The 576716-nt window shown below is 43.4% G+C and overlaps 7 protein-coding genes across 29 annotated transcripts in view; 4 read left to right on the forward strand and 3 right to left on the reverse strand.

Annotated features, from left to right (window-relative positions):
* Nucleotides 1-25982: 25982 nt before the first annotated feature.
* On the reverse strand, nt 25983-116791 carry cdk8 (cyclin-dependent kinase 8). Of its 4 annotated transcripts, none has more exons than XM_055636915.1 (13): nt 116438-116791; nt 89636-89711; nt 81489-81599; nt 75679-75819; nt 46844-46901; nt 45647-45778; nt 44145-44288; nt 40520-40589; nt 34822-34894; nt 31739-31836; nt 30591-30669; nt 29528-29683; nt 25983-27200 (listed from the first exon to the last, which is right to left on the reverse strand). In XM_055636915.1, the coding sequence occupies exons 1-13, from the start codon at nt 116563-116565 to the stop codon at nt 27075-27077; spliced, it is 1392 nt and encodes a 463-aa protein (XP_055492890.1). In that variant the 5' UTR covers nt 116566-116791; the 3' UTR covers nt 25983-27074. The 4 variants fall into 4 exon arrangements, with proteins under 4 accessions (XP_055492890.1, XP_055492889.1, XP_055492892.1 ...); XM_055636914.1 differs by having other exon boundaries at nt 29528-29686; XM_055636917.1 differs by lacking the exon at nt 116438-116791 and adding an exon at nt 96840-96858 and having other exon boundaries at nt 29528-29686.
* Nucleotides 116792-116922: 131 nt separating this feature from the next.
* LOC129698073 (DNA translocase FtsK-like) lies at nt 116923-120169 on the forward strand. 3 transcript variants are annotated; one of them, XM_055636918.1, is made up of 5 exons: nt 116923-117150; nt 118112-118588; nt 118697-118882; nt 118996-119112; nt 119230-120169. In XM_055636918.1, exons 2-5 carry the CDS (start codon nt 118427-118429, stop codon nt 119593-119595), a joined length of 831 nt encoding a protein of 276 aa, XP_055492893.1. In that variant the 5' UTR covers nt 116923-117150; nt 118112-118426; the 3' UTR covers nt 119596-120169. The 3 variants fall into 3 exon arrangements, with proteins under 3 accessions (XP_055492893.1, XP_055492894.1, XP_055492895.1); XM_055636919.1 differs by having other exon boundaries at nt 118400-118588; XM_055636920.1 differs by lacking the exon at nt 116923-117150 and adding an exon at nt 117805-117945.
* Nucleotides 120170-122658: 2489 nt separating this feature from the next.
* On the forward strand, nt 122659-158652 carry rnf6 (ring finger protein (C3H2C3 type) 6). Of its 9 annotated transcripts, none has more exons than XM_055636922.1 (6): nt 122792-122882; nt 128499-128647; nt 141971-142056; nt 151935-152151; nt 154058-154162; nt 156354-158652. In XM_055636922.1, the coding sequence occupies exons 3-6, from the start codon at nt 142015-142017 to the stop codon at nt 158189-158191; spliced, it is 2202 nt and encodes a 733-aa protein (XP_055492897.1). In that variant the 5' UTR covers nt 122792-122882; nt 128499-128647; nt 141971-142014; the 3' UTR covers nt 158192-158652. The 9 variants fall into 9 exon arrangements, with proteins under 9 accessions (XP_055492901.1, XP_055492897.1, XP_055492900.1 ...); XM_055636925.1 differs by having other exon boundaries at nt 151938-152151; nt 156354-158651; XM_055636923.1 differs by lacking the exon at nt 128499-128647.
* An 18575-nt stretch (nt 158653-177227) lies between these two features.
* atp8a2 (ATPase phospholipid transporting 8A2) lies at nt 177228-456571 on the forward strand. 5 transcript variants are annotated; one of them, XR_008723613.1, is made up of 38 exons: nt 177228-177397; nt 239988-240120; nt 250270-250369; nt 254696-254794; nt 261543-261588; nt 265368-265408; nt 275866-275939; nt 279739-279808; nt 282429-282556; nt 283470-283581; nt 284920-285082; nt 291071-291198; nt 293243-293320; nt 295326-295414; nt 297295-297339; nt 304600-304669; nt 305883-305988; nt 311537-311619; nt 314179-314228; nt 316193-316262; nt 318214-318298; nt 320533-320672; nt 330198-330336; nt 332013-332077; nt 366656-366828; nt 394256-394439; nt 395725-395835; nt 401101-401175; nt 402733-402855; nt 405030-405108; nt 408045-408106; nt 410038-410094; nt 411375-411482; nt 432542-432630; nt 434285-434389; nt 448498-448534; nt 450753-450841; nt 455193-455252. XR_008723613.1 is itself a non-coding variant. In XM_055636930.1 (37 exons), exons 1-37 carry the CDS (start codon nt 177355-177357, stop codon nt 455288-455290), a joined length of 3510 nt encoding a protein of 1169 aa, XP_055492905.1. In that variant the 5' UTR covers nt 177229-177354; the 3' UTR covers nt 455291-456571. The 5 variants fall into 5 exon arrangements, 4 of the variants coding, with proteins under 4 accessions (XP_055492905.1, XP_055492907.1, XP_055492906.1 ...); XM_055636930.1 differs by lacking the exon at nt 448498-448534 and having other exon boundaries at nt 177229-177397; nt 455193-456571; XM_055636932.1 differs by lacking the exons at nt 177228-177397; nt 448498-448534 and adding an exon at nt 180715-180900 and having other exon boundaries at nt 455193-456571.
* A 3208-nt stretch (nt 456572-459779) lies between these two features.
* LOC129698078 (protein shisa-2 homolog) lies at nt 459780-479422 on the reverse strand. Its single transcript, XM_055636941.1, has 2 exons — nt 477488-479422; nt 459780-464307 (listed from the first exon to the last, which is right to left on the reverse strand). The coding sequence occupies exons 1-2, from the start codon at nt 477807-477809 to the stop codon at nt 463745-463747; spliced, it is 885 nt and encodes a 294-aa protein (XP_055492916.1). The 5' UTR covers nt 477810-479422; the 3' UTR covers nt 459780-463744.
* Nucleotides 479423-489066: 9644 nt separating this feature from the next.
* Nucleotides 489067-547869, reverse strand: nup58 (nucleoporin 58). Of its 6 annotated transcripts, none has more exons than XM_055636940.1 (16): nt 547545-547869; nt 541647-541798; nt 539433-539468; nt 538947-539084; nt 538132-538266; nt 535195-535305; nt 533974-534004; nt 531199-531264; nt 530928-531102; nt 527564-527643; nt 523520-523638; nt 523016-523098; nt 520717-520915; nt 517201-517299; nt 511129-511224; nt 489067-489107 (listed from the first exon to the last, which is right to left on the reverse strand). In XM_055636940.1, exons 1-16 carry the CDS (start codon nt 547613-547615, stop codon nt 489082-489084), a joined length of 1617 nt encoding a protein of 538 aa, XP_055492915.1. In that variant the 5' UTR covers nt 547616-547869; the 3' UTR covers nt 489067-489081. The 6 variants fall into 6 exon arrangements, with proteins under 6 accessions (XP_055492915.1, XP_055492909.1, XP_055492910.1 ...); XM_055636934.1 differs by lacking the exon at nt 489067-489107 and adding an exon at nt 503147-504304; XM_055636935.1 differs by lacking the exon at nt 489067-489107 and adding an exon at nt 503147-504304 and having other exon boundaries at nt 538947-539081; nt 547545-547868.
* Nucleotides 547870-556933: 9064 nt separating this feature from the next.
* LOC129698079 (myotubularin-related protein 6-like) overlaps nt 556934-576716 on the forward strand; it is a 23680-nt gene continuing 3897 nt past the window's right edge. Inside the window, exons 1-12 of the mRNA XM_055636942.1 lie at nt 556934-557117; nt 557861-558018; nt 562260-562388; nt 564344-564478; nt 564580-564712; nt 565897-566006; nt 568724-568849; nt 570455-570504; nt 573814-574014; nt 575191-575325; nt 575669-575795; nt 576322-576716. The exon at nt 576322-576716 is cut by the window's right edge and continues 3897 nt beyond it. Coding sequence (XP_055492917.1) covers nt 557923-558018; nt 562260-562388; nt 564344-564478; nt 564580-564712; nt 565897-566006; nt 568724-568849; nt 570455-570504; nt 573814-574014; nt 575191-575325; nt 575669-575795; nt 576322-576582 — 1503 coding nt within the window. The 5' untranslated portion in view covers nt 556934-557117; nt 557861-557922 and the 3' untranslated portion in view covers nt 576583-576716. The remainder of the gene's footprint in view (nt 557118-557860; nt 558019-562259; nt 562389-564343; nt 564479-564579; nt 564713-565896; nt 566007-568723; nt 568850-570454; nt 570505-573813; nt 574015-575190; nt 575326-575668; nt 575796-576321) is intronic.

Consider the following 576716-nt stretch of genomic DNA (forward strand, 5'->3'; position numbering starts at 1 on the left):
TTAATTTTTTTAAATATTGAAATTGAACACTTGATCTGGGAAATTAGAACCTACATCCAAGGTGACACTAGTGACTCCCAACATGTCCAAAGATAACAACAATTTGCCCTTCCCATTCCTCACCTCCAGTGCAATCAGGAAATTGGATGACTTCCTTACACACCTCTTTTTTGTGTGTGAGACCTGTTGTAGTTGGTTGGATCATAATGATTGATGGGGTGAGGAGGTGGCTAATAGTGCACTCCTTCCACCAATTACACTGGACTTTTGTGTGTACTGAACAAAGGGATTCAAGGTTATTTGGTGCCATCCAGAATACTTTTCTGCTTTTGAGTTATCATTTCTTGTCTACATGTTGCCCTTGAGTAATCTATCCTATATACTTAAAACTGTGTGTGTGTGTGTGTGTGTGTGTGTGTGTGTGTGTGTGCGCCTCCCCCTCCCTCTCTACCCCCTCCACCTTACTCTCTACCCCCCTCCCTCCCCCTCTCTAACTGCGCCTGCGCAGTTGGGGGTTATGCGTGAGTGGATAGGGCGGGGGATGGGGAAAAGGAGCAAATTAGTAATATTAATATAATATCAAGGGGGGGTAGTGGGTGTGTTACGCCGCAGGCCGTGACCCCCCACCCCCGCAGCCCTACAGGTCTCACTTGGTCGAGTATTACACTAAAAAGTCTTACATTTCTACAAATAAGCTTGTGACATTCAGACCTTCCATTTCTAAAGTACTATCACTAGATCTAATGTTTAAGAAAGAACTGCAGATGCTGGAAAAAATGAAGGTAGACAAAAATGCTGGAGAAATTTGGTGGGTGAGGCAGAGTCTAAGGAGCGAATAAATAGGTGATGTTTTGGGTCGAGACCCTTCTTCAGACTGATGTGGGGGTGGGAGGGGGGGCGGGGCGGAAGAATAAAGGAAGAGGTGGAGATAGTAGGCTGTGGGAGAGCTGGGAAGGGGCGGGGTAGGAGGGAGAAAGCAAGGACTACCTGAAATTGGAGGTCAATGTTCATACCGTTGGGATGTGAACTACCCAAGCAAAATAAGAGGTACTGCTCCTCCAATTTGCGCTGGGACTCACTCTGGCCATGGAGGAAGTCCAGGACAGAATGGTCGGATTTGGAATGGGAGGGGGAGTTGAAGTGCTGAGCCACCGGGAGATCAGGTTAGTTAATGCGAACTGAGCGGAGGTGTTAGGCGAAGCGATCGCCAAGCCTGCGCTTGGACTCACCGATGTAAAGCGGTTGACACCTAGAGCAGCGGATGCAATAGATGAGGTTGGAGGAGGTGCAGGTGAACCTCTGCCTCCCCTGGAAGGACTGCTTGGGTCCTTGTATGGAGTCGAGGGGTGAGGAAAAGCAGCAAATGTAGCAAGGGAAAGTACCAGGGGAGGGGGTGGTGTGGGTGGGAAGGGACGAATTGAACAAGGAGTTACGGAGGGAGCGGTCTCTGCAGAAAGCCGAAAGGGGACGAGATGGGAAGATGTAGCCGGTGGGATCCCATTGGAGGTGGCGAAAATGTCGGAGGATTATCTGTTGTATGTGACGGCTGGTAGGGTGGAAAGTGAGGTCAAGGGGGACTCTGTCCTTGTTACGAGTGGGGGGATGGGGAGTGAGAGCGGAGCTACGGGATATAGAGCAGGCCCTGGTGAGAGCCTCATCTATGGTCGAGGAGGGGAACCCCCGTTCCTTAAAGAACGAGGACATCTCCAATGCCCTGGTTTGGAACACCTCCTCCTGGATGCAGATGCGGCATAGGCAGAGGAATTGGGAGTAGGGAATAAGGTCCTTACAGGAAGCAGGGTGGGAAGAAGTGTAGTCCAGATAGCCATGAGAGTCACTGGATCTAACACTGCCTCCGCTCATCTGCTGGTGAAACTATGCCTTTGTTATATCTAGACCTAAGTATAACCAACCTTGAAACAATCTGTCATTCTTCTGAGGGTATCTGAAATTATTTTGCCAACAAATTGCATTTATTGATGACCTTCTATGGCATTGCTTTAAGAATGAGGATGACTTGCCTCTGGTCCAGTTCTGAGGTGGCCATTGAGGTCAATGTGAGACAGCAAATTCTTCCATTGGTGTTATAGGATGTGCCTGATAGGACAGACAATAGAGTAGTTTGTGAGTTTGAGGCATAATCCCACCCACCCACCCCCTAATTACTTTACTATTAGCAGCTGTGTAATCAGCTGCCCAAATACTGAGTTGTGGAATTGCCTACTTCAGCATCTTTGCCTCTAAACGTTTCTCTTTTTATGATAACCCTTAACACTTTTATTTTCAAGCATAATGTAATAACTTTCTTGTGACATGCTTGAGATGTTTTTGTTACATTAAAGGCTCTATGCAAATAGTATTTAGTTGAAATTACATAGCTATGACTCATGTTTGCCTCAAATTGTTTGATCTGTACTATGATGTAATTTTGCCCAGATTCAGCCTCTAACTGGGTGGAGGTCATGCTGTTAGTGAGAGCTTTTGAGTAGGAATTTGTTGTAAATTTACAGTTTCCATGTTGTGCAGGTTTTTGAAGTCTTCAAATTAAAAAAAAATGTTTTATTCTAATTTAATTCAACATGACTAAATTCATGCTGAAAATGAGGTATTCCCCACCATTGAATGACACCATTTCAGCTTTTGCCTTAAAAAGAGTTATTTTTTTACTTTTCTTGCAGCTTCCAAATTATTGTAGCACCTTAAATTGTCATAAATTGAAGGAATTACATTGTAGCTGGGAGACCAAACATTCACACATACACAATCTTAATATCCTGACTGCTCATTAATAGACAGTACTCCCACTCTTCATGAAGTCTGCCATATTGATACCAAATACATCCGTAACATTCTGCACTTTGGAGACATGCATAATATATCAAAAATCCAATGCTTTTTTGAAGTGATGCTGTTTTCCAGGGGAACATTAACAATTAATTGTAAATTGCTTCTTACTGGAGATCTTCCAATCAAGTTCAGCAAAATTGGTAAATCAAACATTGAATGAGGCAATTGTTAATAGAAAGTGTGAAATACTGCACTTGCCTTTTATGTCAGTATTGACCAGAGAATGTAATAAATCATTAGGCTCAACAGAAGGGTCTCGACCCAAAACATCTCTCCAGAGATGCTGTCTGTCTCGCTGAGTTACTCTAGCCTTTTGTGTCTATAATGGAAGTGGAGCTGGTTATCTTCTCAGAGACGAGAGCATCTATCTGACTCCAATGTCTTCTTCCTCTTCTTGCTTATGGCGTGCATAGCCTAAAGTTGTAGGACAACTTGTTCTATTTGATCTTATTTGCCGGGTTGGTTTCATTCGGCGAAACAGGGTGGACCACGTGAAGGTTGCAATCTTCCACCCCACTCCAATGTCTCAAGTGCCATTTAATCCTGAATTCAATAGAGGATACAACAAAGGGTATTTATGGCACAATTGTTTTCTTTTCATCAAGTTTGCAATGACCAATAGTCACAAGGACACGATTTAGTTAATATTTGGGTTATGTCACATAACAGATAAAGCAGGTACAACATTTGGAACCATTGAATAAGGCAAATCTAAATAACATTGTTCTACGTCTTTGGGATGTGGGAAGAAAGAGAAGCACCTGAAGGAAATCCACACGGTCATAGGAAGAATGTGCAAATTCTGCACAGATTGCACCCGAGGTCAGGATCAAACCCAGGTCTCTGGTGCTGTAAGGCAGGGGCTCTACCAGCTGCATCACTGTGCCGCCAGTCATCTCCAGTTGATAAAAAGCTGCAGAAATGCATTGAAGGTAATGGCGGGATTCATCATTGATGACTGCCTTCACAGAGAGGTGACTCCTGATGTGGGAAGTGGTCTGAGTTTTAATTTGTGTCCCCTTAGGGGGGAGATGTTGCTGTGAATGTGAGGGGGGGGGGGGGGGGGGGGGGGGGTCATTTATGTAGAATTATCGAAATGGGTGGTTGGTGCTAGCTCAGTGAGCTGGAGGGACAGCTTCTGTGTTGTAAATCTCTGTGAATCCATGACTTTCTGTAATAGTTTCTGCTGTGAATAAAGAATGAACATTTTTACTAATGCTAACTGAATACTTTGATAGTGCTATTGTGCTATATGTGTGACTAATGTGAATATTTCAAATTAATAATTTAAATGATGGAATATTCTGCTAAAGATGGACTGCTTATTTACTATATTGCAAATTGTTTTATACTCCTGATTTAATGCTTTTTCATATGCACAACGGTGACAAAAATATACTTGCAATTTTATCATATCTTTGATTGAAGATAATGTTTTTATTTTTATAAAAATGTTTAGTGATGGCATTCAAGAATTTTATGTTTCCTTCCTTGAGCACAACCTTGACTTCAAAATTGTCACATGTCAATTAGTAATGTGGCAAACCTAATCTTTGGTGAATAAAGCAAATAAATGTAGCAGTCCAATCTCTGACTTCAACAAACAGTTTGATGTTTTGTAACAATTTATTTTTGCTTTGAAATTGTTTGCTCCCTTTAAATGTTCTCCAATTTTTTCCTGTGTTTCAGAATAGTTATCCTGACATCAATCACCCATATGGTCTAGCGGTTAGGATTCCTGATTTTCACCAGGTGGCCTGGGCTTTTACCAGGTGGCCCGGGTATGGGAATTGAAAGCTTTGGGCAGCATGGTGGCATGGCAGTCGAGTTGCAGCCTTACAACGCCAGAGACCCTGGTTCGATCCTGACTAAGGATGCTGTCTGTACAGAGTTTGTATGTTCTCCCTGTGACTGCATGGATTTTCCCCATTTCCCAGTTTCTCCTACATTACAGGTTTATAGGCTAATTGGCTTTGGCTAAAATTGTAAATTGTCCCTAGTATGTAGGATAGTGTTAGTGTACACGGATCACTGGATTGCGTGGACACAATGGGCCGAATGGCCTGTTTTACCGCTTTGTATCTGTAAAATAAACAAAAAAAAAAGATAGTCATGGAATTACACAGCACGGAAACGGCCCATTCGGCCCAACTTGCCCATTGCCTAAATTGGCCATTCTACACTCGTCCCACCTGCCTGCATTTGGCCCATATCCTTCTAAACTTTTCCAGCCCATATACTTGTCCAAATGTCTTTTATTGCACAAGAAATTCAACTGAAAAAAATATTAAATGATAAGTTAGTCATATGGCATAAATATATTTGAATGACAATTCTCTAATGTTCAGGACATGTTCAGGACTGATTACATAATCCCCCAAAATTCCTGCTTATGAATAATTTAATGAGACACAGGAAGAGTTGTATAGCAGGACCAGATTATTCTCCATTGTGTGAGTGAAAACAAGATTACAATTCAGCAAAGATCATGATTACCTTAGATTCAAGAAGAGTGCTCCCGATGTTGGGGAAGTCCAGAACAAGGGGTCACAGTTTAAGGATAAGGGGGAAGTCTTTTAGGACCGAGATGAGAACAATTTTTTTCACACAGAGAATGGTAAATCTGTGGAATTCTCTGCCACAGAAAGTAGTTGAGGCCAGTTCATTGGCTATTGTGGCTAAAGGGATCAGGGGGGTATGGACAGAAGGCAGGTACAGGATACTGAGTTGGATGATCAGCCATGATCATATTGAATGGTGGTTCAGGCTCGAAGGGCCGAATGGCCTACTCCTGCACCTATTTTCTATGTTTCTATTTGCACACAAGGTGTAAAATGTACTTACTCTTTGATGTATTCTAGACCCATCATATTTTATAAGGTGGTGTTCTCTTTTTTGCCTGTTTCTTGAAAATGTCAAATTTCTACATGGGTTGATCTAATTGGGGACCTCGGTTCCCGAACAAGATTCCCAGATATAAGAAATGAAAACAATACATTTCACCAAATTGCAATGCAGCTTGCACCAAAATCTTCACAAATACGTGGGGAAATCACATAGGAAATTCAACTTCACAACCTCCTTGCTTTATTAAAGCAATGTTTGTTATATCAGCCAACATAGCTGGCAAAATGTGTAGAAAGGAACTGCAGATGCTGGTTTACACAGATGATAGACATAAAATGCTGGAGTAACTCAAGTGGGTTGGGCAGCATCTCTGGGGAAAAGGAATAGGTGGTTGAGACCCTTCAGACAGAGAGAGGGAAATAGCAGGAAATTTGATTTTGAGAAACAACCGTACAAGGGATCCACCAACCTTGGCTTAATATCCACATTTGTGCACTGTCACCAAGGATTACAAGACAGAAAATGAACGTTTGGGAATTTTAATTACCTTTCCATCTCAACCTTTTATTTCTGCCTTCTTCATCATAGGTTTAATAATTTGTATTTCAGCTGATCCATAGGAAGAAGGGTAGACGACCTTTTGTTTAAAGAGATTAACTTCAATACTCCTTTCCAATAATTTGCTTGAATCTGATCCAGTGCTTTCAATCTTTTTTGCCTCATGTAGGAACAGCGAGTACAGCCTGTTCAAACAATGTATTAAATCCATCTTGCAGAACAATGGGTATACAGTATGATGGACAACCCAATACATATGTAAACATTGTACATACTGTAAATGCATTACAATTGTGATTTATCTTAATCTAACCTTGATAACATGTTTGTATGCATTGCAATTTTCATTGCTTTATTTTATTCATTGTAGCTCTGAAATATCCTACATTACAATCTTTGTAGATTTACCTTTCCTCTTTATGTAATTTACATATCCAAAGTAGTATCCAAGTACTAAGTGAATTTATAGAAAACTCTGCTTTAAGTGTCAAATGGGTCAGGAGGACACATTATTGGCAACATTGCTGAATACAAATTTCAAACGTCAGCTCCTTATGCCAGTTTACCCACTAAACAAAAATCAGATTCATTTCTGGATTCCAAAAGTTTGCCGATTATGACACTTCAAGTCAGCTGCTTTTTTTAAATGTAACAAATGGTCGCGTCTCTATCTCCTGTTTAGACATTTAATTAAAAATCCACCTCTCTAGCTAAAATAATGTTTCCTCAACCTCTCTAATCCTTCAGTTGCCGACTTCCTGGTCTTTCCTGTGCAGCTTCTTCAGAGAAATAGCTCTTTCTCTGGTGAGGAAAAAAGTAAATGGCTATACCTGTAGTAGTCCACCCGCTGATTTCAGTATTGTGTGTTATGTTACAATTAACACAAGCTTTAACATTTTCCTATTAAATCACTTTATCCACTCCCCTCTGTTCCAAGAAAGCAATCACATCCTCTCAATAATGTGATCAAACGTGTACATAATCCTCGAGCGATGGTCCAATGGCATTTAATAGAATTCAATCATAAACTCAATCCTCCTTAATTCTGCAATGCGACCAATAAAATATCCTATTTACTTTTCCATTCAGTTTATCTCCCAGTCTAGTTACCTTCAGGGTTCTGTGACATGTCGTTAAATTTCATAGAAACGTAGGAAATAGGTGCAGGAGTAGGCCATTTGGCCCTTCGAGCCAGCAAAAGAGGTTTTTCCTCATCTCAGTCCGAAATGGCCTACCCTTTATTCTTAAACTGTGACCCCTAGTTCTGGGCTCCCCCAACATCGGGAACATTTTTGCTGCATCTAGCCTGTCCAATCCTTTAAGAATTGTATATGTTTCTATAAGATCCTCTCTCATCCTTCTAAATTCCAGCGAATACAAGCCCAGTCGACCCATTCTTTCATCATACGTCAGTCCTGCCATCCCGGGAATTAACTTGATGAACCTATGCTGCACGCCCTCAATAACAATAATGTCCCTCCTCAAATTAGGAGACCAAAATTGCACACAATACACCAGGTGCGGTCTCACCAGGGCCCTGACCAACTGCAGGAGGGCCTCCTTACTCCTAAATCTCAAATCCTCTCACAATGAAGGCCTTCTTCATTGCCTGTTGTATCTGCATGCTTACTTTCAGTGACTGATGTACAAGCACACCCAGGTCTCGTTGCACCTCCCCTTTTCCTAATCTGACACAATTCAGATAATAATCTGCCTTCCTGTTTTTGCCACCAAAGTGGATAACCTCACATTTATCCACATTATACTGCATCTGCCATGCATCTGCTCCCTCACCCAATCTATCCAAGTCACCTTGCAGCCTTATAGCATCCTCCTCGCAGCTCACACTGCCATCCAACATTGTTTCATCCGCAAACTTGGAGGTGTTACATTTAATTCCCTCATCTAAATCATTAATATGCCTTGCTGCATCCCACTAGTCACTGCCTGTCATTCTGAAAGGGACACATTAATTCCTAGTCTTTGCTTCCTGTCTGCTAACTAGTTCTCCATCCATGTCAATACCCGACCCCCAATACCATGTGCTCTAATTTTGCACACTAATCTCTTGTGTGGGACCTTGTCAAAGACCAGATACACCATAACCACTGGCTCTCCCTTATCCATTCAACTTGTGACATCCTCAAACAGGTCTATAATTCCCCGTTTCCTCTCTCCCACCTTTGTGTTTAAGCAAAGCAAGAATTTCATTGTCCTATACAGGGACACATGACAATAAACTCACTTGAACTTGAACTTGAACTTAAAAAGTGGAGTTACATTGGCTACCCTCCAGTCCACGGTGTTTGTGGTTTCACAAATAATGTTGTTATTTAGTTTCAAATCTGATTTAATGCCTATCGAGGATGCAACGTTACAGATAAAGCCGCAGTCACCGAAAACCCCTGTTAACACCCCCACACCCTGGGTAACCTCCGCATGCGCAGGATAACTTCCTCTGGGTACCGCATCTGCAATAGCTCAACATAGATTGTAAACACAGTGACTAATTTACATCCCCTTTCCTTAGCTCCTGCTCCATATAATGATAAAATATCTTGTTAAGTAGTAAATGAAGCAGGACTTACAAAATGTCGCAAAATGACCAAAATACAATATCTATATTTTGTTACTATAGCCAAACAATTACCATTGCCAAACAAGTACATACACTGTAAAACACAAAATTAAGTTCACAGCATAGTAAACATACTTAACATATTGACGTGAACACCTGATTGTCAGCTTTTAGCACACTATAGATTAACCTGAACAATCTGTCTAAGTATAGTTAGCTGACAAAGTCTCTGCATTTGGGATTTGGCTTACTGGCACCACCTGAGCATGTTCTGTACAGACTTTCAGTGGTGTTCAAAAGCAGCTTAGTTACAGGCACCTGAACCTGAAGCTGGAGCTGCTCTGTGTCCATTATCTCTTGTCTGTCTCTTGTGTTATAGTCTTTTGACCCAAGTCCAGTATTGTGGCGATCGGTGTCACTTGGATTTAGCTGTGTTGGGGCAGGTTCATTTACAGGCAAAATGTGTCTGTAATTCCTTCTGTACAGCTTTCCTTTTGAGTGAATAAGGTAAGACCTGGGCTCCTGGCATATCTCCTTTACCATGCCTGTCCAGTTGTAACCTTGTGGGGTCTGTAACCTGACAACCTGTCCTTCCATCAAAGGCTGAAGTGGTCGGCTTGATTCGTCATATAACACACTTTCTGTGACAGTCTTTTATTTAGAAGCTCGGCTTTTACCTCCTGAATCTTACGCATATTTGGTTCAAGCAGCTTCCTTGAGACGGGGAGAGTAGTACGTGTGTGCTTTGACATTAGTCTTTGAGCTGGAGATCCAAGCTTTGTGTCACGTTTCTGAGATTGAGGAGGTTTAGAAACACATCAGTTCTATCTCTGTGAGACTTCTCCATCAGTTGTTGAGCACTGCGGACAGCTCTTTCAGCTAACCCATTAGATTGGGGATACTCTGGGCTGCAGGTAACATGAGTGAATTCCCACAGAAACAGAACGCCTCAATGAAAATGTCATATTCTTGTTCAAAAATCCGCCCGTTTTCACCGATGTTACCGTCCAAGACGAGTGGGTCTGGCCTCCGGAATCCATCCGCCATGTTGACTGTTTAACTGCTAGCTGCATCATCTAGTTGCCTATAATAGACAATAGGTGCAGGAGTAGGCCATTCAGCCCTTTGAGCCAGCACCGCCATTCAATATGATCATGGCTGATCATCCACAATCAGTACCCCGTTCCTGCCTTCTCACCATATCCTCTATCCTATCTTTAAGAGCTCTCTCTTGAAAGCATCTAGAGAATTGGCCTCCACTGCCTTCTGAGGCAGAGAATTCCACAGATTCATAACTCTCTGGGTGTAAAAGTTTTTCCTCATCTCCATTCTAAACGGCCTACTTTCTCCAGGCACTGCGTCTGCAATAGCTCAACATGGACTGTAGACACAGTGACTAATCTACACACAGGAACCGATCCAGTCAAGAGAACATTGGAAAATGATCACCAGTGCATCCACGATTTCTAGGGCCACCTCCTTGAGTTCTCTGGGATGCAAACTATCTGGTCCTAGGGATTTATCTGCCTTCAGTTCCAATAGCTTACCTAACACCATTTTCTGATGAATGTGGATTCCCTTCAGTTCCTCCCTCCCACAAATTTTATTTGGAACTATAAGAACCACAGAATAAATAAAAAACGCTTATGCAAGTCCATAGTTAATGGAGGATTAGCTTTACCAAACTTTCTATTTTATTACTGGGCAGTTAATATTAAAATATAACCTTCTGGCTGGATGACATTGAACAACAGCTAGACCGGCTAAAGATGGAGAAGGAGGACTGCTTACCTTTTGAAATAGGCTCGATTATTTTAGCCCCGATTAATTTGAATAAAAAAACATACGGAGGAAATCCGATTATACATAATGCTATTCGTATGTGGAAACAATTAAAACCCACTCTAAAATTGGGTAATTTATCGCTTTTTCTCCCGATTGTAAATAACCCTTCTTTTAAACCATCTGTTTTAGATAGAGGATTTGTCCAATGGAAAACCCATGGAATTAAAATGGTGGGAGACCTTTATCAAAAATACATTTTTCTCTTATTTCAGGAACTACAGCAGAAATACCAGTTACACGCTAATCATTTTTTTTATAGATCCTGGGTTCCCTACTATTTCCGTGAGATTGTTTGTGTCTTCCTTAGTGAAGACAGAACCAAAGTACTTGTTTAACTGTTTTGCCATTTCCTTGTTTCCAATTATAAATTCACCTGTCTCTGACTGTAAGGGACCTACATTCGTCTTCACTAATATTTTCCTTTTTTCCTACCTAAAGAAACTTTTACAGTCAGTTTTTATATTCCCCGCAAGCTTTCCTTCATGCTCTTTTTTTCCCCCTCTTGATTAACCCCTTTGTCCTCCTCTCTTGAGTTCTAAATTTCTCCCAGTCCTCTGGTTTGCCACTTCTTCTGGCCAATTTATATGCCTCTTCCTTGGATTTAACACTATCCTTGACTTCCCTCATCAGCCACAGTTGAGCCGCATTCCCAGTTTTATTTTTTGGCCAGACAGGGATGAACAATTTCTGGAGTTCATCCAGACGGTCTTTAAATCTTTGCCATTGCATCTCCACTGTCAACCCTTTAGGTATAATTTGCCCGCCTATCCTAGCCAATTCCCGTCTCATACCTTCAAAGTCTCCTTCATTCAAGTTCAGGACCCTAGTCTCTGAATTAACCGTGTCACTCTAAAGCATAATGCAGAATTCCACCATATTGTGGTCACTGTTGCCCAAGGGGCCTAGCACAACAAGATCGCTAACTATTCCTTCCTCATTACAAAACCCAGTCTAGGATGGCCTGCCTTACAGTATGGTTTAAAATCCCATCCAAACACTGTACATTCTAGAAAATCCTCCACCTCAGCACTGTTACCAATTTGGTTGGCCCAAATCTATATGTAGATTAAAGTCACCCATGTTACCTTTGCTACATGCATCCCTAATTTCTTGCTTGATGCTATCCCCAACCCCTCTACTGCTGCTTGATGGTCTGTTTACCACTCCAACAAGCGTGTTCGGCCCTTGGCTATTTCACAGTTCTACCCACACCGATTCTACTCTGTTACTCTACACGGCTGAAAATTTGAAATGTATTACATGTTCTTTGCTTTGACAAAGCCTTTGTCTACATATCTCCTTAAAAGGCCTGATATCAAATTTTATTTCATCACACTTTTCTGAACAGCATTCCATTTTTGAAATGGATTTGTGTACTATATAAATGTAAGATGTCATTTGTCATTTCTTAAAACACTGGTAACAAATTGAATGTTCTTTATTTAGAGAAAAGGTAAATGTGGCACAGTGGCACAGCGGTAGAGTTACTGCCTTACAGCACCAGAGTACCGGGTTCGATCCTGACTATGGATCCTGTCTGTACGACGTTTATACATTCTTCCTGACCATTTCATATCGCTCCTGAAGTTTCACCTTAAATTACATTTTGTAACTATCTTCAAAAATAACTGGTTTTACTAACTCTCATTTTAAGCATGAACATTTGAATGTTATTTTTTCATTGCAGTACAAGGATTTGAACTGATAGTTTTTGTCATTTACAACACATGTGTCAGGTTTAAATAATGCCTCAATTATTAACGCCATTTCAATTTTATTGTGGCTTGAATTTCAAAATGATTATAAAATCTGCTCATGTGAGTAACTCAAAGCAATTAATCGGATTTGGAAATTAACAAAAGGACATTTTGTATGGAATGGAATTTAGGCCAGACTCGTGTCCACCTTATAATTTGTTTATTCCTGGATTACAGATGTAAATGGGAAGAAAGCATTTTTTTTCTCTATCCCTAATTGCGTTTGACATTACCACTAGGTAGTTAGCAACCACTCATACTGCAAAGGTACTTCCCTGCTGGTAGGTAGGGAGTTCCAAGATTTTGACCCTGTGATGATGAAGCTATGTTGACATGTCATAGTGACGTGCAATTTGGAAGGGACTTGTAGATCGTAACGTTCTTGTGTGGTGCGTCCTTTGAGGTATATGACCTCCTTGGTGTGGGAGTTGATGCTGAAAAGAATCAGCTAGTTGCCAAGTTGCACCATTGATTGCGTGAATGAATGTTTAAGCTGAAGCTGTTTGCCAATAAAGTGAATTTTACTGCACTGGATGCTGTTGAGTTAGTCATACAGGGTGGAAACAGGCCCTTTGGGCAAACTTGCCCACACCAACTGACATGTCCCAGCCGCACTAGTCCCACCTGCCTGCATTTGGCTCACAATCCCTCTAAACCTGTCCTATCCATGTACCTGACTAAATAGTCCCTGCCTCAACTACCTCCTCCGGCAGCTTGTTCCATACACCCACCCCCCGTTGTGTTAAAAAACGTTATCCTTCAGGTTCCTATTGAATTTTCCCCCCATCACCTTAAACCTAGGTCCTCGGGTTCTTGATTCCCCTACTCTGGGCAAGAGACTCTGTACGATTACCCGAACTCTTCCTCTCAACATTTTGTACAGACCTATCACAGATCACCCCCAATCCTCCTGCACTTAAAGGAACAGAGTTCTAGCCTGCTCAACCTCTCCCTATAGCTCAGACCCTTGAGTCCTGGCAACATCCTCGTAAATCTTCTCTGTGCCCTTTCCAGCTTGAAAACATCTTTCCTATAACACCATGCCAAAAACTGAACACACTACTCCAAATGTGTGGCCTGGTCAATGTCTTATATCACAGCGATGTGACCCCCCGGTCCAAACTTCTATACTCAATACTCTGACTGGCGAAGGTCAAAGTGCCAAAAATCTTTTTGACCACCCTACCCCCTGCGATCTAATTCTTTGCATGTTGGCGAGCTGACCATCTAGGTAAATGATGAGAATGCAATGAAGGTCTTGGCTGTGGCTTTTAAGTGTTGAGAGGCTTTAGGAGGTACTATGCTGAATTCTGCCCAGACTCTGGCTACCCCTCAGTATCCACCCACCCAGGGTATTTATCGTGAGGTTTTCAACAGCAATAAAACTATTAAAGTTCAACCGAATATGTAAAACTTTCTCTTTGTGGATATGTTGTTGCATCACATTTTTGTAAATCATAAATATTCCTGCTGTATGGATGTCTAAATGTTGCCCAGATCTAGCTACACCTCTCCTGATTTCACTCTTATATCTCTTCTGGAATTTATCTCTTATATGGTCAATGAATGTAATGAGATCCAGCTATTTCACCCAGGCAGAGCCAAATTGAATATCAATGATCGTGTACTGAGCTTGCCCACAGTAGGGGAATCGAGGACCAGAGGGCATGGGTTCAAGGTGAAGGAGAAAAGATTTAATAGGAATCTGAGGGATCACTTTTTTACACAAAGGGTGGTGTGTGTATGGAACAAGCTGCCAGTGGAGGTAGTTGAGGCTGAGACTATCCCAACGTTTAAGAAACAGTTGGACAGGTACATGGATAGGACAGGTTTGGAGGGATATGGACCAAGTGCAGGCAGGTGGGACTAGTGTAGCTGGGACATGTTGGCTGGTGTGGGCAAGTTGGGGCAAAGGGCCTGTTTCCACACTGTATCACTTTATGACTATGATTAATATGAAAATCAAAACTGCAGGTGCCATAAATCTGAACCAAAAACAGAAGACGCTGGAAACTCTTGGCAGATCAGGCAGAATTCATGGAAAGAGAAAATTGATTTCCCATTTTAGGTATAATACTTGCTTTCCTTCTTTCCAAATATCGACAAAAGATCTTCGATCCAACATTTTAACTCAATTTTGCTATGCACAGATACAGCCTATCCTGCTGAGTGCTTCCAACAGTCTCTGCTCTTGTAACAGTGATCAGGTCATCAGTGAGTATGTGGCCAGATGTGGAAGAGTACTGATTTATCAGCAGTAGAGGTTCTTGTCCATAGATCACCTGATGCTATGACACTTCATGGGGGTCAACATATCTCCTGGATGGTTGATTGATTGATACTCTATTGTTACTTGGTATAGTGGAATTCTTTGTTTTGCATACAGGACACAAATATACAAAGAGTCGCCACGTAAAGTGCGCAGACAAAGTTATAATATAGTCCCTCTTGCTTCTCCCCCCCCCCCCCCCCCCCCCCCCCCCCTGAGCCCCTGGCATGTTCCTGCCAGCATGGACAAGATGCGCCAAAGGGCCTATTTCCATGCTGTATGATTCTATGGCACCATTGCTTTTTTACTAAGTGTCAATTCTAATTTCTCACTTTATCCCCTGAGAAATTGTAAACTATTTCTAGATATTCATTCCGCAAAGTAGAGCATAAGTTTCTTTTGGGTGGAGGTCATCATTTGTGGGCCAAAAATGACATTTGAACAGTTATAGGGACAGGAAGGATTGAGAGGGATATGGTTAAAATGCATGAAAATAGAACTAGCACAGAACTGTTCAACATTTTCTTTTCTCTCGTCTATTCTAATTTACTTCTGGCTGTCCTCCCATTTTCCATTAATTTGAGCTTATCCAAAACTATTATCTGTATTGTAATGCTCAAGATGTTTTATCAATCTCTTTGCTCTTTGACTTGAAATTGGCCAAAATGTCTTGTGCACTGCGAATCATATCGATCTCTACAGTGTTTAGAGCACTATACAGATCATTATTCCATACTGATTGATGGTATGTCGGCAGCATGGCTATAGGAAAAACTGCCTATAAGGCTGAAAACATTGTACAGCAGCAATTATGGAGCATTCTTCTGCACTTTATTGGAGTTTTTCAGCTGGGAATAACATTTGGATGGTGTCCAAAATGGATGGGCATTCTAATATTAATGACCCCATATTGACAACTTTCTGTAAACCTATCTTTAAAAGAATCATTGGCATCCATTGAATGATATCATTATATACTTGTTTGAATGTGATTGAGGATCTTTGTCATTCAGATGGGGAAAAAAAATCCAAAACCAGATCAATTCACAGTGTAAATTTTCATATTGGTTGATGAAATCTAGATGAATGACGGATAGAAATGAGTATAATATAGATCCTCCACCGGTGAGCTGGTAATCCGCTGCAAATAGTCAACCAATAAACCTGTCACCTTGGCTTTGATTAGCTTCTAAATCGGTCTGTACATGGGAAGGATGGCAGGTTATGCTATGATATCATTTTGAAAAAGGGTTTGCCAATGGTGCTTTGTTAAATTCTGGTGAAAATGAACAATTCTTCTTGTTAAACCGAATGTTTTGGTTTGCCTTCTTAAAGTTGTAAAGAAGGCATATGGTATGCATGCTTTCATAGGTTGCGGCGTTGAGTGAAAGAGTCGGGACACAATGATGCAGCCTCATGTGATTTTGGTTTGGCTGCATTTGGAGTATTGCATGCAGCTCTGGTCATTCCATTACAGGAAGGATGTGGACACTTTGGAAAGGTGGAGGAGGTTTAGCAGAATGATGCCTAGATTAGTGGGTATTAACTACAGAGAACGGCTGGACAGATTTAAGATTATTTTTTCTGGAATGCCAGAGGTTGCAGGGAGACCTGATAGAAGGATATAAAATTGTGGGAGGCAAAGAAAGGTCAGAACCTTTTCTTACCCAGACTGGAAAAATTAAATACTAGAGGGCACAGCTTTAAGGTGAGAGGGGCAAAGTTTAAAGGAGATGTGTGGGCAAGGTTTTTACATAAAGGGCAGTGAGTGCCTGGAACTGAGAGCTGGGGATTGGTTGTGACGCAGATACAATAGTGGCATTTAAAAGACTATTGGATAGGCACATGGATATGCAGGGAATGGAGGGATATGGATTATGTGCAGGCAGATAAGAGTTGTCTTGGCATCTTGTTCAGCACAGACATTGTAGGTCGAATAGCCTGTTCTTGGCTGTACAGTTCTATGTTCATCAATCAATTCCTCAACAGTTAAAACAACATTTAAAGGAATTTGGACAGGTACATGTATAGGAAAGATTTAGAGAGATATGGGCCAAATGCAGGCAGGTAGGACTAGCGTAGATGGGGCATCTTGGTCAGCATGGGCAAGATGGCCTGTTTCCTGAAGGGCCTGTTTCCGTGCTGCCTGACCCTATTAGAGTCATTGAGTGATAGTGTGGAAACAGGCCCTTCGGCCCAACTCGCCAACAATGTCCCAGCTACCCTAGTCCCACTTACCTGCGCTTGGTCCATAGCCCTCCAAACCTGTCCTATCCATGTAACTGTCCATCTGTTTCTTAAACGATGGGACAGTCCCAGCCTCAACTACCTCCTCTAGCAGCTTGTTCCATACACCCAACACCCTTTGTGTGAAAAAGTTACCCCTCGCACTCCTGTTAATTATTTTCCCCTTCACTTTGAACCTATGTCCTCTGGTCCACAATTCCTCAACCCTGTGCATCTACCCGATCTATTCCTCTCATGATTTTGTGTACCTCTATAAGACCTCTCCTCATCCTCCTATGCTCCCTGGAATAGAGACCCAGCCTACTTAACCTCTCCCTATAGCTCACACCTTCCAGTCCTGGCAACATCCTCGTATATCTTTTCTGAACCCTTTCAAACTTGACAATATCTCTCCTATAACATGGTGCCCAGGACTGAACACAATATTCTAAATGCGGTCTCACCAATGTCTTATACAACTGCAGCATGACCTCCCAACTTCTATACTTAGTACTCTGACTGATGAAGGCCAAAGTGCCAAAAGCCTTTTAGACCACCTTATCTACCTGCGACTCGACCTTCAAGGAACCATGCACCTGTACTCCTAGATCCCTCTGCTCTACAACACTACTCAGAGGCCTACCATTTACTGTGTAAGTTCTGCCCTTGTTCGACGTCCCAAAATACAATACCTCGCACTTCTCTATATTAAATTCCATCAATCATTTCTCCACCCACCTGGCCAATCCATCCAGATCCTGCTGCAATCGTTCACAAACTTCTTCACTATCTGCAAAATCACTAACTTTTGTATCATCAGCAAACTTGCCCTGTATGTTCTCATCCAAATCATTGCTGTAGATGACAAACAGTAATGGGCCCAGCACCGAACCCTGTGGCACACCACTTCTCACAGGCCTCCATTCTGAGAAGCAACCTTCCACCATCATCCTGTAGTGGCACCTAGTGGTTAGGCCACTCTAGCTATGCGATCCTCGGCAGTCACGAGACGGAGTCACGGGATTCAGGGGTGTGCCCTGGTATTTAGGAACTGACCTTCCCTCTCTTGCTCTCTTCTGCTTCCTCTCACTTCATGAGAGTGTCCTGCCACCTCAGCAGGAGCTCAACCGAACCCACAAGACAACAGCCTCTCAGCAACAACAACGACTATTATGTTAGAGTACTAAACATGCATGTATTTCCAACCTACAATGCCTGAATAAAGAATCCATTTATTCACGACGTTTGCGCCTCTACAACCCTCTGCTTTCTTCAATGGAGCCAATTTGCTGTCCATTCAGCTATCTCTCCTTGGATCCCATGAGATCTAACAATAGACAATAGGTGCAGGAGTAGGCCATCCGGCCCTTCGAGCCAGCACCGCCATTCAATGTGATCATGGGTGATCATCCGCAATCAGTACCCCATTCCTACCTTCTTCCCATATCCCTTGACCACTATCTTTAAGAGCTCTATCTAAATCTCTCTTGAAAGCATCTAGAGAACCGGCCTCCACCGCCCTCTGAGGCAGAGAATTCCAGACTCATAACTCTCTGCGTGAAAAAGTATTTCCTCATTTCTGTTCCAAATGGCTTATCCCTCATTCTTAAACTGTGGCCCCTGTTTCTGGACTTCCCCAACATCGGCACACAATACTCCAGGTGTGGTCTCACTACGGCCCTGTGCAACTGCACAAGGACCTCTTTGCTCCTATACTCAACTCCTCTTGTTATGAAGGCCAACATGCCATTTGCTTTCTTCACTGCCTGCTGTACCTGCATGTTTACTTTCAGTGACTGATGAACAAGGACCCCCCGATCCCATTGTATTTCCCCTTTTCCCAACTTGACACCATTTAGATAATAATGTAATTTTATAACCTACCAGAGCAGCCTACCATCCGTCACGTTGTCGAACACCTTACTAAAGTCCATGTACACAACACCTACAGCTTTGCCCTCATCAACCTTTTTGCTCACATCTTAAAAAAATCATTCAGATTTGTGAGTCACGACCTCCCGCATACAAAACCATGCTGATTATCCATAATCAGCCTTTGCCCATTCAAATGCTTGTATATCCTATCCCTCAGAATACTTCCAGTAACTTAACAACTACAGATGTTAAGCTCACCGGCCTATAGTATTTTTGTATTCTTGTATTCAAATTTTATTGTCGTTGCCTCACTTTGAGACAACGAAATGAATTTCCCGTACAGCAGTATCGTTAAAAAAAATCACAAGAAAAATAATAAAAATAAATAATAAATAAATAATAAAACATATTAAAAAAAAATAAAATTGAAATTGAATTAAAAATTTAACAAAAGCACAAACACAAAAAGTCCACAACACAACATAACATAAATGGCACCCAGGTGAGGACGGCACCATAGTCCAGCCAGCCTCCCCTCCGTGTCCATCCGTAGTCGGGGCCTTCCGAGCACCTGCAGTCGCCGCCCCGGGTGGCCCGATGTTCAGGCCCTCACGCCGGGCTGGTGGAACGCTGACGCCGAGCCCCGACGGTGAGCATCCTCCTCCTCAGCGGCCCGGCAGAGTTCCCAGCATATACCCCGCAGCCCTTCTTGAAAAGAGGCACATTTGCCACCCTCCAATCCTCTGGCACCTCTCCCGTATTTAAGGACGACTAATACATTTCAACCAGGGCTCCCGCAATGTCCTCAGATATATCTCATCAAATACAGAGGAGAAATACTCATTGACCTTGCCCATCTCCTGCGGCTCCACACAGAGGAGACCGCTTTTATTCCTGAGAGATCCCACTCTCCCTCTAGCTACCCTTTTCCCCCTTATGCATTAATAAAATCTTTTAGAATTGTCTTTTATGCTACCCGCCAGAGCTATCTCGTGGCCCCCTTTTGCCCTTCTGATCTCCTTTTTTAGATTGCTCCTTAGTTCCCGAAAATCCTCCAGGGATGCACTTGATCCCAGCTGCCTGCACCTGCCCATGCATCCTTCTTGTTTTTGACTAACGTCTCAATTTCCCTCGTCAGCCAAGCTTCCTTATGTTTGCCTGCCTTGCCTTTCACCCTAACGGGGGCGTACACATCCTGAACTCTCTTCAGTACACTTTTAAAAACATCCCACTTGGCCGATGTTCCTTTCCCCTCAAATAACATGCTCCAGTCCACGAGCGAGATCTTCTCTCGTACCCTCAAATTTGGCCTTACCCCAGTTGAGCATTTTAACACGTGGACCCTCTCCGTCCCTATCCATAACAACCTTAAACCTAACCGAACTATGGTCACTGGTCCCAAAAGGCTCCTCCACACACACTTCATTAACTTGCCCTTCCCAATTTCCCAATTCTAGATCCAGCGTTGTCCTCTCATGTGTGGGGGCCTCCACATACTGTTTATGAAAACTCTCCTGAACACTTTTGAGGAATTGCACCCCATCTAAGCCCTTCACGCTATGATTTTCCCAGTCTATATTGGGAAAGTTGAAATACCCTACAACAACCTTATTTGACCTGCAGCTGTCTGCAATCTCCCGGCACATTTGCTCTTCTAATTCCCGTTGACTATTTTGGGGTCTGCAGTACACCCCACACAAGGTGATCATCCCTTTCTTGTTCCTCAGCTCAACCCATATAGCCTCACTAGACAAACCGTCCGTAATGTCATTTCTGAACACAGCCTTGACATCCCCCTTAACCAACAATGCAACTCCCCCTCTCCCTCCCCTTTTTCCCTCACCCATCTCTCCTGAAGCTCCTGCACCCGCAACATTGAGCTGCCAGTCCTGCCCCTCCCTTAACCAGGTTTCAGTATTGGCTACAACGTCCCAGTCGCTCGTACATATCCACGCCCTACAGTGTATTCAGAAAGTATTCGGACCCCCTCACTTTTTCCACATTTTGTTGCGTTACAGGTTTATTTTAAAAAGGATTAAAACATTTTTTTAACATCAATCTGCATACGATACCCCAGAATGAAGAGGCGAAAACAGGTGTTTAGACATTTTTGCAAAGTAATTAAAAATAAATAATTGAAATATCACATTTACATAAGTATTCAGACCCTTTGCTATGACACTCAGAAATGAGCTTGGGTTCATCCTGTTTCCATTCATTATCCTTGAGTTGTTTCCACAACTTAGAGTCCAACAGTGGTAAATTAAATTGATTGGACATGACTTGGAAAGGCACACACCTGTCTATATCGGGTCCCATAGTTGACGGTGCATGTCAGAGCAAAAACCAAGCCATGAAGACGAAGGAATTGTCCGTAGACCTCCGAGACAGGCTTGTGTCGGGACACAGATCTGGGGAAGGGTATAAAACAATTTCTGCAGCATTGCAGGTCCTGAAGAGCACAGTGGCCTCAGTCATTCTTAAATGGAAGAACTATGGAACCACCAGCACTCTTCATTGAGCTGGCCGCCCGGCCAAACTGAGCAATTGGGGGAGAAGGGCCTTGGTCAGGGAGGTGACCAAGAACCCGATGGTCACTATGACAGAGCTCCAGAGTTCCTCTGTGGAGATGGGGGAACCTTCCAGAAGGACAACTATATCTGCAGCACTCCACCAATCAGGCCCTTATGGTAGAGTGGCCAGACGGAAGCCACTCATCAGTAAAAGGCACATGACAGCCCGCTTGGAGTTTGCCAAAAGGCACCTAAACAAGATTCTCTGGTCTGATGAAACCAAGATTGAACTCTTTGGCCTGAATGCCAAGTGTCACGTCTGGAGGAAACCAGGCACCACTCATCACCTGGCCAATACCATACCTACGGTGAAGCATGGTGGTGGCAGCATCATGCTGTGGGGATGTTTTTTTAGTGGCAGGAACTGGGAGACTGGTCAGGATCAAGAGAAAGATGAATGGAGCAAAGTACAGAGAGATCCTTGATGAAAACCTGCTCCAGAGCGTTCTGGACCTCAGACTGGGGCGGAGGTTCACCTTCCAACAGGACAATGACCCTAAGCACACAGCCAAGACAATGCAGGAGTGGCTTTGTGACAAGTCTGTGAATGTCCTTGAGTGGCCCAGCCAGAGTCCGGACTTGAACTCGATCGAACATCCTTGGAGGGACCTGAAAATAACTGTGCATCGACGCTCCCCATTCAACCTGACAGAGCTTGACAGGATCTGCAGGGAAGAATGGGAGAAATTGCCCAAATACAGGTGTGCCAAGCTTGTAGCGTCATATCCAAGAAGACTTGAGGCTGTAATCGTTGCGAAAGGGTGCCTCAACAAAGTACTGAGTAAAGGGTCTGAATACTTATGTAAATGTGATATTTCAGTTATTTCCTTTAAATTACTTTACACCTGATTTTACTTTTTTTTATTATGGAGTATTGTGTGTTGATTGATGATTAAAAAAAAAATTTAATCCATTTTAGAATAAGGTTGTAATGTAACAAAACTTGGAAAAAAGTGAAGGGGTCTGAATACTTTCTGAAAGCACTATAAGCTCATCTGCCTTACCTGTATGCAAGCCCCTTGCATTAAAATACGTGCAGTTTAAACCAACCCTCCTTCCTCGCTCTCTGGCTTTTTGCCTATTCTGTCCATTAACCTTTCCCACACCACCCACCATACCAACTTTTGTCCAAGATACATATTTTGGGGATGATTATTTGGGGATCCAATTACAAAAGTGACCAAACTTAAGGAATGCATTCATGTAACCTTTGTACTTCACCCGTTAATTACATTTAAACTGCTCTTGAAGTACTTTCACTGACAGATGGATAGTGAATTCATAGAAAATCAATACAAAGCTGGGATTCCTTGATCAGACCCCTTTTTAAAAGAAAATCGCAACATGGTACCAACATTTGACTTGTTTTACTTTCAGATGTTTAGGTAGATGTAGTCAAGTTGAATATAATAAAAATTGTAGACAGATAAAATCTGCAATGTAAACTGTTACTGTGAAAGCCTAATAATATGGTCTACTCAAGAGATTTACCTCTAGCACTATCATTGTATTTGTTGCTAATTCATCTCTTTCTGCCTTTAAGGAAAATGAATGATTTTATTTCTTAGGATGATATCACAAATTATTCAATCATACCATGACGCCTATATTACAAAGTAAACCCTTCTTTATTTGTTAAGCATTGTGAGCATTATCGAGGATTATGTAGCACATTATTAAAATCAAATGCAAGATACGATCTGGGGTTAAATCCTAGAGGGATACAACTGAAAGTTATAAAAGTTATGTTAAGTTTCAATAGAACTTGTTCAGACCACGCTTGTCCTGCAAAGAGTTCTAAGCTGTTGAATACAGAATTTTATTTGTAGCTTGCTTCTACAGGTTGCATTTAACTTATTGTCCAATACAGCCAGTGCATTCTAGGACAGGTCGTGCCAAGTGGCACATTGAATGACATCCTTAAGCTTGCTAATGGTATTAAGCATTAGAAATGTGCAGAGCAAGCAGCGGATGAGATCAGTCGTGTCTAATGTTGATTTAAGTCTCGTGCTGCCAAACTGGCTGTCACTGTGCAGCTTATGCCAAGTATTAATCACAGTAAATTGATAAAGATTCACCAATGTCATTTAAAGGACATCAACATTTGCTTGCAGGTTAGTCACTGATTTGATTTCCACAGCTCTTGCTTTGTTAAGAATTCCTGCCATCCTTGCCCTTCACTCTAAAGGAAAATGTTGGCCCTGAACTCACCCTAAACACACTTTTAAAAGCATCCCACATGCACCTTTCCTTACAAACTGCCTCTCCCAATCAACACTTGCAAGTTCCTCTAGTCATAGTTGTTCTTTGTTTCTTCATGTAGAAATAAAACTGACACTTTAAAGAGGGCATGAGAAGAGAGGGGGAAGGGGGGGGGGGAAGAGATAGAGGCAGAGACAGAACAGAAGAAAGGGAGGCAGGAGGAAGAATTTGTAAACAAATGAAAGTTGTAGTTTTTAATTTGGTTCACAATTATTTTTTATAAATATTCAATATTGGTGTAACATTCCCATATCTAAGCCATCTACAGATACTAACAATGCTGTTTCTTAACTGATCCACTAGGAGGCATCTTTGAGTTACCAAGAGGTGTAACAAAGAGAAATGTTCGAGGTTGGTGTGCGTTCTGTAAATCATCTCTTCATTTGCTTTCAAAATTTGTTTTGTTGGTTCGGCAATTAGAAAATTGCCAATGCATATTACAGAAATAGGCTTTTTAAAGCAGAAGAATGACTGGCTAGCTTCATAATTAAACTGGAAATATGCAACTTTGGAATCTTTATTAAACTTCAACTTTAATAGTTGATCTAAGCATTTAGGCATCCTTGCCTATAACATTTTAAATAGTTCTTCTAAGCATTTAAGGATACCTAAATGCTGAGATGAACTATTTAAAATATTATAGGCAAGTAAATTGACAAATTCTAAGGCAATAAGTATCAAGATTTACCTTGCAGATACTTTATTCGTCAAAAGGGGACATCAGAAATCAGCCAGTATAGCGAAACTAATGGTTTAGATTAGATTAGATCCTTTATTTGTCATTCAGACCTTTCGGTCTGAACGAAATGTCGTTGCCTGCAGCCATACATATAATAATAAACAACAAAACACACGATAAACACAAATTAACATCCACCAGTGAGTTCACCAGGCACCTCCTCACTGTGATGGAGGCAAAAGTCTTAAGGTTACTGTCTCTTCCCTCCTCATTCCCCTCTGCGCTGAGGCGATATGTTGTTACCCCACCGGGCGATGGTAGTCAGTCCCGCGGCTCAACCAAGCTCCGCGAACAGGCCGGTTGAAGCTCCGCGGCCCGGGGTGGTCGGAGCTGCCGCCCTCCAGTCCAGCGGACGCAGCTGTTGCCGCGGGAGCTCCGGAAAACAGGCACCAGCTTGTGACCTGCGAGCTCCCGACTATGTCGTCCACTGGCCTGCAGCCGAGCCCCGGATACAGGTCGCCGCCGCTGGAACGCCGCCTCAGCCACCGTAGCACCGTCCCAGCCCCGAGTCGGGCCGCTCTCACCGTAGCAGCGTCTCAGCCCAGCGCCGGGCCGCCCTCAATGGAGCTCCGTCCCAGCCCTGAGCCGGGCCGCCCTCACCGGAGCACCGTCTTAGCCCCGAGTCGTGCCACTGGAGCGCCCGAACGGCGCCACAGCTCCGAATTCAGCCAGCCTCGCGTTGGTGAATCCTGGCTGGCTCTGCCTCCGGAGCCTCGAGGTCGGTCGCAGGTTGGAGGCCCCCAGCTCCGCCATTAGGCCTCAGCGCAGACGGAGGCAGAGAAGGGGGGGATACGACAGAAAGAGTCGCATTCCCCCGAAGGGAGAGAAAGAAAACCATGTTTCAGCTTCCCCCCCCCACACATAACACAACCTAATAACCAAAACTTTAACTAAAACAAGACAAAAAAAACAACAACAAAAAGTAAAGACAGACGGACTGCAGGCGAGCCACAAAATGGGAGGATTGACAAATATACTACAACTAATATTTGTAAATCAGGCAAGTGCGAGTATTGAAATGATGGTTTATATCATTGCAAGTTTTTTAAACCTTTTTAATTGTTAGAAAAACAGATAGCCACATCTGTAACTGTAATAAAAAGTTAAAATGTAATAAACAAGTCCAGAAGCAGGTTCAGTCTGCAATAGAGTAGTGCAGCTGGTAGAGTTGCTGCCTCACGGCGGCAGAGACCCCGGTTTGATCCCGACCTCGGCCCCTGTCTGTGCAGAGTTTGCACGTTATCCCTGTGACCATGGAAGTTTTTCCCGGGTGCTCCAATTTTCTACGACATCGCAAAGACATGCAGGTTTGTAGATTAACTGGCCTCTATAAATTGCCCAAAGTGTGTAGGGGACAGATGCGAAAGTGGGAAAACAAAGGTCTGCATGGACTTGGTGGGCTGAACGGCCAGTTTCCATGCTGCATCTTTCAATCAATCAAAAAAATGCTTAAGATTCCAGCTCTCCATATAAACAGATACTCAGCCAGCTGGATTCAAACATTTCCAGTGTTTTCTGTTTTTCCCAACCCTTTAGAATTTCAGCATTCATATGCTGCAAGCAATAGCATTTCATTCAACACATTAATGCTGTCCACACCACTTGATAAAATTTTAGTAGTAAAGTTACTACTATAATGTTCAAAATTTATTTTCAGAATACTTGCTTCATTCATGTAAAATGAGACAATACAATTGTTACATTTATAAATGAATTCTAAGGCTCTTCTACATCTGACACTCATCTTAAGGGCACTCAGTAAAAGCATGTACATTTTTCATGAAAAATATGATCGAACAAAAAGGAAATTCACTACACAATCCCAGCTTTATAAATTCATGACAAAATATCCGAGCTGATGTTGAAAACGTGGAGACAATGCATGCGATTTTGTTTGCCCACAAGTCAGCAACACGTGTAGAAAAGAAAATGAACACTGTCCAAAGTAATTGTCCCTTGAAGGTCTGGATGAACGTCACAGATGCAATACTCAGTACAGTTCATTTACTATTGGTAAAATTAAAGGTAGCATCCGTTTTAAGTCAAGTCAGTTTGTAACTATTGGGGTTGAGTTGGGTGAAGGTCACTGCAAAGTTCAGAAACAGGTGGGAGTCTTTTCGAAGTTACAATCAATTGATAAATTATGCTTTACATATTGTGAAGTTTTGTGCTGCAAAGACATTAAAGATAAAACACTGATAAACATGAAGTAACCAACTGCAACATACAATTAGATGTGAAATCTGTACCAAATAAAGTATATTCTGCATCATGAATGCCTTGACCATCAAACACTGTTCTTCAAGTACCAGTTTAGAAGACATTTTCTTGCTATGGTAGTTCATTGATAAACAGCAAGAATATTCACCGCCCAAAGATAGAAATCATTGTACATTCACGGCTTCAACTGCTACAATTTGTAACCATAAAGGAAAAATAAAAATTGGTCTTAAAAAGCAGGTCAAGTAAACTATGGAAGCAGCATGTCGATAAACACAAACTGTGCTAGAGATTCTTTTTCAAGTCTACCCCAAGTCCTTTCCATCACAGACACCGCTCCCTCCGCCTGTGGAAACAAGAGGAGTTGGCTAATGTGGTTGATACAGTACATTCTTGGGATCTGAGCCAGACCCAGGCTGCCAGCTGTATGTCCAGACTATAGCCTCAGTGAGGGCAATGAGCTTGGAAATACTACAGCTCAGTACCGGTGTGCCTGGTGTGAGTACTGTGGTGGCTGCTGGGAGGTAGTTGAGTATCCTATACTGCTCTGTGGTTGTGATGTGCTTGGTCCAGGATTCTGATAGGCAGCATGTGGATTTGATCGCTGAAAAAAAAGACAAATAATTTGTTTTAATTACTTTTAAAAAAAACGTTACATTTATTATTATACAGGTCCACCACCAATTTCCCAGCACCCTTGATTCCAGACCCATGCCAGATTATCCATTTTGCTAGACAAACAAAAATCACGTAATAACAGTTCAGCAATACACCTACTAATTATACCCCTCCCATATCTCTAAAGCACCATGGACTGCTGGAAGCCCAAATAAGGATTTAACAATTAATAAAGAAGTAAACAATTAACTCTTTTGGGACAGAGGCACACATCCCGAAAGAGCGTTTGGCACAAACAACGCTCTGTTATTTTATCTTGATTAAAGGAGGTGCCTGACTATCAGTTGCCAGAAAATCGGTGGTGTACCTGTATAACAAACATAGAACAGTACTGCACAGGAACAGGCCCTTCGGCTCATCATGCCTGTGCTGAACATGATGCCAAGACCAACTCTTATCTGCCTGCATATACCCCACATCTCTCCATCCCCTGCCTATCCATGTGGCTATCCAAAGTTTCTTGAATACCACTATAGTAACTGCCTCAACCAGCACCCCTGACAGCGCATTACAGGCACTCATTACACATCTGCATTAAAAAAAACTTGCACATCTCTATTAAACTTTGTCCCACTTACGTTAAACCTACGCCCTGTAGTATTTAATTTTTTCATCGTGGGGAAAAAAGGTTCTGACTGTCTACCCTATCCATGTCTCTCATAATTATAGTGAACTACAGATCAATCTCAATGGTGTTTTTATGCTAAAGATTGACAAATATTATCTCAACCAAATCTTATGTCTCAGTACAGAGAGATCAATCAAAGCACACCATTCAAAGTCCACTCGGGAAGTAGGAATAGTATGTTAAGCAGAAAATGAAAGTTTGATGATTTATAAAATTGTAGTCCACCATGTCTGATAATGCTCTTCACTAGAGAAAAAAAAAATCAAGTCCTAAAAATTAAATCATAACTTTGAAAGTATACAAGGTGAGGGGGGGAAAGATTTAATAGGAGCCTAAGGGGTAACCATTTTTACACAAAGGTTGGTGAGTGTATGGAATGAGCTGCTGGTGGAGGTAGCTGAGGCAGCTACGATTGCAACGTTTAAGAAATATTTTGACAGATACATGGATAGGATAGATTTAGAGGGATATGGGCCAAACGGAGGCAGGTGGGACTAATGTAGATACAACATTTTGTTTGACGTGGGCAAGTTGGGCCGATGGGCCTGTTTCCTCTCTGTAAGACACTATGACAAGGTCTTCGAAAATGGAGGAGTATAGCATCAGGTTCAGCACAACATTGTGGGCCAAAGGGTATGTTCTTGTGCTGCAACATTGTGGGCCAAAGGGTATGTTCTTGTGCTGTAATTGTATTCTCCCAAGGTGATTTTTGTTTTACAACTTTTTCTTTCTCGAGTCTTAAAGTGCTATGCTTTCAATAAGTACAATCAGTTTTTAAATCTTTGAAAGAGCACAACTATTCATGGACAGTAAAAAGACGGTCAATGTTAGTTCTGTTAAAATATTAAACAGAATTTGTTTGCTAGCTTTGAACGTTCTTGTATTTTATTGTGTTTCGTGCAAGGTCGACAGATAGCACAAGGTCGACAGATAGCACAATGGGCTAAGAGTTCAGCTGGCGACCGGAAGGTAGCCGGTTCAAATCCCGCTTGGAGTGCATACTGTCGTTGTGTCCTTGGGCAAGACACTTCACCCACCTTTGCCTGTAATGGAATGTTACGGCGGCAGGCGCGGGCACACCGCGACGCCCTGTGTCTCCCTTTCAAGGGAGATGCTAAAAATGCATTTCGTTGTCTCTGTACTGTACACTGACAATGACAATAAATCGAATCATTTCATTTCATTTCATTTCAGTTGGTCAAGCATGCCATAAAATGAGATGGTAAAGAAAGAAAATATGTGGTTTTAAAATATCAGTGTATTTTTATTATCCAATGCATTAAGGTATTACTTTAGACTTGAGATACAGTGTGGAAAGAGGCCCTTCGGCCCATCAAATCCTTGTCGACCAGCGATCACCCGTTCATTAGCCCTGTCCTACACACTAAGGACAATTTACAATTTTTCCAAAGCCAATTAACCTACACACCAGTATTTTTTTGGAGTGTGGGAGGAGCACCTATAGAAAACCCATGCCTTAATCCAGAGAACGTACAAGCTCCGTGCAAATATTCCTTTAAAATGTTTACGATCCACTTAAAAAAAGAACCAGCTTTTCTATTTTTAACACTGTAAACAATCTACAGCTTGTAAACGTTATATTCACTTAAACATGAGCAGCCTACCTGGTAATCTGAGGTCATGATCAGCCCACCTGAGGTAGTGGTAGGAGGGACGACACGGACTTTCTTGAGAGGGGGTCCCTGCGTGTGACTGTTGTCTTGGTTCCCTGGGTGGCCGCCTCCATTAGTGTGATTATTGCCTTGTTGCTGCTGTTGGTTCTTCTCAATTTGGGAAAACAAAATGGAGAGAAATCTGAAACTGTATATTCCAATAAACACACATAGTTCTATTTAACAAAATAAAAGCTGAAAAAAAGTTAAATGATTTAAAAAGTCATGTACGTTGATGCAACGAGAAACAAATGGAGACGCAAGGAATTGCAGATGCTGGAATTACGAGCAAAACATGCGGTGCTGGATGAAGTCATGAAAGATGCTACCTGGCCAGATTAGTTCCTCCAACATTTTTTTACGATAAATTCTTAGTCGTGTTGGTCAAAACTATAGCAGTTAAATTCAGTATCAAATCTCAGAGTTAAATAAAATTCATAAAATCACCTGCAGTCATAATTCAATTGTATAAATTATTACTTTATAGATACAGTGCAGAAACAGGCCCTTCGGCCAACCGAGTCCACGCCGACCAGCAATCACCCCGTACACTAGCACCATCCTACACACTACCGACAATTTACAATTTTTACCATAGCCAATTAACCTTCAAACCTGTACGTCTTTGGAGTGTGGGAGGAAACCGGAGCACCTGGAGAAAACCCACGCGATCACAGGGAGAACAGACAAACTCCGCACAAACAGCGCCTGTAGTCAGGATCAAACCCTGGTCTCTGCCACTGTAAGGCATCAACTTTACTGCTGCGCCACTGTGCTGCTCTATATGTTTTAAGAAATTCTATACAATTCTTCTGCAATATTTCTTTAATCTCCAAAGAGTTGAGTCTCCCTAATTCATATTGATCTTTCCTGGAACTTCTTATCCAAACTTCCAATTTCAAACTTTCACATTAAACTGTAAATCTTAACATGCACCAAACTAGCTTTTTGTTTCATTTTCAAGGAGTCCACGCTGAACAGAAATTAATTAAAATGCTTTGTTCTTTAAACCTACCTTTTCTCCTTTGTCATCAGGTTCATCTTCTGTAAGAAATTCTCTTTTTGGATAGGGAATCTGACAACCAGCAAAAACACTGCAAAAATCAAAAAAAGACAAAATAAACTGAAGTTCACAATTATACCCAGCAACTTAAGCTTTTGAAACAGAGACAGGAAAACAAGGAAAAAAAATTCCAATCCTATAACAGAATTTTCTACAGGAGAACTGTATACCAGAACAAAACAGATTGATAACAAAATGAGACAAACTGGTTACCAAATGCAAGTTATTCTTTGCTGGCAAGGGAATAAAACGCTGCAATATGAAGAAGGGTCTTGACCCGAAACGTCATCAATTCCTTCTATTCAGAGTCCGCTGAGTTACTGTGTCTTTCTTTTATAGAAACATTGGCTGTTAAAATTTGTACTCCAAAATGTGTGCAAGCTATGAATATTAGAGGCCAAGAATCAAACCTAGTCTTTGCCAATCCTATGTAAAACATATTTCACCACTTCAGAAAATGACCAACGTTAGTTACACAAGTCAACAGATACTCCATACTAACACACTGGATAGAAGTGGAAACTTATTTTATTTAATGGGATTGAACACACTGATAAATAGAATGAACAGTTGCATATTTGAAGTCCATCTTTAGTGATGACCGTCATTCAAAGCTCTGCGATCTCTGAACGTGCATTATGATACTCTTCTCATTGGCCTACCATCCTCCACTATCTGCAAATTTCAGTTCAATCTAAACACTGTTGCACCCATTCCATCTTCCACCAGTTCCCGCTCTATCTCTACTGTCCTTGCTGGCCTGTGTTGGTTGGCTTATTTTCTATCAATACCTCCAATTTAAACTTTAAACAATTCTCATCTCTATTTCTAATTGATTCCATCCCTACAACTCTTCCCAGCACCTCCCAGCTATCTAGGCCCATAATCTAGAATTTCTAATTTTAGCCCCTGACGACCATATATATATTTTTTAATTCTCACCACAAAACATCTTGGCAAATCTTTTGGCCATACCTCCATTGATCACCCTGGCTCAGTGTTCATTTATGTCTGAATATACCTCTATTACGCTTCTTGGGAAATCTACATTAAAGGTGAATACGAGTGTAAGTTGTTGTTTAAAAGGCGATTCAACATACTCTGATGTTGGGAGTGGGTCTTCAAGGAAGTAGGGGTCTTGCATAGCCTGTTCTGAGGTAATTCTCTTGGTTGGGTCCATTGTGAGTAACTTCTGAAGCTGAAATTGAGTAGAGATTACAAAAAAAACTATTAATTGTAATGGTAGTCACCAAAATTAATGGTTGACTATGGCACCATCTTTCATATAATTCCCTCCCCTGTCACTTTTGGGAATTAGGAAAGCATGCATTAATGATATTATGTTCAATATTTTCCTGACATTCAAATCAATATAATCGGGGAAAAATGTGCAATTGTTATGCAATAGAAACTAGTTACAGAAATTGGTAGTCAAATATTTATGGTCTGCACGTAGATGTTATATTCAAACCAATCAAGATATCGGTTGCTGTAATCATTAAAAGCGCCATTTATATCACATTGTACTGGTACTTTAAATAGAGTTATATACGAGTGATTTAAAATATCTCGAGACATTAGATAGGGTTTCCATTTAAATCCACGATGTTGGTACAATTAGGGTATAACAATGCAGGTCCATATTTTTGTACAATGTTCTGCTGAGACCTGATGAGTGTTTCCAGCACTTTTCTGTTTTTTGTTTTGACTTGTTTTCAATTTCTGAACGCTCAGATTTTTTTTTGTATGTTGAACATTAGAGTGATTTATGCATAAAGAATTATCCAAGAATAAGTTTATTTTAACATTGCTTTAGTCAGTGCTCCTTTTGATATCAACAAAATGCAGTCTCAACAACAACTTAATCATATGGCACCTTTAATGTATTGAAATATCTTACGGCATCTCATAGGACTATTACAAAAATACATTTGACTGAATCAAATAAGGGGATACAAGTGGAGGTGACAAAAACAAAGAGATTTAAGGAATGTGTGAAAGAAATGTGAAGAGATTTAGAAAGGGAATTTCAAATGCCCCTTTCAACTGAAAGTAATAGTTTCAGTTTATTTTATTTTAGAGATATAGCACAGAAACAGCCCATTGGCCCTACCGAGTCCACACTGTCCAGCGATCCCCGCACACTAACACCATCACACTAGGGACAATTTGCAATTTTACCAAAGCCAATTAACCTAAAAATGCAGGTCTTTGGAGTGTGGGGAGTAAATCAGAGCACCTGGAGAAACCCACGCAGGTCATGGGGAAACGTAAAACTCCGTACAGACAGCAGCCGTGGTCAGGTTCAAACCCGGGTCTCTGGTGCTGTAAGGCAGCAACTCTACAGTTGCACCACCATGCTGCCTCACAATGACTAAAATCAGTGATTTTCAAGAGGACCAAATAGGATGACCATCTCCAAGACTGGAAGATTGCACAGAGGTAGAAAAGATGAAGTTATAAAAGAGTTTGAGCATTTTATAATTCAGAGTTGCTTCATTGTAAGCTAATAAGAATCAAAGGGCACAGGAGAAATGGACAAACAGGATATAAAAGTTAGGCAAAATAATTTTGGATGCACTCTGGCTTTTGGAGGGCTAAACACGTGGCAAGTGATCATGGGTGCATTAGAACAGTTAAGTGCTAGAGCTCATGAAAACAATAAGCGCAGGAGTGATGTTTTGTGGGTGGAACATGGTTGCCAGTGAGATGGCATAAATACATGACTGGGTGATGAGAAACCCATCTCTAGTCCAAAGCTGTTGCCAAAGTTTCAAAGGGAGGGGAATGAAGGATGTGGCCAGGGAATTGAATTTTGTGATGGGACCACAAGTCAAATAGTTTCAGTCTCGGGGAGGTGGCGAGGAGGTATAGTGTTGGTACCATCGAGATAGTAAAACTGAAGTGATATGTACGATGATGAAACAGAGGGACAGTACTTGTTAAGAAACCGAAAGGGGACCAAAGACAGATCGTTGGGGAAGATCAGACGTCACAGTGAAGGAAGGGGAAGAATAACCACTGGATGTCTTTCTGGAGTTACGACTGAACGGGCAAGCCTGGTCCCACCGTCACTACTGTCGTGACAATTGCTTCAAAAGCTGCAGACTATTGAGAAAGATATACTTACATTGCACTGGTTGAAACCAGTTAAAAATCAAAAAGTTACTGCATTCTTGCAATGCAGGTTCAATTGAAAATAAGCTGAATTACTTCCTTTTGTGTTTTCATTTCTATGTCCTTTTCACATAGCAATAAGTGTAATGTATATTTAATTATTACGACAAAATATAACCCAAAATACAATACATCCTGTCACTGAATATTATATTTCCTATGGTTTTGTCTCCACAAATATAAATGGAACCTTTTGTTGCAGTTTATGTGGAGTGATGTCTTTGGCATCAAGAAGTGTCCTTGTCAAGTTGATGCCAAACCTTGTTGCAATGCTATGAGCCAGTGTAATTTACTGAAACAGAGAGCAGCGGATCTTTTGGTGCCAGGCTTTTAGGAGTTTTAAGATGCAATCTGAACCCTAATTACTATAATTTCTAATATAAATACTACAAATGTTTCACAGGGATCTTTTCCCTCTTCATCAGATTGCATTTTTGCTTCAGTCTAATATATTTAAAGATTTTAATTTCCCATTTTAATCAAACAGATAATGTTGAGATCATTTTCTTTTAATTATGTTTTAGCATTACTTTTTACTCTGAGTGACCTTCATCTTTTCCTCATTTAACATGGCAATTCGCCAGGATAATATGAGATTATGCTGTATCCTGCCTTTCCAACTGTTGGAAAATGTGCACTCCAGTCCAATGTTTCTCTCAAATATTTCATGTTGTCCCATGACTGTTTAATGAATAAAAATGTACTCCTACAAGAGTTGGTCTTGGCATCATGGTTGGTACAGACATCGTGGGGCACAAGGTGGTACTGCTCTACTTTCTACTATTTTGTTTGTTGACTGATACAGCTGGAAGCTTTTAACTTCTGCACTGGATATAGTACTTTATATTTGGCCATTTAATATGTTAGATACATTGTAAATAGTGTAAAATTGTAGCAAGTAAAAAGTTGTGTTAGATCTTTGTAAGTAATGCAGACGTGTAATTAATTTGATTTTTACTATTTATTTCTTCAATTGATCTTATAAAATATTAAATCTGACACTTACCAAATGAAAAGCTTTGCTATCCGGCTTTACTTTATGTTTCTCCATATACTTTATAAGGCTGCAGTTTGTATAACTAGAAAAAAACAAAACAATTACCACTGTGAAATGCTCTGATTTTGACATAGAGAAATCTCTTTTTCTAAGGAAGGATAGTAGTGGATACAAATACAAGCAAAAACAATGCTAGGTATTCAATGATTCCCCCAGTTTCATCTGTGACAATCTACCCGTGTCGTTTAGTTTATTGTCATATGTACCAAGGTACAGTGAAAAGCCTAGTCAGCGGAAAGAATATACATGATTACAATCAAACCATCCACGGTGTAAGGATCTGCTGTTGGATTAGAGATTTTAAAAGGTGCAGAGATTGTAATGAATGATTGCAGGTCCATTTCTGGGACTAGCATGCAGAGAGCTACCTGGCTTGGGCACCATCTTATCTAGTGAGTGTAGGGCAAATAACACATACTCAAAGTAGCGATCAAACAGGTTTATTGACATACAATAAAGTTACACAGCATGTTGGCATCACTGTATCTGGATCACGACTCGCAGCTTGTGCCGGGATCCGTTAATATGAATAGTGCCAGTATGATGAAAACCTGGACCGGATTATAGATAATAGTGGTGTGTAGTATTTGTGTTTTAGTATTAGTCAACATGTAAGTAGAGCAGATCTACATCTTTCCTCTTAAGAAAATAACCTAATTGTGAATATATATGTAAGTACGACGAATCAATTTTAACTAGCGCGTGTAAAAATAGACAGTTGCTTCAGTGCTGGAGCAGGTTAAACATAGTCACTGTATCTAAGGGTAGGATTACAAATAGGACCCGCACGCGTTCGGTATAAGCTCGCATCTCCATCATTCACCAACGAAAACTGAGCGACTGGGGGCTGTTGGAACACCGGAGATCCGTGAGACAGGTGGGGTGAAGCTGGAAACCAGGGCACCGAACGTGGTGGTGAGAAGGCAGGATACATGATGGGCACGGACTCCGTGGACGGACGTCGGGTCGGGGAAGAAAGTGTATCAGTCATTCGGTTAAACAGTCCTGGAACATCGGGATACGGGATCGTGGGATATGGTTCCTTCACTGGTAGACGATTTTCGCAGGTAGGTCCCTCCATTCGAATCGACCATGTACGAACATGGTTCCGGTGCAGGGCTGCGGATTAAGCCAAGGCGATAGTGGCCCTTGTCAGACTGTAGTCGAACAACTTGGCCACTCGCCAGAGGCTTGAGAGACCTGCTAGTCTTGTCGTAAGATTGTTTCTGGATCTCGCGCTTGTGCTGAAGCTGTGCTTGAATTACCGATGGCTTGCAAACCTGTGGCTGCAGTAGTTGCTTGGGAACGGGCAGCGGGGTACGGGTCTGCCTTGACATGAGACGTTGGGCAGGAGATCCTAGCACTGCGTCATGGGCAATGTTTCTTATCTTGAGCAAGTCCATATAAACATCAGATTTTGCCGAATGCGACCTTTCCATCACCTGTTTGGCGCTTCGGCCGTCCGCTCGGCCAGCCCGATCGATTGAGGGAACTCGGAACTGCTCGTAATGTGATGAAAGTCCCATCGTCGGGCAAATTCTCTAAACACTGGCTGGTGAACTGGCTTCCGTTGTCAGACAGAAGTTTCGAGGGCGCCTCGTCAGCCGAAAAGTGGCATGTTAGCTTTTGACCCACTACCGCTGAAGTGGGGCTGGGAAGCAAGTCAATCTCAAACCAGCCCGAGAACGAGTCAACAAGATCCAGATATTGCTTACCACGCCATTCAAATATGTGAGTTGCCACTGTGGACCATGGCAAGGCAGGAACTGGGTGGGAGGGAAGCGGCTGCTTGAACTGATGGGGCATCAGGCTGTTGCAGATCGCGCAGGCTTCCACCTTCTCCTGTATGAACTCGGTCACACCGGGCTAGAAAAAGATTGCTCTTAGCTTGAAGAATGGTTGCCTCGATACCGGGATGGCCCCCGTGGACAGAGTCGAAATATTTGTCCCGTAGGGCAGTTGGAATGACCGCCTTGTGTCCCTTGACAATCACACCGTCCTGGAGCACAAGCTTATTGCGGACCAGGAAGTAAGGGCGAATAGCAACTGGTACCCTGTGTTGCTTATCCGGCCAGCCATGCCGGATGCTTGAGATCAGGGACTGTAGGGTGTCATTGACTGCTGTCTGCACAGTCAAGGTGTCCAAGCATTTAGTGGGAAGGTAGAACACCATCATCACAATGTAGGTGTTGTTGTCCGATGGTTGTTGCTCGCAGGTTTAATATTGTACCTTTAAAGCTGCATTATTATCCGCTGCAGTCGGGCAGGAGTGGCATGGATTGGCTTGTTCAAGATGCTGATTAGCGGCTGGTGGTCTGTTTCAACAGTTAGTCTTTCCAAAAATAAAGTCTTTGAATTTCTCGCAGGCGAATACCTGTAGGCCTGTAGTTCCTTCTCAATTTGAGCATAGCGTTGTTCAGTCTCGGACATTGTGCAAGAGGCATATACAACAGGTCTGCTGTCACCCTCACTCGTACTCTGAAGACAGGCAGCACCCAATCCATACTGGGAGGCATCCCAGGTTAGTGTTACAGGCAACTTCACGTTGAAGTAAACCAGTCGGGGCACAGTACAGCTGCTGTTTTAGGATGTCAAACGCCCTCTGGTATTGTGTATATCAGGACCAGGTTGCGTCTTTGTGTGTTAGCTGCCGCAGTGGGGCTGACAGTTTACTGAAGTTCGGAATGAACTTACCCAGGTAGTTCACCATGCCCAGGAATCTCTGTAGACTGGTTACGTCTGTGGGAGTCGGCAGTCCGTTGATGGCAATGGTCTTGGAAGGATCTGGTTTGAGCCCATCACTAGTGAAAATGTCCCACGTACTTCACTTCCTTGACATAAAGTCTGCACTTTAGGGTGTTGAGCTTGAGATTGATGTCGTTTGCATGATCCAGTACTTTCTTTAAATTGGCATAATGCTCTGACATATCACGGCCAGCAATGAGGATATCTCGACAATAATGGCACATGGGTAACCTGCAAACAGCTGTTCCATCGTGCGCAGGAAAACTTCACTAGCGGAGTTGATGCCAAAGGGCATTTGCAGAAACTTGTATTGGCCGAGAGGTGTGCCAAAAGTGGTTAGTTCAGACGATTTGTGGTCTAACAGGATTTGCCAGAATGTTTTTTGCATCTAAAACGGAGAACACAGTCGCTTTGCCCAGGTGTGCTGCTAGCTCTTCTACAGTGCGCATTGCGTAATGCGGGCACGATTACAGTATTCAAATCTCTGGGGTCAATACAAATTCGTATTTTATCTTTGTTTTTCTTGGTAGCCACCACCATGGTTGAGACCCAGTCCGACGGGTCAGTAACTGCAGCGTTGACGCCCAGGATTCCATTCTTTGAAGTTCGTTCTGTATGCGGTCGCGCATGGCACGGGGAATTCTATGAGGGGCTCAAACAATGAGCAGGACGTTGGGGTCAGTTACAATAGAATACTTGTGAGGTAGTTTGCCGATTTTGTTGTCAAAAGGTTTCTTGTACTGAGATAGAAACTGTTCGGTAATATCTTGGGCAGGCAAAAGGTGGTGCACCTCTTCTCCAAAGCTTACCAATCCCAAGTCCTGGCAGGCATCGATGCCATGTAAGGTTGTCACCTTTCCTGGGACTATGAAGGAGTTCAGCTTGTGCACACGTGTCGCTAGATGACACTGCAGGTCAACCCTTCCAACTGGGTGAACCTCCCCCGCTCCGATGGGAACTAACGAAGCTTTGGTGTTTACAATAACTTCTGCATTTCTGACCCTTGCGGACTCGGATAAGGACATGACATTACAACGAGCTCCAGGGTCAATTTTTTGCCACAGCTGTAGTATTGTCGATTCAAAAAGTGACCTCGGGATCGTGAAGTTTACATGAGGTTTCATACAGAGAATGTATCTTTAGACTGGAAATGTCAGGTTCAGATGGATTCTCACAGGGAAACGGTCTCGATCAGTTATGCTGTGGGAATCATCGTGCTGGAGCAGGTGCACTGACTGCTTGGGTTCTGTACGATCTCGGCGGGCACGAGAGCAGCGAATAAAGTGATTTATTCGTTTACAGGAGTGGTAAAACTTACCTGTAGGCAGGGCATTGCTCGCGGAGAGCGGAGTGTGAACCACCACAATTATTACATTTATCGAGGAACCTGCCAGGCTGCTGCACTTCTGGTGGCAGGCGTTGAGCACAGTAGAACAGGTTGGCAGCATTCACATGGTACGAGGAATGTGGACACGGCCCTGCGAGGCAGGTATGAGAGTCAATAACTTCAGCAATGCGGCAGACATTCTATGCTCCGATGAGAGTTAGATCAGCATCCTGTAGTAGTTCGTTTTTCACTTTATTGTTCAAAATGTCACTCACCAATCGGTTGCGGACAAGTTCATCGCATAGATCCCCAAAACCAAACCCTAAAGATTTAGGATGGTAGAGTGGTACAGCAGTAAAGTTGCTGCATTACAGTGCCAGAGACCCGGTATGATCCGGATCTCCCATTCGGTGCAAGATTGTAAGTTCTCCCTGTGACTTCTGTAAAATTATAAATTGTCCCTATTGTGTACGATAGTGTTAGTGTTTGGGGTGATCGCTGGTCGGCGTGAACTCAGTGGGTTGATGGGCCTTTTTCCGCACTGTAAGTCTAAAGTCACAGAAGATTGTCAGTAAATGTTTATGGAAAAAACAAAGGCTTTCTTTATTAATTCATTGATATGTTCATTTGGACAACCTGTGCAAAGAACTCACCACCTTAAATCAATCTGGCAATCTCAAATAATTGAATACATGCTATGTGAGTGTCCATGTTCACCATTTCTCAGTCGTATGCTGATGTGTGGAGAAGCGGTATCTTATGGCTGCTGCCGTTACAAAAAAATCAATGAAAAAGATACAAATTTGTCTTCTTCTATGAAACCAATTCAGATAATAGAAGTCAACCTTTTTGTTTTTGATTAGAGATATAGCAGGAAACTCGTTCTTCGGCCCACTGAGTCTACGCTGGCCAGTGATCCTCACACACTAGCACTATCCTACACACTAGGGACAATTTATAACTTTTACCGAAACCAATTACTCTACAAACTTGTATGTCTTTGGTGTGTGGGAGGAAACCGGACACCCAAAGATAACTGACACATTCAGGAAGAACGTACAAACCCCATTCAGACAGCACCCGTAGTCAGGATCAAACCTAGGTCTCTGGGGCTGTAAGGTAGCAACTCTACCGCTGCGCCACTGTGCCGCCTCTCTTCCCTGGGTTGAGAGTATATGTGGCCAGAAGTTGCTTGCTAGTCACAGAATCTGCTGGGTTTGCTTTCTATTGAAATTTATGGAAGAAAAAATATGGTGGGTTCTTTGGGAAATGGAGAAAGATTTCCAGGCAGAATTTGGTTTCTACATCTCAGCTGGCAAAATAAACACCAAAAACTACCCAGATATTCTGCATAAGAGAACTTGTTTTTTAGGCTCTTTAGTCTTTCTGCACAATACAATACATTGTTACTAATCCCATCCAACGCAAAGTTGCTCCAAAAGACACAATGGTTCCGAATGGCACAAAATCTCATTATGATAGGCAACTTCAAACATCACGAAAGGCAATTTCAAAACAGCACTCGAATTTGCAGAATGCTCTTTTATTTTGTGACCAAATTAAGACAAAACTCACGTATTTCTTCTGAAATCTTTCATCAATGTTGAATGTTCTGGCATCTTTTTAATATCTTCCCAATCTTTATCTGGAAAATATATTTGACAAAGTTAAAGTTTTACCTGCATGGTTTTTAAATCTCACAAACTTCTACAGATGCAACAGAGAAAACATACTGTCGGGTTGCTTCACAGCTTGGCTTGGGAACAGCTCTGTCCAAGACCCCAAAAAATCACAGTTGTTTGTAAATGTAGCCCAGTCCATCACACAAACCAGACTCCCCACCATTGACTCCATCTACACTTCACGTTGCCTCGGAAAAGCATCCAATATAAGCAAAGACGTCCCACCCCGATCATTCCTTCTTCTCCCTGCTCCCATCTGGCAGAAGGGACAGAAGCTTGAAAGCACGCGCCACCAGTCTCAAGAACAGCTTCTTCCCCTGTTATCAGGCTTCTGAACGGTCCCTCCATAAGCTAGGGTACTGTCCAATTCACCTCTACCCAATTGCGAACATGGGACTTTGTCTAAGGAACTGATGCACTACAATGCTGAGAATTATATTCTGCTTGTATCTTCCCCTTTGTTCTATCTATTGTACTCGAGTTTAACTTGACTGTATCTATGTATATTTGTTTGGATAGCATGCAAAAGAAAGCTTTTCACCGTACCTTGGTACATGTGACAAAAATAAACCTAAACCTAAATGAGTAAAATGAATTACTCCACTCGATTGTGTTCAAAGTACTAAGCTAAATGATGCTTGTGTTTGCATAATCAATGTTAGGATGGGAAATGAAATATTTTAATACCAAATATTAAAATGAAGAACTGACATACAGTATGGAATACAAAAGCTTCCTCTACCTTCCTTATCACCAGACAACTTGAAACTAGACTTAAGGGCCTGTCCCACTTAGGAGACCTAAACAGCAACCTCTGGTGACCTTGCCCGCCACCGAAAAAAATCAAGGTCGACGTGACCTGCAACCTCCTACCACCACCCACGCATATGTTGAAAACCTTCCTCGACTATGAAGAAAACCGGCTTCGACTAGACCTGCGACTAAAAAATGATCGATTTTTAAAATGGCAATCTATTTTTAGTTGAGGCCGGTTTTAATCATGATGAAAAAATAGCAGCAACTTAGATGAAGCCTCGACCTCGCGGAAACCACTTTCAACCATTAAGGAGAGTGACCAAAACCTCCTGTGACCTCATGGAAACATTGGGTGGCGACAAGGTCACCAAAGGTTGCTGTTTAGGTCTCCTATGTGGGACAGGCCCTTAAGGATTCACACTCAATCCACAAAGAAAACAGTGGGACGACTCAAAACCGTTTGAAGAAGGGTCTTGACCTGAAATGTCACCCATTCCTCTCCAGAGATGCTGCCTGTCCCGCTGAGTTACTCCAGAAGAATAAATTTAGTTTACATTTGCTGCTTCTGTGTGTTCAAAGTAACAAATGGGAATATCAAATTCCTCACTATTCGATGAAGCAAATATACTTCTTTTAATTCAAAAGGATTCTGAGTATTAATGTCAATAATGCATCAAATAAGAATTTCTGGACTATTTTAGTGGCTTGTTTCTGTTTTTGAAACCGTTAAGTAAAGGGCACTTAAGTTTTGTGGCTTGTGCAAGAGGGCTGGGAGGTCAGTATGCCCCCAAATGACGCAGAACTGTATCGGATACCACAACCGGGAGCCATTTATCAATGCCATGTGAAGTATTTTGGCTACAGTAATGAATTGGCAAAGGTTAAATTATAACGGTTAAATTATAAAATTATATCCGCCATTGGTTATTGTGCTAACTAAATACATTTGCTGAAGATAGACACAAAGTGGTGGTGTAACTCAGTGGGTCAGGCAGCATTTCTAGAGAAAAATAGGTGAAGTTTTGGGTTGAGACCCTTCTTCATACTAAGAGGCAGGGACAACAGCTAACTTGTTTATGTAGTAACCTGTCACATTAGCTGAATTTAGTACTCCACTACAGGTGCACAACCTTTTATCCGAAAGCCTTGGGACCAGGCACTTCTCGGATTTCCGAATTTTTCGGATTTCCGAATGGAAGATTTTTAGCTTAGATTAGGTAGGTAGCGCGGGCGGCTTGAAAAGTCTGGAGCAGCTGCCTCCTTCCCGGAGACCGGGGAATCATTGTAAATCATTGCTTAAATGTTAGTCAGTTAGTTTGGAGGGATTTTATGTGGTGGGGGTTGAACGGGGAAACTTTAATTCTTAGTCCCCTACCTGGTCGGAGAGGCGGGGAGCAGGCAATGCCTTACCTTTCGGTCGCCGTGCAGTAAGCACCGGAGTGCTGTGGCCGCCGACTCCCAAATCGCGGAGCTGGGGGCCGCGGGCGGCGCCGGTTGCAACTCTACCCCTGGCTGCGCGGCGCTCCAAATCCAGCGCCGCCCGCGGCCGGACGCCCGCAGCCTCAGCTCTGCGATGTTGGGAGTCGGCGGCCACAGCACTCCGGTGCTTACTGCACGGCGACCCGTTAAGGCATTGCCCGCTCCCTGCCTCTCCGACCAGGTAGGGGACTAAGAATTAAAGTTTTCCCCTTCACCCCCCCCCCCCCCCCTCACATAAAAGCCCTCCAAACTAACTGACTAACATTTAAGCAATGATTTACAGATGTTTAAGTGTCTCCCCAGTCTCCGGCGAGGAGGCAGCCGCTACAGTAGTACAGACCTGGGTTGACCGTGGGTCGTTTCGGGTCAAGTTTGGCACCAAACGCGAGCTTTGGTGTGCAGACGACATCCTGGAAAAAATGTCCGGTTTTCGGAGCTTTTCGGTTTCCGGAACTCCGGATAAAAGGTTGTGCAACTGTACTACAATTTAGTGTCTAACGAGAAATTACTGGACTATCTTTCAGAGAAAACATTCCTTTAATATCTGTTTTTTCCAAATGGTGGAAAATCTTTCAATTTACAAACTAATTTCTGTTATACAATAATCCCATGTTATAACGTATCATGGAGGGATGGGGCGGTGTCGGTTATTGCAGATTGTTCATTATAACCAAGTAAGGGATTATCATTGCACAAGTAGTAGATGCTGGTTAATACACAAAAGGCCATAATGTACTGGGGAAGCTCAGCAGGTCACGCAGCATCTCTGCAGAGCCCAAATAGGTAACATTTCAGGTCGAGACCCTTCCTCACTCTCAGTCTGGAATCCGGTGTGAAATCCAGGTGAGTTGATGACCCCGGCCTGTGGGCTGCTGGTGCACATGTGAGGGTCGGCGGCAGCGACAGGCTCGGCCTGGAAGCATCTGAGGGAGCTGAGTGGGCTGGCAGTGGTGGCAGTAGGTCTAGCCTGGAAATGGCTGGGGAAGTTGTGCTTGCGTAGGTAGCCTAGCCTGGCAGTGAAGGTCGGCAGCCCGGCCTGGAAGGCGGTGCGAGCCGGGTATAGGGTCGGCAGCATAGCCTGGTGGAAGCACGGTAGGCCGTCTGCTTTAGCCAAAATCAGTTATAAAGAGGTCCAAAAACAGGCTTACAGTCCTATAAAGCTGTGTCATGACTTCCTGTCGCTTAAACTGGATGCCCCGCCCTATGAAAGCAAGCATACATATGTCTGTACAAAATAATCTTCAATTAACACAAGATCAATTTAGTGAAGATTCCAAACTTACCTGCTGGAAATCCCATTACATTGAATATTCTATCCAATTGGTCATGATGATAAGGATTACTAGTCTTAATATCCTCTTGACGACAATGGAAAATAGGCTCAGATGTTAATAGCTCAGCAAATATACAACCTATAGCCCAAATGTCTATTAAAATAAAAGCGGAGACAAGTAAGTTAAATGGACAAAACAAAGTTTACCAAGTTAGATATTTTTCAGTTTCTAATGCCTATTAGATTACACAACTTTCTCCTTTGTGAATGTTACGTAGAGACACCATCCTGATCTATTTAGTGCAATTTACGTCATAGCCATCCAAGAATTTCACAAGGTATATGCATAAAGTGAATGCTTGCAGTCTTTTTCCAAGTGTATCGGATTCTACAACAAGAGAGCCTAGACTTCTCAGATGAGAGGGAAGAGATTTAAAAAGGGTCTTCAGGGGCAAACTTGTCCACTCAGAGGGAAGTCCATATTAGGAAAGGACTGCCAGAGGACACTACAAAAGTGCATACAATTATTGTTTCTAAAAAGATATGCAAATAGGAAAAGTTTGAAGGGATATTGGCTAAATGCAGGAAAATGTGACCAGCTCAGAATGCCAACTTGGTGGTTATGGACAAGCTGGGCTGAAGGGCCTGATTACATGCTATATGACTATGTGAAAACATTTTCATTCTTTTCTGTGTGACAATTTTGCTTTGGCTATTTATAAATTTAAACTTAAGGATTGTTAAGTTGTTAACCAAATCAAGTAGAATTCAATAAAGCATCTAATTATTATAACAAGTTATAATAAGTTGTAAAAAATCAAGTTCAAGGAAACTCTCTTAATTTAAATATGACACATCGTAGCACATTTCAGGTATTTCTTAAAGCATTACTAAAACTTTATTATGATTTATTACAATTAAAAAACAATAATTTTATATTTTAAGAACCCATTATAATACATCTAAACAAAATGCTTTAAGTATTTTAAGTATTAAGTATCTGCCATCAAGTAACCAAACAGCAAGAAATGATAGACACAAAATGGTAGTGTAACTCAGCAGGTCAGGTAGCATCTCTGTAGAAAATGGAGAGATAACATTTTGGGTTGGGACCCTTCTTCAGAATCGGTCTGAAGAAGTCCCGATCTGAAATATCACTGATGCATTTTCTCCAGAGATGCTGCCTGACCCACTGAGTTACACCACCATTGTGTGTCTATCTTTGGGATAAACCAGCATCTGCCATTCCTTTCATTACAGCAATATGTCATGTATTCATTTTTCCACTGAGTAAGAGTAAACCATGCCATTTGAATTAATTTAACAATATTCCACTGTTCAATTGTTTTACATTTGGTAATGTGCATACTTAAACCTTTACATTTTTCATTCCAGATTGTGATAATTCTGATTACTAAAACTGTTAACAACAGATCGCTACTTCAGGTTTCTCTGACCAAGGCAAATGGTGTTCCAAGACCTTAATAACCTCCATTTATTCCCAATACTCACCTATGGCTTTAGTATAATGTCTTGCACCAAGTAACAACTCTGGTGCACGGTACCAAAATGTTACTACTACCGGATCCAAGTCAGCTAAAGGCTTCAGGGGCGAATTAAACAATCGAGCAAAACCCATGTCCGCTGCATGAAAGATACAAATGTTGAAAGAGTTATAGTACAGCATGCAAAGGGCAGAAAATGTAGCAGCATGTCAAAAATATGTTATTGTAAACAAGGATCTTTAGCTACACGAGCATTACTGAAGCAAGAGAGACACAGGGAACTGCATATGCTGGAATCTTGAATAAAACCAACAGCAATCAAGAGTGTTTAATTGTCAGTTGTACCGACCACAGCAGTGGTATTACAAAAACCCACGAAACCACAAAACTCCTATTTGACAGAAGAGAATCTGCAAATAAAGGCAAGAATGAAAAACGGCTAAATATATACACAAAGTGCTGGAGTACTTCGCTTGAATGCAAGAACTGGGCTTTTATAGAAGTCTACAGTTCCTTCTAAGATTGAGATTTGTGCCTTAATCCAAGACTAAAATTTTTGAAAAGGCAATCATAAACCACAATATTCCAAAAATGATGCATCATAAGTTAAACTAATCAGTTTAAAATTTTGGTTTAAATGGATAAACATGCAAATAGTTTGGTGTTGGCATTAGAGTGAGTGTGCATACACCAGGTCATGGAAATGTTTCCAACAAGACATTTTCCATAAATGAATCTATGAAAGGTTGAAGTATTTGATTAAATCACAACGTACATATTTGATTATTTTTCTTCTGTGGGTATTCACACACAGTGGGGATTCATCTCAGTAAAAGTAATTAACTTCAAACATACGGAAGTAACCTTCCCATTCCTTCCAGCAATCCTTCCCATTTGAATGCGACTATGAATCAGTAAGATCAGGAAATTCCACAACTTGGATGCCATCCGGGACAGGAAAGAAGGCAAATGCAATTTATTTCCCTGCTGAGTCATCTACGTCTTAAGACCTGAAGTTGGCTGATCTTTGGCTTGAGATATGATACTTTACATAGGAAGTAAAATAAGACAGCACAATCAAACTCCTGACCTTTCCAGTTTTTAAATAACCTTTGGTCTTGATTATAGGAACGCTTTCCAAGTCAGTTTTCAATATAGTAACAAAATATAAATGGAAACAAAAAAAAATCATAGCACACTATACCTATTTTGACTCTCCCTCGTTCTGGACCTTCACCCATAACTAAAATGTTTGCAGGTTTCTGGAAAAAAAAAGAACAATCATTATTTTGGGTCAAAAGGCGCATTATATCTTCATTATTCCCAACAGATCAAGAATAAATCCTTTCATGAAGTAGGCATAACACTATGGACATGCATCTCTATCAGATTTGAGTGTTTGTGTTAGCAGATAAATTTGGAAAGTGGCTTGAACTACCACTTATACTCCACCTTTCCTTCATCTCAAGAAGCAGATAGGCTTTTCCTTGGGTTTCTATTCACAATCGGTTTCAGGATGTTGCTGGAGCCAAGTAACAGACTAAACAGTGAGGCAACAATTGATAGATTGCATTATGGACAGAGCCTCAAATATTATTTCAGCCTCCACCCAATTTCAAAAACACTTTCTCTCTCCCCCGTCAAGGAACGTAGGACACGGTAAGATGTTAATCTGTTTGCTCACTTAAGCAGGATTTCTGAAGATGGCATTCTTGGTGACTAACAATACAGGAGGTGAAGTGGAGGCCCAGGAGCGGCATCCGGGCGGTGAGTTTAAAAACGGAGCGCGGGGCTTTGTTCCACAGAGGCCCAGGAGCGGTTGGAGCGCCCACTCTGCAACGTTCCATCACACTTCAAAATAAGTGGGCTTGAGGAAGTCGCTGATTGATGGAAGCGGACTAGAGGAAGCAGCTGATTGGGAGTCTGATCCCTGCTGATTTCTTCCAGCACTTTGTATTATATCCTGGGTAATGAGGGAGTATGAGTGCCAGGGCAGTTTACTGTTCTGGATGTCAGATGTGGGAAGTCATGGAGTCTGATAGCCTTCCAGACGTCCACATTGTTCATCCCAGTTTGGCAAAAGAATAAATCAGGGAAGGTAGTACATCCATGGATAACAAGGGAAATCAGGGATAGTATCAAAGCGAAGGATGATGCGTACAAATTAGCCAGAAAAAGCAGCATACCGGAGGACTGGGAGAAATTCAAAGACCAGCAGGGGAGGACAAAGGGCTTAATTAGGAAAGGGAAAATAGATTATGAAAGAAAACTGGCAGGGAACATAAAAACTGACTGCAAAAGCTTTTATAGATATGTGAAAAGAAAGAGATTAGTTAAAACAAATGTAGGTCCCTTGCAGTCAGAAACAGGCGAGTTGATCATGGGGAACAAGGATATGGCGGACCAATTGAATAACTACTTTGGTTCCGTCTTCACTAAGGAAGACATAAATAATTTGCCGGAAATAGCAGGGGACCGCGGGTCAAAGGAGTTGGAGTGAAATCCAGGTTAGCCGGGAAGTGGTGTTGGGTAAATTGAATGGATTAAAGGCCGATAAATCACCAGGGCCAGATAGGCTGCATCCCAGAGTACTTAAGGAAGTAGCTCCAGAAATAGTGGATGCATTAGTAATAATCTTTCAAAACTCTTTAGATTCTGGAGTAGTTCCTGAAGATTGGCGGGTAGCAAACGTAACCCCACTTTTTAAGAAGGGAGGGAGAGAGAAAATGGGGAATTACAGACCAGTTAGTCTACCGTCGGTAGTGGGGAAACTGCTAGAATCAGTTATTAAAGATGGGATAGCAGCACATTTGGAAAGTGGTGAAATCATTGGACAAAGTCAGCATGGATTTACGAAGGGTAAATCATGTCTGACGAATCTTATAGAATTTTTCGAGGATGTAACTAGTAGCGTGGATAGGGGAGAACCAGTGGATGTGGTCAAGGTCCCACATAAGAGATTAGTACACAAACTTAAAGCACACGGCATTGGGGGTTCAGTATTGATGTGGATAGAGAACTGGCTGGCAAACAGGAAGCAAAGAGTAGGAGTAAACGGGTCCTTTTCACAATGGCAGGCAGTGACTAGTGGGGTACCTCAAGGCTCAGTGCTGGGACCCCAGCTATTTACAATATATATTAATGATCTGGATGAGGGAATTGAAGGCAATATCTCCAAGTTTGCGGATGACACTAAGCTGGGGGGCAGTGTTAGCTGTGAGGAGGATGCTAGGAGACTGCAAGGTGACTTGGATAGGCTGGGTGAGTGGGCAAATGTTTGGCAGATGCAGTATAATGTGGATAAATGTGAGGTTATCCATTTTGGTGGCAAAAACGGGAAAGCAGACTATTATCTAAATGGTGGCCGATTGGGAAAGAGGGAGATGCAGCGAGACCTGGGTGTCATGGTACACCAGTCATTGAAGGTAGGCATGCAGGTGCAGCAGGCAGTAAAGAAAGCGAATGGTATGTTGGTTTTCATAGCAAGAGGATTTGAGTATAGGAGCAGGGAGGTTCTACTGCAGTTGTACAGGGTCTTGGTGAGACCACACCTGGAGTATTACGTGCAGTTTTGGTCTCCAAATCTGAGGAAGGACATTATTGCCATAGAGGGAGTGCAGAGAAGGTTCACCAGACTGATTCCTGGGATGTCAGGACTGTCTTATGAAGAAAGACTGGATAGACTTGGTTTATACTCTCTAGAATTTAGGAGATTGAGAGGGGATCTTATAGAAACTTACAAAATTCTTAAGGGGTTGGACAGGCTAGATGCAGGAAGATTGTTCCCGATGTTGGGGAAGTCCAGGACAAGGGGTCACAGCTTAAGGATAAGAGGGAAATCCTTTAAAACCGAGATGAGGAGAACTTTTTTCACACAGAGAGTGGTGAATCTCTGGAACTCTCTGCCACAGAGGGTAGTTGAGGCCAGTTCATTGGCTATATTTAAGAGGGAGTTAGATGTGGCCCTTGTGGCCAAGGGGATCAGAGGGTATGGAGAGAAGGCAGGTACGGGATACTGAGTTGGATGATCAGCCATGATCATATTGAATGGCGGTGCAGGTTCGAAGGGCCGAATGGCCTACTCCTGCACCTAATTTCTATGTTTCTATGTTTCTATTATCTAAATGGTGGCCGATTGGGAAAGGGGGAGATGCAGCGAGACCTGGATGTCATGGTACACCAGTCATTGAAGGTAGGCATGCAGGTGCAGCAGGCAGTAAAGAAAGCGAATGGTATGTTAGCTTTCATTGCAAAAGGATTTGAGTATAGGAGCAAGGTGGTTCTACTGCAGTTGTACAGGGTCTTGGTGAGACCACACCTGGAGTATTGCGTACAGTTTTGGTCTCCAAATCTGAGGAAGGACATTATTGCCATAGAGGGAGTGCAGAGACGGTTCACCAGACTGATTCCTGGGATGTCAGGACTGTCTTATGAAGAAAGACTGGATAGACTTGGTTTATACTCTCTAGAATTTAGGAGATTGAGAGGGGATCTTATAGAAACTTACAAAATTCTTAAGGAGTTGGACAGGCTAGATGCAGGAAGATTGCTCCCGATGTTGGGGAAGTCCAGAACAAGGGGTCACAGTTTAAGGATAAGGGGGAAATCCTTTAAAACCGAGATGAGAAGAACGTTTTTCACACAGAGAGTGGTGAATCTCTGGAACTCTCTGCCACAGAGGGTAGTTGAGGCCAGTTCATTGGCTATATTTAAGAGGGAGTTAGATGTGGCCCTTGTGGCTAAGGGGATCAGGGGGTATGGAACGAAGGCAGGTACGGGATACTGAGTTGGATGATCAGCCATGATCATATTGAACGGCGGTGCAGGCTCGAAGGGCCGAATGGCCTACTCCTGCACCTAATTTCTATGTTTCTAAGGGACCGTATTAGGAACCTGGAGCAGCAGCTCGATGACCTCTGTCTGGTCAGGGAGAGTGAGGAGGTCATAGAGAGGAGTTATAGAGAGGTGGTCACTCCAAGACCACGGGAGGCAGACAAGTGGGTCTATGTTAGGAGGGGCAAGGGGCAGAGGCAGGGACTAGAGAGTACCCCGGTGGCTGTACACCTTGGCAATAAGTACTCCTGTTTGAGTACTGTTGGGGGGGACAGCCTACCTGGGGGTAGCGACAGTGGCCGGGCCTCCGGCACAGAGACCCGGTTGCTCAGAAGGGTAGGGAAAAGAAGAGGAGGGCAATAGTAATAGGGGACTTTATAGTTAGGGGGTCAGATAGGCAATTCTGTGGATGCAGTCAGGAGACCCGGATGGTAGTTTGGCCTCCCAGGGTCTGGGATGTGTCTGAACGTGTCCAAGATATCCTGAAATGGGAGTGAGAGGAGCCTGAGGTCGTGGTACATATAGGTACCAATGACATAGGTAGAAAAAGAGAAGTGGTCCTGAAAGGAGAATTTAGGGAGTTAGGATGAGAGTTAAGGACCACAAAAGTAACAATCTCAGGATTACTGCCTGTCCCACTCGACAGTGAGAGTAGGAATGGAGTGAGGTGGAGGATAAATGTGTGGCTGAAGGACTGGTGCACAGGGCAGGGATTCAAGTTTCTGGATCATTGGGACCTCTTTTGGGGAAGGTGTGACCTGTACAAAAAGGACAGGTTGCACTTGAACCCGAGGGGGACCAATATCTTGGCGGGGAGATTTGCAAAGGCTACTGGGGAGACTTTAAACTAGAACGATTGGGGGGGGGGACTCAAATAGAGAAAGCTAGTAGACAGTGTGTGAGGCAGGAGGCAGAGAAAGGAAACACTCAGATCCAACATGTAGGGGAGAAAGAAAAAAAAGATAATAAACAGAGAATAAGAGGTTGTGGGTTTCTTAAATGTGTATATTTTAATGCTAGGAGCATTGTAAGAAAGGTGGATGAGCTTAGAGTCTGGATTGGCACCTGGAAGTATGATGTTGTGGCGATTAGTGAAACATGGTTGCAGGATGGCTGTGATTGGAAACTAAATATTCCAGGATTTCGTTGCTTCAGGTGTGATAGAATTGGAGGGGCAACAGGTGGAGGTGTTGCATTGCTTGTCAGGGAAGATACCACAGCAGTGCTTTGGCAGGATAGATTAGAGGGCTCGTCTAGAGAGGCTATATGGGTGGAACTGAGAAATGGGTGTAGCAACACTTATAGGGGTGTATTGTAGACCGCCTAATGGGGAGCGAGAATTGGAAGCGCAAATATGTAAGGAGAGTAGTAAGCACAAGGTAGTGATTGTGGGAGATTTCAATTTTCCACACATAGACTGGGAAACACAGTAAAATGTTTGGAGTTTGTAAAATGTGCAGGATAATTTTTAGCAGCAATACATAGAGGTACCTACTAGAGAAGGGGCAGTGCTGGACCTCCTGTTCGTAAATGAGACAGGTCAGGTGGCGGAGGTATGTATTGGGGAGCACTTCGGGTCCAGTGATCACAATACCATTAGTTTCAATATAATTATGGAGAAGGTCAGAACTGGACCAAGGGTTGAGATTTTTGATTGGAGAAAGGCTAACTTTGAGGAGATGCGAAAGGATTTAAAGGAATGAATTGGGACATTTTGTTTTATGGGAAGGATGTAGAAGACATTTAAAGGTGGCATTTTAAGAGTACAGAATCTTTATGTCCCTGTTCGGTTGTAAGGAAAGGGTAATAATTGGAAAGAGCCATGGTTTTCAAGGGAAATTGTCACGGTTCGGAAAAAGAGAGATCTACAATAATTATAGGCAGCATGGAGTTAATGAGGTGCTTGAGGAGTATAAAGAATGTAAAAAGAATCTCAAGAAAGAAATTAGAAAAACTAAAAGAAGATATGAGGTTGCTTTGGCAAGTAAGGTGAAAGTAAATCCAAAGGGTTTCTACAGCTATATTAATAGCAAAAGGATAATGAGGGATAAAATTGGTCCATTAGAGTGTCAGAGTGGACAGCTATCTGCAGAGCCAAAAGAGACGGGGGAGATATTGAACAATTTCTTTTCTTCGGTATTCACCAAGAAGAGGATCAAAGAAGAGGAAGTACTGACACTTTTGAAAAATATAAAAGTGGATAACTCTCCAGGTCCTGACAGGATATTCTCTAAGACATTGAGGGAAGTTGATGTAGAAATAGCAGGGGCTATGACAGAAATGTCATTAGAAACGGGAATAGTGCCGGAGGATTGGCGTACTGCACATGTTGTTCCATTGCTTAAAAAGGGTTCTAAGAGTAAACCTAGCAATTATAGACCTGTTAGTTTGACATCACTGGTGGGCAAATGAATGGAAAGGATACTTAGAAATAATATATATAATTATCTGGATAAACAGGGTCTGATTAGGAACAGTCAACATGGGTTTGTGCCTGGAAGGTCATGTTTGACTAATCTTCTTGAATTTTTTGAAGAGGTTACTAGGGAAATTGATGAGGGTAAAGCGGTGGATGGTGTCTATATGGACTTCAGTAAGGCCTTTGACAAGGTTCCACATGGAAGGTTGGTTAAGAAGGTTCAATTGTTGGGTATTAATAGTGGCGTAGCAAGATGGATTCAACAGTGGCTGAATGGGAGATACCAGAGAGTAATGGTGAATAACTGTTTGTCAGGTTGGAGGCCGGTGACTAGTGGGATGCCTCAGGGATCTGTGTTGGGTCCACTGTTGTTTGTCATATACATCAATGATCTGGATGATGGTGTGGTAAATTGGATTAGTAAGTATGCAGATGATAGATATAGATATACCATTTATTGTCACTATACATGTACAATGAAATTAAAAGCTGCTCGTACTCAGTGCATACATATAATTTAGCACAAAAAACAAGAAACAGAAAACAAAAACAGAAGGGAGAAGGGGGGGGGGGGGGAAAAGGTGCACAATTCTGCGGCGCTATATACATATATACAGATGGAAGTCCAGGTGTTGGGCTGTGAAGTCAGTGCATGTGTAAATTAAGAGTAGTTATAATTTTCGGAAAACAACTATTTCTGAGTCTATTTGTCCTGGATTTGATGCACCTATAGCGCCTTCCAGAGGGCAGCAGGTCGAACAGTCCAAACGCAGGATGGGAGCTGTCCTTGATGATATTCTTTGCCCTGCTAAGGCAGCGGGGGATACTAAGGTAGGTGGTGTTGTGGATAATGAAGTAGATTTTCAAAGTCTATAGAGAGATTTAGGCCATTTGGAAGAGTGGGCTGAAAGATGGCAGATGGAGTTTAATGCTGATAAGTGTGAGGTCCTACATCTTGGCAGGACAAATCAAAATAGGACGTACATGGTAAATGGTAGCAAATTGAGGAATGCAATTGAACAGAGAGATCTAGGAATAACTGTGCATAGTTCCCTGAAGGTGGAATCTCATGTAGATAGGGTGGTAAAGAAAGCTTTTGGTGTGCTGGCCTTTATAAATCAGAGCATTGAGTATAGAAGTTGGGATGTAATGTTAAAATTGTCCAAGGCATTGGTGAGGCCAATTCTGGAGTATGGTGTACAATTTTGGTCGCCAAACTATAGGAAAGATGTCAACAAAATAGAGAGAGTACAGAGGTGATTTACTAGAATGTTGCCTGGGTTTCAGCACCTAAGTTACAGAGAAAGGTTGAACAAGTTAGGTCTTTATTCTTTAGAGTGCAGAAGGTTAAGGGGGGGGACTTGATAGAGGTCTTTAAAATTATGAGAGTTGACGTGGATAAGCTTTTTCCATTAAGAGTAGGGAAGATTAAAAAAAGAGTAGGGAAGATTCAAACAAGAGGACATGATTTGAGAATTAAGGGACAAAAGTTTAGGGGTAACATGAAGGGGAACTTCTTTACTCAGAGAGTGGTAGCTGTGTGGAATGAGCTTCCAGTAGAAGTGGTGGAGGCAGGTTCGATTTTATACTTTAAAAATAAATTGGATAGGTATATGGACGGGAAAGGAATGGGGGGTTATGGTCTGAGTGCAGGTAGATGGGACTAGCTGAGAGTAAGTGTTCGGCACGGACTAGAAGGGCCGAGATGGCATGTTTCCGTGCTGTAATTGTTATATGGTTATATGGTGTTCTATAATCAATGCATGCCAAAAAAATTCAGCTCATGCTCAGTGAGAAAAGCTTACGTGTCACCCAGGTGTTCCCAAATAAAAGTAATCAGTACCTAGTGCATGCTGCCATTTAGGCTCCATTCTTAACCTTCCACATCAAATGCTTTTAGCATGATCTTCCACTCTTCAGGATTTTTCAGGATCCCCTTAAATGTATAGGTGGCACAGTGGTGCAGCAGTAGAGTTGCTGCCTTACAGCCCCATAGTGGTGCTCGATCCTGACTACGGGTGCTGTCTGTACAGAGTTGGTAGGTTCTCAGTGTGCTCCGGTTTCCTCCCACACTCCAAAGACGTACAGGTTTGTAGGTTAATTGGCTTTGCTAAAATTGTAAATTGTCCTTAGTGTGTGGGATAGTGCTAGCATAAGGGGTGGTTGCTGGTTGGTGTGGACTCAGTGGGCCGAAGGACGCGTTTCCACGCTGCATCTCTAAAGTCTAAAGCAATCAAAACAACCCAAATTATTTACAGGCAGTTCTGTATAACACGACTGTTGCATTCCCAAGAGACCTCATGTTAAAAAGAATTGTACTATAACACAACTGTGTCCATGAACGTTCTGATCATTCAGTTCCTCTGCCATTTGATGAGATTGTGTCTGATCAAACTGTAAATGCAATTCTGTATACCTATCTACAGTGCCCTCCATAATGTTTGGGACAAAGACCCATCATCTATTTATTTGCCTCTGTACTCCACAATTTGAGATTTGTAATAGAAAAAATCATTTTGCGGTTAAAGTGTACATTGTCAGATTGTAATAAAGGCCATTTTTATACATTTTGGTCCCACCATGTAGAAATTACAGCAGTGTTTATACATAGTCCCCCCCCATTTGAGGGCACCATCATGTTTGGGACACAGCAATGTCATGTAATTGAAAGTAGTCATGTTTTGTATTTTGTTGCATATTCTTTGCATGCAATGACTGCTTGACGTCTGCGATTCATGGACAAACATGCTTTCATTTACATGACATTGCTGTGTCCCAAACATTATGGTGCCATGAAATTGGGGGGGGGGGGGGGGGGGGGGGGGGGGGAAACACTGCTGTAATTTCTGCATGGTGAAACCAAATTGTTAAGTAGGCATTTCCATTAAAAATAATCTGAGTGTTTATTATAAAGTAGAATACAAATATACACAAATATACAGATATATCATACACAGAAGAAACGGAATAAAAATGCAGGAAAAATTAACATGAACAAAAAACTGATCAAACTAGTTTCCTGTTAAACTCTACCGTTAGATTCATTAGATTAGATGAGTCTAATCCAGATCTTAAAAGGTGAGAACAACAAGCCAAATCACCATAGCAACAACTTACTTCATTGCAAGATAGAATCAGTGACTGTATTCTTAGGGACACTTAAGCCGCTGCTCTGTTAAATTACTTCCATTTCACATCTCACACCAGTAATTGAAAAAATACGAAAAGCTGCAGATTAATTAGTCTGGGGTACAAATGAACCACGTTTAATTTTTTCCCCCAACAGTGACCAGGGTGGGTATTGAGTCGGGGAGGGTGGGGAAAGAGCAGGATAATGTGTAGGGAGGATCTGCAGATGCTGGTTTACACCAAATGATAGACACAAAAAGCTGGAGAAACTTAGTGGGTCAGGCAGCATCTCTGGAGAAAAGGAATGGGCATCCTTTTCGCCATGGATACTACCAGATCAGCTGAGTTACGCCAGCTTTTTGTGTCTAGGACCAGGATTATGTCAGGAATTAAATGTGCGTTGGGATGGTGGAGGAAATCAGTGGATGGTGGAGAAGAGGTGAAAGAAGCATTCAGTTGCATTTTCACAGGTTAAAATAAATCAAGAAGTGATTGTTCTTATTTCTCACCTCATGGCAAGTACATTATCAGTCAATGGTGCTGAAATGAACATATTCATGTTATAGGAGCAGAATTAGGCCATTCGGCCCATCAAGTCTACTCTGCCATTCAATCATGGCTGATCTATCTTTCCCTTTCAACCCCATTATCCTTCCTTCTCCCCATAACCCCTGACACCCTTACTAATCAAATTGTTCAGTGCTAACTGATTCAATTTCCAACAATTTTTTTCCCCAAACATCAACATATGTGTTAGATCATGCAAATAATCCAAGGTTAATTCACTGCTCAGCTTCAAATCAAATCATCAATTCTCACTGACAAGTTCTGGCTAACAAATGCATTGGAGAACTTTTCATCTTTCTAAATAGCACTATGACTAATATCATGCAAAATGGAGCGGCAGAGCAGCTGCCTCACAGCACCACACCAGGGTTCAACCCTGTTGGTGTTGTCTGTACATTCTCCCTGTGATTCCGTAGGTTTCCTCCGAGTGCTCCGGTTTCCTCCCACACGACAAGACGGGCAGGTGTGTAGGTTAATTGTCCCTAGTTTGTAGGATAGAACTAGTGTATGGGTGATCGTTAGTCGGTATGTACTCGGTGGGTCGTAGGGCTTGTGTCCACGCTGTATCTCAAAACTGAACTAAAAGAATTATCTTAATTGGCATATCACATTCAATCGTGGTTATTTTCAAAAAACGTGGCTTTTCATGTCTTTGGAATATTCATGTGGATCAAAATGGTTGTAGAACCAAAATCATGTTTAAATATTTACAGTAAATGTCGTTTTAAGTAAAGTATAATCTACATTTAAATTGTGAAGACTGCAGACAACCTAATATTCATTTTGAAGCTTTTGTGTTGTGGACATGGACAAATAGAGCACAAAGTACTGACGATAGACACAAAGTGCTGGAATAACTCGGCGGATCAGGCAGCATCTCCAGAGAAAAAGGATGCGGTCACGTTAGGAGCGTTCAGTCTAAAGAAGGGTCTTAACCTGTAATGCCACCCATCCTTTTTCTCCAGAGATGCTGCTTGACCATCTGAGTTACTCTAGCAATTTGTGTCTATTTTCGGTATATACCAGCAGCTGCCGTTCCTTGCTACACAATGTGCTGGAGTGACTGCCGGGACTGGAAGCATCTGTAGTTCCTCGTATCTCCAAGACAAATAAAACAAATGGTACATTGCTCACTCAATAAGCTTTACAACTATGACAGAGTACAAGATAGAAAAGTAAGATTCAAAACTTAAAGAGATCCCAAAAATATTTTAAATATATACTTTGGGAATACAGCCGCCATTGTAATAAAGCAGATTGAAACTGAGACTTAGAAATCAGATCAGGGCACCAGGTTTTTTGTCTAGAGAGCATAGTGACAGCACCAGAGACCCGAGTCGATCCTGACTGTGGGTGCTGTCTGTACGGAGTTTGCATGTTCCCCCTGTGACCGCATTGGGCTTTCTCCGGGTGCCCCAGTTTCCTCCCACAATCCAAAGATGTGCAAATTTGGTTAATTGGCATTGGTAAAATTGTAAGTTGTCCCTAGTGTGTTGGATAACGCTAATGTACATGGTGATCGCTGGTCAACGCAGACAGAGTAGGCCGAAGGGCCTGTTTTCACGCTGTATCTCTGAAATGTATACCCTACGCGTAAGTTGAAGAAACAACTGATTAAAATAATTTTCCAGTACCAGATGCCCTCCCATTGTCACCAGTTTTACCGGATGGCAGTTATTATTATGACAGCACTGGTGAAGATAATGTCCTAGTAATAACAAATCTGTACATGACATTTATTTCCACCTTTAAACAACACATTTATTTTTATCTGTTTTTTTAAATTTGGCAACATTTTTAATAGTGACTTCATGGTTTCCTCTACAAGGGGAGACTGTCTGAAGATTAGATGATCATTATGCTGTACACCTTCAATTAGTTCTGAGTGTATGTCAATTGAAGAACATTACATAATTTAGATTTAATTTTTTTTTTAAATATTTGATTTATTATTCATTCTTATTTTGTTCTAAATGTCTAAATATCATGGATACATACTTAAAGGCATTGATAAATGTTGATAGCTTGACAAACAGTGGGGGAAAAAAAGACACAGAGGGTTGGGTCCCAACCCGAAATGCCACCCATCCATTCCCTCCAGAGATGCTGCCTGACCCGTTGAGTTAGTCCACCTGTGTATTTTTTGTGAATCAGCATCTGCAGTTACTTGTGCCTACAATAATACTGAGACTGTGGCTTTGCCATCTTGAAAGGTTTTGAGAATTGTCTCATGATTCGCAATGTTTAAGAAACATTTAGACAGGTATTTAGATAGAATAGGTTTAGAGGGATATGGGTCAAATGCAGGCAGGTGGGACGAGTGTAGATGAGACATATAGGTCGGTGTGGGCAAATTAAAGTCAAAGTCAAAGTATCCTTTATTGTCATTCAGACCTTTTGGTCTGAACAAAATTTTGTTGCCTTGCAGTCATACATATAATAAAAATAACAAAAACACACAATAAACACAAACTTAACATCCACCACAGTGAGTTCACCAGGCACCTCCTCACCGTGATGGAAGGCAAAAGTCCTAAAGTCTTTGTCTCTTCCCTCCTTGTTCTCCCTCTGCGCTGAGGCGATCCAGGCATCCGATGTTGTGACCCCACCAGGTGATGGTAAGTAAGTCCCGCGGCTCAACCGTGCTCCGCGAACGGGCCGGTTAAACTTCGTGGCCCGGGTTGGTCGAAGCTACCGCCCTCCAGTCCAGCGGACGAAGCTGTTGTTGCGGGAGCTCCGGAAAAACAGGTCACCAACCTGTGACCTGCGAGCTCCCGACGATGTCGTCCACTGGGCCCGCGGCCAAGTCTCTGAAGTCGGGCCGCTGCTGCCGGAACGCCGCCACAGCTCCAAGTCGGGCCGCCGCCGGAACGCCAAAAGGCCTATTTTCATTCTGCATGACACTATGACTGAGGCTTGATGAGATATTAAAACATGCAGGGAATGGAGGGATAGGGAATATATGTAGGCAGATAAGAGTTGGTCTTAGCATCATGTTTGGCACAAACATTTTGGGCTGAATGGTCTATTAATGTGCTGTATGATTAATATCAGCAAAAAAATTGTATTTCAGCTGAAGACAGACATAAAATGCTTGAGTAACAGCAGGTCAGGCAACATCTCTGGAGAAAATGAATAGGTGACATTTTGGGTTGGAACCCTTTTGATTGAAAGTAGTTGGGGGTGGGGTGGGGGGGGGGGTGGTGAGATAAAATAGATGACCTCAGGAAGGGTGAAGCCAATCTTGGCTAGGGAAAGTGTGATAACAACTTACGGGCCATATTTATTTGAATTATGGATCACCACTGCACGCAACATATTTCAGTGCCTTATTAAACACTCCTAGGTAATTTGCCTTGTTTTGGAAATCCTTTAACATGCTTTCTCAGGCTCTTCAAAAAGAAAATCAATCTCTAGCTGTCCTTTTACAAACCGTTCATTCATTTGTACTTTGTACCTTTTCATATCCCTCCCCCCTGGCTCTCAGTCTGAAAAGGGGTGTCGACACAAAATGTTACCTATATTCCTTTCTTCCAGGGTTGCTGCCTGACCAGCTGAGTTACTACAGCATTTTGTGTCTATCTTCAGTGTAAACCAGCATCTAAATTTTTGCCCACAAGTTTCAAATCCTTTTTTTCATTCAATTTATTTCAAATCTCTCCCCAATACCGCACATTTGAGACTGAGGAAAGAATGATTGATGTGTGATAAAATGCAGATACTGCAAAATCAAATCAAAAACCAGAATCTCAGCTTTCCCAGAATAGGCCAGTTTCACTTCATGTTCTCCAAATCAATTTTCATTGTGGATCTGAGTCTTTCATCGATATGAAGCACTATCCTCATATTAAAATATATTAATATTAAACAAATATGTTGTGATCAATATTTGTTAAGAAATTGTTTGGTAGAGCACTTGGTAATTGTATCAAAAAATGACTACTTGGTGCATTCAGCATTCAAACTAATAACTAATCTTATTAAAACCTTCAAACATATCGACAAACAAATTCACAAGTGAGGCAAGACAGCTGATTATAGAGCTATTCCCTTTCCAACAGAGATAGATTTATACCAACTCTATTCTTAAAACTACAAAAAAGATAAAGTGCTGGAATAACTCGGCACGTAAGGCAGCATTTCTGGAGAACATGGAGACAGACCTTCTCAAGAGATCATGTTCTCCAGAAATGCTGATTTACTGCTGATCTGCATTTCCGATTGCCCCATTACAGGAAGGATGTGGAAACAGTGGAAAGTGTATTGAAGAGGTTTACCAGAATGTTGTCTGTATTAGAGGGTATTATAGCTAGAAAGGTTGAACAAATTGGATTGTTTTCTCTGGAGTATCAGAAATTGGGGGAAGACTTGATATAAAAATATAAACTGATGACAGGCATAGATAGACAGTCAGATCAGATCAAAATGAAATCTGGACTTTAAGGGTTAAAACAAAAAGGAGATATAATAGAAGTTGCATTGCCTGTACTTTATAGAATTAAGGGTGACTTGATGGAAGGCTTCAACATAAAAATGAGAGCTTGATTAGATGCAGTGTAATTATATCTGGTTAGTTGGGAACTTAACTAACATATTTATCTAAACATTAGTGTTGGGCCTCTCAGGAAGTGCTGGGGGAACTCAGCAGATCAGGCAGCATCTGTGAAGGGAATGGGGTGACCATGTTTCCGGTTGGCACCCTTCATCAGACTGAAGGATCTCAGCCCCGAAAAGTCGTCAGTCCATTCCCTCCATAGATGCTACCTGACCCACTGAGTTCCTCCAACAATTTTTTTTCTTTAAGATTCGAGCGCCTGCAGTTTCTTGACCTGCTGTCACGTGGAAAGTTGGTAAACTTTATTTTAAGTAACTAAGTTTGTAACCCAAGCCCAAACAGCATCCAATGCTTCTTTAATTGTTAATTTTAATCAGTCAGCTTATTATCAAAGGCATTAAAGAATTTGGTTCAACCGTGGATAAAATGAACTAGGTCAAATCAGTCATTACTTACTGAGTGGCAAAATATAACGAAGAATCTAAATAAAAACTGGAATGTGTCGACCTAGTTAGTTAAATCAGGAAAAAAAATGCAATACAAGTTTTAATCTGTTCCTGAGTAAGTAATTGATTGAAGTTTTAAACATTATCATTAACTTTCATGGCTATGGAGTGGTGATGAATAAAACATGGCACAAAGATTATCAAATGTTACGTACTTCTCAAACTGAATTCTAAATAGTGACCCAATGTTATACCACCATCAACAGGTGATTCAACCATTTTAGGGCACTGTGAATATTACTTTTGGAAATAATTTTTTCCATTTTAAATAATTTTGTGCAGCTACCATCAGCTGCGTATCAGACTTTCCAATGGATAGGTTAAAATAATTAGGTGCAAGTGGGAGACTTCAACAGCACCAATTGATTCACTTCAGCAAATGATAAGACATTGAAGAGTGGCAAAATGCATATGTCGCAAGCAATCTGTACATAATCAATTATTTAGGTGATAGGTATAACATGGGCACACTGTATTATAACTTGACAGGAAAGAGAAGATAGAATTTACCACTGCACACATATGGATGTGCTTTCATATGTCCAAGAGCCAGAACTCAGAAACACTGGACAGGTTAGTTTTGTGGTATTTTCACATAAATTCTCATTGTCAGCCTGTAATGGTGAGTTATATAGTTTACTATTCACACTTACATTGAACAGATGTCGATATAGATATATATATATATATATATACACACACACACACATACACACTATATTTAAAAAAAAAACTATTGCTCGAAGATGGAAGTGCTTCCAAAAAATAAATAATTTATGTAGAATGCAGAATATTGAATTTCCTCTTGGTGCTGAAAATATTCTGAGTAAATCATCTTATTGATGACCTTATGATGTTCAGAATAAATATTTGTGTTCAATGCCATTGTATGGAGTAATATGCTGAATAACTCAACATAAATCCAGTACCTGTACTTCCAAAACTCAATAGAGTTTTGCCTATAGTATTAGTTTAGTTGATACAGCTGGGAAACAGGCCATTCGGCCCACTGAGTCCATGCCAACCCGCGATCACCCGTTCACACAAGTACTAAGAGTTTGTTCGTTCGTTTGTATGTCAGACGATTTAGCTCGCTGTTGGCTTCTGTCGTCGTACAACATGAATTGTCGCCCGACGCGTGACCGAGTGCATCGCGTCGTCGCTTCCATGGATCGCCACGAGGAGGCTTCTGTCATGATCCCCAGTTCCAAGAGTCAAGAGAGTCAAGAGTGTTTTATTGTCATATGTCCCAGATAGAACATTGAAATTCTTACTTGCTGCATCACAACAGAATATGTAATCATAATAAATAATATAATAAAAACTCAGAAAAAATAAAGAACAAACAATAACAGTGTAATAATAATAATAATAGTCCATTGTAGTTCAGAGCTTATGAGGTAGTGTTTAATAGCCTGATGGCTGTAGGGAAGAAGCTGTACCTGAACCTGGACGTTACAGTTCTCAGGCTCCTGTACTTTCTTCCCGATGGCAGTGGTGAGATGAGTGTGTGGCAGGATGGTGTGGGTCTTTGATGATGTTGGCTGCACACTTTAGATTATTTCTAGAAGCCAATTAACCTACAGACCAGCAAGTCTTTGGAATGTGGGTGGAAACCAGAGCACCTGGAGAAAACGCACGCGGTCACAGGGAGAATGAACAAACTCCCTACAGACAGCACCCCCAGTCAGGATCGAACCTGCGTCGCTAATGCTGTAAGGCAGCAACCAACTCTACCTCTGCACCACTGCGTTGCCTTAATGTGCCACCAATATTTACCCTCATAAAGAGTTATCACAGCTTTTGTTTTAAAGAAAAATTATCTTAATAGAAGAGATTCATTTTCTAAAATGTATTTTCTCTTCAAGGCACCATCATATTGTGTCACAAACAGTGAAACAACACAAAAGGCAACCATGTAACATTATGTACCAATGCCTGCTGAAAAATAATTATTTGCATTAATCCAACTTTACAGTTCCAGGTCTCTTGCCTTGTAAATTAAGACACAACTCATTCATCCCGGTGCTACTTAAATGAGGGAGTGCTGTAATCTCAAAGACACTTTTAGGAGATTCACTGTCACTTTCTAAAGGGCAATAAATCCTGGCGCCGCTAGAAAGTAAGGTATTCTATAAATTAATTTAAAAATAATGGATTTCTGCCATTTTCAGGCAGCAAGCTCCTTGTAATCTCAAGAGTGATTTAAAAAAAAATGGAAATAATCCTTCTGCCTTTAACTCATTAAGGGAGATTGGCCCTTTCTGCTCAACCACTAATTATTTCGCAGATAATTGAAAAAAATCACACGTGGTTAAGTGCACATTGTCAGATTTTAATAAAGGCCATTTTTATACATTTTGGTTTCACCATGTAGAAATTACAGCGGTGTTATACTTTGTTCCCACCCCCCATTTCAGGGCACCATAATGTTTGGGACACAGCAGTGTCATGTAAATGAAAGTAGTCATGTTTAGTATTTTGTTGCATATCCTTTGCATGCAATGACTGCTTGACATCTGCGATTCACGGACATCACCGGTTGCTGGGTGTCTTCTCTGGTGATGCTCTGCCAGGCCTGTATTACAGCAATCTTTAGCTTATGCTTGTTTTTAGGGCTAATTCCCTTCAGCTTTCCCTTCATCATATAAAAGGCATGCTTTGGATCTTGGGCAGTTCCTTCTCTCCTCCATAATTTGCTCTTGCCATTGCTCTGATATGTTAATCTTTGTCTCATCTGTCCACAAGATCTTTTTCCAGAACTGTGGCTGCTCTTTTAAGTACTCCATGGTAAACTGTAACCTGGCCATCCTATTTTTGCTGCTAACCAGTGGTTTGCATCTTGCAGTGCAGCCTCTGGATTTCTGTTCATGAAGTCTTCTGTGGACAGTGGTCATTGACAAATCCACACCTGACTCCCAAAGAATGTTTCTGATTGTCGGACAGGTGTTTGGGGGAATTTTCTTGATTTTAGAGAGAGTTCTGCTATGGAGGTCTTCCTTGGCCTGCCAGTCCCTTTGCGATTAGTAAACTCACCAGTGCTCTCTTTCTTCTTAATGATGTTCCAAACAGTTGATCTTGGTAAGCAGGTTTGGCTGATGTCTCTAACAGTTTTATTCGTGTTTCTCCGTCTCATAATGGCTTCTTTGACTTTCATTGGCACAACTTTGGTCCTCATGTTGATAAACAGCAATAAAAGTTTCCAAAGGTGATGGAAAGACTGCAGGAAAGACTAGGTGCTGAGAGCTCTCTTATACCTGCATTGAGGCGGCATTTAAACACACCTGATCAATTACAAACGCCTGTGAAGCCATGTGTCCCAAACATCATGGTGCCCCGAAATGGGAGGGACTATGTGTAAACACAGCTGTAATTTGTCCATAGTGAAACCAAAATGTATAAAAATGGCCTTTAATAAAGTCTGAAAATATGCACTTTAACCACAGATTTGTTCTATTACAAATCTCAAATTGTGGAGTACAGAGGCAAATAAATAAAATGATGGGTCTTTGTCCCAAACATTATGGAGGGCACTGTAGATCTATCAACGAGAGAGCTGTACTAAACTACTATCTACCTCATTGGAGACCTTCAGACTATCTTTAATCGGACTTTACTTTGCACTGAACATTATTCACCTTATCATGTATTGGTACCTGTTGCGGCTGTACCTGTGGATGGCTCTATTGTAATCATATATTGTCTTTCTGCTGACTGGTTAGCATGCAACAAAAGCTTTTGACTGTACACACAATAAACTAAACTAATGTACGGGCGATCGGTGGTCAGCGTGGAATCGGTGGGTCGAAGGGCTTGTTCCCACTCTGTATCTCTAAACTAAACTAGTCATCGAGTAATATTTCATGCTATACTCTTACCATGGTTTGACTCATGTTTTACTCTGCTCCAGCATGGCTTTCCTGCTATCACATTCTGTGCCTTGGCCAATAAAGATAACTATTTAATTTAGCTTCTTAACCACTTTATTAAAGTTTCTATATTCCTCAACACTTCTCAGTATCCAAACATTTATTGCTCCCTAACTTGAGAGAGAGAAAATGAGGAATTAAGGAAGCCTAGTATTCGTCAAGAGAATAGCATTAGGGAATTTGGGGAATTAAGAACCAGGGGACAAAGGTTAAAGGTGAGGAAGGCAAGATTTAATAGGAACCCGAGAAATAACTTTTTTTTTTTTACACACAGAGTGATGGGTAAATGAAACGAGATGATGGAGGAGGTAGATGAGGCAGGTATCATCGCAAAGTTTAAGATTCAGACAGATACATGGATAGGATAGGATTAGAAGGATATGAGCCAAACACAAGTAGGTGGGACTAGTGTAGCTGAGACATGTTGGTCGTATGGGTAAGTTGGGCCGATGGGCCTATTTCTGCGATGTATGACTAAGTTGGTGCATTTGAATTCTGATCAATCCTAGGATTTATCCAAGAGTTTAGGAAGAGGTCAAGTTAGAAATGGTGGAGGATCTGATTGTTACCTTTCAAAGCTCTATAGACTCTGGAATTCTTCTCATGGATGGAAGGAACCAGAGATGCGGTTGAGAACGTGGAGAAAGATGTAATGAAATTTTAAGGGGATATTAATCAGTAAATGAGAACAAGGCAGGTGGAATACAATGGCAGGTGGACAAATGGTGGAGTCCTCAACTTTGGTGAACAGAATGAAAATGTATAGTACTTGTTAAATATGAAGCAATAGAGTAGTGGTGATGTTCAGAGGGACAGATGTGCATATATATATATATATATATATGTACAACATGCATATGTATCGTTGTTTATCGAATAAAAGATATGTTTCCCTTTAATACCAGAAGATTTGAATTCCCAGAAAAGACATTTCTCTCTCCATGGATGACAAAATTAGTTTACATCTGCTGCTCTGGCAGCCGTTTCTGTTAAGCTGTTCCACCAACCCAAAAATTATTTGAAATATTTATTTTGTGAACCATGGGAATTAATTGTTATTAAAAACACATTTTTCAAAACCATGCTGCAGGCACAGTGGCGCAGCTGGTAGAGCCGCTGCTTCATAGTGCCAGGGACCTGGTCTGATCATGACCTCAGGTGCTGTCTGTGTGAAGTTTGCACATTCGCCCTGTGACTGCGTAGGTTTCTTCTGGGTGCTCCAATGGACTTCCACCTCGCAAAGGTCTGTAAGTTAATTAGCCTCTGTAATTTGCCCCCAAGTGTGCAGGGAGTGGATGCGCAAGTGGGATAGTAAAATAGCAACTGCAGTTTCTTTAGGCTCTACGTTTGTGGCAGGTCTGTTGTGTATTTTCTCCAAGGCATCAACATGCTTTATAAAGTGTATGTTCCACTCATTCAAAGGCGTGTGATTAGAGATTATCAATATTGTTCAATGTGTTTTGTTGACTCTCCTTTGCCTGTTTAGCTTTGGAATTAAAGGATAAAAAGAAAATGCTGGATAATGGCAGATAACTTGCAACACATAAATATTCAGTTTTGACGCTTCCAACGTTATTTTCTCTGGCGGTCCTTCACTTGGTATGAGCAGGGAAAGCAAGTCTTGCTTAAGCGGTGTTTAAAAGATGATGCCAGTGATAATGAAGTACTTCTAATGTACTCAAGTGTCAAGAGAGTTTATATGTTCAAATTCTGAACTATAGTTTGAATAAAGCAAGAAGTTAACATCGATGGATATCAGTGTGATGAGATAACATCTTCAGTAAACTCAGATCCTGTAAAAATTGTGGTAGTCAAAACAGGATGGTGGATATTTGAAATGCAGATAAAACTATTGTATTCTTGAAAATAGGGCTTAATTACTTTACAATGTTTTTCTTTCTGACCATTTATGAAACAATAGATATCCGGCAAGAATGTTTGCTTAGTCAAACAACCAAAAGCTTCCCATGGATAAAGCACATATTTCTCAGTGAAAAGCTTCTTAACTGGCATGGGAGTGAACCTTTTTAAATTAACGTTTCTTTTTAAAGTGAAAGTATCTGATAGAATATAACTATTATAAAACAAAGACGGTTTAGGGATTTTTGATGCTAGATAAACAAATAATAATAACCATGAGAGTGGAGGATAAAGTAAAAGTAAAACGTGAAAGTAAAACTATTTGAGTTTATCAAATAAGCCATTCCACTGTAGATTTCAGAACATCATTTTAAAAGCATCTTACAACTTAATTTCAAAGACAATATAATCAGCCCAAATAAATAAGCAGCTAACAAAAGTTTTGCATTTTAGCATTTTTTAAATTTATTTTAAAGTTAACATTTAAATCAATTACAGATTCTTCCAGGAATACATTTGCACGCATGTATCCATTTACATCCCACTGAAGTATTTGTGGCCAAGAAGGAAGAAAAGTAAGAAAGACATGAAAGGACAAAGCTAGTTGATCATAATCGGATTATTCTAACTTTAGTTTAGTTTATTTATTGTCAGGTGTACCGAGGTAGTGAAAAGCTTTTGTTGCATGCTAACCAGTCAGGGAAAAGACAATACATGATTACAATCGAGCCGTTCAGAGTCCAGATAACTGCAAACCCGTATGTGGATATGGACATCATTTCTTGGAATTAAGATCAAATAACATAGAACAGTACAGCACAGGTATCAACCCTTTGGACTACAATGTCCACACCAATCACCATTGCAAAGTTAAACTATCTTCCTCTACATGTCCCTCCATTCCATCTGCTTATTCAAAAGTTTCTTAAATATCACTATCATGTATACCTCCACCACCACCCCTGGCAGCGCCCTCCAAGCATCCGCCACTCTGTGTAAATAAAAAACTTGCTCCACGCATCCCCTTTGAACTTTGCCCCTCTCAACTTAAAGCTGTACCGTCTAGTCTTTAACATTTCCACCTTGAGAAAAAGGTTTTGACTCTACGTTGCCTATTTATGCCTCTCATATTTTATACACTTCCAGTGGGTTTCCCCTCTACCGCCACCTGGTCAATTTGGTCTGAAGGGTCTCGACCCAAAACATCACCTGTTCCTTTTCTCCAGAGATGACCAGCTGAGTTACTCCAGCTTTCTGTGTCTATCTTTGGCTTATACCAGCATCTGCAGTTAATTCTTACACATAGTTTGTGATCTATTATCACACATGAAGAACAGCCACCTCATTTAGGCACTGGAGGACCATAGGCATTGGAGGACTACATGACATTGAAATTAAACACAATAGTCACAAAGTGCTGGAGTAACTCAGCGGGTCAGGCAGCATCTCCGGACAACATGGACAGGTGATGTTTCGGGTCTGAAGAAGGGTCCTAACCCGAAACCTCATCTATCCATATTCTCCATAGATGCTGATTGACCCGCTGAGTTAGCAAGAGATAAGACTGATTGGCTCTAGCCCGAGTGGGAGGAGAGAAGTGAGTCAGAGGGGTGAAAACAGTTGAAAAGTAGAAGCCAAGCACAGGCAGACTTTACTCAGAACTGCTGTAGATTTGGGAGCAACAGCAGGAGGAGATTAGCAAGACATACGACTGATTGGCTCTAGCCCGAGTGGGAGGAGAGAAGTGAGTCAATGCCGGGAAAACAGTTGAAAACTGAGGAATTTGGTTTGTAAATTGGTAAATGAGTCAATTTAAGCAAGACTGCTCTTAGGGAGCGGCAGTGAGTGAGTGGCCTTGTGAGGGAAGTGCCCTGTGAGAAAAGTGCGAGTCTTTGGCTCAAGAGTCTTCGGCTGAGGAGAGGAGACCACATCACCTGTACTACGCTTGAGAGGTAGAGACGTAAGAAGATGTCGGGCAAGCTGATTCAGTGCGATGCTTGCAGTATATGGGAGGTCAAGGACACCGCTGGTGCCTCTGGCTGCTACAAATGCGAGAAGTGCATCCAGGTAGAGCTCCTGAAGGACCGTGTTGGGGAACTGGAGAAGCAAGTGGATGACCTCCGGTTCGTCCGAGAAACGGAGTCGTTCCTCGACAAGTCCTACAGTAAGATTGTTACACCTAAGGTACTGGAAGAGAGAAGGTGGGAGACAGTGAGAAAGGGAGGGAAGCATGGAATGCCAACGTCCCCGGGTGATGTACCTCTTGTGAACAGGTTCATCCGCTTAGAAGCTGTCGGGACAGAAGACGCGTTTACACTGAGCGGCGGACTGGCTTGCGATGCGAATAGGGCTGTTGAGCCAAAACCAAAAAGGCCTAAGGCAGGCAACGCCATTGTAGTGGGAGACTCCATTGTGAGAGGTACGGACAGGGATTTCTGCGGCAACAGACGGGATGCGAGGATGGTGTGCTGCCTTCCTGGTGCCAGGATCCAGGATGTCACGGACAGAGTGCAGAAAATCTTCAAGGGCGAAGGTGAACATCCAGAAGTGGTGGTGCATATCGGCACAAACGATGTCGGAAAGAAGGGGATGAATATTTTGCAGCGTGACTTTAGAGAGCTCGGAAAAATGCTGAAAAGCAGGACCTCCAGAGTTGTTATCTCCGGTTTGCTTCCAGTTCCTCGTGCTGGCGAGAGCAGGAACAGGGAGATACGGGACCTGAACGTGTGGCTGAGGAACTGGTGCACGGGGCAGGGATTTAAATTCTTAGATCACTGGGATCTGTTTTGGGGTAAGGGGGAACTGTACAAAAGGGACGGATTGCATCTTAACAGGTGTGGGACCAGCATTCTGGCAGGCAGGTTTGCCACTGCTACACGGGTGGTTTTAAACTGAATAAGGGGGGTGGGGTGTCGAATGGGATAGTGGAGGATGGAGTTAAAGGGAAAGGGTTTCTTAAATGTGTGAGCGTAGAGACAGAGGGGTGTAAAATGAGGATAGAAGCAATAGGTAGCAAGGTGAAAAGTAAAAGCGGCAGGCCGGCAAATCCAGGGCAAAAATCAAAAAGGGCCACTTTTCAGCATAATAGTATAAGGGGTAAGAGTGTTGTAAAAACAAGCCTGAAGGCTTTGTGTCTCAATGCAAGGAGCATTTGTAATAAGGTGGGTGAGTTGAATGTGCAGATAGCTATTAATGACTATGATATAGTTGGGATCACGGAGACATGGCTCCAGGGTGACCAAGGCTGGGAGCTGAACATCCAGGGATATTCAATATTCAGGAGGGATAGACAGAAAGGGAAAGGAGGTGGGGTAGCGTTGCTGGTTAGAGAGCAGATTACGCAATAGAAAGGAAGGACATTAGCTTTGAGGATGTGGAATCGATATGGGTAGAGCTGCGAAACACTAAGGGGCAGAAAACGCTAGTGGGAGTTGTGTACAGGCCACCTAACAGTAGTAGTGGAGTTGGGGATGGCATCAAACAGGAAATTAGAAATGCGTGCAACAAAGGTAAAACAGTTATAATGGGTGACTTCAATCTACATATAGATTGGGTGAATCAAATTGGCAAGGGTGCTGAGGAAGAGGATTTCTTGCAATGTATGCGGGATAGTTTTCTAAACCAACATGTAGAGGAACCAACGAGAGAGCAGGCTATTCTAGATTGGGTATTGAGTAATGAGGAAGGGTTAGTTAGCAGTCTTGTTGTGCGTGGCCCCTTGGGCAAGAGTGACCACAGTATGGTTGAGTTCTTCATTAGGATGGAGAGTGACATCGTTAATTCAGAAACAAGGGTCCTGAACTTAAAGAAAGGTAACTTTGAGGGTATGAGACGTGAATTGGCCAAGATAGACTGGCAATTGATTCTTAATGGGTTGACGGTGGATATGCAATGGAAAGCATTTAAAGACTGCATGGATGAACTACAACAATTGTTCATCCCAATTTGGCAAAAAATAAATCAGGGAAGGTAGTGCATCCGTGGATAACAAGGGACATCAGGGATAGTATCAAAACAAAAGATGAAGCGTACAAATTAGCCAGAAAAAGCAGCCTACCAGAGGACTGGGAGAAATTCAGAGACCAGCAGAGGAGGACAAAGGGCTTAATTAAGAAAGGGAAAATAGATTATGAAAGAAAACTGGCAGGAAACATAAAAACTGATTGCAAAAGCTTTTATAGATATGTGAAGAGAAAAAGATTAGTTAAAACAAATGTAGGTCCCTTGCAGTCAGAAACAGGTGAATTGATCATGGGGAACAAGGACATGGCAGACCAATTGAATAACTACTTTGGTTCTGTCTTCACTAAGGAAGACATAAATAATCTGCCGGAAATAGCAGGGGACCGGGGGTCAAAAGAGATGGAGGAACTGAGTGAAATCCAGGTTAGCCGGGAAGTGGTGTTAGGTAAATTGAATGGATTAAAGGCCGATAAATCCCCAGAGCCAGATAGGCTGCATCCCAGAGTACTTAAGGAAGTAGCCCCAGAAATAGTGGATGCATTAGTGATAATTTTTCAAAACTCTTTAGATTCTGGAGTAGTTCTTGAGGATTGGAGGGTAGCTAATGTAACACCACTTTTTAAAAAGGGAGGGAGAGAGAAAACGGGGAATTACAGACCAGTTAGTCTAACATTGGTAGTGGGGAAACTGCTAGAGTCAGTTATTAAAGATGGGATCGCAGCACATTTGGAAAGTGGTGAAATCATTGGACAAAGTCAGCATGGATTTATGAAGGGTAAATCATGTCTGACGAATCTTATGGAATTTTTCGAGGATGTAACTAGTAGAGTGGATAAGTGAGAACCAGTGGATGTGTTATATCTGCACTTTCAGAAGGCTTTCGACAAGGTCCCACATAAGAGATTAGTATACAAACTTAAAGCACATGGTATTGGGGGTTCAGTATTGATGTGGATAGAGAACTGGCTGGCAGACAGGAGCAAAGAGTAGGAGTAAACGGGTCCTTTTCACAACGGCAGGCAGTGACTAGTGGGGGTACCGCAAGGCTCAGTTCTGGGACCCCAGCTATTTACAATATATATTAATGATTTGGACGAGGCAATTGAATGCAACATCTCCAAGTTTGCGGATGACACGAAGCTGGGGGGCAGTGTTAGCTGTGAGGAGGATGCTAGGAGGCTGCAAGGTGACTTGGATAGGCTGGGTGAATGGGCAAATGCATGGCAGATGCAGTATAATATGGATAAATGTGAGGTTATCCACTTTGGTGGCAAAAACAGGAAAGTAGATTATTATCTGAATGGTGGCCGATTATGAAAGGGGGAGATGCAACAAAACCTGGGTGTCATGGTACACCAGTCATTAAAAGTAGGCATGCAGGTGCAGCAGGCAGTGAAGAAGGCGAATGGTATGTTAGCATTCATAGCAAAAGGATTTGAGTATAGGAGCAGGGAGGTTCTACTGCAGTTGTACAGGGTCTTGGTGAGACCACACCTGGAGTATTGCATACAGTTTTGGTCTCCTAATCTGAGGAAAGACATTCTTGCCATAGAGGGAGTACAGAGAAGGTTCACCAGACTGATTCCTGGGATGTCAGGACTTTCATATGAAGAAAGACTGGGTAGACTCGGTTTGTACTCGCTAGAATTTAGAAGATTGAGGGGGGATCTTATAGAAACTTACAAAATTCTTAAGGGGTTGGACAGGCTAGATGCAGGAAGATTGTTCCCGATGTTGGGGAAGTCCAGAACAAGTGGTCACAGTTTAAGGATAAGAGGGAAATCTTTTAGGACCGAGATGAGGAAAATATTTTTCACACAGAGAGTGGTGAATTCACAGCCGACTCCTGAAGAGTGTTTCTGATCTGTCGGACAAATGTTTGTGAGTTTTTCTTTATTATAAAGAGAATTATTCTGTCATCAGCTGTGGAGGTCTTCCTTGGCCTGCTGGTCCCTTTGCGATTAGTAAGCTCGCCAGTGCTCTCTTTCTTCTTAATGATGTTCCAAACAGTTGATTTTGGTAAACCTAAGGTTTGGCTGATGTCTCTAACAGTTTTATTTTTGTTTCTCAGTCTTATAATGGCTTCTTTGACTTTCATTGGCACAACTTTGGTCCTCATGGTGATAAACAGCAATAAAGGTTTCCAAAGGCGATGGAAAGACTAGAGGCAAGACTAGGTGCTGAGAGCTCCCTATACCTGCATTAAGGAGGCAATTAAACACACCTGAGCAATTACAAACACTTGTCCCAAACATCATGGTGCCACGAAATGGAGGGACTATATATAAACATGTAACTTCTACATGGTGAAAGTATTCCTCAATCAAATGTCTAGAAACAGAGTAAGAACAATCATCCTTTTGCAACCACCAAAAATCTATTTTAAATCTAGGACTCATAGCATCATACCCTCCATCTATGGTAGTTAGATTAATGTTTCCTGCAGCATATTGTCTAATGATGGACCTGAGCAAATTTCAGCTGTCAGGTTGACTGTTGCATCAATAATTTGTGACAAGTTATGCTGAAACAAATTCATAAAACTTCTCTTGAAATTAATAATGGATATCAGACCTGTTACCTTCACTGGTATAAATAGTTTATTTTATGGTCACAATATAACAGACTGTTTGTTGGTCACAGTTTGGAATATCAACTTCATTAGTTACCAATAAGCAGGTCAGTGCAATGCATTCTACACTGGTTGCTTTGGTAAAGCACACTGCATTGCAATATTTGGAACAGTTTCCCTCCAATTAGTAACATAGATCTATTGAAAATTCATCACCCTTTCAATCATACATACATAATATGAAGTTGTATTTTCGAAAGACTGATTCAATTCACCAGAAACAATGTACATTGACCGAGCAAATCATGTGGCAAAGCAAACTCAAAAACCTAACAATCAATTCAGCCGCTCTAAACCAATTTGAAGTACCAGTTCGCTTTAAAAGGAAAAAAATTGAACATTTACATACCTCTCATGCTCTGAGTATGTACCTAACAGATCTACAGCCAATGAAGTGCTTTTGAACTGTAGTCACTCTAACAGTAGCCTCAGACAGTAATTGGATGATAACATTACAAGGTGCTCATCCCCACACTGACCTCTGTCCTGGGCCTCCTCCACTGTCAGAGTGAGGCCAAATGCAAATTGGAGGAACAGCACTTCATATTTTGCTTGGGCAGATGACAACCCAGTGGTATGAATATTGATTTCTCCAACTTCAAATAACCCTTGCTTTTCCTCTCACTATCCCTCCCCATCCTAGATCTCCGACTAGTTTTACTGTCCTCCTGATTAATTGTACTGTTTGTATGCTTCATTGTCACCTTCCCCTCAGCAACTATGAACCATTCTACATTTTCTTGTCATTGTCTGCTTTGATCTGTCGTTTCACACCTTACACTTCCATATCTCTAGTTTCCCTCTCCAGATTCTCAGTCTGAAGGGTCTCAACCCGAAATATCACCCATTCCTTTTCTCCAGAGATGCTGCCTATGCCGCTGAGTTACTCCCGCATTTTGTGTCTATTTTCATTTGTGTTTTTAAACGTTGACTAAGGATTAAATATGACCATAGCCTAGCTACTCATTTTTGAAATAGTTCAATTTGACATTTGACATCTTCTTGATGGCAGTGAGAACCTCACACAAATCTCTCCTCTGTAAGATAGCACTCTCAGCAGTTTAGCAATTCCTCTGTAGAGCATTGAAGTGTTGGCCTTCAAGTTTGCTCTTTGAAATAAAGGAAGCCATATGTGAACATTTCACAGCTCCCTTAAATTGATCATTAATCTGCTTGGGGGTAGGATTAGTATTTAGATATCAGAAATCTAAATGTACAAAGCTTTTTTTTTAAAGAAACAATTAAATAAAATAGCAGAAGATATTTTCCCTAAATCTTATTTCTTTTCTAATTATAATAACTTTCACATTGAGGCATTTACAACCTTTTTCATAGATGATAGCACAAAGTATAATGAGTGAAGCAAAGAAGCTAGTGATGAGGAGGCTGAGAGGAAATGGAAATAATATTTCTGTGGTGTTTTTAAAATCACAATTCAAAACATAGGATAAAGAAATGTCAGCAAGGCACAAAAAAATCCAAAGAATGTTATTCATCATTTACTACAACTAAAACCCTTGATTGCGCCATTGCAGTTAAGATGTTTGATCTGTAACTAAAGCAACGAGCAATGAAATTAGCTTTTACCTTTCAATAACTATTCAAGCACTGTTATTCCTTTCAAGTATCCCCAGTAAATCACTCACCAGATCTCTGTGTAACACCCAGTTAGCATGCAGGTAGTGAATGCCATCTAGAATCTGATATAATAGGGACTTCACCATCCCTCGAGGTAATTGAACTGGTTTCTTGTTTGCTTTAGAAGCTCTGTGAAATTTGATTATGTGCTGAAAGAAGAAACGAATAAACGGAGAGTCAGAGACTGGGACCACATTATTCGTGAATCTGCATTCCAGAGAGTAAATTCTTGGTTGTGAACTGGCACATTTAAAACTCCCTTGCTTTTTCATTCTCAGCTCTTTTAAAACACTTTTAATGTGCCCCCAACCCCCCCCCCCCCCCCCCCCCCCCCCCCCCCACCCTCACAATCACATCAATACATGCATCATAAAGGATTCCCATCTGAGTCAGCCACAGTTGAAGAACTAACCATACCCCTTATTGTTTCCAACACCTGGAATATAATGTACATGCAGCTGAAAGAATGCACCATTATAAAAAGGCCTTTGTGTTTCTTTTTAGCCATAATGTATGAATTTGGGGGTTTATTTTTAAATATTTTGAAACATTTCTGTGATCACATTTTGATTGGATGAGTGATTGTTTGGGGCAATCATGTAATAAAACACATTCAGATGTAGGAAATGAATTTAGGCGATAAAACTTTAAAATAGTACATACTACCTGTACAATGATGGGCAAAAATAATTGGTCAAGTTTGATACTACCAGACAGAAACACGATACTTCAGGAACATCTTACTCTGAGAAACAGATTATCATTTACAAGCTGAAAGACCAAAAGGCTACAAACATATTTTTGAGCCATAAGGCAAGTATTTAAGTAAATAAATCCAACAAAAAAAATCAAATGATTAGAGTTGAAAATTGGAAAGTTGGGCCAAATATGGACATGTGTAAAAAAAAGTGAAGGTTCATAAAGTGAAGGCAGCAGGAGACATCAGAAAGGCTGGTACAAACAATGGCCAGACATCCTGTTTACAAGGGGATTGTGGAATTTAATGACAGTTGAAATACAAAGTCAACAATTATTAAAACAAGCTTACAAAGAACAAAAGAATGACTAGTTTGTCTGAACTATACTTAGGTTCCAAGATTACAAAATCAATTTAAACAGGGTGAATCCTGCTGTGAGATTTGAAGACTTGGGTCAGACAAAAAAAAAAAAGAAAAAAAAATTGCCACAGTAAATTCAAATATACATTGTCACCTGCAGCTTCATCGAATCTACTCTATCAATGATGTATTTGCTGGGAAAATGTGTCTGAATTGTATAATATATGTTATGCAAATCTCACAGAAATTGGACTATTTCTGAAGCTTTCTCTTACAAAGTTGCTTTGTAGTACAAATCATTTACAAATCAGTAGCAGAGCCATTTTGTTAGTGAATTAGTAATATAATTCAAAACAAAGCATTGCCATTTATTGAAATTATTTATTTAGAATGTTAACTGGGATTCACCACAGCAAGAATTCAGAAGTATCAGGTTAATGACGTCATTTGTTGGAGCATTGTGACTGAAGTCATATTGGAGCCAGACAAGTTAGATTTCCCACACAAATTTATGTTCGTAAATCAAATGAGTTTTCACGTCAGTCTGGTGGTATAAACACTAGTCTGGACTAGTTTCCTCAGACGCAAAGTTAAAAAGGGAATCGAACTTGTGAATTAGCTAAAAATAAATCAGGATTTTTATTTTGTTTTTTTAAAATGCGTGTTTATGATACCACCAGACTGAATCTCAGTCTGGTGGTATCCCAGTTAAACTAATGAGGCACAACTTTCAATAAATGGCAATCCTTCGCTTTGAATTATATTTGGACAAATTAATATGGCTAAGTATGCAATTTGATTTTTGTGCGATACTGTTAAATAGTTTAAATTAAACTGGTGTTCAATTTTGGTTAAAAAAAATTGGTACAATATAAAATTTGAATTGCCAAATTATAAAAGGTGTCTGGTACTCCTAAAATCATTTATCATTTACCATATAAATGAATCAGGGAATTTTCATATGACTACAAAATAATTAGGACGGCCTAGTGACACAGCGATAGAGTTGCCAGAGACCCGGGTTCAATCCTGACCTTGGGTGCTGTCTGTGTGTACGTTCGCCCTGTGACCGTGTGGGCATTCTCTGGGTGCTCCAATTTCCTCCCACATTCTATACAGATGTGCTGGTTTGAAGGTTAATTGACTTCTGTAAATTATCCCTAGTGTGTAGGATAGAACTTGTTTACGAATAACTCGTGGTTGGCAAGGACTCAGTGGGCCGAAGTGCCTGATTGCACACTCTATCTCTAAACTAAACTAATTTGCTGTGCAGAAATGAGTACATGTCTGCCTGTGATAAATATACATTGTGAAATGAAAGTTAACAAGACATTTTGCTCTATTTATGACGGGAGTCACAAGTTAAGCGCAGACAAGTACAAAATAAATTATGAACAGAGCAAGCATAATTATGAATAATAAAGAAGACTGTCAGGTACTACACTAAATATCTTGTGAAGTTTTACAGTTCACAACATTAAACTAATTCAGCAAGAAGCAGAGGCAAGGGCATTAATTTGATATTTGATGCACACTAACAAATGCCTACACGCTGCTATCATTTTGCCATCTGTAGCTGCAAAAACAAACTTGAAAGGCTGCCCGAGAAGAAATAAATGGTCTTTTATCTTTTCACAGTTGCTATCCTAGTTCACGTGTAAAGGATTGTATGGTGCATGCAAAACTCAGTTGATACAAGAAATAGGTAGACAAAAATGCTGGAGAAACTCAGCGGGTGAGGCAGCATCTATGGAGCGAAGGAAATAGGTAACGTATCGGGTCGAAACCCTTCTTCAAGAGATATGTTTTATAATGCACTGTTGAAATACACTGGCCAAGTGAATGGGCAAGAAGAAAGAAGATGGAATATAAATGTGGATAAAAAATGTGAAATCATCCACAGTTGTAAAAGAAATATAGAAAGGTAGTGAGTTAATTTTAAATGGTGAGAGGTTCAAAGCTTTGCTGTTTAGAAGTCCTTGCATGTGAAATCACTGAAAGATAATATACAGCACCAGCAAGCAATCGGGAAGGCAAATGGTGTGGTTAGCCTTTTTACATGAGGATCTTATTGGGTAGAGGGTGTGCAGTCAGTATAGGCTCAACACACTGACTCCTGGACTGGCAGTTTTGACATTTGAGGAAAGATTTAGTTGACTTAGCATGTACTGTCAAGAGTTCTATTATACTCACTAGTTACATGGTATACCTGGACTACAATCTTTTTAATATTTCCAAGTAAACTGAAATTAAAATGAACCAAAATAAATTAATCTAAGCTAGATTTAATAGGAACCACTAGAGTCATGAGTGGTCCCAGATGATTAGAAAATTGTCAATATTATCCCGCTGCACAAAAAGGGAGCAAGGCAGAATAGTGGGAACTATAGGCTGGTTAGTCTGACTTCGGTGGTTGGTAAGATTTTAGATTCCATTATAAATATAAAAGATGAGGTTACGGAGTACTTAGAAATTCACGATAAAATAGGCTGACGTCAACATGGCTTTGTGAAGCGGAGCCCTTGCTTGACAAATTTGCTGTAATTTGTTGAAGAAGTAAACAGCAGGACAGACAAAGGAGAGTCAGTAGATGTTCAGAAAGCCTTTGATAAGGTGCTACGCGTTAGGTGCTTAGGAAGATGAGAGCCCATGGTATCAAAGGGCAGATACTAGCATGGATAGCAGGTTGGCTGGATGGCAGAAAACAAAGAGTGGCAATAAAGGGGGCTCTTTCTGGTTGGCTACTAGTGACTAGTGGACTTCTGCATGGGTTGGTGCTGGGGCCGCTACTCTTCACGTTATATATTAATGATTTGGACGAAGGGATTGAAGGCTTTGTGGCAAAGTTTGCGGATGATACGAAAATAGGTGGAGGGGCAGGTAGCGTAGAGAAAGCAGGGACTCTGCAGAAGGATCTGAGTTGTGAGAGTGGGCAGAGAAGTGGTAGATGGAATATAGTGTAGCAAAGTGTTGTGTCATGCATTTTGGTAGTAGGAATAAAAGGCGTAGACTATTTTCTAAATGGGGTGAGAATCCAGAAATCAGAGGTGCAAAGGAACTTGGGAGAGTTGGTGCAGGTTTCCCAAAAAGTTAATCTGCAAGTTGAATCGGAGGTAAAGAAAACAAACTCAATGCTAGCATTTATTTCAAGAGAGCTTGCATACAAAAACAGGGATGTAATGTTGAGGCTCTATAAGGCGTTGGTAAGGCCGCATTTGGAATATTGTGAGCAATTTTGGGCACCATATCTGAGGAAGGATGTGCTGGTTCTGGAGAGGGTCCAGAGGAGGTGTACAAGAATGATCCCAGGAATGAGTAGGTTAACCTATGATGAGCGTTGTCAGCACTGGGCCTGTACTCACTGAAGTTTAGAAGAATGAGGGGGGAACTCATTGAAACATACATAATAGTGAAAGGCTTGGATAGAGTGGCTGTGGAGAAAATGTTTACACTAGAGGGAGGTTCTATGACTAAAGGTCATAGCATCAAAATTAAAGGACGTTCTTTTAGGAAGACGAGGAGAAATTAATTTTATCAGAAGGTGGTGAATCTGCGGCATTCTTTGCCACAGAAAGTTGTGGAGGCCAAGTCAGTGGATATTTCTACAGCAGAGACAAATAGATTTTTGATTAGTACAGATGTCAAAGGTTATGGGGAGAAGGCAGAACAGGGTTAGGAGGGAGAGATAAATCAGCCATGATTGAATGGTGGAGTAGACTTGATGAGTTGGATGGCCTAATTCTATTCCTATTCCTTATGACCTTATGAGGGACATAACTTTCCACACAGAGGCTGGTGGATGTATGGAATGAGCTGCAAGAGGTGGTAGTTGAGGCAGGTACTATAACAAAATGTAAAATACGTGTGGTCAGGTACATGGGGAGAAAGAAAATGTAGCGATATTGCCCAAACACGGGCAAGTGGGATTAGCGTCGCTGGGACATCATGGCCAGCATGGGCAAGTTGGGCCGAAGGGCCTGTTAACATGCAATTTGACCCTATGACTACACTATGACTAGCATTTATTAAACAAATTCTTATGCAACTCATTGTTGATTAAAAATAGTAGAAATTTAGTTGTTTTTTACTTACAGTGACAATATTCACAATTTGTACTCATAATAAGAGTATAAACTTAATGGGCAGATAAAACAAAGAAAGATAAAAGCAAAAGATGGGTCTTGCTAAGCAAATTTTATTTTCATGCTTTATTAATTACCATTCACGACATTCTAAAATATTATGCAAAAGTTAGCGCAGCTGGTAGACCTGCTGCCTCACAGCACCAGTGACCCAGGTTTGAACCTGACCTCGGGTGTTGTCGATGTGGAGTTTACACATTCTCCTTCTGACGGTGCAAGTTTCTTCCGGGTGCTCCCGTTTCCTCCCACAATCCCAAGGCTTGCGGGTTTGTTGGTTAATTGGCCTCTGTAAATTGCCTCTTGTGTTTAAGGGAGTGGATGAGAGAGTGTGAACAGGTGATCGATGGTTAGCACCGACTCAATGGGCCAAAGGGGCTGGCTCCATGCTGTGTCATTCAAGTTAATAATTCAGATAATTTTTCTGCTACTCAAATCATGTACATTAGCTTAGCTTGTGATTCTAAGTTTGATATCAATTTTGAAAGATCCATGGGACATTGTTTGTAAATGATTGCTACTGCAAAAATGCATTGTTAAATTAGTAAGTAAAATTAACAAAAACAATAGAATAATGCAATATACAGTAAGCACATTTCAGTCCAAGAAGGTAGACCTTACCCAGAGGTCATGTTCAGCATAGTCAAATAAAAGCCACACTTTCCTGTCGGCATGTGACAAAAATACTTTCTGAAGAGCAATGACATTTGGATGTTTCAACTCCCGCAGTAACTGTGAGAGAATAAAATGGAAAACATTAGTTATAATTGACATAGACATTTTATAACTTTCAAAAATATGATTAGCTCTTTTATTAACATCCCACATATAATCAACTTCACAGTGCGGCAGTGATGCAGCTGATAGAATGGCTGCCTGACAGCGCCATGGACCCGGGTCCGATCCTGACCTCGGGTGTGATCTGCGTGCAGTTTGCACTCTCTCGCTGTGACCGTGTATGTTTTCTCCGGGTGCTCCGGTTACCTCCCACATACCAAAGACATACGGGTTTGTAAGTTAATTTGCCTCTGGTTAATTGGACCCGGGTCTCTGGCGCTTTAACGCAGCAACTCTACCGCTGCACACTGTGCCGCCCTATGGGGAGGTATGGGTAATTAAACGCTAGCTCAGCCTGCAAAGTCCAGATCCCTCAAATGGGAAGAAAACCTTCAAACTGGAGACCTCAGTCTATTCCTTCCTTAAGTACGATGCCATTATAATTTTCATAGGGCAATAATTAACCCTCAACCAACATCATTATTTATCTATTACCACATTACAGTTTTGGGGATTATACCATGTACAAATAGCTGGTACATTCATACAAAGGCAAAATACTACGAATACAAGAAATATGAGGTAGAAACAAACCGCTGGAAAAAATGGAGCAGATTCAGGGCTCTCGCTTAACTTTCTTTCCCTGTTGCCAGCCGGGCAACCTCGGTAGCTTTTTAGGTTGCCAAATGACAGTTTAGGTGGTCATTTAAGATGGCTTGCATGACGTGTGCGATAATGTGCTCGGACGAAGTACATAGTTACCAGAATTATGGTCAATGAAGCATTCACATATTATTTTTGCTTCAAATAAAGTCGCAAACTAAACATATTCACCAATCAAGATGATATATACCACAAATACATGCAGCAAAATTACAATACAGTATCTCATCTCTTTTTACACGTTGCAATGAATGCAATTTCTATTATCTCTTTCCACTTCCAAACAAAAATATGGTTATTCAGTGTATGATCAACCTCGGTGAGACCAAGCGCAGGCTTGGCGATCGCTTCGCACAACACCTCCACTCAGTTCGCAATAACCAACCTGATCTCCCGGTGGCTCAGCACTTCCAACTCCCCCTCCCATTCCGAATCCGACCTTTCTGGTCCTGGGCCTCCTCCAGGGCCAGAGTGAGGCCCACTTGCAAATTGGAGGATTTTGCTTGGGTAGTTTACACCCCAGCAGTACAAACATTGGCTTCTCCAATTTCAGGTAGTCTGTGCTTTCTCCCTCCTTCTCCTCCCATTCCCATTCCCAGCTCTCCCACAGTCTACTGTCTCCGCCTCTTCCTTTCTTTTTCCCACTACCCCACCCCTCCCGACATCTGTCTGAAGAAGTGTCTCGACCCGAAACGTCACCTATTGGGCAGTTTACACCCCAGCGGTATGAACATTGACCTCCAATATCAGGTAGTCCTTGCTTTCTCCTCCACTTCCCAGCTCTCCCTCAGCCCACTGTCTCCGCCTCTTCCTTTCTTCTTCCCGCCCCCCCTCGCACCCTCACATCAGTCTGAAGAAAGGTCTCAGCCCGAAACATCACTATTTCCTTCGCTCCATAGATGCTGCCTCACCTGCCGAGTTTCTCCAGCATTTTTGTCTACCCATTCACGCAAGTTCTGTTATCCCATTTTCCTCACCCACTCCCTGCACATTAGGGGCAATTTTACAGACAGGTTAACCTACAAAGCCAGTGCGTCTTTGGGATGTGGTAGGAAACCCCCATGCTTGCAGGGAGAATGTGCAAATTCAACACAGACAGTGCCCGAGAACAGGATCGAACACAGATCTCTGGCGTGTGAGGCAGCAAGTCCACCAGCTATGCCACTATATTTTATTTTCCAACACACAAAAAATTATACATAACTTGGTGGTTACTAAAAAAAAAGAAACTATCCATTTTCAGTCTTAAATCTCTATGTCGCTATGTCCCCCTTTACAGCTTCTGTATGTTTTAATTCAGTTCAAGGCTATTGGAGCAGTAGATTGACCATAAAGTTGCTGCCTAAAATTGCGAGAGACCCGGAATTGATCCTGAATATGGGTGCTGCCTGTATGGAGTTTTGTTTTCTCGTTTATAACATTATTTACAGAGTACTATGTTTACATATTCTGTTGTGCTGCTGCAAGTAAGGATTTCATTGCTCTAACTGGGACGTGAGAGAATAAAACACTCTTGACTCTTAACTTACGTCGCTGATGTGTGGGATAGAACTAGAGTACGGGTGATTGGTGGTCGGCGTGGACTCGGTTTCCACGCTGTATCTTTATATTAAACTAAAAACACTAAAACCAGAGAAAATTTTTGCTTAAGTCCAAGTCAAGTCAAGAGAGTTTTATTGTCATGTGTCCCAGATAGGACAATGAAATTCTTGCTTGCTGCAGCACAACAGAATATGTAAACATAATACAGAACAGGAGATAAAAGTTCAGTGTGTCTATATACTATAGACCATATATATACACAATAAATAAACAGATAAAATGCAATTGGCTGTTATTTTTCAGAGTTTGGAGTTTCGTGGTGGTGGGTCCACCAGTTTAAATTCCATTTCCATTATTTTTGGAGGACCAGGAAACCTAGAAGCAAGATGAACTGGCCCTCAACTACCCTCGCGTGAGAAAAGTCTCTTCTTCTCATCTCGGTTTTTTAAAGATTTCCCCTTTAGTTACTCCAGCTCCAGGGAGTTACTCCAACTCCAGGGAGTGATTCTGCGTTGTTTTTCTGCGGTCGCAGTGAGGCAGCGACCAGACAGCAATGGCGGCCAGAACTCCCACAATGCAAAGGGAGGGAGAACGTGGCCAACGCCGACCAGTTGCCGTGGCAGTGCGCATGTGCAGGGGCGCACAACCACGGCCGATAATGTGCTGGCGCCGAGAGCCGAGTGGAAACCCGAGAGCCGAGCAGAGACCCGAGAGCCTAGCGCCGAGCCAGAGGCCTAGCGCCGAGCGGAGAGCCGAGAGCGGTCGGAGACGGAGATTGACAGAGAGTGAGAGATAGAGAGGGGGCCTGCACAGAATTAAACGCTAGGTTGCTTGCCAAGCCAGGCAAATTGGCATGGCTTTTAGGTAGCCTGGCGGGACTATAAATGGCCATTGGCACCTGGGCAACCGCTAATTTCGAGCCCTGAAATTGTGCAGTGTCAGCAAAGAAAAAAATAACAATCTTGTCTGCCCACATAGATAGGAGTTCTGTTTCCCTCTCCATATGTGGCCTGACCCAAGGTTTTCCAGCACTTTGTTTTATTTGTTGCTATATTTCCTACATACCAACTGGGCATTTAATCACTTAAGGTTGTGAACTACCCTATTCAAACAATCTTTCTATCTTTCCCCTTTCTTACCTCACAGTCTAACCCCACAGAATCAGACATTAAAAAAAAAATTAAAACAGCCCTTAGCGGTGAAACCACGAGATGATCTGCTGTTTCCATTCGGAACTAAAGGTACTCAGGCATTCAGTGTGCCCTGGACTTCTTGGGACCTGCCTCTGCTCACTTTGTGACCAATTTTGGTGCATCTGCCTTTTGATCCTTCTCTCAATTCCAAGTGGCTCTGCATTTTGTGAAGTACCATGTTTTTCAAAAGGCATCAAATCGACGACTTCTCTGCTGTTAAGATGCAAATAGATTTATGGTATGATTTAACAAGGTATAGGAATTGTCCCAGTGACCCATCCTCCAATGTATATCAGCAAAACTGCTGGTGGGTCGTTGCTATGGCAGGCTACAATGCATTATTTCACAAGTTATAGGAGCAGAATTAGACCATTCTGCCCCTCATGTCTACTCCATCATTCAATCATGGCTGATCTAACCCCGACACCTGTAAAAATATCCATTGACAGCCTCCACACACCATGTGTGTCAATGAATTCCAGAGATTCATCACCACCTGACTAAAGAAATTACTCATCTCCTTTCTAAAGATACGTCCTTTTATTCTGAGGCTATGGCCTCTGGTCCTAGACTCTCCCACTATCTCCACATTCACTCTATTATTACTACTTATTAAACAATGAATCCTCCTCAAAAGTAGTGAACTGACAACAAACTGCTTTAATATGCACTAGAGCACATTGAGGTGCTACATGAATTACAACTTATTTGTTCAAAACAATTACTTATATTTATATTTCCATTTATGCATGGTTCAAGCTTCATTATTGGTAGTCAACAATGGCAAAAGGTATATCAAGATCAAGCAAAATGGTTCATCCACATTCTATAGTGCCACATTCATCAGAAAGCTTGTAGCATATTGAGGGGGTGTCATGAGGGATAAGAGTGCCTGGTACAATGATATTTCTGTGAACACTACCAAACATAACGCTAGAAGGGTCTTGACGCGAAACATCACCTATTCCTTCTCTCCAGAGATGCTGCCTGTCCCACTGAGCTGAGATATAGCGTGGAAACAGGCCCTTCGGCCCACCGAGTCCGCGACTAACAGCAGTCACCCCGTACACTAGCATTATCCTACACACTAGGGACAATTTTAACTTACAAACCTGTACATCTTTGGAGTGTAGGAGGAAACTGGAGCATCCAGAGAAAACCTGTGCAGTCACAGGGAGAACGTACAAACTCCGTGCAGACAGCACCCATAGTGAGGATCAAACCCAGGTGTCTAGAGCTGCAACTGGCAACTCTAGCAATGCACCACTGAGCCGCCCAGTAATGCCGTGGGGAATGGTTGTATGGCGTTGAGGATTGTGATACAAGATAAAAACATTAGATGATCAGCAACTGGATTGCAGAGAATAAGTATGTAGGGTTAGCAATGGCGCAGCGGGTAGGGTTGCTGCTTCACAAACACCAGAGACCCGGGTTCGATCCTGGCTTTGGCCACTGTTTGTGTGGAGTTTGCTAGTTCTCCCTGTGACCGCATGGTTTCCTTTGGGTGCTCTGGTTTCCTCCCACATCCCAAAGTCGTGTGGGTTTGTAGGTTAATTTGCTTCTGTGAAGTGTGTAGGGAGTAGATGAGAAAGTGGTATAACATAGAATTAGTGTGCACGGGTAATCGATGGTTGGCATGGACTTGGTGGGCCGAAGGGCCGATTTCCATGCTGTATCTCTAAACTCTAATTTGTGGAGATTACAACAATGAGAGTTATAAATGACAAGGATTGGATGGTTGGTGCAGCCGAGGATGAATTAGGATGAAAACAATAGAGAATGGGAAGGAGACCAAAAAGATGGCCTCAATTGCTACAGAATGAATCTGTTGACATAATGTTATAAGGCATTTTTCATACACGATACGATAAAACTTTATTTATCCCAGGAGGGAAATTATTCTGTCATATCAAATGTTTTACAAATGTACATTATTAAACGTTGTAAGTTAGGTTATGGATTAGTTGGCAGGAGCACAGTTAAGAAGGTTGAACAAAATTATTAACTGAATTATGGAATATTAATAATGAAGTATTGCGATCAAGGAAGAAATCATGACGTAAATGACAAGGCAACATTCATTATCTTAAAAGCTTGAAGAGATACATTTTTGCTGGATTTAAAGAACAGTATCAGAGATGCTGCCTGACCCACTGAGTTACTCTTGCGTTTTGTGATCTTTTTAATCCACCGCTTCTTGCAAGTTCTCCTTCCGTGCCTAAAAAGTGTCTGCAGAAGGGTCCGAACCCGAACGTCACCTATCCATGTTCTCCAGAGATGCTGCCTGACCTGCTTAGTTACTCCAGTACTTTGTGTCCTTTTCTTTGTAAAAGCGCATCTGCTGTTCCTTGTGTCTACAGCTGGCGCTTATACTTATTTAATTTTTCAATCTCCCATTATGTCCCACATGATAATCGTGGAAAAAGAAATATAGGTGACATTTCTCTGTTAAGTCCTTTAATAGCAGCGGTAGAGTTGCTGCCTTACATCGCCAGAGACCAGGATTCGATCCCGACGGGTGCTGTCTGTATGGAGTTTGTAACTTCTACCCGTGACCTGTATGGGTTTTTTCAGCAATCTCCGGTTTCCTCTCACACTCAAAAGGCGTACATTTGTAAATTAATTGGCTTGGTAAAATTGTAAATTGTCTCGTGTGTAGGATAGTGTTAGTGTGCGAGGATCTCTGGTTGGCGCGGACTTGGTGGGCCAAATTCCTGTATCCGCACTGTATCTATAAACTAAACTAACAGGGCATGGAGCAAACAAGGCCATCTCCATCTCAGTCCAAAAAAAAGATAGATGTAAAACATAGAAGATTTATCAATGCACTTGGATCGAATCAAGCCAGTAACGTATTAAATGACATTATTTGATAGCAGGTACACAAAATTGCTGGAGAAACTCAGCGGGTGCAGCAACATCTATGGAGCGAAGAAAATAGGCGACGTTTCGGGCCGAAACCCTTCTTCAGACTGCTTCCTTCCGTATTAGATAGCAAGTGGTGTACATTTCAAGCACAAATTATAGGAAAGTCATCCTATAAGACAACCTGATCCAACATCACTCAAAAACAAATCAAAGTACATGACATAAATTCAATTACTTTGAATGAGAATATAAGCTTTGGAATTTTAAAGAGTTTTCACAACCGTAGGATGTCCCAGCACACTACAAGAATGCAAATATTAAAGTGAAGTGAAATGTGTCAGTAAATTTCACAAAAAATAGCTTTCTAACTGTATGAAACAGTTTGCACAAATAGCAACACCAGAGGATGACCAGATACAACATTTTTTATGAACTTGAGAGATAAATAACTGATGGTGAACTGGGAAAACAACAGCTCATATTCATGGAGACACAAGAAAGTCTGAAGAAGGGTCCTGACCTGAAACGTCATCTGTCCATTCCCCCCACAGATGCCGCCCGACCCACCAAGTTCATCTCACATTTCATTTTTTCAGTGCTCATATGCAAATAGTGCAAAGCTATGTCTGATGATATCTTGAGGAATTAGGGGGATCCTCAGCTCAATTTGTCATCCAATGCAGCAATCCATCAACAACCAGAATAAGTGGGTATCTAGAATGTCGATTGAGCTCAAATGTTCTTGCAAAAAGCTAAATTTTGTGTGTCATTATATTTATGAAAGATTCTGGAATAGCATGCAAAAAAGACTAGTTGAACTTGCCTTTCATGCTGCTGCCAAGCTAATTTGTACTTAGAAATTGCATAATCGCAGGAAATACTTTTGGATAAAGTTGCTGTCAAAATTGTGGAATCAGTGTAAAGATCAAACTGGAGCAGGTTAAAATAAACTCGAGTGCTGACAGAAATGAAAAGTCAGACACCCATCCTTACTTTAACCCAAGATGGACACAAAGTGCTGGAGCAATGCAGTGGGTCAGGCAGCATCTCTGGAGAAACAGGATGCATGAAGTTTTGAGTCTGAAGAAGGGTGCTGACCTGAAATGTCACCCATCCCTTTACTCTAGAGATGCTGCCTGGCCCACCGAGTTACTCCAGCTTTGTGTGTCTATCTTTGGTGTGAACCAGCATCTACAGTTCCTTCCTACATATTTTGTCTGCAATTCCTTCCTACACTAACCCAGTTCATGATCACGGATAGAGATTAGAACCTGCAACTGTTCATACCTACTTTTACAGAAATTAATGAATAACCCAATTTGACATTTTCTGGAACTGCCCTTCATCTTTCACTATGTGGTAGCAATGTGTTATCAGGACAGTTCCAAACAGTACTCCTATACCCCTGCTCACAATAGAAGTCTAGGAACAACACTAAATACTCTCTTCATAAACATTCATTAATTATCAGGAAATTCTATGTCCAACATGCATTCTATATTAATAAGCTGCTGATGTGGTCTAGGGAGTAATTACTCGTTTGTCTCCAGGACAATTTCTGGCAGTGCAAATTTACAGACCCATACTTCATATAAAACTTTCATTTTAATCCTGATATTTGATAGAAATATCATTAACTTTACAAGGAATATTTACCCTCAGCCAGATGACATAATATTCTGCCACAGCTTTCCATTTAGAAGATAAAAACTAGTGTTTACTTACTGCTATTTCTCTGCAAGCAGACATAGAAATTCCAGTACCCTCTATTTGTTTTAATGCGTAGTCTTTTTCATCTTTCCTATACAAAAAAAAAATTAGAAAAAAAATTATTGCAGAAAGGGGTTTGTTGGCAAGAAGTTAAAAGAAACTTTATTAAAAGTCATGTTATCCAATCCGAAAGCTACAATTTACTTTGCTTTAGACTTCAGAGATAGAGCGCAGAAATAGATCCTTTGGCCCACTGGGTCCGCAGCGACCAGCAAACACCTCATACACTAATGCTATCCTACACACTAGGGACAATTTACTGATTTTTACCAAAGCCAATTCACCTACAAACCTGCATGTATTTCGAGAGTGGGGGAAAAAAAACCAGAGCACCTGGAGAAACATCCTACTGCCACAGCGAGAACGTACAAACTCCGTATAGACAGTACCCATAATCAGGATCGAACCTGGGTCTCTGGCACAGGATCGAACCTGGTTAGGCAACATCCCTACTGCTGTGCCACTTTACTGCTCTATTTTCCCCAAACATAATTTTATGAAAGTACCCTGCAAAACTACAGCTGATTTAATTTTGAATCATATTTGTCTCAATTTCACCCTTTGCTATGAAATGAAGCTGGCAATATTGAGTACATGTAATACTGCAATGGCAAATTTCTCCATTCACATGGTAACCCTATTTTTGCTAACCTAATTGATTATCCTTAAAAAATTATCAAGCACCAAGAGTGGGACAACATCTCGCCAGATCTCTTTCCATGACATGTTTTCAAATTCGGAATGAAGGAGTTCACATTATAACAATAAAGTGGGCAGATTAGCTCAAATTGATTTAGGATACTGAAACCGCGTAGATGAAAGAGAAAAAATAAATAAAAAATAAAAAATCACTCGCTGGTCTGGTATCACACAATTATTGGTACATGACTGTCTGCCAGCTTTATGTTTACCCATAAAAGATATGACATCTTGTGCTAAATATTTAACCATTTTCAGGCTAGGATAAAGGTGGTTAAATATTTTGCAGAAGAATTAATACGTTTTATTTTAGTTTACTGTCACATGTACCAAGGTACAGTGAAAAGCTTTTGTTGTGTGCTAACCAGTCAGTGGAAAGATTATACATGATTACAATCGAGATTTCCACAGTGTAGATAGATGATATAGGGAAAAACCTTTAGTGCAAGATAAAGTCCAGTAAAGTCCAATTAAAGATAGTCCGAGTGTCTCCAGAGATAGAAATTAGCTCAGGACTGCTCCTGATGGTTCAGTTGCCTGATAACAGCTGGAATGAAACTGTCCCCAAATCTGGAGGTGTTCAATTTCACACATCTGTACCTCTTGCCTGATAGGAGAGGGGAGAAGAGGAAGTGACCCGGGTGAAAGAGGCTCATCCTTGATTATGCTGGTGGCCTTGCCGAGGCAGCTTGAAGTGTAGATTAAGTCAATGGAAGGGTTGGTTTGTGTGATGGTCTGGGCTGCGTCCACAATTCTCTGCAGTTGCAATTTTACGGCGCAACGGACAGCTAAATTTCACCCAGGTCTTAATAGTAGGAATTTGACACTACACCTCTGAACTCAAGAACTTTTGAACCTGGATGGCCACATGTGAACATAGTAGTCCTGAACTTCCTGAGAGATGTTTGCTGCTGCTCTTCTTACAGGCCTATTGCATTAGGTCAGGATGCAGTGATAACAGTACCACACATTCCTCAGGAAGTGCAAGTTCATGTTTGCAAATGGTCGTCCAAATTACAACATTTCTCATTCTTGCATGCTACCATAACCAGCCAAAGCCATAGAGTAATTTAATATATTTGACGTTATAATAAATACCAAGTCAAAATTCACAAAAAAAAGTATCAGCATTGAGTAAAGGATGAAGAGCTAATTACTCATTAAAAATGATCACATTTCTAACAGATTACAGTCGTCACTGTTCAGTGTAGGCAGTGGGTAGAACTGTTGCCTCACAGCGCCAGAGACCTCAGTTCGATCCCAACCTCGGGAGCTACTTGAGTGGATTTTGCAGGTTCTCTCTGTGACTGTGTAGGATTTCTCTGGGTGCTCTGGGTTTCTCCCACATTCCAAAGACATGTGGGTTTGTAGGTTAATTGCCCTCTGTAAATTGCCCCTAGTGTGTAGAGGGTGGATACGAAAGCAAGATAATGTAGAACTGGTGTGAACAGGTCATCAATGGTTGGCTTGGACTCAGTGAGCCGAAGGGACTGTTTACATGCTGCATCTTTCAATCAATCAATTCGGTCAAATACACGTATAAATAACTATCTGCATTAATTTTCTACGATGGAAACCTCTCTCTATTTTTCCAGTCTGCCCTCTTCCACAGAATAATATATTTTCTTTATTTCCTGACATTTACACGATTTTAAATCACCGTCATGGTGGCAGAGCGGTAGAGTTGCTGATAAGTAGAAACCTAAACCAATTGAGTATCGCCAGAAATGAATACCTGTACTAAAAGATACTGGGTCCTGTAGCCCACTGGGATAGTCCTCTTCATTATAAAATATTTTATCCAATCATTCATGTTGGAAGGGAGCAACATATGATTTAGAATCCTACAATATTTTGCTGCCATTTTGTCCACCGATTCTTATGCCAAACTTGCTGCAAAACTGTTAATTTATTCAACTAAACAAGATTGCCGAATCTGTGGAATTTATTGCCACACAAGGGTGTGGTAACCAAGTCAATTAATGCGGCGATTCAAAGATTCTTGATAAGTACGAATATGGGGAGAAGGCATGAGAATGGGTCTAGAGGGATAGATAGATCATCCATGATTGAATGGTGGAGTAAACTTGCTAGGTCAAATGGCATAATTCTGCTCATATAACATATGAACGAATATTGTTAGCATTCTAATGCAATTACCTGAATAGACCTAATCAGCCAACTAATGGAGGAAGCAGTGTTTAACACGTAATTTAACACGAAACCCGCTGAGTTTCTCCAGCTTTTTTGTGTAACCTAATGGAGGAAGCATGTGCCAGCTCTTTGACATACTCCTTGCATAAAACAAAATATTGCAAATGCTGAAAATGGAAGTAAAGATGAAAGATTCTAGCTATCGTTGCGCAGCAGATATCTTTGTTTCCTTCTGGACAGATAACATTTCTGTTCAAGAATTGTTTCTCTCTCTTCGTAAAAAATACAATTGCACCATATTATTAGTCATACAACATGGAAATAAAACCTTTGGCCCAACTTGTCCAAGGTGCCCCATTCAAGCTGCCTGTATTGGTCCATACCTCTTTAAACCTTTCCTATCCATGTACCCGGTCCAAGCGTCTTTTACGTGTTGTTATTGTGATACGGTTCATTACTTTAAAAACAGACAACTCACAAAAACGTACGGTAAACCAACTCAAGCTTTACTGATCATCAGCCAGCGGAAATGACGGGGATACACCAGTCAAGTAAGCAACGGACACTTGACTTCCCCGTGCCACCACTTCAATGAACAAAGATTTGCACGGTGTTTTATTCTGTGTGTCACTTAGTCACATTCCAAAGATGTTAATCATGGTCACGAGATGCAGCCAATACACATCACCATAGGACGAGTCTGAACTTGTCTCTTATCAATTAATAAACACATTTCAAAGGCATCTTTTAAGTTGGCACTTCCAGGACAAGACATTTCAAAGGCATCTGTCTCTTATCAGATGATACATTCAGGGCAAGACATTTCAAAGGCATCAGTCATTGTCTCAATATACATCAACCCGAGACAAGCCTGGGCTTGTCTTTTTCTCTTGGAATACAAGCTACAACCTAGTCAAGTATTCCACTATGTATCTTTTATATATTTAAAAGCAGTTAACCTTTTCAATTGTACCTGCCTCAACCACCTCCTCAGGCAGCTAATTCCATATACTCAGTGAAAATGTTGTCCTTTATATTGAACCTTAAACTTATGTCCTCTGGTTCCTAATTCTCCTAGCGTGTTTAAAAGCCCTATCAATTCCCTTTATATTTCTGAGCAGTTATTGGTATTTTACATGTTAAATTTTCACTCCAGCAACTATGTACATTTTCAGCAAAACCTCTAAAATGTAGATGCACTAAGAAGGGGAATTAGGTTTAACATGCTCAACAAAGCCAACCTAGTCTAAGAAACTAACAAATAATGTCAAGTCTCCACAGTAGATTTATTCAAAGGAAGTTTCTAAACAAGCAAATTATAATTTTTAATATATATTTTAATAGTTAAATTCTTGCCTTCACACCAGGGACAGATTGGCAACGCAGCACAATTCTCAGTCGTGGATGCCAAAAGCTCCTTTTAGCAGATTCCACCAGACCCGGACTCATCCAACCTCACTATGTTCTGCACCCCCTTTGACCGCTACAAATTTCTAAGAATGCCTTTTGGCATCAACTCCGCTAGTGAAGTTTTCCAGCGCACTATGGATCAATTGTTTGCAGAGTACCCACGCGCCATCATTGTTGATGATATTCTCGTCTACGGTCGCGACCTAGAAACATAAATAGGTGCAGGAGGAGGTCACTCGGCCCTTCGAGCCAGCACCGCTATTCATCATGATCATGGCTGATTGTCCCCTATCAATAACCCGTGCCTGCCTTCTCCTCATACCCCTTGACTCCACTAGCCCCTAGAGCTCTATTTAACTCTCTCTTAAATCCATGCAGTGACTTGGCCTCCACTGCCCCCTGTGGCAGGGAAAATCCATAAATTCACAACTCTCTGGGTGAAAACGTTTTTTCTCACAGTCTTAAATGACCTCCCCTTTATTCTAAGACTGTGGCCCCTGGTTCTGGACTCGCCCAACATTGGGAAACATTTTCCTGCATCTAGCTTGTCCTGTCCTTTTATAAGTTTCTATAAGAACCCCCTCATCCTTCTAAACTCCAGTGAATACAAGCCTAGTCTTTTCAATCTTTCCTCATATGACAGTCCCGCCATCTCAGGGATCAATCTCGTGAACCTACGCTGCACTGCCTCAATCACAAGGATGTCCTTCCTCAAATTAGGAGACCAAAACTGTACACAATACTCCAGATATGGTCTCATCAGAGCCCTACACAACTGCAGAAGAACCTCTTTACTCCTATACTGAAATCCTCTTGGCTGAACATGACGCCAATCTGAAGAGATTACTTGATCTTGCCAATGACATTCAGCTTAAACTCAATCCACTAAAGTGCAGGTTTCGAGTTCCTGAGGTCACTTACGTTGGACATGCTTTTACCAGCGACGGTTTCAGACCAGATCTGCTGAAAACTGCAGCTATCAACGAAATGCTGCTTCCTACTGATGTCACGAGTTTACAATGATTCCACGGTATGGTTAACTACCTGGGAAAATGTATTCCCAAACTCAGCGACATATCGGCCCCCCGCGAGAACTGACATACAAGGACGCGGCATGGTCCTGGTACCCGCAGCACCAAAGGGCTTGCGACACTCTCAAACTGCAGCTGGCTAGCGCACCTACACTCACCTACTTCGCTCTGGAGTTACCGGTGACGCTTACCTGTGATGCATCCCAGTACAAACTAGGCGCAGCGTGCCTGCAGGCCACTACTGATGCCGATTTCAAGCCTTTCATATGCATCCCGTACACTAACTAACATAAGCGACTTCTCGATATTATAAAAGTACATACTAGGCGGAGCTATTACTAACAAGCACTATAATTGGCTGGTATGAAATAGCCAATCTACTGTTGTCACAAATGGCTGTGGAGGCCAAGTCATTGCATATTTTTAAAGCACAGATCAATAGGTTCTTGACTAGTAAGGTCATGGTTAGAAGGCAAGATAATGCAGTTGAGAGGGCAAAATACATCAGCTATGATTGAATGGTGGAGTAGACTTGCTGGGCTCGAATGGCCTAATTCTGCTCCTGTGTCAGTACTCCTTTTCCATGAATGTACAGCAAAAATTATACTGGTGGCCCACAAATCCTATCCGTGGCATACATTAGCAACCCTTAGTCCTATCAGACTGACCCATAATTCCACCAACATTTGTTTGTAAATGTGAATACATGAACTATCACTGCTGATTGTAATGCTGTATGGGTTCTGGCCTCTAAAAACCCTGAGAACACATCTCAATTTTGTAAAACTGCCCTCATGATTTCCAAGTTTTTTTTCTTATTGTGTTGAAAAACATAATTTTTATTAATGATTTGGTGTGTCGCATATTTTTAAATAATTTATGCTTCCTACCCCAGCATCCAGCTGCTCTCATTGCTCCATTGATATGTTTGCAAATCTATAAACCACTAATTTACTGTTGTCCAGTTCACCATTTAATTCATCACTGTATTAATGCAAAAATAAACCAATTGTGGCATAATAGAAAACAGTTTAAGTGGTGCAATTATTCAATAAAAGTACTGGATTTTTGCTGTGTACACACATATTATTAACAGTTATGCATATGGTCTACTTAACATCGCCTTCCTAATGAAGTAGTATTGTGCCTGAACACTGATCTACTTTACAAAATAAATGCTTCTTTTTTTTTCTATTTTCCCCATATTTAAAAAAAAAGTTGAAAGAGGTGTCTACTCTGGAAAGTCAGGCAGTACACATATTAAAAGTTCCCATAAAAGTGCAAGTTGCCTTCGCTGCTTAACTTCATTTTACACAATTTAAGGAAGGAATTTGCTAAATGGCAGAGATAGATTAATAAATAACTTAATGTACATGGTTTGGGCAGGGGGGACTAATTCCATGTGTGTACGGTTTAACAAGAGACATTTATCTTTACTATCTTGTGAGATTAAGTATGACATTCATCTGATTTTAATATCAGCATAATTGTTCCATATCATTTCCAGGATTTTCATCCAGATTTTCATCAGCTGAAAACCCCATTCTTGCTGCTGAATGCCTAACAGAAAAACAAAATCACGTAGATATGTCTGCATATTGCCTCTGAAACAATTTCAAAATCAAGTAAATTATGAACAGATACGATAAAGAGCAACAAATAGTAACAACATGATTTTTTTTGGCAAATAAAGTTTTAACTGGGTACCTGTTCTACAATCTCACAATGCAGCATAGGAGACATTGCACAGGCAACCAATTATAGCTGTTAAATCATCGATCGTCATTAATTCAGTTCCATTAAACAGAGAGAATTGCACAAACAATACTTATTATTTTTAATTATATTCTTTAAGCTTTATTTACCCTTTCGAAAGACATTCATTCTGTACCAAACGAGGAAATGCAGCTTCTCACAGGATTTCCTATTTAGTTGAAGTAATCAAATGAAAAAAAACTTGCATCAGTGCCATACTGTGACAGCTCATCACTTCACCAAAGACTTGGCAAAGGGCAGCACGCTGGCGCGGCGTTAGAGTTACAGCACCAGAGACCCGTGTTTGATCCTGACGACGGGTGTTATCTGTACGGAATTTGTACATTCTCCCCGTGACAGCGTATGCTTTCTCCAAGAGCTTTGGTGTTTTCTCCCAAAGACGTACAGGTTTGTCGGTTAATTGGCTTGGTATAAATGTTTAAAAAATCCCTAGTGTTTGTAGGAAAGTCTTAGCTGATCGCTGGTCGGTGCGGATTAAGTGGACCGAAGGGCCTGTGTCCATGCTGTATCTCTAAACTAAACTAAAAATAGGCAGAGCCAAAGTCAAATACAATAGGTAGTGCAAAGGAAACAAGACAGCAAATAGTAAAAAAAATGGCGCGGCCCTGTCCAGTCGCCGTTGTGGCAGCTCCGCGAAAATTGTGTGTGTTTTTAACTTTTATGTTCCTTTTTAACTTATTTCTAAGTTCTAACTCCCTAGTACTAACAAAGTATGACAGGGAAACCCTCTTAAATCTAAACTCCAGGGCAAACGGAGACTTTTTAAACTCTGTACTTACTGATCCAGCATGGCCAGCAGAGATCAACAGAAGCTGCTGCAACAACAAAGGGAGCTCGGCTGCAAGGAAAACCCGGAGAAAACATCGAGGGAAGCGGGGGGGGGATTCGGAATAGGCTGAAAGCCCAAGCCTTTCGTCCCCCTCTGCCCAGCATTCTTCTGGCGAATGTCCAGTCCCTGGAAAACAAGCTGGATGACCTCCAGGATCAGAGGATCAGATTCCAGCGGGACATAAGGGACTGCGACATCCTCTGCCTGACTGAAACATGGCTGACCTCACTGATTCCGGATCAGGTAATTTGCCCAACCGAGTCCTTCACTGTCCACCGTGCTGACAGAACAGAAGCATCTGGGAAATCCAAGGGTGGAGGAGTCTGCTTCATGACCAATAACAACTGGTGCAACCCTGGAAATATCAAGATGCTTTCCCGTTCCTGCTCGCTGGCCCTGGAGCACCTGACGATTTCATGCCGCCCATTCTACCTTCCCCGGGAGTTCGGCTCAGTGATCGTCACAGCCGTCTACATTCCACCGCAGGCGGACACCGACGTGGCACTATCGGCCCTACACGATGTGCTATGTCGACATCAAAACAAGTACCCGGATGCGGCTATGGTGGTGGCTGGAGATTTTAATAAATCAAATCTCAAGAAGGTCATGCCGAACTTCTACCAACACATCACGTGTGCCACCAGGGGGGAGAGAACTTTGGACCACTGCTACACACCGTTCAGGAAAGGCTACAAGGCCGTTTCACTCCCTCCCCTAGGAAAATCTGACCACGCTGCCATTTTCCTGTTGCCGGAGTATAAACAGAGGATAGTTCGGGAAGCGGTAGAGACGAGGGACGTAAAGCGGTGGTCCGACCAGTCAGAGGCCATGCTGCAAGATGCACTGAGCGATGTCGACTGGAATATGTTCGAAGCAAGTTCCAGTGACGTCAGTGAGTTTGCGGAAGCAGTCACGGACTTCATCGCAACAGTAACCGACAACATCGTCCCCACGGTAAGGGTAAGCACCTTTCCGAACCAAAAACCCTGGGTAGACAGGTCTGTTCGTGTGGTCCTGAATGCTCGCACCGCTGCTTACAACTCGGGTCTGGCATCAGGAAACATGGACGTCTACAAGGCAGAGTCCTACCGACTGCGAAGGGCGGTGAAGGACGCAAAGAGAAGGTACAGGGACAAGATGGAGTTACAGATGGAGCAGCAGGACACCAGAAGCCTGTGGCAGGGGTTACGGATTGTAACCAACTACCGGAGCACCCCTTCCTCATCCGCATGTGCCGGCACCTCCCTAGCTGACGACCTGAACTCCTTTTACGCTCGTTTCGAGTGGGGCAACACCACTCCAGGTCTGCCGACTATCGACAATACCACCAGCTGGCTGACCACCGAAGCTGAAAGGAGGAATGTGCACACATTCTCGCTGTCCGAGCACGACGTGAGGAGGGCTCTGACATGGGTGAACACGAGAAAAGCTGCAGGCCCCGATGGCATCTCGGGGCGAGTACTCAAGTCCTGTGCTACGCAGCTAGCTCCAGTGCTCACTACATTATTCAACCTCTCCCTGGACAAGTCCGTGGTCCCTGCCTGCTTAAAAAAAATCCATCATTGTACCGGTACCAAAAAATGCCTCCCCAGCCTGTCTGAATGACTACCGTCCGGTGGCCCTTACCTCGGTAGTCATGAAATGCTTTGAGAGGCTGGTGAAGAATCACATCTGCGCCTTCCTCCCTCGGAACATGGACCCATTGCAGTTCGCATATCGTCCGAACAGGTCCACGGACGATGCGGTCTCCCAGGTCTTGCACACCGCTCTCTCCCATCTGGACAGCCAGAAGGGGGGCTACGTGAGGATCCTGTTCATAGACTACAGTTCAGCCTTCAACACGATAGTCCCCACCAGACTGGCCGGGAAGCTAATGGAATTGGGGCTCAACACCTCCCTGTGTGCCTGGGTCCTGGACTTTCTCACCGTCAGGCCCCAGGTAGTCAAGATGGGAGGGAATACATCGAAGTCCCTCACCCTGAGCACAGGATCGCCCCAGGGTTGCGTCCTCAGCCCCCTATTGTACTCCCTGTACACACATGACTGTGTGGCTAGGTTCAGCTCCAACTCAATAATTAAGTTTGCTGATGACACTGTGGTGGTGGGCCTGATCTCAGACAACGATGAGAAGGCCTACCGGGAGGAGGTGGCTGATCTAGCACTCTGGTGCCAGGATAACGGCCTCCTCTTGAACATCAAAAAAACAAAGGAGCTGATCATGGACTTTAAGAGGGCACATCATCCGAGGACGTACACTCCATTGAGGATAAATGAGGATCCTGTGGATATGGTGAACTGTTTTAAATATCTGGGAGTCCACATCTCCGAGGATATGACATGGGCATCACACGCCTCAGCACTCGTGAGTAAGGCAAGGCAGCGCCTTTACCACCTCAGGCAATTGAGGAAATTCAGAGTGTCTCCGAGGATCCTCCAGTGCTTCTACGCAGCGGCGGTGGAAAGCATCTTGTCCGGGAACATTACCATCTGGTTTGGGAATTGCTCTGCCAAGGACAAGAAGGCTCTGCAGAGAGTAGTGCGTTCAGCCGAACGCACTATGGGAACTTCACTCGCCCCCCTGCAGGAACTATACAACAGGAGGTGCAACTCCAGAGCAAATAAAATCATGGGAGACCCCTTCCACCCCTGCAACGGACTGTTCCAGCTGCTACGGTCAGGCAAACGCCTCCGTTGCCATGCGGTGAGAACGGAGAGGTTGAGAAGGAGTTTCTTCCCAGAGGCAATTCGGACTGTAAACGCCTATCTCACCAGGGACTAACTCTACTGAACGTTTTTCCTTCCATTATTTATTATGTAAAAGAATATGTGTGTTATGATTGTGTTTATAATTTGTTTGGTTGTTTTGTTGTTAGTCTTTTGCACAAAAGTCCGTGAGCATTGCCACTTTCATTTCACTGCACATCTCGTATGTGTATGTGACAAATAAACTTGACTTGACTTGACTTGAGTTCTCAGCATTGTAGTGCAATAGTTCCAGAGACAAAGTTCAATGTCCACAATGGGGTCGAGGTGAATTGGACATTACCCTAGCGTATTGAAGGACCTTTTAGAAGCCTGATACAGAGGGAACGAATGTGTTCCCGAGTCTGGTGGTGCATGTTTTAAAGCTTGATATGGTGACATCTGGGGTCATGTCCCTTTTTGTAACTGTGAAATCTATTGCCTCAGCATACAGTGAGGTGAATGAGTTCAATGCTATGATTCACATATGGCAACAATGCGAAATGACTCTGTGGAACAAATAAATGGAGAATAAAAAGAGGAAGCAAAAAATAAGTTGTGTACACTGAAAAGCTTTGTTTTGCATGCTATCCAATTAGATCAGATAATACCATACATAAAACTCAAGTACAACAGGTAGAGCAAAGATGAAGATACAGGCTGTAGGATATCATTTTTAATGTTGCAGTGCACCGGTTCCAGAGATAAATTCACAATGGGGTAAAGGTGAATCGAGCAGTACACTAGCTTATTGTGGCACAAGCCCAGAACACATGGAACCATGTCCGGAATAACCCTTTTAATGGCCAAGAGGCATAGAGGCCATGTGGAGGCCAAGTCAATTGATATTTTTAAGGCAGAGATTAATAGATTATTAATTAGTCCGGGTGTTAGGGGCAATGGGGAGAAGACAGGCGAATGTGGTTGAGAAGGAAAGATAGATAGATCAGCCATGATTGAATGGTAGAGTAGATTTGATGTGCCAACTGGCCTAATTCTGCTCCTATAACTTATGAACTTATTACAGAGCTCTCAAAATGTTGCCTTTCATTGGACATACATAACCACCTCGTATCATTCTGCACGCACTTCAGCGCAAAGCGTTTCAAATCCTCTTCATGCACCAGGTAAAAAGCCCGCATTCTGGATTTTTGTGTGACTTTCTTCCTGAATGTCAAGCACGGCAAGGTACCTCAGGCAAAACAAAATGCTTTGTCCTGAAATTTTACAAAATTGATGCTGGTAGTCGATAACAAAGACTGAAAATGTTGGAAATATGAAACAAACTGCAGGAGGAACTCAGCAGGTCAAGCAGCACTTGTAGATGAAAATGGCAGTCGATGTTTTGGATCAAGACCCTCTCATCTGGACTGAAAGAGTAGAGGAGAGATTCCTTGCTCCTTACCTTTTGCCACATTCATTTCAGTGTTCTACTTTTTTTCAGAAACATGGCTTTCTCCCACCCTCATCTCCTACATTTCCTGCACTTCACTCTTCCTGCATCTCCCAAGAAAGAATAGGGACAGAGTTTCATGGGTTTATAAACCTTTCACTCCACCAGCATTCACATTCAGCTCATGGACCTTCCTCTCTCCTCTTTATAGTGGGTATTTTCCCCTCTACTCTTTCAGTCCTAATGAAGCAAGCAAGCAAGTTTATTTATATAGCACATTTCAGGAACATGTCAAACTGTTTTACACAAAGCATTAAAAAGCAATCAAAAGCAATTAAAAAGTCATTAAAAAGAATAAAAAATAAAAACAAGCCAAAATAGAATAAGACAAGTATAAAATAAAAGAATAAGAGTTACAGTGCAGTGTAAGAAATGAATAATTATTAAATTTACAAGCATTTAAAAAGAAGAGTCAAACAGAAAAGTCTTCAGTCCCAATTTATAAGAAGAACTGCTTTTTTTCTGGAAGTTTGTTCTATATATGTGGTGCATAAAAACTAAACGCTGCTTCTGAAGGGTCTCAAGCGAGAATGTATAAACTCCATACAGACAACGCCTGGGTGGGGACTGGACTGGGGATTTTACATTATTATGTAAAATAATATGTGTGTTATGATTGTGTTTATAATTTGTTTGGTTGTTTTGTTGTTCCGCGAGCATTGCCACTTTCATTTCACTGCACATCTCGTATGTGTATGTGACAAATAAACTTGACTTGACTTGACTTGACTTGGACTGGGGGCGCTGAAGCTGTGAGGCATTAGTTCTACATGCCAGCCTAATTAAATCAATTTAATTCATTTAATGCACGATATGTAAAAGATCACTGAATGCAGAAAAAAAAAGGAGAAAAAAAAGGTTATCACACCATTCAATTACCCAGCTCCAACTATATTCCAAAACGAGCTACATCTCTTGCCAGGCTGTTCCAGTCCAGCTGCAAGGCTGGCCTCTACTGGATGGAGTGAAAACTGCCTCAGTATGCCCTGCACACATAGGAAAGCAAGACAAATCTAATCGAGGCAACTGTCACTATAACAGCATATTCAAGATCATCAGCTACATAGAGTCATAGAGTGTGGAAACAGGCCCTTCGGCCCAACTTGCCCACACCAACCAACATGCCCTATAGAAACATAGAAAATAGGTGCAGGAGTAGGCCATTCGGCCCTTCGAGCCTGCACCGCCATTCAATATGATCATGGCTGATCATCCAACTCAGTATCCCGTACCTGCCTTCTCTCCATACCCCCTGATCCCCTTAGCCACAAGGGCCACATCTAACTCCCTCTTAAATATAGCCAATGAACTGGCCTCAACTACCCTCTGTGGCAGAGAGTTCCAGAGATTCACCACTCTCTGTGTGAAAAAAGTTCTTCTCATCTCGGTTTTAAAGGATTTCCCCCATATCCTTAAGCTGTGACCCCTTGTCCTGGACTTCCCCAACATCGGGAACAATCTTCCTGCATCTAGCCTGTCCAACCCCTTAAGAATTTTGTAAGTTTCTATAAGATCCCCTCTCAATCTCCAAAATTCTAGAGAGTACAAACCAAGTCTATCCAGTCTTTCTTCATAAGACAGTCCTGACATCCCAGGAACCAGTCTGGTGAACCGTCTCTGCACTCCCTCTATGGCAATAATGTCCTTCCTCAGATTTGGAGACCAAAACTGTACGCAATACTCCAGGTGTGGTCTCACCAAGACCCTGTACAACTGCAGTAGAACCTCCCTGCTCATATACTCAAATCCTTTTGCAATGAAAGCTAACATACCATTCGCTTTCTTTACTGCCTGCTGCATCTGCATGCCTACCTTCAATGACTGGTGTACCATGACACCCAGGTCTCGCTGCATCTGCCCCTTTCCCAATTGGCCACCATTTAGATAATAGTCTGCTATCTACACAAGTTCCACCCGTTTGTTTTTGGCCCATATCCCTCAAAACCTATTCTATACATGTACCTATCTAAATGTTTCTTAAACATTGCAATAGTACCTGCCTCAACTACCCCCTCCGGCAGCTTGTTCCATACACCCACCACCCATTGTGTAAAAAAAGTTACATCCCATGTTCCCATTAAATCTTTCCCCCCCTCAACATAAACTCATGCCCACTGGTTCTTGATTTTCCTACTCTAGGGAAAAGACTGTGCCTTTACCCAATCTATTCTACTCGTAATTTTGTACACCTATATAAAATCACCCCTCATCCTCCTGCACTCTAATGAATAAAGCCCTAGAATGCTCAACCTCTTCCTTTAGCTCAATCCCTCAAGTTCTGGCAACATCATGAGAAACTTTCTCTGAACCCTTTCAAGCTTGGCAACATCTTTCCTATAACATGGTGACATATTGGATGGGTTCACTCTAAGCATGCCGCACACACTTGATCTAAAACCCGCCTTGCTGGTGCTCGGGTTCTGCAAGCTGCATTCAAATCCCAAATTCGGTACAGCTGCGATCAAATTTTGGACAGAACCAATAAATCAGAGACAGAGTCTCAGTCTGAGGAAGGGTTTCGGCCCGAAACGTCGCCTATTTCCTTCACTCCATAGATGCTGCTGCACCCGCTGTGTACCGTCAATTTAACAGTCCTTGAAGCTAAGGCAGATTTAACACAGTATGATTTCAATGAGGCCTGGAAAAATCAATGGGAATCGGAGAGAAAAATGTTTCTATTGCTGAACTCAGCCAAGTGTGGCATGGCTATCAACTGGGTCTCAGGGAGCTGTTATTGGAAAGTCCTAAACTTTCCTGAAAGACCTTTAGCTGCTTCAACGATTATTTCTCCATAAATGTCAGAAATTGAGATATTTCCTGATCATTAAAATGCACTCAGTTCCATTCACAATTAGTCTGATCTGGGCAGCACAGTGCGCAGCTGGTAGAGCTGTTGCTTCATAGCACTAGAGACCTGGGTTTGATCCTAACCTTGGGTGCTGTTTGTGTGGAATTTGCACATTCTCCCCTCGACCTTATGGGTTTCCTTCGGGTGCTCTGGTTCAACCTCCAGCCGCCCCCCACCCCCACTGCCTTCCGCCCGATACCAAAGGCATGCGAGTTTATCGGTTAATTGGCTTCTGTAAATTGCCCCTAGTGTGTAGGGAGTGAATGCAAAAGTGGGATAATATAGAACTAGTGTGAACGGATGATTTATGGTTGGCGTCTACTTGGTAGGCCGAAGGGGTTGTTTCCATTGCTGTATCTGTAATTCCTTGCAATTTCATCCATGTTCCAAAGTATAACATTACCTTAACAACCAAGCGTGTGGTGAGAAGTGATTAGTAATTAGTAATATTCAGAAAGCACAAGTGCCAGACATTCATCAACAAAAGTGCACCAAATCACCACCTCTTGATATTTAACACCACTGCATTCTCACCATGGGGTCACCAAGGACCAGATGCATGACTTGACCAACTGTGTAAACACACCATGACTGCAAATAATAGGCAAAGAACGAGAATACCATGGCAAGTGATTAATCTCATTACTTTCCAGATTATTTCTACCATCTTCAATGCATGAGTGAAAGGAAATCATCTCTAGCAGCTTGGATGAATGCAGAACCAACATGAAGCTTGATGCCACACACGAACAAACAACCAGATAGCTGGATGCAAGGAACTGCAGATAAGGCACATAAAAAGGCATAAAGTTCTGGAGTAACTCAATGGTTCAGGTAGCATCTCTGGAGAACATGGATAGGTGACGTTTTAGTTCGAGGACCCATCTTCAAACTGAAGCTATTGATTTGCACCCAATACACCATCATAAATATTCACCTTCTCCATTATGTGATGCACTGTGCAGCAATTAAGGCGCAGAGTGGTGGAGCAGCAGAGTCGCTGCCTTATAGCGCCAGTGACCAGAGTTCGATCCCGACTAGGGGTGCTGTCTGCAGTTTATTCATTCCCCCTGTGACCACCTGGGATTTCTCTGGGTGCTCTGGTTTCCTCCCGCATGTACAGGTTTGTAGTTTAATTGGCTACTGTAAATTGATTGGTGATCGTTGGTCAGCATGGACAGTGGGCCAAAAGACCTCTATCTCTAAAACCAACACAAAATCTACATGCACTGCAGGATTTCTTTGGGCTTTTCCAATAATAATTCATGAATACACCACATCTCGCAACTTGGAAGGGCAGGGCTATCAGGCACAACAGAACACTACCTGTTCAAGTTCCTTCCTTTCTGACGGAGCAACCGCAGGCAGTGAGACTGGGCCCGCACCTGTCCTCCACTATCACCCTGAGCACCGGCACAACACAGGGCTGTGTACTAAGCCCCATGCTCTACTCCCTCTTCACTCACGACTGTTCCTGCATTCAACACCAACACCATCGTGAAGTTTGCAGACGACACAACAGTGATTGGGCTGATCGCCAATGATGGTGAAACAAAATACAGAGCGGAGGTGCAGAACCTGGCGGACTGGTGCACACGTAACAACTTGTCACTAAACACCTCCAAGACCAAGGAGCTGATTATTGACTTCAGGACGTCCCATAATGGAGAACACGCCCCAATCTCCATCTACGGGGAAAGTGTGGAGAGAGTGTCCAGCTTTAAGTTTCTGGGCACTCACATTTCAGAGGACCTGACAGCAACGACTGTTCTTCCTGAGGACATTAAAAAAGACTGGTCTGCCCCAACAGCTGCTGACAACCTTCTACCGCTGCACCACAGGGAGCATATTAACATATGGCATCTCTGTGTGGTATCTCAGCTGCACGGAGGCGGAGAGGAGAGCTCTTCAGCGCGTCGTCCACAGAGCGCAGAGGATTATTGGGACCCAGCTACCAGCCTTGGAAGGCATCTACCACACACGGTGCCTCAGGAAGGCCGTCAGCATCCATAAAGACTCCTCACACCCTTGTAATGGACTGTTCGAACTAGTTCCCTCCGGCAGACGTTACAAGGTCCTTCTACGCCCGAACCTCCAGACTCAGGAACAGCTTCATTCCCAGAGCTATAGCGGCTTTGAACCGGCCTTGCTGAGTGCCCCCCATCCCCCCTGGACTGTCCCCCTCAGGTGGTCACGTCACCCAAATCTCGTTGCGCTTATGTGCAATGACAATAAAATATATTATTATTATTATATTATTATATTAATATATTCAGTTTCAAATACAGTCATCTTTTTGAACAACCATGCTAAACAACTGCTCTTTGTTCTATGTTCAGAAAATCGCTACCAAACAGCACTTTGAAAATACCTTTCAGGGCTCGAAATTAACGGTTGCCCGGGTGCCACTGACCACTCAAAGCGCCGCCGGGCAACCTAAACACCGAGTCATTTTGCCCGGCTTGGCAACCAGATACTGGGTTGTACCGAAGACAGACACAAAACACTGGAGAAACTTCGCGGGTCATGCAGCATCTCTGGAGAAAAGAAACGTAACGTTTTGTGTCGGCAGTGACGGCTGTATTGCGTGGGAAAGATACTAGGTGCGGGGTGAGGAAGGGTCAGAGCGAGTGACAGGCCCCGAACAGCGGCTCCATCTCCTCCTCCTCCCGCCCACCCTGATAGCGGCCGCTGTTTAGCAGAGCGAATGACGGGCCCCGAAAAGCGCATTTGCAAGCAGCGGTCCTTATCAGGGCAGGCGGACGGCGGGAGTAGGAGGTGATGGAGTCGCTGTCGAGGCCGCTGCCGCTGCCGTTCGGGGCCCGTCATTTGCTCCAACCCTTCTGAAGCAGCTGCACCAAAGATACTATAGCTATAGGATCTTTGAGCTGCACCGCTCGGCCCCGCACCTTGCTGTTGGCTGGCGGAGGAGGGAGGCGGTGGCGAGGAGTTCCCAACGGCTAAGGCAGCGGGGCGATGTTGTTCAAGGAGCGCTGACCCTCCTTCCTCCATACCTCGCCCCCCTTCTCTCTCTCTCTCTCTCGTACGCCCCCTCCAGCCCCCCCCCCCCCCTTAACCTGGGACCCCTCCTCTCCATCCCGCACTGATCCCCATACCCGCCTCTATTCAGTCCTCACTGACATCCCCTGTTCTCCCCCTCACCATCTCCACCCCCCCACCCCCCCCAATCTATTCATCCTGCGCTGATCACCCCATCCACCTCGCATTGATTCTCCTGCTACCCCCCCTCCCCCCTCACCCCCACCCACCCCACCCACTGGTCCCCCAATTCATCCTGTACTTACCCCTTTCCCATCCATCCTGCACTTCTCCTCCATCCATCCTGTACTGATCCCCCATCCATCCTGTACTAATCCACGCATTCATCCCGTACTGACCCACCCTCCATTTACCCTGCACCTTCCCCTCATTCATCCTGTAGTGATCCCCCATTCATCCTGCACAGACCCTCCGATCCACACTGTACTGACCCCTCCCCTCCCATTCATCCTGCGCTGCTCTCCTCCTCCCCGCCACCCCCCCCCCCCCCCCATCCATTCTGTACTGATCCTCCTATTCAAGAAGAATGGGGGGGGGACAGTCTGAAGAAGGGTCTCGAGCCGAAACATTTGCCTATTTCCTTCGCTCCATAGATCCTGCCTCACCCGCTGAGTTTCTCCAGCACTTTTGTCTACCCCCATCCATCCCGTACTGAACCCCCCCATTCAACACCACTGACATCCCCCGTGCTCTCCCCTCACAATTTTACCTACTCCAACCAACACGTACTAATTCACCTGCCTCAATTCATCCCGCCATCTATCCACCCCGCACTGATTCACACACACCCCCCTCCCTGACCCTATTGTCCTGGAAATGTCTTCAGAGCGAACATTGACTATGTTTGATAACGGAATGCAATCAAATGTGTTTTAATTCCCAATGTTATTATTTGTTTTAATCCATAAAGATGGATTAATTAAATTGTGAACACGTGAAACATTAAAACCGCAGTGTTCGATTGTCACTGCTGCCGTTGACACGTTATTACAGAATTCATTTTAACGGCAAATCAATGCTCTTAATATGGAGTATCAGTACTGTAGTTATTTAATGAGCAACATTCACAACTATACGTACGCATATATGTTACCATGGTCCAGGATTTATTGACACAGGTTGATCATACGCTGAATAATCCAACCACATTTTTGTTTGGAAGTGGAAAGAACTAATAGAAATTGCATTAATTGCAATGTGTAAAAAGAGTTGAGATACTGTCTTATAATTTTGCTGCATGTCATTGTGGGATATATCATGTCTTGATTGGTGAATATGTTTAGTTTGTGACTTTATTTGAAGCAGAAATAATATGTGAATGCTTCATTGAGCATAATTCCGACTGGTAACTACGCACTTCGTCCGAGCACATTATCGCACGCATCATGCAAGCCATCTTAAATGACCACCTAAACTGTCAATTAGCAACCTAAAAAGCTGCCAAGGTTGCCCGGCTGGCAACAGGGAAAAAAAGTTAAGCGAGAGCCCTGCCTTTGTGTTGGAACCGCAAGGGAAACCTGTAGTGCTGATTTTAAGTTGACTGGCCCTTTGCCAAATATTCTCTATCCTAAGGTCAAGGCTTCTGCTCCAAGAGGAGATACGATGGCTGCCCCAATAAGCTAGGTACAATGGCGCAGCAGTTACAGCTACACTGCTCCAATTACCTGGTTTCGATCGCAATCACAGAAGCTGCCTGTGTGGAGTTTGCACATTCACACTGTGACTGCGTGGACTTCCTCCTCGTGTCCCATCTTCTTCCAATATCCAAAAGATGTGCTGGTAGGTTATTTGGCATTGTAATTGCCTCTCGGCGTAGGTGGTTACCAAAAAACGGAGAATAAGTTACAAGGAAGTAAATGAGACTGATGGGATTGCTGAAAGCCAGCATAAACGAGATAGGCCAACTGTCGCAGACTCTAACAAGTTGTGAAAATTATTTAGGATTGGACAACGATATTTCATTGCAGCAAAAGGATACACTACAGCCATGGATTATATTCTTGAGAGAACAACCAGTCCTTGATGTATGAATCCTTTATTGACAACTTTCCCTTTCCACCCAAACTTTGCAAGTCAACAATGGCAGAATGTGAGTGGCAGTCTCATCTTGAAATGGCAAAAAACAGCTGCTTCTTGGACTTACAAATCAATTGGAGGTAAACAAAAATCTAAGGACAGCATGAGAGTCTGCAAGAGTAACCATGAAATATGTGGGGCAGATCACATACCTGTGGAATGCAGGAAAACACCACAGAAATTCTACAAAATTCCTTTCATGAGTCAGAACTCCAGGTCATTTTACTCCCATTAATGGGATGGTTTTGCACAGACAGCTAGATGGCAGCTATAGGATCATAGAGCACGGAAACAGGTCCTTCAGTCCAACGTTCATGCCGACCAAGATGTCCTCTCTAAGCTAGTTCCATTTGCCTGCATTTGGTCCATATCCCTCTGAACTGCTCTTATCCATGTAGTGTCCAAGTGTCTTTTAAATTTTGTCCTTGTACTTACTTTAACTACTTCCTCTGGCAGCTAATATGTACCTACCACCCTCCGAGTGGAAAATCATGCGCTGGATGTCAGATGCAGGCACGTCTGATCTCTTGCTCGATCCCTGGACTCACTGACGAGTCTCAGCTAATCCATAATTTACTGGCCCAAGAAATTGCAGAAAATTGCGGACACGGGTCAGACCACCACACAAACCCACCTCCCTTCGATTGACTCCATCTACTCTTTACACTGCCTCGGCAAGGCCCCCAGCATAATTAAGGTCTCACCCTGGTCACTCCCTCCGCTCACCTCTGGCAAGAGGAGGTACAGAAGTGCGAAAGCACATACCTCCAGATTTATGGACAGTTTCTTCATCAGGGAACTAAACCATCCTATCAACAACAAGAGAGCTGTCCTGAGCTACTACCTAGTTTAGTTTATTGTCAGGTGTATAAAGGCACAGTGAAAAGCCTTTGTTGCGTGCTAACCAGTCAGCACAAAGATATACATGATTACAATTGAGCCATTCACGGTGTACAGATATATGATAAAGGGAATAACATGAACAGTGTTTAGTGCAAGATAAAGCCAGTAAAGTTCGATTAAAGATAGTCCGAGGGCCCCCAATGAGGTAGATAGTAGTTCAGGACATCTCTCCAGTTATGGTAGGATGGTTCAGTTGCCTGATAACAGCTGGGATGAAACCGTCCTCGAATCTGGAGGTGTACGTTTTCGCACTTCTGTACCTCTTGCCTGATTGGAGAGGGGAGAAGAGGAGTGGCCAGGGTGCGACTCGTCCTTGATTATGCTGGTGGCTTTGCCGAGGTAGCACAAGGTTTAAATGGAATCAATAGAAGAGAGGTTGGTTTATGTGATGGTCTGGGCTACGCCTACAATTCTCTGCAATTTCTTGCGGTCTTGGATGGAGCCGTTTCCAAACCATGCTGTGATACATCCTGATAAAATGCTTTCTACAGCATATCTGTAAAAGTTGGTAAGAGTTGTTAGGGACATGCCAAACTTCCTAAACCTTCTAAGTCGAGGCATTGATGTGCTTTGGCTATTGCTTCGGTATAGATGGTCCAGGAGAAGTTGTTGGTGATATTTACTCCAAGGAATCTCCACTTCGGCACCATCAATGCAAACTGGTGTACCGCTTCGCTTCCTGAGGTTAATCACTTTCTCCTTTGTCTTGCAGACATTGAGAGAAAGGTTGTTGTCTCGACACCGGTACACGAGGTTCTCAATCTCCTTCCTTTACTCCATCTCATCACTATTTGATACCCGGCCCACAATGGTATTGTCGTCTGTGAATTTGTAATTTGAATTAGATTTTGTAAGGCTGCACAGTTGTGGGTGTCCAAGGAGTAAAGAAGGGGGATGAGAACACATCCTTGTGAAGCACCAGTGTTGTGGATTATCATAGAGGATGATTTGTCCCCTATCCTCACTGATTCGGGTCTGTTGGGTCAGTAAGTCGATCCAGTTGCAGACATGAGTGCTGACTCCAAGTCTCGCAAGTTTGGTGATGAGCTTGGATGGTATAATGATGTTAAAAGCAAAGCTGTGGTCTATGAATAGGTGTATGACGTAGGTATCTCTCTCATCCTGGTGATCCAGGGATGAGCGTAGGACCAGGGAAATGGCATCGTCCGTGGACCTGTTGCGGCAGTAGACAAACAGCAGTGGGCCAAAGCTACTTGGTCGGCTGGTTTTAATGCGTTCCATGACTAGCCTCTCAAAGCATTTTATGATGATGGATGTCAAGGCCATTGGACGGTAGTAATTTACCTCATTGGAGACTGTTGGACTATCATAAATCGGACTTTATCTTGCACTATACAATATCCCATTATCCTGTGTCTGTACACTGTGGACGGCACAATTGTAATCATGTACAGTCTTTCTGCTTGCTGCCTGGATAGCTTTTCATTGTATCTGGTTACACGTGACCATAAACCTCTTTAACCTCTATTTAATAATGATCTTTAACCTATCATTATTAATGTCCGAGATTCCCACCTGCTTTAAAAAGACATAATTAATACTGCTGCCCAAGAAGAGTAACGTGTCTTACCTCAATTACAACCGAATGGTGGCACTAACGTCTGTGGTGATGAATTATACTGCATATCAGCTCCTGCCTTACTAAGAACCTGGATAGTTCAATAGGGTATGCGATCTTGCTGCCTTTCCACTATAAAAACACATCAATCAAGCTGTGATTCGACTACACCTTGGCATTCAACACCATCATCCCCTCCAAATTTATCATCAAACTCAGGAATGAGCAGAGATCCAGTATATGCAATTGAATCCTCGACTTCCTCATTGACAGACCACAATAAGTACATTAGCAACACTTCCTCCTCGATAACCATCAACACATTAACTTACAAAATGTCTGAAGAATGGTCTCGACCTAAAACTCGGCCTATCTATGTTCTCCACAGATGCTGCCTGCTCTGCTGAGTAACCCCAGAATTTTGTGCCCTTTTGTGTTAACCAGCATCTGTTCTATTCTCTCTATGCTGATGATTGTGTAGCCAAACACTGTTCTGATGCCATCTTTAAATTTGACAACGATACCAGTTATTGGATGAATACAGGTGCTGATGAGTGAGAGTACAAGGAAGATTGATAATCTGATTGAATGGTGCCAGAACAACAATCTTGCTCCCAACATCAGCAAGATCGAGGAACCACATACCCACCTTCACGAGCCACAGTGATGGAAAGAGTCAATAGCTTCAAGTTCCTGCCGTGCATATCTCTAAAGATCTGTCGCGGGCCCAGCAAATTGTTGCAATCATAAAGAACTATCTTTAATTGGACTTTATCTTGCACTAAATGATGTACCCTTTATTTGTGCATTGTGGACAGTTTGATTGTATTCATGCAGTCTTCTCTTTGACAGGATAGCACGTAAACAAAAGCTTTTCACTGTATCACTGTATACATGACAATAATAAACTAAACTAAAATATATTTCAACGCCTCAATTTGAAGATTAAAGAGATTCAGTATGTTGCCGAATATCAAACTTCAACAGGCGCACAGTAGAGATCACATTAACTGGTTACATCATGTCCGCTTCAGCATTTCAAACACCTAGGAACAAGGGAGATTATAGAGAGTGGTAGACACTGCCTGTCCCCACCATCAAAAGGATCTTAGGAGGCCAAAAAAAGGCAACCAATATCAAAGACTCATACCTCCATGGCCATGCTCTCATTTTGCTACTGCTATCAGCAAAAAGGTGCATGAGCCTGAAAACCATGAGTAACAGGTTCAAGAACAGCTTTTTCCCAGCGACCATCAGGCTCTTAAACAGTATGCAACACAAACCTCAGCAACGACAATCTTCGAGGTATTACGTCTTTGGTTGCACTACGGTTTTCAGTTTTTGCAGTATTATGGTTACAGAGTATTGTGGTTATTAATATATAATAATGAAAAATCCAATAGATTATTTATGGGTTATTGTGATTACAGGCCTGTTGAACGATAGCAATTAAGAATTTCATTGTTCCATTACCTGTGCATACCACAATTAAACCGTTTTAACTCTTTACTCATGAGATGGGTACTTGTGATCTATTAACATGCAAAGCCAAACTGAAACCGTGACTACATTTTCTTAATTGGGTAACAATCAGGCCGTTGTTATAGGAAGAAAATAAAACAGATTGTAAAAGTGCACCGTCCGATGCCAAGATATCAGGGGAAAGGGATTACTATGATGTCAAAGCTGGTACTTTTATTTGGAGGAAAACTGCAAATCTTTAAGATGATAATAGAGTAAATAAGGAAGATAAATGTTGATGAATTGGTCTTATGGCTCGAAATTTAAACATAAAACGAACATCCATTTGTGCAGCATGTGCAATACTCAAATGCACATTTTTTTCTAAAGGATATTAAATAATCTTTTAAGTCTAAACATTGTTATTTTGTAGGCAAATACGATGAATAAAGTCTTACAAAGGACAATGAAACCAATAAGCAGTATAACTCCTTTGGTTATGCTGAGGTATGATACTCTGAGAACATCTCAATCTTCTTCAAACAAGCATTACAAGATCATTGTAAAAAAACAAAGAACTGCAGATGCTGGTTTATACCAAAGATACACAAAAAGTGCTGGAGTAATTCAGTGGGCCAGGCAGCATCTCTGGAAAAGAAAAATGGGTGATGTTTCGGGTCGGGACCCTTCTTCAGACATTCATCATTTTTCTCCAGAGATGCTGCCTGACCTGTTGAGTTACTCCAACATTTTGTGTGCATCGCAAGATCTTTGTTGATCCACAGAAAGCAACAGTTGGAGCTTCAGTTTAATGTTGCAATTGAACACGTCTTAAAACCTCATCACCACAGTGGCCATATTCTGGATTGCAGTTAGCAGCCAAAACCTTTTAAAGTCAGGAATTGTTTTTAAACCAACTATTCAATTTAACCTTGTGTAAAACTGTAGAGGACACAGTAACTGCAGTACACAGATAGTAATACCAACATAACCATAAGCAGAATCAATTTCAACTGACTGTTGAATATGACAAAAACATACAACTTAAGGGTCCGTGACAACAACTAAAAATAAATCAGAAATTGAGCTAATTCTTTGCACTCAACTTTGTATCAAACAGATTCGTCCCAATTGATTAGTGTGAGGCACATTTATTATTTGACTAGTTTAGCATGTTATTTTTTTATTTTCATAGATTAAATTATTTCACTAAAACAATACACACTAGTTTATAGAGATAAGACTATTAAGATATTAACAGATCTTATGGAAAACATGTCTATTTTCCATTTATCATTTTAGATCAATACTGAAATTGCGTTATATGAAAACAAGAGGAAAATAACTAAATTTACAGGTTAGCATCATTCAATTGATAATTACAATTTTAATATAATGACAAATGCAAAAAGAGGAATACTATTTCACATACATTGAGAATTTTAAAAAAAAACTGGTTTTAAAAATAAAGCACTGAAGATTTCTTAGAAGCACAAGGGGGTGAAACACATGGATGTAATAACATTAAACTAAATGAACAGGTCACAGTTTCACCCTTTGCCTAGGCTGCGACAGCAGGTGGAACATGCAGAATTTTAAATAGGTGGGGCAAAATCAACAAATGTTCTCTCTCCAGATGATGCAATACAAATGTCACCTTTCTTGATGACAGAACTGTCAGACAGACAAGCAATTAGAAGGTTGCCATTATTAATGCAACAATACACCAGAAAAAGTAAATCAACCACAGGACTGGAGAAAAGAAAACTGAATGGTGCTGGAAACAGTACGTGACTTGAAAATACAGTATCGTAAATTATACTCAAAAATACATGAAATTGTTTTGACCGTTCTACTCAAAGTCAAAATGCTACACAATAAAATGACCAATTCCAACGTGGAAAACATGTTTTTTTCTTCCCCTTTTGTTTTGCTCCATTAGGTTAAGATGGAAAAAAAGTTATATACCAAATGCATGAAGTATCATCAATAACACATTTGAATGCCAATTAATAATTTTATGTCAAACATTTGAAATGTCTTTGCCTGCTCAAGAAGCATCGTATTCAAAGCATTATTCAAAAATCATGGAAAAAGCATATCATATTTTAATGTATTAATCAAACCAACACAATTTACCAACTAAATAGATACCTCAATCAATAAAAATATTTAAATTGATTTAAATTACTTTAGGTCAAGATGTAATAAGGAAAATTTGTTCCATGCCAAACACATGAAGTATTATCAATACGCCAATTAATAATTGTATGTCCTTGCCTGCTCCAAAAATACTATATTCAAAAAACATTATTCAAAACTAGCGGAAAGAGCATGTTATATTTAAATGTATCAATCGAACTTCAAAAAGAATTGCCAGCTAAATAGATACTCCAATCAACTTGGTTTTCTATAGTAAATTAACTGAATGTTAATAAATGAGATAACTGAAACGTAGTTTAAAAGCTTTACAGAAAAGAACAAATTCAATGATAATTTATCCGGCACTTTAAAATCGCAGGAGAATTTCCTACGTGCAACACTTTCCACGCATACATTGTTCAGCTCAGTCGATTGTTTATGATCCTCAAGACTCAACAAGCTGCACCAAACCGGCAGCAGCTTGGTTTCAAATCGGGTCAAGTTGTTGACACAAAATCAAATTAAAAAGGAGAGGGCAAATGAGAATGCAACGATGAGCAGCGTGGCCTACACACCGCAGGGCCCTGCACCTACCCGTCTTTCCGCTTGGCTTTGTAGACGTGACCGTAGGTGCCTCGTCCAACTTTGCAGCCCTCGTACTCAAACAGGTCCTCCACTCGCTCCCGCTCCGTCGTCAGCTTCATCTTGAAATCATAGTCCATTTTCGGGAAGTTTGTAGATCCTTATTTCGTTGGTGGGCGGTATTGTCTGGCCGGCTAAAGGGTGTCGCAGGATGTCACAGCCGGGGGTACCATAAAGGTCTGTCTGTGCTGGAGGGAGGGAGGGGGTTGTTGGTGGTTGTTGGGCTGGTGAAGCCGCCCCTGTCGTCGCTGCACCGCCGCCGTCCTCTGCTCTTCTCTCCAGCCCGTGGCGACGCCGGTCCCACACTCCAATACCACGTACGGCGCTGTCGTCAACCCAGTCCACACGACGCACGCTCTCCATCCCGCGCGCGCTCCCGCCCCTCCCCAGGGAGGCGCGCGCTCTCGGGGACGCGCGCTCCCTTCTTGACAGAGAGTTCAGTGCAGACACAAAGAGTCGCAGATTATTGCAGATTAACCACTCATGTTAGTCGAAACAAGGAACTTCAGATTGCTGGTTTACACACAAAAACGACACAAGGTGCTGGAATAACTAACAGCGGGTCTGACAGCATCTACAAGACTGCAGATGCTGGTTAAAAAAAAAAAGAGACAATGTGCTGAAGTAACTCAGTAGATCAGGCAGCATCTCTGGAGGACGGAAAGGTGAGTAAGGGCCTGTCCCACTTAGGCGATTTTTTAGGTGCCACATGGTTGCCGGGGTGTCGCCTGTATGGTTGTGAGTAGTCTCCTTAGTCGCCCAAAGAGTCGTAGCGTCTTTCTGGTCGCTGCTGGATTTTCAAAATTTTCAAAATTTCGGCGACAGTGGGTTTGACGCCAATGAGTGTAGCTTGACTTCTCCTGACGTAGGTGCTGTCGTAGGTTGTCGCCAGGATGACATAGGTTGTCGCTGGTGCTGACCAGTGATTGGCGACTACCTATGTCAACCAGCAACAGGTACCGGCATCAAGATAAGTCAAGTAGCAACAGACATTGGAAAAACCCAAGTCCACATGGCTCGAAGGAGAGGGCAACCCAAGGGCAAGGCCCAACCCCAATCCCCACCCACCAAGCAGGTGGAGACCGAGGAGACCCAGGAGGAGGAGGCCCAGGAGGAGACCAGGGAGGTGGCCCGTGTCCCCACCACCACCCCAACCTGGACTGGCCGCCCTGCCAAGACTATAGGTACTGCTGCTGCTGACCCAGACTCACCTACAGATGATGCTCAGGACACTGATGCCTCAAGTGTCTCTAATGTGTACACTGTCCGGGAGGAGGTGAAGAAGGGCAAGAGACCCAAGGTAGTTCCTTATGAGTTCAGCAGAGAACAAGAAGGAGAGCTGGTCGAGTGGAATCAGTCAAACACAGAGTTGTATGGCAAGAACCACCAACATTATAGAAACAAGGACAGGAAGAACTCACTACTTGACACCAAGACCAAGGAGTTTCCTGACTGCACCTGTAAGTACCTACTTACTGGGCTGTTTCTCTGTATTTCTGGTCCTGAAATTTGCAACTTCATGTTGTGTAGCAGGCATAAAAATAAAATGAAAACTACTAATATTACTGCTGCAGGCAGGCAGTTCATGCTGGTCTTTATTATATATATATTTTTTTTTTTTTACAGATGCCCAACTCTGTCTGTGGTTCAAAAGCCAGAGAACAAGATATGGCAAGCTGTCTCAGAGTGGGAACAAGTCAGGGTCTGGTGGCAAAAACTTTACCCGGAGGCAGCAGTGAATCATCAACAAATGGGACTTTATCAATTCACATGCGCTACGAGTGGAGAGGAGACAGCACCAAGAAGCAAATTATTATAAAATAGTTATTGTGAAATTGATAAATTTGATTGTCATCTTGCTTGCCATGTCCTGATGGTCTTGAAAGTTTGTAAAACACATTTATTTTCTTCCAGTTTGACAAGAAGAAGCCACTGCCCAGTATGTCCAGTGAAGAGGAGTTTGATACACTTGAGGGAACCTCTGGATCCACCCCCTCCACCAGTCAGCAGCACAGCAAGAGGAGCAGGACCACTGCCAGCTCCACCCCAACAGCAACTGAGGTAGAGGAGAGAGAGGCAAGTCAGCAGGAGCTGATCAAGGTGGTAAGTACCTTTGGGGACATTTTTTGGCAGATTTCTCCATCCGTTCATCCATCCATCCATTTTTTTTCCCAAATTTACTTACCTGTATCATACTAATTTATGTTGCAGCTCATGCAACAGGCAACCGAGGCCAGGGAGGCCAGAAAGGCCATGACAAAGCCCCAGACACCACATGAGAGGGCTGTTGACACCTTCCTGGGATTCCTAAAGACTGAGCTGCTCAAGATACCAGAGAATGTGTGGTTCAACTACACCATGGCTGCCATGACGATGGCCCATAACTTCTCCCAGCCAGTAAGTAATTTAAGTAATGTTTGTGGAATTTTGGGAACATTTGACTTTAATATTTGATCTTAAAATTTATGTTTTTGTATGAAATATTCACAATGAATTCATGTGTGTTTCAGACTCAGCAGCAGATGGGACACATGGGACAGCAACAGATGGGACAGCCACAGACAGGACTGAAGGGACCACCACAACAGATGCCACTGATGGAACCACCACATCAGCAGGCTCACCAGGTATTTAATTTTATAATACTTTTTGTGAATTGGACGAAATTATTTGTCACACACAGCTTGTGAAAAGTTTAAATTTAATTGCCTTCCACTTAATATTGCTATGTTTCTGTGTTGCAGCCACAGTCACTGATGGGACCACCACGGATGCCACCACCAGTGATGTCATGCTCACCGATTGCCACCTCGCCCATGGGCAGGCCACCCAGTTCCACAGGACAGCAGCAGCCCTACTCACAGCAACAGTCTACATCAACTCCATCACAGCAGTTAACCACTACATCAACATACACTGCCTTGCAGCCTGCAAGATCTAGTAGCTTATCTGCACTCTCAGCTGCATTCACAGACTACCCCAGCCTTGACACACCCAGACCTGCACCAGTGACACCAGGGTGTATCCCCAGAACAGAGACCCAGGATGCAAGTAGGGACTTGAGTTTGAGCTTTACAGGAATAATGGACACAGATCGCCCATCAGTGTAATGTGTCCATAAATTATTTTAAGTCTTGTATGTTTTTGCACTTGTATTATGTTTGAAGTTTAAAGTTTTAAGTTTATTGAAACTCAACGATCCTCCTTGGGGTATGGGAGTACATAAATAATTGATAAACACCACATATATACGTCATACAATATATCGTTAACAGTACAAGCAAAATGAAGAAAGAAAGAAAGATAACCCGATTATTGAAGTTTTGAATTTTGGGATTTTTATTTGTATCTTTGTCGTGTAATGTTTGAGCTTACTATAAGTCTTTTTGTGAAATCATGGTTAAAGGTATCTGTAACATGCCTGCCAGACCTGTTGAAGTTGCAAGTTTTATGGAGAGAAATACAGGGAACGTTGTGAATATACGTAAATACAATGTCACAGACGTGCCATTATTTGATATTTATTGCCTTTTTTATAGATTGATGGGACTGATCAGACTGAAGGAGGTGCTTATAGTGATGATTCTTACAGATAATTTCAAATTTTATGTGATTATAATAAATTTATTTTTGTATACACTGTTGTATGTTCTTTATAATGTAATAATAAATCAAACTTTTTTGTTGTTAAAGTGATAATTCTTTATAGATTTATTATATTTTTCAGCGACCTGCTACGACTATGACAGTCGCCGGCAGTTGCCTAAAAATAGCCTAAGTGGGACAGGCCCATAAGTCGCGACCATTGGGTCACCGGTTGTCAGTAGCTTGCCATAGCTTGACGTTGACTAGGTGGTAGGTTGTTGTAGCTTGTTGTAGACATTGTCATAGGGGGTCCAGTCGCCGGTTTTTCGGCGACCTGCTATGACTATGGCAGTCACCTAAAAAATCGCCTAAGAGGGACAGTGTAGAAACAAAGAACTGTCGATGCTGCTTTACTCCCAAAAAGATAACAAAGAGCTGGAGTAACTCAGCAGGACAGGCAGCATCTCTGGAGGAAAAAGATAGGAGATGGTTTGGGAACCAGCATCTTCACTTATTAGTTTTGACAAGGAACTGCTGACGCAAGGTTACAAAAAAAGTCACAAAGTGTTTGAATAACTCAGCAGATCAGACAACATCTTTGGAGAACGTGGATAGGTGACAGTGTAGAAACCAGGAACTTCAGTTGCTGGTTTAAAAAAAAAAGACACAGTGCTGGAGTAACCCAACAGATCAGGCAGCATCTCTGGAGAACATGGATAGGTAATGTTCCGAGTCAGGACCTTTCTCCAGACTGAAGACTAACGTCATCTATCCTTGTCCTCCAGAGATGCTGCCTGAGATACAAGGTATTTGCAGTGGGAACTCAAGAACATAATTGCTGGTGATGGGCAAATGAGATGGCTTCACTTCATTACCTTCATCTAGAACTTATACTGGTTGTCGACACAAGGATCCACAGATGCTGGTTTACCAAAAAAGACGGCAGGTGCTGGAGTAACTCAGCGGGTCAGTCAGTATCTGTAGAAAATATTGTGAGGATACTATGTTTTGGTTTGGACAAGCTAGGCAAGTAATTGATGGATAAAGGTGAGGGGAAATTTGGTTTCACCATGTAGAAATTACAGCTGTGTTTATACATAGTCCCTCCATTTCAGGGCACCATGATGTTTGGGACACATGGCTTCACAGGCGTGTTTAATTGCCTCCTTAATGCCGGTACAAGAGAGCTCTCAGCACCAAGTCTCTCCTTCAGTCTTTCCATCACCTTTGGAAACTAATATTGCTGTTTATCCAGTGGAAGTGGTGTCGGCAGGTTCATTGGTATCATTTAAAAATAAATTGGATAGGCATATGGATGAGAAGGGAATGGAGGGTTATGGTATGAGTGCAGGCAGGTGGGACTAAGGGAAAAAAGTTGTTCGGCACGGACTTGTAGGGCCGAGATGGTCTGTTTCCGTGCTGTAATTATTATATGGTTATCAACATGAGGACGAAAGTTGTGCCAGTGAAAGTCAAAGAAGCCTTTACGAGACTGAGAAAGAAGAATAAAACTGTTAGAGGCATCAGCCAAACCTTAGGCTTGCCAAAATCAACTGTTTGGAACATCTTGGATGCCCTGCAATGGAAGGCGTCATCTTGGGAGCAGGTGTGGCAGAAATGTAGGAATTTAAAGTAGGGATTAGCATTGTTGCGAGAGACAGGTGGGAGGAAATGCAGTTCAGTTAACTGTGGAATACAGTTGATACTCTGTCCCTGTAATTGAGATAGATAGATCGAGAAAAGGGAGATGTCTGAGATCGTCCAAGATTTGAGGGCAGGGAAGAAGTTAGTGGTGAAGTTAATAAAGTCCATGAGTTCTGCACAGGTGCAGGAGGCAGCCACGATGCAGTCGTCAATGTAGCTGAGAAAGCTTTGGGGAATATGGCCAATGTACGCCTGGAATATGGGAAAATGTAATTAAAATGGTTAGCAACCGTCACTGTGGATACGAGTGCCTCTCTTTTAGAAAGATGAGGAGGAACCTCATTGAAACTTACCAAATAGTGTTCAAGAAGGAACTGCAGATGCTGGAAGATCGAAGGTACACAAAAATGCTGGAGAAACTCAGCGGGTGCAGCAGCATCAATGGAGCGAAGGAAATAGGCGACGTTTCGGGCAGAAACCCTTCTTCAGACCAAAGATCCTAGAGGAGCTCCTCTATAATCTTTGCTTCAGACTGATGGGGATGGGGGGGGGGGGGGGGGGGGGGGGGGAGAGAAAAGGAAGGAAAAAAGAGAGGGCGGGGGGATGGGAGGAGACAGCTCGAGGGTTAAGGGAGGGGAGGAGACAGCAAGGGCTAGCAAAACTGGGAGAATTCAACGTTCATTTCCTTCGCTCCATAGATGCTGCTGCACCCGCTGAGTTTCTCCAGCATTTTTATGTACTTACCAAATAGTGAATGGCCTGGATAGAGTGGATATGGAGGATGTTTCCACGTGGGAGAATCTAGGACCTTGGAGATGGACAGGTTCTTGATTAGTAAGGGTGTCGGGGTTTATGGGGCGAAGGCAGGAGAATGGGGTTGAGAGGGAAAGATAGATCAGCCGTGGCCTAATCTGCTTCTATGACGTATGGATTTATGACGATATGGAGGGCGCGCGCGTCTGTTTGCTCTCAACGTCGGCGCCGGCAGCTCCGCGCGCCCTCAGGCCCCGCCCCACGTCGGCCGCGCGCGTCCACAGCCCCCACCTACGTCGGCCGCGCGCCCCTAGGCCCCGCCCCACGTCGGTCGCGCGCGCCCGTTGCCGGGTTGACGTTCGGAGCTGCGGCTGTGGAGGAGACACGGTGTAAACGGTGGAGCGTCGACTCTGAGGTAGTACCTTTTTCTAAAACATTGGGACTCCCACTCTTGCTTTCTTGAGGTTCTTTAAAAAGCAATAAAAGCACAATTGATGTAGAAACGCGGAGGATCTTTATTCTTCATTGAATGAGTTTGTTGGGCGATCCGTTGCGGATCAAGCAACCGTGCTGAGCTGGGCCCGCCCCCGTTCAATGCTGATTGGATCGCTGTTGTCGCAGAAAATGGCGTCAGAGAGTATTTGGATTGTGTGTGGTTAGTTTGGGTGTCAATCACTGAGTTCAGCTAGCATGGTAGGCTGCATGCCTTGTAACCAAGGCCTAAACCGGCCTTTAAAAGCTTTGCCGTCATATCAGACAATTATTGTTAGTAATAGTGTTTGTTTCATCTTGATTAACTCTTCTTGATTAAGTTTTTCAGTCTACTGGTATTGATTTTACTTTTGCCAATCGCCAAATGCGATTCCTAACCTTAATTCTGTTATTACTTGTTTTTAAAATGTGTAGCTGCAAGAGATAACAAGATCATCCCCTTTAATTTATAGTGATCTATTGCTCTCCCAAGTATATTCGTGCAATCCAGGACAATTCAATGTATATTCTTTGCAGAAATCCTCCCATCCTTTTTTTAAATGATGTTACATAATTTTACATTAGGACGTTGAGCAATTTAGCATAAAAGGTACACAAAAATGCTGGAGAAACTCAGCGGGTGCAGCAGCATCTATGGAGCGAAGGAAATAGGTGACATTTCGGGCCGAAACCCTTCTTCAGACTGATGTCTCAGCAATTTAGCGTCTTTGGTGTTATCACATAAACTGACCAACACCTAAATAACCAATTATATAAACACAAATTGTTTATATTATTGTTTAGCACAATTTGACATTGTTTATTTTGATTTTAGGTTTGCACTAATTTGCTATCCATTGCAACATATTAATAGTTTGGTACATCCATTTTCTTCAATTAGGTCGATATACCCTATTCATTCCTTTTTAATAGTTATTCCTAATTTAGTGCTCATTTTGTTTAAAGGCTTTATTTGACTCCAAGCTATTGAGGTTTGAAGTATTAGATATATTTATTGTACATTGGAAATCAATCCGACATTGCCTGTTGAATGCTATATATCTGCCACATAAAGTATACCTTCGCTGGGATTTTTCAACTCCAAATAAAAAGCATTTATTATATCTGTGATAGTGATCCAGCTGCCATTTTGTTCAGATGACAGTGCATACTTCTAACATTCTTCATATGACTTTTTACTGAATATATCAGCAGACCTGGCTCAACACATCAAAGGAATACTTTGCAGGGTGTAAACAATAGAGATGTGTATAGACATCTTTGATTATTCATTTATTTACAACCATGACATGTTTTAACTTAAGACGTATGTATCTTCAGTTATGTTTAATGACTTGGATTTGTTGCTCCTCTGCAGCATTGAGTGCATCAGGATGGTATATCATAACATTATTCATTTTATATCTATTTAATTTCTTTTGTAATGATTATGTTTTACAATTCAATGTTTTTATATGGGTTTGTGGATGTTAATGGCTATAAATATTTAAATTAAAATATTTCAATGCAATCCTGTCAGTGTTTAGATCATTGGAAGAGTGAGGAAGATCATAAGTAGAAGCTGTAGTTTGTTAGATCCATGTTGGCTACAAGGAGAAATTAAATTTGTTCGCTAACCTGCCCACTGCTCAAAAACATTCTTTCAAATAGTTATTTTCTCAAATCTTAAATTGTTTTATCAATTTTTTGTAATCTATTACATTGTCGACGATATTCCAGGGGCACAAAAATAATTGGGCAATTGGATGGTACTGAATTGTATTCCTTTGCTATTCTAGGTTGTAAAAGGAAAAAGGCAGTATATTCAGCATTAGAGAGCATTTCAATTTTAAAATATACTAGACCAATGGGACCCGCTCCCTCCAAGCAATATTCCATCACTCACCCATGGCCCCCAACTGCGCAGGCGCGGTGCGGCTCATTTCCCCATAAGCCCCAGCACTCCCTCCCCCTCCTCTTCACCCTCCCTCCTATTTCCCCTCTCCCTCTCCTCCTCCCCTCATCTCTCTCCTTTCCCCTGCCATCAGTCACTCCCTCCCTTAAACCCTCCCTCTATCTCCCTACTCCCCCACTACTCACCTCTCCCCTATCGCACTCCCCCACTAAACACAATGTTTAAATAACATTTCTCCTCTTCCCTTTCCCGATTCCGTCCCTCTCCTTACAACAATGTAACAAATCTCTCATTGCACTGTGTGAAACACTGTTGACAGGCAGTTTATGTAATTGAGATCCCATTGTGATGTCATACGCTGATAACTGCCAGTGCAACATTGGTGAGGGGCAGTTTATGTTAATGAGATCCCATTGTGATGTCATAGCTGCTAGCTGCCAGTGGAGATGAAAGATTTTTTTCAAAGTGAGTTTTGTAAAGTTAAAAATGTGAATAACTTGTAAAATATAACATCAATCTGAATGAAACTTGATTCATGACACCACAGGACAATGGTGAGTACGGTGGTCCAAAAATTGTAGCGCTATCGTGTACCGTTTTGGCGCAAGTCAGGTCATGAATCACAGACACACATGCACGCACACTCACAAATAAGATGAGAGTTTTAGTAAAATTAAAATTGTTTGAGCCATTTGGCAGACTTGAGTTTAATGGTGCATTTAGAGGCTAGATTGCAATTAGACAGATTGTAATGGGCAGGTTAATCTAACTCAGTCCCATTTTAAATCTATACATTATATCCCCATTTTTTATATTTCCATTATAAACTCTAATATGGACATTCTAATATGGATTCAGAGCAAAAAAAAACAAATTGCTTGAGTCTGGCAAAATCCGTGGAGTTAATTGGACAGACAACATGCGGTCCAACGCACCCCCTTCTCGTGGAATCCCTCACGTAATGTTCCGGCTCTGGAACTCTTTATCCAGAAGTGCCGCCGCGACGTCAACTGCCTCAACTTCTCCACTCCCGTCTCACTCCAATCTCTCCCCCCCTGAACGCACTGCCATTGAATCACTCCGCAAAAACCCAGATTGGGTTATCAAACCAGCCGACAAGGGAGGTGCCGTGGTAGTCTGGCGCGTCGATCTCTACAAAGCTGAGGCCACGTGCCAACTCTCGGACACCTCCTCCTACTTACCCTTGGACCATGACCCCACTGACGAGCACCAGGCCACCATATCTAGCACCATCACCGACTTCATCAATTCCCACGCCCTGCCCGACCAAGCTTCCAACCTCATCGTTCCCCAGCCCCGCACGGCCCGTTTTTACCTTCTCACCAAAATCCACAAACCCGGCTCTCCCGGCAGACCCATTGTCTCTGCTTGTTCGTGCCCCACCGAACTCATCTCCACATACCTTGACTCCATACTATCCCCCTTGGTCAAATCCCTTCCCACCTATGTTCTAGACACCTCAGACACTCTCCGCCGCCTCCGCGCATTCCACTCTCTAGGCCCTCACCCCCTCATCTTCACCATGGATGTCCAGTCACTCTGCACCTCCATCCCCCACCAGGATGACCTCAAAGCCCTCTGGTTCTGCCTCGACCAGAGGAGCAACCTATACCCAGCCACTGACGCCCTCCTCCGCCTAGCAGAGTTGGTCCTCACCCTCAACAACTTTACGTTTGACTCCTCCCATTTCCTCCAAACACAAGGCGTAGCTATGGGCACACGCATGGGCCCCAGCTACGCCTGCCTCTTTGTCGGGTACGTTGAACAATCCTTGTTCTATACGTACCAGGGCCCCATCCCCGACCTCTACCTCCGTTACATTGGCGACTGCTTTGGGGCCACCTCCTGCACCCACACACAACTGACTGACTTCATTCACTTCACCACCAACTTCCATCCGGCACTCCAATACACCTGGACCATTTCCGACACTTCCCTACCATTCCTTGACCTCACCATCTCCATCGCAGGGGACAGACTTCTGACCGACATACACTACAAACCAACTGACTCACATGGCTATCTGGACTACACGTCTTCCCACCCTGCCCCCTGTAAAGACTCCATCCCCGTACTCCCAATTCCTCCACCTACACCGCATCTGCTCCCAGGATGAGACATTCCACACCAGGGCATTGGAAATGTCCTCGTTCTTCAGGGAACGGGGATTCCCCTCCGCCACCATAGATGAGGCTCGTACCAGGGTCTCATCCATACCCCGCAACACTGCTCTCTCTCCCCATCCCCGCACTTGCAACAAGGGCAGAGTCCCCCTAGTCCTCACCTTTCACCCCACCAGCCGGCAAATACAACAAATAATCCTCCGCCATTTCCGCCACCTCCAACGTGACCCCACCACTCGCCACATCTTCCCATCTCCCCCTATGTCTGCCTTCCGCAAAGACCGCTCCCTCCACAACTCCCTTGTCAATTCTTCCCTTCCCTCCCGTACCACCCCCTCCCCGGGCACTTTCCGTTGCAACCGCAAGAAATGCAACACCCGTCCCTTCACCTCCCCCCTCGACTCCATTCAAGGACCCAAGCAGTCGTTCCAGGTGCGACAAAGGTTCACCTGTATCTCCTCCAACCTCATCTACTGCATCCGCTGCTCTAGATGTCAGCTGATTTACATCGGGGAGACCAAGCGGTGGTTGGGCGATCGTTTCGCCGAACACCTCCGCTCAGTCCGCAATAACCTACCTGAACTCCCGGTGGCTCAGCACTTCAACTCCCCCTCCCATTCCCAATCTGACCTCTCTGTCCTGGGTCTCCTCCATTGCCAGAGTGAGCAACACTGGAAATTGGAGGAACAGCACCTCATATTCCGCCTGGGTTGCTTGCGTCCGGATGGCATGAAAGTTGAATTCTCCCAATTTTGCTAGCCCTTGCCGTCTCCTCCCCTTCCTTAACCCTCGAGCTGTCTCCTTCCATTCCCCCGCCCTCGGGCTCCTCTACTCCCTTTTTCCTTCTTTCTCCCCCCCACCCCCCATCAGTCTAAAGAAGGGTATCGGCCCGAAACGTCGCCTATTTCCTTCGCTCCATAGATGCTGCTGCACCCGCTGAGTTTCTCCAGCATTTTTGTGTACCTGCGGGTCAAGACCGTTCTTCAGACTGATGGAGTAAGGGGGAGAAAGCTGGGAAAGAGAGGCCGGAGGGGACAAAGCCTGGCAGGTGATAGGTCATAGGGGTGAGGGGGAGTGATTGGCAGGTGGGTGGAGATGGTGATGAAGGCTAGCGACGAAAGGGAGACAAAGGAGTGTCAGATAAAGAAAGCTAGTGGAGGGCAGGCGGGTGGTTGTGGGTTGAATGGGAGAGGGGAAGAAAGGGGGATACTAGGGAAATTGGCGACTTGAAGATGCGAGGGGTGAATGATATGGAGGAGGGAAAATGAACAAGGTGGTGGGAGAAATGTTCATGTACTGGTTGGGGGGGAGGGATGATGGGCTAGGGTGTTGAGATAGAGGGGATTACATGAAACTGGATAATTCAATGTTCATACCTTTGGCTTATAAGATGCCCAAGTGGAATATGAGATGCTGTTCTCTTTTCTCTCCCTTGCCATCCCTCCCTTCAGACTGAAGAAAGGTCCCAACCTGAAACATCGTCTGTCCATTCCCTCCACAGATGCTGCCTGATCCACTGAGCTCCTCCACCACTGTTTTTTGCTCACAAATCCAGCATCTGCAGTCTCTGTGTGTCCGTGCTTGTGAATCCTAGTTATGCTGTAATTTTTGCTTATCTACCAGTGGTTGTACAACAATGTCTCTTGGCAGGTAAATCTGAGTTGCAATTGCGAATTAGTAATTTTTCATATTTTCAAAATAAATGTAGATCACTGATCTTGCTGGGAATGGCCTGGAAATACTGCTGTGATCATTCAGTAGGATTATCTTACATTCAATGTCTGGCTTTATTTCGTTAATTTTTTTTGCGAGGATGCATTCTTTGGGATCTTTGTATATTTCTTACGTAACACATTGCCCTGTATTTGAGAGCATCTTCAGGCCTATTTTTTTATGGATGGCATAGAAGAAATTGCTTTTCTGACTGTCCTCATAATGCTAATGACAAAGACCCATTATTTATTCATTTGCCTCTGTACTCCACAATTTTAGATTTGTAATAGAAAAAAAAAATCACATGTGGTTAAAGTGCACATTGTCATATTTTAATAAAGGCCATTTTGATACATTTTGGTTTCACCGTGTAGAAACCACAGCAGTGTTTATACATAGTGATACATAGCATAATGAATTCTGAAGCGTATAGACACATCCTATCTGCTCAAGTTCAAACAAATGCCTCAAAACTCATTGGTCGGCAGTTCATTCTACAGCAAGACAATGATCCCAAACATACTGCTGAAGCAATTGTTCAAGAAGGAACTGCAGATGCTGGAAAAACGAAGGTAGACAAAATTGCTGGAGAAACTCAGCGGATGCGGCAGCATCTATGGAGCAAATTAAATAGGCAACGTTTCCGGCCGAAACCCTTCTTCAGACTCCTAAAAGCAACAAAGCAACAAAGAAGTTTTTCAAAGCTAACCAATGGTCAATTCTTGAGTGGCCAAGTCAATCACCCGATCGGAACCCAATTGAGCATTCCTTTTATATGCTGAAGAGGAAACTGAAGGGGACTAGCCCCCTAAACAAGCATAAGCTAAAGATGGCTGCAATACAGGCCTGGCAGAGCATCACCAAAAAAGACACCCAGCAACTGGTAATGTCCATGAATCGCAGACTTCAAGCAGTCATTGCAATCAAAGGTTATGCAACAAAATACTAAACATGACTACTTTAATTTACATGACATTGCTGTGTCCCAATCATTATGAAGGGAGACTGGACCGGCTCTGTGCCTCATCCGCAGACAGGATCGAACCTGTGTCCCCGGCACCGCAAGCGCTGCTGAACCGCCACTGGATCATCCCCGTGTCCCCCACTCGAGTGTCCCATCCCTGCCCGGGGGTGGCCGGAGACGTCCGGACCAATGGGACACCGGCCCCCAGGCCTTGCGCGGAGAAGCGGCAACCCCAGCTCACCTCCTCCTCTCCCGCTGGGCCAACCGACAACAACCAACAACACCAGCGGCCCCAGGCCCAAAGCTAGCGCGGAGAACCCACAGACAGTGCAGAGATGTGCCACCTCCAGTCGAACCCCGCTCCAACTCCAGAGGAACCCGCTCCCCGATGGGCCGCTATAGCGACAAGTGCCAGTTCGCCCACAGCTTGCACACTACTGGCTTCTGTCCACAACCCCGAGGAGGAGTGAGGGCCCCAGTCTCACCTGTGCCAGACCACCAGCCTGGGCTCAGCCTCCTCCGGCCTGGCACTCAACTGTGCCGACCTGCGGGTGGCCTTCAGACCCGAGTTGGAGCTGGCCCGAACTCTGAGCTTGGGGCTGGGCAAGGGAGAAGGAGGAGGTTGTTGCTGCCACCAGCACTATCAACAGCACCAGCTGCTCCAGCGGGCGCCCCAGCCTTCCATGGGCGGCAGTAGCCTGTCCGCAGACTATCTCTTCGACCAGGGCGACTCCAGCAGCAGGGGCCCCGAGTCGCCCGTCTTCGAGCAGGGAAGGCGGCTGTCCATCTTCAGCAGGATCTCGGTGTCGGACTGAGGGGAGGGGGGTGGAAGTGGAGGGCTGCTGGACAACCAGGCAGGAAAGGCAGAGCCGAGCTGGAGTTAGCGGCTGCAGCGCCAACTGCATGCAAGTCTAGGGCCGCCCTGGACAGGGACGGGTCACCGGGGAGGGGACGGGGATGGCCCAGCAGCATCTCAACAGCGGCCACACGCAGAGAGCCAGGCCCTGACCACGGACGAAACGCAAGCCTGCATACAATGCAGCACCACTGTTGCCTAGCCTGTTTATAGTTAGTGACCTATGACCTGGGCATGCGCAGTCGGAATACCAAACTCGCTTATTGAGATATTAAATAAAAGACCCTTCTACTGGCCTCTGTTTCACAATTTGAAGATGAGTAAAGTTATGCCACAGCAAATCACGGACAGAATTGCAGTCATTATTCAATTTAATCTGTGATGCACTGTTGATATAGACGCATTCAGTGGCTGATCCTACCATTTTTGTGTCCATTGTATTTATACATTTTTATTTATTGGATAACTGTTTTCGAATGTTACCGAGGGCATGCTTCAGAAATGCAGTTTTTTTTTTAACCCATAATTTTACTACAAATTCCCAACCTAGTAAAAATCTGTATACCTGCTAAAAGAGTAACTTTAAATATTAGTCTTATTTTTGGGCTGAGAGTTGCAATAGTATTTGCTCCAATTATAAGTATGATCAGGTTTTAATACTAGATAGAGGAATGAGACATATTTATAATATTTGCAATGTTGATTATTTTGGTTTACACTTGTAGCTATTTCAATTTTGCATGTTTAAAAATGTAATTTAATCAACCAATGACTTGCGTCTATTAATTACAGTTTGTGCTTTGTTACCTATAAGCAAGTAATAAATATGCAAGCTGTTGTAATGGCACTTCTTAATATAGCAACCAGAATCACAGGGGTTAGCCAACAAAGACACAATTAAGGAGGATGATGAGAAGCTTGGTCAGTGAGAGAAATTGCAAGTATCTTGATGTTCCGAGTTGGGTTTTCAGGGGAGAATGCTGGAGCTTAGAGCCTTGGTAGCTGAAAGTAGGGCTGCCAATTATAGAACAATTCCATTTGGGGATGATCAAAAGACTAAAATTGATGGAGTTGGGACCTTGGAGAGTTGCTGGGTAGAGAAGATCACATTTGAATTTGAAAACGGTGGTGAGAATCTTAAAATTGAGGTTTTCCTTAAATTGGATCCGTAAGTATTACCTAGGTAAATAAATAGTAAGTACAATAAATGATTGTAGTGGGACTGACTGAGGATAAAAATATCCTGTCACCAGGAACAGTGTTTGTATCCTACATACATTGTAGGGTTCTGAATGAAGTATGGGAGGAAATCAGGAGGCAAGGGTACCAACCATAATATTTTGATGCTCTTTGAAGATTGCGGGTGTGAGGGAAAATATTAGTAATTAGTAATAGTTATTTTGAACACCCTTGTTCAAAAATGGGGTAAGAATTAATCTAGTCAGTTTAATCTTGATGGTGGGAAAACATTTAGAAATATTGATCCTCGACAGGATTAATAGTTATTTGTGATTAAGGCAAACTAGCATGGATATTATTAATGAAAAATGATGTTTAACCAATTGGATTCAAATATTTTTGAAGTGGTAACAGAGTTGTAAGGGTGAAGTAATTGCACATTGCCTGATAGAAGATGCCACATAACAGATTTATGACCAAAGTTGAGGCATTTGGCAGAAGGGGACTTTAAATACAAACTTAGTTAAGCTACAGGCAACAGAAGAAGGTGAATGGTTGCTTGTCAAATTGGTGAGAGCGGTGTATGGGTGGGGAGTAGCAGAAGTAACGTGGTTTAAAGAGGGAGTAGGGCAGCAGGACCCATTGGTACCATCATACAGGTTTAATGTTTGAAGTGGGGGGGAGAGGGGAGGGGAGTGGAGTATAAAAGACTGTTGTGCTAAACCTTAATAAAATACTGGTCCCAACTCAATGGTGATGTAAGTAATTGCACATACTTAAGAGTGAAGTAATTGCATATTGTCCGACAGAAGATGGCACGTAACAGACTTATCAGACTTATTTGGTGTTTAGTTCTGTTTTCCGCATTATAGGAAAGATGTGAAGCTGTTAGATTCAGATTAGTTTATTGGCTTATACAACTAGAGTGCATTGAAATGAAGTTTGCATGAGGTTCTTAGTGAACTCTATTATAATTGGGTCTGAAGAAGTCTCGAGCCGAAATGCTGCCTGACCCGCTGAATTAATCCAGCATTTTGTGTCCATCTTCGGTGTAAACCAGCATCTGCAGTTCCTTCCTACACATTATAATGATGGATTTAACAATAAATACAAACACCAAAACAAGTAGCAGAATGGTGAAAAGATTATAGTGCAATCTGAAGTGGTACAAAATGCAATAATGAAATAACGGAATAAGGTAAGAGAACTTGGCAACAACTCTGGGGAAGGAGTATGAAAAGGGTGATTGGTTCAGGAGTCTGATAACAGCTGTTATCAATTCTGAGACGCCTGGGCTTTCAATTCCTTGTATCCTCTCCCAGTAGGTCAAGAGAGTAAGAGAGAAAAGGGAATGGCCAGGATGGTAGGCATCTTTGATACTTCCAGTTTTCCTGATGCAACACCCTTGAAGATGGAATGGATGGAAGTGATGAGCATGTGATGGATTGGGCTGTGTTCACCACTGTGCATTCAGACGGTCAATAGCAGTGCGGTTGCCTTACCAGGCTGAGATGCATCCCGTCAAAAAGCTTTCGATAGTGCATCTGTAGAAGTTTGAGAGCATCCTCGTGAAAAGGTCTAATCTTCTACGATGTTTGAAAGCAAATGATACATTGTCTCGGTCGCCATATTAGCTTGACAGGGCCAGGTTAGGTTGCTGGTGATATGGAAGGCGGAGGTATTTGAGGTTGTCGATCTCCACAACTGCTATGTGAATGAGGGTGGCTGTGTTTTACCCCACACTTCCTTAGGTCAATAACTAACTCTTTCGGCTCATTGATATTAAGTCTAGGTCTTTATCCTGATACCATGACACAAGGTTCCCAATCTCTTTCCTATACTCCATCTCATTGTTGTTGATCCGGCTGACAACGATCATATCAGTGAACTGGTATGCTCCAATACAAGCTGTTCTACGAATCCATCGTGAAAGCTACTGCTGAAAGCACGGGACACCGCTTTCATGTCAGGCGATGCTCGAGCCTACAGTTCATCCAGGGCTAACCTGAAGAGGGGCATCAGGAAGGCCAAGCACTGCCATAAGCTCAGGATTGAGGAGCACTTCAACAACAACTCCGACCCCCGACGCATGTGGCAAGGCATCCAGGCCATCACGGACTACAGACCCTCCAACATCACCCCCACATCCAGCGACGCCTCCTTCCTTGAGGAGCTGAATCACTTCTATGGCCGCTTCGACAGGGACAATCTAGAGACAGCCATCAAGGCTGTGCTACCTGCCGATCACCAACCCCTCACACTCACCCCCTACGACGTGTACGTGGCACTGAGTAGGACTAATGCACGTAAGGCTGCTGGCCCTGACGGCATCCCCGGGCGCGTGCTCAGTGCCTGTGCTGCGCAGCTGACAGACGTCTGGACTGACATCTTCAACCTGTCACTTGCCCAAGCAGTTGTCCCCACTTGCCTTAAAGCCACCTCCATCGTGCCAGTGCCAAAACACTCCACTGCGGCAAGCCTCAACGACTTCCGCCCAGTTGCACTTACCCCCATCATCACCAAGTGCTTCGAGAGGCTGGTCCTGGCACACCTCAAAAGCTGCCTACCCCCCACACTGGATCCCTATCAGTTTGCCTACCGCAAGAACAGGAGTACGGAGGATGCCATCTCAACGGCACTTCACTCCGCCCTCTCCCACCTTGACAACAGAGACACTTATGTAAGAATGCTGTTCATCGATTACAGCTCAGCATTCAACACCATTATTCCATCAAAACTGATCACCAAACTCGGTAACCTGGGCATCGACCCCTCCCTCTGCAACTGGATACTGGACTTTCTAACCAACAGACCCCAGTCTGTGAGGTTAGACAAGCACACCTCTTCAACCCTCACCCTGAACACCGGCGTTCCTCAGGGCTGTGTGCTGAGCCCCCTCCTCTACTCCCTCTTCACCCATGACTGCACACCTGTACATGGTACTAACACCATCATCAAGTATGCAGATGATACAACGGTGATTGGCCTCATCAGCAACAACGATGAGCTGGCCTACAGGGAGGAGGTCCAGCACTTAGCAGCATGGTGCGCTGACAACAACCTGGCCCTTAACTCCAAGAAGACCAAGGAGCTCATTGTAGACTTCAGGAAGTCCAGAGGCGGCACGCACACCCCCATCCACACATTAACGGGACGGAGGTGGAACGTGTTTCTAGCTTCAGGTTCCTGGGAGTCAACATCTCTGATGACCTCTCTTGGACCCACAATACCTCTACTCTGATCAAGAAGGCTCATCAGCGTCTCTTCTTCCTGAGGAGACTGAAGAAGGTCCATCTGTCTCCTCAGATCCTGGTGAACTTCTACCGCTGCACCATCGAGAGCATCCTTACCAACTGCATCACAGTATGGTATGGCAACTGCTCTGTCTCCGACCGGAAGGCATTGCAGAGGGTGGTGAAAATTGCCCAACGCATCACCGGTTCCACGCTCCCCTCCATTGAGTCTGTCCAAAGCAAGCGCTGTCTGCGGAGGGCGCTCAGCATCGCCAAGGACTGCTCTCACCCCAACCATGGACTGTTTACCCTCCTACCATCCGGGAGGCTCTACAGGTCTCTCCGTTGCCGAACCAGCAGGTCGAGGAACAGCTTCTTTCCGGCGGCTGTCACTCTACTAAACAACGTACCTCGGTGACTGCCAATCACCCCCCCCCCCCCCCCCCGGACACTTATTATTATTTTTTTAATTCAAATCGTTTGCTATGTCGCTCTTCAAGGGAGATGCTAAATGCATTTCGTTGTCTCTGTACTGTACACTGACAATGACAATTAAAATTGAATCTGAATCTGAATCTGAAAAAAAAAGGCACTCTACAAAGTCCCTTTCTTGGGGTCCAGTACCAACCTGATTTTCCCAGTCTACCTGCATGGTGAAATCTCCCATAACAACCACAGCATTACTTTTGCTACATGCCAATTTTAACTCCTGATTCAACTTGCGCCCTATGTCCAGGTTACTGTTTGGTGCCCTGTAGATTAGTCCCATTAGGGTCTTTTTACCTTTACAATTCCTTAGTTCTATCCATACTAATGTTAAACTAAGTTATTTTGTCAGTCCAATTCAAGAAAACTTGATTCAAGCCATTGCTGCTAAAACCAATTCTTTATTCTGACAGCGCTGGATAATTCTTTAGACCTTCCAATACAGAGCTAGAAACTCTGGGGCAGGTCGAAAGAACAACTGCTTTGGTACAAAGGTAACACATTATATAGATATTGGACAATTATGATACAAAAGGAATGGCAAACTATTAACCAATCATTATGTTTACCATACATTTAGCTTATTTGCATTAACCAATCAACTAAATCCTTTCCAGTGATTGACAACACGTATAGTCACATGATTTTCCCTTTTCTGGCCCCTTTACAACCTTTTTCCCCTCTGGTTCTCTTTAACCTCTGATCGAAATCATTTTAATTCAATGAAGCAAAACCACAGAAATATAAAACTAATTCTCAGAGACTACCTGTCAGAATATAAAATACACACCATACAGCAATCACACAATACATACACACAAAACATATATTTTCACTTTTGGAAAATAAAGTTATTTCTAAAACTTCAGATTTAAACAAAGTGTAATACTTACAATCCTAATTAAAACACAATACACTTCACAAATAATTTCCCTACTTCATAGTTAAAATACAGTTGCTTATGGATTAAATACGAGTTTTGCCCCATTCTTAAGTTATTTCTACAATCCCCAACCACACAAAGGTCACTAATTGTCACACTTGATTGCTTCTTCCCAAGCTCGGGTCTACTTTAATTACAACCTCCCCCTTCTATCTCCGGACGAAAGGAATGTAAGCCCTCCTCACTAATAGCATTCCACACAGCAAATGGAAGATTATCAAAACAGTTACTTTCTCAGTTTTCTACAAACATAAGAAACCACCCTTATACAAAGGTCACACAACCATCACCTATGCCATCTCTTATCTCAACATAAATACATTTAAACAGCACAAACCAGATCACAGACTATTATCTATCCTTGGTGCCCACGACCCAATATAGACAACCATGAATCCCCTTTATTGCACACCCGAGCTCAAAGATGTGCCATAAAGAAAGGACCCATGATGCCCATGTCCTGAGAAGAACCCCATCAATAACCTATACTCTAAACACCAAACTAAACCAAATACAACTTCTGACAGAGTTATAGCCGCTTCAAAGCAAACAAAGCTATGCCTATTTACATCAACATCTCCATGTAGCCATCTGTTCTCCTATATGTGTGTGTTCTTTATTTCTTTGTGGGAAAACCTCAGCTCCAAGTCCTTCTCTTGCAAATTAACATGTTCCTCACACAGAAGTTATCATTTCAGCAAATCTATTGTATAATATTTCCTCACTGACTCCACATCCCCTGTTTCAATGCCACCCCTTGCAAGGGACTGAATTTCATTCCTCACCAACAGGGCAACCCCACCCCCTCTGCCCACCTGTGTCTTTTCGATAGGAGGTATACCCCTGAATATTCAGTTCCCAGCCCTGGCCTTCTTGCAGCCATGTCTCAGTAATTCCCACAACATCATACTTGCCAGTTTCTAACTGAGCCTCAAGCTCGTCCACTTTATTCCTTTTTCTTCGCGCATTCATATACAGCACTTTGACCTCCGTATTCACTTCCCCCCTCGCAATTGGCCCTGACCTTACTTTGTTGTCCATTCTCGAGCTTTCCTTCCCATTAATTCGAGAATTGTTTGTAATTTTTCCTGTAGTAACTTCCCCTTCAACTCCATCTTTATACTCCCAATTTGTCAATCCCTCCCCCCCACTATTTCGTTTAAACCCACACGTGTTGCCCTAGCAAACCTGCCTGCCAGAATGTCGGTCCACCTCCAGTTAAGGTGTGACCCGTCCCTTTTGTACAGGTCACCCCTACCCCAGAAGAGATCCCAGTGGTCTATAAATCTAAATCCTTGCTCCCTGCTCCGGCCCCACATTCAGATCCCCTATCTCCCTGTTCCTGTGCTCACTAGCACGAGGTACTGGAAGCAATCCAGAGATAACCACCCTAGAAGTCCGGCATTTCAGTCTTCTTCCCAACTCTCTGAAGTCATGTTGGAGAACCTCCTTCCTCACCTGCCCGATGTCGTTTGTGCCTACGTGCACAACTACGGCCGGCTATTCACCTTCTCTCTCTTGAGGATGTTCTGAATTCGGCTCGTGACTTCCTGAACCCTCATAAATACATTTAAAAAGCACAAACCAGATCACAGACCAGGGAGGCAACAGACCATCCTCGCATCTCGTCTGCCGCCACACACCTTTGTTCTTCCCGTATCCTCGGCGTGACTACCTCACTGTAGGTCCTGTCCAGGAAACTCTCGTTTTCCCGGTTGGCCCTGAGATCATCCAGCTGCTTCTCCAGTGCCCCAACACGGTCCTTTAGGAGCTGAAGCTGGAATCACTTGCCACAGTTGTAGCAGCCAGAGGCTCCAGCCGTGTCCCTGGGCTCCCACATTCTGCAAGCCTCACACTGTCTCATCTGCCCCGACATGCGTTCATCGCGTTCCGTCCTCTCATATAACCATATAACCATATAACAATTACAGCACGGAAACAGGCCATCTCGACCCTTCTAGTCTGTGCCGAACACATAATCTCCCCAAGTCCCATATACCTGCGCTCAAACCATAACCCTCCATTCCCTTCCCATCCATATAACTATCCAATTTATTTTTAAATGATAAAAACGAACCTGCCTCCACCACCTTCACTGGAAGCTCATTCCACACAGCTCTCGAGCTTTATGCGTAGCCTCCTCGTCGAAGACTCACGAACCAAAGACTCACACTTTACTCACTCGAGCCAAAGACTCACACTTTATTCACAAGGCACTTCCCTCATAAGGCTGCTCCCTCAGAGCCGTCTTGCTTATATTGACTGATAAATTGCCTAATTTACCAATTTACTAATTTACAAACCAAATTCCACAGTTTTAAACTGTTTTCCCCCCTCTGACTCACTTCTAACTCTCCTCCCACTCGGGCTAGAGCCAATCACTGCTTTGTCCTACTTCTCTTTGCTGCTGTTTTTCAAAATCCACGGGAGCTCTGTTACTTAGTCCTACTTAGCCTTCTTGTACAGTACGGGGTCATCCTTTTTGAATGCCTCAGAACTGGGTGGCGCAACAGTAGAGTTGTTGCCTTCCAGCGCCAGAGACCTAGGTTTAATCCTGACTACGGGTGCTGTCCGTACTGACTTTGTATGTTCTTTCTGCAATCGCCGCGCCAGGTTTGCAGTTTCATTTAGTTTCGGTATTAATTATAAATTGTCCCTAGTCTGTAGGATAGAGCTAGTGCACAGGGATCGTTGCTCAGCACGACTTGGTGGGTCAATGGGCCTGTTTCCGTGCTGTATCACTAAGCTAAACTAATCTGGACTTTAACAGAGAGTGAATCCTTGTTCATTCAAAGTTTCTGGTTAGGATGAACTCTAAGAGAGGTTCACGTAAAGATCTGTGAGACTTGTAATGAGGGACTGCAGTTAGAATGATAAATTGGAGAAGCTAGGGCAGTTGTTTTATGAAGAGCAGCAGGGTGAGAGGAGCAAATATAATACACAATTTCTGTTGATGGAGCGGTTGAAGATCAGAGGTCACAGATGCAAAGTAACGGTGAAGTGGATTGAGTGACAGAAAATATAATGTTTTGTCCTCTGTATGGTTGAATTCTGGGAAACGCTCTTACAGGTGTGGTGGAGGCAGGTTTCATTGGGACCTTCAAGAGGAAATTGGATAATATCCTATTATTGGCGGCACAGTGGCGTAGAAGTAGAGCTGCTGCCTTACAGCCCGGGTTCAATCTTGACTCTGGGTGCTGTCTGTGGAGTTTGTAAGTTCTTGAGACCACCTATGATTTCTCCAGGTGCTCTGGTTTCCACCAACACTCCAACGGCGTACAGGTTTGTAGGTTAATTGGCATTGGTAAAAATAAGAGAGTTCGGTATCTCGATAAATGCAAGGAATCATGGGATTTGTCAAAGGTCATTCGGTATTTTAAAAAAACGAACGCAGCGCTGTATAAACTGTATAAATTGTTAACTATTCTACCAAGGAATTAATCTAGAATTCTGTCAACTCAATAGCTTCCTTTCTTGTTCTGCTGTTCACACACTACTTACACAGTCCCAGTTCTAGTTCAGTTCATTAATCTGCAATTATGAGATATTCAAAAAATTAAAGATTTTATTATTTTCAATTAATCCTTAATGTGTTTGCTACTGGAATAAGAAAATATTACTTGTGTTTGAAATGTTTTCTTATCTTTATTCATAATATGTGTAAAATATATTTAATCTGAGGCAGCAATCCACAGCAGCTGAAAGCAATAGTTTTAACTTTGGGAAAAACAAACCAAGAAAGAAAGCAAAAGGTGGAATATCCTCCTGCCAGTCCACCAGCTTCATTTAAGTCCCTAACCAATGTCTGCAGTGATCTCCGCTGAGAAGATAAATATTTGACTTGGATAAGGGCCAGTTTAGAAATGGGTTATGCAGTATGCCCAACCTCACCTCTCGAAGGAAAGGTGACAATAGCCTCAGTTTCCATGATAATAACATGTTTGAGGATGATAGGCATAAACTAAGCTTTTCTTTAAAATAATTGCACTTACCTTTGGTCTAATGGTGATTTTAGCTTACCATTTGTTTTCCCAATTTCTCAGGCTATCAAAAATACAGGTTCTACACCATAGTGAAGTTCTGGAAGCAATCAACTACACCTAATACAATACCACAAATCTAAAGGCTGCTACTGAACAGAAAAAAACACTGACGAAGAGAATATTAAGGCATTCTGCAAAAGCATAAACTTGGTCAGATTACATGGGAAAATGGCAACAGGCTAGATTATATGCGAAAATGGCAACAGCACCGCATGGAATTGCAAGCATCTTAAGTGCCACTACTTTTGGGATTACTTTTGAAGTCTTTACTAGCTGCTTTCCTACCTATTGGGGAGAAACAACTTAAAAGCCTGCACCAAACAACAAAGTAATTTATATGTTTTTCATTGTCACGATCTCACTCATTCACCAAAGCACAAAGCAATAAAACCACCAAAATCATCGTAGTTTTGTACAAATGAACCATAAATACACCGTTAATAGTTTTGAAAGCAGTATTTTCTTACCTCGAAGAAGCAAAACTGGAAAATATGTATGAAACGCAGGTCCGTACACACACAGTAGCGCAGCTGGCGAACATGTTTATTCCGAATGATCCATGACCTGGGCATGCACAGTTGTAATACCGAACTTGCTTATTGTAAATTGTTCTAAGTGTGTAGGTTAGTGCTAGTGTACGGGGTGATCGCTGGTCGGCGCAGACTCACTGGGCTGAAGGGCCTGTTTGCGCACTGTATCTCTAAAGTCTAAATCTGGATCGGTCTACCTCACATAAACCGCATGGGTCATGGGACACCAGAGGTAATTGTGCAAGAGTGGGAAATAAGTACTGTAATAAATGTATTTGTCTGAGAGATTAGCATAGAACTAAGCAAAATATGTCTAATTTATCTGACTAATATCTTGGAAGCATCAGTGAAAGTATAGTGTCAACATGCATGTAAAAGCTACGGACAAATTGTGAAGAACAGAGAGAGATATACTGCCAGTAACACAACTGGGTACAGTATTGTCAATAAAAGGAATTTCATAGATCACCCAGGATTCCAGTTGATGTAAAAGTGACTATTTTAATATAATTATGGACAATGGAAAACCATCCATTCTTTGAAACATAAAGAACCACAGATCAATTTTTTTTCCTGAGATATGAGGTACTGCTTAGCATCATTTGGTAAGTGAACATTTAAGCTTCTGAATATCCATCAGATTTTGATTTTAATAAATAATATTAATCTCAAAAATCAGCAGAAAGTAGTACCAGCTGGCAAACTATAAAATCTTTTGTGGGATATCATAATTCATCTCTACAGACCGAGGTGTAAAGACAACCATCTACTCTTCTGCGACTGCTGATATATCTGGTAAGTCATAGAATAATTTCTATGCATTTTCCAAATATAATACATATTACTGTAAAGCTCATTGTCCATCATAACAAGCATGCAAGTGTAGGTCAAAACTATTGCAAATCCAACAATATGCCGATGTCTAATGTAAGTGATCTTTCCTCATCTACAATAATTTACTGCAGTAATTTAAATTTATTTGCAGTTTGCAAACCCATATTAAAATTAACATTTTTGTTTTCACAGATTCATCTCTGGGTCCACGTAAGCGTAACACCGTGTCCGAAAGTATGGAGGACACTTCTAACACCGATGTTGAAGTCTCCTTGCAGGTGATGATCAACTCTAGCACCAAAAGTTCAAATAGGAAGTCTGCCTACCCAGTAGTAAGGGAAACATGTCTTCAGTAGGTGAAATCACCACAGGCGATGGTTGGTTTGTTGAAAGCTGCAGGTTGCTTTTTAAATATCAACAGGATTCAAAACCACCTAAGTTTAAAACTTTTAAGGTAAATCATAAACAAAAAGTGAGAAGTCAATGCCAATCATAACATTTTGGAGCTTGAGGCAGCAAATCAATGGATTCAACCGTTCTGACAGTCTAAAAAGGATGTCAAAGTTGAACAGGCCTTGATTTCAACATTACTGAAATATAGAATGAAGGGAAGAGTATGTAGGACTGTAGTTGGGAGATTGGAGAGGAACAAAGTGCAAAGTTGTTATTTGAAAAGAAGAAATTAATAGTTAGACTGTTATTGCCTCTCAGAGCAAGCATTCTTTTCAGAAGAGGAAAGTAGTGGGAAAGAGTGCTGTATCATGTCCGAAATAATACCAGATAAATCCCTAATTCCTATCTGTCATCCTATCTGCTATAGAAGGCTGTGGAGACCAAGTCAATTGATATTTTTTGGGCAGAGATAGATAGATTCTTGATTAGTACGGGTGTCGGGGGTTATGGGGAGAACGCAGAAGAATGGGGTTAGGAGGGAGAGATAAATTAGCCATCATTGAATGGTGGAGTAGACTTGATGGGCCGAATGGCCTAATTCTGCTCCTTTCACTTATGATATCTTGTGTCATATGTAGATAGGGTGGTCAAAAAGGTTTTTAGTCATTCATCGGTCAGGTGTTGAGTATAGAAATCAGGACATTATGTTACAGTTGTACAAGACGTTTTGAGGTTGCATTTCGAATACAGTGCTCGGTTTTGGTTACCCTGTTGTAGGAAAGGTGTCATTATGCTGGAAGGAGTGTGGAGAAGATTTACAAGAATGTTGTCAGGACTTGAAGGGCTGAGTTACAGGGAGAGGTTGGGCAGGCTGGGACTTTATTCCTTCGAGCACATGAGGCTGAGGTGATTAAAATCATGGGGGGAATAGATGGGGTGTATGCACCTAAGGTAGGGGAATCAATAACATGTTTGAGGTGAGAGGGGCAAGGTTTAATAGGAACCTAAGGGGTAACTTTTTCACAGAGGGTGTTGGGTATATGGAATAAGCTGCCACGGGAGGTGGTTCAGGCAGGTACAATAACAGCATTTTAAAGACACTTAGACGGGTACATGATAGGAAAGGTTTAGTTGGGGCATCTTGGTCGCCGTGGACGAGTTAGGCTGAAGGTTGTGTTACTGTGCTATATGACTGACTGTACTTCACAAGATGGTTATTTGTACTAAAGGGTTCACACATGGCAGTCAATTCGTACATGGCAAGCATTCACGAACAGCCAGGAAATTCAGGGAACGGTGATTAAGCAGATATAAACTGTAGTGAATGCTGGTTTCTGCCAAATTTTGCGAGTGAAAACGGGCATTTTGTTTTTAGCAGAATTGATTAACTTTTGGAAGTACTAACAAGTTTCAAATTCCCATACATAATACCACCATTTTGTTGCCTATTTGTGTCACAACTCATATCATGAGCATTTAAAAAATGCTGTATTCCCTTCAAAAATAAAGACAATGTATTTTTGTTGGTGTTTAGTTGACTTCTTCAAAATTAAAATTCTATGGATCGCATATTAAATAGAGAAATGTTACGTATGGAAATTGTTAACTTAATTATACGTGAATAAGGCGATTTATTTCAGTACAGCACACTTGCAACAATTTTATAACATGATTGAGATTATAAAGTTCATGCAACATGCTGCCTTTCATCTAGCTCTTTCCCTATGAACTCATGAAATGATACCCATGCTATTAATTGCTTCTTATTTACCAATTAGAAATGCATCTCTATTCCCAATTAGTCACACATGTTTTATGTATTGAGTTACAATGAAACAGTAGTTCACTGGCACAGCGGTGAATAGTCACTATTCTGACAATAAACACCAAAACTTGCATGATTAGGGTGACAGTTAAAAATGATTTTGCACTGATTTGTCCAGGTGAGCATGGACATTTTGCTGCTAGGATTTCTGGAGAAAAAGCAGAATTGATTTACCCGTTTCTGCTGCATTTGGTTCGGGACAAAAATTAATTTGTGCGGCTTCACCTATGTCGGATTGGAATGACAATATGTGTCAAAAAGTCATTAATATTACCAAAGTCCAATATGAATTGCATCTGAGCATAAATATCCTTGCCAGATCTAGTGTCACTTTTGAGTGAAATTGTATTACATGGCCCATTCTTAGTCATGTGTGTGACCAAAAATGTGAAAAATTATGGAATACATCTCTTCTAATTCTGAAAGCATTACAGGTATATTGTTTTGTACTGTATATATGATTCATATTTTTTTCGAAGTTTATCAAGTGAATTTATGTTATGCTGACTGTTTAGGGTCAGGTCAAATATGACTGTTTTCACGTGTGTAACCTCACAAGGTAGCATTTTTTAATCTCAGTTTTATCTTACAAACTGAATTTTAAAAAACTAGAATGTTCGTATCTTTAGCAGACATGCATTGTAGTTCTGTAGGTAGGAAAATAGCAATGGATAAGATTAATCAAATCCACAAATTCTTTAATGTATCACTTTATGTGATGCCATCTGGTATGACATTTTGGTTCACATATGGCATCATTCACTAAGCACATGCTGTCAGAATGCTGTAATGATAAGAAATTCATTCCTCTTCCTTTGGTGTGCAGAATTGGCTAAATGCAAAGATCATAGCAACTGTTTTATTGTAAAGTGTTTTGGATATGGTGAGACAGACACTCAGAATTCTCATCAAGTACATTGCATACATCAAAAACTATTGCACACATTTAGGTGTATTAAGGCCATCCTAAGCCTGAGCTATTATATATAAACCTGCTCTAGTGCTTTTTATTTATTGTACAAGCCTATAAATAAATATCAGGGTATGTAGACAAAAATGCTGGAGAAACTCAGCAGGTGAGGAAGCATCTATGGAGAGAAGGAATAGGCGACGTTTCAGGTCGAGACCCTTCTTCGGACTGATGTCGGGAAAAAGAAAGGAAGAGGCGGAGACAGTAGGCTTGTGGGAAAGCTGGGGAGAGAAAGGAGGGAGAAAGCAAGGACTACCTGAAATTGGAGAAGTCAATGATCATACCGCTGGGGTATAAACTACCCAAGCGAAATATGAGGTGCTGTTCAACCAATTTGCACTGGACCTCACTCTGCCAATGGAGGAGGCCCAGGACAGAAAGGTGAGATTCGGAATGGGAGGGGGAGTTGAAGTGCAGAAGTTAACCAACCGGGAGATCAGGTTGGTTATTGGGCGGAGGTGTTGGGTGAAGCGATCGCCAAACCTGTGCTTGGTCTCACCGATGAAGAGAAGTTGACACCTGGAACACCGGATGCAGTAGATGAGGTTGGCGGAGGTGCAGGTGAACATCTGCCTCACCTAGAAAGACTGCTTGGGTCCTTGGATGGAGTCGAGGGAAGAGGTAGAGCGACAAATGTAGCATTTCCTGCAGTTGCAAGGGAAAGTACCAGGGGAGGGGGTGGTTTGGATGAGAAGGGACAAATTGACCAGGGAGTTACGGAGGGAATGGTCTCTGCGGAAAGCAGAAAGGGGAGGAGATGGGAAGATGTGGCCAGTGGTGGGATCCCGTTGGAGGTGGTGAAAATGTCAGAGGATTATATGTTGTATGCGACGGCTGGTAGGGTGGAAGATGAGGACAAGAGGGACTCTGTCCTTGTTACGAGTGGGGGGGATGGGGAGTGAGAGCTGAGCTACGGGATATAGAGGAGGCGCTGGTGAGAGCCTCATCTATAATAGAAGAGGGAACCCCTGTTCCCTAAAAAATAATGACACCCCTAATGCCCTGGTTTGGAACACCTCATCCTGGAATTAAAATATTGAATGATTTTGCAGCGTGGAACTAAATTTGGAAGTGAATGAAACTTTACTTAAAGTAGTAAATGAGCGGTCTTGTCTTTACACCAGCTTCGCCCAACACCTCCGCTCAGTTCACATTAACCAACCTAATCTCCCGGTGGCTCAGCACTTCAATTCCCCCTCCCATTCCAAATCCGCTCTTTCTGTCCTGGGCCTCTTCCATGGCGATAGTGAGTCCCACCGCAAATTGGAGGAGCAGCACTTCATATTTTGCTTTGGTAGTTTACACCCCAGTGGTATGAACATTGACTTCTCCAATTTCAGGTAGTCCTTGCTTTCTCCCTCCCCCCTCCCCTCCCCTTCCCAGCTCTCCCACAGCCCACTATCTCCACCTCTTCCAGCCCCCCCCCCCCCCCTCCACATCAGTCTGAAGAAGGGTCTCGACCCGTAACATCGCCTATTCCTTCACTCCATAGATGCTGCCTCACCCACTGAGTTTCTCCAGCAATTTTGTCTACCTTTGAGGTGTTTAGTGGTGAGCCAGTGAAACCAGTTAAGATCTGGTGAAGGTATTCCCTCAGTGCTGTTGGGCAGAGGGTGTTCCGTTCCATTTGCAAATGCTAAGCAGATTAAACTGTTCAATCCTGTATGCAGCAAGACCAATACGACATTCAGACAGGTAATTCCACTTCATTCCATTCCATTCCACATTCTACCAGACAATAACTATCTCCAATAAGAGAGGCACTGTGACATATCTGGTAACTGCTTTACAATGCCAGAGACCCATGTTCAATTCTCATCTTGGGTACTGTCTATGTGGTGCTTGCATGTTCTCCCTGTGACCGCGAGGGTTTCCTCCGGGTGCTCCAGTCTCCTCCCACATCCCCAAAACGTGCAGTTTTGTAAGTTAATTGACCCTGTAAATTGTCACTAGTGTAGGGAGAGGATGATAAAGTGGGATAACATTGAACAGATGGTCAGTGGCCGAAGGGCCTGTTCCCACGCTGTATCTCTAAACTAAACTAAATCTGAAACAAAATATTATGTTTTTAGGCTGTGTGCAAATTGAATAGCAGAACTAGCACGAGGGGCTAAATGCCCTTAATTCTCCTCCTATTTGTTGGATTTTTGAGGAATCTGGGTTTTTTTTGTATGTTTACTGTCCTATATATTAAGGCAGCATCTATGACATTAGACGGATGGTTACATGAATAAGTTTACAAATTCCCAGCAGTGCTGTAATTAATTTTAAGCTGCACCATGTTACAAACTAGAGCAAAATGTGTTTTTGTACAGTCTACTGAATAATAGTTTTTGAATGTACATGCAGCAACATGCTCTCTCCACTGGATGGCACCCATAGTGTTCAGTGTCCCTGAGGGTTAGACAGCCGGAACACCAAATCTGCATCTTAACTGATGAATCTACAATTGTGTTTTTCTTCTATTTGCTTAATATCTAATTATTTTTGTCAATGCTGCTAATTTTACTGCCTTTGTCTCATTATCCAACTGCTTTATATAAATGACTACACAAGGTAACTCAGCGGTTAAGCTTACCATCCCTAGCATCCCTGGATTACATGAATAGGTGACGGAACCCTTCATACCCCAGCATTTTGTGTCTACCTTCTTCCGAAAAACAAACCCTGGTCCCGCAATGTTTTAAAACACACACAAAAAAATATTACGTTTGGTTGGGGGGCAGATATATTCAGCGTGATATTTACACCCACACTTCAAGAAAAAATTATTGTTGCAAACCAGTGGGATGGGTTTTTTTTAAACAAGAGAAAATACCACGTAAACAGGAGTGAAACTCAACTTCTGCTGGGTTTGCAAGTTTCCAGAGTTAGGGAGGTGGCGGAGGGAGAGAAATTATTTTAAAAAACAAGCAACAAAAAATGTTTATAGCGAGCTAAGACACAGTCAGGCAGCTTGTTGTCTACTTACACTTCATGTCATGCTAAGATGGCTGTTGATGAACACAAAAGTTTTTTCTTTTGCAGCATTCGGGTCCCCCCCTCCACCCGTCCGGGGAAATGAAAGTGTTCTTTTTTTGTAATAAAGGAGGGAGGAGGGTGAAATCGCTCAGTAACTCAGCGGATCAGGCAGCATCTCTGGAGAGAAGGAATAGGTGATATTTTGGTTCGACTTTTTCGATAGATGTAATGGGTTATGGCAGCTATTGAAAAAGTCGACCTGAAATATCACCTATTATCTCCAGAAATGCTGCCTGATCCGCTGAGTTACTCCAGCCTTTTGTATCTGGCTTTGGTTTAAACCAGCATCTGCAGTTCCTCCCTGAACAAGGTACGTGCTGTTTTAACTAAACGCATAACTGAAGTCGGGTCGCGTCAAAGAAAGAGTCGGGTTAGTGAAATGGCGGAAATTACGCTCCGTTGCGTACTACACATCAGTCCATTGGATTTTGCAGGAGTGATCTATCTTGCTCCGCTCGAGGATCTTTGGCTTCCCTCAATGCACATTCTTTCTTGGACCCTAAGCCCCCATATCTCTTAAGTACAGATCAGCCAGCCTTTCTGATGCAATCCCTGTAGCCTCATCTCTTAACTTTTAATTAATTTTCTTCTCCTCTCTAAGTACAGTTTCTTCCTCTTCTCGGACCCAATTCTGTGCCATTCCCTATGAGTTATTTTAAGCATTACATTTCAATTCATGTTCTTTATTCTAACTAAAACATTCTGTATTACTAGAATGTTGCCTAGGTTTTTTACTAGAATGTTGCCTGGTTTTCAGCAACTAAGTTACAGAGAAGGGTTGAACAAGTTAGGGCTTTATTCTTTGGAGCGCAGAAGGTTAAGGGGGGACTTGATAGAGGTCTTTAAAATGATGAGAGGGATAGACAGAGTTGACGTGGATAAGTTTTTCCCACTGAGAGTAGGGAAGATTCAAACAAGGGGACATGACTTGAGAATTAAGGGCAGAAGTTTAGGGGTAACATGAGGGGGAACTTCTTTATTCAGAGAGTGGTGGCTGTGTGGAATGAGCTTCCAGTGAAGGTGGTGGAGGCAGGTTCGTTTTTATCATTTAAAAATAAATTGGATAGTTATATGGACGGGAAAAGAATGGAGGGTTATGGTCTGAGCGCAGGTATATGGGACTAGGGGAGAATACGTGTTCGGCACGGACTAGAAGGGTCAAGATGGCCTGTTTCCGTGCTGTAATTGTTATATGGTTATATGGTATATCTTTAGGATATTAAAATGTGTTTATGTCTCTTGTTCTGACATGACTTAGTTGTTCAATTTATTTGGCACTCAATAAATGCAGTCATGATTTTGTTTGACCAAATTCTATGGACTGGAGACAGACCCGTGCTAGAGAAACCTGATGTCTCCATGATAAGCTCAAAAGTTATAGGAGCAGAATTAAGCCATTTGGCCCATCAAGTCTGTAGTGGCCATTTGGCTTATTTTGTGTGTCATCAATTATGGCATTTGTCTTGCAATTTTAGTCTGCCCGTAATTATGTGGGTGGGATTTATTACATAGTCAGAGGCGTGTTTGCTGCTGGGTTTCTTGCGCAGAAGCTTACTTTTAGTTTAGTTTTAGAGCTACATGGCAGAAGGAACACCCTTTGACCATGTGGAGTTTTGCCGAGACACGAGGAGTTTTCTAACGTTTAAAAGCGATATGCTGGAGTTTGACGAAGATTAAAGTGTATGAGTCAGAGAAGAAGGTCGGATGAATATCCTAGATACACAAAAATGCTGGAGAAACTCAGCGGGTGCAGCAGCATCTATGGAGCGAAGGAAATAGGTGACGTTTTGGGCAGAAACCCTTCTTCAGACTCAATATCTTATTGTTTTTTCATCAAATAACAAAGCTATGGCTCACGATGCATTATTACGTGGTAGTCGAGAACTGAAGATATAAATATCTGCTACAAAGTCTACTCCAGATCATTACGATTGGACCCCATTTTCCTGTTTCCCATAACCCATAATATGATTGGACTAATCTGCATTGGATTTATTGAAACTGAAGAGCTGAGAACTCTTTTTCATGATTCATCTTGAAGAAGAGTGTCTTTTTCATGTTCGTCTTTGTCATGTTATGATGTGTTTTGATTTACAGGGGAGAATGGTAATGTTGAAATACTGATATAAATATACTTCAATATTGAACATCTAACCTTTATGCTTAATAATGTTGGTGAGTGTTGTAAATAACTTAATTCAATAAGAATATTGTAAAATGTTTTTAGCCTCATGATAATTTGTCCTGATGACTTGTTACTTTCTAAATAATAGCTTCACAATTTCACTTACAACGTTGTTGCATTAACTTGCACTTCCTTCTGATGTAAGGGTGTCTTACATGATTTTCATCCACAGCTTCAGTTTCAGTGTTTGGCCTACATGAAGTTATGATAATCCTATATGTGAAGATGAAAAAAGAAATGGTAGATGCTGGAAACGGTTTTTTTAAATATCTTGGTACATGGAAAGCATCAGTGAAGAGAGCTAATATTTCTGACGAGATTTTCATCCGAATTCTTGTGTGTTCTACAGAACTTTTTTTAAAGTGTCTGGGTCTAGACCTGAAACACTGTTTGCCCATTCCCTCTGCAGATGCTGCCTGACCCATTGAGTTCCTTCAGAACTTTGATTTTTGCTCAAGATTCCAACATCTGCAGATCCTTGTGTCTACATTTTTATAGAACACTTGATCTAAATTTCTTTGGTAAAATTGATTAAAACCATAAATCAACATCAATGGCTAATTATCTTGCATTCCTATTGATTGCATTCCAGTTGTATAATTTCTCAGTTGCTATAACATCCTATTTATACATGTTATCGCATGTTATGCAATGCTTTTGCGATTGTATTAAATAAACAATATATTTTTGCAAAATTAACATCAAGCTCCCATGGTTATTAGACAAGTTGAATGTGACTTTTATTAGCCATGACAGAAAAATATTTGAGACTGCCTTTTTCGTCTAGTTTCGGGTTATTTTAATGTTAACCAGAATGTATATTGATAAACAGTAAAATAACTTTATATTTTAATGCCTGCTATCATCATTAAGCATTCCTATTGTCTAAGTAGTGTAACTGAATGTATATTGGTATCCCGTGTCATACTGTATATCATGGTGACGTAGAAAAAGGGAACTGCAGATGCTGGTTTACAAAATGCCAGAGTAATGCAAGGAGTCAGGCAGCATCCCGAGGAAACATGGATAGGTGATGTTTCAGATCGGGACCCTTCTTCAGGGTGAAGTAGGGTCCCGACCCTAAACGTTACCTATTCATGTTCCTTAGGAATGCTGCCTGACCCACTGAGTTACTTCAGCGCTTTGTGTCAGCGTGGTGGCGATGTCCATATTGGGAACGTGAGACAGGGATTCATTTGTGTCAGACGTGCTGTTTCGGTGTTGTGATTGCTATTCTAGGTACAGCCAAGAAATTCCCTATATCCTGTATCTGTCCACTAGACAGCATGATTGTAATCATGTATAGTGTTTTCACTGACTGGTTAGCACACAACAAAAACATCAACACATAACATTAATAAACTAAACTAAACGTTTTGAGAGATGATGTCAAGAAAAAGAAAATTATTTTGTTCCCTTAGGTAATCCATAAAATTAGCCTGAATTTTCAAATGTGAGGGAGGGTGAATTGCATTTGGCGCCAACCATTAAGTTTTGATATAAACGGGTTACCGGTGAACCAGAGAAAAAATGATATTTTCAAGGCAGTTAATGGAATTAATTGTTGGAACTGTCACCGTTTTATCACTTGGACAAAAAGGGCTGATTTATTGTGCACATGCATAAAAATGAACTAGAAATGAAACAGGAAATATAAACACTGTTTTGACCATTTATGTTCCTCATTCATTTGATAACTGTTTATAAATTGCCTGCTTTGAAGATCAACTTAATTTCAAAGGGATTATTTTTGTTTTATGAGCAGTTAGTTGGAATTCCCAGGACCATGGACTCTCCTAATTCCACCAACCACCACAGCGATCAACAGGCACCAACTGAAAACATCAGCCGCAGTGAAGACGAGCAGAGGCGGCAGCTGGAGCGTTTGAGCCGAGAGGAGGCGTACTATCAGTTCATTAACGACCTGAGCGAAGAGGACTATCGGCTAATGAGAGACAGCAATTTACTTGGCACTCCTGGTAAGATCAAGCATAGACAAATTCCCCCTGATTGTGATGGATCTTAATTTTGTTTAGTTTAGAGATACAGTGAGTCTGTGCCAACCTGTGATCCTCACAGACTAACACTATCCTACACACATTCGGGACAATTTACTATTTTACCAACGTAATTAACCTACAAATCTGTACGTCTTTGCAGTGTGGGAGTAAACCTACGCAGTCACAATTTGGTCGAAAACGTACAAACTCCGTATAGACAGGACCCATTGTCAAGATCGAACCCGGGTCGTGTACCAATCAAGAATCTGTCAATCTCACCCTAAAAATATCCAGTGACGTGGCCTCCACGATCTTCTGTGGCAGTGAATTCCACAGATTCACCACACCCGACTAAAGACATTTCTCCTCCTCTCATTTCCAAAAGAACATCCTTTTATTTTCAGGCTATGGCCTCTGTTTATAGACTCTCCCACTGGTGGAAACAACTTCACATCCACTCATTCCATTCAATATTCGGTAGCTATTCAAATTTCCTGCCTTCCTTTAATAATATTACCTGTTATTTTTCTAAGCTCTGGGTATGGACCAAATCTGTTTAACCTTTCCCTGCAAGACAACCATTCATTCCAGGACTCAACCCAGTGAATCTTCTGAATACAAATGTATGCCTTCGTAAATTTGGAGACAGCTACAGGTAGTTCTGCTGTGACACATGTTTCATAGCGTGATTGATGAATTAGGGAGCACTATTTCAATAGTACTTTTTTGTCGCATGAATTGAGATACAGTAAAATTCATTTTTGTATACAGTTCATTGCAAGTAATTACTCCATTGAGGTAACATAGAAAATAGGTGCAGGAGTAGGCCATTCGGCCCTTCGAGCCAGCACCGCCATTCAATATGATCATGGCTGATCATCCAAAATTAGTGCCCCATTTCTGCTTTTTCCCCAAATCCCTTGATTCCTTTAGCCCTAAGAGCTAAATCTAACTCTCTCTTGAAAACATCCAGTGAATTGGCCTCCGCGGTCTTCTGTGGCAGAGAATTCCACAGATATATAACTCTCTCTGGGTGAAAACGTTTTTCCTCATCTCAGTCCTAAATGGCCTATCACTTATTCTTAAACCATGACCCCTGGTTCTGGACTCCCCCAACATTGGGAACATTTTTCCTCCATCTTACCAGTCCAATCCCTTATGAATTGTATATGTTTCTATAAGGTACCCTCTCATCCTTCAAAATTCCAGTGAATACTAGCCCAGTCGACCCATTCTTTCATCATGTGTCAGTCCCACCATTCCGAGAACTAACCTGGTGAACCAACGCTGCACTCCCTCAATAGCAAGAATGTCGTTCTTCAAATTAGGAGACAAAAACTGCACACAATGCTCCAGGTGTGGTCTCACCAGGGCCCTGTACAACTATGAAGGCCAACATGCCATTTGCTTTCTTCACGGCTTGCTGTACCTGCATGCTTGCTTTCAGTGAGTGACTGATGCACAAGGACACCCAGTTTGATGATAGCTCAGGACCGCTGTGGTTGGTGATAGGATAGTTCAGTTGCCTGGTGACTACTGAGAAGAAACTGTCCCTGAATCTGGAGGTGTACGTTTTCACACTTCTCTACCTCTTGCCTGATGGTAGAGGGAAGAAAATTAAGCATTCATGTGGGAATGTACTTTATGTAAAACACCAATTGTTTGAAATTTATTAATACACAATGTTTGAGAAATCAGTGCAAATATCTTGGCTGATCGAAAATAAATTCATGTCAATATACATTTGTAAATTTACAAACATTGAAAATGCAGTTTCTTGAATAATGTCGAAAAGTAACGATTTTATTTTGAACTTCTACATTATGTCAATTTAGATGTAAGTGCGCCATATTAGGTATGACTTGTTCTGTTTACCCCATTTCAGGTGAAATTACAGCAGAGGAACTGCAGCAGCGGCTGAATGGAGCTAAAGATCAATTAACGACACAAAGCAGCCTTGGAAGTAATGAGCAGAGTACTGAGAATCAAGGCAAGTGTTGAATCTGGGGTTTGATGTTTTAGTTGTGACCTTAAAATGTTTTACCAGTTACAGTGTTGGAAGGTAAAGTTTGAGAATTGTATCTTCAGTTTGTGAGCTTTACTTGAGGAAAATCAGGCCTTCACATTTTTGTAGGAGGTGTGTATATTTGTAAATTAACAACAGAGACTTCTGTCAAAAAAACTTAAGATTTTCAACTTTATCTTAAGATAACTAGCAATTTCTCATATCAAATGGAGGAGAATATCTTGAGGAAAATTAATCCCATATTATTCTATTCCCAGATTTTCCAATCTTTTATCAGTTTTCCTAAATGATCCTTCAACAATAATTTTTATTTAAGGCTTTAGTGTGTGGACCTTATAAAATACTTTTACTCTTTGGTTGTAACGCATGGTGTTTATTAGGATGTATGATGAGCGTTAGACAGCACTGGGCCAGTACTCGCTGGAGTTTAGAAGGATGAGGAGGGACCTTGTTAAAACTTACCAAATAGAGAAAGGCCTGGATGGAGAGGATGTGTCCATTAGTGGAAGAGTCTAGGACCAGAGGACACAGCCTCAATAAAAGGACCTTTAGAAAGGAGATGAGGATGAATTTATTTTGCCAAAGGATGGTGAATCTGTGCAATTCATTGCCACTGACGCTTGTAGAGGACAACATATTGGGTGTTTTTAAAGTGGAGATTGACAGGTTCTTGATTAGTAAGGGTGTCAAAGGTTATGGGGACAAGACAGGAGAATGGGGAGAGAGGGAAAGATAGATCAGCCATGATTGAATAGCGGAGTACACTGGATGGACCAAATGGCATAATTCTGCTCCTCTGATGACTACCCAGAAGGAAATCTTGCATACAGCAATCATCTTGCGAAAGATATGAGTAGTTAACTCAATTTTATACAAAATATTTCTTACGGCTCATTTGAGAGCTTGGAATTGGTGGGTTAATGTTGCTTGTGTTGTTACATTTTTCTCCTCTCTTGGAAGAGGATAGGAGAATGCAGCATTCATTCTCCAAATTTAGCTCCCACGCACCTCCTATTATATTTAAATTGCATATGTGTCCTACAGTGATATCAATAATTTGCCTCTAATGGAAGGCCCCGGCTACGAATAAATCCCTTTTGCTTTGTCAGTGTTTACTATTAAAATTGATATGAAATAGTTTAATAGTTTTAATTTCTGTAAGTCATGCGCTTTTTAAAATTTTAGTTTGTCCATGAATGCAATCTATGGGTTTAAATTATTGCAAAGAAATTTGCATTAGTATAATTGCATTGTGCAATTCATGAGGTGCAAACCTCTGTTGTAGGTTAACTGTGTTTGTGGAAACGAGGAACTGCAGTTGCTATTTACGCAAAAAGACACAGTGCTGGAGTTATTCTGCGGGTCAGGCAGCATCTCTGGAGAACAAGGATAGGTTACATTTCAGGTCAAGACCCTTCTTTATGAAATGTCACCTATCCGTGTATTCCAGAGATGCTGCCTGATCCGCAGAGTTACACCAGCACTTTGTATCTTTAACTGTATATGATTTTGTTTTTCAGGATGGCATCCAGAGTTTTTGTTTATATCTCTTTTAAATTTTAATTGATTGGAAGATACAGAACACTCCCTTCAGCCCACCAAGTCCACACCAACCACACCAACCAAGTCCTCACCTGTTCTCACAAATTATATATTATCGCACTGTCACATCCACTCCCTACACACTAGGGATAATTTATAATGGTCAATTAACCTACAAACCCACATGTCTTTGAGATATTGGAGCACCCAGAGGAAATCCTCATAGTCGCAGGGAGAACATGCAAACTCCATGCAGACAGGTCATGAGGTCAGGATCGAACCTGGGTCTTTGCCACTGTGAGGCAGCAGCTCTTTCAACTGTAATTGTGTCATCCCAACTGAGCCTCATCCTGGGTTTTTGTTTAGGTATATATCTTTTGAAATGTAATTTGTGTTTTATAGGATGTGATTCCATTCTTAACTGAAAGATTTTAGTGGATGGGATAGGTTTAGAGGGATATCAGTCAAATGCAGGCTGGTGGGACTAGTGTAGATGAGGCACCTTGTTGGGCATGGGCAAGCTGGGATGAAGGGCCTGTTCCTATGCTGAATGGCTGAGCCTAGATTTTTGACGAATTGACATTTTGTTTCCCCTCCCTCCATCTTTTTATAGGCTCTGACTTGCCAGGAGAAAGCTCCAATAGTGATTCCCTGCTGGAGTGGCTGAACACATTTCGACGCACAGGAAATGCCACGCGCAGTGGACAAAGTGGGAACCAGACGTGGAGAGCGGTGAGTCGGACCAACCCCAACAGCGGTGAATTCCGCTTCAGCCTCGAAATCAACATCAATCATGAACACGAAGCGGTCAGTGGTCAGTCCATGGATACGTCCACACTGGAAGGTACAACGAATAGGAACTTGGAAAATGCTCAGCAACAAAGTGCGTCTCGTGTTTCAAGTCGTACCAGAAGTCGAACTCGAGCCCACATCCAACCAGCCATTGCGCGGACCAGTTCTGCCAGTAATTTCGGAGCTGCGGTTAGAGTTGAGGAAGTAGAAAGCGTGGAAGTTACTCCACCTGTGGTCCAAAGGAATATGAGGAGCAGAACTATTGAGATCACAACCGGTAGGCAAAGGTCCAGGAGACAGAGTGCTAATCAACAAGCAGCTTTGAGCGTGGTTGGGGAGCGGAGAACAAGTAGGCGCAGAGCAGAATGGCAGAACGTTAGAACAATACATGAAGAGGAGCAACATGGTCGCATTGCACTTGAGGACTTGGAGAGGCACGCCATAGAAACCGCGATAAATGAGAATGACTTTCAGGGACGACTGGAACAGCACAGATCCTATAGGAATTTGCAGAACAGGCGCAGCCGATCGCCCTTACGTAGAGAAAGCACCGCTGTAAATCCTTCAGATCCAACTGCATCTCGGCGAGATAACTACGTGGATCGGAGACAGAGTACCAGGAGGCAACGGGGGACTGTAGACCAATCCACGATGACCACGGAAGAAATGCAGGCTGCCAGTGGGAGTACCACGGTCCCACCGGCAGGTGGAGGCTTGCTGAGACAGGAGGCCATGGATGAAAGGGAGCGAATTCATTCCAGCGGATTGTCTTCGGCCGTTCGAAGACATCCCACCATTATGTTGGATCTTCAGGTTAGAAGGATACGTCCTGGAGAAAATCGAGATCGTGACAGCATCGCTAACAGAACTCGATCCCGAGTCCGAATGGCAGAAAACACAGTGACTTTTGAAAGTGACAGTGGCGGTTTCCGGAGAACCATCTCACGATCAGAACTTGCAGGTATTAGAACTTATGTTAGCACCATTCGTATACCTCTGCGTAGGATATCTGAGACTGGGCTTGGAGAGCCATCGTCAATAGCCTTGAGGTCAATACTTCGTCAGATTATGACAGGATTTGGTGAGCTGAGCTCCCTCATGGAGAATGATTCAGATTCTGAACTTAACCAAAGAGTTCAGCCGAACCTATCCGACAGCTTTGATTCTGCAAACCTGCAGTCCAACCCAAATCTAAACCTCTCTCATTCAAGGAATGAATCAGCCGACAGATTAACTGGAAACCAGTCGGCGAGGGTTCAGGGCCACGAAAACCTGCAGAACGATAACTTTGACCGCGCTGCTGAAAGCATGGAGACGAGACAAATTCGAGATACGAACAGTTTGGTAGAAAACGGTACCCTGCCAATATTACGGCTTGCTCATTTCTTTTTGCTGAATGACGACGATGAGGAAGAGAGGCAGAGGGGTCTAACCAAAGAACAAATTGACAATCTTATGACTCGGAATTACGGAAGTATTAGTGCAGAGAATGAATTCAGTAAAACCTGCAGCGTGTGTATTAACGATTATGCAGTTGGAAACAAGCTCAGACGCCTGCCTTGTGCACACGAGTTTCATATTCATTGCATTGATCGCTGGCTTTCAGAAAACTCCACCTGTCCAATTTGTCGACAGCCAATCTTGGCCTCCAGTAATTGATCGAGGAGAGCTTTACTTGGGCTGCTTGTTCATTTTGGAAATTTCTAAGCACTAGAAACCGGACTTATGGGAATTTGTAAAACAAAGGTTATAGATTATATTATAGAACCATTAAATACATTCTTATTGCTTCTTGCTGAAGCTTTATTTTTTTAGATTTTTTTTGTTGAGCTGAGCACTTTTGTCATTGGAATGAATGGAGCTGAAGGAAGTGAGCCAACCTGAAGTATATTATTGAACATTAATCATATACGTAATACATTGTATTGTAGATGCAATTATGATTTATGGTGTGCTCTTTTTGTTACAAGATAACAGCGCAGACTAACAAAACAATTGTCATTCAGTCTGACTAATGGTATAATGTATCTGGCGAGCAGAATTAAATTGCTCATAATCTTTGAATATGATAAATAAAATAAAACTTTACACACTGAAAATAAGCTTGGTGTTCTGCAAATAAAAAACAATGCAAACATTTGCAAGGGAATGAACTAATTTTCCCACAAAATATCAATGAAATCTTTTGATGGTGGCCTTAAACTTTGGATTGGGAAGCAATAATCCTTGTGTACTTCAGATGTTGTGTGTGTCTATGAACGCGAAAAGATTGTGAACTATATTTTCCTCCACCCACCCATCCCTCACTAAATCAATTTCTTTAGTGCACTATTGACATCAGCTTTGCAAATATATTAACTCTCATTGGCTTTGATAAAAATATTTTTCTTTGTCATGTCAAAGATTCTTATGTTTCCCAATTTATTTAATCTAAATTTATCTGGTCAACGTACCATTCGCAGCTTTGAGATTGAATTAAGTTTATTGACAAGTGTACTGAGGTGAAAAGCTTTTGTTGTGAGCAAACCTGTCACCTTCATGGTAATTGAAAGTTTCGTTTTCGCCTCCATGGGTTTAGAATGGCAATATGTTCCACAAAGTTCCCTTTGCAACATAAACAGCATCATGATTTGAGTATAGGAGCAAGGAGGTTCTACTGCAGTTGTACAGGGTCTTGGTGAGACCACACCTGGAGTATTGCGTACAGTTTTGGTCTCCAAATCTGAGGAAGGACATTATTGCCATAGAGGGAGTGCAGAGAAGGTTCACCAGACTGATTCCTGGGATGTCAGGACTGTCTTATGAAGAAAGACTGGATAGACTTGGTTTATACTCTCTAGAATTTAGGAGATTGAGAGGGGATCTTATAGAAACTTACAAAATTCTTAAGGGGTTGGACAGGCTAGATGCAGGAAGATTGTTCCCGATGTTGGGGAAGTCCAGGACAAGGGGTCACAGCTTAAGGATAAGCGGGAAATCCTTTAAAACCGAGATGAGAAGAGCCTTTTTCATACAGAGAGTGGTGAATCTCTGGAACTCTCTGCCACAGAGGGTAGTCGAGGCCAGTTCAGTGGCTATATTTAAGAGGGAGTTAGATGTGGCCCTTGTGGCTAGGGGGATCAGAGGGTATGGAGAGAAGGCAGGTACGGGATACTGAGTTGGATGATCAGCCATGATCATATTGAATGGCGGTGCAGGCACGAAGGGCCGAATGGCCTACTCCTGCACCTAATTTCTATGTTTCTATGAATGAGAACTTCCCATGACTGGTTATATCTTCTTTGAGGTTTGAGGGAATAGTAAGTAGATTTGTTTAGTTTATTATTGTTGCATGTATCGTGGTGCAGTGAAAAGATTTTTTGTTGTGTCAGCGGAAAGAAAATACATGATTAACATCAAGCCACCCATAGTGTTCACACACAGGATCAAGGGAATCAGTCTGAAGAAGGGTTTCGGCCCGAAATGTTGCCTATTTCCTTCGCTCCATAGCTGCTGCTGCACCCGCTGAGTTTCTCCAGCACTTTTGTCTACCTTCAATTTTCCAGCATCTGCAGTTCCTTCTTAAACATCAAGGGAATAACGTTGTGTGCAAGGTAAAGTCCGATTAAAGATAATCCAAGGGTGTGGTAGATGGTGGGTCAGGACCGCTCTCTAGTTAGCAATAGGATGGTTCAGTTGCCTGATAACAATTGAGAAGAAACTGTCCCTTTATCTGCAGGTATTATGCCCCTGTCCCACTTAGGAAACCTGAACGGAAACCTCTGGAGACTTTGCGCCCCACCCAAGATTTCTGTGCGGTTCCCGGAGGTTTTTGTCAGTCTCCCTACATGCTTCCACTACCTGCAACCTCCGGGAACCGCACGGAAACCTTGGGTGGGGCGCAAAGTCTCCAGAGGTTTCCGTTCAGGTTTCCTAAGTGGGACAGGGGCATTTAGTTTTCATACTTCCATATCTCTTGTCTGATGGAACAGGGAAAACGAGGGTGTGACTAGGATAAAACACGTCCTTGATTATGTTGGTAGCTTTCCAGAAGCTTGAATAACTATATCCTCCATCAGAAATAAGGAAGTTGAGAACTTAATGTACATAATCTTGCGATAGTTAAACTTATAGCGATTATGTGTCCAAAGGATTTTGGGGGCAAAGATGTTGGTATTTTTAGAAACAATGTGAACATCAAATTAGTCTAGAGAAAAAAAGAACTGCAGATGCTGAGTTTCCAGAAAAAGACGCAAAGTGCTGGAGTAATAGTGGACTAGGCGGCGTCTCAGGAGGACATGGATTAGTGACATTTTGGGTCGGGACCATTCTTCAGACTGATTATAGTAGTGGGGGGGGAAGAGCCAGGCCAGGTAAGCGACAGGCAAATACGGGTGAAGGGGGGTTTGATTAGCAGGTGGTTGGACAGGGCCAGAGATATGACAAAAGGCTGTGAGATTAGAAAAGAGATGTGAAGCTAGAGGAAGAGATATAAGGGGAGGAGGATGGGATTCAGGAAGGGCTCAGGGAAGTGGGGGGGCGGGCGGAGCGAGAGGATGTTTGTTGGTCAGTTACCTAAAATTGAAGACTTCAATGTTCATACCATTGGGTTGTCACCTACCCAAGTGGAGTATGAGGTTTCCTCCAGTTTGCATGTGACCTAACTGGCAATGGAAGAGTTCCAGGACAGTAAGGTTAGTATGATTGATCTCCCATTTTTTAATCTCTCAGATTACTGCTCTAATACCCCGGGAATGTTTCCAGACCTGGTGCTGGATAGTTTATCTACAAAGAGGAGAATTAAGTGGATGAATTCCATAATAATGGAATAGTATTAGTATCAAAATAGAATTGATAGAAACCTTTGTTTTTAAAAGCCATCTGGTTACATTAGTTTAGGGATACAGTGTGGAAACAGGCCTTTCGGCCCACCAAGTCCATGCCGACCAGCGAATACCCGTACACTGGTTCCATCCTACACTCTGGGGACAATTTACGAAAGCCAATTAATCTACAAACCTGTGTTCAAGAAGGAACTGCACAAGATCGAAGGTACACAAAATTGCTGGAGAAACTCAGCGGGTGCAGCAGCATCTATGGAGTGAAGAAAATAGGCGACGTTTCGGGCCGAAATCCTTCTTCAGACCCTTCTACAAACCTGTATCTCTTTGGCATGTAAGAAACCAGAGCACCCAGAGAAAGCCCATACGTTCACAGGGAGAACATACAAAGCATGCAGACAACACCCGTAGTCAGGAGCGAATCTGGGTCTCTGGCGCAGTAAGGCAGCGACTCTACCGCTGCGACACTTGTTCTCTCTTTTAGCTATTGTGTGGTTATTTATGTCTTTATTTCATAAACTGATAGTCTCCTTTATTATGTAATTTGGAGTTGTGTCATGGACATGAGGCCAAAAAGCCAATAGGCCTGTTTCCTAATGCCCTTGTCCCATTTAGGAAACCTGAACGGAAACATCTGGAAACTTTGTGCCCCACCCGAAGGAAACTCACGTAGTCACAGGGAGAACGTGCAAACTCTGCACAGACAGCATCCAAGGTCAGGATCGAACCCGGGCCCCGGGTGCTGTGAGACTTGTTGTTGAGCTCAAGTATGGTTGAATTATAGTTTAATCTAGCATTAATAAAATAGTACAGTAATGCCCCTGTTCCACTTAGAAAACCTGAACGGAAGCCTCTGTAGACTTTGCGCCCCACCCAAGGTTTCCGTGCGGTTCCCGGAGGTTGCAGGTGGTTGCCGGAGGTTGCAGGTAATGGAAGCAGGTAGGGAGACTGACAAAATCTGGTTTACTACCATCTCCCAAAGATGTGTGGGTTTGTAGTTTAATTGCCCTATATGAATTGCCCCTGGTGTGTAGACGGTGAGATAAGATAGAACTAGTGTGAACGGGTTATCGATGGTCAGCGTGGACTTAGTGGGCCAAAGGGCCTGCTTCCATGCTGTGTTCTAAGCTAAACTAAACCCACTGAGTTACTCCAGCACTTTTTTTTATGCAACACTCAAATTGGTCCTCAGCTGGCCCACTAGATGGCGTAGAGATGGGGATGTGAGCAGAGCTGGGGAAGATCGTGGAGGCCTCTAGGCACCAGAGGTCACCAGCCCTTTCGTACATGTCAGCTCCTGAGCTTGAGCACTGCTGCAGATGAGAATAACTAGTGCCAGTGTGAGTTTCAGCTCCTTTCCTTTACAGCATGCTGTCTTTGCAGTTTACTGGAAAATTGTAATATCAATCGTGCATAAGTAGAACATTTACCTGGGATATTGGGCAATATTAAGGAAGGAAAATACACTACAGGAACAGGCCCTTTTGCCCACAAAGTCAGACTGTGCTGAACATGATGCTACAATAATCTCTTCCTCACATGACCCATATCCCTCCACTCCCTGCAATTCTATGTGGCTACCTAAAAGTCTCTTAAATGCCACTGTCATATCTGCCTCCACCACCACTTCTGGCAGTGCGTTCCCAGCACCCACCACTCTTTAGACTTTAGAGATACAGAGTGGAAACAGGCCTTGCAGCCCACCAAGTCTGCGCCAACCAGCAATCATTATAGTCACAGGGAGACCATCAAGACAGGACTCGTAGTCAGGATCGAACCTGGGTCTCTGGCGCTGTAAGGCAGCAGCTCTATCGCTATGCCACTGTGCCTCCCCACCCTCTGTACATTAAACTTGCCCCGTGCATCTCTATTAAACTTTGACCCGCTCACCTTCAAGCTGTGCCCTTGTTAACAGTGAATCTTACACCCATTTCGATTAGCAGCATGAACTCCATCCGCATGTCATATTTAAAAGCACTATCAGAAGCACTGCTTTAATTAGTCCCCCTGTTTCACCTGTTTAGAACAAATACTCAATTGAAAATTAGTTGTGAGTCACTCCATGTATTTAGACTTATTGGTAAAATAATAATTGATCACCTGATTCACTTGGCAGTTTCTTGGCATTTATATAGAGTAATGTGTTTTTATTCTCAAAAATTACTGGAAGGTGTTCCTGAATATTCATAACAGAACAAATAAATCTTAGGCCAAATACAGCGCAAAAATTATAAAACCAAAATAAATCCTACTTTTGCAAGGGGATATGGTAGAACTGATTGATGGTGAATTTGAGACAGGTGATAATTCCTTCGCAATATAATGTTGAACAAGACTTAATACGTGGAAGAAGGTAAATTTGCCGTTCGTGGGTAGGTTACACATTTTGGAAACACTGCCCTGGATAGAGCATGCCATTGCATTAGAAAAAATGAATTGATTGAAAGATACAACATGGAAATAGGCCGAAGAGAGACACAAAAAGATAGAGTAACTCGGCGGGCCAGGCAGCATCTCTGGAGGGAAGGAATGGGCGACATTTTGGGTTGAGACCCTTCTTCAGACTGGTTTGGGATAAAGGAAACGAGAGATATAGACGGTGATGTGGAGAGATAAAGAACATTGAATGAAAGATATGCAAAAAAGTATAGATGATAGAGGAAACGGGCCATTGTAAGCTGTTTGTAGGGTGAAAATCAGAAGCTAGTGTGACCTGGGTGGGGGAGGGATAGAGAGAGAGAGAGGGAATACCGAGGCAACCTGAAGTGAGAGAAATCAAAATTCATTCCACTGGGCAGTAAGCTACGCAAGCAAAATACTGTATGAGATGCTATCTCCTCCAATTTGCATTTAGCCTCACTCTGACAATGGAGGAGATCTAGGACAGAACGGTTGTGTAGGAATGGGAAGGAGAATTAAAGTGTCCAGCAACTGGGAGATCAGGTTGGTTCAGGCAGGCTGAGTGAAGCTGTTCCGCGAAACGATTGCCCAGTCTGCGTTTGGTCTCGCCGATGTATGAGTCCACATCTTGAACAACGGATACAGTAGTTGAGGTTGGAGGAGGTACGTCTAACCTGAAGGGACTGTCGGGGGGGTCCCTGGACAGAGTCACGGGAAGAGGCATAGCGACAGGTGTTGTATCTTCTGCGGTGGGGAGGGAGTGGTTTGGGTGGGAAGGGATGAGTGAACCAGGGAGTTGGGGAGAGAACGGTCTCTGCGGAAGGCGGAAAGAGTTAGAGATGGGAAAATGTGGCTAGTGTTGGGATCCCGTTGGAGGTGGCAGAAATTTCGGAGGATTATGTGCTGTATGCGACGGCTGATGGGGTGGAAGGTAAGGAATAGGGGACTCTGTCTCTGTTACTAATAAGGGGAGGGAGAGCAAGGGCGGCGCTGCAGCGTACCAGGACACGAGTGAGGGCCTCATTTATCATGAGAGAGGGGAACCCCGTTCCCTAAAGAATGAGGACATCTCAGATGTTCTAGTATGGAACACCTCATCTTGAGCACAGATGCAGAGTAGACGGAGGAATTGGGAGTAGGGGATAGAGTTTGTAGGAAACAGGGTGGGAAGAAGTGGTTGAGATAGTTGTTGGAGTCAGTGGGTTTGTAATGGAAATAGGCCGTTCAACCCACCAAATCTATGCCACCCGATCATCCGTTCATACCAGTTGTAAACCCAGGGAGAACGTACAAACGACAAGGGGTCACAGCTTAAGGATAAGGGGGAAATCCTTTAAAACCGAGATGAGAAGAACTTTTTTCGCACAGAGAGTGGTGAATCTCTGGAACTCTCTGCCGCAGAGGGTAGTCGAGGCCAGTTCATTGGCTATATTTAAGAGGGAGTTAGATGTGGCCCTTGTGGCTAAGGGGATCAGAGGGTATGGAGAGAAGGCAGGTACGGGATACTGAGTTGGTTGATCAGCCATGATCATATTGAATGACGGTGCAGGCTCGAAGGGCCGAATGGCCTACTCCTGCACCTAATTTCTATGTTTCTAACTCTGTACAGTGCCCGTAGTCAGGTTCGAACCAGGGTCCCACTTTCACACCAAGGGCAATTTAAAGAGGCCAATTAACGTGCAAACCTGCATATCTTTGGGATGTGGGGGAAACCGGAACACCCAGAGAAAACTCGTGGTCACCGGGAAAACGTGCAATCTCCACACAGACGGAACCTGTGATCAGGGTTGAACCCTCGAACTCTGATGCTGTAAGGCTGGCATTGAATGTGAGCGAATTACTTCACCCGCTGAGTTTCTCCAGCATTTGTATCTACCTTCGATTTTCCAGCATCTGCAGTTCATAGAAACATAGAAACATAGAAATTAGGTGCAGGAGTAGGCCATTCGGCCCTTCGAGCCTGCACCGCCATTCAATATGATCATGGCTGATCATCCAACTCAGTATCCCGTACCTGCCTTCTCTCCATACCCCCTGATCCCCTTAGCCACAAGGGCCACATCTAACTCCCTCTTAAATATAGCCAATGAACTGGCCTCAACTACCCTCTGTGGCAGAGAGTTCCAGAGATTCACCACTCTCTGTGTGAAAAAAGTTCTCCTCATCTCGGTTCTAAAGGATTTCCCCCTTATCCTTAAGCTGTGACCCCTTGTCCTGGACTTCCCCAACATCGGGAACAATCTTCCTGCATCTAGCCTGTCCAACCCCTTAAGAATTTTGTAAGTTTCTATAAGATCCCCTCTCAATCTCCTAAATTCTAGAGAGTATAAACCAAGTCTATCCAGTCTTTCTTCATAAGACAGTCCTGACATCCCAGGAATCAGTCTAGTGAACCTTCTCTGCACTCCCTCTATGGCAATAATGTCCTTCCTCAGGACATTAATAATGTTCCTTCTTAAACAATTGTTTCACAGTCGTCTTGTAACTGACTTTAAAATATAATTTAGCTTAAGTGAAGCCTCAACAATTTTATGTTAATCACCTAAAATTCCATATTTGCTGGCCCCCAAGTGAGGAGATTGGCTGGAATTGACCTTTCCATACTTATTCAGTTTTAGTAATACAGCTGTTTCCATGCTGTATCTTTAAAAACAATTAAACATCTTATTGAGTTTTGGAGCAGTGAAAGGGGTCGGATGCTCTATTCCTATCTTCTCATGTTGCCAGAGATTAATTACAGTGACTCCATTAACTATGTCAACAATATTCTTAATGGTTCATTCCACTAAATCTTTCCTTTGGTAAACAATATAATTCCATAATTCATGAAGTCTATTGTTGAATCCAAACATGCTAATTATCAGTTTGAACCGATGCCTCCTTTCACTAAGGGAACAACTTTGTCAGAACATGTTTCATCTACTTTAGGGGTGGAACAGTGGCGCAGTGGTAGAGATGCTGCCTTACAGCGCCAGAGACCCGGGTTCGAACCTGACTACAGGCACTGTACTGAGTTTGTACGTTCTCCCTAGGTTTTCTCCGGGTGCTCAGGTTTCCTCCCACACTCCAAAGGCGTACAGATTTGTAGGTTAATTAGCTTTTGTAAATTGTCTCTAGTGCGTAGGATAGTGCTAGCGGATGGGGTGATGCTGATCACCATGCATTCGGTGGGCCAAAAGATCTATTTCCACTTTTTATCTCAATAGTCTAAAGTAACGTCTACTTGGCTCGTACAGTATTGTAGGACCACAGGGATGTTACTTCTGATGTCCTTGCCAAGGTTTTATCCATCCAGCTGCTGAAAGAGATTATCTGGTCATTACTGCATTGCTATTTATAGCAGCTAGCAAATAAGATCTCTCACATATGTGCTGGGTAGTCCGACCTGCAGTACCCTCCATAATGTTTGGGATATAGACCCATCATTTATTTATTTGCCTCTGTACTACACAATTTGAGATTTGTAATAGAAACAATCACATGTGGTTAAAGTGAACATTGTCAGATTTTAATAAAGGCCTTTTTTATACGTTTTTGTTTAACCGTGTAGAAATTACAGCAGTGTTTATACATTTCAGGGCACCATAATGTTTGGGACACAGCAATGTCATGTAAATGAAAGTAGTCATGTTTAGTATTTTGTTGCATATCCTTTGCGTGCAATGACTACTTGAAGTCTGCGATTCATGGACATCACCAGTTGCTGGGTGTCTTCTCTGGTGATGCTCTGCCAGGCCTGTATTGCAACCATCTTTAGCTTATGCTTGTTTTGGGGGCTCGTCCCCTTCAGTTTTCTCTTCAGCATATAAAAGGCATGCTCAATTGGGTTCAGATCAGCTGATTGACTTGGCCACTCAAGAATTTACAATTTTTTAGTTTTGAAAAACTCCTTTGTTGCTTTAGCAGTGTGTTTGGGATCATTGTCTTGCTGAGTTTTGAGGCATTTGTTTGAACTTGAGCAGATAGGTTGTGTCTATACACATCAGAATTCATTATGCTACTAACATCAGTAATTGTATCATCAATGAAGATAAGTGAGCCAGTAACTTCAGCAGCCGTACATGCCCAGGCCATAACACCCCCACCACCGTGTTTCACAGATGAGGTGGTATACTTTGGATCTTGGGCAGTTCCTTCTCCCCATACTTTGCTCTTGCCATCACTCTGATATAAGTTCATCTTTGTCGCATCTGTCCACAAGACCTTTTTCCAGAACTGTGGTTGCTCTTTTAAGTACTTCTTGGTAAACTGTAGCCTGGCCATCCTATTTTAGCGGCTAACCAATGGTTTGCATCTTGCTGTGTAGCCTCTGTATTTCTGTTCATGAAGTCTTCTGTGGACGGTGGTCATTGGCAAATCCACACCTGACTCCTAAAGAATGTTTCTGATCTGTCAGACAGGTGTTTGAGGAATTCTCTTTATTATAGAGAGAATTCTTCTGTCATCAGCTGTGGAGGTCTTCCTTGGCCTGCTAGTCCCTTTGCGATTAGTCAGCTCACCATCGCTCTCTTTCTTCTTAATGATGTTCCAAACAGTTGATTTGGGGAAGCCTAAGGTTTGGCTGATGTCTCTAACAGTTTTATTCTTGTTTCTCTGTCTCATAATGGCTTTTTTGACTTTCATTGGCGCAACTTTGGTCCTCATGTTGATAAACAGCAATAAAAGTTTCCAAAGGTGATGGAAAGACTGGAGGAAAGACCAAGTGCTTAGAGCTCTCTTATACCTGCATTAAGGAGGCAATTAAATACACGTGCACATTCACAAACGCCTGTGAAGCCACGTGTCCCAAACATCGTGGTGCCATGAAATGGGGGAACTATGTGTAAACACAGCTGTAATTTCTACATGGTGAAACAAATATGTAAAAAATGGCCTTTAATAAAATTTGAAATTGTGCACTTTAACCACATGATTTTTTTAAATTACCAATCTCAAATTGTGGAGTACAGAGGCAAATAAATAAGCTATGGGTCTTTGTCCCAAACATTATGGAGGGCACTGCATCTTAAGCCAGCTTTTTGACCTTATACTTACCGTCACAGCTTGCAACTATTTGCAAACCCTTATCAATCTGCAAATCGGGTTTGACTGTTCATAGAAACATAGAAAAATAGGCCATTTGGCCCTTCGAGCCAGCACTGCTATTCAATTTGATAATGGTTGATTATCTAAAATCAGTACTCGTTCCTGCTTTTTCCCCCATATCACTTGATTCCTTTAGCCCTAAGAACTAAATCTGACTCTCTTGAAAACATCTAGTGAATTGGCTTCTAGTGGTACATCTCTGCCATCATGGTTGACTAGCCCTGGGCTTGTATTGCTTCGTCGGTTTGTCCGATCAAATAAGAATGAGCCCTTTGTTGATGAAGTAGAACTGACTGATGTCAACATTTCCTATGCAACTATCAAGTATCGGGATGGGCTTCAGTCAACTGTCTCACTTCGTGACTTTGCACCATGTCCGTCTTCTCCATCAGCTCCATCACTCCTTGATAATATTGATCGAGAATTTCCTTCAACATCATCTAGGGAACATCATCCCCTATGGAAACTTCTATAAGTAATTCTAAAATTGAAAATGTAAATAACAATATGAGTGAAGTTGATGACCAAGCAATATATGTACCACCAGCTATTGAAACACCATTATCTCCTGATGCTCCAGTGCTGCGATGGTCTTTAAGACATACTAAACCTCCTGACCATCTCAACTTATAATAGAAAGGGAGAATGAAATGTGCACATGTTCGGGGCCTTTCCAGAGTGTGCGCATGTGCGGGGTCTCGGGCCGGGGAGGTCTGCGGAATCAGCAATAATTTCCAGACGCTTTGAAGTTATGTATTACAGAAATAAATCTTAAATAAAGTTTAAGTAAATTACGAGTAGCGTAAAAGTTTCATTTGCCTCACAAAACTGCCTGACCCGCTATGTTTCTCCAGTACTTTGCCTCTTTTTTAAAAACCACCATTTGCAGTTCCCTGCGTCTCTGTGATAAATGCACCGTATGTGGCTTTAGGGGAAAGTGCCAGGGGCTTGGAAGGTGTTGGTCGGTGGGTGCGGGAGTAATGACCAGACCAGGGCATCACAAAGGGATTGGTCTCTGTGGAAGGTGGAAAGAGGTGGGAGGGGTGTTGTTTTAGGATTAGGTTTGTGATTGTTACGTGTACCAAGGTACAGTGAAAAGCTTTGTTCTGCATGCTATCCAAACAGATTAGATAATACTATACATAAATACAATCTAGTCAAACTCAAGTACAATAGGTAAAGGCAAAGGGAAAGATAGTGTAGAATATAGTTCTCAGCATTGTTGCGCAGCAGTTCCACAGACAAAGTCCAATGCCCACAATGGGGTAGAGGTGAATAAGACAGGACCCTAGCATATGCAAGGAACGTTCGGATGCCTGATAACAGGGAAAAGAGCTGTTCCTGAGTCTGATTGTGTGCTCTTTCAAGCTTCTATACTTTCTGCCGGAGGGGAGCAGGGAGAAAAAGGAATGGCCGATGTGGGACAAGTCTTTGATTATGTTGGCTGCTTCTCCGAGGAGCGTAATGTGTAGATGGAGACAATGGTGGGAGTCTGGCCTGTGCGATGGACTTGGCTACATCTACAAATCTACAATTTCTTGTTATCTTGTGGCAGAGCTGTTCCCACAACTAAGTTGGCTAGGAGTGCGAACGTGTTGAATCTGATAGAAAATTGCTTGGTAGACAGGAAGCAAAGAATAGGAGTGAACGGGTCCTTTTCAGAATGGCAGGCAGTGGCGAGTGGAGTGCCACAAGGCTCGGTGTTGGGGCCGCAACTGTTTGCCATATATATTGATGATTTGGAAGAGGGAATTAGGAGCAACACTAGAAAGTTTATGGATGACACAAAGCTGGGTGGCAGTGTGAACTGTGAAGAGGATGTTAGGAGGTTGCAGGGTGCCCTGGACAGGCTGAGTGAGTGGGCAGATGCGTAACAGATGCAGTATAATATAGATAAATGTGAGGTTATCCACTTTGGTGGCAAAAACAAGGGGGCAGATTATTATCTCAATGGGGTTAGGTTAGGTAAGGGGGAGGTACACCAGTCACTGAAAGTTGGTGTGCAGGTACAGCAGGCAGTAAAGAAAGCTAATGGAATGTTAGCCTTCATAACAAGAGGATTTCAGTATAGGGGTAAAGAGGTTCTTCTGTAGTTGTATAGGGCTCTGGTGGAGTATTGTGTACAGTTTTGGTCTCCTAATTTGAGAAAGGACATCCTTGTGATTGAGACAGTGCAGCGTAATTTCACGGGATTGATCCCTGGGATGGCGGGACTGTTAAATGAGGAACGATTGAAAAGACTAGGCTCGTATTCACTAGAGTTTAGAAGGATGAGGGGATATCTTATAGAAACATATAAAATTATAAAAGGACTGGACAAGCTGGATGCAGGAAAAATGTTCCCAATGTTGTGCGAGTCCAGAACCAGGGGCCACAGTCTTAGAATAAAGGGGAGGCCATTTAAGACTGAGGTGAGAAAAAACTTTTTCACCCAGAGAGTTGTGAATTTGTGGAATCCCCTGCCACAGAGGGCAGTGGAGGCCAAGTCACTGGATGGATTTAAGAGAGCGTTAGATAGAGCTCCAGGGGCTAGTGGAATCAAGGGATATGGGGACAAGGCAGGCACGGTTTATTGATTGGGGACGATCAGCCATGATCACAATGAATGGCGGTGCTAGCTCGAAGGGCTGAATGGCCTCCTTCTGCACCTATTTTCTATGTTTTTATGTTTCTAAATGATGAAGGATGAGGTGGTGGATGCAGATGCTGGTGGAGTGACAGGCGAGAACCAGGGGAACGCTGTGTTATCCAGAGGGAGGTGGGATGAGAGCAGAAGTCCGGGATACAGTGGAAATGTGAGAGGGGGCTTGATCAACCGCTGTAGAAGATAAGCAATGTTTCCTGAAAAAGGCACATGGATATGAAGGGAATGGAGGGATTTGGATGACATTCAGGCAGAGGAGATCGGTTTAACTTGGCTTCATGTCCGGCATGGCCTTATTAGGCTGAAGGGCCTATTTCTGTGCTGCACTTTTCCATGTACTAAGGGAGGACATTGCAGATATCCCAGAATGGAAAGCCTCATCTTAAGGTCAGATGTGGCTGAGGCGGAGAAATTGGGAGAAAGAGATGGCTTCCTTACAAGGGACAGGATGGGAAGAGTTATAAACAGTCATACAGCATGGAAACAGGCCCATCATCCCAGCTTGCCCATGCCAACCAAGGTCATAGAGCCATGCAGCATGGAAACAGGCCCTCCGACACAACTTGCCCATATCAACCAACATGATCCATGTCCACTAGGCCCACCTGAACGCGTTTGGCCCATATCCCTCCAAACCTATCCTATCTATGTACCTGATCAATGTTTCTTAAATGTTGTGATAATATCTGCCTCAACTATCACCCGCAGCAACTTGTGACCCATAAGGTACCCCATCCACACTAGTCTCACCTGCCCTGTTTTGGTCCATATCCATCTAAACCCCTCTAAACATTTCCCATCCACATCAAGGTAAATTGTGGGGGTTAATAGGGTTATGGTTCAAGAATGAAGGCAAGAATGAGCACTGTATATTTAAAAATGGGGTAAAACTTAACCTGATACAGGTAAAAATAGAAGATAGACACCAAATGCTGGAGTAACACAGGACAGGCAGCATCTCTGGAGAAAAGGAATGGGTGACTAAGTCTGTCTGAAGAAGGGTCTCGACCCGAAACGTCACCCATTTCTTCTATCCAGAGATAGTACCTGCCCCACTGAGTGACTCCAGCATTTTGTACCTATCTTTGGTGTAAACCAGCATCTGCAGTTCCTTCCTACACATGTAAAAATAGAATTGCCGCTGATGACCTGATGTTCACCTTTGCAGTTCCAGAAATGGAGGAACTGGCAGAAGATTACGAAGACGAAGAGACTGGTGAGTGTGCCTGAGTCTTGGCATAGCTTTAATTAGTCTCCTTTCTGTAAGAGAGAAAGCTGGAATATTTAAATTAAAATGGTCACAATCTTGTAGGCATGCCGAAAATGTTGTGGTGTAGTTGTTAATTGTCCTTTTGATAGTGCTGATATTTCAAGAAATATTTTCTAGAGTGTCAGATTGAATTGAATAGGAACCTGAGAAAAAGTCCAAGGTCTGCAATGAGGCAGGTTGGAAGATCGGATGTGACCAGATATTGGTGTCTCAACTGCCATGTGTGAGCAAAGATTGGTTTAGGATTATTATTGGTATGTGTACTGAGGTATAGTGAAATGCTTTGATTTGCATGTTATCTGATCAAATCAGATAATACTTTATATATAGTATTAAAGCCAAATAATTAAGCCAAAAATATATAATCAAGCCAAAATCCACTGCAATAGTGGATTGAAGGGAAAGGTACAGTGCACAAAATAGACATCAGTATTGTAGCGCTATAGTTCCAGAGAAAAAGTTCAAAGTCAGCATTGAGGTAGGATGGAGAATCGGACTGTACCCTTGGTTATGGAAGGGTCATTCAAAAGCTTGATAACAGAGGGGAAGAAGCTGGTCCTTCAAGGTCGGCTGCAGTGGGGGTAGGGCGAGGAGAAGGACGTCGGGTCACGGGCCTGCAGCAGCCTGGGGCTTACCTGGATCGGGGGCGTTCCAGTACTTCCAGCATGTGGACCGGACTTTGGACAGTTTTCTTTTGTAAACAGCGCCGAAATATGGCGACTGTGCATTTGTGGGTTGTGCAAAATAATTTCACAGTATTGTGCCTACGTGACAATAAAGTAGATGGACCATTGAATCTGGTGGTTGAAATCTTTATTGAGGATTTTTGAAAATCGGGTCAGCAAGAATCATTGTCACTTTACCATCCTAAAAGGTGGCTTGGTTGCTGGATGTGTGTTGTAGTAAAAAAAGTGTACAGGCATGAAATGCCCAAGGCAAGCCTCTGGTCTCTGCATTATAGTTTTGCATATGGTTGAAAATACTCATTCAAAATTTTAGTGAAGTGAAAGCATATTCAATAGCTTTGACAATTCCTTTGACATAAGGAGATTTGTTTTTTATGCCTCATACAGATTCAAATGATAGCATCAATAAATGCAGCAGATGTTGGAAGAATTGTACTGATTGCCTTGGTAAGTTCTGATCTATCAACAACTAGCACAATATTATCATTCAACGTTCCATCTCCATTTCAGGCATTGCTAAATTCTTAATGGTATTATTATTATTTTGAGCACGACAATTTTGGTGGAGCATTGTTTCCTAAAGTAGGTAGTGTGAAGCATCGGAATGTCATAAAATATAAAGAGGATTACAGATCAGCATAATCGTTAAAATTGCTGTTAAAATATTAATTGGCTGGGACAATAATTTGCTTTGCATACTTTTGAATTAACTGGGTGAGTTAGTTAACCTGAAAGGCTTGAACAGCTCCGTAGTTATCTCTGGTTTATAATCCCCACCTCAATCTTCTTAATGTAATTGGCAATGGGCTCAAAGTGAGCATATGATCCATTGAAAACGGCCAGTTCCTTTGATGAAAATCCTTCCGCAGATATAATTACATCTTAATTATTGTTCAGAATTTGGTCCATTAATTTACGGGACTGGGTGAATTTACAATATTACTATACAAGATTTTTTTAACATCTTCTTGTCTCTAATGTATTTGGTCCATAATTAGATCAAATATTTCCATAATATTTTCATCACCTGGGTGTGTTATTTCAAAAGACTATTATCAGGATTTGGGGCGATGGCAATTTCTAATTCCATTTGGTGTCTTGTAAAATTTGCTAAGCAACAGTTTTCTTGTTTGTAGTCATAATACCTGAATTTGTAAATGTGGAAATATTTCTTAAGCATGTGGACCGGACTTTGGACTGTTTTCTTTTGTAAACAACGCCGAAATATGGCGACTGTGCATTTGTGGGTCGTGCAAAAGATCGTGGGGAAGCATATCTCTTCCCCACCCTCCATGTCGTTCTGCTCATTTCACTGCAACAAATTTTGAAGTACTTAAATTACAAGGAAAAATTGATAATCATGCACTTGGAACTTGACGTGAACTCTTTAAGTAAAGTTAATTGTACATTTAAAAAAAAAGCTAAAAGTATGTTGAGGAGCTTGAGCACAATTAAATAATGAAAATGGAAACGAGATGGATGAGAAAAAGCGGAGGCATTATAGTGAGGACAAATTGATGACTGCTATGTTTGTTGTGTTGTAAGCTACCTAAGTGGAATATGAGGTGCTGTTCCTCCATTGTTAGAGTGAGGCCCAATGTAAACTGGAGGAACAGCCTCTCCTATTCGGCTTGGGTAGCTTACAATCTAATGGTATGAACATTAAATGTTCAGTAACTACATAACCCTCCTCCTCTCCCTTGTTTCCCTACCTCCCCTTTTTCATTCATTCCCTCCCCCCTTCACCTGAACTTGCATCTATTTCTCCAAGAGTAGGAGTAAACAGGTCCTTTTCACAATGGCAGGCAGTGACTAGTGGGGTACCGCAAGGCTCAGTGCTGGGACCCCAGCTATTTACAATATATATTAATGATCTGGATGAGGGAATTGAAGGCAATATCTCCAAGTTTGCGGATGACACTAAGCTGGGGGGCAGTGTTAGCTGTGAGGAGGATGCTAGGAGACTGCAAGGTGACTTGGATAGGCTGGGTGGGTGAGTGGGCAAATGTTTGGCAGATGCAGTATAATGTGGATAAATGTGAGGTTATCCATTTTGGTGGCAAAAACGGGAAAGCAGACTATTATCTAAATGGTGGCCGATTGGGAAAGGGGGAGATGCAGCGAGACCTGGGTGTCATGGTACACCAGTCATTGAAGGTAGGCATGCAGGTGCAGCAGGCAGTAAAGAAAGCGAATGGTATGTTAGCTTTCATTGCAAAAGGATTTGAGTATAGGAGCAGGGAGGTTCTACTGCAGTTGTACAGGGTCTTGGTGAGACCACACCTGGAGTATTGCGTACAGTTTTGGTCTCCAAATCCGAGGAAGGACATTATTGCCATAGAGGGAGTGCAGAGAAGGTTCACCAGACTGATTCCTGGGATGTCAGGACTGTCTTATGAAGAAAGACTGGATAGACTTGGTTTATACTCTCTAGAATTTAGGAGATTGAGAGGGGATCTTATAGAAACTTTCAAAATTCTTAAGGGGTTGGACAGGCTAGATGCAGGAAGATTGTTCCCGATGTTGGGGAAGTCCAGGACAAGGGGTCACAGCTTAAGGATAAGGGGGAAATCCTTTAAAACCGAGATGAGAAGAACTTTTTTCACACAGAGAGTGGTGAATCTCTGGAACTCTCTGCCGCAGTAGTCAAGGCCAGTTCATTGGCTATATTTAAGAGGGAGTTGGATGTGGCCCTTCTGGCTAAGGGGATCAGGGGGTATGGAGAGAAGGCAGGTACGGGATACTGAGTTGGATGATCAGCCATGATCATATTGAATGGCGGTGCAGGCTCGAAGGGCCGAATGGCCTACTCCTGCACCTAATTTCTATGTTTCTATGTTTCTATTCCCCCATCCCACCACCTCTATCTTCATAATTTGAAACGCTTCAATCCTTTTGACTCACATTTTCTGTCTTTTCATCTCTGTCCAATCATGTGCCTATCAAAAAACAACCCTCACCCGTATCCACCTATTACTTGCCGGGCTTTCTCCTGCCCTCTTATCTTCTCCACACCCCCCTCCCCTACATTCAGTCTGAAGAAGAGTTGTGACCCGAAATATCACCCGACTAGAGGCTGTAGCTTTAAGGCGAGAGGGGCAAAGTTTAAAGAAGATGTGCGAGGCATTGCTTTTTTACACAGATAGGGGTGAGTGCCTGGAACATGCTGGATTCAGATATCATAGTGGCATTGAAGAGGCCCTTAAAGTCATAGTCATACAGTGTGAAAACAGGCCCTTTGGCCCAACTTATCTACACCAACCAACATGTTTCATCAACACTAGTTCCACCTGCCTGCTTTTGGCCCATATCCCATTAAACCTTTCCTATCCATGTACCTGTTCAAATGTTTTTTAAATGTTGTGATAGTACCAACGTCAGCTTCCACTTCTGGCAACTGGTTCCATACACCTTTGTGTGTAAATAAAAAGTTGTTCTTTGGGTTCCTATTAAATAATTCCCCTCTTAACCTTAAACCTATGTCAGCGCTCAGCGGGCTCTAAGATACATGGATAAGGGTCAGGTGCAGGCGGATGGGATGACTTTTTCTTTGCATCATGTTTGGCACAAACATTGCTGTACTGTACTCTGAGAGCAAATGCGGCAGAGACAGAGAAGCATCCTTGCAGGGCCTGTCTGTCCCTTTGAATGATGCTGTATTAAGTGGAATTATGATGAGCAAATCTACCTAGCCATTCGGAGTGCTCGGTGAGCTGATGGATTAGCGGGAGAGTGCACAGGTTGAGTTCCCCTGCTGCCCGTCCCGTCCCGTCCCGTCCCGCCGCTCGCTGCCTGTGCCCCCGCGGGCGGCAATGCCCGGCCCGCTGTGTCCCGTCCCCGGATTCCCGGAGCCAGAGCCGCAAGAAGCCCGCCGCTTGAGCACGCCAGCATGAACCAGCCTGCCTCGTCCCACCACGATGCCGTTCCTCGGGAAGTCACGCAAGGTCCACAGTGCTGGAGGTGAGAGAGAGAGGGAGGGAAGGGGCGAGGCTGGTGGGACATCTTTTAGCGGGTAGAGCAGGGATAGGACGGGTCCACCTTCTCCCGACCTCCTTCCACCCTCCCTCTCCTTCAACGCCTTGGCTTCTGTCCGAAAGGCCGAGCATTGTCGCCTGGCCGTGTTACAGCAGCCGATCACCTTGTGTGCAGATACTAGAGGAGCTCCTCTGTAATCTTTGCGTTGCGCTGCCTGACATCAACAAACAGCAGTCCGCCCAACGCTTTGAGAAGGTCCATGTTCTGCAAGAAACCATCGGAGGGTCTCGTGTCACAACTAAAGAGATTCAGCTTTGACACGCCACAGCCTTCAAGACCCTACAACCCAGCCCCTCTCTGCCCTGTTTTGTACCCGTTTACCCAGATAGATGCATCGCGGTGTTGATGTTTTGATACAATGCTGTTTTGGAAGCACATGGTATTGAGTTTGTGTGTGTGTTTGTATGTAGATGTCCTTGCACTCATTTCTTCCATCATCCCTATTAATGTAGACAGCAGGAACTGCAGATGCTGGTTTACAAAACAAAAGCACAAACCGATGGCGTAACTTGGAGCGTTGTTGAAAGTGGTGGGGGCTGTGATCACTGATCACTGGCCTCGGGGGTACCCGGCGAGGGCGTGGAGCGACCGAGTGAAGGGAGGGTGTGGGAGGGGGGCTTTAGGGACTTTTTGAAATTTGATGTATTAAATTCATGTTTTAGTGCATTGTAAAGTATGATTTCAATGTTTTTTGTTTTAAGTATTTTTAAGATAATGTAGGGCCTACATGAGAGATAGGGTAATTTTTTTTTCCACAGAAAGGGTGGTGGGTGTTTGGAACAAGCTGGCAGAGGAGGTAGTTGAGGCTGTGACTATCCCAACATTTAAGAAACAGTTAGACTGATACATGTATAGGACAGGATTGGAGGGATATGGACCAAAAATAGGTAGTGTAGCTGGGACATGTTGGCAGATGCAACACTTGTCCCTTTACCTCCCCCCTCGACTCCGTTCAAGGACCCAAGCAGTCGTTCCAGGTGCGACAGAGGTTTACCTGCATCTCCTCCAACCTCATCTATTGCATCCGCTGCTCTAGATGTCAGCAGGTCTATATCGGTGAGACCAAGTGGAGGTTGGGCGATTGTTTCGCCGAACACCTCCGCTCGGTCCGCAATAACCAAGCTGACCTCCCGGTGGCTCAGCACTTCAACTCCCCCTCCCACTCCGTCCTCTCTGTCCTGGGTCTCCTCCATGGCCACAGCGAGCAGCACCGGAAATTGGAGGAACAGCACCTCATATTCCGCTTGGGGAGTCTGCATCCTGGGGGCATGAACATCGAATTCACCCAATTTTGTTAGTCCTTGCTATCTGCTCCCCTTCCTCAGTCCCCCTGCTGTCTCCTCCCATCCCCCAGCCTTCGGGCTCCTCCTCCTTTTTCCTTTCTTGTCCCCCCCCCCCCCCCCCCCCCCCGATCAGTCTGAAGTAGGGTTTCGGCCCGAAACTTTGCCTATTTCCTTCGCTCCATAGATGCTGCTGCACCCGCTGAGTTTCTCCAGCTTTTTTGTGTACCTTCGATTTTCCAGCATCTGCAGTTCCTTCTTAAACAACATGTTGGCAGATGTGGGCAAGTTAGGCCGAAGGGCCTGTTTTCACACTGTATCACTCTATGACTGCATTATACCTCCACCATGCATGAATGCTTCAAAATCAAGTGGTCGGGTTTTATTGCCATATACTCGCGTAGAAGCATAGAAAATAAGTGCAGGAATAGGCCATTCGGCCCTTCGAACCAGCACTGCCATTCAATATGATCCTGGCTGATCGTCCAAATTCAGTACCCCGTTCCTGATTTCTCCCCATATCCCTTGATTCCGTTAGCCCTAAGAGCTAAATCTACAGTAACTCTTGAAAGCATCAAGTGAATTGGCGTCCACTGCCTTCTGTGATAAAGAATTCCACAGATTCACAACTCTGGGTGAAGAAGGTTTGTCCTCATCTCAGTCCTAAATGGCCTACCCCTTATTCTTAAACTGTGACCCCTGGTTATGGACTCCCCCAACATCAGGACCATTTTTCCTGCAGTTCTAGTAAGTGAAAATCTAGCAGGCAAGCAGGATGCTTTCTCCAACCACCCCCATTTTGAAGGCCACTATCTTCCACCACTTCTACCCTGTGCTTGGTACCTACTTCCAGCAGCCACTGGTTATCCTCCAGGATGCACTGAGCCACAGCCTGGTCCATGGCGGTCACCAGGGTGAATTCAGCACAGAGACTATGGCAGCGACGCAACGCTTCCGACGGCCCGGGACTCTTGCACTGTGAGGTTGCTCCATGACCGAAGCTGCAGCGAGCGACTCGCCAGGCCTGCAAACACTCGCCAGCCCCGGCTCCTCGACCGCATCTGTCCCCCCGCCGCTGCTTCTGCTTCCATCCCTCCTTCGGCCCCGTCTCTCCAACACCCACGACCAGGTTGCTCAGAGCACAGCAGTGCCTTGTCCAAAGCCGGAGACATTGAAACATGTCTAGCCAAAAAAGTGGGGTGGCTGCAACGCTCCCAGCCCACCCCCCGGTTCCACGGCCCATGACTTGGCAGGTCAGGCAGTAACTCTGATGAAGAGTCAAGAATGTTTTATTGTTATGTCCCAAAACGGAACAATGAAATTGGGGCGGCTCAGTGGTAGAGTTGCTGCTTATAGCGCTGGAGACCTGGGTTCGATCCTGACTGTGGGTGCTGTCTGTACAGAGTATGTACCTTCTCCCTGTGTCCATGTGGGTTTTCTCCAGCTGCTCCGGTTTCCTCCCACACTCCAAAGATGTGTGGGTTTGTAGGTTAATTGGCTTTAGTAACATAATAAATTGTGTGTAGCGTAAAGGGTGATTGCTGGTCGGCGTGGAATCGATGGGCCGAAGGGCCTGTTTCCGTACTTTATCTCTAAAGATAAGTTCTTTCTTGCAGCAGCACAACAGATATGTAAACATCATACTCTGGTTAAATTATGTTTCGGGTTGGGATCCTTTGGAGATCCCTTAGTCCTCGCCTTTTACCCCTCTAGCCTCCTCATGCAACATATTACCCCTCTCGATCACCCACTAGTCAACATGAGGAGTACCTTCAGCAACAGACAGGTTCCACCAAGTTGTAGTACAGAACGCCACAGGAGATCCTTCTTCCTTGTGCTGTCAAACTGCAACTCCTCCCCCTTTTGTTGTGTGGTAGACTGACTCCCCCCCCCCCCCCCCGTTGAAATGTGATCTCGCTCAAAGAAAAATGTCGCATTTTTCAAAACAAAAGTAAAACAAGAGTTGCATACCTGACATGTATAAACATGTTCATGACATATATAATTAAAAAAAACACAAAATTTGAGTTTAGGAAGTGGGAAAGAGACTGCAATGTTTGAAGAGCGGTCGAATAACCAAACATGAATTCACAACGGAATATCCTGCTGTTCGAATTTTCTTTGCAGCTCTGACAAACACGTTTTAGGGTAAGACTGTCAGTAAATTGTGGTGGGAAGTTTGATTTCATTCCTCTCGGACTGCTGATGGCAAAAACTAAAGCTAATATTTTCAAATGCTTAAACTTTGTTTGGGTGCCTTGCAGACTGATTATGTATAATTATACTGATTATATAATAATGTATTTTTATATCTGACTGTATCCAGTTGGAGGCATGTTTAATATACAGTGCCCTCTACAATGTTTGGGACAAAGACCCATCATTTATTTATTTGCCTCTGTACTCCACAATTTGCGATATGTAATAGAAAAAAATCACATGTGGTTAAAGTGCATATTGTCAGATTTTTATAAGGGTATTTTATATATTTTTGTTTCACCATGTAGAAATTACAGCTGTGTTTATACATAGTCGTCACCGTCCCCCTCCCCCATTTCAGGGCACCATAATGTTTGGGACACATGGCTTCACAGGTGTTTGTAACTGCTCAGGTGTGTTTAATTGCCTCCTTAATACAGGTATAAGAGAGCTCTCAGCACCTAGTCTTTCCTCCAGTCTTTCCATCACCTTTGGAAACTTTTATTGCTGTTGATCAACATGAGGACCAAACTTGTACCAATGAAAGTAAAATAAACCATTATGAGACTGAGAAACAAGAATAAAACTGTTAGAGACCAGTCAAACCTTACCAAAATCAACTGTCTGGAACATTAAGAAGAAAGAGAGCACTGGAGAGATTAATAGTCGCAAAGGGACTAGCAGGCCAAGGAAGACCTCCACAGCTGATGACAGAATAATTCTCTTTATAATAAAGAAAAATCCCCAAACACCTGCCGACAGATCAGAAACACTCTTCAGGAGGCAGGTGTGGATTTGTCAATGACCGCTGTCGGCAAAAGACTTCATGAATAGAAATACAGAGGCTACACTGCAAGATGCAAACTAATGGTTAGCTGTAAAAATAGGATGGCTAGGTTACAGTTTGCCAAGAAGTACTTAAAAGAGCAACCACATTTATGGAAAAATGTGTTGTGGACTGATGAGATGAAGATTAACATATCAGAGTGATGGCAAGAGCAACGTATGGCGGAGAGAAGGAACTGCCACTATCCAAAGCATACCACCTCATCTGTGAAACACGGTGGTGGGGGTGTTATGGCCTGGGCTTGTATGGCTGCTGAAGGTACTGGCTCACTTAACTTCATTAATGATACAACTGCTGATGGTAGTAGCATAATGAATTCTGAAGTGTATAGACACATCCTATCTGCTCAGGTTTAAACAAATGCCTCAAAACCCATTGGCCGGCGGTTCATTCTACAGCAAGACAATAAAAACATAGAAACATAGAAAATAGGTGCAGGAGGAGGCTATTTAGCCCTGCGAGCCAGCAGCGCCTTTCATTGTGATCTTCCGCAATCAATAACCCATGCCTGCCTTCTCCCCATATCCCTTGATTCCGCCAGCCCCTAGAGCTCTATCTAACTCTCTTTTAAATTAATCCAGTGAATTAGCCTCCACTGCCTTTAGTGGCAGAGAATTCCACAAATTCACAACTCTCTGGGTGAAAAAGTTTTTACCATCTCAGTTTTAAATGTCCTCCCCTTTATTCTTCGACTGTGGCCCCTGGTTCTGGACTCCCCCAACATCGGAAACATTTTACCTGCATCTAGCTTGTCCAGTCCTTTTATAATTTTATATGTTTCTATAAGATCCCCTCTCACTATTCTAAATTTGAGTGAATACAAGCCCAGTATTTCCAATAATTTCCTCACAATGATCTTAAACATACTGCTAAAGCAACAAAATGAGTTTTTTAAATTTAAACAATATTCAATTCTTGAGTGGCCAAGTCAATCACCCGATCTGAACCCAATTGAGCATGTCTTTTATATGCTGAAGGGAAAACTGAAGGGGACTACCCCCCAAAACAAGCATAAGCTAAACATGGCTGCAATACAGGCCTGGCAGAGCATCACCAGAGAAGACACCCAGCAACTGGTGATGTCCATAAATCACAGACCTCAAGCAGTCATTGCATGCAAAGGATATGCAACAAAATACTAAACATGACTACTTTCATTTACATGACACTGCTGTGTCCCAAACATGATGGTGCCCTGAAATGGGAGAACTATGTATATACGCTGCTGTCATTTCTACATGGTGAAATCAAAATGTATAAAAATGGCCTTTATTAAAATCTGACAATGAGCACTTTAACCACATATGATTTTTTTTTCTATTACAAATCTCAAATTGTGGAGTACAGAGGCAAATAAATAAATGATGGGTCTTTGGCCCAAACATTATGGAGGGCACTGTAGTATGTGGGTGTTCTTTTAGTCAAGTCAAGTCAAGTTTATTTGTCACATACACATACGAGTTGTGCAGTGAAATGAAAGTGGCAATGCTCGCGGACTTTTGTGCAAAAGACAAACAACAAAACAACCAAACAAATTATAAACACAATCATAACACACATATTCTTATTTTACAAACAAAGCTTGTTCATATATAGACAGAAGAACTGCAGAGGAAACATTGAAGTGCTGGAGTAATTCAACAGGTCAGCCACTATCTCTGGAGGACATAAAAAGGCGGCACTGTGGCACAATAGTAGAGTTGCTGCCTTGCAGCGCCAGAGACCTGGGTTCAATCCTAAATATGACTGTTGTTTGTACGTTCTCCTCATGACCTGCGTAGGTTTTTACCGAGAGCTCCGGTTTCCTCCTACAATCCAAAGACATACAGATTTGTAGATTAATTGACTTGTAATATTGTAAATTGTCCCTAGTGTGTGTAGGATGGTGTTAATGTGCAGGGATCGCTGAACAGCACGGACATGGTGGACAAAAGGGCCTGTTTCTGCGCTGTATCTCTAAACTAAACTAATCTAAAGCACGGATAGCATGAATCTAAGATGACCATTTGATGGCACCAAGCCTGTACTTGCTGTAGTTTAAAAGAATCTGGTGGGACCTCATTGAAACTGACAGAGTAGTGAAAGTTCTGTGGAGAGGATGTTTCCACTAATGGGAGAATCCAGGACCAGAGGGCACAGCCTCAGAATAAAAGGACGTACCTTTAAGGGCCTGTCCCACTTTGCGAATTTTTTCGGCAACTACCGGCCAAAAGATTTTGAACATTTCAAAATCCAGCGGCGACAAAAAAATGTTGCCGACACTTGATAAAACACCACGGGCCAATATGTCATCACGCCGCATCACGCCGCAAAATATTCGGTGACCTTATACGTCAGTCAATGATGCCAGCAGTCGCCGAAAAAATTGCCAAGTGGGACGGCCTTTAGAAAGGAGATGTGGAGGAATCTCTTTACTCAGGGATGGTGAATCTGTGGAATTAATTACCACAGATGGCTGTGGAGGCCAAGTCATTTTGTATTTTTAAGGCACAGATTCACAGATTCCTGATTAGTAAGGATGTCAGTGGTTATGGGAATAAGGCAGGAGAGGAGTTGAGAGGGAAAGATAGATCAGGAATGATTGAATGGCGGAGTAGACTCTGGGCCGAATGGCCTAATGCTGCTCCTATGATTTATGAACATGATAGATAACATTTAGCTCAAAACCCTTCTTCAGACTTGGACTTCAGACCTGCATTTGCATAATCTTTCACAACCCCAACCTCCCAAGATCTTCATAGCGATGAGTAATTTTCCATGTGTTTATGCAATTAGTAGTTTTCTTAAAACAACCTTAAAATAAAAGGCTAATAACACCCAAGTCATCTTATTGGACTTACAGTTCACTGGACGAGGTGCTGTCAATGTCCTTGAATAGATGAACATGCAAATGTGCCCATATTTGGTAATGGATATACAGGTCCACCACCGATTTTCCAGCACCTTTGGTTCCAGAGCCTTACCGTGTTATCTGTTTTGCTGGACCATCAGAGATCACAGCCTCAGAGGAGTTAAACGGCTCGCCTTGGCCGCCAGAGGGCCGAGATACTGGTCCACAAAGTCGGCTGTGGGAACGGATCAGAGTTCCTGAGCCCGGTTGCGGAAGTCAGGGTGCGGAAGTTCCGATGAGGTTGCGATTGGCCATCTCACCTAGCATAGGCGCCACTATTTTTTAGTGGAGGTGGGCTTCTGGGGGGAGGTTACATGTGCACTCACGTAATTTTGCCCGGAATAAAGGAGGTGACAGACCACCAGTTGCTGGAAAATTGGTAGTGGCCCTGTATTACATTGGAGGCCCATCCGGAAGAGATTCAACAAGCTAAATATTGGGTTGAGAGCATTATTCTGTCGCAGCATTTCCACCAGGCAATGGGGCCAAGTCTCTCTTTTGCTCTATTATCTCTTGGAGCAGTCTTTTCCTCCCTTGCAGTATCAGTGTGTTCTGGCATATGTTTTCAATATAATCCGGTCTTATCCACCGTGAACACTTGTTCAGCATAATTACAATGCCGTCTGCTAATTATCTGAGCCAATGAATCGGGAAAAACATTTGTTGCAACATGATTAGAACATGCTGTTTCACTGTGCTCCTTAATGATGAACAAATTAACCCTTGCTTTAAATTTGTTCATCCACCTTCTCTACTTGTGACAAATTCTTACATTTGCTACCATGCAGTTTCTTAAAATAATTTGAACAGGCTTTTTGTTTTTAGATACAGCATGTAAACGGGCCCTTTGGCCCTCGCCAACCAGCGATCACCCATACACTAGTTCTATCCTACACTCTAGGAACAATTTTACCAAATCCAATTAGCCGACAACCCTGTACATCTTTGGAATGTGGGAGGTAACCGGAGCACCTGAAGAAAACCCTTGTAGTCACAGGGAGAACATACAAACTCCATACAGACGCCACCCGAAGTTAGGTGCTCGGTGCCTCATAGCACCATATCTCTGGTGCTATGAGGCAGCAACTCTACCATGATGTCACTCTTGCCGCCTACTTTTTGCTTTTGCAATAAATCAGTCAAGGGTTCGGTGTTGATTCTGATCTTGAAGCCGAATCGCCATTAGGCTTTTCCATCTTGCTACTTTGTAGCGATGAATGTTTGCATTGGGACCATCCTCTAACCTGCTCAAGAAAGCACAATTTTTCATGGATTATCTGGTGTAAATTCTGACTTTCAAGCCAAATCACCAACGGTTTGTTCATCGCAGGTGCTTTGTATTAATGGTAGCCAGCATCGGCACCAGTTATTTAATCTGCTCTAGAATGCACACGTTTTTTTTTATCAGACTGACCATTGAATAATAAAGCTCGAAGTTCCCGACCTGAAATATCACCTATTCATGTAGAAGCAGTAGAAGCAAGGAATTGTAGTTGTTGGTTTACACAAAAGGATACAAAATGCTGGAGTAACTCAGGGGGTTGGGCAGCATGTCTGGAGAACACGGATAGGTGACGTTTCTGTTTGGGATCCTTCTTCCGACGCTATTCGGATCCTATCCATGTGGACATCAAATGGGAACCCGAATTGTTGTTGAAAATTTAAATTATCTGGTTAGAGTGATCTCGTGGATGTAAATCACAACAAAGGTCAAGCAGATATGATTTCTTCGCTCCATAGATGCTGCTGCACCCGCTGATTTTCTCCAGCTTTTTTTGTGTACCTTCGATTTTCCAGCATCTGCAGTTCCTTCTTAAGCAGATCTGATTAATTGTTCTGAGTAAAAACTTCTCAATGTTTTTATATGTGGTGTATATTTTCACCCTTGACTGATCATGTTGAGCTTTGAGAGTCATTATCAATCGCAGCTGTGTTAAACGACTTGTTGAGTCACGTTAGCTCCTTAAAAAAGTAAAATATCCCAACACTTTATAAATTAATGACTGGACAAAATTTGTTGCTGAGCCATTGGGATATTAGTGGGAGAAAAGACAATTATCTTTTGTCATCCACGATGTACGGACACATGATAAAAGGAGTAACGTTTAGTGCAAGTTAAAGTCCGATTAAAGACACGCTGAGGGTCACCAATGAGCTAACTGGTGGTAGCTCAGGACTGCTCTCTAGTTGTTTTAGGTTTGTTCAGTTGCCTGATAACAGCTGGGAAGAAACTGTCCCTGCAACGCACACCTCCTGATTGCCCGGTTGCTCAGCTTTCAACTCCCATTCCCACTCTGACCTTTCTATCCTGGGCCTCCTCCATGGCCAGAGTGAGGCCCAGCGCAAATTGGAGGACCAGCACCTCATATTTCACGGGTAATTTGTACCCCAATGGTATGAACATTGACTTGTCTAATTTTAGATAGTCCTTGCTTTCTCCCTCCTTCTCCTTCCTAGTTCTCCCACGTCTTACTGTGTCCGCCTACTTCCTTTCTTTTTCCACGCACCCCCCCACATCAGTCTGAAGAAGAGTCTCAACCCGAAACGTCGCTAATTCCTTCTCTCCATCGATGCTGCCTCACCCGCTGAATTTCTCCAGCATTTTTTGCCTACCTCCTGATTCAGAGACAGTTTCATCCCAGCTGTTAACAGGCAACTGAACCATCCTATTAACAACTAGAGAGTGGTCCTGAGCTACTATCTACCTTGCTGGAGACCCTTGTACTATCTTTAATCAGATTTTACTGGACTTTATCTTGCACTAAATATTATTCCCTTTATCATGTATCTGTACACTGTGGACGGCTCAATTGTAATATTATAATCTTTTCACTGTCTGGATAGCACGCATCAAAAGATGTACCTTAGTACATGTGACAATAAACAGAACTAAACTAATTGGTAGATTTCAAACAATATTTTAAAGCAGAGGAGGGCGCCCAAGAGGCAGAGATTTATGTAGAGAATGTGAAGCTAAAGGCTAGGTGAAATCATTATTTTACTTTGTTTAGGCCAGGCCATTGCTGGCATTTGTTGCCCACTCCTAGTTGTCCTAGAAAGTGTGGCTTCATCGACCTTTTCAGAGTTAAAGGTACTGAAGAGAAGCAATTAAAATTCAGGGAAACAGTTGGGGATTTTGTACAGTTGCAAGGTGGGAAAAGATTAGAGAGATCAAGGAAATGAAGGTGAGAATTTGAAAACTGAATGTCAGACAGAGTTGGAGCCAAGGAAACGGATAGCAGTGGTTTGAATGACATCCAGTTTATTGAGGGAGCAAAGGTAAAATAAATTCAGGAAAGTATTGAATAATCAAGTCCCGACGTGGGAAAAAAGTGTCGGAAAACAAAACAGTGCTGGAGGTTTTAGGGTGGAACCTTTCTCCAGAGATACTGGCTGACCCGCTGAGTTATTTTGTATTTTGTCTTTTTGTAAATCAGCATCTGCAATTCCTTGACATAGAAACGTGGATGAAAATTTTGATAGTAGGTGAGACCCCCTTGATAGATGTATATAAAATTAAGAGAGGCATAGATGGGGTCGACAGTCAGAACCTTATTCCCCAGAGTGGAAATGTTCAACACTAAAGGGCAATCCATGCTCTTCGAGAAGCTGCCTGACCTGCTGAGTTACTCCAGCACCTTGTAGCCTTTTGGGAATGGATAGGCAATGTTTCGGGTCAGGACCCTTCTTTCAACTCCACAGAAGCAGCTTGACCGAGTGCGTTACCCCAGCACTCTGTAATTTTGTTCAAGGTTCTAGCATCTGCATCCTTGTGACTTCTCCAGAATAATAGTTTAACTATGTCAAGTATGTAAAAGGCACATTCTGTTCCAGAAAAGTTTTTGATTGTAACCAACTTTTGTGCTTATGAATGAAAACTGCTGAATCACATCCTGTGAGTAGCAGACATTAGGTTTCTTAATGTCTGAATTTGTAACTTTGCAGCCAGCGAACTTGGAGAGCAGTACCAGTGGGTAGTCACCTTACCAAATTTAAAAAAACGTTACATTGATTAGTTATCTGGAGATATTTCAATATTCACACAAACATACCATCTAGTTCTGTATAACACAATCTTCCCACATCTAGCTCGGCATTTATCTAGTTGGTGTCATGGCTCAAATAAACGGACCATTTTTCCAAGATATTCTCAAATGAATTATCCTTGACTCTCAAGGAATATGTCAGTTTCTCCATAGTAAAGATGTCTTGCACAATTTCTAGCCACTGTTCCTGTTTTGGGTTTTTTTCATGAAGCCACTGCCTGGTAATGGCCTTTTTGCTGCAAGTAAAACTTTAATCAAATAAGTATCTTCTATCTTTACAATATCTTTAATGTGCCCCAGATACATCACAGGGCAGGTATTTGGATTTTATAACCCAAGATATTTTTAACAGCTACGTTAACATTTTCCCAGTATGGCCTTATCTTTACACAGTTCCAGAAAATATGCGAGTGGTCTGCCTCCATACTCCCTCCCGCACAGCCTCCAACAGTGTTGTTGTACAGCAAGTTGTCTGCTTTTTATTTTGGGTGTTATAAAAAAGCGAGTTAGATTCTTTCAGCAAAATTCTCTCCATACTAGTGAGCTTGTGGATGAACATTGTGTTTCACACATTTGATACCATTCTTCTTCTGCTATATGAATTTTTAATTCTGCTTCCATTTTGTTTTTATGTAGAGCGTTGATTCTCCCTCACTTCCCACTAGAGCTTGGTAGAAAGCAGAGATGACACGAGACCCCTTCTGTTTGTTTGCATCCAAAATCATCTTGATCACATATTTTGAAGTTTCGTCTAGTTCTGGCCTTATCTCTTTTGTAAAGTGCTCTTAATTGCAAGTATCTAAAAAAAATTTTTTGTTTTCGAGACCATACTTTGACTTTAAATCTTGGAAGCTCATAAACTCGCCATTTTCTGAAACTGTATACATTGCCATCAGGGCCGGCCTTAAGAGGTGCGGGGCCCAATTGGGAACAATTTTGGTGAGCCCCAGGTTCCCAGCCAAGGTCTGTAGATTCATAGAAATATAATTAAAGTCTATTATAGACTTTATATCTCTATGGTAGAATGGAAAGTTATCAAAATGTGCGCTTAAAAAGTGCCTGAGAGTTAATGGACCAAACAGATCTAAGCTACATTTTAATATAAAATTGCATACATGTAAGCCTACAAGTAACAAACAAAATGTGTAGATCATCTCTGAAAAGTACATAATTACAATACCACGTTTTAGTTACTGTGAAATGAAAAAAAAAGTAATTTAATTAAATAGATCCTGGAAAACCAATAACCATTGGTGAAAAAACAGTCCAGGCATTACATTTTGGGCTTCAGCCCCATCCTACCCTTTGGGCTTTTGCCCCATCCTAACTTAGTTGTGTGTGTTAGTTGTCTGTGTGTGATGTGTGTGTGTTAGTTGTCTGTGTGTTATGTGTGTGTGGGAGGGAAGGGGATAAGAGAGGGAGAGAAGGGAGGGAGGGAGGAAGGGAGAGAAAGGAGGGAGGGAGAGAAGGGAGGAAGGATAGAAGGGTGGGAGGGAAGGAGAAAGGAGGGGGGAAGGAGAGAAAGAAGAGGGAACGAATGAGAGAAGGGAAAAGAGAGAGGAAGGAGGGAGGGAAGGAGACAAGGGGAGGGAAGAAGGGAAGGAGAGAAGGGAGGGAGAGGGCCAGCGGCGGGAGCAGATGCCGGGGTCCGGGCTGACTGGTGTGAGCTGAGGCCGATGTTTGGTCCAAGAGGGCAACGTGTTATGATGTGGTTTTGTTGAAGAGCTGGGAGAACAATGTTGACAGGTTGCATATAGTCAGTGTAACCAACAAGGTAATTAGATTAAGTTACAAAAAATGTCCGTGTACTAACACATAAAATACTCCAAAACAGAGCGAATGCATAAAAAGTGCGGGCAGCGTTGTATTGAGTGAAGCTAAATCAATAATGATCTTATCTCGTTGAACGTTGAATTCTCCCAGTTTTGCTAGCCCTTCCTGTCTCCTTCCCTTCCTTAACCCTCGAGCTGTCTCCTCCCATCCCCCCGCCCTCGGGCTCCTCCTCCTCACTTTTTCCTTAGTTCTCCCCCCCCACCCCCATCAGTCTGAAGAAGGGTTTCGGCCCGAAACGTCGCCTATTTCCTTTGCTCCATAGATGCTGCTGCACCCGCTGAGTTTCTCCAGCAATTTTGTGTACCTATGATCTTATCTCGATTTACTTTTGAACGACAGTTCATTTTAAGCTGCTTCCTCATTTATTCAGTGGCTGCCCAGTAAGAAAAACTGGTTTAACCGGATACATTTTAATATGTTGTCAACCTCCCGTGTTTATCTGAGTAATATGTTTTCGGCAATCTTCCTTCAACCAGTTCTGCTGCGGAGCAAAGATTACTGTACACTTTCATGGGATTTCCGAAATAGTGGGTTCTTCTCCCACCGCCACGTTATTTTTTATGTGTAGGAAGGAACTGTAGATACTGGTTTAAACCGAAGATAGATACAAGAAACTGGAGTAACTCGGTAGATCAGCCAGCATCTCTGGAGAAAAGGAACATGCGACGCTTCGGGTCGAGACCCTTCTTCAGACCCTTGTTTAATGCCTGACGAATAAATGTTCTGAAATGGAAAAGCGGAGACTTTGGATATTCCAAAGACGCAATAAATACAGATTGCACGTCATTTGGGAAACAACAAGTGATCCTTTGCAGTCTAAAATCAAAATTAACCCAGCAGCCAAATGCAGGGTGGCGATCCGAAACATTTTCTCCACAGATGTTAGTTCAGCACTTTTGTGTTTCAAGACAACAGCACCATGGTAGTGGGAGATGGTGGCGGAAATATTGAATGGAACACAAGCCTTGCTGTACTGTAGACTCAGCAGAAACCTGGTGGGTATGAGAGGTTTAGAGGGATAGAGGCCAATCGTGAGACGAGGTCATCCCTCAGCACTGCAAAGAAAAAAAACCTCAAACCTATTCACCTTCTTCTTGCAACCCAAGCCCTCCAGGAAGGACCTAGCTTGGCATGAACAAGTTGGACCGAGGGGGCTTTTTCCGTGCTGTAACACTCTATGACCCCCTCCATAACCAAACCATGTAAATCTCTCAGAGCGGGTGCCATTCTTGACACACACGGAGATTGTGACAGAATCCCTGGTCTACAGCCAGGACATAAAGTTGGCGATGATTTGGATTCACAGGGACATTGGCCACCCCCTCGCCTCTCAGAGTATTTTCCCCCCTACATTCTTCCTCTATTTGCGAGGCCTCCCTTTAACTGAAACACTCCACTTGATCGCTCTCTACCGCAGGGATTTGCTGCCACATTATGTAATTGTTTAGAATTTACAGCATGGGAACAGGACCTTTGGCCCACCGAGTCCACGCCAACCATCGATCACCCGTACCCAATTTCTCGTTTATCCCACTTACGCATCCCACACACAAGTGGCAATTTACAGAAGTCAATGAACCCACAAACCTGTACGTATTTGGAGGTTTTCTCCTCCGTTCTGCTCGTCACAATAATTATGAATTAAACCCCCCCCCCCTCACGGTCTCACGCACATGGAATCAGTTCTCCTATATACACGGTTTAAAGTCCCATAGCAGGTTTACTGCTTAATTTCCAATTCATCTCACCCCCAATCCAAAAGAAAATCACTCCACAGTTCTTTTTTTTTAAATGTGCCTTAAGGGGACTGCAAAGAGTTAATAATATTTGCTACATACACTTCAGTAGTATATAAGTCTGTATATTTAATTCAAACATCAACATAAAATGGATTTGACACAAATGTTCACTGTCACCATTTGAATATGGTAGTGAAAACAGACGAGAAACATGTTGAGAGTTTATAATAATGTCGACATAGGTTAGTGAACGACAGTCTTCTGTTTGAGTGATGTAAACCAACCTGTGCCCTGACAGGGATTACACCAGGCACTTGTCTATTCCATCCTACCATTGACCTATTCTTTGAGGAAATTCACACCATGCCACACATTACTACCATTTCAGTTACAACAGGCAGATTACTTAAACAATCTTAAATATTGTCAGATAATTTATTAACCTGGGGGCTGTAAGTGGAAACAAATGGAAAGTATATTTAGAACATAAACCCAGAAAAATAATTGCTTTACCCAAAGAGTGACAAATGTTTGGAATAATCCTGTAAGGCAGAGAAGAGTCCAAATGAAATCATGATAGTTGTAGACTCACGAGTCACTAAGGTAAACGCACGGGCGACTACGTTCTTACAACGTGTTTAAATGTTTCAATTTTTAACTTCAAGGGTACATTTTACTCATGGAAAACTTTAAACATGTTTGAATTTTTTCAAGAGTTATCAAGTTTCACGGGTACCTGCCGTTAGCACCACGAGTCGCTAAGTTGCGTCCACGAGTTCCGACGTTCCTGCTATGTTAATTGTACGTGATTACCACGAGTTAAATTTGTTTTAAACTCGGGGCACCTCGTGGGTCAGCTCGCACAGTGTGACGGGGGTTTTAAGAAAACTTCTCATTGTCCTTTCGTCAGCTGATGGTGGTTTAGAATAGAGTTTCTTATAGTACTCTTCAAATATTCTTTCTATCTCATCTGGCTCATGTGATAATTGATTGGTTTTAAGATCTTTTATTTTCTGAATTGTTTTAGAGGCCTGCTGTTTACTCAGGCGTCTGGCCAGGATTCTAGTTGCCTTTGGACCTGCTTCATAATAGGTCTGCTTTACAAATCTTGCCCTTTTTTCCATATCTCCCCTGAGGATCTCATCTCTCTCCCCCCTTATTTCCTTAATCTGTTTTAGTACCAACTGATCCTGTGTGTTTTTATGTTTTTTCTTCAATTCTTTCAATTTTTCTACTTTATGTTCATATGTAGCTAGCCGGGCCTTTTTTTGTGATGCTAGACAATAGGTGCAGGAGTAGGCAATTCAGCCCTTCGAGCCAGCACTGCCATTCAATGTGATCATGGCTGATCATCCCCAATCATTACCCCATTCCTGCCTTCTCCCCATATCCCCTGAAATTGCTATATTTTAGAGCCCTACCTAGCTCTCTCTTGAAAGTATCCAGAGAACTGGCCTACACCGCCCTCTGAGGCATAGAATCCCACAGACTCACAACTCTCTGGGTGAAAAAGTGTTTCCTTATCTCCGTTCTAAATGGTTTATCCCTTATTCTTAAACTGTGGCCCCTGGTTCTGGACTCCCCCAACATCGGGAACATGTTTCCTGCCTCTAGCGTGTCCAAACCCTTAATAATCTTATATGTTTCAATAAGATGCCCTCTCATCCTTCTAAACTCCAGAGTATGCAAGCCCAGCCGCTCCATTATCTCAGCATATGACAGTCCCGCCATCCCGGGAATTAACCTTGTAAACCTACGCTGCATTCCCTCAATAGCAAGAATGTCCTTCCACAATTTAGGGGACCAAAACTGCACACAATACTCCAGGTGTGGTCTTACTAGGGTCCTATACAACTGTAGAAGGACCTTTTTTGCTCCGATACTCAACTCCCCTTGTTATAAAGGCCAACATGCCATTCGCTTTCATCACTGCCTGCTGTACCTGCATGCTTACTTTCATTGACTGATGAACAAGGACCCCCAGATCCCTTGTTACTTCCACTTTTCCCAACTTGACACCATTTAGATAGTAACCCGCCTTCCTGTTTTTGATACCAAAGTGAATAACCTCACATTGATGCACATTAAACTCCCATCTTCCCACTCACCCAACCTGTCCAAGTCACCCTGCATTCTCATAGCATCCTCCTCACAGTTCACAATGCCACCCAGCGTTGTGTCATCTGCAAATTTGCTAATGTTACTTTGAAATCCACTTGTAATTTAATTTGAAAATCTAATTGATTTTGTCAGGGCGATCAGCTTTCCATGTATGACTGCCCTCATAGCATCCCACAGTATTACAGGATCCACATCTCCATTATCATTCTCTTCTATGTACCTTTTTATCTCTTCCCTTATTTGTTCCACATTTGCCTTACCATTCAAAATACCCACATTGAGCCTCCACATAGTATTTATTTTTCTACTTTTCAAGTGTACTGTCAAGCTGATTGCACTGTGATCAGATACATCTGCCACCCTGATTTTACACTCTGTGATCCTGTGGCTTTCACCCGTATTCATTAAAAAGTAGCCAATCCTGGAGTAGACTGAGTGAGGTGCTGAATAATGTGTATAGTCCCTTTCTAAATGGCGAAGTTCTCTCCAAACATCAATTAGGCCCATTTCCTGCACTGTTGTGTTAATAATCGTGGTCAGATGCATCTTGGTTTTTTTTTAGGCTTGTATCCAAATTATGATTCATGACTACATTGAAATCCCCTCCACATATCAAAATACCTTCAGTCTCTCAAGCAATAATGACAAACAGAGTTTTGAAAAAACATTTGGTACTCTCTGGGGGGGCATATACATTGATCAGTGTCACTACTTTGTTTTCCAGCTTTCCTTTAACTAATTCATACCTTCCCTCTTTGTCCCTGACTTCTTTATGGCATTCAAATTTGACTCCATTTGTGATAAGGATAGCACTCCCCTCTTTTGGCTAGTTTTGTCGGAACAATAAAATGCGTTTCTAAAGCCAAAGCGTTTTAATTTCTCATGTTCTTGTTGAGGCAGGTGGGTTTCTTGTAAAAATAGTACCTGAGCCTTTTCTTTTTTCAGTTTAGCCAGGACCTTGCTCCTTTCTATTCATTTATCTATCTATCTATTTATTTATTTATTTATCCATTTATTTATGTATTTACTTATTTTTATTAGAAGTGTATACATATCATAACCAAAACATGATTTGTTTACCAGTTACATATTAACACAGCTATTGTTTATTTTTTATAGATTTTTTTGAAAGATATATAGAGAGAAGGGAGGGAGAAAAATAAATAAATAAATGAAAGAGATTACCAATAACACAATTTTGGAGATAGGTCCCTAGATTGTAAAGTGTAATTTTCATCCAATCCTGGATTCAAGTTTCAGTCAAACTTCCGTGCTGAACCAATTTACCCTTTCAGAAAAATCAATAAATGGAGACCATATTCGAGCAAATAGTCGCAGACATTTCCATAATCCACATTTTAATTGTGGGGGTTGTTGGGTTTTCCTAAAATTTTAATATTAATTTTTTCCCAATTATTATACTATAATCAAGGAAATGTATTTGGTTTATTGTAAGTTTTATGCTTTGTTCTGAAATTCCTAATATTATTAGTTTTGGATCAGGATCCAATTGGATATTAACAACTTCAGAAATCATTTTTTAAATATCTGTCCAGAAATGTTTTATTTTTTTACAGTTTACAAAAGTATGAGTTAAATTAGCTTCTAAATATTGACATTTATCACAGATAGGAGAGATATTTGGAAAAATTCTGTTTAATTTTGTTTTAGAATAGTGCAGTCTCTGTAGTACTGGCATTTAACGAGCATTGATGTATATGTTGTAAACTTTCATCCCATATATCTTTCATTATGGGTGGACCTTGCTCCTTTTAACTGGATTATTCATCTCATTTACATTGAATGACACCAATTTAATTGTATTACGTGACATTTAATTTACCTAATCCTGTATTGCATTCATAAATCTCCAGATAACTTGGAACTGTGCAGGTCTGAACATCTGGACAACATGTACCAAATAAAGAAATGAGAAAACAGTTGACTTCCAAGTAAGGGTGATTCCTTGCCACCCTGAGTCCCCGTTGGCAGGTAGAGGGGAAAACCTCCTCCCAGAGGGCCCCTCACTACAGGTGAAACACTCCACTTCACGCATCCTAGTATCGTCCAACGTCATCTGATAGCACTTATTTTCCAGTCCAAAAGAAGTAGTGACACAATAAAAGCTAGTTGGATGGGGTCTGCTCAGACTCCTGTAGTTGCACTCTTGCTGTCTCACTCCCATCTCGCTCCTCTTTCCAACTCTCTGCCATGTCATAGCCTCCATAGTTTACAGAATTCATCACAGCTTGGTTTGGGAACAGCTCCATCCAAGACCGCAGAAATTGCAGAGAATTGTGGACGCAACCCAGACCATCACACTAACCACCCCCATTCCATTGCCTCCATTTACACCTCCCGCTGCCTCGGCAAGGCCACCAGCATAATTAAGGACGTTGCACCCTGGCTACTCCCTCTTCTCCCGTCTCCCATCAACCAAGAGGTACAGAAGTGTGGAAACGCTCACCTCCACATTATAGACTATAGATACAGGCCATTTGACCCTTCAAGCCAGCATCGCCATTCAATGTGATCATGGCTGATCATCCCCAATCGGTACCCCGTTCCTGCCTTCTCACCATATCCCCTGACTCCGCTATTTTTAAGCCCTATCTAGCTCTCTCTTGAAAGCATCCAGATAACCTGCCTCCACCTCCCTCTGAGGCAGAGAATTCCACAGACTCACCACTCTCTGTGAGAAAAAGTGTTTCCCTGTCTCTGTTCTAAATGGCTTACTCCTTATTCTTAAACTGTGGCCCCTGGTTCTGGACTTCCCCAACATCGGGAACATGTTTCCTGCCTCTAGTGTGTCCAAGCCCTTAACAATCTTATATGTTTCAATGAGATACCCTCTCATCCTTCTAAACTCCAGAGTGTACAAGCCCAGCTGCTCTATTCTCTCAGCATATGACAGTCCCGCCATCCCGGGAATTAACCTTGTAAACCTACGCCACACTCTCTCAATAGGAAGAATGTCCTTCCTCAAATTCGGGGACCAAAACTGCACACAATACTCCAGGTGTGGTCTCACTAGGGCTCTGTACAACTGCAGAAGGACCTCTTTGCTCCTATATTCGATTCCTCGTGTAATAAAGGCAAGGCAAGGCAAGTTTATTTGTATAGCACCTTTCAACAACAAGGTAATTCAAAGTGTTTTACATAAAACATTAAAAGCATTGGAAAGAAACACATATATAATGACATTTAGATGTAAAACGATTATTAGATTATTCAGATAAAATAATTACAAAATTAAAAGCAATCAAATAAAATATTTAAAATAGAATTAAACCAGGAATAGAAGTTACAGTGCAGTATAGGTAATGAATAAATTGTATTGTTTACTGAAAGGCAGCGGCAAACAGAAAAGTCTTCAGTCTAGATTTAAAAGAGCTGAGAGTTGCAGCAGACCTGCAGTTTTCTGGGAGTTTGTTCCAGATATGTGGTGCATAAAAACTAAATGCTGCCTCTCCATGTTTAGTTCTGACTCTGGGGACACAGAGCAGACCTGTCCCAGACGATCTGAGAGGTCTGGGTGGTTCGTAGCTAAGCAGAAGATCAGAAATGTATTTTGGCCCTAAACCATTCAGTGCTTTGTAAACCAACAGTAGTATTTTGAAATCAATTCTTTGACAGACAGGAAGCCAGCGTAAAGACCTCAGAACTGGAGTAATGTGATCTATTTTTTGGTCTTAGTGAGGACTCGAGCAGCAGCATTCTGAATGAACTGCAGCTGTCTGATCGACTTTTTAGGGAGACCTGTAAAGACACTGTTACAGTAGTCGAGCCTGCTGAAGATAAATGCATGGACAAGTTTTTCCAAATCCTGCTGAGACATAAGTCCTTTAATCCTTGATATATTCTTTAGGTGATAGTAGGCTGACTTTGTGACTGTTTTTATGTGGCTGTTTAAGTTCAGGTCTGAGTCCATGACTACTCCTAAGTTTCTGGCTTGGTTTGTTGTTTTTAGCATTACCATTTGAAGCTGGGTGTTAACTTATAATTGTTCTTCCTTGGCTCCAAAAACAATTATTTCAGTTTTTTCTTTGTTTAATTGGAGAAAATTCTGATTCATCCAATCATTGATTTGCTCAATGCATCTACAAGTGCTTGTATTGGACTATAGTCTCCTGGTGATATTGTTATGTAGATTTGTGTGTCGTCTGCGTAACTATGGTAACATATTTTGATGTTTTTCATGATCTGAGCCAGTAGAAGCATGTAGATGTTAAACAGAAGAGGCCCCGGAATGGAGCCCTGGGGAACTCCACGTGTAATTTTTGCACGCTCAGATGTGTAATTACCTATAGACACAAAGTAGTCCCTGTCCTTCAAGTAGGATTCAAACCATTTTAATGCTGTGCCCGAAAGTCCCACCCAGTTTTCCAGACGGTCTAGTAATATGTTGTGATCGACTGTGTCGAATGCAGCACTGAGATCTAGTAATACTAAGACTGAAATTTTGCCATTGTCTGTGTTTAAGTGAATGTCATTGAAGACCTTAACAAGAGCCGTCTCGGTGCTGTGGTGTGGTCTAAATCCTGACTGGAAGACATCAAAACAGCTGTTCATTAACATGAAATTGTTCAGCTGCTTAAAAACAGCTTTTTCAATGATTTTACTGAGAAATGGGAGGTTTGATATTGGTCTGTAATTGTTCAGTAGTGAAGTGTCTAAGTTCTTCTTTTTTAAGAGAGGCTTGATAACAGCAGTTTTCAGGGCCTGTGGGAAGACACCTGAGAGAAGGGACGTGTTTACAATCTGTAGAAGGTCTGAGGTCATGCAGTTTGATACACCTTTGAAAAGGCCTGTTGGTAGAATATCGAGGCAGCAGGAGGAGGATTTCAAATGTTGTATAATATCCTCCAAGGTTTTATGGTTAATAACATAAAATTGTGTCATGGTATTTGAATTGATTATAAGTGGACACATGGACAACACATGTCCTGCACCTGATGTGGAGGCACTGACTGCTTGCCTAATTTTCTGAATTTTGTCGGTGAAGAAGGAGGCAAATTTATTACAGGCCCTTGTGGAAAGCAGTTCAGGGGCTACTGACACAGGAGGGTTTGTTAGCCTGCCGACACTAGTAAACAAGGCCCAAATCTGACCACACTGCCATTTTCCTGTTGCCGGAGTATAAACAGATGATAGTTCGGGAAGCGGTAGAGACGAGGGACGTAAAGCGGTGGTCCGACCAGTCAGAGGCCATGCTGCAAGATGCACTGAGTGATGTCGACTGGAATATGTTCAAAGCAAGTTCCAGTGACGTCAGTGAGTTCGCGGAAGCAGTCACGGACTTCATCGCAACAGTAACCGACAACATCGTCCCCACGGTAAGGGTAAGCACCTTTCCGAACCAAAAACCCTGGGTAGACAGGTCTGTTCGTGTGGCCCTGAATGCTCGCACCGCTACCTACAACTCGGGCCTGGCATCAGGAAACATGGACGTCTACAAGGCAGAGTCCTGCCGACTGTGAAGCGCGGTGAAGGAGGCAAAGAGAAGGTACAGGGACAAGATGGAGTTACAGATGGAGCAGCAGGACACCAGAAGCCTGTGGCAGGGGCTACGGATTGTAACCAACTACCGGAGCACCCCTTCCTCATCCGCATGTGCCGGCACCTCCCTAGCTGACGACCTGAACTCCTTTTACGCTCGTTTCGAGAGGGGCAACACCACTCCAGGTCTGCCGACTATCGACAATACTGCCAGCGGGCTGGCTACCGAAGCTGAAGGGAGGAATGTGCACACATTCTCGCTGTCCGAGCACGACGTGAGGAGGGCTCTGACACGGGTGAACACGAGAAAAGCTGCAGGCCCCGATGGCATCTCGGGGCGAGTGCTCAAGTCCTGTGCTACGCAGCTAGCTCCAGTGCTCACTACATTACTCAACCTCTCCCTGGACAAGTCCGTGGTCCCTGCCTGCTTCAAAAAATCCATCATTGTACCGTTACCAAAAAATGCCTCCCCAGCCTGTATGAATGACTACCGTCCAGTGGCCCTTACCTCGGTAGTCATGAAATGCTTTGAGAGGCTGGTGAAGAAATACATCTGCGCCTTCCTCCCTCGGAACATGGACCCGTTGCAGTTCGCATACCGTCCGAACAGATCCACGGACGATGCGGTCTCCCAGGTCTTGCACACCGCTCTCTCCCATCTAGACAGCCAGAAGGGGGGCTACGTAAGGATGCTGTTCATAGACTACAGTTCAGCCTTCAACACGATAGTCCCCACCAGACTGGCCGGGAAGCTAATGGAATTGGGGCTCAACACCTCCCTGTGTGCCTGGGTCCTGGACTTTCTCACCGCCAGGCCCCAGGTAGTCAAGATGGGAGGGAATACATCGAAGTCCCTCACCCTGAGCACAGGATCGCCCCAGGGTTGCGTCCTCAGCCCCCTATTGTACTCCCTGTACACACATGACTGTGTGGCTAGGTTCAGCTCCAACTCAATAATTAAGTTTGCTGATGACACTGTGGTGGTGGGCCTGATCTCAGACAACGACGAGAAGGCCTACCGGGAGGAGATGGCTGGTCTAACACTCTGGTGCCAGAATAACAGCCTCCTCTTGAACATCAAAAAAACGAAGGAGCTGATCATGGACTTTAGGAGGGCACATCATCCGAGGACGTACACTCCATTGAGGATAAATGGGGATCCTGTGGATAGGGTGAACTGTTTTAAATACCTGGGAGTCCACATCTCCGAGGATATGAATGGGCATCACACGCCTCAGCACTCGTGAGTAAGGCAAGGCAGCACCTTTACCACCTCAGGCAATTGAGGAAATTCAGAGTGTATCCGAGGATCCTCCAGTGCTTCTACGCAGCGGCGGTGGAAAGCATCTTGTCCGGGAACATTACCATCTGGTTTGGGAATTGCTCTGCCAAGGACAAGAAGGCTCTGCAGAGAGTAGTGCGTTCGGCTGAACGCACTATGGGAACTTCACTTGCCCCCCTGCAGGAACTATACATCAGGAGGTGCAATTCCAGAGCCAACAATATCATGAGAGGCCGCTTCCACCCCTGCAACGGACTGTTCCAGCTGCTACGGTCAGGCAAATGCCTCCGTTGCCATGTGGTGAGAACGGAGAGGTTAAGAAGGAGTTTCTTCCCAGAGGCCATTCGGACTGTAAAAGCCTATCTCACCAGGGACTAACTCTACTGAACGTTTTTTCTTCCATTATTTATTATAGTTTGTTTGGTTGTTTGTCTTTTGCACAAAAGTCCGTGAGCATTGCCACTTTCATTTCACTGCACATCTCGTATGTGTATGTGACAAATAAACTTGACTTGACTTGACTTGACTTGACTTGACTTGCATTATTATTGTTTTTGGCAATGATGTCAGAGAAGAAGGATTGCCTTGCATTTCTCAGTTCCAAGTTGTAGATTTGAAGTCTTTCTTTATAGATGTAATAGTAAACCTGGAGATTTGTTTTCCGCCACCTACGTTCAGCTTTCCGACACTCTTTTTTCAATTTTTACCAACGTGGCGTTTCTCCATGGAGACTTCTTTTTGCTAGGGACCACTTTCACCTTAGTGGGTGCAATGGCATCAATAATATTTGTAATTTTCACATTGAAATTATCGACAAGCTCATTTAATGAGACCCAGTGGGAGAGTGGGTGTGGAGGAGAAAGCCTGATTTTACTTCGGAGTCACGTGAGTGATTCCGTGAAGAACCCAGCTCTACTGCGCATGCGGCATAATCGCACAGCTGTGCAGAACGCGGCCAGCGGGAGTCGGGCGCTCCCGCATCCAGGGACGAGGTAAGTACTTACCTTAATCGGGCCTTGTGGTTTTTGCTCCAGGGGGAGCAAAGTGAGGCATGGTGAGCGGCCCCGTTTCGACTCCAGCGTGGAGCCGACAGTGGACGGGGAAAAAGCGTCTACCCGGACCGCAAACGCTGCGGACCGCTGCAAGGAGCTGCGCTAATGCCGGTCCGCTGAACAGCTGTTTGGTAACAGCAGCGGACCGGCGGGAAGTTTAAAAACCCGACCGGCAGCCCTGCAGACTCCTGACTAGGAGAATCGCCGCTCGGGAACCGCCACAATGCCGCCTGGAAAACGGCAGGCAGCCTCTACATACAGGTAAGACAAAAATCTTACCAATTTACAGGTTCTACAGGAGCCAACTTCCTCCAAAACTGGACAGGTTGGAGACAGCAAAAATAAGTATGTCTGTCTCCCCAAGCCAGAGGAGGTCATGGAGTTCACCTCCAGGAGAAAAGGGGCACTGGCTGAATGCCAAGGGAGCTGACTCCTACCCCAGTGCTATTGCACTAGCCATCTCCCTTGTCGAGGGATTGATGCAACAGCGGAGTTTGAGCTATGCCTCCTCCAATTTAGCACACCCTTTTGCTCCCTCTTTTGAGGCTAGCTAAGGAGGCCAGGGCTGGGCTGGCTTAAACGCTGGGCAGGCGGACGAGAACAGCAGTATGCCAGGGGAGCAGGATCAGGAAGAGCTACTGGGTGTCGTGGGCCACTACATGGCTCCTCCACGCGACCATCTTCCCAACAAAAGCCCTGCAGGAGCAGGCCTTTCCAGAGGCAAATCCGCAGGCAGCTGGGTCTAGTAGACTCGCAGACAAGCAGCGAATTCTACAGAAGGGTCAAGATGTTACCGCCTTTGCTCGCCTTTTCCACGGATTATACTCTCCCAGGATAAGACTATCCCATTGCACTACCAGGGTGCTGACGCCTAAGATGTTCCCAAATTTGGGATACTCGACTGAACAATGGTGCATATAGACCTGCCCGCAACCCCGAATATATGGGGCTATGCAAACCGCTGTTGCGGGAAGAGAGGCAGCTAAACCTGTGCGCCTCATGAAGGCAGGCCATGGAACGAGCAGGACATCGCATCCAACACCCAGCTGGCAGCACCCCTCGGCATCCACCAGCGATATCAAACAAGGACTGGTGAAAGCCTGGCGACCGCTTCACATTACCCCCAAAGTTCTTTTTAGACGGGGCCCAGAGCGGAGCCGTGGGAAGATGCGCCGCCCCACCGACAGCACCAGCATACCAGCAAACTACGCCTTCATGAAAAAACAACAAACATGGAGGTAGGTAGTCTGGTTCCTCCCAGTTTACACTAAACAAGGGTGTTCTACTAACTGCATGGGGGGGCATTTACACTTGTGGATAAAGCATGGGATGCTGTCACAAATAACTAAAATATACTCAACAGTATTAGAGGATAAAAACGAATTCAAATTGGGCATATTACCGCCAGTTCAGCAATGCGCCCAAAGGGCATTTTCTCCCTCTAAGAAAAGAGAAGTGAGAAGGCAAGCTGAACTAAAAAGGCTCATTACTAAACGGATCATGGGAGTAAACATGAACCATTGGAATTTGTATCGAATATATTCACCAAAACTACAAAAGATGGTGAATGTAGCATCATCATTGATCTAATATCACTAAATAAATCTGTTGAGTATATACACTTTAAGATGGAGACGGGTTTTTGTCACTGCCAGACATCTGATCTCCCAAGGATACCTATGGGGAGCATTGATATGGAAGATGCTAACTATCTTATACCCATACACTAGGATCATTATAGATACCTAAAAAATTTTACCTGGATAATGGATATCCCGGTTAGGGCAACCATGGGAGCATATAGCATTCCATATGGTCTAACCTCAGCCCTAAACTATTATAAATGGCCATGAAAATATTAAGAAAACAAGCATAATCATGGCATATATTGGATGATATCCTCATATTAGGGGAAACAAAGGAATTAGCTGTGGCAGCAGTTCTAGCTACGAAACAGCTCCCTAAAGCTGAGGTTTATCCCACGCCCAGATAAACCAGAATTGAAGCGTTAACTACCAAGGATTATCTGGGCTTCAATAATAATTCCGTCCATATGACTGTTACTTTGCCAAGATACTTGGGTCACTATAATCAAATCATGAATGTACCCACTGAAGCTATATCACAATTAAGGTGGTGGGCAGACATATATTTGGCATAGTTTTCAGCCCTATTATCATCACCAATCCCAACTTGGTTATTAAAAACCAATGCCAGTACTTTAGGCTGGGGAGCAACTAAACTCCATATCCAGCACAGGTAACAGATGGACCAATTCACAAACATCGTTACTACACATACCGGGCATCAACTACTTGGGATTGGTGATCGCCTATTGGGCTAAAAAGCATATGCATTTCAAATGCAGCACGTACATATGTGGTTACGGATTGATAATACTATGGTGGTGGCTTATATCAACCATATGGGGAGCATAATAATCATTATTGTGCAACAAATTGGTCAAACAAATCTGGCAATGGTGTGTCAAAAGACATTTTAACTATCAGCTGCCTATGTCCTAGGAAGCTAGAACACAGTGGGAGACACCATGTCACGGGGTAAAATTTATGATTACATTGAATAGATGTCAAACCCAAAATATCTGCTAAAGTTATTAAGCAGTTTGAAAGCCAGATATCAATTGGTTGCACAAGACGGAATCACCAGTAACCTATGTATGTGACTTAGGAACCAGATTAGAGGCAGCAGCGATAGATGCCTACACGCTGGAAGGGGGAATTTCTGCTTTGCCTTCCTCCCTTCTGCCTCATCAGACGGGCACTTCACAATACAGATGGGATCTGTCTCCGAGATATTGAACGTGCCCGACCGGCCTACACAGCCATGGTTCCCAGTTCATCACGACACGGTGGGCGAGTCACCTATGGATTTCCCTAGTGGACCATGGTTGCTGACTCAACCCAGTATCAGGCACAAGCCACCCATGCCAGGGAAACATCAAACTCCTGGGTACAGGTTTTGAATAGACCTTACCAGGGACTGGGATTATCCAAAGGAACCATTACCACCATGTCGGCATCCCTGCGAACAGTCACTAAAAGCTAACATGGGTAAAATACTGCCACGACGCAGGGACAACATACCGAACTATTCAACCACTGACGTATTGGAGTTCCTGGAACATCTACACCATGACTAAAAGGTGAGTTACAGTGCCGTAAATACAGCATGGAGCGCCTTATCTGCTTATCTAAAACAGCATGTCAGCAGAGCATGGGATCCCATCCACTGAAGGTAAACTTATGAAGGGCAACTATAATATAAGCCCCAAACACCCAGGTATATACCCATGTATGGGATATTGGTGTGATATTGACATATCTCAGAGAATGGCACCAGCCAGATCCCTCAGCTTGCTTAATCTATGTTTTAAAAAACGCTCATGCTTATGGCTCTCGTACACGCTCAAGATTCCGGTCACTCCATAAACTAGACTGGATAACATGGTGATTACCCCAGACGCATCACGTTCATATTTAGGTCTGGTAAAATCTAACTCGCAGGTATATGGGACTAGGCGAGATTATGAGTTCGGCACGAACTAGTAGGGTCGAGATCGCCTGTGTTTTCCGTGCTGTAGTCGTTATATGGCTATATGGACCAGGAACGCCCTATTCACTGGTGGGATTCCGGGCCTACCCACCAGAGTCCAGGTTGAGTGTGGTGACCCATCTACTACTATATATAGACACAACCCACAATCTTAGAGGGAGATGAAAGCCTATGGGTCAACCACAGTAACCCAAGACGGGGTACGAGCCAAACCACTCCAAGGTGGCTCAAACAGGTACTGAAAGCTGCCGGAATAGATAATAATACATTTAATCCCATTCCACTAGGGCAGCATTGGTATCAGCGGCTGAACGAATGGACGTCCCGGTTGACCACATTTTCAATACAGCAGAATGGTCAAGGGAACGGCGTTCAGAACATTTTTTATTATAAACCGTTGATAAACCTGATTTAATTGCAGGAGAATATTACAAACTGCAATATTAATTTAAGCTCAGAGGAGCTCTTTTATGTTGTTATTGTTAACAAATACCTTTCTGTTTCTTTTGAAAGCAGATCCACTGGTTGATTACGATAACACTTCCTCCCTCATAAACTTCGGCAGTGAGTGAAATAAAAACTGTTACACGGTTTGAAATCACAGACCTTTGAAGTCTTCACGGAATCACTCACGTGACTCCGAAGTAAAATAGTAAGATTAAACGAGTACTTACCAGTATGAAGTTTGATCTGTATTTTATGAGGAGTTACGGTGAGGGATTAAGTGCCCGCCGCTCCCACCCTCATTATATAGATCAAACTAATAAACTGATGTCTCGTGATCTTTACTATCTTACTTCAAATATTGTGTCTATTCTGTGATTTCACACCGCTGCTTCGAAGTATGCCGCATGCGCAGTAGAGCTGGGTTCTTCACTTAATCCCTCCCGTAACTCCTCATAAAATACAGATCAAACTTCATACTGGTAAGTACTCGTTTAATCTTACTATTAAATGTTCCACAGGTGTTTTCTGTTATGTACCGTTTTGTCAATACATTACTTTGAACATTAGTCTGCACAGAGATAGCACTCTCAAAGAAAACCCAGGAATGATCAGAGAGGGCAGCATCAATCACAACAACCTTAGAAATGCTAACACCCTTGGACATGGCTAAGTCCAGAGTGTGACCTTTGTTGTGTGTGGGCTCCGTCACATGCTGATTCAGTCCATAGTTATCAATAAAGGCCAACATGCCATTCGCTTTCTTCACTACCTGCTGTACCTGCATGCTTACTTTCATAGACTGATGTACAAGGACCCCCAGATCCCGTTGTACTTCCTCTTTTCCCAACTTGAGGCCATTTAGATAGTAATCTGCCTTCCTGTTTTTACTACCAAAGTGAATAATCTCACATTTATCCGCATTAAGCTTTATCTGCCATGTGTTAAACTGAGTTCTTTTGTCAGTCCACTTCAAGAAAACTTGATTCAAACCATTGCTGTTAAAATCAATTCTTTATTCTGACAGCGCTGGATAATTATTTGAATCTTCCAACACAGAGCTAGAAACTCTGGGGCAGATTGAAAGAACTACTGACTTTGGTACAAATGTAACACATTATATAGGTATTAGACAATTATGGTACAGATGGAATGGCAAACTATTAACCAATCATTATGGTTTACCATACATTTAGCTTATTTGCATTAACCAATCAACCAAATCCTTTCCAGTGATTGACACACGTATAGTCACATGATTTTCCGTTTTCTGGCCCCTTTTCCCCTCTGTGGTTTTCTTTAACCTCTTTGCTCAAAATCAATTTTATTTCAATGAAGTAAAATCACTGAAATATTAAAACTAGTTCTCAGAGACCTCTCAGAATATAAAATACACATCATACAGCAATCACACAATACATACACACAAAACATATATTTTCACTTTGGAAAAGAAAGTTATTTCGAAAACTTCAGATTTAAACAAAGTCTAATACTTACAGTCCTAATTAAAACACAAATACATTTCCCTACAACTACATAATTAAAATACAGTTACTTATGGATTCAATATGAGTTTTGCCCCATTCTTATAAAATGGTAAGGACTTAAGTTATTTCTACAATCTTCAACCACACAAAGGCCACTAATTGTCACACTTGATAAATTATAATTGCTTTTTCCCAAACTCGGGTCTAGTTTCATTTTGAATTACAACCACCCCCTTCTATCTCTGGACGAAAGGAATGTAAGGTCTCCTCACTAATAGCATTCCACACAGCAAATGGAAGATTATCAAAACAGAGTTACTTTCTCAGTTTTCTATAAACATAAGAAACCACCCTTATACGAAGGTCACACAACCATCACCTATGCCTTATCTCTTATCTCAACATAAATACATTTAAACAGCACAAACCAGATCACAGACTATTATCTAGCCTTGGTGCCCAAGACCCAATATAGACAACCATAAATCCCGTTTATGGCGCACCCGAGCTCAAAGAGGTGTCATAAAGAAAGGACACATGATGCTCATGTCCTGAGAAGAAGCCCATCAATAACCTATACTCTAAACACCAAACTAAACCAAATACAACTTCTGACAGCGCTATAGCTGCTTCAAAGCAAACAAAGCTATGCCTATTTACATCAACATCTCCATGTTATGACAAGCCATCTGTTCTCCTATGTGCGTGTGTTCTTTATTTCTTTGTGGGGCCATGTATTTCTGAAAACCTCAGCTCCAAGTCCTTCTCTTGCAACTTAACATAAGTTCCTCACACAAAAGTTATCATCTGAGCAATTATATTGTATAATATTTCCTCACATGCATCTGCCCACTCCCCCAACCTGTCCAAGTCACCCTGCATTCTCATAGCATCCTCCTCACAGTTCATACTGCCACCCAGCTTTGTGTCATCTGCAAATTTGCAAATGTTACTTTGAATCCCTTCATCCAAATCATTGATGTATATTGTAAATAACTGCGGTCCCAGCACCGAGCCTTGCGTTACTCCACTAGTCACTGCCTGCCATTCTAAAAGGGACCCGTTAATTCCTACTCTTTGTTTCCTGTCTGCCAACCACTTATCTATCCATGTCAGCACTCTACCCCCAATACCATGTGCCCTAATTTTGCCCACTAATCTCCTATGTGGGACCTTATCAAATGCTTTCTGAAAGTCCAGGTACACTACATCCATTGGCTCTCCCTTGTCCATTTTCCTAGTTACATCTTCCAAAAATTCCAGAAGATTAATCAAGCATGATTTCCCCTTCGTAAATCCATGCTGACTCAGACCGATCCTGTTACTGCTATCCAAATGCGCGGCTATCTCATCTTTTATAATTGACTCCAGCATCTTCCCCACCACCGATGTCAGGCTAACTGGTTTATTCAGGAAACATTCATGGACAGTTTCTTCCCAACTGTTATCAGGCAACTGAACCATCATCAACTAGAGAGTGGTCCTGAACTGTTATCGACCTCAGCACGGAGACCATCGGACTATTTTTAATCAGATTTTATTGGACTTTGTCTTGCACTAAATTGTGTTCACTATATTCCCTTTATCATGTATCTGGACACTGTGGATGGCTCGATTGTAATCATGTATTGTCTTTCCGTTGACTGGTTAGCACGCAACAACATTTGTTGCTGTACCTTGGTACATGTGACAATAAACTAAACTAGTCAACTTTCAATGGGAATCTGACATAAATACTGCAATAGGAAAGGTGCTATTCCAACAAGATGAGCTTGACCTGCACATAAAATGGTACAGTGCCCATTGGAATGAATACATGGGCTGTAATTTGTAATTAAAGTGGGGAGAGAGATCAAGTGGAAATTCAAACAAAACTAAATTTGAGCTCTGTTTATAACATAAAATTGGAGGATGTAAGTAGCCAGGGAGTAAATAGAACTGGAATTACAAGAAGTTCACTCTGTGGGAAGAACTGCTATTAAAATAAGTTACATTATGTAGAGAGTTGATATTGAGGCATAACAGAATGTGTCATAAATTACAAGCAACCAGAATAGAAGGCATTACTAAGACATTCTGCAAAAAAATGTCTACACAATGGTGTAGAGGTGAATCAAACCTGTACACTAGTTCTATGTAATCCCACTTTTATATTCTACACCCAAGGAGCAATTTGCAGAAATCAATTAACCTACAAACCTTTGGAATGTGGGAAGAAACCGGAGCACTAGGGAAAAACCCAGGCAGTCACAGGGAGAGCGTGCAAACTGTGCACAGACTGCGCCAAGATCAGGATCGAACCCGTTTTTCCAGTGCTGTGTGACAGCAATGGCGTAGAACAGTGGTGTAGCGGTAGAGTTGCTGCCGTACAGCGCCAGAGACCCGGTTTTGATCCTGACTATTGGTGCTGTCTGTACGGAGTTTGTACGTTCTCCCTGTGACCATGTGGGTTTCATCCGATGCTCCGGTTTCCTTCCACACCCCAAAGATGTACAGGTGTGTCGGTTAATTGGCTCTGATAAAATTGTCAGTTTGTTTCAAGTGTGTAGGTTTGTGTCAATGCTAGTGTACAAGGTGATTGCTGGGTCGAAGGGCTTGTTTCCGCGTTGTATCTCTAAAACACAAAAACTAAAGTAATGTAACTCCACAGCCACTAAGTCCCATTTTCTTCCAACTTCACAAGTATATCGTTCTGGAGCTTAATATCATTTGCGAGAATGGGATTACTTCATTGGCCGCAGCTAAGCAGATCACTGCTATCTTTTACACGCCATTTGTAGATGGGCAATAAATACTGGCTTTTCCTCTGACACCCGCATCTCTTAAGTGAATTAAATATCTTCTGGCTGGTTGAAGCATTCAATTATCAAACAAATGTAACTGAGGATTTTCAGCTAAAGTGCACATAATGTTGCACTTTAGTCCAATCTTTCAATAATGGGTAAGCCTTTTCTCTCAAGTTTGATATTTAGAGTGTGGTTTATTTAATTGGCAATTATCTCCTTTTTTTCTCTTTTTGTCAGAGTAGTAATATCCTTGTGTGTATTGCATCAATTCCCTTTATAGTTAAAAAAAAACATTCCAAGTGTTTTATGTTGTCCAATCGGAAACAGAGTCCCTCCTCCGATCTTTCTTTATAAAGCTTGATCCCGATAGAGAAACAACATTTTTCTTGATCTTCTGTTTGGAATTTGTCCTATCTTTTCCTGTAAGTACAACAAGTTAAATACACGTGTTTGTTGTTCTCTTAGTTCATGAATTATTATATGGACGGACTTTCGATTTCTATATTTCATGTTTGTTCTGCTCACAATTTCCGCTGTCACTGCTAAGTCACTTGATGAATTATTTAACGAAAAGTGTTGTTGCAAAATTGATATCTAGACATTTGCCTGACATTTGAAAAAGGATCCCAACTTAAAAGGTGTGCTATCCATGTTGTCCAGAGATGCTGTCTGACCCGCTGAGTTACTCCAGCACTTTGTCTTTTGTTGTAAATAGTATAAAAGTAAGCAGCGTTGTCGAGCCCACAGACCAGACTTCCCACCATTGACTCCATGTTGCCTTGGACAAGCAGTCCCATCCCGGTCATTCCATCTTCACCCTGCTCCAGTCCGACAGAAGGTTCAGAAGCTTAAAAGTGTACCACCAGGATATTGTTTACATATTCTGTTGTGCTGTTGCAAGTAAGAATGTCATTGTTCAAACTTGGACATATGACAGTAAAATACCCTTGACTTTTGACTTAAGAAAAGCTTCCCCTCCATCATCAGGCTTCTGAATGTTCCTTCCACAAGCTGGGCTACTGTCCAATTCACCTCCACCCTATTGAGGACATTGGACTGTCTAACGAACTAATGCACTACAATGCTGAGAATTATATTTTACATTTTGTATCTTCCCTTTTGCTTTGCCTATGATACTGGATATTGAATTGATTGTATCTATGTATGTTTAAGAAAGAACTGCAGATGCTGGAAAAATCGAAGGTAGACAAAAAGCTGGAGAAACTCAGCGAGTGAGGCAGCATCTATGGAGCGAAGGAATGGGTCTTCTTCTTGCGAATGAAACATAAACCAAAGGAGTAGTTAGATCTCAAGCTAAGTGTTGAGCAGCCAGGTTATTGTCTCTGCATCAATGTCTCAATCAATGTGATCTGTTTGACTGGCATGCAAAATAAAGCTTTTCCCTGTACCTCGGTACATGTGACAATAATAAACTGGAGGGGGGGGGAGAGAGAGAATTCCGGAGATTTCCCTCTGAGAGAAAAAATATGTACGCACTTGAAGTTTGAGTGACCAGTCACTTAAGTTATAGCTATGTCCTCTTTTACATTCTCTCCCACTCCTGAACACATCTCAACAATTTCTGTCAAGCTCCCGTAAGATCCTGTATGTTTGAATAAGGTCACATCTCGTAAAGAATACAGACTCTTTCATGGAAACACAGCATGGAAACAGGCTTTTCGGCCCACCGAATCTGCGTCGACCAGTAATCACTCATACACTAGTTCTATCCTATACACGAGGGACAATTTACTGAAGCCAATTAACCTTCAAACCTACAAACGCCACCGTGCTGCTTCATTGCATCTTGTTGGCTGAAATACAGCTGGTGTATGCAGTTGTAAAGCCGGCGTGTCACTAAGGCCTTTATGCTGAGAATAAAATGACAGAATATTGGATTGTCCTGGCAGGTCACTTAGCAATTATGAAAAGTGAAGCAAAATTAACGATTTATGACATCATCAGAACGAGGAATCGAACATGTTTTCAATTGGTGATGGAGGTAGAACAAAGGGGAATACGTATGATCGGGTGCGACCAAGAATGTCCAATCGTGCATGGTTTGAAGAAGCGTTCTGACCTGTAATGTTACCTATTTTCCTCGGATGCTGCCTGACCTGCTGAGGTACTCCAGCACTTTGAGTCTATCTTCAGTATAAAACAGCATCTGAAGTTCCTTCCTATACAGTGCATGGTTTTCCTTAGCTTTTGCTTTTCCATTGCTAAGACATTTGCTTATTCAGCAGTTCTGAAGGGAATTTGTCACGTTGCCCGTTTGTTTTAAATTTCTCGGAACTCTTAACATTTTTATCTGTTTATTGCAATAATTTAGATTTTCCTGGAATGCAGTTTCAAAACATTTCTATAAATTGATATTTTCATATGAAGTCGTTGCTTCGCATTGTAGGGTTATTGCAAAACCAGTTGCTACTTTAACAAAAAAATTAGATTTTCAGAAACGGATGGAATTACTAGCTCTAGACATTTATTATGTTGGCACAAATGATCCAGTATTGCCAATAAATTTGAGTTAAACAGCAGCAATATTTGTAAGTAGCTTTGTCTAAATAATGGAGGTTCTTATTTCAAAATAGTTTGCTTGATTTTTTTAGATTGAGAAGGAACCGTCTCACGTGCTTCCTCCAAACAGTTGCACATCAATGGTTTTTTCCATTTTTTATTTGTAACCAAGGTTCATAAGACTATAAGCCATTAGAGCAAAGTTAGACCATTCGGCCCATCTAGTCTACTCCATCATTCAATCATGGCTGATCTATTTTTCTCCCTCAACCACATTCTCCAGCCTTCTCCCTGTAACCTTTGATGCCCTTGCTAATCAATAACCTGTCGATCTCCGCATTAAAAATACCCAATGACTTGCCTTCACCGCCATCTAGGTATTAGTTCTAATAGAAAATGCTGGTGCAAGGTGCTGTTGATTTACTTTCTGGCTATGGTGTAGCTTTCTTTAAACTAGATGAATATCTCCTCCATTACCTCCCCCACCCCTGTCCTCCTACCAGATCCACTATTCATATCCTTGTATCCCTCTCATTAGCACGTCTTTCCCAGCAACAATGGGCTATTATGGGCTCCAGCCTTCCTGAGGTTGCCTGTTGCCCGCCCTGATTTGTTCTGGCCTTATCTCTCCTCCAGTTTATTCCACGCTCCACTTCCACTCTACTTTCAGTCTGAAGAAGGGTTCTGACCAGAAACGTCACCTTTTCCCTTTCTCCAGAGATGCTGCCTGACCCATTGAGTTACTCCATCACTTTAGTCATAGTTTGTGCCAGTTTAGACACACCTTGTGTTCATCTTCAGTATAATCCCGCATCTGCAGTTCTTTCCCACACAGTGGAAGCAAAGTGTTTATGGATGTCTTATTTATTTTATTTTTATTTAACCTTTATTTAACCAGGAGTAGTCTCATTGAGATTAAAAATCTCTTTTACAAGAGAGTCCTGGCCAAGACAGGCAGCAGCACAGTTCCACAGTTACAGACAATAATTTAAAAACAACGGAGAACATATAAATAGAGTCACAGTCAGAACATCATCAAACAACGCATGTATAGACAGAAGAGCCCGCTTCAACATCATTAAGAAGGGATTTAAATCTGTTTATAGAAACCAGCTCCTTAAGTTTCAGTTCATTCTGTAGCTGGTTCCATGCGAAGGAGCAGCATAACTAAATGCCCTTTTCCCCAGTTCAGTACGGACTTTAGGTACAGTTAGTAAGAACAAGTCCTCAGAGCGGAGCTGATAAGTTCCTGTGCTTTTTCGAATTACATACTTCTGCAGGTACGAAGGAAGAACACCGAGGATAGTCTTATAAATAAGGATATGCCAATGATGGAGTCTGCGGGTGGACAGGGCAAACCATCCAACTTGAGCATACAAAGAGCAGTGGTGCGTGAGGGTTTTAAAATTAGTAACAAATCTCAGTGCTCCGTGGTAGACCGTGTCCAAAGACTAGGCATTTTGAAGATGCATTCATATATAAAACATCACCATAGTCCAACACAGACATAAACGTTGCAGCAACAAGTCTTTTTTTGGCTTCAAAAGAAAAACAAGATTTGTTTCTAAAGTAAAAACCTAATTTTATCTTTAGTTTTTTCACAAGTTGCTGGATATGAGGTTTAAAAGGGAGAGAATCGTCAATTATAATTCCCAGATATTTATATTGAGACACAGATTCAATCACAGAGCCCTGCAAAGTGGTGATAGGAAGGAGGTCCGAGGGCTTTGATTTAGCTTTAGTGAACAGCATGAGCTTTGTCTTGTCAGCATTTAAAACAAGTTTTAAATCACATAGGTTACGTTGCACAGTGTTAAAAGCAGTTTGGAGCTGACAGAGAGCCTGATTTGGGGTAGACAGAGCAATATATCACTGTGTCGTCAGCATAAAAGTGAAAATATGCGTTTGGAGCTTTATGATCTAGACTATTAATATAAATAGTAAATAATAAAGGTCCTAAAACCAATCCCTGTGGCACACCCTTGGATACGTTAAGAGAGCTAGAAGTAATACCTTCTGCTCGCACACACTGGGATCTGCCTGATAGATAGTTTTTAAACCAACAGACAGCTTGATCAGATAAACCGATGCTGCATAGTCTTTGTAACAATAAGGCATGATCCACAGTATCGAAAGCCTTTGATAGGTCAACGAAAAGGGCTGCACAGTGTTGCTTATTGTCTAAAAATTCAATAAAATCATTTACTACTTTTAAAGCAGCTGTTGACATACTATATTTTTTCCTAAAACCAGATTGAAATTTAGATAAAATACTGTTAGTCGATAAAAAGTCCTTCAGTTGTTGGTTTACAATGGATTCCAGCACCTTAATTAAAACAGACAGTTTGGAGATGGGCCTATAGTTGTTTAGCACAGTGGGGTCCCCCCCTTTTAACAGTGGGAGAACAAAGGCAGATTTCCAAATAAGGGGAATTTCATTTGTCTCCAGGGATAGATTAAAAAGATAAGTCAGAGGCAATGCAATAAAATCAGCGGCTAACTTTAGGAAGTAAGGCTCAAGGTTGTCTGGACCTGCTGATTTTTTTGTGTCTAAACATCTCACGGCCTTATGCACCTCTGAAAGTGTAACAGCGTCAAAAGTAAAGGCTTGTCCCTCAAAAAAACAACTACTATCAGAGCAAGCAGAGGAGCCCTGAGCTGTGTATTGAGAGTTGAAAAGTGAACCAGAGGCAATGAAATGCTCATTAAAACAACCAAGCATGTCAGCCTTTTCATAAATTTGGGTAGAGTCTTTGACAATGCATGGAGGTAGCTCAATAACATTTTTATTTCCAGTTATTGATTTAATGGTTTTCCAGAATTTCAACGGATTGTTTAGGTTATTTGAAGTTTCAGTAAGGAAATGATCAGCTTTGGCTTTTCTAATTGCAACTGTGCTTGCATTTCGCAGCTGCCTAAAGAGCAACCAGTCTGAAGGGGTCTGGATCTGAAGGGGTGGCAAACAAAATCTAAACAACAAATGGATGGGAATTAGCTTCTAGAAATGAAAAAAATAAGGTCATCTATCATTTAGTTTTGTTTCTACACTGGAGTCTTGGAATTAAACACAACAGATGCTAGATGAATTACTGTAAATGTTTTTTTATTGGCTCATTTACATTGATATTAATATTTGGTGAATGCAACCACTATATTCGTATTGTTTGTTTTAGTATTCCCTCTGGCACATGTTTAGTGAGTATTGATGGACATTGAAAAGTATTCCAGCTTTTACATCCTGTGATAACTCATCAAATGAAAATTAACTTCCTGTATAAATTCAATAGTTTAGCTGTACTAACAAAAAGGGGCGGCACAGTGGCACAGCGGTCGAGTTTCTGCCTAACAGCGCCAGAGACTCGGGTTCGATCCTGACTATGGGTACTGTCTGTAGAGAGTTTGTATGTTCTCCCTGTAACGGTGTGGGTTTTCCAAGACGTATCGGTTTGTAGGTTAATTGGCTGCTGTAAATTGTAAATTATCCCCAGTTTGTAGGATAGTGCTCGTGTATGAGGTGGTCTCTGGTTGGCGTGGACACGGTAGGCCGAAGGGCCTATTTCCATGCTGTATCTCTAAAGTCTAAAGTAAAGAACGTGAGGGATTTTATTTTATTTTTAGTACTTTAAAAAAAAAAAGACAAATTAATTGTCATTGAGTCATGTGGAAGTCTGAATGGAAACTTGTCCATGCCGACCAACATGTCCCATCTACACTAGTCCCACCTGCTTGTATTTATCCCATATCTCTCTAAACCTATCCTATCTATGTACCTATCCAAATATTTCTTAAACGTTGTGATAGTACCTGCCACAACTACCTCCTCTGACATCTCGTTCTAAATACCCATCGTGTGTGTGTGTGTATTCCCCCCTTCCCCCTCAAGTTCCTATTAAATGTTCCCCCTTCACCTTATACCTCTGTCCTGTGGTGCAGTTGTGCAATTTCTTTCTTGTTAAGTAATAAAATACTAGTATCTAATTTTAAATGTCTGTCTGCAGTCTGACCAAAATCCCCTGGTCTGTGATTAACAACTGTGTTTCAGTAACTACTTGATCTTGTAAACTAATAATAGCTGGAGCTAAGAACATCTACTAATTAAGGCTCATAATTTTAGAATAAGTCTATTTACTGTAACTACTGTGAATCCGTTTTCTATTTATATGTATTTTTAAGAAACCAGATTATAACAATCCCACTTCCCCAGGGGTGGTGATCATTGAGGGAGGTTTTACATGAGACTGCTACATCTTGGTTAAATATTATACAAAGATGCATTGCAGAAACTCAACGATTTTTCTCCTTTTACAACCTCAATGCGAGAGCAGATATATCATTTTGAGAAACAGTCAGACAGCATGGAAACAGGCCCTTCGGCCCAACTTGCCCATGCTGACTATCTACAATGCTGACTGATCTTGCAATGTCCTATCTACGCTATTCCCACCTTCCAACATTTGGGCCATGCCCTTCTAAACCGACCCTGTCCATGTTGCTGGCCAAATGTCTTTTCAAATGTTGTTATAGTACCTGTCTCAACTACCTTCTTTGGCAGCTTCTCCATATACCCACCCTCCATTGTGTAGAAAAGAGTTTGTACATTCTACCTGTGACCACGTGGGTTTTCTCTAGGTGCTCGGGTTTCCTCCTACATCCCAAAGACGTACGGGTTTGTAGGATAATTGGCTTCTGCAAAAATAGTCCCTGGTGTGAAGGGTAGAACTCGTGTGAACGGGTGTTTAGTGGGCTTGGTGGGCCGAAGGGTCTGTTTCCACACTGTATCTCTAAACTAAACTATACATGAATAAAATCGACCAGTGGAGATACTGCAGAATATTAGATTTCTAGAAAACATTTGTACATATATTGTTTAAGAAGGAACTGCAGATGCTGGAAATTCGAAGGTAGACAAAAGTGCTGGAGAAACTTAGCGGGTGCGGCAGCATCTATGGAGCGAAGGAAACAGGCAACATTTCGGGCCAAAACCCTTCTTCAGACTTCTTCACATATATTGTTCTGTGAAAATAAAAAAATGTCAGCTAAAAGGAAACAAGAGATTAAATGTTTTTTTCTGATTGGCAGTGGTGTTTCACAGGGATCAGGGCTGGGTCCTTGGCTGTTTACATTTGATATAAATGAAGACATTTGAAACAAGATTAACACATTTGCTGTGGATACAAGGGTAGGAAATAAAAATTCGGAAACTGCAGAAGCAAAAAGTCTGAAATAAAGTAGAAAATACTGAATATAGCAGAACCGGCAATATCTGAGGACTGAGAAACTGAGTTAAATGCCGGTAGCATTTCACTATTGGAACTAAATATTTATGAAACATTTCCAAACTTTTCACGTCAATGTAGAACATGGAACAGTACAGCATAAGAACAAGCCCTACGGCCCACAATGTATGTGGTGAACATGATGCCAAGACCATCACTTACCTGCGGATATCCATATCCCTCCATTTCTTGCGTACCCATGTGCTTATACAAAAGTGTCTTAAATGCCATTATCGTATCTGCATCCCAACAGAGAGTTCCAGGTGTTCATCACCCTGTGTATAATTTAAAAAAATTAAAACTGCTCAGCACATCTCCTTTTAAACCTTGCCCCTCTCATCTTAAAGCTTTGAATTTAGCATCCCGTGGAAAAAGATTCTGACTGACTGCTGACTTGCAAAGCCTTGGAGTGATGCGGGGAAAATGGGACTAACTTAGATGGGGCATCTTGGTCAATATGGACAAGTTGAGCTGAAGTGCCTGTCTGCATGCTGTATAACTGGCCTAAATCTTCACCTCGCCATGTTCTCCAGGGTTGCTGCCTGACCTGCTGAGTCACTGCAGCACTTTGTGTCCGACAACGAATTAATGTCGGCTTTTGTTTTTTGAAAATCTATCGTTACCCTCTATCATGAGTTTTAAAAAAAAGTAATAAAAATGAACTTCAAATTCTGGTTTATTCCAGAGATAGACACAAATGCTGGAGTAACTCAGCAGGTCAGGCAGCATCTCTGGAGAATATGGATTGGTGATGTTTCGGGTTGGGACCCTTCTTTAGACTGATTCTTTTTTTAGAGGCATCCATTATCAAAAGCGATTTGAATTAAAAAAATCTAATGAAATACTAATACTAATGATCACATGCTCAGTTTTACATTTAAAACTTTTTTAAAACATGCATTCTCGTTCTAGATTTCAAACATTATAATCTGACAGAAATAGCAGAACTACATTGGCAGACGTCATTATTCCTTTGTGTTTTGCACACCATTTCCTTTGTTTTAGCACCAATTATTTTCTTTGATGTGACCTGACCCTCTTAGAAGTGATCCATTTTCCACAAGAGATATTGATGAGCTCAGCAAATACATCACTGGCATAGTTTTTCCCATGTGCATTATTAATGAAAGGAAAATTGTGAAAAGTTGTGACATCTTCCAATGATGCAGCTTGTCAGAGACTGTCTGTTTGATGCAAGATGTCTAATTTAACCAACATATGTTATGGTATCAAGGGCAAATGATTCTACACATTGATTAGATTATTAAATGATTATTACATTTAAGAAACATTTTGACAGGTACATGGGTAGAGTAGGTTTCGTGGGATATTTTGGCCAAACGCAGGTAGGTGGGACTATTGTAGATGGGGCATGTTGGTTGGCGTGGGCAAGTTAGGCCTAATGGCCTGTTTCCTGGCATTCTAAGCTGTTGCAAGGTATGTTGGACAGCTTAATGTTTCAACAATTAGGTTTTATTTAATTAACTTAAGAAAAACCTTTCAATAAATCTTATCAATGTATACACCTGTATTAGTTAGAGATGCAATGAGGAAACGGGTCCTTTGGCCCACCGACTCAGCGCAGACCATTAACCCCCGTACACTAGCACTATCCTACACACTAGGGACAATTTACAATTTTTACCAAAGCCTATAAACCTGTACATCTTTGGTGAGTGGGAGGATATCGGAGCACCCTGAGCGAACTCATGCGGTCATGGGGAGAACGTACAAATTCTTTAGAGGCAGCTCCTGTATTCGGGATTGGCGCTGTAAGGCAGCACCTGTAAGGTTTACAAGGTTAATTCCCGGGATGACGGGACTGTCATATGCTGAGCGAATGGAGCGGCTGGGTTTGTATACTCTGGAATTTAGAAGGATGAGAGGGTATCTTATTGAAACATATAAGATTATTAAGCTTTTGGACACGCGAGAGGCAGGAAACATGTTCCCCCCCACCCCCCTGACCACCCACCACCCCCCCCCACCACACATCGCCTCGTCCCCACCTCAGCTGCCTTCCTCCGGCCCCAACCCCCATCCCTGTCGGGTGTTCACCATCCCCCCCGACCTCCCCCTCTCCAACACCGAACGGTCTGTCCTCAACAGAGGTCTTACCTTTGTCCCCCTCCGTCCCCACCTCAATGAATTCCGCGCCCACCACGACTTGGAGCGCTTCTACCGTCGCCTCCGCCTCACAGCGTACTTCCATGGGAAGGAGTCCTCGCCCATCACTGATGACCCCTTTTCCCGTCTCCAACGCACCCCCTCCTCGTGGAACCCCCCTCGTGGCCAATTTCCGGCTTTAGAACTTTTTATCAATAACTGCCGTCGCGACATCAACCGCCTCAACTTCTCCACTCCCCTGTCTCACTCCAATCTCTCACCACATGAACGTTCTGCCATCGACTCACTCCGCAACAACCCAGATTTGGTTATCAAACCCGCTGACAAGGGAGGTGCTGTGGTAGTCTGGCGCGCCGATCTCTACAAAGCTGAGGCCACGCGCCAACTCTCGGACACCTCCTCCTACTTACCCCTGGACCATGACCCCACTGACGAGCACCAGGCCACCATCTCCAGCACCATCACCGACTTCATCCACTCCAATGCCCTACCCGACCGACCCTCCAACCTCATCGTTCCCCAGCCCCGCACAGCCCGATTTTACCTTCTCCCTAAAATCCACAAACCTGACTGTCCCGGAAGACCCATTGTCTCTGCCTGTTCGTGCCCCACCGAACTCATTTCCAAATACCTTGACTCCATCCAATCCCCCTTGGTTAAATCCCTCCGTACCTATGTTCAAGACACCTCAGACACTCTCCGTCGTCTCCGCGCATTCAATTCTCTAGGCCCTCACCCCCTCATCTTCACCATGGACGTCCAATCACTCTACACCTCCATCCCCCACCACGATGATCTCAAAGCCCTCCGGTTCTTCCTCGACCAGAGAAGCAACCTATACCCAGCCACTGACACTCTCCTCCGCCTAGCGGAGCTGGTCCTTACCCTCAATAACCACGTTCGACTCCTCTCATTTCCTCCAAATACAAGGCGTAGCTATGGGCACACGCATGGGCCCCAGCTATGCCTGCCTATTTGTAGGTTACGTCGAGCAATCCTTGTTCAATACATACCAGGGCCCCATCCCCGACCTCTACCTCCGCTACATCGACGACTGCTTTGGTGCCACCTCCTGCACCCGCACACAACTGACTGACTTCATCGACTTCACCACTAACTTCCATCCGGCACTCAAATACACCTGGACCATTTCCGACACTTCCCTACCATTCCTTGACCTCACTATCTCCATTGCAGGTGATAGACTTCTGACCGACATCCACTATAAACCCACTGACTCCCATGGCTATCTGGACTACACTTCTTCCCACCCTGCTTCCTGTAAGGACTCCATCCCCTACTCCCAATTCCTCCGTCTACGCCGCATCTGCTCCACGGATGAGGCGTTCCACACCAGGACATCTGAAATGTCCTCATTATTCAGGGAACGGGGGTTCCCCTCCTCCACCATAAATGAGGCTCGCACCAGGGTCTCTTCCATACCCCGCAACACTGCTCTCTCTCCCCATCCCCCCACTCGCAACAAGGGCCGAGTCCCCCTAGTCCTCACCTTTCACCCCACCAGCCGTCACATACAAAAAGTAATCCTCCGTCAGTTTCGCCACCTCCAACGTGACCCCACCACTCGCCACATCTTCCCATCTCCCCCCTCCCCCCCTATCTGCCTTCCGCAAAGACCGCTCCCTCCATAACTCCCTTGTCAATTCTTCCCTTCCCTCTCGTACCACCCCCTCCCCGGGCACTTTCCCTTGCAACCGCAAGAGATGCAACACTTGTCCCTTTACCTCCCCCCTCGACTCCGTTCAAGGACCCAAGCAATCGTTCCAGGTGCGACAGAGGTTTACCTGCATCTCTTCCAACCTCATCTATTGCGTCCGCTGCTCTAGATGTCAGCAGATCTATATCGGTGAGACCAAGCGAAGGTTGGGCGATCGTTTCGCCGAACACCTCCGCTCGGTCCGCAATAACCAAGCTGACCTCCCGGTGGCTCAGCACTTCAACTCCCCCTCCCACTCCGTCTCCGACCTCTCTGTCCTGGGTCTCCTCCATGGCCACAGCGAGCAGCACCCTAAATTGGAGGAACAGCACCTCATATTCCGTTTGGGGAGTCTGCATCCTGGGGGCATGAACACCGAATTCTCCCAATTTTGTTAGTCCTTGCTGTCTCCTCCCCTTCCTCAGCCCCCCTGCTGTCTCCTCCCATCCCCCAGCCTTCGGGCTCCTCCTCCTTTTTCCTTTCTTGTCCCCGCCCACCCCCGCCCCCCACCCCCGATCAGTCTGAAGAAGGTTTTCGGCCCGCAACGTTGCCTATTTCCTTCGCTCCATAGCTGCTGCCGCACCCGCTGAGTTTCTCCAGCTTTTTTGTGTAACCTTCGATTCTCCAGCATCTGCAGTTCCTTCTTAAACAACATGTTCCCGATGTTGGGGGAGTCCAGAACCAGGGGCCACAGTTTAAGAATAAGGGTTTTAGAACGGAGATGAGGAAATACTTTTTCACACAGAGTTGTGAGTCTGTGGAATTCTCTGCCAGAGGAGGCCGGTTCTCTGGATACTTTCAAGAGAGAGCTAGATAGGGCTCTTAAAGATAGCAGGGGATATGGGGAGAAGGCAGGAAAGGGGATGATTGGGGATGATCAGCCATGATCACATTGAAGGGCGATGCTGGTTCGAAGGGCAGAATGGCCCACTCCTGCACCTATTGTCAATTGTCTAAACGATGATTTTGTTACCACTGACAGAATTAACCTTGTAAACCTTTAGAGGCAGAGGGGCAATCTTTTTTAAGGGTAACAAGATCATGAGGGGAATAGACAGGGTGAATGCACAGTCTTTTTCCCAGGGTATGGGAATCAAAAACCACAGGACCTGGGTTTAAAGGCAAGAGGGGAAAGATTTAACAGCCCCTCTGCCTCTTGCACTTCAGGGAATAGTCCTGGTCTGCTCAACCTTATAGCTCAGGCCCTTGAGTCCTGTCAACATCCTCATAGGTTTTTTTCTGCACTCTTTACAGCATAATGACATCCTTCCTATTGCAATGCAGAAGGAAAATCATTGGGAGAACAAAGTCATGATCTTGCGTTAGCCGCAGTCTTGGGTCTGACAAGGGCATATAAAGAGATTGTCAGGTTCTTGATTAGTAAGGGTGTCAAAGGTTATGGGGATAAGGCAGGAGAATGGGGTTGAGAGGGAAAGATAGATCAGCCATGATTAAATGGTGGAGTAGACTCGATGGGCCGAATTGTCTATTTCTGCACCTGTGAATTTATGAACTTATGTATCAGCAGAATGTGCTAATGCTTACAATCGCCTGTGCCGGTACAACTCATACTGATTAGCAAGCTCTGTAATATTGAAAAGAGATAATCGCTGCTTGTGTTGCTTCTGCAGTGGAGCTAATAATCTGATGGTGACATATCTGTTCAGTTGCTGGTGGTAATCTTTCAATGGCATGCTAATCCATCTCATCTGATGTAGACATTAGTTCTTCCTGAAAGCGTAAAGGTGAACATGCATATTTGCATTGAAAGAAATGCAGCAGTTATTACATTGTTGTCACAATGTGATTATATGTACCGAGTGTGAATGGTAATCATGAACGTGATTGTCCTTTGAGCTATCACCTGCCAGCAGCATGTTAGCACTGTACTGGAAGCAAGCGCCTTGTTGTAAGTCATTGTTCGTTTTCTCAAAGGAGCGAGTAACCTGAGCACTATTATGGTGGATGAGTTTGAGTTACTCATCGTTTCCGCTGAGCTGTTCGGACTTTTCAGGTGCAAGTTTGTGTAAGGGCGGCACAGTGGCACAGTGGTAGAGTTGCTGCTTGTCAGAGACCCGGGTTCGATCCTGACTACCGGTGCTGTTTGTATGGAGTTTGTATATTCTCCCTGTGATTATGTGGGTGTTCTCCGGGTGCCCAGCTTCTTCCCACTCTCCAAAGGCGTACAGATTTATAGGTTAATTGGCTTCTGTAAAATATTGTAAATTGTCCCTAGTGTGTAGGATAGTGCCAGTGTACGGGATGATCATTGGTCTGTGCGGACTTGGTGGGCCAAAGGACCTGTTTCCGCCCTGTATGTCCAAAGTTGCCTTGCTGAGTACGGTTGTTTGATTCATACTTTATTATGACATGTGACATGGGGAAATAAGGACATTACTGCCAGTAAATCATAGCTGGTTTATTCACAGCTGTTATCAGGCAACTGACCCATCCTCTCAGCAGCTAGAGAGCGGTCCTGACCTCTCATCTACCCCATTGGAGATTTTCAAACTACCATTAATTGGACTTTATGCAAATTTCTCTGGCGATATACATAATACTAACTGTTATACCCTTTACCACTGTATCTGTACACTGTGGACAGCTTAGTTGTAATTCTGTATTGTCTTTTTGCTGACTGGATAGCACATTGCAAAAAAAGCTTTTCTCTCTACCTTGGTACACGTGACAATGATAAACTACTAAACTAATAGTACCACCTGCAATCAGAGCACAAAATGCATTGCTTTAGAACATAGAATAGGGAAGCACAAAAACATGCCTACAAGGACTGTATAATATGGATAAATGTGAGGTTATCCAATTTGGTGGCAAGAACAATAAGGCAGCTTATCTGAATGGTGTCAGATTAGATTGACTTGGGAATTAAGGGACAGAAGTTTAGGGGTAACATGAGGGGGAATTTCTTTACTCAGAGAGTGGTGGCTGTGTGGAATGAGCTTCCAGTGAAAGTGGTGGAGGCAGGTTCGTTTTTATCATTTAAAAATAAATTGGATAGTTATATGGACGGGAAAGGAATGGAGGGTTATGGTCTGGGTGCAGGTAGATGAGACTAGGGGAGAATACGTGTTCGGCACAGACTAGAAGTGTCGAGATGGCCTGTTTCCGTGCTGTAATTGTTATATGATTATATAGGTAAAGGAGAGGCACAACGAGACCTGGTTGTGCTTGTACATCAGTCACCAAAAGTAAGCATGCAGATACAGCAGGCAGTGAAGAGAGCAAAGGGCACGTTGGCCTTCATAGCAAGAGGATTTGAGTATAGGAGCAAGGAGGTCCTACTGCAGTTGTACAGGGTCCTGGTGAGACCACATCTGGTGTATTGTGTGCAGTTTTGGTCTCCTATTTTGAGGAAGGACATTCTTGCGATTGAGGGAGTACAGCATAGGTTCACCAGGTTAATTCCCGGGATGGCGGGACTGTCATATGATGGAAGAATGGAGCGACTGGGCTTGTATTCACTGGAATTAAGAAGGATGAGAGGGAACCTTATAAAAGCATATCAAATTCTTAATGGATTGGACAGGCTGGATGCAGGGAAAATGTTCCCAATGTTGGGGGTCCAGAACCAGGGGTCACAGTTTAAGAATAAAGGGTAGGCCATTTAGGATTGAGATGAGGAAAAATGTTTTCACCCAGAAATTTGTGAATCTGTGGAATTCTCTGCCTGCCACAGAAGGCAGTGTAGGCCAATTCACTAGATGTTTTCAAGAGAGAGTTAGATATAGCTATAGTGGCTAACAAAATCAAGGGAGAAAGCAGGAACGGGGTACTGATTGTGGATGATCAGCCAGGATCACATTGAATAGCGGTGCTGGCTCGAAGGGCCGAATGGCCTACTCCTGCAACTATTGTCTATGTATCTATGATATTGGGAGAAAGCAGGAACAGGGTACTGATTTTGGATGATCAGCCATGATGATATTGATTGGCCGAATCGCCTACTCCTGCACCTATGTTTCTATGTCTGTGCCAAACCTAATGCCAAGCCCAACTGTTATCTGCCTGCACATAATTCATATCCCTCCATTCCCTGCATATCCATGTACACATCTGAAAGTCTCTTAAATTTCACTGTCGTATCTGTCTCCACCATCTCCCCCCAGCAGGATACTTCATTGGAACTTACCGAATAGCAAAAGTGCTGGATAGAGTGTATGTGGCGAGGATGTTGCCTCTAGTGGGTGAGTCTAGAACCAAAGGCAATAACTTCAGAGTAAAAAGACAAACCTTTTAGAAAAGAGATGAGGAAGAATTTCTTTAGTCAGAGCATAGCGAATCTGTGGCATTCTTTGCCATAGACGGCTGTGGAGGGCAGGTCAATGGATCATTTTAAGGCAGAGATTGACAGATTATAGATTAGTATGGGTGTTGGGGGTTATGGGGTGAAGGCAGGAGAATGGGGTTGAGTGGGAATGATAGGTCAATCATGATTGAATGGCGGAGTAAATTTGATGGGCCAAATGTCCTAATTCTGCTCCTCCAAGCTATGAACTTTGCAACCATAATTTTCAACCAGCACATACCCAATGGACTTTTGAAAATTCCCATGGAGTCTGCTTTCATTATTGCTAAAGTTGATGATCAAGATCTGGTATACTCTGTATGGGTTGAAGGCGGGAGGGAAGAATAGTAAGATTAAACGAGAACTTACCAGTTTGAAGTTTGATCTTTATTTTATGAGGAGTAACATTGAGGGATGACGTGAAGACCCCGCCATTACGCATGTGTGTCAATCTTTAAAGCAGCGGTGTGAAATCACAGACAACTGTAAATGAACTGAACATAGTAAGATTAGAGAAATAGAATACCAGTTGAACTTTATGATCCAGGGTGGGCGTGGAGGGCACATAATCCCTCAACGTTACTCCTTATAAAATAAAGATCAAACTTCAAACTGGTAAGTTCTCGTTTAATCTTACTATTTTACTTCGGAGTCACGTGAGTGACTACGTGAAGATTTTAAAGCTCTGTGATTTCATGCCGTGGAAACGGGTCCAGGCGTCATACACTGCATCAGTAGGCCAATGATGAGTGAACATTAAGAATGCATTCAGACATGACATAGATATAGACATGTTGGTGCTATTAATGAACAATAGTGGCAATAGTAACCTCCCTCAAGCTGGAGGAAGTATGAACCATACCGAACATAGAGTTGGCAAATACCCCTGATCTGCCAATAGGTTTATTCTGAATATTTGGACAGATCAATAGTTTGAGCATCCTGCAACCGCTAGGATGTGGTCCATCCCTGCTGCTGGGGTATAGCGGTCCTGGTGGAGTGAGACTCAATGTCAATGTGCACTCCTGTATATGCCAGACCCATATAACCATCTGTTGAAGCTTCGTAGTGATTCCTTCTAACGAGGTTTTATGTAACTAACAATATAGCTGTCAGAGTCTATAAGGTTCTTAGGAACCTTGACATACTAGTGTAGATGCATGATCACACACAACCCAAGGTCCATGGGATATGCAACATCCAGTTTGGTCTTGTGTCCCTGTCTAATCTGCTTGACTAATCATTAACAAAACATGTTATTATAGCCTGCAGATATGATCATCCTATCCATTGTAGCAATGACTGGACCCGTAGCGTTGTAGTCAGCACCATGGCATGATCACTAGTACGTGAGTATGACCATGGACAGGGATGTTGCTGGTGCCCATCGGCGAAGTGACGTAGTACAATGTTAATAACCCATATCTCTGCGTCCTTATGCCTGGGAGGTTTTAAGTTGACGATACCTTCATATTATAGATGTCAGAGGGTGAGACCGGACAGAGTGGTTTATGTTCTCCGCAGCCAAATGATGAGGAGGTACTTCAGGCACAGTAATGAAATATTAACAATGTTATAATCCCATAAGACTGAATTTCAATGTGTCAGTCATCTGTGCTGAGTTAAACGTAAGGAAGCATAAACAATGCTTCCCTTTTTCTATGCAGAATGCTGCTATTTGGTGCTATCCCTGCAATCTGTAGTGAGCACTCCTAATGCTTATGGTTTGACAACCTGAGCCGCAGGAACGATCTCTCAGAGTATGTAAGTCTATGAATTGATTATATCATAAAGATGATGGTTTCAACATCACAACTGAACCAGCATCTTTTTTATCCGGAAATAACCATGTACGGTTTTATGCTCATTCTTCGCCTCAGCGGGAGCCATAGGTATATAATCCAGGCAGGCACTATGAAACCCGGAAGCGGGAATCTTGCTGAATTTTGCAAGACCCGTCTATTGAGGCCAAATGGAGGAAGACAAAAAAGAACATTCCTCCCTAGTGTAGCGAGAATGCACCCTTCGCCACTAATATGCCTCGTTCACTGTTGATTGAGCCTGGATGCAAGCATCTCAATAGTTAGTGTCCCATCGATCCACAATGTCATTAAATACTTTGTGATCACACATTCATTCTGTGTTGTCATTGAATTTGCATAATAATACACCAGTGCTAAATGCAGTTTGGTAAAACTATCATTTTGATTTGATTGTACCTTTGTGATTAACATATACCACCACCAAAGTGTATCACCTTGGACTTGTGCATGCAGTTTATGCATATCCACACACCCTTTAATGCACAGAATGCACCTGGTGTCCATTGGCAGTTGATACCATGACTGAACACTTGATAACTCATGCTAATCCCATCTGCCTCCGTAACTAGAGATGGTATTAGTAAATTACCCATCTTTGGGCAAAAGCATCAGTTTGGAAATGACTGAAATTTACGGATGAGAGGTTTTAGTGGAGCAAAGCAGTCCATCATTGTGACTGATAGTTTCAGCTGAAAATAGCAGAGGTCTAATTTTTTGTCTCAGAGCTGATCCCAGACAAATAAATGGATGATTGTATCCCAATAATCAATAGTTTCAGTTGGTATCAACTTAATTTAAATTTAACTGGACGGGTGTGAACCAATTTCTTAAATATAGCTATGTGGCTGATAAGGCTAATTTAATAAAATTTCAATATCATCCAGATTGGCCATGTCACCTATTTGTTAGCTCTGTGCAGTCGAAGCACTGATAGTAGTGATTTGGTAAATAATCTGGAAACTGGAGTTAGCCCATTTTGCAATGCTTGAGTGTATCATTGCCTCATCCAGTTAAATTTCAAATATCTTCAACCCTGTGAGAGGAAATGATCACATGGAAGTTATTCAGAAAAGTCTATACTGCACATGCGGATTGAGGCTGTTGACAATGATCAGTCCACATCCCATTCTTGTGAGCCTGCCTTGAAAGGCAACTCCAACCATACCTGTGTTCAGTATAAACTAATCTTATATTATCCCAAACCAGTGTAAATATTCAAACCAGTTTAATATTACCAACTTGTATCCGTGACTGGAGACATCATCGATGTGGCTCCATACCTTTATCCGAATGGGAGGACTTATGCAACACGACCCAGGAGCTGCCTCAAACATGTGGGCATGATTTTTCACCTGCTCCTGGGAGGTAGAGGTCCTCGAGTACGGGGTTGGCGCATCATCCAGGAAGGCCGTTCTGGGCTGTGGCCTAAAAAAGACCTTTGTCCTGGTTGTACGGCCTTCAAGCTTTAATCAGCTTCAGTTCATCGTGGTTTGCTGGTGGCTGCGTAGGGGTGCTGCCTTCGAAGATGTGAGGTCTTGCGTGATGATGTGGCCTTCCTGAACCCGACGGCCACTTGTCGAGCTCCGGCTGCTGGTAGTGTTGTTCCTGCACCCCCTGCACACTTGTGGCATCTTCAGCTAAACCCCTGTCTTCAGAATCAGCCCAGAAGTGACTCCTAATGCTCCCCTCTGTCGAGGGAGATGCATTATGCAGCCCTCAATAAGGTGCTGCCTTGGGCGTCCTAGGACCCCATGGTGACTAGACTCCATATAACGGAACATGTCACATTGGAGCTTCTGCTCCATCAACCGCTCCACGCGGGATATGCGATCACAGTTGCTCCCGCCGGCGATGAGTCTTCACAGCCCAACTCGTCAGAGTCTTCGGCCTGTCTGACTTCTGCTTGGCCTTCCCACCAGTCTGTGGTGTCGATTCCGACTGTGCAGGTGCCAGGTCGGAGACTGCTGATCAATAGCGATCCAGGTGCAGCCTACCGCTGCTGACTGCCCGCAATTCCGCGGTCCTCCGCAGTCAGTCTGGATGCGCTCCATTCCTGTAACATATTCTCACAAAATAGCACAAAACGACCTTCGAGTAAGGAATTTACCTGCATGTCCTTTTTAAAACCTTCTGCTGCGGGGCAACGCTCCACCCGAGCCTGGTCTCGTGGTCGTAGTTTGTTACAGCTGGGGTTCCCTCTGTGGTCCTTGTAGAAAGGCTTCCATTGCGGGTTATTTCTCCCCCGAGCTTTTTCTCCGCGGTCCCTTATAGCAGCGACTTCATATAACCCCCCTCCCCCCATCCCTGTAAAAGGGATAGCCGCGATTTACAAAGTCGGGGGGGGGTTATATGAAGTCGCTGGTTTTACTGCCAGCGGCTCAGTAAGCGACTTACCGCCGTCCGCTCCTCGCATCCCGCAGTCTATGGAGCGGCTTCCCCAGGTGCCACCGGCATGAATATGAAGCTGCTGGCTACACCGCGAGTGGCTCGAAGGCGAATCCACCGCCGCCCGCTCCCCGTATTCCACGGTCTCCCGAGCGGGTTCTCCACCAATATGAAGCCGCTGGTTCTACCGCCAGCGGCTCAAAGGTGAATTCACCGTCGCTCGCTACCCGCATTCCGCGGTCTTCCGAGCGCCTAGGGTCGTGGGTGGAATTCCCCGTGACCGGGGTTTCCTGAAGTTTGTGACTGGGGTCTCCCCTCCGTCCCGACTTCGCCCCGGACTTTTAGCAGGACCTCTAAGTAGAGGTTCCTGCAAGAAGATTTAAATCTGAAAAGTGTTTTAAAAAACTTAGCTCAGGTCTGTTACTGGCAGGAGAATCACGTCCACCCTGTCAGAACGCAATGCGATAGACGATATGACACGTATGCGTACTGACGGGGTCTTCACGTAGTCACTTACGTGACTCCGAAGTAAAATACACCTTTTTCCTCCGGTTCCAGTTTTGGTTCTTCCCAACTTGTGACATTTGGTTGGTGATTTGTATTCCAGAAGAGTCAACTTATATATTTATTCTACCAAAACCCCCTCACGGATGAGCACAAATGTTACTGTTTGCACGTTGCTTTAAAATGCTGAGATTATTAAATATGGTTTCTAAAATGCAAAGCAGCATTCAACTTTGAATCGAAGAAATTCATTAAACCGGGCGTCACAGCGGCACAGTGGTAGAGTTGTTGCCTTACACACCAGTGAACCGGGTTTGATCCTGACTACGTGTTTTCTGTATGGAATTTGCACGTTCTCCCTGTGACCGCACGGGTTTTCTCCGGGTGCTCCGGTTTCCTCCCACATTCCGAAGACACAGGTTAGTGGTTTAATTGGCTTCAGTAAAAACTATAAATTGTCCCTAGTGTGTAGGATAGTGTTGGTGTACGGGGTGATCGTTGGTTAGCGCGGTCTTAGTAACCTGTTTCCACGCTGTTTGTCTAAATCCAAAAAAAATCTAAAAAACAGAACAAGGTAATCTGGCCTCACAACAAACAATCTGCTGGAGGAACTTGGCAGTTCAAGTGGCATCTGTGGGGCGGATAGAATGGTCGACGGTTCGAGGCAAAATCATGCATCAGGACAGAACGAGACCATTTGTATCTTTGCTGGCTGAAGAGGAGCTTCATTTCAACTTTGTGGATTATGATACTTCAGATGCATCTCTAGGGGGGTTTGTATGGTTTCTGTCTCCACCACTCGTTGGAGTTGGCAGGTTTTAAACCTTTGCCACCCTTGATGAAAATATTTTCTCGTTGAGTTCCCTCCTAATGTTTTCAGCAGATATCCCAAATCAGTTCCTTCCTGGTTATTGACCTCATTGCTAAAGAGAAGTGGCTTCATCCTCTCCACTCCTTGCCCACTCTCTCTATGCTTCTCGTCTTTATACAAGATAGAAACAAAAAACAGCATATACACAAAAGGACACAAAGTGCTGGAGTAGCTCAGCAGGTCAGTCAGCATTTCTGGAGACAAGTCAAGTCAAGTTTATTTGTCACATACACATACAAGATGTGCAGTGAAATGAAAGTGGCAATGCCTACGGATTGTGCAAAAAACTACGGAACAGAATAGAACAGTATTTACATATTAGAAAAAAACTCAGCAATTTAAAAAAGACACAACAGTAAATTGGTACAGTAAATTAGTCCCTGGTGAGATAAGAGTTTACAGTCCTAATGGCCTGTGGGAAGAAGCTTTGACCAGTTTCAGCAGCCTCTCAGCAAGTCTGGTGGGGACTATGGTATTGAAGGCTGATCTGAAGTCAATGAACAGCATTCTCACATAGCCCCCCTTCTGGCTGTCCAGGTGAGAGGGAGAGCGGTGTGCCGAACCTGGGAGACTGCGTCGTCTGTGGATCTGTTCGGACGGTATGCGAACTGTAACAGTGACGTTTTGGGTGGGAACCCTTCTTCAATACTGATAGTAGAGTCTCAACCCAAAATGTCACCTGTCCATGTTCTCAAGAGAAGCTGCCTGACCTGCTGAGTTACTCCTGCACTTTTGTCCACTTTATACTTAATTAGATCTCCCCTTTTGGACAAGATGGACACAAAAAGCTGGAGTACCTCAGCTTCAGACTGCGGTTCAGACAGCTTCTCTGGAGAAAAGGAGTAAGTGACACTTCCGAGTCGAGACCCTTCTTCCATTTTGCCTTCCCTGCATTAAAAAAAAAGCACTTTATCAACCTCCTTAAAACTCTCAGTAGCCTGAGAAGATTTGGCAATGGTGCCCCAGGCTTTCTGTTCTTCTTCCTTGACTTCCCGGGGCAACCGGCAATACATTTTAGCTCCGTGACTCAGCCTTCTCAGGCCGCTTCTCTATAGAACATGGATAGGTCACATTTCACAGAGTGCTGAAGTAACTCAGCAAGTCAGGCTGCATCTCTGGAGAACATGGATAAGTGATGTTTTGGGTCGGGGCCTGTCGTCTTTAATTTACTATTAAAAATAATAATATGGTGGATAATCCGAGTTACTGTTAATGGAATATAATTAATTAATGACTTCAGTCATTTAAAATTTCAGATGGAGATCGTTTAGTGTGATTTTGTGGGGAAACAGTTATCACTTGCAACCTAAGGGCCAGAGGATACAATTAGTGTTGCTAGTTTTCCATTTGCATTACAGATTAGATCATAAGCATCTGTCTGATTTAGTTCTCGTCTCCTGCTAATACAAGTTCCTTTCTTCTGAGTCTTTAATATTTAGCTCTTTTTGATTCCTGGACTGGGTGTCAATTTTTCCCTCTCCTCTTTCTCATCATGCCCAAGTTCTTTGGTGCCAGTTCAAGGAGCTGTTTCTTTAATGGTATTTTATCCCATAAAACATCCCATTTTAATCTACAAGCATACAGCGGTCATATTCTACACATATATTAGTTATTATGGAGAGAATAAACGGTTTAGTCTATTCTAGTTTTCAGTGAACTTGAGCAGCGCTTCGGAAATATGATTCAGATGGCTCCACAACCAATATTGATTTTAGTGATTTGTCAAGGAATTCCCTAGGAATCAAATAGAATAACTGGGTATTGAAGTGTAGGAATTCCTCTAAACCTATCCTATCCATGTACCGGTCCAAATGTCTCTTTAATGTTTTTTGATAGTACCTGCGTCTGTTCCACACATCCACCACCATTTGTGTGGAAAATGCTGCCCCTCGGGTTCCTCTTAAATCCTCCCTACCCCCCTCACCGTAAACCTATGTCCTCTGGTTCTCTGTTCCCTACTCTTGGTAAAAGACTGTCCATTTACCCAATCTATTTCCCCCTTGAGCTTGTACACCTCTATAAGATCACCCCTCATCCTCTTGTGTTCCAAGGAATAAAGTCCAAGCCTGCTCAACCTCTCCCTGTGGCTCAGGCCCTCGTGTCCTGAATAATCTCATTAAATAATGGAGCGGGTACAACGGCCAGACTGGCCTAGTTAAACTTTCATTTTGTGTTTGTTTTCAATCCAGCTATACCATTTATAACCAGCAAAATAAATAAGTAAATTAGTAAAGACCTGATATTAAATTTTCACTGGGTGAGCTGTATTATAGAGTTTAAAAGCAGATGCAACTGTTTGTTTGAAATTGGAACTGGTTTATGATGCACTTCATCCATTAAGTCTGAGTAAGGACAAATGATTTAAGATGATGCGTTGGCAGTGTGTGTTTCGTATGTACTCAGACTAAGTTGTTTTATTTCATTTTTATCTTTGGTCAGTCAAATTGTTGTATTGACTTTCATCATTAATGTTTCTTAAAAAAATAGATATTTTTTTGGCATTGCTTTTTACCTTTGTTAAGGAGCACGGATTGATTACTACATCGACGTAAAATCTATAACAGAATAAAAGATAAGGCTGCAAAGAAAAAGTAGTCTATCAAGAAACAGTAGGAAAGCATTAGCCAGAATTACTGCATTTTGGCTTGTATAGGCCAAAATTTACCTTTGTCCCTTGTAAGCAATGGCAACTCCTGAGTTCTTAATTAATTTAACGTGCACAGAAAGATACAGCTCTTTGGCTCTTGAGTGAGAAATAAAATTCCATGTTAGAAAGGCGAAATTCTGAGGTTAAGGAGCTGGAAGCTGCAATCAGTAGGCTCAAGGTTAGTAAATCACCAGGGAGCGATGGGTTTCCACCAGAATGGTACAAAGCCTTTCAGAAAGAGCTAACACCTCTGCTCCTGTCTTGCTTTAACTGGACCCCTAAAGAGGGCAGGGCTCCCCCATCATGGAAGGAAGCAATTATTACCATTTACCTAAGGAAGGCAAAGACAAAGAGCAATGTAAAATTGTTATATGGTTATATGGTAAAAATTTCAGGCCAATCTCAATTTTAAATGTAGACTACAAACTATTTACCTCAATCATTTGCAAAAGACTAGAGACTTTTGTACCAGATCTGATTACTGAAGACCAAACTGGATTTATTAGGGGGTGTCAAACACAAGACAATATTAGAAGAACCCTTCACATTGTGAATAATGCTCAAAAAAAGGATACAAATATGGTCCTGGTCAGTTTAGATGCAGAAAAAGCCTTTGATAGTGTTAGTTAGGTATTTTTATATGAAGTACTGAGATTTGGTTTCAATGAAGATGTAATTTGGTGTAACAATATATCAGGAGCCTACAGCTAGGATTAAGGTAAATGGAAACCTATCAAAAAGGATCCAGTTAGAGAGGGGCACAAGACAAGGATGCTGTCTTTCTCCTACTCTCTTCGTTTTGTATGTTGAACCCTTAGCACAAGCAATAAGGAAGAGAGAAGACCTGCAGGGGGTCAAAATTGGGGGGAAAGAACATATCATTGTTCTTTTCGCTGGTGATGCCATTATTTTTCTTGAACGACCAGATATATGTCTCCCAAACTTAATGAACCTCTTTGAAACATATGGATACTACTTAGGGTATAAACTGAATATAACAAAAACAGAAATTCTTTCATTGAATTATTCTCCATTCCAACAAATCAGAGATGCATATAATCTGAAATGGAATTCAAAATTGATGCAGTATCTTGGTGTAACTATAACCAAAACACTTTCCAACGTGTTTGAAACTAATTATAACAAAATTGAAGAAACCATCAAAAAGGATGTTGAAAGATGGCCTACCCTTCCTCTAGACTTCAGTGCCAGAATACAAACGCTAAAAATGAATATCCTACCTAAACTACTATATTTATTCCAATCTCTCCCAATTAATGTTCCCAGAGACAAATTCATAACCTGGGATAAGATGATCTCTAGATTCATTTGGAAAAGCAAAAAAAACAAGAATAAAACTAACAACACTTCAACTGCCGAAAAGCAAGGGTGGAATGGCTTTACCAAATCTGAGGAAATACTTTTATGCAGCTCAACTCAGACCTCTGGCTTGTTGGTGTAGACCTGATTATGAATCTCGATGGAAAAAAATGGAAAGGGAGATACAGGGTTAGCAGACCCAGATTTTGGTGGGAGACAAATGTTGAGGGGGCTTTGAGACATGCTATGGATCCAATAGTAGCATTTATGTTAGAAATACGGAATGTTATAGTGGAAAAATACAAATTGAAGTGGTTCACATATGACTCAAAGTTTAAGCCAGGGGTGTATGATTCAAAATTCAAAGAATGGGCACAAAAAAGCACAACGGCAATCTATACAGTTACAGAAAATGGCGAGTTTATGAGCTTCCAAGATTTAAAGTCAAAGTATGGTCTTAGATACTTGCAATTAAGAGACTACTTTACAAAAGAGATAAGGCCAGAACTAAATGAAACTTCAAATATTTTCAAGATGATTGTGGATGCATACAAACAGAAGGGGTCTCGTGTCATCTCTGCTTTCTACCAAGCTCTAGTGGGAAGTGAGGGAGAATCAATGATCTACATAAAAACAAAATGGGAAGCAGAATTAAAAATTCAAATAACAGAAGAAGAATGGTATCAAATGTGTGAAACACAATGTTCATCCACAGACTCACTAGAATGGAGAGAATTTTGCTGGAAGAATCTAACTCGCTTTTTTATAACACCCAAAATAAAAATCAACTTGCTGTACAACAACACTGTTGCTGTTTTATTGATTAAACGGGAGGGAGTATGGAGGCAGACCACTTGCATATTTTCTGGAACAGTGTAAAGATAAGGCCATACTGGGAAAATGTTAACGCAGCTGTTAAAAATATCTTGGGTTATAAAATCCCAAATACCTGCCCTGTGATGTATCTGGGGCACATTAAAGATATTGTAAAGATAGAAGATACCTATTTGATTAAAGTTTTGCTTGCAGCAAGAAGGCCATTACCAGGCAGTAGCTTAATGAAAAAAAAACAAAACAGGAACAGTGGCTAGAAATTGTGCAAGACATCTTTACTATGAAGAAACTGACATATTCCTTGAGAGTCAAGGAGAATTCATTTGAGAAGATCTGATAAAAATGGTCCGTTTATTTGAGCAATGACACCAACTAGATAAATGCCGAGCTAGATTTGGGAAGGCTGTGTTATATTGAACTAGATGGTATGTATATGCGAATATTGAAATATCTCCAGATAACTAATCAATTTAATTTTTTTTTAATTTTGTAAGTGAACCACCATGTAAGTTAATCCCATTTTTTATTTATTTACCTCTTTTTCTCCCTATTTATTTTTTTATTTTATTTTGATTGTTGTTTTTCTTATTTTGTTTTATTTGTGGTGATGGTGGTGCACTGTTCTGTATATATCTCTGTGAAAAATCAATAAAACCTTAAGTGAAAACAAAAGAAAGGCAAAATTCTCAAATATAAACTGGATAATATACAATGGGGAGAAAAATAGAAAATAATGATAATTGGAAATATTGACATTTTACTAGAGCTAGAAAATGATAGCTATAATAAGTCTACAAGTAACCTTTTGACGGGGTGAATTTACCTTCTAGTTTGCAATATCTTTATGTTCTTGAGAAATTAGATAACTTCCAATAAGTATTTGCGATTTATATTTTTATTAGATTTCATCTTGGCTTCTCTAGTTGAGTTGATTATTCTGACATGTCCCGAGGTACAGTCAATAGGTTAGGCCCCTAGTCCCACTTTTAGACATGAGAACCGAATCTAGACTGGCGTGTAAGTGAAGAAAGCATTGCGATGCTGCAGTTACCATTTTTTGCCAGAAACCCGGGTTCGATCCTGACTCCGGATGTTGCTTGTACATTCCCCCTCTGACCGCGTAGGTTTTCTCCAGGTGCTCCAGTTTCCTCCCACACTCTAAAGGTGTACAGGTTTGTTGGTTAATTGGCTTCTGTAAGTTATCCCATGTATGCTGGGTAGAACTAGTGTAAGGGTGATTGCTATTCGGTGTGGGCTGAAGGGCCTGTTGGTTTAGGGGTACAGCATGGAAATTGGCCCTTCGGCCCACAATGTCTGTGCCGAACATGATGCCAAAATAACAAAATCTCAGTCTGCATGTGATCTATATCTCTCCCTTCCCTGCATGCCACTGTCATATCTGCCTTCACCACCATCACCTCTGGCAGTGTGTGCCAGGCACCCACCCCACCTTCTGTGCAAAACACAACTTGCTCTGTGCATCTTCTTTAAACGTTAGCCCTTTTATCTCTAATCAAGGAAATATTCAAACTATTCCCAAATCGCAGCTATGCCACTTTACAGAGCAATTGAGTTTAATCAGATTCTGGACATATCTTAAATCAATATAGTAAAGCTGCAGTTATTACTAATGATATTGATTATTAGTACAAACAACGAACCTACATAACAATGAACCTACATTAACTCAAGTTTTCACCATTCATTTTCGCTGTGCAGCTGGGCTGATGTACGATGCTGTTTGGATATAGAATTGTCTCAACCACATCACATTTTATTATTTTCTCTTTTGAAATCCAGTTTGACGAGGTAATACTTGGATAAACTTTGTTATTTGAACTGCATTGACAAAGCTTAACAACGGCAGTTATTGAAGTCTTTATTGCCAAAGTTACAGGTCCCTGATGTCACTAGTCTTAATAGGAATGACTGTCTAATCTGATCTATAAAAGTAGTCAAGAGTGTTTTATTGTCATATGTCCCGGAACAGGACAGCAGATATGGAAACATAGTACTCTATAAGCACTATAATAAACAACAACAATTGTGTGTGTGTGTGTGTGAGCCTAGTGTACGGGGCGACCAGCGACACTAGCATTATTCTACACACCAGGGATCATATATGATTTACAGAAGCCAAGTAAACTACAAACCTGTTTGTCTGATCCCAAACCGGAGCACCCAGAGAAAACCCATACAGTCACAGGGAGAACATACAAACTGTGCCACTGTGTGTGCACACAAAATGCTGGTGTAACTCAGTGGGTTAGGTTGCATCTCTGGAGAAAAGGAATAGTTGACATTTGGGTCGAGACCCTTCTTTAGACTCATATGTGTGTATATATGTGTATATAATGTGTTTTTTGACATATTAAATTTAAATACATAAATATTTTTAAATTCTATATGATTTTTAAAAATATATATTTAATTTTAATATTTAAGATATACTTTGTGTATATATGTGTGTGTGTGTGTGTGTGTGTGTGTGTGTTTGTGTGTGTGTATATATACATATACACAGACTAACATATATTTTAAAAAGGCAAGCAATTATGGTGCGAAGGCCTGGGTATAATGCTGACAGATGGGCTTATTGTGTGCACTGCCACGCAGTTCTGTGGATCCCAGGATATTGGAAAGGGAAATCCTTACTATTACATTAGTGTCCACTTAAGTATTCCTTATCAGCTTGCATTATTTATTACACTGGTTGAGTGGAAATGTACTTGGCCTGGTCTGCTTTTGCATTGCAGCCATTTATCTGACTGGGACGCTGGCCGTTCACTGGTGCAGCGGCCTCTTCCATCAATTCCCATCTCCTCATTGGTCTGATAAAATAATTCCTTTTGTACTAAAAGGCGTTGTTGTCACTGGGACGGTTATTTATTTAGTAAACCTGCACGGCTGCTGATAGCTGTGAACATTATGTGCCTGTCAGTCATTGTATACTGAGCTTTTGTGGCACTCTCATCGGCTTAATTTACTGTGAGTACAATCCCGATGTTTTATCAAACTTTTAAAATCATGTGGTATCAGTCAAACGCTCATTCTGTTTGCTCCAAGTCACTGAGCTGCTTCTTTTCCTGTCTCAACACCAGGCTGTTCGACCTTGGGCTACGAGAAAGCTGATGATGAGATGTCTGGAACTGCAACTTCAGAGTCTGATCATCTTACCAGAATTATTAACGTTAATCTACCTCAGATAATTAAATATTGTGACAATCGTGTCAGGTAAGAAGGTCTTGGCAACTTTGTGCCATTTTTATTTTGTGGGTTGGATTGTTTAGAGAGGCTAAATGTTTCTCCGCACAGATGAGATGTAAGCTTTGAATTATTTAGTGTACACATCCCACTTGTTGCAAAGAGCATTATTAAGAGAAATGAATGAAACTCGTGCTTGTTGGTCTGGAACTTAATGTCATATTCTTCACAATGAGTTTGTTTCTTTAAGTCGTGAAAGGTGAAACTGGGAGATTTGAGTTGAAATATTATTTGGCAAATGATTAAATATCTGCTCAAAGATTGCACTGTATTGAAAGATGAAGGCTTTCTAAATTATCAAATGTGTTTGCTAACCAGTGGCCTTCAATCAGATGTGTAGAAAGGAACTGCAGTTGCTGGTTTATACCGAAGATAGACACAAAGTGCTGGAGTAACTCAGCGGGTCAGGCAGCATCTCTGGAGAAAAACGATAAGTAATATTTTGGGTTGGGACATTTCTTCAAACTAATTTCTGAAGAAGAATCCCAACCCGAAATGTCACCCATCCTGTCAAATGTTTAGCACTTTGAGTCTATCTTTGCTTTCAAATGGATGATCGTGAAATCTCTGATTATCTGGTATTTTAGGCCAATTATGCTTTGCTCGGATTCATTGAATTTTGGTATAAATTGCAGCATTTATGCAGAAAAGAGAGGGGTGTTTTAAACTATTGTGACAGAGCTCTCCTGTCCAGTGCAAAGTGTATGATGCACCATACATATGCTTTTGGATTGATTTTTCTTTCATGTGGATGCTACTTTGAGCGGCAAGGTGGCGCAGCAGTAAATTTGCTGTCTCACAAGGCCAGAGACCCAGGTTTGAACCTGCCCTTGGGTACTATCTGTACAAAGTTTTTACATTCTTTCTATGACTGCGTGGGTTTTCGCAGGGTGATCCAGTTTCCTCCCACGATCCAAAGACGTGTAAGTTTGTAGGTTAATTGGCTTCTGTAACTTGTCCCTAATATGTCGGATAGAAAGGATAGGTGGTTGCTGGTCGGCGTGGACTCGGTGGGCCGAAGGGCCTGTTTCCACACTGTAACTCTAACCCAAAGCTATTTCTAGTGTTGTAAATGAACTACAGATGTTATCGCTATGGCATTCAGTTGAATGTTTCTTGAAGTGTAATAACGTTCTGTCCGAAGCTGAGCATTTCAGAATTGTATTTGTTCTCCAGTAGTGATATCTGAAATTTAAAATTGCAGTGATGGTTCTAGACTTTCCAAAGTCGAACCAATGAAAAAACAGTTAATGATAACTCGACAGATCTGTCAGCATCTCTGGAGAGCACGGATAGGTGATTATCATACAGTGTGAAAACAGGCCCTTCAGCCCAACCTGCCCACATCTGCCAATCTGTTCCATCTACACGTCCCACCTTCCTGCATAATCCTGTGAACCTGTATAATTGTTTCTTAAACGTTGCAAGAGTCCCTGCCTCAACTACTTCCTCTGGCAGCTCGTTCCTTTGTGTCAAAACATTACACCACAGATTATTTTTAAATCTTTCCCCCATCACCTTAAATCTATGACATCTTGGTTCTATAACTTTCTACCTGATATTTGCATGATATTTTGGGCCGGTCCCCTTTTCAGCCTGAAGTAGAGTCCTGATCTGAAACATCACCTATCCATGTTTGCCACAGATACTACCTGAGCTGCTAAGTTATTCCAGTATTTTGTGTCATTTTTTTGTAAACCATCATCTGCAGTTATTTGTGTTTCCAACAGTTAATGGTGTCAGATAGGTTACTCCAGCACTTTGTGTCTATCTTCTGTATAAACCAGCATATGCAGTTTCTTTCTTCACAGTTAATTGTGTCATTTTGCAGTATGTCTCTGTTTGAAGCATTTCCTGAAGCATTTCCTTTTTTGTTTGCTGATCTACAGATAATGACGCAAAGTGCTGGAGTAACTCAGCATCTCTGGAGAACATGGATGCTGCCTGATCTGCTGAGTTACTCCAGCACTTTGTGTATTTTTTATTGTAAACCACCATCTGCATTTCCTTGTTACTATTCAGCAACAGATAATGTTGGCAAGAGAATTAACAGCTCTACCATCTCTAAGTGGAAATCGGATTTGAAACTGTGGAGAACACATTTCACAGCGAGAAACCTCCTAATTGTAATCCGCAGGGAAAGGAATTAACACTTTTAAGAAATGAATGATGATGGGAAAAAGAGTTGGAATTCCTGGATTTGGATTGTAATTTCCATTTGCGTGTCCGTGAATCCTGATTCATTTTCTTTTAGTTTAGTTTGGGTTACTTTTGTCACGTGTAATGAAATACAGGGGAAAGCTTTTTGCGTTCTATCCAGTCAGCGGCCACAGTGTACAGATACAGGATAAAGGAAGTAACGTTTATGTGCAAGATAAAGACCAATTGAAGATAGTTCGAAAGTCTCCAATGATGTAGATTGGAGTTCAGGACAGCTCTCTAGCTGGTGAATGGACAGTTCAGAAGCTGGCCCAGTCTGTCACTATCTGATGCTAAAGTAAGAATCAAACTCTTTAAACTGCACTTAAATATCGGCAGAAAACAAAAATGTAGTCAGTAACAGATAAATTGTGGAGACCAGCATAGGAAAATATCTAAAAGTAGAGTACATCATCTAAATGATAATAAATCAAATTACAATGTTGAAATCATTTTTTACTCATCAATTTGTGTTTTTCATGCTTCCAATTTTAGTTAGTTTCATAAATGGCCCTTTTTTAATGTGCTTAATTTAGCGACAATGTAAGAAATGTGTTGTGCAGTCATCTCTCCTGTGGAATGTACATGATGTTCACAGGGAGGAAAGATCAATTGGATGTGGAGGTTCATAGAAAATATACAGTGCAAAAACACTCTCTCTTCTCCCCTCTCCCGTCAGGCAAGAGCTATAGAAGTGTGAAAACGCATACCCCCAGATTCAGCAGCAGTTTCTTCCCAGCTGTTATCAGGTAAATGAACCATCCTGTCACCAACTACAGAGCAGTCCTGACTTGCCATCTACCTCATTAGAGACCTTCGGGCTATCTTTAATTGGACTTTACTGGACTTCACCTTGCACTAAGCATTATACCCTTTACCCTATATCTTTACCCTGCACTGTGGACTGGTGGACTGTAATCATGTATAGTCTTTCCGTTGACTGCATCGCACATGACTAAAAAGCTTTTCACAGTACCTCGGTACATAGTGTCATAGAGTCATACAGTGTGGAAACAGGCCCTTCGGCCCAATTTGCCCACTCTGACCAACCTGTCCCATCTACACAAGTTCCACCTGCCTGCGTTCGGGCCACAATCCTCTAAACCTGTCCTATCCACGTACCTGTCCAAATATTTATTCGATGTGCGATTGCCTCTGCCTCAACTACCTCCTCTAGCAGCTTGTTCCATACTCCTGCCACCCTTTGTGTGACCCCCTCAAGTTCCTATTACATCTTTCCCCCATGTGACGATAAACAAAACCAAAACTAAACTAAATTAGTCTGTGCCTAACCAATAACAATTTGAGATGGGTAACAAATAAGTGTCAGAAATAATGAGGTAAACCCTGCACCAATCAACTTAAGGGGACAGAAAGATGTTTGTAAAATTGAGTTGGACACGCTGGTTAAACCTGCTTGCTGATGCGGTGGAAGGATAATTTTGGTTTGGGAAGAGAGAGTTGATGCTTGTGATGAAGTTAAATTTCAGAGCTACTGTTCATTGTATTGTGAGTGTGATTAATGCCTGCATCAGTTACTTAAAATTTGCCATTTAAGCAGGTTCTTGAGCTGCTTGATACATTAAATGATTTGTATGAATTGCGCTGCATGAATTAGGGGCGGCACAGTGGTGCAGCGGTAGAGCTGCTGCCTCATTCTAATTTGACCCTAGTGTGTAGGGAGTGTATGAGAAACATTGAACTAGTGTGAACGGGTAATTGATGGTCAGTGTGGAGTTGGTGGGCCGAAGGGTCTCTTTCCATTCTGTACCTTTCATCGAACGGTCGATCAATCAAAAAAAATTATGTTCAAATGCAGAACTTTAGAGACACAAGGAACTGTATGTAGCTGCTCAAATCTTGCGTTGAATACAGAGTGCTGGAGCAGCTCCATTCAGCTCAGGAAGCATCTCTGGAGGGCTTAGATGGACGACATTTCAGATTGGGATTTCTTTAACTTTTTTTAACATGGTCATACATGGTTGCTGCATCTCAATTTATTTTAACAAACTCAAATGATGCCAATACAACCGCCAAATAAGCCAAATAGATCGAGCGACTGTCCATATGGTGCCGGCACAATAACCTGGCCCTCAACACCAGCAAAACCAAGGAACTCATTGTGGACTTTGGAAGGAGTAGGATGGGGACCCACAGTCCCGTTTATATCAACGGGTCAATGGTTGAAAGGGTCAAGAGCTTCAAATTCCTGGGCGTGCACATCTCTGAAGATCTTTCCTGGTCCGAGAACACTGCTGCAATTATTAAGAAAGCACATCAGCGCCTCTACTTCCTGAGAAGATTACGGAGAGTCAGTTTGTCAAGGAGGACTCTCTCTAACTTCTACAGGTGCACAGTAAAGAGCATGCTGACCGGTTGCATCGTGGCTTGGTTCGGCAACTTGAGCGCCCTGGAGAGGAAAAGACTACAAAAAGTAGTAAACACTGCCCAGTCCATCATCGGCTCTGACCTCCCTTCCATCGAGGGGATCTATCGCAGTCGCTACCTCAAAAAGGCTGGCAGTATCATCAAGGACCCACATCATCCTGGCCACACACTCATCTCCCTGCTACCTTCAGGTAGAAGGTACAGGAGCCTGAAGACTGCAACGACCAGGTTCAGGAATAGCTACTTCCCCACAGTCATCAGGCTATTAAACTTGGCTCGGACAAAACTCTGAACATTAATAGCCCATTACCTGTTATTTACACTTTATCAGTTTATTTATTCATGTGTGTAGATATTTATATAATGGTATATGGACACACTGATGTGTTTTGTAGTCAATGCCTACTATGTTCTGTTGTGCTGAAGCAAAGCAAGAATTTCATTATCCTATCAGGGACACATGACAATAAACTCACTTGAACTTGAAGATCAGGGTCGATCACAGTACTCTGGAGCTGTGAGGCAGCAGCTCCACCAGCTGCACCACTGTCTGTTGCCCAAATAGATCGGAGACTGTAATCTGAAGAAGGGTCCTGACCTGAAACATCACCGCTCCGTGTTCTCCAGCGATGCTGCCTCACTCGCTGTGTTACTTTTGCCTTTTTTTTCCCCCTGACCTGAAACGTCATCAGCCAATTCTCTCCACAGATTTTGCCTGACCTGCAGAATTCCTCCAGCACTTTGTGTTTTGTGGATAAATTGATTGATTTAACAATTTAGCCCATTCGTGAACCACTATGACTAAATGCTGATTCAGTTGGGTATTTTTTATAGATGTGCTGGAAAGTGTCTTGGCAGCTGAGGTCAGTTGAGGGATGTTTAAAATCTAACAATTTAGTTTTCCTTCAGTGCTAAAGCTAGTATATCGGAATAGATAAAAGGCAAGATTATAAATAATAAACTAGATGGAAATCAAACAATGAAAAAAAACATTTCCAACTGCTTTCCAAATGAAAGTTAATGAAATGGGGATAGAACATAGAACAGTACAGCACATGAACGGGCCCTTCAGCCCACAATGTCTGTACTGAACATGTTACCAAGAGCATGTCATAGGAGCAGAATTAGGCCGTTCGGCCCATCAAGTCTATGCCGCCATTCAATCGTGTATCTCTCGCAACTCCATTCTCCTGCCTTCTCCCCGTAACCCTTGACACCTTACTAATCAAGGACTTATCAATCTCTGCTTTAAAAATACCCAATGATTTGCCCCCCACAGACAGCAAACAACGCTTTTCACTGTACACGAGACAACAATAAACTGAAACCTTGTGATGCGGCTGAACTAGAAGCCTCCTTGGGTATTCATGTAGATACCAAGGTTGTGAACAGTTCCGCTGAGCAGGAGACAGGGCTCAATGGGGTGAGATGGCTGACGGATGGCGGGGAAAGGTGAGGCATGAAATCATAACACTAATTCATTGGTCTACCCAATGCTTGTCCAGGACAGATTATTTGACTAGTGTTACAGTGGCAAATTTCAATGTATATGTTTATTATTGTCAGGTGTACTGAGATACTGTGAAAACCTTGGCTTTGTATGCTATCCAAACAAATTAGATAATATTACACATAAGTACAATCATGGGGCAGCACGGTGGCGCAGCAGTAGAGTTGCTGCCTTGCAGCACTTGCAATGCCAGAGACCCGGGTTCGATTCTGACTGCGGGTGCTGTCTGTAGGGAGTTTGCACGTTTGCCCCGTTACCCTGTGGGTTTTCTCCAAGATCTTCGGTTTCCTCCCACACTTCAAAGACGTCCAGGTTTCCAGATTAATTGGCTTGGTATAAGTGTAAATTGTCCCTATCTGTGTAGGATCACTGGTTGGTGCGGACTCGGTGGGCTAAAGGGCCTGTTTCTGCCCTGTATCTCTAAACTAAACTGAACTGAACCAAAACTAAATATACGATCAAGCCAAACTCAAGTACAATAGATGGAGCAAAGGGAAAGGTACAGAGTACAGAATATAGTTCTCAGTATTGCAACGCTTAGAAACATAAAAACATAGAAAATAGGTGCAGGAGTAGGCCTCTCGGCCCTTTGAGCCTGCACCGCCATTCAATATGATCTTGGCTTCAGTTCCATAGACGTAGTCCAATGTCCGCAATGGTGTAGAGGTGAATTGGACAGTACCCCAGCTTATGGAAGGACCATCAGAAGACTGATAAGGGGAGGAAGCTGTTCCTGAGTCTGGTGTTGTGTGCTTTCAGGCTTCTGTACCTTCTGCCATTCGGGAACAGGGGGAAGAAAGAATGACCAGGTTGGTTGAGGAGAATCTGGGGTTAATGGTCATTAGAACATGTCAAAAAACTATTGCTTTTGGATGATAGATCCATGGAGGACTTTACTACTGGCAGTGCCTGCATCTGTTCCACAATTCTTTTCCAAATCCCCTTTGTTCCCATTACTAGGAGAGTTTAGGAGCAGCGGGCTAAGTCTCAGAATAGAAGGACGTGCATTTAGAAAGGAGATGAGGTGAAATTTCTTTAGCCAGAGGGTCTGTGGAATTCATTGCCACAGACAGCAGTGGAGGCCAAGTCAAGTTTAGGGGGCAGCACAATGGCGCAGCGGTAGAGTTGTAGCCTTACAGCGCCAGAGACCCGTGTTCAATCCTGACTACGGGTGCTGTCTGTACAGAATTTGTACATTGACCCTGTGACCGCTTTGGTTATCTCCAGGTGCTCCGGTATCCTCCCACAAAGACATGCAGGTTTATAGGTTAATTTTCTTTGGTAAGTTGTAAAATTGGCCCGAGTATGTGTAGGTTAGTGAATGAGGTGATCGCTGGGCAACTCGGTGGCTAAAGTCTAAAAGTTACAGGGGGAAGGCAGGAGAATGGGGGTTTAGAGGAAAAGATAGATCAGCCACGGAATAGCCAATTTCTGCTCCTGCGTCTTGTGAACCTGAACTTCTACAACTAGAAAAGTTTACAAAGGCCAAGTCTGAAAACTAGGCATTTAAGACAATTGTGTGGCCAACAAAATAAAGCTGATGGTTTGCTGAGAATTAAGCACATTGAGCTGAAGAGTTGACAGCTGTTTTGATGTCTTTAATATTTTATGTATTCAATGATGTGACACTGCATGAAGTTTGATTACATTTGATCATGTTACAATTGCCTGCTGTCATGTGCCAAGGATCTAATTATCATCATGCCAAATAAAATATGAAACTTGTTTTACAGTGAGATGAATAACATTCATAAATCAACCAATGATTGCAAAGAGAGAAATGTTTAAAGAAAGATTCTGCTTGATTTAAAAAAATAATTAAGTATAGCAACTACAATGCAGAAACTACAATGATTCAACAGAACTATTGTTAACAAACTCAGTTGTCAAATTTTATTGAATTCTTCATTGAGCAATGAGAACTGAATAAATCAAGAATATTCAGGAGAAAACAACCAAGAAAATTGGACTCTCCCACTGACCTGCTACTAAGGGCAACACACAACACACGGTACAGCAGATAGAGTTGCTGCCTGAGATCTGGGTTCAATCCTGACCTCGGGAGCTGTCTACATGGAGTTTGCATGTACTTCCTGTGACCAGGTGGGTTTCCTCCGGGTTGTCCGGTCTCCTCCCACATCCCAATGACTTGTAGGTTATTTGGCCTCTGTAAATTGCACGTAAAATGCCTCTGGTGTGCAGGGATTGGGTGGGAAATTGGGATAACATTGAGCTAGTGTGAACGGGTGATCGCCAGTCAGCATGGACTAGGTGGGCCGAAGGGCCTGTTTCCATGCTGTATTTCTAAACTCTAAGACTGCTGACTTCAAAGTGAAGCTTTCTTTGCTGTGAGCAATCTTTGCAGTAGCAAAACTCCTCCGAAGGTAGTTAAGAGCTGAGTAGCACTCTACGTTAAACTATTTCTAGTGAAATTTGTAAACTCACTGATCAGCAAAAGATTCTTAAAGATTCTCCATTCAGACTGCATCTTTTATTTTGCCTAATTCTGTGATCTCCATAAGACTATCAGATATAGGATCAGAAGTAGGCCATTCGGCCCATCGCGCCTATTCCACCATTCGATCATTGTTGATCTAATTTTCCCTCCCATTCCCCTCCCTTCTTCCCATAACCTTTGATTTTATACTCTAAACTTTAGAGATACAGCACGGACACAGGCCCTTCGGCCCACTGCGTCCGTGCTGACCAGTGATCACCCCGCCATGAAATCCTTATGAGCCTGCTTAGGTGATTTTTGGGCGACTACAGGCAACTGCCGCAACATTTTCAACATGTTGAAAACCTTTCGGCGACAGTGGCGACAATTTTTGCTGTTGTAGGTTGACGTAGGGGTTGTCGAAGGTGCTGTCGTAGGTTGTCGCCAGGTGTCGTAGGTGAATTCCATTAAAACTATTCCCTGGCAGTCGCCTAAAGAGTCGCTTAAAAGTGTGACAGGCCCATTACTGTAGTAATTTATGAAACTCAGGATTCGGAATACTGCTTCCACAGAGCCGATTACTTTATTGTGACTTTGGGCTTTAGACATACAGTGTAAAAACAGACCCTTTGGCCAAACAAGTCCATGCTGACCAGCGATCATCCTGCACACTAGCACTATCCTACACATTACAATTGTACAATTTGCAGAAGCCAATTAACATAAGCCTTTGGAGTGTGGGAGGAAACTAGAGCACCCATGAAAACCCACGTGGAGAGCGGTCATAGTACAAACTCTGTACATATACCACCTGTAGGCAGGATTGGATCTGGGTCCCTGGCGCTCTGAGGTAGCAACTCTTCACCTTATTGCCCTTTATGCCAAGATACGATGCAATTCCTTGTTCACATGGAACTCATGGAGTAAACAGTACACGTGATAATGATAAGTACAACGAGTGCAAAACAATAGAACTGGTGCAATCTGAAGGATAATGGAATAAATGAATGAGGCTGAGTTGAAGTCTAAGAGTACATGGCAACTTCTAGGAAGGGAGTGTGAAAGAGGATTGATTCAGGAGTTTGATAGTCGTGGTGAAGTAGTTGTTTTTAAGTCTGGGGCATCGGGGCTGTCAACCTCTCGCATCTTCTCCAAGAAATAGAAGATCAGAATGGTTCAGTCAAAATCCTGTTTCAGAGTTATCATCTGTTCTAATGACGAATTGTGCTTGAAATCTTTAACATTTTCTCTTTCAGTTACCGACTTCTAGTCTTTTTTTAAAAAAGACACAAAGTGCTGGAGTAACTCAGCAGATCAGGCAGCATCTCTGGGGAACAGGAAGAGGTGGGATCCAGTTGGGACTCTACCTCAGACTTTTTTTACTCGATGTACTTGGTGTCTTTTTTCTTTGTAAGCCAGCATCTGCAGTTCCCTGCTTCCACGCTGATTATTCTTTGTCCTTGGGAAGAAATACATTTTTCGTTGTGGAATTGTTTCCTTTCAAGGTTGTTTTAGGATGCCATGTATTTTTTTTATTGAATTGTTTTTTTCTCTTAATACACTATCCGTTTTTCATTTTTAACAGCACTGCAAAATATAGCGTGATAACATTTCTGCCTCGCTTCCTGTATGAACAGATCCGAAGAGCTGCAAATGCTTTCTTTCTCTTTATAGCATTATTACAAGTAAGTGTAACTTGGTCATGTTTCTGTGGGATTCCATTTTAATTTAAGCCACTTCTACTAGTATTTTCTACTAGTATTTTCTTGCGCATGGTGCCTTGACTGAGTATTAATCGTTAAAAATAATAAAAATTGTTAAGTGATGTCAATAAAATGATGGCCGTGTGGTAATTTTCTATTCATGTTTATTTTGAACATTGTCATTGATTATGTAATCTTTCTTGCATTTATTTTTGTAAGGTTTATAATAATACCACACAATATTTTATTGGTATAGTTATTATTATGCGACTACTAGTTTGGCTTGTTGTGGTTATTGTGTGGTATTTTGGTTTGTTGGTCTGCCCAACAGTCATTTTGGTTCATACCGGCAATTGTGGCATTTGGGACATATTTTATATAGGGTAGGTTCCACTGGAGCGCAGATTCTTGATAGGTAAAGATGTCAGGGATTATGGGGAAAAAGGCAGGAGAATGCGGTTGATAGGGAAAGATAGATCAGCCAGGACTGAAGGGCAGAGTTGACTCGATGGGCTGAATGGCCTTATTTTTCTCCAATGACTTATGAACATATGGAGAGAGGAGGTATATTGATAAAGTGCAGTTGCGGTCCATTGCAGGTCTGGGTGAGTGAGGCCCGGAGCTATGGGAGAGTCTGAAGAAGGGTCTCGACCTGAAACGTTGCCCATTCCTTCTCTCCAGAGATGCTGCCTCACCTGCTGAGTTACTCCAGCACTTTGTGTCTATGAACATATGGAGACTAGATGTGGAGTTACTAATCAAGATCCTATCAATCTCCCCCTTAAAAAATACCCATGTCAATCTCCCCCTTAAAAAATTACAGGTCCTCTACTGCCGTCTGTATGAATGAATTCCACAGATTTGCCACCCTCTGGCTAAAGAAACTCCTCCTCATCTCCATTTTAAGGGACGTCATTCTTTTTTGCAGCTGTGCCCTCTGGTCCTAGACTCTCCCACTAGTGGAAACATCCTTTCCACATCTACTCTATCCATGTCTTTCATTATCCAGTGATTTCAATGAGATCTCCCCTTATCCTGCTAAACTCCAGCGAGTGCAGGCACAGAACCATCAAATGCTCATCTTTCTTTAATCCATTCATCCCTGGGACCATTCTCTTAAACGTCCTCTTGACCCTCCCCAAAGCCAGTACATCCTTCGAAGGTAGACACCAGATGCTGGAGTAACTCAGCGGACCAGGCAGCATCTCTGCAGAGAAGGAATGGGCGACGTTTTGGGTCGAGACCGTTCTTCAGACTTTTCCAGTACATGGAGATATTGTGGCCCAAAACTGTTCACGATGTTCCAAATGTTTCCCTGATTCCCAGATGCCTCCACAGAGATCACCTTAGGAACCCTTCAGGATTCTCCCCTCAACTAACTACCACCTTTGCCCCAATCACCATACCCTCCTCTTCATCACTATGAAAGTGGGATAACATAGAACTCGTGAGATTGGGTGAACGGTGGGCGGCGTGGGCTGATGGGCCAGTTTCCATGCTGTATCTCTAAGCGAAACTAAACTAATCCAAGCCCAAGGATTATGAGGCAAATGGCAAGACATCCCATCTGCATGGAAACTGATGTGATGCAGATTGGGTTTTCAAAGAAGGAATCAAATTTAAGTTTAACTTAGCTGCTGCATTACTAAGTGTGCTCATATACACACAAATTGAATTTTCATTCTCCTTTTTCAATAAAAGGAACTTTGAATCACATATTAAGATCATAATTTATTTGGTATTTAATCAGTGGCTGGAGCCCGAGTCTAATGATTCTTGCGTCTGAATCCCCTGCGGCTGAGAGAGAATGTCAATTCAGTTACTTAAGCTGAAAATAAAAGCTGATATTGCGATCAAGAAGGTAGACAAAAATGCTGGAGAAACTCAGCGGGTGAGGCTGCATCTGGAGCGAAGGAAATAGGCGAATTTCGGGCCGAAACCCTTCTTCAGACTGAGTCTGAAGAAGGGTTTCGACCCGAAACATTGTCTATTTCCATCACTCCATAGATGCTGCCTCACCCGCTGAGTTTCTCCAGCATTTTTGTCTACCTTCGATTTTCCAGCATCTGCAGTTTCTTCTTAAACATTGCGATCAAGAAACTCCTTGAGCATCATGAAAAATCATCTGGTTAGATAACATCCAAGGGTCCTCTGTCATCCTTGAAAACAAGGAATTGCAGATGCAGGTTTACAAAAAAAGAAGTCGCTCGTCCTAACATAAACACAGAAAATGTTGGTAATACAAAGCAAATCAGGCAGCATCTTGAATGGGTACTGTCCGATTCATCTCTACCCCATTACGGACATTAGACATTATCTCTGGAACTGATACGCTACAATGCTGAGAACTATATTCTGCATTCTATCTTCCCCTATGCTCCACCTATTGTACTTGAGTTTGACTTGATTGTGTTCATGTACAGTATTACTTGTTTTAGTTGGATAGCATGCAAAACAAAGCTTTTCACTGTACCTAAGTACACGTGACAATAATAAACCAAAACCTAGAGTTGAGGTTTCAGTTAAAAGTCTGTTATCTGTTTCCCTTTTACTTTTTTGTTTTCTCTTGTTGCTGACTGACTAGAGTATTTCCAGCATATTTTTTTCTGTTTTATATTCCCAGCACCTACAGTTTTTTTTAAAACCACTCGTCCTCGCTCAATCACACTGAAGATTGAGAACAATTCTGCGCGCCAGACAAAGATATATTTAGCCTTGAGAGTATGATGAAGATTTACCAGAATGAGACCCAAGTTCAAAGAGTTTATTGTAACAAGAGCATTTCCCATCGATAATGCAAACTTGGGATCTCTTCCCTGCTTTAAAAGGCAATCACAGTTATTTAAGTTTATGGTTTACTGGTAGAGTGGATGCAGAAAAAATATTGCTGCTTATTAGGAAGTCTGGAGTTGGTTGGCAAAATATTAAAATTGGAGCTAGGCCCTTGGCAGTAAAGTAAGGAAACATTGTTTGATACAGAGTGTGGTAAAAGTTTGACCTGGATTCAATCCTGACTACGAGTGCTGTCTGTGTGGAGTTTGTACATTCTCCCTGTGATTGCGTGGGTTTTCTCCGGGTGCTGTGGTTTCCTCCCACTCTCCAAAAATGTGCAGGTTTGTAGGTTAATTACTGTAGCTCCTGTAAATTAGCCCTTGTGTGAAGGTATGAACTAAGAGTTTGGGTGATCGCTGATTGGTGCAGACTCAGTGGGTTGACTGTGCCACCCTCAGCCTCCCACATTCCTGGTAAAACAATCCCAACCTAGTCCCATTCTCTCTTTGTACAGTATATCGAGCCATCCACTTCTGGAAATGTTCATGTGAATTTTGTCTGTATCCTTTCCAGCTTAAAAGCATCCTCTTTAAGCTTCCAAAACTAGGCATATTCTCTAAGCTGGTGTTGCCAATGTCTTCATTTATTCATTAAATCATTGAAAATGGAAGTCTGGAGCTGCTGTATTCTTTCTAATTTAGTTTAGTTTATGAAGTACAGTGAAAAGCTTTTGTTGCACGCTAACCAGTCAGCAGAAAGGCTGTACATGATTACAATCGAGCTGTCCACAGTGCACAGATACAGGCTGAAGGGAATAATGTTTAGTGTCAAATAAAGTCCAGCAAAGTCCAATTAAAGATAGTCCAAGGGTCTCCGGTGAGATAATTGGTAGCTCTGGACTGCTCCCTCGTTGTTGATAAGATGGTTCAGTTGCCTGATAATTTAATCTGAGTGTCCAATTTTATGTGCTCCACTCTGCTTATTCAGCCATTATTAATATTGTTTGCAAATATGGATTCTCTGTGCTTGGTCTCCTTATCAAAGTCATTGATATGGATTAGAAATAGCTAAGGTCAAAATACTGATGCCAAGAAGAACGGTTTAGACCAACATATTACGTTGTATTCTCATTGTTATAGCGTTGTTTGGCTGGAAACAGGCCCTTCGGCCCAACCTGCCCATCCTGACCATTGCCCCATTTGGCCCATATCCTTCTAAACTTTTCCTATTCATGTACCTGTCCAATGGTTTTTGAAATGGTGTTATATAGTACCTGCCTCAATTACCTCCTCTGATAGCTGGTTCCATCTACCCATCACCCTCTGTGTAGAAAAAGATGCCCCTCAGGTTCCGACTATATTTTTCCCCTCTCACTTTAAACCGCATGTCCTTTGGTTTGTGATTTCCCTTACTCTGACTAAAATACTCTGTGCATTCACCCAATCAATTCCCCTCATGATTTTATACACTACATTGATGTTGGTTATTATTTACCTCTGACGTATTTTTGGTAAAGCTAAGTGTTCTTTGTTTCAGCAAATTCCAGATGTCTCTCCTACAGGGAGGTATACAACTCTGATGCCACTCATCTTCATTCTCTCAATTGCTGCCATCAAAGAAATCATTGAAGATTATGTGAGTATTGTAGTCATTTCACACTTAATATAAGATGTATTAATAACTATCAGATGACCTTTTTTGAATGCTGAGAGGAATTCCATTGTTTGAGAGCTCAGGAATCCATTAACTTGTGGTTTGGAGACTACTTGACTTAATTATGTTACTGCATAAAAATGTAGAACTGCTTCTGGTAATGTGATGGAAATTGATGAAGCTTCCTCAGTTGTAAACACAGTGCAATTAGCATGATTTACTTCATGAATTTCAAGGGCAGCGCAGTGGCGTAGCAGTAGAGCTGTTGCCTCAAGGCGCCAGGGACCCAAAATCGGTCCTGGGTCTGGGTGTGTCTATACAGAGTTTGTACGTTCTCCCTGTGACTGCAAGGGGTTTCTCCGGGTGCTCTGGTTTACTCCCACACTCCAAAAGATGTAAAGGTTTGTAGGTTAATTGGCTTCAATAAATTGTCCCAGGATAGTGCCAATAGCAAATTGTCCCAGGATAGTGCTAGTGTACAGGGATCGCTGGTCGGATGGGACAGTCAAACCAAAGTAAGCGATGGATTTTACCAAAAGCCAAAATGGATGTTGAACATAGAGTTAATGATTTTAAATAAAGACTGCAAAAGGCCTTGGTGTTGATGAACTCTTTGTCTCTAATTGTCGAGGATAGTGGACAAACGCAGATATATAAAACATATAACAGTACAGAACAAGAACAGGTCCTTGGGTCCACAATGTCTGTGCCGATCATGATGCAAAAATTAAACTGCCTCTCTGCCTGCAAATAATCCGTATCCCTCCTATCCTGCATATACACGTGCCTATCTAAAGACCTCTTTAAACACCAGTATTGTATCTGCCAACACCACAACCCGTGGCGCACCACACAAAGCGCGTACCAGACACCCACCACCCTCCACCCTCCGTATAATAAACTTGCCCTGCACATCACCTTTTCAATTTTGCCCCTCTCACCTAAAAGTTCTTTCCTCTAGTCTTTGACATTTTTCTAGGTGAAAAAAATTCTGACTGTCTACCCAATCTATGCCTCCCATCATTTTAGAAACCTCTGTCAGGTCTCCCCTCAACCACTCACACTGCAGCGAAAATAATCTCCTTCAAATCTATACCCTCTACTATTTGATCTTGTGTAAATATCTTCTTATCTGGTTCTAACCATATTCAGTGAAAGCAGTTATCTTATTACCATGAAAGATACATATAGATATATAGATACTGTACATAGACACTTGGTGCAGGTATAGGCCCATCGGCCCTTCGAGCCAGCACTGTCATGCAATGTGATCATGGCTGATCATCCACAATCTGTATCCCGTTCCTGCCTTCACCCCATATCCCTTGATTCTGTTAGCTCTTAGAGCTCTATCTAACTCTCTTCTGAATGCATCCAGTGAATTGGCCTCCACTGCCTTCTGAGGCAGAGAATTCCACAAATTCACAACTCTCTGTGTGGAAATGTTTTTTCTCATCTCAGTTCTAAATGGCCTACCCCTTATTCTTAAACTATGGCCCCTGGTTCTGGACTCCCCCAACATTGGGAACATGTTTCCTCCATCTAGCGTGTCCAATCCCTTAATAATTTTATATATTTCCATAAGATACCCTCTCATCCGTCTAAATTCCAGAGTATGCAAGCCCATTCATTCATCATATGTCAGTCCCACCATCCCGGGAATTAACCTCCTGAACCTACGCTGCACTCCCTCAATAGCAAGAATGTCATTCCTCAAATTAGGGGACCAAAACTGCACACAATACTCCAGCCCTGTCTCACCAGGGCCCTGTACAACTGCAGAAGGACCTCTTTGCTCCTATACTCAACTCCTCTCTTTATGAAGGCCAACATGCCATTAACTTTCTTCACTGCCTGTTGTACCTATATGCTTACTTTCAGTGACCGATGAACTAGGACACCCAGGTCGAGCTGAACTTCCCCTTTTCCTAACTTGACACCATTCAGATAATAATCTGCCTTCCCGTTCTTGCCTCCAAAGTGGATAATCTCACATTTATCCACATTATACTGTATCTGCCATGCATCTGCCCACTCAGCCAACCTGTCCAAGTCACTCTGCATAATCATAGCATCCTACTCACAGTTCACACTGCCACCCAGCTGCAAATTTGCTAATGTTACTTTTAGTTCCTTCATTTAAATAATTAATGTATATTGTAAATTGTAGCAATGTTACAAAATTTTTAGATTTAAAAAATCAAGTCTGCAATTTATCCCATCAGATAAAGCATAAAAAGTTTAATTTGACACCTAATTCACTTTCATATCTTCAGTATTAAAAAAGTTATGGCCATTTTCATACTCTGAAATTAGCATCTTGTTCCCTATTGCTTTTCCATTGACTTAACACAAAAGCTGTGATCGAGGACAGTCAAAAGCCCATAACTTTCTTAAAAATTACGAGAACTGAAAGAAATCTTCAGTTATTATAGATTGAAACATTCTGAAACAAATATGAAACAATCTTACTTGGATGACCTGAAATTAAAGCATATAATTAGTTAGTTATCTAATTGTAGCTAATTACAAAATTCAATTACTAGATCTAAACATCTATCCATTTCTTAAGAAAAGATTAACATTTTTAAATAGCCTAAGTGTCGAAATAACATTCACACAAGAATTCACAATATAACATGATTTTAAAATCTCATTGTTATGAATTTATAGGCCAAATGGAAGGAATTTAATGTTTAATTCCCGTAAATTAATGGCCATTTTAATCATCTTGCGAGTGGGTTTTTGTGGAAGGCGATCAATTGGAACGTTGCGGTTTGCGGTGAATTTGAACCCCATATTGGCACGAAAAACTGACGGCTCATATGGGACCATAATCCCATTTAAAAAACTTCTGAGAACGCAAGTCGGAACAATTTTTCAGCATCAGCTAGCAGCCCGAGGAAATATATCTCGGACAGGCAGGGGAAAACGGCATTTTAATCCCGCCTCCTCCCTCAAAGGCGCCAAAGATGCTCACATGGCCAGCGGCAGAACTGCAGCACCGCTGAAGGTAAGTATTTTAAGATACCTATAAATTGCTGCAGTCCCAGCACCGAGTCTTGCGGCACCCCACTAGTCACTGCCTACTATTCTGAAAGGGACCCGTTAATACCTGTTCTTTGGTTCCTGTCTGCCAACCGATTTTCTATCCATGTCAATACATAAGATAATCATAATTATAAAAATACCTCTCAATCTGGCTGAGTTTATTGAACAAACATTTTTTTAAGCCCATATTGACACTGCTTGAGAACAATTAATGGCAGATTTCATCTGTGTTGTTATAGATTTGTGCATTCATTAGATTGATTTCATAAGTCATAGGAGCTCATCGAGTTTGGCCCATCGAGTCTACTCCACCGCTGAACCATGGCTGATCTATCTTTCCCTCTCAACCGCATTCTCCTGCTTTCTCTACATAAACTCTGACACCCTTACAAATCATTCACAGCTACAGACATGTAACTGAGGAAAATCTATTTATTTTGGAGATAAATGGTAAATTTACATTTCTTATTTCTTTGTTCCGTTTAAAATGGTCAGAGATGAAGCAGCCATCTCTCAAAAAACAAAATGGCTGAAAGCAAGCTGCGATAAGACAGCGATAAGACAACGTTCCAATTCCTCCTCATAGGCTCCAAAGCCACACTCAACAAAATCAATAACCCCGCTCTCACCATCGACGGCACCACTGTCTCCCCATCTCCCCAGGCCCGCAACCTTGGCGTGATCTTTGATTCCACCCTCTCCCTTGAGCCTCACATCCGCCATGTCATTAAACCCTCCTTCTTTCATCTCCGCAACATTGCCAAACTCAGACCCTCTCTCACACCGCCCGCTGCTGAAAGACTCATTCATGCCTTCATCTCCTCCTGACTGGACTATTGCAACTCACTTCTCCTTGGCATCAGCTCCACCTACATCAACCGACTCCAACTGGTCCAGAACGCAGCTGCCCGACTCATCACCCATACCAAATCCTGGCATCACATCACTCCAGTCCTCAAACAACTTCACTGGCTTCCCATCTCCCACCGGATCACCTACAACATCCTGGTCCTCACCTACAAAGCCCTCCATCATCTGGCCCCCCCATATCTCACTGACCTCCTCTCCCTCTACCAACCCTCACGGTCCCTCAGATCCACATCAGCTGGTCTCCTCTCTATCCACAAGTCCAACCTCCGCAGTTTTGGGGACAGAGCCTTCTCCAGGGCAGCTCCCAGGCTCTGGAACTCCTTCCCCCAACTGATCCGCAATTCCGTGTCCCTCACCATCTTCCAGTCCCGCCTCAAGACCCATCTCTTCACCTCTGCCTATCCTTAGCCACACGTGCCGTCCCTTTTCATCTGTGCATTAATTGCCTCATACTGTGTTTTGTATTGAATTCTGTATTTACTTTGTGTACTAGTCATGTCTCTACTATTTATTTCATTCCCCTTACATGTTTTTCCTCTACCTGCTAAATTTTTGTAAGGTGTCCTTGAAACTCTTGAAAGGCGCCCATAAATAAAATGTATTATTATTATCTGGAACCCAAACAAGATTGATGGGTTTGGAAACCCATTAAAGTATAAATAAAACTCCAGTTCCAAATTGAATTGTAAACCATCTCACATTAGTGTGCATGCAGAAATTGGATTGCATTATAAGTAGTATCCATTAACATTCTGTATAACTGTCTCCACCTAATTGTATACTCACATCAGGATCTCTACACTAGAATTATGATATTGGTATTCCTCTAGTCATACAGCGTAGAAACAGGCTTGTCGGTCCAACTTGTCCACACTAGCCAACGTGTCCCATCTACAGTAGTCTCATATCCCTGTAAACCTATCCTATCCCTGTAAACCTGTCTTATCCATGTAAACCTGTCCTATCCATGTAAACCTGTCTTATCCCTGTAGACCTATCCTATCCATGTACCTGTTTAAATAAATCTTAAACGTTGCGTTGGTACCTACCTCAATTACCTCCTCCAGCAGCTTGTTCAATACACCCACCACCCTTTATATGGAAAAGGTTACCCTTCAGGTTCCTATTAAATCTTTCTCCCCCTCACCTTAAACCCATGTCCTCTGGTGCTCGATTCCCTTACTCTTGGCAAGAGATTCTGTGCTTCCACCCAATCTATTCCTCTCATGAGGAATGTAAGAATATTTGAATTCCAACGAAGCAATGGCAAACATTGAAGCATATTCATTCCAAAAGCAAAACATAAATTAGAACCAAATGCTGGGAATACTTGGGTATCGATGATCGTGCTTTGGGGAAATATCAAAGATAACATTTCAGATCAGTGACTTGGAACCATGCAGAATGAAACATGCCCTTCGGACCAACTTGCCCATGCAGACCAAGATGCCCTATCTACGCTGGTCCCACCTGCACATGTAGAGGTGCATAAAATTATGAAGGGAATAGATAGAGTTAATGCACAGAGTGCTTTATTTACAGTAGGGGAATCAAGAAGCAGAAGACATAGGTTTAAGGTGAGAGGGGAAAGGTTTAATAGGAACCTGAGGGACACAAAGGGTGGTGGGTATATGGAACGAGCTACCAGAGAAGGTAGATGTGGCAGGTACAATAACAGCATTAAAAAAATATTTGGCACATTAATAGGAAAGGTTTAGAGGTGAGGTGGGACAGGTTTACGAGGGGAATCGATGGGGTGAATGCATGTCTTTCACCCAGAATAGGGAAATCAAGAACCAGAGGACATGGGTTTAGACAATAGGTGCAGGTGTAGGCCATTTGGCCCTTCTAGCCAGCACCGAATAGATTTAACGTGAGAGGGAAAGATTAATTAGGCAGGTGAGGGGCAACGTTTTCCACACAGAGGGTGGTGGGTGTATGGAATGAGCTGCCAGAAGAGGTAGTTGAGGCAGGTACTATATCAACATTTGAAAGACACTTGGGCAGATACCTGGATAGGAACAAATTTACACTTTTTATTGAAGCTAATTAACCCACAAACCTCCACGCCTTTGGAATGTGGGGGGAAACCAGAGCACCCTGAGAAAACCCACGCGGTCGCAGGGAGAATATCAGGAGCGTACCCGAGTCTCTGGCGCTGTAAGGCAGCAACATTACCCATGCCACACTGTACCGTCCCAAATGATTTCCAAATATATAAAAACATTTTGTGTAACATGGCAATCTCTCATTATGTGGCCTATTGCAATGGTTGTTATTCTGTAGATGGGTGGGAAAATTGGCTGGGAACTTCCAGTTGTGGGGTAATAAAATAAAACTTGGTCTCACGTGTTCAGTAAACATTCAGCAGGTTGTACAGATTTTATTATGCTGTCTTGGTGGCCTGGAATTAACAGTGTAGGGGAGCATGTTGGCCTGTCAAAATGGTTCAGATTTTAGTTTTTAGTTTGATAGAGAACATGCAAACTCCATACAGACAACACCAGAAGCCAGGATTGAACCCAGGTCTCTGGCACTGTGAGACAGCAGCACTACCCGCTGCGCCACCGTCTCTGCAACTTGGAACTAACTTGTTTTCTTTCATTTTCATCAACCTGAATTGTTAACTTTATTTCACTTTTCACACGTGGCGTTTGACCTCCTGAAAGTTTTCGGCATTTTCTGTTCTTATTACACAAAACTAGTGATGCATCATTCATTCTTGAGTTGTCTTTCATCTCAAAATAATCTTGGGTTGTAATTAATTATATTACCTTTGAAGCACTGAATTCTGTTTGCTCTGTTGCAGAAAAGACATAAAGCTGATAATAATGTCAACAAGAGGAAGATTAAAGGTGAGTGCTTGAGAAATCAAACATTGGAATCAACATGTAGACAATGCTGGAGAAACTCAGCGGGTGAGGCAGCATCTATGGAGTGGAGGAAATAGGCAAAGTTTTGGGTCAAAACCCTTTTTCAGACTGATGTGGGGGGGGGGGGGGGGGGGGTGCGGAAAGAAGAAAGGAAGAGGTGGAGCCAGTGGGCTGAGGGAGAGCTGAGAAGGGGAGGGGAACTCACTGAGAAAGTAGGGACTACCTGAAATTAGAGAAGTCAATGTTCATACCGCTGGGGTGCAAACTGCCCAAGCGAAATATGAGGTGCTGCTCCTCCAATTTACGGTGGGCCCCACTGGCCATGGGGGAGGCCCGGGACGGAAAGGTCGGATTCAGAATGGGAGGGGGAGTTGAAGTGCTGAGCCACTGGGAGATCAGGTTGGTTATTGCGAACCGAGCGGGGGTGTTGGGCGAAGCGATCGCCAAGCCTACGTTTGGTCTCACCGATGTAGAGCAGCTGACACTTAGAACAGCGGATGCAATAGATGAGGTTGAAGGAGGTGCAGGTGAAGCTCTGAGGCACCTGGAAAGACTGCTTGGGTCCTTGAATGGAGTCAAGGGGGGAGGTAAAGCGACAAGTGTAGCATTTCTTGCGGTTGCAAGGGAAAGTGCGCGGAGAGGGGGTGGTACGGGTGAAAAGAGACAAATTGACCAGGGAGTTCCGGAGGGAGCGGTCTCTGCGGAAAGCAGACGGGGAGGAGATGGGAAGATGTGGCAAGTGGTGGGATCACGTTGGAGGTGGCGAAAATGTCGGAGGATTATTTGTTGCATGTGACGGCTGGTAGGGTGGAAGTTGAGGACAAGGGGGACGAGTGGGGGGATGGGGAGTGAAAGCAGAATCACGGGGTATAGAAGAGACCCTGGTGAGAGCCTCATCGATAGTAGAAGAGGGGAACCCCCGTTCCCTGAAGAATAAGGACATCTCCGATGCCCTGGTGTGGAACACCTCATCCTGGGTGCAGATGCAGCGTAGACGGAGGAATTGGGAGTAGGGGATGGAGTCCTTACAGGAGGCAGGGTGGGAAGAAGTGTAGTCCAGATAGCTATGGGAGTCAGTGGGTTTATAGTGGATGGTGGTCAGTAGTCTATCACCTGCGATGGAGATAGTGAGGTCAAGAAATGGTAGGGAAATGTCGGAAATGGACCAGGTGTATTTGAATGATGGATTGAAGTAAGTGGTGAAATGGATGAAGTCAGTGAGTTGTGTGTGGGTGCAGTCGTCGATGTAGCGGAGGTAGTTTGGGGATAGGGCCACGGTACGCCTCGAACAAGGATTGTTCGACGTACCCAACAAAGAAGCAGGCTACACAAAAAAGCTGGAGAAACTCAGCGGGTGCAGCAGCATCTATGGAGCGAAGGAAATAGGCAACGTTTCGGGCCGAAACCCTTCTTCAGACGCATAGCTGGGGCCCATGCGCATGCCCATAGCTACTCCTTGTATTTGGAGGAAATGGGAGGAGTCAAATGAAAAGTTATTAAGGGGAAGGACCACATCCGCTAGGCGGAGGAGAGTAACATTGCCTATTTCCTTTGCTCCATGCCTCACCCGCTGAGTTTCTCCAGCATTTTTGTCTACCTTCGATTTTCCAGCATCTGCAGTTCCTTCTTAAACATTGGAATCAGAATGCTTGAGGAATACAATTGTTCTTAACATTTTATTGTAAGGCTAATGTTGCAATTCCCATAGAAAACTTAGATCATGAGGATGACCGATGTCAGTTTCAATCAATTTTAATTAGTCTCATTTATTATTGCCACGTGTACTGAGCTACAGTGAAAAGCTTTTTGTTGTGTGCTATCCAGTAAAGTGCATGATATCTTCCTGTAAATAGTATTAAAATCAGTTTGTGATTTTGAGATAACCGTATCATTGACTGAACTAGTTGACACATCATTCCAGAATCATCTGCAATAACAATACTAGGAAAGTAAAGAATGAATTCCTCCTGTACTGACTTGTAACATTTATTTTTAACTTGTAACACTTAAAGTTCATGTGTGCTCTGGAAATTACAATGGGCTGCCAACCTAGTTTTCAAAAGATTTGTAATACTCAATCTAATTGCCAGGCCGAGTATCTTTTTTAAATTAAAAATGAAATCAGATTAAAATCAGTTGTGTATAACTTGTTATAACAAGGAACTGCAGATGCTGGTTTGTACCAAAGATGGACACAAAGTGCTGGAGTAATTCAGCGGGTTAGGCAGCATCTCTGGAGAAAAAAAAGAGGATTTCTGCTCACACCACACCTCAAACTCGGGGCACTGAGTCACATCCAACATACTGTAAATGTCTGAAATTCAAGTGTCTGTAGAAGGGTCCTGACCAGAAACATCACCTACCTCTGTTCTCCAGCGATGCTACCTGACCCACTAAACGTTCTCCAGCATTTTATGTATCACTTATTTTTCCACTTGTGTAATCTAACTTGTTTCATTTTAGAGAAATGTTACCAGAATTTAACCTGATCACTTTAGACTTCGTGGAAAAACATTAACAAATATTTTGTATTTAAAATAATTTTTACGAGTATGTTGCCAGGACTCGAGGGCATGACCTAGAGGGAGAGGTTGGTCAGGCTAGGACATTATTCCTTGGAGTGCAGGAGGCTGACGGGTGATCTTAGAGGTGTGTAAAATCACAAGGGGAATACACAGGATAAATACACAGAGTGTTTTACCCAGAATAGGGGAATTAAGATTCTGGGGAGATGGGTTTAAGATGAGAGGAGAACGATTTAATAGGAACCTGAGGGGCAACGTTTACTGCACAGATGTGGTGGGTATATGGAACGTGCTGCCAGAGGAGGTAGTTGAGGTAGATAATAACATTTGAAAGACATTTGGACAGATACATGTTGGATAGGTTTAAAGGGACATGGGCCAAACATGGGCAGGTGAGATTAGTGGAGATCGGACATGTTGGTCGGCATGGACAGGTTCAACCAGGGGGGTTGTTTGACACTGACTCTAATAAACCTAGGGTATTCCTAGTTGTTCCACAGGTGCCCTTCGTGTTGTACTTGCATGCAGAGTCATTAAACTAACGATTTAAAATCAGTGCATGTCGTAAGCTATTAATATCTTTTAAAATGGACAGACAATCTTGACCACTAATGATGGAAAGCAGACTGGAGACAAATAATCTTGATGAAGTATTAGCGTCCAGCCATTCCTCTCTCCCTGACTTGACAGTCAGCTAAAACCACGTTTAGACTCTAGATTCTAGAGATATAGCGTGGAAACGGGCCCTTCGGCCCACTGAGTCTGTGCCGACCACCGATCACTCGTACACTAGCACTATCCTGCACACTTGGCACAATTTACAATTTTACTGAAGCCAATTAATTTACAAACCTGCACATCTTTAAAATGTGGGAGGAAACCGGAGCACCTGGACAAAACCCACACGGTCACAGGGAGAATGTAAAAACTCCATACAGACAGCACCCATAGTCAAGATCGAACCCAGGTCTCTGCCGCTGTAGGGCAGCAACTCCAACGTTGCCGCACTGTAGTCTCCTAATGAAGATCAATTTGCAGCTTTGACAGTGAAAAAATATTTCTAAAGTCCTCATGTAAATCCTTTATTGCATTTCATTTTTGGAATATAGTTTTGTTGGATCGCCATCTTATAGGATTTTGCAAGTATTGTTGTGAAATGTAAATGTTTACCTGTATTGGGCTGAAAGTATCGTTCTAGATTTTCTACAGATTATTCCAAAGATTTTCTTTTTTCAGTTTTACAAGATGGAAAATGGGAGACCCTGATTTGGCAAGAGGTATGTGATTCAGATATGTGCAAAATATTATTTATGTATGTTACAGAAATTAAGCATGTTTTAATAATTTTACTTTAAGATATTTCAAAGTTGGCAATTAAATAATCTCAAAACTAATGCAGACTATTCAATGGTTTTTCTCTTATTCCCACCTATATTTAACACATTGACTTGAGTTGTTGAGGAAAAGGTGGGTCTTTTAGATAATGATGTGTTTGTTCATTTGACACTGAACATTGTAATAGAATTTTCAAAACTTTGTAATAGTTAAACCCCTGTCTCATGGTGCGGGTCCACCCACGAGTGATCCCGAGTTTAAAACAAATCTAACTCGTGGTAATCACGTAGAATTAACGTAGCGGGAACGTCGGAACTCGTAACGCTAACGGCAGGTACTTGGGAAACTTGTTAACTCGTGAAAATCTTTCAACATGATGAAAGATTTCCACAAGTCAAATTTACTCTTGAAGTAAAAATGTAAAACTTTTAATAATAATAATAATAATAATATCTTTTATTGTCATTGCACATCAGTGCAACGAGATTTAATATGCAGCTTCCAACCGATGTAAAAGAAAAGTAAAATAAATAAATAAGCTGTGTGGCGTGACCATCCAAAGGAGACAGTCCAGGGGGGGTGGGGGGCACTCAGCAGGGCCGGTTCAGAGCCGCTATAGCTCTGGGAATAAAGCTGTTTCTGAGTCTGGAGGTTCGGGCGTAGAAGGCCTTGTAATATCTGCCGGAGGGAAGTAGTTCGAACAGTCCGTTACAAGGGTGTGATGAGTCTTTATGGATGCTGACGGCCTTCCTGAGGCACCGTGTGTGGTAGATGCCCTCCAAGGCTGGTAGGTGTGTCCCAATGATCCTCTGCACTCTGTGGACGACGCGCTGAAGAGCTCTCCTCTCCGCCTCCATGCAGCTGAGATACCACACAGAGATGCCATACATTAATATGCTCTCTGTGGTGCAGCGGTAGAAGGTTGTCAGCAGCTGTTGGGGCAGACCAGTCTTTTTTAATGTATTCAGGAAGAACAGTCATTGCTGTGCCTTCTTGACCAGCGCAGTGGTGTTGGTGGACCATGTGAGGTCCTCTGAAATGTGAGTGCCCAGAAACTTAAAGCTGGACATTCTCTCCACACTTTCCCCGTAAATGGAGATGGGGGCGTATTCTCCATTATGGGACCTCCTGAAGTCAATAATCAGCTCCTTGGTCTTGGAGGTGTTTGGTGTTTAAACTCGTTGTAAGAACGTAGTAGCCCGTGTGTTTACCGTAGTGACTCGTGAGTCTACCGTGGGCACTCTTTAACTCAGCGGGATAGGCAGCATCTCTGGAGAGAAGGAATGGGTGACGGGATCACGTTTCCAAAATTCTGCTGCGTCTTTGTGTTACTCCAGCACTGTGTGTTCACTTTTTGTCAACCATCATCTGCCCTTTCTTGTGTATGACATTATTTGTATCCATGGCAGATGATTGTTGCTCCCTTCAGTTTTCCAGGGGGTTGGGGCGGGCCGGGGGGGGGGGGGGGGGGGGATGCTACATAGTGACAATCTCATGTATCCAACGAGTTACGTTCTCATTATGGATTAATTTCTAAATAACCCGCCAATTTCTCTTCATTCGCTATATCCGAGAACTGCTCCAGATGAACTCCTGAATTTGATTTTTTTTCTTCCCAGGGGTCAAAGAAAAAACAAATGCACTTAAAGCACCAGGGGTGGGGTAGAGGCGTACGACCAATGAACGGGGCGATATTATCCAGAATTAGTCAAATAAAACAAAAATTGGAGTACTGAATAATGACACAGATTTGAGAGGTGCAGGAAGGAACTGCATATGCTTGTTTAAACCGAAGATAGGCTCAAAAAGCTGGGGTACCTCAGCGGGACAGGCAGCATCTCTGGAAAAAGGAATGGGCGAGATTTCGGGTCGAGACCCTTCTTCAGACTGCAGTCTGCAGTCTCCTAGTCCATTTCTCCAGAGATGCTGTCTGACCCGCTGAGATACTCCAGCTTTTCGTGTCTCTCTACAGATTTGAGAGAGTGAGAATCACTGCCAGACATCGTCAGTATATTAAATGTACACGAGTCATTTCACATGACCGTAGTCAAGGAAACAGCAGCGTACCAATAGTCCGATTATTGTAGCGGTATAGCAAAGACATCTCTGCTGTCCGTTTTTGGTGTTTCATATATTTGTTCTTCCCCCCTCCCACCTTTCCCTCCCAAATCCAGTCCCGTCCCGACCCCCTGGGAAACTGAAGGGAGCGACAATCAACTGCCACGGATACAAATAATGTCATACACAAGAAAGAGCAGATGCTGGTTGACAAAAAGTGAACGCACAGTGCTGGAGTAACACAAAGACGCAGCAGAATTTTGGAAACGTCATCCCGTCACCCATTCCTTCTCTCCAGAGATGCTGCCTGTCCCACTGAGTTAAAGAGTGCCCACGGTAGATTCACGAGTCACTACGGTAAACTCACGGGCTACTACGTTCTTACAATGAGTTTAAAAGTTTTAAATTTTTACTTCAGGAGTAAATTTGACTCGTGGAAATCTTTCATCATGTTGAAAGATTTGCACGAGTTAACAAGTTTCCCGAGAACCTGCCGTTAGTGTTACGAGTTCCGACGTTCCCGCTACGTTAATTCTACGTGATTACCACAAGTTTGATTTGTTTTAACCTTGGGATCACTCGTGGGTGGACTCGCACCGTGAGACGGGCCATTAATTTAATGCCAGATTGGCTGTTCTTATCCATCTGTGTAATCTAACTTGTTCCACTTTGTAGAAATTTTACCAGAATTTATCTGATCGCTTTAGACTTGGTGGAAAAACACTAACAAACAAATCAGAATACTGCACAATTACAAATCAGTCGTGTATAACTTGTTTTCCCAATTCGATAATCAAACTTGTTTCATATTGGACAAAGTTTTACCAGAATTTGGTCAAATGTAACAGTTGAACAGTATACAGTCAGCCTTCATCAACATTGTATGTCTATTATTATTATATGGTCATTTATTAGAAGTATTTTCATAAATACGTTTTTTTAACTAAAGATTTTTCTAAAATACTCAACAAAGATATGATTTTTAGACAGATAAGAGCGGCACAGTGGCGCAGCTGGTAGAGCCGCTGCCTCACGACATTTGAGACCTGGGTTTGATAATGACCTCTGGTGCTGTCTGTGCGGAGTTTGCCGTTCTCCCTGTGACTACGCGGTTTTCCTCCGGGTGCTCCATTTTCATCCCACATCCCAAAGACATAAGGGCTTGTGGATTCCTTGGCCCTCTCTGAATTGTCCCTGGCATGTAGGTAGTGGATGGGAAAGTGGAATAACATAGAATTAGTGTGAAAGGGTGATCGATGATCAGCATGGACTCGGTGGGCTGAAGGGCCTGTATCTCTAAAACTAAAATATAAATGGTAATTCATTCATCCAGCATTTAACGACGGGCAGATAGTTGGCTGACAAAACACTTATGGCCATGAGTCTTTCAACTTTTAGTGTATAGTTAATCAATTAATTATGGAATTACTGCACAACTGTTATGTATGACTAGACCAAGTGGGACCTGTTCCCCCAATGTAAGAATTCATCACTCACCCGTTCCCCCAACACAACCCGTTTCCACCACTCACCCATTCCCCCAACGTAACCCGTTCCCCCTACGCAATATTCCACCACTCATCCATAGCGTCGACGGGAGGCCTGGTTCCCCAACACAACCCGTTCCTCAATGTAAGATTCCGCCACTCCCCTGCCTCCCCCAGCACTGGACTTTAAAAAAAATTCCAATTGCACTTTCCCTGCCTCCCCCAGCACTTCCACTGCAATTCCACTTCACTTCCCTTGGCCCCTCCCCCTCCTGTGCTGACAGGACCATGACTGAGTGTTCCATGATGGCAACATTGTTGCAAATGTCGGGGGACTGTGAGATCCCATTGTGACATCATAGCTGCAACTGCCAGAGCAGAGTCAAAGTTATTATTCTCAAAGTTGCCTTTTTTTAACTTGTAAATTATCAATAACTTGTGAAATATAACATCACATCTGAAGGAAACTTGACAAGATCGACCTAGGGAAAAAGCTGAGTAAGTCTGTGCAAAAATTTTAGCGATACCGTGTACCTTTTTGGCGTAGATACAATCTCAATCACAGACAGACACACACACACGCACACGCACACACTCACACTCACACTCACACTCACACTCACACTCACACACACACATATAGATAGAAACAAGACAAGACTTTTAATAGTAAATACTAGACCAACTTGCACCACTCACCCATAACCCCCACGGGAGGCCTGGTCCCCCAACACAACCCGTTCCCCAAGGCAATATTCCACCTCTCACCCGTTTCCCCGACGGGAGGCCTGGTCCCCCAATGCAACCCATTCCCCAAGTCAATATTGCACACCACTCACCCGTTTCCCCAACGTAACCCGTTCCCCCAATGCAAGCTTCCACCACTCACCCATAGCCCTCAACTGCACAGGGGCTGTTCAGTTCGCCTTATTTAAAATTCAGTGTACTGTGACTGTGTAAAAATATATATTTTTTAAATGCAGCCTTCCTCCATGCTTGCAATTTCAATTTCTAGTGCTGGCAGCCTGGCAGGACTTATAACAATGTACCATTGTGATATCATAGCTGAAGATATAGCTGCAAAGTGATTTTTTTTTTTCTCAAATCTTGACAATTTAAGTTTAAAAATGTAAAATTTCTTGTGAAATATAAGATCAAACTCTATAGGAATGCAAACGGGACAAAGGTGGGTAAGGTCAAATCAAATCAATTCAAATCAATTCAAAATCTTGAGTTTTTAAGTTTAAAAATATAAAATTTATTGTAAAATATAACATCAAATCTGAAGGAAACAACAAGATCGACGACGGGAAGCAGCTGAGTAAGGTTCTGCAAATATTTAGCACTACCGTGTACCATTTTGGCATAGATACCATTTTTGCGGTCGCTAGAATGACAACTAGGTTTTGATAACTGGTTTTATTCACAAAACAGCTATTTAGCTTGCAGGTCCTTACAACACGTCTGGCCACAACGGTGGTCAGCACTCAACTGCCAAGCGAAAGCGAAACCGCGCAAAAATATGCAGCCCCTCCCGAGTCACGTGACCGTGGCTTCTGAACGCCAGGTTTGATACCTGCGTGCGCCAGCAGGCGCCGCTACATGGCCCCCCCCCCAGAATCCGCGGTACGGAAATGCACGGACGGTTCGACCGGAACACGCAGTCCGAGGTCGCGAGGTGAGTGTAACAGTAAGGGCCGGCAAAACAATCGGAGGGACGCGACGAACGCGAACGAGGACGGGCGTTCAGATGCAGAGGGCGGTAAAACGGCTGGTGGACGTCCTCTACGCCGCGGAGTGGCCACCGCCACTGGGTTATCCTCGTCAACGTGTGCTGGCTTAAGGCGGCTCACGGAGACAAACTCCTCCTTGCCACCCACGTCCAACGTAAACGTCGAGGTACCAGTCCTTAACACCCTGTACGGACCTGCGTACACCCGCTGTAACGGCGAGCGGTGAGCATCCCTACGAAGGAAAACATAAGCACAATCCCATAACATAGTGGGTACATGCACCGCAGACGATCCGTGTCGAGAAGTGGGAACCGGGACCAAATCACGCGCCCGCTCGCGAAGGTCAGCTAAGACCGCCGAAGCCGGGATCTCCTGATCTAGGGGGACGGGTAGAAAATCCCCGGGCACCCGCAAAACCGAACCGTAAACCAGCTCAGCTGAGGAGGCGTTGAGGTCCTCCATAGGCGTGGTTCTGATGCCTAGGAGAACCCAAGGCAACTGGTCAACCCAATCCGGACCGGTGAGCCGAGCCTTCAACGCCGACTCGACCTGCTTCCTCAACCCATGCCAGACGAACTTGGCCGCAACCAAGGCAGATGTGGCGTGAATGGACGGGTGCACTAGGCTGTGGATGGTGTCGATAATCCGACGCGTTCAGGCAATTGGGACAATGGGACGGGCTTTACCCGTTGTGACATCGTAAAGAACCAGCACAACGGTGGCGCCACCGGGCACCTTGGCCAACTTAAGGCCCGACTCAGCATTGCGGTAAACCTCCATGCCAGCGTCTACCTGTTGGGCAGCGGCCAGCTCCTCATAATCCACATCTAGGCTTAAAGCGGAAACTTCTGGGGCTGCCGGACGGGACAGCACGTCAGCCATGACGTTCAGCTTCCCAGCCACATGCCGAATATCAGATGTGAATTCCGATATGTAGGCGAGGTGCCTCTGCTGCCTGGCGGACCAGGGGTCGGACACCTTTGTCAAAGCGAACGTGAGTGGCTTGTTGTCCGTGAATGCAGTGAAAGCGCGCCCCTCCAGGAAATAACGGAAATGGCGGATCGCTAGGTAGAGCGCGAGGAGCTCCTGATCGAAAGCGCAGTTCTTAACTTCGGGGGCTCGCAGCTGCCTGCTGAAAAATGCCAGCGGCACCCAGCGGCTACCTACTCGTTGTTCCGCGACGTCGGAAGCGTCCACTGCGAGGGCCGTTAGGGCTAACGCCCTAGGATGAAGTAGCATAGTGGCGTTGGCCAATACTGTCTTAGTCCCCTTGAAAACCGTCTCGGCTTCCTTTTGACCAGACCAGGTCCTTAGGCTTTCCGGCCAGACACTGGAACAACAGCCGCATGATGACGGCTGCTGACGGGACGAAAAGGTGGTAGAAATTGACCATTCTGATAAACTCCTGTAGGCCCTTAATGGATAAAGGCCTTGGGAAGCGACGGATAGCATCGACCTTCTCGGGCAGCGGCTGTGCGCCGTGGGAGGTAGTGCTGTGACCCAAAAAGGAAATTGAGCGCAATTCGAACTGGCACTTCGCAGAGTTGATTACCAACCCGTGTTTGCGCAGCCGTTCGAAAAGCAGGCGGAGGTGCCTAACGTGCTCTGCCTATGGCTACTGGCCACCAGGATATCATCGAGGTAGATGAATATAAACGGCAAACCCCGCTTGACCTTATCCATTAGCCTTTGCAACGCCTGAGCAGCGTTCTTCAGGCCAAAAGGCATTCTTAGCCATTCGAAAAGGCTGAAAGGGGTGATGGTGGCCGTCTTAGAGACGTTGTCGGGATGGACCGGAATTTGATTATACCCGCGAATTAGGTCGACCTTTGAGAAAAAGGTTGCGCCCTCCAGATGAGCCGAGTAATCTTGGATGTTCGGGACTGGATACTGATCTGCCATGGTTACGGCGTTAAGAACCGGGGCGTGAGCAACCCTGGGAAATCGGCAAGCAGGGCTGCGAACGGTTGCTAGATCGCAGCTACCTCGTCGAGTTGTCGGCCCCCAGGATCGGTTGGGCGATGTCAGCAATGGTGAACTTCCACCTGTACGGGCGGGAGTCGAAATTTAAGTCCAGGGTCCGCGTACCATAAGTGCGAATGTCGCTCCCGTTAACAGCTGAGAGGACGGGTCCTACCTTACCGACGCGAATATCTCGGGCGCTTGGCGGCAGGATGCTGGCGATGGCACCGGAGTCCACCAGGAAACGGTTGCCGGAATGGCGAGAGGCATCGTTTGGGCCATTCACGTTCGCCTCTATGGACGACCGGCCGTGGCATTTCTCTGAAACGAGCAGGGGCTCCGGCATCTTCAGGCTTCGGCGCCTTAGCGCTGATGGTAGTAACACCAGCGACATCTGCTGTAGACCAATGGAAGTGGCGATTCCTCTTCGGCGCTGGGCTGGGCTTCTTCTTCCTCCCGCTGTCGTCTCGGTTGCACCCGCGCTGTGACAGGGGTGCGGGTGAAGACACAAACGTCCCGCCGTCTGTGTGCCCACAATTTGTCGGCTCTCTCCGCGAGGTCCTGGGGGTCGCTGAAGTCAGCTCCGGCGAGCATTAGTTGGACTTCGTCGGGCATCTGCTCCATGAACGCCTGCTCGAAGAGCAGACGTGGTGCCCGTCCATCAGGGCTAACATCTTCGCCATGATGGTGGATGGCCATCGATCACCGATGCTGTCCATGTGCAATATCTTTGCCGCCCTGTCTCTGCGACTAGGACCGAAAGTGTGGAGCAGCAGGGTCTTCAGCCCCTCGTACTTGGCAATCGTCGGCGGGTCTCTGATGTAAGGCAACAACCTCGAGGCACAGTCCTGTGGCAAAGCTCCCACCACATGGAAGTACATCGTATCATCCGCAATTATGCGGTGCAGATGAAACTGTGCCTCAACGTCGGCAAACCACACCTGAGGTTGATCGGGCCAAAACGATGGCAATTTGAAGCCCGGTGAGCCCTGCCGCGTGCCGGCCGATTCTGCGGGAACGTAGTCATCCTGCATGATCTATTTGTCTAACGACGGCTAGACAGGTCGGGGTCATCCATTTAGCGGTCGCAAGAACGACAACTGTTTTGATAACTGTTTTTTCACAAAACAGCTATTTAGCTTGCAGGTCCACATGGTCCCACACTAATCTCTTGTGTGGGACCTTATCAAAGGCCGTCGGAAAGTCCAGATTCACTACATCCACTGGCTATCCTTCATCCATTTTACTTGTCACATCCTCAAAAAATTCCAAAAGATTAGTCAAGCAGGATTTCCCCTTCATAAATCTAATGGCACAAAATTAGAGTACATGGTATTGGGGGTAGAGTATTGACATGGATAGAGAATTTGTTGGCAGATGGGAAACAAGGGTAGGAATAAACGGGTCCCTGTCAGAATGGCAGGCAGTGGCGAGTGGAGTGCCGCAAGGCTCGGTGCTGCGGCCGCAACTATTTACAATATATATTAATGATTTGGATGATGGGATTAAAAGTAACACAAGCAAATTTGCAGATGACACAAAGCTGGCTGCCAGTGTGAACTGCAAAGAGGATGCTAGGAGGTTGCAGGGTGACTTGGACGTTGAGTGAGCGGGCAGATGCATGGCAGGTGCAGTATAATGAGGCATGAGATGCAGTATAATGAGGTTATCCACTTTGGCAGCAAGAACAAGGAGGCAGATTATTATCTCAATGGTGTCAGATTAGGTAAAAGGGAAGTGCAATGAGACCTGGGTGTCCTTGTACACCAGTCACTGGAAGTAAACATGCAGGTACAGCAGGCAGTGAAGAAAGCTAATGGCATGTTTTTTTGTTTTTGTTTTTTTTATCAAAACATTTATTCAATTATTAAAAAATAATAATTACACTACAATAAAACAAGCCAGAACCCACCACCATAATACAATACAAACATATATCCATAATAACCTACTATACAATTATGATACAATCCTTATTGAGGATACATTCAACACCCTGCGGAGCCCAGCGGTCCCGGAACTCCCTCAGGATGCCCGTAGACAGGGCATATTCCCTTTCTAACCGCACCCGGGCATGGACGTATCCCCGGAAAAGGGGCAGCAGCCGGCTCGGGTAGAGCCCTCCACCGCCTGGCGCCTTGACTCGCGGATGGCCAGCTTGGCCAGGCTCAGGAGCAACCGAACCAGGACATCTTCAGCCCTACCCTTTCCCCAACGCACAGGGTGTCCAAAGATGAGGATGGTGGGTGAAAAATGCAGCCAGAAGGCAAAGAGCAGCCCCTTTAGGTATTCAAATAGTGGCTGCAGCCTCACGCTCTCCATATACACGTGGTACACAGACTCTTCCAGCCCGCAAACGTGGCAGGCGGCTGGCGAGTCTGTGAACCGCGAGAGAAACAGGTTTCAGGGAACACCTCGGTGCAGTACCCTCCACCCCAGGTCCCCAATGTAGAGGGGGAGAATCCCTGCGCAGAGGGACCCCGCTAATGGCATGTTGGCCTTCATAACGAGAGGATTTGAGTATAGGAGCAAAGAGGTCCTTCTGCAGTTGTACAGGGCCCTGGTGAGACCACATTTGAAGTATTATGTGCAGTTTTGGTCTCCTAATTTGAGGAAGGACATCCATGCTATTGAAGCAGTGCATCGTAGGGTCACGAGGTTAATTCCCAGGATGGTGGGACTGTCATATGAGGAAAGATTGAAAAGACTGGGCTTGTATTCACTGGAATTTAGAAGGATGAGAAGGGATCTTGCAAAAACATATAACACTATAAAAGGACTGGGCAAGCTAGATGCAGGAAAAATGTTCCCAATGTTGGGGGAGTCCAGAACCAGGGGCCACAGTCTAAGAATAAAGGGGAGGCCATTTAAGACTGATGAGAAAAAGCGTTTTCACCCAGAGAAGGCAATAGAGGCCAATTCACTGGATTAATTTAAAAGAGTCAGATAGAGCTCTACGTACTAGCAGAATCAAGGGATATGGGGAGAAGGCAGGCACAGGTTACTGATTGTGGATGATCAGCCATGATCACAATGAATGGTGGTGCAGGCTCGAAGGGCTAAATGGCCTGCTCCTGCACCTATTTTCTATGTTTCTATGTACTGTTTTCTGTTGCCGGCTGCTTCCTTTAAGTGACAACTTGTTCTATCTTTTTGCAGGTTACAGTGGGGGATTTTGTGAAGGTCACCAATAGTCAACGTCTCCCAGCTGATCTCTTCATAATCACCACCAGGTTGTGGAATTTCTGAGGTTACTTTATAGATTGTTCTGAATGTAGGTTTCTCGAGCAACAATTAGACCCACATAGATACAAAGTGCTGGAGTAACTCAGCGGGTCGGCCAGCATCTCTGGAGTAAAAGGATGGGTGAAGTTTTGAGTTGGAACCCTTTTTCAGGGTCCATGTTCTCCAGAGATGTTGCCTGACCTGCTAAGTTACTCCAGCAGTTTGAGTCCATCTTCAGTATAAACCAGCATCTGTAGACAGCCATAATAGTTTAGGGTATTTTAATTGAACCTGGATTTTTTTTTTATATGGCAGCTCTGAATTTCTTCCGGTAGAGTTGCTGTCTCAGACCTGACCTCGGGTGCTGCTTTTATGGAGTTTGCTTGTTCCTCCTGTAGCTGCGTGGGTTTCTTCCGGGAGCTCCGGTTTCTTCCCAAGTCCCAAAGACATGCGGGTTTGTAGTTTAATTGGCTTCTGTAGATTGTCCCTTGTGTGTCACGAAAGTGGGTTAGCATGGAACGAGAGTGAATAAGTGATTGATGGTCGATGTGGAATCGATGGGCTGAAGGGCTTGTTCTACGCTGTATCTTTAAGCTCGAAAGTCTAAAACAATATTAGGAAATAATGGGGATGATCAGCCATGATCACATTGAATGGTGGTGCTGGCTCGAAGGGCCAAATGGCCTCCTCCTGCACCTATTGTCTATTGTCAAGTCAAGTCAACTTTATTTGTCACATACACATACGAGATGTGCAGTGAAATGAAAAGTGACAATGCTCGCGGACTTTGTGCAAAAAGACAAACAAACAAACAACCAAACAAACTATAAACAGAATGGAACAGAATCACATAATATTTTACATATTAAATATTGTGGGCGGAAGGGAAAAGGGAAAAAAACAGCACTTTAAAAAAAAAACCTAGTAGAATGGTACTGGTGAGATAGGAGTTTACAGTCCTAATAGCCTCTGGGAAGAAACTCCTTCTCAACCTCTCCGTTGTCACAGCATGGCAACGGAGGCGTTTGCCTGACCGTAGCAACTGGAACAGTCCGTTGCAGGGGTGGAAGGGGTCTCCCATGATTTTATTAGCTCTGGAGTTGCACCTCCTGATGTATAGTTCCTGCAGGGGGGCGAGTGAAGTTCCCATAGTGCGTTCGGCCGAACGCACTACTCTCTGCAGAGTCTTCTTGTCCTGGGCAGAGCAATTCCCAAACCAGATGGTAATATTTCCGGCAAGATGCTTTCCACAGCCGCTGAGTAGAAGCACTGGAGGATCCTCGAGGACACTCTGAATTTCCTCAATTGCCTGAGGTGGTAAAGGCGCTGCCTTGCCTTACTCACGAGTGCTGCGGCGTGTGATGTTCTTGTCATATCCTCAGAGATGTGGACTCCCAGGTATTTAAAACAGCTCACCATATCCACAGGATCCCCATTTATCCTCAATGGTGTGTATGTCCTCAGATGGTCTATTGTCTATTGAAAGCAAAGTTGTATCTTTAAATTAAATTAACCTTCTTAAGAAGTACGAAAATATCTTTGAATCACAGTCGAACACTGGGTTTGAATTTATCCAGAAGATATTGTGATTTTATTTTACTAGCTCTCATGCCCATCAGTTTGAGGTGTACCAGTGTTCGGGATGAACTTTAAGGAAAAATGCGTACCTCTGTCATCCAATACTGGTGCAAAATGTTGAGTCAAATATTTCTAGATAATAACAATTAAAATAGATTGCACATACTCTCAGACCTGCAAAGGGAAATATAGAAATTTAAATAAGTTGAAGACACAAAGAAAGATGCAAGGTGATGAAGTAACTCGGTGTGTCTGGCAGCATCTCTGGAGCACATGGAGAGGCAACATTTCGGGTCAGGACCCTTCTTCAGACTGCTCGGTCTTTCGCCTTTAAAGATAGGGCATGTTTCGGCTCTCTTTGGATCACCGAGTCCTCACTGACCAGCGGTCAACCCCATACACTAACCTACACACACCAGAGACTATTTCACAACTTAACCAGAGCCAGATAACCTCCAACCTGTACATCTTTTGAGTGTGGGAGGAAACCAGGGAAAACGAACAAACTGCGTACAGACAGCAGTCATAGTCGGGAATGAACCCGGATGTCTTGCGCTGTGAGGCAGCAGCTCTGCCAGCCGCCCTTTGATTGAATATGCTTGTTAGCTGAGGACTAGCGCCACCTAATGTGCAGAGACGAAAAAACAATCTAGTCCGGCTGAAACAGCAACACACATCAAAACACAAAGTGCTGGAGGAACTCCGCAGGTCAGGCAGATTCTGTGGAGAGAATGGACAGGTGAAGTTTCGGGTCAGATTCTACTTTGGATAGTGTGGACCAGACACCCCCCTCCACGCTACTTTCTTCCCTCTAGCTTCACAATCCACAACTCAAACCAATTTTGCACCTTCTGCTCTTATACCTAACTTTTGTTCTACCCTTCTGCCTATCAAAATAAGCCCTCACCGTTGTCCACCTTTCACCTACCACGCTTTGTTCTGCCTCACCTCTTATTCAGCAGGCAGTGAAGAAAGCGAATGGCATGTTGGTTTTCGTAACAAGAGGAGTTGAGCATAGGAGCAAAGAGGTCCTCCTGCAGTTGTACAGGGCCATAGTGAGACCACACCTGGAGTATTGTTTGCAGTTTTGGTCTCCAAACTTGAGAAAGGACATTTTTGCTATTGAGGGAGTGCAGCGCAGGTTCACGAGGTTAATTCCTGGGATGACGGGATTATCACATGTTGATAGATTGGAGCGGCTGGGCTTGTTTACTCTGGAATTTAGAAGGATGAAAGGGGCTCTTATTGAAACATATAAGATTATTAAGGGTTTGGACATGCTAGAGGCAGGAAATATGTTCCCAATGTTGGGGGAGTCCAGAACCACGGGCCATAGTTTAAGAATAAGTGGAAAGCCATTTAGAACGGAGAGGAGGAAAAACTTTTCACACAAAGAGTTGTGAGTCTATGGAATTCTCTGCCTCAGAGGGTGGTGGAGGCTGGTTCTCTGGATGCTTTCAAGAGAGAGTTAGATAGAGCTCTTAGGGATAGCAGAGTTATCCAACCTGAATCGTCACCCATCCATGTTCCCCATAAATGCTGCCTGATTAGCTGAGTTATTCCAGCACTTAGTGTCCTATTGAGGTTAAAATATTATTAGATTAAAGGAAACTTGTCGAGTCTTTAGCGAGATACAGCAAGGAAACAGGTCCTTTGGCCCATCTGGTGCATGCCGTACAGCGATCACCCCGTACACTCACACTATCCTACACACTGGGGACAATTTACAATTTTGCCGAAGCCAATCAATCTACAAACCTGTGCGTCTTTGGAGTGTGGGTAGAAACCGGAACAGCCGGAGAAAACCCACATGGTCATAGGGAGAACGTACAAACTCCATACAGACAGCACCCGTAGTCAGGATCGAACCCAGTCTCTGGTGCTGTGTGTGGATAAAAGTGACGTGTAGCGCTCTCTGTAGCTTTCTCACTCTGACGAAGGGTCTCAACCCGAAACGTCACCTATTCCTTTTCTCCAGAGATGCTGCGTGGCCCGCTGAGTTACTCCAGCATTTGATGCGTATTTTAGATTAAAGGAAAATGGTTGTTAATGTTTCCAAGAGTAGTAGTGAATCTGAGAATTAGGGGAATTATAGCAGCCATCATGGACTAGATCAACTGTAATCTTCCTAATAATCTGTGTTTTCATGCAAAGACACTAAAGAATATTTGCAGTATTTTTGCGAGATGTCATTTAGCTAATTGCTGTCTCGTTCTTTCTATTTTGCAGTGAGCCACAGGCAATGTGTTACATTGAAACATCCAATCTGGATGGAGAAACAAATCTCAAAATAAGACAGGTAAAAGGAGTTTGATTGTGGAACCAATTTTCTGAAATGTTTCAGCGCATTTATATAATGGGCGTAGAGTTTTTGATTAGCAATCTCAAATACAGGTCCACCACTGATTTTCCAACAGTCTTGGCTCTAGAGCTTTTCTGAATGATCTGTTTTGTCGGAACAACAGAGGTCACGGCCACCGTGAGGAGCCGAACGGTCCGCCCAGGACACCGAGGGTCCATGATACCGGTCCACAAAGTCGGCGATGGGAATGGACCTGCCGGCTCCGGCCAGGCTGGAATTCCAGAGACTCGGCCTCAGGATGCAAATTCGACCCGCTGATTGGAGATCTGGCTGCAGAAGCCCCGATGAGGTCGAGATCAGCTGCCTCACCCAGCGCCACATTTTTGGGGGGACTTCTGGGGGGGGAGGGGGGGATGTCAAGTGCACTCTTGTAGCTTTGTCTGGATTAAAGGAGGGGCCGGGCCAAGAGTTGCCAGAAAATCGGTGGTGGACCCGTACAATGAAGGTTTGTTTTTGCAATGCAAGAATGGAAATGGAGTGTAGTTCGTCTTCTCTTTAATACATTGCATAGAATAATATGTAAGATTTACAAATTAATCCCAACCTTGTGGAATCAGTCTGAAGAAGAGTCCCAACCAAATTGTCATCTATTCTCCTGAGATGTTGCCTGAGCCGCTGAATTACTCCAGCACTTTGTATCCTTTTGACACGTGGATATTCGATTAAATAAAAAAGTGCGAGAAATACTCAGCAAATCGGGTAGTATCTGTGGCGAGAGAAATGAACGTTTTTGGTGGCAGTAACCTGAAATCAGAATGCGCATGTTAAAAATCTGTCTTGTGGATTTTTTTTTAATGATATTGTCTAAATCCTAATGTTTAAAATGGTACAGACTACTGACATCGGAGTTCATTTTTTAATTGGTCTTTTGACAATAATTTAAGTGATAGGGCCAGTAACTGTGTCAACGTGTTTTCCCATCACATTTACTACAGCAAACGGGACTCACTCTGTCGGGTTCACCCCGGATATTAAGTTTGTAAAGGATATCTTTAACACAATTCTCCCAGGACAACTACAAGGCAGTAAGGGATACAGAGTAGTTCAAGGCATAGTTCAAGTTGTGCAATATTTTCAATGGTTAAGCATTGTACCATTGAAGTGCTTGTAACATAAATCTATTTATAAACAAATAAATACATTTATATTGATTTGTATTGTAGTTTAATTATTATTAAATTTAACTAAAGCAAAGGTTATAAAAGGGCAGCACGTTGGCGCAGCAGTAGAGTTGCTGCCTCACACTGCCAGAGACCCGGATTCGATCCTGACTACGGTTGCTGCTGTGCAGAGTTTGCATGTTCTCCCTGTAACTGTGTGGGTTTTCTCCAGGTGCTCCAGTTTCATCCCACATCCCAAAGACGTGCGGGTTTGTAGGTTAATTGGCCTCTGTAAATTGCCCCTAGTGTGTAGGGAGTGGATGTGAGAGTGGGATAACACAGAACTGCGGAGTTTCTATGTTCTCCCTGTGACTGTGTGGGTTTTCTCTGGGTGCTCCGGTTTCCTCCCGCATTCAAAGGACCTGCAGGTAATTTGTCCCTAGTGTGTGGGAGTTGAAACTGGGATTACATAGAACTAGTGTAAACAGGTGATCGATGGTTGGCATGGCATTGGTGGGCTTAAGTGCCCATTTCCTCGCTGTATCTCTAAAACTAAAAAAGATAATTTATTGAATTAAATTATTTAACGAAAAAAATCTGTCATGTTTTAAGTTTAGAGGAGGAGTTGGTTGGGGTTGAACGTTTGAGAGAATGCAATTTCTGTGATAGTGTGGAGACCGTTAGAGATACAGCGCGGAAACAGGCCATTCGGCCCATCAAGTCCGTGTCGACCAGCGATCTCCCCATGCACTAGCACTATCCTACCCACTAGAGACAATTTACGATTTTTGCCAAAGCCAATTGGAGTGTGGGAGGAAACTAGAGCACTCAGAGGAAACCCACGTGGTCTCAGAGAGAACGTAGAAACTGTACAGACAGCACCTGTAGTCAGGATGGACCCAAGTCTCAGTCACTGTAAAGCAGCAACTCTATCGCTGCACTCGTCTAATGCAGTTGTCAAGCACATCTAAAACGCAAGGTGCCTGAACCTCTGACGTTTGGGGCTTTGACTCCAGCAATTCATTCTAACATAATACAATTAATTATAGTTGCTGAATTATGTTGGCCTTTTGAGTTTGAGTTTAGCTTATTTACATGTGTGCGGAGCTACATTGAAAAGTGTTTGTTGCATGCTAACTAGTCAGTGGAAAGACTATGATATATGATTACAATCGAGCCATCCACAGTACAGAAACATGATGAAGGGAATATCATGAATAACGTTTACTGCGTAGTAGATATATAAAAGAGTGGAGCAACTGTAATGCGTGATTGCAGATCCACGTCTGTGACTAGCACACAGAAAGTCGCCTCGGTTGGCTGCCATTTTGGATCAAGGAAGGGCCTTTCTCTGTCTCGTTAGTTTGGGTGATTAAGGCTGTGATAAATAATTTTAGGGCTTGTGGATTTTTGTTTTTAATGATATTGTCTAAATCCTAATTATCCTTTCCTGTTAGGGTTTGCCATTGACAGCAAGTATGCAATCCACTGCAGATTTAATGAAGATTACTGGGAATTTGGAATGTGATGTACCCAATCGGCACCTGTATGACTTTACCGGCAATCTCCGGATTGGTGACCATCGGTATTGTAATATTTTTTTTTAATCTTTCTTTTGGTCCTTATTCTTCATGAAGCATTATTGATTCCATTGTGGAAGGTCAGCTGGAGGATGGTTGAAAGGATTAGGTAGAAGTTACTTTAGACTTGGCCACAAGGATTTCTACATCAACGCACATTATATTGTTACCTCATGTTCCCCCAATAAGTGAACAGCTCTATTGAAATGTTCAATGTATTGTGTACCGATGTACAATGAAAAACTTTAGTTGTGCGCTAACCAGTCAAGAAAGACTGTAAGTGATTACAATCGAGTCATCCACCATGTACAGGTGCATGATAAAGTGAATAATGTTTAGTTCAAGATAAAGTCCAGTAAGGTATGATTAAAGATACAGATTTTTTTTAGTTTGGAGATGCAGTGTGGAACTAGGCCCTTTGGCAGACTGAGTCCACGCCGACCAGCGACTCCCCGTTCACCAGCACTACCCTACACGATGGACACTGTTTACAATTTTTATCAAAGCCACATTAACATACAAATCTGTACATCTTTGGTGTGGGAGGAAATCCGAGGACCCAGAGAAAACCCACGCATTCACAGGGAGAACGTACATACTCTATACATACAGCACTTGTAGTCAGGATCGATGCTGTAATCCGGGTGCTGTAAGGTAGCAATTCTACTGCTGTGCCACCGTGCTCGATGTTCTCCAGAGATGCTGCCTGACTCACTGCTTTACTCCAGCATGCTGTGTCGTTTTATGTATGATCCAGCATCTGCAGATGGGTCACGACCCCAAATGTCACCCATTCCTTCTCTCCAGTGATGCTGCCTGTCCCGCTGAGTTACTGCAGCTTTTTGTGTCTATCTTCAGTTCTTTGTTCCTCCAGTTTAAATGTGAGGTTATAATGATGTTAATGTTGTGTTCCTGCAGCCCTACATCTGTTGGGCCTGACCAGATGTTACTTCGAGGTGCACAACTGAGGAACACTCAATGGATCATTGGACTCGTGGTGTATACTGGGCATGACACGAAACTGGTGCAGGTTGCTGTCTATCCAATGTGCTTGTCTTTAATGATTGCCCAATTGCATTGTTTGGCTTAGTTTACAGATAAGGCGCAGAAACAGGCCCTTCGGCCCACCGAGTCCACGCCGACCAGCGATCCCCATACACTAACACTACCCCACACATACTAGGGACAATTTACAATTTTACCTAAGCCAATTAGCCTTCAAAACCTGTACTTTGGGGTGTGGGAGGAAACCCATGCAGGTCTTGAGGGGAACGTACAAATTCTGTACAGACAGCATCCGTAGTCAGGATCGAACCCGCGTCTCTGCCGCTGTAAGGCAGCAACTGTACCGCTGCACTACCGTGTTGCCCTTATACATATCTGACAATGGAAATTATTGTTTATTGGTCATAATATCCAAGACTATAAAGACATAGGAGTGGAAGTAGGCTATTTGACCCATCGAGTCACGCCTGATTTATTTTTCCCCCTCAACCCCATTCTTCTGCTTTCTTCCTGTAACCTTTGGTAATCAAGAACCTATCAATCGCTGCTTTAAAAATACCCAATGTCTTGGCCTTCATCGCCGTCCGTGACAATGAATTCCACAGATTCACCACCCTCTGGTTAAATAATCCCTCCTCATCTCCTTTCTGAAGGTACGTCCCTTTGTCCAAGAATCACCCACTACTGGAAACATCCACTCTGTTTAGGTGTTTATTTGGTAGGTTTCAATGAGATCCCCCTCCCATTCTTCTAAACTCCAGTGAGGACATGCCCAGACATGTCTAAAACACTCCTGATGCCTTTATCCAATCATCCCCGGGATCATTCTCATAAATCTCCTCTGGAACCTCTTTAACACCAGCACGTCTTTCCTCAGATATGTGGCCCTTGTTCATGTATGTTGTATATAACACACTTCTGACTATGTACTATAACAGTATATCCTATCGTATTTAGGTTAATTGGCTTTGGAACATTGCCCCCAGTGTGTAGGATGCAAAACTGGGATTATATAGAACTAGTGTGAACAGGTGATCAATGGTCGGGGGACACTTGGCCAGCTGAAGGGCCTATTTCCATGCTGTATCTCTAAACTAAAGTAAACTTTTACTGTAAGTTTTAGAGCCAGAGAGGAAACGGGCCCGTCATTCCAGCTCATAGCCGGACTGAAACTGGAATAAATCTGGTTTCTTAGACTCACTCATTCGATGTGACATGGTTTGGGATTAAATAACACCTCTACAAAAAAATATGACCAACATTATTTTTTTGAATGTGTCATTTGTGGATACTGAATTCCAAAATGTATGTTAGAGTTTGATAATGGATAAATGATTATTGTGTGTCATTTCTTAATATGCAGAATTCAACGAAGGCCCCACTGAAGAGATCCAATGTTGAAAGGGTTACAAACATGCAGATTCTCATTCTCTTCAGCATTCTCGTGGTGATGGCCTTCGTGAGTGCCGTGGGCACTGAGGTTTGGAACAATCAACATAACATGACCGACTGGTACCTAAACGCAGGTAGTTATTCCCATTGTCCTGTCGCTGTGCACTGTGGAAAATTTGAAATCATGTAGAGTCTTTCTGCTGTCTGGTTAGCACACAACTAAAAGCTTTTCACTGTACCTTGGTACATGGGACAATAATAAACTAAGCAAAGGCATTAAGGATTATTAATTATCAAAATTAACTTTTAAATGTGGGATGGAGTGATGTGGATCAAGTGCAGGCAGAGGAGATTAGTTTAACCTGGCATCATGTTCGGCACAGACATTGTGGGCTGAAAGGTCTGTTCTGTGCTGTTCTATGTTCTACATTCTACGTTTGTTTGTAAACTCATGATCATTCATTATTTAAAGGCCACGGCAATCTTTCAATACGGAAAACCACATTTCTCTTACAAAAGCCCTCTGAGGATTCAACAGTGAAGAAAATCCTTCGTAGCTCCAGATTTCTGTTGCATGGTAGCAAATATATTTAAGTTATTCTTTATGAAGCAACATTATTCTCAAATGGCTTCCGATATTTAGCAAATCCAAAAGTATACTGGATATCAAAATAATTAATACGTTAGACCCAGACACAAAATTCTGATATAAAGCAAATCCAAAAGGATACTGGATAACAAAGTAATGAAATGATAGACCCATGCACAGATTATTTCACCCAGGGTAGGGAAATCATAAACCGGAGGTTTACGGCAGGATTGGCAAGGTTTTGTAGAAACCTGAGGGCCAACGTTTTCACACAGGTGGGTGTATGGAACGAGCTGCCAGAGGAGGTACAGTAGTTGCGGTAGGTACTATAACAGCAATTAAAAGACACTTGGAGGAGTACATGGATAGGAAAGGTTGAGAGGGATATGAGCCAAACACGGTGAAAATGGAAACACAACTCCAGATTCAGGTGGACAAAAATGCTGGAGAAACTCAGCGGGTGAGGCAGCATCAATGGAGCGAAGGAAATAGGCAACATTTTGGGTCAAAACCTTTCTTCAGACAGTTCAGGTTCAGGGACAGTTTTTTTCCCAGCTGTTATCAGGCAACTGAACCATCATATCACCAACTAGAGCGGTCCTGACTCACCATCTGCCTCATTGGAGACCCTCGGACTATCTTTAATTAGACCTTACTGGACTTTATCTTGCACTAAACGTTATTCCCTTTATCCTGTATTTGTACACTATGGACGGCTTGATTGTTATCATGCATAGTCTTTCCGCTGACTGGATTGCACACAACAAAAAAGGATTTGACTGCACCTCGGTACATGTGACAATAATAAACTAAACTAAAGAGTACTTGAGGCAAGAGAGAGGATGAGGAGAGAATGTATTCAATGAAGGAAAAACGATGCATGAAATTCAATGAAAAATTGTTCAATTAAATGTTTATAATATTCTACAGCATTGCTCTAGCGTTGTAAAGATTTAAAATAGTAAAGATTTAAAATAGTGATATGTACTATGCGCAGGTAGATACCAGATGGTATACAAGTCCATTTTTTTTAGACATTTGCAAACCCACCATGAATTGCAAAATCTACTCAGTTAAATTCTTCTCTTTACATTTACTGCCTTATCTTAGGTTTATTTTGAGAAATCTTTTTTTTTTGCCTAGATTTCTAATATTCATGGTACATTTCTTTTATATTAAAATAGGCTCAATATTATGTCAGCATTAGAAAAGTGGTTGATTTGTAATCAAATTAGAAAACTGGAAACGTGTTTAAATGACTGTTCTGGCAATGAATTGTGCTGAACTATTGATTTGGAGATATGATTACATTATTATTTGCTAATATCCTTGAAGGTGAAAAATGTTGCACTTACTTTATCAGGTCTGTATTTGACTCCTATTCTCAATTGCCCTTTGAAGCCACATTAATAACTGCTGCGTTAAATGATTGATCATGTCAAAGGAGCAGAATAAGGCCATTCGGCCCATTGAGTCTACTCTGCCATTCAATCATGGCCGATCTATTTTTCCCTCTCAACCCCATTCTGCTGTAATCTCCCTGTCCCCATGGGGAGATTCATTAAGAATAAAGCTAAACACCCACCTGGTGTCAACATTACCCAGGCTTAAGGTAATCCGTCATGTAATGCATATTGTAAACAAGCTTCAAGGAATGACCTTTTAAATAATGTAACCATCATACCTGTAAGGTGAGAAGGACATAGTTTAAAGGAGATGTGCAGGGCTTTTTTTTAAACAGTGGGTGGTGAGGGCCTGAGTGCTGCCTGGCGTGGCGAATGAGGCATTTAAGAGACTTTTGGATAACTTTTTGCATTTTACTTGCTGACTTGCAGTGCCACAGACCCAGGTAGTTACGGGTACTGTTGGAATTAAAATGTTAAATTCTCAGAGGACAATGTGGGTTCCTCTGGAGGCTCCGTTTAAAGAACGGTCAGCCCTAGTACCGGCAGGGTTCCCCTCCAGTAAAATATACAGATGCTGGGGTTCACAGGGAAGGGAAATCCAGCAGCAATACGGTTTCCAGACCACAGTGGTCCCCAGGATATGGGATCAAACTAACCTCAACGGTCAGCATTAGTTCTGGGGGGATTCCCCTCCAGTAAGGTATACAAATTTGGAGGTTGGTTAGGATGAAGATAATAATGGAGAAGATGCTCCATCTAGACACACTAGGGAGTTGTGTCAGCGTGGGCCTATGGAGGAGCCTGCGCCATCAGCACCTTCGAACAGGGCTGCTTACTTTGAATGCCTAGTCTATGGCAGCGTGGGCCTATGGGAGAGCCCGCGCCAGGGCTGCCTATGGGAGAGCCCGCGCCAGCAGCACCTTGAGATAGGGCTGCTTAAAATGCATGCATAGTCTATGGCAGCGTTGGCCTATGGGAGTGCCAGCGCCAACAGCACCTTTGGACACGGCTGTTTCATGTTGATGCCTAGGCTAATGACAGTGTTGGCCTATGTGAGAGCCAGTGCCAGCAGCACCTTGTAACAGGGCTGCTTAATGCGTCTCTTTTATGGAGTAGGGAGCATGCCGGGCAAGTACAAATCTGATGCCGAGTTTGGGGGTTGAGCTATGGAGCATACCCAAGGGACAAAGGGCATGTGTCTGAAGGACCATGCCTGGCAGAAAGGTTTGCCATCCCAACACAATCCAGTGAACACAGCTCAGGCATTAGAGACAGCCGCTGAATCTGTTAATCAGGTAAGACCCATTCAACAGGGAAATCCTGGAGGACGAAGCACAAGCTGTTGGACCAGTCAAGGCCAAAAACGAGCAAAGCCTCATTGCATCGGCTGTAAGCGGCTCACTGAAGCTGGTGGCAGCATGAAAGCGAGCCAGAGTGCTCATATACTCTGCCAGTTCTACTCTGCAACTAAGGACCACTTACAAGTTGGTAAGATTTACACTTGATTGCACAATACACGAATGATTAAGACATAATCATCTCCTTAGAGGCATGTAACCATGTAAAGCAGGTTGGAATTGGGCCAGAATTGTGTTTTGAGGCGGGTATAATGGTCAGAGTTGTTTTTCAACGCAGGTCCAGAATTGGAGCCAGAATTGTATTATGGCCAGGACTGTCTTGCAAGACAAGCTCGGAAATTGGGCCAGTTGTCATTTAAGACAGGCACAAAATGATGAAAGGAGTGGCCTGGTCATTATGAAAGGTGGCTAATTAACAACTGATTTCATACGGTGTTCCCATTTACAGGGATCATTTGGAGTCTCAAACTATATTTAAGAGGTTGTGCTCTTCTATACAGTTAAATTCAGTTGTTACCAAATAGACTTGTTGGTCATTGGGATTTACCTTTAACTATTAATTGGCCTATGACACAGCCCTGGGCAACAGATTGCAGTTAATAGAAATCTGTAATAGCCCTGTGGTTAGAATCAGCCGCTAGTCATTAAGACTAATTGGTAATATATAGCTGTGATTCAGCTATGCAAGTGGGAGAATTGACATCATGCTAAATGACAAACTCTAAAGTGCCATGTAGGCAATTGTTTAATATACTGACACTAGTACTACTGCTGCTGCTGATAAATTCATTTCACTTGCACTTATGTGCAATGTGAGGAATAAAACGGTGTTATATTTTGTATTGTATTGTATTGTACTAGCTGAAGCTACCAAAGTCACTATGATGTACAAACAGTATGCAGCATTGTGCCAGCAGTTGGTCAGAAAATATTACAGTAATATTGCAAAAATAAGCCAAATGGCTAATGTAGGATATTGTGAAGGTCATCTCCAGTTTGGATGTGGAGGAGTTTTGCATGATTTATCAATTCTTCAGTTATTGGTATCAACTATTTATAGAACCTACATGCATTCAATGGGTTAAAGAATGACTGAGCGAATATGCTTATTCTGCATGCTCAATTTCAGGTTGATACACTATGATGGTGGCATATGTTGGTCACATGGGTGCAATCAAGTAAATGTAAAATATCCTGTAATGGTTTACCCCATTTGCCACAGGTGTATCATCAAGTACAGATTATGACAAACAGAATGGGTGTTGGACCACACAGTATTTATGATTTTGGGTTCAATGGCACACCGTATACAGATATGTTGCTGTCGTGCTTATTTACAGGTTGCAAAAATATGTGGCATAACAGTGGCGAAAGATACATTCTCGCTACAAGGAGGAGGAATGGTTTTATATCTTCCTCCATTTTGCCTTATCAGTCGGGTCTTCAAATAAAGTCATCAAGATCCCACTTTAGGTTTCCTACTGTCTGATTGGTCTATGCAGCTTAAATTCCCGATTGGTCGGGAATAATAAGACAACCTTATAAGAGAATATGGCTCAGGAAATCAGCCATTGCATGTTAAAATCAATTTATGCTCTGCAGTATCTGAATAGACGGCCCTACGGCTGGAGTTGGCACACTTACCCTTGTATGGGTTCACTCCAGAGTGCTGATATAGCACCAAAAAAGGGAAAGCAGCACATTTCTTTGCAGGAAATGGGAAGTGTTGTTTAATGCTAATGTTCCATTTAAAATGGTACAGACTACTGACATCAGAGTTCATTTTTTAATTGGTCTTTTGACAATAATTTAAGTGATAGGGCCAGTAACTGTGTCAACGTGTTTTCCCATCACATTTACTACAGCAAACGGGACTCACTCTGTCGGGTTCACCCCGGATATTAAGTTTGTAAAGGATATCTTTAACACAATTCTCCCAGGACAACTACAAGGCAGTAAGGGATACAGAGTAGTTCAAGGCATAGTTCAAGTTGTGCAATATTTTCAATGGTTAAGCATTGTACCATTGAAGTGCTTGTAACATAAATCTATTTATAAACAAATAAATACATTTATATTGATTTGTATTGTAGTTTAATTATTATTAAATTTAACTAAAGCAAAGGTTATAAAAGGGCAGCACGTTGGCGCAGCAGTAGAGTTGCTGCCTCACACTGCCAGAGACCCGGATTCGATCCTGACTACGGTTGCTGCTGTGCAGAGTTTGCATGTTCTCCCTGTAACTGTGTGGGTTTTCTCCAGGTGCTCCAGTTTCATCCCACATCCCAAAGACGTGCAGGTTTGTAGGTTAATTGGCCTCTGTAAATTGCCCCTAGTGTGTAGGGAGTGGATGTGAGAGTGGGATAACACAGAACTGCGGAGTTTCTATGTTCTCCCTGTGACTGTGTGGGTTTTCTCTGGGTGCTCCGGTTTCCTCCCGTATTCCAAGGACCTGCAGGTAAGTTGTCCCTAGTGTGTGGGAGTTGAAACTGGGATTACACAGAACTAGTGTGAACAGGTGATCGATGGTTGGCATGGCATTGGTGGGCTTAAGTGCCCATTTCCTCGCTGTATCTCTAAAACTAAAAAAGATAATTTATTGAATTAAATTATTTCACGGAAAAAAGAATAATTTAAATTTGCGACTTTATCCATAGATGTGAATGTAATCAGGAAACCGTGTTGGTAGGTGATGCAGGTAGCTAGTTCTAGTCGGCAGTGGCAGGTATTGTACAGTTAATTGTATTTTATCTTTCTTCCTTGACACAGGTAAGACCACACCTAACTTTGGCTTCAACCTTCTCACCTTCATCATTCTTTACAACAACCTCATTCCGATCAGTTTGCTGGTTACTTTGGAAGTTGTCAAGTTTACACAAGCCCTCTTCATTAACTGGGTTTGTAATTGTTCCATTAATAATACAATGAAATGTGTGTTGTTAGCTCGCCCGAGCGATTCTGTGAGATTTATTGAATGAATGAATTATACTTTTTTGTTGCATGTGCCCAGGGTACCTAGTACCTGTACTGTGAAATGCTTTGTTTCGCATACACAAGAGTCGCCATGTCCCCGGCGATGACAAAGTTACAATATACCGAACAGTCCTATCTACTGTCTGTTGCCGCCCTGGCAGCAAGCTCCCCTCACCCCATGCTGGTTGCTCCTTCGTAGGGTCCCCCCTCCCGTCATTCTCAGCGGCCCTTTGCTGGGTCCCCCATTGCTCTCCCTGGTCCCTCCTCGCTCTCGGTCCCTCCTCGCTCTCACTCTCGATCCCTCCTTGTCCTTGGCGGTCCGGTTCTCATCGACGCCAGTGGCTTGGGGCCGATTTGGAATCTGCGGTGGTTGAGCCGGGCCTACCTTTGTCTCCTCTGTCGTCGGTCCGCGGCGGACATTCTGTCGTCAGTTTTCAGCGGCGAGCCGTTTGAGCAAAAGGAGACAATTGAAACTGCAGACGCTTGAACCGTGATCAAAACTCAGCGCTGGAGGAACTCAGCGGGTCAGGCAGCATCTGGGGAGGGAATAGATAGATAGATAACATTTTCAGTTGTGATCCTTCTTCAGACTTCAGAAATAAAAAGAATGGTTTAACCAGTTTGGTGGCACTGTGACTCAGCTGGTAGAGCTGCTGCCTCACTGAGTCAGAGACCCAAGTATGATCTTAATTTCAGATGCTGACTGTGGAGTTCATACATTCTCACTCTGACCACATGGGTTTCTTCCTGGTGCTCTGATTTCCTCCCACATCCAAATGTAGGTTAATTAGCCTCTGCAAATTTTAAATTGTTCCTAGTATGTAGCATGGTGCTAGTTTATGAATTGATCGCTGGTCAACGTAGAATCTTTGAGCTGACGGGTCCATTTCAGCACTGTATCTCTAAAGTCTAACGTGTAGGGATGAGAAAGTGGGGTAACACAAAACTAGTATGAATGGGTGATTGACTCGGTGGGCCAAAGGCCTGTTTCCATGCTATATCTCCAAACTAAAAACAATAATGGAATGTTTCTTGTATTATCTCAATGGGGTTGGGTTAGGTAAGGGGGAGGTACAGCGAGACCTGGGCATCCTTGTACACCAGTCACTGAAAGTTGGCGTGCAGGCACAGCAGGTAGTGAAGAAAACTAATGGAATGTTGGCCTTTAGAACAAGAGGATTTCAGTATAGGAGTAAAGAGGTTCTTCTGCAGTTGTATAGGGCCCTGGTGAGACCACATCTGGAGTATTGTGTACAGTTTTGGTCTCCTAATTTGAGGAAGGACATCCTTGTGATTGAAGCAGTGCAGCGTAGGTTCACGAGATTGGTCCCTGGAATGGCGGGACTGTCATATGAGGAAAGATTGGAAAGACTAGGCTTGTATTCACTGGATTTAGAAGGATGAGGGGGATCTTATAGAAACATATAAAATTATAAAAGGACAGGACAAGCTAGATGCAGGAAAAATGTTCCCAATGTTGAGTGAGTCCAGAACCAGGGGCCACAGTCTTAGGATAAAGGGGAGGTCATTTAAGACTGATGTGAGAAAAATCTTTTTCACCCAGAGAGTTGTGAATTTATGGAATTCCCTGCCGCAGAGGGCAGTGGGGCCCAAGTCACTGGATGGATTTAAGAGAGAGTTAGATAGAGCTCTAGGGACTAGTGGGGTCAAGGGATATGGGGAGAGGGCAGGCACGGGTTATTGATAGGGGATGATCAGCCATGATCACAATGAATGGCGGTGCAGGCTCGAAGGGCCGAATGGCCTCCCCCTGCACCCATTTTCTATGTATATTTGGATCAGTTAACATTTGCTATATTTAATATGCATTTACATGAAATTCAGTTTTGAACATAAATGCAAAATGTTGTTTTTAACCATTCATTGCTGGAATTACTATTAAACACGATAGCCATACGTCAAGAGCTCTGGATTTGAGTTAGTTTTTCATTTTCTTTCAAATTGCAGGATCTAGATATGTACCGGTCAAACACAGACACACCGGCAATGGCAAGAACTTCCAACCTGAATGAAGAGTTAGGCCAGGTAGGAAATTTCAACAGAATCTGTAAAAGTACGTTTTTTTAAAAAAAGACACAAAGTGTTGGAGTAACTCAGCGGGTCAGGAAGCATCCCCGGAGAACATGGAAAGGTGACGCGTCAGTCTGAAGAAGGGTTCCCCAAACTGAAATGTCACCTATTCTCATTCTCCAGAGATGCAGCCTGACCCTCTGAGTCACTCCAGCATTTTGTGTCTTTTTTTTGTAACTCAGCATCTGCATTTCCTTGTTTCTGCAGAATCTATATTTATCGGAATGATTATCACTGAATTTCCAAAACTGCTTTCCAGAAATTTCAAGTAATTTATGTTTTATTTCTATGATAATATTTGGTTTTCATTTACCATAGATTTTTAAAGGTTAAATCTATGGTACATTTTTAACGGTTAAAATGCAGTTTAACTGATTGGGCACTTAATGCTTCCAAGTGCAGTTCTTTACAATAAACATTTTTATATAAGTAATTTTAGAATTGTGTTCTCAAACAATTGCAAAAAAAAAATTATGAATAAAAATGTCAAATGTCAAATGCTTTTTTTAAACTGTCTTCAGCCTACATTGTGAGTAGGAATATACAAGACCTTTGAGGTGAGGGATTTAATAGGAACCTGAAGGGCAACTTTTTTACACAAAGGGTGGTGGGTGTATTTTCTGTTATTCAACCATTCCTAGCTGGGGGAAAATCTTGTCGGGATCTATCTCAACCCCCACATGTCAGTGGCCAACAAACTGTCTCCCAAATCCCCGTGTGGATTCCATTAATTTGAAAACATAATGGAAATTACGTTTTTTTTTTAAGTAAAACTCAGGACGGCACAATAGCATAGCAATAGAGTTGCTGCCTTGCATGGCAGAGATCCGAGTTCAATCCTGACTACAGGTATGGAGTTTGTATGCTATATCTGTGACTGTGTGGGTTTTCTCTGGGTGCTCTGGTTTCCTCCCACACTCCAAAGACTTGCAGGTTTGTAGGTTAATTGGCTTCTGTAAAATACCCTAGTGAGTAGGAAGGAACTAGTGCATGGGGCTGATGGCTGGTTGCCGCAGACCCGGTAGGCCAAAGGGCTGGTCTCCATGCTCTATCTCTAACCTAAACTCAGTGGGTCAGGCAGCATCCCTGAACATGGTCAGGCAATGTTTTGGGTTGGGACCCTTCTTCAAACTGATTGTGATGGGATGGAGGAGAAATCTGGAGGAGAGGAGATGGCAAGACAAAGCTTGGCGGGTGATAGATAGGTGGATCCAGGTGAAGGGAGTTTTTGAATGTCCAAATGGTTGGACAAAGGTCAGAAATGAAAAGACAAGAGCGAGTGAGATAAGGAATGTTGAAGCAAAGTAGAAAGGCCATGCAGTTGGTGTTTGAAGTAACAGTCAATTTATTAAAACTGGTTCAGACCGGGAGACCAGTCAAAGCCGATCTCCTGAGTGTGACTTTGGTACGATTTTTATATTTTCACATGATTACAAAATTGAGGTTACAAAAAGACTTAATTAGGTAACAAACCAAATAGAATGATTTTCCACGTCTTAGTTGACGGTAGATCCAATTTTCTGGTACAATAATGGGTGCACGCTATAACACAATCAACGATGTTCGTGAAACTTGGGTGTCGTCACCTTTGCACTCCATGCCTCCACTTTTAAGCTTTGTCTGTGGTTCCCTGTCACCACATTTGCACAATCCACATCCCTATTCACTAGTTATTAGCTATTCTTTCTCCAACAAAAAGGAGGTCTTGACCCAAAACGTCACCAATTCCTTCTCTCCAGTGATGCTGCCTGTCCCGCTGAGTTACTCCAGGGTTTTGTGTCTATCTGATCATATTGTTCTGGTTATCATATCTAAACCACCAGTGACATTTGTAGTTTGGTCTAAAATGCAAGAGGCAGGATATATTGGAATTTGCCCGCTGTCTTTTCCTGCAAGGAAAATATGAAATGATCACGTTTTATGTTATTTAAAATTTATTGTCTTTAATTTTATCTTCCAGGTAAAATACTTATTTTCGGATAAAACTGGCACCTTAACTTGCAACGTCATGGCATTTAAAAAATGCACCATTGCTGGCATTTCGTACGGGTAAGCACAGAAATGGGCGGTGGCAATAAATGCTCATTTTTATACTTTGATTTATTGTGAATTATCTATGAATCGGGAAGATATTTCCTATTCATAAAAGAAGAAAATTGAATGATGAAATATACCAATATGGTTCATTAATTTTCCACAGACACCAAAAATGCTGAATGCATCCACATGCGCTTTTTATCTTGTTATATTTGGTCCATGCTTTCCTCATTTGCTGCCAGTCACTTTCAATATTGCTTGTTATTATAACATGGATCAGTACAGCACAGGAACGGGCCCTTCGGCCCACAATGTTTGTGCCGTACATATCCAGGCCTTTCACTATCCACTACGGTGATTGAGAATTGTCCTTCCTGCCCCCTCTCAGCCCACGACGCAACTAAATTCAAAATACCTAAATCTTTCTGTGTCTGAAAGTTGCGTTTTAAAATTAATTGTTTGGAGAATGCTGAAAACTTTGTTATGGCATTAGTAAATAATGAGGATGTATTCTGATATTACAGCAGATACTGATGATATTCAACATCTGAATTGTGAAGTATTTCCATCCATGTAATAATCAAGTAGAATCTTCTTTAACAAAAAAAACATTTGGGAAATGTTGACATTTTTATTCTCAATTTATTTTTTTTGCAAGCCTGCATAGTGTAATTTTCTTTTCCACTAAACTGTTTGTGAACCAGAAGTTACCTAACATGTTTGATCACTTAGAGTCATGATCATGCAGCACGGGAACAGGCCCTTCGGCCCAACCCATGCCAACCAACGTGCCCCATCCACACAAGTCGCACCTGCCTGCATTTGCCCCATATCCCTCTAAACCTATCCTATCCAAGTTCCTATCCAAGGTACACAAAAATGCTGGAGAAACTCAGCGGGTGCAGCAACATCTATGGAGCGAAGGAAATAGGCGACGTTTCGAGCCGAAACCCTTCTTCAGACTGATGGGGGGTGGGGGGGAGAAGGAAGGAAAAAGGGAGGAGGAGGAGCCCGAGGGCGGGGGGATGGGAGGAGACAGCTCGAGGGTTAAGGAAGGGGAGGAGACAGCAAGGGCTAGCAAAACTGGGAGAATTCAACGTTCATGCCATCCGGACGCAAGCAACCCAGGCGGAATATGAGGTGCTGTTCCTCCAATTTCCGGTGTTGCTCACTCTGGCAATGGAGGAGACCCAGGACAGAGAGGTCGGATTGGGAATGGGAGGGGGAGTTGAAGTGCTGAGCCACTGGGAGTTCAGGTAGGTTATTGCGGACTGAGCGGAGGTGTTCGGCGAAACGATCGCCCAACCTCCGCTTAGTCTCCCCGATGTAAATCAGCTGACATCTAGAGCAGCGGATGCAGTAGATGAGGTTGGAGGAGATACAGGTGAACCTTTGTCGCACCTGGAACGACTGCTTGGGTCCTTGAATGGAGTCGAGGGGGGAGGTGAAGGGACAGGTGTTGCATTTCTTGCGGTTGCAACGGAAAGTGCCCGGGGAGGGGGTGGTACGGGAGGGATGGGAAGAATTGACAAGGGAGTTGCTGAGGGAGCGGTCTTTGCGGAAGGCAGACATAAGGGGAGATGGGAAGATGTGGCGAGTGGTGGGGTCACGTTGGAGGTGGTGGAAATGGCGGAGGATTATTTGTTGTATTTGCCAAGTTCCTGTCCAAGAGTTTTTTAAACGTTGTGATACTACCTGCCTGAACTACCTCCTCTGGCAACACTTTCCCTACACCCACCACCCTCTGTGTGGAAAAAGTTCCCCCTCACCTTCCTATTAAATCTTGTCCCTCTCACCTTAAACCAATGTCCCGATGAAAGTGTTATAACTATTTAATTCTTATGGTTCTCGAGTTTGGGTATTACATTTACAATGGAATTTTCTTTACTCAGCCATATTACGGATTCTGATATTGAACGGTCTTCTGATGAATTGGGGTAGGATAATTTTTTTAATTTCATTTGCTACTGTATTACATACTGCAAATTTAATGTAGCTTGTAAGCATGGGAACAGGCTTTTTGGCCCACCGAGTCTATGCCGACCAGCTATCTCCGCACACCAATGCTGTCCCACACACACTAAGGACAATTTACAATTATACCAAGCCAATTTTACTTCGGAGTCACGTGAGTGATTCCGTGAAGATCCCAGCCCCAGTGCGCATGTGCGACATAATCGCACAGCTGTGCAGAACGCGGCCAGCGGGAGTCGGCAGCTCCCGCATCCAAGGAACGTGAGGTAAGTACTTACCTTAATCGGGCCTTGTGGTTTTTGCTCCAGGGGGAGCAAAGCCGAGAGGCAGCGGCCCCCGTTTCGACTCCAGCGAAGGAGCCGACAGTGGAGGGGGAAAGGCGCTACCCGGACCGCAAACGCTGCGGACCGCTGCAAGGAGCTGCGCTGATGCCGGTCCGCTGAACAGCTGTTTGGTGAACAGCAGCGGACTGGCGGGAAATTTAAAAACCCGACCGGCAGCCCTGCAGACTCCTGACAAGGAGAATCGCCGCCCGGGAACCGCTACAATGCCGCCTGAAAAACGGCAGGCAGCCTCTACATACAGGTAAGACAAAAATCTTCCCAATTTAACAGGTTCTACAGGAGCCAACTTCCTCCAAAACTGGAACAGGTTGGAGACAGCAAAAATAGGTATGTCTGTCTCCCCAAGCCAGAGGAGGTCATGGAGTTCACCTCCAGGAAAAAAGGGGCACTGGCTGAATGCCAAGGGAGCTGACACTCCTACCCCAGTGCTATTGCACTAGCCATCTCCCTTGACGAGGGATTGATGCAACAGCGGAGTTTGAGCTATGCCTCCTCCAATTTACAGCACACCCTTTTGCTCCCTCTTTTGAATCTAGCTAAGGAGGCCAGGGCTGGGCTGGCTTAAACGCTGGGCAGGCGGACGAGAACAGCAGTATGCCAGGGGAGCAGGATCAGGAAGAGCTACTGGGTGTCGTGGGCCACTACATGGCTCCTCCACGCGACCATCTTCCCAACAAAGCCCTGCAGGAGCAGGCCTTTCTAGAGGCAAATCCGCAGGCAGCTGGGTCAGCAGACTCGCAGACAAGCAGCGAATTCTGAAGCTCCTAACAGAGGGTCAAGATGTTACCGCCTTTGCTCGTTTTTTCCACGGATCATACTCACCTGGCAGGCGAGACGCCATGATCACCAAGGTGGTTCTCCCAGGATGAGACTATCCCGTTGCACTACCAGGGTGCTGACGCCTAAGATGTTCCCAAATTTGGGATACTCGACTGAACAATGGTGCATATAGACCTGCCCGCAACCCCAAATATACGGGGCTATGCAAACCGCTGCTGCGGGAAGAGAGGCAGCTAAACCTGTGCGCCTCATGAGGGCAGGCCATGGAACGAGCAGGATATCGCATCCAACACCCAGCTGGCAGCACCCCTCGGCATCCACCAGCAATATCAAACAAGGACTGGTGAAAGCCTGGCGACCGCTTCACATTACCCCCAAAGTTCTTTTTAGACAGGGGCCCAGAGCGGAGCCGTGGGAAAATGCGCCGCCCCACCGACAGCACCAGCATACCAGCAAACTAGGCCTTCATGAAAAAACAATAAACATGGAGGTAGGTAGTCTGGTTCCTCCCAGTTTACACTAAATAAGGGTGTTCTACTAACTGCGGGGGGGGGGGGGGGGGGCATTTACACTTGTTGATAAAGCATGGGATGCTGTCACAAATAACTAAAATATACTCAACAGTATTAGAGGATAAAAACGAATTCAAATTGGGCATATTACCGCCAGTTCAGCAATGCGCCCAAAGGGCATTTTCTCCCTCTAAGAAAAGAGAGTGAGAAGGTCAAGCTGAACTAGAAAGGCTCATTACTAAACGGATCATGGGAGTAAACATGAACCATTGGAATTTGTATTGAATATATTCACAAAAACTACAAAAGATGGTGAATGTAGCATCATCATTGATCTAATATCACTAAATAAATCTGTTGAGTATATACACTTTAAGATGGAGACTGGTTTTTGTCACTGCCAGACATCTGATCTCCCAAGGATACCTATGGGGAGCATTGATATGGAAGATGCTAACTATCTTATACCCATACACTAGGATCATTATAGATACCTATAAAAAAATAAAAAAAAATAAAAAAAATAAAATAAAACAAATGGATATCCCGGTTAGGGCAACCATGGGAGCATAGAGCATTCCCTATGGTCTAACCTCAGCCCTAAACTATTATAAATATTAAAAACGGCCATGAAAATATTAAGAAAACAAGCATAATCATGGCATATATTGGATGATGTCCTCATATTAGGGGAAACAAAGGAATTAGCTGTGGCAGCAGTTCTAGCTACGAAACAGCTCCCTAAAGCTCTGAGGTTTTTCCCACGCCCAGATAAACCAGAAATGAAGCGTTAACTACCAAGGATTATCTGGGCTTCAATAATAATTCCGTCCATATGACTGTTACTTTGCCAAGGTACTTGGGTCACTATAATCAAATCATGAATGTACCCACTGAAGCTATATCACAATTAAGGTGGTGGGTAGACATATATTTGGCATAGTTTTCAGCCCTATTATCATCACCAATCCCAACTTGGTTATTAAAAACCGATGCCAGTACTTTAGGCTGGGGAGCAACTAAACTCCATATCCAGCACAGGTAACAGATGGACCAATTCACAAACATCGTTACTACACATACCGGGCATCAACTACTTGGGATTGGTGATCGCCTATTGGGCTAAATAGCATATGCATTTCAAATGCAGCACGTACATATGTGGTTACGGATTGATAATACTATGGTGGTGGCTTATATCAACCATATGGGGAGCATAATAATCATTGTTGTGCATCAAATTGGTCAAACAAATCTGGCAATGGTGTGTCAAAAGACATTTTAACTATCAGCTGCCTATGTCCTAGGAAGCTAGAACACAGTGGGAGACACCATGTCACGGGGTAAAATTTATGATTACATTGAATAGATGTCAAACCCAAAATATCTGCTAACGGTATTAACCAGTTTGAAAGCCAGATATCAATTTGGTTGCACAAGACGGAATCACCAGTAACCTATGTATGTGACTTAGGAACCAGATTAGAGGCAGCAGCGATAGATGCCTACACGCTGGAAGGGGGAATTTCTGCTTTGCCTTCCTCCCTTCTGCCTCATCAGACGGGCACTTCGCAATACAGATGGGAGTCTCCGAGATATTGAACGTGCCCGACCGGCCTACACAGCCATGGTTCCCAGTTCATCACGACACGGTGGGCGAGTCACCTATGGATTTCCCTAGTGGACCATGGTTGCTGACTCAACCCAGTATCAGGCACAAGCCACCCATGCCAGGGAAACATCAAACTCCTGGGTGCAGGGTTTGAATAGACCTTACCAGGGACTGGGATTATCTAAGGGACCACCATGTCGGCATCCCTGCGAACAGTCACTAAAAGCTAACATGGGTAAAATACTGCCACGACGCAGGGACAACATACCGAACTATTCAACCACTGACGTATTGGAGTTCCTGGAACATCTACACCATGACTAAAAGGTGAGTTACAGTGCCGTAAATACAGCATGAAGCGCCTTATCTGCTTATCTAAAACAGCATGACAGCAGAGCATGGGATCCCATCCACTGAAGGTAAACTTATGAAGGGCAACTATAATAATAAGCCCCAAAAACCCAGGTATACCCATGTATGGGATATTGGTGTGATATTGACATATCTCAGAGAATGGCACCAGCCAGATCCCTCAGCTTGCTTAATCTATGTTAAAAACGCTCATGCTTATGGCTCTCGTACACGCTCACAGAGTCCGGTCACTCCATAAAACTAGACTGGATAACATGGTGATTACCCCAGACGCATCACGTTCATATTTTAGGTCTGGTAAAATCTAACTCGCAGGTATATGGGACTAGGCGAGATTATGAGTTCGGCACGAACTAGTAGGGTCGAGATCGCCTGTGTTTTCCGTGCTGTAGTCGTTATATGGCTATATGGACCAGGAACGCCCAATTCACTGGTGGGATTCCGGGCCTACCCACCAGAGTCCAGGTTGAGTGTGGTGACCCATCTACTACTATATATAGACACAACCCACAATCTTAGAGGGAGAGGAAAGCCTATGGGTCAACCACAGTAACCCCAAGACGGGGTACGAGCCAAACCACTCCAAGGTGGCTCAAACAGGTACTGAAAGCTGCCGGAATAGATAATAATACATTTAATCCCATTCCACTAGGGCAGCATTGGTATCAGCGGCTGAACGAATGGACATCCCGGTTGACCACATTCTCAATACGGCTGAATGGTCAAGGGAACGACGTTCAGAACATTTTTTATTATAAACCGTTGATAAACCTGATTTAATTGCAGAAAGAATATTACAAACTGCAATATTAATTTAAGCTCAGGGGAGCTCTTTATGTTGTTATTGTTAACAAATACCTTTCTGTTTCTTGTGAAAGCAGATCCACTGGTTGATTACGATAACACTTCCTCCCTCAAAAACTTCGGCAGTGAGTGAAATAAAAACTGTTACACGGTTTGAAATCACAGACCTTTGGAGTCTTCACGGAATCACTCACGTGACTCCGAAGTAAAATAGTAAGATTAAACGAGTACTTACCAGTATGAAGTTTGATCTGTATTTTATGAGGAGTTACGGTGAGGTATTACGTGCCCGCCGCTCCCACCCTCATTATATAGATCAAACTAATAAACTGATGTCTCATGATCTTTACTATCTTACTTCAAATATTGTGTCTATCCTGTGATTTCACACCGCTGCTTCGAAGTATGCCGCACATGCGCACTGGGGCTGGGATCTTCACGTAATACCTCACCGTAACTCATAAAATACAGATCAAACTTCATACTGGTAAGTACTCGTTTAATCTTACTATTAATCTACGGTTAATCTACAAACCTGTACGTCTTTGGAGTGTGGGAGGAAGCAGGATACCCAGGAGAAAACCCACGCAGCTCACCGAGAGAATGGCCAGCCATTGGAGTTCCACCATTGGAATTCCATTAGAAATGTACACATCTTGTTAATTCTAAAATGTAGACGTGTGTTTGTACCACTCGACATAGTAGAACTGCTGAAACATTGAACTGCAGATGCTTGTTTACAAGTGACAGGGTGCAAGTAACTCAGCGAGTCAGGCAGCAACTCAAGAGAACATGGATGGGTGATGTTTTGGGTCGGGACCCTTTTTAAGATTGATTTTTTTTTAGGTTGGGACTCTTCAAATTTAATCTGATGATCTGGCACCTCCTTTAATCCAGCCAAAGTTAATAGAAGTGAAATCCCCCCCCCCCCTCCCCTTGTAGTCCCCCTAAAAATGTGGCGCCTAGGCCGGGTGAGGTGGCCGATATTGACCTCCTCGGGACTTCTGTGGCAGATCCATTCCCAAAACTTGCCCCGTACATCTTTAACTTTTTCCCATCTCGCCTTAAAGCTATGGCCTCGGGTCCTTGAAGAGTCAGGTCCAGAGTGTTTAATTGTCATATGTGTTGACAACAGAACACTGAAATTGTTCAGCAACTAAACTATCCTACCAACAATTAGACAGCGGTCCTGAGCTACTACCTACCTCATTGGAGATCCTTGGATTATATTTGGACTTTACTGGACTTTATCTTGCACCAAACGCTATTTCCTTTATCATGTGTCTGTACACTATGGATGGCTCGATTGTGATCATGTATTGTCGTCCCACTGACTGGTTAGCACGCAACAAAAGCTTTTCACTGTACCTCGCTACATGTGACAATAAACTAAACAATAAATTCTTACTCGCAGCAGCATATCAGGCCTGTAAATGCAATCTTCATAGATAGCATATAATAAACAAAACTAATTCAATAAACTAATAACCCTATTGCAAAAAAGTCCTCAAACTGTTGAGCATCCTGGACAATACAGCTCACCCCCTCCATGGCGCACTGGTCAACCTGTGAATGTACCCCACCCCCCCTCCCAATCATTGCACATCCCCCAAGCCTTCCACTCATCACTTTAATTTCATGAATTTTGGTGTTTTGTATATTTTGTGTTTTTATGACTATTGGCAGATCAATTTCCCTTCTGGGATAAATAAAGTCCCAAAAAGTCGTAATGTAAGTCCCAAGCTATTCAGGTGACCAAGATAGTCCATAGTTTATGGTTGAGGTTAGTGTTGGGTAGTGTTGTTGGGAAGAAGCTATACTTGAACCTGGTGGTCACGATTTACAGCCTCCTATACCTTCTTCCTGATGGTAGGAGTTACATTCTGCCTTGTGGGAAAAAAAGGTTTCAACTGATTATCCTACCTCATAAGTAAGAAGTCAAGTAAGAAAGAAGGAAGAGGATAGGTTGGGTGAGCGGGAAAGCAAGAAGGCAGATTATTATCTGAATGGTGTCAGATTGGGAAAAGGGGAGTACAACGAGACCTGGGTGTCTTTGTACATCAGTCACTGAAAGTAAGCATGCAGGTACAACAGGCAGTGAAGAAAGCTAATGGCATGTTGGCCTTCATAACGAGAGGATTGAGTAAAAGAGCAAAGAGGTCCTTCTGCAGTTGTACAGGGTTCAGGTGAGACAACACCTGGAGTATTGTTTGCAGATTTGGTCTCCTAATTTGGGGAAGGACATTCTTGGTATTGATGGAGTGCTGCGTAGGTTAACAAGGTTAATTCCTAGGATGGCGGGACTGTCTTATGAAAAAAGATTGGAACAACTGGGCTTGTATTCACTGGAATTTAGAAGGATGAAAGGAGATCTTATAGAAACGTACACAATTATTAAGGGATTGGACAAGCTAGATGCAGGAAACGTGTTCCCGATATTGGGGGAGTCCAGAACCAGGGGCCACAGTTTAAGAATAAGGGGCAGGCCATATAGAACTGAGATGAGGGAAGACTTTTTCACCCAGACAGTTGTGAATTTGTGGAATTCTCTGCCTCTTAAGGCAATGGAGGCCGATTAACTGGATGCATTCAAAAGAGAGTTAGATAGAGCTTTTTGGGCTAGCGGAATCAAGGGATATGGGGAGAAGGCAGGTACGGGGTACTGATTGTGGATGATCAGCCATGATCACATTGAATGGTGGTGCTGGCTCAAAGGGCCAAATGGCCTCCTCCTTCTATGTTCTATGTTAAGTAAGAAAAAGATGATTAATGATTGCTTATTCTGCTTTCAATTGATAGACAGGCCATTTCTACAAATGAGGCCGATGAGTTTGATGACCCAACATTATCAGATAACATCAATGGACACGTGAGTCTTTATTGCTGTGTTCTCGGGTGTACTTGTGTTTTTTTTAATATAAAACTAGTTTATGCAATGACTTAATCTGACTGAAAATGTTTCTGAAGTGTTTTGTGTCAAATGAATGAAATCAAATTGCATTAAAGGTTTTAACATCAGCATATAATATATTATTATGTCTGGAGGTGAGGAGGAGGGGTGGTTTAGAGCTAGAGGTATCAAAGTGTGAAAACACACATGTCCAGATTTAGGGACATTTTCTTCCCATCTGTTGTTGAGCAACTAGAGAGCGGTCCTGAGCTACCATCTACCATATTGCACACCCTTGGACTATCAGATCAGACTTTACTGGAGTTTATCTTGACTTAATAATTCACGTTTTTCCCAGCATCATTTATCTATACACTGTGGATGGCTAGATTGTAATCATATATCGTCTTTCTGCTGACTGGTGAACACGTAACAAAAGCTTTTCACTGTACCTTGGTACACTTGAGACTCAGCTAAACTCAAACAGACGAAACAAGGATTGAGGGATCTATCTATAAACACAGAGGGGAATCCAGAAATTTGCTTTAGAAATTTGCTTACTGAAGAAAGATGGGTCAAATGTTAAAGAAAACTCTAAAACACACCACTGGGACCGGGCAAAGCAATCAAGTCTATTCTTTATTTCAGATCGTCCAGTACAATCTATACCTTAAAAATACCCAAAGACGGCCTCCATAGCCTTCTGTTGCAAGAAATCCCACAGCTTCACCACCCTCTGACTAAAGAAATTCCTCCTCATCTCCTTTCTAAAGGTACATCCTTTTATTCGGAGGCTGAGCCTTCTGGTCCTAGATTTTCCCCCTAGTGGAAACATCCACTCTACCCAGGCCTTTCACTGTTAAGTAAGTTTCAATGAAGTCCCCCTCATTCTTCTAAACTCCAGTGAGTAAAAGCCCAGTGCTGTCAAATGCTCATCATATGTTAACCCAATCATTCCTGAGATCATTCTCGTAAACCTCCTCTGGACCCTCTCCAACGCCAGCACAACCTTCCTCAGATATGGAGACCAAAATTGCTCGCAATATTCCAGATGGGGTCTGACTAGTGCCTTATAAATCCTCGGCATTACATCCTTGTGTAGTTTGAGTATGTGCTGATAATTGGGTCTTGAAATGGTGGGCCATGAAAAAGAGCTACAAAAATCACGTCCGTTGTGTCTGCTTTTTTTCAGCCAACATCAAATGAAATCCAGGAATTTCTCATTATGATGGCCATTTGCCATACAGTTGTTCCTGAAAAGGACGGGAATGATGTTAAGTACCAGGCTTCATCTCCAGGTGAGAAGTATTGAGCATAACTTTGTGGAACTGCAATTAATAATTGTACAACCAAGTCAATGCACAGTTGAGTCCCTGCATACATTTCCTAAGAACCAGATTCCTTTAATGCAGATATAACATTTTACAATACAATACCATTTATTTGGTTTCTGCAGCCATACAAGAAAAGAACCAAGACACACACCAACACAATTTACATAAACATCCATCACAGTGAATCTCCTCCTCACTGTGATGGAAGGCAAAGTATTGTCTCTCCCCTGCTCTCCATTCTTCTCCCAAAGTCAAAGTCAAAGCCTCCGGCAGGCGCTAGCAAATCCGCGGCCATTTAAAGCCGCGCCGGGCGATGTAAGGCCCCGCTCCAGGCCACTTTCAACCCTGCAATTCGGGCGGGAGAAGTTGCTGGTGCTCCGTGAAGCAGTCTCCCACCGGGGACCCGCGAGCTCCCGGTGTCACCATCCACCGGAGTCGGGTCGCAGCAGTGCGCCATCACAGCTCTCCACTCTCCGATGCCGGCCTGCTTCACGATGGTAGGTCCGCAGCTCCGCAGGCTCCGTGACTTGAGCTGTCGTTCCGGTTATAGGCCGCTCCACGGTGCTAGACCCCAATGACAACAGAGACCTGACAGGGAAAAGGTCGGGTCCCCGCACAGGGAAGAGATTTAAAAGTTTCCCACCCCCCCGCCCCCCACACATACACATTTAAAAACCCACTACAAACTATACTGATTTGTACTGATGATTGAGTTGGAGTCATAGGACCATGCAGCCCCAAAATACGCCCTTTGGCCCAACTAGTCAATGCCGACCAAGATGCCCCATCTCAGTTTGTTCCATTTGGCTGCATTGGGCCCATATCCCTCCAAAACCTATCCTATCCATGTACCTGCCCAAGTGTCTTTTAAGTGCTGTTGTAGTACCTGCCTTAACTACCTCCTCTGGCAGCTCATTCCATATATCCACCACCCCTCTGAGTGATAAAGTTGCTTGTTGAGTTCCTATGAAATGTTTTCCCTTCCGCCCTAAACTTATGTAATCTAATTCTTGATTTCACCATCCTGGATGAAAGTATCTGGCGTTCATCCTATTGCTTCATCACGATTTAGTCATGGCGCCTTGGAATCATGCCGCACGGAAACTGGCACTTCGGCCCAACTCATCCTTGCCAACAACGTTGCCCTATCTAATCCTATTTACCTGCGTTTGGCGCATATATCCTCTAGACCCTTCCTATCCATTTACCTGTCCAAATGCCTTTTTAAATGCTATTGTAGTCCTCGCCTCAACTCCCTCCCCGCAACTCATTCTGTTGTGGTTCAATGTTCTTAAACAGACAAAAACGCAATTTTTAATCAGTGATCAAGCAGTACAATCTTTATTTTCGCCTGGCGGGTGTGGTAGGACTCTTACAGTATGTAGATTACAGACTATACACAGTTCCCATTCCCACACAAAGGGGCAATGATTTAAGTACATATATATACTCCAATAATCAACGATTCAGCAATACCTTATCTACAGAGCATAGTACAAATTTTAAAAAAAAAACAATAAAATTCTTTTTTAATATTTTTTACATAATTATAAATTACTTATAATTTTAAAAAACTATAAACAAAAAAACAAATTTAAAATGTTAATAAATTAAAGTTAAATATAATAATATAAAAAACAGCCTCTTCCTTCTTAAGATTGACAGATCCTTAAGATTGACAGCTTCTTAAAATTGACAGGTTCTTCTGACAGAGGAAGGGTTAGCCATATATGGTTATATGAGAAGGCTATTTTTCTGCAGAACAAGCATTTTGGTTTTTTCTACTTATGACGCACATTATAATCTTATAGAGCAAGGATTAGTGCCAACAGTCTGAACCTCCTCTAAATGTTTATATTACAGAGGAGACATTCATGAAGCTGTACTTGTTATCTCGCTTGTTATTGGAAAAAGGTACATCAACATCTTTGTTAGCCTTGTGAGAGCTTCCTGCTGGCTTTGCAATTAATTAGGAGAAAAGTAATAGCCTGTCTTTAATTTCAGCTGAATCCATTTTTGTTAAGAATAAATCTTTTTAACTTCCACAGTTCCATCTCCCCACCACAGTTAAAAAGTTGCAGGATTTGTTGTGCATTGGTTACTGGGAAATGAGCAACCATTAGCACATCAGTTGGAGAAGATAATCCTAGTGTTATGTATCTATTGTTTATTTGATTTTATATGTTGGTAATTTTGTCACGTAAATAATTTTTGAGATCACATTAATTGCCCTTATATGCAACAGGTTTGTAGCCAACAACTCAATAAATATGTTTTTTTTCTTGTATTTAGGTGACGGGTAGTAAATTACTTGGTAACTAGATTGAGTTAAGAGACAGGAGTGTTTCATTGCCCTGTGTGCTGACCATCTAAGCTGCCATAGAGTGGGTGTGGAGAGGATGTTTCCACTAGTGGGAGAGTCTAGGACCAGAGGGCACAGCCTCAAAATAAAAGGACGAATCTTTAGAATGGAGATGAGCAGGAATTTATTTGGTCACAGGGTGATGAATCTGTGGAATTTATTGCCACAAAAGGCTGTGGAGGCCAAGTTAATGGATATTTTAAAAGCAGAGCTAGATAGATTCTTGGTTAGTATGGGTTTCAGGGGTTATAGGGAGAAAGCAGGAGAATGGGGTTAGGAGGGATAGATAGATCAGCCATGATTGAAGGGTGGAGTAGATGATGGGCTAATTCTGCTCCTATTACTTATGAGCTTATGACCTCCAAGTCAGATCCTTCCTGTACCGTCGGAATCTTACTACCGACGCATACTGTCCTACGGAGAGGAGACGGTTGCCCATCTCTTTGCAGAGTGAGGAGTTGCGAGGAAGGTCTGGAGAACGATACAAGAGAGTGGTGAATCTCTGGAACTCCCTTCCACAGAGGGTAGTTGAGGCCAGTTCATTGGCTATATTTAAGAGGGAGTTAGATGTGGCCCTTGTGGCTAAGGGGATCAGTGAATCCCCTTATGATATGTGAAAAGAAAGAGATTAGTTAAAACAAATGTAGGTCCCTTGCAGTCAGAAACAGGTGAGTTGATCATGGGGAACAAGGATATGGTGGACCAATTGAATAACTACTTGGTTCCGTCTTCACTAAGGAAGACATAAATAATTTGCCGGAAATAGCAGGGGACCGCGGGTCAAAGGAGTTGGAGGAATTGAGTGAAATCCAGGTTAGCCGGGAAGTGGTGTTGGGTAAATTGAATGGATTAAAGGCCGATAAATTCCCAGGGCCAGGTAGGCTGCATCCCAGAGTACTTAAGGAAGTAGCTCCAGAAATAGTGGATGCATTAGTAATAATCTTTCAAAACTCTTTAGATTCTGGAGTAGTTCCTGAAGATTGGCGGGTAGCAAACGTAACCCCACTTTTTAAGAAGGGAGGGAGAGAGAAAATGGGGAATTACTGACCAGTTAGTCTAACATCGGTAGTGGGGAAACTGCTAGAGTCAGTTATTAAAGATGGGATAGCAGCATATTTGGAAAGTGGTGAAATCATTGGACAAAGTCAGCATGGATTTACGAAAGGTAAATCATGTCTGACGAATCTTATAGAATTTTTCGAGGATGTAACTAGTCGCGTGGATAGGGGAGAACCAGTGGATGTGGTGTATCTGGACTTCCAGAAGGCTTTCAACAAGGTCCCACATAAGAGATTAGTATACAAACTTAAAGCACAAGGCATTGGGGGTTCAGTATTGATGTGGATAGAGAACTGGCTGGCAAACAGGAAGCAAAGAGTAGGAGTAAACGGGTCCATTTCACAATGGCAGGCAGTGACTAGTGGGGTACCGCAAGGCTCAGTGCTGGGACCCCAGCTATTTACAATATATATTAATGATCTGGATGAGGGAATTGAAGGCAATATCTCCAAGTTTGCGGATGACACTAAGCTGGGGGGCAGTGTTAGCTGTGAGGAGGATGCTAGGAGACTGCAAGGTGACTTGGATAGGCTGGGTGAGTGGGCAAATGTTTGGCAGATGCAGTATAATGTGGATAAATGTGAGGTTATCCATTTTGGTGGCAAAAAAAAACGGGAAAGCAGACTATTATCTAAATGGTGGCCGATTGGGAAAGGGGGAGATGCAGCGAGACCTGGGTGTCATGGTACACCAGTCATTGAAGGTAGGCATGCAGGTGCAGCAGGCAGTAAAGAAAGCGAATGGTATGTTAGCTTTCATTGCAAAAGGATTTGAGTATAGGAGCAGGGAGGTTCTACTGCAGTTGTACAGGGTCTTGGTGAGACCACACCTGGAGTATTGCGTACAGTTTTGGTCTCCAAATCTGAGGAAGGACATTATTGCCATAGAGGGAGTGCAGAGACGGTTCACCAGACTGATTCCTGGGATGTCAGGACTGTCTTATGAAGAAAGACTGGATAGACTTGGTTTATACTCTCTAGAATTTAGGAGATTGAGAGGGGATCTTATAGAAACTTACAAAATTCTTAAGGGGTTGGACGGGCTAGATGCAGGAAGATTGTTCCCGATGTTGGGGAAGTCCAGGACAAGGGGTCACAGCTTAAGGATAAGGGGGAAATCCTTTAAAACCGAGATGAGAAGAACTTTTTTCACACAGAGAGTGGTGAATCTCTGGAACTCTCTGCCACAGAGGGTAGTTGAGGCCAGCTCATTGGCTATATTTAAGAGGGAGTTAGATGTGGCCCTTGTGGCTAAGGGGATCAGGGGGTATGGAGAGAAGGCAGGTACGAGATACTGAGTTGGATGATCAGCCATGATCATATTGAATGGCGGTGCAGGCTCGAAGGGCCGAATGGCCTACTCCTGCACCTAATTTCTATGTTTCTATGTTTCTATCAGGGGGTATGGAGAGAAGGCAGGTACGGGATACTGAGTTGGATGATCAGCCATGATCATATTGAATGGCGGTGCAGGCTCGAAGGGCCGAATGGCCTACTCCTGCACCTAATTTCTATGTTTCTATGTTTCTATGTTAAGAGTCCTTGTCACGGTTCATTCCAAACAGCTCCACAACAGAGTACACTGTGATTCACAGGCTGTTCTCAGGGACACATTTGGAGACTGAAATCTCGTGCTGCTGGAAGATCATCAACTCGGCGAAAGACGCCCTTTGGCCTGTCCGAACTTGGTTGATGTCCCAGCAGAGCAAGATGTCCGTCTGGGAATGTTGCCGACTGGCCAGCTCCAGACTGCAGGAGTACGCGCTGAGGAACGCACTGAAGCTCGGTGCAGCCAATGCCAAGGCACTGTGGGGGAGGACCACAGTCTAGGGTCTTTCCGTTGCTGTACATTGAGGGGCAGGGCACGGGGGGACCATTCCAACAAGGGAAGGGATATCACCCCTAGGAGCCACATGAGTGGAAAAGATGTTTTGTTTAAAGAAAGGTGCAAACCCTACTGAGTAGGACACTGTTGAATGTATAGATTATGAGAATATCTGGTATTTTTTGCACTTTTTATTTTGTATTTATTTTTGTTCCGAATAAAATTTAATTTGGGAGAGAACTTTCTGACAGGTGTTCTCTTGTGTAGATGAAAGCTCATTGGTAAATGCTGCAAAGAAGCTTGGTTTTGTTTTCACTGCAAGAACTCCTGATTCTGTCGTCATCAATGCCGTGAGTAAAGCGCTTGGTATTTTTTATTCTGGGCTGTGTGTAAGGGAGGAGGGTACAGTCAGGGTGGGGTCCAGAAAGGTGCATGGAACCATATCCGTGTGAGTTTGGTTTGATTGGTCTTCTCCAGGGTCGGTTGGGTTAACATATGATGAGCGTATGACGGCTCTGGGCCTGAACTCACTGGAACTTAGAAGGATGAGGGGAGACCTCATTGAAAGTTACTGAATAGTGAAAGGTCTTGATAAAGTGGATATTGGGAGGATGTTTCCACTCGTGGGAGAGTCTGAGACCAGAGGGAATAGCCTCAGAATAAAAGGACACACCATTCAAAAGAAAATGAGGAGTAATTTCTTTATCAGAGGGTGATGAATCTGTGAAATACGTTCCCACAGACGGCTGTGGAGGCCAAGTTATTGGATATTTTAAACGTGGAGATTGATAGATTCTTGATTAGTTTGTCTGTCAGAGATTATGGGGAGAAGGCAGGAGAATGGGGTTGAGAGGGAAAGATAGATCAACCGTGATTGGATAACGGAGTATACTTGATGGGTTGAATGGCCTAATTCTGCTCCTACAACTTATGATCTTACGAAAACACATTCACCTGTGCCTTAATTATTTTTTGAGCATTGAAATTAGGTATGTTACAAAACTTACCTTCAGCAGCGCTGCAGTTCTGTCACTGGCCGTGTGCGCGACTTTGGCGCCTTTGGGGGGGGGGGGGGGGGCTAAAATGCTTTTTTTCTCCTGCCTGCCGGAGTTTTATTTTCTCGGGGTGCGAACTTATGCTGAAGATTTGTTCCGACTGCCGGTCTGTGAATTTTTTTTTTTAATCGCAAGTTCAGCGCTGGAGTAAAATAAAAATTAGCTTCTAATGCCGTGAACACCGACAACGGGGACGGATTTCAGGTACGGGACAGCGAAAGGAAAACTGTTTATTTAACATATAAACGTGCTTCTTAGGATTACCTTAATCCAAATTTTACGTTGCGAAAAGGTGACTTAGGCCCCATACGAACCAGCAGTGTTTTTCCAGCCGATATGGGGTTTAAATTCACCGCAACCGCAATGTTCAAATCGATCTTGTTCCACTAAAAACCCACTCGCAAGATGATTAAAATGGCCATTAATTTACAGGAATTAAACACTAAATTCCTTCCATTTGGCCTATAAATACATGACAATGAGATTTAAAAATCATGTTATATTATGAATTCTTGTGTGAATGTTAATTGAACACTTAGGCTATTTAAAAATGTTAATCTTTTCTTAAGAAATGGATAGATGTTTAGATCTAGTAATTGAATTTTGTAATTAGCTACAATTGGGTAACTAACTAATTATATGCTTTAATTTCAGGCCATCCAAGTAAGATTGTTTCATATTTGTTTCAGAATGCTTCAATCTATAATAACTGAAAATTTATTTCAGGTCTCTTAATATTTTATAAAGTTACGGACTTTTGATTGTCCTCGATCACATCTTTTGTGTTAAGTCAATGGAAAAGCAATAGGGAACAAGATGCTAATTTCCGAGTATGAAAATGGCCAAAACGTTTTTAATACTGAAGATATGAAAATGAATTAGGTGTCAAATTAAACTTCGTTTTATGCTTTATCTGGTGGGATAAATTGCAGACTTGATTTTTTAAATCTCAATTTTTTTTTAACTTTCCTATTGAAATGGGACAAATTTTGCGTTCAGTTCAAGAGTAATAAGTTCTGCAAGTGGGCAGAGTTGCTGTAAATCCAAAACTTCCTGAACAACAGATGTCTTCGCATCATTCGCAATGTTCATAAAAGACCGTAAGACATAGGAACAGAATTAGGCTCTTTGGCCCATTTGTGTCTGCTCCGCCATTCGATCATGGCTGATCTATTTTATCCCCCTCAGTCTCACTCTCTTGCCTTCTTCCGTAACCTGTAACACCCTCACTATTAATCTCCATTTTTTTAAAAAAACACCAAATGACTTGCCCTCCACAGCCATCTGTGGCAATGAATTCCACTGTCTAAAGAAATTCCTTCTCAACTCAATTTTGAAGATACATCCTTTTAATTCTGAGGCTGTACCCTCTGGTCTTAGACTCTCCCTCTTGTGGAAACAACCTCCCCACATCCACTCTATCTAGGCCTTTCATTATCCAGTAGGTTTCAATGAGGTGGCCCCTCATCCTTCTAAACTCCAGCATCTACAGGCCGAGTGCCATCAAACACTCCTCGCACGTTAACCCATCATCCTCGGGATCATTCTCATAGACCTCCTCCGGCCATGTGATTGCTGATTCCTCGCTGCCCAGCCCCAGTCATTCTCACCTGCTGTAAGTGAATGTGGGCCCTCAGAATGAGTGCACGAGGCAGCTCGTTTTATGTTGAGAATTTGTTAACTTTTCTTTTTAAGAATAGAAGAATTGAGCTTTCCAGAAATATCCATGCAGAATCTCTTTCTTTAAAAAAAGCTGAATGTTACGTGTGCAGTATTTGTTCAAGTGAGTTTATGTACCTCAACAGGTGCATTAATACGATAAAATAATTGATTATATTATTTTTCATTTCCCAGATGGGAGAGAAGCAGATTTATCAGCTTTTGCATGTTCTGGAATTTACCAGGTACTGCTACCATTTTGTATGTTAAAGTATCGTCATTATTGTCACATCCTCTGTATTGGCCCTCACCCAACCCGTCTCGTCTTGCCTGCCATCCTCTCACCCAACCCTTGCCCTCATTCTCCACCTTCACCCACTGCTGCTTTGCAAATGTCTCCCATTCTTTCATTCCTTCCTTCACCTCTGAATGCTTCTTCTTCTCTCTCACTTTACCGGTTGCGTCCCCTCTCAACCTCATCGCATCTCTCCCTCCCCCCTCCCAATCCTTGCACCCCTGTTCTCCTGTCCCTTCCCTCGCACTCCCTCACACGGCCTGTAGTGGCCCCCATTGCCCACCAACACGGTGCACATTATTTTAGTTTAGAGATACAGCATGGAAACAGGCTCTTCAGCCCACGGATTCCATGCCGATCATCGATCACCCTTTCACACTAGTTCTATCCTGCACACCAAGGACAATTTACAGAAGTAAATTAACCTGCAAAAGTTCACGTCTTTGGAATGTGGCAGGAAACTGGAGCACCCAGAGTAAACCCACGCGGTCAAAGAGAGAACTTACAAACTGCGTACAGGCAGCACCCGCAGTCAGGATCGCACCCGTGTCTCTGGCACTCGGAGGCAGCAGCTCCACCCGCTGCGCCACTGTGCTGCCTGAAGTGCTTTTACATAATTATTTACTTTCTCACTGGACCCGGGTTTGATCCTAATGCTTGGGCACTGTCTCTGTGGAGATAGTCTGTGTGGGTTTCCTCCAGGTGCTCCAGTTTCCTCCCACATCCCAAAGATGTGTGGGTTTGTAGGTTAATTGACCCTCTGTGCATTTACCCCTGGTGTACCGGGAGTGGATGAGAAAAGGAATAGTTGACATTTTGGGTTGTTTTGAAAGCGCCCCCTATTCCTTTTCTCTAGACTTACTGCCTAAAGGGCCTGTCCCACTTGCATGCGATTGCGTGCGTTTGGAGCGACCAACTGGAAGAGGAGTTCACGCGAAGCTCGCGCTAAGTACACACGTGACGTCATTTACATCATGCTTACCAATCAGCTGGGCAGGAGAAGGGCCGACTGAATTTGGGCGTCGGGCGGTGACGTCAACACGCAACGCACGCGCTAGGCGTACGCCGTCAAGACGCTGCGTACGCCGTCAAGGCACTGCGTACGATGTCAAGACGCTGCGTACTACTGCAATGCACCTGCGTGCCGACAGGCCATTGGCGCGTGAAGATTTCGGCCACTGCAAGAATTTCGGAGCCACGCGCAATGTCAGGACCAGCCCCGCACAACTCCGCGCTTCTAAGTGGGACCAGCCCCGCACGGCCATACGGTGCCCGTACGCCTCAAGCGACCACGAGGTCGGGTAATTTGCGAGCCAAGGTCGCGAAAGTGGGACAGGCCCTTAACCCGCTGAGTTACACCAGCATTTTATGTCTACAGTATCTTCGGTATAAACCAACATCTGCAGGTTCCTCCTACACATAGAACCAGTGTGAACGATCAATGGTCGGCGTGGACTCGGTGGGTCATAGGGCCTGTCCCCAGGCTGCATCTCCAAACTAAAGAATCAGTAATCAACAACAACAATGAATGAATGAATACGTTTATTGGTCAAGTATTCACATACAAGGAATTTCCATTGGTGCTCCGCCCACACACAGTGACAGTTACGAATGATACATAAACCATTAAACATTAATAATAAAACATTATTGATTAAACGTGTGAATTAAATAACATACCAGAGCAAAACGAGGCTACAGATTTTTGGTTATTAAGTAGAGCTACCACTCGTGGAAAAAGGCTGTTTTTATGTCTGGCTGTGGCAGCTTTGACAGTCCGGAGTTGCCTTCCAGAGGGAAGTGATTCAAAGAGGTTGTGGCCATGAATGTACAAGTAGAATCTGGAGACTGGCCATCATATACTTACTTAAATTATTCATTATCATGTTGTCAATTTCCTTTCTTCCCCAACAGCCACAGGAAGCGAATGTCAGTGATCGTTAGAGTACCATCAGGAAAGATTCGTCTCTACTGCAAAGGAGCAGTAAGTATCTGGATATTTCCTCTCTTTCCTTAGAAGGCTTAGGAAGTTTGGCAAGGAAGGGAGGTTGCAGAAATTGCAGATAATTGTGGATGAAGTCCAGTCCATTACACAAACCGACATTGACTCCATTGACTCCATCTACATTATTCCCAACAACTCTCCCCAACTTCCACAGATGTGCCAGAGAAAGTATTTCATTGGGAAACATCACATCACCGCATGGGTTGGGGATAACTCCATCCAAGACTGCAAGAAATTGCAGAGAAATGTGGACGCAGACCAGACCATCACACAAACCAATCCTCCCTTTCATTGACTCTATCTACACTTCACTTTGCCTCGTCAAGGCCACCAGCATAATCAAGAAAAAGTCTCGCCTCGGTCGCTCCCTCTTCTCCCCTCTCCCATCAGGCAAGAGATACAGAAGTGTGAAAATGCAGACCTCCATATTCAAGGACAGTTTCTTCCCAGCTGTCATCAGGGAACTGAACCCGATCCTATCAAGAACTAGAGAGCGATCCTGAGCTACCGTCTATCTCATTGGAGATCCTCAGATTATCTTGAATCAGATTTTTCTAGACTTTACCTTGCACCAAACAGTATTCCCTTTCTTCTGTATCTGTACACTGTGAACAGCTCGATTGTAATCATGTATAATCTTTCCGCTGACTGGATAGCATGCAACTGAAAAGCTTTTCATGTACCTCGGTATACATGATAATGAACTAAACTAAACTAAATGCTTTCGCTAGTGCACAAAATGGCACAGCTTTGATTATGTATCATCTGCAAATACTTTTGATACAATCATACCGTGTGGAAATAGGCCCTTAAGCCTAACTGCCCATTCCGACCAACATGCCCCATGTACACTAGTCCCACCTGCCTGCATTTGGTCCATATCTTTCAAAACCTGTCCTATCCGTGTACCTGTCTAAATGTTTTTTAAATGTTATGATACTACCTGCCTCAACTACCTCCTCTGGCAACTCGTTGCATACATTTACCACCCCTTGTTTAGATTCTTAGAGATAGAGCGCAGAAACAGGCCCTTCGGCCCACTGAGTCTGCACCAACCTGTGATTCCCTGCACTATCCTACCCACTGGGGACAATTAAAAACATTTTTTCACCAAATCCAATTAACCTATAAGATGTACATGTTTGGTGTGTGGGAGGAAACTGGAGCACACGAGGAAAACCCGTGTCACGGGGTGAAAGTATGAACGCCGTACAGGCAGCAGCTGTTGTCAGGATTGAACCTGGGACCCTGCCGCTGTAAGGCAGCAACCCTACCGCTGCGCCACTGTGCATTTTGTGGAAACACAATTTTTCCCTCGTGTTCCTATTAAATCTTTTACCCCTCACCTTAAACATATGTCCTCTGGTTCTCAATTCCCCTGTTCTGGGTAAACGACTCTGTGCATTTACCTAGATAGACACAAAATGCTGGAGTAACTCAGCGGGTGAGGCAGCATCTCTGGAGAGAAGGACTGGGTGACGTTTCGGGTCGAGACCCTTCTTCAGACTGTTGTCAGGGGAGGGGTTGGGACAAAGATGGAATGTAGGCAGAGACAATAAGACTAGTGGGAGAACGGGGAAGGAGAGGGAAAGCAAGGGCTATCTGATGTTAGAGAAGTTAATGCTGGGGTGCAAACTACCCAAGCGACATATGAGGTGCTGTTCCAATTTGCACTGGGCATCACTCTGACAATGGAGGAGGCCCAGGACAGAAAGGTCAGATTGAGAATGGGAGGGGGAGTTGTGCATTTACCTGATCTATTCCTCTCATGATCTTGTACATCTCTATATGACCACCCTTCACCTTCCTGTGCTCCAAGGAATAAAGACAAAGCGTGTTCATTTTGACCGATTGTCATCATTTCGCATCATTTAGAATTTCTGTAAGATATTTGGAAGATGAGCTAAATAAATATCTTGCCTTTCAACAGGACAACGTCATTTTTGAGAGACTTTCTCAATTGTCAAAGCACAAAGTTGAGACTTTGAATCATCTGGACCAGTTTGCTGCAGAAGGTGAGGAAACCTGGATGTGAAATGACTTCTATGATGTCCTTGTCTACCAAGATGCCCTTCTAAGCTAGTCTTATTTGCCCGTGTTCTGCCCAAATCCGTTTGAACCTTCCCTATCCATGTACTTGTCCAAGTGTCCTTTAGTGGAAATGGGAATTAGAAGAACTCATGTACAGAGAAATTGTGGAGTGTTGCAAGAATAATAGGGTGGTCATTTTAGTTTAGTTTAGTTTAGAGATAAAACGCAGAAACAGGCCCTTTGGCCCACCGAGTCCGCACCAACCAGTGACCCCCTCACACCAACACTTTCCTACACACACTAGGACCAATTTTACCAAGCCAATTAACCTCCAAACCGGTATGTCTTTGGAGTGTGGGAGGAAACCAGAGCATCCAGAGGAAACCCACGCAGGTCACGGGGAAAACGTACAAACTCTGGACAGACAGCACCCGTAGTCAGGATTGGAGCCCGGGATCACTGGCGCTTTAAGGCAGCAACTCTACTGCTGTGCCACTATGCCACCTGTAGGGGATTTTCCTTTTCCTAATATAGACAGGGAACGCTATAATGTTGAGTGCTTAGATGAGATGGAATTTGATGAGAGTGTGCAGGAAAGTTTCCTCAGGCAGTCTATAAAGGGCCCTGCTGAGGGTGGGGCAAAGGTAGAACTGCTCTTGGAAAATAAGGGCAGGGCAAGAGACTGAGCTGTCCGTGGAGATGTACTTTGGGACCAGTGACCATAGTTTTATTAGTTTTTTAAAACAGTTACGGAAAAGGACAGAATCGGTCCACACATTCTAGTTCTAAATTGGGGAAGGTGAATTTTGATGGAGCTTGCAAAAGTTGATTGAAATAGTTGGTCTGTGGGCAAAGGAACATCTGACGAGTGGGAGGCTTTTAAAAGTGAGAGTTCAAAGTCAGCATGTTCCTGTCAAAGTGCAGGGCAGGCAGCTGTAGGGAACCTTGGAGGACTGGGGAATCTGAGTCTCTGGTCATTAAAATAAAATGGTACAGCAGAGGAACAGGGCGTTTGGCCCACAATATCTGTGTCAACCATGATGCCAAGACTAATAGTCAATAGCCTATAGCCAATTTTATTCGTCACATACACCCAATACATTCCAGAACAAGGGGTCACAGTTTAAGGATAAAGGGGAAATCTTTTAGGACCGATATGAGGAAAACTTTTTTCACACAGAGAGTGGTGAATCTCTGGAATTCTCTGCCGCAGAAGGTAGTTGAGGCCAATTCATTGGCTATATTTAAGAGGGATTTTGATGTGGCCCTTGTGGCTCAAGGGATCAGGGGGTATGGAAAGAAGGTAGGAACAGGAGACTGAGTTGGGTGATCAGCCATGATCATATTAAATGGCGGTGCAGGCTCGAAGGGCCGAATGGCTTACTCCTGCACATATTTTCTATGTTTCTATGTTTCTAAATGTGCAGTGAAATGAATTTGCCAGCAGCGGGTACAATTAAAATAGAATACACAATACACAATAAGATTAAACACAAACATCCACCACAGCTTTCTTCACTGTGATGGAAGGCATAAAGTTCAGTCAATCCTCCTCCTCGTTCACCCGTGGTCGGGGCCATAAAATCCTCCATAGTGACCGCTACGGACGGCCGGATGTACAGGCCCTGTAGTCGGGACGGTCGAACACACTCCGCGGCTTGGAGGTCCCGAATCGGCAGTTTCGTACCGGAGACCGCAGCTTCAGGATGTTATAGGTTGCGGGCCGGCGGTCGGAGCTCTTCTCCGGGAATCCCCGGCGAGGGATCCCAGGCTCCAGACGCTGTGTCCAGGGCAGCCGTCTCGCAGCGCCCCCATCGACCATCTCTTAGCTGCCTGCACATTATCAAAATCCCTCCATTCCCTGCATATCCGTGCCTATCCAAAAGTCTCAAATTCTATTATTGTGCCTGTTTCCACCACCATTACTGGCACTGCATGCCAGGCAAGCACTACCCTCTGTGTTAGGTCGTTAAATGGATGAACCCCCTGCACATTTGCTTTTAACCTTTGTCCCTCTCACCTTGAAGCTAAGCCCTCTAATATTAGATATTTCTTCTCTTTCCCAAATTGTGAATTCTTGTTCATTGTCTCCCTTAACCCATTCCTATGGAGTAATTTAATTTTTGTTCCCCTCGGAGGCAAGTTTTGTATTTAAGCTTAAGTATTTTTCTGGCAGTGGTTTGTGTCCTTTGCTGAAGAGGTTGTAACTGATTTTCAGGTTTGAGAACACTGTGCTTTGCCTATGCCGACCTGGAATTTAACGACTATAAGGAGTGGGATCAGATACATCAAGAAGCCAGCACAAACCTTCAGGACAGGGTCGCCAAGCTCGAGGAGTGTTACAATCTCATTGAAAAGGTGAGGGGTGGGAAACCTACTATCATTCCAACAACTACAATTAAAATTTAAATTGAAAAACAACCAATATTTTAAATATCTTCAGATTTGCGACTTTGTGAAAAAATAAATACAAGGATATCAAAAAGTAACTCCTGACTTATTGGAAGAAGCAATGAATATTGAAGCTGACTCACAAAAATTAATATCCTATTTATATAATAGTATTCTAAATATAGACCTACCATCGACAGAGGTACTTAGAGAAGAGTGGGAACGGGAATTAATGATAAAAATTACGAAGGTTAAATGGGAAAAATACTTGATATATATTCACAAATGTTCAATTAATGTAAGACATAATCTAATTCAATTTAAAATTGTACATAGATTATATTATTCAAAAACAAGATTGAACAAATTTTACCCAAATATATCCGCCACTTGTGATAAATGTCTAGCCCAAAAGGCAACTATAACACACTCCTTAGTTTCCTGCATAAAACATTATAGATTTTGGAATGATATTTTTGAAATACTTACAAAATTATTCAAGACAAGAATGGAACCTAATACTGAAATGATTATATTTGGTGTAATGGAAGATGGGAATAAATTGAACACATCTCAAAATTTATTCCTTAACTATGGTTTAATAATAGCAAAAAAATTAATACTTAAATTTTGGAAGGGTACATCAATACCAACGCTTAAAATGTGGATTGCAAGTATGTTGGACACCGCTCATCTTGAGGAAATGCGATTCCTCCTAATGGATAAACCAGACCAATTCATAACGAGTTGGTCTCCATTCGTCGTTTTTTTGGAATCATATGGTGCAACACAATTGTAAAAAATAACTGTTTCAGGACTGGACGAGGGTTGGTCAAGATTATAAATAATGATCTCCTTTTCTTTTCACTATTTTCTCTCTCAACTTTCTTCATTTACTCGTTTTCTTTCTTCACACACTATATATTTCACATCTTTCTATCCTTTACTATCTAACTTCTTTTTCTTATGCTCATCTTTTAAAAAGAAAAAAAAAAAAAAAAAAAAATAAGAAAAAGAAACAAAATTAAAAAAATAAATAAAAAATAAATAGAAAAGGTGAGGGGTGATTGTCACTGCGTTATTTCAAGTACTTCTGTTGGTCGTATGCACGGACTGCGTCAATACCTCCACATTGGGAAGCAGGGAGGCCATGAAAGAGGTCCACAATGTAGGAGATGTTCCATGTCAGAGTGTGAATTGGAGCACTGCAGATACAATTCTGGCACCCACAACATGTATCATTGTAGAAACAAGGAACTGCTCAGTCTGAAGAAGGGTCTCGACCCGAAAGATCTCCTACCCCGTTTCGTCAGAGATGCTGCCTGACAAGTTACTCCAGCATTTTGTGTCTACCATCGGTCTAAAGTTGCAACTGCAGTTCCTTCCTACACATTTTGTCTGCTCCGTTATGAAATCTCCTCAAGGTATATCTACTTTGAAGAAGTTCTCCCCTCTCCGATGTGAGATCAGCAACACTCTCTCTCACTGCTCCCCCTCTGTGATTCCTTCTGTTCTCCAGCTCCATGACCATGTTTTTAACCCAAACTCGCCACTTGTTACCACTGCCACTGCCAACAATGGACCATTGTGGGCTTCACCTTTCCTTGTTCCCTCATTGCGGGCTCTGATTTGTCCTTTTTATACCCTTCATTCATTTGTTCTTTCTTATCTCTAGTCCTTTTGATATATCTAGTTTTCCTCTTGCCTTTTACCCATGGCAGGGGAATCAAGAACCAGAGAACGTGGGTTTCGGGTGAGAGGGGAAGGATTTAATAGGAACTTGAGGGGGAAATTTTTAACAGAGGGCGGTGTGTGGATGGAAGTAGCTGCCAGAGGAGATTTTTGAGGCAGAAACATTTAAAAGACATTTGAACAGGTACATGGATAGGAAAGTTTTAGAGGGATTTGGGCCAAACGCAGGCAGGTGGGACAGGTTTACCCATGTGAAAAGCAAATAAGAGAACTGACTACTGATAAATAAACTCTACATATATTAAAAATGAAGAAATCAAGAACTGCCAGACCCTCTATTTTTAATGTAGAAAAATAAACCATGCTGGAGTAGTTTTGCGGGTCAGGCAGCCTATCTGGAGAACATGGGTGGAGTATCTTGGTCGGGACGGGCAGGTCGGGCTGAAGGCCCTGTTTCCGTGCTGTGTGATGATATGACGTCTCTGGCTGCAGTTCAAATGATTATCAAGAAGCTGTAGGACAAACAATCACCCCGTACACTTGCACTATCCCACAGACGAGGAACAATACACAATTTTACCAAAGCCAATTAACCTACAAACCTGCAAGACTTTGGAGTCCGTGGGAGGAAACCAGAGCACCCGGAGAAAACCCATGCGGTCACAGGGAGAATGTACAAACTCCATACAGACAGCACCCATAGTCAGGATTGAACCCTGGTCTCTGCACTGTAAGGCAGCAACTCTACCACTGCGTTACTGTGCCACCGTTGTTAGATCAGCATCCAACCCACCACCCGAAACATTCACATTATTCACCATTAAAGCAATTATTTTGATTTCTGCCACCTACAACGTTCACTGCATTTACTTCCATCGGCAGCTCCAGCAGCCCCTCCCGCACCCACAACCTCTGCCATCCCAAGGACCAGAACACCAGATACATGGAAACTCTGTCTGTGGCTCCCCCGCGCACTCCCTCTGAGGGTCTGCCCATCCCCCCGTCTGCCTGTCCCCCCACCCTCCCTCTCTGTCTGCCGGTCCCCCCCACCCTCCCTCTGTCGGTCTCCACCGTCTGATCACCCCCCTCATTCCCTCTCCCACCTTCCCCCCCCCCCCCCCCCCTTTTTAGCCATCCCCCCCCCCCCACCCCCACCCCCCCCCCCCCCCCCCCCCCCCCCCCCCCACCTCCTCCCCACTTGTCCATCCCCGCCTACCCCTACCTCTGCACATGAGTATTAACCCGACCCCCAGACTGCAGGTCTCTCCCCCTCTCTGCGTCTGCCAGTTCCACCCCCACAACCTCTACCTGCTGGTTTCTCCCCTCATTCCACCCGGAAGGGGTGGGGGAGTCGTCAAAGCCATTCCTAGTCTGCCAGGGAGAGTGGGGTTAGAATGGGGAGTATTTTTGTCGAAAGCAAGGACATAAATGATAGAGGTGAAGCAATGATAATGATGAAGCAATCATTTCCAATGTTCACGACATCCTGACCTAGTTGATACGATTTTAAAGATAAATGCAAGACAATCGGGGCAAAGTGATATAGTTGGCACTGGATCAGCTTGCAGGTTGATATTATTCATATTATATCCAGCAGAGTGCAGCACTGTTCAAACATTCATAGCTGAATACCGTCATGAGCTTCGTGTGTGTATTGTCAGTATAACATTTGACCATGTGAAAACCAAATAAGAGAATTCACTTCTGATAAATGTACACGCTTGTACACGCTGGAATTCAGAAGATTGAGGGGGGATCTTATAGAAACTTACAAAATTCTTAAGGGGTTGGACAGGCTAGATGCAGGAAGATTATTCCCGATGTTGGGGAAGTCCAGAACTAGGGGTCACAGTTTAAGGATAAGAGGGAAGTCTTTTAGGACCGAGATGAGAAAATCATTTTTTACACAGAGAGTGGTGAATCTGTGGAATTCTCTGCCACAGAAGGTAGTTGAGGCCAGTTCATTGGCTATATTTAAGAGTGAGTTAGATGTGGCCCTTGTGGCTAAAGGGATCAGGGGGTATGTAGAGAAGGCAGGGATGGGATACTGAGTTGGATGATCAGCCATGATCATATCGAATGGTGGTGCAGGCTCGAAGGGCCGAATGGCCTACTCCTGCACCTATTTTCTATGTTTCTATGTAAATAAAGTCTACATATATTAAAAATGAAGAAATAAAGAACTACAAGATGCTCTACTCATTTTTAACATAGGAAAGACACAAAGTGCTGGTGTAATTCAGCGGGCCAGGCAGCATCTCTGGAGAACATGGATAGATGATGTTTCGGGCCGCGACCCTTCTACAGACTGATTGTCACCTATCCATATTCTGCTGGGATGCTGCCTGACTTTCTGAGTTTCTTCAGATTAAGATGCTTCTTCAGACTAATAGGTGACGTTTTGAGTCGAGACTTTTTCGAAGAAGGGTCCTGAACAAAAATGTCACCTATCCATTCTCTCCAGAAATGCTGCCTGACCTGCTGAGATATTCCAGCACTCAGGGCCGGATTTAGATGAAGAGCTGTTCCACTTGTTCCTCACAATTCCCCACCCCCTCGACTAGAGGAAGATGGTCCACCAGATTGACACCGATTTGCAGCCGAGCGTAGCCAATGAGATAAGGGGCTGGAAAGCTGTGCGTATTTATTTATTTATTTATTGCCAGTGCTAGTGTCGAGTTATTGGCTTAAAACACTATTATTCTGAAATGGAGGGCAAGGAAAATTACTGAAGGGTTGTTTAGAGACTACAGTGCGTTGTGACAGCATATGTAAGAAAGGCCTATGACAGTGTCAAAAATATTATACACCTTGCAGGGCTCTCACATACATTTTTTTCTTTGTTGTCAGCATGGCAACCTTGGCAGCTTTTTAAGTTGCCAAATGACAGTTTAGGTGATAATTTAAGATGGCTTGCATGACGCGTGCGATAATGTGCTCGGACGAAGTGCGTAGTTACCAGTCGGAATTATGCTCAATGAGGCATTCACATATTTTTTCTGCTACAAATAAAGTCACAAACTAAACATATTCACCAATTAAGACATGATATATACCACAATGACATGTAGCAAAATTATAATACAGTATCTCAACTTTTTACACGTTGCAATTAATGCAATTTCTATTGTTTCTTTCCACTTCCAAACAAAAATGTGGTTGCATTATTCGGCGTACGATCAACCTTGGTGAGACCAAGCGCAGGCTTGGCGATCGCTTCGCACAACACCGCCACTCAGTTCGCAATAACCAACTTGATCTCCTGGTGGCTCAACACTTCAATTACCCCTCTCATTCCGAATCCGACCTTTCTGTCCTGGGCCTCCTCCATGGTCAGAGCGAGGCCTACCGCATATTGGAGGAGCAGCAACTCGTATTTGCTTGGGTAGTTTACAACCCAGCGGTATGAACATTGGCTTCTCTAATTTCATGTAGTCCTTGCTTGCTCCCTCCTTCCCCTCCCATTCCCAGCTCTCCCACAGCCTACTGTCTCCGCTTCTTCCTTTCTTTTTCGTGTGTCCCCTCCGACATCAATCTGAAGAAGGGTCTCGACCCGAAACGTTGTCTATTCCTTCGCTACATAGATGCTGCCTTACCCGCTGATTTTCTCCAGCTTTTATTTCTACCAATGGGATCCCACCACTGGCCACATCTTCCCATCTCCTCCCCGTTGGCTTTCCGCAGAGACCGCTCCCTCCCTCCGTAACTCCCTGATCAATTCGTCCCTTCACACCCGAACCACCCCCTCTCCTGGCACTTTGCCTTGCAACTGCAGGAAATGCTACACTTGTCGCTTTACCTCCCCCCTTAACTCCATTCAAGGACCCAAGCAGTCTTTCCAGGTGCGGCAGAGGTTCACCTGCACCTCCTCCAACCTCATCTATTGCATGTACTGCTCCAGGTGTCAGCTGCTCTACATCGGTGGGACCTAGCGTAGGCTTGGTGATCGCTTCGCCCAACACCTCCAGTCCACAATAACCAACCTGATCTCCCGGTGGCTCAGCACTTCAACCCACTCCCATTCCGAATCCGACCTTTTTGTCCTGGGCCTCTTCCATGGCCAGAGTGAGGCCCCCTGTAAATTTGTAGGAGCAGCACCTCATATTTCGCTTGGGCAGTTTACACCCCAGCGGTATGAACATTGACTTCTTCAATTTCAGGTAATCCCTGCTTTCTCTTCCCCTTCCCAGCTCTCCCTCAGCCCACTGTCTCTGCCTCTTCCTTTCTTCCTCCTGTCCCCCCCACCCTCACCTCAGTCTGAAGAATGTCTCGACCCGAAACGTCACCTATTTCCTTCGCTCCATAGATGCTGCCTCACCCGCTGAGTAGAAACATAGAAACATAGAAAATAGGTGCAGGAGTACGCCATTCGGCCCTTCGAGCCTGCACCGCCATTCAATATGATCATGGCTGATCATCCAACTCAGTATCCTGTACCTGCCTTCCCTCCATACCCCCTGATACCTTTAGCCACAAGGGCCACATCTAACTCCCTCTTAAATATAGCCAATGAACTGGCCTCAACTACCTTCTGTGGCAGAGAATTCCAGAGATTCACCACTCTCTGTGTGAAAAATGTTTTTCTCATCTCGGTCCTAAAAGATTTCCCCCTTATCCTTAAACTGTGACCCCTTGCTCTGGACTTCTCCAACATCGGGACCAATCTTCCTGCATCTAGGCTGTCCAACCCTTTAAGAATTTTGTAAGTTTCTATAAGATCCCCTCTCAATCTTCTAAATTCTAGCGAGTACAAGCCGAGTCTATCCAATCTTTCTTCATATGAAAGTCCTGCCATCCCAGGAATCAGCCTGGTGAACCTTCTCTGTACTCCCTCTATGGCAAGAATGTCCTTCCTCAGATTAGGAGACCAAAACTGTACGCAATCCTCCAGGTGTGGTCTCACCAAGACCCTGTACAACTGCAGTAGAACCTCCCTGCTCCTATACTCAAATCCTTTTGCTATGAATGCTAACATACCATTCACTTTCTTCACTACCTGCTGCACCTGCATGCCTACTTTCAATGACTGGTGTACCATGACACCCAGGTCTCGTTGCATCTCCCCTTTTCCTAATCGGCCACAGAGTTTCTCCAGCATTTTTGTCTACCCATTCATACATGTTCTGTTATCCCACTTTCCTCACCCACTCCCTACACCCTACAAAGCCAATGCATCTTTGGGATGTGGGAGGAAACCCACATGCTTGCAGGGAGAATGTGCAAATTCAACACAGACAGTGCCCGAGGACAGGATCGAACACAGATATCTGGCGTGTGAGGAAACAAGTCTACCAGGTGTGCCACTAAATTTTGTTTTCCAACACACATAAAATTATACGTTCATAACTTTGGTCACTAAAAAAATGAAAATATCCATTTTCAGTCTTAAATCTCCAAGTGACGCTATGTCCCCCTTTACAGCTACTGTATGTTTTAATTAAGTTCAAGACTATGGAACAGTACATTGGCCATAAAGTTGCTGCCTAAAAGTGACAGGGACCCGGAATTGATCCTGAATATGGGTGCTGTCTGTATAGAGTTTGCTTTTTTTCCCTTTGATCGCATGGGTTTTCTCCGGGTGTTCTTGTTTCATAGAAACATAGAAAATAGGTGCAGGAGTGGGCCATTCAGCCCTTCGAGCCTGCACCGCCATTCAATATGATCATAGCTGATCATCCAAAATAGAACCCCGTTCCTGCTTTCTCCCCATATCCCTTGATTCCGTTAGCCATACGACCTAAATCTAACTTTAATACATCCAGTGAATTGGCCTCCGCTTCTTTCTGTGGCAGATAATTCCACAGATTCACAACTCTCTGAGTGAAAAGGTTTTTCCTCATTTCAGTCGTAAATTGGCTTTCTTCACTGCCTGCTGTACATGAATGCTTCCTTCCACATTCCAAAGGTGTGCAGGAACCTATTTCAGACCCAACCCAAAACGTAATATTTTCCTTTTGTCCAGAGATTCTGTCTGACCTGTTGAGTTACTCCAGCTTTTTGTGTCTATCTACAGTTTAAACAGCATCTACAGCATCTGCAGTTCCTTCCTACACACACGATACTATATGATAGAACTTTATTAATCCCAGGAGGGAAATTGTGTGTGTGTGTGTGTGTGTGTGTGTGTATGGGGGGGGGGGGGGGGGTATATATATTATACACACGCACACACACGCACACACACACACACACACACACACACACACACACACACACACACACACACACACACACACACACACACACACACACACACACACACACACACACATATAATTATATTGTTATATATTCATATACAAATATACACTGTTTTGTTTTCGCGTTTATAACATTGTTTACAGAGTACTATGTTTACATATTCTGTTGTGCTGGTGCAAGTAAGGATTTCATTGTTCTAACTGGGACGTGAGAGAATAAAACACTCTTGACGCTTGACTTACTCCGCTAATGTGTGGGATAGAACTAGTGTACGGGTGATCAGTGGTCGGTGTTGACTCGGTGGGCTGAAGGGCCTATTTCCACGCTGTATCTTTAAATTAAACTAAAAACACTAAGAGTCTTAAAGAAGGGTCTTTACCCGAAACGTCACCCAATTTCTTCTATCCAGAGTTGCTGGCTGCTCCATGGAGATCCCCCGCACAATTAAAGCATGGAATAGTTTTCACCCTACCATAGTTACCCAACCAGACGCAACTAAATTTAAGGTACCTCTTATTTCCACAAGCACCCGTTTTTGCTTAAGTCCAAGTCAAGATTCAAGAGAGTTTTATTGTCATGTGTCCCAGATAGGACAATGAAATGCTTGCTTGCTGCAGCACAACAGAATATGTGAACATAATACAGAACAGGAGATAAATGTTCAGTGTGTTTATATACCATAGACCATATATATACACAATAAATAAACAAATAAAATGCAATAGGCTGTTATTGTTCAGCCCTCCACCACCTCCAGTTTAAATTCCATTTAGAATATTTATGGAGGACCAGGAAGCCAGAAGCAAGAGTTACTCCAGAGAGTTACTCCAGATCCAGGGTCAGGGAGTGATTCTGCGTTGGTTTTCAGCGGTCGCGGTGAGGCGGCAATCGGACAGCAATGGCGACATTGATACGGATGGCGGGCAGAGACGGAGATTGACAGACACAGAGAGAGAGAGAGAGAGAGAGAGAGATAGAGAGAGAGGGGCCCGCCCAGAGTTGAACGGTAGGTGTCCTGCCTTGGCCCGAGGCCGCCTAGATTTCCAGGCCCTAGGCTTCAGCCTATGAAGCCTAGTGGTAAATCCAGCTCTGTGAGGCCCCCCTAGATCTCGACGCCCTAAGCTTAAGCTTGTCAAGCTTATACGTAAATCCGGCCCTGCCAGCACTGTGTTCTTATGGGCATTGACAACCCCATTGACCTCTGTTCCGTTCAATGGAAAGTTAGTGAAATTAGAGTCATAGAGTGTGGAAACAGGCCCTTGGGGCCCAACTTTCCACACTGAAGAACGTCCCGTCCACACTTATACCACATGCCTGCATATAACCCATATCCCTCTCAACCCGTCATGTTCATATACCTGTCCAAATGTTTCTTAAACATTACAATAGTACCTGCCTCAACTACCTCCAGCAGCTCGTTCCATACACTCACCACCCTTTGTGTGAATACATTACCCCTTAGGTTCCTATTAAATCGTTCCTTCACCCCTCACCTTAAACCTATGGCCTCTGGCTCTCGATTCCTCTACCCTGGGTAAGAAATGCTGTTGTATGAAGTAAACATGGATATCAACACAACATTTTAAATCAATTTTTCAGAATTTGGTGCTGCTTGGAGCGACTGCTATTGAAGATCGTCTTCAGAATGGTGTTCCCGAGACCATTGCCACGTTAATGAAAGCTGGAATCAAAATATGGGTCCTAACCGGCGACAAACAAGAGACCGCGATAAACATAGGTCTGTCTGTCTGTCTGTCTGTCTGTCTGTCTGTCTGTCTGTCTGTCTGTCACTGAAGCACCCTCTAGTTTGTCACTGAAGCACCCTCTAGTTTGTCATTGCCTGAAGCATCATTCAGAATTGTAATATAAAATTAGCACTATTGTATTCTGTAGTTGGTGAGGCTGTACTGGAGTTTTGTAGATGGATGCCAGCATCTATGGGGGAAAAGGAATAGGTGGCGTTTTGGGTCGAAACTTGTTCAGTTTTGGTCACCCTGTTATAGGAAGAATGTCATTAAGTTGGAAAGAGTGCAGAGAAGTTTTATGAGGATGTTTCCGGGACTTGAGGGCCTGGGCTATAGGGAGAGGTTGGGCAGGCTAGGACTTTATTCCTTGGACCGCAGGAGAATGAAGAGTCTCATAGAGATGAGGGGAATAGATAGGGTGACTGCATAGAATCTTTTACCCAGACTAGGGGGATCAAGAACCAGAGGTTTAAGGTGAAACATTTAATAGGAACCTGAGGGGCTACGAAGGTGATGGGTACATGAAACAAGCTGCCAGAGGAAGTCATAGTACAAAAACAACTTTTAAAGGACACCTGGACAGGTACTTGCATAGGACATTAGAGGGATATGAAGCAGGTGGGCATGTGGGACTCGTGTATAGTGGGGTCTCTTGGTCGGGATGGCTACTATGTGGCAGTAATGCGACCTGCTCTCCATTCCATTGACTCCATTTATACCTCAGGCCTCCTCGGCAAGGCCAGCAGCGTAATCAAGGACGAGTCGCACCCCGGCCACTCCCTCTTCGCTCCACTCCCATCGGGCAAAAGGTACAGACCTGTGAAAATGCACACCTCCGATTAAAGATAGTCCAAGGGTCTCCAGTGAGGTAGATAGTAGCTCTCTGTTGGTGATAGGATGGTTCAGTTATCTGATAACAGCTGGGAAGAAACTTGGATCTGAAGGTATGCGTTTATCTTGCACTAAATGTTAGTCACCATATTCCCATTATCATGTATCGGTACACTGCGGATGGCTCAATTGTAATCATGTATAGTCTTTCCGCTGACTGGTTAGCATGCAAAAAAAGCTTTTCACTGTACCTCGGTGCACATGACAATAAACTAAACTCTATTCTTTATAGAGAAACCACAGTTCATTTTTTTTGTGTTGTGCCCGAGTACTGGCAAGAACCTGTTCTGTTGCCTCACCCATTGCACTGAACTGATTGTCTCAGTCTTGTATGGCTGGTTTTACTTAGTCTGGTTCTGAATCTGATATTTTCCAAATTTGTAAAGAAGTCAGAATTATCAAGTGTCACAACTAGATAACCTGGCATGTTAGTAGGAATGTTTCATCAGCTGAAAATCAGTCTTCCTCAGGACTTTTCAAAATATTCTGCCCCCCTCCTCCCGCTCCCCCAAATATTTGGAGTTGGAAGATATCTAAACTAAATATTGTGATGTGGGTAGAAACAAAGAGTTGCAGTTGCTGGTTAATGCACAAAATGCTGGAGTAACTCAGCAGGTCAGACGGCATCCATGGAGACCATGGATAGAAAAGTTTTGGGTCCAGACCCTTCTTCAGACCTCAACATGTGATGTGTGTATTCTGCTTGTCAGTATTGTGTTGTGGATAAAATTCTGTTGTTGACACCTTTTACTGACAGCCTTTTCTATTCTTTTGCTAGGTTATTCATGTAGGCTTTTATCCCAAAGCATGACGCTGATCATAGTGAATGAAGATTCTTTGGACGTAAGTCATTCCATTCCTTTCAAAACATCTGCACGTTACAACCATTTAAATGTTTTTTGTGAGTGCTGAAATCATTCACTATACTCTCCATGGTCAGATCATGACAACATTTCTCACTTGTGAAGTACCAGCAGAAATACAAAGAAAGCGGTTGGCATTTGATTTTCATAATTACCGTTTTTCCCGGCAATGAAGACGCTACTATTTACCCAAAAATAAGGCACGAACATTTACCTGCGTCTTGGAGGCCGAAGCTTAGGTTGTTAGGCAGGAAAGATAGACTTGGCTATCCCTCAGTACAGTAACATCAAGAACGTTGTTGCTGGCAGCTGATGGGAAACGGCTGTAAAGTGGGAAGATGCTGTAAAAGGACAGCGCTGCCGGGGGGGAAAGAGTTACTTTCACAGCATGTGGGGAGTCTGGCCCGGGTCAGCATGGGCAGGAGCGTTGAGAAGGAGAGGGTCGGGATCATGCCAGCAACTCACTCACTCACCGCTGCCGCGGCGCTCCAGGCGAGGAGCCACCGCATTGTGGCTGGGGAGGGAAGTGGCTCGGGTGGCTGGGAGCGGGTTCTTGGTTCTTCTTGGCCGGGACCTGTGTCAGCGCGAGTAACCAATTGGTTCCTTGATCGCGCTGACACAGGAGCAAGCTCCACCGCTCGCTGTCCTGTTATCCATTGCCCGTCTATGATCTTTGCTCTTGAGCTGGTCCCCTCACTGTCCGGTCTACATTGAAAGACACGGACCGGGCAGTGAATGCCATGTAGTGTCACCCAGTGCAGCAAGTGAGGCCATGTCCTGCTCCCGTCGGCAGTTGGAATTTAAGGATTCGTGGGAAGTGGCTGATATGAGCGAGGCCGGCGAGCGGCAGGATAGAGGTGTTGAGAGGGAAAGCACTGCCAGAGGTGAGCGGGCCGGCAGTAGGTGCTGAGGTGGCGGCCGGTTCCACTGTCCGGTCCCGACCAAGAACCGGGCGGCCGCTCGCAGGCACCCGAGCTACTTCCCTCCCCGGCCTCAATGCGGTGGGTCCGCACCAGGAGCGCCGTTGCAGGGGTGAGTGAGTTGCTGACCTGACCCCCGACCCCCTCCTTCTCAACGCTCCTGCCCGTGCTGACCCGGGCCAGTCTCCCCACACTCTGTGAAAGGAACTCTACCCCCAATTGGTCCCTTGAACCAGTATTGTCATTCAATAAGATCACAACTGATTCAACTTGTCCCGGTGTGCTCCCGTTTTTCCCGCCATCACTCCACATGCCATCACCCTCCACCCCCCACCCATTCAGTCATTCAGAATGGAGGAGATCTGGAAGCCTTGGGTAAATTCAATTGTTACTTTCTTTCTTTTTCTTTTTTTTTTTTTTTTTTTTGAGCATGAGAAATTCTATATCCCACCAGCCTTTTTTCAAAATTTAGCAACTCAAAATGGGGGTGCGTCTTCATTGGCGGGAAATACGGCACTTACTTTGTAATGTTGGTTGAAGTGTCACCAAACCTCCATTATTTTTTGACTGACACGCTCGGCTGTACAATTGTTCGGCATAATGACCGTCTGTGAGTTGTCAATGACTGCGACAGGTGTTGATGAAGCTTGGAGAAGCAGATTCCCCATTTTTCCTCATTTCGTACAATGAAAGATTCAGAATATTTAGCATCATTTTACTCATAGACCTTGATCTTGAACACATTTAACCCTCATTAAAGAATCTACATATGAAAACCAACTAAGGGACAAGATACACAGGTGGTCTGGATAGACAGGGTCTGATTGGGGGTAGTCAGCATGGTTTTGTAACTGGCAGGTCTAAGGAGTCTGTGGATTTTTTGAAGAGGTCATCAAAAAGGTTGACACAAAGTGCTGGAGTAACTCAGCGGGTTAGGCAGCATCTCTGGTAAAAAAAGGATGGGTGACGTTTCAGGTCGGAACCCTTCTTCACGCCTCACGTGTAACGTCACCCATTGTTTTTCTCCAGAGATGCAGCGCGACCCGCGGAGTTACTCCAGCACTTTATGTATATCATTCGTATAAAGCAGCATCTGCAGTTCCTTGTTTTTTCATTTAACCAAAAAGCTGTAAACATTGTATCTGTAGCCTTCAGCAAAACATTTGATAAGGTTCCGATGGTAGGCTGCTCTGGACGATTAGGTCGCATGGGATCCAGGGACAGCTAGCTGATTGTATAGAGAATTGGCTTCATGATGGTGATGGTGGAAGGTTGTTTTTCGGACTGAACATCTGTGACTAGTGATGTGCTTCAGGGATCAGTGCTGGGATCATTGTTGTTTGTGGGTTTATACCAATGATTTGGATGAAATGGTAGAATGCATGATTAGTAAGTCGGCAGATGACATTAAAGTGGGTGGCATCATAGATATGGGAAGGAAAGGTTCAGTGGGGTTTAATTTTTTTAAAGGATGCAAGGTGTTGGAGTAACAGCGGGAGGGTGATTCTTCAGTAAGTGTCTACTTTGGTGTGCCGCTACTTTGATGCTGTATATAAGGAAAATCAGTAATTCTATCCCATTTCTTCCTTTTCTATATTGCTAATAAACATAATCCTCATAAATAAAGATTAAACCCTAAATGAATAAAGTGTTAATTTTTTCTTTTTCCCCCCGATGTTCGATGCCCCCCCCCCCCCCCCCCCCCCCCCCCCCCGCATGTCTTGTGAAATTTCAAGTCTGCATATTTATTTAATGGGGATCTATCTGAAATGACAATACTTTTAAAAAGGTAGGTATTAATAATTAAAATATTTATCACCCTTAAAACAATTCCTCTATTGATAAAATGATAAATCTGGATCAGGCAATGCTCATATCACCCAGAGCGCAGACTGGACTGTGAAAATGGCGACAAAACATGGTGCTTCTTGCGTGTGGGAACTATGGACTATTTCTGTACACTTGCTAATCGGGGATGTGCTTAGGTATGGGAATACTCTGCTGGACTGTTTGTAAGAAAAGAGTTTCACTGTGTTTGCACTTCGCACAAATGACAATAAAAGCGCCATTGAAGGGGGCAAATACGATAGTGGTATTTAAGCAACTTTTGGATAGGCACATGGATATGCAGTGAAGTGAGGAATATGGATCGCATGCAGGCAGATAAGAGACGTTCTTGACATGTTCTGCACAGACGATGTGGGCCAAAGGGACTGTTTCTGCTGTACTTTTCTACTCCCTTTTCTCAGTCACCTTCAAACCTGGGGGATTGTCTGAGAAAATGGAAACCATTAAAGTTGGGCTTTATAAATGAGTGTAGGATGACATGGGAAATCCAAGCTTTGAGGTTTTGAAAAGCATTAATAGAAAGAGATGACAGATGCATATTTGATTTCCTAGTTTGTAATATTTTTGTACGACACATGTCTATTATTATCAAATATAGGGACTAGAATTAAGTTTTGAATTTCAGCAGAAATGGCCCCTGTATCATCAGCTGTTTCCTGTGTGCTCAGGGATTTGTGTATTCAATAAAATTAATAGTGGCTTGCCTGACAGAGGAATACAGAGCCTGTTTATATGAGATCAGCTTTAAGGGATGCTGTTACCCAGACATTTCACCTTGTTGTGACACTAAATGCATACATTTTAAGTTAGTTTAGTTTAGAAATACAGTGCGGAAACAGGCCCTTCAGCTCACCAAGTCTGCGCCGACCAGCGATCCCCGTTCACTACTAGCTCGTTCCTACACACTAGGCACAGTTTACAGAAGCCAATTAACCTACCAACCTGTACATCTTTGGAGTGTGGGAGGAAACCGGAGCACCCGGAGAAAACCCGCACAGTCACGAGGAGAACGTACAAACTCCATACAGAGAGCACCCCTAGTGATCGAACCTGGATCTCTGACGCTGTAAGGCAGAGACTCTACTACTGCACCACCTTGCCGCCGTTATATAGTGACTTTAGAGATACACTATTTCCATGGAAACAGGTCTATTGGCATGGAAACTGGTCCTTTGCCCCACCGAGTCTGCGTCCACCACCGATCACCCCATGCACTAGGACTATCCTACACACTAGTGACAATTTACTATTTTTACCGAAGCCAATTAACCTGCAAATTGACCAGACTTTGGAGTGTGGGAAGAGACAGGAGCATCCGGAGAAAATCCACGTGCTCTCAGGGAGAACATACAAACTCTGTACAGACAGCACCCATAGTCAGGATCAAACCCGGGCCTCTGGTGCTGTGAGGCAGCATCTCTCGATTGCTGTGCCTCTGTTCCGCTCCTACATGCATTAAACATCTGAAATTGGCTTCCAAATGACAGCAATGGGGCTGAATTTTGGAAGCAAAGTACAGCCTGTAGTCTAGTTTAGGGATATGAAATATGAAATTTACCGGGAATCGGTACCATAGAACCGGGTCCCTTTGGCCCACCGAGTCCACGCTGACCACCGATCACCCATTCACACTCATTTTATATTATCCAACTTTCTCATCCACTCCACACACACGAGGGGTAATTTACAGAGACCAATTAACCAAACCCGCACGTCTTTGGGATGTGGGAGGAAACTTGAATACCTGGAAAAACCTCCGTGGTCTCAGGGAGAACGTGCAAACTCCACACCAGAGGTCAGGATCGAACCTGGATCTCTGGCGCTGTGATGCCCAGGCTATCGGGGTTTGTTTTATTGTCACGTGTACCAAAGTACAGTGAAAAGCTTTTTTGATGTGTGCCATCCAGTCAGCGGAAACACAATACATGATTAATATCAAGCCCTCCACAGGGTACAGATATAAGGTAAAGGGAATAACCCCTCGTGCAAGATAGAGTCCCGTAAAGGCCGATTAAAGTAGGTATGTTACAAAACCTACCTGAATCGTGGCTGAGCATCTGCCCCACCCCTTGTGTGTGATTTTGGCGCTGTTTAGAGGGGGCGGGTTTAAAACGCGATTTTTACTAGGCTGTTGCAATCGAAAATGTTCAGCCTAGTAAATCATTAACGGAAAATCGCTGAAAGACCCCGTCGCAAAAGGTGTTATTAGTTTTTATGGCCTTGTAAAATAGTTAGAGTAGTTTAAAAATCACTCTCTAAACTCGCAACCTCTCGCAGCCCCAGGGTTTTATAAAGCAAACAATTAAAGGTATGTACCTTATTTTTACATTAAATGGGGCTTGTATATAACCCTGTTATTAAAGTTTTCTATAGCGAGTAGCTCATTTTGGGCTCTTTATATCCCGCAGTATTTTTCTGGGCATTTGAGGGCACAAATCCAGCGCAATGTGAACGTTCTAAACCAGCGCGTTCACAGGAACCCACTAGAAAGCCGATTTAAATTGACTTTAATTTACAGCAATTGAACACGAAATTCCTTCCATTTGGCCTATAAATTAATGTAAATGAGATTTTAAAATCGTGTTTTATTGTGAATTATTTGTGAATATTATTTGGACACTTGGGCTATTTAAAAATGTTAATCATTTATCTAGTAAATTGAAGTTTGAAATTAGCTACAATTGGGTAACTAACTAATTATATGCTTTAATTTCAGGTCATCCAAGTTAGATTATTTTATATTTGTTTCAGAATGGTTCAATCTATGATAACTGAAAATTTCATTCAGTTCTCTTAATTTTTAAGAAGGTTATGTGCTTTTGACTGTCCTCGATCACAGCTTTTTTGTTATGTCCATAGAAAATCAATAGGGAACAAGATGCTAATTTCCGAGTATGAAAATGGCCATAACTTTTTTATTACTTGAGATATGAAAGTGAATTAGGTGTCAAATTAAACTTATTGTTATGCTTTATCTGATGGGATAAATTGCAGACTTGATTTTTTAAATCTCAAAATTTTGTAACATTGCTAATTAAAGGTAGTCCGAGAGTCTCCATTGAGGTAGATGGGAGGTCAGGACTGCTGCCCAGTCGGTGTTAGGATGGTTGCCTGATAACAGCTGGGAAGAAGCTGTCCCTGAATCTGGAGATGTACGTTTTCACACTTCTGTACCTCTTGCCTGATGGGAGAAGGGAAAAGATTGAGTGATTGGGGTGAGACCCGTCCTTGATTATGTTGGTTGCCTTGCTGAGGCAGCGTGAGGTGTAAATGGAGTCGATGGAAGGGAGGTTGGTTTGTGTGATGGTCTGGGCTGCGTCCTCAATTCTCTGCAATTTCTTGCAGTCTTGGATGGAGCTCTGAACAAACTATGCTGTGATGCATTCAGATAAAATGCTTTCTACGGCGTATCTGTAGAAGTTGGTGAGAATTGCTGGGGACATGGCGAACTTCCTAAACCTACTCAATAGCAATATTCAATAACTTAAATAGGTTCAACTGTTGATAATTCTAGAATTACAGCCTTTGGTCCACAATATCCGTGCCAAGAATGATGCCAAGATAAACTCATCTTCTGCCTGTGCGTGATCCATATCCTTCCATTCCCTGCGTAGCCATGTGCCTATCCAAAAGCATCTTGAGTGCCTCTATGGTATCTGTCTCCACCACCAACACTGGCAATGCGTTCCAGGCACTCACCACTCTCAGTGAATTTCATATTACACAATTTATATACTAAATCTAATTACAGGAGAATTAGTCGTCAAATATATGTTTAATGTGTGCGATATTGAAAACAATTTGCTAACGCAGTTGGACATTTGCCGTTGTCCAAGCTGTGAAACGACTTGCAGGGTTCTCGTGGATGTGAGAAGTGAGCCTCTGGTAATTAATGGTTTCTCCTACATTTTCAGACAGGCTTTCCTTAGGGAATATATGTTTAGTTTCAAGTGTGGCATGCTTAAACCATTATGGTGCTTCCTCAGGGATGAATACCAGGAATGTGAGGTAAACCATTGCCAGAAATATGAGATAATCATCATTTGAACATAGTAGCAAAGAGTTAGGTTGAATTTGTATGAAGGGAGTTTGAATTATGTACACTATGTTTGGCCCTTCCAGGATTAACTTTCATCAGCTACAGGAGAGGGCTTTGCACTCTGGCATTTTTATTTCTAGCTGCTCGAATATTTAGTTTATTTATTGAGATGTTGCATTCTTGAATTTATTCTGTTTCAAATTGTTTATGGAACTGAATAACAGAAGTGAGGGTTTGTTTGTGAGAGTTGTATAATCCTGCTGGTGGTAATGTTTTGGATGGTTCTGTAACTTGCCAATTGCTGGAGTGATTACTGTAGCTTGATCTTTAACCATTATTTTTCATCACGTTGTCACAACAAAGCATCCTCTTCAATATCAATCAGCAAATAATTGCTCTCAATTAATGGTATTACCGATTCTACCAAAGGTCTGGCCTCTGATCTTTTAGACTTTAGACATATAGTGTGGAAGCAAGCCCTTCAGCCCATAGAAACATGGAAAATAGGTGCAGAAGTAGGCCATTCAGCCCTTGGAGCCAGCACCACCATTCAATATGTTCATGGCTGATCATCTAAAATCAGTATCACTTTTTCTCCATATTCTTTTGATTCCTTTAGCCCTAAGAGGTAAATCTACAGTAACTGTGTCTTGAAAACATCCAGTACATTGGCCTCCACTGCCTTCTGTGGCAGAGAATTCCAGATTCACAACTCTCTGGGTGAAGAGGTCCTAAATGGCCTACCCCTTATTCTTAAACTGTGACCCCTGGTTCTGGACTCCCCCAACATCGGGAACATTTTTCCTGCGTGTAACCTGTCCAATCTGTTAAGAATTTTAAATGTTTCTGCCTATCGACATGACAGATGCATATTTGATTTCCTAGTTTGTACTATTTCTGTACCCCACAGATCTATTATTATCAACTATCGGGACTAGAATTACGTTTCAAATTTCAGCACCTGAAATTTCAGGGAGACGTTGTCACCCAGAAATGTGATCTTGTGACACTAAGTGCATGCATTAAATAGTGACTTTCGACGTACAGTGTGGAAACAGGCCCTTTGACCCACCCTGTCTGCACCAACCAGTGATCATCCCAGTACACTAGCACTATCCCGTATACTCATTTTGCAACTAACCAAAGCCAATTAACCTACAAACCTGTACCTGCATGGAATGTAGGAGGAAACCGGAGCACCCGGAGAAAACCCTTGCAGTCACAGGGAGAACGTGCAGACTCCGTTCAGACAGAAGCCGCAGTCAGGATCGAACCCGGGTCTCTGGCGATGTAATGCACCAATTCTACGGTTGTGCCACCGTGCCGCCCCATTTGCTAAGGACTTTAAAGCTTTTGTGATTGTTGCACTGATGTAGTTGATTGGCTTCATAGCATAAGATATTGATAAAGGATAATGTTAGTTCTGTTCAAGACTACGGGGAGAAGGGTGAGCTTTCTCCTCTTTGTACCTTGACGGGTACTTTAACTTTTACGCAGGTTACAATGTAGAAATGGGCAGTTAGATCCAGAAATCCTTCACATAGCTTCACATAACACAGAGACAGCACAGTGGCATTGTGGCAGAGTTGCTGCCTTGCAGCACATCCAGGTTCAATCCTAATTATGGATGCTGTCTACACGGAATTTTCAGGTTCTGCCTGTGACCGCGTGGGTTTTCTCCGAGCGCTCCAGTTTCCTCCCACATCCCAAAGATGTGCAGGTTTGTAGGTTAATTGGCTTATGTAAATTGTCCAAATTATGCAGGATAGAAATGGTATATGGGGTGATCGCTTGTCAATGCGGACTCGGTGGGGCCATAGGGCTGTTTCGCACTGTATCTGTAAACATAGCTAAACTAAACTACTAGCTTGAATCCTGTCTGTTTGTCCTTTCTTTTATCCGGGTTTTACAACTGGGACAATGTTGTCAAATTGGAAAGGGTGCAGAGAAGATTTACAAGAATGTTGCCGGGACTCGAGGGTCTGAGCTATAGGGAGGTTGAGCACGCTGGGACTTGGAGACTTGGACTATGATGAATGGTGATCTTATAGATGTGTAAAATATCATGACAGGGATAGATCAGGTACCTGTTAGACGGACTGAGTTTATTGCCCAGTGGAGAGGAATGGAGAACCAGAGGGCATAGGTTTGAGGTGAGGGGGGGAAAGATTCTATGGGATTCCGAGGGGTAACATTTTCACAGAAAGGGAGGTGGGTGTATGGAACGACCTGCCGGAAGAGGTAGTTGGGACAGGGACCATCGCAATGTTTAAGAAGCAATTAGACAAGTACATGGATAGGACAGGTTTATAGAAATATGGGCCAAACGCTGACAAGTGGGAATAGTGTATATGAGACATGTTAGCCGGTGTGGGCAGGTTGGGCTGAAGGGCCTGTTTCCGCACTGTATAACTCCATGACCCCAATCCAATCTATTTATTAAATATTGTGATAATTACTTCAGTCGCTCTGCTTATCCATCCCACAGTCTCTCGAACTTCTGCATCATAAATGTTCTTGCTCCTCTTAAGTCCATAACCATCTGCTGGTGTGACTGGCAGATGGCTCCGTGTTGTTGAAACAAAACCCATTCTATCAGTCCCTGGTTACTTCGTTACTTATTCAGATTGAACGTGACTGAATACTCAATCCCTGATTTCATCCAAAGTGCTCTTTAAATCCCATCGACTCCACTTTCAGAAGAACTACTCCAATTTCTGAAACATCATCTGCCTGTATCTATATTTCAGCGCCTTCAGTGTCAAAATATATCTTTGTAAAAGACAAATCCTTTTCACTATAAAGGTTAATTTCCCCAGAGCCTAATACACAAACTCGCAAATTCTAAATGATAGAGAGCGATAGATGGAAGTAGCAGTGAAGTCCCAAGTGTATGATTGTTAACTGATTATCATTTCTTTGCCAAGGATAATTTCAAACAATAGTTTGGTATTTGGGTTTTGGCTTTAAGATTTGATTATAAAGAATACTATAAATATTCATAATGATGAAAATCTTGGTGTGTGTGCGTATGTATATAATACATTTGTTGTAAATTGAATATCCCAAACATTTCAATAACCAGCAGATTGCTTTCCAAATGTGGTCGCTGCTATTGGAGATAAGATTCGGCCAAAATATACTCCATACAATCTTACGTGATGCAAGAAAATAATTTGCTAACGAATCTATATTTGGTATTGGTTCTGTAATTGTGGAGTTTGGCACATTGCTGATTAATGAGAGCGATCAAGGTTGTGGGGAGACAGCAGGGGAATGGGGTTGAGAGGGAAAAATAGATCAGCCATGATCAAATGCCGGAACGGTGGCACAGCTGTAGAGTTGCTACCTCACAGAGCCAGAGATCCGGGTTTAATCCTGACCCGGGTTCTGTCTGTATGGAGCTTTTACGTCCTGCCTGTTACCTGTGTGGATTTTCTCCGTGTGCTCTGGTTTGAAGATTCACTGCGATGGATGTTTGGGTAAATTGTGTTAAGTGTGTGTCTTGTTTTTTTTTGTAATGTCATGTCTGCAGGAATGAAATTTCATTCAAACCTTGTCTGTTTGAATGACAATAAAAGGCATTCTGTTCTATTCTATTCTATTGTATTCCTCCCACACTCCAAAGGCATACAGGTTTGTAGGCCAATTGACGGTAAAATTGTAAATTGTCCCTAGTGTGTAGGATAGTGTTAATGTACGGGGATCGCAAATCGGCGCGGACTCTGTGTGCCAAAGGGTCTGTTTCGCTGCTCTATCTCAAAACTAAACTAAACGACTCGAGTGGCAAAATGGCCTAATTCTGCTCGTGTGTCCAATTGTCTCATGAATAGTAGCTGATGAATCTGTTACGATGCACCAGCTGCTATTCACAAGATCATAAAACACAGAAATGAAATTAGGCCATTCGCCCCATCAAGTTTGTTTCCCCATTTGATCATGGCTGAAGATAGACACAAAATGCTGGACAAGCAGCATCACTGGAGAGAAAACATGGGTGACGTTTAGGGTCGCGACCCTTCTTCAGACTGAAAGTCAGGGGAGGGGGAGTCACAGAGATAAGGAAGTGTAAGTTGTGAGAACGAGACATGAAAGGGGATGAGCTGGAGAGCAGGAGGAATCACAGAGGGATGACGAAATGTATTTGATCATGGCTGTAATATTCATCCATTCATACGAGATGCTTTACCAGTGTAAATTGAACCCGACAATTACTTGGTTTCCAATTGAAATTAAGTTTTGCTTAAGATAAATGCTTCACTTTACTCTGCCCACTTAGGAAATAGGATAACCCTTCATAATATTAATTAGTGATTGCATAACACCATGGAAACCAATAGTGTGTGATGGTCTCCCATTGTGATTGAAATATATACAACGCAAAAATTTAGTTCCACCTCCTAACATTACAGAAATTGCACGCAAATGCAGCAAATGTTTCTTTCATGATGATAAATTGATGCAACGTGTTTGACTTCTCGGAGTGCTACGGTAATTTTAATGTTATTCAGTAAGGTTGCGATAATGCAGAGATAAGTAGGTTAGTGTTGGGTTTTTCCAGTAATGTATCTTGTGTTTTTGTTCACATTTCGGGTTGTCTAGCAAAACCGACCTTGTACTCTTCTAAACCTGTGCTATTTTATTAGACGGCTCAGTCAAGTTTGAGTTATGGGCGCTGCACCTGTTGCCTAGAGAGTAGTTGTTTCTACAGCTGGCATTTAATAAGTCTTCCCGCTACTTGCAGAGGGAAGGATACAGACATGCATTTGACTAACGACTTTCCATTCTCCCACCAAGGAGTGATTCTGACATGCAAGTCCTCCACGATCATCTTTTGTCAGCTTTATTTGAGTGCTCTTGAGAACGGATTGCTGCCAATTTGTTGCACGGAGAGGCTGATGGCTAGAATTTCACTACCTCTCAGTGCCTCGGCTTTAACCACCAATTAATGGGGATTTTCTTGAAAGAAACTAAAGTATTGTGGCATTCGGAACAATAGGAACACTTAGTTCCTCATTAACAGCACCTACTTTGAGAAAGAAAACAATTAATTGCATGAATGTTCCATCAAATGGTTATGCAAATATTCTTAAATGTTTATGGTGTGAGCTGGTGATGGTGTGATTCTATACTGGGTTCTTTGAATTCATTCCCAAGAATAGATTAGTGCACCTGTTTTGTACTTTAATCCTTAACCTGTTTTGTATCTGCAGGATATATCTCCCCTCCTTTTCTTTGTAGGCTCGGAGACTTCACCCAGAGTCTTGTGTTTAAGAAGGAACTGCTGGAAAATCGAAGGTACACAAAAATGCTCTAGAAACTCAGCGGGTGCAGCAGCTTCTATGGAGCGAAGGAAATAGGCAAAGTTTCGGGCCGAAACGTTGCCTATTTCCTTCGCTCCATAGATGCTGCTGCACCCGCTGAGTTTCTCCAGCATTTTTGTGTACCTTCACCCAGAGTCTTGTCAGCTTCTTGCCCCTGACTGTTTTATTGTTTAGTTTAGTTGATTGTTGTGAACACCTTTTGTTTGCATGCTGTCCAGTTAAAGAAAAGACTGTACATGAATACACACGTGGCCCACGGTGCACAGATACAGGACAACATTTAAGTGCAAACGTATAATATTAAAGTCTGATTAAAGAGGTAGTTGGGAAGTCAGGATCGCAATCTAGCTGACGAGAGGATGGTTCAACAGCCTGGTAACAGCTGAGAAGAAACTGCTCCTTAATCTGGAGGTAGACATTTTCAAACTTCTGTACCTCCTTTAGGTGTGTTCGCACCAGCAGTAATGTCATTGTCCACCCAGTGACTCGGGTAAAGGAAGTAAGTGTTCATGGTATCTATATTCACTGGAGGTTCTGTGTTTTGTGTTCAGTTTTGTGTTCAGTTTTGAGTTTAGTTTTTGATGGAGACAGGCCCTTTGGCCCACCAAGTCCACAATCGACCACCCGTTCACACTAGTTCCACGTTATACCGCTTTTCCAGTAGGGGCAATTACCTGCATACTAGGGCTATTTACAGAGGGCCAATTAACCGACAAACCCTCACATCTTTGGGATGTGAGTGGAAACTGGAGCACCCAGAGGAAACCCATACTGTCTCAGGGAAAACGTGCAAACTCCACACAGACAGCATCTGGGGTCAGGATTGAACCCGGGTCTCTGAGGCAGCAGCTCTACAAGCTGCGCCACTGTGCCCACTGTCCTTCCCTGCCTCTTAAACACTCTTCTTGTGCACACCATATGATACTCCATGCGATAAAACCTAGGTGATCTCTGGCTAATTTCCGTTTAATCAAATCCCCCTCTCTCCTATAACAATGTTTCCTACATCACCAGCTGGAAGATCTCCCTGCTTGCAAACGCACTTTCAAAATCAATTGCCTTGTCTTTAGACACAAAATGTTGGAGTAACTCAGCGGGTCAGGCAGCATCTCTGGAGATATTTTGTGCTGGGGCCCTCCTTCAGGCTGATTGTTTCTGAGCTTCTTCAAACTACCCACCTACAAACATCACCACAGTCCTTTACACTTCAAATGTAAGTAGGAAAAACTGATTGCCTCAAACTATAGTCCAGGAGCACTCCATAGAGTTCATAGCGGCATAGCTATAGAGAGTTATACAGCAAGGAAACAGGCCCTTCCGCCCAACTTGCCCATGCTGACCAAGATGCCCAATCTACACTAGTCCCAACTGCCTGCGTTGGTCCATATCCCTCTAAACATTTCCTATTCGTGTACCTATCCAAGTGTCTTTTACATGTTGTTATAGTACCTGCCTCAACCGCCATCTCTGGCTGCTCATTCCATAAACTTACCACCCTCTGTGCAAACAAGTTGTCCCTCGGATTCCTATTAAATTTTTCCCCTCTCACCTTAAATCTTTGTCTTCTGGTTCTTGATTTCCCCTACTCTGGGTAGAAGACTCACCCTGTCTATTCCCCTCACCATCTTATACATCTGTATAAGATCGCCCCTCAGCCTCCTGCGCTCCAAGAAATAAACTCCCAGTCTTCCCAACCTCTCCCTGTAGTTCAGGCCCTCGAGCCCTGGCAACATACTTCTTCAGTCTCTGGAGAACTGTTTGAAATATAAACTCGATATTCAGTGTTTCATATTTAATATAAAATATGAGGTTGCAAATTCAACGGCGGATTGAGGCCAGTGGAGGCTAAAGTTTATTTAAAAAGAAAGAAACGTGCTGTTTCGGATTCTGTGAAAACAACATTGCATCAATAAGAAATAAGTGGGCATACATCTGCAAGGCAGATAACACATCTCTGACCTTACCACCAAGGTGGTGTAAGATCAGAGAATATACCAAAGGGATCTTGGTGACTGAGTCAGACGCTTGTTTGTGTTGGCCGAAAGTGACCTGTTGTGGAAAGACAGTTTGAAAAATGAAACACATGAATGATTAATAATGTTGCTAGGGCTTTCATCTGCTGCCACATCCACGAGCTCTACACTTGCTTTTTAAGGAGAAATGCGTTTTGTTGCTCTTGGCCCTTCCTCTGGGCTTTTGCCCCTATGGCATTAGCTTGCAAAGAAATCCCCGCGTTCTCAGCATCCATCATCAGCCGTCCTCCCTCTAAAAACAATAGCGCAAAGCTCTGTTTATCTATCCAGCCTGTTTACCTTTTATTCAGCTGACAGACTTCTTTTTAAACAATGGGCCCTTAGAAGGCTGGCAGACATGAGGAATTGCAGATGCTGGTTTACAAAGAAAAAAGACACAGTGTCTGCAGTAACTCAGCAGGTCGGGCAGCATCAGTCACTCCCTCTTCTCCCCTCTCCCATCAGGCAAGAGGTACAGAAGTGTGAAAACACATACTTCCAGATTCAGAGACAGTTTCTTCTTACCAACTAGAGAGCGGTCCTGACCTCCTATCTACCTCATTGGCGACCCTCAAACTATCTTTAATTGGACTTTACTGGTCTTTCCTTCTTGTAGTAAGCAGTATTCCCTTTATCATGTATCTGTACACTGTGGATGGCTCGATTGTAATCATGTACAATCTTTCCGCTGACTGGATAGCATGCAACAATAGCTTTTCACTGTACCTCAGTACACGTGACAATCAATTAAGCTAAACAAAACCAAACTGGAGGACGTGGATAGGCGACGTTTCGGGTCTGGAACCTTCTTCAGTCTGGTCCCGGCCCGAAACGTCACCTACCCATCCTTTCCAGAGATGTTGCCTGACCCAACAATACTTTGTGTCTGTTTGTCAGTTTTTTATAGACTAGTCTGCAAATGATATTCAGATTTATTTATATAGGCGACATTTCTGTCGGGAACCTTCTTCAGATTGATGGTAGATGGTGGGTAAGGGAGAAAGTTGGAAGGGAGGTGGGGGTGGGTCAAAATGCACAAGTGATAGGTGGATACAAGTGAGGGCGGATTTTAAGTGGCATATGGTTAGACAAAGGCCAGAGACAAAAAGGCGTGAAATGTGAAGTCAGAGGAATAAACAACCTCCAATTTCTCTTATTCCCGTCCCCTGCCTTTCTTCCCCCTTCTATTTCATAGTTTCCTCCCACACTCCAAAGACGTATAGGTTTGTAGGTTAATCGGCTTCTAATGTTTTTTTAATTGTCCCTAGTGAGTAGGATAGTGTTATGCCCCTGTCCCACTTAGGAAACCTGAACGGAAACCTCTGGAGACTTTGCGCCCCACCCAAAGTTACTGTGCGGTTCCAGGAGGTTGCAGGTGGTTGCCGGAGGTTGCAGGTAGTGGACGCAGGTAGGGAGATTGACAAAAACCTCCGGGAACCTCTGGGAACCGCACGGAAACCTTGGGTGGGGCGCAAAATCTCCAGAGGTTTCCGTTCAGATTTCCTAAGTGGGACAGGGGCATTAAGTGTACGGGGTAATTGCTGGTTGGCGCGGAATTGATGGGCGAAAGGGCCTGTTTCCGCACTGTTTCTATAAAGTCTAAAGAAAGGTTTTGTTTATATTGAAAGCTTTCTCGCTTGCAAGCCATTCTAAGTAAATAATCTAATTAAAATTTAATGGCAATATCTGCCTAATAAAATGCTCGTGAAGTAGCTTGTAGTTTTGAAAAACTGCATTCCAATTTGTAAGCAATCTGTTGAGGCAAAGTAATAATTTTTAGGTAAAACAGCCATTTTAAGAGAACTATTCAAAAGTGGTCTTGTTGTGTACTTTACACAGAATGATATCTTAGTAACATTAGCCGATACTAGGCAACAAGTATCTTCAAACACATTGGGGAGTAATTAATACAAACATAGACAACCTCATTGTTACCCACATCTGGCAAATCATGAACATTTTTGGAATAATCTCATACTGAAAATGTATCATAACAATCATTAGCTATAGATTTTAAACTATCATTAGCTCTAACTTGACCTCAATTTAAGGCAAAGCATCTTTACTGCAGCTTATTCCCATCAATTATTCCTGACATGTAGATGCAAGGAACATTTAAAGTTATTTTAAAGTTGTACAAGACATTGGCGAGGCTGCACTTAGAGAACTGTGTAGAAACGAACTGTAGATACTGGTTTACAAACTCAGCGGCTCAGGCAGCATCTCTGAATAACATGGATAGGTGATGTTTTGGGTCGAGACTCTTCTTCAGATGGATTCTGATCAGATCTGAAGCGTCACCTAACCATGTTCTCCAGAAATGCTACTTAACCTGCTGAGTTACTCTTTTTAAAATTCCTGTCATGTTTGCTTAGATTCATAGGGTTTTATGGCACGACACAGGCCCTTTGACCCAGAAGGTCCACGCCATAATTAAGTGCTCAAAAAGGCAGTTCAGACTCTGGAAAAGATTTGGAAACTACATGAAGTTATGTCATGCAATCTCGCACTATCCCCCTTGCTTTCCCCCGCACCACACTCCGTCGCCCATTTCTCCCTCACCATGCCCTCTCTCCCTGTCCTCTTCCACCAATAGCACTCCCTCTGGCTTTGCATTTCGTTTCTCCTCTCTATATACAATATACAATACAATACAATCAGTTGTATTCGTCACATTGCACATAAAGTGCAAGTGAAATGAATTTGTCAGCAGCGGTCCAATGAGAAAGAACACACAATACACGATAAAAATGTAACACAAACATCCACCACAGCATTCATCACTGTGGTGGAAGGCACAAAAATTGGCCAGACCTCCTCCATTTTCCCCCGTGGTCGGGACCTCAACCATCCGCAGCCGTTGCTGTGGGCGTCCAGATGGTAAAAGGACAAGGTAAAAGTCAAGGTGAGTCCAGAATTGGCTCCTCCCCACCGGAGACCGCGGCTTCAGGCTGGTGTAGGCCGGCGATCATAGATTTAAAGTTTGCGCCGCAGCCTGAAGCACCGCAGACTGCAGGGCCGGCGATCTGGAGCTCCTCTCCAGGGATCCCTGGCGAAGGACCCCGCTCCTGATGGTGTTGCCACGGTGCCCGCGGTAGAAGTTGGCCGTAGGCCGGCGGTGGAAGCTTCTTCTTCCCCCCCCCCCCCCCCAGGTCCCCAACGTGAGATCCCGGGCTGTAGACGCCGTGCAAGCTGGAGCTCTGCAGACCGCGGCTTTAGGCTGCCAGCTGTCGCGGGCCAGCGAACGGAGCGCTCCCCTCTGGCAAGCCCCAGCGAGGGCTCGCCCGCTCCACGCCGAGAGTCCACGCTGCGCCCGCAGCTGAAGCTCCAGGCATGTCTCCAGGAAAGGCCGCCCGATCCTTGCTGTTAGGTCACGGGGGAGGCGACCTGGAAAAAGTCGCCTCTCTGTGGAGGAGGCGACCAAAGCGGTTTCCCCCACACCCCCCCCCCCCCCACACAAGACACACAGCAAGACATTAAAAACATACATTAAAACATGCTAAAACAAACTCTCCTCATCTCACACCGTTTTGTATCCTCGTCATCTCTAACCTTGTTCCACCGATCCACCTATCACTCGCCAGCCTTTATCCTAGCCTTATCTCTTTTCCAGCTTTCTTCCGCCACCCCACCCCACTATAATCAGTTTGAAGGTGCACCCCAACCCGAAACGTCACCAATCCATGTTCTCCAGAAATGTTGCCTGACCCACTGAGTTACTCCAGCACTTTGCGTCGTTTGTAAACCAGCATCTGCCGTTCCTTGTGTCTCTTGGGATTTTCTCCCCTGGGTTTGCTCTCTGAGATTTATTTTTATAAAGCCAATGGTTTATTGGCCTTGCAAAAGATATTGCAGTTGCTCGATGTCAGGGATCTCTGAACTAAATGCTGATGTGCCCTAGATCTTGATTCCCCTTCCCTGGGTAAAATACCCTGTGCATCTTTTCCAGAGTCTGAACTGCCTTTTTGAGCACTTAATTATGGCGTGGACTCAATGGGTCAAAGGGCCTGTGTCGTGCCATAAAATACCCTTGTACATTTCTCCAAAATCACCCCTCATCCTCCTGCACTCCAAGGAATAACGCCATGGCCTGCCAAACCTCTCCCTATATCTTAAGCCTTCAAGTCCTGGCAACATCCTCTGCACCCTTTCCATTTTTATGAAATCCTTCCCATGGCAGGGCGACCAAAACTGAAATCAGTACTCAAGTTAGACACAAAGTGCTGGGGTAACTCAGCAGGTCAGGCAGCATCTCTGGACCCTTGTTCTGACTCTCCCATAGCCTTGATATTTTGAAGAAAGGTTCCGATCCGAAACGTCACCCATCCTTTTGCTCCAGAGATGCTGCCTGACACGCTGAGTTACTCCAACTTTGCGTTTATCTTCGGTATATACCAGCATCTGCAATTCCTTTCTTCGCGGTATGCTAAGTGTGTCCTCTTCAATGTGTTGTACAACTTTAGTTTAGAGATACAGCAAGTAAACAGGCCCTTCGGCCCACTGAGTCCGCACCGATCACCGATCCCCGCACATTAACACAAACCTACACGCACTAATGACAATTTACTCTTATACCAAGTATACAAACCCAAGCTAATTAACCTACAAACCTGTAGGTCTTTGGAGCATGGGAGGAAACCAAAGGTCTCGGAGAAAACCCATGCAGTCATGGGGAGAACGAACAAACTCCATACAGGCCACTTCCATGGTCGGGACCAAACCCGGGTTCGACAGCAACTAAGGCAGCCATTCTACCACTGTGTCACCATGCCGACCTGTAGAATAGCATCAATACCGTGCACTGATGAAGGGCAATGTTCCGGAAGCCGCCTTGACCACCCTATCTTCCTGTGATGCCATTTTCAATGGTTCAAAGGTGCTTTATTGTCACCTGTGCGAAGTGCAGTCCAGTTGAGTACAAACACTCCAGTGGGTACCGCCATACCACCCCGAACAGCAGTCCAGGGACCTATGTACGAGCACTCTGAGATCCCTCGTGCTCTACGACACTCCCCAGGGCCCTGCCTTCAACACAAAGCAGTAGAATCGGTTTCCTGTAGTCAGTGCTTCAATTAAGTAGCTCTCTACCCTATCGTGCTGATTATCACTCCCTTTGAAATGGAGTAAAAAGTTCCCCTGCTTTCTTTCCATCCCCAGCCTATGCACCAAAAATAATCGGACTGAGAATATTCTGGGAAAGGGGAGTTGCTTTGTTCCATATTCTGTGCAGTTCACGAAGTCTCGCGTTCACCAGGAGAACAATTCTATGTTGTATCTTTTCTTTTTTCTTACCCATGCATTCCCTGTGAACAAAAAAAAATCCTCCTCATCTCTGCATCTTAAATTTAAAATGACAAATCCATATTCTCATCAGAGTTGCAGATCCTCAGTTCCGCCAATGCTCCCAAATTCATCACCAATTGTGGGTTTTTTTTAAAACCGCCCAGGTTTCTACCATACATGCATATCCATCGTATTCTGTGAACATTTTCCTTAATGCAACTGAACAAGACTCCCTGATGTAATCGCTGGTATGTATCTCAAAAGTTGGTTGACGACTGGCATACGTTTAGTTTAGGAAGGAACTGCAGATGCTGGTTTAAATTGTAGACACAAAATGCAGGAGTAACTCAGCAGGACAGATAGCATCTCTGAAGAGAAGGAATGGGTGACATTTCGGGTTGAGATCCTTCTTCAGACTGCGTTCAGTTTAGCCTGATTTAGCCTAGATTTAGCCAAGTGTGGAGTCGCCCATTCCTTCTCTCCAGAGATGCTACCTGTCCCGCTGAGTTACTCCAGCATTTTTACTATTTTCTAAATGGGGAAACAATTCAGAAATCGGAGGTGCAAAGGGACTTATGAATGCTGGTGCAGGATTCCCAAAAAGTTAACTTGCAAGTCGGATCGGTCGTAAGGAAGGCGAATACAATGCTGGCATTTATTTCGAGAAGGCTAGAATACAAAAACAAGGATGTAATGTTGAGGCTTGAAAAGGCACTGGTCAGATGGCATTTGGAGGAATGTGGGCAGTTTTGGGTACCATATCTGAGGAAGGATGTACCGGCATCACTGGGCCTGCACTCACTGGAGTTTAGAAGGATAAGGGGGAACCTCATTGAAACTTACCGAATAGGGAAAGGCCTAAATTGAGTGAATGTGGAGAAGATGTTTCCACTAGTGGGGGAGTCTAGGACCAGAGGCCATGGCCTCAGAATAAAAGAATGTACCCTTAGAAAGGAGGAGGGATTTCTTTAGTCAGAAGGTGGTGAATCTGTGGAATTTGTTGCCATAGATATTAGTAAGGGTGTCAGGGGTAATGGGGTGAGGGCAGGAGAATAGGATTGAGGGGGAAAGATAGATCAGCCATGATGGAATGGCGGAAAAACTTATGAAGTGAAAAACATTGAACCTGGACACGACAATGTACATTGTGGAAGAAATTATGAAATGAGCATTTCTAATTTTACAGTCATAGATTGTAGTGTTTTACATTTGAAGGTCAACTCCATGTACCTGTAATCCGTACAACACATGTTGAAATTATTTTTGCATATTTGTATAATACATTCCTCGGCATACAGGAAAATAAATACCGTGATAGGAATTGAGGGATTAGGAAGGCAATCAGACTTTTAATAACTTAGAAATATTTGAATGAATTCAGAGAGCAGAAGATGTGGAGTTCTGGAGATGCGGGGAAGTCCAAAGAGACTGTGGAGAATTCAAGTACCCTGGAGGGTTTTCAGTGTAAGCATGTTAAATGTAGCATGGATCGTTTAACAAAGACAGATGATGGATGATTGGGGATTAGGGTATTGTTGGTCTGGACATTTTGAGGGAGGATGTGGGAGGCTTGGAGGATATCATTACATTGGAAAAAATTACTTTTTTTTGCTTAATGCGTTGGGGAATTGGAATGTGTATAACTTCCTGATTTGACAATTCTTCCCCTGTTTATCTCCTATGGGCGGCATAGTGGTAGAGTAGCGGTCTTGCAGCGCCAGAGACTTGGGTTAGATTATGACTTTGGGTGCTGTCTGTACGAAGTTTGAACCTTCTCCCTGTGACCATGGGGTTTTCTCTGGGTTTCCTCCCACACTCACAAAGATATACAGGTTTGTAGGTTAATCGGCTCCTGTAAATTGTAAATTGTCCCTGTTGTGTAGGATAGTGCTAGTGTACGGGGATCGCTGGTCGGTGCGGACGCGGTGGGCTGAAGGGCCTGTTTCTGCGCTCTCTCTCTTTAAAATCTAAAGTCTAAATTTCCAATTAGCCTCTGTTGTGAAAGGAGTTCTGAACTTCAATTGTACGGTGGTGTAGCTAACCTTGGAGGTACCTGCAGACTTCTAGATTCCGTTGTGGTCACGTACGCAGTTGTGTTCTGAAGGCATTTGCCGGGAATGAAGGAGGGACCCAGGAGTGGGCCATCGAGAAGGATGGGCGTGGCGGGGCGGAATGGTATGGCATGAACGAAGCGGGGCCTGGCGGGCGGCTACTGAGAATGAAGGGGGACCCAGGGACTGCATGCTGCCACATGCGGCAGCAGCGATGTTCGGTGGACACTTGTAACTTGTGCCAAAATGTGGCAACTCTTGTGTACTGCCTTGGTGAGGTCTGCAGTATGATTTTACTGGGTTGTGTGCAAAAGAAAGCACTGTACCTTCTTCTTCTTCTTCTTTTGTGTGGCATGCACAGCCTAAAGTTGTTGGACAACTTGTTCTATTTGATCTTCCGTTTGTGCATGTCGAGTTGATTGCATTAGTTGAAACAGGGCGGACCACGTGGTTGCAATCTTCCACCCCAACACTGTCCCTAGGTACATGTGACAATAAAGTATCATTGAATTCATTGAATGTAACTGAAGGACTAATCATTAACTTGGAGGTGGCCTCCCCGTGCACCTATTTTCTATGTTTCTAGTAGTCAAGAACATAATTAAAGCTTGACACACCTATGAAATAACGCAGTTTGAAGAAAAGAGGCTAACATAAAAAGTGTTTAAAGAAAAGAGAAATTTTTATCCCTAATGGGCCTGTCCCACTTCGGCAATTTTTCAGGCGACTGCCGGTGACTGTCAAGTTGCCTGAAAAACCGGCAACTGGAACAACGACTGTCAGAGTGGAACACACACACACACACACACACACACACACACACACACACACACACACACACACGCACGCACGCACACACGCACGCACGCACACACACACACACACACACACACAGCTTCCTTCACCAGCCCGTTATGCTGTCGGGGGACAGGGCAAGCGGGGGGAGCGCTGTCTGAGTGAAATTCACACGGTGCAAAGCCAAAGTGATACAGACACACACCGCGATGAACAGGAAGGTTGGCGTGTAATCAAGAAGCTAAAAAGCACAGTGTACGGTAAGTCCTTTAAAAGAAGTGGGGAGAAGGGGGGAGAAGGAGTGAAGACAACTTTTAAGAAGCCAGAGATGCATGGCTGTGAAGCCCGGCGGACATTAACATTACCCGTCGGTTATCCTTGGTTCTGAAAATACTGTTTACGTTTTTTTTCCCCCAAATTCACCGGTCGGCATCGGCTACTACTTACGAGTACCTAAGAGAACCGACGTCCTGGCAACCCACTAGGAACTCCTGGCGACCCACCTACGGCACGAGAATTCTCGCTACTCTCCACGGCGGCTTCATTCTAGTCGTCGCTAGTTTCTCAACGTTGAAAAGTTCACGGCGACCATAATGAGGCCGCAACTAGTTCCCAGAATGCGGGAACTCCTCACGACCATAAAGGCGACTCCCCGGCAACCACCCGCGAACATGTGGCGACTGCATAGTCTCCTGCAGTCGCCTAAAAAGTTGCCTAAGTGGGCAACTTCTCCTCCATTACAGGAACAAATCAAACCATGCGAGTTTATTTGGAAGAATTTTCTCAATAACTAATATATTTTAAGTTGGGCACAGTGGTGCAGCTGGTGGAACTGCTGCAGAGATCTGGGTTTGAACATGACCTCGGGTGCTGTCAGTGCAGAGGTGGCCTTTGTAAATTGCTTCTAGTATGTTGGGAGTGGATGAGAAAGAGGGGTAACAGAACTAGAGTGAACGTGTACCAATGGTCAGCATGGACATGGTGGGCCGAAGGGCCTGTTTCCATGCTGTATCTCTAAACTAAACTGAAACTAGACTAAATATTTAAGAATGCAGATGCAAGGGACTGTAGAAAAAAGACACTAAGTGCTGGAGTAACCCAGCGGGTCAGGCATCATCTCTGGAGAACATGCATAGGTGACGTTTCAGTTTGGGACCCTTCCTTGGTCTGACTGTAGTTGGGTAGAAAGCCGGAAGAGGGGCAAGGACATGACAAAGTTTGACAAGTAATAGCTGAGGAAGTAGAAACGAGGAACTGCAGATGCTGGTTTACAAAACAAGACTCCAATTGCTCGTGTATCTCAGCGGGTTAGGCAGCATCACTGGAGAACATGGATAGGTGACATTTCGGGTCTGGACCCTTCTACCCACATTTCAGAATGTATTTTATATTAAAGCTCCTTTTTTGCAATAATCGGCCAAGTATGGGGGAATGTGGCACAAAGCAGATTATCATGTTAAATTAGCGCACAAATTGGTGCACGTTTGAGAAGGTGCAGAGGGTGAATCCCATGTGGTGTCTTTATTGGCAGGACAGGGTAAAATAAAAACAGAATGAAAATGTTTGGAAAAATTAGAATAGCACTTTGGAGGCCCTTGGGTATTTGTGATGTGGAGAGGCAATGTTCCGCAGGCTACAGAAACCAGCTGCACAGAAAACGAAGGAAGTGGAAGTGGTGTAAGTGAATAGATGCAACATTACTCTGTACCCAAGTGAAATGGGGCTTCCTTACCAAAACAAATTTGAGCACAATAAAAAGCATGAGAATAGGCTCACTGGTGCTGCCCTTTTGTTAGATTCAACTCGCCTCAAGGGCACCTGGAAGCGATTAAAATGTTGTAGGAGTCAGTAGTGAGTGCTTGTCTCAAGCTGCTCTTGGACTGGCGATGGATGTTTGGACTCTGAGCCTGGAATGCCTCACATATATCGTGTGCATCCTCAGTGCGCTCTCTAATTATCTGGTCAACATTTTGAGCGATTGCCTTGTGTAGTCATTGTGCTGAAGTTGAGAAGTAGTGCTGGGAGTGCTGATACACAGTCAAGAATTTTATTTTGTCGTATGTCCTGAAAAGAAACAATTAAATTCTTATGTGCAGCACAACAGATATGTAAAGATGGTGCTCTGTAAAACCCATAATAAACATCAAAATAAGTTTGTGTGTGTGTGTGTATATATATATATATATATATATGTGTGTGTGTGTATATATATATATATTTGCGTGTGTATATATGTGTGTGTGTGTATATGAGTGTGTGCATGTATCTATGCATATGTGCGTGTATATATACATATGTGTGTGTGAGTGTCAAGTCAAGTCAAGTTTATTTGTCACATACACATACGAGATGTGCAGTGAAATGAAAGTGGCAATGCTCGCGGATTTTTGTGTAAAATGTATATACATGTGTGACATGTGTGTGTATTATACACAAACAGACAAGTAAACAATAATTGTGCAAAGTAAAAAATAATGCCCCCAAGTCTATATAGTTCGGAACCTATTTGGAGGTTGTAGTGTTTAATAGCCTGATGATTGTTGGGAAGAAGCTGCTCCTGAGTCTGGACATTACAGTTTTCATGCTCCTACACCTTCTTCCCGATGGCAGGATTGAAATGAGAGTGTGGCCAGGATAGTGTGGGTCTCTGATGATGACTCCTGTAGATCCCTTTGATGGTGGGGAGGTCAGTACCCGTGATGGACTGGGTGGGGGATGTTCACCGCTTTTTGCAATCCTTTTGGTTCCTGGGAGTTGGAGTTGCCGTACCAGGCCATGATGCAACCTGTCAATATGTTCTCCACTGTACAGCTGTATAGTTAATTTCAGCTCATTCTTAAAATTGCAAATGCTTAGTCCATTGTTGCGTTGTTGGCTCACTCGTGCTGTCCTTTTATTAGATTAGTGCACCCACCCTCTCAACTCGCCTCAAGGGCATCAGGAAGTGATTAAAATGTTGGAGGAGTCGGTAGTTTGTTTTTCTGGGTGGGCCATGTATCACCCTCTGTGTGAAAAGGTTGTTGCCCCCTCAGGTTCCCATTAAATTTCCCCCTTACCTTAAACCTTGGTCCTCTGGTTCTTGATTTCCCCTACCCTGGAAGTGTGAAGAAAAGATTCACGGGGATGTTGCCAGGACTCGAGGGCCTGAGCTCTAGGGAGAGGTGGGGCAGGCCAGGACTATATTCCTTGGAGTGCAGGATGATGAGTGTAATGATTTTATGAAGATGTATATGACAGTAATGGGAATTGATAGGGTGAGTCAGGACGGTAGGGGAAGCAGGAACCAGATGGCATAGGTTTAATGTTGGAGGGGAACTTTTAATAGGAAATTCTTCACTCAGAGGGTGGTGGGTATATGAAACGAGCTGCCAGAGGAAGTAGTTGAGGCAGGTACTTTCACAACATTAAAAAGACACTTGGGCAGGTACATGAATCGGAAAGGTTTAGAAGGATATGGGCCAAAGGTGGGCAGGTGGGGTTAGTGGAGATGGGGCATTTTGGTCAGCATGGGCAAGTCGGGTCGAAGGGCCTATTCCATGCTGTATGACTATGACTTTATTTATGACCAACATGTGATGTTGCTTGCATACCCAAAGAGCATGATTCTCCCTGTGACTCATGAGTTTCCTCCGGCTGCTCCGGTTTCCTCCCACATCTCAAAGACGTGCGGGTTTGTGGGTTAATTGGCCTCTCTAAATTGCCCCTAATGTGTATGGAGTGGATGAGAAAGTGGGATAACATAGAACTAGTGTGTACAGGTGGTCAATGTGGATTCGGCTGTATCTAAACTAAACAAAGTATTTGAAAGCATGAAATAATTAGCTTAAGATTGAAGGTTAATTCAAGACGAGCAGAAATCTCAAGGATCAAGAACTGTCAGATGTGTTTAATAAATGAGGTACTTCAGGCTTCCCAGGTAAATGCCTTGGGCAAATTCCAGACCCAGGCAACAGATAAAACAGATGTAGAGGTCAGTAAAACATGTGCTATAAAGGAAATCAAAGCATTAAGTACTTACGAGGAATCTGAAACAGATGAAGCTTGCGAGACGGTGTAGGAATATGAGTGGCAGGGTGGAGAGTGGAGAAGCAAGCCAGAGTACTGAACATACAAATCTCAGCCTTGGAAGTGCTTTTATTATCCTGATAAAACTTGCTGATGAGACTACATTTAGAATATTATCTTCATGTATGGGCTCAGTTCCTGTTATGTGTCGGAAGGAGCTGCAGATGCTGATAGACACATAGTGCTAGTGATAGATGAAGATAGACACAAAGTGCTAGTGTGACTCAGCAGGTCAGGCAGCATCTCTGGAGAAAAAGGATGGGTGACGTTTCTGGGTCAGAACCCCTTTTTCAGACAGTTCCCGTTACGTTTCATTTATTCAACTCTTTTTAGTTTGGACACTGATACTTGGCAAGAAAGCAGGAACTTCCAAACAGTGATCGGGAATTCTGACATGTTTCTGTACAATAATCAGTGTGGCAGGTCTATGCGTGGCTACAGCAGAGAAGGCTCTCGTTAATGTATGTAACTGTTAAACGTATCTCAATGTTTCAATGGTGCTTTTAATGTCACATGTGCAAAGTGCAAACGCACAACAAAATTAATTTCTAACAAACAGTCCAGCAGAATATTACTGCACCTCAGCATATCCCCGATTTGCAAATTGTACAGAAATCCTGGTTTACTATATTGTTTACAGAGTACTATGTTTACATATTTTGTTGTGCTGCTGCAAGTAAGAATTTCATTGTTCTATCTGGAACATAAGACAATAAAACACTCTTGATTCTTATTCAACTGGGAATCCATAAATGTCAGTTCAACTGGAAATGCAAAATAAGTTGTGTCTATCTAAATCTATCATCTCAGGGCACTCGATCAGTAGTGCAACTGTTACTGCAAGAGCAGGAGAAAGACAATTGGTGTGCTACGGCATCAACACTTGAAAGTTGCATCTTAAGTTATTGACACGGATGGGAATGGCCAATAATGTTATAAAGCAGTTTGCAGAGTGAGGCAGTTAAAGCCAAATACCATAACCATTGATAGTAGACAGAAATGCTGGAGAAACTCAGCGGGTGAGGCAGCATCTATGGAGCGAAGGAATAGGTAACGTTACTGGTCGAGACCCTTCTTCAGACTGATTGATAGGACTTGTTTTCTGTCCCAACTGAATTCAGCAGTTGTTGGATTCAGCCTCTCGTTCTGATCTCCCCTTCCTTTCTTGGAACTTTGTGATGAAACTTGAGTTTCAGTGTTAGCGATCGAACCACACTCCAAAGACACACAGGTTTGTACGTTAATTGGCTTCGGTAAACTTGTAAATTATCCCTAGTGTGTAGTATAGGCCTAGTGTACGGGCGATAGCTGGTTGGAACGGACTCGGTGGGTCGAAGAGCCTGTTTCTGCGTTGTATCTCTAAATAAACTAAGCTAACTATCCTTTTTTATAATGTTGAAGGAATTCAGTGAAACTATTTTATTCTTGCTTTGAGAGCTTATTTCTGTACTTTGTTTCAGTTTGACAATATTCCTGAGAGTTTTGCAGATTGCTTACTTTATGGTTGTCAAAAATAAAACAAAAAGTGTTAATGGTGTGGCTTTCAAAATGCCAGAGATTCTCTGTGTTGATGTTACAGATGTGGCTTGGTTTGATTGATAGCTAAAGAAATGGACTCTTCTATTTCTGAGTGACATTCTGTCAACAGTGCAAGAGTAATGGTAAAGTCAGTGAACTTGTGTATGTTCTTCTGAACTTAAAAGAGTTAATGCATGCAGTTTTTCTTAAAGGGCGATAAGACCATTAAAATGTTCAGAATAATTAGTCAATTTATTTGAATGGTTGAAACAAGAAACTGCAGATACTGGTTTGCAAACAAATAACACAAAGTGCTGTAGTAACTCAGTAGGTCAGGCAGCATCCATGGACAACATGGACAGGTGGTGTTTTGGATCGGGATGGACCCTTCTTTTTTTAAGGCTAAGAGGGGAGTAGTTAAATTCAAAGGAGATACAAGGAACTGCAGGTGCTGGTTTCAAAAGAAAAAGACATCAAGTGCTGGAGTAACTCAGGTGGTCAGGCAACACCCCGAGAGAACCATTGAAATCATCAAACATTTGTGTACAAGATCATGAGAGGAATAGATAAGGTAAATGTACAGAAATTCAAAGTTGAAATTTCATTTAAAAATGAAAAGGCTAGGAGCATATGGAGGTATATAAGATCATTCGAGGAATAGATAGGGTAGATGCACAGAGTCTTTTATCCCAAGGAGGGGACTCAAGAACCAGAGGACATAAGTTTAAGGTGAGGGGGGAAAGATTTATGAGGGAAGCAACCTTTTTATACAAAGGGTGGTGGGTGTACGAAACGAGTTGCCAGAGGGGATAGTTGTGGCAAGTACTAGCACAACGTTTAAAAAAACATCTGGACAGATACATGGATAGGATGGGTTTGGAGGGATATGGGTCAAACGCAGGGAGGTGGGACGTGTAAATGAGATATGATGGTCAGTGTGAGCAAGTTGGGCCAAAGGCCTGTTTCCACCCCGTATGACTCTATGACTCTGAACCATTATTTGAATAGCTAATGGATGGTATTTTTTTACATCCGCAGGAAAGTCTCAAAATAGTTAATAATTGCAGGTCAAGTATTGATCAAGGATGGATATTGATTGAGAAATTCACTCAATTTAAATGTTTTATAAACTTCTCTGATGGTTTAACATGTAAACATTCCAGTGCTCTATCACTTTGTGTTTGACACCAGTTTACCAGGAATTTAGTGTCAGAATTAAGCGGCACAGTGGCGCAACGGTAGAGTTGCTGTCTTACAGCGCCAGAGACCCGGGTTCGATCCTGACCTCGGGTGTTGTCCGTGTGGAGATTGCAAATTATCCCTGTGACCGTTTGGGTTTCCTCCGGTTGCTCCAATTTCCTCCCACATCCCAAAGATATGCCGGTTTGTATGTTAATTGGCCTCTGTAAAATTGCCCCTAGTGTGTCGGTGGTGGATGAGAAAGTGGGATAACATAGAACTAGTGTGATCGGGTGATCGATGGACTCAGTGGGTCGAAGGGCCTGTTTCTGTGTTGTATCCGTAATCTAATCTAATTCCACTACCCTGTAGTTATGTTTTAGCTCTTTAATCACCGTAAAGATTGAGCAAAAAATGTTGAATTGATATTAGTATGTGATTTAATCTCAATATCGAAAGCTGGACACAAAATGTTAGAGTAATTCAGCGGGCTGGGAGAACTCAGAATAAAAGGACGCACCTTTAGAAAGCAGATGAGGAGGAATTTCTTTAGCAAGAGAACAATCTGTGGAATTCATTACCATGGACAGCTGTGGAGGCCAAGTCAATGGGTATTTTTAAAGCGGAGACTGACAGTTTCTTGATTAGTAAGGGTGTCAAAGGTTACGGGAAGAAGGCAGGAGAATGGAGTTGAGAGGGAAATTTAGATCAGCCATGATTCGATGGCGGAGTAGACTCAATGGGCCGAATGGCCCAAATCTGCTCCTATGACTTATGAACATATGGATGCACGATGTTTCAGGTGGGTTCCGACCCGAAACATCGTCTATCCATGTTCTTCAGTGATGCCGCCTGACTCACTGAGTTAAGGCCTGTCCCACTTGGGCGTCTGTTTGTGAATCCTAAAATCCTGGGGCGGCGCGGGCGACTGCGTGTCACTGCCTACGCCACCACGCGCCATGCGTCATGACCCGTAAATGATGTTACGTAAATGACACGCAAATGACGCCCAAGTGTGACAGGGCCTTTACTCCAGCATTTTGTGTCTAACTTTGGTATAAATTAGCATCTGCAGTTTCTTGTTATCACATTCAAAGCTGGATATTTTTCATAACTAGGACAATGCATACGTGGTAAATTTCAGCGATGGGAAACCACTGTGGCTTCGGTAATGCAGGGTTTCCTTTACCAAGGCATTTGAAGGTGAGACAATGTGACTTTAGACTTTATAGATACAGCGTGGAAACAGGCCCTTCTGCCCACCGAGTCCATGTTGACCAGTTGTCCCCGTACACTGGCACTATCCTACACACTAGTGACAATTTACGTTCTGTTACCAAAGCCAATTAACCTACAAACCTGAACGTCTTTGGAGTGTGAAAGGAAACCGGAGTTCCCAGAGAAAAACTACGCGGTCAGAGGAGGAACGCACAAACTCCATGCAGACACCTCTTTAGTCAGGATCGAACCTGGGCCTCTGGCACAGTAAGGCAGCAACTCCACCTCCGCACCACCATGCCGCCCCTTGGTCAAATAGTCTAGGAGCGGCATAACCAGAGCACCCGGAGAAAACCCACCCCGTCAAAGGGTGAACATGCAAACTGCATATAGCACCCGTAGTCAGGATTGAACCCGGGTCTCTGGCACGGTAAGGCAGCAGCTCTACCGCTGCGCCACTGTGACTTGAGAGCACCAGCATGCTAAGACCACACATAGCATTGGGCCTGTGGGCTGCACTGATTAGCTGCTTACTTGCCATAGGGCCATGTTCCAATAGACAGATGCACAATGGTTTCTATTGTGTCTTTTATTCCTGCCTTGTTCTGCAGGGAGGATTTGATTTATTTGAACAGTACATAGACATTTACAAGACGTTAACACGTGAATAGTTCTGGCAGCTGTTTTGGTTTAAGAAATGCTGTTCCTCTGGCTTGCTGAAATGCCCTTTGAGGTAATTTGAATGTGTTTAATAAAGCTGACAAAAGACTTTGTTTATTTTTAAATTGATGTGATGAGATGTGTACTCCAGATATATTTAAAAGTGATATGCCTCTCTCCAAGCTGTGCTATTTGTCTGAAACGTCAGTCACTAAATTAAGGTCTGTGGTAGTAAATAGTTACTGTCATTTTAAATTGTCACTTGACTTTTTTAATATTATTGCTTCTGAAAATGGTTTGTTCCTGTTTTGGCTCTTTCCCTTAAATACTTTAGCTAAAGTGGCAGGTTGATGTGTTTCACAGTGAAGGGCAGGGCTCTGGGGAATGTTGTCGGGCAGTGGGATCTTGGAGTGCAGGTATATACTGTAGTTCCTTGAAAGTGGTGTCATAGATAGATGGTCGCGATCGCTGGTCGGCACGCACTCAGTGGGCCGTGCTGTATATCTAAGCTAAACTAAACTAAGATAGGTAGAAAGATAGACAGACATCAAGTGCTGGAGTAACTCAGCGGGTGAGGCAGCATCTGTGGTGAAACAGAGATGCTTTTTCTCCAAAAATGCTGCCTGATCTGCTGAGTTACTCCAGCACTTTGTATCTATCTTTGGCATAAACGAGCATCTGCAGTTCTTTTGTTTCTACATTTTCACTGATAGGGTGGTCATGAACAAAGATCATAGATCCGCTCTATGGTCTTTGGTCATGAAGGCTTTCGGCACATTCTTTTACCCAGTCGGGGGAATCAAAACCTATATGTTTCAGGTGGGAGGAGATCATTCAATAAGAACCCGAGGGGCACCTTTTTCATATTGAGGGTGGTGGGTACATCGACCAAGCTGCCAGAGGAGGTAGTTGGGGCAGGTACTATAACAGCTTTTCATAAGTTCAGAAGTTAGGGGAGCAGAATTAGGCCTAGTCTACTCTGCCATTCAATCATGGCTGATCTATCTTTCCCTCTCAACTCCATTCTCCCGCCTCCAGGGATTTGGACCAGAACATGGATAGGAATGGCATAGAGGGATCTGGGCCAAATGCAGGCTCCGGCTCCCTTCAACGTCCCAAAGATGAGCAGGTTTGTAGGTTAATTGGCTTCTGCAAATATTCGTTAGTGTAAGAGATAGAACCAGTGATGACTGGTCGGCGCAGACTCGGTGGGCCGAAGAACCTGTTTCCACGCTGTATCTCTTAACTAAATGGTGTTGTAGAATAGTCAGCAATGGAGGCTATCAAAAAGTGTTTAGCGTCAGCATGTGTCACGTGGGATTATCTTTGTCTTAGCAGCGATAGTTTCTGGAGTACTAACAGTAGTTCCAGGTAAGTACACTCATACTTTGGAGTAAACACAAAAGCTGTCCAGATTGTCTCCATTAATTCAAGCTCGCACAGTCTTCTGTAGCTGACACTTTGAAGGGCATGTGAAATTGGTGCTTTCCTGACTAACAGCAACTGGGAGTTGCTGCCAGACATTCGAATGACAGACACAAAATGTTGGAGTAACTCAGTAGGTCAGGCAACATCTCTGGAGAAAAGGAGTAGATGACGTTTCGGGTCGAGACCCTTCTTCAGACTGAGCGGCAGGGGAGAGGGGTACCAGAGATACACCACAGGAGCTAGAGATACCTCTAGTTTTCCTTTTCTACCAGGTCTCCCTCAGCCTCTGATGCTGCAGAGAAAACAATCCAAGTTTGTCCAACCTTGGACCAGAGGACATAGGTTTAAGGTGAGGGGGGGGAGAGATTTAGTAGGAACCTGAAGGGTAATATTTTCACACATGGGGTGGTGGGTGTATGGAACGGGTTGCCAGTAGTTGAGGCAGGTACTATCGCAATGTTTAAGAAACATTTAGTCAGGTACATGGATAGGATAGATTTAGAGGAATATGGGCCAAACGCAGGCATGTGGGACTAGTGTAGATGGGACATGTCGGCTGGTCTGGGCAAGTGGGGCCGAATGGCCAGTTGTCCATGCTGTATGACTCAATGAAACTCTATGGAAACAAATTGTGGAAGCTTTTCCTATTGCTGTATTTTTTAGTACTCGCCTTGTAAAATGGAGTCTTTATTTAGACATAAGCTTTTCACTGCATGCAGCTGCAGATCATTCTGTGTAGTGGAGAAGGAATGAAGCTTTTAGGTTCATAAGTCACAGGAGCAGAATTAGGCCATTGAGCCCATCAAGTCTACTCCACTATTCACTCATGGTTGATCACCTTTTCCCTCTCAACCCCATTCTCCTGCTTTCTCCCCGCAACCCTTGACACCCTTACTAATCAACAATCTGTCAATCTCCACCTTATATATACCCTTTGACAGCCTCCACAGCCATCCATGGCAATGAATTCCACAGATTCACCACCCTCTGATGAAAAGAATTCCTCCATCTCCTTTCTAAAGGTACGCCGTTTTATTATGAGGCTGTGCCCTCTGGTCCTAGACTCTTCCACTATTGAAAACATCCTCTCCACATCCACTCTATCCAGGCCTTGACTATTCGGTAAGTTTCAATGAGGTCCCCCTACATTGTAAACTCCAGTGAGTACAGAACCAGTGCTGTCAAACGCCCATCATACGCTAACGCATTCATGCCCGCAATCAGTCTCATAAACGTCCTCTGGAGCCTCTCCAACGCCAAGTACAAAACAGCAGTCTGAAGGGTCTCGACCCAGAATGTCATCTATTCCTTTTCTCCAGAGATGCTGCCTGACTCACTGTATTATTCCAGTACTCTGTATCTTTTTTTTTGTAAACCAGCATCTGCAGTTCCTTGTTTCTACTCGTGTACTGGGTTATGTTATGTCATGTCATGTCATGTGATGTTATGTCATGTGAGCTGCACTGGGTCACATTATGATGCACTATTCCTCCATACTGAATATCTCTCAAAAACAAAGGTTCCATGCTTGTCAGTTGGAGGGACCACATCAGCAACGCCCAGCTCTATGGGGAGATTCCACCTCTGACCGAGAAGATCAGGTCAAGAAGGATGAAGCTCGCTGGTCACTGCCACCGCCCCCCAGAAATGCCAGCAAACAAGGATGTGCTGTGGGAACCCACCCATGGAAGGCGTGAACCAGGACGGCCAATCAAGACGATGCTGAAGACGCTGATGGAAGATGCATGTGAAGAGACAAAAGAGGAGCTTGCCAGCTGCATGGAGGACAGAGATGTGTGGTGCGTCCATCACCGTGCCTGTCGGAAACCAGCACCACTGCGTCGCTAATATTTTCAATGATAACGATCCATGCTTATTTATGCACACTGTACTTTTCGAGGTCTATCTTCGGTGTAAACTAGCATCTGCAGTTCTGTCGTACGTTCACACTAGTTCTATGTTGTCCCGGTTTTGTCAGTGTACATGGAAGTGTGCTGGAGAATAGAGGGAGTAAGAGGGAGTTAGATGTGGCCATTGTGGCTAAAGGGATCAGGGGGTATGGAGAGAAGGCAGGTACAGGATACTGAGTTGGATGATCAGCCATGATCATATTGAATGGCGGTGCAGGCTCGAAGGGCCGAATGGCCTACTCCTGCACCTATTTTCTATGTTTCTATGTAATAAGGTGACTCAAGATATGTTTGTTCACTTGATTTAGGCAACGAAGGAAACGATCAATCGCCACTGCGAAGACCTGGGAGAATCGTTGAAGCAAGAGAATGATCTTGCCCTTATCTTGGATGGAAACACCTTGAACTATGCACTGTCTCACGAAGTCCAAAATCTGTTCTTGGATCTGGCTTTATCTTGTAAAGCTGTCATCTGTTGCAGGTGAGAACAACAACCCTGTTGGTAAGATGGTGCCGTGGTGGACTTTATACTAAATACGTTGCCCTTTGGATAATATCTGCAAGGCGGAGGGAGGATGTGTCGGCATTGGAGTGTGCAGATGAGGTTTACGAGAACGATCCCAGGGATAATTGGGTTAATATATGATGGGTGTTTGACAGCGCTGTGCCTGCACTCGCTAGAGTTTAGAAGGATGAAGGGGTTCCTCATTGAAACTTACCGAATAGTGAAAGGCCTGGATGGAGTAAATGCGGAGAGGATGTTTCCACTAATGAGAGAATCTGGGACCAGAGAGCACAGCCTCAGTATAAAATGCGGCACCTATAGAAAGGACATGAGGAGGAATTTCTTTAGTCAGAGCATGGTGAATCTGTGGAATTGCCACAGATGGCTGCGGAGGCCAAGTCAAGGGATATTCATAAGGTCGAGATTGACGGATTCTTGATTAGTAACAATGTCAAGGGTTATGGGGAGAAGGCAGGAGATTGGGGTTGCGAGGGAAAAATAGATCAGCCATGATTGAATGGTGTAGATTCTGCACTGAATGGCCTAATTCTGCTCCTATAACATATGAACTCATTGAGGATTCCTTATTGCTACAAGAAAGAATCAACCAAAATCCAAGGTGAACCTACACTGGTGGCTCATCAATTAGAGATTTATTTGGCAATTCCAAGTGTACGTCTGTAATGAGTTTGTATGGTTTACCCACCATTTGTCTCACACCTACGGTCTTTTCATTTCTGACCTTTATCCACCCATCTGCCTATCGAAAACCCTCCTCACCTTTTGCCTCCTTCCTCCACCCTAGCAGTTCCACAGTTTTCCACATTGTTCTGTTGAACGTTCCCTGACCAACAGGCACCACCCTGCCCGAGGTCATTTGTGGCCAGTCCTGGTCTTGTCTTCCCCCACCCCAACCCCTACATTCAGTCTGAAGAAGGGTTCTGACCTGTAATGTCACCCTTCCCTTTTCTCCAGAGATGCTGCCTGACACACTGTGTTACTCCAGCATATCGTTTCTTTTTTTTTTTTGTAAACCAGCATCTGCAGTTCCTTGTTTCTACTCTAGAATTGGTTTATTTTATGTCATCTGCCCTGGGCCACATTATGATGAACTTTACCTCTGTACTGATCCTCTCTCATAAAGAAAGTTCCATGCTTATTCATGTACACAGTACTGTTCGATGAAACAAATTGCCTTTGAAAGCTTCATTCTGTTCTTGCGTTTTAATGAAAGATGAACAAAATCTTATTTGTAGGTACACAAAATTGCTGGAGAAACTCAGCGGGTGCAGCAGCATCTATGGAGCGAAGAAAATTTCTTCGCTCCATAGATGCTGCTGCACCCGCTGAGTTTCTCCAGCAATTTTGTGTACCTTCGATCTTCCAGCATCTGCAGTTCCATCTTGAACCCAAAATCTTATTTGTGCCCAAAGTAATTATATCCTTTTGACGTTATTAGTTGCAAGGTAGAATTTCCAGTTTGTGTGGAATACCCAGATAGTTTTTATCAAGAGTGTTAAAGAGTTAAAAGAAATGCACACATCCAGATTCAAGGGCAGTTTCTTCCCAGCTATTAGGTAACTGAACCATCCTACCAACAACTAGAGAGTGGTCCTGAACTACTATCTACCTCATTGGAGATCCTCGGACTATCTTTGGTCGGACTTTACTGGCTTTATCTTGCACTAAAGATTATTCATGTTATTCCCTTTGTCATGTATCTTTACACTGGATGGCTCAATTACAATCATGTATTGTCTTTCCGCTGAACTGGTTAGCATGCAACAAAAGCTTTTCATTTGGTACACATGACAATAAACTAAACTCAGGCTTAAACGTTAATCTAAATATAGACTCAGTGCTGGAGTAACTCAGCAAGTCAAGTAGCATCTCTGGAGGAAAAGGATCAAAATAGATCTTTTGCAATGATGCTAATGGTACATAGAAACATAGAAACATAGAAATTAGGTGCAGGAGTAGGCCATTCGGCCCTTCGAGCCTGCACCGCCATTCAATATGATCAAGGCTGATCATCCAACTCAGTATCCCGTACCTGCCTTCTCTCCATACCCCCTGATCCCCTTAGCCACAAGGGCCACATCTAACTCCCTCTTAAATATAGCCAATGAACTGGCCTTGACTACCCTCTGTGGCAGAGAGTTCCAGAGATTCACCACTCTCTGTGTGAAAAAGGTTCTTCTCATCTCGGTTTTAAAGGATTCCCCCCTTATCCTTAAGCTGTGACCCCTTGTCCTGGACTTCCCTAACATCGGGAACAATCTTCCTGCATCTAGCCTGTCCAACCCCTTAAGAATTTTGTAAGGGATTTTGGAGGGATATGGACCAAGCCCGGGCAGGTGGGACTAGTGTAGCTGGGGCATGTTGGGCGATGTGGGCAAGTTGGGCCGAAGGGCCTGTTTCCGTGCTGTATCACTCTGTGACTGCGATAAAATCCGATACAACTATTGGGTGTGGCACAAATGTAAATTATGTATCTAGGATATCTTTTTGTTATATGAAAAGGACATGTGATGTTTGAATGAGGACAGTGTTAAACCGTGTGATTTCTTAATTTTCAAAGATATTGAGAACTTCCAGTCACAGTATATGCGAGTTCATCTTTAGGGCTGCACGTTGGTGCAGAGGGTAAAGCCCGCTACGGCAGAGTCCCAGCTTTAAGTTCAAGTTCAAGTTCACATTTATGGTCACATGCACCAATTAAGGTACAGTGATATTTCAGTTACCATACAGCCATAAAAGTAAAATAAAACGCAATACACAATAAATTTAACATAAACATCCACCACAGTGGAATCAACATTCCTCACTGTGATGGAAGGTAATAAAGTTAATTTATCTTCCTCCTTTGTTCACCATGGTGGTTGGGGCTTTTGAAACCTCAGCACTGCCTCTGCCGATGGCCTGATGTTAAAGCCCTCTCGTCGGGATGATGGAGATTCCAGCATTGGAATGGAACGGAAACTCCATGGAGCTCCTGAGTCGGCCTTTTCTTACCGGAGACCGCAGCTTCACGGTGTTAAAGTCCACAGGCCCCGCGGTCGGAGCGCTTCCACAGCGATCCTCGGCAAAAGGATCGCAGTTCCGTGATGTTAATGTCCGCGCCGTGCTTGCGGCTGGAGGCTCCAGGCCGGGGTCTCCAGGAAAGGCCACACCAGTCCAGTTGTTCGGCCGCGGGGGGGGGGGGGGGGGGGGGGGGGGGGGGGGGGGGATGGAGACGTAACACAGAGAAAGATCACATCTCCGTCGAGGTAAGTGACTGAAAACGGTTTCCCCTATTCCTCCCCCCCCTGCACCCCCCACATAAAAAAATACAGAGAAACATTAAAATATATTTTAGACACACTAAAAATAGCAAAAAAGTCGAAATAACACACAGGCTGCTGGCGAGGCTGCCATCTCGGCACCACCCGATGCCAGCTTCGATCCTGACATTGGGCGCTGTCTGTGTTGTGATTGCACATTCTCCCTGTGATTGCATGGGTTTCTTCCGGCTGCTCCTGTTTCCTCCCACATCCCAATGACGTGTGGATCTGTGGGTTAATTGGCCTCTGTGTGGTGAATGGATGGGAATGTGGGATTAACATAGAACTAATGTGAACGGGTCGGCATGGACTCAGTGGGCCGAACGGCCTGTTTCCGTGCTGTATGTTTCAATCAATCATTCTGTGTTTGTGCAGTAATTCTATTTTCTTTTCAACAAAAATGGATGTATATCAATGAATACATGTTTAAGTAATTATATGAGAGACCAAAGTTGCTTTCAGTTTTGCTCTTAATACCTTGACATCAAAATAATATTCCATTAACATAGGATGCCTTTTAATGGGACAATTCATTATATCTCATTAAATAGGTGGGATTAACTGGGATTTTTCTGTGCATACAATCCAAACTCCCACACACACAATAGCGGGTAATTCAATCTGCTCTTCCATTCAACAGTAAGTGATAAAGATCCAAATGCGCTCACGGAATTTTAAATGCATAATGTGACCCTTTTAATTACAATAATGGAGATGCGGAGACATAGTCAAGCTAATCCCATCAGTCTTTGGGAACATTACCAGTTGCTGTTGGATATGTTTGACCAAGTATTATCTACTCAGTTTTACTGACGGAAGAGACATTTGTTGTGTTGAGTGAGTTTATAAGAATTGAGGCTTGCTACCTTTTTGTGAGTTTATTTTTAATGCTTTGCTTTTAAACCAGTATTTTGTAGCTCCACTTAGCCTTGCCCACCATGTAAAGATTATTGGCCGGAGGAAACCTCTTTAATGGGAGTTTTTTTTCCGCTATTCTTGTCTTTGATATTTCCACGTTCCTAAAGGATTATAAGGCGACTGGCCATTGTGGGTATTGAAAACCTAACATTTATCTCAGGTGTGATAGACATTGAATAATAAGGTAGAGTTGCTGCCTTACAGCACCAGGGACCCGGGTTCGATCATGACTACTGGTGCTGACTGTACGGAGTTTGTACGTTCTCCCTGTGACTGCGTGGGTTTTCTCTGGGTGCTCCGGTTTCCTCACACACTCCAAAGACGTATAGATTTGTGGGTTAATTGGCTTCTGTAAATTGTCCCTAGTATAGATAGTGCTAGTGTACGGGGTGATCGCTGGTTGGCGTGGACTCGGTGGGTCAATGGGCCTGTTTCAACGCTGTTTCTCTAAAGCCTAAAGTACAGTCTAAAGTCTAATAGAACATAGAATAGTTCAGCACGAGAACAGGCCCTACAGCCCACAATGTGTGTGCTGAATATGATGTCAAAATCATCTCTTAACTACCTGCACATAGTCCATATCCAAAGCATAAATTACCTTCCTGTCTACTAATGCCTCAACACTTCATATCACGGACATACTGGTTCTCGCCTATCTTTCAAATTTGGGTGGAGACACAAGATACAGCAGGTGCTGAAATCTTGAGCAAAACACAAAGAGCTGGAGCAACTCAGCGAGTCAGGCAGCATCTGGGGAGGAAATGAACAGGCATTGGTTTGGGTCAAGAACCTCCATTCAGACTCAAGTTTTAATACAGGTCCACCACTGATTTTCTGACACCCTTGGTTTAGGTATGTTACAAAACTTATCTTCAGCGGTGCTGCAGTTCTGCCACTGGCCGTGTGCGCGACTTTGGCGCCTTTGAGATGAGGGCGGGATTAAAATGCTGTTTCCTCCTGTCTGTCGAAGTCGATTTTCTCAGCCTGTTTAGCTGCTGCAGAGAAATCGCTCCGACATCCGTTCTATCAAGTTTTTTAAAAACATCACTGGAGAATTTAATCGCTGGAGTAAAATGAAAATCTACTTCTAACGCCGTCAACGCCGACAACGGGACGGATCTCCCGTACGGGACAAATAAAAGTAAGCCGTTTATTTTACATATAAACTTGCTTTTTAGGATTACTTTAATCCAAATTTTACGTTGCGAAAAGGTGATTTAGGCCCCATACGAACTGGCAGTGTTTTTCCTGCCTATATTGGGTTTTAATTCACCGCAAACCGCAACGTTCCAATCATTCCCGTTCCACAAAGTCCCACTCGCAAGATGATTAAAATGCCCATTAATTTACGGGAATTAAACATTAAATTCCTACCATTTGGCCTATAAATTCATGACAATGAGATTGAAAAATCATGTTATATTGTGAATTCTTGTGTGAATGTTATTTGGACACAGGCTATTAAAAAATGTTAACCTTTTCTTAAGAATTGGATAGATGTTTAGATCTAGTAATTAAATTTTGTAATTAGCTACAATTAGGTAACTAACTAATTATATGCTTTGATTTCTTGTCATCCAAGTAAGATTGTTTCATATTGGTTTCAGAATGCTTCAATCTATAATAACTGAAAATTTAATTCAGCTCTCTTAATTTTTAAGAAAGATATGGGCTTTTGACTGTCCTTGATCACAGCTTTTGAGTTAAATCAATGGAAAAGCAATAGGGAACAAGATGCTAATTTCCGAGCATGAAAATGGCCATAACGATTTTAATACTGAAGATATAAAAGTGAATTAGGTGTCAAATTAAACTTCTTTTTATGATTTATCTGATGGGATAAATTGCAGACTTGATTTTTAAAATCTCAAAATTTTGTAACATTGCTACTTGGTTCCTCCGCCTTTCTGGATTATCCATTTTGCCGGACCAACAGATGTCACAGTCCCTGAGCGGAGTTGAACGGGCCGCCGGGGAGCCAAGATACCGCCCGCAAAGTCGGCCTCGGAGACCGGTTCTGGGAATGGAGCTGCCAGTTCCAGAGCACCAGCCACCGGGGGCAAATTCAACCCGCCGATCAGCTGCGGAAGTCCTGGTGAGGTGGAGATCGGCAGCCTCACCCGGCATAGGCACTACATTTTCAGTGTGACTTTGGGGCAGTGAGGGGGGATGTCCAGATTAAAGGAGGTGCCAGATCACCAGTTGCCGGAAAATTGGTGGTGGACCCGTACTTTATATAAGAACCGCTTCAATTTTGTATAACACTTTTTATATAGAACAGTAGATGGTGCTCTTCTAGCTGTGACATCTAAACCATGTGCCTTTCCATTCTTTGTTTCCATTGTCATAATGCAGTCAGAATGATGTGATTTCAATCCCAACGCTTGTCAGGGCTCTTCGAGTTTGAATTCAATTTACTTTCCAAACTTTCATCTCTTTTTCCTTGGTTTGCATCTACATCTGAAATATTTGCATTCAAGCCATTAGATCAGCATTATCATGTACAGTGGCGGACTGGCCAGGGTGTCAGCTTGCCCGATGGCAAGTTGGCCCCTGATGAAGTGGGCCCCCTATATCAAGTGAGCCCCTGATGAAGTGGGCCCCCTTTGTCCCCTGGCAACCAATATTTTTAGACCCAGTCCGCCACTGATCATGTACCCACACCACCCTGGCCGCATTCTCATTTCCCTCCTGTTATCGGAAAGAAGGTACAGGAGTCTGAAAACTATAACGTCCAGGAGCAGCTTCTTCTCACCAACCATCAGGCTATTGAACACGATGAACTGCCTGGGATGCACTTGGGATTCTGGGCTTTGGTTTGTTTTTTGCACTATGTTTGGCTTTTTATTGATTGAACTTTTTAATGTTTGGTTATACTGTGCTTACAAACTAGTGCTGCTGCAATTAAGAATTTAATTGTTCTGTTTTGGTACATATGACCATAAAATACTCTGAACATTTCTCTAGACCTTGGTTAATGCAGTGACTTTGTAATTGATGTTTTCTGGAGGTTCAGAATATACAGGTCCACCAATCCAGGCAGGATTACGAGAGTGTACTTGAACCCCCACCCCAATGTGGCACCTAGGTTGGGTGATCTCGGGCGGATGATCTCAAGCTCATCAGGACTTCAATGGATGATTAGCGGGTGAAATTTGCACGCTGCGGCTGGGGCTCTGGAACTCCAGCGTGGAGCCGACAGATCTGTTTCCATAGCCGACTTCCGAGCCAGTATCTCGGCTCCTCAGCGGCCTGGGTGAACCGTTTCAGTACCTTTCGACTCTTCTTGGAGGCCGTGACCTCTGTTTGTCGGGCAAAACAAATAATCCAGAAAGGCTCTGGAACCAAGGGTGCCTGTACTACATCTGAACCTGTACTACATCTGGAATCTGATTTTACAGTTACTATTACTGTAAGTGGCAAAGGCCGGAAAACAAGTATAAACCACAAGGATGGGAACATATAGAAAATAGGTGCAGGAGGAGGCCATTCGGCCCTTCGAGCCAGCACTGCCATTCATTGTGATCATGGCTGATCGTCCCCTATCAATAACCCGTGCCTGCCTTCTCCCCATATCCTTTGACTCCACTAGCCCCTAGAGCTCTATCCAACTCTCTCTTAAATCCATCCAGTGATTTTGCCTTCACTGCCCTCTGTGGCAGGAAATTCCATAAATTCACAACTCTCTGGGTGAAAACGTTTTTTCTCACCTCAGTCTTAAATGACCTCCCCTTTATTCTAAGTGTGGCCCCTGGTTCTGGACTCGCCCAACATTGGGAACATTTTTCCTGTGTCTAGCTTGTCCAGTCCTTTTATAATTTTATATGTTTCTATAAGATCCCCCTCATCCTTCTATCCTCCGGTGTATACAAGCCTAGTCTTTTCAACCCAGATCTCTGAAATGTTCTGTGGTGAGTTTACTTATGTGTCAAGAGTGTTTAATGGTCATAAGCACTGAAAATGGAATAATTAAATTCTTACTGGCAGCAGCACAATGGGTCTGTATACACAATATTTATTGATAACATCTGAAGAAGGGTTTCGGCCCGAAACATTGCCTATTTCCTTCGTTCCATAGATGCTGCTGCGCCCGCTGAGTTTCTCCAGCACTTTTGTCTACCTTCGATTTTCCAGCATCTGCAGTTCCTTCTTAAATAATTTATTTCATGTTCATTAAATTAAAAAAAACAATATTAGTGCAAAAAAAAAACTTGAAGTCCACTGTCAGAGTGAGGCCCAATGCAAATTGAAAGATCGGCACTCTATATTTTGCTTGGGCAGCTTACAACCCAGGGGTATGAATATTGATTTATCTAACTTCAAGTAATCCTTGCTTTCCTTTTCCCTCCGTCCCTCCCCCATCCTAGTTCTCCGACTAGTTTCAATGTCCTCCTGATTCATTTTACTGATTGTTTGCCTCGTCACCTTCCCAGTTAACAATGAACCATTCTACATTTCCTTGATCCTTATCTGCTTTGATCTGTCGTTTTCACACCCAAAACGTCACCCATTCCTTCTCTCCAGAGATGCTGCCTGTCCACCTGAGTTACTCCAGCATTTTGTGTCTATCTAAGACAGTTCGTAGTTTGGTTGGTGTTTTTCGTGTTCAAGAGTCTGATGGTTGTTGGGAAGAAGCTGTTTCTGAACCTGGAGGTCACGGTTTTCAGATTCCTAACTCTTTTTTTTAGTGTAGTTTATTGTATTGTGTACCGAGTACAGTGAAAAGATCTTGTTGTGTGCTAACCAGTCAGCAAAAAGGTTCTACATGATTACAGTCGTGCCATCCACAGTAGATACATGATAAAGGGAATAGCGTTTAGTGCAACATGAAGTCCATAAGCTCTGATTACAGATAGTCAGAGGGTCTCCAATGAAATAGATAGTACCTCATTGTTCTTCCCATGGCAGGAGTGAAATGTGAGTGGTGTGAGTCCTTGATGTGGGTCCCTGATGATGCTGGCAGCCTTTATGAGGCAGAGCCTCCTATAGATCCCCTCGATGATGGGGAAGTCAGTACCCGTGATGGACCACACAGATAGAATCTAGTGCAAATATGCTGTTAAGTGGAATTGTACCACAAGGCAACGTGATACTGGTTTTACAAAATTAAAGGTGGAGCAATGCATCTCAGACAATTTGCTAAGTGTTTGCATTTCACCATCCCTTGAGGGACTACTTTGCAGTTTGTCATAAATAACAGTACATGCTCTTAACCCTCTCTGCCTTTCATTATGACATTCTGGGTTGTATAATTCCACGAATGGTTAAAGGTGCATTCTTGATAGCAGTGCCTCAAAGAAAACATTTTTTTCTACCAATCGTGCTCACCTGTCTCAATCCCCCATTCTCTCCATATCCATGTGCCTATAGAAAAGTCTCTTCAATGGCCGCCCCTGCAGCATGTTTCTGGCCATCATCAGCAGCTGTGTAAAACACAGTCTGGTGGAGATTGCAACTAAACTAAAGGGGAAGGTAGCAGAATGGGAGGATTTAGGCGACTTTAAAAATCTCATTTGTAAAAGTTTAAACAATGTCATTGGGAGGATTTAAAACCACACAATATGGCGCCAGAAACAGAGCAACTTGTGAACTGTCTCAGTGTCCAACTATTCCTACATTCTTGTACTTAACTATGATTGTGTCTATGTCTAGTAAGATTTTTACTGTATTGTTCACAAGAAATGAAATTCACTGTACATCGGTACATGTGACAATAAGTACCATTAAACCCATGTAAGGGACAGTAATGTTTGTATTACGACTTTCATGGAGAGGTAATTCATGTTGCAACAGTTATTTGGAAAAGTTTATGGGATTTCCCACTATTCTGTACAGCTAGCTTGCTCTGATTCCCCATAACTCACGAGGAGGATTTTAGGCTCTGTCCAAGATGCATGCAGCTGCTATTTCTCAGCGGGGAAGCTCTCTGCTTAGCTGCAGCAAACGACTTCATTCCCAGTCTGAAACAACACAGCTGTTGACAGTACGGAGGCTGTTCTCTGTAAAATATAGCCTGCTTAATTCTCTAGGAAGTAACTTTGTAGTTTTTAGTAACTCACAGTGTTGGTCAGAATTCTTTGATTTCTGAAGACATGCAGTTACAACTAAAAGATCTATAGTGAAATTTTACCTTGACTCCATGCGTTACATGCAACAGCACAGCATAGGAGCAGGCCTTTCGGCCCACCATATCTGTGCCGAACATGATGCCAGGTTAAACTAATCTCTGCCTGCACGTGATCCCTATCCCTCCCTGCATATCCATGTGCCCATCTAAAAGCCTCTTAACATTTTAGATGCGAGATGTAGTCCCTCCAGCCTTTTAAGATTAAGATGGAGACCCTGCAACAAGCAGCACTGGGACTCGCCAGGATTGTGCGCCACTCTGTAAGATCCAGTTTCACATTTAAGTGCTCAATATTTTATTCATTCCCCTTTCAAATCTGATCATGCCGATTTTTTTAAAAAGAAAGTGAACAATGTTCTTTTCCGTTTAGAGATACAGTACGGAAATGGGCCCTTCAGCCCACTGAGTCCACGCCAACCAGCAATCACCCGTTCACAGTAGTTCCACGTTATCCCACTGTTGCATCCTCTCCCAACACACTAGGGGGAACTTACAGAGGCCAATTAACCAACAAACCCGCATGTCCTTGGGATGTCTTTCATTAACATTTGCACCGGTTCTATTTTGATGAAGTTTATTGAGAGAAATGGTACATCAATGCTGAGAGAGGTAAAGTAGGAATGTGAAAGAGCTGGAGTTTCATGGAATTCCACCACTTTACATACAGCAGAGCAGAGTTTTATATTGGGCGAATCCGGTGTGTCCATATAACATTATATCTGAGGCTGAAGACTAAATGGGATATTTGATATTCGTTGCTTCATACATTCTTTGACCTCTAGCCTGTAACTTGTGTGTATGTGTGCAAAGGCCAATCTTCCATTTATAACAATGTGATGCTATTTCAGTGTCACTAGGCAGACCTAACCAAATACCAGACTGTCCCTGCCAATCCTTTGTCAGTTCTTTTACTTTAGTTTAGTGATACAGCATGGAAACAGGCCCCACCGAGTCTGTGCTGACCAGTGATCACCCGTACACTAGTTCTATCCTACACCCGGTAGCTGGGCTGCACAGCAGTAGAGTTGCTGCCTTGCAGCGCCAGAGACACAGGTTCGATCCTGACTACATACGCTGTCTAAATGGAGTTTGTATGTTCTCCCATGACCTGCGTGGGTTTTCTTGGGGTGCTCCAGTTTCTCTCACACTCCAAAGACATACAGGTTTGTAGGCTAATTAGCTTGGTAAAATTGTAAATAGTGTGTGTAGGATAGAGTTATTGTGTGGTGATCGCTGGTTGGCGTGGGCTCAGTGGGCCGAAGTGCCGGTTTCTGCACTGTATCTCTAAACTAAAAAAAAAAACCCATGGGACAATTTACCAGAGCCAATTAGCCTACAAACCTGCACTTTTTGGGAATTTGGGCGGAAACCGAAACACCCAGAGAAAACCCACGTGGTCACAGGGAAAATGTACTAACTCCGACAGCATCCATAGTCAGGATCGAACCAGGCTCTCTGGCGCTGTAAGGCAGCAACACTACGGCTGCACCACCATGCCGTGGTGACACTTCTTTGCAGCAGTTGGAGGTGCCTAGAAATGATCAAGTTATAAGGTCCTTAAGTAACCAACACATTGACAGAGATTAAAACAAAGACACAAAGTGCTGGAGTAACTCAGCATCTCTGGAGAACATGGATAGGTGATATTTTGGGTTGGGACCCTTCTTCAGATGGGGCAAATTGGCATAGTTGAGGCCGACACAATAACAACAAATGAAAGACATTTGGAAAAGTACATAGATATGAACGGTTTGGAGGGATATGGACCAAATGCAGTCTAATGGGACTGGCTTAGATGGGGCATCTTGGACAACATGGGCAAGTTGGGTCGAAGGGCCTGGTTCTGTGCTGCATGACACTGATTCTAAGTTAAGATTTTAGTTGTTATAACATTTTAAAAGTATGAATTCAATGCCGTGTAATTTTTCCCTCAATATTGCGTGCTAATTAGAACAGTGACTCAAACAAAACTGTTAAGATTTTAGAGATACAGCACGAAACAGGCCCTTCGGCCCACCGAGTCCACATCGACCAGTGATCATCCCATACTATCCTACACACTATGGGCGATTTACATGTTTACTGAAGTTAATTAACCTACAAAACAGGAGGGAGGAAACAGGAGCACCTGGTGACAACCCACACGGTCACAGGGAGAACGTACAAACTCCGTACAGACAGCACCCGCAGTCAGGATCGAACCCGGGTCTTTGGCACTGTGAGGCAGCAACTTTAGCGCTGCACCACCATGCCGCCCCCCCCCTAGCTAAAACGACTCCACATACAATTTTGATTCCTGCTCACTCTATGTTTGATTGTTCAGGTTGGATTGGCCTCTGTCAAAAAAAAAATGAAAGTTGATTTCTCTCAGTGGTGTTCCTGATAAGAGGCGGTTTGCCATCTTGACCCAGATGTGTTGTTGTTCCTTGGATGTACTCCACAGCTTTTGATGTCCCTTTGCTCGCAATGCTGGATATGTGAAGTTCAGGAAGTCACTGTTTATGTAGAAGCTGGTTTGTGCTGCTTGCAAATGATGCATAGATTGGCTTCAATACTTTTTTTTTGTAAAAAAAAAGCCCCAAGTTATTTTAAAATTAGAAAAACATCTGTGTAGCTGAGTGGTTCTACAGAGTAGTCAGTTTTATTTTATTTTTACTGCAGGTTTCCTCTTTTTTTTCCAATCCATAATTCCTTTAGCAGGCAAAATGTAACAACAAGGAAATGCAGATGTCGGTTTAGACACAAAGTGCTGGAGTAACTCAGTGGGTCAGGCAGCATCTCCGGAGAACATGGATAGGTGATGATTCGGGTTGAGAATTCGTCAGAATTCCTTCATTCCTTTGGCAGGAATGGGATTTGTGCTTTCTTGAGATCTTCTCAAGTTTGATTTAAAAACTTAGAACATTTAAAATATGTTTGCAGCACAATTTAGTTTATTGTCACGTGTACCGAGATACAATGAAACACTTTTTGTTGCGTGCTATCCAGTCAGCGAATAGACTGTACATGATTACAATCAAGCCGTCCACTGTGTACAGATACAGGATAAAGGGAATAACGTTTAGTGCAAGATAAAGTCCAGTAAAGTCTGATTAAAGATAGTCCAGGGGTCTCCTGTGAGGTAGATGGTAGCTCAGAACAACTCATTAGTTGGTGATAGGATGGTTCAGATGCCTGATAACAGCTGGGAACACTGATAACTGATAACACTGTCCCTGAATCTGGAGGTATGCGTTTTCTTGCCTGATGGGAGAGGGGAGAAGAAGGAGTGACCGGGGTGATTAGTCCTTGAATTTTAGTTCTCGTTGGCCATAAATTGCTTATTTTATTTGTTCCATATATTTGCAAAGAAATTTGCAACATATCTGTGGTCGAGAATAATGCTTGCGCCGATTAAATAAAAATAATGTTGCAAGGATGTCTTGCCATTGCAACGGTGAACTCCTGTAATCAGCATAGCGTTATTTGCCAGGCTGAGATTGTGATGGGGCAATCTGTTCCGAGAGTTTGTCATAGCTGTTCCCAACAGCGAAGTCATGGGGCAAGTGATAAAAGGCAGCCTGCCTCCTTTGTATGGGAAATGGGTTGTAATTTTCATGGTTGGTATCAGAAACTCACTCTGGGGAACCCTGGAAATGGATGTAAAAGAAAACATGTTGGTATTCACATCCAAGCACTCGGGTTAAGTGCTCCAGGCCTTCAGCTTTTATTTTGACTTTGTTGTCAAAAAAAAAGAACACTCTGTACTCTACCCTTATGTAAGGCAGCACGGTGGCGCAGCGGAGTTGCTGCCTTATGGGCCTGTCCCACTTACGCAACGTTTTCGGTGACTGCCGGCACCCGTCATAGGTTTTTGCAGGTCGCTGAAAATGTTCAATATGTTGAAAATTCCGCAGCGACCAGAACAAGGTACGACTCTTTGGGCGACTACTCATGACCATACAGGACATGTCGCCAGAGTGTCACCTGTATGGTCGTGAGTAGTCTGCTCAGTCGCCCAAAGAGTCGTGGCGTCTTTCTGGTGGCCGCTGAATTTTCAGCATGTTGAAAAATGTCGCCAATCTGCAATGACCTATGACGAGTGCCGGCAGTCGCCAAAAAAGTCGTGTTAGTGGGACAGGCCCATTACAGCTTCAGAGATTAGAGGGTTTCAGGGTTTGATCCTGACCTCAGGTGCTGTCTGCATGGGGTTTGTACCTCCTCCGTGTGATCACCTGGGTTTTCTCCAGGTGCTCCGGTTTCCTTCCACATCCCAAAGCCATGCAGGTTTGTACGTTAATTGGCCTCTGTAAATTGCCCCTCATGTGTAGGATGCGAAACTGGGGTAACATAGAACTAGTGTGAACGAATGATCAATTGTCGGCATGAACTCGGTGGGCCAAGGAGCCTGTTTCTATGCTATATCTCTAAACTAAAACTAACCTGATAACACGGGCATGTTTGCTTTCATCAACAAAAAATTTGCAATTATGGAGATAAAAATTATGGAGATAAAATCTCCGCAGCACTTCGTCAGCAGCTGCTTCAAACAAAGTTTGACACTGAGAATATAAGATATTAGGACAGATGGCCAAAACATTGGTTGCGATAGTAGATTGGAAGAAACATTGAAAGACCGAGGTGGAGAAACAGAGATGAAAAGGGTGCAGAGAAGATTTACGAAGATGTTGCCAGGACTTGAGGGTCTGAGCTACAGCAAGGGGTTGGGCAACGCAGGAGGCTGAGGGTTGATCTTATAGAGATGTATTAAATCATGAGGAGCACAGATACGTTGAATGCACAGTCTGTTACCTAGGGTAGGGGAATCACGAACCAGAGGACATGTGCTTAAGGTGAGAGGGCAAGATTTAATAGCAACCTGAGGGGCAACTTTTTCACTTGGGTTGGTGGGTGTATGGAATGAGCTGCAAGAGGAGGCACAGTGGTGCAGGGGTAGAGATGCTGCCTTATAGCGCCAGAGACCCGGGTTCAAACCTGACTACGGGTGCTATTTGTACGGAGTTTGTATAAAGTTTGTACGTTCTCCCTGTGACCGTGTGTTCTTCTCCGGGTGCTGCGGTTTCCTCCCACACTCCAAAGACATACAGGTTTGCAAGTTCATTGGCTTTGGTAAACAATGTAAATTGTTTCTAGTGTGTGGGATAGTGCTGGTGTACTGGGATCGCTGGGCGGTGTGGACCGAAGGGCCTGTCTCTAAACTAAACTAAAAGATGAATAGGTTTTTTTTACATTAGCTTACGAGTTTCATGTTGTGGGAGAGACAGTTCCTCTTTTAGAGCAGTAATATAATAGTATTAGAAAAAGGAAGGAACTATAAGAATAAGTCTTGCATTACAGCACAGGATAACGAGGCCCGATGGTTTTATGATTAATGGTAGATTCCTATATATGAATTATGTCCGGCAATGGAATGTATTAGATTTCTTCCAATTTGGCTTTGATAATACCTGTTCAGCAAAACAAGCTATTCCACATTAAAATAAGATCCATGCTCACTAAATTGTGGTTTTCTTTTCAAGTTCATTGGGTGGTAAAATGTGGATTTGTTGATGGAACTTTAAGTTGTATTGTTGCCAATTGTAACCCAGGGTAAATGTGTGTGGTAATCGTGTCTTCATGAAGCAACCTTCGTCCCTTTTTCACATGCCGTAACAATTCCGTGAGATTTTGACACATTTTTAAGGAATTTCTCACACCTCCAACCTGGTGTGAGGGTGGGTGTATGGAACGAGCTGCCAGAGGACGTCATTGAGGCAGCTACTTGTGGCAACATTTAAAGGACACTTAGACAAGTACATGGATAGGAAACGTTTAGAAGGATATGGACCAAACGCGGGCAAATGGGACTAGTGTAGCTGGGGTATGTTGGTCAGCATGGATGAGTTACGTCAAGGGGCCTGTTTCCGTGCTGTATGACTGCGACTCTCACCTCCATTATAGTGAGTTTTCTAAAGATTCTTCTAATAAATCATTTGGCTTTTTGCTTAGTTTAGTTTAGAGAAACAGCGCAGAAACAGGCCCTTCGGCCCACCGAGTCCATGCCGACCTTCGATCCACACACACACTAACACTATCCTACACACACTTGGGACAATTTACATTCATAGCAAGCCAATTAACCTACAAACCAGTACGTCCTTGGAGTGTGGGAGGAAACCGAAGATCTCGGAGAAAACCCACGCAGGTCACTGGGAGAACGTACAAACTCCGTATAGACTGTACCCGTAGTTAGGATCGAACCAGAGTCTCTGGCGCTGCAAGCGCTGTAAGGCAGCAGCTCTACCACTGCGCCACCATGATCGCCTAAAAGCTGGATAGTCTCTTCTAATTATTCCAAGCCAGGTGACTCACTGCGTGCTGGTTCCAGAAGTGGGATCTGCAATCATGCGTTACAATATTTCCACTCTTTTAAACCTCTACTCTAACAACAAACACTGTAGATGGCTTGGTTGTAATCATATATAGTCTTTCCGCTGACTGGTTGGCACACAACAAAAGCTTTTCACCTTGTCTGCCTTTAGCCCATAGCCCTCTAAGCCTATCCTATCCATGTACCTGTCCAAATGTTTCTTAAACGGTGTAATAATACCTGCCTCAACTGCCTCCTCTGGCAGCTCATTCCATATACCCACCACCCTTTGTGTTTAAAAATAAAAGTTGCCCCTCAGATTTTTATTTAATAATCCCCCTACTCTAAGTAAAAAAACATTTACCCTATCTATTCCTCGCATTATCTTATGCACCTCTATAAGATCACCCCTCATCCTCCTGCGCTCCAAGGAATAAAGTCCTAGCCTGCTCAGCACCTCCCTATAGCTCAGGCCCGCAAGTCCTGGCAACATCCTCGTAAATCCTCTCTGCATCCTTTCCAGCTTGACAACATCTTTCCTACAACGGTGACCAGAACATAGAAACATAGAAACATAGAAATTAGGTGCAGGAGTAGGCCATTCGGCCCTTCGAGCCTGCACCGCCATTCAATATGATCATGGCTGATCATCCAACTCAGTATCCCGTACCTGCCTTCTCTCCATACCCCCTGATCCCCTTAGCCACAAAGGCCACATCTAACTCCCTCTTAAATATAGCCAATGAACTGGCCTCAACTACCCTCTGTGGCAGAGAGTTCCAGAGATTCACCACTCTCTGTGTGAAAAAAGTTCTTCTCATCTCGGTTTTATAGGATTTCCCCCTTATCCTTAAGCTGTGACCCCTTGTCCTGGACTTCCCTAACATCGGGAACAATCTTCCTGCATCTAGCCTGTCCAACCCCTTAAGAATTTTGTAAGTTTCTATAAGATCCCCTCTCAATCTCCTAAATTCTAGAGAGTATAAACCAAGTCTATCCAGTCTTTCTTCATAAGACAGTCCTGACATCCCAGGAATCAGTCTGGTGAACCGTCTCTGCACTCCCTCTATGGCAATAATGTCCTTCCTCAGATTTGGAGACCAAAACTGTACGCAATACTCCAGGTGTGGTCTCACCAAGACCCTGTAAGACCCTGTACAACTGCAGTAGAACTCCCTGCTCCTATACTCAAATCCTTTTGCAATGAAAGCTAACAGAACGGAACCCAATACTCTAAATGAAGCCTCACCAATGACTTGTACAACTTATATTTGCAGTCTTCTACATTTTAACCACTGGGACTACTTGTTATTGATTCTTGCTGTGAGTGAGGGTATGTGCATGCTTGAATGAGGCAAAATGGGATTTTTGTGATGCGTGTTTAGACAATCGGTGTGTGCCCTTGCAGTTTATGCTGGAGGTAGAGTGTATCCTGATGTTGTTGAAGATTCTCTATCATACACATGCAGCTTCTTCCTCACACAAGCGTATAAACACACTGTAAAAAAAGATATTGAATCTTTGCGAAAGATGCCACCTGCTCCATTCTTCTGACTTACAGAAACTTAACCAAACACAAAATCTATTAGTTTTAGTTGTAGAGATACAGCATAGAAACAGGCCCGTCAGCCCATTTAGTCCATCAATCACTCGTTCACATTAGTTCCATGTTATTCCACTTTCTCTTCCATTACCCTGCTGCACCACTGTGCCACCATGCTGCATCACTGTGCTATCCAGCTCCAACTTTTGCAGAGGATTGCTTAGGAAAATATTTGCTTTGGCATTGTTTAACTGCAAACTATTAATCACTTGCACACTTTGCACAGTATGATATCTTTACTTTTTATTTTACTTAAATCTGTGGTACTTTTTTTTGTTAACTTTCGGTACATTTGACAATAAAACACTCTCGACTCCATTGAGATTCAAATTATTCTTCTGAGCCTCTGAGTATTGTGAATTCCAGATGCTTTAAAAAAAAAAACTATTTCAAGTTATTACGTGTTTTTAAAGCTCTTAATTCTTAAAATCAGCACTCCTGAATGCATGCGGGGCCGTCTATTCTTTGTCTTCTGCCCCCACACTTCCTGGAGTAGGATACTCAGTGGCGAGTCTCAGTGTACCTTTGTGTAGGAAGGAACTGCAGATGCTGGTTTACACCAAAGATAGACGGAAAATGCTGGAGTAACTCAGCGGGGCAGGCAGCATCACTGGAGGAAAAGAATGGGTGACTTTTTTGTTTCGAGACCCTTCTTCAGACTGGACCTCTTCTGTTTGAAGAAGAATCTCAACCCGAAAGGTCAACTATTCCTTTTCACCAGAGGTACTGCCTGACCCACGGAGTTACTCCAGCATTTTCTGTCTATCTCCTTGTACATTTGTTCTGCACAGCCCCATCACATTCAATTGTGTGTTCAATTTAGTAATCCAATGATCTAGTCCAATAATCTGTAGAGTTAAACAATTGAACAAATCGGTAAATTCTCTAATGGTTCTTTTCAAAAAACCTTTGAAATACCTGTTCTCTCCATAGAGTGTGCTTGCGTTTTAAAGTTTTTGATTTGAATTTTGCACTGTGCACAATATAATAAAGTACATCAACTGAATTTGTAATGCTAGAATTAATGTTAAAACCTTGTAAGATACTGAAGGTAATCTCGTGTGACAGACAGCAGTGTAATTAATAAGTCTGGAAATGACAGCACATAATTGGGTCCTTCATCCACCGAGTTCAGCCCACCATCGATCACCTGTTTACACTAGTTTTATGTGATTTCAGGAGCACAAATGGATAAGGGGAGATCTTATGGAGATGTACAAAATCATGTGAGGAATAGGTCAGATAAAGGCACAGAGTCTCTTGCCCAGTGTGTGGGAACCAAGAGCCAGGGGATAGGTCTAAGGTGAAGGGGGAAAGATTTTAATAGGAACATGAGGGGTAAATCTTTTACACAAAGGGTGGATGTATGGAATGAGCTGCCAGAGGAGGTAGTTGAGGCACATATTATCACAATGTTTAAGAAACAATTAGACAGGTACATGGATAGGATAGAATATGGGCCAAACGCAGGCAAGTGGAGATGAGGCACGTTGGTCAGCGGTGGCAAGTTGGGCCGAAGAGCCTGTTTATGACTCTATGAGATGGGGTGGGAGTGGCAGGATGAATGGATTGTTCCTCCGCTGTAACCGTTGTCTCAATCGTTCATCCAGTCACGCGGCATCTGTGAAAACACAAACGGAGTTAATCTTTCTGTCTCGAGATCCTTCCTTAGATTTTTTACAGCTGATTTAATTTTCTGCTTCCAGTCATTTTGTGGAGTTCTATTGCTGAGTTATTGAAGCACCCGATGATTTATAACATGTAATACAGAGCCCAGTAACATCATCTGAGGCATTAATGTCACTCATTTGGGATGGATTGTTTCCCTTCAAATAGAATATGGGCTTCAGAGTGGCTCAAAACTGCAGACAATAAGTTGCTGGTGCAGTCTTAGTTTAGTTTAGAGATACAGCGCGGAGACAGGCCCTTCGACACACTGGGTCCACGCCGACCAGTTATCCCCGTACACTAGCACTACCTTACACACCAGGGACAATTTACAATCTTTAACAAAGCTAATTAACCTGCAATCCTGTACGTCTTTGGAGTCTGGGAGGAAACCGGAGCAACTGGAGAAAACCCGGTCACAGCGAGAACGCACAGACAGCACCTATCGTTAAGATCGAACCCAGGTCTCTGGCGATGTAAGGCAGCAACTCTACCGCTACACCTCCGTGCCATCCCTATCGCCTCGGTATTCCCCTTAGTTGGGTAATTAGCAGCCTTTTAGTTGTCCAATATTTAACATCAATCCCCATATTTACACAGAACTTTAGAAGTATAATGTCCAAATACAAACTAGATTTGTTTAACCTGGATTGAACAATGGGAATTGGAAATGTATCCTAATTATTTGACTCTTGACGTAAAAAGTATAATCATACTGTATATTGCCCTTCGGTCCAACTTGTCCATAGTTAGCTTAACTTAGTTTAGAGATCCATTGTGGAAACAGGCCCTTCGGCCCATCGAATCTGTGCTGACCTATGATTCCTGCATGTTAACACTATGTACCACACTAGGAACAAATTACAATTATACCAAGCCAATTAACCTACAAACCAGCAATTCTACAGCTGCGCCACCGTCGCACACCGATTTAATAATACTTTTAATAAATTGGTGAATTCAATGAGAAGGAATTACAGATGCTGGTTTACCAAAGAAAGACTGAAAGTGCTGGAGTTTTTAGTTGGACTGAAATAGCGTTGACATCCCATGACCTCGGTTATGTAACTGGTGCCACACTTGTACCAAATACATCACCTTGTCAGCCGACCAGCAAACCAAAACCAAAATCTGAACTCTCGCATATTTCTACCTGTTGCTGTAGTTTGTGGAGATGTCTTCCTTATCGGAAGAATTCAATTTGATTCAATTTCTTTTTCGCCACAACTACATTTTCTTTTCATCAGAAGTATTTAGAGAAAATTGTTTCAATTTGATTCAATTAGTTTATTTAAAGATACAGCATGGCAAGATCCACGCCGACCAGCGATCACCCATACGCTGGTTCTATCCTACAAACTAGGGGCAATTAACCTACAAACCCCCACGTCTTTCTGATGTGGGAGGAACCGGTGCCCCCGGAGAAAAAACACGCCGTCACAGGGAGAAGGTACCAACTCCATACAGACAGCATCCGTAGTCCTTTGGATTAAATAGATTTTTATTGCATCAGAATCATTTGGAGGAAATGTAGGTGGCACATTGTGGCACAGCTAGTTGAGCCACTGCCTCGCAGTGCCACAGAACCCCAATTGTCCTAAACTCAGATACTGTCTGTGTGGAGTTTGCACATTCTCCCTGTGACCACGTGGGTTTCCTCCGGGTCCTCCCACATCCCAATGACGTGCGGGGTTGTAGGTTAATTGGCCTCTAAAATTGCCCCCAGTGTGTAGGGAGTGGTGAGAAAGTGGGATAACACAGGACTAGTGTGAACGGGTGATCGATGGTCAGCGTGAAATCGGTCGGCTAAATGCTGTATCTCTAAACTAAACTAAATTAATTCTAAACTAAAAAGGAATGTGGTTATCTAATAATTATATCCACATGTGGAAATTCACGTCAGAAGAGTTAGTAGAGGGCTCTGGTGAGACCACATCTGGAGTATTGTGTACAGTTTTGGTCTCCTAATTTGAGGAAGGACATCCTTGTGATTGAGGCAGTGCAGCGAAGGTTCACGAGATTGATCCCTGGGATGGCGGGACTGTCATATGAGGAAAGATTGAAAAGACTAGGCTTGTATTCACTGGAGTTTAGAAGGATGAGGGGCATCATATAGAAACATATAAAATTTTAAATGGACTGGACAAGCTAGACACAGGAAAAATGGTCCCAATGTTGGGCGAGTCCAGAACCAGAGGCCACAGTCTTAGAATAAAGGGGAGGTCATTTAAGACTGAGGTGAGAAAAAACATTTTCACCCAGAAAGTTGTGAATTTATGGAATTCCCTGCCACAGAGGGTAGTGGAGGCCAAGTCACTGAATGGATTTAAGAGAGAGTTAGATAGAGCTCTAGGGGCTAGTGGAGTCAAGGGATATGGGGAGAAGGCAGGCACGGGTTATTGATGTGGGATGATCAGCCATGATCACAATGAATGGCGGTGCTGGCTCGAAGGGCCGAATGGCCTCCTCCTGCACCTATTTTCTATGTTTCTGTCTACTCTTGCTGGTACACAAAAATGCTGGAGAAACTCAGCGGGTGCAGCAGCATCTATGGAGCGAAGGAAATAGGCAACATTTTGAGGCGAAACCCTTCTTCAGACTCTTGCTGCTTATCGTGGGTTTATATTGAATTTTGATCCTGTAGAGCATAAATTGCAGCTGCTTGGAGCAAAAGTTAGCTTGTATATTATTTAAAATCAATGGTGTGGGAAATATAGAAACAAGGAACTGCAGGTGCTAGCTTACAAAAATAGCCACCAAGTGCTGGCGTAACTCAGCGGGTCAGGCAGCAACTCTGGAAAATGTGGATAGGTGACGTTTCAATCAATCAATCAATCAATCAATCAACCTTTATTGTCATCTTGCAAGCAACAAGTACAGTGCAAAATGAAAAGACGTTTCCCAGTGAATAGCGGAGCCTCGCACATGAAATTTAAAACACTTCTCACATAATAACACTAAAAAAACAATCCAGTCCCTGATGGAACAGAATAAATAGTTAAAATCAGGTAAAAAACACAATGTTAAAAACAGTAAACCAATCATAAAAAAATGTCCGGGGCCGCTGATTTGAGTGGCCAGTGCCAGTTATTAAAGTGTCCGTGCCAGCCGCAGAGTCAAGTCAAGTGACTGTGAGTGCAGAGTGACTGTTTAGCAGCCTCACAGCCTGTGGTAGGAAGCTGTTTAGCAGCCTCGTAGTCCGGGCTTTGATGCTTCGATATCTCTTGCCTGATGGCAAGAGATCCAGGTGTGTGTGGAGGGGGTGCAGTTTGTCCTTGGCAATTCTCTGTGCTTTCTTCAGACAGCGGCTCTGGAACAGTTCTTGTACCGAGGGTAGGGAGACGCCAATAATCCTCTCTGCTCCCCTCACTACCCTCTGCAGAGCCTTCCTGTCCGAGCAGTTGCAGGTGCAGTACCAGGTTGGGGTCCGTCTTCAGACAGGGAAATGCATGACATTTCTTAAGTTCCTTACACTAATTTGTGTCTTGCAATTCTTAATGTCTCTTTATATTCACAATTATTTGATTAAATGTACATTGGAGGTTCTGCGATAGAAACTATTGGGAGTACAAGTGGTTATACAAGGATCTGGGGTTGCTGAAGTCTTGAGCAAAGCACAAAGTGCTGGAGGAACTCAGCGGATCAGGCCCCATCCATGGAGGGAATGGACAGTTGAGATTCCGGGCTGGGACAGCTATCCATTTCCTCCATGAATGCTGCCTGACCTGCTGAATTCCTCCAGCACTTTGTGTTTTGCTTTGGTGAAAGTGGTTGACTTGTTGATAATCCATTGTCCGCAACCTCTCTCTGGCCACATCCCAAGCATTCGAGTCAATCCCAACTGGCTTGGCTGTGCAAGCCACTTCATAGGGCCGCACGGTGGCGCAGCGGTAGAGCTGCAGCACCAAAGAACTTGGTTCGATCCTGACTACGGGTGTTGTCTGTACAGAGTTTTTTACATTCTCCCTGTGACCATGTGGGCTTTCTCCAGGTGCTCCAGTTTCCTCCCACACTCCAAAGACATACAGGATTGAGGTTAAATTGGTAAAATTGTAAATTGTCCTTGGTATGTGTCGGATGGTGTTCGTGTGCGGGGATCGCTGGTCAGCACGGACTCGTTGGGCCAAAGGGCCTGTTTCCGCATTGTATCTCTAAATTAACCTAAATTAAACGTATAATGTGATTGGGGAGAAACACAGGTAGAATGTACATACGCCCTACCAATAACGCCCGTGGTCAACATCGAACCCGGGTCTCACGCACTGTTTGGCAGCAACTCTACCACTGTGCCTCCCATCTCTTGAATGTAGGTGCCAATTGCAGACTTTTCCAGTGCTCTTTCACTCATCTCTGCTCCCTAAAAGCATTCCAGTGTTGCAGCTGAATTAGCCCGCCAGCAAACATGCCTGAAGCATTTTACTCTGACCAGCTGCTGAATCTGGGTAGGAAATAGAAACAAAGCTACAGCCTCAAATTCAGCAGCAACTGCGAGACACTTATTCTTCCAACTACAAAATTACCAATTCCCTCACCTACCTCACTGAAGAGATGAAAAAATTACTTTTTTGATTTTAATTCGTATGACTAACCTTCTCCAACACACAGTGTTAAACTAATCTTCACTAACAAGGACGGGACAGTGGCACAGGGACAATTGCTGCCTTGCACCACCAGAGACCCAGGTTCAATCCTGGCTACGGGTGCTGTCTGTACGGAGTTTGTATGTTCTCCCTGTGACTGCATGGGTTTTCTCTGGGTGCTCTGGTTTCCTCCCACATTCCAAAGGCATGCAGGTTTGTAGGTTAATTGCCTTTGGTAAATTGCCGCTAGAGTGTACGATAGAACTAGTGTGCAGGGTGATTGTTGGTCGGCATGGGCCAAAGGGCTCGTTTCCGCCCTGTATCTCTGAACTAAACTAAACTAAAATGTGCATGTTATTTGGATGTCACTTTCTCCTGCTATATATTAATGATGCTGTCTTGCATTATGCATGGCCGTGGGGTATTGAAAATTATAAACCAGATTGTTCATATCTAGATTTTTTCCATTGGCTTTAGCTTTCATAGGTCACGAAAATGGTGCCTTGAATAATTGTTTCAGTGCTACCTCTGCTCACTGTGCTCTCACTCTGAGAGTGTCTGCCGCATTCTGCCACATATTCATAATTCTCCAGCTTCAATCCCCATTAATCACTGACCCCTGAGCCAATTATAACTGCACTCCACCTGCATACATGTTTCTAAAGTGCTGTCGAACTGGGATAAAAGTCCTCACTCCCCACCATTAATACTCAGGTGGTGCCAGTTTGAAGATTAGGCATTCATTTTCTTTCCTTGCTATTTGTATGAAACATAAGGGACAAAACTAAATATACATTCATGCCCGCAGGCACACAATGCTCGACATCAATTGTAAATTAATAGTCATTGCTTAAATCTGCAGAAACCCAAGGCGCTGTTAGAAACAAAAATCATTTGGTCACAACGTTGTGAATAGTAGGTTTGCATTTTACCATTTACCGGTCGATGCCCCTAAAGTTAAGTTCTTCTCAGGCCACTCGTCCAAAGTAGCAAGTGCCAATATGACATTGACATATTGTATAATATTAATATGTAAATCCTGTTACATAAGAGCAGAATTAGGCCATTCGGCCCTTCGATTCCAGTCTGACATTCGATCATTGCTGATCTAATTTTCATTCTCAATGACATTTTCCTGCCTTCTCCCGTAACCTTCAACTCCCTTACTAATCAAGAACCTTGGTTGGTGTGGGTAAGTAGGGCTGAGGGACCTGTTTCCATTGCTGTTTGACCCTATGACTCTAACCTATCAATCTCCGATTTAAAAATACCCAATGATTTGGCCTCCGCAGCCGCCTATAGCAATGAATTCCACAGATTCACCATCCTCGGGCTAAAGAAATTCCTCCTCATTTCCTTTCTAAAGGTACGTCCTTTTATTCTGAGGCTATGCCCTCTGGTCCTAAGCTCACCCACTAGTGGAAACATCCTCTCCTTGTCCACTCTACCTAGGCCTTTCATGTATATCTGGTGTAAGTTGATGCAATTTATGCAGGAATGGTGACATATGTTTGCACAAAACAAGGAAAGCTGTATTTATCTTATTTTAAACAATGCCATTGCAGAGTCAAGTAGTGTTTATATTGGTGGAATGTCAGAGGCAGCTGTGACTTTCCTGTGCAACCACTGTCTGTTTACCTGAGTAGTGTAGCAAGTTGGAAGAGCACATCCCTAAGAATGAAGGAGAGATAGTTCGGAAACATCAGTCCAGACAGCACAGTGTTTAGTGCTTTTCAACTAGTCAAGTAATTTTTTAAATCACGTTCATAATTCATCCAAGCAGAATCAGGCTATTTGGTCCATCAAGTGGGCGGCAGGGTGGAGCAGCGGTAGAGTGCTTGCCTTGCAGCGCTAGAAACCTGTGTTCGACCCTGACCACGTGTGCTGTCTGTACAAAGTTTGTACGTTCTCACTGTGACCTTGTGGGTGCTCCAGTTTCCTCCCACATCCCAAACACTTACAGGTTTGTAGGTTAATTGGCTTTAGTAAAATTGTAAATTGTCACTGGTGTGTAGAATGGTGCTATTATAAGGGGATTGCTGATCGGCGCAGTGGGCCGAAGGGCCTATTTCCACACTATATTTCAAAACTAAACTAAACTAAAGTCTGCTCCGCCATTCGATCATAGCTGATCTATTTTCCCACTCAACCCCATTCTCCTGCCTTCTCCCCATAACCTTTGATGCCCTTGTTAATCGAGAACCCATCAATCATGATTGCTTTAAAAATATCCATGGACTTGGCCTCCACAGCTGCCAGGAGCAATGAATTCCACACTCACCACCCTCTGGCTAAAGAAATTCCTCCTCATCTACATTCTAAAGATACATCCTTTTATTCTCTGGTCCTAGACTCTCCCACTACTGGAAACATGCTCCCCACATCCACTCTATCTGGGCCTTTCAATATTTGATAGGTTTCAATGAGATTCCCCCCTCATCCTTCCATATCTTCTCCACCTCATAATGTTACCAGTCCATTGTGCTTTAGAGTCACTGGAGGGATATATTTAGTGGGTCAGTTGTGTATTGTTGAATTACTATTATGTGGCCTCCGTTGGTCTGGCATAACGGGTAATTGGGCAATGATGTAACAAAGTGCTGGAGTAACTCAGTGGGGCTGGCGGAATCTCTGAAAAAAAAGAACAGGTAACGTTTCGGGTTGAGACCCATTTTCAGACTCTGGGGGTCAAGAAAGGTTCTGGAACCAAGAGTGCTGGAAAATTGGTGCTGGCCACATAATTTGTTTTATCGTTTAGCACGCTTGAGCATTGCGCAAAAGACCCATCAGACTCCAAAGATATTAAAGTGATTCACATCTCATTTCTCCTTTCAGGGTTTCGCCTCTCCAGAAATCAGAAATCGTCCAAATAGTTAAAAAGAATGTCAATGCGATCACCCTAGCAGTAGGCGACGGAGCTAATGATGTGGGTATGATTCAGACAGCACACGTTGGAGTGGGGATTAATGGCAACGAAGGGCTCCAAGCCACCAACTCCTCGGATTACTCCATTGCGCAGGTTAGTAGCACTTAATGCTGTCTCGTTATCTTGTTCAGTAATCCTCACATGGAACTCCATTTTGTTTTACCAGAATGCTGCCTAGATTAGAAGTTCAGCTACAGTTGAAAACATTTACATGCAATCAGGCGCATGGATATGGGCCAAGCGCAGGCAGGTGGGACTGGTGTAGCTGGGACATGTTGGTTGGTGTGAGCTAGTTGGGCTGACGGGACAGTTCCCACGCTATATGACTCTACAGGGAAATGTTGGATAATTTAGTTTATTTTAGTTTAGAAATACAGCACGGAAACAGACCCTTCAGCACAGCGAGTCTGAGCCAACCATCGATCACCCCCTCCACTAGCAATATCCTACACATACTAGGGACAATTTACAATTTACAGAAGAAAATTAACCATCAAACCTATATATCTTTGGAATGTAGGAGGAAATCGGAGCACCAGGAGAAAGCCCACATGGTCACAGGTAGAACGTACAAACTTCGTACAGGCAGCACCAGTAGTCAGGATCAAACCCGGGTCTCTGGCACTGTAAGGCAGCAATACCGGTGCGCCACTGTGGTGTCTTTTGATTTGGATAGTTTTCTTTGGAACTTCAGAGGTTGAGGGAGAACTTGATAGAAGTGTATAAAAATTATGACAGTCCCTTTTTCCCCGGGGTGGAAATGTTCACCACAGTATAATATGAGAGGGGGCAAGTTTAATGGAGATGTGTGGAGCAAGTTTCTTTAACATAGGGTGGTGCAGGCCTGCAACACGCTGTCAGGGGTGGTGTTGGAGGCAGGTTATGATAGTGATATACAAGAGGCTTTTGGATAGGCACATGTAACTGCAGGCAATAGAGGAATATGAATCGTGTTCAGGCAGATGAGATCAGTTTAACTTGGCATAATGTGTACGAAGGAACTGCAGTTGCTGGTTTATACCGAAGATAGGCACAAAACTCTGGAGTAACTCAGTGGGACAGGCAGCATCTCTGGACAAAAAAAAAAATTGGTGACATTTCGGGTCAGAACCCATCCTCAGACAACTTGGCATCATGTTCGGCACAGACATTGTGGGCCGATGGGCCTGTTCCTATGCTGCACTGTTCTGTGTTCTATGTCACCTATCCATGTTCTTCAGAGGTACTGCCTGACCCACTGAGTTACCCCAGCACTCTGTGTCTTTTTTGAGTAGTTTTTTTTTTTTTTGCAACCTTGATTGCTTGTTTAATTTACTGCTGTGCTGCGTAGGGGAAAAATTGTTTGCAACATTGACGGAGTCCTTTGTCCTTCTTCTAGTTTTCGTATTTGGAGAAGCTTTTGTTGGTCCACGGAGCGTGGAGTTATATCCGAGTGACAAAGTGCATCCTTTACTGTTTTTACAAAAATGTGGTGCTGTATATAATCGAGGTAAGGAGTATTATCTGTGCATCGTTAGTAATTAAACGTAAAATGGATGCTTGAATTGAATAATGACTGGGAAACACAAGCTGGGCCTCAAATGATGTTCCAGAATTGGAGCAGCAGAAATTTCTTCCCATTTGCGTTGGGAATAGACGGTTTGGAGACATTATGTTTGATTGCATTTGCAATTATCCAGACTAGTTTTATTGCAACTTTTCAATCGTCTCACATATTGAAATGGGACTCAAGTTTCACGCTCGTCATGCCTCACTTCTGTTTTCTCCAACATTGACCGCTTTCGATCTTGGCCTTCTAGATCAGATCTCTGATAACTGAAGATTACACCAACAGTTATATATATTATCCTTGTCCCTCAATACCTTTTAATTTTAACCAAGAATGTACACGTTTCACTGAACACAGAATGGCAAAGTGATTTATCTGTCATGTTAGCTTTGTTTAGTTTAGTTTAATTCAGAGATACAGCATGGAAACAGGCCCTTCAGGCCACCGCCGACCATCGATTACCCATTCACGCCATTTCAGTGTTATCCCACTTTCTCATCTAATCCCTACACACGAGTGGCAATAAACAGAAGCCAATTAATCTACAAGCCGTACGTCTTTGGGATGTGGGAGCAATCTGGAGGAAACCCACGTGGTCACAGGGAGAACGTGCAAACTCCACACATAGACAGCACCCGAGGTTGGGATTGAACTGGGGTTGCTGGTGCTGTGAGGCAGTGGCTCTACCAGCTGTGCCACTGAGCCACCCATATTGATGGGCCTGTACTCCAGAGGCCTGGTCTGCCAGAATGAAAGCAGAGTGAAAATTCACCAATTAATAAACCTGGAATAGAAATTCCATAGAAATAGTTATTCGTAACACTGCCCATGAAGTCATGAGGTTATTCTGAAAACTCGTATGGTTTAGTAATGCTCTTAAACTGGTAAAAATCTGCTGTCTTTACCTGGTCTACGTGTTCCTCCAGACCCATTGCATTCAAGAACATTGTGGTGGCCAAGACAATGGATACTTAATGTGGAGATTGGCAGGTTCGTGATTGAAAGGGAGTGAGGAGTTATGGGGAGATGGCAGGAGAATGAGGTTGAGAGGGAAAGATAAATCGAAATGTTGTCAGTCCATTCTCTCCACAGGTGCTGCCTGACTCGCAGAGTTCCTTCAGCACTTTGTGTTTTGCTCAAGGTTCCAGTACATATAAGTGAGGCACAGTGGTAGAGTTACAACCTTACAGCACCAAAGACCTGGGTTCGATCCTGACTATGGGTGCTGTCTGTACGGAGTTTGCACATTCTCTCTATGACTGCGTGGGGTTTCTCTAGGTGCTCCGGTTTTCTCCCACGTTACAAAGACTTACAGGTTTGTAGGTTAATTGGTTTCTGTAAATTGTCCCTAGTGTGTAAGATAGAACTAGTGTACGGGTGATCCCTGGTCAGCGCGGACTCGTTGGGCCAAAGGGCCTGTTTCGACGCTGTATCTCTAAACTAAACTAAGGATCCTGACCCACAGATGCAGAAATATCTGCTGTGTTCCTCCAGGACTTTGTGTTTTGCTCAAGATTCCAGCTTCTGCAGTTCCCCGTGTCTCCAATATTGACAGCTGTTGAATACAGCATAAAAACATTTAATACACAAAACAAATCTGGAATTGTGAATCTAGCGTCTGTAGCCTTCCTTTATCTTGCTACGCTCTCTGCCATTATATAATCCTGATATCATCAGAGGAAACCTAAGTAGGGAATGGACTGGGGTAACAATATTTGCAATGAGCAACAAAATAATAGCCAGTTCCTTGTCAGGTGGTGAATCTGTGTTCCTGACGCCTCTAGCTGTTAAATAGCGCAGACTTGAAGAAACAGATAATCTCCAATCTGGATGTTGCAGCAAGCAAACATGGGAAACATTTACACGCTTTGAGAAACTTCAGCAATCAACGGGATCTACCTTTTGATGCTTAACACATAGCAACTTCAAAACTATGAAAAATATGTTATACAAAAACTCAGCTGATTGCAGTTCAGTCTCCAGCTACTCACCCAAGCATGTTTTTGCTTGTCAAGCAGATTTAATTATATGGTCTTTACAAGAATTATTCATTTAAGTGTTGATGTTTGCAGGTACTATTCAAGGTAGCGGTAATTGGAATCAATGCCATGCTCCTGTGGCACCATGCAGCAGGGAGGAAAAGTATGTAGGTGCCAGGATAGGAACTGGGCGGCACAGTGGTGCAGCGGTAGATTTGCTGCCTTACAGCACCAGAGACCCGGGTTCAATCCTGTCTGTATGGATTTTGTGTGTTCTCCCCGTGACCTTCATAGGTTTTCCCTGGTTTCCTCCCACACACGTAAAACGTACAGGTTTGCAGGTTTGTTGGGTTCAGTAAAATTGTAAATTGTCCCGAGTGTGTGTAGGATAGTGTAAGTGTGCGGGCAGTGGCGGACTGGCCAGGGTGTCAGCTTGCCCGATGGCAAGTGGGCCCCTGATGAAGTGGGCCCCCTATATCAAGTGGGCCCCTGATGAAGTGGGCCCCTGATGAAGTGGGCCCCCTATATCAAGTGGGCCCCTGATGAAGTGGGCCCCTGATGAAGTGGGCCCCCTATATCAAGTGGGCCCCTGATGAAGTGGGCCCCTGATGAAGTGGGCCCCCTATATCAAGTGGGCCCCTGATGAAGTGGGCCCCCTATATCAAGTGGGCCCCTGATGAAGTGGGCCCCCTATATCAAGTGGGCCCCTGATGAAGTGGGCCCCCTTTGTCTCCTGGCAACCAATATTTTTACACCCAGTGCCACTGTGTGCGGGGATCGCTGGTCGGCACAGTCTCGGTAGGCTGAAAGTCCTGTTTCTGCACTGTGTTTCTAAACTAAACTAAACTAAACTGCAGATGCTGTTCAATACACTCTCAACCCCATTCTCCTGCCTTCTCCCCATAACCTTTGACACTCTTACTAATCAAGAACCTGTCAATCTCTGCGTTAAAAATACCCAAAGATTTGATGGGCCGAATGGCCTAATCCTGCTCCTATGGCTTATGATCTTACACACCTCTATAAGATCACTCCTTGTCTTCCTATGCTCCAAGGAATAAAGTCCTCGCCTGCCCAATCTCTCCCTCTACCTCCAGCCCTCGAGTCCTGACAACATCCTCCTAAACCTTCCCTACACTCTTTCCAGCCTCTGTATAGTATGATTTTACTGAATTGCATGCAAGACAAAGAATGTCACTAGGTATCTGGGTTTATATGACAATTAGGTACCTTCGAACCTATAATAGTCAGTTACTTACCGACATTGATGGTTGTTTGACAGAACGTGGATTCAATTGTACCTATTGTCTATTAATTCACAGTTTAGTTTAATTTGGAGATACAGTGGAGAAAGAGGCCCTTCGGCCCACTGATTCCGCACTGACCAGCGGTCAGCCCGTTCACTAGTTCTATCCTACACACTAGGGACAATTTACAGAAGCCAATTAACTTACAAACCTGTGCGGCTTTCACTCTAGTTCTATGTTATCTCCTCTTTCTCATCCACTCCTTACACTCGAGAGGCAATTTACAGCACACAATTAACCTACAAACTTGCATGTCTTTTGGAGTGTGGGAGGAAACCGGTGCACCCGGAAAAAGCCCATGCAGTCACAGGGAGAACGTGCAAACTCCATACAGATAGCACGCGTAGTCAGGATTGAACCCGGGTCTCTGGCGCTGTAAGGCTGCATCTCTACCATTGTGCCGCCCTGATGGGCTGAATGGTGTTGCCTGTTCTTTTTGTTTCTCTTCCTCGTAGAGGCTGCTGTGGTAACTTGTTGTTCAGAGGTAACGTGTGCCTGTTTGACAAGTCTATCTTGTGACATACAGCAGAGTAATAGCTACCATCCACATAAATTATGTCTGCTGTCAAGCATGGAAATACCAGCATCGATCAAGAGGAGAGAGCTGCTGGCTAGATTTTTCCCAAGCTGTCAAATATGTTGCTTATGATTTATAGAGTTATGGTGAGATTGTACTGGTCATCTTGACTCTTTCCAGTGTATATAAAAACAGTTCAAATTACTTGGCCCCATTGAAGTGAATGCATTAGAATGTAAAACTTAAAATTCCTATGAAACAGGGACTTCTTGTACCTTGCCATTGCTGGAGTTCATGATTTACAACTAAAGATCCTGACCAGAATGACATTTATCTTGTGTCCAAAGTGGCTGATGAAAGGCGATGATGATGTTGCCTCACAGCTCCAGAGACCCCAGTTCAATCCTGACCTTGGGTGCTGTCTGTGTGGAATTTGCACGTTCTCCCTGTGAACATGTGGGTTTCCTACGGTTTCCTCCCACATTACAAAGACGTGTGGGTATGAAGGTTAATTGGCCTCTGTAAACTGCCCCTAGTGTGTTGGATAGAGCTGGTGTACTGGTAATAATCGGCCAGCACTAGTTAGAACTTGGTTAGAACTAGTGTGAATGGGTAATCGATGTTTGGCGTGGACTCGGTGGGCCGAAGGGCCTGTTTCCATGCTGTCCCTTTAAACTAAACTAAAAACCATTAACCAGGTGATGAATCAATTGTTAATTTATTAATTGGAGGAGTATTAGCCAAGTCCCTGGAAAGAAATTCCTTTGAGTTCCTCAAATTGTGGCAAGGGATATTCACGGTTTATTTGAACCACAGAAAAGGACAGAGTTAGTGTGTATGATAGTGCTAGTGTAGTGTGTGGGGATTGCTAGTTGGCACAGACTTGAGATGCTAAATAACCTATTTCTGTGCTGTACCTCTAAAACTAAAGTAAAAACTAAAACTAAATGCATATTACAATGTTCACTGTCCCATTAGGCTGCATATCAACTAGCTGTACGTCCCACAGAGTCTGTGTCGACCTGTGATCTCTATACACTGACATTGTTCTACACACTTGCGACAATTTTCAATATTTACCAAAGCCAATAAACCTACAAACTTTCACACTGGTTCTATCTTATTCCTCTTGCTCATCCACTCCCTACACACTAGGAGTGTGGGAGGAAACTGGAGCACCTGGGGAAAACCCATACGGTCACAGGGACAACGTACAAACTCTGTATAGACAGCACCCGTAGTCAGGATCGAACCCGGGTCTCTGGCGCTGTAAGGCAGCAACTCTCCCTTTCGTCACCGTGCCACCCCCGATCTCCCGTTTCCCAAGCATCTGTTATCTTACCAATGACGAAAGTTTAACACTTCATGGATGAATAAACTGTTGACTTTTTCTCTGGTACAGCTTTGGTTTGCGTTTGTCAATGGATTTTCAGGACAGATTCTCTTTGAACGCTGGTGTATCAGCCTCTATAATGTGGTAAGTATATCCTCTCATTGCACCCAACCCGGAAGAAGGTACAAAAGTTTGAAAGTGCGCACCACCAGACTCGGCTTCCTCCCCTCCATTATCAGGCCTCTGAACCATCCTTCCATTAGCTTTGGTACTGTCTGATTCACCTCTACCTCATTGCAAATAATGAACTTTGTCTATGGAACTGATGCGCTACAATGCTGAAAACTATGGTTACACAAAAAAGCTGGAGAAACTCAGCGGGTGCAGCAGCATCTATGGAGCGAAGGAAATAGGCAACGTTTTGGGCCGAAACCCTTCTTCAGACCTGAAACGTTGCCTATTTCCTTCGCTCCATAGATGCTGCTGCACCCGCTGAGTTTCTCCAGCTTTTTTGTGTAACCTTCGATTCTCCAGCATCTGCAGTTCCCTCTTAAACAATGCTGAAAACTATGTTCTGCACTCTGTACCTTCCCCTTTACTGTTCCCTTTATCATGTATCTGTACACTGTGGACAGCTCGATCTAATTAGGTGGAGTCTTTCCACGCAACAAGACCTCAGATGCGATAATAAACTGTACCTTGGCACATGCGATAATAACTTAAACTAAACTATTGTACTTGAGTTTGAACTGATTGTTTAGTTTAGGGATAGTGCATAGAAACGGCCCCTTCTGCCCACTGAGTCCGTGCTGACCAATTATCACCAGTACACTTGCTCTATCCTACACACTAGGGACAATTTACAGAAGCCAATTAACCTACAAACCTGCACGTCTTTGGGATGTGGAAGGAAATCTACACGGTCAAAGGGAAAACATACAAACTCCCCACCTATAATCGGGATGGAACCACCCCTCTACCGCTGCACCACCCTGAACTTCTTCCCCTCCATTATCAGGCTTCTGAACAGTCCTTCCATAAACTGGGGTACTGTTCGATTCACCTCCATCCCATTGTGGACATTGGACATTGTAGATTATTGCACAGAGGATTAAGAACAAAAGTCATGCTCCCCTTTCTTATATCATATCATGGTTTTAAAAAAAAGGTACATGGTATGTTTGATAGACACAAAGTGCTGGGAGTAACTGAGTGGGTCCGGCAGCATCTCCGGACAAATCGGATAGGTGACATTTCGGGACCCTTCTTATGACTTGGCATTTAGTCTTGAATAATCAAGAATCTACCAATCTCTGCCTTAAAGATATCCATTGACTTGACCTTCTGTGGCAATGAATTCCACAGATTCACCGCCCTCGGACTAAAGAAATTCCTCCCTATCTCCTTGCTAAAGGTACTCCGCAGGTAAATCCCATCTGCGGGCTCTGTTTGTTAGCAGTTTGTATGTTCTCCCTGTGACCGCATGGGTTTTCTCCAGGTGACGTGCGGGTTTGTAGGTTAATTGGCTTCTGCAAAATCATTGCTCATGTGCAGGTTAGACCAGTGTACAAGTGATCTCTGGTCGGCTTGTTTCCACATTGTATCTCTAAACTAAACTGCAGTGTATACGGTGTAATAGTAATAGTCACAGAACCCCATAGAGGATTTTTTTCTTAATTTATTTCAATGATCTCTCTCCAGATCTTCACTGCCTTACCCCCATTCACAATGGGCATCTTTGAAAGGACCTGTAGTCAAGAGAACATGCTGCGATTCCCACAACTTTATAAGATTACCCAGAACGCAGACTGCTTCAACACAAAGGTAGGTGTTACAGACAACTCCGACCCACAGTGCTGCTGCCAGGACAAACGGCCTTTAAGGCCAAGATAAACTATATTATTAAGACGTTTGAACCTTGTGTAACCTTGACTCAGTGTAAACTACTATTCTTACACTGGTACTTGGGTGTGTATGTTTAGTAAGATTTAACTGAATTATATGCTAAGAATTTGGGGCTGCACAGTGGCGCAGTAGTAGAGTTGCTGCCTTACAGAGCCAGAGACCAAGGTTCGATCCTGACGGCGGGAGCTCTCTGTATCGATGTACACATTCTCCCTGTGATCACGTGGGTTTTCTTTGGGTGTTCCTTTTTCCTCCCTAACTCCAAAGACGTACAGGTTTGTAGATTAATTGGCTTCAGTAAAATTGTAAATTGTCCCTAGTGTGTAGGATGGTGCTAGTGTGCCGAGTAATTGCTGGTGGGCGCGGACTTGGTGGGCCGAAGGGCCTGTTTCCATGCTGTATCTCTAAAGTCTATAGTCTAAACTTTTATAGCTTCGAAGTATGTGACAATAATACCATTGAAATTCATTCTCATTGACAAGTTGCATGTGGCCAACTTCAGTATGTCTAAAATAGACACAAAGAGTGGAGTAGCTCAGCAGGTCAGGCAGCATCTTGTCCTTCACGGCGTTTCAGACCAGGGTCACAGGAGAACATGCAAACTCCACACAGACACATTTTGGGTCTGGATCAATCTTGTGTCTCTGGCGCTGTGAGGCAGCAAGTCTACCAGCTGCACCACTGTGAAAGGGGGATAGGTGGTGGTTTTCATGAACAGAATAGTGTAGGGAAGTATACTGGAATGAACTGCAGTGATGAGGATAGGAATAGGGAGTAAACCATTTAAAACGGAGACGAGGAAACATTTTTTCTCACAGAGAGTGGTGAGTCTGTGGAATTCTCTGCCTCAGGTTCTCTGGATGCTTTCAAGAGAGAGCTAGATAGGGCTCTTAAAAATAGCGGAGTCAGGCGATATGGGGAGAAGGCTGGAACAGGGTACTGATTGGGGATGATCAGCCATGATCACATTGAATGGCGGTGCTGGCTCGAAGGGCCGAATGGCCTACTCCTGCACCTATTGTCTATTGATATTCAAAATGTTTTGCCCCATTCCAGCCTAATAAAGATCAAAAAATCGAAACACTGCTCTGGGTTTCTGAAAGTCCTTTAAAATATATACAATATCTCCAAGTGACTTGCCATTTCGCAGAAGGTAACTAAATAAAGTGGTGTAGGATGGAATTGCAGATGCTGGTTTACACTGAAGATAGACACAATATGCTGAAGTAACTCAGCGGGTCAGGCAGCATCTCTGGAGTAAACGAATAGGTGACCTTTCGGGTCGAGACCCTTCTTCAGAGAGTCAGGTGAGAGGGAAACTAGAGTTATGAAAGGGTACAGAACAGATCAGAGCCAGCATGGATGACCAATGGGCCCACAATGGTCCATTGTTGGGGAGAGAGGGACTGCAAGGGTTTACTTGAAATTAGAGAAATCAATGTTCATACTGCAGGATTGCAAGCTACCCAAGCAAATTCTGAGGTGCTGTTCCTCCAATTTGCGCTGCAATAATGGGGGAGGCACAGGACAGAAAGGTCAGTATGGGAAGGGGAGTTCAAATGTCTGGCAACTGGGAGGTAGCATAGTGGTAGTGGGAAGATATAAAAGACAGAGGACTTGTCGAAAAACCAACATTCCTTCAACACAAATTGTTTGTGATTGAAGCTAACCCTGGAAAGACACTGGTTTAAAGATGGATTCATGCCCTGGTGCCCTCAGACTGTGATCAAAGCTGGAAACGGCAGTCCTACTGACTGGCCTTCCAGATGCCTTACCAACTGAGTTTTTCCCAAACTACTGTGTGCAAAAGTGTTTTTGAAAAGGTGTCGTCATTTCAGAGAAATACAGAACTGCAGATGCCTGTTTCTACCAAAGATAGGAACAAAGTGCTGGAGTAACTCAGTGTATCAGGCAACATCTCCGGAGACCATGAATAGGTGACGTTTCAGGTCGGGGCCCTTCTTCAGTTATTTTGAAATGCTTCCACTAGTTGAGACATTGGTTGTAAACAAGAGCAGTAGATTTATGTTTCTCTATGTGTGTCTAGAGGCAATGGTGGAGTAACCCTTGACTGGAAATGTGTTTTCCCGTAGGTTTTCTGGGGTCACTGTATAAATGCTTTGATTCATTCCGTCATTCTCTTCTGGATTCCATTGAAGGCACTAGAACAAGGTAGTCAATTCTTCATTATTAGTCTTTAGGATCTGTTGCAAAGTAAAATGTCATTTACATGCACTTCATTTTTAAAATATAGAATGATTTAAAAGCACATAAAAAGACAGCAACTCTGAAGATATACAAGGTTTTTTTCCCTTCAAAATAAAATATGGAAATATATTAGTTTTAACTTGGAACATTTCTAAATGTGTGGCGTGGGAACAGGCCCTTCGGCCCAACTTGCCCTGGCTGACTAATATGCCCCATCTACACTAGTCCCACCTGCCTGCATTTGGCCCATATCCCTCTAAACCTATCCTATCCATGTACCTATCTAAATGTTTCTTAAACGTTGTGATAGTACCTGCTGTTGCTGCTGGGAATGAGCTTGGCTTCTATAAGACCATAAGACATAGGAGCAGAGTTAGGCCATTCAGCTCACCGAGTCTACTCCGCCATTCAATCACAGCTGATCCATTTTTCCCTCTCAAGCCCATTCCACCGCCTTCGCCCCGTAACCTTTGACACCCTTCCTATTCCTGTCAATATGCGCCTTAAAATACCTAATGTCTTGACCTGCACAGCTGTCTGTGGAAAATAATTCCACAAATTTCTCCTCATCTTCAATTTGAAATTACGTCCTTTTATTCTGAGGCTGTGCCCTCTGGTTCTCGACTCTCCCACTACTGGAAACATCCTTTCCACATCCCGCGGTCTCTTTACCTATGTCTTGCCACCCTTGTTTAGATTGTCTGTAGATACTTTTGATTGTCAACAGGTTCTATTAAGAAAAGAAATACAGAGGGGACTGGATGGTACAGAGAACCCTTGGAGAGCCCTTATTTATTCTTTGGACAAATAAAAGACGACACAGTGGCGCTGCGTTATAGTTGCTGCCTTACAGCGCTTGCAGCGCCGGAGACCGGGTTCGATCCCGATTACGGGTGCTGTCTGTACGGTGTTTGTACGTTCTTCCCGTGACCTGAGTGGATTTTCTCCGAGATCTTCGGTTTCCTCCCACACTCCAAAGGCATACAGGTTTGTAGGTTAATTGGCTTGGGAAATGTAAAAATTGTCCCTAGTGGGTGTAGGATAGTGTTAATGTGTGGGGATCGCTGGTCGGCATCGACTCAGTGGGCTGAAGAGCCTGTTTCCATGCTGTATCTCTAAATTCAAAACAGACTGAAATGCTGGAAAGTTTCTATATTTAAATGGTGTACTGTAAATGAAATTAGTTTAGAAGGTCTCGATTCACAGTGTATGGGTGGCACAGTGGTGCAGCGGTAGAGCTGCCACATTACAGTGGCAGAGACCCAGGTTCGATCCTGACTATGTTCCCCCTGTGACTAAGTAGGTTTTTTCCCGGTGCTCCATTTCCTCCCACATCCCAAACGCATGCGGATTACCCCAGCACTTTTGTGTCCGAGTACAATGGTAAAAATAAATTAAAAGATGAAAAATAAATAAATTGTGTCATTTAGTAGTTTTTTCTCTCCTGAAAGAAATGGCCAAATATTATACAGAAAGGAACTGCTGATGACCAAAGATAGACACAAAATGCTTAGAGTAACTCAGCAGGCCAGGCAGCATCTCTGGAGAACATGGATAGGTGACGAATAGAAAACATCGCCTATTCCTTTGCTCCAGAGATGCTGCCTGACCTGCTAAGTTGCCCCAGCATTTTGTGTCTATCTCCAAATATTGTAGACTTTAGTTTAGTTTAGTTTAGAGATGCAGCTCAGAAACAGGCCCTTTGGCCCACCACCTCCGCACCGATCAGCGATCCCTGCACATTAACACTATCCTACAGACGCTACGGACAATTTACATTTATACCAAGCCAATTAACCTACAAACATCTACTTTATTGGAGTGTGGGAGGAAACCGAACATCTCGGAGAACACCCACACGGTCACGAGGAGAACGTACAAACTCCTTACACACAGCACCCATAGTTGGGGTTGAAGCCGGGTCTCTGGCGCAACAAGTGCTGTAAGGCAGTAACTCAACCCTTGTGCCACTGTGCCGCCCTAACAAATAGTTGGTGTAAATGAGAATGGTGGTGATGTTAAGGGAAGCTCCAGCACTGTAAAAGAGATACAACGTGCTGAGGTAAGTCAGCCCATCAGGCAGCATCTCTGGAGAACATGGAGAGGCAATGATTTGGGTCGGGATTCTTTTATTCCCTCACTCATTTACACTTTACTTTTCCATTTTCCGTTTTAAGCCTTTTCTTTCTGACATAATTTCTGACAACTATGTATTTTTTTTCCCTAAACTTGACCATCCAGTGGCAATGGTAAATCCTAACCAAGTCTTCTCATGCCATAACACATGGAAGCAGAATTAGGCCGTTCGACCCAACTGAGTTTGCTCCGCATTCGATCATGGCTGATCTATTTTTCTCTCTCAAACCCAATTTCCTGCCTTCTTCCCATAACCTTTGACACCCTTACTGATCACAGGAGTCTTCTTCCTTGTCTAAAGAACCTTCCGTCTGAAGAAGAGTCCCAACTCGATACGTCACCCATCCTTTTTCCCCAGAGATGCTGCCGGACCTGCTGAGTTACTCCTTGTCTCAGTCCTTTTCCCTGTGTCTGCATTCCAGCACTGAACTTGGGAAGCAACCCGATGGCAGGAATATTATAACCAGGCACTTTTGTTGAATATCCACCATATTTCATGCAAATACTTAGCTGAATGACCCTATTTGCAACACCAGGTACAAAAATAATACATTTGAGAGAAATTATGCAATTTGTAAACTGTCATTAGTTCCAGGTAAAGATAGCTTTATTTACATTATATTAATTTGCAAGTGTCAACATTGGGAATACTGTATTCACATGCCCTTGTGATACTTGATGGTGACAGCATAGCGCTTATCAGTGCAGAATCCACAACAGTAATTTCTGCATGTAATCATATTTGTATCTTTTTATTCTTCCAGATACAGGTTTTATGAATGGTTATGCTATGGACTATTTAGTTCTTGGGAACATTGTCTACACAGTAAGTTCAGCAATCTCTGTCGTATCCTGAAGCACAGTGCTAAAGCTAACAATATAGCTTGTTGCGTTCGATTATATATTTGTCTTGTTTGTGTTGGCAGTACCTGCAACTGAAGCACATCTCACATGAAGTTGTGACATGCTCAACAGCAAAAGTGTTAATGTGTACATGGATCCAATTAGATTTCTGAAAATCATATCATAAACATTCGGTCTACACAATGCATTTTACTCTTTAATCATCTTGAAAGTGAGCGGCACGTTGGCGCAGCGGTAGAGTTTCTCTCTTACAGTGCCAGAGACCTGGGTTCGATCCTGACTATGGGTGCTGTCTATATGAGTTTGTACATTCTCCCTGTGCCTGGGTCCTCTGGTTTCCTCCCACATTCCAAAGACGTGCAGGTTTATAGGTTAATTGGCTTCTGTAAATAGTCTCTAGTGTGTATAATAGAACTAGTTTATGGGTGATCATTGGCCAGCGCAGACTCAGTGGGCCAAAGGACCTGTTTCTGCTTTATCTCTAAAGTAAAGTAAACTAAGGTTGCCAGAACGCAAAGTGCTGGAGTAACTTAATGGGTCAGGCAGCCTCTCTGGAGGACAGAGACAGGCAACGTTTCGGGTCGGGACTCAAACCCAGTTTCCTGTCTGGAAAGTTGCCCTGTCTATCTCGCCTTGAGTTGGGGTCATGCAGCACAGAAACTGGTCCTTTGGCCCAACCTGTCGATGCCAACCAAGTTGTTCTGGCCTGTGCGCCGTCATTTCAAACACCCACCAACTCTATGTCGAATTACTTGCCCCATGGGTTCTCATTCCCCTCTCTCGTTTCCCCCCTAGCCTTAGACTCCCTTCCCCTAGTAAAAAGCTTGTAACCATTTACTGCATCTATGCCCCTCATGACAATGCCTGACTATAAGGTTGGCATCTTTCACATATAATAGTTGTTACAATGCAGTATCTCCACTTAAATCTTGGAGTAAGTAATCTTTCACATTTGGGGTATTCCTCAGCTGGCCAACTGAGTTCCATAAAGAATGGCACTTCTTTGAAAATGAAAGCAGAAAATCATGTTGATCCAAAACTAATCCTTTCACATCTGGAGGAGAAAAGATATCTGCCTGAGAATTTTAGATGCTGCTGAATCAGAGCATGGACGTGGCTCTGCAGTTTCTCTGCTCATACTCATGCTGGTGAAGGTTGGGTGTGGTTTTATGAGGCAATTGCATAATATTACTAATGGTTATTGTAGGTTTATCATTGTCAAGTGCACAGAGCTTTGTATTTTTGTTTGTGTGTTATCCAATTAAATCCGATGATACTATACATAAATACAATTCACAAGTGCAAGAGCACTTTCTCAACCACTGATTACACACTTGGGGCAATTTGAAGAAGGCAATAAACTCACAAACCCACGCGTCTTTGGGATGTGGGAGGAAACTGGAGCACCTGGAGGAAACCCACGTGGTCACAGGGAGAACGTGCAAACTCCACACAGACAACAGCTAAGGTCAGTATCAAACCCGGGTCTCTGGCACTTTGAGGCAGATGCGCCGCCATGCCGTCCTGACCTCGCGTGCTGTCTGTGTGGAGTTTGCTAGACTATACTATTCTAAAAATATACTATTCCAAAACTATACTATTCCAAAACTATCTCAATGACATATCCCACAATATTGCAAGTAGACAACTCGAATGCCGAATTATACAAAGCTGAGCCAGACATTCCTCTTATCTTAAACTCGTCATATTATACAAAAGAAAATGCAATCGTCACTCAGTGAAGCCGCCGATGGATGTGATGGAATCAAATTGCAACATGCAGTCCATTTGGTTTCGGAATGTATTAAATGCTTATGTCCTGTTAATATGCAATAAATTGCATCATGATAATCTGTGGTAATGTTATCTTGACACATTTTCGTCACTCTGCAGTATGTTGTCGTGACTGTGTGTTTGAAAGCCGGCATCGAGACAACTGCATGGACGTCGGTAGGCAAAATTAATATACGTATTTAAAATCTTTATAGAATGCTCGTTTTGGAAATATCACTCAACTACTTTTAGTGCAGTTAAACTATTGAAATGGAGAGGATTCTGACTTATTGTAGTTAAAATTTCTTCCATTTCTTTATCGTTTTGCAATTATTTGGACCACAAAAGCTTTATTAATGGTATTTATTCATCATTAATCCAACCTGTAACGTCGCCTATCCATGTTCTTCTGGGATGCTGCCGAACCCCCTGTTACTTCCACATTATGTGTCTGCCTTTATTAATGAAATATTCAACATGACAACTAAATGCAAAACATTCATAAAATACAATTTTGGATGTTACTGTATCTTAGATAGTAGATTTTGATGCTCCAACTAAACAATTTGAAAGCATTGGGGAAAGTCTTTGTTTGATTGAGATCCAGCCATATAAAGGTTGAGACACAAGAAACTGCAGTTGCTGGAATCTTGTTCAAAACTCAAAGTGCTGGAGGAACTCAGCGGGGTATGCAGTATCTAGGGAGAGAATGGACAGACGACGTTTCAGACTGGTAATTCTCTTCATACTGAATATAACATTTGGCTTGCTTGCCTTACTGATTATTAAACCATGACAAGGGCAGAATTTAGCCATTTGGCCTATTGATTCTACTTTGCCATTCGATCAAGGCTGATCTATAGTAAACCCTCATTACAACGGATCATGGGGGGACGGGGTGGTGGGGGAGGGGGGGGATAGTGAGAGATGGATGATGGCCGATTGCCCGCTATAACCGAGTAAGGGATTGGCTCCAACCACCGAGCAGTCACTCAGTGAAGAAAGGCGTTGTTTTCAAATACTACATTATTTTTAACAGCTCTTTTCTTCTTTTTCTTGCGAATGAAACATAAACCAAAGGAATAGTTAGATCTCGTCGGGTTTTGAGCAGCCAGGCTGTTGTCGTGAGCAACCTTGAGCGGCCAGGTTGTTTTAGTTTAATAGCTAAAAGTGTATTTTTGTTACTGCAAGTAAAAAATACTAAATGCTGTTTGTTACATTGTTTTATAGAGTTACGTGTCGATCAGAGCGTTTGCTTGTCAGTGTAAATGCCTTGCCAATGTCAATGAATTATCAATGTCAATAGCCTACACAAGGTAACAAGCAGCCTGTGTTCTTAAAGAGAAAGTCTGATATAGCCAAAATTCATTATAAAGAGTTCTGGAATGACAAGGGATGACATGTCTCATGGTGTGTTGCACTGCTGTTGTGTATTTAATATTGTTTCCTTTCTCTAGTTCAGTCACTTGGCCGTGTGGGGCAGCATTGCGTCGTGGTTAATCTTCTTGGCCATCTACTCTATCCTCTGGCCCACCGTACCTCTAGCACCAGACATGCTTGGGCAGGTAAGACTTGTCTTCTCATTTTAAATAATAGCAGCTGATGAAATATGGAATGATTGTCAGCACTGTAAGACTGTTGAAAGAGGGGACCTTGCCAAAAAACACTTGCACAAAGCAGAAAATAAATGAGCTGTGAAGCTATCAGATAATCTGAAAATGCTACTGAAGTGATAATATTGCAAAACAAACAAAAACGTTGAGATGTGAAAATCATTTGAGATGTAGAAAATGTGCTTATTACCTTTTAAGTTAAATTCAAGAGCCTAGAATGTCTAATTGTCATATGTACTGACATCGGAACAATGAAATTCTTTCTTGCTGTAGCATAATGGGCCTGTAAACGCAATAGATATAGATAAAATCCAATCAATTAATAACCACAATACTAGTGCAAAAAAACCCAATGTTCTTCATGCAACCAAAACAGTCCATAGTAGTTCTTTGTTGAAGTTAGTGCCGTGTAGTGTTCAAGAGCCTGATGGTTGCTGGGAAGAAGCTATTCTTGAACTTGGTGGTCATGGTTTTCAGACTCCCATTTCATCATCTCGATGGTAAGAGTGAAATGAGAGTGTGGCCAGGGTCGTGTGGATCATTGATGATGTTGGCTGCCTTTTTGAGGCAGGGCCTCCTGTAGACCCCTTCGATAGTGGGGAGGTTAGCACATGGGATTGACCAGGCAGTGTCCAGCACTTGTTGCAATCTCATTCATGCATGGGCATTTGATGAACCAGGCCGTGATGCAACCAGTCTATATTATCTCTACCTTTACATGTTTGCTGAAGAGGAATTTATTGATCTGGCAAAATGGAAAACCATGAGGAGAAAGGCTGGCCAATGTAAGGTGCAGACGACTTGTTAGCGTACCACTGAGAAATCCATTTCCCGATGCATTTTAAACAGCTCCCCCCCTGTCTTCAGAAACACTGGGGGTAAAAGGGGGATGGCATGGTGATGTAGCAGCAGAGTTGCTGCCTTACCACGCCAGGGATCCGGGTTTGATCCTGACAATGGGTGCTTTTCTGTACGGAGCTTGTACGTTCTCCCTTTGACCCATGTAGGTTTTCTCTGGGGAGCTCCGGTCTCCTCCCAAACTACAAAGACTTGCAAGTTTGTAGGCTAATCGGTTTCGGTAAAGATAGCAAATTGTCCCTAGTAATGTACGGGGATTGCTGATCAATGCAGACTGAGTGGGCCGAAGGGTCTGTTTTCGCACTGTATCTCTAATCTAAACTAAATATCATTCGTTTAGTGATGCAGCATGGGAACGGGCCCTTTGGACCATGGAGCCCAGCGGTGCCCATGTCCAAGAAGTGAGTCACGGGTGGCAAATTGAAGCAGCTGCAGGAAGTTGTTTACTCAGAACACCTCCACAATTACTACCCATACAATGGGAACAAAGATTAGAATATTCGACCAAGGAGTCACTAACCGCAGTGTAAGCTCCACAACATGCAATGGGTTTGGTCATATTTGATTTCAGAAGTACTACAGATTCTTCTTTCAAAGACTTCACTCCTTCGATTCACAGGGCCATAGAGGCTGCCTTTTGCCAACATTATGTCAACAACGTTCGTTCTGCCTTTGACACAGTAAAATACCCTGAGACGCAAGGCAAGAATGTTGATGAAACCAAAGTTGACAATGATAGATTTGCAAGCAGAGTTGACCACTGTGTAATCCTGTAAGGTCCTTTTCCAGACGTTGCAATGATTCCCAGATTGAAAATTAAAGCCGTGCTTCCACATATTTTTTCGGGGGTGGCAGGGTGGCACAGCGATAGAGTTGCTGCCTTGCAGCGCCAAAGAACCCGGTTCAATCCTGACTAAGGGCGCTTGTACTCTTTCCCTGTGACCACCTGGGTACTCTCCGATCAATCTGTCAATCATCACCTTAAAAATACCCAATGACGGCCTCCACAGCCATCTGTGGCAATGAATTCCACAGTTATACTACACTCTGGCTAAAGAAATTCCTCCTCATCTCCATTCTAAAGATACGTCTTTTTATTCTGAGGCTGTGCCCTCTGGTCCGAGATTCTTTCACAAGTAGAAACATCCCCTCCACATCCACTATCCAGGCCTTTCACTATTCGGTAAGATTCAATGAAATCCCCCCTCATTCTAAACTCCAGTGAGTACAAGCCCAGAGGGTGGGAAATCTATGAAATCCATTGCCACAGAAGGTTGTGGAGGCCAAGTCAATGGATATTTTTAAGGCCTAGATAGATTCTTGATTAAGTTCAAGTTACATTTATTGTCACGTGCACAAATTGGTACAGTGAGATTTGAGTTATCATACAGCCACACGAATAAAAATTATACAATACACGATAGAGTTTAACATGAACATCCCCACCCAGTGGAATCAACGTTTCCCACAGTGAGGGAAGGCAATAAAGTTCAGTCATCTTCCTTCTTCACCCGTGGCCGGAGACTTTGAGCCCTCCGCAGTCGCCGCTACGGCGGCCCGATGTTCAAGCCCTCTCTCCGGGATGATCGGAGCTCCGGCGTCGGAAAGGAAGAACACACTCAGCGGCTTGGAGTTTCCGAATCGGCCACTTCTTACCGGTGATCGCGGCTCCCGAAGTCCACAGGCCGAGCTGGGCAGAGATTTAACACTGGCGACCCTGTGTTAGTACGGGTGTCAGGGGTTATGGGGAGAAGGCAGAAGAATGGGGTTAAGAGGGAAAGATAGATCAGCCATGATTGAATGGCAGAGTAGCCTTGATGGGCCGAATGGCCTAATCCTGCTCCTATCGCTTATGAACTTATGAAACACTAACGAACTAGAGTACATAGCTTCAAAGTGAGGCACAGTGGTGCAGTTGGTAGAGCTGCTGCCTCACAGCACCAGAGGCCCAGGTTCGTTCCTGATCTCTGGGGCATCGTCTGTGTGGAGTTTGCACATCCTCTCTTTGACTGAGTGGGTTTCCCTCCAGGTGTGTCGAGCTTCTGGGCCATTGGATGCAGCCAGACCAGAGTCCCAAATAAAGCCAAGACACACACAACTGTTTTACATGTTTCCTTAGAAGTCTAAGCTCCACAGAACTATTGGGAGCCCACGGTTTCCGGGCAGCACAGTGGCGCAGCGGTTAGGGCTGCTGCCTTACAACGGCAAAGACTCGGGTTCGGTGCTGACTACGGATGCTGTCTGTGCTGAATTTGCATGTTCTCCCTGTGACCGCGTGAGTTTTCTCCGGATGCTCCAGTTTCTTCCCACACCCCAAAGTCGTACAGGTTTGTAGTTTACTTGGCTTCTAGAAATTGTAAATTGTCCCTAGTGTGTAGGATAGTGCCAGTGTATGGGGTGATTGCTGGTTGGCATGGACTCGGTGGGCCACAGGGCCTGTTTCCATGCTGCATCTCTAACGTCTAAAGCAAGGTCTAAACTGACACCACCTTTGCCCATCCCCCTCCCCCTCCCAGCAGCCACACACACCCTTAAGTTTATCTGCAGCTGTTACAGTCTAGGCAGGTGGTCTAAACCATTCAAAGAAAGCTGTCTCTGTTCCAAATTCTATCCTGATTATTAAGAAGGGAACCAATGCCTAATTTTGGCCCAACATTATGTACCTTAGTCGGAGAATGCCATCAAAAATGGGTGAATTTTGCTGACCACAAGTCCAGGCCAAGACTTTATTCCTTGGAGTGCAGAAGACTGAGGGGTGATCTTTTAGAGATGTATAACATCATGAAGGGAATAGATAGGGTAAATGCACAGCATATTTTAGCCAGAGTAGGGGTATCATAAACCAGAGGACATACTGTAGGTTTAAGGTGTGAGGGGAAAGATTTAATAGGAACCTGAAGGGCAAGTTTTGTACTCAGAGGGTGGCGGGTGTATGGAACGAGCTGCCAGAGGAGGTAGCTGAGGCAGGTACAATAAGACCATTTAAATGACACTTGGACAAGTACATGGATAGGAAAGGTTCGAGGCATATGGACCAAACATGGGCAAATGGGCTTGGTTCCTTGAAGGCAATTTGGTCAGCATGGACAAGCCCTAAGGGCCTGTTTCTGCGCTGTATCTCTAAAGTCTAAAGGTGCTGTGAGCATTAATACTGAAATGCAAGGTAATCAACTACTAAGTTAATTAGCCTCTAAATTGCCCGTAGTATGTTGGATATGAAAGTGGGATAGCATAGAACTAATGCGTGGGTGATCAATGGTTGGCGTGGACTCGGTGGGCCGAAGTGCCCGATTCCACGCTGTACCTCGAAACTCGAAAATAAAGCTTTTTGCTGTCCTTCATTACACATGACAATAATAAACCTAAACCTAACGAAATGGGTAATTGCACACTTTCCGATGCTATGCTCCATTTATCACATCTTTGCCTGCTAACTTAACCTCTATATTTTTACAACCACCTATACCCTCTTTACAACTCAGTTGCTACCTACCAATAAAATTAAACTCACAAGCAAACCTTCGCTGTCAAATGGTGTTTCCCATTTGCTTCCAATGTGAAATGGAGAAGGTGCCCGCATACAATGTTAAATGTATGCCAGTGAGATTTTGGACAGTTGTTTTGCACCTGTCTTCAGCTACCCGCCACCAGGGCAGCTGTTCTGTGTTTGGGTACGTTTACTGAACCGTTTGAAGGCTTAAGACATACTTGCAGCCTGCTTTTATTGTATTCCATAAAAACTGCAATCAGTCTTTCCCACTTGCATTCGCTTCCCCAGTGCGTTGTCAATTATCTGAAACTAAACTTGGCTGACGATAGAATTACCACCAGGAATAGCAAGGAAGCATCAGAGGCAAAGAACCTTCTCCACAGACTCTTGGAAAGCTCCGCAGATGCACTGTAGAAAGCTAACTGTCGGGTTGCATCACAGCTTGGTTTGGCAGCAGCTCTGCACAAGACCGCAGACCAAAATTGCTGAGCTAGACATAAAATGCTGGAGTGTCCCAGCAAGTCAGGCAGCATCTCTGGTGAAAAAGAATGGGTGACATATCAGATCAGAACCCTTCTTCAGACTCGAACCAAAATGTCACCCTTCCGTCTTCTCCAGAGATGCCGCCTAACCCACTGAGTTACTCCAGCACTTTGTGTCTATTTTCGGTAAGAACCAGCATCTGCAGTTCCTTCCTACAGAAATTGCAGAGGGTTATAGCTGTAGCCCAGTCCATCACACAGACCAGACTTCCTACCATTGACCCCATCTACTGCGTCGGAAAAGCAGCCAACATAATCTTGCCCCACCCCGATCATTTCTTATCCCTGTTCCCATCTGGCAGAAGATACAGAAGTTTGAAAGCGCACACCACCAGACCCAGGAACAGCTTCGACTCCTCTGTTATCAGGCTTCCATAAGCTAGGTTACAGTCCGATTCACCTCCACCCCATTGAGGACATTGGACTTTATCTCTGGAACTGATGCGCTACAATGCTGAGAACTATATTCTGCACTCTGTATCTTCCCCTTTGCCCTGTCTATTGTATCTGAGTTTGAGTTCATTGTATTTATGTACATTTGATCGGATAGCATGCAACACAAAGCTTTACACTGTACCTTAGTACACATGACAACAACAAACCTAAAATATTCCCCCATCAAAAGTCTCTGGAGAACGCGGATAGGTGACGTTTCTGATCAGGACCTTTCTCCAGCACATTTATGTCATTTTGTGTAAACCAGCATCTGCTGTTCTTTGTTTCTATATTCCCCCGACGTTTTTTAATGAGTTATTTTTATTCAGGAGAGCGATTGATAGAATTTTGGATATGAAGGAATATATGGTTAGCGCAGAAGTATTGGATCATAAAGAAGGTCCAAATGAGCTACTAGTGCTGTTATTTTTACGCTCTTAATTCATTTTGTCAACCACCCATGTAAAATACATCCTGACAGCTGTGTGCTTTATTGCGGAAAGGTTTTGACAAGTATCTGGAGGCTAGTGGATTATAAAACCTGGTTGTACTGTATAGAGGAAAAACTGTCCATTCGCAGTAAACAGAAGGAGGAAACATATATTTAATATACGGTGGAATCTTAATTTGTGGTAACTTGCCAAATTGAAACTGGAGGTTGCTCCATGAATCTGCACTGCTCCTGAATAAAAGCTAGTGTCTTCTGAGAGGCTATGATTTGATGAACAGCTGGCACATTTTAAGGCTTGACGGCATGTTACAAATTCTCGCTACGCCATCCCCGCTGCAGTTGCCGAGCATTGATGTTCAGAGGCTGGTGGCTGCAAGACTTCAGAGAATTTTATTTCAAGTGGCATATTGTTTCTCAGTGCTGGAACTAAAACAGCCAAATGTTCTTGACGCTTCTCGACAGAAGTCGTGACATTTAAACTGGATTAAGTGATTTTCTGAAAAAGAGACAAAGTGCTGGGGTAACTCAGCAGGTCAGGCAGCATCTCTGGAGAACGCGGATAGGTGACGTTTCTGATCAGGACCTTTCTCCAGCACTTTGTCCTTTTTTTTTAACTGAATTACTCCAGCACTTTGTGCTTTTTTTTTGTATTAAGTTACTCCAGCACTTTGTGTCTTTTTTGTACTCCAGAGATGCTGCCTGAGCTGCTGGGTTACTCTAGCACTTTGTGGCTTTTCTTGTTTGAATCTGCCTGATGAATTGTCCCGACCTAAAACCTCACCTATCACTATTCTCCAGAGATTCTGCCTGACCAATCAGGTTACTCCAGCACATTGCGTCATTTTTTGTAAACCGGCATCTGCAGTTCCCTGTTTCGACAAGTAATTTTCTGAACCAGACATTTTGGAGAACTTTAAAACTGTCCAGTGTACAACTGTAAACAAAATGCCAGTTTAGTGGTTGTTACTGTCTCCTATGGTGGGGGGCATCTTGTGATTTCAATTGGCATGTAAAGTAAATTGGATCCAATAAATCAAAATCAGATAATGAATAAAATCAACAGCCTAATTTATTCTGGTGTCATTTTTGTTTAGAGATACAGTGCAGAAACAGACCCTTCGGCCCACAGAGTCCGTGCTGACCAGCGATTCCCGTACATTAGCACTATCCGACACACTAGGAACAATTTACAATTTTTACCTAAGTCAATCAACCTGTAAACCTGTACATCTTTGAAGATCTCTCAGTTAAGGGTCTTGTCTGCTTTATATACAGCTGCCTGCTGTTTAGTTTACAGAGACTGCACGGAAAAAGGTCCTTTGGCCCACCGAATCCGCACCCGACCCCTGTACACGAGCACTGTAATATGCACTAGGGACAATTTACAATTTTACCGAAGTCAACTAACCTAAAAACCTGTACGTCTTCGGAGTGTGGGTGAAACCGGAGCTCCCGGAGAAAACCCACGTGGTCACAGGGAGAACGTACAAACTCTGTACAGACAGCACCCGTGGTTTGGCACAGACACTGTGTGCCTGTTCTTGTGCTGTAATGTTAATTGTTCAAAAATGTACAATACGTTTTGCACATTGAGATTCTGAAGCAGGATTTTCGAGTTATATATTCACTCTTCTCTTTGAAAGTATTGAAGACCTGCACTGAGTTATCAAGAGGCTGTGAAAAGGTCACTAAATTTCCTTGGCTTGGTTTGTGATGGCTTGTCAGATAATCAAATAATCCAATGGGAAACTTTTGCAATGATGAATTATGAGAGTATTTCAAAGATTACCTGGGAAGAATCCTAAATTTCTATGTGCGAGTGCCATGAATTGAAAATAGTTGATTTGCCAAACGCAAAATTATTAATGTAATTCTTTCCTGTAAAACTGCCAGTAACTTTGTGATTGTCAATTGCAAGCATTCATACTGAATTGTTAAGTAGACCAAATCAAGCTTGTACCTGGAGTGACTTTGCAGGCAAACATACTTGGTGGAGGAAAAACACACAAAGTGCTGGAGTAACTCAGCGGGTCAGGCAACATCTCTGGAGAACGTAGTTAGGCAATGTTTCGGGTCGGGGCCCTTCTTCAGTCTGCATTTAATGATCATTGTTGTGACTCCTACAGCTGCTCATTTCCATGCAAATTGAGGGTGATGTACCTTGCAAATCTGACTGAGCTGTCCAGCAAGTGTGAAATGCAAATGTTCAACATTTTCCTGGAATCCCTCTCTGTCAAAGGACTGTTAAGGGCGGCATAATGGCGCTGCGGTAGAGTTGTTGCCTTACAGTGCCGGAGACCCGGGTTCAATCCTGACTACGGGTGCTGTCTATACGGAGTTTGTACGTTCTCCCCGTTACCACGTGGGATTTCTCTGGATGCTCCGGTTTCCACTAATTGTCCCTAGTGTGTAAGAAAGTGCCAGTGTATGGGTATCGCTGGTCGTTCAATTCAATTCAACTTTAATGTCATCGCACAAATACAAGTATGAGTACAACGAAATGCAGTTTTGCGTCAGTCCGTAGTAGTTGTGCATAAAGAAATAAAAAAATAGAAAGAGAGAAGATACAGAATAATCAAAAAATACAGAATAATTAAACAATGGGGACGGAGGGACCAGAGAAATCTATCGGCGGGACTCCGAGTTCAGCAATGTGATTGTGTTGTTGTAGAAGCTGTTCCTCATCCTACTAGTACGTGACCTGAGGCTCCTGTACCGCCTCCCTGATGGGAGGAGGGCGAACAGTCCATGGTTGGGGTGTGAGGGGTCTTTGATGATCTTCCCAGCCCGTCTCAGACACCGTTTTCGGTGGAGGGCATCCATGGCAGGGAGCGGGGCACTGATGATGTGCTGCGCGGTTTTCACCACCCGTTGTAGTGCCTTCCTGTCCGCAGCAGTGCAGCTGCTGTACCATACCGTGAAGCAGATGGTCAGGATACTCTCTATGGTACAGCGGTAAAAGTTGGTCAGGATCCGGGGGGACAGGTGGGCTTTCTTGAGCCTCCTCAGGAAGTAAAGGCGCTGCTGTGCCTTTTTGATCAGTTTGGAGGTGTTGAGGGACCAGGACAAATCCTCCGAGATATGTACTCCGAGGAATTTATAGCTGGAGACGTGCTCCACCTCAGTCCCGTTTATATGGATGGGGGTATGACTGCCTCCTCTGGTCTGCCTGAAGTCAACAATAATCTCCTTCGTCTTCTTGGAGTTGAGGACGAGGTTATTGTTGGCACACCAGGCTGTCAGGTGCTGGATCTCCTCCCTGTAGGCTGACTCATCGTTGTCGCTGATCAGTCCTACTACCGTGGTATCGTCAGCAAACTTAATAATGGCGTTGGATCCGTACTTTGGGATGCAGTCGTGGGTGAAGAGGGAGTAGAGGAGAGGGCTGAGCACACAGCCCTGTGGCACTCCGTTGCAGACTCGGTGGGCTAAAGGGCCTGTATCTGTGCTGTATCTCTAAACTAAACTAAGCTGTCAACATGTAAAGCTATATGTAAAGTAAACTGTTAACAGAAAAACCCTTAACCGAGAAATCTTCAGTCCATAGCTCTTGAAAGGGCCGAAGGGTTTGTTTCCATGCTGTACATATCTAAAGTCTAAAGTAAAACATATTGGAAAGCGATTTGCTGCCAACGACAAATGACAGGCAGCAGCACCAACATTTCTGCTGATGTGTGCATGAGCACACCCAGAGTCGATGTCAGTCATAGGGGCTATTAACAGTGAACGCTGAGAGTTTTCTCCATTGTTAACCCGGCAAAACACTGACCTGCACGGTCACACCAGTCACATTGGATGCCATTTAAAAAGCCATGTCAATGCTGCAGCAGAAATCAAAATGTGATTCCAGGAAGGAGCCCAGTATCATGAGGCCCCAATATCAATCAGCACGGAACAAGAGCCTTTGCTCCATCTCGTCCATGCCCACCCAGATGCCCCGGCTGAGCTGGACACATTGCCCACGCCTGGCCCATATCCCACATGTAAACAGTTTAGATGTAGTTTAGGTTTAGTCTGTTTTTGGCTTTGTTTTAGTTTTGATACACAGCATAGAAACAGGTCCTTTTGCCCACCGAGTCCCCGCCGGCCAACGATCACCAATATACTAGTTCAATGTTACCCCTGTTTCACATCCTACACACTAGGGGCAATTTACAGAAACCAATTAACCTACAAATCTGCACGTCTTTGGAATGTTTAGAGGAAACTGGAACACTTGGAGAAAACCTACGCAATCACAGGGAGAACGTACAAACTCCGTACAGACAACACCGGTAGCCAGGATCGAACCCGGGTATCTGGCGCTGTGAGGCAGCAACTCTACCATTGCGCCACTGTGCCGCCCTGATCCCTGTTTGACAAAGCAGACGCCAGAATGTCCATGGATGGAAAGTGGGAGCAGGGGACACATGACTGCAATAGAGGCCGCTAGACAGGATCTCATTGTAACCCTTATCTGCTTCCCTCCTGAGCAGTTGGGCCGTACAGACAGGCTGGCCCGCTGCCAGGTGTAAACACGAGCAGCAAGAGGCAGCAGCTGGAAACTCTCTCTGGGAAAGAGGAGGATGGAAGTGAATCAGCGGTGGAGCTGAGGGAGGTGAACTCAGGTCCAGGAACGCAAGGATTAAGAGTATAATTTTTGTCTTATTTTGCAGTTGCTTGGGGATTGACTGCAATGATATCACTATCAGCCCCCCCCCCATCAACACAAGCTCCATTGCAGCGTTAGACACAAGTCAGTGTGTGTCATTTGGAGAATGCAGATGCTGGAATCTTGTGTAAAACACAAAATGCTAGTTTCCCTGCATGGAAACATCAAATTATAGTGGACATAGCTTTCAGGTGAGAAGGGCAACATTTAAAGGAAATGTGCAGTTTTTTTACACATGCTGCGTAGGGTGGTGGTACAGGCAGATACGATAGCGGCGGAACAGTGGTGCAGCAATAGAGTTGTTGCCTTACAGTGCAAGACTCACAGAATCGATCCTGACTACGGGTGCTGCCTCTACAGTTTGTACATTCTCCCTGTGAACACATGGGTTCCGATTTCCTCCCACATTCCAAAAATGTACTTGTCTGTAGGTTAATTGGGTTCTGTTAATCCTAAATTGTTCCTAGTGTGTAGGATAGTGCTAGTGTATGGGGTTATCCCTGGTCGGCATGGACATAGTGGGCCGAAGGGCCTGTTTCCATGCTGTATCTCTAAAGTCTAAAGGGGAAGGGGGGTTATTTGATAGGCGGATGGTTGGACAAAGGCCAAAGATGCAAAGACAGAAGGTGTGAGCCAAAAGTATTGAAGAGTTGAAAATATTGATGCTCAGGTAAAAGTATGCAGGTTGGAGGGGAGGGAGAGGGGAGAAATTAATCTCCATGTTTTGGCTTTTGGGAAAAGTATTGGCACAGTCTCAGAGTTTTCTTAGAGAGTCTGAAGAAGGGTCCTGTCCCGAAACGTCACGCATTCATGTTCTCCAGAGATGCTGCCTGACCCGCTGAATTACTCCAGCACTTTGTATCTTCCCTTGATCAACCAGTATCTGCAGTTACTTGTTTCTACGTTGAGAGAGGTTTTCTGTATATTAACCTGAATACATTCACAACTTACTGCTTCATTCTGAAGACTATCATTCTGGCAGTGCAGCATTCCCGAGTGACACTGCAGAATAGATTATATATATGTGCCCGAGTTCAGGAGTGGGCCCTGTACCCACAGAGGTAGAGCATACTGGAGATGGCTTGCATGGTGTTTGAAAAATGCATGAGATTGTTTAGAAATGCAGATGAGATGGAAGATTGCTTCCTCCTGCAGTGAAACAATGGACAGGGCAGATGCAGCTCGCAATACACTCGATGGATTGAATCTTTTATAGGTACTGGTAGGAGTTCTTTACACAATAGAAACCCATTGTGCTCTCTCCGCTGTATGCTTTGTCTTGTGAGCCTTTCATTGCAAGGGATGAGTCCAGGTATCTTTAGGTGGCCTTCCTTTGTCTTCTGTTATTGTGTTATCGTGATTTTGTTCAACCAGACAATCCTGGCGGAGGGAATTGCCTCGACGTTGAACTAATTAGCTTGGAAACATACATCTGGCTTTCTAATTACCGCTCTAGGGCTGCCAAGGGCCAAGCTGTTACCTTCATTAAATCGTTGTGCTGCCTTTTAAGGAAGTTATACATAAATTCCCTCGAAGAATGGTATCGAAATTAGTATTTGTCTGACCTCTTTTCATTCTTTAACGGTACCAGCTGACAGAGAGTGGCAAAAATAAAACTAATTGGCCTAGCTAGTCAACAACAATAATCCTGCTAATGTGATGATAATGTGTCATTCAACACTAAGCAAAACGTGGACAAGTACCATGTATAATTACTCCAATTATTATCAGATAAAGCCAATACATTAAATGATGGTGACGCAGTGCCAGAGACCCGGGTTCGATCCTGACTATGGGTGCTGTCTGTGAGGAGTTTGTACGTTTGCCCCATGACCTATGGGTTTTTTCGGGTGCGCTGGTTTCCTCCCACACTCCAAAGACATGCAGGTTTGTAGGTTAATTGGCTTCAGTAAATATTGTAAATTGTCCTAGTGTGTTGGGTAGTGTTAGTGTGCAGGGATCATTGGTCGGCTCAGACTTGGTGGGTCAAAGGGCCTGTTTCCGCACTGTAGCTCTAAACTAAACTAATCTAAACACCTGAAGCAGCAGAGGTGTGTGGTCAAAATAATAACTGCACCATGCTTTTAAAAGATCAAGTATAAGTTGATTTTTGTGGTGTGTTTTAGAAACATAGAAACATAGAAAATAGATGCAGGAGTAGGCCATTCGGCCCTTGATTCAATATGATCATGGCTGATCTTCCAACTCGGTATCCTGTGCCTGCCTTTTCTCCATACCCCCTGATCCCTTTAGCCACAAGGGCCACATCTAACTCCCTCTTAAATATAGCCAATGAATTGGCCTCAACTACCTTCTGTGGCAGAGAGTTCCAGAGATTCACCACTCTCTGTGTGAAAAATGTTTTTCTCATCTTGGTCCTAAAGGATTTCCCTTTTATCCTTAAACTGTGACCCCTTGTCCTGGACTTCCCCAACATTGGGAACAATCTTCCTGCATCTAGCCTGTCCAACCCCTTAAGATTTTGTTTTGATTGTTGCAAAATTGTGTGCCTTAGCTCAAAGTTAGATTGTTTTTAAACTGGGAAGAAATGTAACAATTCCCTGCGACCAAATCATGGGATAGCAGTGAAGCAAAGAAGAGCAACGTCAGTCAGGGATCTGGACCCGCACCCGCATTGTCACCCATCCTTATTCTCCAGAGATGCCGCCTGACCCGCTGAGCTATGCCATCATTCTGCCAATCTTTGGTATAAACCAACAGCTGCAGTTTTTTTTAAATCAGATTTATTAGTCAAAAAAAATAGAAACTTTATTTCTGCCTGATGATTTTGTGGAGAGTACAATTTTCGAATGGCTATCTTAAAGCAAGAGTCTGAAGAAGGGTTTTGGCCCGAAACGTTGCCTATTTCCTTCGCTCCATAGATGCTGCTGCACCCGCTGAGTTTCTCCAGCACTTTTGTCTACAAATTTGCTTCTTGACGTTCCCGTACTTAAACTCAGACGCTTAGTTTATTGATACAGCTTGAAAAGAGTCCCATCAGCCCACCGAGTCCGTGACAACCAGTGATCACCTGTACCCGTTCGATCCTACACATTAGGGACAACTACTTTTGCAGAAGGCAATTAACCTACAAACCTGCATGTCTTTGGATTGTGGGAGGAAACCCGATCACCCGGAAAAAAGCCCACTGAGGGATATGGTTGATGTGCAGGCAGGAGATTAGTTTAACAGCATCATATTCAGCATGGACGTTGTGGGTCAAAGATGGATACACAAAGTGCTGGAGTAACTCGGCAGGTCAGGCAGCATGTCTGCAGAAAAAGGATGGGTGACATTTCAAATCGGGAACCTTTTTCAGACTCAGATTCAGGGCCAAAGTGCCTGTTCATAAATTCATGTTATAGGAGCAGAATTAGTCCATTCGGCCCAACAAGTCTACTCCGCCATTCAAGGATGGCTGATCTATCTTTCCCTCAACCTCATTCTCCTGCCTTTCCCCATAACCCTTGACACCCTTACTAATCAAGAATCTGTCAATCTCCGCCTTAAAAATATCCATTGACATGGCCTTCACGGCCTTCTGTAGAATCAAGAGTGGCGGCTCAGTAACGCAGCGGTAGAGTTGCTGCCTTACAGCCCCAGAGACCCGGGTTCGATCCTGACTACGGGCGCTGTCTGTACGGAGTTTGTGCGTTCCTCTGCTGCACTGCTCATGTATGGCCATCTCTGGTCACAAGATGGTGTTCAACCCATAATTGTATGTCACCAATCTGTGACTAATGCACCTTTAGGGAGTTCATGCATACCATGTGATCAGTCTACATACTACTGTTGGGCCACCTGCCACCAGTGTGATTTGACAATTATCCACACTGCTTGTTATCCAGTCTGTGATAACTAGTTCCAGGTTTTTGGGCTTTGTCACAAGGAGCCTTGTGGAATTCACATTCTGGATAGTTTTTCCTAGGATCTAATTCAAAGAACAGAATATTTCATAGTTTGTACTCCCTGATGTGTTTGCTGATTTAATATTGAAAAATTGTCATCATCCTTTTTGTTTTCAGTGATTTTAAGTCATTTTTGTTGGATCTTTTATTTTTCATAAACCTTTCTTTGGATCTGTCCCAATAGATTGTCGTTGTAGAAAAATTTAAATAACAAACATGTTGAACAAAAGTTATAACATGGAAAGCTGTGCAAATCAGTCTACTAGAAACAAGGTGTAGAAACAAAGAACTGCAGGTGCTGGTTTATACCAAAGATAGACCTAATGTGCTGGAGTAACTCAGCGGTTTAGGCAGCATTTCTGGAGAGAAAGAATGGGTGACGTTTCGGGTCAAGAACCTCCCTAAGAGCTGAAACATTACCTATCCATTTTCTCCAGAGATGCTGCCTGACCCGCTGAGTTACTCCAGCACTAGAAACTGCTTGCAAAAGATGCTGGTTTACGAAAAAAAAAATCAACAAAGTGCCGGGCAGCATAGCTGGAGAACATGGCTAGGTGACATTTTGGGTCGGGACCCTTCCTCAGACTGATTGTGGGGATGGGGTGGGGAGGAGAGAGAGAAAGATGGAAGAAACAAGGGGCAGGACAAAGCTTGGCAAGTAATAGGTGGAAGGTACACAAAAAAGCTGGAGAAACTCAGCGGGTGCAGCAGCATCTATGGAGCGAAGGAAAAAGGCAACGTTTCGGGCCGAAACCCTTCTTCAGACTGATAGTAATAGGGGGATACAGGTGAGGGAGGGGTGTTGATAGGTAGATGGTTGGAGGTGATTGTTGGTGTGAGACGAAAGGATTGAAGAGTTGCAAGTTGCAAAACTAGACCTTTGTTAAGTTAGTCCAACAAGTAACTTTGATTTATTTTCAAAGAATAAATATATTAGCTGAGCAATGCAATAATCCCTTTGTTTATTCTGCAACTTAATATGTTTCACAAGTGCCTGTTCTATTTTCTGCCACTTGATTAAATTCATTAGTTGAATCGCAGTCACATCAACACGTCTGTGTCTCCGAAGCATATCACTGTCAGTCCAAATTTTAACAGGATCATTGTCTGCTGAGAAAAATGAGGGTTATGTAGGTTGCTCCTTGCGGCTCGAATGTGTCTCAGTCTGACAGCTGTGCGGTCTTGTTGAAAGATGTGCAGAAGGAGAACATTTTGAATAACCAAATCCAAATCCCAATTTCCCACGCAAAATTTCCATAGCTTTTGCTCGGCATAATAATGAAGCTCAGCGATTGAGGAGAGGATAATATCACAGTATTCTCTTGGAAAGGGTCACGGCAAGAACGAATTTGCTTCTAATTAAATGTTGCACTTTTTACTCGGAAACTTTGATCTGACTGATGGTTTATGCTCTGTTTATGGAAATCACTGCCTGTCTTGTTTAGTTAATTTTAGTTTAGAGATACAGTGCGGAAACGGGCCCTTTGGCCCACCGAGTCTGCACCGACCAGCAATCCCCCCCCGCACACTAACACTGTCTATACACGCTAAGGACAATTTACATTTATACCAAGCCAATTTACCTACAAACCTGTACATCTTTGGAGTGTGGGAGGTAACCGAAGATCTCAGAGAATACCAACGCAGGTCACGAGGAGAACGTACAAACTCCGTACAGACTAGCACCTGTAGTCAGATTCGAACTCGGGGCCCTGGCGCTGTAAGGCAGCAACTCTACCGTTGCACCACCCTGCCATCCTTGTACAAAAAGTTTTCAGTGGGTCATTTTTCTTTGTAACCGCACAGAAAGACTAAAGCACACCTGTATTGTGCTTTTGCTCATCATTATAGTTGGTTCCAGTTTATTCACAAAGAACATTTTGGCTGTGCTGTTGCTTCAAGAAAAGCCCTTCCATTTTTATTTGCCATATACAGACTGACAAATCTTTTCAAGTAATTAGGTGATTGGATCTACTGTAATAATTCACAGCAAGATGCTCTAAAATAATTAGTATACTCTTTAGTATGAAAAATGAAATTGCAAACAAATGTTAACAAAAAATGATTATTGCTTACAGTTTTTTTCTGAATTTTACCCCCCGAGAGCTCATTACTGTCATAGTGTCAGCATGGCAAACAGGCCCTTCAGCCCAACCTGTCCATGCCGACCAAGATGCCCCATCTAAGTTGGTCCCACCCACTTGCCAATATCCCTCTAAACCTTTCCTATTCATGCACCTGTCCAAATGTCTTTTAAATGCTCTCATTGTCCCTGACTCAAGTACCTCGTTCTACATATCCACCACCCTTTGAGTAAAAAGGTTTTGCCTCGGGTTCCTATTAGATCTTATCCCTGCTGGGCAACACTGTGGCGCAGTGGTAGAGTTGTTGCCTTACAGCGCCAGAGAGTCAGATTCGATCCTGACTCTGGGTGCTGTCTGTACAGAGTTTATACGTTCTCTTTGCGACCACGTGGGTTTACTTCAGGTTCTCCACTTTCCTCCCACATTCCAAAGACGTACCGAGACGTACCGGTTTGTAGGTTAACAGGCTTCTGCCAAGTGGCCCTCGTGTGTGGGACAGTGCTAGTGTATGGGGTTAACGGGGCTAGTGGTGGTTGGCGTGGACTAGGTGGACTGAAGAGCCTGTTTTCATGCTAAAGTCTAAAGAAAAAGGTTCTGACTGAAGTTTAATCAAAACCAAACTTCCAAGCTCGTTCAAACATTGAATTAGTATTGAGCGGATTTGTTCAATTGGTCGTTTTCAATAGACAATAGGTGCAGGAGTAGGCCATTCGGCCCTTCGAGCCAGCACCGCCATTCAATGTGATCATGGCTTATCATCCCCAATCAGTACCCCGTTCCTGCCTTCTCCCCATATCCCCTGACTCCGCTATATTTAAGAGCCCTATCTAGCTCTCTCTTGAAAGCATCCACAGAACCTGCCTCCACCGCCCTCTGAGGCAGAGAATTCCACAGACTCACCACTCTCTTTCGCCCTCTAAGATCAAAAAATCCATTACTCTATCCGGTAGCTGTGGCCAGAAGTTGGCAATACTTGCAATTGAAAACGCATGTCAAATCGCAAAGACAAATTTCTATACACACTGCAACAAATTGGGTTTCGTGAGGACATTACGTTGATGATTGTAATTTTTACCTGTTAAGTGTTTTTCTTAGCAACAAAGAAGATGCAGGGGGGGTGGGGAGAGACCCGTTGAGGAGGGGACCCGTCGAGAACGATGGAGAGGGGGAGGGCCGCAGAGAACAAAGGGGGGACCCGAGGCGGGCAGCACTTGCGGCAGCAGGCAGTAGATAGGAAAGTTTGGTAAACTTTTGTAACTTTGTCGGTGTCGAAGCGTGGCGACACTTGTGTACTGCCTCGGTGAGGTCGGCTAAATCATGAGCTGCACAATCACAGAGGATAAAAGCTGGGGGCATCACTGACTCGGGGCTGAAAGAATAAGCGGAGTGGGTAGAATGTGACAGTAAGAGAATGTGTTCAGGGCACAGAATTTTATTTGTATTTTTGCCAGGTTTTGCTGAATAGGCGTGAAACAGCTGCTTTCTCTGTACACGGAGGGCAGCCAGGCAGAGCACGGTTCTTGTCCGTAGTTTCCAGCTGAACGCGCGTTAGACATGGATAGTGGCTGCAACTTGTTTACCCATCTGTGGGAATGCTGACAGCAGGCATTTATAAATTCCCACAGTTGGCCGGCACTGGACATCGAACAGATGCAGGGATTATTGGGCGATTCGAGGAGGCTTTGGGACCAGGCCTGTGGAAGTAATTCATTCTTGTGTCACAGAAAAAGCTTTCTGAAGTTCAGGGGAGTGTGAGGGTCACGGTCTGTACAGGATCCATTAGAATAATTTTAAATATTTTATGTGGACGGCTCGATCGTAATCATGTATATTCTCTCCGCTGACTGGATAGCACGCAACAAAAAAAGCTTTTCACTGTACCTTGGTGCACGTGACAATAAACTAAAACTAACCTAAATTTGAACTTAAACCCAAACCTAAACAAGCCGACCTTAGATATTTCCTTTTGCGCCTACCGTGGCTGATCAATGGCTCAAATATTGAAAGCTACAAAGTCCAACTAAACTCTGATGTACACACTGCCCTGATTGCACTAGGGACTGCAAGCTTTGCTTTGTTTTTTGCACAAATTAGGTTTGTCTTTATTTCATGAACTTTCTTTTAATGTAATGAAAGGGAACTGCAGATGCTGGTTTATTCCAAAGTTAGACACAAAGTGATGGAGCATTATTTAATGCTTCTACATTAATGTGCTATACTTGTATATTTCTATATTAATTGGTTCATAATGTTTGACTCTGGATGGGTGATGTATTGGATAGGAACCCGAAAAGAAGTCTGAAGAAGAGTCTGAACTCGATACATTGCCTATCCATGTTTTCCAGAGTTGCTGCCTGACCCGCTGAGTTACTCCAGCATTTTGTGTCATTCTTTTTTTAAAGTTTGTTTATTATATTATCTATTAAGTACTGTGTTTACAAACCGGTTGTAATGCTGCAAGTAAGAATGTCATTGTTCTGTTTCGGTAAATATGACAATACTACACTCTTCACTCTCCTGACTGAGCCTTTGGTATAGTAGGATTGTATTGTATAAAGGGCCTGTCCCACTTGGTGTCATTTGCGCTTCAAGCAGATGGCGCACAAAGATTTTGTACATCACAAAATCCTGGGACACCGCGCGTGACCACGTGTCACTGCCTATGTCACTACGCATCATGCGCACATCACGTGTGTGTCATGACTCGTGCGTCGTGACGCGTAAATGATGTCGCACAAATGACGGCCAAGTGGGACAGGCCCTTAACTGAACTGAATTGACAAAAATAATTTCACTGTACTTTGGTACACATGACAATAAAGTCCAACTGAACCAATTAAAGTCATATTTTCTTTAAAATATTACTAAGATTTAAAATCATGAAAATAATAGAAGCAAGTTTAAGTGGTTGGCTTTAATAAAGTTAGTAAATAGTAAATGGTTATACAACAGTAGTTCGACGTAGAGCTCTATGTTTCCCTTCTTACAGCTTTCGTTCACCCCCAATCAGTCTGAGGAAGGGTCCCGACCTAAAACATATCCACCTATCACTTGCCAGGCTATGCCGTGCCCCTCCTCTTCTCCAGCTTTTTCCACCCTACCCCAATCAGTCTGAGGAAGGGTCCCAACCCGAATCGTCACCTATCCATGTCCTCCAGCTGACCCGCGGAGTTACTCTGGCATTTTGTGTCGTTTTTGTACACCAGTTTTGTAAACCAGGCTGAGGGATGATCTTATAGAGGTGCATAAAATCGTAGGAAGAATGAATAGGGTTTGGGGAATCAAGAGCCAGAGGGGATAGGTTTAAGTGAGAGGGACAAGTTTTAATCGGAACCTGAGGGACAATTCTTTCACTCAGAGGGTGGTGGGTGTAGGGATTGAGCTGCCACAGGAGGTAGTTGAGGCAGGTACTATAACACCATTTACTTTAGTTTAAAGATGCAGCATGGAAACAGGCCCGGCGGCCCACCAAATCCACGCTGACCATTGATCACCCTTTCACACTAGTTGTATGTTATCCCATTTTCACATGCACTCCTGACACACGAGGGAGAATTTACAGCGGGCCAATTAACCTACAAACCCTTGTATATCTGGGATGTGGGAGGAAACTGGAGCACTCGGGGGAAACCCAGGCGGTCACAAGGATAACGTGCCAGCTCCACACAGACAGCACCCGAGGTCAAAATCGAACCCGGGTCTCTGGTGGTCTGAGGCAGCAACTCTACCGGCGTGCATTTAAAGGCATATGGACAGGTGCATGGATGAGAAAGGTTAAGAGGCATATGGGCCAAGCACGGCAAATGGAACTGGTTTGGATGGGGCAACTTTTTTGCATGGCGTAGTTGGGCTAAAGGACCTGTTTCCATGCCTTAGTAAATTGCCAGACTTCGTGCTTGGAGCCAATATCAGTTCAACAGGTTGAAAGACCTCCTTCCAGTCTGTAATGTTCCCGTGAAGAATAAATCGAGCTTTACACCAAGTTGTTAACTCCTGTACACAGCAACCAACCTCATCGTGTTTGATCAGTTCCACTAGATTAGTTTAGTTTATTGTCATGTGTATTGAGGTACAGTGAAAATCTTTTTGCTGCGCGCTCACCAATCAGGGAAAAGACTGTACATGATTACAATCAAGCTGCCCACAGTGTCCAGGTGCAGGATAAAGGGTGTAACATTTAGTGCTGGGGAATATCCAATTTTAAGGTCTCCAGTGAGGTAGATGGGAGGTCAGGACCTCTTTCTACTTGGTGAGAGGACGGTTCAGTTGGCTGAAGATAGATGGGAAGTAACTGAACCTGCATCTGGAGGTGTGTGTTTTCCCATTTCTGTACCTCATGTCTGATGGGAGAGGGGAGAGGAGGGAGTGACCAGGGTGAGACTGGTGCTGGTGGCCTTACCGAGGCAGTGTGAAGTGGAGAAGGAATCAATGGAAGGGAGGTTGATTTGTGTGAGCTGGGTTGCGTCCGCAAATCTCTGCCATTTCTTGCGGTCTTGGATGGTGCGGCTCTTCCCATCCCAAACCCCATTCTTCCCCTCCAACGCTCCACTGGTAATGGGTGACTGAATATACCATCTCCTTCTACTTTGCAGGCTGGAATGGTCGTGAAATGTGGAACATTCTGGTTCGGCCTGGTTCTTGTTCCTGTCGTATGTTTGATAAAAGATGTATTTTGGACAGCGTAAGTAGAAATAAATTGCAACTGCAAACGTTTGCATTCGTTCCGTGCCTTGGATGCAATGTAAAGGTTTGTTCTCACCAGGGGGAGCGGGCAGGAGAATGGGGTTGAGAGGGAAAGATAAATCAGCCATTCGGGTGGTGGGTGTCTGGAGGAGGTAGTTGCGGAGGTAGTTGAGGCAGGTACTATCGCAGCATTTAAGAACCATTTAGACAGGACCATGGTAGAAATATCCGCAAGGTCGCGAGTTTGCGCCTCGATAGCAGTGGGTTCAGTAGTTTTTTCTTGCAGGAGAGAATATGGGCTAAATTTCACCAAGTTAGGAGAGGTGTAGACTGTGTGGGCAGGAAGTGGGCCCACCATTCTCAAAAGCGCTGTGTCTCCCTGTCCCTCCACATCGTCGGGAGCAGTTCGCGGGCTCATCAGGCTGGAGTTGGAGCCTGTTTTTGCTGGCTGTGAGTCTCCTCCGCTTGCAGCATGAGGGGGCGCAGCTGCGTCCTGCCACTTGTCGCTGTACGGCGCATCGGGAGGCTTCTGCGACGTCTCTCAGTCTTCGAGGACCACCCCCGGATGCCGCGGACAAGCTTGAACCCGCTGCGGAACTGACTTACCATCGCTGGCTGTGAGTGGGGTATCGCCTCAGCGCAGAGGGAGAAGAGGAACTGGAAGAGAGACAGTAACCCTAAGACTTTTGCCTCTATCACAGTGAGGAGGTGCTTGGTAAACTCACAGTTCCCAGTCTCAGCTCCTGTACAGGGGGGTGGTAGTCCACAGCCCGAGCCATCAGTTTCTGTCCCTACGGGGACAGCGGAGAGCGTGTTCCTCTGGGCTGCTGCTGGTTGTGGGTCTCTGGGATCTCCGTGCTTGCAGTGGGCCTGGGGGTCGGTTGTCCCGTTGGTCCTGACTGTTAGTCAAGTTAGGTCGGAGGGCCTGTTTCAGCTCTATATGACTCTATGATTGGAGTAGACTTGAATGTTGGAGTAGACTTGATGGGTCTAATGGCCCAATTCTACTCCTGTGACTTAGAACTTGTCATGGAGACTCGCAGAATATTTATGTTCATAAATTATGGACCTGAATTAGGCCCATCAAGTCTACACTCAATCATAGCTAATCTATCTTTGCCCCCCCCCAACCCCATTCTCCTGCCTACTCCCCATAAACCCTGACAACTGTACTAATCTAGAATCTGTCCACCTCCGCCTTTTAAAAGATTAAATATTGCAAGTGTTTCTTCTGTCTTCATTTTATTGTTGGGTTGGGCTAAGGCCTAGGTACAGTGAAATGTTTTGTTTCACATCCAACCCAGTAAAAACATGTAGCAGACCTCACCTAGGCAGTACACAAGTAGCGCCACGTTTTGGCGCCGATAGAGTTTAAAAAGTTCACTGAACATTCTACTGCCTGCCGCCGCCGCACGTGTTTCAGGATGGAACCCGGGCCTCTCGCGCTGTGAGGCAGCAATACGCTACCAGTAGTCAGATTTGATCATACCCATCTTAACATTTCTTCAATGTGTGCAATTTTAACAAATGATTAACTTTGGTGCAGTGTTCTGGGAAGTCACAGTATTCTGTTTAAGCTCGGGATATTCAATGTTTTGCTTGTTGGTTTTGCGTTGTACAAAACTCCTGTAAAGTCATATTCTCTCATTCAGTGGCTGCCATTCCTATCATAAAACCTTGTTGGAGGAGGTTCAGGAGCTGGAAGCCCGATCTCAGGATCCTACGAAGGCTATGTTGCGGGACTTCAGTTCAAAGAGGTAGGACTAGTTCACCAAGTCATATTGTCATTTGGTTTGGATAAATGCTCTTCCAATTGATTGATTGATTGATACTTTATTGTCAGATGTACTTGGTGCAGTGAGATTCTTTGTTATGCAAAGATGGCCAATTATAGGGCACGGACAAACTTACAAAAGTGTTCAATATACAGTAGTCCCGATGGTCACTCTTCCTTCTCCCCCCCCCCCCCCCCCCCCCCCCCCCACACACAGTCCCTCTTTGTCCTCAGCGGGCCCCAATACCCCCCCCCTCACTGGGACACTCCTTGTTCTCGGCATTGTTTCATAGAATCATCCAGCGCGGAGACAGGGCCTTCGTCCAACTTGTCAATGCCGACCAAGATGCCACATCTAAGCCAGTGCCCTTTGCCCGTGTTTGCCCCATATTCTTGTAATCCTTTCCTATCCATGCATCTGTCCAAATGTCTTTTAAATGCTGATATTGTACCTGCCCCAACTCCCTCCTCTGGCAGCTCATTCCATATACCCACTACCCTCTAGTTTAGTTTAGTTTGGTTTAGTTTAGAGATACAGCTCAGAAAGAGGCCCTTAGGCCCACCAAGTCCACACTGACCAGCGATCCCCGCACTTTAACACTATCCTACACACACTGAGGACAATTTTACGTTTACACCAAGCCAATTAACCTACTAAGGTGTATTTCACACACCTCATCCCCCAGCACTTCAAGGAATAAAGTCCTAGCCTGCCCAACCTCTCCCTGTAGTTCAGGCACTCAAGTCCTGGCAACATCCCTGGAAACCTTCATAAGTTCATACGCTGTAGGAGCTGAATTAGGACATTTGGGCCCATCAAGTCCACTTCACTATTCAATCATGGCTGATCTGGAATTTAGACGGATGAGAGGGGATCTTATAGAAACATATACAATTATTAAGGGATTGGACATGCATGATGCAGGAAACATGTTCCCGATGTTAGGGGAGTCCAGAACCAGGGGCCACAGTTTAAGAATAAGGGGTAGGCCATGTAGAATTGAGGTGTGGAAAAACTTTTTCACACAAAGAGTTGTGAATTTGTGGAATGATCTGCCTCAGAAGGCAGTGGAGGCCGATTCACTGGATGCATTCAAAAGAGAGTTAGATAGAGCTCTTAGGGCTGGCGGAATCAAGGGGTATGGGGAGAAGGCAGGAACGGGGTACTGATTGAGGATGATCAGCCATGATCACATTAAATGCCGGTGCTTCCTTGAAAGGCCAAATGGCCTCCTCCTGCACCTATTGTCTATGTATCTATGTATGTATCTACCTTTCCCTCTCAACCCCACTCTCCTGCCTTCTCCCCATAACCGCTGACACCCTTACTGATTAATCTATATCAAAATATTCATTGACGTCCTCCACAGCGTTCTGTGGCAATGAATTCCACAGATTCACCACCCTCTGACTAAAGAAAGTCCTCCTCATCTCCTTTCATTCTGAGACTGTGGCCTCTGGTCCTAGGCTCTACCACTAGTGGAAAAATCCTCTCCACATCCACTCTATCCAAGCTTTTCACTTTTCGGTCAGTTTCAATGAGGTCTCCCCTCATCCTTCTAAGCTCCAGTGAATACAGGCTCAGTGCCGTCAAACCTTCTCTGCACCCTATCCAGCATAAGGACATCCTTTCCCATGGGGCATTTATGTCAGCATGGACAGGTTGGGCCGAAGGGTGCTGTTTGACTCTATGGCCTTAACTTAATTTATTTATTTGAATTGTTTTAGTTCCTGAATGTTACTCCAGTAGTTATGTAACATAGGATAATCACGGATAGTTCTTATTTCATAGTAATTTAATCATCCATGATTGAAATCCTGCTTGCCATGAGAAATATTTTTAAAGAATAGGGAAAGGGGGAAAGGGCTTTTCAGGTTCCCTACCTGGTCGGAGAGACGGCTTTTCTCCGGGCTGCAGCTCCGACCCGTCCTCGCGGCCTACCAGCGAGCCTGGAGCGGCGTTTCCTGAGGGGACCGTCCAGAACCTCCACTTCGGCGGCGGCACAGCGCTATCGCGGAGCGGAGCGGAGCGGGCGATGCCTTGCCCGGGTCGCCGCGCTGGGACTCCGGTGAGCTGAAGACCGCCGATGAACATCGCGGAGCTGCGGGACTGTGGAGCGGCCAGCCGAACTTTAACATCGGGAGCCTGGGATCTCTCGGCAAGATCGCCAATGGTGGAGCTCCGTCGGAAGCCGCGGTTTCCGGTAAGGAAGAGGCCGTTCCAGGCATCCCAAGCCGCTGAGAGGGTTCTCCCGACACCGGAGCACCATCACCCGGCACATCGGCCCCCATAGTGGTGACTGCGGAGGCCTCAAAAGGCCCAACTATGGGTGGACATGGGGATGGGGACTGGGCTTTGTGCCTTCCCTCACAGTGGGAACCATTGTGGGGAATGTTTTTATGTTTATTGTTAAATTCTTAAACATAGAAACATAGAAATTAGGTGCAGGAATAGGCCATTCGGCCCTTTGAGCCTGCACCGCCATTTAATATGATCATGGCTGATCATCCAACTTAGTATCCCGTACCTGCCTTCTCTCCATACCCCCTGATCCCCTTAGCCACAAGGGCCACATCTAACTCCCTCTTAAATATAGCCAATTAACTGGCCTCAACTGCCCTCTGTGGCAGAGAGTTCCAGAGATTCACCATCTCTGTGTGAAAAAAGTTCTTCTCATCTCGGTTTTAAAGGATTTCCCCCTTATCCTTAAGCTGTGACCCCTTGTCCTGGACTTCCCTAACATCGGGAACAATCTTCTTGCATCTAGCCTGTCCAACCCCTTAAGAATTTTGTAAGTTTCTATAAGATCCCCTCTCAATCTCCTAAATTCTAGAGAGTATAAACCAAGTCTATCCAGTCTTTCTTCATAAGACAGTCCTGACATCCCAGGAATCAGTCTGGTGAACCTTCTCTGCACTCCCTCTATGGCAATAATGTCCTTCCTCAGGTTTGGAGACCAAAACTGTACGCAATACTCCAGGTGTGGTCTCACCAAGACCCTGTACAACTACAGTAGAACCTCTCTGCTCCTATACTCAAATCCTTTTGCAATGAAAGCTAACATACCATTCGCTTTCTTTACTGCCTGCTGCACCTGCATGCCTACCTTCAATGACTGGTGTACCATGACACCCATCTTTAATGTTGTGTCTTATCTTTATCTGTGTGCTTCATGGCAAGTCAAATTTCACTACACCAATTGGTGTATGTGATAATAAATGTCCTTTGTATCTTTTTGTATCATTGTTTTGCAAGAATATTTTTATTTTATTTTATTTTATTTACACGGTTTGCACGGTGGAGCAGTGGGAAAGTTGCAGCCTTACAACCAGTGGTGGACTGGCCAGGGTGTCAGCTTGTCCAATGGCAAGTGGGCCCCTGTGTAGTGGGCCCCCTTTGCCTCCTGGCAACCAATATTTTTAGACCCAGTCCGCCACTGCTTACAGCCCCAGAGACCAGGGTTCAATCCTGACTATCGATGCTGTCTGGACAAAGTTTGTACGTTCTCCCCATGACCGTGTGGGTTTTCTCTAGGTGCTCCAGTTTCCTCCCACACAAAGACGTACAGGTTTGTAGGTTAATTGTCCCTAGTGTGTCGGATAGTGCTGGTGTACGGGGTGATCGGTGGACGCTCCTCGCAGGTCACGGTAATAGTGCCAGTTTCCGTGCTGTATCTCGAAATTTGTGATTGTATATTTCCAGTTAAACGCTGATAAGAAATAAAATTGTTAAGCTGCTTATTGATCATATCAATTGATTTATAATTGTAAGAGAAGTTCAGCACAGAACAAATAAAAGATTAGCAGCGGCAGAAGTTGAATCCCCTTAACCAGCCTGCTGGGGATGAAAAGAAGAGATTACATTAATGAACAGATGTGATTGAATGGTCTGATTTAGTTGAGCTCCATTAGATTATTTTCTGGTTTGACATTATTAAATTAAATGCTTAACTTTAATAATCAACTCACCATTTAAATAACTATATTTAGTTTAGTTTTAGTTTTAGAGACACAGCTCATGCTGACCACGTCCACTTGTGCATTAGTTCCACCCTACACACTAGAGACAATTTACAGAGACCAATTAACCTATGAGCCTGCACGTCTTTGGGATGTGGGAGGAAACTGGAGCATCTAGCGAAAACCCACGCGGGCACAGAGAAAATGTACAAACTCCACACGGAAGCACCCGCAGTCAGTCAGGATCAAACCTGGGTCTCGGGGGTTGCAAGGCTGCTACTCCACTGTGCCACTGTGCCTTCCTATAAGCAAGCAAATGTTGGTGGGATACTCCTGTAGCAAACCTTTTTGAATCACTATAAATGGATTAGGGAGGAATAAAGAAGTGCACGAGGTTTTGACTGGATTTAACAGGACTTGTGTTGCTCATGAGGTATAATTTGCATTTGCTACATAAGCTCTGAGAGGTGTGATGATGTGGATTTTGTTGGTAAGACTGCAGCAAAAAGCTACTGAGAGCCAATGCAGAAACAGGCCCTTCAGCCCAGCCAGGTTTTACAACGCAGGATAGTACAGCACAGGAACAGGCCCTTTGTCCCAAACTATGCATTCAACTAGGTTTTACAGCATAGAATAGTACGCCACAGGAACAGGCCCTTCGGCTCCCAATTTCTGTTCTAAATAAAGACACACTAGCTGAGCTAGTCTGCATTTGTCCCATATCCCACCAAACCTTTCCTATCCATGAACCTATCTAAATGGCTTTTAAACATCACCATCGTTCCATAGATGCACAGACCTCAATGTGAAGATTCCCCTCTCATGTCTCTTTTAATTTTTTCTCCTTTGACCCATGCACTTTATTCTGGGCCCCTCTACCCTGGGAAAGAAATTGACCTTATCTAGGTCTCATGCTTTTGTATACAGGTGCACAACCTTTTATCCGAAAGCCTTGGGACCAGACACTTTTCGTAATTCGGAATTTTTCGGCTTTCGGATTGGAAGATTTTTAGCGTAGATTTTAACGGCTGGCTCAGTGGTAGTGCTCGGCTCATATCCGCAAGGTCGCGAATTTGCGCCTCGATCCCGGTAGTTACTCGATCGCGAGTTTGAGTCTTCAATGTAGTTTTTTCTTGCAGAATAGGAGAGAATAGGGAGGGTTAGGCTGGGATCATTCTCTGCGAGATGATCTTAGTGCGGGAGACAAGTATAGGAGAGGTGTACTGACTGTGTGGGCAGAACTTTGGAAGTGATTGCCCACCATTCTCAAAAGCCGCTGTGTCTCCCTGTCCCTCCAACTCCAGAGGAATCCGCTCCCCGATGGGCCGCTACGGCGACAAGTGGCAGTTCGCCCACAGCCCGAGCTGCGCCACCCCAAGAACAAGACGTACCTTGGACACCATCAGCTTCTGCCCCTACGGGGAGCGTGTTCCTCTGGAGTTGGAGCGGGGCTGGGCTGGAGTTGCTGATCTGGGATCTCCGTGCTTGCAGTGGGCCTGGGGGTCGGTGTCCCGATGAGGGGGTGCAGCTCGGGCTGTGGGCGAACTGCCACTTGTCGCCGTAGCGGCCCATCGGGGAGCGGCTTCTGGTGGTCCTGACGTCTCCGGCCACCCCCCTGCACAGGAGCTGAGACTGGGAACTGTACCGCCCTTGCAGGTGAGCAGGAGAGTGGGGTTGTTTGCAGTTGCAGAGGGAGGGGGCAAGGGCGGTACAGTTCACAGTCTCAGGTCCTGTCCAGGGGGGTGGCCGGAGACGTCAGGACCAACAGGAACCCACTCCCCTGATGGGCCGCTACAGCGACAAGTGGCAGTTCGCCCACAGCCCGAGCTGCTGCACCCTCATCCGCAACCCGGGTTCCTCAGGAGTTGGAACGGGGCTGGGCTAGAGTTGCTGCTGGCTGTGAGTCTGCGGGATCTCCGTGCTTGCAATCGGTGTCCCGTTGGTCCTGACGTCTCCGGCCATCCCCCCTGGACAGGAGCTGACACTGTGAACTGTACCGCCCTTGCCCCCTCCCTCTGCAACTGCAAACAACCCCACTCTCCTGCTCACCTGCAAGGGCGGTACAGCTCCCAGTCTCAGCTCCTGTACAGGGGGGTGGCCGGAGACGTCACAGCACGAGCTGCGCCCCCTCATCTGCAACCCCAAGAACAAGACGTACCTTGCACACCATCAACTTCTGTCCCTACGGGAAGCGTGTTCCTCTGGAGTTGGAACGGGGCTGGGCTGCTGCTGGCTGTGGGTCTCTAGGATTTCCGTGCTTGCAGTGGGCCTGGGGGTCGGTGTCCCGTTGGTCCTGACGTCTCCGGTGACTGGCACTGACTTGCTGGCTGGCATCGCCGCCGTGAAGACAGTGCAAAGCCCCCACGCCGGTGCAATGAGCGGGGAACTGTAGAGGGGAGGGAAGGGGTCACACACATGGCCGGGAAGCAGAGGGGTGTAAGTGGGGTGAAACTGAAGGGAGCGACAATCTGCTGCTGCCTGCCCGTTAAAACATTCCCACGCAAGACTCACGATACACTGTGTATCGTGAGTCTACCGTGGGAACTTTTTTAACTCAGCGGGCAGGCAGCAGCAGATTGTCAATTATTAACCCTCCCGCGCAATATACCCTCACCTCTTTTATGAATGGGGATTTAGTTCCCCTTTCTTCGAGGACCGACCGGAGGTTCCGCTGTCACCTCTGCGGGCCGCCCTTGGTGAACGTGTTCAAGGACCTTTCTTCAAGGACTGATAAAATGTCTGCTATTCGGAGCTTTTTGTTATTTGGATCTTCGGATAAAAGGTTGTGCACCTGTACCACTATAAGGTCACCCCTCAGCCTCACACGCTGCAGATAAAACAAGTCAGCCTATCCAGCTTCTTCTTGTTACTGGGAACATCCTGGTGAAGATAGACACAAAGTTCTGGAGTAACTCAGTGGAGATAGACACAAAGTTCTGGAGTAACTCAGTGGGTCAGGCAGCATCTCTGCAGAAAAGGAACAGGTGATGTTTTGGTTTGGAGCCCTTCTTCAGACCAGCATCTGCAGTAAGTTGCTGCCTGACCAGCTGAGTTGCTCCAGCACTTTGTGTATTGTCATCAGTATAAACCAGAATCTGCAGTTCCTTCCTAAAGGGCCTGTCCCACTTACGTGTCCTTGGCACGCAAATTACGCGACCTTGTGGTTGCGTTGAGCCGAGATGGTCCCGCGAAGGTCGGGCGCGAACGCACAGCCGTCTGGAGCGCGTGACGTCATTTGAAGATGGACACAAAGCTGGAGTAACTCAGCGGGACCGGCAGCATCTCTGGAGAGAAGCAATGGGTGACGTTTCGTGTCGAGACTCTTCTTCAGTCTGAAAAGAAGGGGCTTGATCCGTAATGTCACCCGTTGCTTCTCTCCAGAGATGCTGCCGGTCCTGCTGAGTTACTCCAGCATTTTGTGTCTATCTTCAATTTTCTTGGCCCCGCTCTGGGAGTAGAAGTGCGGGCGGATCCGGACCGCAACGGCCGTGAGCCCCAGGCCGAGTTCGGCGATCGTTTGCCTGCTTCTGCTGCTGTTGAAGGTGAGACGTTGTGTTACGCCAGGGTCTTGGGCCTGTCCCACTTTGACCGTCAGTTCCTCGACAGGCCGTTGGTGCGCCAAGATTTTGTTCACTACAAAAGTTTCCGGAGCCCCGCGTGATGTCGCGCGCAACTCCATGCTTCTCCGCGCTTCTAAGTGGGACCGGCCCCTCGTGGCCATACGATACCCATGCGCCTCAATGCGACCACGAGGTCGCGTAATTTGCGTGCCAAGGACACCTAAGTGGGACAGGCCCTTAAATCGCCATGATCACAGTGAATTTGTGAGGGCGGCACAGTGGTACAGCGGTAGAGTTGCTGCCTTATAGCACTTATTGCACCAGTGACCCGGGTTCAACCCCAACTATGGGTGCTGTCTGTACGGAGTTTGCACGTTCTCCCCGCGACCTGTGTGGGTTTTCTCCGAGATCTTCGGTTTCCTCCCACACTCCAAAGACATACAGGTTAATTGCAGGTTAATTGGCTTGGTAAATGTAAGAATTTGTCCCACGTCGGTGTAGGATAGTGTTAATGTGTGGGGATCGCTGGTCGGCGCGGACCCGGTGGGCCGAAGGGCCCGTTTCCGCTCAGTATCTCTAAGACTAAAACTAAACCTGTAATGGGGCGACCAGAACTGCACACATTACTCCAAGTGCAGCCAAACCAAAGTCCTCACAAGCTGCAACATGACTTCCTGACTCTTGTACTCAATGCCCCGACCATTGAAGGCAAGTATACCATAAGCCTTCTTTACCATTCTATCTACTTGTGTTGCCACATTATCTCTGATGAATTTAGGAGGGACAATTCAGTACATGTTTATATTTTAATACTTTGTTTGATTTTGGCTAGGCTAGGCTAGGCCATTTGTATTCTGGTAGCTCCGAAGACAAATATTGTTTTGATTGGATTCTTTACCATGACACTTAGGAGGTTGAATGGAGACGTGATAGGTATATATAAAATTATGAAGAAGAATAGATACAGTAGACAAGCAGAACCTTTTTCCCAGGGTGTAAATGTCGAATAATAGAGGGCATTGTTTTAAGGTGAGAGGGGCAGAATTTCAAGGAGATGTGTGGGGCAAGTTTCTTTTATATGCAGAAGGTGGTGTGTGCCTGAAATGTGCTGCCAGGAGAGATGGTCGAGGCAAATACAATAGTGCCATTTAAGTGGCTCATGGATATGGAGGGATTTGAACACGTGCAGACAGAGAAGATTAGTTTAACCTGCAACGTGTTTGGCATGGACATTACGAGCTGAAGTGCCTGTTCATGTGCTGTACTGTACTGTTCTATTGCCAGCATAGGTAAGGGATTTGGTGTTTGATAGGGGCTGTTTGCAGGAAGTTATGCGTCTCTTATAGACTAGACTAGATAGTGAAGACAGATATGAGTGAACCAGATGAGTTTTTAATGATGATGCAGTAGGGTTTCTTTTGCTAAATTTAATCCATGATTTAACTAGTCAATTAACTGGATTTAAATTCCCCAGCCGCTGTGATGAGATTTTAACTCATTTTGCCAAATCATTGGTCCAGTCATTGGGGAATTAAATTCATTTTGTTTCATTGAGAGGGTTTGAGGAAACAAACCAAAATCCAGAAATTGAAAATTGACTTCCTAAATATTTTATTATTTTCATCTTATTTCTGAAATTGGAAGACCACCCTTCCCTTCATGAAATATTTTTTGATGGTATCTTTATAATAAATAATCTCTTAATAATTCAAATTATTTATTTAAAAGATACTGATGCCGTTTTATTTTGTTTAAATAATTTAAAATGTCTCAATTGGGGGTATATGAAAATTGCTGCAATTTCAGAGTGTTTTCATTTAAACGTGTATTAATGTATTTGATGTGTGTGTGCCGTTTACCAGAAATAACGTTTCATTCATCAAAACCAGCCTGCTCCTGTGTGTTGGGCCTTATAAGGCCAAATTACTGCTTTAAGACTGTGAGCATCTTCTGAATATTTCCTCTGTCTGCCTGTAATTGAATATCACAGTGCAGCTCGGAATTGAGTCAATTTCAGGTGTGTGGCGGGTGACTGACAGATGGGTACAGCATGGAGAAAGGCCCTTCAGCCCACTGAGTCCATGCTGACCACCGATCACCTGTTCACCCTAGTTCCATGTTATTTCGCTTTCTCATCCCATATATATTTGTATATCCACTTTATCATCACGCAAGTGTCACAGCCAACCCAAGCAATTGGTGCCTCAGTGCTGGAGGTGGAGGTCTAGCACTGAACACTGACATTAGCTCACGACCCTTCCAGTGAATTTGGAGGATTTTGTAAGGGCAGTGCTGGTGATATTTTTCCAATGCCTTCCCATGCCTCCTGTGGATCTCAGTGGGCCCTTCGGCCCAACTCGTCCATGTTGTTCCATCTAAAATAAGATCTAGATCCTCAAATACCATTTCCTCAATCAACCCCTAAGGCGGCGTAGTGCCGCAGCTGGTAGTGCTGCTGCCTCACAGCGCCAGAGACTCTGGTTCGATCCTTACCTCGGGTGCTGTCTGTGTGGAGCTTGCACGTGCTCCTTGTGGCTGCATGGGTTTCCTCCGGGTGCTCCGGTTTCCTCCCGTGTCCCAAAGACGTGTGGGTTTGTAGGTTTAATCGGCCCTCTGTAAATTGCCCCTAGTGTGTAGGGAGTGGATGCGAAAGTGGGATCACATTGATCTAGTGTGAACGGGTGATCAGTGGGCTCGGTGGGCCAAAGGGCCTGTTTGTATGTTGTATCTCTAAACCAAAACCATTGAATCCTCCATTAGCAGCGCCATAACATATAAAGGATATTTGTTAAAACAATCATGGAATTATAGAACGGAAACAGGCCCTTCGACCCATCTTGTCCTTGCCAACCAAGTTATCCCATCTAAGCTAGTCCTTTTTTTTTCTGCTCTTTTCTGATTATCATCGGATAACAATCCGTTTGTTATCCTTATCTGATCACTTTTCACAGAGACTGTAGAAGATTCTGACATAACAGTATTGGGTCTAGCTCTTGAAAGTGTTGGTTGATTTTTAAATTTTTTTTTAGCAGTTCCGTGACACCAATATCAATGTAATTTTAGAAGAGAAGAGAGAGAGAGTACTGGAGTAGCTCAGCGGGTCAGGCAGCATCTCAGGAGAACATGGATAGGCGACGTTTCAAGTCGGGTCCCTCCTTCCTGACCCGCTAAGTTACTCCATCATTCCGTGTCTTCTTTTGTAAACCAGCATCTGCAATTCCTTGTTTCCACATCGCGATGTAATTTTATGTCCAACTGTTTTTTTCAAAATCAAAATCAAATCAACTGTATATAAAATGATTAAAGGTTCAAAACAAGATTACGTTCGCTGTTGAGGCCGCTGTTTATATTTTCACACATTTACCTCAGTTAAAATAAGCTGCTCACTGACTTTTCCAATCTGCATTAGTATTAGCGTTTAACCTCGATGATCTGAGTTACAGTGTCATAACAGAGTGCAAAAAAACCCTTCGGCCCAACTTTTTAATGACGACCAAGATGCCCCATCTACACTAGTCCTAGCTGCCTGCGTTTGGCCCATATCCCTCTAAGCCTATACAATCCATGCATCTAAACCTATACTATCCATGCATCTGTGTAAATGTTCCTTAAACTGCCTCAACTGCCTCCTCCGGCAGCTTATTCCATACACCCACCACCCTTTGTGTAAAACAAAATTGAACCTCAAGTTGCTATTAAATCTTACTCCCCCCTCTTCCCCCCCCCCCCCCCCCCCCCCCCCCCCCCCCCCCTGAGCACCAATTAGCATTCAAGATTTCAAAAATAAAGAAATTAGTGGACATATCAATGATGAAAATATCATGAATTAGGGTTTTGGCCTGAAAAGTTGTCTATTTCCTTCGCTCCATAGATGCTGCCTCACCCGCTGAGTTTCTCCAGCATTTTTGTCTGCCTTCGATTTTCCAGCATCTGCGGTTCCTTCTTAAACATGAATGTTCTAACTTGTGTTTCAATCTGAAATTTTTTATGTCCCCAAAGCCTTCTCAGACATTAAAAACCACACAATATAATCCCCACCAGTCTATGAGGTGGGACTTGATTCCTAAAAGAGGTCAGCGGGATATGTAACAGACACGCACATAAGTATTTTCAATCATTGGGATTGTGTGTGCTTTTTGAAAGTAAACATGGCATAAATGCCTTGGTTACCTAAGTCAGCGTCTTTACGATAGTCTCTGTGTGGTAACACAACTTTAGAAACAAGTTCTTTAGAGATTACCATCAGAAGTAAAAAGATTAGAGTTGTAATTAACTTGAGTCACAGTTTGAATGCACTGTTTTTAGAAAATCTTTCTTTATCCTTAAAATATGTTAAAAAGCTATCCCTGCCTATCTGAAGCTGAACATGTTAGTGCAGGAATACCTGAGGAAATGTTTTCTTTGCTAATTAATAAATGGAATTGGAGTTTTTGTTCATGCATTGTATTTTACTGAGAGAGGGGGAAAAGTCTTAGAATTTACAATCTTCTAAATTGGAACATACCTGCCTGACATCCCATGGTGATAAAAAACTGTCAATCAGTTAATGGATCTTGTCAGATATGTAGCAAAACTCCACTTTGAGGCTTGTTTTGCAATCCTGTTGATGATAGGAGAGCAAATTTGTCTCTCCGCCTAGTTATTGAAAAACGGCTGCGCTAATGGTATGTTCTTTGGAGTCTGATATATTCCTTAGACTTTACTTTAGACTTTAGAGATACATCGCAGAAACAGGCCCTTCGGCCCACTGAGTCCACACCGAACAGCGATCACCCCGTACACTAGCACTGTCCTACGCACTAGGGACAATTTACAATTATTACCAGCCAATTAACCTACAAATCTGTATGTCTTAGGAGTGTGGAAGGAAATTAGAGCACCCGGAGGAAACTCCTGTGGTCACGGGGTGAACGTACAAACGCCGTACATCCGTGGATAGGATCGAACCTGGGTCCCTGGCGCTGCAAGGCAGCAACTCTACTGCTGAACCACTGTGCTGCACAGTCCCCTTTAAATTTTATTTATTGACCCCCAAAAAAGCACTACATTTATGTAATTTCGTGCATAACATAGTCACCATAGTCGGCCAGCACGGAAACGGGCTCTTCTGCCCAACTTGCCATGCCGACCAAGATGTTTCATCTACGCCCAGTCTCACCTGCCCCACAACTACAATGTCTAAAGAAGGGTCCCCACTTGAAATGTCGCCTATACATGTTCTCCATGCGGCCTGACCCACCGAGTTACTCCAGCTCTGTGTCTTTTTTTGTAAACCAACATCTGCAGTCTCCTACATCCCCACTTAAGTCCAATAAGCTGAACCCACATTTTTAAAGTTGGGCAGGTAACCAAATGCATGCAGGTGCGGGCGGCTAGCGTAGATGGGGCATGTTGGTCGGCATGGGCAAGTAGGGCCGAAGGGCATGTTTCCCTGCTGTGTGACTATGATTACAATGTTGTGCAGCAGCAATTTACATATTTACCTTTCTGACAGATTAAGAAATCAAACAAATTGAACAATCTCCTGGATAAGGGTATAGACTATAACTTTGGCATTGAGTGAAAAGAATAAAGCATTGTTTCGGCTTTACGGAAACAGGCCCTTCGGCCCACTGAGTCCTTGCCAACTGGCGACCTCTCGTACACTCGCACTATCCTACATACTAGGGACAATTGACAGAAATTTACAGAAGCCAAATAGCCGACAAACCCGCATGTCTTTGGAGTGTGGGGGGAAACCGGAGCACCCGGAGAAAACCCATGCGGTCACAGTGAGAACGTGCAAACTCTCTACAGACAGCTGCAGTAGTCAGGATCAAACCCGGGTCTCTGGTGCTGTAAGCAGTGGCGGACTGGATCTAAAAATATTGGTTGCCAGGAGACAAAGGGGGCCCACACAACTACAATGCTATCATTTAACAAGGGCCCACTTGCCATCCCTTGCTATCACTTCATCAGGGGCCCACGTCATCGGGCAAGCTGACACCCTGGCCAGTCCGCCACTGGCTGTAAGGCAGCAACTCTGCCGCTGCTCCACTGCTCCACTGCACCCCCGTCGTCCAAAAACATTTATAAATGTAATTAATTGCAAGACATGCACAGAACAGGAGCCTCTTAAATTCACCAGGGCTAAAACTGGCCGATGTGTAAAACAGGGTGAGTGTCCATCAGCTCCAGAGACAAGTAAATGTCCCACCCCCTCCACTACATCTGCTCAATCTTTACATTCACATTTGCTTTGATTTGAAGTCGTGGGTTTTCCCTGGGTGCTTCGGTTTCCTCCCACATCCCAAAGACGTACAGGTTTGTAGGCTAATTGGCTTTGGTAGAATTAATTGTCCCTAGTGTGTCGGATAGTGCTGGTGTACAGGATGATCGCTGGTCGGTGCGGACTCTGTATTTCCACGCTGTATCTCTAAAATCTAAAGTAAAGTCTCAAATCTAAAATCCCACGGTCACTGGCAGAATTAGTCCCTCTTGTGTGCCTGTATGTTTGTATCTGCTGGAGAAAGTTGTTACGTTCTCTACTCAGTTAAAATAAATATATTTTCATCCGCATGTTTCTGCCCAGACACACTCCACTATCAAAATGCTTTGAAGGAGATCATGTAAGATTTGCATCCCACCACCTTGCCATGCATTGTTTTTACTTCACTAATTGCTTGCAGATTTTCTGGGTGGTCCATCTGTGAACTAGATAACAGTGTGACTAAAACTGCCAGAGATTTTCCAGTCTTTTTTTTCTTTCCACTAGTTTCTGACTGGATCTGATCATTGTGCAGTTACTCTCTTTGTCCTTCTAACTTTCTGCCACACGTGCATGTGTTCTGCAGAAGAAGAATTCAGATAGGGCTTCTCCTGTCCTCATTTAGAAGGTTATCTGAATTCGGAGTGACACAGCGGTCAGGGAAGGTCATGGGCTGCATTGTGTCGTTTAGTGTGTGTGTGTGTGTCCCTCATGCAGCCTTCCTTACCCCTCAGTACCTGTTGGCCTCTGTGATACTTTGTGTTTGTGTGTGTGTGCATTCTACTCTGTTATTGTCATTCACTTGTTTTTAATTGGTTAAGTTTAGTTTATGGGATGGAGCATGAAAACAGGCCTTCGGCCCACCGAGTCCATACCGACCTGCAATCTACCCATTGCACTAGTCTGAAGAAGGGTCACATGCCGAAATATCACCTATATGTTCTCCAGAGATGTTGTCTGACCCGCTGAGTTACTCCAGCACTTGGTGTATTGCACTTGTGTATTGACCAGCATCTGCAGTTCCTCCTTTCGACACCTGCTCTACATTATTCCGTCAAAAGAAGGGTCCCGACCCGAAACGTCACCTATCCAGGTTCTCCGCTGAGTTACTCCAGCACTTTGTGTCCTGCTGTATTATCCCACTTTCCCATCTACTCCCTACACACTCAGGGCAATTATACAGAGTGCCAATTAACCTTCAAACCCGCACGTCTTAAGGATGTGGTAGGACACTGGAGCACATGGAGAAATCCCACGCGGTCACAGGGGGACCATGTAAACTCCATGCAGACAGCACCTGAGGTCAGGATCGAACCCGGGCCTCTGGTACTGTGAGGCAGCAGCTCTACCCGCTGCACCACTGTGTAACATCCCAATAAGTCACGGCACAGACCAATGGAAGGCTCATAATGTTTGGGCTATATGATTTTAAAGTCTTGGGCTCTTTTACATTAAAGGTCTGCAGGGAGAATGTACAAACTCCGTACAGACAGTGCCCGGAGTCAGGATTGAACTGGGGTCACTGGCGCTGTAAGGCAGAAACTTTACCGCTGCACCACTGTGCTGCCTCGTGTTTGTGCCTCAGTTGATCCAAATCCATAGAAAATGTAGAGCTGGCCCAGCTCGCCACCGCGGACCCACGACGGAGAACCCGCTCGGTAGGCCCGGCTCACCCACCACCGACTCCGAGCCACTAACGTCAATGGGAACTGCGCTGCTGACAGCGAGGTGGACCAGTGAGAGCAATGTGGGGACCTAGCAATGGGCCACCAAATACAATGGGAATACCCCCCCCCCCCTCTCACGCCCTCTCCCCTTCCCCTCTTCATCCCTCCATTCTCCTCTCCCCCTCCACCCATGCCACCCCTTTCCTCTTTCTCCAGCCTCGCCCACCTATGCCTCCTTCCCCCACTGACCCTCACCCCTTCATTATTCTTTATACCTTCCCCTCCATGCCCCTTTCTTTTTTCCTTCCTCCACCCTTTATCTCCCACCTCTTCCAAGGAAGGTTTGAACTGACCCAGAGAACACTGATTATTCAATAGAAAGCAGAATGAGAAAGCAGCAACATTTGTGATGTTCCGATAAATTATATCGAGCCGGTTTGAAATTTGACGCAGGTTTCTGGGTCGCAGTCATTAACAGTTGCTCTGTTCTCTTTGAACAAGTAACCTGGAAGGGTGGGAAACACCCTTAATTGTTTACAAGCAGCAAATTACCTCAAACTCCAGGACTTTTACAAAACCCAGTTCTGGAATCTTTAAATTAAAGATTTGTTTTACTTGTCTCCGAGCAATTAAGGGATTTATTTGCTTTTAAGTCGGGCTTTTTCTTTGTAATCATGCTAATTAAACATTTCTGGTAAATTAATTGCTGGTTGACGGAAATTGCCTCCTTTTTAATTGCTACCCTAATGGATCACCTGGATCTTGCGTTAAATGACTAATTGTTTTGGGTTTTGTGCTGTGTGTTTGCCAAGTGTGTAGAAGTTGTTTGTTGGCTTGAATCAATGCGTGCAGGAAACCTGGCTTAATACTCGTTAGAGAGTGCATTTTCACGCTGCCTATTCTTCTCCGCAGTCTCAATGAACGAGCATATCTGTTGAAGAGAGTGTTTCGGAAAAGTTCTTCCAATCTTGCTCGCACCAATTCTGGTCCACGCATGTCTCGTGAGTATTCCTCTGCTTTAGACCGATTGCATTTCATTTGTCGTAAAGAAAATGTTCAGCCTTTTCACAAATGTGAATTTTGCCATTTTCACAGCAACCTTCTCCCCAGATGGACATCATGTGCTGAGCGCGATGTTAAGACCATCTCTTCTCTGCCTGCACGTGATCCATATCCCTCCATTCCATGCATATCCATGTGCCAATCTAAAAGCCTCTTAAACACCATTATACCTACCTCAAAATGACCTACTTCTGCTCCAATGACTTACCAACTCGTGAGTGGTGGAAATCATAGGAGCAGAAGTAAGATTGAACCCGGGTCTCTTGCGCTGTAAGGCAGCAACTCTACCACTGTGCCACCGTGCCACCCCTAACTCCTATTCCTTTTCTCCAGAGATGCTGCCTGACCTGTGAGTTATCCCAGTATTTTGTATTTAATTTTACCTTCCTTAACTTGGACTATTTTTTCTTCATTTTGATCAATGATTTGATTGACCTCCACTTCTATGTACTTTACACAGAGCTCATTTATATATTTTACAATCAAGGAAGAAGATAAATAGCAAAAGCTGCAAGCTTGCACAATGCTCTTTAGGATGCAGGAAGGGAAAAGAGTGCCTTAGTTCCGTTGGGAAAGTTTTTTCCGAGAAATAAGCGGCTCTTATGAATTTCCCTGATGACTTTACCACTGACATTCGGAGGTTAAACTTCATTGAAATAATGAACACTAGACTAAAGTAGCATAATGTACTATTTTATTCCACATCCACTCAGGATATCCATTGCAAGTAACCTGTAGCACCACAGCTTGTTACAGATCAGTTTACATCCGGGATAAGTCAAAGGGCAAAGAACCAGGTCTGTCCATACCACAAGCAAGTCCTGAACCTGTACACTTGCCACCGTTTACCAACTGCTGGTCAAAGGAGGGATAAATGCTTATGTGAGACCTTCAGAATTAAAGGACCTTCTTTTAGGAAGGAGATGAGAAATATATTTTGTCAGAGGGTGATAAATCTGTGGAATTCTTTGCCACAGAAGTCAGTAGAAATTTTTAAGGCAGAGATAGATAGATTCTTGATTGGTACAGGTGTCAGAGGTTATGGGAAGAAGGCAGGAGAATGGGGTTAGGAGGGAGAGATGGATCATAGAAACATAGAAAATAGGTGCGGGAGTAGGCCATTCGGCCCTTCGAGCCTGCACCGCCATTCAATATGATCATGGCTGATCATCCAACTCAGTATCCCGTACCTGCCTTCTCAACAATACCCCCTGATCCCTTTAGCCACAAGGGCCACATCTAACTCCCTCTTAAATATAGTCAATACATGATTTAATGGCAGAGTGGACGATGGGCCAAATTACCTAATTCAATTCCTATTGCTTATGACCTTAATAGACAGCAACACACTCTGACCATATTAGTGTACAGGATGGTTTGCCAGGATAACTCAAAAACAAAGTTGTTCACTGTAGCTCAATACACATGACAATAATAAACCAATAATTCACACTCTGTTTCGTACAGGCTAATAGTTCACAGAAGCACTGAAAATGCAAAGATTTGCATTTCAAATCATTAATCAAACATTATACGATACGGTGGCACTTTATTGTCAGACCGAGTTATGGAGAAGTAATCATTACTTTGAGATCCAGCACGGAAACAGGTCGTTCAGCCCACTGTGTCCATGCTGAGCAGCAGCCACCCTGTACACTAGCATTATCCTACACACCATGGACACCCCTCATTCCCCTGCGCTCCAAGGAGTAAAGTCCCAGCCTGTTCAACATTTTCATATAACTCAGGCCCTCGAGTCCTGGCAACATCCTCGAAAATCTTCTCTGCAGCCTTTCCAGCTTGACAATATCTTTCCTGTAACATGGTGACAAAAACTGAACATAATTGTCAATGTGACCTCACCATTGTCTTCTATAACTGCAACATGACCTCACAACTTCTACACTCAATACCCTGAAGGCCAATGTGCCAAAGGCTTTTTGACCATCCTATCTATATGTGACTTCACTTTCAAGGAACTACGCACCTGCGCTCCCAGATCCCTCTGTGGTTCGACACTCCTCAGATCCCTGCCATTCATTGTGAAGGTCCTGCCCACATTAGACTTTTCAAAATGCAAAACCTCACATTTCTCTATCTTAAATTCCATCAACTATTCTTCAGCCCACGTCCCCAACTTGTTCTTGTAAGTTTCAAGCAGATTGCAATCATTTTCTCAAAAGGAGGGGGGGGGCTCTTGAGTTTGATCCAACGTTCAATAAGATTGAGACTTCTGACTGGAACTTTAAATACAAAGTCCTGCCTGTTCTCCGTAGCCTTGCTCCCCTTTGCTAACCGAGAATCTCTCGAATTCGACCTCGAAAAATAGTCACTGCTTTCTCAGCCTTTTTGAAGTCAAGAATTCCGTAGGCTTATTCCCACGACCGCTAGTTCTGGATTATCCCACGTGCAATGTTTCTGTCCACATCCACTGTGGAAAAACTCTTCAGAATCTACAAAATGAAAACAGGAAAAGCTCTGATTGAGAGTCTTTGACCTGAAACATGTCTCAAACAAGACAAAATACTGGAGTAAGTCAGCGGGTCAGGCAGCATCTCTGGAGAAAAAGAATATGTGACGTTTCGGGTTGGAACCCTTCTTCAGACTGAAAGTAGAGATGGGGGAATAAACTGGAGAAAAGGCCAGAACAGATCAGGGCCAGTAACAGATACATGTATATGTATACTGTCAATAAATGGCATATCATATCATATCAGATGACTTCAAGAAGGGTGGAGTCCATAATGGCCCATTGTTGGCTGGGGAAGGTGCGATGACAAGAGCAATAGCAGGATGCAAACAATGGGACTGGTAGGATGACCAGGGAGGAGAGGGTTGGGGGGAGTGAGGGGGGAGGGAATGAAGGAGTTACTTGAATTGGAGAATTCACTGTTCATACCACTGGTTGTAAGTGAAATATGAGGTGTTTGAGGCCTGAAACCTATCCATGTTCTCCAGAGAATGCAGCAGCATCTATGGAGCGAAGGAAATAGGCAATGTTTCGGGTCGGTATCAGCCCGAAACGTTGTCTATTTCCTTTGCTCCATAGATGCTGCTGCACCCGCTGAGTTTCTCCAGCATTTTTGTGTACCTTCGTTTTTCCAGCATCTGCAGTCCCTTCTTAAACACATGTTCTCCAGAGATGCTGCCTGGCCCACTGAGTTTGTGTTTTTTGCAGCATTTGTAGTATTTAATTAAAATATATATTTTAAAAATTCCTTCCATTGAGCTCTACTTTGTTTTAATCAAGTTGCCCCTCAGTCATAGAACGTAGAACATTAAAAATACAGCATAGGAACAGGCCCTTCAGCCTACAGTGAACCCCTATCCCTCCATTCCAGACACATCCATGTGCCTATCCAAAAGTCTCAAATGCCATTATCATATCTGCCTCAACCAACACGCCTGGCAGTGTGTTCCAGGCACTCACCACTCAGTGCCCCGCACACCTCCTTTAAACTTTGCCCCCCCCACACTTTTAAGCTTTGCTCTCTGGTCTTTGACATTTCCATCCTGGGGAAAAAAGGTTTGTTCAGTTTAGAGATACAGCATGGAACAGGCCCTTCAGGCCATCACGTCCATGCCGACCACCGATCACACACACTAATCCCATGCCTCCCCACTTATCATCCACTTGCTCCACACTGCGGCAATTTACAGAGGGCCAAATAACCTACAAACCTGCACATCTTTGGGATGTGGGAAGAAACCAGAGCACCCAGAGAAAACCTATGTGGTCACAGGGAGAACGTGCAAACTCCACACAGACAGCACTGGAGGTCAAGATTGAACCTAGGTCTCTGGCGCAGCAGCTACGCCACCGTGGCACACAAAAAGGTTATGGCTGTAAACCCTATCTATTTCAGAATTTCATATACTTCCTTTGATAGGGAGTCAACAGCAGTAGAGCTGCTGCCTTTCAGCATCAGAGACCCGGGTTCGATCCTGACTATGGGTACTGTCTGTACGGAGTTTGTACGTTTCTCCCTGTGACCATGTGGGATTTCTCCAGGTGCTCCAGTTTCCTCCCACACTCCAAAGATGTACATGTTTGTAGGTTAATTGGCTTTGGTAATATTGTCCATAGTGTGTAGGATAGCGTTAGTGTACTGGTCGGCACGGACTTGGTGGGCCGAAGGGCCGGTTTCTGCGCTGTATCTGTCTAATGGCTGTGGAAGCAATCTTAATTTTCATATGTAATAGTTATATTAAATCAGTCATAACTGTCAGTCCTAAGACTTTTATCAGTCATAAACTGTGAGTGATATATAATATTTTGCTCTGTTTCAGATGGATTTGCTTTTTCTCAAGAGGAAAATGGTGTGGTTTCACAAACTGACTTAATCCGTTCATACGAATTGAACAAGGTGAAGCTCAATGCAGACTGACTAGTATCCCCTATCCTGAGTATTGGACTGAGTAGTATTTTTTGTAAGACATTTGAGCATGCTGGCAATAAGTACTGACCACAATGGTCGACACTTAAGAGAACAGATTCTTCATACTCGTGGTCTTAGCCAAAAAGCTTGATTTACATTTATTCTCCACCGAGATTTAATGCAGTAAAGTATTTTGTGTTGCTCTTTTGGTCAGACTAATAATGTAATATTGTAGCTGCTTATGAAAGATAATTGTTCTAAAGAGTACTGTATCTTTGGGTGGAACATAATGGAACTGCCAATCTACCTGACCCCCCCCTCCCTCTCCACCCCCTTTTGGTCAGGATGTAAGTACCTTCAATTGGTTGAATTTTATTTAAGTGAGATCAGAGGGCAGCGTGGCCTTGGTGTTTGAAAGGGCTGTGAGTCCGTGGTAGTGGGAGGATGGTAAACAAGAGGGCCCTGCTAGTGGAAGTCAGTGAATGCTGTTTGGCAACTTGAGTTTGTTATAAAAGGAAAGTACATACACAGCTGTTCAACGCACGCACCTCGTAAGAGTGGCATTCCCCTGCTAGCACAGCTATGTCTCGCACAAAACTGCAGAGATTCGCAAGGCCCCAATCTCACTGTTTTAAACTATTGGGACTTCTGTTTTAACACTTCAATGATATTCTCAATCATTATATCATTTCTGGGACGATGTTTCTTGCAGCAGTCTGAGTACCGGATGCAGGAAATTGCTGCGAGATGGACTTGCCTTTCTGTTGAGATGTAATTTGCGAGTCGGGCAGGGCCGTTGAGATGAAACGTTGTGATTTGGATCACCACTCTCTGCCTCCACCGTCATGGACATCTGTCCCGGGTCTCCCCTTCCACGGAGAAACTGAGCAGAGGATGATTATAGCGGTCCCAACCTAAAGCGCTGCTCCCACAGGTCACGACTTTTAACATTCCTCCACACCTCTAGCCATAGATGTTGCAATAAGTTAGCAGTAGTTGCCATTTCAACACAGCTGAACCCATGGCTCACAAAGACCTGGAGAAAATTAATATGCTCTTTTTCTTTCCCTCTACATCCCACCCACCCCACCCCAAATATATATTCAATAACTCTTAACTCCCATTTGTAGTCAACTAGTCTAATGATAAAATCCTACCTGAGCCACAGCTGGTGTTTAGAGTTACTTTTTTTTAAAAAGAGTATACGCCCTGGTTACATTTTTTTTTTAACTGTACCTTCAATAAGAATTATCAAAATGTATAAATGTTGAATTAAAGCAGGTAAAATTACACTGCTTGCATTGTCTGCTTAGTGCCGTGTTCTACTGACCGCCATTCACTATGTGGTCATGTTGGGATCACACTTTGGTTTCGTTGATTCATCTTGACGTTAATAATCTTCTGTGTATCTCTCACAGTGGGTATAATTCCAGAGAATCTGAGCACAGGAGTTATTTGGGAAGTGTCCCACTGGTAGACTCTGGGACTGCTGCTTATCAGTGGTTGAAACTGCGTCGATTCCAGGGCTGAGCTGTTTAAATGGATGCACAAGTAACTGCAGATGCTGGTTTACAAAGAAAAAAGACACAAAGTGCTGGAGTAACTCGGCAGTCAGGCAGCATTTCTGGAGAAAGTGGATAGGTGACGTTTCAGCTCGGGACCCTTCCTCAGACTGATTCTAGCAGGGGAGAAAAGCTAGAAGTAGGTTGGGCAGGACAAAGCCAGGCAAGTGATAGGTTGAGGTAGACAAAAAAATGTTGGAGAAACTCAGCGGGTGAGGCAGCATCTATGGAGAGAAGGAATTGGCGACATTTCAGGTCGAGACCCTTCTTCAGTCGCCAATTCCTTCTCTCCATAGATGCTGCCTCACCCGCTAAGTTTCTCCAGCATTTTATATCTACCTTCGATTTTTCCAGCATCTGTAGTTCGTTCTTCAACAAGTGATAGATGAATACACATGAGAGAGGTGTGATTGGCAGATGGGTGGATAAAGGTCATAAAAGAAAGGGAGACAAAAAGGCTGTGACATTAGATTAGTACAGGCTCGTGATTAGTACAGGTGTCGGAGGTTATGGGAAGAAGGCAGGAGAATGGGTTTAGGAGGCAGAGATAGATCAGCCATGCTAGAACGGCAGAGTAGACTTGATGGGCCGAATGGACTAATTCTACTCCTATTCCTTATGACCTTATTAGGAGAGATAAGACCTCTGTAGAAATAAAAAATAGTCCCTAGTGTGTAGCAAGTGGATAAGAATGTGGGATAACATAGCACTAGTGTGTTAACGGGAGATCGATGGTCGGCATGGACTCAGTGGGCCGCAGGGCCTGTTCTCTTGCTGCATCTCTTAAAGAAACCCCTGAAACATCGCTCTCCGTCCTCCACAGCCTGTGTGGAGTTTGCTGCCTGATCTGCTGAGTTACACCAGCACTTTGTGTTTTTCGCCAAATTCCGACATCTGCAGTTCCTTGTATATTTTTGCAATTTATATTGCTTTATGGGATTCAGACGAGTTAACTACATGTTCATTCTTCCTTGATTTCCAGCATTTTTCTTTCTAATGTACCTTTCCCTGGTGAGTTGCCCTTAGATTGTGATTCGAATGACAAGGATCCACACCACAAATAAACACACATGCAACTTTCGTATATTGAAAACAAGGGTGAGAAAGCAAGTAATTCAGAACAAATTTCCAAACGCCTTTCAATTTTACTGGCCCCCAATGAAATAAAAAGTCACGTGCTGACAAATGAAAAAAGATCTGGTTTCAAGTTGAAATGTGTATCCCTGTAATCCCTGTCCAACAATAATGGTGTGTTCAAATTGCTGCAACTTTTGAAAACACTAATTTATCAAATGCTTCAGCTGTGGAAATCTAACCCCCTGCTACCAGTCCCAAGAGAATGGAGAATGCTGACCCGTATCCAAAACTTCCAGTTTTACATGTTTTGGTGACAAAATAGGTTCTTGAATAACCTGTCAGTAAAGGAGGCTCCACGGCAGGGGGTTGGCTAAAATATGTTTTTTTTTTTAATACCCTGCAGCTAAAACTTCCAGCAGGAAAACAGTCTCTGCAGCTTCTCTTTATAGATAATAATGGTTGGGTATAAATATGCTCAGCAGAAACATATTGAAACAATATGAGAGGACTCCCTCCCATTGACTCCATCTACTCTTCATGCTGCCTTGGCAAGGCCTCCAGCATAATCAAGGACCAGTCTCTCCCCTCTCCCTTCAGGCATGAGGTACACATGTGAGAAAACAAACACCTGCAGATTTAACTACAGTTTCTTCCTACGTGTTATCGGGCAACTCAACCATCCTATCAACAACTAAAGAGCAGTCCAGACCTACCATCTACCCCTCATTGGAGACCCATGATCTATCTTTAATTGGACTTTACTGGACTTTATCTTGCACTAATCGTTACTCCCTTTATCACGTATTTGTACACTGTGGACGGACCAATTATAATCATGTATAGTCTTTCTGCTGACTGGTTAGCACGCAACAACAAAACATTTTTTTACTGTACCTCTGTACACGTCACACAAAATAAACCAAAAACTAAACAGATGCTGGAATCTTGTGAAAGCACAAAGTTCAGCAGCATCTGTGGAGGGAACAGACAAATGACTGATTGGCCTGAAGCAGGGTCCCGAATTGAAATGTCGTCTGTCCATTTCCCTCCACAGATGCTGCCTGACCCACTGAGTTCCCCCAGCGCCCTGTGTTTTGAACAATTATTGCGTGCAGCCAAAAACGGGTGTTTGATGCAATTAAACGACATCTTCCTCCAAACATTGTCGTTTCATACATTTGAAACCATTTTGTTTTGACTGCTTGTAAGACGAGTTGGAAGTTTTTTGGTGCTGGAACGTAACGCTTTCCCATTCTTACTGTTGGCTTCACTCTTGCCTCATGTAAAGTGGCGTGGCCCCAAAGTTACATCCATGAAGATTGGGTATATCCGCGAGGATTTTAGACTTTAGAAATACAGCGTGGAAACAGGCCCTTCAGCCCACCGAGTTCGCACTGACCAACGATCATCCCCTACACTAGCACTATTCTACAAAACTAGGGACAATTTACAATTATTTACCGATGCCAATTAACCAACAAACGTGCATGTCTTTGGACTGTTGGTGGAAACCGGAGCACCCGGAGAAAACCCACGCAGTCTCAAGGAGAACGTACAAACTCCGTACCGACGGAAACCGTAGTCAGGATCAAACCTGGGTCTCTGGAGCTGTAACTCAGCAACTCTCCTGCTGCACCACTGTGCCACCCTTTTCCTCGAACTTCTACAGGTGCATTATAGAATGTATTCAAGCATGAGGTACATTGCATCAACGAGGCTGGAGGTATTGTCAAGGAATCCTGCAAATCTGGTAAACAAGTTCAATTGGATTCAAACTTTTACTGGGTCTTTTTTTTACTGCAATCATTAGATTTTTCTTCCAGCATACTCTCTTTTGATGCAAATAATGAATGCATTTTGGGTATAAAAGGAATTTATTATACTCCCTTATAAACAGCACTCCCTTATAAACAGTCGATCTTACAAACCTGAATTTATTTTGATTAAAAACTTTTGATCACTGACATGAATATCCAAATGCCTTCCTTCATGGAATTAAAAGATGCCATTCAAGAATTCAACGTCCTTATGTGTTTCCAAACCATGAAGTGGTGTTTGATGCATCGTCATTGTTGTGATGTTCCAAACACAGCAGTCAAATCGCTCACAGAAAGCTATTAAATTCAGCAAGATGTTCATGAGGAATAGATATTGGACAAATTTACTGGAGATTATTACCAAAGGATTATTATTACAGGGATCCAAATTCAAAACTCTGTGAAAGTGAAAGCCAGACGGCCGTGGAAGCCAAGTCAATGGATATTTTTAATGCGGAGATTGACAGATTCCTGATTAGTATGGGTGTCAGGGGTTATGGGGATCAGCCATGATTGAATGGTGGAGTAGACTTGATGGGCCGAATGGCCTGATTCTGCTCCTATAAGTTATGAAGTGACAGCGCACGTAGATATAGAGTGGTAAAGCAGCATAGAGTATGCTTGCCTTCATTGAAGAGTCAGAAAGTCATGACACAGCTTCATAGGAGTTTGGTTGGGCTACATTTGGAATATTACTTGCAGTTCTAGACATCCCATTACAGGAAGGATGTGGAGGCTTTGGAAATACCAGAATTATGCCAGGATTAGAGAGTATTGGCTACAATGAGAGGTTGGACAGACTTGGATTATTTTCTATGGAATACCAGAGGTTGAGGGGGGACATCATAGAAGTATATAAAATTACAAGTGGCATTGATAGATTAGGCAGCCAGAACCTTTTTCCCAGGATGGAAATATCAAATCCTAAAAGGCATAGCTTTAAGGTGGGAGGGGCAAAGTTTCAAGGAGATGTGCAGGGTAAGTTTTTTTTTTTACACAGAGGGTGATGGGTGTATGGAATGCATTGCCAGGGATGGTGGTGGAGGCCAATACAATAGTGACATTTAAGACACTTTTAGAAAGACACATGGATAAGCAGGGCATATTTGGGATATGGATTATGTGCAGGCGGCTAAGAATCAGAGGTACGGTGGTGTAGCGGTAGAGTCCCGGGTTCGATCCTGACTACTGGTGCTGTCTGTACGGAGTTTGTATGTTCTCTCCATGACCATGTAGGTTTTCCCTGGGTGCTTTGGGTTCCTCCCACACTCCAAGGACCTACAGGTTTGCAGGTTAATTGGCTTTGGTAAAGATTGTAAATTGTCCCCAGTGTGTAAGATAGCGCTAGTGTATGGAAAGCACTAATCAGTGCAGACTCGATGGGCCAAAGGGCCTGTTCCTGTGCTGTGCTCTTCTATGTTCTATACATCCTGCTCTATTAAATAACACCGTGGGATCTATCACTTTTCCTCATCGGAAAGACGGCGTCTAGAACAATGTTGTTCGTGGAGTTTTGATTTGGAATGTGCTCAAGTCTTTGGAGGGAGAGTAGAACTTACAGCATTTTGAATCAAAAAGATGAGAGTGCGATGTACTGAGCAACAGTTTATGCAACGTCAGTACTAAATGGATGATATTTGTATTTTGTGGCAGATTGTCTGGTATAAATGACTGTGTTAAAGTCTGTTTTACTCATTTGTCGTGGTAAACTGTTGTACGATATATTCCTTCATAGAAACTCTACCTTTATAACAAAGTGGAAACACGGTGCAATTTGTATATCATTTTATAACAAAGTTTCAAATTTCTAATTGAATATTTTGTTGAGGATTTTGGATAATGTTTAGGTGACAAAGTGACCGAATTCCTCATCAATAATTATTGGTGAGGAATTTGAAGAATGATGATGGCACTTTCCACTATCCCTGGCTAGATTGTAGTTATTACAATTAGCCATGTAAATACTGCGATTTTGTTCATTGTTGTAACCAAAGACCTTGCAAGCATTGATGCTAATGACAAACTACCCAGTAAATATTCATGGTCAAGTTTGTGGCATCTGGTGGTTAGGCGAGGAGGCAAAGATTTAATAGGAACCCTAAGTGTAACTTTTTCATACAGAAGGTAATCGGTGTATGGAACAAGCTGTTGGAGGAGTTAATTGAGGCAGGTACAATTGCAATGTTTAAGAAACATTTGGACAGGTACATGGATAGGACAGGTTTAGAGAGATAATGGGGCAAAAGTAGGCAGCTGGGACTAGTGTAGCTGGGGAATGTTGGTCAGTGTGGGCAAGTTGTGCCTGTTTCCACACTGCATGACTATCTCACCATTCATTACATCTTTTCTGCATTTATTTTGGAATCATCCATGATTCTGCTCGACAAATTTGCCGTACCATGAATATATTTTCATCCTCAACTTTCATAGCTTTTCCAATTTTGAGTAGCGGTTTATTGAGGACCGTTTGTGTAGGATATTCCAGATGCTAATTGCACGGTTTGATAAGACACAGCTCATTACATTGAGTGGTCATAACCAATGCGTGTGGTCCTTTGCCTAATATAGTGGCCAACAGAATAATATTTAATGCACCAGACACAATCCAAAACCTACCCAGCGATCACCAAAAGCTTGGATAGAGAAGATGTTTCTACTAGTGTGCAAGTCTAGGACCAGAGGGCACAGCCTCAGAATAAAAGGGCGTAGCTTTGGAATGGAGATGAAGGAATTTCTTTAGTTTGAAGGTGGTGAATCTGTGGAATTCATTGCCACAGATGGCCATGGAGGCCGTCATTGGGTATTTTTTAAAGCAATCAACAGATTCTTGATTAGTAAGGGCGGTTAAGGTTATGTGGAGAAGGCAGGAGAATGGGGTCGAGAGGGAAAAAAGGTCAGCTATGGTCAGATGGCAGAGCAGGCTCGATGGGCTGAATGGCGTTAAATCTGCTTTTATGTCTTGTGATCTTATGAAAGGAGTGACATTGACTGCCGTGTCTATCAAGGAGGCAATGTTGACAGTGAACATCCACTGTCACTGTTGTTGTTAAACTGGAAAGAATGCAGAAAAGATTCATGAGGATGCTGCCAGGATTTGAGATCCTGAGCTATAGGGAGAGGTTGGGCATGGCAGGACTGTATTTCTTGGAGAGTAGGAGGATGAGAGGTGATCTTATAGACGTGGATAAGATCATCAGGGGAATAGTTCATAAGTTATGGGAGTAGAATTGAAATCTCCACCATTCAATCATGACTGATTTATCCTTCCTTGTCAACCCCATTCTCCTGCCTTATCCCCAGAACCCCTGAATAAATATGGTGGATGTACAGAGTCTTTCACCCAAACTAGGGGAATCAATAACCAGAGGGACATAGTTTAAGGTGAGAGGGGAAAGATTTATTAAGAATCTGAGGGGACCAATTTTTCACACAGGTATGTATACGGCGTGAGCTGCCAGAGGAGGTAGTTGAGACAGATACTATAACAAAGACATTTGGGCAGGTACATGTATAGGAAAGAGGGATAATGGCTAAATGCAGGCAGGTGGGACTAGTGTGGATGGGGCACCTTCGGCGGCATGGACAAGATGGGCCAAAGGGCCTGTTTCCATGCTGTACGACTCCAGGACATGCGGTGCATAATTCAGTGCCGGACGTTACGTACTTCCAACAATCATGACTGAGCAAGCAACCATCCGTTGCTCCAAGGATCGTTGGATGTGGCCGACCAATGATGGTCTAACGACCGGCTACTCCCAGCAGGATGAAGATGGCTGCCTTAAGCACCCAAACGCAACAAGTGATCGTCAACAGTGGAGAAAATTCTGAAACACTGAATTTCCCACACACACATCTTAAAGGATAAAAATTCCTCTGAGGAAAATTTGATAAACTAATCGCTTACAAAATGTCTCAACCCGTGTTTTGTTTCTCACGATCCAAGTAGATAGCCTCCACGTTGCAGTGATATGTAGATATATATATTAAAAAAATACATTGGTATCTTCCTATACAGTTACTGTTGTGTACACCATCTGTTCGGTATTAGCGCTGGCCTGGGGGAAGGAGGTTTGCATTTGCCTGTAACCGTTCTGCAGTCCTTCCATGTAAGGAGGAGTGGGCGTCATAGCCAAGGAGTCGTGTTGAACAGCAAACCCCAAGTACTGAGGGTGCAGGAACTGTGCCTGGTGCTGCAGGATTGGCGGAGCCTGCTGGCAACTCATCACGGAGAAACTGGGCGGCACGTTGAGGTAAATGTTGTTCATGGCCCCCTCAGCGGGCAGGCAACAGTTGCCCTGTGTTCTGACGGGGGGGCCTCGGGCCCCGGAGTTGGCGCTGGAGCTGGAGCTGGCCGCAGTGCTGGACTGCCGCGAGGACGACCCCCGGGGGTTGCCCGAGCTGGAGATCATGGGGATGGACTCCATCAGCCGGCTCGCTGCTGGCGTTCGGTTCTGCTGCTGCTCCTGTTTGGGTTTGAGGCACTTGCAGCAGCAGGCTGCCACAAACGAGCCTATGATGATAAAGGCCACGAAGACGGAGCCCACGATAAGGAAAGGCACATAGATTGGCACTGGGGAGAGAGCAGAAGACACGTATAAACGTTATTACTGTGCGTCTCGTCTACCGATTGACACTTTATTATAGAAACATAGAAAATAGGTGCAGCAGTAGGCCATTCGGCCCTTCGAGCCTGCACTGCCATTCATTATGATCATCCAACTCAGTATCCTGTACCTGCCTTCTCTCCATACCCCCTGATCCCTTTAGCCACAATCTAACTCCCTCTTTAATATAGGAACTGGCCTCACTACCCTCCAAGAATTCCCACCGCTCTCTGTGTAAAAAATGCCATGGTCCTAAAAGCGCCCTCTTATCCTTAAACTGTGACCCCTAGGGGACTTCCCCCTCTCCTCCCTCTGTACCACCCCCCCCTCTCTCTAGCCATTCCTGCGCAGTTGGGGGTTATGCGTGAGTGGATAGGGTGGGGGATGAGGTAAAAGGAGCAAATGAATAATATTTATATAATATCAAGGGGGGGAGGGGGTTATTGTGTGTGGGGGGTGGTTAGTGTGTGTGTGACGATGAAGGCCGCCCCCCTCCCCCGCAACCGCGCGTTGAGGGGACGGGACCCAACGGGTCCCCCTTGGTCTAGTGTCTACCTAAGCGGCCTCCACTCATCCCTCATCCGCCCTGCTCTCCCACGGCTACCTCCTAGCCCACTGCTCTCACCCTCCCTCAGTCCATCACAAGTCCACTCCCCACTCATTCCCCTTCCCCGTGCCTCAATGACGATGAGCTAACAGGGCGTAAAATAGTTCAGACCCGCGGGCCCCGGGACACTCAAACCACGGGGGGTATCTACAATGAAAGACAAGGAATAGACCGGAACGAGGTACATCGTAACCCCAGTTAGTTTGCGTGCTTATTTATCTATTTATTTATTTATTTACCCGCTTCCGCCGCATCGCCAGCCATGACTACTCAACTACACCTGGCGACCTCAGCCACTCCTTATCACGTGATATGTCACTGAAATTCTTTGTTTTGCAAACCATACATAAGGTATGCAAAGAGTCACAACCTATAGGGTGCAGACAGAGTTACAAAATATTCATTATTGTCCCAATGGTCCCTCTTTTCTCTGGGGCCGTGGAGGGCCATTGAGGAGTGAGGGGGGACATTGAGGAGGGTCGTAGATGCACTGAAGAGCTTTGTTAACATAGAATAGTACAGCACAAGAACAGGCCCTTCAGCCCACAACGTGCATGCCCAATATGATGCTAAGACCAAAACATCTGCACATGATCTTTCTCCCACCATTAGTGTGGCACGCCGGCAGAGTTGCTGCCTTCCTGCTCCAGAAACCCAGGCATGATCCTGACAACGGGCACTGTCTGTACGTAGCGGGTACGTTTACCGTGACCACGTGTTTTTTTTCTCCGGGTGCTCCAGTCGGTGTCCTCCCACACTCCAAAGAACTACAGGTTTGTAAGTTTATTGGCTTTGATTAAAAACTATAAATTGTCCCCAGTGTGTAGGACTGTGCTAGCGTATAGGGTGATCGCTGATCGTTGCGGACTCTGTGGGCCGAAGGGCCTGTTTCCACACTGTGTCTCTAAACTAAACATTCCATGCATATCCATGTGCCCATCCAAAAGTCAAATGCCACTATCAATGTTGAAGGTATAACGCTGAAGCAATAAAATAAAAGGTGCAATAAAATGCTCAAATCTCAAAAGTACTCTTATTATATCTAATCTGCAAAAATAATCATAGAACAGTGCAGCACACGAGCTGGCCCTTCAGCCCACAATGTCTGTACTGAACACAATACCAAGACCAACACTTATCTGCCTGCACATAATCCATATCCCTCCATTCTCTGCATATCCATGTGCCTATCCAAAAGTCTCAAACACCCCTATTGTATCTACCTCCACATCCACAACCGGACACACATTACACTCTCTGTGGAAAACATTTGCTCTTTTAAACACTTCCTCTCTCAACTTATAGCGATGCCCTCTAGTAATTGATTTTTCTATAGTGGGAAAAAGTTCCGACTGTCTGGTCTATCTATTCCGCTCATAATATTATATACTTCATTCAGGTCTCCCTGCAACCTCCAGCGTTCCAGAGAAAACAATCCAAGTCTGTCCAACCTCTCCCTGTAACTTATGCCCCTTAGTCTAGGCAGTTTTCTGGGAACCCATCTCTGCACTCTTTCCAAAGCCTCCTCATTCTTCCTGTAATGGCTTTGCATGCTATCCAATCATATCAGATAATACTACACAGGTTAAAATCAAGTCAAACTCAAGTACAATAGGAAGAGCAAAGGGGAAGATACAGGGTGCAGAATATAGTTCTCAGCATCGTAGGTCATCAGTTCCAGAGATAAAGTCCAATGTCTGCAATGGGGGGGTCCATGGATCACAGGCTTCATGGAACAAAAAGTAGGAATACAAAAGGTAGAAGGATAAGCACAGGATGTCACAGCTTGCAGATTCGCCACCTCGCCTCACCAGAGGCTCTGGTTCGATCCTGACCTCAGGTGCAGTCTGTGTGAAGTTTGCACGTTGTTCCTGTGACCGCGTGGGTTTCCACCCACATCCCAAAGTCGTATGGGTTTGTAGGTTTCTTCGCCTCTGTAAATTGCCCCTAACGTGTAGGGAGTGGATGAGAAATTGGTATAATATCAAACTAGTGTGAAAGGGAAATTGATGCTTGACATGGACTGTGGGCTAAATGACCTTGTGCCATGCTGTATCTTTATTTTGTTTAGTTTAGAGATACTGAGTGGAAACAGGCCTATTGGCCCACCGAGTGTACCCTGACCAACAATCACCCAAACACTAGCTCTAGCCTACATACTAGGGACAATTTACAGAAGCCAATTAACCTACAAACCTGCACACCTTTTGGACTAACTTTACTGAACGTTTTTCCTTCCAATATTTAATATGTAAAAGAATCTGTGTGTTTATGATTGTGTTTATAGTTTGTTTGGTTGTATGTTTGTTTGTCTTTTTGCACAAAGTCCGCGAGCATTGCCACTTTTAATTTCACTGCGCATCTCGTATGTGTATGTGACGAATAAACTTGACTTGACTTGAATGTGGGAGGAAACTGGAGCACCCGGAGAAAATCCACGTGGTCACGGTGAGAAGGTGCAAACTCCATAAAGACAGCATCCGTAGTCAGGATGGAAGCTGAGTTTCTGGTGCAGTATGGTAACAACTCTACCTCTGCATCACTGTGCTGCCCTTAATGCCTAAACTAAACCGTTCCGGTCTTGAACAATTTCTGTTCAGAGGAGAAGGTTGAACCAAATGAAGACTTGTGCCTAATGAACTGTAATGATCAGTGTGCATTTCATTCCGAGGACAATCATTTCTCTGTACACCCTCCTCTAAGGTGAAACAGAAAACAAGAAACTAAACAGCACAGAGCATTCCCCTTAAAAAGTTAATGTGCACGTTATGTGCCAAATGCACGATAAAAATTAATGGTCTGTAATATTGCAAGGGACATTGCAAAGACCATTCAGAAGCCTGATGACAGAGGGGAATAAGCTGTTCCTGAGTTTTGAGGTGCGCGCATTTAAACTTCTATATCTACTGCCAAACGGAATCAGGAGAAATACTACACGAGAAGAAACTAATCGTCGCACTTTATATTGTGCCTTCAACATAAAATATGTATCATAGTTTAAGGAACCCTCCCAAAAGAAAGTCATAGGAAACAGGCCATTCGGCCCAACCAGTCCAAGCTGACCACGATGTCTGTCAGAGCTAGTCACGTTTGTGCACATTGGCAGATCAAAAATAACCAGATATTGAATTATAAAAGAAAATGAGAGTGTAAATGTCCTAAATCGTTAGAATAGTTTAGTTTAGAGATACAGCGTGGAAACAGGCTCTCTTGCCACTGCTTTATCTTTTCACCGACTAGTTAGCGCTCAATAAAAAACTTTTCACTGTACCTTGGTACATGTGACAATAATAGATCAACTTAAACTAAGCAATAAAGATTTGATAGAAACCCGAGGGGCAATGTTTTCCACACAGAGTGTGGTGTGTATATGGATCGAACTGCCAGAGGAGGTGGTTAGGCAAGTACAAATAATAACATTTAAAAGACATTTGGACAGGTACATGGATAGGAAAGGTTTATAGGGATATGGCTAAATGTGAGCGGGTGGGACTAGTGTAGATGGGGCATCTTGGTCGGTGTGGGAATGTTAGGCTGAAGGGTCTGGTTCTGTGCTATATGACTCCACAAAACGAACCAAAGAAAGAGCTGGAAATATGGATACAAATATTTATGAAGATTGTGAAACATCACGATGTGACGTCTAGGCACAACGCCGCTCTCTACAACAAGTAAGGAAACTGGGCCCATCAACTCAAACACAGAAAGGGCCTAAACTTCAGTCAGTATGAAGAAGGGTCCCTACCCGAAACTTCACCTATCCATGTTCTCCAGACATGCTGCCCAACTTGCCCACATTGACTAACATGTCCCATCTACACTAGTCCCACCTGCCCGAGTTTGGCCCCTATCCCACCAAACCTGTCCTATCTATGCACCTGTCTAATTGTTTCTTAAACATTGCAATAGTCCTTGGCAGCACGTTCCATACACCCACCACCCTTTGTGTGAAAAAAGTACCTCTCAGGTTCCTATTAAATCTTTCCTTCCCCTCACCCGCGTCTACCCGATCCATTCCTCTCATGATTTTGTACACTCCAAGGAATAGAGTCCCAGCCTGATCAATCTCCCCCTATAGCTCAGGCCCTCGAGTCCTGGCAACATCCTCGTAAATCTTCTCTGCACCCTCTCCAACTTGACAACATCTTTCCTGTAACATAGTGCCCAGAACAGAACACAATACTCTAAATGTGGCCTCACCAACATATTATACAACTGCAACATTATATACTCAGTCAATTTATTGATAATATGGGAGACTTCAGCTATTGAAGTGATTTAAAGTTTTGCCATTTTCAGAATAAGGCTGCGTTCTCTGCAGTAGATCAACACCTGGGCACTGGGCACCTGGGTTGGTAAATAGTTTCAGTGGCACACAATATGCACTCTCTGTGATGCGATAACTCACATAAACCTTTAGCTCAGGGCTATGTTGGACGGTAGTGTAGCAACAGAGGGTTGCATACGATACACTAGGCTCCCACATGTAACACCCGGCATGAAGGGCCGTGCCAGTGCTGTTCTAAGTGTAGGAAGGAACTGCAGATGCTGGTTTATACTGAAGATAGACACAAAATTCTGGAGTAACTCGGCATCTCTGGAGAAAAAGGACTGAGGAAGTTTCCGACCTGAACCGGCACCTGTTCCTTTTCTCCAGGAATGTTGACTGTATTGTTCTATATTTAGGACTATTCCATACAGCGCAGAAGGATGAGGGGTGATCTTATAGAAGTGTGCAAAATCACGAGAGGAATAGATTGGGTAAATGCAGAGTTTTTTTTACAGTTTTAACATCGGGAGAAGAATGGAAAACAGGGGAGAGACAATGACTCTGCCTTCCCATCCCAGTGAGGAGGAGATTCACTGTGATGGATGTTTGTGTGAATTGTGTTAATTGTGTGTCTTGGTTTTTCTTGTTGTTGTATGACTGCAGAAACCAAATTTTGTTTGAACTTCATTTGAGGTTCAAATGACAATAAATGGTATTGTATTGTATTTTGCCCAGTCTGGGGACAGAGAACCAAAGGACAGGTTTAAGGTAAGGGGGGGGGGGGGGGGGGGGGGGGGGTTGGGTGTATGGACGGGCTGCGGGCCCAGATAGTCGAGGCAGGTACTATTGAAATGTTTAAGTAACATTTAGACAGGTACATGGCTAGGACCGGTTTACAGGGATATGGGCCAAATGCAGGTAGATGGGGCACGGTGGCCGGCGTGGGCAAGTTGAACCTATTTCCACGCTGTACGACTCTGTGACTCCAAATATGTTGGTTGGTTTGTTGTTGACACGGGTACCAAAATCTCTGTGATGCATGCTATCCAATCAAGTCATACTATACACGAGCACAAACAAGCCACATCAAGTACAAGAGTTAGTACAAAGAGAAAAATAGCTGAGTGCAGAATTACAGCATCAGAGTTCCAGTGGCAGAGAAAATAAAGTTAAGGAGATAGTGCAAGGGCCGAGATGAGGAAGGTTGGGAGATGGGGATTACACCCTCGACTTCACCGTTCAGTAGTCCGATAACAGCGGGGAATAAGCTGTTCGTGAATCTGGCGGTACCCGCTTTCATGCTTTTGTATCTTCTGCCCGATAGGAGAGGGGTGAAGAGGGAATGACTGGGGTTTTTTTAAGAGATACAGTGTGGAAACAGGCCCTTCGGCCCATCGAGTCCACGCTGACCAACGATCCCCGTACACTAGCACTGTGGACAATTTACAAACTTTACCGAAGCCAATTAACCTACAAATCCGCACGTCTTTGGAGTATGGGAGGAAACCGGAGCACCCATGTGGTCACAGGGAGAACGTACAAACTCTGTACAGACAGCATCCTTAGTCAGGATCAAACCCGGGTCTCTGTGCTGTAAGGCAGCAACTCTACTGCTGTGCCTCCATGCCGTACTTGATAACAACAAGGCTGATTGAGAACAAGGCTTGGTTCTCTGCAGAAGTTCTACAGCTGGATACACTGCTGTTGGTGAATAGTTTCGGTGGACAGACAATGCTGGGTATGTGATAAATCACACAAACCCTCAGCTCAGGGCTATGTTAGGCTGCAGTGCGGAGACAAGTGCTTGTATACCATACACTAGGCTGACGCATGTAATGAGCCATTGGCGTAGCTAATTGCAGGTTACAGTTTTTAACAAGACAAACTAGCTGCGTGATAAAACTCATGATTGATTATAAATACATAGTCTGGTAGAACTCCCCCTTAGCAACAGGGAATGGTAGGTTAGAAAGAGGCATGGCCCAACCTTATGAGAAAACATTGTCAAAACTGATCGAATCTATGTCAGCGACTTGGAAGAACATGTTGATGAGTTGGTTAGTAGGTCTGCCTATGACAAAAATTGTTGGAGCTACAAGTAGTGAGGAAAGCTGTCAAAGGATATAGATCTGTTACAGATATGGGCAGAGAAATGGCTGATGGAGTTTAATCCGGGCAAGTGTGAGGTGTTGCAATGTAGCAGGTTGAAGACGGGGGTTAAAGGTATACACTTAAAGGCAAGACTCTTAACAGCATTGATGTACAGAAGGATCTTGGGGGTTCAAGTCTATAGCTCCCTGAAAGTGGCAACACAAGCACATAGAGTTGTAAAGATAACATGTGGTATGCTTGCCTTCATCAGAGGACAGCGAGAGGACATAGGTTTAAGGTGAGGGGACGAAGACTTAATAGGAACCCGAGGGGTCACTTTTTTTACACAAAGGGTGGTGGATATATGGAATGAGGTGGAAGTAGTTGAGTCAAGTACCATCACAACATTTAAGAAACATTTACAGTACATAGATAGGACAGGTTTAGAGGGATATGGGCCAAACACTAGTGTAGATGGGACATGTTGGGTGGCTTTGGCAAGGGCCAAAGAGATTATTTCCACGCTGTATGACTCTATAACTTGAGTGCAAGAGTCAGGAAGTCATGTTGCTGCTTTCAAAGAAATGTTGGTCAGGCTGTCTGGAGTATAGTGTGCAGTTATGGTTGCAGTCACAGGATGGAGGCTTTGGAGAGCTTGCAGAAGAGATTTCCCAGCATGCTGCCTGGAATAGTGGGTATTAGCTGAGTGGAAAGGTTGGACATTTGTTTTCTTGGAGCGTTAAGAGGCGGAGGTGGAGTTGAAAGTCAGTGGGTGAAAATGTCACGCACTAGAGAACATAGCTTTAAGATGGGAGGGGAAAGGTTTAAAGAAGATGTGTGCGGCAAGATTTGGGCGCCTGGAACGTGCGGCCAGGAACGGCGGTAGAGGCAGATACCATAGTGATGTTTAAGTCTTTTAGACAGGCACATGGATATGCAGGGAATGGAGGGATATGGGTCATGTGCAGGCAGTTTAACTTAGCATCATGTACAATTCAGTACAGACATTGTTTAGTTTATTTTAGTTTGGGTTATTATTGTCATGTGTACAGTGAAAAGCTTCTTGGTTACATGCTATCCAGTCAGTAAAAAGTCTATACATGATCCCAATCAAACCGTCCACAGTGTACAGATACATGATAAAAGGGAATAATGTTTAGAAAGGCCTGTTCATGTGCTGTACTGTTCTATGAATTAGATAGTCTTTGGTTAGAATCAATAATTATCAATAGGTTTGACATTACAACGCAAATGCTATCGGACGAGTCTAACGTGCATTTCCCATTGGGGAGAAGAGCAATAGGATAGTTGATTATAATAATTGCCGCAGATGTGATTGAGATTACTCAGCATATTCATGCAAACCTATTGCTCTGATAGCAACCAGTTAGGAGAACAAGGACAAAACAAAAACATTTGCCAGTGCTTCTGCTGTCTTGCCCAGTAATCCATTATCTAGATCTTTACATTAGACTTTAGATAGACAGCGCAGAAACAGGCCCTTCGGCACACCAAGTCCGTGCCAACCACGATCACCCCGTACACCAGCACTATCATTCACACTCGGGACAATTTAACCATTTTACCAAAGCCAATTAACCTACAAACCTGTACGTCTTTGGAGAGTGGGAGGAAGCCGGAGCACCCAGAGAAAACCCATTCGGACACAGGGACAATGTACAAACTCCGTACAGACAGCACCCGTAGTCAGGATCGAACAAACCCGGGTCTCTGCCACTCTAAGGCTGCAACTCTACCGCTGCGCCACCATGCTGAATTCTGTGATAAAATGTCATTTGTTACCTCCCTGCTGAATAACGTCACAGCTAATATTATGGATAAATAATTGTAAGATGCAACACTCCCAATACTTCACCCTGTACCCACACTACAGTCTGGTGACACATCTCGGGAAATGTTCACAGACCACAATTATTTGAAGCACAACATGGAGAAGGATATCCAATTGCTGCTCTAAATGATAGCAAGGTTGAGTTAAATAGGATTCAAAGAAATACAAAGCGTTTTCACACTAAATAATGAACACTGGGGCAACTTGTCACTGTCATCTGATACTGTATTGATTTTGGAGATACAGGTGAGGTGCCAGAAGACTGAAGGGTGGCTAATGTTTATTTACGAAGGACTGCAAGGAAAAGTCACAGAGTCTTTTATCTTGAGTAGGAGAATCAAGAACCAGAGGTCATATGTTTAAGGTGAGAGGGGAAGGTTTTAATAGGAATGAGAATGGTAACTTTTTCCACACAGAAGTTTGGTGGGTAAATGGAACGAGCTGCCAGATGAGGCAGTTGAGACAGATACTATCACAAAGTTCAAAAGACATTTGGACAAGTACATGAATAGGAAATGTTTAGTGGGATATTGGCCAAAGGTGGGCAGGTGGGACATCTTGGTCGGCATGGCCAAGTTGGGCCGAATGGCTGGTTTCCATGCTGTATGACTATAACTTCTAAGGGTTTGTAGGTTAATTGGCTTCTGAAAATTGCCCCACTATGTAGGGAGTGGACGAGAATGAGGGATAACATAGAACTAGTGCCGAGGAAGGAACTGCAGATGCTGGTTTATACTGAACATAGACACAAAATGCTGCAGGAACTCAGTGAGTTAGGCAGCATCTCTGGAGAAAGTAGGTGATGTTTTGGTTCAGAACCCTTCTTCAGAACTAGTGTGAATGGGTGATCGATGGTCGGAGTGGACTCTGTGGGCTGAATAGCCCACTTCCACGCTGTATCTCTGAACTAAATAAAGGACTCTAATCGTTTTATGGCGGTTGACTCCAAAGTTTAAGTGTTATTATTGTTATTAATAAAGTTTGTGATATGATTATTTAATGTCTTCTGGTCTCATGCCCTCACTGGTAAGAGTGTTCCTAATGTTTCCACAAGACTTCTCTTCTATGACCCCAACAGCTGTTGTAAAAATAATGTTTGAACACCAACATCACTACATTGAAAAGCTCCCCCTTCACTGTAAACCGAGTAAAACGCTAAGGCTTGTGCAGTGCGAGATGGATGGAACACTTGGCCATGTATTAGGGCAGCACACAGTGGCACAGCTGGCCTCAAGAGCGTCAGAGACCCAAGTTTGATCCTGACCTCGGATGCTGTCCGTGTGGAGTTTGTACACTCTCCCTGTGACCGTGTGAGTTTCCTCCCACATCCCAACGATGTGCGGGTTTGTAGGTGTATTGGCCTCAGTAAATTTCCCCTAGTGTGTAGGGAGTGGATGAGAAAGTGGGATGAAATAGAACTAGTGTGTGAATCGATGATTGGCGTGGACGCAGTGGCCAAAGGGCCCGTTTCCATGATGCATCGATCAATCGATCAAAAACCAGATGGGCAACCAACTAGTGATAGGGGGGATTTATCACATGTAGAAATCTCATTGGGCTAGCTATAAAGAATAAACATGTTATTGGGACAAGCCCTTGGTATTAAACTGAACCCAGTGTAAGGCAGGGATTGGAGACACAACGAACTGCAGATGCTGGAATCTTGAACAGAACACAGTGCTGGGGGTACTCTGTGGGAAGGAACTGCAGATGCTGGTTTAAATCGAAGATAGACACGAAAGGCTGGAGACCCTTCTTCAGACTCTGAGACGTAAGAAGTATGAAGTAGACGTCAGAGTCTGAAGAAGAGTCTTGGCCCGAAACGTTAGCCATTCCTTCTCTCCAGATATGCCGCCTGTCCCGCTGAGTTCCTCCAGCACATAGACACAAAATGCTGGTGTAACTCAGCGGATCAGGCAGTGTCTGTGGAGGGAATGAACGTTGCCTGTTCATTCCCTCCACAGATGCTGCCTGACCCGCTGAGTTCCTCCAGCACTTAGTGTTAAGGCAGGTGATGCCGTTTATCGTTTTAAGGTGGGAAATAATTCATAGCAATATCACACGAGTAAACAAATCCCCAGTGAGTTAAACTGACCCAGCTGTTTCGCTGCGCTGGGACTGGAAGCTTCGGGGAAGTTATTTATTTTGCCGGGTTTATTTGTTGTGCTTTTGTCTGGATGTTTTTTTGAGACCTTGCAAACTTTCACTCACTTGTGTGGTCTTTGAATTTTATTGCAATGCATCATTAAATACCTCTCAAAAACACTAAATTATCTTTGTAATTGCCACTTTTAGCATGAGTGGACAACGCTTATTTTTCGATAATAACAACAATTTCAAACCTAGACCGTGCATTCTATGTGGTGAGGTTTGGAAATAAACCGCGATGTTATGAAACATAACAGCCCAAGATTGTACACTGGAATCTGTCTCTTCTAAACACCGTTTTTTGTTTTTTTAAAGAGACCAATTAGTTGCAACTAAATGATGGAGAAATAGCTGGGAACTGCCGATCGCCATAAAAGGCGGTACGGTTTGCATTCACATTTTTTTCTGTGCAACGCAACGGACCTCATGTGGTCAGTTCCTGACATGTCCTGCTCCCGCTTTCAACGAGTGAGGGAGGGCTGGCTCCTCACGGTCGTTCCCAATGCACCGCCCTGCCCTGCCCTGCACCGCCGCTGCCACGATAGACAGACGGCTCTCCCGGGCTGTTAAGTTGCACAAGTGCTCCAGTTAAAGTCTATGTCGACACACTCTGTCTGAAGCTTCTCCAATGCATGGGTCTCCCTGGTCTTAAAGACTAAAGCCCACAAGAGCATACTTTCTGAACGGAAGCAGGGACCCTGTTCTGGACGAGAAAGTCGTCTGGTTTTATCCTCCCACGTTATAAATGCATCGAGTCAAAGAGTGATACAGTGTGGAAACAGGCCCTTCGGCCCAACTTGCCCACACCGGCCAACATGTCCCAACTACACTAGTCCCACCTGCCTGATGTGCTGAGTTCTTCCAACATTTATCTTAGTAACAAAGGCACTGTGTTCCACACACACACACAGCTAAAGAGGAGGCAGAATTGGGGAGCTGGGACATTTGTCCCACGGACTTTTCGTTCGCTCGTGTGTCAGACAATGTTCTGCCATCGCTTTGCCTCAGCCAGTGCCACATCTGTGCCTCTGTGGAGATCGTCCGCAGTGCATGCCTCTCCGCCGCAGGTCAGTCAGTCAGTCAGTGGGCCATTGTATGTACCTCTCCACAGTCCCACGGACTGGTCAATTGGCGTTTAGAGAGGTATTTTAAGATATGGAGGGATATGGAGGGATATTGAGAAGATTAGTTGAACTTGTTATCATGGTGGACACAGACATTGTGGGCCGAAGGGCCTGTTCCAGAGCTGTGCTGTTCTATGTCCGACATGGATCTTATGAAATGCTGAAGTAATTCAGCAGCATCTGCTGAAGTAATTGCGAAAATGAACAGTTGACGCTTCGGGTCGAGACATTTTTTTCTTCAGACTGGTCTCGACTGGAAACGTCACCTTATTCATTTTCTCCAGAGATACTGCCTGACCCGCTGAGTTACTCCAACATTTTATGTCTATCGTGGGTGTAAACCAGCATTTGCAGTTCACTTCATACACATTATAACATGCTTACTTGCTGCAACTTTACAGGCACGTTGATTGACGCAACTATGAATACACAATAATACATTCCTGGTAAGTAATACTAGGTAACTGGGACAATAGCGCAAAACCGAGGTACTGATCTAGCAAGTTGCACACCACGGGAATTCAGTCTAAACTAATCTCCACGCTGCTTGCTGTTCGCGATCACAGACCACTTGATCAGCTGCTGCCAATATTTCCTTCAATTGCTTCTTCGTCTTGTGTTTGCCCTTTTGGTTTTACCTGCATTAGCGATGTGACCCGCTGCTTTCTCGCAAGTAACGTAATACAAAGAGGGCACAGAATGAACTGCAGGTGCTGGAACCTTCAGCAAAACACAAAGTGCTGGAGGAACTCGGCGGGTGGGTCAGGCAGCGAGTGGAGGGGGAATTGGGCAGCATGAAGAATACGCTGTCCGTTTAAGTAAACTCAGCGGTCAGGCAGCATCTGAAGATGGGTGGTTTGGCCAGCGGGACAGGCAGCATCTGAAGATGGGTGGTTTGGCCAGCGGGACAGGTAGCATCGGTGGAGATTGGACAGTCAGAAGACAGATTCGCCTGTCTATTTCCTGCACAGATACTGCCTGACCCGCCGAGTTCCTCCAGCCCCGTTATGTGTTGTTTATTGCTAATGCAAACTGGCGAACATTGGCTTCTTACCTGCGGAGGAGTTGCCGCCGTCTCTGCCCTCGCCGCCGCCCGGGCCATCGTTGCTGCCGGCCGGCTGGTCGTTGTCACAGTGGCCTTGGTCTAACCTGGCGTCGGCGCTGGCGCAGCAGTAGCGCAGCGAGCAGGAGCCGCAGCAGATGGTAGCCGTGCCCGAGTCAAAGCGCTCAGGACACTGGAAGCCGCCGTGCCAGGTCCCTTGGGTGTCCATCCAACCGTGGCAATACTCACCGCTGGCAGCGGCGGGGGCTGGGAGTAGAAGCAGAGTCCCGAGCACCAGCAATAAACCTCTCGCCCAAAGCCCGCACCTCCCCATGTTGAGCCCGGACAACACACGGGGCAGCAAATGCAGAAACGCAGACTAGAGGCTCCAAACCCACACAGATATCTGCATCAAAAAGTTCTGAAGTCGGTGGGGAGGGGCGACATCTGAATCAGCAACAAGACTTTCAAATCGCAAGCCCGACAACAGGTAGACAGAGACACGAGGAACTGCAGATGCTGGGATCTTCAGCAAAACACAAACTGCTGGAGGAAGTCAGCGTGCCAGGCAGCATCTCTGGAGAACGTGGACAGGCGACGTTTAGGGTCGGGGCCCTTCTTCAGATAGACAGATAGATAGATATAGACTTCATCACCGTGCACTAGGGCAGCGCAGTTGGATTTTGCAAAGAAATTCAATAGTTTCTCCTCTTTAGGGGGCAAGAACGTGAATTGTTCCCCCTTGCTAACATTTCCACGGTTCTTCTCTGACCAGTGCAAGAACAAGCAGTAGACTGTGCGACCTATTCAGTGGTCATTCAATCCAGTTCACCGGCGCTGGATGGCTCCCACTCTCTGACTCAGTCCTCAGTCTTGTAATCCCGTCCGATGTTACCAGTGCATTCTCGCACAGGGTCCGTGAAATGCATCGATGCTGGCGCTGGCTGAGCGTTGCGATTCACAAAGGATTGGCCGGTGCACCGGACTGCAGCAGATCCTTGCTTCTTTCCCGTCCATGTGTCTTGACTGGCGGTTCGCAGCTGCTGGTATCGATGAGGGAGGAGTGACCAACATTTCAGTTCCTCAACGCCCCCTTTACGCTGCAGCAGCAGTTGTTGTTGTTCCTCATTGTAGCCGGCCCCTACTCCAGCTCCCTGTACTTGCCTGCTGCTGCAGTGCCACTCCTTCTCCAGCTCCCTTTACTTCAAAGATCCTTGCTTTACTTTGTTCTTGTCTCTCCTCCCCTTCTCCCCTTCACTCGTTCAGTGGCGGTGAGTCCCTGCTGAACCCTCCGCCCTAACCAGTGAGTCAGTTACACCAGAGGTTAGGCAGGGTGGATGGTTTACCCAGCAGGTTTACCCTCACAACACAAAGGAGAAACACGTGCGAAGTTCAACACTCTCAGGTAGGGCCACCAACTTTTTGCTCCGGCTTCGTAACACAGCCCTGCTGGCCGGACATCGTGTTGCAGGGCAGATTTATTTCAGAGATACAGCATACAGGCCCTTCGGCCCAAGTTTGCAAGAATTTGCATTGGTCTAATAATTGTGCGATTCATTCATTTCCATCGTTCATACAAGACACAGGAGCAGAATTAGGCCATTTGGCCCATCGAGTCTACTCCGCCGTTCAAGCATGGCTGATCTATTTTTCCCACAACCCTATTCTCCTGCCTTCTCCCCATAACCTTTGACACCCTTATTAATCAGAAACCCATCAATCTCCACTTTAAAAATACCCAATAGACAATAGGTGCAGGAGTAGGCCATTTGGCCCTTCGAGCCAGCACCGCCATTCAATGTGATCATGGCTGATCATCCCCAATCAATACCCCGTTCCTGCCTTCTCCCCATATCCCCCGACTCCACTATTTTTAAGAGCTCTATCTAGCTCTCTCTTGAAAGCATCCAGAGAACCTGCCTCCACCGCCCTCAGAGGCAGAGAATTCCACAGACACAACTCTGTGAGAAAAAGTGCTTCCTCGTCTCCGTTCTAAATGGCTAACCCCTTATTCTTAAATGTATTGCGTTGTATTCAATTTATTGTCATTATCTCATATTGGAGACAACAAAATAAATTTTCCTTAGTCCAGTATCATAAAAATAAATAATAAATAAATAAAACATATTAAAATAAAAACAATGAAAAAACATTAAACTGTGGCCCCTGGTTCTGGAGTCCCCCAACATCAGGGGCATGTTTCCTGCCTCTAGCACAGTGGTTCCCAACTTTTTTTTGACCATGCCCCACCTAATCACCTCTAAAATCCTGATGCCCCCCCATGTGGTGATATATAATTCTCGCATGACCTCGCGCGCTTCGTGCGACGTGCATGAAGAGCGGTGGCGCGGTGATTATGTAATAACTACACAATAAAGACGTTTTTTTAGCCCAAAAAAATTATTTACTCAAAATAACATCTGAAACATAAACTACATATGTTTACCTGATGGAAAATCCAAAACAAAAAAAATCGAAAATTTGGACCCAGACCTCCTCAGTTGCGCTCAATTGCCCCCCTGTGGGGCGTACGCCCCACGTTGGGAACCACTGCTCTAGCATGTCCAAACCCTTAATAATCTTATATGTTTCAATGCGATCCCCACCCATCCTTCTAAACTCCAGAGTGTACAAGCCCAGCCGCTCCATTCTCTCAGCATATGACAGTCCCACACAATTAACCTTGTCAACCTACGCTGCACTCCCTCAATAGCAAAAATGTCCTTCCTCAAATTAGGGGACCAAAACTGCACACAATACGCCTGTTGTGGTCTCACTGGGGCCCTATACAACTGCAGAAGGACCTCTTTGCACCTATACTCAACTCCTCTTGTTATAAAGGCCAACTTGGCATTTTTGCATTCTTCACTGCCTGCTGTACCCAGGTGTTTGGCGCTGTGAGGCAGCAGCTCTACACCACGGTGTGCTGCCCGATTTTTCATTGAAGGACCTAAAACAATCCCATCCCCCAAACAGTATGGCCCGAGGGAGCCTAAAGAAGTGTCCCGACTGAAAACATCACCCATTCTTGTCCTCCAGAGATGCTGTCTGACCCGCTCAGTTACTCCAGCACCTTATGTCCTTTTTTTGTTAAACCAGCATCTGTGGTTCCTTGAGTCTCCAAGGTCAGAGGGTCACAGGTTCAACAACATAAACATGCATCTCGTCACAGAGAACAAACAGGCTGGAAAGAATGCAGAGAAGATTTAGAAGGATGGTGCCAGAACCTGAGGGACTGAGCTGTAGGGGGAGGCTGGGCAGGCAAGGTATTTTATTTTTTCAAAAAAAATAAACTTTATTCCAAATAAAAAATACATACAAAGCAAAAACATTGCAAAATCTCCTCATACATTTTATATACATATTAAATAGTGGCATACTCACTAATAAACAAAACACCATTGCCATTCATGTGCCTCCCCCCGGGCTGATATCCCTTTGCTTGTTTGAGGGGTGTCCCCACCCGACTCTGCCCCTCAATGTCCACTGGTAGAAGGACACTAGTTAATACAGGAGCTGAAAGAGCTGGATCGGGGAAGAGGATGGTTAGAGTTGTGGGGGGGGGGGTTTGCTGTAGGTAGAAACAGATAAGGAGAGTAAAAAGGGCCACAAATGTAGTCGGGGTGGAAGTGGAGATGAGGAGGGTGGAACTAGACATAGAGGTTCTGAGGTACAGCAAAAACCTTTTGTTGCTTGCTAACGAGTGTGTGGAGACAATACACGATTACAATCGAGTCGTCCACAGTGTACAGATACATGATAAAGGAAATAACGTGAATAGCGTTTAATGAAAGGTAAGGTCCCGTAAATTCCGATTAAAATATGTCGGTAGAAACTGCAGATGCTGGTTTACACCAGAGACAGACGCAAAAAAACTGGAGTAACTCAGCGGGTCCAGCAGCATCTCTGGAGAAAAGGAATAGGTGATATTTTGTTTTGAGGCCCTCCTACAGACTGAGAGTCAGGGAAATGAGAGATATAGGTACATATATAACAAATGAATGAAAGATATACAAAACCAAACAATGATTTAGGGAAGGTGGGGCTTACAATGGCCCATTGTTGGCTGTGGGGTAGAAGATAACGAGTTATACAGACAGTGAAACGCAACGGGGACGGCAGCGAAATTGGTACGACACCTAGTGTGGGGGAGGGACGGAGGGAGAGGGGATGCAAGGGTTACAACTTTAGAGAAATCAATATTCATACCACTGGGTTGTATTGCCCAAGTGAAATATGAGGTGCTGTTCCTCCAATTTGCAAACTTCATCTCTGACAGTGGAGGAGGCCCAGGACAGAAAGGTCAGTGGGAATGGGAGTTAAAGTGTTTGGCAACTGGGAGATCGTGTAGGCCTAGGCAGACTGAGGAAAGGTGTTCAGCGAAATGATCGCCTAGCCAATCAAACATAAATGGGATTTACAGCAGTCAGAGGTTATGGGGAGAAGGCAGGAGAATGGAGTTCGGAGGGAGAGAAAGATCAGCCATGATTGAATGGCGGAGTGGACTTGATGAGCCGAATGGCCCAATTCTACTCCTATCCCTATGACCTTATAGTCCAAGGGTCTCCATATGTGAGTTTCTAGCTTGAATTTAGCTCCTCTGCATGTTCCAGACACAAACTGCAGCTCTCCCTGGATTTACATGCTAATTGCCTAATAAACACAGCAGAAGACCACATAATTATAACAACAAACATAGCTAATTAACATTACAAATTGCCAATTCAACAGCATCCAATCTTTCATTTAAACCATCTAGTTTCATCGCTGTTTGCAGCAGATATGTTTTTAAAGAGGTCTAACCCTAAATTTAATTTTTTAATTTTTGCAGAAATATTGATTGATGGATACATTGCCCAGGACACAAGGGATAAGTGCCCATCTCCTCTTTGACGGCATCTTTTATATTCACCCAAGAGATTTTGCGGCAGGGTCTCAGTTTAACGAGTCAGTGAAAGGCAGTAGCCTCGTGCAGTCCACGACTCCCTCACTGCAGACCCAGCGCGGTTCAGACAGCATCTCTGGAGAAAGGGAATAGGTGATGTTTCGGGTCGAAACTCTTCATCAGACAGAGTCGGGGAGGGGGAAACTGGGGGTAAGGGAAGGTACAGAACCAAGTGCACAAGATGCGGGAATGGGATTTAAACCTAGAACCCTCTAATTTATAAATAAGGGCGCTACTAAAGTGGTTGCAGCTGACATGATGACCTGTGCAATTTAAGCAAGATTACACCTCTGCTATTCTGCCGGCATTTTGAATTAACATATGGAGGAGATTATACGCGCCTATTCCACTGAGATGGTGCAGTGAAAAAAAGACATCACATTCACTCCTGCGCCTGTCATTCTAACTAACCTACTGGGAACCGAATCCAGCTGAGCTGAGGTGGGTCAGACAAACTACAAAAAAAGAAATTGATTATTAAAATAATAATACTCGCTGAACAGACAAATGCATTTTTGTTAAGAAAATATACTTTATTCCTAGACCATAAGACACAGGAACAGAATTAGACTATTCGGCCAATCAAGTCCGCTCTGCCGTTTGATCATCGTTGATCTATTTTACCCATTCAACCCCATTCTCCTGCCTTTTTCCCCCATACCTTTTGACCCTTATTTTTGAACACTCTTGAACACAAAATAATTCAGTCCCGATCTGCCCAACCTCTCCCTAGTGCTCAGGTTCTCAAGCCCTGGTAACATCCTCGTAAATCTTCTCTACATTCTTTCCAATTTTAACATCAATAGCAAGTGAGAGTTCTCAGTCACTGTTGCCCATTGCTGACCATTCTATCCCACAGGTAGAGGTATAGAAAGGAACTCCAGATGCTGGTTTATACTGAAGATAGACACAAAGTGCTAGAGTAACTCAGCAAGTCAAGCAACATCTTTGGAGAAAAAGGAACCCTTCCTCAGACTTCAGATTCAGTGATAGGTGGAATTCATTGTCACAGAAGGCCGTGGAGGCCGTCAATGGAGATTAAGGCAGAGAGTGATGGATTCTTGATTAGCACGGGTATCAGATCTACCGTGAAACTGTCACAAAGCCTCTCAGCAAGGACAGATAGATAGATCATTTATTTGTCATTCAGACCTTTCGGCCTGAACGAAATGTCATTGCCTGCAGCCATACATATAATAATAAACAACAAAACACACAATAAACACAAATTAACATCCACCACAGTGAGTTCACCAGGCACCTCCTCACTGTGATGGAGGCAAAAATCTTAGGGTTACTGTCTCTTCCCTCCTCTTCTCCCTCTGCGCTGAGGCGATACCCCACTGGGCGATGGCAAGTCAAGTCCCGCGGCTCACCGAGCTCCGCGAACGGGCCGGTTCAAGCTCGCGGCCCGGGGTGGTCCAGCGGACGCAGCTGTTGCCGCGGGAGCTCCGGAAAACAGGCACCAGCCTGTGACCTGCGAGCTCCCGACATAGAGGTACGTAGGATGAAATTTGCAGCATGTACTCAGAATGTCACCAGAACGTGCACCTAAGATAGCAATGACATGGCAACCTGACGGAAGAAGGAAAAGAGGCCGACCAAAACTCACGTGGAGGCAAACATTCCAAAAGGATTTGGAAGCCCGGGACACAAGCCTAACGAGGGTGGAAGACGGCGCACATAACCATACAGAATGGCGAAAGCTTGCTGCCCAATGTTGAGTAACAGTGGGAGGAACTAAGTCTAAGCAAAGTCAGGTGTGAAGGGGAGAAGGCAGGAGAATGGGGTTGAGGGGGAGAGATAGATCAACCATGATTGAATGGCGGATTAGACTTGATGGGCCGAATGGCCCAATGCTGCTCCTACAACTTATGAATTTCGGAATACAGGTGAGAGAGGCTTGACTGGCAGATGGGTGGGTAAAGGACAGAGATGAAAAGGAGACAAAAGGTTGTGAGATTAGCAAATAACATACGTGAATTGTGCAAGTAAAACATAATACTTTTTAATCCAGTAATTCCTACGTTTCGGTCTGTACTTAATTTCAATTCAATCAACTCTTGCCTTCAAACTGATTAACTTATGATTTGCCGTACTTTTTCTTGCACTCCTTTCTTCTAGCTTTCTTTCCCCCCACCCCTGCAATCAGTCTGAAGAAGGGTCCTGACCAGAATCATCACCTATCCATGTCCTCCACAGATGCTGACTGACCCACTGATTTACTCCAGCATTTTGTGTCTTTGTGCCTTGGTAAACCAGCATCTGCAGTTCCTCGTTTCTAACCTATTTGTTTTGATTATTTTGTTGGATGTTGTAACTAGTTCATTAACAAATGAACAGCAATTAATCGTTCATTGGATCTTATGCACGCACACCAATTCTTTAATGACCACATAGATAATTCATAGAAGTAAATGATGGAGCACAAAACCCACAGTTTGTTGGAGAAGGCTCTGCCAGCATGGAAAAGGAAAATCCTAAGTGAGATTGAGATTGACATGTTAAAGCGGTGATCTGTAGCTGGGGCCTGATGTCAGCTTGTTTTTCCTGAAAAGACAGAGAGAACTTGACATCATAACTGTTGAATTTCAACAAAATGCAAGAACAAATTTCAACAACTACCCCTCACCAACAAGATTTCCTGAATGATTATGGCTTCCACACTCCCTGGACACTAACTTCTTGCTTACTTATGGAAAGTGTCTGACCTCCACAGTTACTGGGGCACAACCCTCGTTGCTTTTTTGCCTTGCATCAATACCTTAAAGATGAGAGCCCATAAGCTGAGAAAACACATACCTTGAGTCATTTGATACCAGCCACAACGTTTTCCATCCGGTGTTGCCCTGATCACGTTGTGAAAAAAGCTTTTAATGATTGTGAAGCTGTGGCCATCCAACAAATGAAGAAATGAATTAGTCGTAATTAAATATAATAAGAAGCAACTAAATATGCTAGTTTATACCAACGCTAGATGCAAAGTGTTGGAGTAACTCAGCCAGCAACTCTGGAGTAAATAGATAGGTGATGTTATTTGTCAGGCCCCTTCTTCAGCGATTCATGTTCTCCAGAGATGCTGCCTGACCCACTGAATTACTCCAGCACTTTGTGTCTATCTCTAGTAGCAATTAAACTTTAATTAGTAGATAGGGCTTAATGACCACTAAACCCTATTTGAGGTGGCTACTAAATGACCGTAAATGATATCAGTGAGTAATCAGTGCTGCTAATGAATAATTAGTTTGTGCACTAAGCATTAAAAAAAAGTTCCTTAATAAAGAAATGATTTAATTATATAAACAAAGATTAGTTGGGTTATTGTTGTAGTGATATTCTATATTGCCTTTTAGAGCAGACATTTCAATAACCCAATTATGTGACTGCTAGTTATTTTATAATATATTAACAATATGTGAACTTCTAAAAGGGGGGAAAATGAAAGTCAAAAGGATTCTTCTAACAAATGTTACTCGTTTGTCAATTATCCTTCTCCAATTCATGACATTTCCCAGGGAAATTAGACAATGTGGCAGATCTCAAAAATGATCAGAAAATGTTTGACTCTCAAATGAAAAAAGCCATAGATCAAAATCTACATTGGTTAATCCTGATTTATGACATTCACTAAATGGTGAGGTTTTTTTTTTTAACTGATGCAGTAAAATCTATTGTCATTTTGGAAGATTTTATGTCATCTTATGGTAACATTTATATTAGTGCTACATTGTAGGAATCAATAGCACATAAAATGAATAAACTCTTATGTCTAAATGTTGCACAAACATTTAGCTTTCAATGTCGACTCTGTATCTGACCAAATTCATAGCTTTATTTTTTTTAATTTGGTATGCACTGATATGCTTTCACTTTCAGTATTATTCACTGTTAGCTTGATTTTTCCAAGTCATAAAAATCATCGACGATATATTACATACATTTTTTATGTTTATACTTCTTGGCTAAACTCTGTGAGGATAGTTTAATATTTGCCTCTTAGCTTAAACCCTACTATTTAACATCTAATTCCACAATGAAATCCTCAAATATTGTATTATAGTTCATTCTCCATCTAGTTTAGATTAGTCTAGTTACTTTTCTCTATGTCCTATCAATGGTTTTAACACTTGGTAACCAGAATCATGCACAACAAAGTTTAGTGTGGTCTGATCAATGCTATTACTCTGTGTTTATAGTTATGATTATTCTTTTATATTTCTACTTCCCAGATAGACATCAATATCCTCAAATTAATACCATAATACCACGACATAAGAGCAGAATTAGGCTAATCAGCCCATCGTCTAATCTGCCATTCAATCATTGCTTATTAAATTGCATTCATTTTCTTAATTAATACTTCCAAATAATATACATTTTAGATATTAATAATAAACATTTTCATATTCAAGATCACCATCATTTAAACTCACTACTGGTTTAACTTTCCAGATAAAATTTGTTTCAGCAATTCATTAAATGGTACCTAACCCCGCCCAGTCTGTAATATTAATATTTTAAATTGGTCTATTTAGTGTATGTTTAGTTTTTTCCTGAAATTCGTTCATTTTGAAGGTGTTTGATCAATCATGCCTACAGTATTGCAATCACGGTTTGCTCGCTGATGTTTCACACCCTGTTTCTTTCCCCGTAAAAGAACAATTTTACTTCTTTGGAGCTATTCGTAAGTAATTCAATTAATTGACAGTTGTTGTATTAATGGCTCATTCACATTGAATAATAATCTAAAAGGTGTTAGAGTTCAAAGATCTGAATTCCCTGCTCGTCACCTCCATCTTTATCATCTCCTTCACACCAGACGTTTGACAGACCAACATGTCAGAGATCAATGGCTCATAGATCTCATCTGGAAGAACTCACAAAACTGTCTACCATGCAAGATCTGTTCAGCCATGGACTGATCCCTGCTGAATGAATTACTGACGCCCTGTCTCATTGCCAATGAACTGAAGCCTGTATTCCCACAGCCATTTGATCTTTTCTCCAGTGTCAGCAAATTAACATCATCAACGTGGCTGCTTTAATTAATTGTGCTCTAACAGGAAAACTATTCTGAGGCAGGAGTGCGGAATATAGTGGTAATGATTGAATGCAAAGTAAAATAATCATAAAAGTCAACTTATGCCCTTCCAATCAGCTTTGTGTCTGACCTCCCATCCACCTCATTGGCCCTTAATCAGACTTTTTACAACGACCATGCTATATCATGCACTAAATGCTATATTTTTATCCTTTATCTGTGTGCTGTTTAACAATTTGGGACTTGAATCATGAAAAATTGTGCCTAAACATGGCGACTCTTCTATACTGTCTCTGTGTATTATTCCCATTCACTTGTACTTAACTAAGATTGTGCTGATGTACAATAATACTTTTACTGAACTGTATGCAAAAAGGAATTTCACTGTATCTCAGTACACGTGACATTCAACAAAGTACCATTGAACCTGTAGACAGTTTGATTGTATTCATACATACTCTTTTTAATGACGATAGCACACAAACAAAAACTTTTCACTGTACCTTAGACTTCAGAGATACAGTGTGGAAACAGGTCTTTCGGCCCACCGAGTCTGTGCCAACCGTCAATCATCCCGTACACTAGCACTAGCCTTACACACTAGGGACAATTTACAATTTACAGAAGTCAATTAGCCTACAAACCTGCACGTCTTTGGAGTGTGGGATGGTACCTGACCATCTGGACAAAACACACATAGCCACAGGGAGAACATACAAACTCCGTACAGACAGCACCTGTAGTCAGGATCGAACACAGGTCTCTGGCGCTGTAAGGCAGCAACTCTACCGCTGCGGCACCATGCCGCTTTCAGTAAACGTGACAATAATAAACTAAACTAACACGTTTTTGCTTCAGCTAAACCAATTTTGGATGGTGGTAGATTTTGAGAAATCGTGCTGAAAAGACGTGAATTTTCCACTGTGTGATAGGAAATCTAAACCCATGCTGTACCTGCAACGTGTTTTCCTGTATATCCTAATTCAACTTAACCTACTTCAATGAGGTAAACAATTAAGAGATTGACACTAAACTTAAAATGATTGTTCAAGAATATTTACTATTCCTTTGGTACAGATGCCCAGGTGAGTACAGGCATAAAGCACAGAGAGCAGTGGCATGTTTCAAAATGTTTAGTGTTCTGCACCTGGTAACTTGTTTTGAGGAGTTATGGGTGGGAAGGATTAAGGAGTAGATTGCTCGGGTATTCTAAAGGGGCATCACATACATGCACACAGAAAGCTCAAATATCTGTTTCATTCTGAAAACTTGGAAAATTATCTCGGCATTATCTCGATTCTGTAAACTTGGAAAATGTCTTAGTCTTGGAAATGGTGCTTAATTTAAAACATACTAAAATCAGATAGAGTCAGAGAGTCACAGAGCAATGCAACATGGCAACAGGCATTTGGGCCCCATCTTGTCCATGGCAACCAAGTTGGCATATTGGCACATTTGCCTGCATTTGGCTGAATAGCCCTCCAACAGGTTTTCCTCCACCTGGAACATCAAGGAAAAGAAAGATAACGGAAATATGCTTACTTTGATTTGCTGGTGGGATTAACAATTTTTTTTTTTTTAAACTGGAGCTCAAAAGCCATTGTTTCTCGTGGCAAATTTCTACAGTTGAAAGCACACGACCTTATCTGAAAGAGTAATAATTTGGATAAATTAATTTCACTAGTGAGCTGATTGTTTTAATCATTAATTGAACCAGCATAACTATTTGACACTATTGATAAATTATTTTGGTTTCTGAACACATATTCTTTTGGGCCTCTTCTCATCATTCCGTAATTGAGTACCAGTTTCATCAGTGACCTGATTGTTTTAGTCGTGAATTGAATCTGCATAACTATTTGACATTATTAACCCATTATTTAGCTCCTGAACGTATATATATATATATATATATATATATATATTGAGTACCAGTTCTCAACATTAGTTTAGTTTAAGGTAGACAAAAATGCTGGAGAAACTCAGTGGGTGAGGCAGCATTTATGGAGCGAAGGAATGGGTGACGTTTCGGATTGACACCCTTCTTCAGACTGATGTGGGGGGGGGGGGGGGGGGGGGGGGGGGGGAAGAAGAAAGGAAGAGGCGGAGACAGTGGGCTGTGGGAGAGCTGGGAAGGGGAGGGGAAGGGAGGGAGAAGCAAGGACTGCCTGAAATTAGAGGTCAATGTTTATACCGCTGGGATGTAAACTACCCAAGCGAAATATGAGGTGCTGCTCCTCCAATTTGCGGTGGGACTCACTCTGGCGATGGAGCAGCCCCAGGACAGAAAGGTCGGATTCGGAATGGGAGGGGGAGTTGAAGTGCTGAGCCACAGGGAGATCAGGTTGGTTAATGCGAACCGTGCGGAAGTATTGGGCGAAGCGATGGCCAAGCCTACGCTTGGACTCACCGATGTAGTGCAGTTGACACCTAGAGCAGCAGATGCAATAGATAAGGTTGGAGGAGGTGCAGGTGAACCTCTGCCTCACCTGGAAAGACTGCTTGGGTCCTTGAATGTAGTCAAGGGGGAAGGTAAAGCCACAAGTGTAGCATTTCCTGCGGTTGCAAGGGAAAGTACCAGGGGAGGGGTTGGTTTGGGTGGGAAGGGACGAATTGACCAGGTAGTTACGGAGGGAGCGGTCTCTGCGGAAAGCCGAAAGGGAAGGCGATGGTAAGAAGTGGCCAGTGTTGGGATCCCGTTGGAGGTGGCAAAAATGTCGGAGGATTATCTGTTGTATGTGACGGCTGCTAGGGTGGAAGGTGAGGGCAAGGGGGACTCTGTCCTTGTTACAAGTGGGGAGATGGGAAGTGAGAGCAGAGTTGCGGGGTATAGTGGAGACCCTCGTGAGAGCCTCATCTATAGTCGAAGAGGGGAACCCCCTAAAGAATGAGGACATCTCCGATGCCCTGGTTTGGAACACTTCATCCTGAGTGCAGATGCGGCGTAGATGGAGGAATTGGGAGTCAGTGGGTTTGTAGTAGATGTCGGTCAGTAGTCAGTTACCTGCGATGGAGATAGTGAGGTCTAGAAACGGTAGGGAGATGTTGGAAATGGTCCAGCTAATTTGAGTGCCGGATGGAAGTTAGGGATGAAATGGATGATGTCAGTGAGTTCTGCATGGGCGCAGGAAGTAGCACCAATGCAGTCATCATTGTAGCGGAGGTAAAGTTCGGGGCTAGGGCCACGGTATGCCACGAAGAAGGACTATTCGACGTACCTTACAAAGAGGCAGGCATAGCTGGGGCCTATGCGCGTGCCCATAGCTACTCCTTGGATTTGAAGGAAATGGGAGGAGTCAAAGGAAAAGTTGTTGAGGGTAAGGACCAGCTCTGCTAGGTGGAGGAGATTATCAGTAGACGGGGATTGGTTGGTTCTGCGGTCAAGGAAGAAACGGAGGGCTTGAAGACCCTCCTGGTGGGGGATGGAGGTGTTGAGTGACTGGACACCCATAGTGAAGGTGAGAGAGTGGGGGCTTGGAAAACGGAAGTCATGGAGGAGACTAAGAGCGTGTGAGGTATCTTCGACATAGGTAGGGGTGATAGGATGGAGTCGAGGTATGTGGAAATAAGTTCGGTGAGACAAGAACAAACAGAAACAATGGGTCTGCCAGGACAGTCAGGTTTGTGGATTTTGGAGAGAAGGTAAAATCGGGCCATGCGGGGCTGGGAAACGATGAGGTTGGAGGCTTGGGAGGGCAGGGAGCCGGAAGTGAAGTCAGTGATGGTGCTTGAGATAATGGCCTGGTGCTCGTCATGGTCCAAGGATCATGGTCCAAGGATAAGTAGGAGGAGGTGTCTGACCTCAGAGCGATAGAGATCAGCGCGCCAGACTACCACGGCAGGTTTGATCACCCAGTCTGGGTTGTTGCAGAGTGAGTGGAGGGCTGTACGTTCGGGGGGGTTAGAATGAGTAAGGGGAGTGAAGAAGTTGAGGTAGTTGATGTCCCGCCGGCAGTTTAAAATAATGGATGACTCCCATGGCTATCTGGACTACTCTTCTTCCCACCCTGCTTCCTGTAAGGACTCTATCCCCTACTCCTAATTCCTCCGTCTACGCCGCATCTGCACCCAGGATGAGGTATTCCAAACCAGGGCATCGGAGATGTCCTTATTCATTAGGGAACGGGGGTTCCCCTCTTCAACTATAGATGAGGCTCTCACCAGGGTCTCTTCTATATCCCGTAACTCTGCTCTCACTCCCCATCCCCCCACTCGTAACAAGGGCAGAGTCCCCCTAGTCCTCACCTTCCACCCTACCAGCCGTCACATACAACAGATAATCCTCTGACATTTTCACCACCTCCAACGGGATCCCACCACTGGCCACATCTTCCCATCTCCTCCCCTTTCAGCTTTCCGCAAAGACCGCTCCCTCCGTAATTCCCTGGCCAATTTGTCCCTTCCCACCCAAACCCTCCCCTGGTAATTTCCCTTGCAACCGCAGGAAATGCTACACTTGTCGTTTTACCTCCCCCCTTGACTCCATCCAAGGACCCAAAGAGTCATTCCAGGTGAGGCAGAGGTTCACCTGCACCTCCTCCAACCTCATCTATTGCATCCCCTGCTCTAGGTGTCAGCTGCTCTACATCGGTGAGACCAAGCGCAGGCTTGGCGATCACTTCGCCCAACACCTCCGCTCATTTCGCATTAACCAACCTGATCTCCCGGTGGCTCAGCACTTCAACTCTCCATCCCATTCCGAATCCGACCTTTCTGTCCTGGGGCTGCTCCATGGTCAGAGTGAGTCCCACCGCAAATTGGAGGAGTAGCACCTCATATTTTGCTTGGGTAGTTTACATCCCAGCTGTATGAACATTGACTTTTCAAATTTCAGGTAGTCCTTGCTTTCTCCCTCCTTCCCTTCCCCTTCCCAGCTCTCTCACAGCCCACTCTCCGCTTTTCCTGTCTTCTTCCCGCGCCCCCTCCCCCACATAAATCTGAAGAAGTGTCACGACCCGAAATGACACCTATTCCATCGCTCCATATGTGCTGCCTCACACCCACCGAGTTTCTTCATATTTTTGTCTACCGTCGATTTTTCCAGCATCTGCACTTCTTTCTTAAACATTAGTTTAGTTTAGAGATACAGCACGGAAACAGGCCCCTAGGCCCACAGAGTCCGCGCTGACTAGCGCCTCCCGCACACTAATGCAACACTATACACACTAGAGACAATTTACACTTAACCAATTAACCAACAAACCAGTACGTCTTTGGATTAGAAATGACAGGAAGTTCAGAACAAGAAATTCAGGGAATTACTTAATAATTGATTAGCCAAATAATGTCAATTTTTAAAGAGAATTCTCCACGAAAGTTTGAAAATCTTTTATATATATATATATATATATATGTGGCCATTTTTCAGGGTTTTATTCAATTGGTTGTTTTGATTGAATGAGGGACCCAGCCTGTGGGGGGCGCCAAGAGAACAAAGATGCACCATGGGGGACTACATTGAACACTTGTAACTTTGTTGGTGCCCTATACGTGGCAACTCATTGCATACTTTGTGTATGGTTTGTAAAATAAAGAATTTCATTGTGACATGTCACATGTGAAAAGAAAGTATCATTCATTCATTCTGAGTTTATAAATTGCTGATCTGAGCGAAAATAGACACAGAGTACCGGAGTGACTCAGCAGGTCAGGCAGCATCTGTGGAGAAAAAGGATGGGTGAGGTTTTGCGTTGGGACCCTTCCTCAGATTGCTGTTCTGAGCGATGTGCCAAGATGCCGGCACATTTTGCCGGCTTAGCTGACTACAGTCCCACGGGTTGACTGGATTGTTGGTAAATCTATCCTGTGGATAATGTAATAAACTAGAGGGCCATCTTCCAGAGTCTGTGATTAAAGTGAATCTTTAAAAAACAATCTGATTGAATGTATTGAAGAGAGCTCGCATAGAGTCATATAGCACGGAAACAGGCCCTTCGGCCCAACTTGCTCAACAAGTCTGATCTATTCCCACATGCTTGTGTTTACCCATATCCCTCTAAATCTTTCCTATCCATGTACCTGCCCAAATGTCTTTTCAATTTTGTTATAGTACCTGCCTTAACTACTTCCTCTGGCAGCTTATTCCATATACCCACCACCATGGGCACTTCAGCCCACTGAGTCCACGACAACCATCAATCACCTGTACTCCAGTTCTATGTCCTACATACTGGGGGCAATTTACAGTACGCAATTAACCTATAAACCTGCACATCTTTGGGACGTGGGAGGAAACCGGAGCACCCGGAGAAAACCCACAGTCATTGGGCAGCATGGTGGCGCAGAGGTGGAGTTGCTGCCTTACAGCGCCAGAGACCTGGGTTCGATCCTGACTATGGTTGCTGTGTGTACGGAGTTTGTACGTTCTCTTCGTAACTGCGTGGGTTTTCGCCGAGATCTTCAGTTTCTTCCCACACTCCAAAGACGTACAGGTATGTGGGGTAATTGGCTTGGTGTATGTGTAAAATTGTCCCTAGTGTGTTGGATGGGGATCGCTGGTTAGTGCGGACACGGTGGGCCGAAGGGCTTGTTTCCGCACTGTATCTCTAAACTAAAACTCTAAACACAGGGAAAAGGTACAAACTGCATACAGATAGCACCCGAGGTCCAGATAGAACCCAGGTCTCTAGCGCTGTGAGGCTGCAACTCTAGCGCTGTGAGGCTGCAACTCTACCGCTGTGAGGCTGCAACTCTACCGCTGTGAGGCTGCAACTCTACCGCTGTGAGGCTGCAACTCTACCGCTGTGAGGCTGCAACTCTACCGCTGTGAGGCTGCAACTCTACCGCTGTGAGGCTGCAACTCTAGCGCTGTGAGGCTGCAACTATACTGTGAGGCTGCAACTATACCGCTGTGAGGCTGCAACTCTACCGCTGTGAGGCTGCAACTCTACTGCTGAGCAAATGTGCCACCTATTATCTGTGCAGGCTTATCTGCACCTTTGTAAAAGTTGTACTTCTGTTTTCTATTAAATACATTTCTCTCACCTTAAACGTATGTCCTATCATTCAATTCCCCTACTCTGTGTAAAGAACTCTGTTATTTCACCCTTTCTATTCCTCTCATGATCTTGTACACCTCAAAAAGATCACCCACAGCTTATTGGGCTCCAAGGAATACAGTCGCAGCCTGCCCAGCATCTCTCAATAGCGCAGGCTGTCAAGTCTTGGCAACATCCTCATAAATCTTCTCTGCACTCTCCCTTTTATTTGGATAACATTCCTCCCTCAGTCTTGATCACCTATAAAAAATAAACATACATCTAATTGCCAGATTTAGTTTGTTTGCTGACATAAGCCAGGGATCATGTTGAAACTTACCAAATAATGAAAGGCCTACATAGAGTGGATGCGGAGAGGACATTTCTAGTAATGGGAGAGTCTAGGATCTGAGGGCACAGCCTCAGAATTAAAGGACGTACCTTTAGAATGGAGATAAGGAGGAATTTCTTCAGCCAGAGGGTGATAAATCTGCGGAATTGATTGCCACGGACGGTTATGGAGGCCAAGTTATTGGCTATTTTTAAAGTGGAGATTGATACATTTTTGATTAGTAAGGGTGTCAAACGTTATGAGAAGGCAGGAGAGTGTGGTTGAGAGGGAAAGGTAGATCAGCCATGAATGAATGGCGGAGTAGAATGGCGGAGTAGATTTTCTCATCTCATCATCATAGAGTACAGAGGAGATTTTGAATGTTGCCTGGGTTTCAACAACTAAGTTACAGAGATAGGTTGAATAAGTTAGGTCTGGAGCGCAGAAGTTAAGGGGGGGAGGATGAGAGGGATAGAGAGTTGATGTGGCTTTTCCCTTTGAGAATTGGGAGATTCAGAGGACATGACTTCAGAATTAAGGGACAGAAGTTTAGGGGTAATATGAGGGGGAACTTCTTTACGCAGAGAGTGGTGGCGGTGTGGAATGAGCTCCCAGTGGAAGTGGTGGAGGCAGGTTCATTGGTATCATTTAAAAATAAATTGGATAGGCATATGGATGAGAAGGGAATGGAGGGTTATGGTACGAGTGCAGGCAGGTGGGACCAAAGGGGAAAAAAAAAATTGGCATGGACTTGTAGGGCCTGTTTCGGTGCTGTAATTGTTATATGGTTATATGGTTAGATTCGATGGGCCAATTGGCATAATTCTGCTCCTGTATCTTATGATCTTATGGGTACTATGCAACTTAACTCTACTCCATTACGAACATTGGACTTCGTTCCTGGAACTATTGTGCTACAATGCAGAGAACTATATTCTGCATTCTGTATCTTGCCCTTTTCTCTACCAATTGCACTTAAGTTTGGCTCGTTTTTTTATGTGATCTGTTTGGATAGCATATAAAACAAAATTCTTCACTTCACCTCGGTACACATGACAATAATAAACTTAAAACTAAAAATCCCAAAATAGGATTTATGAATAATACTTAAAAAAAAAAGGAAAGTTGGAGAGAGAAAAATGTTCAACCTGTTTCAGGGAACAATAAAAGCACGCTGGATCAAAAAGCCTGCAGTGTATCACGAAGACTGATGATTTTATCATTCTAGATAATAGGTGGCACAGTGGTAGAGCTGCTGCCTCACAACACAAGAGACCTGGGTTCTATCCTGAACCTGGTTGCAGCCTGAGTGGAGTTTGTACATTCTCCCTGCGACCATGTGGGTTTTCTCTGGATCCTCCGGTTTCCTCCCACATCCCAAAGACATGCGGGTTTATACGTTAATTGGCTTCTGCAAATTGCTCCTGGTATAGTATAGGTTATCGATGGTTGGTGTTAGCTCGGTGGGCTGAAGGGCCTGTATTCACAGTGTATTTCTAAACCAAGCTAGAAGTTCTTTCTTGTTTAGACATGCAGCATGGAAACAGGCCCTTCAGCCCACTGAGTCCATGCCGACCACTCATCACAATTCTCATCCATTTAATGTTCAGCATCTACAATAGCGTTATATTTCTTAAAGTCCATTTTCAAATAGTGAAACTCACCTTTGTAAAAAGCAACAGATCGAACAAAAATCTGTGGTTCAAGTCCATTTGAGCAGTGCTGAACGTTGTCTCTTTCCATCTTCTCCGAAACATAACAGTCAATAGTAAAACACAGAGGTGCTGGACTAACACAGTAGGTCAGGCACATCTCTGGAGGGGAGGATATAGATGGGTGACGTTTCGGGTCGGAACCCTTCTTCAGTTAATAGGGTGCGGCGCTGACATTTGTTGGATAAACCAAAGTGCCTCATAGTCAATTAATGAGTTTTCAAGTGCCAGCAAAGTTTTAATGTAGGAAAACAGCAGCAAACGTGCGCAAAGCAAAGTCACGCAAATTGCAATAAGGTGAGTGATCAATTAAACTATTTCACTCATGTTGATTGAGATATAAATGCTGGTCAGAGCACCTGGTCTATTCTGAATTGTGCTGTGGGATATTTTACATCAGTCAAGCAGCAGAGTAATGCTGCGGTAGAGATGCTGCCCGACAGCGCCAGAGACTCGCCTGACCACGAGTGCTGTTTGTACGGAGTTTGCACGTTCTTGATGTGACCGCGTGGGTTTCCTCCCACATCCCAAAGATGTGCAGGTTTGTAGGTTAATTGGCTTCAGTAAAATTGTACTTAGTGTGTAGGATTGTGCTAGTGTATGAGGTGATCGCTAATCAGCGCAGTATCAATGGGCCGAAGGGCCTGTTTCTACGTTGTATCTCTAATGTCTAAAGACACTCACTCCAAGAGAGCTACTACATCAAAATGTTAATTTGTAGATGGCACCTCAATAACACAAGCTTCCTTAGTACCACACTGAAATTCAGCCAAGATTTAATGCCCGAGTCCAGATCTTGGAATTTTGGAAGCTTTTACTTCACAACTTCCTAAATTCACAGTATATTTTAGAAGGAAATACATAGAACAGTACAGCACTGATACAGGCATTTAGGCCCACGTCTTCTTCAGACTGAAGAAGGGTCACAACCCGAAAAGTCACCTATCCTTTTTCTCTGGTGATGCTGCCTGACCCGCTGAGTTACTTCAACACTTTGTATCTTGCTTTGGCATAATCCAGCATCTGCAGTTCTTTGCTTCTATGTCACCTATCCATATAACCATATAACAATTACAGCACGGAAACAGGCCATCTCGACCCTTCTAGTCCGTGCCGAACACATATTCTCCCCTAGTCCCATATACCTGCGCTCAGACCATAACCTTCCATTCCCTTCCCGTCCATATAACTATCCAATTTATTTTTAAATGATAAAAACGAACCTGCCTCCACCACCTTCACTGGAAGCTCATTCCACACAGCCACCACTCTCTGAGTAAAGACGTTCCCTCTCATGTTACCCCTAAACTTCAGTCCCTTAATTCTCAAGTCATGTCCCTTGTTTGAAACTTCCCTACTCTCAGTGGGAAAAGCTTTTCCACGTCAACTCTGTCTATCCCTCTCATCATTTTAAAAACCTCTATCAAGTCCCCCCTTAACCGTCTGCTCTCCAAAGAATAAAGCCCTACCTTGTTCAACCTTTCTCTGTAACTTAGTTGCTGAAACCCAGGCAACATTCTAGTAAATCTCCTCTGTACTCTCTCTATTTTGTTGACATCCTTACAATAATTAGGCGACCAAAATTGTACTCCAGAATTGGCCTCACCAATGCCTTGTACAATTTTAACATTACATCTCAACTGGAGTGGAATGCTGGAGTATCCACGTGGAGTGCTGGAGTAACTCAGTAAGTCAGGCAGCATCTCCAGAGAAAAAGGATAGGTGATCTTTTGGGTCGGGACCCTTTTTCAGTATGAAGTCACCCGACCCCAAATGTTACCGATTCCTTCTTCTCAGGAGATGCTGCATGACATGCTGAGTTACTCCAGCACTTTGTGCTTATTTATGCATAAATGACACTTCGGGTTGGGTCGGGGCCTTTCTTCAGACTGCATGCTAGGAGTTCTGTAATTGAAATGTTGGCCTCTGCTTGAATAACATTTTATTCTCACCAATTCCAATCAAAAATTGGCCCCAAATTTCAACACCTGTGATCATTTGTAATTATTGCTGTAAGGATGCGACTCCTCGTAGGAAAGGAGGTGCTAATGCTTTTCTCATCTACTCCAAGCAACACGAGTGCATCTGCAAATGACAAGCTTGCCCTCTAATGGACACTGAGACAAACTAAAGTGAAGTTTGGACATGGATTTTTTTTTAAACTCTTGCCCTGCCACTACCATTGCCAAGTAGCCTGGGAGCCACAGGATATTAGCATCCCACAGGGATCATCTTCAATGGTGGAGCATTTATTTTAAAGATACAGCAAGGAAATAGGCTCTTCGGCCCAATGAGTCAGTGCCGACCATTGATCAACTAGTTCTATGTAGAACTGAACTAGTTCACACTAGTTCCATGTAGAAACAAGGAATGCATATGTTGGGCTACAGAAAGAGACACAAAGTGCTGGAGTAATTCAGCAGATCAGGCTGCATCTCTGGAGAACATGGATAGGTGATGTTTTGGGTCGGGACAAAAGAAAAGTCCTGACCCGAAACGTCGCCTCTTCATGTTCTCCTGAGGTGCTGCTTGACCCGCTGAGTTACTCTATCACACTAGTTATATGTTATCTCACTTTCTCATCCACTCCCAACAAAGTGGGGACAATTTACAGAGAGCCAATTAACATACAATCCCGCACATCTTTAGGACGTGAGTGGAAACCAGAGTACCCGGAGGAAACTCACAAGGTCACAAGGAGAGAATGCAAACTCCTAACAGCCAACACCTGAGGTCAGGAGCAAACCCAGGTCTCTGGCGCTGTGAGACAGCAGGTTTACCAGCTGCGCCACCACGTCACCCTGTACTGCCTATAGAATCATTACATCACTAAGAAACGCCTGTAAAACCACCAGCTTCCGAGGAGCGATCAAATTAGACCTACTCCCTGCCTAGTTACCCGTAACAATGGATTTTATTTTATCTAATTTATCTAATGCATCTCATTTTGTTTTTAAAACAAGGATTGAGCCAGTGAATTTGAGATTCTAACTGAAAAAATATTCTGGATTCTGAGGCCTGAAAGGCTGATCAGCCATGATTACATTGAATGGTGGTGCTGGCTCGAAGGGCCGAATGGCCTACTGGTTCCTTGTTCTGTAGTCCCGTCACCTTAAATCCATGTCTCCAATACTCAACCCTTCTATCAATGGGAAGTTTGCCCCCCACGTCCTGGCAATACCTTCATAAATCTTCTCTGCACTCTTTCCAGCCTCCCTTCCATTTTCTCATCTGCACTTCATGCTGCTTCAGCAAGGCCACCAGCATAATCAAGGACAAGTCTCACCCTTCGATCCATTAAGTCCATGCTGACCATTGATCACCCATATACTAGTTCTATGTTATCACAGTTCCACACCCTATACACTAGGGGCAATTGACGGAAGCCTATTAAACAAAAAATCTGTACATCTTCAGGAGGTGGGAGGAAGCCAGAGCATCTGGAGAAAACCCACGCGGTCACAGGGAGAACGTACAAAGTCCACACAGACAGCACCCGTAGTCGGGATCAGATCTGGGTCTCCGGCGCCGAGGCAGCAGCTTTACCGCTGCACCACTGTGCCTCCCTAGATGAAGAATGCTTTCTCCGACGCAAGTCATCATTGGAATTTTTCACTTCAGAGGGCGATGGATGTTGAGACGTTAAAGGTATTTATGGGCTGAGGCAGTTAAGTTGTTGGACTAGAGTTATGGGGAAGGGGCGGTAAATCGAGTTGAGGGTGAAGATCAGATCAGCGGGAATGTTATTGAATGGTGGGGCAGGCCCAGTGCACAGTGTGACCGACCCCTGCTCTTATTTCTTATGTTCTTCCAGAGCCACAAATCTAGATAAAACATACACCATTCTATTTAAGAGCAAATAAAGTACTGACCATTATTATCTAATCTTACAGAATGCAGTGATTAGTTTAGTTATACAGCATGGGACACAGGCCCTTCGGCCCACTGAGTCCGTCCCAACCAGTGATCCCCTACACACTAGGGACAGTTTTATCAATTTTACAGAAGCCAATTAACCCACAAACCTGCACGCTTTTTGAATGTGGGAGGAAACCCGAGCACTCAGAGAAAACCCATGCAGGTCACAGGAAGAATGTACAAACTATGTACAGACAGCACCGGTACACAGGATTGAACCAGTGTCCCTGGCACTGTAAGGCAGCAACTCTACCGCTGTGCCACTGTACCGTCCCTAGTGTTAAGTAATGGACGGCTGCAGGTATGGTATTGCCGTTTCAAAAGAGAGAAAAAGATAGATCAGGTAATGCGGGCGAGTTAGTCGAGCAATGAAAACCAATTACTATGAATAAATTCTGAGGAACAACATTATTCTCCAATTAGAAAGGCAATAAAGTTTAATCGGGAAAATTGGGCATAAATTTGTTAAAGAAAGTTCATACCTGTTTAACAATTGAGGAGGTAAGAAGTTTGGTGAGATTAGTTCATTTGATATCATCGACATGGATTTTAAAATGAGTCTAACATTGATAAGAAAATAAAAACCATGGAATCAAAGGGATCCAATGATGGTTTAAACAGAAAACAAAGGTCAATGGTGCTTCAACAAGAAGGCAGGTGCAAGCAGTTAAATTCTGGGGAATTTAATTGCAGGTTACTGGCTTTTCATGGCATTTGTTCATCAGTTGGACTTGAATGTTAGGGGCAAGGTGAAGTGCAAATTATATCAAATTGGCTGGGCGGATAATGGAGATCTACAAATCAATAAACGGAGCAGGTGGACCAAAAATAAAAGATAATGACAAATAGAGTTCAATCCAGAGAAGTTTGAGGGAATTCATTTAGAAAAGGCAAACAAGAGAATATCATTCATTTGGTCTGTTCCTTTTAATACCTCTAGTTTCCCTCTCCCCTGACTCAGTCTGAAGAAGGGACTTGACCCAAAATGTCACCCATTCCTTCTCTCCAGAGATGCTGCCTGCCCCACTGAGTTACTCCAGCTTTGTGTGTCCATCTCCAGTGTAAACCAGCATCTGCAGTTCCTTGCTACACAATATACCTGGCAGCTATAGGGAAATATAGAGGAACAAAGAGCATATATCCTTAAGGAGCAGGGCAGGTGGATGAAGTGATTAAGAAGGTTTGGGGAATATTTGCTTGTATTGATTGCACAGATCATAAGAACAGGAAAGGTCATGCCTGCTAGTATAAAACACCAGACAATGGATACGTGAGAATTCAGGCCATCACAGTAAGGGGTACAATTAGACAAGAGATACAGCACGGAAACAGGGCCTTTGGCCCATCGAGTCCGTGCTGAGCAACGCTTATGCTGTACACTAACAGTATCCTACTTAGAGTTGAGAATTTCAGTACGAGGGATGTTTTTAACCAGGCAGGTTATTTTCTCTTGGACAAGGGAAGAACACATTTAATTGAGATACAGTGCCCTTCATAATGTTTGGGATAAAGACCCATCATCTATTTATTTGCCTCTGTACTCCACAATTTGAGATTTGTAATAGAGAAAAAAAAAAAAAAAAAAAAATCACATGTGGTTAAAGTGCACACTGTCAGATTTTATTAAAGGCCATTTTTTAATACATTTAGGTTTCACCATTACAGCAGTGTTTATACATAGTCCCCCCATTTCAGGGGACCATCATGTTTGGGACACAGCAATGTCATGTAAATGAAAGTAGTCACGTTCAGTATTTTAATGTGTAGTGTCAAGCGCCATAATTGAAATAATTTTGATGTGTCATATAAGACACATTTTTGTTTCTTCAGGGAAGAAAGATATTTAAATACATTTTTGGTCTCCTAATTTGAGAAAGGACATTCTTGCTATTGAGGGAGTGCAGCGTACGTTCATCAGGTTGATTCCTGGGATGGCGAGACTGGCATCTGATGAAAGAATGGATCGACTGGGCTTATATTCACTGGAATTTAGAAGGATGAGAGGATATCTTATAGAAACATATAAACTTCTTAAGGGATTGGACAGGCTAGATGCAGGAAAAATGTTCCGCATTTTGGAGGAGTCCAGAACTAGGGGTCACATTTTATGGATAGGACTGAGATGAGGAAAAACGTTTTCACCCAGAGAGTTGTGAATCTGTGGAATTCTACTGCATCAGAAGGCAGTGGAGGCCAATTCACTGGATGTTTTCAAGAAAGAGTTAGAGAAAAGCTCTCAGGGCTAATGGAATCAAGGGAAATGGAGAGAAAGCAGGAATGAGGTATTGATTTTGGATGATCAGCCATGATCATATTGAATGGCAGTGCTGGCTCGAAGGGCACACTACTCCTGCACATATTTTCTATGTCTGTCACAATAGGAATAAATGTCCTGGAGTTTTGATAGACTACATAACCTAGTCACTTTTTTCTTTAAATCTTGTACAAGTTGTGTAGAAAGGAACTGTAGATGCTATCTACAGGAGATTGAGCAACTTAGTGGGACAGGCAGCATCTCTGGAGAAAAAGGATGGGTGATGTTTCGGGTTGGGACATCTGAAAAAGGGTCCCGACCCAAAACGTCACCATCCTTTTTCTCCAAAGATGCTGCCTGACCCGCAGCATTTTGTGTCGATCTTCTGCACAAGTCCATTGTTATATTAGTTATGAATGTGTGTCTAAGAAACAGAACTAGTGTCGTAAATCATAGATGTAGGTCTCATTAGAAACATAGAGAATAACAAAGCTTGTGGAAGTTGCTTTATTTTAACAAAATTAACAATTTTCTCCAAATACAATTGCATTTTCTTCTAATTCAAGACTTCACAACAAAGTTCAAATACATTTGTTATATACGTTTCCATTTCACTTGTTTTGAAACAAACAGACGTAAATAACTTGGTGGTCACGAAGAAAACAATTCAGAAAACAAATCTGGCCTTGAAAAATTATTGTAAGTAAATTCCAAATGAAGCCTGCACACAGCAGCGTCTCATGCACAAAAACACGGTGAGATTGAGGACAACAGTGACATTTGCTAACAATCCCATCCAACTCAACATCTCTCACTTCCTCCCTCACCAATAAAGGCATCAGAGCGGAGTTTCCTCCAACCTTACAAAAATAGACATTAACTATATATTAAAGGAAAGTCACCACCACCAAATCTCTCAACCATGATACCTTCACAACGCAAAGGTATGACTGCCTAACTCTCTTACTACAAAGACACATATTGGGCAGTACCTACTGTATAAAAAGTGCAATGTTTAAAGGCTATGATCGCTGTGAATTTCCATATTTAAAACACGCATGTTACCGACTTAACACAAATAATTTCCATTTCTCAGTGAGGCAGTCGTCTGCAAAGCTCATGGTTCAAATTCACTTACATAGCAGCTGATCTTCAATAGGTATGTGACCAATTACTAACATAGAAAACACCTGATACACTCCTCGTTTAAGCTTTGTATATATGAAATTAGCTAGGTACACAATCCATCTTGCGTTACTTTCAAAAATATAATCTTCACTGTGAAAACTCATTGATATCAGACTCCTTCTGGAAAATGAGGAATTTCTGATTAAAGCTCGCCTGGTCAAATATAAACATTCTATTTGGTGGTAGATTTCTATCTACAACTGTTAAAAAACATATTTGGGACACAGAACCATGAGTCATGCCTAATTTAAGAAATATGTGGCCCTGCCCAAAATAATAATTCTCTATCTTTTGCCCCGCTTGTTGCCGGCTGGTGGTTTCTTCAGTTGTAGGAGCTGTCCCCCTACAAGATTGCTGCTAAGACCTGATGTTGAAGGATTGGACACACCAAAGGTCAGACCAGCAGACGCTGTGATCCCAGGGTTATTGAAGTTAAATCCAGTTGTAGTTGAGCTGCCAAAACCTTGCACATGAAAATAAAAAAAACAAAAACTACTCATAAAAAAACTTTCTTGCATCTGTTTTCCCCAAACTGCAGGCATATAAGAAGCAAAAATAACACCCCCGTGTTGAATGCACTCTTGTTATAGAACAAACTGGTGATGCGTTTCTAAAATGAAATAAAAGCAGTCGGATGTGCTTTCTCTCCATATTACACAAAATAATTTAAGAGTTTAAATGCCCAAAATAGTTTTTGAACAGCAATTACAGTTGATAAGTTGTGTCATTTTCAAAACTATCAGTGCCATATTGAACAGTCTTTCGTGCAAGATTTCAAATTAGACAGCACGGCAATTTTCGCACCGAGATTCATTCCAAATATTAAGAGTGCATTTCTAATCATTTACTCGCCTCTTAAGAGTTCAAAATTAATCTGAAGAATAGTAAAATGCATTCATTATTTAATTAACTCAAAATAAATGGTTTGAATACATTTGTTAAAACCAAGAAGGAAGGAACTTTGTGTGATTTTAACCATTAAATTTTGAAAGCAATTCCTATTGACGTCAATTACATTTCCAGCTCCCTCAGATTATGCATAACTATCATTAGTGGGTGGCTTTGTTTCAAGACGATGGTAGAATATTATTTTCAAGTATTAATAAGTACTATAGGTGGGCGATGATAATGCTGGGGAAGGAAGTTAACCAAGAGAAAAGTAATTGTGCACAAAATCACGAGAGGAATAGAACGGGTATACACACAGTCTTTTGCCCATAGTTGGGGAATCAGGAACCAGCGGTTCAAGGTGATGGGGGAGGGGGAAGATTTAATAGGAACTGGAAGAGTCATTTCGTCACACAAAGAATGGTGGGTGTATGGAACGAGCTGCCGGAAGAGGCAATTAAAGCAGGTACAATCTCAATGTTCAAGAAACATTTAGACAAGTTTAGGACAAGTTTAAGAGGGATATGGGCCAAATGCAGGCAGGTGGGACTATTGTACATGGGACATGTTGGCAAGTTGGGCCAAATGGCCTGCTTCCATGCTGTAAGACTATGGCTCTAAATCACACACAACTGCAAGAAAATAAACAAGTTTACATAAACAGAAACACCAATGCGCACAATTAATTTCCTTAAATGAAAAGAACTGAAATTTTAAAAAACAGGAAAGTAATATTAAAACCAGTAAATAATCATTGTGATATTTGTAAAAGAAAATGGTTCTCACACACATATAGTGGTATCACTAATTAGCCATGACACTCGGGTTAAAGCATTTGACCCATCTGTGTTTTATTCTTACAAAATAAACACAGCTCCATGTGGGTTTTCAATTTTCATCACTCAAACTGACTAGATAAACTTCCTCCAAGTAAGACCAATGATAGGCAATAGCAGGTGACCAGAAAACAAAGAAAACTATGTGACAAAAATCCTAATTAAAAAACAAAACTAATAACATGTTAAAATCACAGCATTAGTTGTAACTGGTTGACTTTGTATAAACTCATGTAACTGTTAAGTCCACAAAGATCAAATTGGATCACTTTGAGCGGCACACAGTGGCGCAGCTGCTGTCGACCGGGACCCGGGTTCGATCCTGACCTCACATGATGTCCGTGTGGAGTTTGCACGTGCTCCTTGTGACCTCAAAAATGTGTGGGTTTTTAGGTTGATTGCCCCTGTAAATTGCCCCTAATGTGTGGAGTGGATGTGACAGTAGGATAACATAGAACTAGTGTGAACAGGTGATGGTCGGCGTGGACTCGGTGGGCCAAAGGGCCTATTTCCATGCTGCATCTCTAAACTAAACATCTTTGCTCTTAACCATAAAGAAAACGACAAATGTTATTTGCATTGCCAGCCATAAAAAGTATTCTTTCAAAACAATAAATGCTATTCATTGAGATATGATTCCTAAACAGTGAAGCTCTAAGATAAATGGATCAGCTAATTTTGCCAAGAACACCGGAATTTCTATATCAACACTAAATCGTTTGGGTGTCTAAAGAGATATTTCCAATGACAAAAATGATTATGCTGCACATTTAGTATCTTCTGACTAAATTCAAAAGTAAAATCAATATCATTTAACAAAGCTGATTTGACAGCTATTTCTAAAAAATAAAAAAAATAACTTTTTAGTTTTAAGGTATTTGTTTAATGTGTGTCAGGAGCATAATCCAGATTTAATGCATTCGAATAGAGATTAGAGATTCCAGAAAGATGTTATACGAAATCCTAACATATTTGCTCTAGAATAGATAAAATGCTTATTGAAAACTAAAAAAGTTCTGGTAAAATAGGAAGAAATGAATCTTGGTGCATTATACATAATTCTATTCTTCCTGACCTGCTACTGCTTCAAGTGGAGTCAATTAGCTTAGCCATCAGTTACAACTACCACATATATTTATTCTATTAATACACACAATTTAGTTACTCTGTGATACTTCATTGTTATGCATCATTTATTTACCTCATGATCAACTACAAACAGGTACGAGTACTGTTTTTAAGCCAAGAGAAACAAAACATTGTTATAAAATATTTCTGGTTTTAGATGGGAGCAGACAGGAAGAAAATAAAAAGGTGAATAATTTTAAAACATGGAATTTAAGGAATCTTTTGTATTTTGATAGAAATATATAAAATTATCAAATGCATAGAAAGGGTAAGCAGTTCCCCAAGATGGAAAACAAATACATACTAGAGGGTACAGCTTTAAGGAGAGAGGGGGGCAAAGTTTAAAGGAAATATTCAGTGCAAGTTAAAAAAACAAACAGGCTGGTGCGTGCCTGCAACCCACGTTGTGGTGGATGCAGATACAATGGTGGCATTTTGGATAGGCACATGGATATGCAGGGAATGGATTATGTGCAGATAGATAAGAAATGGTCTTGACATTATGTTCAGTAAAAAACATTGTAGGAACTGTTCTTGTGAGTATTGTTGCATGTTCTACGATTATTTTTGCAGTTACATTATAGAATAGCAGTAAAGGTACTTTTGAAATTTGAGTTTTATTGCTTCAATAGTTGTCATTTGTTTCAAAGTTGTTGTACGAATTGAAAACTATATAGAAAACCCACCTCAGGGTGGTGATTTCTTTCTGCATAATGCTCTAATGGAAATTAAGTGATTTTTTTTCAAAAAAACAAAACAAATTAGAGCAACATATGACTTTTGTGTGTGAGGGACTCTTCCTCATAGCTATTTAATATTGAAAAGTCGTGGAAGATAGGTTGTTACCAGAATAGTGCACAACAATTTTGCACAATCTTCTGTGTCCACCAGTCACTCAGTTTCACCAATTGAGCCTTCCAGATTTTCAACCATAAAAAATAAGACACATTTTTCTATTAAACTGAGGGTTTCCATTGAAGAACAACTACTAACCCGCCAAGCTTCAACAGGAGGCCAGATACAATATGACAAGTTCAGCTATAAATTAGATGTATAATGAGGGATAACATCTGAGAGCTTCAAATTTTCAACATAATGGGAAGCCCAGACTATAACACTAGTATGGATGTGGTTAAAATAATGTTCTCATAGATATTCTATCATTACATATCATTTATTCCTATGAATAGCAATGCCTAAATGATTCTTTAAATCTTTCCAATATCACCACGGACCAACAACACCAGACACCTGATTCAATGCTGTTTATTTTAGTTTGGAGATACAGGGTGGAAACAGAACCGTTCGGCCCACCGAGTCCACACCGACCAGTGATCCCCCCCGCACACTAACACCATTCTTCGCACACTGGGGATAATTTACAATTTTTCCCCAAAGTCAATTAACCTACAAATCTGTACATCTTTGGAGTGTGGGAGGAAACTGGAGCACCCAGGGAAAATCCGCACAGGTCATGGGGAGAATGTAAAAACTCCGTACAGACAGCACCTGTAGTCAGGATCGAACCCAGGTCTCTGGAGCTGTAAGGTGGCTACCGCTGTGTCACCGTACTACCCCTAAAAATATTTTCTAATGTTCTGTTTAAAATGCCAACTGAGGAGACGAAGAGGATAATATTCTCTTTAGATTTTCAGAATTTATCAGTCAGGTGTTTGGCTGAAGGGCCCGTTTCTGTGTGCATCACTCAACTAAACTAAATAACTTTGCTCGATGCACCCTTTATGAAAATAGTGAGTGTATGGAATGAGCTGCCAGAGGAGGTAGTTGAGACTGCTACTATCGCAATATCTAAGAAACATTTAGACAGGTACATGGATAGAGGGATATGGGCCAAACGCAGGCAGGTGGGACTAGTACAGATGGGGCATGTCGGGCGGTGTGGGCAAGTTGGGCCGAGGGGCCTGTGTCCACGTTGTATGCCTCTAGCTCTCAACCACAAAGAAAATACCGTGTTATTTGTATTCCAACTCCATAAAGTACTTTTTCAACACAAATATGATTCAGTGAGATAAAGTGAAACTATGATTCCTAAACCGTGAAGCACAATGGTAAATGGTTCCATTAATTTTGGACACCCATATGAATTTCATTCTCACTTAAGTGAGAGTAGATAGGAATTGCAACAAAGAAACAGGGTCTTTGGTTAACATTTCCTGTTAAGCATTCATCATAAGCACCGGCCCTAATTCCAAAACAAATTAAGGAAAACATACGAGTCTTTTGCTTGTCCAGTTCATATATACACGTGGAAGATAGATACAAAATGCAGGAGTAACTCAGCGGATCAGGCAGCATCACCGGCGAGAAGAAATAGGTGACGTTTCAGCTCGGAATCCTTCTTCAGATTGAAAGATAGAGGTGTGAGGGGTGTGGAAACTGGGGGGGTGAGAAAGGCCAGAACAAATCAAGGCCAGCAACAGATGACCTCAGGAAGGGTGGAGTACATAATAGCCCATTGACGGCTGGGGAAGATGTGATGATGAGAGGGATACAAGGATACAAAAAGTGAAACTAGTAGGGTGGGGGTGGGAATGCAGGAGTTACTTGAAATTAGAGAAATCAACGTTCATACCGCTGGATTGTAAACTGGCCAAGTCAAATATGAGGTGCAGTTCCTACAATTTGCACGTGGCCTCACTGACAGTGGAGGAGGTACAGGACAGGAAGGTCAGTATTGGAATGGGAGTTAAAATGTTCGACAACCGGGAGATCACGTAGGTCAAGGCAGATGGAGCGCAACTGTTACATATGTACTATATCCTCACTTGTATATGTTAATTTGTAAATTTCTACATATATCATTTACCTAAATCCAGAAATTGAACGTATAGATTGGAAAAAGCCAATGGTTAAGGATTCGAAACCACACCATAGAACCATGAGATAGTTCAGATAACCAGAACTCCAGCATCTCCACCATTGGCAAGATTATGATTACTAATCCAATATAAATACCCTGCCAAATGGACAAAGCCAAGCATTTTCTAGGAGCCATAAATCTTGCATCCTGCATCTGACAGAATCTCAGATTTTGCATTGGCATCTTTATGATATAAACTGTGCCTAGATCTTTCAGATGATACTATTCTACTGGAGAGAAGATGTGTGTATTTATCATCAATGCAATGCAACATCAATAGCAATCAAAATGCAGAGTACAATTGCAGATGAACAACGTTAAAGCATGATCTTTGGTATGTATTTTTCACTTTTTTCATTAGTACATCTAGAGTACGAGTACATCTTTGCAGTGCGCTCTTGATCAGTTGGCCAGGTGGGCTGAGCAATGGTTGATGGAATTTAATACAGAGAAACACGAGGTTGCATTTTGGGAAGTCCAACATGGGCAGGACCTACACTGTGATATGGTAGGACTCTGGAGAGTGTTGTAGAGCAGAGGGATCTAGGAGTGCAGGTACATAGTTCTTTGAAAGTAGCTTTACAAATATATAAGGTGGTCAAAAATTATTCCCGCACATTGGCCCTCATCAGTCAGGGTATTGAGTATAGGTCATGTTGCAGTTGTATAAGACATTGGTGAGGCCAAATTTAGAGTACTGTGTTCGGTTTTGGGCACCATGTTATAGGAAAGGTGTTGTCAAGCTGGGAATGGGTTAAAAGAAGATTTACGAGGATGTTGCCAAGACTAGAGGGCCTGAGCTATATGCCCCTGTCTCACTTAGGAATCCTGAACGGAAACCTCTGGAGACTTCGTGCCCCACCCAAGGTGTCAGGTTTTGTCAGTCTCCTACCTGCTTCCACTACCTGCAACCTCCAGCAACCACCTGCAACCTCCGGGAACCGCACGGAAACCTTGGGTGGAGCGCAAAGTCTCCAGAGGTTTCCGTTCAGGTTTCCTAAGTGGGACAGGGACAATAGGGAGAGGTTGAGCAGGTTAGGACTCTATTACTTGGAGTGCAAGAGGATGAGAAGTGATCTGATAAAGGTGTATAATATTATGAGAGGAATAGATTGGGTAAACGCAGAGTTTCATGCACAGGTAGGGGAATCGAGAACCAGAGGACATAGGTTTAAGGTGAGGGGGGGGGGGGGTGAAGAATTAATTGGAACCCAAAACCTTATTTTACACAAAGGCTGGTAGCTGTATGAAATGAGCTGCTGGAGGTGGTAGTTGAGGCAGGTACCATCGCAAAGTTTAGGAAACATTTAGACAGGTACATGGAAGGGACCGGTTTCGAGAGATATGGGCCAAATGCAGGCAGGTGGGATTATTGTAGAAGGGACATGTTGGTCAGTGTGGGCAAGTTGGGCCGAAGGTCCTGTTTCTATGTTGTATGACTCTATAACTCGATCATGTCTGAATACCCAATGGATTTCTGCTACACTAGCTACGAGCTATCCGAAATCACTTATTTACCATCACACCACTAACAGAAACAAAATTACAACAAACCTGCACTGAGGCTTCCTGAGGGTTTAGTGGCTGATCCAAATCCAAATGAGGCGTTGCCTGAAGTATTACTTCCAAAGGCAGAAGTATTTCCAAATCCTACAAGAATAAGTACTACACACTTAATATTCAGTGTGCTAGAAACATTATAATCGTACAAGATAAAATTCCAACACGTAACCAAATGGGAATAGATTTTGCTTCAAAATACCATTAAAAAAAAAAATTGTAGCCAGAACAAATAATAACAATATCCTTTCATCTTTTCATTCATGGATAGGAAAGGTTTATTGGCCAAACGGGACTAGATTAAATTGGGTATCTTTATTGGCATGGATAAATTGGGCCAAAGGGCCTGTTTCATGCTGTATGATTCTATCCAGAATATTTCCCAGTAAAAATAAAATTCAGAGAGCTTTAATAAGTTTACTTGTAGTCTCCTTGTACGTGACAAAATACACAGCAAATCTGCTGCACCACATACATACTACAGAGTGGGCCAAAACTAACGAGGAACTTAATTGCCAGTGAAGTATTTTTCCCTTTGATAATTGCAGTGTACACTGGATTGATACTAACAGAGAAAAGTGTGAATTTGAGAAAACAAAACCAATTCTGAACAAGATTTTCTTTTAAAATAAAGTTGAGAACATTACAAAACAGGATTTCAACGTCAAATAAAAGTTTTCTTTTTAAAATTTGCACTAAAATCCATTTTCCACTCTTAATTTAGTATCGTGTTGGCTGACAACATTAGTAAAGAAATATCTCCCCCTCCCCAAAGTGTATATTTATTTCTTAACACAGATTTGGATGGGCACATCGGAATTCTTTAGTAAAGCAAAGAATACTATTGAATCCTTTTGAACTTCAATGGTATGAAGGCAGTGAACAAGGAGATCAAAAATCACTCGGAAAATACAAATAGCTTTGAAAGATATTTGATGTATATTATGTTAATATTGTGAAAGATTGCTCTCACAATCTTCATAAAAGATTGCTCAAACAATGTTCTCGCTGAGTAATAACCACAATGAAATTTTTGTTTATAATCACCTGAAATTACCTTGGGAAGGCAAAATAAATTTTCATTGCCAAAAGGGAATAGATTGACATGAACCATGTTACTCGAAGCACAAGAAGTATCAATCCATTAAGCAACAGAAAAGCAAATTCTCCCCAAATTAAAGGACAAATCCAGACAGCCACAAATATTAATTAGTCTTATTTTAGTTTTGCATTGAAATAATGTGTAGGTGAACTAGGTTATTATTTGTATAATAACGTATTTTATCTGGTTAAAAAGTCAAACAGATTCAGAATTGGAAGATTTTCCCTGTTTTGAGGAAGATTCAACCCAAGTGGATTGTAGAAAACAACTATTATGACCATACAGAAACATTGGACACAAATAGATCATATAATCCATTCCAACTCATCCCACAAGGTAGCATGATTCAGATAATGGTCAAGATTAAAAATTCAGAATTTAAGGTGCTGGCCGAAGTACTGCTAAGTACTTACGAGAGTAAGGACACCAAAAAAGATTCCCCACTAACAATCTAACAAGGATAATTTAGGTTCGTCTTGCTGACACCTCTGTTCGTTTCTGTAGTATCTACAGTCAATTAAAGTTTCAATGCCAAAATTAAATTTCAGAGATAATCCCAAGTAAAATAAACTAACTACACAAATTCACAACTATTGAAATTAATTTTGAAATTAGAAGATTCCAATTGCAAACTTAAAATAAGTTAGGTTCTACAGCAATAAGTCCATAAGTTACAGGAGCAGAATTAGGCCATTCGGCCCATCAAGTCTACTCCACCATTGAATCATGGCTGATCTATCTTTCCCTCTCAACCCCATTCTCCTACATTCTCCCCATAACCCCCGACACCCTTACTAGTCAAGAATCTGTCAAACTCCACATTAATAACATCATTGACAGCCTCCACACCCTTCTGTGGCAATAAATTCTACAGATTCACACCCTCTGACAAAATAAATTCCTCCTCATCTCCTTGCTGAAGGCACATCCTTTTATTCAGAGGTATGGTCTCTGATCATAGACGCTCCCACTAGTGGAAATATCCTATCTACATCTACTCTATCCAGGCCTTTCACTATTCGTAATGTAGCATTACAGCCTGGTGTTAGGTAGCAGTTACTTTCCTATTCATAATTCTTCCCAGGAAAAGAAAAAGAAACAAGGATCATCTTGTATCGTCAGAGGTATTTTGTATTGTGGAGTTAATTGACAACATGACGTCAGGCAACGAGTTGGAATGTGTTGCAGGGTCTATGAGTCGCAGCAAGCAGTCGAGCAACAAAGATAATTTTGCCCGAGGAATCTCAAAAGTGTAAATGCTGGAAATCTAAAATTAAAATAACAATCAGAAAATGCTGGATAAGTGGGTCATACAGCTAACAGGCCTAATAAAAGGTCAATGACTTGCAAACATTAAGTGTTCTTCCCTTACTATTTCCAGCAAAAATTGTGTTAAAAATTATTTTTTAATTGAATATCCAAGCAAACAAAAACGACAGTAATTTTCCACAATGAGAAATAATTTTTCCAAAACACAACTCCGAGTGAAGTCTAGTTGAATACCTATTGTGGTATGGACACCGAGTTCGACTAAATTGTCCATTCATCTCCGCTCCTTTTAGAAATAGCATTATCACGCCATGGAGATTTATTGATAACATTGTATTGAGCATGGAATTTGAGATCAAACAGAATAAGGAACAATATGTCTACTGCACAGCAAAGTCAATGTAGGCATAAGGAACTGCAGACGCTAGTTTACCACAAAAAAAAAGACAAAATCCTGGAGTGACTGCGGGTCAGGCAACATCTCTGTAATCAATTTATTCAGCTCTGATGAAAGTTCGTTCCACACTTGCTGCCAAACAGCATTCACTGAGAAGGACAGCACAGTGGCACAGCTGGTGGAGCTGCTGTCTCACAGCGCTAGAGACCCAGATTCGATCCTGACCTCGGGTGCTGTCTGTGTGGAGTTTACACGTTCTCCTCCCCAAGACCGCATGAGTTTCCTCCGGGTGTTCCGGTTTCCTCCCATATCCCAAAGACGTGCAGGTTTGTTGGTTGAATGGCCTCTTTACATTGCCTCTAGTGTGTCGGGAATGGATGAGAAAGTGGGATAACATAGGACTAGTGTGAACAGTTGATCGATGTCGGCATGGACTTGGTGGGTCAATGGGCCTCTCTAAACTAAACTAAAATTGATAACAAGACTACCACTGTTTGTCATTGTTATAGCAGGGAGCTGAATAAATCTTCTGGGATACAGATATGCATTGTTGATTGCAGAAATGCAGAGGTTGGTGTCAGTGAAAATTGAAATAGAATACAAAATGACTTTCCGGAGAAAAGAGGAAACAGACTACAGCAACCTCTCCCCGGGAAGGCAGGGTTATTTATGCAGGAAAATGAAGTGATAATTACATACAAATTACCAATCTGTTATCATTTGCAGTAGTGTATTCAACTGACTAGACTGAGAAGGAATTCTCCTGGCTGTATATAGTATATTTATTGTATGCAGTTTTCAATAAAATGCAGTTTACCACCGATATTCGCAACTATTTTGCAAATTAAAAATGTAATTGTCTAATGATTTGAATTGAGCAATCTGAAATATAATTTGGAAATTCAAATGATCAAATTTGCATTTAAGGGCTTCTTAATTAAAAGCGGCAATAAAAATGAGCAGTTGGGAACTCGGAAAATTTCCTAAAATCTATTCTTATTCTGACACATTTTACAGTTATCAAACTTAAGGTAAGGAATCTTGAATTAGCAGTTTAATTCTACATTTCCTAGACTAATGCATGACAACAAATGAGGCCCAGTTTAATTAATCTGATATGAGCAATATTTAGTACCAGTTTGCAAATAGTTAAGTGCCTACAGGTAGCTCTCGACATACTCATGGATGAGTAATTTGCTGCTGAAATGATAGCAACACTATCAATATTTGCCTTTGTTATAGTATCGAACTGATAAAAAAGTTCTGGGATACAGATACGTAAGGGTGATTGCAGAAATGTAGATATTTGTCACTATAAGAAACTGCTTTGAAACCTTAAGAAACCAGTGTTCTGATGAGAACTTTGGGTATATCTGAATTATTCTGTCGACAAAGTACCCTAAAAATGCTGTGCATTGTTGCATCAATGAAACTGAGCTTTTAAATAACATGCCACTCGCTAATTACTGTGTGGATGCTTAGAAACTTCTCTAGCCCCCAAAGAAATCACCTTATATATGTGCACCTGTCAGCAGTGAACTACAGCAGAATATATTATATTTTAATAATAAAAAATCTAATTCGCTCTTGTCATAGGATCAGAATTCAGCCATTCAGCCCATTGAGTCTACACTTCAATCATGGCAGATCTATTTTTCCCGTTCAACCCTATTATCCTGTCTTTTCCCCATAACCTTTGACCCCCTTCCCAATCAAGAATCTATCAAGCTATCTATTTAAAAATACCCAATGATTTGGCCTCCACTGCTGAGTGGCGGTGAATTCCACAGATTCACCACCCACTGACTAAAAAAAAACCTCCTCATCTCCATTCTGGAGGTATGTCCTTTTAGTTTGTGGCTATGCCCTCTGGTCCTAGACTCTCCTACTACTAGAAAAAGCCCCTCCACATCCACTCTATCTAGGCCTTTCATTATTTGGTAGGTTTCAATGAGATCCCTTCTCATCCTTCTAAACTCCACCGAGTACAGGCCCAGAGTCGTCAAACGTTTCCCACGTGTTCACCCAATCGTCTTCCGGATGCAAGACTGAGCTTCCAAGATTGTTCCAATGAAATCCGAGGATGAAAACACCTTGGTTTTCCATGTTACAACCTTCTACTTAATGTTGTGTTCAGTAATTTCAGACAATGATTCAGCTATTTCCATGTACCTTGCTTCCAAATTGATCTCCAATTATTATTTCCCTTTGTCCAATCTCCATCCCTTTTGTTATTTAATCTCCCAACTAATCCTTTTGTTCTTTGTAATATTGTGAAAGTTGTTTTATTCTATATATTTTCCGTTCCTAATCAAAGATCATCAACCTGGAAATTCCACACTGCCTGTCCTGTTCATTTTCCCAGCATTTTCTTTTATTTCTGACTTCCAGCATTCAGTGTTTGGCTATTGTTACATTATGTTTCAACAAAGGTAGAGTGAATGCGAAACGCCAGGGATTTTGATGGTGCTGGAGCAGCAGATTTTCTGAACAATCAGTTATTGTTCTACTAAGATCCCAACACATATTTATTTCACTTTTTATTTTAAGGTAAATTTAAAGTTAGTGCAGGAACCAAAGAGTGGTTGGGAACACAAAAAAACATCAACTGGCATGCCAGATGCTGAACTAATGGATTTCTGAATAGTTTGATAGCAAATTATCAAAGTTTCACAGTATCAGATTTTGCTGCAAATAGCATACAACAAAAGGTAGAGTTATACTCTAGATACATTAGCAATCAAAAAGTGTTAATGCGCAAAGCAGTTTATTTGTTGTCTTTGAGATGCTGACAGAAATATTGTACATTTCTATTGTTTTTAGTGTTTTATGTCAGAGCTGGTAAAATGATGGGAGAGGTGATGGCAGAAGCTTGAGGAGATAGCGAAAGAGAGGGTTGGTGGTGAAAAGGGCACAAAAAAAAGAATTAATGTCAAATCACCTTAAAACTTGGAAATTGAGTAAAGTAAAAAAAAACCTCTAGTTTTTGTAAACTGAGATAACAAAATTAGTGTTCACATATAAAATATCATTAGATGAAGGCAGCACAGATTCTTATTAATGTATGGAAGTTAAAGAGGAGAAACAACCAGGTAAATTTGGCAATAACATCAAAAATAATTTGTAAGGTTAATTGTCATAGAACATGCAAGGAAATTTTGATTACGGAATGGGATTGCAATTATTTTTCGACTGATTTTAAAGTCACTTTAACAGACCCAATGCATTTGAAAACTATTTCTAAAGCTGTAAAAAGAAACCTTGGACATTACAAAAACGTTTTTTAATAAAATTGTACCTCCAAGTGTTGTAGAACCTAAGCCAGTTGACTGCAAGCCAGTGCCAATACCTGAGGCGAACGGTACTCCAAAGTTAACTCCCAAAGCTGGCTGTGATCCTGATACAGAAATAATTAAGAAGAAAAAGACAAAAATTTCCATTACACTTAGAAATAGTTTTCAGCATATATTTTATAAAATGACTCTCCAATACGAGAATTTTATTTCAGCCACTCTTAAAAATAATGGGCAAAGTCTTCAAATGTATGTGGGTCAAGCTTAAACTGATCCAAAACAAATTAGAATCTAGAACAAATATTGAAAAACAAAACGAGACTGATCCATATCTATGCTACTTCAAGTTTTAAACACTTTTTTGCCAATTCATCTACTCAGCAGTAGTTGGGAAACAAAATAAATCCAAAGCAAATCATACTTAATCTTCTCCTTAGTTACTTTGGTGGCTTATTTTGTTTTATGCTTTAATTGTGTTCACACTAAAGTCCCTTTATTCAGCATAGTTATATGTCCCAAATGTTATTTTTAAAAGTAAGCAAATCGCCTGCATTCTGCGACATAGCCTCAGTTTTAGATTTAAATAAACTTTACATGCGCATTGCACTCAAGTATGAATCAATTGAGCAATAATTAAAGAACAAAAATACATAAGAAGACAATAAGATCTTTCACATCTCAATTTATTGTTTAGTTTTTGAAACAACTCAATTACATATCAACACAACAATAAAATTTTCATTTTTGTTAATTCATAACTGCCATATTCTTGCTTTTAGTGCACTACAGTTTGATATTAGGCAACTTTTTAAATAAACGGAGGGAATATTCAGGTTCTAAAGGCAGTTACAACCAGAAGTGAATTTCTATGCGTGCGCAGTTTGAAAAAGGCACCACTGAATTTACACTTCATATGTAGGTTTAACACATCCACACTTTCACATTTCAAACACACTACTTATTTTGCCCTGTGCAATGGTAGAACATATTGCTTTTGGTAGTATGATGTTCTAGAAGAGTTAATTGTCAAAGGGGAATGTGGAAGGTGCAGAGAAGCAAAGAATTATAATTATGCCAAAGAAATGCCGGAAAACATCAGAGAAAACTATGGATCAAATCCTGAGACAGTCCAATCTTAGGCACCCACGTAGGCCTCATTTCAAAGCTGTCCACAATTCTTGCACAACTACAGGCAAACTTAAAAACGAAATATGCTACCAATACAGAAACAAGAAAGGCTAGCATATGTTATTTCAAAATTTGCAAAACTAATTGGAACATTTATGAAAAAATGATTTAAGTAGAAAAATTGATCATTATTCAAAAATTCAGCCCATATATGCCAAGGAATTGACACTGTCTTCCTTTATCATAGATATCAAAGAACAATGAAGAGACAGATACATATATGACTATAACATGAGTTTTACAGATAATGCAGTATTATATAATATATTTTACAAAGACTGATTTCATAACCAAACTAGTGTTGTAACCTAGTGTCTGTAAAGAAGGCAACTGCGGCACTGCGCGTTTGTGTACACTGAAAGACTTCATGTAGGTGTTTGGAATATTACAATACTGGGAAGTAGTAATAATTTTTGGCAATCGATTTCAGTGGAACAATTCAAATGCTGCTCTTTCAGAAAGCAGAAACATTGTTTTATACTCATAAAATACAGCACATGAAATGTGCACAGACTTACCTGCACTTTTTTCTAGCAGCCCCGGTTTGCAAATATCTTACAAATTAATTTACTTAAATGTTTACAGTGCTATTAATTTTGGTTAATAATATCAAATACACTGTTCTTCCTTCTTCAAATTTGTTTACACTCTAATCATATTTTTTAACTGTACACATTGTAACTGGTTGTGGGAGAGGAGGGAAGAGGCGAGCCATCAATAAATATTCACTGTACAAAACAGAAATGTTTTGTGGCTGAGATTAGTAAATATAAGACGCGCATTTTAAATGCTGCTTTCGGATATGTTAAATAGAATACCATGGAGTAAGAATAAAGAATTCCAACGTTCTAATACTGACTTCCTACTCCTTTACCACCCTATTGTAAACAATTTACTTTGTGTCAAATTCCATTTATTTTTAAATTAATCACATATTGTAGAACTTTCTTAATGTAAACTTTATTGTTACACCTTCATAAAAAATATCAAGGTGTTTTCATTCACTATATTTGCTTATCTCACTAAAACTTAAATTATGATAGAACATTTCTACCCCAGACATCCTATCTTAATTTGGAATAGCAACCATGATGAAAAACTACCATTGTTTATTGAGGGATATTTTATACAACAACATTTTCCCATCAATTTAGTCAACAACTTGCACAATCGAAGATGAGAATATGATCTGTTGTGTTTTGTAACAAACTATCAAAGGTGTTAGAGGAGTTGTGAAAGCAGATGACTTGGATTGTTTGAGCTTAGTTTTAGAGTTAAGCACAGGGCCCTTCGACCTACTGAGTCCACTCCGACTATCAATCATCCTTCACACTAATTCTACGTTTTCCCACTTTCGCATCCACTCCTTACACACTTGGGATGTTTTACCTACAAATCCGCATGTCATTGGGATGTGGGAGGAAACCGGAGCACCCAGATGAAAACCACGTGGTCACAGGGAGAAAGTGCAAACTCCACACAGACAGCACCCGAGGTCAGAATTGGTCCTGACTCTCTGGTACTGCAAGGCAGCAACTCTACATTCTTAAATTATATTCTTGTAGAAAAACTGACCAACTCTCACTGATCAATGTTTATCTCAGATTGGGAATGTGCCAAACAGGGACTTTATGCTAAAGCAATTTCTTCCAGCTTGTTTGATTATACCAACGTATTATACAATACTGTTTTCCATGATTAAATGAAGAAATAAGAACCTCATTGTAAAATAGATATGGTATCTGTATCATCCTTCAGTAGTTATTATTTTCTGTAGGTTAATCAAAGCAATATCTCACCCAGAACAATTTTAGAGCTATGTGCATCTGTAATTCACCCATGTACGTCATCCTTGTTTAAATTTTAACATTTTGTTTTGAACAAAATAACATCAATCTTAACAATTATTTTACATTCTCTGCAAATTATCTTCAGAATTTAGTGATTCAACAACATTCAAAGCCTCACAAGGTCACTTCTAACTAAAGTCTTAGTCACCTTTATTATAGTATAAAAAGTCACTTCACATTTTCTAAATTACCAATTTTAAGAAATTAGGTATTTTACAGCTTTAAGATTATTGCTTTGTATATATCCTGTATTACCATAAATTAGTAGTTTTTTTTAAATATGCAGATATCAGTAATTTAGAAAACTTTAAAAAAGTGACAAAATAAGATACAAGAAAGTCTTGGGTGCTTTCTAATACAGCAGTAAGACTACTGAGATGTGTTCAGGAAGACAAAAGAGAAATGTGTATACTAGAAAGTTTATATCGTATAACCAGATATTTGTCTCAGCTCTATTCATCTATAACTTGAAGACATTCAGACCTGTAGCAGGCTGTTGCTGCTGTGTTAATGTTGCAGCCATGGCAACTGCTGCTGCATTTGGTATGCTGAAGGGAGTTGGCCCAGTTGTGACACGTGGAGTATTTTGCCACTTCTTAGTTTCAACGCGCCTCGCTTCAAAGACATCAGTGGCATCACCATAGTATGTCTTACGGTAGCCAAGATACTGCTCTCTTAGAATCTGAAATGAAATGTCAAAGTTCATTATGCAGAATGGCAATCAATACTAAGATAAAATAAGTAAAAAGCTTGTTTGAAACAACATTTAGTGCATTATGTAAATTGTTAAATACAGCATTATGAGAATTGTTAAATACATTTAGTGCAATGTTTATGAAAATTGCTCTGTAGCTTTAGAGTGGAAATAGCATTTTGTGCAATGTTTATGAAAATAGTTAAATACATTTAGTGTGAAAACAGCATTTAGTACACCATTTATGCAAATTGTTAAATACCTTTAATCCATGGGGAAGGCAACTCACTTAATCACCAGTTGTAAGCACACACAGACAAACATTTTCTCCACATCATTTTTGCATCCACGTTGTTCCGTTAGAATTCAACTATTATTTTTAATCTGTGCAAATTTTGTACAAACTTGATACTGTAATTAATGTAACAGTCCAAATCAGTTAGAGGTCCAATGGTGATAAAAGAATTTGCAGATGCTGGAATCTGAAAACAATACACAATGTGCTGGAGGAACTCAGCAGCTCTTGCAGCGTATTGGGGGGGGGGGGGGGGGGGGGGGGGGGGGGAATAGACAAGCAACGACCTTTCTTTTGAATCAGACTGAAGAAGGTCACCTGTCCATTCTCTCCCCAGATACTGCCTGCCCCATTGAGTTTCTCCAGCACTGTGCTTTGCTCAGTTTGAGGTATGTTGATGTTCTCTTTGTATCAAGGTGAGTTCCACACTTCCTCCACCTATACTGGCCATGGATCATGGTTTAATATATCCTTCTCATCCTACATGGATTAATACACTATCTGTAGATAGTTGAGATAATTTAACAATCAATTGTTTCTAAAATATCCTTATACAGGTCCACCACCAACTTTCCGGCACCCCTGGCTCGAGAGGTTTTCCGGATTATCCGTTTTGCCAGGCCAACAGAGGTCATGACCTCCGAGAGGAGTCAAACGGCACTGGAAAAGTCCTAAGCCAGCTCACAAAGTCAGCCTCAGAAGTCGGCTATGGGAACTGATCTATCTGCTGGCTCCAGCCGGGCCCGTTCCAGAGCCCCAGCCGCAAGTGGCAAATTCGACCCGACAATTCTGTGACAATTCTGTCATGGAAATCCCGATGAGGTAGAGGTCGTCCGCCTTACCGTGGCGCTCGGACCTTCATCCAGATTAAAAGGAGGGAGGGAGGTGGGGGGGGGCGGACCACAGTTGCTGGAAAATCGGTGGTGGGCCTGTTTCCAAAACCAATTTCAGAAAATGCTCAGAAAACCCGAGGAATTACTTTTCATCTGTGAGTAGACTCCAAGCCTTTGGAATAATCTTTCCCCACACGACTGTGAATTTAGCATCCAGTGGAGAACAATTTCTGCATCCAATTTATCCATCATAAAACACAAATTATGTTTCACTGGATATCCCACAAGAGTGCATGTAGCTAGTCAAGACTACAAATCGAGCAGAGTTTAAAGATGCAGAGAAAAGGAAGCTATGAGGAAAAATGAGGATAGGAGAGATGGGGACGAGTGTGAAGATTGAAGAGGAAACAGGACCAAAAAACAGAAACCAAAATAAGGGGGCAAGTGAGGTGAAAACTTTAGTACGATACAAATTCAACACGAAACTGGAAACAGGAATAAAGCAAGAAGGAAAGAGGAATAAAGGGAGAGGAGCCAAGTCAGTTGCATTTTCTTCAGCGATTGTATTTGTCATGCAACTTTCAACTGTATCAAATTGGCAACATATTAATTTTTATGGTGTGGTGTCAGCTGATATTCAGACCACTTACGGTCGAACCCTCGTCAGTGGTTACGTGACGTCATGGGTCAAGGGGAGTGCCTTGCTACATAAGCAGATCTCACCTGGAGATCATCAGTGTACAGGTAGCTGAGCTTGAGGCAACACCCTCACGCAGCAGCAGCAATGGCTTAGTATGTTAGAGGACCAAACTTGTATGTACACCAACCATGTAACATCTGAATAAATCAACTGTTTGTTCACCACGTTTGGTACTGCTACAACTATACTGAACATGAAAGACAAGTTTTGATTTATCTACAGAAAGGATTTTTAGATTATAAGCAAATACTAGATGTTACCTTTGCACTTTCATGTATTGATTGAAGTTGAGCAGCCAGAGCTACAAATGTCTGGTATACTTTCTGCATTGCAAGAGACAGATCTGTAGAAATGACAATAATGATCAACAACAAAAATAATGTTCCCAGGGTAGCCTACACAGCGAGGCAGTCATACAGCATGGAAAAATGTCTCACCTGTCTGTAATTGGCCCATATTCCTCTAAATCGGTCCTATCCATGTACCTGTCTAAATGTTTGTTAAAAATTGCAATAGTTCCCGTCTCAACTACCTCCTCCAGCAGCTCACCACCCACCCACCACCCTTTGCATACACACACCACCCTTTACCCCTTAGGTTCCTATTACATTTTTCCACCCTCACTTTAAACCTATGTCCTCTGGTTCTCGATTCCTCTACTCTGGGCAAGAGATTGTCCGTCTACCCAATCTATTCCTCTCATGATTTTGAGGGAATCATAAAATCAGAAAAATGTATTCAAGCTTTTTCTCGGAAGTACAAACCTTGTGGAGTCATGTGAGAGCTGTTAGCCTGCGTAGCAAGGTGATTTTCCAGTTCCTCTATCTGCTGTCGATACTGCTGTAACTGAACCTCAAATTGTTCCACCAGCTGCCTGAAATAGCTGTCAAATACAAGTTGGAATAGCTGAGAACAATAGTCAAATATTATTTTCATAAGAGGTACAGTGGCGCAGTTGGTAGAGCAACTGCTTCACAGCACCAGAGACCCGGGTTCAATCACAAACTTAGGTCTTGTCTGTCTGGAGTTTGCACATCATATAACCATATAACAATTACAGTACGGAAACAGGCCATCTCGGCCCTTCTAGTCCGTGTCGAACACTTACTCTCACCTAGTCCCATCTACCTGCACTCAGACCATAACCCTCCATTCCTTTCCCGTCCATATACCTATCCAATTTATTTTTAAATGATAAAATCAAACCTGCCTCCACCACTTCCACTGGAAGCTCATTCCACACAGCTACCACTCTCCGAGTAAAGATGTTCCCCCTCATGTTACCCCTAAACTTTTGTCCCTTAATTCTCAAATCATGTCCTCTTGTTTGAATCTACCCTACTCTCAATGGAAAAAGGTTATCCACGTCAACCCTGTCTATCCCTCTCATAATTTTAAAGGCCTCTATCAAGTCCCCCCTTAACCTTCTGAGCTCCAAAGAATAAAGACCTAACTTGTTCAACCTTTCTCTGTAACTTAGGTGCTGAAACCCAGGCAACATTCTAATAAATCTCCCCTGTACTCTCTCTATTTTTTTGACATCTTTCCTATAATTTGGCGACCAAAATTGTACACCATACTCCAGAATTGGCCTCACCAATGGCTTGTACAATGTTAACATTATATCCCAACTTCTATACTCAATGCTCTGATTTATAAAGGCCAGCACACCAAAAGCTTTCTTTACCTCCCTATCTACATGAGATTCCACCTTCAGGGAACTATGCACATTTGTTCAACTGCATTCCTCAATTCGCTACCATTTACCATGTACGTCCTATTTTGATTTGTCCTGCCAAGATGTAGCACCTCACACTTATCAGCATTAAACTCCATCTGCCATCTTTCAGCCCATTCTTCCAAATGGCCTAAATCACTCTGTAGACTTTGAAAATCTACTTCATTATCCACAACACCACCTATCTTAGTATCATCTGCATACTTACTAATCCAATTTACCACACCATCATCCAGATCATTGATGTATATGACAAACAACAGTGGACCCAACACAGATCCCTGAGGCACTCCACTAGTCACCGGCCTCCAACCTGTCAAACAGTTATCCACCATTACTCTCTGGTATCTCCCATTCAGCACTGTTGAATCCATCTTGCTACTCCACTATTAATACCCAACAATTGAACCTTCTTAACCAACCTTCCATGTGGAACCTTGTCAAAGGCCTTACTGAAGTCCATATAGACAACATCCACCGCTTTACCCTCATCAATTTCCCTAGTAACCTCTTCAAAAAAAATCCAAGAAGATTAATCGAACATGACCTTCCAGGCACAAATCCATGGTGACTGTTCCTCATCAGACCCTGTTTATCCAGATGATTATATATATATTATCTCTAAGTATCCTCCCTGGAACCGCGTTGGTTTCCTCCGGGTGCTCTGGTTTCCTTAGTTTGGTTTAGTTTATTATTGTCAAGTGTACAGTGAAAAAGGTTTGTAGCATGCTATCCAGTCAAAAAGACTATACGTGATTACAATCAAGCTGTCCATATTGTACAGATAGAAACTTAGAAAATGGGTGCAGGAGGAGGCCATTCGGCCCTTCGAGCCAGCACCGCCATTCATTGTGATCATGGCTGATCATCCCGATTCAATAAGCAGAATGTTGTGCCTGCCTTCCACCCATATCCATTGATTCCACTATAATGGATAAATGGTACAGAGTCTGATTAAAGATAGTTCAAAGGTCTCCAATAAGGTAAATGGGAGGTCTGGACCGTATTCTAGCTGTTTCCTCCCACACCTCAAGACGTGTGGGTTTTGTAGGGTGATTGACGTACATTTCCATCACAGGTACTGACCACCCCACCATTGAAAGGATCTATGAGGCGCTTTCTCAAAAAGGCAGCCAGCCTCATCAAGGACCAACACCACCCTGGCCATGTTCTCATTTCACTCCTGCCACTGGGAAGAGTCTGAAAACTGTAACAAACAGCTTCTTCCCAACAACCATCAGGTTGTTGAACACTATGAACTCCAAACTACGAATTGCTTGGGATGCACTTGGGACTTTGTTTTGTTTTGGTACTATATTGATTTTTTAATTGAACTTTTCCTTGTTCGTTATATTATCTATTGAGTCCTGTATTTACAAACCTGTTATGTCGCTGCTGCACGTACGAATTTCATTGTTCTGTTTTGAGACATCTGACAATAAAATAGTTTTGACTCTCCTTATCCCACAATCCTAGTTCTTTGTAAATTTGAACAACTACAAAACGGGGTTATTTTCAGTACACCGTGAGCTCTCACTTTCTGTCACTCTAATGAGGTTAATAATTAGTCTTCAATCCCATGAGTATCAGCTAAAGGTTTCCATTATGGACCTTTTCAAATGGCTTCTGGAAGTCCATATAATTAACATTCATAGACATTTCTCTGTCAATGTTACGGTCAATGGTCCTAGATTAGGAAAGTGTACAGAAATAGTCCACTGAGAACCCATGTATGAGGCGCCAAGCTTTGGTGCCATTTTCAAAGTGCAGTCCATGTTCGAGGTCTTATGAGCGGCTCCCGATCTGGGCGAGCCTCAGGCTGCTGCAGGCCTCCAGCCATCGCCTTCCTTGGACGTCTGTATCATCCAGTGAACTGACGTCAGTCTCCTCACCCATCCACCTTTGTGCCTTGGGGGCGCCTCTGGCAGACTCTCTCCTAATGGCCTTGCTCCTCAAGTCTCTTCAGGCTCCCATCTCTCCAATCGCTGGTTTCCAGGGAAGGAGCAGGGGATGGCTCGGCGGGTTCCCTCTAGCACAACAGGTCTTGTGCATCTGGCCACATGGCCCACCGGGGAGAATGTTACAGGGAGAACGCAGGAGAATGGGTTTGAGAAGGATAAAAAAAAAAAAATCAGCCATGAACGAATGGCAGAGTGAATTCAATGGGCTAAATGCCCTGATTCTGCTGTAATTACCACTTCAAACAAAAATGATCCATTATATCAGGAATAATGCAAAGTCAGCTTTTTATCCCAAAAAAAGATATTTCCTCCAGGTAATAAAAAACTGACGGTGCTGTTTTATACCAAAGATAGACACAAAATGCCAGAGTAACTCAACGGGCCAGACAACATCTCTGGAGAAAATGGAAAGTTGACATTTCGGGTCGGGACCCTTCTTCAGACCGATTTCCTCAAGGTGATGGTTTATAGGTTGATGGTTGCACAATGTGTCTGGGAGATACTGTACAAATGTAGGGTAAGAAAGCCACGTGGAATGTCGCTTGGAGGTTCTTGGGAGGCTGAATACCTGCCTCAATGAAGGCAAGCAACAATCAGAAAGCCATGTTGGATAATTCCTGCTGCTTAGTCAGCCAACATTATAGATGAAATGGTCAGGCTGTATGCTTATTTTCCACTGACTCTGAAAAATGAGAATGCATTAAAATGCAAAGTTCCAGTCCAATCATCTTACTGGAGAAACAAGGAACTGCAGATACTGGTTTGCCAAGGAAAGATACCGAATGGTGAAGTAACTCAGCGGATCAGGTGGCATCCCTGCATAACATCGATGGGTGACTTTTCGGGCTGCAACCCTCTTCATTCCTGACCTGAAATGTCACCTGTCAATGTTCTCCAGAGATGCTGCCTGACCAACCGAGTTACTCCAGCATTTTATGTCTTTCCTCAATCATCTTATTCATCTGCAGAGCACCAATTTGGTAATAAAATGTATCTTTTAATTCAATGTATCAACAGTGTATCACTAAATATCAGTTTGGAAATTTTTGTCATATCTTGAATAAAAGGTTTGGCGAACATGTTACTTAAAGAGAAATTCACAGACTTACTCTGCTGGTGCGGTGTTTTCATGTTGAAGACCTGGTGGTATCTTTTGTGTTCTTAATGCTATTTCAGCATTCTTAAGCTCCTGTGAGAAAAGCATAGACAGATTTAAGGGAGCCTTTTTCTCCTGCTCCAATTTCTTTGCTAATGTCCATTGTTTATATTTAATTTTTCTTTATTTTTACAGATATATTGTGTAAACAGGCCCCAAGCCCATGCCGCCCACCATACACTAGTTCTATCTTACACATTAGGGACATTTAACGACAGAAGCCAATTAATCTACAAACCTGTACGTCCTTGGAGTGTGGGAGGAAACCAGAGCACTCGGAGAAAAACTCATGCAGTCACGCAGAGCACCCAGAGAAAACATACAAACTCCATACAGACAGTACCCGTAGTCAGGATCGTACCCGGGTCTCTGGCGTGGTAAAGCAGCAACTCTAACCCTGTGCCACTGGGCTGCCCCTTTTATCCTTTTGGAAACATGGGTCCTATACATACCTCATACTCCAGCATTTTGTGACGACCCAAATCCAATTGAATTCTCCAATTTGAGATAACTAACCAACGAATAATCACTGCTCTTTATCCTCCCTGTTTCCTGTACCCCACCAGTATCTACCTATCACATACAAGGCTTTGTCCCACTCCCAAATCTTTTCCAGCTTTATCTCCCCTACAAAAGGCTGTGAAATAATACTTCAAGGGTTGATGGTGGAGATGCAATGGCAAAGATTTAAAGACCATATGGATGAACTCCAAAAATTGTTCATCCCTGTCTGGTAAAAAAAACAAAACAGGGAAGGCGGCTCAATGGTGGCTAATGAGGGAAATCAAGGATAGTGTTAATTCCAAGGAAGAGGCGTATAAATTGGCCAGAGGAAGCAGCAAACCGGAGGACTAGGAGAAACATAGAACTAAACAGAGGAGGGAGGAGGACAAAGGGGTTAATTAAAAGGGGGGGGGGGGGGAAAGGCATGAAAGAAAGCTTGCGGGGTATATAAAAACTGACTCTAAAAGCTTCTTTAGATATGTAAAAGGGAAAAGATTAGCGAAGACAAATGTAGGTTCCTTAGTCAGAGGCAGGTGAATTTATAATGGGAAACAAAGAAATGGCAGAACAGTCCTTTGGTTCTGTATTCACTAAGGAGGATACAATCTCCCAGAAATACTAGGGGACCGAGGATCTAGTGGGAGGGAGGAACTGAAAATAATTCACATTAGTCATGAAATGGTGTAAGGTAAACTGTTGGGACTGAAGGCAGATAAATTCCCAGGGCCTGATGGTCTGCATCCCAGAGTACTGAGGGAGGTGGCCCTAGAATTTGTGGATGCATTGGTGATCTTTTTCCAATGCTCTCCTGATTGCATCAGATCCTGTGGACTGGAGGGTAGCCAATGTAACCCCACTTTTTAAGAAAGGAGGGAGAGCCTCAGAGGGCGGTGGAGGCAGGCTCTCTGGATGCTTTCAAGAGAGAGCTAGATAGGGCTCTTAAAAATAGCGAAGTCAGGGGATATGGGGAGAAGGCAGGAACGGGGTACTGATTGGGGATGATCAGCCATGATCACATTGAATGGCGGTGCAGGCTCAAATTGTTAAAGACGATATAGCAGCGTATTTGGGAAGCAGTGACTGGATCGATCAAAGTCAGCATGGATTTATGAAGGTGAAATCATCCTTGACTAATCTTCTGGAATTTTTTGAGGATGTAACAAGTAGAATAGTTAAGGGAGAGCCAGAGGATGTGGTGTATCTGGTCTTTCAAAAAGCCTTTGACCAGGTCCCACACAAGAGATTAGTGTGCAAAATTAGAGCACATGGTATTGGGGGTTGGGTATTGACATGGATAGAGAACTGGTTGGCAGACAGGAAGTAAAGAGCAGGAATTAATGGGTCCTTTTCAAAATGGCAGGCAGTGACTAATGGGGTGCCACAAGGCTCGTTGCTGAGACCCCAGCTATTTACAATATATAATGATTTAGATGAGGGAATTAAAGGTGACATCTCCAAGTTTGCAGATGACACAAAGCTGGGTGGCAGTGCGAGCTGTGATGAGGATGTTATGAGGCTGCAGGGTGACTTGGATAGGTTGGGTGAGTGAGCAGATGCAGTATAATGCAGATACATGTGAGGTTATCCACTTTGATGGCAAGAACAGGAATGCAGATAATTATCTGTATGGTGTCGGATTAAGAAACGAGGAGGAGCAACAAGACCTGGAAGGGCTTGTACATCAGTTACTGAAAGTAAGCATGCAGGTACAGCAGGCAGTGAAGAAAGCTAATGGCATGTTGGCCTTCATTGCGAGAGGATTTGAGTTTAGGAGCAAGGAGGTCCTACTGCAGATGTACAGGGCCCTGGTGAGACCCCACCTGGAGCATTGTTTGCAATTTTGGTATCCTAATTTGAGGGAGGACATTATTGCTATTGAGGGAGTGCAGTGAAAGGTCACCAGGTTAATTGCCGGGGTGGCTGGACTGACATATGATGAAAGAATGGGTCGACTGGGCTTGTATTCACTGGATTTAGAATGATGACAGGGGATCCTATAGAAACATAAAATTCTTAAAGGATTGAACAGGCTAGATGCAGGAAAAATGTTCCCAATGTTGGGGGTGTCCAGAACCAGTGGTCACAGTTTAAGAATAAGGGGTAGGCCATTTAGGACTAAGATGAGGAAAAACTTCTTCACCCAGTGTTGTGAATCTGTGGAATTCTCTGCTACAGAAGGCAGTGGCGGCCAATTCACTGGATGTTTTCAAAATAGTTAGATTTAGCTCTTAGGGCTAAAGGAATCAAAGGATATGGGGAAAAAGAAAAAGCAAGGAACGGGGGTACTGATTTTAAATGATCAGCCATGATCATATTGAATGGCAGGTGGTAGCTCAAAGGGCCAAATGGCCTACTCCTGCACCTATATTTCCGTTTCTAAAAGAGTATGAAGAGGCCCGACCTGAAACGTCGCCTATTCATTTCCTCCAGAAATCTGCCTGACCCATTGTGTTACTCCAGCACTGTTTTTTTTGTAAACCAGCATCTCGAGTCCCATGTACCTACATTTGGACAGGTACATGGATAGAAAAGGTTTGGAGGGAAATGGGCCAAATGCAGATAGGTAGGAATTATGTAGGCATGGGCATATTGGGCCGAAGGGCTTGTTTCCATGCTGTAGGACTTCATGGCGCTACAAAATATGTTTATTGTTTTTACATAGACTATCCTCTCTGCCAGCGTCCCAATGTCAGAGTGTAAAGTTTCTCTCTTAGTTACAAATATAATATAGTTATTTGTACTGAAGTAACAGACACAATGGCATTTTACTTATTTCGTAACAATACGAGAAACCAGTGGCATTTTTAATTTACCTGTGCGGATTCTATCTTAAGTTTGTCAATGGCAAGTGAATCCCTCTGTAGTCCACTTGCAACCACTGCCAGCAGTTGTTTCAGTGCCTTGATGTCTTCTTGTACTTTCAGCATGGCTTTAAAAGACATTCGACTGATCTCTTCTTGTACCTGTTTTTGTTCTTTTACAAATTTCCTGCAAATGTGTGAAGAAAATGCACAACTTTACAAGTTCTTGCGCAAGAAAATAATGAGCCAATGATTGCATGCAAGGCCGAAGAAACAAACTCACTGAAAGTTTTCCACATCCTGACAGATAACAGGGGGCAGATTTTCATCCTTCAGCGCTTTGCTTTCACTGATAGACAAAAATAAAAACTTTTTGTATTTAATATCTGAATAACTGAAGGATAGTATGGTGCAACACAACTTTGGAATTATACCGATTTACGGACAGGGTGATGGTTGTGGTGAGAAATGAAGCAGGTATATCAACACGTTTTTTTTTGTTTTTTTTTAATTATTTTTCGTTTATGTCTACACTGTTTGGTAGTTTAGGGGTTCTATTTTTACACATTCACTCTCCCTTTCACTTTCTTTCTTTCTTGCTCTTTCTCTCTTTTTCCATTTCATTTTTGTTAAAATTAAAAATGTACAATAAATGTATTATGTCATATGCCGCGGTTTATACTATTGTACACTGCTTCTAATAAAAATATAAATTTAAAATAAAAATAAAAAAAAATATCTGAATATCTTGGAATATATCCAAGGAAGAATTACACCTCTTGAAAATTATTTGCAGAGTTTCAAAGTGTGGAAGAATTAACATGCTAACTATTTGAGGACTTAATCAGGATACTAGTTTAGTTTACTTTTGTTTAGATTAAAAACATGGAATCATGAGTCTGTGCTGACCAACATAGGGAATTGAAGAATGCAGGTGAACAGAGGGATCTGGGAATAACTGTGCACAGTTCCCTGAAAGTGGAATCTCATGTAGATAGGGTGGTAAAGAAAGCTTTTGGTGTGCTGGCCTTTATAAATCAGAGCATTGAGTTTAGAAGTTGGGATGTAATGTTAAAATTGTACAAGGCATTGGTGAGGCCAATTTTGGAGTATGGTGTACAATTTTGGTCGCCTAATTATAGGAAGGATGTCAACAAAATAGAGAGAGTACAGAGGAGATTTACTAGAATGTTAAAGAGGGAACTGCAGATGCTGGAGAATCGAAGGTTACACAGAAAAGCTGGAGAAACTCAGCGGGTGCAGCAGCATCTATGGAGCGAAGGAAATAGGCAACATTTCGGGCCGAAACCCTTCTTCTGAAGAAGGGTTTCGGCCCGAAACGTTGCCTATTTCCTTCGCTCCATAGATGCTGCTGCACCCGCTGAGTTTCTCCAGCTTTTCTGTGTAACCTTTACTAGAATGTTGCCTGGGTTTCAGCAACTAAGTTACAGAGAAAGGTTGAACAAGTTAGGGCTTTATTCTTTGGAGCGCAGAAGGTTAAGGGGGGACTTGATAGAGGTCTTTAAAATGATGAGAGGGATAGACAGAGTTGACGTGGATAAGCTTTTCCCACTGAGAGTAGGGAAGATTCAAACAAGGGGACATGACTTGAGAATTAAGGGACAGAAGTTTAGGGGTAACATGAGGGGGAACTTCTTTACTTAGAGAGTGGTGGCTGTGTGGCATGAGCTTCCAGTGAGGGTGGTGGAGGCAGGTTCGTTTTTATCATTTAAAAATAAATTGGATAGTTATATGGACGGGAAAGGAATGGAGGGTTATGGTCTGAGCGCAGGTATATGGGACTAGGGGAGAATACGTGTTCGGCACGGACTAGAAGGGTCGAGATGGCCTGTTTCCGTGCTGTAATTGTTATATGGTTATATGCCCTTCGGCCCACTGATTCTGTGCTGACCAACGATCACCTGTATACTAGTTCTATCCTACACACTATGGACAATTTTCAGAAGCCAATTCTTTTCTACTTTCTTTCGAATGTGGGAGGAAACCGAAGCACCACGAGAAAACCCTAGCTCTATTTCAGAAACCATAGCTAGATATCATATCTTCATTTTTGCTCAATTTTACATAACAGGTCAATGCAAGTTCTGTTTCATATATCAGCAATAAGTGCGATTAACTTTGCAAAATAAATTACTTGCACAAGAATTCTACATTCCAAAACCAAATACAACAAACCAAGTGCAATGTAGATGAACAAAGACTCTTATTATTCTTTATCTCTCATGACAGTGAGGAAGGTGGTTAAAGGATACAGAGGTATATAGATCAGTTACAGATATGGGTGGTGAAATGGCTGATGGAGTTTAATCGAAGCAGGCGTTACACTCTGGGAGATCGGAGGCAAGGAGAAGGTTTACAGTTAATGGCAAGACCATTAACACCATTGATTTACAGAGGGATCTTGGGATCTAATTCAATAGCTCCACGAAAGTGCAACACAAGTAGATGGGAAGGAAGACGTATGGTATGCTTGTCTTCATCAATCAGGGCAATGATTGCAGGGATAAAGTAATGTTACAGCTCCATAAAGGTTTGGTTAGGTCGCATTGGAGTATAGTGTGAAGTTCTGGTCACCCCATTAGATGTGAAGGCTTTGGAAAGGGTGCACAAGAGATTTGGCAGGATGCTGCCTGATTTGACAATGTAGAACCTTCCCCCCCCCCCCCCCCCCCCCCCACACACAGGTTGGACATTTTGAAGAGTAGAAGGCACAGTTTTAAGGTTTAAAAATAGATGGTTTTAAAAGAGATGTACAGGGCAAGTGTTTTTTTTTTTAACCCAGTGTGGTGGGTGCCTGGAATGAGCTGCCAGGGGGTGGTGGGCGAAGCAGATACAATAGTTGTGTTTAAGAGGCTTTTGAAGGCACATGAATATGCAGAGAATGGAGGGATATGGATCACTTGCAGGTAGATTATTTTGAGTTGGCATCATGTGCACCACAAATATTACGAATCAAAAAGTCCTGTTCCTGTGCTGTAATGTTGGGTACGTTCCATATATATACACAAACACATGTGCATACAAACAACTTACTTACTCAGGTCTAACTCCAGTTGAACATTTATCATCTGTGAAGCACAAATATGGAAAAGATTAATGCCTCAATGCTATCTTTCGAATGGACACTGGACATCAATTGGTAAAAGGGCAGGGAGAATAATGCAATCTACTCCCCTACAATGAAAACCAAGCCAGGTGGGTCACAGGAGTGGCCTCAACTACACCAGGAGCTTGACACAAAGTGCCGGAGTAACTCAGTGGGTCAGGCAGCATCTTTGGAGAAAATAAATATACGTGACACTTCGGGTCGAGACCCTTATTCAGACTGAGAGTCAGGGGAGAGGGAAACTAGATATGAAAAGACTCAGAACAAATAGTGAACAAAAGGTTCTGAACCTCAGTCTGAAGAAGGTTTTTGATCCGAAACGCCACCTATTCCTTTTCTCCAGTGATACTGCCTGACCCACTGAGTTACTCCAGCACTTTGTTTCTATCGTCGGTGTAAACCAGCATCTGCAGGGTATAGAGGGATATAGATTACACACAGGCAGATAAGAGTTGCTCTGGGCATCATGTTTGGCTTGAATATTGTGGGCCAAAGAGCCTGTTTTTTTGATGTAATGTGGTATGTTAATTTCAGAATTACAAGTCAGCTCTATAGAAAACTTAACTTCTTTATAATATTCTACTATACGGCACCTCATTTAGTTTGCTGGAATTTACAGCAAGTTATTGACAGTCTCCTTACAAATGTCCACTTCAGAGCAATAAGTTACCAGTATTATTTGTAACCCAAGTGAAGAAACTGTAATTTAAAGTCGAATAAACAAACTTTGAATTCTTTCTTAGAACAGGCATTGTTACTTCACATTTATTCATACCTGTTGCTCCTCTTCCCCGTCCCAATTCACCTACATTCCTACCTCTGGCTTCACAATTCCCAACTCTTCAATCCTTCTGTAATACACCTTCTGTCTTTTCATCTCTGGCCTTAGATCAACATAATTGATCTACCTATCAAAGCAACCCCCCTCAGCTATATCCTATTACCTACCAGGCTTTATCCTGCCCCTCCATTTTTTCAGCTTTCTCCCCCCACTCCTTCCCCAATCAGTCAGAAGAAGTGTCCCGACCCCAAACGTCGCCTAACCATGTTCTCCAGAGATGCTGCCTGACCCACTGAGTTACTCCAGCACTCTGTCGTTTGTTGTTACTTCAGCAGGAACTTTATACAATGAAGTTCAAAAAGAGTGCTCACTTTTCTTATCAGAAGATCCACTGAAGTCTATTCCACCAAGTCCTTCACTAGCTGTAATGGTTGCAGCAGCTGGAGATACACCAAGATTTAAACCCAGCGATTGTCCAAGTGCTGAAGGAGAGAAAAATCACTGAATTATGTCAAAGTTGAGAAACATTTATTTAATCATTTCAAAAACCGTGAAATGCATAACACACATTTTAATAATGAAATTATCATTTACTTTCCATTGCTCCCAATCATTATGCAGCCACGAGGGAACTGCGAACATAATGAGTAAATGAAGAAATAAATCTTGAATGATACTTGTGCCCTAACTAATGCTACCGTTTTGAATATCTTCGCTCCTATTCATTGAATGCATTATCAGCACGAAAACAGGCCCTTTAGCCCAAACTATCCATCCCAACCAAGATACTATGGACATTCAGTCACTCTACACCTCCATCCCCCACCAGGAAGGCCTTAAAGCCCTCCGTTTCTTCCTCGACCACAGAACCATTCAATTTCCTTCTACTAACACTCTACTCCACCTAGCGGAGTTGGCCCTCGCCCTCAATACATGTCCTTTGACTACTCCCACTTCCTCCGTCCAAGGCGTAGCTAAGGGCACACGCAAGGGCCCCAGCTATGCCTGCCTCTTTGTAGGGTACATTGAACAATCCCTGTTCCAGGCGTACACTGGCCATATCCCCGAACTCTATCTCCGTTACATTGATGACTGCATCGGTGCTACCTCCTGCACCCATGCAGAACACGTGGACTTCATCAATTTTCATCCTGCACTCAAATTTACGTGAACCATCTCCGACACCTCCCTCTCCCCTTTCTTGATCTCAGTTCCATCACAAGAAATCGACTATTGACTGACGTCCATTTCAAATCCACTGACTCCCACAACTGTCTCGACCACACTTCTTCCCACCCTGCTTCTGCAAAGACTCTATCCCCTACTCCCAATTCCTCCGTCTATGCCGCATCTACACCCAAGATGAGGTGTTCCATACTAGAACATCCAAGATGTCCATTCTTTAGGCAACGGAGGTTCTCCACTCCCATCATAGATGAGGCCCTCACTCGTGTCTGCTCGGTACCCTGCAGCTCTGCCCTTGGTTCCCCTCCCCCTAGTCGCAACAGAGACAGTCCCCCTCGTCCTTAACCTCCAGTCCATTAGCCGTCACATGCAACACGTAATCCTCCGACATTTCCGCCACCTCCAACGGATCCCACCACTAGACACATTTTCCCATCTCCACCCCTTTCCGCCTTCGCAAAGACTGTTCACTCCGCAGCACCCTAATTAACTCATCCCGTCCCACCCAAACCGCTCCCTCCCAAGGTACCTTCCACTACAACCACGGAAGATGCAACACCTGTCGCTATACCTCCTCCCCCGACTCTGTCCAGGGACCCCGACAGTCCTTTCAGGTTAGGCAGAGGTTTACTTGCACCTCCTCCAACCTCATCTACTGTATCAGTTGTTCAAGATGTGGACTCTTATACATCAGCGAGACCAAACGCAGTCTGGGCAATCGTTTCACAGAACATCGCTCAGCCCGCGTGAACCAACCTCTCCTGGTTGCTGGACACTTTAATTCTCCTTCCCATTCCTGCACAGACCTTTCTGTCCTCGGATTCCTCCATTGTCAGAGTGAGGCTACACACAAATTGGAGGAACAGCATCTCATATTTCACTTGGGCAGCTTACAGCCCAGTGGTATGAATATTGATTTCTCTCACTTCAGGTAGCCCCGGCATTCCCTCTCTCTCTCTCTCTCTATCCCTCCCCCACCCAAGTCACATTCATGTTCACCTTTCAAACAGCTTACAATGACCTGTTTCCTTTATCATCGTCACTTTTTTGCATATCTTTCATTGTTCATTTCATTGTTCTTTATCTCTCCACATCATCATTTATCTCTCATTTCCCTTATCCATAACCAGTCTGAAGGGTCTCGACCCAAAACGTCACCCATGCCTTCTCTCCAGAGATGCTGAGTTACTCCAGCTTTGTGTCTATCTTCGGTTTAAACCAGCATCTGCAGTCCTTCTTACACTACTCCAGCCCCATTTGCTCTCACTTGGCCCACATCCCTCTAAACCGTTCCTATCCATGTACCTGTCCTACCTGTCTTTTAAATATTGTTCCAGTAACTGCCTCAACTACCTCCTCTGGCAGCTCGTTCCACATAGCCTCCACCCTCTGTGTCGAAAAGTTGCACCTCAGATTCTTATTAAATCTTGCCCCTCTCACCTTAAACCTGTGTCCAAAGTTTATTATTGTCATGTATAATACCATGCTATTTTATACTACAAACTCCAACTAAACTTCAAATTGCCTTAGTTGCACACGAGGGAGATTGGGATTTTTTTTTGCAGTATATTGGATTCTTTATTCATTGAAAATGTTTAATATATTATTGATTGAGTAACCTGTTCTCAAAACTGTTGTAATGCTGCTGCCAATAAAAATTTAATTGTTAAAAAGTACATTTGACAATAAAAAACTCCAGACTCTTCATTCAGCATCAACAACCATCAACAACTATCAAAAATTACCTCCACACAGACAGACACAAATAAATTAAGCGGCACAGCATTAGAGTTGCTGCCTTACAGCGTCAGGAACCCATGTTCGATACTGACTACGCATGCCATCTGTACAGTTTGTATGTTTTCCGTGATCACATGGGTTTTCTCCAGGTGCTCCGGTTTCCTCCCACACTCCAAAGACGTACAGGTTTGATTGGCCAGCAATATTGTAAATTGTCGTATGTAGGATAGTGCCAGTGTACAGGGTGATCGCCGGTCAGAGCAGGTTAAGTGGGGCAAGAGGACTGTTTCCACGTTGTATCTCTAAAGCCTAATTAATTGTGTGCACTTCCACACAGACACAAGCAAAACTATAACTCTCTCAGCTAAAAAACATGTACTTACCCAAAGTCGAGGCATTTGTACCCTGAAAGAGGGTGCCACCTAAGCCTGTCAGAGCCCCTCCCAAAGTCAGACCTGTGGGTATGGATGCCGCGGATGCAGGGATTCCACCTAAATTCAATGCAAATCCAGTAGATCCTGCAGGTATAGAAATCAATTATGTAGAAAACCATCTAAAACTTTTTTTTTTTAATTATAAATATATCGATATGATTAAACTCAGTGAATCCAACTCCAACCCCAGGACGGAGTCAGCTTTCCTGACGAGCTTGTACATTCTGTTGGCGTCCACGGCCTTCGCCCTCCCATCCCAGCACATGACAGCAAAGAAGATGGCACTGGCCACCACCAATTGGTAGAACATCTGCAGCATCTTACTGCAGACGTTGAAAGAGTGGAGCCTCCTCAGAAAGTACAGACGGCTCTATCCCATCTTATACAGTGCCTCAGCTTTTCTGGACCAGTCCAGTTCTTTGACCAGGTAAACTCCAAGGAACTTGGTCAACTGCACATCTACACCCTTCATGGAGCCAGGGGTGTTCCTCTCCTGCTAAATTCCACCACTAACTCATTTGTCTTCTCGGTGATGAGCTGCAGGTGATTCGGCCCACACCACTCAACAAAGGCGTTGACTACACCTCTGTATTCAGCTTCCCCTCCCCTCACTGATGAAGCTCACAACTGCCTATGTCGCTTATACACGCCCTCCAAAGATGTTGCCTGACAAGGAGAGTTATTCAGACACATTGCATGCTTAAAAATAATTGGACTGTAAGCAATTGATGAGGATGTTAAGATCAAGGTCTGCCAACCGTTACCTGCTGTAGATGTTGGGAGTACAGATGACAGGCACAGTCCCCCTGCTGCAGTAGGTGCCACGGGCATTGTGAAAGGGGTTACAGAGCTCGCTGGTTTAGTGAATCCCAAACCAAAACCAGTTGTAGTTGTGGGTGCTACTGGGAAATAAATTGAATTGAGTTTTAATAGCACAATCATAATTTTAGAAGATAAATTAAGAATGACATTAATGACATTTTACAAACTATATTTTAATGAAATACATTAAGGAATGTTACTTGATAAATTAGCACGTTTACAAAACATTTAAACAGGTATATGGGTAGGAAATGTTTAGAGGGATATGGACCAAACACAGGCAGGTGGATTTAGTATAGATGGGGCATCTTGGTTGGTGTGGGCAAGTTGGACCAAAGCACCTGTTTCCACATTGTATGACTATGAACTATTTCCTTGCATCCTCCTGTTTAGCTTATCAAATATTTTTGCCACTTTATCAGACTTACCCAAAGATAGTCCTGTCGTTGCTGCTGTTGTAGCCCCTGTAGGTTAGGAAAGGAAATATGGAAGAGCATAAGTAGAAACACAGAAAATAGGTGCTGGAGTAGGCCATTCAATATGATCATGGCTGATCACCTAAAATCAGTACCTTGATTCCTTTAGCCCCAAGAGCTAAATCTAACTCTCTCTTGAAAACATCTAGTAAATTGGCCTCCACTGCCTTCTGTGGCAGAGAAGTAAACAAATACTTGGAGGTTTGTCAGTTAATTGTCCTCTGTAAATTATCCCCTAGTGTGTAGGGAATGGGTGTGAAAGTGGGATAACAGTGTGAACGGCACAATTGACCTCTTGGTTACAGCTTAGATAGGAACAGACAAAAACATCTCGCTAAGCAGTGGCGAGTTTCTCAAACAAGTCGGTTTATTTGAGGCCTTAACAATACGCACTGGGCACAGCCCGAGAGAAGCCAAAGTGTTTCAGTGACTCACGGCACCCACAATATGGTTACATTCTCACAACACAATATTACATGTGTTTTTAACATTTTTGAGATGATTCATCACTGATCACTGTCTCTCCTAGCCTTTCAACTCCCGGGATGGCGGGACTGTCACATGCTGAGAGAATGGAGCAGCTGGGCTTGTACACTCTGGAGTTTAGAAGGATGAGAGGGAATCTCATTGAAACATATAAGATTGTTAAGGGCTTGGACACGCTAGAGGCAGGAAAGATGTTCCTGATGTTGGGGGAATCCAGAACCCTAGATAGGGCTCTTAAAAATAGCAGAGCCAGGAGATATGGGGAGAAGGCAGGAACGGGGCACTGATTGGGGATGATCAGCCATGATCACATTGAATGGCGGTGCTGGCTCGAAGGGCCAAATGGCCTATTCCTGCACCTATTGTTATCTTTAACCATCTGTTCCGTTATTTAGAAAACCATTCTCCCATTTGTCTAACATTAAAACACAGATGCTCCCCGATTTATGATGCTTCGACTTGCGATATTTTGACTTTACGATCGGCAAACAGTCGGCAACGGCAGCGAGCCGCACGTCACTTCCAGTCATGTGATCGCATTGTATTAAATGAAAATATGGGAGACTTTAGCTATTGAAGTTTTCAGAATATGGCTGAGTTCTCTGCAATAGATCGACACCTGGGCACATTACTGTTGGTAAATAATTTCGGTGGCACACAATGTGCACTCTCTAGGGTGTGATAACTCACATAAACCTTTAGCTCAGGGCTATGTTAGACTGTTGTGTAGCGGCAGTTGATTGCATACGATGCACTAGGCTGCCGCAGGTAACGTCCGGCACAGACATTCAAGATTCAAGAGTTTATTGTCATGTGTCTCAGATAGGACAATGAAATTCTTGCTTTGCTTCAGCACAACAGAATATGGTAGGCATGAATACAGAACAGATCAGTGTGTCCATATACCATTATATAAATATATACACACATGAATAAATAAACAGATAAAGTGCAGATAAACATATAATGGGCTATTAATGTGTAGAGTTTTGTTTGAGTTAAGTTTAATAGCCTGATGGCTGTGGGGGAGTAGATATTACTGAACCTGGATGTTGCAGTCTTCAGACTCCTGTACCTTCTACCTGAAAGTAGCAGGGAGATGAGTGTGTGGCCAAGAAGGTGTGGGTCCTTGATGATGTTGCCAGCCTTTTTGAGGCAGCGACATGTGGACTGAAGGGCCTGTGCCAGTGCTGTACTGTTCTATGTGAAGGAAGGAACTGAACCAAAGATAGTCACAAGACACTGGAGTAACTCAGCAGGTAAGGCAGCATCACTGGAGTAAAGGAATAGGTGATGTTTCGGGTTGGAACCCTTCTTCAGACTGCTAAGTAGGGTTTTAACTCGGAACGCCACCTAGTCCTTCGGGCTGTTTCAATGCATTCTATACTTGTGCATGGCAATAATCTTATTGATCTGTAAGGAAAAATCTTTTTCACTGATAATAAAAAACCATTGAATCGAATACAGAATTTGACAGATACAGATGCAAAGCACTTGTTTAATACCTTGCCGACCTCCACTGACTCTTGATTAGTAAGGGTGTCAGGAATTATGGGGGAGGGGGAGGAGGAGGCAGGAGAATGGGGCTGAGAGGATAGATCAGCCATGATTGAATGGTGAAGACTTGATGGGCCGAATGGCCTAATTCCACTGCTATAACTTATGAACATTTGAAAATACCTGTCGAGGTGGGTCCAAATGAGAATCCAGTGGGTTGTTTCTGTGCAAACAATCCACCACTAAGGCCTCCGAAAGTTGATGCAGTCGTGGTAGCGGTTGGGGCAGTGGTTCCAAGATTGCCAAAGGCAAACCCTCCAGTACCACTAGGGTTGCTGAAACAAAATGGAGGGAAAGCAGTTAGGAATCAGATGGCTAAATCTTTATTTTTTGTCTGGTTCGCACATTGCTCCAAATATCATCATTACTTCCTGCGAATAATCTAACGGAGGCAAGGACTTGCACGGTTGGTTGTCAAAAAAGTGTGTTTTAGTGTTCACATAAACCATAAAGCCATAGGAATTCTCTGCCACAGAAGGTATTTGAGGCCAGTTCATTGGCTATATTTAAGAAGGGAGTTAGATGTGGCCCTTGTGGCTAAAGGGAAGAGGGGGTATGGAGAGAAGGCAGGTGCAGGATACCAAGTTGGATGATCAGCCATGATCATATTGAATGGCGGTGCAGGTGCGAAGGGTCGAATGGCCTTCTCCTGCACCTAATTTCTATGTTTATAGGAGCAGAATTAGGCCATCAGGTCCGCATCGCCATGCGATCTTGGTGATCTATTTTGCCTGCTCAACTCCATTCTCCTGCCTCTCCCCCCCCCGTAACCTTTGACACACCTACCAATCAAGAACCTGTCAATCTCCACTATAAAAATGTCCATTGACTTAGCTTCCACAGCCGTTTGTGGAAATTAATTCAACAGATTCACCACCCTCTGGGTAAAGAAAGTCCTGCCCATCTCGATTCTCAAAGTACTTCCTTTTATTCTGAGGCTATGCCCTCTGGTCCGAGGCACTCCTAGTGGAAACATCCTCTCCTATCCAGGCCTTTCATTAATCATATAATGGGAAGAGCATGCAAAGAAGTGCCACTCTTTGGCGCCATCTTGTGGAATGATCTTGTACATGGAGTAAATTGTCAAAATCGACAAGCATTCACGATCATAATGTGTGATTCCCCAATCAGAACAATCAGAACCCCCCCCAATCGGCCTGAGGAAGGGTCCCAACACGAAACGTCACCTATCCATGTTCTCCTGAGATACTGACTGAGCCATTGAGCTTCTCCAGCAACCTGTCTTTTTTTACCTACGTGGTTATAAAAACTGGCAGACAAGATAACGAGCAATCATACAAAGACAAGAGCAATAACATTTTAGAATAAAAAAAATGATTACTGTTTTTCCAACATTGCAGTGTTGTCATCTATCATATAGATAAAATGTCATGACAAATTAAGAGTAATTACTCTCTCTTCTCCCCTCTCCCATCCGGCAAGAGTTAAAGCATAAAAACGCATACCTCCAGGTTCAGGGACAGTTTCTTCCCAGCTGTTATCAGGCAAATGTACCATCCTATCTCCTACCTCATTGGAGACCCTCGGACTACCTTTAATCGGACTTTACTTTGCAAAATGTTATTCCCTTTGTCGTGTATCTGTACGCCGCCCGATTGTAATCATGCCGTCTTTCCACTAAGGAACATTTTGGTCAAATTAAGACTACAATTTTTTTAAACCTCGGACTTCAAGACTACAAAATGGCAGATAAAACACAGCGAATCTTATGTACCGACTCAGTGTGGTCTATTATTTTATACGCCTATATTTAGTGTGATTGTGTCCTATAGTAGGAATGTTACTGAACAGCATGCAAATAATTTCACTGACAATAGGTACGCGTGACAATAAGGTACTATTGAATCCAACGCCTTAAATTGCTTCCACAATGTTAAGTAGCACTTAGCGTTACTTGACGCTCGTACTTTCATCACCTACAATGTGATCAAAGGAACAAAAAGACACAGCAGAACAAGCACAGAAGTCACTAATTCTTTAAACTATAAAGATGGCGCCCATTCCAAACAATTCTCTGTGTGCTGGTCCCAGAAGTGGATCCGCAATCATTCATTACAATCGCTCCACTCTTTTAAACCTCTACTCCGACAGTATCAGACATTACTAGGCTTTATCTTGCACTATACATTATTCCTTTTATCCTGTATCTGAAAATTGCAGCTAGCTCGATTGTAATCATGCATTGTCTTTCCGCTGACTGGATAGCACATAACAAAAAGCTTTTTACTGTATCTCAGTACACGTGACAATATACTAAACTAATTCTTCACTTATAGTATATGCATTCGCTCAAAATGGTTGCATCTGAATTGTAGCTAATCTTTTGTTATCACATGTAAGAGGCACAGAAGGGCTCTCGAAAAATCAGAGGTCATCTTGAAAGATTTGTGACTAATAGGAGAATGAGGCCAGATATCAGATTATAGGTCTAATCTGTAATCATTCAGCTCGTGAAAATAGCAAATCCCTAACAGGACGATTCAGAAAATATTTTCAAACATATTTTTCAAAATCTGATTAAGTTCTCTCCATGCCAATCATATTTTCTTCTGTGAATCTGATAAATATAAACATTTCACAGATAAGCCATTTAATTCCTTTTGAAATGGTATCTGTTCTTGAGGTTTGCGTGATTTTGGCAAAACCATACTGATTCCCGAAAAGGATAGCGGATAACGGCAGCAACTTAGTAAGAATCTGGCATTGTACATAAGACATAGAAGCATAATTAGGCCAATCGGCCCATCAAGTCTGCCCTACCATTTGATCATGGCTGATCTATCTCCCTGTCAACACCATCTCCTATCTTCTCCCGATACTCCTCGACACCCTTACTAATCAAGAGCCTATCCATGTGTAGGAAGGAATTGCAGATCACTGGAGTTAATTGGTGACGATTCGGGTCGGAACCCTTCTTCAGAATTAACCTATTCTCCGCTTTAAAAATACCCAAAGACGGCCTCCACAGCCGTATGTGGCAATGAATTCCACAGATTCACTGCCCTCTGGGTAAAGAAATTCCTCCTCATCTCCATTCGAAAGGTACACCCTTTTATTCTGAGGCTGTGCCCTCTGGTCCAACTCTCTCCCACGACAGGAAACATCCGCTCAACATTCACTCCACCCAGGCATCATAAAAGCTCTCTATAATCTTCAGAAGTCCATTGGAAAATCGTCTAGCAACAGGTCCAATCAAATACAAGGTCCTGTTGTACATTCTTCCAAAGAAACATCATGACTCCGAGTACTTTTATTTCCAATGAATCAGATAAAGTATTTTACAACAGTTGATCAGGCCTTTTCCACTACCAATTGGAAATAAAATGATTGGCTTTTCCTCCAACGTCCGAAGAGATTATTTGTAGATGATCCTTCAGGTTCCTCCAATAGTGAAGCAGCAGCATAATTGGCCTTTCTCAGGACCTGACCATAATCAATGGAAAGCTCAAGGTCACAAGTAAACATTACTCCCACGAGTAGTAGATCATCATCAAAATCAAATAAGAGTTATAGTCATACATCACCCCTCAGCCCTACTTGCCCACGCTGACCAACATGCACCGTCTACACTCGTCCTACCTGCCCGCATTGGGCCCATAACCCTCTAAACCTTTCCTATCCATGTACCTGTCCAAATGTTTTTTAAATGTTTTTATTGTACATGCCTCAACTACCTTCGCTGGCAGCTTGTTCCTTACACGTGTGAAAAAGTTGCACGCCAGATTCCTATTAAATCTTTCCCCTCTCACCTTAAACCTATGTCCTCCGGATTCCCATACTTCGAGTAAGACTGTGCATTCCCCTCATATTATACACTTCCATAAGATCACGCCTCAACCTCATGCACTCCAAGGAATAAATTTCCAGCCTGCACAACCTTCCCATCCTGCTCAATCTTCCCTATAGCTCAGGATCCTCGAGTCCTGGCAATGTTGTTGTCCATCTTCTCTACAATCTTTGCAGACTAACAACGTCTAAATGAACCAATGTACTCACTTTCAACTGGAGCCCAAGGCACAACAGAAAATAAATTAATTGAAGAAAATTAAACAGTTGGGAGACAACCAACTAATTATACCCACCAAACACAAACTTGACAGATGACTAGATTTGACAGCATTGATCACAGATAATAATCATCACAATCCTGCCTCCAGCCAATGAGATTGCTGAAAGCAAAAGCAGTGTGATGTATACTGAAGATAGACACAAAGTGCTGGAGTAACTCAGCTGGTCAATCTCTGGGGAACATAGTTAGGTGACGTTTCTGGCAGGACCCTTCTTCCACTGACTAAAATTATATAAAACCACGACCAACATAGGGGAGTCAAGACTGGTTCTCTGACCAGTCTGACTGTTCCCGATACTGTTTGTTTCATACATATAACCATATAACAATTACAGCACGGAAACATGCCAACTCGGCCCTTCTAGTACATGCTGAACACTTATTCTCCCATAGTCCCATCTACCTGCACTCAGACCATAACGCTCCATTCCTTTCCCGTCCATAAACCTATCCAATTTATTTTGAAATGATAAAATCGAACCTGCCTCCATCACTTCCACTGGAAGCTCATTCCACACAGCTACCACTCTCTGAGTAAAGAAGTTCCCCCTCATGTTACCCCTAAACTTCTGGCCCTTAATTCTCAAGTAATGTCCTCTTGACTTGAATAGGCAACATTTCGGGCCGAAACCCAGGGTTTCGGTTCGAAACGTTGCCCATTTCCTTCGCTCCATAGATGCTGCTGCACCCGCTGAGTTTCTCCAGCATTTTTGTGTACCTTTGATTTTCCAGCATCTGCAGTTCCTTCTTAAACACAACTGTTTGTTTCGTAGTCACCTTCTCCTATCTAACAATGGTCAATTCTACATTTTCTTTGATCCCCATCTCTTTTGATGTCTCGTTTTTACACCTTACACTTCCTTAACACTGTGTCTCCCTCTCCCCTAACTCTCAGTCTGAAGAAGGGTCAGCATCTGTAGTTTCACGTTTCTACATAAGGAACTGTTGATGCTGGTTTAAAAAAAAAGACAGAGTGCTGGAGTACCTCAGCATCTGTGCAGGGAAGTGGACAGTTTGAAGAAGCACCCTGACCTGAAACACCATATCCATTCCCTCCATGGATGCTTCCTGACCCGATGAGTTACACCAGCACTTAATGTCTACTCGTGTAAACCAGCATCTGCAGTTCCTTGTTTCTACACGTTCCATGTTTCTACCTATGGAACTGCAGATGCTGATTGGCCAAAAGAAAAAGTGCTGAAATAACTCAGCAAGTCAGTCAGCATCTCTGGAGGGAATTGACAGATGGTGTTTCTGGTCATGACCTTTCTTCAAACTGTTCACTTCCCTCCAAAGATGCTACCTGACCCACTTGAGTTATTTATCCTCCTCTGCCCCCATCTCAACGTGTTCCGGGTTCGCCATGACGTAGAGCTTTTTTTCCGTCCCCTCCAAGCCTTTTTCTATTGGAAGGAGTCCTCACCACCCAGTGATGACCCTTTCCCCTACTATCCTCCGCCTCATGCACTCCCCCAATTGCCTTCTACCCTCTCTAGACCGTTTCATTTCTAACCACAGTATTGAAATGAAAGTTAAAGATGTCATTGACCGTCTTTAACTTTTTGAATATTCTTACCTACCCTAACCCTACCCTCTCCATTATGGACTCAAACCTTCCTGAGGTCATATGTTGGCGGCCCAGTTTTGTTCTGGCCTCTGTTCTTACGAGGGTCTCATCTTCCCTGAAGAAGTGTTCCGACCCGAAACATCATCTATCCATTCTCTCCAGAGATGCTGGAGTTACTCCAGCACTTTGTGTCTATTTTATGAGTGTGAAGGGGTGATGGGCTAAAGGGCCCGTTACCCTGCCCCATCCATCAATCCGTGATTTGGGCTCCTGCTTGCAATCGCATATTTTACTTTCTACCGGATGGACCTGGACAGCAAAGGGCCGGGGATACGCGCACCGGGACCACGCGGTGATCGTGTACCTGGTGGCTCCGAGGGCGAAGCCGCCGCCGGGGGCGGCCGCAGCGGTGCCGAAGCCGAAGCCGGTCGTCATTGCCTAACCGCCGGCGCCTCCACCTCTCCCCCGGGCCCGGAGACAGCCGGTCCGGTCCGGGCCGGGATCAAACCCCGGGCAGGCCCCGTCCGGCCGGGCTCCCTTCAGCGGCCTCGGGAGGGCACCGTGTACCCGCCTCGGGCGAGGGGAGATACCCGCCGAACCACGCCGGTAGATCAGGTCAGGTCAGCCCCGATTAGTGCCGCTGCCGCCGCCGCCGCTGCTCTTTATTTAAATGGATCCTGGAATCGGCGGGTTTTCTGCCCGTCCTCTCGGCTTCCCGGAAGTTGCCGGGCTTGCTGGGATGCTGGAGGACCAGTCCTGTTTGTATGTTCCCTGTTCAGCAAAGTTTATAGTGGTCTTTGCTAATCAGCACAATATTCCCCAAAGATCCCACAGCACACTTGTTCGATTATTTAAGGTGTCAAGGGTTGTGGTGAGAAGGGGGGGAGGGGGAAAGATAGATCGATGGTCCGAATGGCCTAATTCTGCTCCTATGTCTAAGGCAGATGCTGGTTTACACCGAAGATAGACATAAAAAGCTGGAGTAACTCAGCAGGACATACATAATAATAATAATAATAATAATAATAATATATTTTATTGTCATTGCACATCAGTGCAACGAGATTTAGTATGCAGCTTCCAACCGATGTAAAAGAAAAGTAAAATAAATAAATAAGCTGTGTGTCGTGACCATCCGAGGGAGACAGTCCAGGGGGGGGGGGGGGGGGGGGGGGGGGGGCACTCAGCAGGGCCGGTTCAGAGCCGCTGTAGCCCTGGGAATAAAGCTGTTTCTGAGTCTGGAGGTTCGGGCGTAGAAGGCCTTGTAACGTCTGCCGGAGGGAAGTAGTTCAAACAGACCGTTACAGGGGTGTGATGAGTCTTTATGGATGCTGACGGCCTTCCTGAGGCACCGTGTGTGGTAGATGCCCTCCAAGGCTGGTAGCTCTGTCCCAATGATCCTCTGCGCTCTGTGGACGACGAGCTGAAGAGCTCTCCTCTCCGCCTCCGTGCAGCTGAGATACCACACAGAGATGCCATACGTTGATATGCTCTCTGTGGTGCAGCGGTAAAACCTTGTCAGTAGCTGTTGGGGCAGCTGGTTAACTCATCAATCCCCACCCAAACCCTCACCCTTCGACTAATTTCACAGTCCTGATTAATTTTACTGACTATACCTCCTTGTTATATTTCCCTTAGCTAACAATGAACCATCCCACGTTTACATCTCTGGACTCCCTCTCCCCTGCCTCAGTCTGAAGTAAAGTCATGAGCCGAAACGTCACCCATCCCTTCTCTCCAGAGATGCTGGCTGTCCCGCTGAGTTACTCCCTCCAGCACTTTGTGTCTTATCCTCCATGTAAACCAGCATTTGCAGTTGCCTCCAACACATGGCCTCCAGTTGCCTCCAACACTGCCTGGCCCCACCGGGTTCGCTGGGATGTTGGCGAGTCCTCCAGTGTAGGGGGCGCTGCGGGAGCGCCCGGGGCTGGGGCCGGAAGTGAAGGTTGCCGTGGAGGCGGTGGTCGTGCGCTGCTCCGTGGCTGAAAACAACGTGTGAGCCCGTCTGTCTGTCTGTCTGTCCGCCCGCGGACCCCCTCCCTTCACCTGACATGGAGCACATTAGAACCCCGAAGGTGGGTGATGGCTGTGTTTTTATTTTTTGCGTGGAATTGTTTATTGGGTGGAGATTGGTCTCGGGCCTCAGCTGTTGCCCGATCCCCAGGCTTTGGGACTGAAGGAGAGTCCCAACCCGCAGTATTCCCAGTCCATGTTTCCCAGAGCTGCTTGATTCACTGTTATTCCAGCACTTTATATATATTTTTCTGTATTAACCAGTAACTGCAATTCCATGTGATGATGATACTTTATTGTCACATGTACCTAGGTGTAGTGAAATCATTTGTTATGCATAGAAGCCAGTAAAATCATATTATAGATAACCGCAATTATAGGCAAGTACAAAAGTGCAATGGTTGTAGTGTAATAATAGACTCCACTGAAACAGTACACAAAGAATCACCATCTTTCTGGAGCCCACGAAGTTTCAAAGTTCTTAAAAGTATTGGGGTCATTAATTTATTGCATTTTTATTCATTTATATATTGTTTATATATTGTCCATGTGTACATCCAACCGACATCCAACACTATCATTCCCCTTTGCTCTACTTATTGTTCTTAAGTTTGGCTTGATTGTTTATTATCTGATTTGATTGATTAGAATGCAAAACAAAGCTTTCATTGTAGAACTGCAAATTCTGGTTTTATACAGGACACAAAGTGCTGAGTAATGGCATTCAGGCAGCATCTCTGTAGAACGTAGATAGATTACGTTTCAGGTTGTGCCACTTCTTGAGACTCTTTCATTGTACTTCGGTAAACCCATATTTTCTTTACAGCCCTGTAAAGAGCTTGCATGCCTGTAAAGATGCTGCAAGTAAAAATGTAATTGTTCCCTTAACTTCAGATGTCACAATTAAACACCGTGGACTCTGTCATATAGTCATACGATACAGAAACAGGCCCTTCAGCTCAACTTGTCCTTGCTGATCATATGCCCCATCTTAGCTAGTCCCGTATGTCTGCATTTGGTCCATATCCCTCTAAACCTTTCTTATCCATGTACCTGTCCAAATGTCTTAAATGTTGTCATATTACCTGCCTCAACTACCTCCTCTGACACCTCACTCATATACCCACGACCCTCTGAGTGGAAAGGTTACACCTCAGGTTCCTATAAATCATGCCCCTTTCACCTTGAGCCTATGTCCTCTGGTTCCCTATCTGGATAAAATATTTTGTGCATTCATCCTCTCAATTACCCTCATGACTGTAAACACCTCTACAAGATCACCTCTTAGCCCCCGCACTCCAAGGAATAAAGTCCTTGCTTGTCCAATATCTCCCCGTAGTCTAGGGCCTCGGGTCCTGGCAACATCCTCGTAAATTTTCTCTGCCCTCTTTCCGACTTAATGACATCCTTCCTATAACAAGGTGTCCAAAACTGAACACATACTCCAAATGCAGCCTTACAATGGCCTATACAACTGTAACATAATGTCCTAACTTCTATGCTCAATGCCCTGACTGATGAAGGCAACTGTACCAAAACCCTTCTTGACCACATATGTGTCCAGACAGGTGCAACATTTGAGGAAAACATCCCTCAGTGGAAAGTCTTTCATGTAGCCTATTTATTGCAAAGCTTATCAGCTTTTCCAAACATTCAACCATCTTCCTATCATAAACCCCCTCCACCCCAAACTTCACCTGTTTCCTGTCAGCCTTTGTCCTGTCCCTCTTCTCTTCTACCTTTCCTTCCTCCCCCCCCCCCCCCACATCAGTTAGAAGAAGGGTCCCAACCTAAAACGTCACCCACCCATGTTCTCCGGGAATGCTGCCTGACTCGCTGAGTTACTCCAGCTCTTTATGTCCTTCTTTAGATCTGACCAGTACGTCCTATCTGTCATAAATGTATCATAGGTAAATTGACACTTTCGGTAAAGGTTCCTTTGAACTCCACTCATCTTGATCTTTTGTACAAGGTTGAATTATTTTTGATTTTCTGTTTAACCATTTGCATTACCATAAAATGTTCAATCTGCAGCATAAATTGTCAGCAATCTCAGTAATGTATTAACTAGATTTGCTAATTAACTTATGAATAGCGTCTTGGTTCTTTAGTGAAATGAGCAGAATGCATCAAGGCAATTTGGCCACTGCCTTCCATAAATGTCATAAACCTTTTGCAATAAGCCAATGATTTTCAGGGTGGCACAGTAATTTTGCTGCCTTGCAGTGCAAGAGACCTGGTTTTGATCCTGACCACGGGTGCTCTCTGTACGGAGTTTGTATGTTCTCCCTGTGACCGCGTGGGTTTTCTCCGGGTGCTCCGGTTTCCTCCCACACTCCATACATGTACAGGTTTGTTGGCTTTGGTAAAATTGTAAACTGTCCCTAAGGTGTCGGATAGTGCTAGTGTGTGGGGTGATCGCTGGTCGACAAGGACCCTGCAGGCTGAAGGGCCTGTTTCTGCGCTATATGTTTAAAGTTAAGTCTTAATTTTACATATTTTACATATATCTGGAGCCATAATGGATGTCAAAAGTCAGAACCACTATTTTTGTTAAAGAAAAGCATGGTGTTTGCTGTTCAAAAAGTATGTTCTTATTTGTAAGCAATGTTAAATGTATTATTACTGGCACTGAATGAGTGCAAACATCCTTTAGATGGCTATCAGGCAGTAGAATGAATCTAGCCTGGCTTTAGATTCTGTGCCTACTGATATATGAAGATCATATTTAATCAATGATTTTCAAAAACCAAACAGCTTGAATAGACCATAGGAGAATGGCAGTGGAACTAGCCCTTTTTATGCACGAGCCAAAGGCATCATTCTCATTTTAAGCCCCAATCTCATGTCGACATCTGATTGTCCCAACACTTTATTCAAAATTATGCAAAGGGCTGAACAGTTCTTATTAGTGTTAGGTTACTTATGTTGTGTTTCTTAACATAGTTGAAAATAATGCATAGAAATCATAGCTGACATTCTCTTTTGGGAATGTTTAGTTTAGAGATACAGTGTGTAAACAGGCTCTTTGGCCCACCAATTCCACCCCGACCAATGATCACCCGTAGGCAAGTTCTATCCTACGCACTCGAGACAATTTATAGAAGCTAATTAACCTATAAACCTGCATGTCTTTGGGATGTGGGAGGAAACCGGAGCACCTGGAGAAAACCAATATGGTCACATGCAGGGGCGGAAAACCCGGGGGGGGGGGGCAGAGGGGACACGCCCCCCCCCCCCCATGTTTTGTGAGGTGGGGGACATCCCCCCAAGTTTTTGTGATCCATATTTTAAAATCTCCGCTTTCCGAGGGGGCGCGATGATTGGAGGAGGAGGGAGGAGTGGGGGGGGGGGGGGACTGAGGATAGAGAGCGGCGATTGGAGGAGGGAGACGTAGCACAGACCTGCGCCTCATCCGCAGGCAGGATCGATCCCGTCCGGGTCTCCGGCACTGTCCCGAGTGCCCCCCCCCAGAGAGTGGCCAGAGAGGTCGGCAGGCAGACGGGCGCAGTACCCCCAGGCCCACGGCCAGCACAGAGAAACAGCGCTAAACTCAGCTTAACTCTGCCTGTCCCGCCAGGTTAACCCGCCTGGGCTTGCGGGAAATATGGCCAGCGCGGAGAAGCAGCGCTGGTGTCCCGTCAGTCCAGACAGGGCTGTTGTTAACCCGGTGTGACAGGCAGAGTTGAGCTGCATTTAGCGCTGGATTGAACCTCTGAAGCCTCGCGCGCGTGTGAGTGTGCGCATGCGCGCGCGGCCGCCAAAAAATTGTGTCCCCCCCTCCGCCCCCTCCATGTTTTGATAGCGAGTTCCGCTCTTGGTCACATGGAGAATGTACAAACTGTACAGACAGTCACCATAGTCAGAATCGAACCCGGGCCTCTGGCGCTGTAAGGTAGCTCTATCGTTGCGCCACTGTGCTCCCTTATCATGTATCCTGCTACCGTAAACAAACAAAAAATGCTTTGCTTTTTCCTTGCATATCACTTTGCATGCATTGGTGTTGCTACTTAGGATTAAAATTACATAGAATATTTTCACATTGACAGTTTATTTGCCCTTTTCTGATAGTGCCTCTTCTATTAATTAAGAAGGGTTTAAATGAGAAGGATCCACGTCTGTGAAGCCTGTTACCAAGCCTACAGTAAAACATTACAACAGTGGCCAACACATGGCTGTAAAGCACTATCAGTTTAGTTTATTGTCACGTACCGAGGTACTGTGGAAAGACTATACATGATTACAATCGAGCCGTCCACAGTGTACAGATACAGGATAATGGAAATTGCTTAAATGTTAGTCAGTAGGGCTATGTAGTCGGGTAGAATCTACCCCTATCTGAGAGGAGATTAACCGGTCTCGCTGTGCAGTAAGCTCCGCAGCGCTGTGGCCGGTGGGCCGTTGTAGAAATGCTGGCAGTGCCTGTAAATCCAGCGGGCGGCCGCGGCCGGACGCCCCAGCTCCGCGAATGTCGGGAGTCGGCGGCGTCGCAGAGATGGGGGTGCGGGCAATTGGAAAGCTGAGTGATTGCACAACATCGCGATCTACTCCGCCCGCGAACCCCCAGCTCCGCGGCTCCAAATCCAGCGACGCTCATGCCGCACGGCGACCCGGTAAGGCATTGCTCGCACCCCGCTGGTATCCCAGCTCTGCGACGGCCGCCGACTTGTCTGGATTCCGGGCCCATTTGGAGCGTCCTCGCAGCCAGGTTTTCAAACAACTTTTTTCTCTCCCCATCCGCGAGGTTTCCCGACCAGTAGTAGGGGACTAGTTAAAGTTTCCCCCCTTCACCCCTACACCACCACCAGGTGAAGTTATTGGCAATTATTCTCGTTTTTGAAGTACATAAAGTTTCTACCAAACTAATCTACACATGACCTTTATGTTATTCAAGCCGCCCGCGCGTGAATCTACTTGCATTCTGAAATCCGAAAATGTCCGAAATCCGACAAGTGTCTGGTCCCAAGGCTTTCGGATAAAAGAGTACTGTGGAAAGACTGATTACTCGAGCCGTCCACCAGTCAATCAGGATAATGGAAAGAGCGTAAAGTCGAAATCTACAGATGAGAGGAGATAAAAGTATAGTTTTGTAGTAGAGATTTGGAATGAGGGATTGCCTACTCCTGGAACTATCATGCAATTGTCTGGATTGGGCCATCTTCCCTTATTTTTCACTTTTTCTCTCATCTTTCCTATAGGTGGTCAGAAAAGTTTTGGATCTAAGTAACAAGTCAGTTTATTGTAACTTGCAACCCATGGGTGACTACAGTTCCAAAGGAAATCAAGTTTGGTACAAATAATGCTAAAGTTTTTTTGGTCAAAAATTTCTAATTTGTTTATAACTTGAGGTGAAATTATAACAGTGGAGTAAAGTTGATAGGATAGGTTTAGAGGGAAATGACGAAACGCAGGCAGGTGAGACTAGTGTAGATGGGGCATGTAGATTGGCATGGGCAAGTTAAGCTGAAGGGGCTGTTTCCACGCTGAATGACACTATGGCACCCAGTCTCTTTTAAATGAAATGCTACATCTTGGGGAACATGATGAATGTTTCTGCACCCTACCCTACAACAATCAACAACAATCAGTTGTATTCGTCACATTGCACATAAAGTGCAAGTGAAATGAATTTGTCAGCAGCGGTACAATAATAAAGAACACACAATACACAATAAAAATTTAACACAAACATCCACCACAGCATTCATCACTGTGGTGGAAGGCACAAAATTTGGCCAGTCCTCCATTTCCCCCTGTGGTCGGGACCAGAGTCCAGAGTCAGTCCAGGATCAGCTCTTCCTCACCGGAGACTGCGGCTTTAGGTTGGTGTAGGCCGCAGGCCGGCGGTCGAGATTTAAAGTCCCCGCCGCAGCCAGAAGCACCGCAGACCGCAGGGCCGGCGGTCGGAGCTCCCCTCCAGGGGTGATGTTAAGTCCACGCCGGGTCCGCGGTAGAAGTTGGCCTCGGGCTGGCGGTGGAAGCTCCTTCTTCTCCCGGGTCCCCCACAAGGGATCCCGGGCTGTAGACGCCGCGCCAGCTGGAACTCTGCAGACCGCGGCTTCAGGCTGCCGGCTGCCGCGGGCCAGCGAAACGGACGCTCCCCTCCAGCAAGCCCCAGCGAGGGCTCGCCAGCGCCACGCCGAGAGTCCACGCTGCGCCCGCCGCTGAAGCCCCGAGAGCGTCTCCGGGAAAGGCAGCCCGATCCTCGTTGTTAGGCCACGGGGGAGGCGACTTGGAAAAAGTTGCCTCTCCATGGAGGAGGCGACCAAAACGGTTTCCCCCTCACCCCCAACACAACCCCCCACACAAGACACACAAAGAAACACAAAAAACATACTTTAAAACATACTAAAAAAACAAAAAAAGTTGGGGGGAAACGGACACACTGCTGACAGGGCGCCGGCTTGCAGCGCCCCCACTGACCAAGTATCTGCCTCTACTGTAGGGTGGTCACCAGAAGTGCACACGGTTCCAACTGTGACCAAACCAATAGTTTATAAAGGTAGGCATACCTTGATCACAGAGAGGGGGCAGTTAGAGAGGAGGTTGTGAAACTGTCTCCGGAGAGAGGAGAACTTCTTCAAGGTAGGCATACCTTGTCTAGTCTAATCCAAGTCTAGTCTCGTCCAAGGTAGTCTGAAGAAAGGTTTCGGCCCGAAACGTTGCCTTTTTCCTTCGCTCCATAGATGCTGCTGCACCCGCTGAGTTTCTCCAGCTTTTTTGTGTACCTTCAATAGTTTATAAAGTTGTACCTTAACCTCTCTGCTCTTATGTGCGACGCCCTAGCTAATGATCCTTGACAGTGCCTTTGCCACATTATGCTGCCACGTTCACAGGATCCTTGGATCTTTACACTAACGTCCCTCTGTACCTCAGTACTCCCAAGTGTATGCACAATGCAAACACTGTTCATTGTGTATGCATTGTGAAAGCACAGGAGCTGAGTAAAGGTAAAAGGCCCATCAATTAGTGCCATAGGGCAGGAGTTGGTAACCTTGTTCTGCATAGGGGCCAGGACCCATGTCTGTGAGCGGATGGCGGGCCACATCTATCGCCACAGTGTAACACTTAGTGTTTTTCGCATTAGATTTCACATGTTTTCAATTAGTTATCTGCAGTTCCCAGATCAGCTTGAGTGCCCTGGGACTGGCTGTAGCGCCCAGGTCGCCTGCGTGCCCCAGGACTAGCTCCAGTTTCCAGATCAGCTTGCGTGCTCCGGGACTGGCTGCAGTTCCCAGGTCGCAAAAACTAATTGGAAAAAAATACGCCTGCGGGCCAGGTGATTTCGGGTTACGGGCCGGATCCGGCCTGTGGGCCTTAGGTTGCCGACCGATGCTTTAGGGTCATACAATGTGGAAACAGGCCCTTTGGCTTAACTTGTCCACACTGACCAACATGCCCCATCTACACTAGTTCCACCTGCCTGTGTTTGGCCCATATCCCTTTAAACCTAACATATCCATGTACATATTTAAATGCTTCTTAAACATTGCGATAGTTCCTGCTTCATATGTACTTTTCTGTTATTATAATTATGTGTACTTATTGTCTTTTTCATAAATGTTTCTAACTCACTCCTATTTCATTCCGTCTTAACATCTATTCTTTTCTGTTGTGAACATTTGAAATAGTTCTTGCCACTTGAATTTATTTTCTCCACTCCTCCACTTCCCCAAATAGCTGAAGCAGAAATTGAAAGTCGCACTGTTTGAGCATTTCTGCATTTATTAATATTTCTGCTCTCTATTTGTATGTTTTAGATAATGCATCATCATATTGCTGTTGTGGAGAAGCTACCCCTGACAACGGTTGGGTGCCCCGCTTGCAATTCGGTGCAAGGATTTTCGGGTCATTCACTTCATTATTCCGCGAGAAAGGGACTGCCATGATATTTACAACTCCCTCCTCAAGCTCTCATGCCCAGGTATGCACTTTTTTCAAAAGCAACATACTACACAGGCGGCACAGTGGCATTTAGGGAAGCACATAATATTCAGGCAATATTAGAGGCAGAGAAGATCAGTTTGAGTTGGCATCATGTTTGGCACAGACATATTGTGCCAAAGGGCCTGTTTCTGTGCTGAACTGTTCTAGGTAATGTTTCATGTGTTATATATTTTTGACTCCCGACCAGAAACACCACCTATCCATGTTCTCCAGAGATGCTGCCTGTCCTGCAGTGATACTCCAGCACTTTGTGTCTTTAGACCAATAAATTTCTATCTAAGTTGCTTGCAAATATTTTACTGTTACTTTGGGTTTAAATATTGCCATTTTTAACAGCCCAGTACGTATCCTACCATCACGTTGTAAGGACACTTTTATTTAGGTTTATTAACGTCACGTGTACCGAGGTACTGTGAAAAGGTTTTGCATGCTATCCAATCAATCGGATAACACCATTCATAAATACAATCAAACAAAACTCCAGTACGATAGATGGAGCAAAGGGGAAGAGAAATAGTCAGAATATAATTCTCAGCATTGTAGCAAATTTTAGTGGGCTTGGTGGAAAATCCCCCTATTCTCTAAATATTAAAAAAAATCTTTAACCCTGGATGAAAACTTGTGGTCTGCCAAATTAAGGTTCTCTCATTTCCATTTGTATGTGAGCATTTGCTAATCTTTCAAGCTTGTGAAGCATTTAAATATATTCCTCAATTCCAGTAAAGTACGATGACCTGTATGCATTCGCTTTCCATCCGAAGAAGACTGAATACGAGAGGGAAATGGGCTGGAAGGTCATTAATTTAACCGATGAATATAGTCGTATGGGAATTCCAAACGCTATCTGGCAACTAACGGACGTAAACCGCAGTTACAAGGTAAGGGTGCACTGAAAGTTTAAAAGAACAATTAATATATATGTTTAGTCAGGTATTCATAAGTATGTGGAATTGGAACCGCAGCAAGCCATTTAGTTATTGCCAATCAAATCAACCAGTCTTGATCTCTACTACTTGTTTCTCGCCACCCAAACATCTTAAATTTGTTTGGTATTTCTTAAATACTTCACATGCTAATACAGTGAGAGATGTTGGCTTCTGTTTCCAACTGCTACTCTGAGGATCTAATAGGCAATTTCCTTGTCATTCAAAAGTGATATTTATTTACATTTTAGAGATACAGCGTGGAAGCAGGCCCTTTGGCCCACTTGGACAGCACCAACCATCCCACATATCTCACCTATCTGTGATAAATGTCAACACTCAGAGGCTAATTTAACTCATACTTTAGTAAATTGTATAAAAATCAAAAATTTCTGGACGGATATTTTTAGAATAATTTCTGAAGTTGTTAATACCCAATTGGATCCCGACTCAAAACTAATAATATTATGTATATCAGAACAAAGCCTAAAACTTACAACAAGCCAAAGAAACTTCCTTGATTATAGTATAATAACTGGGAAAAAATTAATATTAAAATTTTGGAAAAGTCCAACCGTGGATTATGGAGATGTCGGAGACCTTACATTTGGAAATAACTAGACTTGGCTTAATTGACAAACAAGAATTATTTGCTAGAATATGGTTTCCATTTATTGACTTTTTGAAAGGGTAAATTGGTCCGGCACGGAAGTCTGACTGAAGCTTGAACCCAGGATTAGATGAATAGTTATGCTTTATAATCTATGGACCTATCGCCAAAGATGTATTATTGATAATTTATTCTTTTTTATCGTGTGTTTTTTTTCTCTTCTTTCTCACTATATTAAAAAAAAACCCAAATAGAAGCAGAGTTAATATATAATTGATAAATGAGGATCCCTATTACTCTGATAGCTGGAATTCTATCTATTAACAATAAGTAATTGATATCCCTAAATTGTTTTGATTATGATATTAGGTATGCTACAAAACCTACCTGAATCTACCCCCCCACCTGTGCGCGCCGATTTTTGGCGCGCTGTTTAGAGGGGGCCCCGATTTTTACTAGGCTGTTGCAATCGAAAATGTTCAGCCTAGTAAATCATTAACGGAAAATCGCTGAAAGACCCCGTCGCAAAAGGTATTATTAGTTTTTATGGCCTTGTAAAATAGTTATAGTAGTTTATAAATCACTCTCTAAACTCGCAACCTCTCGCAGCCCCAGGGTTTTATAAAGCAAACAAAAGGGTATGTACCTTATTTTTACATTAAATGGGGCTTCTTAAGAACCCTGTATATAAAGTTTTCTATAGCGAGTATTTCATTTTGGGCTCTTTATATCCCGCAATATTTTTCTGGGCACTTGAGGGCACAAATCCAGCGCAATGTGAACGTTCTAAACCAGCGCGTTCACAGGAACCCACTAGAAAGCTGATTTAAATTGACTTTAATTTACAGCAATTGAACACTAAATTCCTTCCATTTGGCCTATCCATGTTTTACCCCCCTTGTGAATTATTTGTGAATATTATTTGGACACTTGGGCTATTTAAAATGTTAATCCCTAGTAATTGAAGTTTGAAATTAGCTACAATTGGGTAACTAACTAATTATATGCTTTAATTTCAGGTCATCCAAGTAAGATTATTTTATATATTTGTTTTCCCAATCTTCTCTATGATAACTGAAAATTTCATTCAGTTCTCTTAATTTTTAAGAAGGTTGTGGGCTTTTGACTGTCCACGATCACAGCTTTTTTGTTATGTCCATAGAAAGTCAATAGGGAACAAGATGCTAATTTCCGAGTATAAATATGGCCATAACTTTTTTATTACTTGAGATATGAAAGTGAATTAGGTGTCAAATGAAACTTATTGTTATGCTTTATCTGATGGGATAAATTGAAGACTTGATTTTTTAAATCTCAAAATTTTGTAACATTGCTAATGATATGTACATGCTTCTAATAAAATTATTATTTTAAAAAAAGGACAGCACCAACCAGTGATCACCCCTTACACCAGCACTATCCTACACATTAGGGACAATTTACAATTTTACTGAAGCCAAATAACCTACAAACCTGTACAAGTATGGGAGGAAGCTTGATGTTAACAATATCTGTGATATAACAATTGTAACAATATCAATAAGGTTGGTTGGTGTGGACTCAGTAGGCCAAAGAGCCTGTTATCCAGTTTGTTTCTCTACACTAAAACTAAGATGCTGCCTGACTTGCTGACTTCTTCCAGCACTTTGTGTTTTTCCCATAAGATTCCCACATCTACAATTTTCTGTCTCCAAAAATAGCAGGTTCTCTGAATTAAGTCTAACATGCAGAGTCAGAGCTTGCATTGGACTTCCTTATAAAAGTGCAGGAAGGTCACAGATTGATAGGGCACAGTGTGATGACGAATTAAAGCGGCCGGCAATGAAAAACTGAGGCTCCCCGCTGTGGTCTGAAGCCATGTGCAGTTACCCAGTCACCAGTGTATGGGTTTTCTGGCAAGGCTGGTGTGACCTGACTATGTAAAATGCACAATCTATATATCTATCTATATTACTAAAAGTCTGTTCTTGACCGGTTTTGGCGATCTGTGCTGCGATTTCCGAGAGAACGCCGCCACCTACAGCCGTCATTTTTGGCCACATCGCTCAGAGCTCCCCTCTGCCGCATGTGTGCTGAGGAATTTTCCCATCGATGAAAAATGACAGAGATATTAATGTTTTTACAAAATTCCCCATTCTTTCTGCTGCCCCTGCTGGAGGGAGGGGGAGGGACTATAAAACCAGGAAGTGGTGTGCCTCAATCAGTCTCTGCAAGTGGTGTGCCTCAATCAGAGCTCTGAATAACACTGAACAAATGTCTCCACAGCTGTGAGTACCCATAATGTGGTTTGAAAATGAAATATGGTGAATTTTGAGGAAAAAAGCACTGCCTCCTCCCCCCCCTCCCCTCCCCCCCCCTCTCCCCCCCCCCCCTCCCTCCCCCCTCCCCCCTCTCCCCTCCCCCCCCCCCCCCCCCTCTCCCCCCCCCCTCCTCCCCCCCCTCCCCCCTCCCCCCCCCCTCCCCCCCCTCCCCCTCCCCCCCCTCTCCCCTCTCCCCCCCCCCTCCCTCCCTCCCCCCCCCCCCCCTCCCCTCCCCCCTTCCCCCTCTTCCCCCCCCCCCCCCCCCCCCCCCCCCCCCCCCCCCCCCTCCTCCCCCCCCCCTCCTCCCTCTCCCCCCCTCTCCCTCTCCTCCCTTCTCCATCTCCCTCTCCTCCCTTTCTCTCTCCCCCTTTCCCTCTCCCCCCCCCCCTTCTCCCCCCCTCTCTCTCCCCCCCCCCTCTCCTCCCCCCACTCTCCTCCCCCCCACTCTCCTCCCCCCTCCCCCCCACCCCCCCTAACTTCTTCCCTCCACCCTCCCCCCCTCCCTGCCCCACCTCTGCCCCCTCACCTCTCACCCTCTCTCTCTCCCCCCACTCTCCCCCCCTCTTCCCCCCTCACCCTCTGCTCCTCTCTCCTCCTCTCCACCCCACTATCCCTCTTGCCTCTGTCTCTGTCTCTGCCCTTCTCTCTGCCCTCACTCTCTAACCCCCCCCCCCCCCCCCCCCTCTCTAGATGTGACTGCAAGTTGGGGGCTATGCGTCAGTAGATAGGGTGTTTATGGGGTAAAAGGAGCAAATTAATAATATTAACATAATATCAAGGGGGGTAATTAGCGCGAGTGCAGGGGGGGGGGGGAGGGATAGTTAGTGTGTGTGATGCTCCATGCCGCCCCCCCCCCCCCCCCCCACAACCGCACGTTGGGGGAACATGTGATAACCTTCTTCCTCCCCCATTCCATGTCGACATTAATTTCCTTATGTTCCTATATGGGGCAGTTCTTTATCCTTCCCCTCTCCATCATAATGCAGCAAATGTTGTTTTTCTTTTGATAGAGAGTCTTGGGCAGGCAATCCAGCATTGTGGTCTTGTGTTCTCAGCCTTTTGTTATCTGATCACGGATGCATTCTTCTTGCCTTTTCTTGCCTCCAGCTTATTTTAAAAAGTATTATTTTCAATTACCTCTACAATAGCATTCTTTGTTGCTTAAAATTTCAATCTTTAATTTGCTGATCAGATTAATGTTGATATTGTACAGTCAAACTCGTGATGACAAAACTGTTTTATAAGTGTATTTTATTTCATAATTACCCTTGCTTTTCCCTCAATAGATTTGTGATACATACCCGACACACCTGTATGTTCCCAAAAGTGTCAGCAAGCCCATTATAGTTGGAAGTTCCAAGTTCAGGAGCAAAGGGCGATTCCCCACATTGTCCTATTTTTACCAGCAAAAGCAGGTATGATTAATGATGTGTGGTGGGGTGCGTTGGTATTCATTGCAGTGAGGCCACCCGCACATGCATTAAGACGTAATATAAAATGCAGAGAAAGGCAGAGGAAAAGAGATAATGAAATGTCATGTAGGAGAGATCAGGTGCCAAACGGAGTAATAATGCAAAGTAAGAGTGAAAACTATTGCGACTTTACCTGCAAAGAGAACTGTTATCATTTATCTTTCAATGCTTCTTTATTATCACGGTACCAAGATACTGACATTTTTGTTTTGCATACAGATCAGTAAGATTATTGCCATACATATGTACAATCCCTAGTTGAGCACAGAATACATAGAAACCGCCCACTGAGTCTATATGCAAGAGTCGCAAGGTTTTGGCGCCATTTTCAAGTCCCAGCTCCAGCTGGCCACAAAGCTCGTTGCAGCCATCACCTCCATCCAGTCATCTCTCAACTGTCATTCCTCTCCTTGCCCTGGGGTACCTCCCGCAGCCGACCTTAAACGCGAGGAAGGTAAGACCCCCCCGGTTCTTCTTACTGGCCCCTTGTCCAGCGTCCGTCACCAACTCCCTCCACCCTCCTCTCTGGTTCTTAGTCTTCGGGAGCAAGCAGGGACCGCGCTCAACACCTTCCCTATCTCAGTTCCACAGCGGGTGAGCCTGACCTGCTGTTGGGGTGTAGCCAAGACCTGTGCACTGCGGACGACGTGATTGTATTCATGTATATTAGAATCATACAGCATGTAAACAGGCCCCTTGGCTCAACTTGCCCACACCGACCAACATGTGTCGTCTACACTAGTCCCTCCAGCTTGCATTTGTCCCATAGCCCTCCAAACCTGCTCTATATATTATATGGACTGAAGAGCCTGCAAATAAAATCTTTTCACTCTACCTTGGTACACGTGACGATAATAAAAAAACTAACCAAATGAACTTGGCCCTTGGGCAGTGGCACAGCATGAGAGAGTGCTGTGAGAAGGGAGAGAGTGGTTGTGGAGGCGGATGACTGAAATGGTGGTGGCTTTTAATTGATGGCATTTGCGGAGTCAAAGTTGTGTTCAATCCCACAGCAGAATTTGATTATGTTAATCATTAAACTGTATAGGAGGGTGTTATGGGAGATATTTGCTGTCGTATAAATGCATGTTGTTGTTAACCATGTTAAAAAAGCATCTTCCGAGATCCAAAGGTACCAGGTGTGGAGAATGGCGGGACGGATTGTCACTGTTTCGGCTGCATCGGGATGACACGGTGGCGCTGCAGTAGAGTTACTGCCTTACGGCGCCAGTGGCCTGGGTTCCATCCTGACTACCAATGCTGTCTTTATGGCGTTTGTATGTTCGCCCTGTTGGTTTTCTCCTGGTGCTCCAGTTCCCTAACACAGTCCAAAGTTGTGCAGGTTTGTAGGTTAATTGGCTTTGGAAAAATTGTGAATTTTCCCGCGCGCGTGTGTGGGTGTGGGTGTGTGGTCGGGCTCATGAATCATAGCGGGAAAAGAGATTTGTCTTATCCACTGCACCATTACATTGTTTGACTGAAAGATACAGCATGGAAGCAGGACCCCTGGCCCATGCAGTCCATGTTGACCATTGATCACCTGATCACACAAGTTCTATGTAGTCCCACTCGCTACACACAAGCAGTAATTTAAAGAGGCCAATTAACCAACAAACCCACACGACTTTGGGACATGGGAGGAATCTGGAGCACCCGGAGGAAACCCACTCGATCACAGGGAGGACGTGCAAACTCGACAAAGACAGCACCCGAGGTCAGGACCGAATGTGGATCTGTGGCGCCGTGAGGCAGTGGCTCTACCAACTTTGTTGCATTGCTTCCCATGTACGTTGATGAGATTGAACCATCATCAAAGCAATGACTGAATTAGCCTTCTCTGTTGATCAATGTTATACTGTTACTACTTCGGTCGTGTGCCTTCTCTCACCTGTTTGCAGGCTGCCATATGTAGGTGCAGTCAGCCGTTGTCTGGCTTCAGTGCTCGGTGTCTAGAGGATGAACACATGCTGCAAGCAATAAGTAAAGCCAATCCTAACAGTCACTTCATGTATGTAATGGATACAAGGCCAAAAGTATGTGTTAATTTTAACATTTAAATTCTCATTCATAGCAAGAACCTATTTACCCTAGATCTACAACAGGTTTTGTGAGTTATCCATTTTTTTTTTTACAGCTAAATGCAATGGCAAATCGAGCTGCGGGCAAAGGATATGAAAATGAAGACAATTATTCCAATATTAGGTTCCAGTTTGTTGGTATTGAGAATATCCACGTAATGAGAGGAAGTTTGCAGAAAGTCAGTGAAGGTAACTTTTAGTAACGTCGCATCTCAACTTGATGGAAATGAACCTTGTGAGTGTACTTTCTTTTCCATATTTTCATAAGTTATTGGAGCACAATTAGGCTATTTGGCCCATGAGATCTACTCCGCCATTCAATCATGGCTGATCTAACTTTCCCTCTCAACCCCATTCATCTGCCTTCTCCCCGTAACCCCTGACATCCTTACTAATATAGAATCTGTCAATCTCCACCTTAAAAAATATCCATTGTCTTGGCCTCCACAGCCGTCTGTGGCAATGAATTCCACAGATTCACCACCCTCTGAAAACGATCCCATCTGAAAACGATGAGTGATACAGAAATTAATTTCCAAAAGCATAGTTTATTCATTGTTTACGGGTGAATCAAAGCTGTGTGTAAATTGCTTGAGTTTTCCAATAGAGGATGTCATTTTGGGATAAGAGCTTTGGATACTCATTCTCAGGGTCATATAGCATGGAAAATGTCCCTTCAGCCCAACTCGTCCATGCCGACCAAGATGCCCCATATAAGCTAGTCTCATTTGCCTGCGTTTATAAATTTGTTCAGTATTTCAAATTTCCTAAACCACCCTGGTTATTCTTGATGGTCAAATGGCCTAATTCTGCTCCTATTTCTTATGATCTTATTAGATGGGCATGATCGGCATAGATGCAATGAGGAACAATGGGCCGATGGGTCTTATTTATGCTGTACAACTGATTGTAAAAGTTATTGAAAACAATGATTATAATTAAATGTGGGATCCACATCTGTCGTCTCCTTTGTTCTGAATACAGATGTTACTTGGACTCTTGCCCGTTTCTTGCATCTTCTTGTTTTCACACTTGCAGTGTTTGATTAAAAACATGCATCCACTCCCGCTGCGCTCTGCAAGGAAGCCAAGAGATTTTCAACTAGAAGTGTATTTAGTGTCATTAAAGAGCCAATATTTCTGCAGTGTTTACATTATTATTTAAGCAGAGGGATTAACCGAGTCACGAACACCGATGAATGTTTGAGCATATTCTCAAGTTTTATATGGAGAAAAATCCTTTTTGTTACTTTTATGAGGGACGAAACAAAAATTATTTGTGGTTGAGAAAGCAAAAAATATGCTGTTCTTGTCATATGCGCAAGGTTTAAAGATATTCTGAATTGTACTAAATATATACTTTCTGGTTTTTAGTGTGTGGAACCAAAGCTTTAACTTCAAATGACTTCTTGAGTGGTTTGGAGAGTTCTGGATGGCTTCGCCACATCAAAGCTGTTTTGGATGCTGCTGCACTTCTTGCTAAAGTACGTACAATTTCATAGCGTCAGACAGAGTCATACCGCGAGGGAAGAGGCCCTTCAGCCCAACTTGCCCACCCTGACCAACATGCCCCATTTACACGTCCCATCTGCCTGCATTTGAACCACATCCCTCTAAACCTATCTTATTCATGTAAAAGTCTAAATGTTTCTTAAAAATTGCGATAGTACCTACCTCAACTACCTTCTCCGGCAGCTTGTTCCATATACCTATCAACCTTTGTGTAACAACAGTTGCCCTTCGGGTTCCTATTAAATCTTTCCTCACCTTAAACTTATGTCTTCTGGTTCTTGATTCCCCTACTCTGGGTAAAAAATTCTGACTTTACCCTATCTATTCCCCCCATCTTATACATCTCTATTATTATTAAAACACAAAGTACGTGGTATAACACCAGGAAAAGCGTTCAACCAAGAAAATCAAGTGTGGTATCTAAACCGCTTATACACACTTATTCTAAAGACAATAACTAACTGCAGATGCAATGATAAGGTATCTGTATGTCAACAAGCACATACAAACTGATCATGTAGTTGCAAATGTATCATTGGGGTTATCATGTGGGCACATCCCTTCACTGGTGATGTACAAGATCAGCCCTTCATCCTCCTGCGCACCAAGGAATTAAGTCCTAGCCTGCTCAACCTCTCCCTATAGCTCAGGCTCTCGAGGTCTGTCAACATCAATCTGCACCTTTCCAGCTATATCAACATTTTAAAAACTCATTTAAAAAAAATATATGTATATGTCTGGGACAAAGACCCATCATTTATTTATTTGCCTCTGTAGTCCATAATTTGAGATTTGTAGTAGAAAAGAATTCACATGTAGTTAAAGTGCACATTGCCAGATTTTATTAAAGGCCATTTTTATACATTTTGGTTTCACCATGTAGAAATTACAGCTGTGTAATATAGTCCCCCATTTCAGGGCACCATAATGTTTGGGACACATGGCTTCACAGGTGTTTGAAATTGCTCAGGTGTGTTTAACTGCCTCCTTAATGCAGGTATAAGAGAGCTCTCAGCACCTAGTCTTTCCTCCAGTCTTTCCATCACCTTTGGAAACTTTTATTGCTGTTAATCAACATGAGGACCAAAGTTCTGCCAATGAAAGTCAAAGAAGCCATGATGAGACTGAGAAACAAATCAAACTGTTGGAAACCTCAGCCAAACCTTAGGCTCACCAAAATCAACTGTTTGGAACATCATTAAAAATAATGTTTACTAATCACAAAGGGACTGGCAGGCCAAGGAAGACCCCCACAGCTGATGACAGAAGAATTCTCTCTATGATAAAGAAAAATCCTCAAACACCTGTCCGACAGATCGGAAACACTCTTCAGGAGTCAGGTATGAATTTGTCAATGACCAATGTCCACAGAAGACTTCATGAACAGAAATGCAGAGGCTACTGCAAGATGCAAACCACTAGTTAGCCGCAAAAATAGGATGACCAGGTAACAGTTTGCCAAGAAGTACTAAAAGGACCAACCACAGTTCTGGAAAAAAGGTCTTGTGGACAGATGAGATGAAGATTAACTTTTCTTAGAGTGATGGCAAGAGCAAAGTATGAAGGAGAGAAGGAACTGCCCAAGATCCAAAGCATACCACCTCCTCTGTGAAACACGGTGGGGGTGTTATGGCCTGGGCATTTATGGTTGCTGAAACAGCGTAATGAATTCTAAAGTGTATAGACACATCCTATCTGCTTAAGTTCAAACAAATGCCTCAAAACTCATTGGTCGGTGGTTCATTGTACAGCAAGACAATAATCCCAAACATACTGCTAAAGCAACAAAGGAGTTTTTCAAAGCTAAAAAATGGTTAATTCTTGAGTGGCCAAGATTTGAACCCAATTGAGCATGCCTTTTATATGCTGAAGAGAAAACTGAAAGGGACTAACCCCCAAAACACGCATAAGCTAAAGATGGCTGCAATACCGGCCTGGCAGAGCATCACCAGAGAAGACACCCAGCAACTGGTGATATCCATGAATTGCAGACTTCAAGCAGTCATTACATGCAAAGGAAATGCAACAAAATACTAAATATGACTACTTTCATTTATATGACATTGCTGTGTCCCAAACATTATGGTGTCCTGAAATGGGGGAACTATGTATAAACTCTGCTGTAATTTCTACATGGTGAAACCAAAATGTATAAAAATTGCCTTTATTAAAATCTGACAATGTGCACTTTAACCACATGTGATTTTTTTTTTTTAATTTACAAATCTCAAATTATGGAGTACAGAGGCAAATAAATAAACGATGAGCCTTTGTCCCAAACATTATGGAGGGCACTGTAATATTATCACTCATTGTAACAATTTTATTAGCCCAACTACGATGGTGAACTCTCAAGTAAGAGGATCAATTCTTTGAAGTAAAAGTTATCTAAATCAGAGTTACACACTTTACTAAAATAGAGGCAAGGAACTGCAGATGTTGTTTTTTTTTTTTAAAAAGACAAAGTGCTAAGAGTAACTCAGCGGATCAGGCAGCATCTCTGGTGGACATGGATAGGATAGGATTCTCCTGACTCAATTTATTACCTTATCTTTGCAAAAATTAACATCAATGACTTGACAAAATGTGAAAATAGAAATTATATATAAACCTTGAGTTTCTGCACGATGGCCTAAAGAAATGTGAGCTTGATGGCTCCATCACTTGCCTTTTTCTTTATTTTGTCCAGGCGGTTGGATATGATGGTGCCAGCGTCTTAGTCCATTGCTCTGATGGTTGGGATCGTACTACACAGGTCTGTTCCTTGGGATCTTTGCTGCTGGATCCATATTACAGAACAATAAAAGGATTTATGGTAAGTAAAGATCATTATCATATTTTTAGCTCTGTGCAGATTGTATTCAATTTGATGAATAACAATTCAGAAATTATTGTACCACATGACAGGGCTTGATAAATGACCCTGGTTTTGATTAATCTCACAAACTGTAGACAACCAAATTGTTGCGATTTTTCTCCCCTCCCTCTTTTTTACCCCTTCCTTCCTTCTCTCTTAGCTGTACCCCACCTGGACTAGCACACATTTCTCCCCTTACCCCTAGATTCCCTCCTCTGGCTTCACAAGTCACACATCTTCTATCCTCATTTCACAATGTTTGCTCCTTCATCACTGGCTTTTGTCCAACCATCTGCCAATCAATTCCCTTCCCCCACTCACCTCGCTCTCTTCCAGCTTTCTCTTTGTGCCCCTCACCCCCCCCCCCCCCCCCCCCCCCCCCACACGCACACACTTTTTCTTTGTAAACCTGCACCTGTATCCCTTGCTGAGATACCTGTTCATTACACTTGTCGTGCCTTGATCTGCTGACTGTTGATGCTGGAATCTGGAACAACAAACGATCTGCTGGAGGAACTCAACAGATTGAGCGGTAACCATGGGTGGGAAGGAATGGTTGACGTTTCGGATCGAATTTATGCATTAGGATGGAGAGGGGAGAGTGGAAGTTGCCAGTGTAAAGAGGAGAGGGGGTGTGGTGAGAGGGGAATGAGAAGTGACTGGTGGGCTAGGAAGAGTTGATGGATGTCAGGGCATATGGAGCCGGGGAGTAAGTGTGCAGGGGGAAGGGGGGGTGGCGAGGCAGATAGATGATGGATGGAGATTAACAAGAGAGAAAAAAGGAAAGAAAGGTAGATTGAGCTAGTGGAGGGGAGGGTGAAGATAGAGACAGCTGCTGGAAGGTGATTAGCAGGAGCACAAAGGTTGCCAGTGTTGGAATCTGATAATATGGAATGTTATTGACTGAAGGATACAGCATGGAAACAGGCCCTTCCGCCCACCGAGTCCATGGCAACCATCGATCACCCGTTCACACTAGTTCTATGAGATCCCACTTTCTCATTCACACCCTATACAATAGGGGAAATTTACAAAGGTCGATTGACCTACAAAGCTTCACTTTTGGTGATATGCGATGAAACCCAAGTGGTCCCAAGGAGAAGATGCAAACTCCACACAGACAGCGCCAGAGGTCAGGATCTCTGAAAGAGCTGTTGCCTCACAGCGGCAGGGAGCCGGGTTTGTTCCAAGCCTCGGATGCTGTCTGTGGAATTTCTAACATTCTCTCCGTGACCACATGGGTGATAATTTTAGGGGATGAGTGAGTGACATCTGCAACCAGAACCAGAAGGGGTGGTAGAGCATGGGGGGCAAAATATGTGTGAAGTAAATGGATGGAACGACAAGGGGCTTAGCGACAAAATGGGGGCGGGGCGGGGGGGGGGGGGGGGAAACTGGAGAGTGTATAGAAAGGGGACAAAAAGCGGCAGAAGAAGCAGAAGAACCGGGGTGGGGTGGGGGGGGGGGGGGGGGGGGGGGGGTGTGAGTGGAGAAACAAACCAGGGGGGAGGAATGAAAAACAAAGTATTTCATGCATTGATAACTTATATTTTCTATTGCAAGGTTTTGATAGAAAAAGACTGGATTTCATTTGGTCACAAGTTTGCTGACAGGTAATGCAAGTAATACTTGTGTGGAAATTGTTTTTTGACCGTTAAAAAGGGCTTGATGTGAGTTGCTGTTAAATGATTTATTTCTAAATACCGCATGGATGAGGCTTAGTTAATAATTGTTCTGAATGTCTATGTGCTCTAGTTCTCTTCGCAAAATCAGTCAGATTATCAAAGATTTGAACTATGGTATCTTTTTTAAATGGAAATAATTATTTTGCTCTAGAGATATAACACAGAGCCAGCCCTTCAGCCAACCAAGTCCGCGCTGACCAGCGATCACCCCATACACCAGCACTATCCTACACACTAGAGACAATTTACACTTTTTTTACCGAAGCTACAAACCTGTACATCTTTCGAGAGTGGGGGGGAAACTAGAGCACCCGGAGAAAACCCACGTGTGGTTAAACTCCGCACAGGCAGCACCAATAGCACCCGGGTTTCTTGCACTGCGCTACCCTAAATTTTGATTTGAAGAAAAGTCCATTGCTTGCCAACAGTGGGGAAACAAATACAGTGGCTTGCAAAAGTATTCATACCCCTTGAACTTTTCCACATTTTGTCATGTTACAACCACAAACGTAAATGTACTTTATTGGGATTTTATGTGATAGACCAACACGAAGTGGTGCATAATTGTGAAGTGGAAGGAAAATGATACATGGTTTTCATTTTTATTTACAAATAAAAAACTGAAAAGTGTGGCGTGCAAAAGTATTCAGCCCCCCCGAGTCAATACTTTGTAGAACCACCTTTTGCTGCAATTACAGCTGCAAGTCTTTTGGGGTGTGTCTCTACCAGCTTTGCACAACTAGAGTGAAATTTTTGCCCATTCTTCTTTGCAAAATAGCTCAAGCTCAGTCAGATTGGATGGAGAGCGTCTGTGAACAGCAATTTTCAAGTCTTGCCAGAGATTCTCAATTGGATTTAGGTCTGGACTTTGACTGGGCCATTCTAACACATGAATATGCTTTGATCTAAACCATTCCATTGTAGCTCTGGCTGTATGTTTATGGTCGTTGTCCTGCTGGAAGTTGAACCTCCGCCCCAGTTTCGAGTCTTTTGCAGACTCTTAACAGGTTTTCTTCCAAGATTGCCCTGTATTTGGCTCCATCCATCTTCCCATCAACTCTGACCAGCTTCCCTGTCCCTGCTGAAGAAAAGCATCCCCACAGCATGATGTTGCCACCACCATGTTTCACAGTGGGGATGGTGTGTTCAGGGTGATGTGCAGTGTTAGTTTTCCGCCACACATAGCATTTTGCATTTAGGCCAAAAACTTCAATTTTGGTCTCATCTGACCAGAGCACCTTCCTCCACATGTTTGCTGTGTCCCCCACATGGCTTGTGGCAAACTGCAAACGGGACTTCTTATAGCTTTTTTTCAACAATGGCTTTCTTCTTGCCACTCTTCCATAAAGGCCCGATTTGTGGAGTGCACGACTAATAGTTGTCATGTGAACAGATTCTCCCACCTGAGCTGTGGATCTCTGCAGCTCCTCCAGAGTTACCATGGGCCTCTTGGCTGCTTCTCTGATCAATGCTCTCCTTGCCCAGCCTGTCAGTTTAGGTGGACGGCCATGTCTTGGTAGGTTTGCAGTTGTGCCATACTCTTCATTTTCGGATGATGGATTGAACAGTGCTCCGTGAGATGTTCAAAGCTTGGGATTTTTTTTTTATAACCTAACCCTGCTTTATACTTCTCCACAACTTTATCCCTGACCTGTCTGGTGTGTTCCTTGGGCTTCATGATGCTGTTTGTTCACTAATGTTCTCTAACAAACCTTTGAGGCCTTCACAGAACAGCTGTATTTATACTGAGATTAGATTACACACAAGTGGACTCTATTTACTAATTAGGTGACTTCTGAAGGCAATTGGTTGCACTGGATTTTATTTAGGGGTATCAGAGTAAAGGGGGCTGAACACTTTTGCACGCCACACTTTTCAGTTTTTTATTTGTGAACAAAATTGAAAACCATGTATCACTTTGCTTCCACTTCACAATTATGCGCCACTTTGTGTTGGTCTATCACATAAAATCCCAATAAAATACAGATTCAGATTCAATTTTAATTGTCATTGTCAGTGTACAGTACAGAGACAACGAAATGCATTTAGCATCTCCCTTGAAGAGCGACATAGCAAACGATTTGAATTAAAAAAATAATAAGTGTCCGGGGGGGGGGGGGGGGGGTGGGGTGGTGATTGGCAGTCACCGAGGTACGTTGTTGAGTAGAGTGACAGCCGCCGGAAAGAAGCTGTTCCTCGACCTGCTGGTTCGGCAACGGAGAGACCTGTAGCGCCTCCCGGATGGTAGGAGGGTAAACAGTCCATGGTTGGGGTGAGAGCAGTCCTTGGCGATGCTGAGCGCCCTCCGCAGACAGCGCTTGCTTTGGACAGACTCAATGGAGGGGAGCGTGGAACCGGTGATGCGTTGGGCAATTTTCACCACCCTCTGCAATGTCTTCCGGTCGGAGACAGAGCAGTTGCCATACCATACTGTGATGCAGTTGGTAAGGATGCTCTCGATGGTGCAGCGGTAGAAGTTCACCAGGATCTGAGGAGACAGATGGACCTTCTTCAGTCTCCTCAGGAAGAAGAGACGCTGATGAGCCTTCTTGATCAGAGTAGAGGTATTGTGGGTCCAAGAGAGGTCATCGGAGATGTTGACTCCCAGGAACCTGAAGCTAGAAACACGTTCCACCTCCGTCCCGTTAATGTGGATGGGGGTGTGCGTGCCGCCTCTGGACTTCCTGAAGTCTACAATGAGCTCCTTGGTCTTCTTGGAGTTAAGGGCCAGGTTGTTGTCAGCGCACCATGCTGCTAAGTGCTGGACCTCCTCCTGTAGGCCAGCTCATCGTTGTTGCTATATTTACATTTGTGGTTGTAACGTGACAAAATGTGGAAAAGTTCAAGGGGTATGAATACTTTTGCAAGCCACTGTATCTTTTCTATGCAATTTTACAAGAGGCACAGTTTCAATTACAGTGAAAATCCAATGGCAAAATAGGGAAAAATATATATATATTTTGCCATTTAGGAGGGTTCTAGATAGGCACATGGAAATTCAGGAAATGGAGGGATATGGATCAAGTGCAGGCAGAGGAGATTAACTTGGCATTAAGTTTGGCACAGTCATTGTGGGCCGATGGGATTGATGCCGTGCTGTACTGTTCTACGTTCTATTTCAGTATTGCCACTTCGTTTGCTTTTAGACCAGAGTAATATTTTAGTGAGAAAATACGTTTTTTAAAAGAATGCTTCATTTTAATGTTGTTTTTCCTGCTTCCCCCCTATGTTTTGTAGATGTGGCCAACTTGATGGAGACACCAAAGAAGTATCACCAGTGTTCACCCAGTTTATTGAATGTGTGTGGCACCTCATAGAGCAGTTCCCTCGGGTTTTTGAGTTCAGTGAAGCGTACTTACTTGAGATTCACGGACATGTTAATTCCTGCCAATTCGGGAACTTTGTTGGAAATTGCCAGAAAGAACGAGAAGACATGAAGTAAGTATTGCACGTTGGTCTGGTGGGTTTGGTGAAGTAACAGAGGCACCGTGACTGTGCATGCAAGGGGACAGCGTAGGGGCGCACTCGGAGCACGCAAGGGGAGAGCGTAGGGGTGCACGGTGGAGCAGCAGTTGAGATGCTGCCTTACCGCGCCAGAGACCAGGGTTCGATCCTGACTATGTCTGCTGTCTGCATGGAGTTTTTGCTGTGACTGCGTGGGTTTCTCCAGGTGCTCCGGTTTCCTCCCACACTCCAAAGACATGCAGGTTTGTAGGTTAATTGGCTTCTTTAAATATTGTAAATTGTTCCTATTGCGTAGGATAGTGCCAATGTATGTGGACCGCTGGTCTGCGCAGACTCGGTGGGCCGAAGGGCCTGTTTCCGCACTATACCTCTAAACTAAACTAAATGTGAAAATTAATAAAAAACGATTGCTTTGCTTTGCAGCAAATTTGTGATTAGAAGTTGTGTTTACATTGTAGACGATTCTTCTTTGCATTGTAACAGGTGGTATAAGTAATTATTATTCATTATGGGATATCGTACTATTAATATTGAGGTGTGTTAAAATGCTACAATGCTGACTTCTCTAGCTCAATCAACGTCTCAAAATATTGTGTATGATATAGATAACTATTATTAAATTGGGAATATCTGAAATTAAAATGTAACGAAACTGGTTGGAATTAACTCAAATTGTTTTAATGAACAGTTGTGTATCTGAGGAATTGTGAATTCTTGCATATATTCAACTTGCTGTTACATATTGATCAGAATATTAACAGAAGATCTATAACATAGAGATTGCCTTAGAAAATTACACGGAGAATATTGCTGCTTGCAGAAACTAATTGGGGGCGATAGGGCGAGAAACAATAATGTCAAGATGGGCCAGGGGATTAATGCAAAGCGGATTGCTGACAATTCTTCATTTTAGAGGATTCTCCTCGTATCCTGCTGTTAGTTATGGATTATTGTCATTAAATTTATGAAGATTGTTACAGAGGTCTGTGATTTAATATTAAAGTGATTAATATTTCCCATTTAAAACTTAATTGAGAATTGATGGCAATTGCTTAAGGACTATTACAATTGAGAATTGACTGTTTTTAAGATTTTTAAACATTGTAGTTGAAACAGCAATACTTGTAACAACCGATTTTTTTTTGGCAGTATTAAAAACAAGACACATTCCTTATGGTCATTTCTTTTGGAAAATCAACATAAATATTTGAACCCACTCTACGATCCTAATCTTCCCTGCGTACATGAGGTGATCGAACCAAACACAGTTGCCTTCAACTTTAAGTAAGTTTGGACTTCTGTTAAAAAATGTGCACCAGGAATGTACAGCTCATGGTGACTCGGGTTCGATCCAAACTATGGGTGCTGTCTGTACGGAATTTGTATGTTTTCCCTATTACCGCATGGGTTTCCCCCGGGTGCTCTGGTTTCCTCCCACACCCCAGGACGTACAAATTTGTAGGTTACTTTGCTTCAGTAAAATTGTCTCTAGTGTGTAGGATCATGCTAGTGTATGGGGAGATCGCTGGTCAGCACAGACTCGGTGGGCCGAAGGGCTTGTTTCTGCACTGTATCTGTAAACTAAATTAACTTTCTCCTAATTTCCAATTCTTCATTGTGATTACAGGTTTTGGCGCAGTATGTATCATCAGTTTGATAAAACGATCCATCCCCGCCAATCACAACTTGAACTAGTTTTATCTCTCAGTGAACAGAATAAACAACTGGAGATTGAAGCCAAACAGCTGGAGAAAGTGAGTTGATACAAAATGCGATGTGTACAAAGTGTGGCCCCACTGAGTGTTTGTGATATATTTACATAACATAATCTTGCCTATTTTACTCAATGACTGGAAACAAATTTGAGCTGGTAGAGCTGCTGCCTCACAGCGGCCGAGACCTCGGTTCGATTGTGACCTCGGCTGCTGTCTGTGTGGAGTTTGTGCATCTCTAAAATAAACCCTTTCCTGTAACAGGGTGACAAAAACTGAACACAATACTCCAAATATGGCCTCAGTAATGTCTTCTACAACTGTAACATAACATCCTAACTGAAGAAGGGTCTGGAACCGAAACGTCACCCATTCCTTCTCTCCTGAGATGCTGCCTGTCCCGCTGAGTTACTCCAGCTTTTTGTGTCTATCCTAACTTCTATACTCAGTTGTACTGCATATCGTATCTTAAATGTGTGTCTTTTGACCATAGTAATTGTGATGTTTCTTCAACCAAAGACTTTCCAACTAATTGAGGATTTCTGTTTTTTTTTTTTTTACTTTACAGAAAATAATAGAACTGGGGGAGAAACCACGTACAGTTATCAAAAAAGAGTCTTTCCATTTGGTTAGCCGATTGTCACAGACGCTAAAGGCCACTGATAAAATGTGTAAGGAACGGCAAAGCACACCGGGAACTAACCCAATTCGAACGGTGGAAGGTAGTAACATTCCTGAAGATGGATGCAAAGACCTCAAACCAAGCTTCTCCAAAGCCGAGCCCACGTTAGTTAATTTGGAGCTTGGCATGGCAAAAATGACTTGCTAAATCAGAAAGACATGGTTTTTGCTAGCAGACCTGGAAGAATGCTTCTGGAAAACATTTGAACCCAGTGTGCAGTAGTCTGGAAGATGTTTGGTGTATCAGCCATTCAGTTTTGTGGTCAATTACGCAATTATGCA

The sequence above is a fragment of the Leucoraja erinacea genome, chromosome 6 (assembly GCF_028641065.1).
Source record: "Leucoraja erinacea ecotype New England chromosome 6, Leri_hhj_1, whole genome shotgun sequence".
NCBI lineage: Eukaryota > Metazoa > Chordata > Chondrichthyes > Rajiformes > Rajidae > Leucoraja > Leucoraja erinaceus.

What these genes read in the sequence shown, in the direction of transcription:
- cdk8 (XM_055636914.1), bottom strand. Translation starts at nt 116,565, where the DNA reads ATGGACTATGATTTCAAGATGAAGCTGACGACGGAGCGGGAGCGAGTG. An exon ending in AAAGATTTCAGAAGAAATAC is followed by an intron (nt 34,895 to 40,519) that starts GTGAGTTTTGTC and finishes GTTTTTTTCTAG; the next exon opens with TTATACAAACTGCAGCCTTA. An exon ending in GACCCACTCCCAACATCAGA is followed by an intron (nt 30,670 to 31,738) that starts GTATGTTGAATC and finishes TGATTTTTGCAG; the next exon opens with TGTTTTTGCTGGTTGTCAGA.
- LOC129698073 (XM_055636918.1), top strand. Translation starts at nt 118,427, where the DNA reads ATGTCCAGTGAAGAGGAGTTTGATACACTTGAGGGAACCTCTGGATCC. An exon ending in AGCAGGAGCTGATCAAGGTG is followed by an intron (nt 118,589 to 118,696) that starts GTAAGTACCTTT and finishes TTTATGTTGCAG; the next exon opens with CTCATGCAACAGGCAACCGA. An exon ending in CCCATAACTTCTCCCAGCCA is followed by an intron (nt 118,883 to 118,995) that starts GTAAGTAATTTA and finishes TGTGTGTTTCAG; the next exon opens with ACTCAGCAGCAGATGGGACA.
- rnf6 (XM_055636921.1), top strand. Translation starts at nt 142,122, where the DNA reads ATGTCTTCAGTAGGTGAAATCACCACAGGCGATGGTTGGTTTGTTGAA. An exon ending in CAATTTACTTGGCACTCCTG is followed by an intron (nt 152,152 to 154,057) that starts GTAAGATCAAGC and finishes ACCCCATTTCAG; the next exon opens with GTGAAATTACAGCAGAGGAA. An exon ending in GCAGAGTACTGAGAATCAAG is followed by an intron (nt 154,163 to 156,353) that starts GCAAGTGTTGAA and finishes ATCTTTTTATAG; the next exon opens with GCTCTGACTTGCCAGGAGAA.
- atp8a2 (XM_055636930.1), top strand. Translation starts at nt 177,355, where the DNA reads ATGCCGTTCCTCGGGAAGTCACGCAAGGTCCACAGTGCTGGAG. An exon ending in AGAGACCGCGATAAACATAG is followed by an intron (nt 330,337 to 332,012) that starts GTCTGTCTGTCT and finishes TTCTTTTGCTAG; the next exon opens with GTTATTCATGTAGGCTTTTA. An exon ending in TTCTGGTCCACGCATGTCTC is followed by an intron (nt 450,842 to 455,192) that starts GTGAGTATTCCT and finishes GCTCTGTTTCAG; the next exon opens with ATGGATTTGCTTTTTCTCAA.
- LOC129698078 (XM_055636941.1), bottom strand. Translation starts at nt 477,809, where the DNA reads ATGGGGAGGTGCGGGCTTTGGGCGAGAGGTTTATTGCTGGTGCTCGGG. An exon ending in CGGCGGCAACTCCTCCGCAG is followed by an intron (nt 464,308 to 477,487) that starts GTAAGAAGCCAA and finishes CTCTCTCCCCAG; the next exon opens with TGCCAATCTATGTGCCTTTC.
- nup58 (XM_055636934.1), bottom strand. Translation starts at nt 547,615, where the DNA reads ATGACGACCGGCTTCGGCTTCGGCACCGCTGCGGCCGCCCCCGGCGGC. An exon ending in TTCGCCCTCGGAGCCACCAG is followed by an intron (nt 541,799 to 547,544) that starts GTACACGATCAC and finishes ATTTTGTTTCAG; the next exon opens with CAACCCTAGTGGTACTGGAG. An exon ending in TACAAATGCCTCGACTTTGG is followed by an intron (nt 535,306 to 538,131) that starts GTAAGTACATGT and finishes TCTCTCCTTCAG; the next exon opens with CACTTGGACAATCGCTGGGT.